General features: G+C 40.1%; 6 protein-coding genes, 1 long non-coding RNA gene and 1 pseudogene across 31 annotated transcripts; 3 read left to right on the top strand and 5 right to left on the bottom strand.

Moving 5' to 3' along the window:
* Nucleotides 1-14,691: 14,691 nt before the first annotated feature.
* Nucleotides 14,692-89,320, bottom strand: IFT57 (intraflagellar transport 57). Its single transcript, XM_043892934.1, has 12 exons — nt 88,973-89,320; nt 85,740-85,902; nt 84,894-85,012; nt 72,711-72,801; nt 66,699-66,767; nt 52,529-52,651; nt 25,792-25,863; nt 24,408-24,539; nt 23,036-23,098; nt 20,860-20,926; nt 19,698-19,881; nt 14,692-19,553 (listed from the first exon to the last, which is right to left on the bottom strand). The coding sequence occupies exons 1-11, from the start codon at nt 89,185-89,187 to the stop codon at nt 19,703-19,705; spliced, it is 1,293 nt and encodes a 430-aa protein (XP_043748869.1). The 5' UTR covers nt 89,188-89,320; the 3' UTR covers nt 14,692-19,553; nt 19,698-19,702.
* A 25,481-nt stretch (nt 89,321-114,801) lies between these two features.
* On the bottom strand, nt 114,802-115,301 carry LOC122687557 (ATP synthase-coupling factor 6, mitochondrial-like). The gene has a single exon (XM_043893123.1). The coding sequence runs from the start codon at nt 115,269-115,271 to the stop codon at nt 114,945-114,947; it is 327 nt and encodes a 108-aa protein (XP_043749058.1). The 5' UTR covers nt 115,272-115,301; the 3' UTR covers nt 114,802-114,944.
* Nucleotides 115,302-134,219: 18,918 nt separating this feature from the next.
* Nucleotides 134,220-242,111, top strand: HHLA2 (HERV-H LTR-associating 2). Of its 13 annotated transcripts, none has more exons than XM_043893109.1 (11): nt 134,249-134,310; nt 196,130-196,205; nt 210,114-210,425; nt 211,357-211,445; nt 229,391-229,480; nt 231,253-231,588; nt 232,563-232,835; nt 236,086-236,403; nt 238,176-238,298; nt 240,305-240,363; nt 241,112-242,111. In XM_043893109.1, the coding sequence occupies exons 5-11, from the start codon at nt 229,417-229,419 to the stop codon at nt 241,139-241,141; spliced, it is 1,203 nt and encodes a 400-aa protein (XP_043749044.1). In that variant the 5' UTR covers nt 134,249-134,310; nt 196,130-196,205; nt 210,114-210,425; nt 211,357-211,445; nt 229,391-229,416; the 3' UTR covers nt 241,142-242,111. The 13 variants fall into 13 exon arrangements, with proteins under 13 accessions (XP_043749053.1, XP_043749044.1, XP_043749052.1 ...); XM_043893117.1 differs by having other exon boundaries at nt 240,309-240,363; XM_043893120.1 differs by having other exon boundaries at nt 231,497-231,588.
* Nucleotides 242,112-242,296: 185 nt separating this feature from the next.
* MYH15 (myosin heavy chain 15) lies at nt 242,297-388,112 on the bottom strand. Of its 2 annotated transcripts, XM_043893127.1 has the most exons (41): nt 388,025-388,112; nt 376,849-376,955; nt 374,143-374,286; nt 372,376-372,532; nt 371,717-371,744; nt 370,089-370,182; nt 368,226-368,318; nt 365,207-365,270; nt 365,021-365,116; nt 355,776-355,879; nt 354,427-354,565; nt 343,686-343,804; nt 339,013-339,162; nt 338,257-338,427; nt 331,358-331,531; nt 330,127-330,259; nt 326,439-326,506; nt 325,553-325,640; nt 321,860-321,977; nt 320,835-320,958; nt 317,686-317,822; nt 312,892-313,147; nt 305,224-305,466; nt 304,006-304,182; nt 302,175-302,320; nt 298,346-298,436; nt 295,672-296,061; nt 288,894-289,020; nt 280,248-280,366; nt 277,106-277,302; nt 273,608-273,957; nt 271,355-271,479; nt 268,466-268,581; nt 262,391-262,583; nt 261,946-262,149; nt 257,795-257,920; nt 255,514-255,684; nt 253,339-253,443; nt 247,146-247,241; nt 246,158-246,299; nt 242,297-244,164 (listed from the first exon to the last, which is right to left on the bottom strand). In XM_043893127.1, the coding sequence occupies exons 1-41, from the start codon at nt 388,110-388,112 to the stop codon at nt 244,157-244,159; spliced, it is 5,778 nt and encodes a 1,925-aa protein (XP_043749062.1). In that variant the 3' UTR covers nt 242,297-244,156. The 2 variants fall into 2 exon arrangements, with proteins under 2 accessions (XP_043749062.1, XP_043749061.1); XM_043893126.1 differs by having other exon boundaries at nt 242,297-246,299.
* LOC122687561 lies at nt 293,562-295,550 on the top strand. Its single transcript, XR_006339171.1, has 3 exons — nt 293,562-293,651; nt 294,683-294,770; nt 295,311-295,550. It is a non-coding gene; the product is annotated as an uncharacterized LOC122687561 (long non-coding RNA).
* On the bottom strand, nt 378,912-380,991 carry LOC122687560 (annotated as a pseudogene).
* A 38,561-nt stretch (nt 388,113-426,673) lies between the features above and the next one.
* Nucleotides 426,674-454,347, bottom strand: CIP2A (cellular inhibitor of PP2A). 2 transcript variants are annotated; one of them, XM_043892601.1, is made up of 22 exons: nt 453,988-454,317; nt 452,728-452,848; nt 452,063-452,210; nt 450,886-450,998; nt 449,941-450,035; nt 448,590-448,686; nt 447,619-447,741; nt 447,328-447,473; nt 446,878-446,953; nt 443,863-444,081; nt 442,262-442,421; nt 440,859-441,000; nt 439,417-439,516; nt 437,819-437,937; nt 436,712-436,907; nt 435,955-436,029; nt 435,755-435,865; nt 434,193-434,389; nt 431,988-432,101; nt 431,647-431,729; nt 430,599-430,738; nt 426,674-429,386 (listed from the first exon to the last, which is right to left on the bottom strand). In XM_043892601.1, the coding sequence occupies exons 6-22, from the start codon at nt 448,659-448,661 to the stop codon at nt 429,216-429,218; spliced, it is 2,244 nt and encodes a 747-aa protein (XP_043748536.1). In that variant the 5' UTR covers nt 448,662-448,686; nt 449,941-450,035; nt 450,886-450,998; nt 452,063-452,210; nt 452,728-452,848; nt 453,988-454,317; the 3' UTR covers nt 426,674-429,215. The 2 variants fall into 2 exon arrangements, with proteins under 2 accessions (XP_043748536.1, XP_043748534.1); XM_043892599.1 differs by lacking the exon at nt 452,728-452,848 and having other exon boundaries at nt 453,988-454,347.
* Nucleotides 454,348-454,426: 79 nt separating this feature from the next.
* On the top strand, nt 454,427-564,763 carry DZIP3 (DAZ interacting zinc finger protein 3). 11 transcript variants are annotated; one of them, XM_043892587.1, is made up of 32 exons: nt 454,429-454,578; nt 467,324-467,425; nt 472,548-472,617; nt 475,033-475,188; nt 480,726-480,842; nt 484,262-484,342; nt 485,576-485,700; nt 488,475-488,589; nt 494,063-494,182; nt 495,523-495,624; nt 497,048-497,140; nt 497,827-497,879; nt 519,409-519,485; nt 521,116-521,733; nt 523,610-523,642; nt 524,656-524,825; nt 525,657-525,701; nt 534,198-534,223; nt 538,837-539,002; nt 540,770-540,862; nt 540,987-541,114; nt 542,932-543,000; nt 545,421-545,517; nt 546,941-547,044; nt 548,244-548,331; nt 550,540-550,641; nt 554,481-554,606; nt 556,595-556,734; nt 558,119-558,239; nt 559,028-559,171; nt 559,257-559,352; nt 563,051-564,763. In XM_043892587.1, exons 2-32 carry the CDS (start codon nt 467,394-467,396, stop codon nt 563,159-563,161), a joined length of 3,618 nt encoding a protein of 1,205 aa, XP_043748522.1. In that variant the 5' UTR covers nt 454,429-454,578; nt 467,324-467,393; the 3' UTR covers nt 563,162-564,763. The 11 variants fall into 11 exon arrangements, with proteins under 11 accessions (XP_043748531.1, XP_043748522.1, XP_043748527.1 ...); XM_043892592.1 differs by having other exon boundaries at nt 524,656-524,822; XM_043892595.1 differs by having other exon boundaries at nt 454,431-454,578; nt 521,572-521,733.
* Nucleotides 564,764-576,716: the final 11,953 nt, after the last annotated feature.

Below are 576,716 nucleotides of genomic sequence, written 5' to 3' on the forward strand. Positions count from 1 at the left end.
GTTTTGAGTCAGGTTCCTCCACCCTCTCCCATACCAGCTCCTGACCGACAGAACCAGCAGCTGTCTGTTGGAGTGTATCCACAAATACGTTTTCAACATGCTTCAGATCCCTCAAGACCTAAATAAAATAGGGTCTCTCCTGACCGTGACTCTGGGTCCTTCTTTATGCTCGTACGGAAGAAGAGTCCATGGCGTAGCGTATGTGGCGTAGAATAGTGTAGTCCTCATCCTTAGCTGCCCCGACTTCCTCACTTTTTCCTACTGATGCCGCTCTAGAAAGTCATGACGGTCTTCTCTCCCTCCCCTACTCAGCTCCCACTGCCGTTTTCCTGTGACTTTGCCACTAACGCGGTGCCTTGGTCAATTTTTTTCTTCAAGCTGATCTGGAAATTGAACATAGGCATTCCTTGTTTTACGGTACCTTACTGGGCTTCACAGACATGGTGTTTTTTGTTTTGTTTTGCTTTTGTTTTTACAAATTCAAAGTTTGTGGCAACCCTGCATTGAACAGGGCTAGCAGCACGGGTTTTCCAACAGTGTTTTGCTCACTTTGTGTCTGTGTCGCATACTGGTAATTCTTATATCACTTTGAATTTTATTATTATTACTATAGTTGTTATGGTCATCTGTGATCAGTGATCTTTCATGTGACAACTGTCATTGTTTTGGGGGCACCATGAACCATGTCCCATCTAAGATAGCAAACTTAAGGGATAAATGTGTGTGTTCTGACTGCTCCACTGACTGTTCCCCAACTCTCCCCCTCCTTGGGCCTCTCTACTCCCTGGAACACAATAAAGTTGAAAATAGGCCAATTAGTAGCCCCATGATGACCTCTAAGTATTTAAATGAAAGGAAGGGTTGCATATCTGTCACTTTAATTTAAAAGCTAGAAAAGATCAAGGTTAGTGAAAAAGGCATGTCGAAAGCTGAGACAGGCCAAAAGCTTGGCCTCTTTTCCAAATAGTTGACAAAGTTGTGAATGCAAAGGAAAAGTTCTTGAAGGAAATCAAAGTGCTACTCCAGTGGACACATGAATGGTAAGAAATAGAAACAGCCTTACTGATGATATGGAGAAAGTTTTAGTGGTTTGGATAGAAGATCAAACCAGCCATAACATTCCTTTAAGCCAAACCATAATCCTAAAAAAGGCCCTGACTGTCTTAAATTCTGTGAAGACTGAGAGAGATGAAGAAGCAGCAGAAAAAAAGCTTGAAGTCAGCAGAGGTTGGTTCCTGAGGTTTAAGGAAAGCTGCCTCCATAATATCAAAGTATGAGGGGAAACAGCAAGTGCAGGTTATCCAGGAGATATAGCTAAGGTAATCCATGAAAATGACTACATGAAACAACAGATTTTTCCAAAATATATGAAAGTCTTAAGGCTATGGTTTTTCCAGTAGTCAGGTATGCATGTGAGAGTTGGACTATAAAGAAAGCTGAGCACTGAGGAATTGATGCTTTTGAACTGTGGTGTTGGAGAAGACTCTTGAGAGTCCCTTGGACTGCAAGGAGATCCAACCAGTCCATCCTAGAGGAGATCGGTCCTGGGTGTTCATTGGAAGGACTGATGCTGAAGCTGAAACTCCAATACTTTGGCCACCTGATGTGAAGAGCTGACTCATTGGAAAAGACTCTGATGCTGGGAAAGACTGAGGGCAGGAGGAGAAAGGGACGACAGAGGATGAGATGACTGGATGGCATCACCAACTCGATGGACATGGGTTTGAGTAAACTCCGGGAGTTGGTGATGGACAGGGAGGCCTGGCGTGCTGTGATTCATGGGGTTGCAAAGAGTTGGACACGACTGAGAGACTGAACTGAACTGAACTTACATTGGAAGAAGATGCCAGTTAGAACTTTCTTAGTGAGACAGGAGAAGTCAGTGCCTCACTTCACATCTTCAAATGACAAGGTGACTCTCTTGGTAGGGTCTAATGCAGCTGGTGACTTAAGTTGAAGCCAGTGCTCATTTACCATTCTAAAAATTCTAGGGCCCTTCAGAATTATGCTGTATCTACTCTGCCTGTGCTCAAAAAATGGAACAACCAAAATCTGGATGACAGCATGTCTTTTTACAACATGGCTTATGGAATATAAGCTGATTGTTGAGACTCACTGCTCAGAAATAAGATTCTTTTCAAAATATTACCACTTATTGACAATGCACCTGGTCACTCAAGAGCTCTGATGGAGATATATCTTGTTTTCATGCCTGCTAACACATCCATTCTGTAGCTCATGGATCAAGGAGTCATTTCAACTTTTAAGTCCTCAGTTCAGTTGAGTTGCTCAGTCGTGTCAGACTCTTTGTGACTCCATGGACTGCAGCACGCCAGGCCTCCCTGTCCATCACCAGCTCCTGGAGCCTACTCAAACTCATGTCCATCATATTGCTGATGCCATCCAACAATCTCATCCTCTCTCGTCCCTTTCTCCTCCCGCCCTCGATCTTTTCCAGCATCAGGGTCTTTTCCAATCAGTCAGTTCTTTGCATCAGGTGGCCAAAGTATTGGGGCTTCAACTTCAGCATCAGTCCTTCCAATGAATATTCAGGACTGATTCCTTTTAGGATTGACTGGTTGGATCTCCTTGAAGTCCAAGAGACTCTCAAGAGTCTTCTCCAACACCACAGTTCAGAATCATCAATTCTTCAGTGCTCAGCTTTCTTTATAGTCCAACTCTCACATGCATACCTGACTACTGGAAAAACCATAGATTTGACTAGACAGACCTTTGTTGGCAAAGTAACATCTCTGCTTTTTAATGTGCTGCCTAGGTTGGTCATAGCTTTTCTTCCAAGGAGTAAGCACCTTTTAATTTCATGGCTGCAATCACCATCTGCAGTAATTTTGGAGCCCCCCAAAATAAAGTCTGTCACTGTTTCCATTGTTTCCCCATCTATTTGCCATGAAGTGATTGGACCAATGCCATGATCTTAGTTTTCTGAATGTTGAGTTTTCAGGCAACATTTTCACTCTCCTCTTTCACTTTCATTAAGAGGCTCTTTAGTTCTTCTTCACCTTCTACCATAAGGGTGGTGTCATCTGTGTATCTGAGGTGATTGATATTTCTCCTGGCAGTCTTCATTCCAGCCTGTGCTTCATCCAGCCTGGCGTTTTGCAATGATACACTCTGCATATAAGTTAAACAAGCAGGGTGACAATATACAGCCTTGATGAAAGCTTTTCCCAATTTGGAACAAGTCTGTTGTTCCATGCCCATTTCTAACTGTTGCTTCTTGAATTGAATACAGATTTCTCAGGGGGGCAGGTCAGGTGGTCTGGTATTCCATCTCTTGAAGAATTTCCATGGTTTGTTGTGATCCACACAGTCAAAGGCTTTGGCACAGTCAATAAAGCAGAAGTAGATGTTTTTCTGGAACTCTCTTGTTTATTCGATGATCCAGTGGATGTTGGCAATTTGATCTCTGGTTTCTCTGCCTTTTCTAAATCCAGTTTGAACACCTGGAAGTTCACGGTTCACGTACTGTTGAAGCCTGACTTGGAGAATTTTGAGCATTACTTTGCTAGCGTGTGAGATGAGAGCAATTGTGCAGTAGTCTGAGCATTCTTTGGCATTGCCTTTCTTTGGGATTGGAATGAAAACTGACCTTTTCCAGTCCTGTGGTCACTACTGAGTTTTCCAGATTTGCTGGCATATTGAGTGCAGCACTTTCACAGCATCATCTTTGAGGATTGGAAATGGCTTAACTGGATTCCATCACCTCCACTAGCTTTGTTCATAGTGATGCTTCCTAAGGCCCACTTGACTTCGCATTCCAGGATGTCTGGCTCTAGGTGAGTGATCACACCATCGTGATTATCTGGGTCATGAAGATCTTTTTTGTATAGTTCTTCTGTGTATTCTTGTCACCTCTTGTTAGTATCTTCTCTTTCTGTTAGATCCATACCATTTCTGTCTTTTCTTGAGCCCATCTTTGCATGAAATGTTCCCTTGGTATCTCTAATTTTCTTAAAGAGATCTCTAGTGTTTCCCATTTTATTGTTTTCCTCTATTTCTTTGCATTGATCACTGAGGAAGGCTTTCTTATGTCTCCTTGCTATTCTTTGGAACTCTGCATTCAAATGAGTATATCTTTCCTTTTCTCCTTTGCTTTTAGCTTCTCTTCTTTTCTCAGCTATTTGTAAGGCCTCATCTAAGTACTAAAGAAATACATTTCATAAGGCTGTAACTGCCTTAGATAATGATTGCTCTTATGAATCTGGGCAAAGAAAATTGAAAACCTTCTGGAAAGCATTCACCATTCCAGATGCCATTAAGAACATTTGAGATTCATGGGAAGAGAGCAAAATATCAACATTAACCGCAGTTTGGAAGAAGTTGATTCCAACCCTCATGGATGACTTTGAAGGGTTCAAGACTTCTGTGGAGGATGTAACTGCAGATGTGGTGGAAATAGCAAGAGAACTAAAATTAGAAGTGGAGCCTGAAGATGTGGCTGAATTGCTGCAATCTTGTGATAAAACTTGAACGGATGAGGAGTTGCTTCTTATAGATGAGCAGAGAAAGTGGTTTCTTGAGATAATCTACTCCTAGTGAAGATGCTGTGATGATGTTGAAATGACAACAAAGGATATAGAATATGACGAAAACTTTAGTGGATAAAGCAGGGGCAGGGTTTGAGAGAATTGACTTCAATTTTTAAAGAAGTTCCACTTCAGATAAAACACTGTCCAACAACGTTGCACACTACAGGGAAATCACTTAGGAAAGGAAGAATCAATGGGTGCAGCAAACTACTCTTGCCTTCTTTTAAGAAACGGCCACAGCCATCCTAACCTTCAGCAACCACCACCTTGATCAGTCAGCAGTCATCAACATCAAGTCAAAAAGAGGATGACCCTTTAAAGGGTCAGATCATGGTTAATGTATTTCAGCAATAAAGTATTTAAAATTAAGATATGTAGATTGTTTTTTAGGCATAATGTCACTGCACAGTTAATAGACTACAGTATAGTGTAAATACAGCTTTTATACGCACTGGGAAATCAAAAAAAATTCCTCTGATGATTTATTGTGGTGGTTAGGAACTGAACCACAGTATTTCAAGGGTATGTTTGTACATACATTAAATTGCTTTCAGAGTAGTAGCTGTTCCATAAAGGATGGTTATAATTTAAAAACTGTATGCACTATTATCAGCTTGACTTACCACTGTCCTCTTACACTTATCTCTTTGCGTTTCTCAGATTAATTGTATCACAGCATAATGGGCTCAAACACACTGTTGTGGGGCCTTGGGCATGTTACTCCTCTGAATCTCAGCTTCACATCTGTAAAATGGACATAATACCTCCCTCAGTTACAACGTGAAATCTGACCATATAGATAAAATGGTTAGCACTGTGCCTGGCATACAGAGTGACAATCAGCATTATCACTCTTTCAAGCCTTTGCTCATGTTGGTCTTCTCTTAGAATGCTGATTCTCCTTTTCATTTTGCAAAATTCTAGAAGACCTGGCTGCAATACCCTTTTTTCCCAGTGGAGTCATCTTTCCTCAATCGCGTCTCATTGCATCCAGGTTTACTATTACAGTTTATTGCATTATGTATGTGGATTTGCCACTTTTCCTCCTTGCCTCATCCTGGTATTCAGAATGCTCCATTTTAGCTTTCTTTTCTCCCAGTGTTCCTCTAATACTTCCTCCAGGCCATCTGATCCCTTCATATCATAACACACTCCCATGACTGTCTTTCCTTCTGCTGGAATGACTTTTCCTATTTTTCTTTGCAACTGGACTCTTAACTCATTCATCAGGGACCAACTCTATGAATTCTCTGTTTCCTCCAAGTTAGAATTACTCTCTCATCCAGCTTCAATAACACTGTTTATTTCTCTCTTAGGAAACTTGGCATGATAACATTTTAATTATACATATCTATCTTTCCCATTAGAATGTGAACTCTTGGAGGGAAGGATAATGTCTTATTCTTGTCTGTTTCTCTCAGTACCTAATACGGTGCTCAGAATAGAGGAGTAATTTATCAAAATTTTTGTTGCATTTGTCCTATATAAATGTGCTGAAAAAGCATCTGCCTAAACCAAGAGGTAAGGTATAAGACACTTCTGAATCAGCACTGCCTTCTGTGAAGCTCATGGGTTCCTGAATGGTTTCCAAGAACCAGATGAATAGATGGTCTAAAATGTATCACAGGGGCCATCTGAGATAAAATATCCAGTGATGAACATAAATATAGGCTAACATAATGACCAGCAAAGTCCAGGAAGCATAAAAGAAATTGGGTCACATGCAAGGGCAATAGGCCAGTAAAACTAAGAAAAAAAATCTAATAAACTCTGGCTGTGATCTTAGTTCCTATGTATTATGAATAATCCTTATTGAAATTTATGCTTGTGGAAAACTGGCCAGTTTCAGTCTCAGCATGATTAGGTCAGGGACATTTCCTGTTATCAATAGGAAGCTGCTCTACAATTAAATGGATCAATGATGCAGTGAACTGAATTAGTTGTTTTTTTATAGTCAGGTAATTGAACTGGTTGTGCAGTCTACATATTTTTAGTAGTACAAGCGTGATCTTTGAATCTATCGTGTAGGAAGATGCTTGGGCTGCTTTAGCTTATTGATTTGAGAAGCAGTAAAAGGAACTGGGTTTGGTTAGGAAGAGAGTGAAATAGCATCAGTAAGGTGGTGCAGTGGATGCACATTTGACATGCTTAGTAGGTTTATGGGGATGGTGATTTTTGAGAACAATTTCCAAATCTGGTCTAATTCAGTTAGTACTATAATATAGCTTACAATATGATGGAATGTTCTGTTGTATATTTACTGCATTTGGTTCTGGTTCTGGTCTATGGGACATTACAATACTTACTATTCGTGGCATGCTGGTAAACTGCCTCTCTGTTCCGTTTTCTTTCTTTTTTTCCCCACTTTTTAAAAATTATGTTTATTTTTTATTGAAGGATAATTGCTTTACAGAATTTTGCTGTTGTCTGTCAAACTTCAGTATGAATCAGCCATAGGTATACATACATCCCCTCCCTTCTGAACCTCCCTCCCGTCTCCCTCCCCCTCCCACCCCTCTAGGTTGATACAGAGCCCCTGTGTGAGTTTCCTGAGCCAGAGAGCAAATTCCCACTGGCTATCTATTTTACGTATGGTAATGTAAGTTTCCATGTTACTCTTTCCATATGTCTCACCCTCTCCTCCCCTCTCCCCATGTCCATAAGTCTATTCTCTATGTCTGTTTCTCCATTGCTGCCCTGTAAATAAATTCTTCAGTACCATTTTTCTAGACTCTGTATATATGCATTAGAATACAGTATTTATCTTTCTCTTTCTAACTCACTTCACTCTGTATAATAGGTTCTAGGTTCATCCACCTCATTAGAACTGACTCAAATGTGTTCCTTTTTATGGCTGAGTAATATTCCATTGTGTATAGGTACCACACTTCTTCATCCATTCATCTGTCGATGGACATCTAGGTTGCTTCCATGTTCTAGCTATTGTAAATAGTGCTGCAGTGAACAATGGGATACATGTGTCTCTTTTGATTTTGGTTTCCTCAGGGGATATGCCTAGGAGTGGGATGCTGGGGCATATGGTGGTTTTATTCCTGGTTTTTTAAGGAATCTCCATACCATCTTCTGTAGTGGCTGCATCAATTTACATTCCCACCAACAGTGTAAGAGAGTTCCCTTTTCTCCACACTCTCTTCAGCATTTATTGTTTGTAGACATTTTGATGATGGTCATTCTGACTGGTGTGAGGTGATATCTCATTGTAGTTTTGATTGGCATTTCTCTGGTAATGAGCGATGTTGAGCATCTTTTCATGTGTTTGTTAGCCATCTGTATGTCTTCTTTGGGGAAATGTCTGTTTAGGTCTTTTTCCCACTTTTTGATTGGGTTGTTTGTTTTTCTGGTACTGAGTTGTATGAGCTGCTTGTATATTTTGGAAATTAATCCTTTGTCAGTTTTTTCATTTGCTGTTATTTTCTCCCATTCTGAGGGTTGTCTTTTCACCTTGCTTATAGTTTCCTTTGCTGTGCAAAAGCTTTTAAGTTTAATCAGGTCCCGCTTGTTTACTTCTGTTTTTATTTCTGTTACTCTAGGAGGTGGGTCATAGAGGATCTTGCTTTGATTTATGTCATCGAGTGTTCTGCCTATGTTTTTCTCTAAGAGTCTTATAGTTTCTGGTCTTACATTTAGGTCTTTATTCCATTTTTAATTTATCTTTGTGTATGGGGTTAAGAAGTGTTCTAATTTCATTCTTTTACATGTAGTTGTCCAGTTTTCCCAGCACCATTTACTGAAGAGGCTGTTTTTGCCCCATTGTATATTCTAGCCTCCTTTGTCAAAAATAAGATACCCATAGGTGCATGGGTTTAGTTCTGGGCTTTCTATCTTGTTCCATTGGTCTATATTTCTGTTTTTGTGCCAGAACCATACTGTCTTGATGACTGTAGCTTTGTAGTGTAATCTGAAGTCAGGAAGGTTGATTTCTCCAGCTCCATTCTTCTTTCTCAAGACTGTGCTGGCTATTTGGGGTCTTTTGTGATTCCATATGAAATGTGAAATCTTCTGTTCTAGTTCTGTGAAAAATGCCATTGGTAATTAGATAGGGATTGCATTGAATCTGTAAATTGTGTTTGGTAGTATAGTCATTTTCACAGTATTGATTCTTCCTACTCAGGAACAAGGAATATCTCTCCATCTGTTTATGTCATCTTTGATTTCTTTTATTAGTGTCTTATAATTTCCTGTGTACCATTCTTTTGTGTCCTTAAGTAAGTTTATTCCTAGATATTTAATTCTTTTTGTTGCAATGGTGAATGGGTTGATTCCTTAATTTCTCTTTCAAATTTTTCATTGTTAGTATATAGAAATGCAAGTGATTTCTGTGTACTGATTTTGTATCCTGCAACTTTGCTAAATTCACTGGTTAGTTCTAGTAATTTTATGATACTAACTTTAGGGTTTTCTATGTACAGTATCATGTCATCTGCAGACAGTGAGAGCTTTACTTCTTCTTTTCCAGTCTGGATTCCTTTTATTTATTTTCCTTCTCTGATTGCTGTAGCTAGAACTTCCAGAACTATGTTGAATATAGTGGCAAAAGTGGATACCCTTGTTTTGTTCCTGATCTTAGGGGGAATGCTTTCAGTTATTCACCATTGAGAATAATCTTTGCTGTAGACTTATCATATATGGCCTTTACTATGTTGAGGGTGGCCTTGTAGAATGAGTTTGGAAGTGTTCCTTCCTCTGCAATTTTTTGAAAGAGTTTTAGAAGGATAGGCATTAGCTCTTCTCTAAATGTTTAATAGAATTCTCCTGTGAAGCCATCTGGTCCTGGGCTTTTATTTTGGGGGGAGATTTTTGATCACAGCTTCAATTTCAGTGCTTGTAATTGGGTTGTTCATAAATTCTGTTTCTTCCTGGTTCAGTCTTGGAAGATTGAAGTTTTCTAAGACTCTGTCCTTTTCTTCCAGGTTATCTGTTTTATTGCCACATAGTTGCTCATAACAGTCTCTTATAATCCTTTGTTTTTCTGCATTATCTGTTGTAACCTCTCCTTTTTCATTTCTAATTTTGTTGATTTGATTCTTCTCTCTTTTTTTCTTGATGAGTATGGCTAATGGTTTGTCAATCTTGTTTATCTTCTCAAAGAACCAGATTTTAGTTTTATTAATCTTTACTGTTGTTTCTTTCATTTCTTTTTCATTTATTTCCGCTCAGATCATTATGATTTCTTTTCTTCTACGAATTTTCAGGTTTTTTGTTCTTCTTCTTCCAGTTTTAGGTGTAAAGTTAGGTTGTCTATTTGATGTTTTTCTTGTTTCTTGAGGTAGGATTGTATTGCTATAAACTTCCTTGGAACTGCTTTTGCTGCACCCCATAGGTTTTGAGTTGTTATGTTTTCATTGTCATTTGTTTCTAGAAATCTTTTGATTTCCTTTTTTATTTCTTCAGTAATCTGTTGGTTATTTAGAAACATGTTGTTTAATCTCCATGTGTTTGTGTTTCTTATGGTTTTTTTTTTTTTTCTTGTAATTGATATCTAGTCTCATAGCACTGTGGTAGGAGAAGATGCTTGAAATGATTTCAATTTTCTTAAATTTACTGAGGCTTGATTTGTGACCCAAGATGTGGTCTGTCCTGGGGAATGTTCCTTGTGCACTTGAGAAAAAGGTGTACTCTTCTGCATTTTGATGGAATGTCCTGAAGATATCAATGAGATCCATCTCATCTAATGTATCATTTAAGACTTGTGTTTCCCTTATTAATTTTCTTTTTTGATGATCTGTCCATTGGTGCGAGTGGGGTGTTAAAGTCTCCTACTATTATTGTGTTACTGTCAATTTCTCCTTTTATGTCTATTAGTGTTTGTCTTATGTACTGAGGTGCTGCTATCTTGGGTGCATAGACATTTACAACTGTTATGTCTTCCTCTTGGATTGATCCCTTGATCATTATGTAGTGTCCTTCCTTATCTCTTATAATCTCCTTTGTTTTAAGGTCTATTTTGTCTGTTGTGAGGATTGCTACTCCAGCTTTCTTTTGCTTCCATTTGCATGGAATATGTTTTTCCATCCTCTCACTTTCAGTCTATATGTGTCTTGAGATCTGAAGTGGGTTTCTTGTAGACAGCATATATATGGGTCTTGTTTTTGTTTCCATTCAGCCAGTCTGTAGATTTTGGTTGGAGTACTTAATCCATTTGCATCTGAAGAAATTATTGATATATACGTTCCTATTGGAGAAGACAATGGCAACCCACTCTAGTACTCTTGCCTGGAAAATCCCATGGACAGAGGAGCCTGGTAGGCTGCAGTCCATGGGGTTGTGAAGAGTCAGACATGACTGAGCGACTTCACTTTCACTTTTAACTTTCACGCATTGGAAAAGGAAATGGCAACCCACTCCAGTGTTCTTGCCTGGAGAATCCCAGGGACGGGGGAGCCTGGCGGGCTGCTGTCTCTGGGGTTGCAGAATTGGACACGACTGAAGTGACTTAGCAGCAGCAGCAATAGCATGTTCCCACTGCCATTTTCTTAATTGTTTGGGGTTGATTTTGTAGATCTTTTTTCTTCTCTTGTATTTCTTGACTATATGAGTCCCTTTAACATTTGTTGTAAAGCTGGTTTGGTGGTACTGAATTCTCTTAACTTTTGCTTGTCTGAAAAGCTTTTTATTTCTCCATCAATTCTGAATGAGATCCTTGCCAGGTACGATAATCTTGGTTGTAGATTTTTCCCTTTCGGTACTTTAAATATACCCGTCCATTCCCTTCTGACCTGCAGAGCGTCTGCTGAAAGATCAGTTGTTAAGTGTATGGGGTTTCCCTTGTATGTTACTTGTTGCTTCTCCCTTGCTGCTTTTAATATTCTTTCTTTGTGTTTAGTCTTTGTTCGTTTGATTAGTATGTGTCTTGGTGTGTTTCTCCTTGGGTTTATCCTGTATGGGACTCTTTGTGCCTCTTGGACTTGATTGACTATTTCCTTTTCCATATTGGGGAAATTTTCAACTATAACATCTTCAAAAATTTTCTGATACCCTTTCTTTTTCTCTTCTTCTTCTGGGACCCCTATAATTCGAATGTTGGTGCATTTGATATGGTCCCAGAGATCCCTGAGACTGTTCTCAGTTATTTTCATTCTTTTTTACTTTATTCTGCTCTTCAGAAGTTATTTCCACCATTTTATCTTCCAGCTCACTGATTTGTTCTTCTGCTTCAGATATTCTGCTATTGATTCCTTCTAGAGTATTTTTAGTTTCAGTAATTGTGTTGTTTGTCTCTGTATGTTTATTCTTTAATTCTTCTAGGTATTTGTTAGTTGATTCTTGCATTTTCTCCATTTTGTTTTCAAGGTTTTTGATCATTTGTACCGTTATTATTCTGAATTCTTTTTCAGGTTGTTCGCCTTGCTTGCATGGCTGCATGGCTTTCCTCCACAGGCATTTCCCACCACAGTCTCCTCCCTCACATCCCCTCAATCCGTCTCTCCACAGTCAACAGCAGCTCTCGCCCTGGGGTTGCTCCATAATCCCTAAAGTCCAGCTCCCAGCCACTGTGCCGTCCAGGGGACCAGCGTTCCTGTCCAGGGTATGTATGGCTGCAGCAAGGACTGTCTGATTCTCATCCCATTTAGGCTGCCACAGATCAGCTATTTTACTCTTAGCCTTAAATGTTTCTCCTCTGACTCAGATAATTGCCCTGATGTGGGGATCAGACCCCTGCTTCAGTTCCCCCACCCACTGAGGGCCAGTCCAGTCCTACGAACACTCCTGTCCCCCCCCCCCCCCCACTTCTCTTGTCCTACTGAGTTTTGCGTGGTTCTATATATTCTTTTCCACTGATCAGGTCCTCCTGTCTGCACTCAGCTGCATGCACTTCTGTGTCTGAAGGTGTATTCCTGATGTATCCGTGGAGAGAGATGTACTCCACGTCCACATACTCCTCCGCCATCTTTTTCACCTCTTGTCTTTTTGTTTTGTTAAGCCCTGATTTTTAGTGTTTTCCTATTTCTATGGTGTAAATACTCCCATTATGGGCTGATTTTAAGCTACCAACAGTTTAACAACCACTCTCAAAATTTCTGAATCTCTGATAATGAGCTCTTAGGGGCTGGTACACCATTGCAAGCTACTACAAACAGTGAGCCTATCAAAATTTAAAATCATGCAGTCTTAGGACTAGAAGCATCCAGAATATGCTAGTCCTACTCCTAACTTTTCAGAAGAAGAAAATTAATGCTGAAGATAAGTAACATTCTAAAAGTCATGCAGAAAATTACTAGAAAAGTTGGGATTGGAATCAAGGTGTTTGGACTCCCCATGCAGTGGTCGATGCCAAAGCCTTTATATAGGGAGTAGAGAAAAAAGTAGTTCTTGGCTATGAATGGAAATCTGACTGTATAATCGTGTGTTGGGCTCTGGATGGGACAGGATGGGTGACAGGGGCTGTGAACATGAAGCTCCTCAGAGTTGCTCCAACTGTGTTAAGAATCACTTAAAAAACTGTGCAGTTTGTAATCTTGGTTTGTTAAATGGGCAGGGCACTTAACCTTTCGTAGCTTTGGTTTTACTATTTTTTAAAGACAGTTTTTAATATTAGTATATCTTAAACTCCAGTGGGAAATAATCTAGGGTACTTTATTAAAAATCATTTCAGATGGGCTTAATTTTAAGATAACTCACAGAAGAAGCACTAATTTAGATCCTCTTTGAAGACCCTTTTGGATCTAAGGTAGTGTTTATCTGTTTACTCATAGCCAGGAAATGTTTCTGGAGTGGTAATTCCTTAAAGGAGTTCTTAGATTAGCTGCATCAAAGGCACCTGAGGAGCTTTTTAAAATTTCTGACCACCCAAGGTTCCACCTAAGACCTGTGCAATAAGAACTGAGGGAGAGGAGGGCTGGGAAATTGGGTATTTTTTTTTTTTTTTAAGAAGTTGCCTATTTGATTTTGATTCCATAGTAGAGTTAGGAACTTCAGAGGTTTCCAACCTAGAGAATGCTGTGTAGGGTAAGGAAGTGATAACTTGCCGTTGACTACTGACCCGTAGAGTAGGGGTCGTGTACAAAGATTTTATCCAATAGTTTCTCAAATAGGGGATGGGAAAAAGCAGCTGATGAGCTCTAGGACACTATCTGAGGAGCAACTGGAAAGTGTCCTTGTAGTTCTTAGCGGTGCAAGGACAGAGTATGAGTGGACCAAGGTGGCCTGAAATAAAGTACTAATGGTTTCTCAGCAAATCACAGGTTTGCATGTCTGTATCGAAAGCACCCACTTATGGAAATCTAATGCTTGAGGTGTAGTCTTTAGAACACGCTAAGATGAACACATTAAGATGATTCTTGCCCTCCTCTTCCCTGTATTTGTAAAAAGACTTGTCAAACGACAACAAACTAGTGAATCCAAAATTGCTTTTACCCTTTAAAAGACCATGCCACCTTTTCAAATATAAAGTTTTAGGAATTATGACTTGGTTGTTGGGCGCATTCAGTTTTTAAAAAGGTAAAGCTTTGACAATGATTGCTATTTGACCACAAAATAGGGGGGATCTTTTCTAACTACTGTAATCACATTGTTGTAACAAAGACTGCTTTAAAGAAAACACAAAAAGCATTTCAGGCTGGCAGAAGAGTTTTAAGAAGAAAAGCATTTGGGCATTTAATCCTAGGTTCTCTACAAAGGTTCCTAAATCCATAAAGTCTACTGACCCTCAGCATTCAAACCCATGCTTGTTAACCATCCACGTCACACAGAAGAGTTTTGAATCAGAGAATTACATGTTTTCTCATCTTCCTTCACAGGTCCACCTGTTCTAATAAAAGGTTGGAAAATAATCTAAGATGTGCATACTGATTTTTCATGCCATTTACCTAAATCTACATTCTTAAAGGGTATTCTCAGTGAAGAGGGTCTCTGCTGTTACATTATTTGTTTAAAAAAAAAAAAAAAGAACTACATTTGCTGCTTGCAGATTCACAATGTAGATGAGAAGTCCTGAAGGAAATGAAACTTGTTTAACGCTTCTCAAATTTACTGGTTATAAAAACATTTGCTTATGTTTAAACTCATGGGAAATGCTGACCTAGGTTAATTAAGAGGGCAGTAGAGAAACAGTTCCTTAGAGGTGTCAGAAAGTTGTTCCTACTTCATCAATGAATAAATGATTATGTAAATTTAAGACATGTTCAATAGGCCATATAATTTTATTGGAGAGGTCATACCATTCACACAAGTTGCCTATTTGCATCAAAGGGAAACTTACTTTATACAAAGCATATCATTTCCAAGAACCATCATTTTGTTTTCATTTTTTTACCTTTATACTTTGAAATAATTTCGGATTTATAGAGAAGTTCTAAAAATGTATAGTGGATTTCTATATGTTTCTATATATTATTCTCTCAAATCTCAAAATGTTAACAGTTAACCACATTTTAAAAATCATTCTCCTTATGTGTGTGTGAAACACACACACAAGTATACATTTTTTTTCCCTGAACCATTTGAGAGCAAGTTGGTGACATGATGCTTCTTTGCCTCCAAATACTTGTATTGCTAAAACAAAGGACATCCTTATAACTATAGCACAAATATAAAAAAATAATGTTGATTTAACACTATTATCCAGTCTATAGATCTTAACCTTACCTGTCTCAGTAATGTCATTTTCTAACAAATAAAGGTTTTTTTGTTTTGTTTTGTTTTGTTTTGGACTGGTATTCAGTCTTGACTCGTTGGTTGCATTTAATTATGTCTCTTTCACCTCCTTTAATCTGGAGCAATTCCTCAGTCTGTTTTTCATGACCTTGTAATTTTTTTTTAAAATTTTACAGCCTCTCTTGATTTTTTTAAAATTTAATTTTAATTGGAGGATAATTGCCTACCATATTGTGCTGGCTTCTGCCATAGAGCAGTGTGAGTCAGCCCCAAGTACACGTTTTTGAAGAACAGAGGCCCTTTTGTGAAACATCCCTCCACTGGGTTTGTCTGATGTTTTCTCATGACTATTAACAGTCATGCACTTTCAGGAATATGTGCTCCTTTCAGGAGAAACATGATATCTACTTGTTTCACTGCTAGTAACGTTAACATTTGGTCCCTTAAAGTGATATGTCCCAGGTTTCTCCACTGTCAAGTCATGATTTTTCTCTCTGTAGAATATCTTATGGGCTTTGAGATTATGTAAATACTCAGTTTTTCATTAAACTTTCACCTACTAGTTTTAGCATTTGTCAAGAAACGGCAAATTCCGCTCCAGCATTTGTGCCTGGAAAATTCCATGGACAGAGGAGCCTGGTGGACTGCAGTCCATGGGGTCGCAAAGGGTCGGACACAACTTAGCGACTAGACAACAATGTACATGAAGAAGTAAACTGAGGCCGGTTCAAATTACCAGTGATATTGTGTTATTTTTCCAACAGCATTTGCTTATTTCATTCTCACAGATTCGTCCATCTGTGCTTCATTTGGGTAATTATTAAGAAAAGTTCACTTTTCAAATGCTTACTATTATTATTATATTATTATGTGATCAGTGATCTTTTTTTTTTTTCTTTTTGGCCATGCCATGTGGCATTTGGGATCTTGGTTCTTGACCAGGCATTGAGCCCATGCCCTCTGCAGTGGAAGCGTGGAATCCTAATCACTGGAACACCAGGAAATTCCCTGATTAGCGATCTTTTTTTCTTCCATCAAATTCCTTATTTACTACTCAAGATATCATGGAATGATACTTAGCTATTATCCAAATTTGCCTCTCAATTTTCTGCTTGAAGAGTAGTTTCCCTTCTTGACTATTTAAAAAGTCCCAGCAGAAGTGGAGACTTTTCTTCTCCCCTCCTTCCTGTCTATCCTTTCTCAACCATCCTGGGAAGGAACACAATTTATTCACAGTTAAACTCCTTGTTCACAACCTGATGAGTGGGCCTTGATTCTATTACTATGACTTGTAAACCTCAGATGATGGTTAGCAGTTTTTAGCAATAAAGTATTTTTTAATTAAAATATGTACAATACAGTACAATATAGTTTTAAAAGATAATGTTATTGCAGACAATAGAGACTACAGTTTATTGTGAACATAACCTTTACATGCTCTGGGAAACTAAAAAATTCATGTGATATACTTGATTGTGTTATTCGCTTTATGGTGGTAGCCTGGGATTGAACCTGCAGTATCTCTGAGATATACCTGCATGGTAGTCGCCAGATGGCGATTTCTAAATGCCGTATTTCTTTTACTTTAGGTGTTATTGTACTGTAAGGAGGACCCTTCTCTTCTGCCATTGATTCATTTATCTCTACCTGTATGGATTCATAGTTTGTTGTTTTATTCTCTGGGTTATAACTTATTACTATAATTGTTTTGATGCTCAGTTGTCCCATATTGGCTAGTATGATATTCTACAGTCCACGTCCTCTAGCCATATCCCCATCACTTCTTTGTACATGTCCTTACTATCTGGCAAAGAATTCCGGGCTCATCTGTGCTTTCCCTGCCCCAACCCAGGAATTAGTAATTTTTCTAAGAAATCTGTTTTTTTTTCTTAAGTAGAAAATTTAGAAACCAAGACATGAGTGCTAGGTATTCTCATTGCTATTGTACTGTCACTGTTTCTAGACCCTCTTAGAGGACAGAACTAGTAAACACACATATGTGTGTATTTGTATTTCTATATCTATAAATATTTATATTTTCAATTAATCTAAATTTATGAAAAATCCGTGAGTTCCTACTAATGCTGCCAATTCCAATCCTGGACCTATGATTTATAATTACTATCTTGAAACTGTGTCAGATCTTAGACTTGATAACATTAAATTAATCTGCTGTAGAATAGGACCCGCAATATACTCTGGGACTGCACAATACATCTCCCCATTCACTTACTAACTCACATCCTGTGTGCTAGGACCTGGTTAGGAACACAGAAACAAGAAAGATTTTCTCCTTATCTTCAAGCAGCTCAACCTATTAGAGATGATGGAGGAAAAAATAATGACAATATAGTACATTAAGTTCTGTTATTCACTGGGCTCTATGGGAACTGAGAGGAGGACCACCTATCCCAACCTGAGTAACCTGGATTATTTCAAAGGAAGTGAAAATAGGTTGCTTACACTAGTTATTGGAAGAGTTCTTAGATTATTGCATTTGCATAAAATGAAGAGTGCACTTTGTTTCTGAATAAAAGTACATTTTATGGAGAGCTCTCATTTATCTAGAAGGGGTCTCTGCATTGATTGAATTCATCACATTACTACTTAGCCATGACAATACCTATGCAAATAAGTTCCAGGGAAACTGCTGTTAGTTTGCGGGTCCAAAAGTTAGGTTTTGGTCTTTCTGCTCTGTGCCTCCCAATGACCATAACGGAAGGGAAAAACGTGGGACTTCGTTTCAAACTACCTATTATCCCAAATTAAATAAACTGATTTTGCTATTGTATTGATTGCCACCCTCTTGAGTAATGGGTTTCCCTGATAGCTCAGCTGGTAAAGAATCTGCCTGCAACCCGGGAGACCTGGGTTCGATCCCTGGGTTGGGAAGATCCCCTGGAGAAGGGAAAGGCGGCCCACTCCCAGTATTCTGGCCTGGAGAATTCCACGGACAGTATAGTCCATGGGGTCGCAAAGAGTCAGACAGGATTGAGTGACTTTCACTTTCACTCGAGTAAAAAAAGTTTATGCATACTGATTTATCTAAATATAATCTTACACTAGAAAGTTTGAAAGAAAAAGATTTGTGTGTGTGACGGTATATAAATGGAAAGTAAAGGCTAAAAAAAAAGCAGGGTGGAAATAATAGAATGAAAAATAAGGGAATTTTATTTTTTCTGTCATATATATATATATGCGTACACACACACACACATATATATAGTATTCTAATCAAAATTTATCACTAGATCCTTTTTTCCTCCTTATTTTCAAAAAATAAGTGTGGGCTATCTTCTGGTTTGAGCATATCTCATCAGTGTTCCCCAGTTCCAAGTCTGGTCACCCTCACATTGCTTATGTCACCAATTTAGAAATCGCAGATGAGAAAGTTGCTCAGTAAGCTGTGTAGTAAAGGCTGCCAGTACCAGGAGCCTGACTGTGACATAACTTTCTATCCTTCCTTCTGCTGCAAAATGACTCTTTAGTGTATCTGATACCACAGAAAAAAGTAGAACTGAGAAATGTATACACCTTTCTATTCACTACAGGAACATAATCAAAGATGACTGAAATATTTATTTTTTATCAGGGAACCTTAGATCATAGTAGATATCAAATCAGCTTAGTCATGAAATGGTCATGATAAGTAATAAACTTCAAACGTTAATAAAGATACGGAAGTTTTATTCTTATGTTTTAAAAAGATGTAATTTTAGGTAACCATAAAGTTGAGGCAAGGGTAGTTTGGAATTTTGGAAAGAATTCCCAGCCATCGCTGGCTGCATCTGGGAGCAGAAACACTGGAGATCAGTGTGTGTGTATCAAACGGAAGGGCCGCTTGCGCCAGAGGTCCGTGTGCTGACACCAGCAGCCCCCGCAGAAAGCATGGGTCCCACCCGCTCTGCACCAGGCTCCCCTCCCTCACATGCGAGGAGCCGTAGAACAGGGGGCCACCAGGTCAGGGCTTTACTATATGTAATGATCAGTGAAAGCTGCTCTGAAAGTGAGAATTTTAAATTACTTTATTAAATATTAGATTCAATTTAAAGGTTCTGACCATCCATATCATCATGATACAATATGTGTGTATATATGTAAAAAAATGGCCAACATGCTTTAAGAGGAATAACTGTGCTTTGTCATCTACGCAACATGAAATATGACTTTCTAGAAAGAACCAGTAATCAGAAGCATGAAAACCGGCCTGCTTTAATAAGAGCCCGCCGCGGACTCACGGCGCGCTCCAGTGAGGGCCCGCCGCGGGCCCCGGGACGGCGCGCTCCAGTGAGGGCCCGCCGCGGGCTCACGGCCTGCTTTAATGAGAGCCCGCCGCGGGCCCCGGGACGGCCCGCTTCAGTGAGGGCCCGCCGCGGGCCCCGGGACGGCGCGCTCCAGTGAGGGCCCGCCGCGGGCTCACGGCCTGCTTTAATGAGAGCCCGCCGCGGGCCCCGGGACGGCGCGCTCCAGTGAGGGCCCGCCGCGGGCTCACGGCCTGCTTTAATGAGAGCCCGCCGTGGGCCCCGGGACGGCCCGCTTCAGTGAGGGCCCGCCGCGGGCCCCGGGACGGCGGCGGCGTGCATGTCTCTCGTCATGTCGGACCTCTCCTTCAGCTGTGACTGCAGCAGCGTGTGCTCCACGACCCCGACCCTGACGTCCATCTGCGCGGCTTCCTGCTTCAGCTTCGTGAGGCTCTGTCTAATCTTCACCAGAGGGGCTGCAGGACGGAAACAGCATGCAATGCAAATTTCCATTTGGAGTACCAGTTTATTACAGAATGGTATGACATTTTCCTCACCTCGTCTTAAGCCAAAAATAGGGTTAAAAACACAGCCAACAGTTTACTGACATTCACAGTTTTGCTGTGGCATTTTAAACACCTGAAATTTCTAGGCTGGGAAATGATGTAGCATTTGATGTACTGAGGCTGAACTTCTTTTCTAGAGGAAGAGTTGCTAAAGGGGAATATAATGATTTCTTCAGTATTTTTTAATGGGCTAATATATTTATCTAAGGAAAAAAGGATACTGTGGGAGAAAGGAGATTAAAAAAAGGGTACAAAGGGAAGAAAGAATGACTCTGACACACAGCTGATGGGCCCATTCAAACATACTGCAAACCCTCTATACATCACCTTTTGAACGATCACTCAAGTATATACCATTAGAATGCTAAAATCTTTCTAGAACATAGAAAGGCCTTTGGGCAATCACCACCAGGCCACGTCAAAGTAACTAGGAGGATGATTACTGTCGGAATATTAATTCTTCCCTATCTGACCCTTGCCCATCAGGCCTACTGACGGTGAGGGAAAAAGAGTCATCACATCACCACCTACACTGACTGTTTTTGTACTATAAAATGGAATGATGAATCTCACTGGATGAAAACATAACAAAACATTCCTTTTTTAAACAGGCATATCAAAGTGTATATTTAAATATTTTCTACCCTATTTCTGAACAGATATAGTTTGAATAAAATCCTGAATGATAGTAAAAATGACTCTTCTCAGCTCATTTATAAGGGAAATAGTATACTGATTATCAGACATCATTTTTGCATCATGTACCCCTCCTTCAAACAAATTCATTTTAAAAAGGAGACTCCCTATTTATTAATACCGTCTTAAAAATACATTTCTTAAGGAGAGACACTTCTGCTCATTTTCTTCTTAAAATCAGTGTGTGCTTACCACCATCAGTCATGCTGCTGCCTTTTTCTTCCATTTCTTGTTTCACCTTTTCTAGCTCTTCTGTGACCTTTCATTAGAACAAAAGCTCTCATGAGTGCTCGACTTTGAAGAGACTTCCAAATTTTTCAATGACGTATTAAGACAAATAATTCAGACATAATACACACGTAAAGGGATACAAAGATATCAGCAGTATCCTGGACATAATTTGAACAATAAGATAAAGTGTGCAGACATGCTAAGCTTTTTATCTTCTAAGCGTGCTCCTATTGTTAAATGTCACCAAATTACTTTCTCATTAACTGTCTCAGGTTGTAATACGATAGAATGAAAAAGATCTAAGTTGTTTTTTTTTTAGGCATTAGGCACTGAAGCCTTGCAGTTATCTCACAGCATCTACCATGCAAGTCTCTAATGACTAGTTATTAATTAAAACACCATAAACATCCTAAAGGCTTTGCGAATTCTAAAGATTTACTAGGTAGCTTTCTTAATATTATAGTTTTGTAAGAGAATATGCCACCTCTTTCTCTATAGGACACTAAAAATAACATTTATGCCATATGGTTATATGTAAAAATATTCTAACTGCTTTATCCAAACCATGAACTCCAAGAGGCATATTGTGCTGCCATGCTGGCCCTTATATATAGTCTACATCATACTCAAAATTGTACCATAGTCTCTGTTATTAGCAAAATTCCAAACTTAGCATTAATATTGGTAGAAAGTATCACCGTTAAAAAACTGAAAAGTTTCTGATACAATCTAGAACCAAACCATAATTATTGTAACTTAGTAGTCTTTATTTTTTGATCATACTGGTGAGTAAAAACTTCCTTGGGAATAAACTGCACATCCAAGTAAAGCAAATTAATTTTGTACAGGCATCTGAAATGTTACAACTGGGGATAACTACACACTCTGAAAGAACTAAATGGTTCCCTGGACTCCCTTCCAGCGTTAATTTACCTAACAGAAGTGAGCACTTTAGTTCTGTATAATGTTTTATCTGCCTAGAAGCACCACAGGACTGGAGTCTAAATATTTCTAAAGTAATATTTTGTATTATTTTAAAATAACTATTTACTCCTCAAATAATCTCCAGGAAAAAAAGCTTAATTCTACCGCACAGAAATGTGTGTGTGTGTGTGTGATTGCTTTGCTCAGACGTGTCAGACTCTGTGTGACCCCACGGACTATACAGCCCACCTCTCTCCATGGGTTTCTCCAGGCAGGAATGCTGGAGTGGGTTGCCATTTCCTCCTCCAGGGGATCTTCCCGACCCAGGTACGGAATCCGCATCTCCTGTGTCTCCTGCACTGGCAGGCAGATTCTTTACCCACTGAGCCACCTAGGAAGCCCACTATACAGAAAGTTTGTAACAATTATACTTGAGTGTAGCCAAAGATAGTCTTAGACTTTAGTCCCACACTGGCTACTGATCTTGTCAGGTCTTTTTTCCTCTCAGCTCTTCAGTAAGAAGTGGGAGTATATATTATTAATATATATATATATATACACACACACACACACATATTTAAAGGTAAGACCTAATATATAATATATAATACATGTATTATTAATATAACTAATATATATTAGGTCTTCCGTCTCTTGCAAAATGATGAAAGCAAATACAACAATGTATGTAAACATTCTAAAAAGTCTTCTTTTTAGACTATTCTAAAAATCCCTTCTAAAAAGTCTTTAGAAGGGAAGGGGTTAAATGCTCGTCTCAATTTGTGGACAGAGAAATAGGATCAAGTACAAGTTATCAACAACAATCATTAAAAAAAAATTATATCTTAAATACTAACATTAAAATTTACTATAGACATTTAAGTAAATATTTTACTTACTCTTCTATACATTAATTATAATTATTATGTTTTTAAAAAGATTAAGGAAGGTTAAAAATGTGCTAATATTATCAGCATGTTTTATGTTACATTTAGTAAAACAATTTTAGGCATTTTGTGGGAATAAGTAGGCATATAAATACCTAACTGACTCATTGGAAAGAAAATTTAGGGATTTTTCTCCTGAAGAAAAGGACTTAGAGCCACAGGAAGCAATGACTAAAGTCCACAGCCATGGCTGCAGCCGTATCAAACCGCCCGTGGCTGCCAACAGCAGGCCCTGCGGACGGGGGAGTCTGGGGAACAGTGCGTACCTCGGACAGGAGTCGGGTCCTCTCAGTCACTCCACCGTTTCCCTGCTGGTAACGCTCTCGTGCCTGAGGGAGATAACATTTTGTTTAATGGCAAAATCAAAACAAGCAGATTACTTCAATATGACCTCTTTGTACTTACAGTTTCTGCATATCACTTTATGACAAGCCCCTCCTCGTCTGTGAGTACATTTGTGAAAAGTGACATTCTGACAGCAGCTATTTTAATGTCCCTAATAGGCTCCATGTATTTAATGAAAACATGACATAAGGGTGAACTACCTTAATCATCATATATTGACTGTGTAACACACAGGGCCACGATTCACAATAAAAATTTGTCCTCAGCCATTCCTAAACAGTTTAGACAATGGCTCTTGGTTGATCTAATCTGCCTGCTATGCAGAGACAACTCGTTCTCAAAAACAACAGAGCATCAGAATCAGTAATTAGTAAGATTTAACAAGCAGTATGACAATACAGAATATGTTCTTGGGAACTAATTTAACAGTGATTTAGTGTCAGTGTTTAAGAGATACAGGGTGGCTTTAAGCAGAGACTTTTTACAGCATTTTAAAAGTAAAAATATCCATGAATACGTGTGTATAAGTGTGAACAGTTAATTAAACAAACAATAAAAAATGTGAAGGTTAGTTTCTGCTCCGTCCTTGAGAACTCCTAAAAGTATTAAAACAGAAGTATCTCCAGTTTATTTCCATTCTTTTCCCCTCCCAACCTTGTCTGCCGTCAGCTGACACCTGCAGATGCCCTTAGAGGTCCTCCTCAGCATCAGGACAGTGGAGAGCATAAATCCCAGAGAAAAGCCGCTAGATCCCTGGGCTGGAAGAAAGCGCGGCTGCTTTCAAAGGCTGAAGGTTTTTATTTTTGGCTGAAATTCTAAAACTTTGAAAGGATCAAAAAATTTGCTCATTTAATTAATTAAACTGTGGTCTTTGACGGTGTCGTGCTTTCCCATGCCTTACTGTGTGGTTGTAAGCCATCGTGGCAAGGCTGTCTCTGCTCCCTGACACACGTAAGTGCGTACTCCCCTACCTCCTCCTGCTTGGCCAGTCAATCCGCAGCAGGCTTAGCAACAAAACCAGGTGTCCTGACACTCGGTCCCTTTTCTAAGGAATATACAACTTCTCTTAGTTCAATCAGACGAAGAAGTGCATTTTAAAGACTCCTAGGATGTCATTTCTAGGACAGGTAAAATGGAGATGACAAGTTCCATCGGCTTCCTAACGCGGGCAGAGAATTACCGGGTGCTGTTTGTGAAAAGCACTGCACGGCTCCCTAGAAGACAAGCGCTGCGTCGGGTCTGGGGGTCAGAGTCACGGACCGGAACGGGCCCGGGGTGTCACCCTTCACTCACCTCGCTCAGCTGGGCTTGAGCTGCGCGGTATTCCTGAACCAGGTGCTCGAGCTGACTGTTGATGTACTTTTCTCGGCTGCCGATCTTTTCCAGAGTCCTACTAATTTCATTATGAAGTTTGTCCAAAAATCCCTAGAAATTTCATGAAATTTTAATAGGCAAAGAATGCACAGATATGTTTTTCCAAAGTAGTTTTAAATGGGTTAAATCTCCCTCCGTTCAGCCCACAAATTCTTAGTCACAAATGAAAAAGACGAAACAGTTTGAAATTTTCGGTAACAAAAAAGTCTGCAATGAGAATTATTTTAGTCACACGTTGCAGAATGTTAAAATTAAAAAGCACCTGGTAGTGTTGGTTGATTTATTTATCCTTATGCAAATCCAAAATGTATGTGAGTGGAATTTGCTTTAAAGTTCACAAAGTAGGTAAAGGAATAACATGATTTTCTTACAAGCACAATTCAAGGATGACTGGACTATTGCAGCTGGAAGTAGATCATTAAACTTATAGCTCTAGTCTGCAGTGACATCACTGGGTGACGCAAGGAAGATGCCAGTTGTGAGTGGCATCCAGAGGAAGAAAGGGGTTCTACAGCAGATGCATCCTTTGGCATGAGCAGTCTTGCTATGATTGAGTTGTGTTTTCCGAAATTAACATGTTGATACCTTCCTTTCCCCCACCTCCCCTCAAGTGACTGTACTGGGGCCTTTTAGGAGGTGATTTTGATTAAATGAGGTCATCAGAGCGGAGCTCACGGAACCGGTGTCAAACAAGACAAGAGACGTCACAGCTCTCCTTCCCCTTGTGAGGACACAGCGAGGAAGTGGCTGCGTGCGAGCCAGGAACAGAGCCCTCCCTACCGCCTGGTTGTGCTGGCATCCGGACATCAGACTTCCAGCCTCTGGAACTGCGGGAAAATAAACTGACACCGTTTAAACCAAACCAAACTTACAGCTCCAGCCTGGGAACCAGAACCTTACACCAGCGTGGCTTCCTTGTGGCAGTCTCCCAGAGTCCCTATTACTGGCAGGGCAGCGGGCCTGGAAGCTGGGGGTTCTAGGCATTGCTGGCCTGGCGCTCTGCTATTCTTTGAGATTCAAAGAGGAAAGGATGAAGAAATGATTCTAACACACCTACATATATAAATAAACTATATCTAAGGTATGCAATAAACTATATATGTATATATACACACACACCCCTTTTAGTTACCTTTCTTTAGTTGGTTTAAATCTTAGGACTGTTGAAATATAATATGGTATATTTGATCAGTAAACTCCTCAAAGGTAAGGACTGGGCCATTTTTCTTTCATGTTTCCCCTTAACAGGTGCTTCACAGATGAATAAATGGACTCACGGACTCATCGGAAGTGATTCACATACCTTGGTTTCCTTTAGAGCAGACTCAATCCCACTTTTGTGCTGGTGCATTTGGTCAACATGGATTCTCCAATCCTGCAGGGATAAGAGCATAGAGGAGAAAGTAAAACACACACTTCCTTCTTTCTTCTGCTTTTTTGAAGCTGCATTCTTTAATTACTTTGGTTGCTGCTCTATTTCAGGTAGGAGAGGCCTATATATAGCTTGCAATCAGATTATAAAGAAATATGTGTAGAGCACTTCAGGATAAAACGTTCTAAATAAATGTAAATGTAAATTATTTTATGTGTTCACAGAGTGATGTCTGACAATTTGAATATAAATTATCCCTGCACTGCTGGTGGTTAATATTTATGACTACCCATCAAAATGGGAAAAAAAAAAAAACCTAATTACTAGAAAAGAAATACTTGTTTAAACAGAAACAATTATATATAACAGAAGCAACTCTAGAATCAAGTTTTTGTTCAGCTGCTAAGTCATGTCCAACTTTTTGTGACTCCATGGACTGCAGCACGCCAGGCTTCCCCATCCTTCACCATCTCCCAGAGTCTGCTCAAACTTATGTCCGTTGAGTCGGTGATGCCATGCAACCATCTCGTCCTCTATTGTCCCCTTCTCCTCTTGCCTTCAATCTTTTCCAGCATCAGGGTTTTGTACAATTAATTGGCTCTTCGTATCAGGTGGCCAAAGTATTGGAGCTTCAGCATCAGTCCTTCCAAAGAATATTCATGGTTGGTTTCCTTTAGGATTGACTGGTTTGATCTCCTTGCAGTCCAAGGACGCTCAAGAGTCTTCTCCGGCACCACAGTTAAAAAGCATCAATTCTTTGGCAGTCAGCATTCTTCATGGTCCAAATTTCACAACTGTACATGACCACTGGAAAAACCACAGCTTTGACTAGATGTACCTTTGTCAGCAAAGTGATGTCTGGGCTTTTTAATATGCTGTCTAGGTTTGTCATAGCTCTTCTTCCAAGGAAGAAGTGTCTTAATTTCATGGCTGCAATCACCATCTGCAGTGATTTTGGAGCCCAAGAAAATAAAGTCTCTCACTGTTTCCATTGTTTCCCCATATATCTGTCATGAAGTGATGGGACCGGATGCCATGATCTTAGTTTTCTGAATGTTGAGCTTTAAGCCAGTTTTCTCACTCTCCTCTTTACCTTCATTAAGAGGCTCTTTAGTTCCTCTTTGTTTTCTGCCATTAGGGGAATATCATCTACATATCTGAGGTTGTTGATATTTCTTCCAGCAGTCTTGATTCCAGCTTGTGATATATCCATTCCAGCATTTCACATGAGGTCTTCTGCATATAAGTTAAATAAGCAGGGTGACAATATACAGCCTTGATGTACTCCTTTCCCAACTTTGAAACAGTCCGTTGTCCTATGTCTGGTTCTAACTTGCTTCTCGACCTGAATACAGGTTTCTCAGGAGGCAGGTAAGGTGGTCTGGTATTCCCATTGCTTTCAGAATTTTCCACAGTTTGTTATACCCACACAGACAAAGGCTTTAGTGTAGTAAATGAAGCAGATGTTTTTCTGGAACTCTCTTGCTTTTTCTATGATCCAATGGATGTCGGCAATTTAATCTCTAGTTCCTCTGCCTTTTCTAAATCCAGCTTGTACATCTGGAAGTTCTTGGTTCACATACTGTGGAAGCCTAGCTTGAAGGATTTTAAGCATGTGAAACGAGTGCAACCGTAAGGCAGTTTGAACTTGATACTGGAATCAAGTGCCACATACCAAATGTTCGTTTGTCCCTTGAAATTAAAATGGGGCTCTCTTGTTTAGACTTCAGAGTCTCTCTCTTAAGAAATATCTATAATGATTATTAGAGTTCATATATTTGAGACATATTCTTCTACTTCTAGACTGATCTAAATTTGTGTGCATATTTAAGATCTATCCCAACATTTTAATTTCCTAGAAGAGATTCTCAAAATTTTTGATTTATATTACTAAAGGTAACAATTTTAAGACTTGAGAAATATTCATCAAAAGAGAAAAAATATTAAGGTGAGTTGAAGTAAGTGATGGGGACAGGCTATCCCTCAATCACACATACCTTTCTGCATTTTCTCCCTTCCTGCTCCCATTTTATACCTACACCACTTTATGAAGGAAAAACTCTTTTGTGAATAGTTCCATTCTAATGATTTCTTAACTTTGAAACATGTGCCTGTGATTATATGGTAAAAAATCCTTGGGTATTTCACACGTATCAATTATGAAATTACATTACATCTGCCAGGAAGCTCAAAGGGCATCTAACCTGACGGTCATCATGCCACAGACAGGCAAACAGACGCCCGGCGACAGAAAGGGCTGCGTCCACGGCCCCAGAGGTAGCGGTGCATGTGGACCAGAGGCCCAGTGCACTAATCCCCACACAGTATCTTTTGGCAGCTCAGAGTTAATAAAGGGGGACACTGGCTGCTTGACACCAGTGAAGGCGCTAGTGAAAGAAGTGTCTTTTGCTCAGTTGTGTCCAACTCTACAACCCCATGGACTGTGGCCTGCCAGGCTCCTCAGGAAAGAATACGAGAGTGGGAAGCCAGTCCCTTCTCCAGATCTTCCTGACCGGGATCAAACCTGGGTCTCCTGCGTTGCAGGCAGATTCTTTACTACCTGAACCACCAGGGAAACCCTAGAGCAGAGAACAAACAGCACTTTCCTGTGTCCCTAAACATTTTTTCTGTCTCATGAGTGGAACGTATCTCAGAAAACAGAGCGTGGAAAGAACCTTGAAGATCACCGATTCACCCATCTAACAGTCATCTAGAGAAATGCCTTTATTGTATAGTTGAGGGGACTGCTCACAACCTATGATTATGGTTAGACGGACGTGTCCAGGAAACAGGCCCCTCCAACTAAGCCAGTCAACACGGGAGAAAGAAGGAGAAGCAATTGGCTGGCCTCCTGCAACTAGACCTAAGACGGTTAAGTTTCAAAATGGAAACCCGTTTAAGCTCAAGCAAGCATCTTGATGAAAGATAATGAACCTAACAAGTATCATTATAATAATTTTGTAAAGAAGTACTCATCCTGCCTGATTAAAAAAAAAATGTCAGAAGCTTAATAAACATCAAGCTCAAGTATTCCTATCAGTCTCTCTGTCAATAGATATATATGTAGATGTGTGTATATATAAACATACATAAATGTATAAACACACACATATATTTATACGTACATTTAAAATTTAGTGTAACTGGTGTTTAAAATAGTTTTGTGTTCTACTTTTTTCTACCTCGCATTGTTTTCTATCCAGCAAATGTTTAAAACATGTATTTTTTTTTTCATGTTTTGATACTCAAAGTATTTTGAGAGAAGCAAACATGCCTGACTTATCTGTGTGTGACTATAATAACTTACATTGATGGTAAGCTCCATGGAGGAGCTGGCATTTCATTGGAAACTTGAAACATGAGTAGTAGCATTTCAGCTTGCTGAAGAGGAGGGGGAGAGGAACAGTATTTCAGGCTGAGGGAGTAACGAGAACAAGGGAAAACAGAAAAATACATAGAGCACAAGTAGCCCAGGCACACACAGTCCTCAGGGCGGGCTGGGGTGGGGTGGTTCAATCACAAGGAGACAAAGCTGGAGGTGGCAGGTTAAATCAGATCCAGGGCTTTAATTAGGGAGTGTGGGTTTTACCTTGTAGAGATAATGGAGAGCTATCAGACTTTTGGTTTCAGTTTTAAAGACAAGTCTGTGTTTTGAGAAAGTAACAGAGTGAAGGTCTGAGTAGCAAGGTAAGAGACTGAAGGCAGGCAGCAGGCCAATTAAGCTGCTGTGTCGTGGTCCACCGACAGACCAGCAGGGCTTCATCAGAGCAGTGCCTGCGAGAGTGGAAGGAAGGGGCGGGTCCCAGCGACACTGCAGAGACAGACTATCTGATCACGGACCCAGGGGAAGTGTGAGCTGGCTGAAGGGGAGGTGGGCAAGTAGACAGATGTCGGCAAGGTTTCCAGTCTCAGGAACTGAGAGCATAGTACAATCACAGTGTGACAGCAACAGAACCGATTTCAGGGAGTCAGAAATACTGAGGAATTTGGTTTGGGACTTTCTAATTTGATCAGCTAACGGGACATTTGTGTATTCTTATTGCCTTTTAAAGTGGAAAACTAGTAATGATCTATAATTATCTGCCAGGCAAATTTGAATGCTTGTCTTCTTAAAATCTTTGAGATGGACACATGTCCTGACGTACAACTATTTTTATAAAAGCCTTATAAAAGTGTTCCTACACTTTAACCCAGCAATTTCACCTCTAGAAATTATTCCCAAGGAAATAATTGGGGATACACACAAAGGTCAATGTGTAAACTCTGTATAAAATAGCAGAACACTCTCTAAATATCTAACAGTAGAGGACGATTTAAACTAATTCTGCAACATTCATTTCATTCCTAAAAACAACGTAGTATGATGATGTTTTCATAAAGCTCAAAGCAAAAGTCGAGGATACACTACTTGGAGATGTACACACATGTTGCTATGTTAGTCGCCAAGTCACGCCCGACTCTATGTGACCCCGTGGACTGCAGCCCACCAGGCTCCTCTGTCCGTGGGATTCTCCAGGCAAGAATACTGGAGTGGGTTGCCACTGCCTTCTCCAGGGGATCTTCCCGACCCAGGGATCGAAGCTGGGTCTCCTATGTTGCGGGTAGATTCTTTACTGAGTCACCTGGGAAGGACACACACATATGTGAAAACACTAAAAAGGGGGGAAAAAAACAAGAGGGAGCAGCAGCTACTGGCAGTACACAAATCAGAGGAAAGTGACGACCTGCGGGGCAGGGTGGGCAGGGGCGGACGCGGACAGCTCCCAGGGTTTCGTGACGGTCCCCTTCTCTCTCAGGCTGGGTACTGGGTTCATAAGTGCTTACCATCGGATTTTAAAATTCCATTGCATATTCAATATATAATACTGTGTACTAAAATGTTAAATTCATATCAAAAATACTTCATAGGAAAAAAAGCCTGTTTTTCACACATGTAGCATACAGTAAGGTGGAAAAACACTGCCAATAGAATATACTCATCAGCTGTCCACTTAGTAAAAATTAATATCTGTGTATATTTTTACATGTTTATTAAGACAGGATTTGGCTATTGGTATTTTAAATTTCTTCCTCATTCTAACAACACTTTCCCAATTTCCTATAAGAGAATCTTGTCACTTTTAATCATCAGGGGAAAAAATGTCAAAAACTTTCTGGGAGCCCAAAAACATTTCTGAAAGGGGTTTAATACAGCTATAATAGAGGATATAAATAATTGTACTTGTAACATTTTAAAAACATGAATGTTGTTGTTTACTTGCTAAGTTGTATCCAACTCTTTTCTTTGATCCCATGGACTGTAGCCCACCAGGCTCCTCCGTCCATGGGATTTCCCAGGCAAGAATACTGGAGTGGGTTGCCATTCTCTTCTCCAGGGGATCTTCCCCACCCAGGGATGGAACCTGTGTCTCCTAAGTCGCAGGCAGATCCTTCACCACTGAGCCACCTGGGAGGTCCCAGAACATGAACACACAGCTTTAAAAACTATGACTGAGAGAGCTAAAGACTTTAGAGAGGTTTGTGGTAAGAATGGAGAATACAGGTTTCAATGATATGTTAGGATCCGGTCCTCCAAATGAGGAACAGTAAGAACTGTTAAACAATAACAGCAATTCTTAAATAAGGGAGAACCCACCCGGCCAGGAGGCACTGTTAAACACTTTCCTTGTCTGAGACGCACGTTTCAGAGCACCATCGGGTGTCCCCTGTCCCTTCCCTCTCACCGCGCCCTCCCCGGTAACGGGGTATGTGACCAGCTGCTGGCTGAGGGAGGGGTGCGCCTCGCCGCTCCGGGCATGCTGGCCGTGGCCACGCCATTCCCTGCGGCCAGCGGGATGACGGACACGGCCGGTGCCAGGACTGTGCAGAAGCCCTAAGAGGCATCGTCAACTCACCCGCCCTTTCCTTCAGCCGTGGTAACGGGCAAGCCCCACAACGGGCTTGTCCTGTGGGTCTGAGAACAAGAAACACGGAAAGCGGCGCGAGCAGAGCCGCGCGGAGCCACACATCGGCAGATGCGCATCTTGAATGAGAAGAAATGTACGTCACTACTGCTGTAAACCACTGATTCGGGGGTGGTGTGTGATACAGAAATCTGACTCTATATATGTAATTTTTTATAAGGAAAAAAAGAATCAGGTTAAATGACCTTTCCAAAATTTCACGTCTGGAAAGTGGAAAGCATTCCACGCCGGTGCCTCTTGCACAGACTATATGCTGCTTTTCTTTGTCATAAAATGAACTACCGAAGAGCACCCAAGGTAAACCAGGAATTCTTTCTGTTACGTGTGAAGTGGGATCACACGGACGACGGCAGGTTACCGGTCACCTATTCCAAAGCGCTCCGCGCGTGTCCATCAAGCACTGTTTCTCATCGCTATCAAAGGCGAGCTTTGCGCCTAACCTGCACATTTCTTCTCTCTACGGAAATGAGAAAACTAATAATGATCTAGAATATCATTTCTTTAGACTTCCTATTTTTAGAAAGTCTATCATTTCTTTAGGTTTTCCTTCTATTTCACAAATCCTTTCATGCAAAATCTCGTGAGTAATTCTGTCACTGTGAGGTAGATGGCAAAGGCACTGCTGCAGCTATAATCCCCCTCCCTGTTCCAAACTCTTGCGTACCAAATTATATATCTCCCTTTTTCAGAAACTGGAGAACTGTGATCACATCTCTGCAGATGGTGACTCACGGTATACCATAAAATCAAAATGTATGCAATCTAGTTACAAAGCTAAGGTGACTGGAAGACCACAGATCTTTGGGTTTTACTTCAACAGAATACCACCTCAACAATCTCTTTGCATACATACAGACATTTTGTTTTTTCCCACCTTAGCACTTAAAGCACCTCTCTGAAATAGCAGGGAAAAGAGTCTGAAACATGAGCTAGGGATGGCAAATGGAACTTTTATCTGTGTATAAGTTTTACTAATTTACAACTTGTGAAATGTCAAACTCTCAGTTTTTTTTTTTTTCTCCACCCAAGTTTGAGCTTCTTTATGTGTGGAAAGGCATCGTGCCAAAGACTCTCGATATAGAGAAGCTGAGGAAGGCACCTTCGTGTGTACTGGGATGGTTTTCTTGTGGGCTCAGGCAAAGTCCACGCCAGGGCACAGCTGACTGATCCACGGGCGCCTTTCGCTCCAGCCCCCAAGGGCAGGGGCAGGGCCCCAGGGCCCTGATGTCCTGAGCTGCGTTCCATCACAGAATGTGACTTCTGCTGTGTGTCCCACCTTTTCCCTCTGTTGTTATTGCTCCTCCCTCAGTTCTGTTATGAATAATTCGTGATGAAATCTTCATTCATTGTGCTGGTTTTGTAGTTTTATTTTAATGAATATAAAACCATTTACAACAGCTTTTATGGGCTCCCTCCATGAGAAGTGCCTAACCCATTTTTTCCTATTAAATCTTTGTTTCAACTCTGAATTCACATTCTCTGGGAATTTTAAAAAATCACTCTGGGGAGGAAATCCTATGTACCTTACATCCATTCTGAGACCTTTTAAAGTCTAATAATAGCAACTTCAATGTTAATATTCAAGGAATGCTTTATATGTGTCAGGCACTATGTTAAACATTATTTCTAAAATCATCACATGTGATTCTCTTAAAAACTTCATGAGGATATTGAGATGTGGCTACTTCAAAGCGGACTGCCCAAGCTCTCACACAGGCAAACTGGGTGGAGCCTAAACCTGCAAAGACCACCACAGGGTATCATGTCATTTCTCTGATGAAATGCAGTAAAGCACAACTGAAAATTTTATGGGGTGATGGTTAAAGGAGTCTTTAGTTTTACCTTTAATATTTGAATTTTTATAAGAATGTATTTATATATCAAGAGTATGAGTATAATGAAAAAATACAAAACATTTTAGGATAAACATATGCAATTAAAAACTTTTTCACAAAGAAACAGCCACCTACATGCTTTACCTGTATGTCTTGTTCTGTTTCTGGCCATGCGGCATGGCCTGTGGGAACTCAGTTCCTCGATCAGGGACTGAATCTGCGCCCTCAGCCATGGAAGCTGGGCCGCCAGGGAATTCCTATACCTATATGGCATTATCAGTGAGTTTTCTCAAACACGTAAGAAAGAAATAACAAGAACCTTAAGTGAACTCTACCAGAAAATAGAAGAAAAAGGGAGAGCAACTGCCAACTTGTTAATAAGAATTTCAGAGCATCATACAAGAACCTGACAAAGATATCTAAAAAACAAGAAAAAAATACAGATCAGTGTCTTTTGTAGAGATATAAAAACCTAACAGCCAACAGAATCCAGTAACATACAAAAAGATAATATGACATGATTAAGGGACATTGATTCCAAAAGGCAAGGTTAGTTAAATACTCAGTAAACCACTATAACGAGAGAAAACAAGGAGAGAGAAATCAAACGCTCATTTCAACAGATGAATAAAGAAATCACTTGAAAAAATATAACACCATTCATAATAATAACTCAACAAGCTAGGAACAAAAAAGAAAGTTCCTTAACCTATCTTATGATATTTATAAAAGTCATAAAGCTAACATCATCCTTCATGGTAAACCTGAAATAGTGAAAGCTTTCTCCGTGCTAATGCCACATATATCCAACATAGACTAGGATTCTTAATCAGTATATTTCAGACAAGACAAAGGAAATAAAAGGGCTCAGGCTTATAAAGAAAGAAATAAGATGGATGTCATTTGCAGATAATATAATTGTATACACAGAAAATGCAAAAGAACCTACAGGCTGACAGTTAGAATGAGTAAGTGAGTTTAGCAAGTTTGCTGGAGATGTGTACAAATACACACATACATAGATAAATGTATTTTTAAATAGCAGCAACAAATAAAACAGAAAATAAAATCTAAGAGATACTACTGAAACAAACAGACCAATGAAATAAAACAGAATGTCCAGATACAGACCCACAAAAATATGTTCTCTTTTTATGACAAAGCAGAGCACTGGTAAAAAAAATTTTTTTAATAAATTGGGTCAACTGCATAAACATATGAAAACCTAATAAATCTTGAGTTCTGCCTTACAGTCTCACACTGTATATAAGAATAAATGCTAGACGGACTTCAGATCTCATTGAAAAAGGTAAAACAGTACAGAGTCAAGAGGAAAACAGGAGATTATCTTTGTGACACTGGGAAGCAAAGATTCTTAAACCTAGATTTAAATAAAGATTATTTAAACAAAGATTGAAACACAAATATCAGCCATATTCCACTCTCCAAAACAGATCATTTTGAGTATATTACAATTAAGCCATTTTATCACAGTATACCAATAAGAGTGAAAAGAAAGCCAAAAGGTAGATATTCACAATACATAGTAACATATCTGACAAAGGACTCATGTCCAGGGTATATTAAAAAAACTTCTATAAATGAAAAGAAAAAGCAGGTAACCCAATAGCAAAAGACAAAAGGGAATACCCAATTGCCAAATAAATGTATGGAAAGGGGCATGACTTCATCAGGTGTCAGGAAAAAGCAAATTAAAACGACAATGAGACATCACAAGAAACCCACCACGACGACTAACATGAGAAGGACTAAAGCTGTGCCAAACGCTGAGGGAAACCCACCACGACGACTAACATGAGAAGGACTAAAGCTGTGCCAAAAGCTGAGGGAGACCCACCAAAAAGACGACTAAAATGAGAAGGACTAAAGCTGTCCCAAACGCTGAGGGAAACCCACCAAAAAGACGACTAAAATGAGAAGGACTAAAGCTGTCCCAAACGCTGACGGAAACCCACCAAGACGACTAAAATGAGAAGGACTGAAACTGTCCCAAACGCTGAGGGAAACTCACCAAAAAGACGACTAAAATGAGAAGGACTAAAGCTGTCCCAAACGCTGAGGGAAACCCACCAAGACGACTAAAATGAGAAGGACTGAAACTGTCCCAAACGCTGAGGGAAACCCACCAAGACGACTAAAATGAGAAGGACTAAAGCTGTCCCAAACGCTGACGGAAACCCACCAAAAAGATGACTAAAATGAGAAGGACTAAAGCTGTCCCAAATGCTGAGGGAAACCCACCAAAAAGACGACTAAAATGAGAAGGACTAAAGCTGTCCCAAACGCTGAGGGAAACCCACCAAGACGACTAAAATGAGAAGGACTAAAGCTGTCCCAAACGCTGAGGGAAACCCACCAAAAAGACGACTAAAATGAGAAGGACTAAAGCTGTCCCAAATGCTGAGGGAAACCCACCAAAAAGACGACTAAAATGAGAAGGACTAAAGCTGTCCCAAACGCTGAGGGAAACCCACCAAGACGACTAAAATGAGAAGGACTGAAACTGTCCCAAACGCTGAGGGAAACCCACCAAGACGACTAACATGAGAAGGACTAAAGCTGTCCCAAACGCTGAGGGAGACGGGGGGCAGCTGGGACTGTCAGACAAGTCCGGAAGGAGTATAGTTACTTTCAAAAACTATCAGCACCTGGCAGGGGCTGCTAAGGCTGAACATACGCAGACACTAGGACCTAGCAATGCCACTCTTAGTAGAAACCACAGGAGAAACGTGTACCTGTGTTTCCCCAAATGACATGTTCAAGAATTTTCAAATCAGCATTATCTATGGAAGTCAGAAACTATGAACAACTCACATAAGCCAGATGCGGGTTACCCTGGCAGGGCATGAGCTTGGGTTAGGCAGCTCTGTATTGAAGGAGCTTACAGCTGGAGGTTGTCTGCAGACCGCACTCTCTGAAGTTGGGCAGCAAGGCCTTGTTTGGAAGGCCTGGACAACTCATCTGTGTTTTAACTAGAAGGAGACAGACCTAGTTATTAAAATGATAACTGTCGTTGCAGTCATACAGAGATACGGCCAAGGGTGAGCTGCGGTCCCAAAGTGATCAGTCTCAAGATTTCACTCTGGAATACTGATGTTCCTGTGACATGTTTAATACCCCATCCGCCGCCAATGACAAAATTCTCTGGTAATCTGACGGCAGGAAATCAGGTTAAATGAAAGAGGCAGAGAAGACTGCTTGAGAGAAGGAGTTGCATGTGCCTAAGTTCACCAGAGCAAATATTTTTGGGATAGGTCAATAATTTATCACACTCTCTGCAAGGATATGAGCAGCATATTTCCCTCCTCCACCCAGAACACGCCCTTCTTTAATGACAGAACATTATCCATATTCCCGCTTTTTGCCACTCTGCACAAGCAGTTTTGCAATCGATTCTTCCTGTTCTAACTCTTATATTAATTTTCACCTTCATCACTGCTCACATTTATGTATTCGTGTGTGTATGTGTGTGAGAGAGAAAAAGAGAGAGACTGTGCATTAAACTAAATAATTTTTTCATGAGATTAAAATTAAATTACTTCCTTAATGAAAAATGCCCACCAGGTTGCAGGATAATTGCAGAATGTGGTTGCCTTGAATTTTTAAATGGGAGATTTTTCTTTAATTGTCAGCAGCTTAAAGTCTTCTGTGGTATACCTTTTTGGTGTGGAAGCAGGATTTTTCTTTCTAAGTGTTCAAAGAACTAACCATATGACTTAGGAAGAGTTCAGTATGTATGTGCAGTGTATGCTATATGTTGCAAGGGGTGTGGGAATCGTGCTAGAAATACGTATTTTCTCAGGAAAGTTCTTACTTCCTAGATATTCCTCTTGTACAGAAAATTAAGACATGCACATAAAGGGTAAGCAAAGGCTATCATAACAATCATGGGGATCCTCACACCTGACTGTAACTGAACTGAAACTGGAGATCCATAATCTCTCCATAAAATACCTTGTTAGTTAAAAAATAACATTTTTAATGTGTGCTCAGAGATTATCTTTACTGATTACCATCTGCTACTAAGCATTTTCATTGTTGACTCAGTCTTATTATTCACGCTTACTCTATCCACAACCCTTTTAAAAGTCCAAATCTTCTGAGTGAGGGCTTCCAGACTTTTTCTAGAAAGAGTCATGAGGCTTGAGAAGAGATTTGGCGAGGCAGAGAAAGGGGCTCTTCTGAAAATGCAGGAACACTCTCAGGCTGACTCAGAGTGTCATTATTTCACAGGACGCTGAGGAACCCTGGTGGAGGGCCAGAAGGGGTGACCTTGCCAGTCCCTCTCAACCTCAAGAATTAATCGTCAAAACTTTGATCTCATACTGATACTCAAAAAACAAAAACTGAAAAAACGGAGCCATCTACATATCTGAAGAACTAAGAAACATAAATCGTTACCATGGCATAAAGAAACAACCACACATAATGGGATAATGACTCTGGGGGTAACAATCTGTACAAACGTTAAGAAATTTGTAATATAATATTCTGATGGTGAGAACTGCTCTATTGATTGGAAAAATGAGGCAAGGCAATTACAAAGTGCATTTCATAGAGAGGTCCACATGATAAATGGCTTCTGCTTCGATTCATATTTTATATTAACTAATTAAAAGGAAACATGAAATTATACTTTGCAATAATGAAATATTTAGGCAGTCTAGAAATTTCAGTTATAATCAATGTGTATTAACTCCATGCTCTCAATCACAAATGTCTACTTGAGGTATATCTGCCATGAGGCATGAGTCACTTTCCTCCACAGCATTTACGTAACATGTAATCTTTATTGGTTATTTCCTTAAAAATCTACCACTGTTGACGTTCTTTAGTTAGAGCTGATGGTAATCTCTAAAGCAAAAACACTTGTTCTCCTGTTTTAACTTGTGATAAATGAAACCTTTCCAGATTCAGTTGAAACATTTATCACACTCAGGGTAAATAGGAAGGAAAGTATCATCAACCAAGTTTAAACACAGAAAATATCCTGAACGTTCAGCACGGACAGAAGCAGCTAAAAATCATTTCCAGGTGCCTAAGGATGGCCGGATTTTCCTTCGCCCCTTTGTAGTATTTTCAAATGTATAATTATGCCTAGTATTACTGTCCTACAACCCTGTCCATGACCCACAAGCTACAAAGAAAATAAAATTTAAAAAAAGCTGACCTTGAGAATACAACTTCAAGTCCATTAAATGACACCATTTTTTAAAAACAATACAAAAGTCCAAAACAGTGCTCTCTTTGGTGCAGCCTCCCTCACAGAAAGCGTGCCTGTGGAAGTCCATCAGAGAGTATTTCCTCCCATTCTCTGACACAACCTGGCAGCTGAGAAACCACACCGGCTGCTCTGAAAATGTATGTGTGTCTAGTTAATTCAGGCAGTTTATTTTGATAGCATTCACCTCTTTTGATTATAGCAGGTGTTTCAAGGATAAATTTGCTGAAAATTGTATTTTGTTTAAACAACAGCAGCATGTACATTTATGGCCTTACTATATTAAAAAGCATTTATTGTCTGGCAGCAATAGATACAATTACAAACATTTGTGACAGTAATTGGAGCTATTACTCCTGCATGGAGCCTCATGGAGATCAATTTATTGCCACCTGTATTTACATGTGTTACTGGTAATTGCAAACTTTGGTGCCTTATTTTTTAAAAATTTTGTGAGTATTTTTCAACAAAGGGTCTATCAGAAAATCTGTAAGAATCATAACTGTAGTTTCTCCATTATTCAAATAACAGGCAGAATCCCATCTTCTGACTAACATGTATGTAAAATGTATTCCTGTATCCAACCCACAGACTGTTCAAGATGGGTTTAGAAAAGGCAGAGGAACCAGAGATCAAATTGCCAACATGCTGGATCATAGAAAAAGCAAGAGAATTCCAGAAAAACATCTACCTCTGCTTCATTAATTGATTACACTAAAACCTTTGACTGTGTGGATCACAACAAATGGTGGAAAATTCTTAAAGAGACGGGAATACCAGACCACCCTATTTCCCTCCTGAGAAATCTGTATGCAGGTCAAGAAGCAACAGTCAGAACCAGACATGGGGCAACGAGCTGGTTCCAAATTGGGAAAGGACTACATCAAGGCTGTATATTGTCACCCTGCTTATTTAACGTATATGCAGAGTACATCATGCGGAATGCCAGGCTGGATGAAGTACAAGCTGGAATCACGATTTCCAGGAGAAATATCAATAACCTCAGATATGCAGATGACATATGCAGATATGGCAGGAAGCAAAGAACTGAGGAGACTCTGGATGAAAGTGAAAGAGGGGAGTGAAAAAGCTGACTTAAAACTAAATATTCAAAAAACTAAGATGATGGCATCCAGCACCACACTTCATGCCAAATAGACGGGGAAACAATGGAAACAGTGACAGACTTTACTTTCTTGGGCTCCAAAATCATTGCAGATGGTGGCTGCAACCATGAAATTAAAAGATGCTTGCTCCTTGGAAGAAAAGCTATGACCAACCTAGACAGCATATTAAAAAGCAGAGACATTACTTTGCTGACAAATGTTTGTATAGTTAAAGCTATGGTTTTTTTTAGTAGTCATGTATGGATGTGAGAGTTGGACCACAAGCACCGAAGAATTGATGCTTTTGAACTGTGGTGTTGGAGAAGACTCTTGAGAGTCCCTTGGATGCAAGGAGATCCAACCAGTCCATCCTAAGGGAAATCAGTGACAATATTCATTGGAAGGACTGATGCTGAAGCTGAAGCGCCAATACTTCGGCCACCTAATGAGAAGAACTGACTCCTTAGAAAAGACCGTGATGTTGGGAAAGATTGAAGGCAGGAGAAGGGGATGACAGATGAAGAGATGGTTGGATGGCATCACCAACGTGATGGACATGAGTTTCAGCAAGCTCTGGGAGTTGTTGATGGACAGGGAAACCTGCCATTATGCAGTCCATGGGGTCGCAGAGTCGGACATGACTGAGTGAATGAACTGGACTGAGCTGAGTCCACAGAATATATAATATATTTTTGCTCATGACTACAAGGATCCTTTCTGAATGTTGAGCTTTAAGCTAACTTTTTCACTCTCCTCTTTCACTTTCATTAAGAGGCTCTTTAGTTCTTCTTCACTCTCTGCCATAAGGATGGTGTCATCTGCATATCTGAGGTTATTGATATTTCTCCTGGCAATCTTGATTCCAGCTTGTGCTTCCTCCAGCCCAGCATTTCTCATGATTTACTCTGCATATAAGTTAAATAAGCAGGGTGACAATATACAGCCTTGGCGTACTCCTTTTCCTATTTGGAACCAGTCTGTTGTTCCATGTCCAGTTCTAACTGTTGCTTCCTGACCTGTGTACAGGTTTCTCAAGAGGCAGGTCAGGTGGTCTGGTATTCCCATCTCTTTCAGAATTTTCCACAGTTTATTGTGATCCACACAGTCAAAGGCTTTGGCATAGTCAATAAAGCAGAAATAGATGTTTTTCTGGAACTCTCTTGCTTTTTTGATGATCCAGCAGATGTTGGCCATTTGATCTCTGGTTCCTCTGCCTTTTCTAAAACCAGCTTGAACATCTGGAAGTTCACGGTTCACGTATTGCTGAAGCCTGGCTTGGAGAATTTTGAGCATTACTTTACTAGCGTGTGAGATGAGTGCAACTGTGCAGTAGTTTGAGTATTCTTTGGCATTGCCTTTCTTAGGGATTGGAATGAAAACTGACCTTTCCCGGTCCTGTGGCCACTGCTGAGCTTTCCAAATTTGCTGACATATTGAGTGCAGCACTTTCCCAGCATTATCTTTCAGGATTTGAAATAGCTCAACTGGAATTCCATCACCTCCACTAGCTTTGTTCGTAGTGATGCTTCCTAACGCCCACTTGACTTCACATTCCAGGATGTCTGGTTCTAGGTGAGTGTGAGTGATCACACCATTGTGATTATCAGGGTCATGAAGATCTTTTTTGTATAGTTCTTCTGTGTATTCTTGCCACCACTTCTTAATATCTTCTGCTTCTGTTAGGCCCATACCATTTCTGTCCTTTATTGTGCCCATCTTTCATGAAATGTTCCCGTGGTGTCTCTAATTTTCTTGAAGAGATCTCTAGTCCTTCCCATTCTATTGTTTTCCTCTATTTCTCTGCATTGATCATTGAGGAAGGCTTTCTTATCTCTCCTGGCTATTCTTTGGAACTCTGCATTCAAATGGGAATATCTTTCCTTTTCTCCTTTGCCTTTCACCTCTCTTCTTTTCAGAGCTATTTGTAAGGCCTCCTCAGACAGCCATTTTGCTTTTTCGCATTTCTTTTTCTTAGGGATGGTCTTTCTCCCTGTCTCCTGTACAATGTCATGAACCTCCGTCCATAGTTCATCAGGCACTCTATCAGATCTAGCCCCTTAAATCTATTTTTCACTTCCACTGTATAGTCATAAGGGATTTGACTTAGGTGATACCTGAATGGTCTAGTGGTTTTCCCCACTTTCTTCAATTTAAATCTGAATTTGGCAATAAGGACTTCATGATCTGAGCCACAGTCAGCTCCTTGTCTTGTTTTTGATGACTGTATAGACGTTCTCCACCTTTGGCTGCAAAGGATATAATCAACCTGATTTCGGTATTGACCATCTGGTGATGTCCATGTATAGAGTCTTCCCTTGTGTTGTTGGAAGAGGGTGTTTGCTATGACCAGTGCATTCTCTTGGCAGAACTCTATTAGCCTTTGCCCTGCTTCATTCTGTACTCCAATGCCAAATTTGCCTGTAACTCCAGGTGTTTCTTGACTTCCTACTTTTGCATTCTAGTTCCCTATAATGAAAAGGCCATGCTTTTTGGGTGTTAGTTCTAGGTCTTGTAGGTCTTCATAGAACCGTTCAACTTCAGCTTCTTCAGCGTTACTGGTTGGGGCATAGACTTGGATTACCATGATATTGAAAAAGCTGGCTTAAAGCTCAACATTCAGAAAACTAAGATCCTGGCATCCGGTCCCATCACTTCATGGCAAATAGATGGGGAGACAATGGAAACAGGGGCTGACTTTATTTTTGGGGGCTCCAAAATCACTGCAGATATTAATTGCAGCCATGAAATTAAAAGATGCTTATTCCTTGGAAGGAAAGTTATGACCAACCTAGACAGCACATTGAAAAGCAGAGACATTACTTTGTCAATAAAGGTCCATCTAGTCAAGGCTATGGTTTTTCCAGTGGTCATGTATGGATGTGAGAGTTGGACTATAAAGAAAGCTGAATGCCGAAGAATTGATGCTTTTGAACTGTGGTGTTGGAGAAGACTCTTGAGAGTCCCTTGGACTGCAAGGAGATCCAACCAGTCCATCCTAAAGAAGATCAGTCCTGGGTGTTCATTGGAAGGACTGATGTTGAAGGTGGGAAAGATTGAGGGCAGGAGGGGAAGGGGACAATAGAGGATGAGATGGCATCACAAACTCAATGGACATGGGTTTGGGTGGACTCCGGGAGTTGGTGATGGACAGGGAGGCCTGGTGTGCTGCGGTTCATGGGGTCGCAGAGTCGGACACGATTGAACTGAGCTGAACAAGGATCCTATTAATATAGCCTATCCAGCAACCAGAGTAGAAGTCTTAAAAAATGCTCTTTATTCCAGAACTGTAATAACTGATAAATCCCTATAGGTAAGAAATATTTAGAAAGCTAAATTTTATTAACACTCTTCAACACACTGATGGCAGATCAAAGCAAGTTGACCTTCCACTGCTTTGGAATGGAGAACATACCCTCTATTGCTTCCAGGTACAGATCTGTCTACAAGAGTAAAAAGAGAAAGCCTACCATTGTACATTTCTGCAGGATTTGGCTTCCAATATGAAGAGACTTAGAAATAATACAGCGATTCTCTGGTCCCTTCAGGTTCATTTAAATGGAATTCCACCTACTAATGAATGAAGGCTTCTCTATTCCCTTTTAGGTTTTAGCTAGCACAGTGACTGGAGAGCCCCAGGGCTCAAGACCATTGTAATGATTCCACCCTTAGCACAAAGACTTCCCAAGGTTTCTTGCTGTGAATTACCCAAGACAACATCCATATGGTTTGTTTACATTAAAACAAAATCCAACTGCTTGGAGTTGAAATTTAAAGTTTAAGGTTCTTTTTACAACTGCAACCTGAGAAAGCTGGACTCTGAAGAACAAGTAAGGATGTAAAAAAGCAGTTCAGTGAATCAAAGGCTTGAAATAATTAGAAACATATGCTGCAGTACTGCCTAAGCTTTAGGTAAAAAATCATCTCTTTATCTGAATTCCTTGTAATGAACCTGAAGATTTACATAATGACTAAAGACATTTTGGTGGAAAGAAGGGGTACCTAGCCAACCATCTTTTAAAACAACAGAGCAGGAAACATTTAATTATAATTTGGAAAAAAGTCTATTTAAGTCATTAATCAAAATTCTAATTACAATATCCACAGGGCATTAAAGCACGATAGAACATTTGTTCATTGCATTAAATACCTAATATTAAATCATTCTAATATACAATCTTTTAGGAATAAATACTGCATAATTGAAAAAACAGGATCTGTGTAAGTTTTAGTTGAAAACTGATTTCACACTTGCTGCTCTTCCTTATTTCTGAAATAAATATTATTAATGATTACTTGGCTTCTATGTAAAAACCCTTGACTTGAAAAAAATCATTTTCCTGATAAAGATGAATAAGATCAATCATTTTAAGAAGATACTTCCCTTCGGTTCAATGACTAAAGTTGAGAAATGAACATACAAATGGACAACAGATAATAGCTAGACCATTACTAAAAATAGAATTCCGACCCACAGTCTGTGGCCACTACTTCAGGAAGCCAACCTGTGTGGCAAGTGATCACCGATCACGAGAGGCCCTGTTTCTAGTGAGCCTGCCTCCAAATTTCCAGTCACATGTGAACATTTGAAGCCTTTCCTTTTTTCTACTATAATTCTTTTAAATATTCCTGCATGCCTTAAATTCTCTGCCAAATGCAAGTGGTGGTGGCTGACTCCTTGCTATAGCAAGCTCTGAATAAATAGACTTGCTCTCATTTAGATGGTCTCTGTTTACTTCCATAAAGTCAAATAAAGGCTTGCTTTTCTATAGTAAAAAGAAAACTAAAGAAAGAATAATTTTCCTTAAGAAATGGCATTAAGTATTTCTTTAGCAATCAAAATTAATAAAAAATACAGAAAGTGAAATCTATATGAATATGCATGCACATTTTCTATTTTCCCAGAAACAGAGGACATGCAGAATTCTTTGGCATCTCAGCTTCAGTCGTTTTGTTATTCAACCGAACAACTGTCCACTGATTCAGTATGGCAAAAACCATCACAATAGTGTAAAGTACTTATCCTCCAATTAAAATAAATAATTTTTTAAAAAGTTAAAAAATTACTATCATAGAAATTAAAATATTTCCATCAAGTAGGAAATATCCTTCAATAATTATCATAAAGTAACCTGGAGAAGTGCCCCTCACACAGTTAAAAGCAGATAACAGCAGCTACAACCCATAGGCTTCTCTGACTGCACATCCTTGCAGCAATAAGTAATCATGTAAGATCTCTAACTTCATTTCCTACTTAATCATCATTTTGGCTTTCTGCTCTCCATGTTTTCTCTCTCACCTGGATTTCCTCATTCAGCAACCACTCGTTCTCTGAAACAACTCACTGGCCAATCCACTTCCAGCCAGTGGGCCGTGTGCTCAGACCTCAGGGTCCTTAGGCTTGCCCATGTCCGAACCACGAGCTCTTGTCATCTCTCCACCCAGATCTCAGACCTCCTGGTGTGACCCCAAGCTGCTAACCTTGGCCAAGCCCTCTTGCTGCCTGGCGGTGAGCTGGACAGTGATGGTGACCTAGCGCTACAGTCAGTCATCTGAAGTTATGGTTTATCACTTTTAAGGATATGTGGAAATACTCATGATGAAATGTTAGGTGGAAAAAAGAGGTACAATTTCAACAGTGTACAGAAAAGCACACAGAAACACATATTAAGTGATCCTCCTGGCACCATTCTAAGTGCTTCAGATATGCTGATTCATTCACTACTTTTAATAGCTTAAGGTAGGCTTCATAATGAATTCCATTTTACAGACGAGGAAACCAAGGCATAGAGTGGTTAAGTAACCTACCCACAGGGTCCAACCGCTAATAAGTGTTAGAGTCAAGATTATTATTCAAGCATCCTGGATTCAGAATTTGTGCTTTTAAACCAGTGTGCTATATAGTCATTAACTGAATAGCTAAGAACCCAGGTTGGAGGCTCAAATATCGTGTCTGTCACTGACTAGGCAGAGGCAAATAACTTCTCCTTGTTTCAGATTCCACATCTGTATTAAAAGGTGCCTGCATATCATAGGGCAGTGTAAAGGATTAAATGAGTGTAATATGTGAAGTGCTAAGAGCAGCACGCGCCACAAGGCAAGCACTGAGCAAATGTCATTTACTACTGTTATTTTCATCATATTATATAACCTTTACTAGGGCAAAAACTAGAAAGATTTACTACCAAAATAAGACGTCTATGAATCCAACATGTCCTATGTAAAAACATAAGGCTGACTGTAATCAATATTCCTTAAATGATGGAAGCATTAGTGCAGAAACTTTGTAAACTCCTCCTGAATAGTGATACTGAGGGCTATGATAGAATACAATAATATTACAAACCGATGCTGTAACATAAAAATAATCAGTATTTATTTGGCAACAACTATGCGTCAGACACTGTTCCTGGCACTTTACAACAACTTCACGACGTGAGTAATATAATTAGTCCCTTTTTAGAGATAAGGAAAAGAGGAACAGAGAGGTACAGTCGCTTGCCCTGGATCACACAGCTAGTAAGTGGCAGAAATATGAATTTCGGGTGCCCACGGAAGGTGTGTGAGATAGGCTCCATCTTCCCTGGGTCTTTATACCACAGTTTTATTAAGTTTCTGAGATTTGATGGTAGGACTAAATGTGTTCTCCCTAGCTTCTAATCCACAGGACACTGCGTGCCTCCTCTCCCCTTGAAATATTATTTCAGTATTACTTATATAATTAAAAATAAAATTTTATTTTAAAAGAGATTAGGATAATTTTTGAGCAGTTACAGATTTAAGTCTAGTCTGAGTATAATCACAGACGCTTGCTCTTAAAGTTTTACATTCCATCTAAGTAGGTGTGTAACAGTTGTGGGCACTTACTATTGGATCTAATAAAGAACAATGGTGGTTTAGTAGCTAAGTCATGTCCAACTCTTGTGACCCCATGGACTGTATCCTGCCAGGATCCTCTCTCCATGGGATTCTCCAGACAAGAATACTGGAATGGGTTGCCATTTCCTTCTCCAGGGAATCTTCCTGACCCAGGAACTGAACCTGGGTCTCCTGCATTGCGGGCAGATTCTTTATTGACTGAGCTATGAGAGAAGCCCAATAAACACAGCAGAAAGGAAAGACTAGAGAAATAAAGAGGAAAAAAAGAACAACAAGGTGTAGAGTTGTAGACTAATAGCTGTAGACAATTTTATTAGGCGGCACCGACATCTACTCCAGCTTAAGTGTCCTCAGACTGTCCTTCAAAGGAACTGACGCCCTAGCCTTATGCACTTGGCCCCAAATGAAGCATTAACTCGGGGTGAATGACCCAGGATTTGGCTGAATTTATTGACTCTCTCTCTTCGGAGAAGGCAATGGCACCCCACTCCAGTCCTCTTGCCTGGAGAATCCCAGGGACGGGGGAGCCTGGTGGGCTGCCGTCTCTGGGGTCGCACAGTCGGACACGACTGAGGCGACTCAGCAGCGGCAGCAGTGACGCAGCACTGACTCTCTTGGCAGAACTTCTGACTCTGTCTTCAGACGCATTACTCCAAGTTGAGGCATATTGAGACAGACACACAGCTACTCTAGAAGTAATCACCAGGAGCATTCTCTGTACCCAGCTCTAAAAAGGGAAACCACTCATACAGTCCATTCAAGCCAGCATATGACAAAATTTTTTATCTTCAGTTGTGGAATGTATTATTTGTAGTTTTGGCAACATATTTATTTTCCCAATTGTAATTTATTTAAGCTAATATTAAAATTTATTTGCTTTCTTTGGGAGCTGGCAATAGTAACAAGTAGTGCCAGAAATGAGGATCAGCTAGCCTTGCAGTGAAAACCTGATTACAAGGTGACTCATATACAAAATACAATATTGGTGTATGACAGGATCTCATCAAGCATACAGACTGAAATATGCAAAAAGAACAGAAAAGAAGACTTACTATTTTTGCAGTTGGGAAGCATACAAGGAATAAACTGAACTTGTAAGAAAAAAAAGCAAAGCAAATGCTTGATCTGGTGCCAAATAAATATGGGACTTTTTTTACTTCGAACACCAGGTTATTTTAAAGAAATTTATAATGGATTTAAATAATGGAAACTCTGCATTATTCATCTCCTACATCTCTATGCTACTTAAAAATTAATCTAACAGTGATCAGTAAAACACATTGATCTGAAAGTAAGTAATTCCTCACCACCACCCCCAAACATGAAGTTGAAATCTTAAGAGGTCCTAAACAGGCTGCAGATGAGTGAAAGGTTATTGTTTTGTCCAAAAGTAAAGGAGAGGTTTTGGTTTTAGTGGAGTCAGGAGTTGAGGAAGAAGGGGATCTACCATGATACTGAAGTCAACCTCTCCTGATGAAGGAGGATAATCAGTCCGTGAGAAACCACATATATTACTAGATTAGTTTACTTCTGAGACATGAAAAACATTTCTCTATTCATTAGCACCTTATTTTCTCAAATCAATGTATAATTTTATTTTTCTTAAGTGAGCTGAATAAAGAATTGACCTTAAAGCTGTAATTCCCATTTGCTACAACTGAAATACTTAGGGGAAAAAAGGGTTTATGAATTAACTACTGGACACAAAGACCAAATTATCTAGAGAAGAATTCAGAAAAAGCAATCAAATATGATTTTACATCAGTATATTTCACCACAAAAATCTAAACTCAAAATGATATTCAGTTCAGTTCAGTCGCTCAGTTGTGTCCGACTTTTTGCGACCTTATGAACTGCAGCACACCAGGCCTCCCTGTCCATCACAAACTCCCGGAGTTTACTCAAACTCATGTCCATCGAGTTGGTGATGCCATCCAACGACCTCATTCTCTGTCATCCCCCCCTCCTCCTGCCCCCAATCTTTCCCGGCATTAGGGTCTTTTCCAATGAGTCAGCTCTTCACGTCAGGTGGCCAAAGTATTGGAGTTTCAGCTTCAGCATCAATCCTTCCAATGAACACCCAGGACTGATCTCCTTTAGGATGGACTGGTTGGATCTCCTTGCAGTTCAAGGGACTCTCAAGAGTCTTCTCCAATATCACAGTTCAAAAGCATCAATTCTTCAGCGCTCAGCCTTCTTTATAGTCCAACTCTTAACTTTCATACATGACCACTGGAAAAACCATAGCCTTGACTAGACGGACCTTTGTTGGCAAAGTAATGTCTCTGCTTTTTAATATGCTGTCTAGGTTGGTCATAACTTTCCTTCCAAGGAGTAAAGCGTCTTTTAATTTCATGGCTGCAATCACCATCTGCAGTGATTTTGGAGCACAGAAAAATAAAGTCAGCCACTGTTTTCACTGTTTCCCCATCGATTTGCCATGAAGTGATGGGACCAGATGCCATGATCTTAGTTTTCTGAATGTTGAGCTTTAAGCCAACTTTTTCACTCTCATCAAGAGGCTCTTTAGTTCTTCTTCACTTTCTGCCATAAGGGTGGTGTCATCTGCATATCTGAGGTTATTGATATTTCTCCTGGCAATCTTGATTCCAGCTTGTGCTTCCTCCAGCCCAGCATTTCTCATGATGTACTCTGCATATAAGTTAAATAAGCAGGGTGACAATATACAGCCTTGGCGTACTCCTTTTCCTATTTGGAACCAGTCTGTTGCTCCATGTCCAGTTCTAACTGTTGCTTCCTGACCTGTGTACAGGTTTCTCAAGAGGCAGGTCAGGTGGTCTGGTATTCCCATCTCTTGAAGAATTCTCCACAGTTTATTGTGATCCACACAGTCAAAGACTTTGGCATAGTCAATAAAGCAGAAATAGATGTTTTTCTGGAACTTTCTTGCTTTTTTGATGATCCAGCAGATGTTGGCCATTTGATCTCTGGTTCCTCTGCCTTTTCTAAAATCAGCTTGAACATCTGGAAGTTCACGGTTCACGTATTGCTGAAGCCTGGTTTACATAATTTTGAGCATTACTTTACGAGCATGTGAGATGAGTGCAGTTGTGCGGTAGTTTGAGTATTCTTTGGCATTGCCTTTCTTAGGGATTAGAATGAAAACTGACCTTTTCCAGTCCTGTGGCCACTGCTGAGCTTTCCAAATTTGTTGGCATACTGAGTGCAGCATTTTCACAGCATCATCTTTCAGGATTTGAAACAGCTCAACTGGAATTCCATCACCTCCACTAGCTTTGTTCGTAGTGATGCTTCCTAACGCCCACTTGACTTCACATTCCAGGATTTCTGGCTCTAGGTGAGTGATCATACCATTGTGATTACCTGGGTTGTGAAGATCTTTTTTGTACAATTCTTCTGTGTATTCTTGCCACCTCTTCTTAATATCTTGTTTCTGTTAGGTCCCTACCATTTCTGTCCTTTACTGAGCCCATCTTTGCATGAAATGTTCCCTTGGTATCTCTAATTTTCTTGAAGAGATCTCTAGTCCTTCCCATTCTATTGTTTTCCTCTATTTCTCTGCATTGATCATTGAGGAAGGCTTTCTTATCTCTCCTTGCTATTCTTTGGAACTCTGCATTCAAATGGGAATATCTTTCCTTTTCTCCTCTGCTTTTTGCCTCCCTTCTTTTGACAGCTATTTGTAATGCCTCCTCAGATAGCCATTTTGCCTTTTTGCATTTCTTTATCTTGGGGATGACCTTGATCCCTGTCTCCTGTACAATGTCACAAACCTCCATCCATAGTTCATCAGGCACTCCGTCCATCAGATCTAGTCCCTTAAATCTATTTCTCACTTCCACTGTATAGCCGTAAGGGGTTTGATTTAGGTCATACCTGAATGGTCTAGTGGTTTTCTCCACTTTCTTCAATTTCAGTCTGTATTTGGAAAAATGATATTCACATATTCTAAAAAATACCAACCCCCCCTAAAAACTTTATCTGACATTTTCGAGTATTGCCTGCCTGTAACAGGGATTGTATAGTTAATCTGACACAGTATATCCTCGTAAGGTCAAGGATGGTAATGAATGGCATGAGACTCAGTCCAACTCTGAACTAGTTAATTCTTCCCAATTTTATAAGAATCCAGGATTTTGATTACTGCTATACTGGTTTATAAAACCGTACAGGTTAGCAGTTACATCTATATTCTCTCATTTTTTATTCAATTACTTCTATTATATGGCGATCAAGACCATTCGTGTGGTCCTATTATTATCCTATCAAACATCCAATTGTGAGATGTTTGATTTCAAGAGTTTACTTACCTTGAAAGTAAACAAATTAAACTTGCTTCCTTATGGATCTAAAATGTGCTTGAGAGCTCCCAACTACACAATTATTTTAACATGTTCTAACTACAATCACAATAGTAGTGATCTTTAATTTTATGAAGAGAATATGTTCTGACAAAACTAAAAAATAAGAAATTACATTTTAAGAAAAAATTACTTTTGCAAATTATGACTTTCAGCAGAGATCAAATCAGGAAAGAAATTCTTATTAATATGTATTTATATATGAGATATATAAACAAAGAATTTACCCCCGATGTACTCAAATAGTCACTGTCCTCCATAATGACTGGATAAATATATGGTAAACAGGGCTGCAGGCTTTGCCCATCTGCTCTAGAGAAAGCTTGTTCCACAGCCGTTCACAGTCTCGGAAGACCTCTGAGGTCCTTATTTTAAAGGCTGCCCTAGGAGTGGACTGGCTTTAGGCCACGTCTTACCTTCTCCAGGATTCAACTCTACAAGCCCAAATCCAGACAATCTAGTATGAATCAGCTTCTCAGAAACTGAGAACGGCAGTCTTTGCAAGGCTTATACTTTGGGGACAGACACACAACCACATTTGCAGAATGACAAGTTTCCCTGGAACCTTGTTCCATAATTCTGGAGCTTGTCTCAGGTTCCAAAGATGAAAATCCTTTCTTTCTTATTTTTTTTTAACCTAGATGTCTCTCTAGCTCTTTTTACAGATTACTATGATGCTATTATAGTATTGTCTAGTATATAGTATTGTCTAAAGGATAGGATTGTCTATTCACTTATTAGCTTGTTCTGAAGTTCTTACTCATAAATTGTAGGTAAAAAAGAAGCAGAAACTTCACTAAATGGGCTGGTTCATTTGGCCTAATCTCCAAATCTTTTTTGCATATGATTTCTTGACTATTTTCTTAATATCTAACTTTTAGTCACGTGTACTGAATAGATTATGTAAGGTAACTTCCAGGACGTCTTCTGTGTTGCCATCCAGCAGAGATCTAAAACCACTTTAATTCTGCTCCGTTAGTACACAGTCACAGAATTACAATTTCATTCACTATTCACCTAGACAAAATATGACTGCCAAGAAAATATATCAAAATATACGGAGAACACACACCTTACTCCCCGGGAAACGTGACATATTCCAAATCATTTTAAAGATATATTCTTTGATTTGTGGACCATATAACTTTATATATTCATTCAACAACAGTTAACTAAATCTCTATTAAAATAAAACACTGGAAACTGAACCCCTTCTTAAATCATTTGCATAAGTGGGAGTACCCTTGATCCTAAATGGCCACATAAAAATCTATCTGACCAAAATGTATTCTCTCCTCTATACCTTATTGTCAGTCCTGATCGTGACTTTCAGTTGTGGTAGTACACGTTCTACTTCCAGACTCCATTCCGCAGCATCTGTTGTAGATTCCAAAATATCTTCTTGTTTGGCAGGCTCGTTCATATCCTAAGAAAGGAAAGATATCACAGGATTGAGAGTTTATAAAAAGAAATGGTAAAATTTTGAGGCATTTTAGCAGCACTGCACAATTTATATCAAGCACGGTAGTGTTAAAATTACAGCAGCAGAAGAAATTCTTTTCTGTCGTCCTATCCATCTTGAAAGAAGATAATGCACCAGGCTGGTAGAATAGCAAAATAAGTATTTAGAATTTTAAAGAAGCAAATTTGTGACATAACTTTTTTTTTTTTTTTTTTACAAAGAATAAGGCTTCTGAGATATCAGAGTGAACTCAATAGGAATACTATCAAATGGACAAGCCATTTAGGTATGTTAATAACAGTTAAAAAGATACAAACACTCACATGTTTGGTAAGAAAACAGTCTTAGATTGAACTCACTGTACTGAAATATAAACCCAAAATCTGAAAAACAAAAAAGATAAAATTCCAGAAGCAAAGGGCATTTTATTTACAAATTTTGTATTTATAAGGTGATATTTTGGTTAGGTTAAACCATAATAAAGCTTAAAAATGTGATTTAATGCAGACCTATATGAACTCAAATAGGGTAGGTGTCTACTTTCTGCATTTGATTTCTGCTGTTGGGTAATAAGATCAATTCATGCCTGTTTTCAAATCAGAAAAGGAAAACTTTTTTCCCCCATTTTCTTAGCCCTATACACTTCAGCATTAAGCATGTATGGATCTGAAAACATACAGAGCATAAAAATTAATGATTTAAAGATAAAGCTTATAGTCAAAGCTATGGTTTTTCCAGTAGACATGTATGGATGTGAGAGTTGGACCATAACGAAGGCTGAGCGCTGAAGAATTGATGCTTTCAAATTGTGGTGTTGGAGAAGACTCTTGAGAGTCCCCTGGACAGCAAGGAGATCAAATCAGTCAATGTTAAAGGAAACCAGTTCTGAATATTCACTGGAAGAACTGATGCTGAAGTTGACTCTCCAATACCTTGGCCACCTGATGTGAAGAGCCAACTCATTGGAAAAGACCCTGATGCTGGGAAAGACTGAGGACAGGAGGAGAGGGGGGGACAGAAGATGAGATGGTTGGATGGCATCACTGACTCAATGCACATGAGTTAGAGCAAACTCAGGGAGATGGTGAAGGACGGGGAAGCCTGGCGTGCTGCAATTCATATTCATGGGGCCACAAAAAATCGGACACGAGTGAGTGACTGAACACCAACAACAAAACATAAAGCTTAATATGTTAATTTTGGCATTTTTCCTTTTATGCTCCCTTGAAAAATTATTTTAAAAGTAAGGAAAAATATTTATTAATGTAGAAAAAAAGAAACTTGAGGGACGTAAACAGCCAAATACAATGTATAGACCTTCTATGGATTCTAATTTAAATAAACTGTAAAAGGATGTTTTTGAGACAATCAGGGGAATTGGTATGTGGAAGAGTATTAGATGATATTAAGGAATTATTATTAATTTTATAGGTATGATAATGGCATGGTGGATATGTTTTTAAAAAGGACTTATAAATTAGAGATAAGCGCTGAAAGTGAAATGATGTAATGTCTGAAATTTACTTTAAAATACTATGGGGCAAAGAAAAAAAGAGGCAGGGGCTTCAAAGGAAACACGATCAACCAAATGTTAACTGTTAAACTGGGTCCTAGTGCCTAAGGGTTCATTATCTCATTCTAATTGTATATATGTTTGAAATTTCCCAAAATACAACATTTAAAATAAAAGACTATATTAACAACCTCACGGTGAAATTACACTCAGTGTGAATTTATGTCACTAAAAGATATTTTTATCCAGTCTAACACCAAGTATAAGAATAGCCTTATATCAGGATTTGATCTGATGGGGAGCCTGAGGTCTCTGAACTCACTCCCGAGTCTCTAGGGCACTTAACACGAGAAAGCCTCTCTCCCTCTCCTGCCTCCCAGTTCATATCAGCAAGTTTGAAACAGACTCTGAGCCTTAAAAGGAGCATATACAGCTTTTTGTTCAGAAATTCTGGGGGCCACACAGTTCTAACCATGCAGTTAGAGGATGGGTAACTAGTATGTGCTTTTTCATTCCACAATATGTGGTCTGAATTTATTCAGTTACATTCTATCTTTAAAAAACCCAAAAGTATGAAAAAATACAAGGATTACTTTGTAAAATGTGGCAACTCTGAGTGAAAAATGTTCAAAATTTCATTTTGAGTGAAATATGTTCATATTTTAAACATGAAAGTGCTCATTTAAATATAGAAACATTGTATTATATTGAGCACCTAATATAATGCTATGTATCTGTATAAACTGAACCCAAGGTAGCACTCAGCACCCAAACTGGGGAGCGGTGGTGTATTCACAAAACAGACACGTGTGAAGTTACATAAGGATGTATGTGACAGCGTGAGAAGAGACACTGATCTCCCCGGGGAAATATGAGGCCACGGGGAACGTTCTCAGTCACGCTAACCCCACACAGATCCTCATTAACATGCATATACTTGCACGCTCACTGGCACATCCCAGTTCCCCTTCCTGGCTCTAGGAAGCCCCATTCTGACCGACTCATTGTCTATAACAAACGGGGTGAGGTCTGATGAGGGTGAGGGTGAGGGTGGGAGGGTGGACGCGCTGCCGGTGGGATATGAGCCCTGACATCTGGGGCGTGTGTACGGTATATACACAGGCTCGCCCCTGCCAGGGTTACGAGCCCCCCACGTCCCAACCCTGCAGAGCAGGGCTGAGTTAAAAAGGGACATGTCCTCTGAAGCAGCAGTTTTTCTATGATTCTTAATAGAACATAGATGTTCTAATCACTGATTTAAAAATCAGTGCTTTACAGACCCACTGTCTGAATGAACTGAAATTGGTATTCTTGATGAAATACCTGAGCCATTGCTCCTCAAGCCCATCCTCTCATCCCCATGGCCCCTTCCTCCTTTCCTTACAGGAGGGTGGAGCCCAGAATCACCCAAGCCATCCACAGTCCCACTTTCTTCAGGCCTGAACATAGGACTATTCAAGTCGTGCATATTTAAAATTTTTACTCAAGGAAGGGCACATTTTTCTAATTTTCACAAAGGCAAATGGGTTAGCATTGGCCCTGTCTGAATCAGACTCAGAATCCAAGAGTTAACAGAATACATGGAGATCAAACACTACATCAAGATACTCCAGTGCATGAGGTACTGTTTATTTTTATACTGGGCCCTTTAGTAAGCTGCATTTACCCTTCTTAGCTTATTATTTGGCTCTGGTAAGCAATGATTTGCTAATTCCTACTCCCAATGTCCTGAAATGATTTAATGTAGTAGCTCGAAAGTTTTCACTCAGTCCTAGGCTATAGTTAGTATACTGGGGGAAATAACCTAGGTTACTAAATGAAGAAATGGCAAAAAAAAAAGCACATTAGATTTGGTAGAGCAGTATTAACGTATTCAAACTATACAGGCTCTTTCTACTTCCACCTTTGCACATACGTTTCGTAACTTTGTTCCTCACTCAAAATTTCCTAATGCCTAATAAGTGGATACATTCACTGAGCAAGCCCTACACATGAAGTATAAATCATTTTAACCACGCCTTGGTTATAATACTTTGGGAAAACCTTTCCTTTTAATTGCTTCTCTGATAACAAATGGTATTTTATGTGAAGCTATTAGTAAAGAGAAATAAACTGCTGTTTCCACTTAATCAAAATTTTATATCATCATGACGAAGTCCCCCTCTGAAACAACATTAACTAAGATAAAGGATGCCTTTTGGAAATTGCATTTTCTAGTTAATGTTGCTGAAGAAACAATTAGAAGCTCAATAATACACAGACAACCCTGAAGTCTCATTTATAATTAATTAATTTACCAATAAGCTATCTGTTAAGCTTCTACAACATGCAAGGTAAGAATCCAGGCACTGTGCTTAGTACGGAATGACAAAAGGGTTTAATTCCTGCCTGTAAAGAGTTTACAGCCTACTAGAAAGCATCTGAGGCTAGTTAATGCAGGTAATAATTGGTCCTAAGAAAAAGAAACTGATGAGAACTGACCCTAAGACTGCCAAAGGAAGAAATGAAGATAACAGTCTAAGCCATCCCATAATGTAACCTTGATGCATATTACCCAAGGTCAGTTCAAGGATCAAACATGATGGTACTAGCCTGCTCAGAATCCTATTCCAGAAAGTAGTCTCCCCTTTTCCCAGGAAATATGAATGGGACAGTCTAGCATCTGAAAAAATACTATGTTCTCTGTGTGTGCATTTATGTACACACACACACACACACATAAATATACACAATTAGATGTGGTTTTGGTCTCATGATGACAGAGAGGTGATAAGGAAAGACCCTGCATATAAGAAAGGGAGATGACAAGAGGGTAAAAAAAGCCGTCGCATGCGTAGGCCCGAGAGTGAAGCTCAAGGCTCAGGCACCCATGAGAAGACATTTCTGAACACGGATGCCTCAAGTCAGACATCAGGTTCAGACTGGAGCCTGTGGGGAGGACCTAGGTCATGAAGGCCTGGGCAGAAACTGGACTCACCGACTTCTGGGTGAAAATGGGAGATGAAGGGAGATTTAGAAGATCCCAACACATAACTAGTAATGAAACAAGAGCAAGGGGAGGTGCTTAAGCCTACAACTACCAAGCCCAAATCCCTGCCCTCAGGAAGATCAGACACCACTGTCAGCATGGATTTCGGATACGGGAAATGCTGACATTTACCGGCTATAACTTAATCTTTTTGACATCTCTTGTTGTACTATGCAGTAATACAACGATGCCTTAAAAGCAGAGAAATCTGGATATGACTGATCCCACACTAAACAATCCCAGATAACTATAAGTTTTGCTCTCTAATGTCTGCTTTTAAACTGTTCCTAGAGCTGTCTTTAGTATCAAGATGCCAGTGATCACCTGTGGCTGTCTCCCTGCTTGTCTGCAGTACCTCTTCCTTCTCCTAAGCTTCTGTGGATTTAGAAACCTAATAACCAAACTTGTTAGAATTTAGGCAAAGTTGGACTCCCCAGGTGGCGCAGTGGTAAAGAATCTACCTGCCAATGCAGGAGACTCAAGAGACGTGGGTTCGGTCCCTGGGTCAGGAAGATCCCCTGGAGAAGGAAATGGCAACCCACTCCAGTATTCTTGCCTGGGAAATCTCATGGACAGAAGAGCCTGGTGGGCTACAGTCCATGGGGTTGCAGAGTTGGACACGGCTGAGCGACTGAGCACAAGAATACAAGAGAAAAAAGTGAGCATTCAGGGATGGAGGGGAGTGAGGTTAGGACTCTTCACAGAAAAATTTTAAATGAAAGTGTTTATCCTTATTTTGGTTGCTCAGGGACCTTTTTTGCATTCTGCCTCATTTGCTGCATTTCCAAGATAGGCTAGATGGCCAAAAGGCTAATAGAGTATATATAGTATTACTATGGATTAAACAGGGTTTCTCCTAAGGGTATCTAGTGTCCTTCTTTCCCATCTATCAATAAAGCTAGAGAAAGGGGTAAATAAGTTATTGCTATTTCAATCAGAGTATTCTCTCAAAATCTAATGATTTTAACAAATTATATTTAAGGCAGAGTTAAAACCATTCATGTCGCTACAAGTCAATTCTTCTTCATGATTAAAGAAGCACAAAATGTGAGTCTAATTCATTATTTTCTTTCCAAATTAGGTTTTACATGATTTAACACTATATTACTGTGAAGAAAAATGTTTAATACCATTCAAAAAGTATCTTCAAATTTGCTCTGAATAACCAAATTAAACCCTGGCTAATCTATCAAAAGAAATAGATGGTAGCCTCTGTATTGAAATATATGAAGTTCACAGAAGTTTTCTTAAGTTCAATTTTAAGACTATCAAAAGAAATTTTATTGAGTTATAATATGAACCAAGACTTGAACAAATTTTGTTCCCACATGCCAAAAAGGGTAAAAAGAAAGCTCCCCAAATCAACACAAAATAAATTTAATTTTCCAATTAAAGATCTGAAATTGTTTTTGAAGGAGAATTTAACCTCCAATATTATCTCTATTTAACACATCAAACTACCTTTGCTACTTTAAGTACTTCAGCTACACTAGTACACCAAGTGCTAAGATAAAGTCATTTCTATAGACTTTTTATTTTCTCAAACTAAAACCAAAGAAAGGAACACAGGAAGTGAGTCTGGAGGAAATAACGTAGACATTATACTTGGTGTTGCAGAGTATGCAAAATAAGTCTAACTTTTTATGGCATAAATTTCTGTAAGGCTTCTTTTCTTTGAGATGGCAACAATATGGATATATCAATGCCCCAATACTATACTTGGTGTTGCAGAGTATGCGAATAAGTCTAACTTTTTATGGCATGAATTTCTACAAGGTTTCTTTTGAGACTGTAACCACATGGATATACCAGCACTTAAATACATTTGAAGAGCTCAATTCATACCTACTGAGAGGAATATTAAAATCCAATTAATTGTCAAGATTAAATATTCCCAGGACTCAGGGAACTAAGTTCTCTTAAGAATCACCACAGTACGATGTAAATGTTAAGACAATGAGTCAGGCATCCCATCTCTGGTCAAATTCCACCTTCATCACTTACTAGCTGCTAGTCATTAAATCTCAGGGTCCCCATCTGTAAAATGGAAGTAAAAATTGTACCCTCTCCACATTGAGGTTGTTACGGGGATTAAATTAAATGATGTATTTGAAAGGCTTTTATGATACTTGATACACAATAAGCCCCCAATATATGTTAGTAGTTATAATTACCATTACCATTATCATATGCCAAGCATGGTATTAGATGCTTTTACACACAGGTTATATAAGACCATGAATCAAAGGAGCCTTATTCCCATTTTTTCGAATAAGAAAAACGAGGTAGAGAGCAGTTACACAATTTCCCCAATGTCACATCACTCGTAAGCGGCAGGGCCCAGCCAAGGTCACCCTGGGGCACAAGCTCTGAAGCTGCTTACTACATGGCCATCAATCCTTTGTCAGTAAGTTACAACCATATTTGCCCACTTCCTTACTTGTCTTTTAACTTTACGGTGCTCCCCGTCCCTCCATACATAAGCTTTTAATTTTTATGCATTCAGATTTATCAGTACTCTTCCCTTTATGGTTTTTAGTTTTCTCACCATGTGTTATCTTGCCTATTTCAACCCATGAATATTACACTTGCCACTCATATCCTTGGGCCTCATCAGTTTTTAATTTGTTGATCCATATGAGGTTTATTTGGGTGTAAGATATGAGGGAGGAATCCATCTTTTTTCTCCAGATGAACAGCTTGTTATCTCATCACCATTTAATTGAATCTCTGATTGATTTGCATTTCTTCATATACTAATATAACCATATATGTGGATTATTTTTTTTAACTCTGTACTACTTCAGTAATCTATTTTTGCATCAGCATAATTTTTTTCAGACTTATAAAAAATTACACAAATAGCATTAAAAATTCACATATACCCTTCATCCAGATTCACTAAATGTTAGCGTCTCACTGGACCTCAGGGCAATTATGTGTAAAGGGATACAATGTTTATATCAAGGTGTTGAGATCTGAAGAAATTTTTAATTTTTTCTTTGTATTCTTTTGGGCTTTCATGTAAAATAAACAAGGAATATATTTTACCTTTAAAAAGAAAAAAAGTTTTTTCAATAAAAACAAGTAAAAATGTAAGTTTGATTACCTTCCAAAAACTAGCCAGTACAGGGGTGGTAAATGCTTTAGGAGTCTGAATAAGAGAGAGAAAACGGCAATGGTGAAATATAAGTTTAACTTTACAAGGAAGTTTGGATTGTAAACAGGCAGAAGAGGCAAGTCAAGTGTTTCCATAGGCAGGAAAGCATCATAAGCCAAATATGAAATATCAAATGAACATCGCTTGTGAAGATCACATGAGATGACAGACTAGGAGATTAAAAGGCTAAATACTGGGAAGCAAAAGAAAATTGAACATATCGTGAAGACCTCAGAGGCCAGGTGAATTTTGTGAATTTTTTCCTCTAAGCCAGAGGACAGCTTTCAAATAATTCCTAGGAAAGATCCTAAAACTACAATACTTTTCATTAGATTCCCCTTAGTCATCTCTATAGGGGAGAACCTATGCAACAGCAGATTGAGTCCAAAGCAGATTGGGCCTTCAAGAACAATCCAGCAACAGACAGTGAAATTAGAGCCATGCTGTCAGCAGAGCTTCCCGATTTACATCGAAATGCAATCTTCCTTATAACTCACACGCTACGCAAGCTTCTTACTCAAAAACACTCATGGCGGTCTAGAAACTTGTATAGTGAGATTGGGGCTTTTTTCTATTCTCCTATAACACCTAAGGATGTTTACAACTAATTCCAATCTAGAGGAGAGGTAAAAATTATACAAAATAAGAAATTCATCAAATATATACTCTCTGCCAGCACCATGCTAGGTGTGGTCCCGAAGTTCTATTAATCTTGAAACAACCCTGGGTTGAATTGTGTCCCCACCTACAGATAAGAAAGAAGAGTTAGAGAGAGGATAGATCATGGCCATGTGGTCAGGATTTTATATCTAAGGCTGCTTTTCCACTGTAGCACTGGCCTTAAAGGTATGGACTCAGAGTTGGAAGAGACCTTAAAAAGTCCTTGCTTCCTCACAATAAAACCAGGATGAAGATGAGGATCTCTTTCGTATTTCAAGTGTGGATTCAAAAGCGACACTAAAGATCAAGCAAAACTCTCTTTTACACCCAGCAAGGGCTGCCATTTGAGTCTCCTCTGAGCAGTGAGCGATGCAGCTTTCTTCTCTAACCTACATTTCCTATTCACCTCCAGATGTGAAACTGCTGGGGTGGTACGGGTTAGTTACCAGAGAAATAAAAGCATTTGCTCAGCCATGACGCATTCCATCACACTCAAAACATGTGGCGTTTTAATTGTTTCTTCTGTGAAGCACCAATGACAGAGCACAGTCACAGCACAAAGAGAACTCACACCCCATGGTTTTAGGAAAGGAGAAGAAAGAACATTTTCCTCAAGCAGGAATCAGAACCAGGGGTAAACCGTGGGCACGTCATGTTGGAGCATGGTATGTTTTCCCTCGTGTTACTCAGAAAGACACTGTGTTGAGCAGTGACGTGTCAACCATAGGTAAAGTGAAGAAAATGTAATTTAAGTTATTAATCAAGGTAGATCCATCTTCGCCCCCTTTTTGATTACAATATTGCAGACTTGCCACAATGACACCCTAAACTACAACGGAGATGATTTTTATCCTAAGCCCAGAGTCTTAATTCTTTACAGCTTTTGCCTTTTAAGCTAAAAATTCTCTCATTCTTGCTACAATGAATTTTTTGCTAAGCAATTAAAAACCAATTGTGTTTAAACCTTTTCAGAGAGTTGGTTTTGTGCTGTATAACTTAGGATTTGATTTCTAAAACCTTAAATTTAGCATCTCAAGGAAGAATGGTGTCTATGGCATGTTTGAAAAAAATGTTTTGAAATGAAGTGATGGGCATTTAAAAATAGAATTCAGAGAGTGCGCAGCTTCCCTCCCATTTTTTTTTTTTTTTTGCTGGGGGAGAAGAATGAGACATCTGCATTACGCTGCCAGATCGCGACTGCTGGGATTCTCTTGAGCTTCAGCATGGATGGGTTTTTCAGAGACCACTCATAATTACAGCCTAGTTACCATGAACATGCAGGCACTTTCCAATCAGCATGCTCAAATTTCAAATGGTAATAACCACAACACCTGCTGAACACCTTGCTTCCTTCCCTGCTCCCACCCCTCACATCCTTGAACATTCTACCACATCACTAACCCTCACAGGCTCTGCCCCACGGTCAGAGCTTCATTCCTCACTAGTGTGCCCACCCCATGGCCACCCTCACAAACACTTCTACTCAATTTCAGACTTGGAAAACGTTCGGAAACCAGAGGGACCAAGAGAATGTGGAACTCTGGGGGCTAGCAATTTTTTTCTTTCTAAGAAAAAATTCAAAATTTAAACAAGTAACCCGCAAATCAAACTCTGGAAAAATAAAGCAATCCCTCACTAGTTGCAGGAGTTGTTTTCTTGCACAGTATGGACATAAACCTCAGCGATGTTGCAGGTTTGGCTCCAGACCACTTCAATAAAGTGAATACCACAATAAAGTGATTCACACAACTGTTTTGGTTTCCCAGTGCACCTAAGAGGTATGTTTACAATACACTGTAGTCTGTTAAGTGTGCAATGGCATTATGTCTAAAAAATAATGTACATGCTTTAATTAAAAAAGATTTTATCACTAAAATGCTGTCATCTGAGTCTTTAGCAAGTCACAGTGGTTAACATCAAGATTGTGGATAAAAGACAAAAGATCACTGATCACAAATTGCCATAACAAATATAATAATTATGGGAAAGTTTGAAACATTTCTAGAATTATCAAAATATGACACAGAGACTAAGTGAGAAAATACTGTTGGAAAAATAACACCAGCAGACTTGCTCGATGCAGGGTTGCCACAAATCTTTGATTTGTTTAAAAAAAAAAATCAGTATCTGCAAAATGCAGTATCTGCAAAGCACAATCAAGTGAAGTATCAGAAGATGAGGTATACCTGTGTTACTGGTAAAACCATAATGCGTTAAGAGACTGGAGGAGGAAATCACAGCAAAAATGGCTTCAAAGTATATTTTTTAAACCTTGAAGTAGATAACTATTCTGAAAAACACCTGCTTCCACACAAGCCAATGCCATCACCACAAGCATTCATGATTGACAGGAAGCACCATTTTCTTAGAACCCTGGTTTCAGTGTTCATGAAATGCTGCCGCCGCATCACGCTCTGGTTAGGCAGACACTGCAAAGTTTAGTCAATGGGCACAGAGCATCTCTTTACAGCTTCTTCAAATGAGCAGTAATAGGCTTCAGCTACTTAGTGGGGGTCAGGACGCCGGAGCTCTTGGATTTCTTTCAAGGAAGGACTTGTGCTCAGCTGGGCAGCAAGCGGCTTTCCTGCTGTCAGCTCCCTCGGGCTCTGTCCTATGTGCGGAGCTACCGATCCTGGGGGTTGCCTCCTTCCCAGGGCAGCCTGCCTCCAGAGACCAAGTCCAGCAGGCCGCACTTCTCCACAGCTTCTCAGCAGGCTGGCCAAGGCTTTATCAGGCCTGACTCACAGCTCTATCCCCCCTCTGCCCAATACCGCTTTCTCCCCCTGTCTTTTCACCACGAACATCTTGCATCCCAAACTGTCTCAGTGTCAACTTCCAGAGAACACAATCTACAACATATATCTGTCTCATGTGCCTTCTCTCTTGTTCCTACCACGAGTCTCAGGAAAATGCTCATGTAGACCCAGCTTCTTGAGTTACCACCATCCTTAAGAGCAAACTTCTCAGGGTCTAGACTACGCTTTATTAAATGAAAGAAAGGAATATAAGTAGATTTCTCCCTGCATGATCCTACCTGGTACATAGAAGAGAACCCAATTATTGCTGAGAGATTCTCTTCTCTATGAAGATTAAACTATACTTTCTCATAAAATTATAAATATAAAATGGCATCCATTCACACGTGTTTTCATTTAATATTATTCAATACTGAGCACGTTCTACACAGCAGGCACAGGTAGGTGAAAAAGCAGTTTGAGAAGTTTCTGCTCTAGAGGAGTTCGCGTTCCACTGGTTGAGACAGACAATAAACAAGTCAGACGAGTATAATGCCAGAGCCCGTGAAGAACCATAAAGCTGGGGAGGAGACACAGAATGACTGGAGAAGCATCTAATGTTTCCAAACCACAGGTAGAGGGGTCTGCCGTAAGCCACACGCTGCTGGGCTGGCACGGTCACGTATACACTGAGGAAATCAATTTCCTAGATAGAATCCACCATTCTTGTTCTAGCGACGAATTCACCACGTCAACTTGGGTGACATAACATTTCTTCCGCACTGTGAGCACACCTGCTTCATGAAACATCAAGTCCTAAGCCTGTGTTCCTAACGACACAGCAGTTCTGTCTCAGGGAAAGGGCGGCCTGAGCCGCTGCAGGCTGCAGTCAGATACAGCTGTCTCCGGCAGATGGCTTTAGTGGGCAACATCATAAACTTGCCAGAGTTTTTAAATATGAAAGGGTTTTCTGCCTCATTAGTACTTCATGGCTGACCATCCACAAACACCTGGTGTTCAGACTTTTTCCTCTCGTGAAAAGGCAACCATACAGTCTTAGCTCAAAAAAGTCTAGGTTATATATGAATAACTATTGACCAAAGGATCTAATACTTAGATCATTTATAAAGTCACTGGTAGAGCAAAAACCCATCCTTACAGAGTTTAATGGAGGTGAAAAATTGAAAGTAGGACCAACAGGGACTTAAGAATCATGCTAGAGGCAAGTTAAATTACTTTGCTCCTTCCGAATACTCAAACTACATAGTCTAGAGGGAATCACAGGTGGTCTGCACAGGCTTCTATTTGCACCATCAATATAAGAATGAATAGTACAAACAACAACTTCTTTATAAGAATAACTGTGTATGCAACTCTAGTTTTGTTTTTTTCTTCACACTTTAGGACTCTGTCATCACATCTTCATCACAAGAACACCAAGCACCGAAGCATCCTTGCTTAAGTGAGGAATCTACGCCATTGAACTCTTTGTTATAAGGTAAAGGAGAAAAAGCAATAGACTTGGGAGTTTGAAGAAACTGAGCTAAAATTAAGGCACTGCAATTTATTTGCTTTTTAAAAGATTAAACTGTCTCAAGGTTAGAAATTTCATTTTTTGTATTTGTAAAACGGAGGTAACATCTTCTCAAATACCTTAAAAGGTCAGGAAAGGATGTGTTTTAAAGTACTTTGAAAATTATAGTGATCGGCAAGTATATTGTTATAACTGAAGCTTGGCTGTATTTAAATGTTAACATATTATTTTGAAATAATTTTCAATTGAGCAACAAAATAATTATTTGTTCATTTAAGAAGCATTTAGTCAGTACCTTCTGTGTTACACTTGGAGAATATAAAAAATGATAGTTATTCCTGTTACCAAAGAGCTTATACAAGTCAGATTTAAGAGAAGGAATGTGGGGGGGAGGTGTGGTTTTGGTTTTTGCCAATAACTTGTAAGTACTTTCTATGTGCCAGACAGACATCATACAAATGCTTCATGTGCAGTAACTCTTTAAATCTTTAAAAAATCTTTGTTAAAGGTAATAGTTTTATTCTGATTTTATGGATGATGAAGGTATGGCACAAGAAGATTGGAAGCCTACTCAAAGTCATATACCTAGTAAGTACTGAAAAGTCTCAAAGACAACTCACACAGTCAGGCAAGTTAGCCACATCATATTACATACACCTCAAGTTGGGCAGGAAACACACACATGTTGTTAATAATAGTTACAAATGCTAACAATACTGTGGCAGTGAATGATAAGTGAAGAGACCACCTTGGGGTGAGGTAGCCAAGGAAGTCTTCATGATGTGTACCCAAAACTGATCCAAACTGGTTTGCAGAATTAAGATGAGAAAAATTAAATAAAGGACAAATAAGATTTTGTTTCATATGTACTTTTTCAGCATGCAGGAAGTATCACTTTATTGAAATATAACATACATACAGGAAAATACAAAAATCCCAAGTGTACTTGGAAATTATTTCATCGAGTGGGTTCTCTTTTATAGACTGGGCTTATTTCCTAATTAAAATAAAGCAAAAACTGACCTGAAGCAACTGACCATCTAGTCATATACCAGTCTTGATATAATCCATTTTATTTTAAAGAATTACCTACAATTTAACTATTTTCCTATAATGAAGACCATGACAGGTCATTATAATGGAAAATAACTTGAAATTGATGCTGAGTTGATATTTCATGATATAGACCAGAGGCTGTTCCACTTGCCCCTCTGAGTTTTATATTTGCTATAACATTTTATGTATAAGAAAATAATTTCAAGAGCTACTTTTCAAATAATACACAGAACAATGGCCAACAATGATTTCCACTTGCTTCCATTCCCAGCAGAATACATGGACTGACCGCTTGTTGGTCCTGCATGTACCCCATGTAACTTACCAAGCGATAGGTCTGGGCCTTCAAAACGTTGAGATCAATAAAGTTTTCTTCGTTGTCTGTCTCCTCATCCTTAGGAAAATAAAAGAGTTTAAAAGTTAATAATTATAAAAGTTGTAATTAAAAAAAAAATTTCCAGATTTTTTTTTACAGTAGGTCCTTGTTAACGGTTATATATTTTAAATATAGCAATGTGTGCATGTCAATTCCAAACACTTACACTAAGCTCGAAAGGAAGACTAGGCAAGAAAGGACATTTAAAAGCCTAGTGGTGTGCATAAAGTAGGGCATTATGTTATCTGTTCTTGAGGTTTTGATGATGCCGTTTAAAAATAGGACCTGTTTTTTTTTACAATCACTTAAGAAAAAAAAGAGCTGTGAAACTAGGGATAAATAAACATAAGGACAGAATAAGCAACAGTTAATGGAAATTTTGAGTAAGATGACTAAAATGGACAAAAATGAGAGGTTGATAGGTATGGAATACTCTCACCTACTCCAGGGACCAATCACAGTAACGTATATTTTTGACATCTCATCTCCAATATGCTTTGGTTTAAAGATATTAAATATTAATTCTATATAAGGATGTAAGATATTAACCTTGTACCTTAGATATTAACTATCTAATAAAAGGATAATTCAGGTAGATTCCAAGCTGGTCCTGATTCTGAGCCCAACTGATGTGGGGGACAGGGTCAGAAGTGATCCTTTGACAAGTAATCTCCTCCCCAGTACACAGTAAGTACAGAGTTTGAGCAGGCTGTATAAGCAGGCAGGACAAAATGTTAAAATGTCTTTGTGGTGACACGTGACAGAGTGGGTGAAGCAATTTTAACAAGAATATCCAAAGCTTAAAGACATGATAATGAGGCCAATGGAGCTTGGTTCTAAAGTCTTGTAAAGAAAAGCAAAAAAATAAGTGAGAGTTGCTTGGTGGACACTTTCACATGGAGAGCTGCACAAAAGCTGCAGTCGTAGACTGCAAAGATAACCCTTGTCTTTAAGCACTTAGAAGTATGTAAGACAGTGGTTCTTAAAATGTGGTTCTTAGATCAGCAGCATGAGTTATCACCTGGGAGCTTGGAACAATGTAATCATTGTCCCAGATCTACAAAGAAACTCCTAGGAGTGGGGCCACTAAGCTGAGACATTAGAACTATGTTAATCTTTGAGAAATTGGGAAGATTATAGTAAAATATGAAACAACACAAACACAGATAATGTACAATCAAATAACGTTCACGTTTTTAGGGATGGAGGCAGTGGGGCCTAGACGTGTAGACAAAAGTGATGTGTTTACATCTTAAATCCTAAGCATACATGCAGATGCACATCTTTGAGAAACAGCTCAGTCTATCCTGTGTTTGCACTGACGATGGTGTACTTAATGAGCAAATGAGAGCAATGCCAATGACTCAGTGCCGATGGGAGAAGAGACGAGTTTGTCATGCTTTTATAATAACCTAATCGGTGCTGTTTACATAGGTGATCAATAAGTTACTTGTTGAACCATGGTCGATTGAACACTATTAGGCAAAAAGCTTTAAGAGTAGGTGCTAGAAAAATAATTTAAGTTATTAAAAATTATTAAGAAAGCATTCAAAATGAATTTGAATACAGACTCAAAAAATAGTTTTAAATTAAGAGGATTTTAATCTCAGTAATTTAAAAGGTACTCAACAATTTCCTGTCATTTCTTTGCCTAATATGTGTCTTAATTCTCTTACTGCCAATTACTAAGGATATGATTATATACTGTGAGGACATTCTGTGAGAATATTCTTTGAGAATATTCCGTGTCATGATCTCAATCCTCCCTCCCTCCTCCTCCTATCCCTCTCTCTCACTTTCCAGTTATCAATGTGTCCTAACTTGATTTGACCAGTCTAAGACGGAAGCTTTTGAGTTTCTTGTTGATCATAGAAGAATCTTACTTTGTCAGAAACGATCTTTGCCATGTGTGAGCTATCCCACAAACTCTGGCAACAAAATGAAGTAATATCCCACCACCCACAGGCTTTTGGCACTGACCCAGCTCTCCTTACTAAGAGGAATGGGAGAGGTAAGAGGCCTCCTTGGAATAATATAATAACAACAAGGAAGAAGGAAAAGGAAAAAAATTCAAGAGACATGACGTAAGGGAATGAAGAGCCTCAGACACAACCCTTTGAGGAAGGCTTCAGCTTGGTCTTATGACAGCAGAAGGTCTTTACTTCACAGTTGGTGAGAAATGTGTGAAGACGATGCTTTCTAGTTTGTTTCTCTAATTTATACAAACAGCAATGCTGCTTTGAACTTTAAATGGTTCGCAGAAAAAAAAAACAAAAAACAAAAAAACCTCTATTTTCTAAAAGTTACAAGCAATGTGCTGACCAATGATTTTTTGTCAAATATTTAATGAACAGCTACTATGCACCAGGCATTGCATAATAAACTGGAGACAAAAAATGTGCAAAATTGGTTTATGCCCTCATGGAGTTTTCCTTCTGATTAGTTGGTTTTTGTCCTTTTTTCCCCTGACTAGCTGTTCTGAATTATAGGTCTTTGAAGCTAAATATTGATGCATTAGGACCAGGTATCTGTAGATAAACTATTTACTACTAATAATAAACAGTAACTAAGAAACAAGATGAGGAAATATCTGAGTAAAATAAGTAAATGAACAACAGGGACTATATGAGGACTTAAAATTTTCTGAGCCTGAATGGAAACATTTATTACACAAAGAATAAAAGTCTAAACTCCCTAAAATGACCAAAATGATCTGGACCTAGTCTTTCTTTCCAGTTAACCCTGGAGAAGGGAATGGCAACCCACTCCAGTATTCTTGCCTGGAGAAGTCCATGGGCAGAGGAGCCTGAAGGGCTATAGCCCACGGGGTCGCAAAGAGCCATACGAGACTGCGCAACTAACACACACAATCTTAAGTCACTCTCCTCCTCACTCAGGAGAGCTGGCCACAACGGTTTTCTCTCAGCTCCTTGATCGTGCTAAGCTCCCTCCTTCCTGAGTTTCTGTACATGCAGCTCCACCAGGGTCTTGCCCAGAGCTTGCTACATAACAGGTGCTCAATAATCACATGAATGACTACATTTTTACCTTAAATTTAAAAATTTATCACATTAAGAAAGATATCTTTTAAACTGATTGGTTTTACAATGGTCTATTTCTTTCTATACATAGTAGTCATCTTTTTTTAAAAAATCAATTTATTTATTTTAACTGGAGGCTAATTACTATACAATACTTGGTGGTTTTTGCCATACATTGACATGAGTCAGCCATGGGTGTATATGTGTCCCCCAACCCGAATCCCTCCCCCACCTCCCTCCCCACCCCATCCCTCTGGGTTGTCCCAGTGTACCAGCTTTGAGTGCCCTGTTTCATGCATCGAACTTGGACTGGTCCTCTGTTTCACATATGGTAAAATACATGTTTCAATGCTATTCTCTCAAACATCCCACCCTCGTCTTCTCCCATAGAGTCAAAAAGTCTGTTCTTTATATCTGTGTCTCTTTTGCTGTCTCACATATAGGGTCATTCTTACCATCTTTCTAAATTCCATATATATGCATTAAGAAACTGTATTGGTGTTTTTCTTTCTGACTAACTTCACTCTGTATCATAGGCTCCAGTTTCATCCACCTCATTAGAACTGATTCAAATGCATTCTTTCTAATAGCTGAGTAATATTCCATTGTGTTTATGTACCACAACTTTCTTATCCATTTGTCTGCCAATGGACATCTATGATGCTTCCATGTCCTATTTGTATGGAAATACAAAAAACCTCAAATAGCCAAAGCAACCTTGAGAAAGAAGAATGGAACTGGAGGGCTCAACCTGCCTGACTTCAGGCTATACTACAAAGCTATCGTCATCAAGACAGTATGGTACTGGCACAAAGACAGAAATATAGACAAAGGCAACAAAATAGAAAGCTCAGAGATAGATCCACACACCTATGGACACCTTATCTTTGGCAAAGGAGGCGAAAATATACAATAGAGAAAAGTCAATCCCATTAACAAGTGGTGCTGGGAAAACTCATCAACCGCCTGTAAAAGAATGAAACTAGAACACTTTCTAACACCATACACAATAATAAACTAAAAATGGATTAAAGATCTAAATCTAAGACCAGAAACTATAAAACTCCTAGAGGAGAACATAGGCAAAACACTCTCCGACATAAATCACAGCAAGATCCTCTATGACCCACCTCCCAGAGTACTGGAAATAAAAGCAAAAATACACAAATGGGACCTAATTAAACTTAAAAGCTTTTGTGCAACAGAGGAAACTATAAGCAAGGTGAAAAGACGGCCTTCAGATTGGGAGAAAATAACAGCAAATGAAGCAACTGAAAAAGGGTTAATCTCAAAAATATACAAGCAGCTCATGCAGCTCAATTCCAGAAAAATAAGCAACCCAATCAAACAATGGGCCAAAGAACTAAAGAGACATTTCTCCAAAGACATACAAATGGCTAACAAACATGAAAAGATGCTCAACATCACTCATTATCACAGAAATGTAAATCAAAACCACAATGAAGTACCATCTCACGCCAGTCAGAATGGCTGCTATCAAAAAGTCTACAAGCAATAAATGCTGGAGAGGGTGTGGAGAAAAGGGAACCCCCTTACACTGTTGGTGGGAATGCAAACTAGTACAGCCGCTATGGAGAACAGTATGGAGATTCCTTAAAAAACTGGAAATAGAACTGCCATCATAGACCTATCATGGCAGACTGGTCTATGGCAGTCTATTGCTGCCATAGACCCAGCAATCCCACTGCTGGGCATACACGCTGAGGAAACCAGAATTGAAAGAGACACGTGCACCCCAATGTTCATCGCAGCACTGTTTACAATAGCAGTCATCTTTCTAACATATATGGTTTAAAATATTTATACTACTGATAAAATACATTAAAAACTTTAAATATAGAAAGCATAGACGAGAAAACAATCATCCATGATCCTTCTACCCACATATAACTAATGTTAATATATTGGTGTTAACTGTTTTTCTGTGTATTTTACATAGTTGAGTTTGTGTATGTAATATGTTATCATCTCCATGTCACTAACACTTCTTTGTAAACATTTCTTTTAATGGCTATGTGACATTCTACTATATGGATATGTCTAATTTATTTGATGGTTATTTTCAGTATTCACTATAAAATAATGCAGTGATTAATATCTTTGCAGCCTATAGTAGCATAATAAATTACTTTTAAGTTAAAATACAAAATGTACATCTTATCTATTGATTAAAAAAAAATCACCTGAAAAATGTAATTGGTCTATGACAGTAAAATATACTGTAATATTTTCCTTCTCTACCATTTTCATTTTAAATCATATATACACTTTCTAAAATACCAGCGTCAACTCATCTCTGGTTCTGAGGAAGAACTCTTTTTCTCTACCATTCTCCTAGTCCAGTCCAGACATGATCATTTAATTTCACACTATAGATAGAATTTTAAGAATGAGGATATACCCAGAGGTTGACAAACAACTTAAATAATGTTGATATTTATAAGTATTTTTTAATGTTCCTGAAGGGTAGGGTAGTAGTCATCTTAATTTCAGAAGCATAAAGGAGTTCCTGAGAAATGAATGGTATTCCTAGGAAGCAGACTGTATTAATTCAAAAGTCTATGGCTGTCTTCTAAATTCTCTATTATTTATGGTCTATTTAAGATCACAAATGGTTAACAAACTGTTTACCTGTATAACTAGTGGTCGACTATTTTTTGTCTATATTTGAAGAACCTCTGCTAAACTCACACCACAATCATTAGTGAACATGAGAATTAATTTAACCAAAGGTTTAAATAACTGATATTTGGCACTGCATTCAACAGCTTTTTTTTTTTTTTAAATCTAGAAACAATGAAATAAACTACATTCCAGAAAATGGAAGTCTAGGGGAATTAAGAGAAGGGAAATGGATACAAAGGTGAAAATGGACAAAAAAGTTCAGCTATACACATACCACAAATTCTTCATCTACTTTATTTAATGTTAATTCTGCATCATCTTCTGCAACAGTTTCTTCTTCTAATTCTTCCACTGGGTATGCTGGTCTGAAATAATAAAGCTTGACATGAGATGAGAGTGAAAAACAGAACATTTCAGCATGGCAAAAGGTACATCGTGAGGATTAAGGATCCTCCCCACTCTACGCCAGTGCTGGTTCTTTTTTACCTGCCCTTCTCCCCTTAATCACTGTTAAATGTTTCATGTACCTTTCTGAAACTCTCTATGTAAAGAAGCAAAAATGTGTAATTCTAAACTTAAAGATTTAAGTAATACACGAATGGGATGGTACCATGTGTACTATTAGCCAACCTACTTTCTTTACTTACTAACATACCATATGTAAGTACATATACAGTACATGAACAACATAGGTTTTAACTGTGTGGGTCTATTTGACATAATTTTTTTCTGTCTATCGTAAATACTATTACATGATTCCTGGTAGGTTGAATCTACAGATATGGAACTGTGGATACGGAGGAATAGCTTATAAGGAAGCCCTGCCCACTCCAGGATTCTTGCCTAGAAAATCCAAAGGACAGAGGAGACTGGTGAGCTCAGTCCACGGGGTCGCAAAGACACAGCTGAGCGCCTGAGTACAGCTCAAGTATGCTGAGTTACACGTGGGCTTCCCACATCCTTAACCCCTGCACTGGTCAAAGGTCAATGTGCATCTCTCTCGGCCCTCCTCGCCCCTCTCTCTCTTGCCCTCACGCGAGCTCTCTCTTAACACACCTGCGCTCTATTCATTTGAGCAGCAGTACCATAGCAATATAACTAGCAACCTGTGGATGAACATTGAGATTAATTTTAGTTTCCTTACTAGACAATACTGCAAAGATCATCCTTATACATCAAGTATAAAGGCTGGGCCAACAACTGTGTATATTTTATTATTTTGTTCAATTTTACTAAAAACAACTTCTAAAATGTCACCCTAATTTAAACTCCCAACAGCAGTGATGGCTCTTCCATACATTTGCCAATATGGTAAACAAACTTCAATTTTTGACAATCATCTAAGGGAAAAAAATCCCACTCTTGTTTTAATTGCATTTCTTTCACATGAGAGTGGTTGAATGCCTTTTCATGTTTTAACTGGTTATGTGGTTTTCAGAGAAATGCCTATCAATGCCCTCTGCTTTTGTGTATATTAAGGAAATTAATACTTTGCCTAAACCTGTTAAGATATTTTTCTTACCTTATTACCTAAATATTAGCTATTCAGGACTGTTATAATTATTATTACATAGACTTTGCAACGTTTTCTTGCATGAATCCTACTTTTCACACCATATATCTAACATCCCTTCACGGATCACAGTCTTGCTGTGACAAAGGGGCTTGCATAACTCAAAGAAGCTGTGAATCAAGCCGTGCAGGGCCACCCAAGATGGACAGGTCATAATGCAGAGTTCTGAGAAGACATGGTACACTGGAGGAGGAAATGACAAACCACTCCGGTATTCTTGCCTTGAGACCCCGTGAACAGTGTGAAAAGGCACAAAGATAGGACACTGGGAGATAAACGCCCCAGGTGAGAAGGTATCCATTATGCTACTGGAGAAGAAAGGAGGGCAATTACTATTAGCGCCAAAAAGAGGGAAGTGGCTGGGCCAAGCAAAAATGATGCATAGCTGTGGATGTGTCTGGTGGTAAAAGTAAAGTCTGATGCTGTAAAGAACAACACTGATAGGAACCTGGAATGTTTGTCTCATGAAGCATGGTAAACTGGGCTTGGTCAACTTACCATCTTGTGAGGTCAAGTAGGAGATGGCAAGATTGAACATCTACATCTCAGGAATCAGGAATGGACAGGAATAGGTGACTTTAATATAGAGGATCACTGTATCTACCAATAATTCCTTAGAAGAAATGGAGTAGCCCTGCTAGTCAACAAGAGTTCAAAATGCAACACTTCAGTAAAAACTCAAGAACAACAAATGTTATAGATTTATTTTCAAGGCAAGTCATTCAACATCACAGTAATCCAAGTCTATGCCCCAACCACTGATGCTGAAGAAGCTGAAGTTGACCTGCTCTATGAAGACCTACAACACCTTCTGGAACACCAAAAAAAGATGTCTTATTCATCATAGGGGATTGGAATGCAAAATTAGGAAGTCAAGACATACCCAGAATAACAGGCAAGTATGGCCTTGGAGTTCAAAATGAAGCAGAACAAAGGCTAACAGAGTTTTGTCAAAAGAGTGTGCTGGTCATAGCAAACACCCTTTTTCAACAATATAACAGATGACTCAGGCTGTTCTTTGCAACCAAAAATGGAGGAGCTCTATACAGTCAGCAAAAACAAGACCAGGAGCTGACTGTGGCTCAGATCGTGAGCTCCTTACTGCAAAAGTCAGACTTAAATAGAAGAAAGTACGGAAAACCACTAGGCCATTCAGGTATGACCTAAATCAAATCCCTTATGTCTGTACAGCAGAGGTGATAAATAGATTCAAGGGATTAGATCTGATATACAGAGTGCCTGAAGAACTATGGATGGAAATTTGTGACATTGTGCAGGAGGCACTGACCAAAACCACCCCAAAGAAAAAGAAAAGAAAAAAAGCAAAATGGTTGAGGAGGCTTTACAAATAGCTGAGGAAAGAGAAGTGAAAGCAAGGAAGAAAGGGAAAGATATACCCAACAGAGTATATTTTTGAATGCAGAGTTCCAGAGAGTATCAGTGAGAAATAAGAAGTCCTTCTTAAGTGAACAATGAAAAGAAAGAGGGGAAAACAACAGAATGGGTAAGACTAGAGATCTCTTCAGGAAAACTGGAGATATCAAGAAAACAAATCATACAAGGATGGAGCAATAAAAGACAGAAAAGTTAAGGACCTAACAAAAGCAGAAGATACTAAGAAGAGATGGTAGAAGTACACAGAAGAACTATACAAAAAAGCTTTTAATGATCCAGGTAACCATGGATGGTGTGGTCACTCATGTAGAGCCACAAATCCTGAGTGTGAAGTCAAGTGACTCTTAGAAAGCATTATTATTAACAAAGCTGGTGGAGATGACAGAATTCCTGTTAGCTACTTAAAATCCTAAAACATGATGCTGTTACAGTGCTGCACTCTACATGTCAACAAATTTGGAAAACTCAGCGATGGGCACAGGACTGGAAAAGGTCAGTTTTCACTCCAATCCCTAAGAAGGGCAGTGCCGTACAACTATGGTACAACTGCGCTCATCTCACATGTACATGATCAAACTACCACACAACTGCTCTCGTTTCACATGCTAGAAAGAGAATGCTCAAAATATTTCAACCTAGGCTTTAGCAATATGTGAATCAAAAACTTACAGACGAATATGCTAGGTTTCAAAGAGGCAGAGGAATGAGAGATAATTGCCAACATTTGCTGGATAATGGAGAATGGAGAAAGCAAAGGAGTTCCAGAAAAATATCTGCTTCTGATTATTTAATTTATATGCAGACTTTGGTTCAGTTCAGTCACTCAGTTGTGTCAGGCTCTTTGCGACCCCATGGACTGCAGCAGGCCAAGCTTCCCTGTGCATCACCAACTCCTGGAGCTTGCTCAAACTCATGTCCACCAAGGTGGTGATGCCATTCAACCATCTCATCCTGCTGGCCCCTTCTTCTCTCACCTTCAATCTTTTCCGGCATCAGGGTCTTTCTAATGAGTAAGTTCTTCACATCTGGTGGCCAAAGTATTGAAGCTTCAGCTTCAGCATCAGTCCTTCCACTGAATATTCAGGACTGATTTCCTTTAGGATGGACTGGTTGGACCTCCTTGCAGTCCAAGGGACTCTCAAGAGTCTTCTCCAACAACACAGTTCAAAAGCATCAATTCTTCTGTGCTCAGCTTTCTTTATAGTCCAACTCTCACATCCATACTTGCCTACTAGAAAAACCATAGCTTTGACTATGACTAGACAGACCTTTGTTGGCAAAGTAATGTCTCCACTTTTTAATATGCTGAATAGGTTGGTCATAGCTTTTCTTCCAAGGAGCAAGTGCCTTTCAATTGCATGGCTGCATTCACCATCTGCAGTGATTTTGGAGCCCCCCAAAATAAAGTCTGACACTGTTTCCACTCTTTCTCCATCTATTTGCCATGAAGTGATGGGACCAGAGGCCATGATCTTAGTTTCCTGAATGTTGAGTTTTAAGCCAACTTTTTCACTCTCCTCTTTCACTTTCATCAGGAGGCTCTTTAGTTCTTCTTCCCTTTCTACCATAAGGGTGATGTCATCTGCATATCTGAAGTTATTGATATTTCTCCTGTCAATCTTGATTCCAGCTTGTGCTTCATCCAGCCCAGCATTATCATGATGTACTCTGCATATAAGTTAAATAAGCAAGGTGATAATAAACAGCCTTGACATACTTCTTTCCCAATTTGGAACCAGTCTATTGTTCCATGTCCAGTTCTCACTGTTGCTTCTTGACCTGCATACAGGTTTCACAAGAGGCAGGTAAGGTGGTCTGGTAAAGAGATGGTATATCCCATCTCTTTAAGAATTTTCCAGTTTGTTGTGATCCACACAGTCAAAGGCTTTGGCAGAGTCAATAAAGCAGATGTTTTTCTGGAACTCTCTTGCTTTTTTGATGATCCAACAGATGTTGGCAATCTGATCTGTGGTTCCTCTACCTTTTCTAAATCCAGCTTTAACATCTGGAAGTTCTCGATTCACCTACTGTTGAAGCCTGGCTTGGAGGATTTTGAGCATTATTTTGTTAGTGTGTGAGATGAATGCAAATGTGCGGTAGTTTGTGAGCATTCTTTGGCATTGCCTTTCTTTGGGATTGGAATGAAAACTGACCTTTTCCAGCAGTGTGGCCACTGCTGAGTTTTCCAAATTTGCTGGCATATTGGGTGCAGCACTTTCATAGCATCATCATTTAGGATTTGAAATAGCTCAACTGGAATTCCATCACCTCCACTAGCTTTGTTCATAGTGATGCTTCCTAAGGCCCCCTTGACTTCACATTCCAGGATGTCTGGGTCCAGGTGAGTGATCATGCCATCGTGGTTATCTGAGTTATCAAGATCTTTTTTGTACAGTTCTTCTGTGTACTCTTGCCACCTCTTCTTAATAGCTTCTGCTTCTGTTAGGTTCCACACCATTTCTGTCCTTTATTGTGCCTATCTTGCATGAAATGTTCCCTTGGTATCTCTAATTTTCTTAAAGAGATCTCTAGTCCTTCCCATTCTATTGCTTTCCTCTATTTCTTTGCATTGATCACTGAAGATCATTTTCTTATCTCTCCTTGCTATTCTTTGGAACTCTGCATTCAAACGGGAATATCTTTCCTTTTCTCCTTTGTTTTTTGCTCCTCTTCTTTTCAGAGCTATTTCTAAGGCCTCCTCAGACAGACATTTTGCTTTTTTGATTTCTTTTTCTTAGGGATGGTCTTGATCCCTGTCTCCTGTACAATGTCACGAACCTCCATCCATAGTTCACCAGGCACTCTGTCTATCAGATCTAGTCCCTTAAATCTATTTCTCACTTCCACTGTATAATCATAAGGGATTTGATTTAGGTCATACCTGAATGGTCTGGTGGTTTTCCCTACTTTCTTCAATTTAAGTCTGAATTTGGCAATAAGGAGCTCATGATCTGAGCCACGGTCAGCTCCCGGTATTGTTTTTGCTGATTGTATAGAGCTTCTCCATATTTGGCTGCAAAGAATATAATCAATCTGATTTGGTATTGACCACCTGGTGATGTCCATGTGTAGAGTCGTCTCTTGTGGTGGAAAGTAAAAGGAAGAATTGAACACTTATTTCTCCACTAAGATTAATGACACATAATATTGAATCAAGATGCCAGAGCAGCAGGATGTGCAGTTATCTCATCCTGTGAGGGCACCAAAATTGGAACTAGCTCTTAAACTACCATCAACAGAACGCTGGAACCCACCAGAAAAAGATACCCCACATCCAAAGACAAAGGAGAAACCACAACGAGATGGTAGGAGGGGTGTAATAATGATAAAATAAGATCCTATAACCCCTGGGTGGGTAACACACAAACTGGAGAACAATAATACCAACCAAGTTCTCCTACTTCTGCGAAAGTTCTGAGCCCCAAGGTAGGCTTCCCAGCCTGGGGATCCAGCAAAGGGATTAGGAATCCCCTGGGAATCTGACTTTGAGGGCCAGCACAATTTGATTATAGGACTTTCACAGGAGTGGGGGAAATAGACTCCACTGTTGGAAAACAGAAACAAAATCCTCTGCACACCAGGGCCCCCGGGAAAGGAGCAGTAACGCCATGGAGACTGAAACAGACTCTGCCAGTGTTGACGTGTCTTCTTTGGAGGCGTGTGTCAGTCGTGGTTTACTGTGGGGACGGGGGACTCGCAGCAGCAGTCGTGGGAGGTGCCCCTTGGGTGAGTCCTCTTGGAGAGCTCCCTTAACCCTAACATAGAGCCTACAGACTCCAGGCCTGGGGTGCCTCAGGCCAAACAATTAACAGAGAGGGAATGCAGCCCTACCCCTCAGCAGACAATCAGATTAAAGTTCTACTGAGCTGGGCCCTGTCTACCAGAGCAAGACCCAATTTTTCCCACTGCCAGTCCCTCCCATCAAGAAGCTCACACAAGCCTCTTAGCCTCATCCACCAGAGGGCAAGCAGAAGAAGCAAGAAGAACTACAATCCTGCATCTACCAGGATGAAAAAAACCACATAACAGAGAGTTAATCAAAATGGAAAGGAAGAGGGTTACATCCCAGATGAAGGGACAAGATAAAACTCCAGAAAAACAACTAAATGAAGTAGAGATAGGCAACTTTCTAGAAAATGAATTCAGAGTAATGATAGAGAAGATGATCTAGGAAGATCTCAGAAAAAGAATGAAGATGCAAGAAATCTTTACCGAAGCCCTAGAAGAACTAAAGAACAAACGAACAGAGATGAACAATACACTAAAAGGAATCAACAGCAGAATAACTGAGGCAGAAGAATGGATAAGTGACCTGGAAGAAAGAATGGTGGAAATTACTGCTATAAAACAGAATATAGAAAAAAGAATGAAAAGAGATAAAGACAGCCTAAGAGACCTCTGGGGCAACATTAAATGTACCAACATTCACATTATAGGGGCCCCAGAAGGAGAAGAGAGAGAGAGAAGACTCAAGGAAATATTTGGAGAGATAATAGCTGAAAACTTCCCTAACACGGGAAAGGAAACAGTCAAACAAGTTCAGGAAGCAACCACAGAAAGCCTCAGGCACAATAAACCCAAGGAGGAACACATCAAGACACATAGTAATCAAAATGACAAAAAAATTAAAGACAAAGATAAAATATTAAAAGCAACAAGGGAAAAGTGACAAATTACTTACAAGCAAGCTCCCATAAGGTTATCAACTGATTTCTAAACAGAAACTCTAGGAGACAGATAGGAGTGGCATATTTTTTTTTTGCCATATACATTTAAAGCACTAAAAACAGAAGAGAACCTACAACCAAGAATACTTTACCCAGCAAGGTTCTCATTCAGATTTGATGGAGAAATCTAAAGCCTTACAGACAAACAAAAGTGAAGAGGATTCAGCACCATCAAACCAGCTTTATTTACAACTGCTAAAGGACCCTCTCTAGGAAGGACACACAAGAGAAGGAAAAGATCTACAGAAAATAAACCCAAAACATTAAAGAAAATGGTAACGGGATCATGTTGTGCTAGTCACTCAGTCGTGTCTGACTCTTTGTGACATCGTGAACTGCAGCCCGCCAGGCTTCTCTGCCCGTGGAATTCTCCAGGCAAGAACACTGGAGTGGACTGCCATTCCCTCCTCCAGAGAAACTTCCCAATCCAGGGACTGAACCCTGGTCTCCTTCCTCACAGGCATATTCTTTACCATTTGAGCTACAGGGAAATCTCCAACAGGATCATACAGACCAGTAATTATCTTAAATGTAAATGGATTAAATACCAAAGTACAGAGACTGGCTGGTGGATGAAAACATGGGCATGCATGCACTTCCACTTACCTCATCAGTCTCCTTAACCCTCTAGATTGTATGTAATTATTATATATTGTTAGGTTAAGCATGTTTCCATTATGGCTTGCAATTGTAATTATCTTTTATTTTTTGTCTGGCTATTGATTATGAAAACTGATACAAGTCATCTACTATTGTGATTGTGATTATTTAACTATTATCCCTTTTAATACCACTGCATCATGACTGGTCAACAGAATTCTATATCACTAAAACTACCATTTAATAGGAAAACCTGTAATCACTTTTTAAAATCCAGATGCACATTAGAATTATCTTGGAATTTTTTGAAAAAATAGAAATGCCCAGCTACTGTTTTTTCTCCAAAGTTCCAGATGTGATTCTAATGAGCAGTCATGTTTAAAAACAACTGGACTATATAATGATCTTTAAAAAAAAGAAATACACGCTATTGGAGCTGAAGTCTGAGTACAACCTAGTGGTCCTCCCACACAGGCTGATGTGATTGCTTAGGGGAAGGGTAATACTGTATTAGTGATGATTCCCAGGCAAGAAAAACGTGCCATTAAACCACTGTGAATCTCATGAATAGGTTATTCTCAGAAGCCTGACTGTATTGTGGACTGTCATTCACGCCTCAACCTTCAAGGATATGCCTCGATTAAAAGCAAATAAGAAGAAAGCTACAGGATAATCTTCAGCTGGAGGAACCTGAGCTGGACCTCGAGCTCAGGATAACTTCACTTGTCCAGCAAACAAGGCCTGTCCTTTCTTAACTGCCTTTCTGTGGACAAAATTTATCTGTCTGCTAGAACACATCCCAGTGGTAAAGATATAGCTCAAGCCTTGAACACAAAGATTATATGCCAATGTCATGTGTTACTTTAATAGTTGCACCCACTTACTGATAGATTATGACAAGGCTAATGATAGACTGTGATGTGGAACAACTTCTTGCATTTGGGGAACCCTGCATATTGGAGAACTCCATCAACTATTATGAATGGACTGTTTTCCCTAAAACCTATGTTTTTTGAAATCACTCCTCAATTAGTATTATAACTGATGATGTAAACATTAGCTCCATGTATCACTTAGGAATCCCTCTCTCTGGATACTTAATACATGTTGATCTTTTATATTGGAAGAGGACCACCTATTATTCCTGCCCACCCCCGCCATGAAAATTTAGGTGTTACCAAATTCAATGTTATTTCCTACTTTGTTCCTAATATTAGCTTTTCCTTAGAACCCCTACATAAGATTTTGCAAGGAACAAAAGTATTAGAAGATTTCATAAGCTGTGCTTAGTCGCTCAGTAGTGTCCGACTCTTTGCGACCCCATGGAATGTAGCCCACCAGGCTCCTCTGTCCTTGGGGATTCTCTAGGCAGGAATACTGGCGTACGTTGCCATGCCCTCCTCCAGGGGATCTTTGCAACCCAGGGATCGAACCCAGGTCTCCTGCATTGCAGGCAGACTCCTTACCATCTGAGCATAGGAAAACACAATTGTATACTGATAGAATATTTTACGGTTTTACTGCTATCATAGCTGATAAGTTAATGGATATAGGAGTTAATGTACAAAAATATACCTCTCACTCATGGTGGGACTTTTTCTTTACTACATCCCCTATCACTCAGAAATGTTTTTTTCCATTGTTTAACTCATTGCTTGTTTTTTTGTTTCTTTTGACTGTTTGGAATTGTTATTTGACCTATAAAATTAACAAGACTGTTCATGTTATTTTGCCTTATTCCCATGCTCTTAAGTATAAACAATCCTGAGGCTATTAAGGAAATTAAAACGGAGGAAGCTTTGGTTCAGGCTTCAGAAGCACGAGAGAGCAGGTCTCTGACCTTGCTTCTGATGTGCCTGGCCATAGCCTATATTCCATGGTTGTCTGTAAGCACAGCTAGTCAGGCAGCACTTTAAATAAGAAAGGGAGTGGCCCTGGAATTCTTGAGCTCCTGGAGGCCTGGCCAACCGTGCCCAGGGTGTAATGGAATCCTGTGACTCGTAAGATAAAACAAACAGCACTGTAAAAGTGTTCACATAAAACCGAGCTTCATTTTTGCACACATACTGATGATAATATTAGTTTGCACCCTGGGATCATAAGCAAAAGCCCCTGAAACTGCAATTTGAAGTCTCGGCTGTGGAGTGGACATACTTTTCCCAGTTGGGACTCCAGGCTGCTATTATTTGGAACTTCCCAGCATGCTGTTTAAGTTCTGGATGTTGGTTGGCCTAATTTGGTGATGTATGTGCTGTTACGCTTCTTTATTGTTTCTATTTCTCTTTCCTTTTAATGACTGTATATTGAAATTAAGTTAAATAATCCTCCATTAGATACTGAAATTTTTAATGCTTTAAAAAAGGATTAATGACACATATTTCTCATATTAAAAATATTCAGAAGTATTTACATTTATTTCTGGAAACTTATAAAAATCCATATCTCAGAAAGGTTAACAAAAAACAAAAATTGACATTTAATATGAAGGAAGGAAAGTACTACACACCAAACCAATCTTAAATTGATAAATTTCCTATTTTTGTTTTTACTAATTAGAATTAGATTATATCTTAAAGGCAATATTTTCCTAGGATTTCTATGTTTTCTAGGGTTTATTTTAGCATATTTAAACATATAAAATAATCATATACAAACATGTAACTTGTCACTTACATATCACATAGCTGATATGTAATTCTGATTTTCAATGTTTTTCTAATGTGATTTTCAATGTTCCCTCCTCCTTCCCTCTCCATGTATATATGGTCCCTAGAAATTATCCAAATTACAATATGTGGCCAAGAATAAGATATGCTAAGAAACAAAGGAAGTACCAAATTAAATAGTAGTTGAAATACTAATAGCTCCTGAATTTAGAATCCATTGGGCAATACATTTAAAAATTTATAAAAATTACAAATGTAGGATATCTCATAACTTTTCATAGAATCTAACAAGAAAGTAATGTGGATCATATACTCATTCTCCTTACTGCACTAAGTCCTAATGTTTGAGTTGGAGCATATGCAATTGCCACTCTTTTTTAATTAAAAAATAGATGAATATCTGTAATTTCATATGGTTCAACTTGATGATAACCTAAGTCAAGTAAGTTTTTAAAAGTATTCATTAATAGAGAGTAGATTGTTTTCCTGAGTTAATGTAATTGGATATACATTAAAATCTGTTGTTGTTTAGTTGCTAAATTGTGCCCAACTTTTTTGCAGTCTCATGAACTGTAGCCTACGAGGCTCTTCTGTCCAAGGGATTTCCCAGGCAAGAATACTGGAGTGGGTTGCCATTTCCTTCTCTAATACATTAAAATATAGAAATAATATATACACCTTTCTAAAAAATTAGTTCTAATCCAAAATCACTATTTTCTCATGTTTTTACCTAAATAATGCCTTCCACAATTTTTAGCCTATCAATAATCTCAATCTCCAAAAGACAAAATTTATATATTTTCTAATTATAACCTATACAAATTGACAGTTTATAAATATTTTATCTCCTCATCCATGTGGTCAACATTTATTGAGTATCTATGATATACCAAATGCTATGCTAACTGCCATACAAAGATTTCATAATTTCTAGAAAGAAACCCAGATCTGTAAACAAATGACTTTAATACCATGGGAAAGATATGGCAACAGAAACAAATATAAACAATATAAACAAACCACAGGTCAGAGAAAGTAATGAACAATATCTAACACAGTGTCTTCTTTAGCACTATAATTGCCTCATCACTATAAACAAAGGAAAAAAATCCCACTTGAAATACTCTATTAATTTTCATTTTTTTCCTTAAATTTGTAGGCTATCAGTTACTTTCCATGTATATACTATCTTCGCTTGTATAAATAAATATATTCAAAGAAACTTCAAAAAAATATACTAAATTGACTAGGATATAGTTATAGTTAAATCTTTAATAATTATATATTTGGATTGGGAAGGGGCACAGTAGCAGATCTGGTTTTGAAGATACTAGACATTCCAATTTGTCTGTACTGACTTTTCTAATTACCTGTGGCATTTTCAGTTTAACGCTCAAGAGGAAATACTTCCTATCAGTTCAGTTAAATAGCTCTGAACAGTTAGAAGAAAAAGCTATGCACATAAAATTACTATTGCCAGGTTGGGTAATTTTTACCTTTTCCAAGTGAAACCAATATATTTTAATGCTTCTTCAGCTAAACAGTCAAGGACATAGCATACATGCTCTCCATAACCCGACTTTAATTTTGAAGGAGGAAAATCTGCAGTTCTTCCCTGGAATACAAAAGATAAACTGGGTATTATTTGTTATTTATATTGCAAATGTCAAAATATTTTAAGCAAAGTACTGCTGAATAAATGTATCACTTCTTGATTCTTCAAATGATTTAAAATAACTGTAATTACATTGCTTCTCAGAAATCCATCTCTTTAGCCTTCTTTTAAAAATCCATTGGTACATAAATACAAAAGGAAAATGAAGATGTTTTCTTGTCAAAAGTATCAAGTTAAATGGCAATAGTATCAAACTAAAAGGCAATAACCTCATGACAGCAGAACAAATCACTTATGTTATTAGGGTGAAAAATCAGCAAAACCACTAGGTTGGTATCATATTGTTGAAGAACTATGTGAAGGATGAAGTGATTCACTTGTCAAAAATTAATAATGCATGTGCCAAAAATTCTTACTGCTTGTCCCCAGGAAAAGTCAGAAATGAAAAGTACCACTGCTATCATGGTTTATTAAATCAAAGTTCCTTTTCAAAATACAGTGTTTCAGCTTTCTAGTTTTTAATCATTTTTTAGAAGGAGAACTAAGTATCCATAAATTCATCTCTGAGACATATCAACATCAATAATGAACACACACTGAACACACACACAGACAGTTATTCACAGAGAATTCTTCTAAAAGGCTAGCATTTATGTTGCTGAATTATCAGTATTAAAAATGTCCTAACTTGCAAACATGCAGAAAGAAGGCAGTTGTTTATACTTACAAATGATCGAAGCTCAGATAGTATATTAGATATTATTGCATTAGGGTCATCATATTCTTGAGGCTGCTCAAAAGGGCGTCCCGCCTTGTTAATCAGCCAGGCAGCAAGGGTGCAAAACATGTAGAACTGTTCCCCGGGATTGGTAGGCAGTGCAAAATAGTGTCTGTTCCAAAACAAAGGAGGAGAGCAGAATATGAAATATTGCAAACAAGTCCACAGTAGCTAAAGGAGCAAAATCCTAAACTGCCAAAGGATTTTTTGTCCCAATGACTTTAACATCAAAAGACACTGACAATTCACTCTGAGGTTTCTAGTAACCCACCACACTCTTATATTAAAGATTTTAACCAACAGGATAAGGGCAATTTCTACTGGACACAAAATACTAGTTCAAAGACTTTAACCCAGAAAATGCACTGATGAATGTAGAACTTTGAACAAAATCATGTATGCGTCAGGATAATTAATAAGAGAATATCTCCTGAAATGGTAATTTGAAATTTAAGAGGCTCTTGGAGTTTAAAATAAAGATCGTGTTACTATGTATTTTTACTTTTTATACAGTGTCACTGTTAATCTTTACTTACTGTTTCTAACCTACCCACCATGTTAAACAGTTGTTCTCAAATTGGCTGTATACTGTATACTGTTCTCAGTTGGCTGAATCACTTGAAGAGCTTGTTAAACTACTGCTACCTGACTAAACATTGCTTCTTATCTCACAAATTAAATCAAAACTTTTGGGAGTGAAGTCCAGAGTAGATATGTTTCAAAAGCTTCCTAGATGTTCTAAGGTTCAGCCAGGATTAAGAACTACTGCCTGTGTAACATATCCCCAGTCAAACAAACATTTGTGAACTTTAGGCTAAAGCCCCTGCCTCCTAAAAATAGCCTTGAGGACCAACATGATTGACACCTAAACTTATAAGGAATAAAACCTGCAAGCCACAGCATTTGTTACTTTGATCAAAGACCTTATTTTGCTTTAATGTGAAGCTATTACTATTGTTTATAATTAGATTTATAAATAACTATTTTTCATAAGAATCAGCAATCTACTCCTTCCTGATTTTTTTTCCAGTTTTTTTTTTCTTCCCAATTTTTTTTCCTGTAGGATAAGTTAAATGTTCTAGAAGATAACATCTGGGAGGGAAAAAAAGGCCATAAAGTCCTTCCAAGTAGGTATATGTTCACCCACTGCTAATAATTCATTTTTTTCCCTTATTAGCTGATAACAACTCCAGGACAGAGGAATGGATACTGATAAGATACTGTAGACCCAGGACAGTTCAGTTCAGTTGCTTAGTCATGTCCGACTCTTTGCGACCCCATGGACTGCAGCATACCAGGCTTCCTGGTCCATCACCAACTCCTGGAGTTTACTCAAACTCATGTCCATTGAGTCGGTGATGCCATCCAACCATCGCATCCTCTGTCGGCCCCCTCTCCTCCCACCTTCAATCTTTCCCAGCATCAGGGTCTTTTCAAATGAGTCAGCTCTTCGCTTCAGGTAGCCAAAGTACTGGCGCTTCAGCTTCAGCATCAGTCCTTCCACTGAATATTCAGGACTGATTTCCTTTAGGATGGACTGGCTGGACCTCCTTGCAGTCCAAGGGACTCTCAAGAGTCTTCTCCAACACCACAGTTCAAAAGCATCAATTCTTCTGTGCTCAGCTTTCTTTATAGTCCAACTCTCGCATCCATACATGACTACTAGAAAAACCATAGCCTTGACTAGACAGATCTTTGTTGGCAAAGTAATGTCTCTGCTTTTTAATATGCTGTCTAGATTAGTAGTTCTCAAACTTAGGTGGGCATCAGAATCACCTGGAAGGCTTGCTGCAAAAACAGACTTCTACGCCTCACCCCCTAGGATTTCTGATATACTGGACTCAGGAAAGGGCTTGTAGGATTAACTTCTAATAAGTTCCCAGGTGATGCTGATGTTGCTAATCTGCTCACCATACTTTGAGAACCTTTAAACTAGGATATCTCCATGCAAATCAATGACTCAAAGTACCCTGCTGAACTTCTGAGGAAATAACAGAGATTGTTATCAACAGAATCTTAAAGCCAATTTATTTTCGTTTGAAAAATATACTTGGAGAAAAAAATCACATTTTTATTAACAGAAAATGTTGTTTATATTATGCTATTCATTTAAGTAATAACTTCCAATCTTACAATTTATATCATGGATCAAGCAACATTATTGCTTCCTCTACCTTTTCTCCTATTATGGACTGGCTTAGCAATACGGGCAGTTTACATGAAGCCAACATTATCTTCTAATGGAAGTTACTGGAAGAGAGTAAGGAATGACAGTTTAAATGTCAAAGTAAATAATTTGAAATTAATTTGAGCTTAGGTATAGCCATTTGGAGAAACTACTACAGATTCTTAAACTAAACTGCCTCTTACACAATTAAACAACACAAAAATTTAATACAAAAAATTATATAAGTATTACTGTGAAGGAAATCTACAAAATTTATGAGGCCTATCACTAGGCTACACTGATTTAAAGAGAAAGTGCTGGCTGTCCATCATCCTCAGCAACTAATACCAGCCGGCTTCAAAATACGATGGACTTTCCCCCCAACAGAACAGAGCAGAACTTCAGGTTCTATGAAAAAGAGATAATTCCATTGTCACTTCATTGGTCCTATTCACTCCTCAGTTTCCAAAAGTACTGTTACTGCAAAGACATGTCTTTTAAAAGACAGCAATTAGTGAACAAGTTTACTAACCACTTATGAAATGCACAGGAAGGTGTCAAGTACGAAAGTTACAAGTTGTAGGGACAAATTCTCGAAAAGGAAAACAAAAACTAGAGACAGATCTAAACTGATTATGGCATTCATCTTTGAGGATGAGATCATGAGTGACTGCAGTACTTTTTTACACATTGTAAGTTTTCTGAGTTTTCTAGGAGGTTCTTTTATTATGTTTACAATCAGAAATAAAAAAAAAAAAGTTTGCGTTTTATGTAGCTGCGTGAGTGCTCTAGGCAAGCTGCCTTGCAGTCCTTTCTGAAGTTCCAAAACTTTACTCTCCCTACAAAAATACCAAGTCTAAACTCCGTGAGCAAGCCGGCCCTCCGTCGCCAAGTTTGGGGTGAAGTGCTCCTTGCTGCTTGGTAACCCGCGCTCGGAGCTCCCCCAAAGGCCGGAGGAAGGCTTCTCCCCAGGGCCCAGCCGGCATCCAGGCGCTCGGGGGACGAGGGCACCCACCTGGACGGGGGCTTCAGGTTGTTCTTCCGGAGGAGATCCTCCTCATAGCGGAGCAACTTCAGCTTCTCCACCAGGTCCTCCATCACCACAAACATGTGGTAGGCCGCGCCGGGCCCCCGCTCCACCACCACATCCCCCGCTCCTTCGCCGCGGGACCGAGACACCTCATCCTCCAAACCCGACGGGGTGACCACGGCGGCGGCGGCGGCTGCCATCACGGAACAGACCGAAAGAGCCCAGCGCGAGGTCTGACCCAGAGACCTCCGCGGCCTGCGCTGGCGCAGCCAGGCCAGCGCGGCCGGTTACCCAGGCGACCCGGGCACACCGACAACAGGAAAACTAGACTCCGCCCCCTTCCCCCGCTCCGCGTTCTAAATTCCCTCCAACCAGGGCGGGCTTCCTTGAGGGCGTCACGTCTGGCTCCTGCGCCTCCCCCCGCCCCTTCCCCCGCCTCTGGGGAGGCGGAGTCTGAAGCAGCCCCGCCCCATGGGCGTGGCGTTCTCCTAGCACGTTGGGCCACGCCTCCTGCCGCTTCATTTTAAAGAGTGAGGGTCCGCGGGCGTTTCTGTTGTGCTTTCTTGATGGTCCTTAGCAGGCTCTAGGAGACTTGGAACGGTCATCAAGGGCCCCTGAGTCGGCGTCTGAGTCAGCTGGTAGCAGATAAAAAGATTAAAGAGAGAGGAAGGCGCGCAGTATTGAAGGCTACCATAGCCCACTGGTATCTTTTTTATTTTTCTTTTCAAAATTGAAAGTTTCCACAGTTGTAAAGATAGTCGATAGCATAGGTTTCCTTTTACTTCAGGAGTTTTCCAAAGAGAATTTTCCTTATTTTTCTTAATCTTTCTCTCATTCGGGAATGCAGTATTTGATTTAACAGTATATTGCAAGATTTGAAGTATTATAATTCTCTGCTGTTACTCCAGGGATGGGAAAAGTTGTTGGTTGGGAGGGGAAGAAGAAAGGCAGAGGATAAGCAGAAAGGAGGCATAAGAAAGGGTTTGTTGTACCTCAGGAACAAGAATTCTAAGCTCAAGTCCTGCTGCTTAATCTTTCAAGCCCATTACATGTTGTGTAAAGTTTTGCGGTGCCTTGTTAAAATAACAAAAGAGATGATCTTGAGAGGAATTCTCTGCCCTGTAGCTCTAGGTGTGGCTAAAGACAGAATGTTATTACTGTACTTTGCAGTGTTGACCTGGAAAATACCAATACAAGGAAGGGGGCATAACTGACTGCCTTACAGGTCTCAAAAAAAGCTTGTGTATCAAGCAGTTTTCCTACCAGCTATATAAAAAATCAGGCAAGTGGTAGATGCTGGGGTTTCCTGAGAGATGAAAACTTTCGACAAGAGGTTGAAACTATGTTTGTGTTTATGTGATTTTTGATCTCTGTACTTTTTATCTGCTACTAGAAAATACAGAGACCTATTTTTTTGACAGAGCTGAAGTTTGAAATTTATTTGTAGCATCTTTTTGTTAGAAAAATGGGCAGAAGAGCATTTCTCATTTTTATATCAATCTAGACCTAACTTGTTTCTGAGATTTATAAAGGATCAGAGTGAAAAATCAGAAAGGCAAATACCTTTACCTACTTCCTGAAGAAAATAAATACATAAAATAACTGATTTATATAGAAAATAGCCCAAAGGGGGAGACCACTTAAAAAATAAATAGCATTGTTTGCCTATTGCAGGTCATTAACAGCTGCTTTTAATAAAAATGAGTGGGAAATTTGGATTTGATTCCACCCCACTGCCAAAACCCCACTGCCAAATTGTTGTTTTTCTTTTCCTCCTTAGAACAGTGTTTCTCCCTGGTATATACCAACAGCAATCACCACATGTGTGTGTAAGGGATATTATATGTCTGTGTAACTTTCAGAGAACAAGATAGATGCGTAGTCTTTTAGGATTGGAAGAAAAAAGTTAAAGCTCAGTCATATGCTTGAGCGACTAAACACAGCGCATATGCTTTGAGGTCCTTGATTAGCAAGTAACCTGTGGCTTTTTAAGATGGCTCTCAAAACAATGTCAGACTTTACAGGTAAATTGATTATAATCAAGATGTTTACTTGAAGGCAGGCTGACTACATAAGATACTCTGACATTTTCAGAAAATTATATGTAACACTCAGAATGAAACAGTCAAACATTGTTTTCTGGCTGACAAGAAATTCTCCAACAACATGTGTATTTTCATTGGGGACGTTTGCTAGGGATCAGGGCGGGGGGGGGGGAGGGGAGGGGAGAATCTCTTCCAGAACCTAGCCATTTCCTTCCCAAGTACAATGCTGATACACTTTGGCTTGAAACCAGTATGAAGATTTATTTCCCCCTTAATTATGTGAAGAATAAAAATAATGAGATGAAAATATAAGCTGTCCACTAGTAGCTGTCACAGAAAAAAATGAAACAAAGGAAAAACCAAGTGTTCAAGGCTAAACATATTTTCCCCACAGGGGGGAAAAAAGATAGGAAAGAATACTCTGAAATACTATTTCATTTTTATAAGGCTTAAAGATTATTTTTGCTGAATTTTTGTTTACCCACAGTAGTTTAACACTTCAAGAGGTCTTTTGCCTGATGGAAGAAGTTCCCTTCCCTTCAAGTCCTCCTCCAGCTTTCTCAGCCACCCAGAAGTTTTGGGGTACATTTGTGTTAGTATTTTGGTAGGACCTGCTCATGGGTTAATCTCTGAAAACTGAAGAGCATTCCAATCAAAGGTGATTTAAGCTAAATGGATTTCCCTGAAAGATAGCAAAGCTAGGGGTGAAAAGGAGGTGGGTTCAAAGATGGAGGAAAGCTTTCTAGCTGCATCTCCAAATATAAGAAGTCCTCCAAGAAGATTCAGCAGACTTAAAGAACAAAGTTGCTTTGTTTTATAAATGGCTTAGTACCACCCATTCGGGATGTTAACAACTTAGAAAGCCACTAACTGAATAAAACTTCTTAACCTGATAGAAAGTGTTGGCCAAAAATCTAGAAGGAAAAAGGTAACATTTAAATGTGAAGCATTAGGTGCAAAGCCTTTTAAAGTCAAAACCAAAGTGAAGATATACACTCTTCAAAACTGTGCTAGAGATCAGAAAATTTATTTAAACCGAAAACCTCAGAAACAAACTATATATAGCACCCAGGAATAAGTCTGTCATGATGATTACAGAGTAATTGTTAAAGGCTTATAAAATCCAAATAGGGATATAATATTCATCAATAAGAAAAATCAGTTTATCTTTAACCTATTCCATAAACTCAGTGCAGTTGCAACTAAAATTTCATGAGATCTGATACTGAAACTCATGTAAGAGTAAATTTAAAGAAGTGTGAGGAAGAAATCAGTAAGTTCCCTAATAAAATATATAATTTAAAATAATGGCATCTCGGGAATAAGTAGAAAATAGCCTGGCAGCAGGTGAGTTTATATGAAAATTCAGTATATGATAAAGTTGGTGTTACCAGCTAGTGGAGAAAGATAAACTATTCAATAAATGCTGTTGAAGCTATGGATTATCTTTATGGAAACAAAATTACATCTCTGAATTCCAGCATATAAATTCCATATGGACTGAGGATGTAAATGTGAAATACTTGTAGAAATGGTTAGAAGGAAGCAAAATAATTTCAATGTAAAGGAGGGTTTTTTGAAGGAAATAAAGAATAAACTTAAATGAGAAATTCTTCAAATTTTAAGAAATTAAATACCAAAGAGGACTCTAAACAATAAAGATACTTGTGATCTATTTAATGTCAATGGATTGGTTCCAAGGGCACACAAAGATGATAGGTCATTGTAAGGCCTCTGTGCCACGTTGGAGAGTTTTAGAAGTATCCTTTTAAGTCTGGATTTCTTGACCTTAGCGTGGTTGACATTTTAGGCTGGACAGCTCTTTGTTGTTGGGAGCTAGTCTGTGCATTGTAAGATTTTAACAGCATCCTTGGCCTCTACACACTGGAGGCCAGTAGCACCCATCCATAACTGTAACAGCCAAAAATCTCTCTAGACATTGCCTGCTGGCCCCTGGGTGATAGTAGGCCCTGGTTGAGAACCACTTCTCTGGATACATGGGTTGAAACAGCTAATGACTTTATAAAAACCAGGGGGGTAAAGGTAAATGAGTGGCTGAGTGATGTGTGTATGTGGGATGGGGAATGGCTATAGTGAACTAGAAAACTCAGAAACCATCTCAAGGAGGGGACTTTTTTGTCATATAGAAATTCAGCTCAATTTTGCTGTGTTTTATGACTTTACAAGGATCTGAACTTGGGTTTGTATGTCACTGAGATCCTAATGATTTTGAGGGTGACCTAACACAGAAAATATTGTTTCAGGGACTACGTTAGTCGTTAAATATATTTGGTTTATTAATGCATTGAAACTCAAAATGAGAAGCCTTATTCTTGTATTTTGATATTCAAATCTTATTAAATTTGTGAAAGTGAAGTCACTCAGTCGTGTCCTACTCTTTGTGACCCCACGGACACCAGACTTCTCCATCCATGGGATTTTCTAGGCAAGAGTACTGGAGTGGGTTGCCATTTCCTTCTCCAGGGACTCTTTCAAGTACAGTAAATTTGTTACAACAGTTTAATGAGGGAATTTACAACTTAAATTCCTATAGAGGTATTAGACTGTAAGAAACATAAGCTTATTACATTGTTTTGATATTATCTGATGAACTATTGCAGATGCTATAAAATCTCCTGAATCTGAAAGTAAAAAATGGGAGAGGATGGAAATAAGTTCTATTAAATATTCCAATACTGTTCGTAAAAGTAGGTTTCAATGTAAACCAAAAGTCTAAATCGGTTACTTTTCTCTAACAGGTTAACTTTCAAACATTAGATACTTAAATATCAAAGAAGCACACATTATTCTTTAACATAATTATACTACTGTAGATTTGGCTTTCATCATTACTTACCCACTTGGCAACTAATCATCCTTACCTGAACCTGTAAAATATCCCATCCAGTGTACCAATTTCTGGACGAGAGAAAGAGGTTCTTGCCCAAAACACCATAGGACTCATCAAGTCCTAACTTGCTGTAACAAACTCCCTAACTTATAAGTGAGTAGTTTTGTAACCCATTTCCCTGGATTTACTTCATTTTTTTTAGTTCTCTACTAAATGGAAGGAGGTCTTCTAACTCCTGCAAGATTATAAATAACTGTTTCAGCTAACTTTGGCTTTCAAGATAGATAAATGCCATCCAGTTACATTCTCTGTATTTCAAAGACTGTGCTCCCTGGTTTCATTTTCTTGGAGGAGAAACGAAGTGCATGGTGAGCTGAGCTCCATTACTTCCCTCTGTGTAGATGATGGGGGTGTTTACCGAAGGGTTTCACGCAGATACGTGTGTGCTGTGGGAGGGGTGTGGAAGATGATTATATTTGCATCTTTGAGTATTCAGGCAATATTGTAGAGGGACTACTGATTTGGCAATTTGAATAGCCAGGTGAGAGAGGGTTCTGAACTGGAATGAGGGGCAATTAGAATGGTGAGAAAATGATAGTTAAATATTTGGAAGGAGGTTCAACAGAACATAGTAATGGGCACCATGGTATGTTCCCTGCGGCACAAACGGCAGCATTGGATGTATCCACTGTGGGGCAGGAAGGCTAGTGTATGCCCTTTCTCCCTGGCTCATCGGCTGTAGGCTGTCCGCATACATCTCTGGGTGGGGTGGCATCTACTGGCAAGGGTGATTTTCTGGAAGAGAATGCAGCTGTCAACAGTGAGCCCCCAATATTCACAGCACCTGGGGAATGCATATATCAGCCTGGTGAAAAGGGGCATGGGCAAGCACTGGCGACTTTTACTGCCATAGTTGACATTAACATGCAGCATTTCTGAATTTCTTATGTGGTTCTGAAGTAGGGAAGATGGTCCTAAGCTTTTTTATTTTTTTTAAAGTCTGCTAAAGATTGGGGAGGGATTGGGGGCAGGAGGAGAAGGGGACGACAGAGAATGAGACGGTTGGATGGCATCACCAACTCGATGGACATGGGTTTGAGTAAACTCTGGGAGTTGGTGATGGACAGGGAGGCCTGGCATGCTGCGATTCATGGGGTTGCAAAGAGTCGGACACGACTGAGCGACTGAACTGAACTGAAAGATTGATCAGCTATAGTATATACTGTCAGATGGGAAAATAGGTAAGTAACTCTGCAAATATTGAAACATTCATTCTAGTTTCTTGATATAGTGTTCTATTGCATCATATATGTTAGTAGCACTTAATTTGATATATATTGGGTACTAACAAGAAGGATTGATTGGATTTGTCAGAGTTTTGAAGGTTAAGTTGAAATAGGTTTATTCTTTAAGGTCTAGATTGAGATGATTCAATTTATTTTACAGTCTGGGACAGCATCTTTTCCCTCAAGGAAAAAATTAAATTCAAGATGGAGATTAAATAACAAATGTCATAAAAAAAAATCATTCTTAACGGGGGTCCCTAGAGCCTAATGAAAGCAAAATCTGCTAGATGCCACCCTTTCATAGTGTAACCATAAGTGGCTGCTCACGACTCAAAAGCTAATAAAGAAGCTGGGTTTGCTTTATTTTGGATCCTGGCAACCGGTGGAGGGTGGAGGGTGGAAGGCAGATGCCTGCCCAAAAGCCTACCCCCCTCCTCCCCCACTGACAACCCACGGGCAAGAGCTTTTATAGGCTGAGGAAAGGGGCTCCATGCAGACACAGCATGGCAGCCTTGACTGTCATCTTGAAATTGGTCATCAGTGGCCTGACCGGCATTATCTTGGTCGTTTTGAATACAATGAACCTTCAGTTCCAGGATGGGTTTGTTTCCATTTCTTTGAGTTTTTGGGATTGTGGCAGCTTTATATCCTGGCCACAGTCTGGTCTTCACATAGTTAACTTCTACCACCTGGTGGAGGATTCAGTATCTGTAAGACTGAATATGGCTCAGAATATTATCTGTAGCCCTTGATGAGGAACTAAAGGTCCTTGATTATGCTTGCATTATTATGACTTGATCTTCTTCGACTGTTTACCTTTGTTTCTGCATTTTCTCACTTCTCTGATTAAATGTACTCTCTGGCTAAAGTTTTCCCAGAGACAAAGACAAACCAGAGGATATGGGAATGCAGGACCATAGGATCCCACTCTATTTCAGTGGTATAGCTCTGCATTGCAATACACAATACCTCAGCCATTCTGATGACTGTTTGTCAAATAGTTATTAGCACCTTGTCTTGAGGTTCTGGAACCCGTTGCTCAAACCATATGATACTAAAGCATTAAATCCAAACACCTTATTTTTATTCCTAGCTGTTTAGTGGAAACGATGTCCTACTCCATACCTACATATTTTGCTGCCTGAATAGAACAACTAATCCATTCTGCTTTTGCATCTAGTGAGATTTTGACAATGAGAGAATTTTTTTCTTTCTGAAGGTAAGAATGTGAAAGTCCAAACTAACTGATCTAGAGATCAGAATTTTGCTTTTGACAGAGTAGTTTCTAAATTTTTACACAGCAAATATTTGAGTATGTGTCATGTGTTAGGCACTATGCTTGGGCGTGGTGATCCAAAGACTTAGGAACCTGGCCTCTGTGCTCAAGCAGAGCACATGTAGGATATATGTGTAAATTGGGAGGTGCAGTCTAGGATATGGAGAAGTGGAGGGTATTCTCGAAAAAGGCTCTCCAGACTTCTGTCACACCTCTCCACAAGGCAGAGCTGCTTGTGCCGCCTCTGTACATACTTTCTCTGGAGTCCCATTTTTCTCCTAGGCTCTGAAGGGTTGTAAGTTTTAGGGGAAATTGGTAGGAGAATTTATATAATTGAGGTAGATCTCTTGCCTGGAGAGGTCTGTGGGGGTTGATGCCCTTTAGCTGAAAGGTGCAGAGGGGCTGACCTGACTCTTTTTACTTGGGAACTTTAGCAAGGGGTCTGCCTATAGAGTCGGGTGTTTTCAATCTGAAGAAGAACACGCATCTATGTCCAGTTCACTCAGAATTCAAACTGGAATGTGCGTAAGTGCATTCCAAAGCCCTCACCCCAATATGAAAATGTCAGTCACTCAGTCGTGTCCGACTCTTTGTAACCCTATGGAGTGTAGCCCGCCCCGGCTCCTCTGTCCATGGAATTCTCCAGGCAAGAATACTGGAGTGGGTTGCATGCCCTTCTCCAGGGGATCTTCCCGACCCAGGGATTGAACCTGGGCCACCTGCATTGCAGGCAGAGTCTTTATCATCTGACCCAGGCCTGAATCAAGAGCATAAACTAAAAACTTTTTGTGACTTTCTAACATTGTACCATTTTCACTGTGCTTTATCTGCATGTCCCAGTGTACATTTCAAAGAACTGTAGCTATAGAGGGCAGAGGACTACTCATAAACTCTGTATAAAACTTTTCTTCCTTCTCTGCAGTACCCCAAGGCAGTGTATGCATTTGTCATAGTTGCTTTCTGAGGAAGAATAAACAGTTGTGATGGTACACAGACTGTGTGGTTGTCTCAGCCGCCAGGAAGAATGGCGGACCTTCCCTACAGCTCCCACCTAGAGGAAGAGTTGATGGTTTCCCGTTCATCCCACAGAACTGCGAAAAGATGACTAGCCATCTGCCAGCTCATTCTTACCCTATTAATGTGGAATGTTTATACTTGGTCCATTTTCAAAGTTCAGACTTCGAACAGACTTCTCTTTGCTTATTCTCATGCCGGTGGAAAAAGCCCTGTTTTGTGTGGCTTTAAAATTTTCTCTCAGGTAGAACAAACCACCTCTGACTCTCTCAATCCCCTTGTTTATGATATATTCTTCTTCCAGGTGAGCTCTAAATTTATTTAATGTTAAAATATGTACTCTTAGTATATTTTTTGTAACATTAAGTTTATCATCCATGGATATAGCATATACTCTATTGAAATCTGTCCTATTTTCGACTTTTAAACTGACAGGTAGTTTTAAAATAAATTCTTGCTGTTCTCCTTACGCTAGTAAGTTAGCATTGTTGAATATGGAAACTCCATATTTTGCTCTCCAAAGGCGAGGAAGGATTGTTGAATCTCCTCAGCTTCTTGGAGGAAGAATAAGACTTCTGAAATGGGAGGCCAGAGCTTTTATAAGTAAAATTAGAAATGCCCCAGAGGATCTTGCTCTTTCAAAAGGAACACAAGTCCTTTTACAAAAGAAAAAGAAAAAGGTCTTTATTCTTGCTTGGCATACAATGTCGGCTTCCTTATATTTTCCCTGCAAATAGGGTCCTCTTACACATTGTTCCCAGAGTAATCTTTCTGAAATGCAAATATGGGCACATCACTGTCCTGCCTGACATCCATACCTGATCCTCCATTTGGGACAATATCCACATTTCTTAGCCTGCTATACAAGCCTCTGAGGGGCATATATGGGCTTTGTAGAGCTTGAAGCTTATGGAATTTAGAGATGGGGATTCTTCCTAATATAAAGAAATATAAAATTTTGATTTCAAAATGAGCCTCAGGGCCTTAGAAGGGATAATGCAAGGGGCAATGCTCCTTGGAACATAAATTTTACTAATTTCCTAGTATATCTGCCTCTACTAAGGGAATTGATTTATCATCTCAAATGAGTTGCGGTTATCAGGTCAATAAATAATGACTAAGATAAAGTTTCCAGTAAAAGCTGAAGTTGAAAAGAACTTGTTCCTCTGCCCTTCTAGCTTCTTTGGCTGAGGCCCTGCTGACAAGACAGATTAACAAGAGAAAACTAAACAGTTTATTAACATGTGCGGTGAGCTATATGCAGGAGAAACTCAGTGATGAGTAACTCAGAGGTGGTTAGAATTGGGCTCATGTAGTATTTTTGACAAAGGACAGTAAATATGTTGAGAAGAGATAAGACACGGGAAAGGGTTTTAAGCTCCCAAGGTAAATATATGGGGGAAACCAATGGAAGATAAGGGTTGTTTTGGTAAAGCATGTCATGTAGATTCTTCTCAGTGCTGGCTGGAGGTTGGAAGGCGTCTCTAGTGATTGAAGAGTCTAAGTTTAGTTTTAGGCAAATGTGGGGGAGGGCAGAGAGTTAGTTTTGGTGTTTTTTTTTTTTTTTTTTTTTGCATCTGCTATTTCTCAGCTGTCTTCAACTCAAAACAATCTTTAAGTCAATGTGGCATATTTTAATGTGTCATATTCGGACCCCCTACAGCCTAGAGAGCTCACTCGAACTCAAGACCCAGAGACTGCGTGTGGCAAGGATGGTTCTTCTTAACGAGATAGATTTTACACCCTTTCTATAGTCACTGCAATAAGGAAAATATTAAGCCATAGTTTTCATACTACGTTTATTTCAAATAGATTCAAGTCCAACCCTTAAATTGCTAAATTGCATTACTTAATAATTACTAAGTTACTTCCATCTGATTTGAGATTTTAGCCGTCTGCCCTCAGTAGTAACTAACGTCCTTCACCGATCCTTCAACCTGGTTGAAATATCTATCCGTCTTCTTGTCTGGGAGAGCCACCAGTCTTAATGATGGTTTGACCATGGCTGTTTAGATCCTGTATCTCTCCTGCCTTTATCTGCCTTTGTAGTCAGTACCACCAAAGTCCTGCTCTGACTAACTCCCTCACACCAATGATGGTTCTCAGTTGAGACTGAGAGGGTGGAATGGTGAGAACGGCTACACACATTCTCCTTGTTTCTTACCCCACGTGACCATCCTCTCCTCACTCTATAAATTCTTTTGTTTCCTCTAGAGTTTCTTTTTAAAGATGGCAACGGATCCTTATTCCTTAGGTGACTTTTCTCTAAAGCACGTGTGTCAGTTTGAGTCTTTAAGGAATCAGAGGCCAAAATGAGATTGAACATACAATCTCATCTATTAGTCTGTGTGCCTTGGCTGGAAAGTGGGAGGGGAACTGGCAAAGGCAGGGTCAACACTCAGTCTTGGTGTAAGACTGATCTGTGTGCAGACTCAAGGGAAGAAAGCCTGTGTGGAAGTGCTCACACGTCACTGGACGCGCAGCCCAAGGCCCTCTGTCAAAGCTGGAAGTCTTTTATATCACCCTGTAAGTGGGTGGGGTGGAACATGTTGCTTTCTTCTTTGTGTAGAGAATGTAAAATATAGTGCTTTGTCTTCTTCCCTGGGGCATGTCCCAGCATACCTGTGATGACTGAATTCTTAAAACTTCGCTGAAGGGACGAGCGCCGGAATGCCTCCGCAGGTCAGTGGATCCTGCAAGGAAGGGTGTAGAAAATCTGCAGCTTCGTGTTTTGCCATGGCTAGCTTCCTGGATTTATGTTCATCATAACACACTTCACTTGTGTTATAATTGCCCATTTACTTCTGTTTCCATCTTCCTTGTTCCTCTGCATCTGGCACACAGGTGCTTAATAGGCATTCAATTAACTGTTCCTCCCTTAAACCTGCTTCGGGAGCAAAACTATGTAGGATAATAAAATTATAAGTTCCTGTGGTTCCAGTTATATGATAAGAGTTAAGGCTTCTTTTCTTCCTCACCTGAATTAAATCTGGGATGGTGAAAACTAGGAATTTTCCAGATAACAAACTGCAGGAAACTATTTCAAGATTCTTCCTTTTTCTGAGGGGGCTGATACCCATTTCAACCGTAGTCTAACATTTAATTCCAAAATAATAAAATCCTAGCTTGCCTCCTGAAATGGCCTTTCTAAAGTGGGAATTAGGGAGCTGAGTTCTCATCCAAAGGTAATTAAATGGCTTGAATAGGAAGCTAATGACTTCTTAAGGACCTTCTCAGTGTATTCAAGTGCAGTGTTTACCACAGTAAGAAAACCCTGAGAGAAGTGGGAAGAACGGCAGGACTTTGTCCTGAAGGACGTTCAAAATAATTCTTCAGCCTTCCCCTCCTTATGTCTCCCTTTAAAAATATTGCCAAAAAGTAAATGAATATTAGACAATAAATGGATTAAAGTATTTAATCTCTATCTGTACAGTGGTTAAAATGCAAAGTAACAGAAGAAGCAAGAGGGAAATAAATGAGACCAAACAAAACTACATCTTACGGCTGTATCAAATTACCCCCGAGTTTGTTTAATCTCTATGTGATGTATACATGAAGAGCTCACTAATTTGTGATATTGTTTGGAGAATTCAGAGGTATCAGAAGTCAGGTTTTCCAAACTGAAATGAGTTGGGAAGATAAAATCCACGATTTAAAATAAATTGGCTTCAGGACTAGCAAAACTCAGTACAAAGCTCTATCACGAATGAAATCCTTACTGCAAACTTAGCTCTGACCTGTCACTAAATATAAAATTCTTATTTTAGTTTTGTGCGGCAGTAGATATCATTTATTTATAATTTTGATTTTGCCTGTGACAATTTGCATAGCATGGTAACTTAAGAAATCTGCACAGTTCTAAAGAGAAGACAAAGATCCGTTGAAATTAGAAAAAGTTTTCTTACCAATCCTTGCTTTTCATTATGGATTTGATAAAGCAATACATTCCCCTTGAGATGTACAGAATCTAATTATTGCACTTGGGCCTGTCTGTCTTGAAGATGCGTAGGATTATACCTTTATCTTTCCTACATTCCGTTTGTTTTTGTAGTCAGACTCGCATAGAACAAAGTGGACTGCTTTCTCCATAGTCTCCCTTTCTCACTTCTGACAGGCCTGATCAAAGAGGGAATATGTATATAGAGATGGGGGATAGTTCTTTTACTTTGTTCTTGTGTAAAGTACTGGGCTGAAAGCTTAAAATAATAATGAAAAGTACCATGAATCCAGAAAGATCTGTTTGGGTAGTTATATCCTGTTTAGAGACCATTTCTTAGTGTCATGGAGAGAGGGGAAATAGGGCATCTATGTTTGATATTAATTAAAGCTACAGAACTAGAGAGGAGATTCTTTTCATCTGAGAAATTAATTGAACTTATCTGAGTCTTAAGGTATCATTCAGTATGCACTAGTAAGACATTTATATTATGTAATACCTATTTGTCATTGGCAGTTTCTGGCTGTAAAGTCAAGGTAATTGAGAATTCATGTTTTAGATTCTGAAAGTAATATTTAGTGAGAGTCTTCCTAAATGTATGGCATTGGCGACCCTCCTTGACTAAAGACTAGCTCGCTGAGCAGCAGTTATGCCCATCCCCCAGCCAGCAGGAGTGTTTTGATTTATCGCATTTGAATGGAGCCTGAACATCTATGTGTTTAAAATCTGTCTACAATTGAATCTGAAATGCAGCTAGTAGCTATATCATCCTCCCAGGAAAGTTACTGCTTCTATCTTGCATCATATTGCTGTGGATTAAAAATTCAAAACTATCTTCTTTTTCACGAAGTACTGCTTTTTGGATCAGCTACTCTGCCCTGTGACATTGTGTGTGCAATGTGAATTTTCCTCCCTTCGTTATCATTTTGCTCTATCCATCTTGGGCTTCAGCTTTCTATCAGTACTCTTCAACCATACAATAAAGTTTTTTTTTTTTCTCCTTTATGAAGAAGAAGTAAAAACAAAATTAAGCAGTTCTACTTCTTTTCACTGGATGGTTTTTTAATCTATTCTTTAAGCAGTGGGTCTATCCTGTCTTTGTTGCTTTTTCTTTTGAAAACTTAATTTTGGCTTCCTAATGCAGTCCTTTCTTGTTTTTTTGATTATATGCCTGTTCCCTGAAACTGTAATTTGGGTTGTTGAATTTATATGTGTATTTCCCTTTTTTTCTTTCCTCTGTAACTTCCTAAATGATTCCAGAGTTTAGTTTGAGCCTCCTATCAGGCCTGAACTGTTTTTCAGAATAATAGACTGTCTGGCATTTGAATGCTCTAAGTGCTTTGAAATAAATTTTCCCAATATCTGGTATACTTTTCACAATGTACTTGACATTCTTTTCTTCGATTGTAATAGATTCTGAGGTGTTTTCACTTTCTTCCCAAGTTTCTATTACTTCTACTTCAAAAAGCGTTACTGTGTGTTGATCAGAGTGAAATTAATTCAAGGGGAACAAATACTTACTTCCAAAAAAGCGTCATCTTAAAAATCCTGCTGCATTCTTTTCAGAAGGATTTGTCACACAAATCCAGAATTTGAGAGTCCCAAGTTTCCCCCGCTATCTGAAAGTAGAGCGTTCCTGTTAAACTTTTTCTAAGCTGAAATGGTGTAAAGCAAAGAAGCAAGTATCTTAGGACACATTTTGCTAACGGATGCACGAAGTAGATCAAGATACATCACACATGCTCATAGACAAGTTCAAAGCAATGGCAGCTCAAAGCTGAGAGGCTGAGTGTAGTCCCAGGAGAGGAGCTGGGCGGGGCCACTCTCCGGCCCGGGGCGCGCAGCACTTTTTTAACTGCCCAACTGCAAAGCAAACACTGAATGCAGTTTTTGCTTTTTGCCTTTTTTTGTAAAAGCAAAAACCCTCTTTGGATTTCTTTCTGTTAGCGAAAACAGGCACTAATGTAGGTTATTTGTAAAAATGAAGTATAAAGCAAACTTTCAAAAAGGTGTGTGTGTGGGTTACCTGTGTATTCTTTTCTCAATATTCCCTCTATAGAGAGAATTCCTTTATCAATAGTCAACTTATACAAAATTTTATGTAACTAGAATTTTTCTATTAATTTTTACAGGAGAAAAAAATTGGAATCAACTAACATGCCTATTCTATTCAGGCTCTAATTTAGGTAACATTGCAAAAGATGTTTTAAGGTATTTGATGACGTGGAAAAATACTCATGCAGTCAAAAAGTAGACCTGAAAATTGTATATGAGCAGTATAATAACAGTGTTCTAAAAATATATGCATATAAAAATAAGATTAATCATGTTATTCTATAATGGTAATCACATTTTCTGTGTTTCTTTTTAAAATTTTCAGTCTCTATAATCATATACTCTTTAAAAACAAGGAAATGTTATTAGACCATTTTTTTAAAAAATTACATACACACTTCTGTTACCATGTCTGCTTAGTTGGGGTTCCTTGTCTCTTTTACACTTTGTTTTATAATAAATAATCACTTATCAAGGGACACATCATAGAGACAGAGGAAGCAGTTGCTTGCTAAGTCATTGCTCTGGTTCTTTCTCCTTCATGATAACTAGCATCTGAGTACTACTGTGTGGTTAGGCACAGAACCAGGGGTTTTAAGTATACAGTGTTTTATGTATCTAATTTAGCAGGTATAAAGGTGCTTGCTTAAGCCTCGAAAGGAATCTAGTGTTTTATAGAAGAGAGCAGTGAAGGTCAGGCTGTCCAGGTTCATATAGCTGATATGTGGTAAGCTGTGTCTGACCCAAGGTTTCAAATGACAAAGCCCATAGTCCTCCCATTGCAAATTGAATGTTACCATGCTTCTTCCACAGTGCTTAGATAACATAGCAGTCTCTAACAGAATTATTTGGATATGCAATAAAGCTTTTCCATGGCCCTTTTTAAAAATTAAACTTTTAAGATAACTGTGGATTCTCACACAGTTTTAAGAAATAATCCGGAGAGATCCTTTGTGCCCGTTGTATACTCCAGTGGTATCACCTTTCAAAACTATGGTACAATCTCATCATCAGGATATTGACATAGTCAAGATACATTACCACAGGAATCTATCATGTTGAACTTCTGTAGCCAGGTCCACCTCCCTCCCTCCTCACTTAACCACTGGTGTCTGTAAAACTTCTGTTTATATAATTTGTCATTTAAAGAGTGTTACATAAATAGACTCGGACTATGTGGAGCCTTTTGGAATTGCTTTTTTAAACTTAGCATAGTTTTCTGGAGATTCATCTGGTGGTTGTATGCATCTATAGTTGGTGCTTTTTTATTGCTGAGTAGTTTTCTCTCGATAGATATGCCCACAGTTTAGCCATTCCCAGCTTAACCATTCATACAAGGAGATCTGTGTTGCTTTCAGCTTATTACTATTACAAATGAAACCACTATGCATAGTACAGACTTTTGTGTGAATGTAAGTTTTCGTTTCTCTGGGATAAATGCTCAGGGGTGCAGTTGTTGAATCCTATGGTAGTTGCATATTTATTTATTTATTTTTAATTGCCAAGCTGTTTTTGGGACTGGTTGTGCCATTTTGGGTTTCCATGACCAATGTTATGAGGTTCAGTTTCTCTACATCCTCATCAGTGTTGGAATTGTCATTTCTTGTTAAATTTAATTATTTAAAAAATTTATTTTAATTAAAAATTTTATGATGTGTAGTGATTATCTCATTGTAGTTTTACTTTGCATTTCCCCAGTGTCTAAAGATGCTGAATATCTTTTCATTTGCTTACTTGCTGTCTCTGTGTCTCCTTGGCTTTAATGTCTCCGCATGCCGATTGTCCATTTTCTTTTGGATTCTTTGCTTTGTTGCTGTTGTGCTTTGGAAGTGCTTCCTACATTTCAGATACTTTGCCAGATATGTGGCTTACAAATATTTTCTCTCGGTCTGTGGTTTTCTTTCTCTTAACAGAGTCTTTTGCGAAGTAAAAGTTTAAACTTTTGAATGTTAAGTTTTTAAGTAGGATTTTGGATCATGTATTTAGTGTCAAATCTCAGAACTTTCATCCAACTCTGGTTATTAAAGATTTTCTCTTTTTTTTTTTTTTTCTAAAAGTTCTACAGATTTACATTTTATTCTTAAGTTCAGGCTAGTTTTCTGCCTTAGTTCTAGAATCAACCATTCTAGCCTACAGAGCAAAGAGAAATATATGTTTCACTAATCCATACACTAAAACTTGCATGTATATATCTAGAAATATTTTTATATGTAGCAATCTGTATCTGTAATTAAGCTAAATCTGAGTTTATATTGATGTTTCCAACCTTAATCTGTTACCATCTGGAGCATTCCAGCTTCCTTCCCTCATTGTCATTCAGCCGCCAAGTCATGTCCGACTCTCTGTGACCCCATGAACTGCCGCATGCCAGGCCTCTGTCCCTCACCATCTCCCGGAGCTTGCCCACGTTCATGTCCATTGAATCGGTGATGCCATCCAACCATCTCATCCTCTGTCGCCCTCTTTTCCTGCCCTCAATCTTTCCTGGCATCAGGGTCTTTTCCAGTGAGTCAGCTCTTTGTATCAGGTGGCCAAAGTATTTGAGCTTCAGCATCGGTCCTTCCAATGAGTATTCAGGGTTGATTTCTTTTAGGATTGACTGGTTTGATCTTCTTGCCGTCCTAGGGACTCTCTCTTCTCTTGCTTGTCTGTAAATTCCCAACAATGAGAAAACTGACTCCTCTCATCTGCCAACTATTTACTTAATTGCTCAACTCCACCATGTATATAGTGATATCAGAATTGTGCATCTGTACCCCAGTGGGAAACAGCTTTATCAGTGAGGGTACAGTGGTTATGTACAGTTTCTTTCGCTTTAGGGTTAGAGGGTCCACTAATTTCCACAGTTATACTTTTTTCAGCACCTCTTCTATTTTTTCAGTAAAGTTGTTTCATACATTTGTAGTACAGTTAGCTTGTTTTGTCACAGTTTGCATTCCATCCTAGAGTCTTCTGACCTTCTAAATGATTTTTTAAATTTGCGTGCATTACAGTTTACTCTTTGAGCTATGAAGTTCTATTGCTTTTGACAAATGCATAATTGAATGTATCCACAACTAAGTGATAATACAAAATGCATGCCTTAAAAATATCTTCCATGCTTCACCTAATCACCCTTCCCTCTTCCCTCTCGTTCTTGGAAAACACTGATCTTTTTTTACAGTCTCTGCAGTTATACTGTTCCAGAACATCACTGTCTTCTTTCACTTTGTCTTATGCATTTAAAATAAATCCATGTTCTTTCCTGATTTGATAGCTTGTTTCCTTTTTTTTAAAATAACTAATACCCCATTTGTACCTCAGTTTATTTATCCATTCACTTATTTAGGAACATCTTGGTGGTTTTTAGGTTTTTGTAACTATGAATAAAGTTACAAGAAGCATTCATTGCAGATTTTTGTATGAACATACATTTTTATGTTGAATAAATATCTAGAAGTATACTTGCTGGACTATATGGTAAGTCTGTGTTTAGCTTTATAATAAAACTTCCAAGTCACTGTCTTCTAAAGTTACTGTACCTTTTTTGCATTCCCATCAGCAGTGAATGAAAGTTCCTGTTGCTCTGCATCCTCACAAGCAATTTAGTTCATTTCAGTTCAGTCACTCAGTCATGTCCAGCTCTTTGTGACCCCATGAACTGCAGCATGCTAGGCCTCCCTGTCTAACACCAACTCCTGCAGCCTACTCAAACTCATGTCATTGACTCTGTGATGCCATCCAACCATCTCATCCTCTGTCACCCCTTTCTCTTCCTGCCCTCAATCTTTCCCAGCATCAGGGTCTTTTCAAATGAGTCAGCTCTTCGCATCAGGTGGCCAAAGTATTGGAGTTTCAGCTTCAACATCAGTCCTTCCAATGAACACCCAGGACATATTTCCTTTAGGATGAACTGGTTGGATCTCCTTGCAGTCCAAGGGACTCTCAAGAGTCTTCTCCAACGCCACAGTTCAAAAGCATCAATTCTTCTGCGCTCAGCTTTCTTTATAGTCCAACTCTCATATCCATACATGACTACTGGAAAAACCATAGCCTTGACTAGATGGACCTTTGTTGACAAAGTAATGTCTCTGCTTTTTAATATGCTGTCTGGGTTGGCCATAACTTTCCTTCCAAGGAGTAAGTGTCCTTTAATTCCAGAAGCAATTAGGATGCTTTTTTTTTTTTTTAACTATCCATTATAATATGTAATAGTGAATTATATTTTTATTCTTAAAAATATACTAGAAGACAGATTATTTTGCAATGCAGAAGAGTTAATTAGAGGAAATGATACTGTCAAAGACACTGATAACCGTAGACTTTGCCTCCTCCTCACTGAATGCGGACTGGCTTCACAGCTAAGGAATTTGCTTCAAGACCCAGGAGAGCTCATGTTTGTAAAAATTCCCTGAAATCCATGCTTCTTAGTCCTGTCAGACACAGTGCACCCTTACAACAAATGTTTGTAATGCCTTCTTTTCTATGACAAAATGAAATTATCAGTAATATAGCCTGACTACATGGTTTCAAAAGATCAGTATAATGTCCTGTTACATACAGCAGAAATCTTAAAAATTGTGTATTCAAGCATATAAAAGTCCAGTCATAAATACATTAAATATATTAGAACATGATGAAGTACTCAGGTATTAGTACCTTCTTCCTGAATAAGTGAGACAATCAGAAGTCCTTTCATATAATTAAAGCAATGGTATGAATGGACACTAGAATGAAGTATTGCTCTTGTGCATAATTGGGAAAGAACTTATTTATGTGTAATGAGAAAGAACAGCCCCAGTTGAAGTAGAAATAACATGCCAAGATAAATTACAGACTGTTGAAGTGAAAACAAATGAGGATATATGATTCTCACAAATGAGCTCACGATTACAAGAGTGGTGTTAAAATTTCCTGTGTTGTGACATGGTGTATGTTGGTGACAAAGTGCTTGTGTTCTGCCATTTTGAAATTCTGCTGTATATTGGAACATATCGTAAGTCTCAGCTAAAACAACTTGGGAGGCTCTATTCTTCCATAAGAGTAGGGCCTCTAGATTGGAAAGAAACTATGAATAAGAGGCTACAGAGAAATTATGTGATTAACCATAAGGGACGATATTGTATTGAATAGTAAGAGCTGAAAACAGGCAACCCCCAGATAATTTCAGTGCTGTTTTCACAATGTAAGTTTTTGTCCCTGTAGTACAGAAAAATAATGTAAAATTTAAAAAGCATTTTTAAAATGAAATGTAGTGTTATGCTAGTGTAATAATACTTGGCATGAAGTCACAAAAGGAGTCCCAAAGCTATCTATCATTTATTTGCAGTCTGTCTTGTTTTTAAAGTTTTTACAGAGATTGCATTTCTGTGCTGAAACCATTTTTAAACTAATATGCATTAAAAAATGTCGTATAACAGTGAGTAGATAGAAAGTAGAGAGATAGTAAACTCTTCAATAGTTTGAAAACAGTCTTTGTCCCATTTAAGCTTTTCTTTCTATAACAGCTTTCTCTTAAATTGTGTTGACTTTTTGCATAAATATATGAAAAATCTTTTTGGTGTCTCATCTACTAAAGTATCATTAGTTTGCACATGTAGTGGGTTTGACACCTGGCGTATTAAAAATTTGTTCAGGAAGATACTCCCTATGTGAAATTGTCATTTCTAGTTTAGGATATCTAAAATTCTTGGCCCCTAACCTAATTGCCTGAGAGCATCCATGTCTCTGTCACAGTCATCAGAAAAGCAAAAATGCTCCCATGTTTTCAGGATATACCTTAGCCTACAGTACCAGCCTGGTTGAGAACTGCAACTAAATCTATGGTTCCAACCTTTCATGAGGAATATTGTTTCAACTGCCTGAGCCTAGAGAAGGAAATGTACTTGAGGAGGAAATAGACTATTAACAAAGAAGAAAACTAGGTCAGAGACTAATTTTGCTCTTTTTTTTTTTTTTTGGTTGCTTTTTAGTCTATAAAGCTGAATTAGGACTTGGGAAACAAGACGTAAAGGAAACTAACATGCAAGCGTGTTAGTTTCATGCGCCAAGAACTCTGTTGATACTTCCAAATCTAATCTCCATAAAAGCTCTGAGGAGGTTGCACTGTCCTCAATGAAGTCTCCTTAATAGTGGAGGAAATTGGGATCCTGAGAAATTATGTAACTCTTTGATCCCTGGGAAGATCCCCTGGAGAAAGGAAAGGCTCCCCACTCCAGTATTCTGGCCTAGTCCATGTAGAGTATACATAGACTGTATAGTCCATGGGGTTGCAAAGACTTGGACACGACTGAGCGATTTTCACTTCACTTCCCTTCCTACTTCAGTTGAAAAACAGAATCTGCAAAAAAAAAAAAGAGGAACAAAAAGAAAATTGGATGTTGGAAATAGAGCAGGTTGCCATATAAGCCAGGCTTTTAGATGAGAGAGATCAATGATTTGGAAGACAGGGAAAGCCTTTGTGAGACCGTAGCACAGGCAGTCTGTACTCTTAACCTGAGCTAATGCCTATTGTCCAAGTGGTTAAGAACATACAACTATTGGACTTTGTTCCTTCTAGGTAGGAACAAAATAACGCCTCTCAAGGTTTAGACTTGGATTCAGGTCTGACTTTGGTGAGACCCACATTAGATAACATGCCCTGCGATTGTACAATAATTAAGCATTCCAAATTGAAAGATGGAAGACGTTCCTGTTAGCTCAGATTAAAGATTCAGTGCGGGTGAACTGTGTTGCTTGCTAAGTATTTATGAACAGAAAATCTGTAAGTGTTTATGTGCCCCCCTCGGCAAGATCTACATTTAAATCAGTGGGTTTTTTGCTTTAATTCTGGAGTCTCAAAGGTACTGCTTGGAACATGCTCCTACCAGCTTGTGAGGGCCAAATGTTAAATTTTCTGGAGTTTTGTCACTAGTTTGTTAATTCCTTGATAGTTTGAAATCAACTGTGATGGCAATATTTACATCAAAAAAAATGAGAAAACCCTACAAATCCAGCCGCTACTCTCTGCTTCAGAAGTAATTGTTAAACCTTTCATCAGTATATACTACTATTCAAAGGTTATGAAATGATTTAACTATGGTCACTGGCATTTACTTGTGCTCAAGGGTATCTTCCTGTGGCTTTCAATCACTGGCTATATGACAACTACTGAAAAAAATTATTTGCTCCTTTTACATAACCCTCTTTTAGTTGGGATGAAGTAAGAAACAAAATGACTTATTTACAGGGAGATCTCTAGTGCAGATGGTGGTGGTAATCACTTTGTGCCTCATTATCATTAAACCCTTTATTGTGTTCCTTCATCCTCATTCTTTATTCCCATAGTCCTCTGCTGTCTTTGGCAAACATTCTAATCAATTTACTGTCTGCATTTTTTAATGTGTTCTTAAAAAATGTGTTGTTTTGCAGATGTATATTAACTTACAGAAATGGTTCATCTCAATCCATCTTCCTCTATTTCATATGAGAATTAGTTCTAAAGAGTTTTAATTTGACTATGTTGTAACCAGTTGTCCTCTGGAAGACTTTGCTAGTCACTTTCCCATCATCCATTCTTGAGGATCCCTGTATTCTCACTTTCTTGCCAATATCTGACAGTTATCCAGTTTTCTATTTCCAGGCTAATAGGTGTAAAATAATATCTTTTCATAATTTACCTTCCTTTGATTATTAATGAGTTTGGGCACCTTGTTATATAGTTGCTAGCTTTTGCATTTTCTGTAAATAGCTTGTGGGCATATGGTTTGCACAATCCTTTTTTCTTTGGTGTTCCTGTCTCTCTATTGTACATTCTAGATGTTAATTTCTTGTTTCAGACCCTACAAACTTCTTTGGGGGAACATATTTAAGTATCTTTACTACCCAGGTCCTAAAGTTAGAAACTGAAATTTCATAATTTTTGGTGAAAGTGTACCAAGACGAAAATTATAATAATTGGTTCTTTTATCAGTCGGGTATATTAGATCATGTTTCAGTACCATACATTCCCATATCTTTATGGTTTAAACAGGCAGCATGCCTGAGTGGGAAATAAATATGTCAACTGTGGATCAGCAGAGGGCTTCTGCTTGTCCCAATAACTGAGGGACTCTCAATCAGACACCCCCCCTCAGCATTGCTGGATACTGAGACAAAGAGGAAGAAAGAATTCTGGAGCATTTACTGCCAAGAAATATTGGCCAGGACTTGGTCATTTCAGTTCAGTCGCTCAGTCATGTCCGACTCTCTGCAACCTCATGGACTGCAGCACGCTAGGCCTCCCTGTCTATCACCAACTCCTGGAGTTTACTCAAACTCATATCCAATGAGTCTGTGATGCCATCCAACCATCTCATCCTCTGTTGTCCCCTTCTCCTCCCGCCTTCAATCTTCCCCAGCGTCAGGGTCTCTTCAAATGAGTCAGTTCTTCGTTTCAGGTGGCCAAAGTATTGGAGTTTCAGCTTCAGCATCAGTCCTTCCAATGAACACCCAGGACTGATCTCCTTTAGGATGGACTGGTTGGATCTCCTTCAGCCCGAGGGACTCTCAAGAGTCTTCTCCAACACCACAGTTCAAAAGCATGAATTCTTCAGCACTCAGCTTTCTTTATAGTCCAACTCTCACATCCGTATGTGACTACTGGAAAAACCATAGCCTTGACTAGATGAACCTTTGTTGGCAAAGTAATGTCTCTGCTTTTTAATAAGCTGTCTAGGTCATACTTTTCTTCCAAGGAGCACGCATCTTTTAATTTCATGGCTGTAGTCACCATCTGCAGTGATTTTGGAGATCAAACAAATAAAGTCTGTCACTGTTTCCACAGTTTCTTCATCTATTTTATTTGCCACGAAGTGATGGGACCAGATCCCATGATCTTAGTTTTTTGAATGCTGAGTTTTAAGCCAACTTTTTCATTCTCCCCTTTCACTTTCAAGAGGTTTTTTAGTTCTTCTTCACTTTCTGCCATTAGGGTAGTGTCATCTGTATATCTGAGGTTATAGATATCTCTCCCGGCAATCTTGATTCCAGCCTGTGCTTCCTCCAGCCCAGCGTTTCTCATGATGTACTCTGCATATAAGTTAAATAAGCAGGGTGACAATATACAACCTTCATTTACTTTCCCTATTTGGAACCAGTCTGTTGTTTCATGTCCAGTTCTAACTGTTGCTTCCTGACCTGCATACAGAGTTCTCAGAAAGCAGGCAAGGTGGTCTGGTATTCCCATCTCTTGAAGAATTCTCCACAGTTTGTTCTGATCCACACAGTCAAAGGCTTTGGCATAGTCAAAAAGTAGAAATAGATGTTTTTCTGGAACTCTCTTGCTTTTTGATGATCCAACAGATGTTGGCGATTTGATCTCTGGTTCCTCTGCCTTTTCTAAAACCAGCTTGAACATCTGGAGGTTCTTGGTTCACATACTGTTGAAGCCTGTCTCGGAGAATTTTGAGCATTACTTTGCTAGAGTGTGAGATGTGTGCAATTGTGAGGTAGTTTGAGCATTCGTTGGCATTGCCTTTCTTTGGGATTGGAATGAAAACTGACCTTTTCCAGTCCTGTGGCCACTGCTGAGTTTTCCAGATTTGCTGGCATATTGAGTGCAGCACTTTCACAGCATCATCTTTCAGGATTTGAAATAGCTCAACTGGAATTCCATCACCTCCACTAGCTTTGTTCGTAGTGATGTTTCCTAAGGCCCACTTGACTTCGCATTCCAGGATGTCTGGCTCTAGGTGAGTGATCACACCATCATGATTATCTGGGTCGTGAAGATCTTTTTTGTACAGTTCTTCTGTGTATTCTTGCCACCTCTTCTTAATAGCTTCTGCTTCTGTTAGGTCCATACCATTTCTGTCCTTTATTGAGCCCATCTTTGCAGGAAATGTTCCCTTGGTATCTCTAATTTTCTTGAAGAGATCTTTAGTCTTTTCCATTCTATTGTTTTCCTCTATTTCTTTGCACTGATCACTGAGGAAGGCTTTCTTATGTCTCCTTGCTATTCTTTGGAACTCTGCATTCAAATGGGTATATCCTTCCTTTCTCCTTTGCCTTTCGCCTCTCTTCTTTTCAGAGCTATTTGTAAGGCCTCCCTAGACAGCCATTTTGCTTTTTTGCATTTCTTTATCTTGGGGATGACCTTGATCCCTGTCTCCTGTACAATGTCACGAACCTTCATCCATAGTTCATCAGGCACTCTATCTATCAGATCTAGTCCCTTAAATCTATTTCTCACTTCCACTGTATAATTATTAGGGATTTGATTTAGGTCATACCTGAATGGTCTAGTGGCTTTCCCTACTTTCTTCAAGTGTGAATTTAGCAATAAGGAATTCATGATCTGAGCCACAGTCAGCTCCTGGTCTTGTTTTTGGTCATTGGTCATTTACCCATTTCCAGAAGGTCCAGGAGGTGTAATCCTGTTTTTACGAGAAATAATCAAAATGGAAATAGTCAGCAAAAACCTCTATCATCTGTCTTTCTGGCTGTCAGATACGCAGGTCAACACTTTCTTTCTTGCAGCCAGAACACAGTCCTTTCTTGAGAGATTCCATGCAGTTTGCTTCCTGTCTGTGCATCAGACTCAAAGCCCAGCATCGCTAAGTAATAAATGGAATTCTTTTCATCAGGTCCAGTTAGGGCCCTTCATTATCTGGAAACCTGTGAACTAAGAGGAAAATTTATTACTTTCTCACACAATCATTATACTTTGGTGGAAAAAAGAAAGGATAACTGAAACAATCCTGTTCAGGTTGAGAAAAAATGGGAAATTTGAAAGTCAATGGCAGTTTAAAGATCTCCCTGGGAATGTGTTGTTTGGATTCTTTCTGCAGTGGATGGGGGATATTTCTAATTAGAGCTCAATTTTGCTCTGTGGCAAGGACTTCCAAGTTCATTTTTCCAAGGTCCTTGGCTTAGGCTCTGGGAAGCTTCTCCACTATATTCCGTGGCTACATCTGAGGCGAGCATTAGAGAATACATCTTTCTTAGAGATGAAGATGCTTTCTCAGCTTGTGCTGTAGGGCCAAGAAGCATTTTAAGTTTCAAATAATCATGAAATTTTGGTCTAGGCTTATGGTTCTTTGGACTAAAACTACACATTGGATTGAATTCTCGTCTGTTTGATCCCAGTCAGCTGTATGTGCCAGTAGACGCCCACAGTGATTTTCGTGCTGGGCTGAGTTCAGTTAAGTAACAGCTTCAACCTGTGAGGGTCTGGTGGGGGAGTCACAGCCTTGTCTGCTTTCACCGAGTCATTTTGTCCTCTTAAAAATGATGTAGGAGATGCCACAACCTTAACTAGATCTATGGTGTCTGATCATTATAACCATTCAGAAGTTTTCAGTTTCAGCTAAGCTTTTGATTTAGTTCTTGCTATGAGACTAAATTTTTTTTTTATACCTAACATCACCAAATCATTTATTTGAAATCAGAATTAAAAGAACATTTGACAGCGGTGAAATGTGTTTATTCTGTTACTTCTGGGCAGCTGAGCAAGTCAACTAGGACAGATTATCAGATCAGTTTTACATTACTTCTTCAAGACTGTGGTTTCTCGACAGCTTCGAACTTGGGGTCTTCAAACGTGAAATTAGGGAACGTATTCATGTCTGCTTTACCATACATTTCTTTAAGCTTAAAAAGCTCCCGGTCTAGGTCTTGCTGATACTCTGGGCCAGCATCAACAGGTCCTCCAGATGTCTGGCGCTTAGTTCCATATTCTCTAATCTTGTCCACGAAGAGTTTCTGCACAGGATCAAGCTCCTTATTAAACGCCACTGCTGTGACACCAATGTTCTGCCTCAGAGAGGCTGAGATTGCAGACTGAACAATAGAGGACAACGTGAAGAGCCTCTGAAGAATCATGGTGATCCGGACAGGAAGCGTCTCGGAGACACTCTGCGAACGGACGGCTCTAGGTGAGACAGAAGCCAAACAGGAGCATTAAGGCTAAATTTTAATAAACCTTTCTTTTGGATCAGATGTCTTCTTATTTTTATCTTTTATCAGTTGGGGGAAAAGCATTGCCTTTTTCAACCCTGCAAGTCCTGGACTTTCCAGGTCTGCTCTGTTCCCTTTCATTCATTCTTATAAATCAGCTAGCTTTTTCCCCAAGTTAAATAATTTCATCTACTTATTGTTTGTTGCCAGATATAACCTATGGTAATTAAAATTCTTTCTTCTAGCCTATCCCTCTGAGATACAAGTTTATCAAGCATGTATATTACATAGCTTTCAAGTATCACAGGTGACAGACAACCTAACCAAATGTTTCACTGCTCTATAATACGGACTGTAACTCTTTCAGCTGCCAAAGTTCATTTTCTTTCTATCTAGCTCCTAGACCAATGCCAAATAATTTGAGATTTTTGTTAGGTGATCTCTCTTTTTTTAAATACTTACTTATATAATGATCTGGACATTCTTCTAAGATGAATGACTAATGTAACAGGTAACTTTGAGGTTCTGCTGCTTAATGGACTGTCTCCCTCTGGATACTGAATCAGAAGGAGGGAACAATTAATTGTTTCATTTTCTCCTTAGGTTCATATTTCTAAGTCAGTTACTAAACATAATGCGCAGTTCAGTCACTCAGTCATGTCCGACTCTTTGCGACCCCATGGACTACAGGACACCAGGCCTCCCTGTCCATCAACAACTCCCAGAACTTGCTCAAACTCGTGTTCATCGAGTCGGTGATGCCATCCAACTATCTTGTCCTCTGTCGTCCCCTTCTCCTCCTGCCTTCAGTCTTATCCCAGCATCAGGGTCTTTTCTAGTGAATCAGTTCTTTGCATCAGGTGGCCAAAGTATTGGCATTTCAGTTTCAGTGTCAACCTTCCAGTGAATATTCAGGATTGATTTCCTTTAGGATGGACTGGTTGGATCTCCTTGCAGTCCAAGGGACTCTCAAGAGTCTTCTCCAACACCACAGTTCTAAGCATCAATACTTCGGCACTCAGTCTTTTATGGTCCAACTCTCACATCTATACATGAGTACTGGAAAAATCATAGCTTTGACTAGATGGACCTTTGTTGGCAAAGTAATGTCTCTGCTTTTTAATATGCTGTCTAGGTTGGTCACAACTTTTCTTCCAAGGAGCAAGTGTCTTTTAATTGCATGGCTGCGGTCACCATCTGCAGTGATTTTGGAGCCCCTCAACATAAAGTCTCTCACTGTTCCCATTGTTTTCCCATCTATTTGAGATGAAGTGATGGGACCAAATGCCTTCATCTTAGTTTTCTGAATGTTGAGTTTTAAGCCAACTTTTCCACTCTCCTCTTTCACTTTCATCAAGAGGCTCTTTAGATCCTCTTCACTTTCTGCCATAGGGGTGGTGTCATCTGCATATCTGAGGTTGTTGATAATTCTCCTGTCAATCTTGATTCCAGCTTGTGCTTCATCCAGCCCAGCATTTTGCATGATGTACTCTGCATATAAGTTCAATATAATGTTCAAGTAACACTAAGTAAGTATAAATATCTAAGTCATCAGTATCTAATATTAAGATATTGACTATCTGTTTCCCCTGTTACAAATTGTTACATATGAGGATATTTCTCATATGATTTGCCTTCTTCCCTGATCCTTTCACACAGGGAGAAAGAATAAATGGGTAATTTGGTATTACCTGTCCTTTTCAAAGTATGCTTGCATAGTCAGGAATTTTCAAGGTATGGTGTTATGGCTACTCAGGCTCCAGCTTTGTGTGTGTGTGCTTTCAAGGGATTCTTGAATAATTTAGACACTAATGTTTTGAAGTACTGACTTGGGGGAGGTAGAAAAATGAATGATGCTCCTCTACTCTGGGGGTGGGGGTGGGCAATAGACTCTTCCATAAGACTTGAGGGAGCTGACACCAGCTTTATGTTTAGAATTTGTTGAGCATTAAGTCTCAGGCCCAACCTGACTGCCAGGGCATGAGAGATGGATGAAGAGGATAAAGAAGTCTGGATAGGCTAGAGAGGGCCAAGGGGGCGATAGAAGATGAGATGGCTGGATGGCATCACTGACTCAATGGACATGAATTTAAGCAAACTCTGGGAGACAGTGGAGGACAGAGAAGCCTGGTGTGCTGTGGTCCCTAGGGTTGCAAAGAGTCAGACACAACTTAGCGACTGAACGAAAACAACAAGTGCTTTGTATGTTTTGGCCTAAGGAGTTGCAGCTATCATGCCTACCTTTGGGGCTAGGAAAAGGTATCTTATGATCTTGAGAAAATCTAGTACATATGCCTTTGGTCTTTATCTCTCTCCTTTTGAAGGTCTCACTGAGGTTTATGCACCTGGTAGGCATGTGCCAGGGCAGAGTTGTTTAGGGTTTATGAGTCAGGCTGGTACATGGTGGTAAAAACCAGGTCAGCAGTCATGGAATCCCCAGGGCCAAGGTAGAAAGGAGCTCCAAGGCCGGTCTATGGCTGTCAAGAGAGTGTGTTTACATCGACTTCTTGATGGCCTTTGCTGTTTTTAATATCAAGCCAGCCCAAGTTCCCTTGCCTACTTCTATCCTGCCTTTGTAGTACCTTAAATATTGGACATAAGGAGACTTGACGCCCTTTTCTAGGGCGTCTGTAGTAGGTGGTGATGGAAACAGTTCTGTCCTGGCTGGTCCCCACGTCTATTCAGTTTTACTTTGTTTGCCCAGTTCTTGGTCAGTGTAGAGTCAGGCCATTAATGGTTCTGGATATCTCATTCAGATGCTTTGGGGCAGAAATATCTACTTCATTCAGTTGCCTGCTTCCTCTGAGGATCTTGAATCAGCAGTTGACTTGCAGTTGAATGTCATTTTAAGGTCTCTAATAGTTGTAACTTTCTAATAATGTTAAGAATATTTCAACTTTTACAGAGAGTTTGGGATTAATAAGGACAGTGAAGTTTCTGAATTAAGGACAAAGCCTTTCATAAACCATGAATAATTGCTCCCCACCAAAATGTCTTTCCCTATCAGTGGATGGGGATAAATGTTAGGCTGACCTAGGTAGAAGTTACGAAAACTTAGTCTTTCTTTTTAAATTATGTTCACTGCAATTGCTGTGTCTTTGACCATCCAGAAAATAAATATTCTATTACTACTACTACATATTCACCTATGGGGTAAACCATTTTATAAAATTTGTTTGGAGATGTTCAACCAATCCTGTCATTTGTAGGTTCAGTCCGTGTTACCTTTGTCGTTTTTTTAGCATTATGTTAATTACAGATTGGAGCATAAACTGGGTATATCCTCTCTTCTAGAAAAGGTTTCCCATTAATATTTAATATCAGAAGCAATTTGTCTCAATTACAATTAACTGTATTATGGAGGATTTTAGCAAGGTTCTTTGCAAGTTATCTGGTGACACCAGGCATCTTTCCTCGATTTCACAGATTTTTCATGACTTTTAAAACGTGATGACTTCTGTTTTTGCCCAGATTTTGAGGTCTAATTTTATGCTTCTATTGTGGACTCCTTGAACTTCTGCGTAAGTGTTTTCCTTTCTGTTCTGTAAGAGAGTGCATTTGTACTAGAACTTTTGTTAACACCACCTGTTAAGAATGGTGGTGTACTATGGCTGTCTTTTTTACTACAGGCTTCTATCTTGATGATAGCAACTTTCTCAGGTATAAAATCTTAGGGTTTCCATAGCATTTCAAAGTCCTGAACTATTTGGAATGAACTATTCCAAAATCGTATCAGTAATGTGTGTGTATCATATTTTTTGGCAATTTAACATGCCCTTTGTATGACTACAAGTTCAACTTTTTGAGCTGATTTGGCTTCTGTTAAGGGATTGGGTTCTATGAGAGAGTCTAGAGTAATTGCTTATCCAACAATACCATTCTGGTATTATTACCTTTCACTTTTAAGATGAAACTTATCAATAACAAAAAAGTCTGAATCTGATATGGGCATGTCCAAAAGATCTGTTCTACAATGGATGCTTTTCAAAGTATAGAAGGAGAAACATGAGGTTCTCTTTTATTAGGTAAGGTTAATCATGTTGCTGGACTAAGGATGCTAGATCAGTAGATAGGAAAATGAAGGGAATAAAATAACAATATTTCATAATCGGTTCAGCATCTAGAAAGTGCTAGATGTTTTCTGTTAGCAGTAGGGGCTGTGCTGCATGTAGTATCAGATTTATAGTTGACTGTTAGTTCAGAACCTCTGGGAAAGCAAATGTCAAGAAGTGCAGGATCTTCAGGTGTAGTCAACTGCAGTCTTTAGACTGTGATGTAGGTCTGATACTTGTAAAAGAAGGAGAATTAAGGACAAAGCACTTCAGACTAGGTAGATCTCAGAGAAAGTCGCTTGGTCAACCTAATCGGGAGCTCTGGAGCAAAGAATGCCCTTTAAGGAATGCCCTTCTAGGAAAAATGGCCAGGATCTTATACCAGAGGGCCTGAGCACAGCCTGCCTGCAGAGATTTCAGTGCTGTGGGAGATTTCAAAAGCACAGTCCTTGGAAGCTGTCAGCCAACTGTAGTCCCTGCGGGAGGTTTTCTCTTTACAGGATGTCCTAATGGAACTTTGGGCTTCCCTGATGGCTCAGATGGTAAAGAAAAATCTGCCTGCAACACAGAAGACCTGGGTTCTATCCCCGAGTCAGGAAGATCCCCTGGAGAAGGGAAAGGTAACCCACTCCAGTATTTTCGCCTGGAGGATTCCATGGACGCAGGAGCCTGCTGGGCTACAGTCCATGGGATCGCACAGAACTGGACTCGGCTGTGTGAGTTTCACTTTCAGTGGAACTATACATTGCTGTCATAGTCCACACCTGTTCAGGAGATGGCTTCTCCAGGGTTCCCATGGGCTTCTCTGCCTGCGTGGGGACTTGGAGGAAGTAACCCTAGCTTTACCATTCCATTTGATCTTGTGGTTGTAACTGGTAAGGTGAATCCTCGCTGATGGTCCAGATCTCTTGGACAGCGTGTGAACAGAGGGCCTTATTAAGTGAGGACATTGTTAGCTGTCCTTTAGGCAAAATTATAGAGAGATTTTGTCTGTTTCACATGAATACAAGTGTTCTGATTCTCATTCCTGGTTGGATCAGAAAAAAAAAAATGTTACACCTCTGGCTGTGTGCCACGCACCCGAGGCCTTGTTAGTCTTCTCTGGCAATGACACCACAGTGGCTGTGACAGCGGCCACCAGGCGGTGAGCCTGCAGTGGTCCATAGGCACTCTTTAGGGTGCACTCAGTTCCTCTAGGATCAGAGCGGCACATTCAATAGAAATGGAGTAGGGACCACCACCCTTGTATTCTTTTTGGAATATGATATTGTCCTATATTTACTACTATATGTAGTGTAAAAGCGTTTTAGAGACCTCCCCCCTCTTATCGCTCCTACCACTAGGACAAGGACCCGATGTGGGGGTTATGCTAACTGACACATATGTCAATCCTAATTATCTGTTTGAGGGCTAAGAACCTGATGATGTGTGGTTCTGCAAGCCAAGTAGATGTGCTGTAAGTCAGTGGAATCCATTTCTTACCTGGAATTTGCATGTCCCCCTCTAACAGAGGAACCTTATTATCAGTGTTTGTAAAAACCTTATGCCCCAAAGTCTTGGGATATCTGGGTATTCTCCTTTCCCCTATGTTCAAGTAAATGGCCATAATTTTCATTGGAAAATAACTAATGGAATCTTTACAGTACATATCTACTATGGTTTTGAAAAGTCTTTCACCCTGAGGACTCAGCCACCTCTTCAGTCAGTAAGTTCCAGGGAAAACTATTGAGTTTGGGAGCTACAGAGAAGAATGTGACTTTTAAAAGAGATGACTGCACTCAGCTTTCTGCTTTTCCATTCTTACCTTATTTTGTTTGTATGTAGTAGCAGCATCCTTACTAGCTGCTGGTCTGTTTTGTCTCTAGACACTGCAATCCCCTGTGGGTAAGCCCCTTAGCTGCCCTTCTAAATTTGCTGGTGGTTAAGGTAATTTGGGGGTCCCTGGTTTATGGTATTTAAGCACCACCACCTCTCTCCTATTTTTGCCCATAAACCCCATTGCTATGAATGAGCCAAACCCTAATACCGCCTTTCCTACTCTTAGCCCTGACCTGATGAGGTTTTTTGTTTGTTTGTATATTTTTGCTGGTAATGCCTGTGAAATATAAAGAGGAAAGTAAGCAGGAATAGGGAAAGCCTTCTGACTATGATGCAGATCTGACATTTATGAAATAGGTCAGGGAAGGAGGGACAGATTGGACAGGAAAAGTGTGAAGCTGAGGTGTCTTAAGTTTGACAGAGAGCTCCGGAGCAAAGATAGCGTCACAGAATGCTGGCCTTGGCCAGAAGTAATCCCATTCCAGTACTGCTGTTTTTCTGTCCTTGGCTGGGAGCTGTTTGGGGAGGATTGTCTTTGGCCCAAACACGACAGTAGATCCTGGAGATGCTACAGCCAGAGAGTGTCAGTGGCTTGTATTCCTTGTTATAGGTTCTCCCTTAAAGGGAGACCGGAGCAACGTGCTTTTGTACTTTTATGCTGCCAAATTAGATATGGGCTAGAGGCTAGACATTACTTTTTACATTTCAGACCTTTTGTCTGTGATCATTTCCCTTCTTTTTGAATCATATTCATTAGAATTTACTTAGTGAATTTATTCTGGTTGTAAAAAAACAGAATAATATCTTTTTCTTCAGAATGTCTTTAGGTATGAAATGATGTTATCTTACATATATTATTTCTCCATCTTCTACTTTCCATGATAGTCTTTTAAGAGTTCAACCATTGTTCTGTTGCCTTTATTTTATAGGCTGTCTTTCAACTTCTCTCTGACTAACTTCATAATCTGCCTTTCTTTAATATTTATGATGTGCCAATGTATGGTTTTGTTTTTTTTCTGCTTCAGACTTTTAGGAAATCTTGACATTTTAATACTTATAAAAATTATCAGCCATTATCCATGTCTTCCTCAGGTTCTCATGTCCTGGAACTCCAATTAGACATTCTGTTCTGTTCTATTCATTCTATTCTCCATGTCTCTTGCTGTCTCTCTTATATTGTATCAGTCCTTCTAAGATGCATTTTGGATTTTCTTTTTTCAAATTATACTTCCAGTGTAGACAGAGCACAAATAAAATTAGCTTTTTAATTAATACTCTGAACTTTATGTTTTATGCACTATCTTCTTTTCTACGTATTCTATTTGATTGTGTTTTAAATCTCTTAGTTCTTGTTCTTTGAAATCTCTTGTTCCTAGCTCATTCTCAAAGGTCTCATTTCTTTAAATATATTTGCTTTTTGTTCTCATTGATAATTCTGATATTTGAAATGTTTGTGGGTCTGTTTCTGATAATTCTTACTCATAATATGTTTTCATTATTACTTTGTGATCTGTCTTTTGGTAGGTGTAAGGAGGTGCTCAGTTTTCTTGGAGTTTTATCTGTGGGAATTCTTAAGAGTTCTGGGTGCTTGTTAAGTCCCTGGAGAGGATTGATATTTTCTTATCTTAGTATCCTGGAGGTACACCTAATCCAGTACAACTGCAGATTGTACAACTGTGCTTCGGCTTTGCTTGGACGACACAGGTAGCTTGGGTGTTGACAGTGAACTTGACAACTAGTTGACGTTTATATGTATTCTGGGAGACATTTGTTTCTTTACCCTTCACCTAGCACCATGTTTGAAAAGTCATGTTTTACTGATGTCATCTTTTGGGCAATGTTTTTTTTTTACCTTATGTTCCAAAGGAGTCAAAATTTTATGCAGGATATTCTATTAGAATATTAGGATATTCTGTTAGAATACTAGGGCTTCCCTGGTGGCTCAGAAGGTAAGGAATCTGCCCACAGTGTGGGAGACCCAGGTTTGATCCCTAAGATCAGGAAGATCCCCTAGAGAAGGGCATGGCTACCCACTCCAGTGTTCTTGCCTGGAGAATCCCATGGACAGAGGAGCCTGGTGGACTGCAGTCCATGGGGTCGCAAAGAGTCAGACAGGACTGAGTGACTAACACTTGTTCTATTAGATTCCCTAACTAGATGGGCCATAGGACCTAATTCTCCCCCATTTTAGCTCACAAAGAATCTCCTTGAGAATCTCTACGGTTCCTCAGAAACTGGAGGTCAAGAAATGGATTTGGCGCCTATTTATCCAACATTCCTGGTTTTAAGTAATTTGAGGGCATTTTTTCTTATGTTCCTTAATTTTGTCTATTGACATTTTATAGAAGATTTTTAAAATATTTGCATAAACTCTTAGATTAGGTTGGAAATGGTTGCTTAGGGTATTTAATCCACCATACTTCTCAAACTGTAAATACTGATAGCTCTTTATTATGTACTTTATTTAATTCTAGCTTTCCCCCAAATATTTCTTATTCAAAAGTAAGGTTGCATATTTTGGTAATTAGATCCTTTAAATAAAATCAACATTCAATATAAATCTAACTTACCCAAAAGAACTCCTGGGAGGAAAGCTCCCAGTGGAGGAGAAGGAAAAAAGTTAACTGGTTCAGGAAAAAGAACCTGTTTGTCCCCAAATATTTCCTTTATTAAAGCCAACTTGCTGCTTTCCCTTGTTATCTAACACAATCCTGCTGTTAACAAAACGTATTGCTTTCTGGTTTACCTGTTCTGCTTCTAGACGCTTCATGTTTCTGTTCATCTCTCATCTTCTTTCCATCCCCACAGGCTATTTTGAATGCTCCTATTGTAAGGCAACATTCAGTCCATTGAAAAGTAGAAATATGTATTTCTGAGGTTCCCAGTTACATTATTTTTCCTGTGCAAGATTCTGAAAGACTAAAAGTTTTTCACTGAACCCTGAAAAACCTTAGCCTCAATGGTTCCTCTCCAGTTCTTACTAAACCAAACTGTCCCATCAATGGCTGCTAAACCAATCTTGATGTCCTTGCATTTTCTCCTGTGATTATTAATAACACAACCTCAGTTTTCTCATACCCTTCAACAACTTTCATAATGAAATTGACCTTCCTTAATATAGCCTATAAAATCTTTTAAGTGTCTTCTCCCCCTAGAACACTCAACTTGAGCACTCATCATAAGTTTTAAAAATAAATGCTTGAGTTAACTCCTTTTGTTTTTCTTCTCCTTTCACACTCCTTTCATTCAATAAGTGCTTATTACTGTCCAGGTAATGAGGACCCTAGTTACTAGGATGACAGGGTGAAGAAATATAATACTTGTCCACAAGGCTTTTTAAAAAGTATATAGGTAAGTAAACAGTTTCCTTGTCATTTGAAACATCCTTCACATCCACTGGTAACTGAAGAAATACAATCCAAGTCTGGGAAAACTTGACATCTACAGGTGAATAGGAGAAAAAATATGACAACATATCTGACTCATATGGAGATGATAAATCTCTGTTTCTGGGGACGGGAGTTCCTTGTGTAACGTGCAGAGACAAAATCCATTTCCACAGAAGTATACACACATCTGACCTTCAAATAAAATAGGCTTCTTCTAAGGAATTTTTATCCTTCAACTCTCCTTCAGAGTAGGTTGGAGATTCTGGCAAATTTACATCTTCCAGAAAAATCTTTTAAAATGAGCATGTAAAAAGTTAGATGGATTCATTTATTGTTTTTAAGGAAGTGTAAACATTTTAAACAGACCACTGGAGTGGCAACCAAATTTGACATACCTGAGGTTTCTCAAAACACATTAGAGCATCTTCACCTTCAGATGACTTTTACCTTGTTAGAACCTGGAAGCTGAACCAATTAACCTCAGGGTTATTGTCTCCAGCTCTAAATAACTATTTAATAACCAAAAGAAACTTTCATTGCATAGTCCATTGTTTTAGAATTGCAAAATTATTTTAAAAGTGTTCTTCGCCCAATAAATTATGTGCTTTTGGAATGTCATAGTTAAATTTGATTATGCATAGCTCTCATCCAGGAATTTAGTTCAGGAGAAATAGGACTCTGTATCTGTACATTACACTATCTATGTCCCTGGATTGCTGTTCTACAGTGAGGGAAATCCTGGTTTGTGACTGCTGGGGGTGGAAGCCTGAATCCTCCCTTACACAAAAGTCTTTGACTCTGTTGGTAACTGTCTCCTCTTCCATTTTGCTGTCTTCACTGTAATTTTACTTCCCCCTGCTGTGGAACAATGGTGGAACTGGGAAAAAAAAAAAAAAAGGGAAAGACCAGTGCAAACGGGAGGATTTTATTGCATTATTCTGGCAGTGTGCCTTTTTTTTTTTTTTTTTAAGGTGTGGGTATCATTCAGAAGAGAGGATTGGCATGTGGAGCCACTGTTCCTATGAGGTAAATATCTGGTGTCATGCCCATTCTGTTACTGGGGAAATGGCCCTATTGTGAGAGAATTGCCCCCAAGGCACTCCTAAAATTCACCATGATACATGCATTTGAGTAGATGTTTGAGTGTCAGCTACAGACAAGGGGCTTTGTTAAGGAAATCACATCCCTATACAAAATTGCCAGCTCCAAGGGGGAAAGGCAGGAATAGTCTTATTGGTATTGAGAGGATGTAAAGGTCTGGCAGATACTGATCCCTGGGACTAGAAGATTCAGAGGAAGTCTTATAAAATGCACCTGAAAGATCAGAAGGCTAGTCGCATAGTTTCATTTCAAAGAGAAACAGTTCAGCAGTTCACTGTGTAAGGTGAGTCAAGCACCTCATATCTGGTCTTGTTTAGTCTTCTGCACCACCCTCTGAGGTGGGTGTTTGGGGTCTCAAAGAAGCTAAAGTGACAGAGAAGGGCGTCCCTATCACTGCTTCCAGGCAGACTACGAAGAAGCACCTGCCTCTTTTTGTTCCACTAAGTACAATAAAAACGCTGAGCACTGTATGTAGAATAATATAAGGCTCTGAAAGGTAGAAAGAGAAAGGACAGCAGGCTAGGAAATCCAGGACCCGAGGAGCTACAGTGTAGAGAACCCCTTGGGTTTTCTCTTAGCCTTCCTCCTGACCCAGGGATCGAACCCAGGTCTCCCACACGACAAGCAGATTCTTTGCCATCTGAGCCACCAGGGAAGCCCTTGAATCCTAGACTTTGGCTGGCAACTGGAAATGCCAACAGGCATAGATGAAAGGGCGGAAACAAAAGTCTGTTCTCTCTACTAAACAAACCAGAAAGAGAAGTCCTAGCAAGACAGAAAGCTTAGACAATAGCCTCTCAATTCATACCAAACGTCACAGAAAAATGGTGGTGGGAGAGCTGAGGCTTGTGTTTTACTAGAGGCTGTAACTCTATAGCCTCTAGCTGTACCAGTTACAACCACGAACCAACACCCTACAGGGGTGGTGGGAGAGAAGGCTGAATAGGAAACTGGGACTTCTGTTCCTCCTAGGCAGTAAGGAGAACTTTGCCTGCCCCCGAGTGCCAGCAGAGACTGTGTGGGACCCTGGAGTTCCACCCCGGTCTGTAGTAGGGTTAGGTAGTTAAAATAGGAAAAAAGGAGTCCAAAATAGAGGTGGCTAAAAGACAAAGTAGAAAGCTCTCCAAAATAGAGGAAGGTCCAAGGACTGGAATGAGAACCTCAGGTGAAACAAACAGCCCTCCTGGCTAGCCCAGTTTACATAGGGCAGGCTCAGGGGGAGGAGAAAACAATATATAAAGAGGAGCCAAAATTGAGCCCCTCTCTTTTTTTTTTGATGAACCTGCCCTCATGCCTTGACGATATATTTTCCTTTGCTTGCCAAATACAACCGAGCTGTAAACGAGTTGCAACGCTGGTCCACCACTTCAGATTTTTGCCTCTGGGAGACGGAATCGAGGAAATTACACACTCCCTGGACAGTACTGAAATGACATCCCTGCCTTTCCCCATCGAATCTGTATCAGGAAAAATCAGTTAAAATGCAATGTAAGAGTAAGGTCTAAAGTCTCAAACTAAGCGCTGTCGCTCTGCAAAAGTCTCTGTTAGAAGGGTGAAAAGACAAGCTGCAGACAGAAAATATCTGTAAACCATGTGTCTGACCAAGGACCAGTATTTAGAATATATAAAGTGTGCTTAAGACTCTGCGGTAAACAGGCAAATCATTAGAAAACAAGGAAAAACATAAACAGACATTTCACTTCAGTGTATAAGTTAGCATGTGAAAAGATATTAACATTGTTAGGTATCAGGGAAATGCAAGCTAAACCCACAATGAAGTACTACCTACCTATCAGAATAGCTAAATGGCGACGGCACCACATGCTGATTAAAAAATAGTGACACCAAATGCTGGTGACGATTTAGAGAAATGGGATCACTCATGTTCCTAGTGAATTACTCATATCACTGGAGGGAATATAAATGGTACAGCTATTCTGGGAAATAAGCAGTTTCTTAAAAAAATATTCTAGCAATTGTACTCCTGGTATTTATCCCTGCAAGTGAACACTGTGTTCACTCAGAACCTGCTCATAGGTACTTATGGCAGATTTACTGATAACAGCCAAAAACTGAAGTCAACCCTCATGTCCTTCAACTCATGAGTGGTCAAACTGTAGCACCCACACTACAGAATGCCACTCAGCCTTGAAAAGGGATGCATTAGTGGCACATGCAACAGCCTGGATCAATCACCAGAGAATTCTGCTGCGTTTAAAAAGACAATCCCTAAAAGTAACATGCTATCTGTACCATTTATAAGACGTCCTCAAAATGACAAAATTACAGAGATGGAGAAAAGATGAATAAATTCCAGGGGTTAAGGGGTTGAGTAGGGTGAGAGGAGGGAGGAAAATGTGCCTGAAAAGGTCAATATGAGCTAATCTTGCGGTGGTGGACACGTTCTGTATCTTAACTGTATGAATATCAATACCCTAGTTGTTACGGACTGAATTTTACACCTCCCCCACCAAAATTCATGGTTGAAATAGACCTCAGAATGTAATCCTATTTGGAGATTCAGTCTTTAAAAGAGGTTCCTACATTGAGATGAGGTCATGAGGAAGGGTCCTAATCCAATATGACTCATTTCCTTTTAAGAAGAAATCCAGACAAAGACACATACAGAGGGAAGACATAAAGACCCGGAGGAGACAGCCATCTGCACGCCAAGAGAAACCAACCTTGACCACAAACACCGTGAGGTGTTCAGCTCACCTGACCTTGAGCTTCTGAGGTCAAGAGACCTCGGAAGGAACCAGCCTTGCTGACAACTTGTTCTCAGACTTCAAGCCTCCAGAACAGTGACGGAATAGCTTTCAGTTGTTTAAACCACCTAAACTGTGGTACTTGGTTATGGCAGTCCTAGGGAACTCACACATTCATTCTAATATTACACTAGTTTTGCAAGATGTTACCTTTCAGGGAAACTGGGTCAAGGGTACCTAGGATCTCTTTGTATTATTTCTTAACAACTGTACATTATAATTATCTCAAAAAAAGTGAAAAGCAAACAAAAGTGGTTCTGTGGTTCAAACGTAGGTCTGTTGCTAAAGCTTAAAAGTTACTGACCCAACCTTTTGACACAGCCCTGTGTCAGAGGGCCATCAATTCTGATGCCTGAGTCAAAAATCTAAACTATGAATTCAGACTTAGGTGATTGACGTGGGTGCTGACCTAGAGGCATAGTGGTGACGGGTCAGAGGTAGCATTTTGCACTGGGGTTTTCTGATTTTCTTAATTGTGGATCAGTATTTACTGACTGATTTCTTATAGAAAAAACTTATTTCATAGATGCATACCTTAGAGTTGGGAGTGACTTCAACTTCTGTTGCTTTCATGTGTAAGTGAAACTACCTCACCAAATCTTAAAGGTAATTGATACCACACAGTGTTCTGTGACTTTACAAGTCATATTGTGTAGTTTTGAGTGCAGCCTTTTCATGGTGATTAAGCATATCTCTGGTGGCTCAGTTAATAAAGAATCCACCTGCAATGCAGGAGACCTGGGTTCAATCCCTGTGTCGGGAAGATCCCCTGCAGAAGGGACTGGCTGCCCACTCCACTATACTTGCTTGGATAATCCCATGGACAAAGGAGCCTGGCAGGCTACATTCCATGAAAGTCACAAAGAGTCGGACATGACTGAGTGACCTTCACTTCACTCACTTCAGGCATATATTGCTTTTATAGGTATTTTTAGTACCACATAGACCTGAAATGCATGTCAATTACATTCGGTCCTCAAATGAAAAATAGTATTTTGAACTAAAGAAATAGTAATCTGTTTCCATGCTTAAATAATAAAACTCTAAAAGGCAAACTCTTCTGTTAAACTTGGCATACTTCTGTTTCTTATGTGGTAAGGGATTTTTGTAAGGACTTTCAGAGGTAATTTTGACTTTGCAAGTGTTTTGCTTTATATGCTGACTTTGGAAATTAACCTCCTCATAAAATCCAATCCCACTTTGCTATTTTGACACTTCTTTTGTCTGAAAGTATTCATTAACATTTCACGTAATTGCCCCGTTTCCAGAGCAAGTATATAATTTCCTACAGAGTGACGACTTCATAATGCATATCCAATAAAGTCCATCCTGTCTCCCAGTATTTGATGCCTTAGTGTTACCATGAGCTCCAAAGAGATTTTTCTGCCGTGGAACCTGTTGAAACTTGTTGACCATTTGCACCATTACAAGGCGACCCCTGCTAGTGGCTGTTGGTAATGTCTACTATTCCTCAGTCATTGTTCTGTGAACATCTGGCTCTTTCCTGTGCACTCCAACTGATTGTGGCCAAGTCAGCTTAGCATAAGATTTTAAGCAAAACTGATCAGAGCACTTTCATAATTTTGTTTTTACCGAGACAGTCATGTAAATATGGTTATAATATTGGAGAACAGGGAAAGCCCTGACAGTGTGCCTATGGAAAGCTCTGTTCCAGTGGAATACAAAATGAAAAGATGGGCTTATTTGAAACAAAGATATTCTATTTTTTGACTAAGGAGTGAATTACTTAGAGCTTCAATAATTTTTTTAACTTGTGCATCACCAATGCAATGGACATGAACTTGGGCAAACTTCCGGAGGTGGTGGGGGTCAGGGAGGCCCAGCATGCTTCTATCCATGGGGTCTCAGAGAGTCGAACGTGACTGGGCAGCTGAACAACAAAAACGACACATGATTTTTCCTCAGGAATTAAAAGAAGTCATGGAAACGATTTCACTTTATTATTTTTTCCACTGACATGACCTGTTATTATTTTTATGTTCAAGCAAACTACACTTTAAATGTTCTTTAAAAATTGTTATTATTAATTATGTGGATAATTCTGGTGTTCATGGAAGTAACTGATACCTATTTATAGGTATATCTGTTTTAGACTTGGAGAGAAATAGATTCCTCAGCCACTCTGTATTGACTCTTGTGTGTTGTTTTGGCAAACCCTGGAAAAAATTCAGTTCTTCCACATTGATGAATGTTTCAGCCAGTATATTTGAGATTCATAAGCTGGGTCCTGATTTCTTTGCTTCATATTTATGATGTAATACACAGCATCTCAATCTTTAGTGACAAGCAATCACAGCAGTGTTTACATTCAGGTTGCTTGATTTCTGGTATCTGTCAAATATTATAAAATGATCTTTGTTGGCTTTTAAATCAGAAGCATTGTGGCTAACTGATCTGATAGTCTGCGTTAGCTCCATAGAACTGTTCCTTTTGGTACCACTGCTTACACTTAGATTTTTCCTTTCCAAATCAAAAACAGTTTCACATTCAGCAGTTGGTTTTCTTAATACTGTGCTGATACTGTGAAGCTGATAGCAATATGGTACTTTGTCCAAGAGATTTTGTTAATTTTTTAACCAGAAACAGATAACATAAGAAGCCATAAGAATTAAGTTTTTACTTTTTATTAGAAAACATAGGATGAAAAGAAAACAGCCAGGAAGGTTTATAGATGTAGAACTCTCTAAACTGGTCCTAGAAATGTCACTGGGTAATTATAGCTACTTCTAGCTATTTTAAGTCATCTCCAAAAGGGCAATTTATGTATTTCTTTTCATATTTACATATACATCATTCTTCTTAAGTAATCACTACCTTAAAAGTAACCACAATTTTCCCTTATTCACCACCTAATGTGTGCAAGGCTGTATAGAACTTATGGAAGATATACTTGATATTCACATATCAAGTCTTGAGGCTGTTCTTTGTAAGTGGAAAAAGAGTATTGAGTTTTAGCTCTGGTGATTAATAGGGTAATAAGAATGAACCAGAAAATCAGAAGAATGTTTTCATAGCCTTAAGTAATTGGGTTTCTCCAAGAAGCAGAGCCTGAGCTAAGTCTTTGATGCAAGCAGTTGAATTGAGGAAGGGAACCCAAATGGTGGAGGGCCCTGAGAAGAGTGAAGGAAGGAGGGAAGGAGGGAGGGTGAACCCAGGGGTGTTCTTGAGTTAACTATTCCTGTGGACAGCTGGGGCTTTGTCCTGGTGGGGGTGGGATGTTTTAAGGAACCATGTAGAAAACTTTCAAAATTGTCAACAAGAGACCCCTAAGAAAGGAAAACCTTGACCCCTCCAGGCTGAAAATGAACATTGAAGGGTGTTAATTTTCTCTCCTTTATGATTCTAGGAAGCAGAGAATCCCTGGGACGAACAAGATAGACACACACAGTGGAAGAACAGACCCGCAGAATCGCAAACGGAAGCAGTTTAAATGATAACATACTATAAAGCTGAAGATTGTTGAGGCTATTCTGTCCATGAGACGTGTGAAAGTGCCAGGAAAACAGAGAACAAAGAGGAGGTCACGGAAAGAATCCTGAAGGACGAGAAGCCCCAGCAGGCGATGCGACAGTTCTGTAGCAACCACGGGCCAGGACAGGAAGAAATGCACAAACGATGACAGACGTCACGTTCAGCATCTAGGAAAACAAGTGTGGGGATTTAGCAGATCAGATTTGCTACTAGCTAGGACTAGGAGATCGTTTCTTGTTAGAAATAAATATTGATAGGACTGATTTAGCAAATGCCTGATACATAATGCTTAGTATGCCTTTCAGACCAATTTAAAATTGTCTAAATGTTCGTCATGTCTGTCTACCCCTCCACTTCAGAGCTCAAATTCACTTTCTTCGGCAGTGTTTTGACAGTTGAAAGCCTCTCGTTGGATTATTAATTTCAGCCGTATTTGATCTCTGAGGATTCAGCGTTTACTACTCTCCCATCCTCAAGTTACATGACAGTTATACTTTTATTTCTTCAGAACTTCTGCAAATGTAATAAGTGTTAAATGCCAGTGTTACTTTAAATTCTCTCCTGAGCCTTAGAGTAGGTGCATATGCATGATAGATACGATCAATGTTAACAATATTCCATATGCCATTTCCCCTCCCAGCAACTTGAAGACATTATGGAGGAGCTTGGCAGAGGAGAATCCAAGCTGATCCGTACTTGGATTGGTAACAGCTGTCAGAGTTTAACAACAGAACCTCTGCAAGCCGTGACCCTGCGGGCTTCCCTAATCTAGCTCCTCATGGCGCATGCTGCTTCCCTTCATGCGCCCTTCCTGGGGAGCCAGTGACAAATCCATCTCAAGGGAAAGGTGCATAACCTCCAGCTGTTGATTTCATCTTTAGTCACCGTGTAAGTGTTGAGGTAACTTTCTCTGTGACCTTAGCCTCAGAGCAGCCCTCCTCTCTCATCTATTGATATTCTTAAAAACCCTAATTCTATTTTTACTTCAACTTTAACAGTCTCTGCATAATAAATACCTATATGGTATTTCATCTTAAGACTTCAAAAATGTTCAAAGACTATCTGGTTCTTCTATTTTGAGATTCCGTGAAAGTCTGTTCTCCCCATGTGTGGGCTTTAGGATCTTAGCTCCTTCCTTAAACTAATGTTAGAGTGGCTGTGATGTACGAGGAATGTGTGGCCCTGGGGACTCGGAGGTGAAAGCTGGGATTGCCTGTGTCTTTAAAGGAAGCCCTTGTTTGATCTTATTTCATAATGAATCTTATTGAATAGTGATTAAAGTTGGCATGTGACTTTGGGGATCCTGGGAGGGGAACAGCAACCTCCAATTCAGCTTCCAGGGGGTAGTAAAAGACTCACCACTGGTGAGTGCTGAGTAGAAGGAGGAGAGAAAGAGGGAAGAGCTCCCCCTCCCCCCAACATACCCTGCCTTCTCCTCCAAGTGTCTCCACTGGCAGAAGGCTGAGTGGATGCGGGCAGTAATGCATGGAGGCTAGACAGTCAGCCAGGGCCACAGGATCGAGGACTTTGTGTGCCTTCTGATCCAGGCAGGAGAGTCCTGCTGAAGTCCTTCCAGAGTCTAATGTCCTCGTGAAGCAACAAGCAGATACTGACCACCTACACGTGCTAGTGTGTAGTAGGCACATGGAGTGAGTAAAGCATGATGCCTAGTGTCTTCCACACGCGTGAGTGTGTGTGAGAGAGTAAAGTAAACACCAGTGATTATGATAGCAGTAGCACAGATCAGAGGCACGCACTGCTAAGGTCTCCCTGTGGAGTTTAGGGACGTCTTTACAAAGCAAGCTGTCCTCTGAAGCTGAGCTTGTTCGTCCTGAGTGTGCTCCCACCCAGGACTGCGGTGAGTTTCAGGTGCAGCTGTGCTGTGACTGCAGGGTTATGGCTCTTTTGCTCGGCACCGTCCGCACTCGCTGCGGTTGGCAGCAGGTGACGGCAGTGATCTAGGACGCCAGATAGGCTTGCCCTGCACCTGGAGGCCAGAGAGCAGCCCTGCCCCAGGGAGGCTGCCTGGGTCTTGCCGATGGTGAAGGACGGCATGCAAAGCCTGAAACCAAAGGGGCCAGCTGCTCCATTATACTGTCTGTAACTGGGCGTCCTGATTTCTGGACTTTAAACATCTGTATTGACCCTGATCTGCATAGGGTCAAGAGTCTTGCATTACATTATTGGTTTCCTTGATCTGTCATAGGCAAGTAATCAAATACACCTTAGACTTTGCTTTCTGACTGAGACTGCATTCATCAATCCAACCTCTCACACCCGAGTTCAACCTGTATTCTTATGGACTGCTTAGTGGTCACCTGGAAGGCCTACATTTCTAAGTAAGGTAAGATTTTTTCCCCTAAGCTGTATGTACTTAAAATAGGGCATGAATGAAGCAAAAATTATTTTTCTGTTAATAAAAAGTTGTGACTGGTTATGTAGATTGATTTAGGGCAGATATCTACAGTTGCAAAAACATGTGCTTACTAAAAGGTTTTCTTGGAGGATCATGCTGAAATATTTCAAATAATTTAGCAAAAAGGATAAAACACAAAGGACAGACATCATAATGTTCTGATAAAGTCGTGAAGGAGGTATGAGAAATGTTTGTTTTGAAAAGTATTTAGGGAAATTTATGGCTGAGGGTGTATTCTTACCTCTAATTATCCCTCTAGTTATAGAGGCTTGTTAGCCAACCCAAAGATACATCTTTTCTCCCTGTGTGGGGGAAGAAAAAGAAATGTGGTTTTCTAGCAGAATCAAGTGACTTTTGAATTCTAAAATAAGAAGCTGAAGTTGGCTTCTTATTTACACTATCTCAAGGGAGTCATTAAGTAAAGCTCCTTTTTAGTACCTAAAAAAGGACTCAACAAATTAAGATTTAATTCTCATTAGGTTTATGTTGTTTGGGACTTGGGACATTAGAAAAAAAATTACTCAAAGATAATTTATGTTTTTGTGTTGCTGCTACCTGAGAAAGAAAACTAGATTTTCCACATTTCCCCCAAACTTGGAGGAAATCCTTCTGTCTAAACAGTAAACTGGTGTCATCTCCCACATTTATAAGCAAATTTTGATGAAAAGTGATAATAAATTGTGGTGGTGAAGATCATAATCTCTAGGGGCAAATAATCCTTGGCATGAATATCAGTTCTACCATTAAGCCATTGTGTATTTTTCTCTGAGCCTTAGTTTCTTAGTTGGTAAAGTGAGGCAGACAGGACCGCTGAGGTTCTCTGTGAAGAAACAAAATGTATTTAAAGTGCTTAGCAACATGCCTGGTGTGTAGAACATGTTCCATAAATATTGATCATTATTATTTCAGAATATAGATAAGACAAATAATTTCCTAATGACATTGTAATGTGATATTACAATATACTCTCATAATACTGGGAATCCTGAACTTCAAGTAAATCAGGCTCCTTGGAGGAAAGTTCTGCCCAGTTTCAATCTGTCCCCTCACCCCCCACCACCCCTTTCCTCCCTCAGCATGCTCTATCAGCTGGGCTGTGCTGGAGAAGGCACCAATTTCTGGATTTAGCTTTCTTCCAGACACTTAGACAAGACCAATGTTGTATGATTGTTTTGATCAATAACTGGGGATCCTGAGCAGCTCTTCCCTGCTGTGGTCAGTAACTAAGTATACATTGTATAGTAAGGAAATCATAGGTGTCTGTGTCAATGAGAAATTCCCAGGCACTTGTAGGAGTGGAAATTTTGTTCTAAGCTATTACTTTACAGCATCCTCTTGGAAGCTTTAAATGAATATCTGTAACTGACTTCCAATTCCAGACATGTAGCGATTTCCCCAGCAGCAGTTCAGGGGCTACCAAACTGCCCAGTCACTCCTTGATTTAGTTTAAGCCCTAGGAAGACCGGATTGCCTACTCAGGAAAATTCCAGTCTTTCTCAGACTCCTCCCAGGTGAGACTGGCCCTTGGGTGTACACACACGCCCTAGGACTCTGACCTGACTTTCCTAGGAAAGAAAACTAGGGTCCAAGTTCATTCCACTTAATTGGAGCTATAAATATACCTCATCCTAAAACTCCTGCTTTGTTTAGCTTTAGGTTCTCCTAACAACACACTCTCTTTCTCACATATGTACACTTTTCATTTGTATTCAGTTAGCTCAAATTTGGCCCAAAGCAAAGTTCCCAGTAAATATTTTAGGGTCTCTTTTACTCCATGATTTTTAAAAATGTATGTATTTGTTTCTTTTGTGATAGAGTTTACCCTTGGAGGCTTACATTTCTCTGAAATTCCTTTCCTTCAGGTCTCTGTGATAATGCCCTCTTATTGCATTCCTCTCTGTTGAAGAATCAGACGGGGCTAGCAGAGGCAGCTGTTTATCATCTCCTCAGAATTTTTCTCTGTAAAGCCTGCTAAATGTCCCTTCAGAGGGTTATGTTTAAATTTGGAGTAGTGGAGGCTTGCTCTTCCTTTGCTTTTGATCTTGGAACCTTGTATTTTATAAATTGTACATCACTCCTTATCGCTGTTTAAGAGTTCAGACTAAGAACTCCCAATCAACCAGATATTAAGATAACAACCAGAGATATGTAAAAATACGCATACAGCTTTATTGCTTTAATGCTTCCTGTTCCATATGTGTCTTTGCCATAGCCACCCAGATTCTGTCCTACATACCATCTTTGACTAACAGGGTCCTTTTTATCTAGTATAGTATAGACTAGAGGCAGTGTGGAGACCACGTTCTAAAGAGAAAAGCTTTCTCTTTCTGCCCCATTCTATCTGCCTTAGCTGAAATCACTGGACTGTCCTGTCAGTTCATTGATCTGTACAAGATCAATGTTACTGACTTCAGTAATATTTCTATCTGTTGGATAATAAAATTCATTATCATTTCAAATTAAGGAAGTAAGTATTCTCTTGAACAACACCAGTCTTATACAAAGTTCAGTACTTCGTTAAATATTCTTTCCCAGTAATATGTTTAAAAGTTTATTCATTGTTTTGGGGCTACCTTAGCGGTATTTTTCCTTTAAAACCCAGTCTGGTTAAACTGGGCCTTCCTTCTCATGCTGTCCCAGATCACCCAATCTCTACCTCAGTCTGCATTAACTATTTTTAAGAAACACATAAAATAGACTTTCTTAATTTATACATTCTTTGAATCATTTCATCTGATTATCTGATCTCTAAAGAACTTACCCCTTTTTAAAGCTGTGCTATATTTTTTAAAACCCTAAACATTTAGTGATCTTTTACCTATAATTATGTAAGCAATTTTTACTGTAATTTTTGATATAATTGCACAAATCCTTTCAAGCCGTTTTTAAGAAACACAGGCATCAAGCTAAAATATTTAGCAAAGATGTCTCATTTGTTTAAAGCATTATAAATGTAATTAACACAAAACTAAGATGCCCCTTTTTATTAGCAAAATATTGAAAATATCTGGTGCTGGCAGGTCTTGGAGTATGACAGGCACTTCCAAACCCAGCTAAGGTATATTGCAGAAACCTGTTTGAAAGCAATGTCTTCATAAATATAGAGCATGTATAACCCTGGGCTTCCCAGATGGCACAAGTGGTGAAGAATCCACCTGTCAATGCAGGAGACGCAGGAGACTCAGGTTCGATCCCAGGAGAAGAAAGTGGCAACCCACTCCAGTGTTCTTGCCTGGAAAATTCCATCGACAGGAGAGCCTGGTGGACTACAGTCACGGGGTTGCAGAGAGTTGGAGACAGCTGAGCACGCACGTGTTGATAAACAATCCGAGAGTCAGCTTCAAATTCATAACTTGCTGCTGCTAAGTCGCTTCAGTCGTGTCCGACTCTATGCAATCCCATAGACGGCAGCCCACCAGGCTCCCCCGTTCCCCGGGATTCTCCAGGCAAGAACACTGGAGTGGGTTGCCATTTCCTTCTCCAATGCATGAAAGTGAAAAGTGAGAGTGAAGTCGCTCAGTCATGTCCGACTCTTCGCGACCCCATGGACTGCAGCCCACTGGGCTCCTCCATCCATGGGATTTTCCAGGCAAGAGTACTGGAGTGGGGTGCCATTGCCTTCTCCACATAACATGCTAAGACATTGTAAAAAGCATCCTATACCTAGTCAGTTACAGGAAAGAGCATCTCCTAGGCGGTATATTGAAATAGAGTCCTAAGAGCTAAGGCGCTGTTGGTTATTAACTTTTTCCCTCTAAAATACATTTATTTGCCTGTGGAAACTTTAGACAATAAAAATATGAGTATTTCTTATTCCCAGTACTCTTACCCTTTTTGATTATAAGGCAAAAAAGCCTTTGGCAACTTCTGAAACTATTTGGTAATTGTTGGTAAGGCAGGGTCAGGGCTCATTTCTGAATTCCAAGGCTTTAATAACAGTTAAAACTTATTTATGCACTATATGTTAGACATTGTTCTGAATACTTTTATACACATTCATTTGCTTAATCCTCCAAACCATCTAAGAGATTTTCTCCATTTTTGTCCAATGCCACAGAGTCAAGTATCAGAGCCAGGATTTGTGTCCCAGCAATCTGATTCCTTATGTAAAGGGTGTTAGTTGCTCAGGCGTGCTCGACTCTGTGACCACATGGACTGTGCCCTGCCAGGCTCCTCTGTCCATGGAATTCTCCAGGCAAGAATGCTGGAGTGGGTTGCCATTCCCTTCTCCAGGGGATCTTCCTGACCCAGGGATTGAACTCTGGTCTCCTGCATTGCAGGCAGATTCTTTACCATCTGAACCATCAGAGGCCTTCTTAAACTAAGCCATCTTTTTTGGTCTTTCTCAATAAGATAAATTATGTTGTGCTTATATTCCTTCTGCTCAGGTATTATCAGACGTAGGTGACTGGTCTTATTGTGACAAACTGGTCTATCCTATGATCAGTTGCTGTAGTTGTTTCTAGTTTTTACCTGTATAGTATGTATTTAATATTTATTCATAAGCAAGGGTATATTCAAAATACTTATAAACCCTTGAGGCAGGGACATGAGCCAGTCAGTGGGGACACCACCCAATCAGAATGCATAAAGCATTAAGTAATCGGTAGGGTGGTATGGATATAAATGGGATAGGTATCAATCTACTCCATAACCAACTCACCATCCAGGCAGGTCTGGGTACGTCAGGAAAGCAAGCAGCTAAGTTTATCACTGACAATGTACATTATGTTTGAAGATTGCATGTGAGAGTAACTTTGGAATTTGATGAAGACTCCGTAATTATAACTGCAAAGCAAATCTTTCTGTATCTTGTGTTGTTTCACCCAGGAATTGGAGACTTTAGTTCTCTTTGGGCCTTCAGTTCACTTTTAGATATTCTTTGTTTTGTTACCTTTAAAGCACCATCTTTAATAGGAATATACCGGCAAAACTGTTTTAACTGTTAAATACATGCTCATCAGTAGAGCACGTCCTTCCTCCAGTACAAACTCCATATGTGGGTGGACACTTGGTGCTTCAAGGCCAAACTTGCCTGTTACTCCAGGGGATTGGAATTCACTCTTTCTCCCAGATCTCATCTCTTGGATCTATTTGTCCTCTCCATTGTATAATCATAAGGGATTTGATTTAGGTCATACCTGAATGGTCTAGCTATTTTCCCTACATTCTTCACTTTCTTCCTTAATTATGCAATACGGAGCTCATGATATGAGCCACAGTCAGCTCCCAGTCTTGTTTATTCTGACTGTATCAAGAGCTTTTCCATTTTAAGTTGCAAAGAACATAATGAGTCTGATTTCAGTATTGACCATCTGGTGATGCTCATGTGTAAAGACCTCTCTTGTGTTGTTGGGAAAGGGTGTTGGCTGTGACCAGTGCGTTCTCTTGTCAAAACTCTGTTAGTCTTTGCCCTGCTTCATTTTGCACGTCAAGGCCAAACTTGCCTGTTACTCCAGGTATCTCTTGATTTCCTACTTTTGCATTCCAATCCCGTGTGTTGAAAAGGGCATTCTATTTTAGTGTTAGTTCTGGAAGGTCTTGTAGGTCTTCACAGAACCAGAGCTGCTTTAGCATTAGTGATTGGGGCACAGACTTGGATTACTGGGATATTGAATGTTTTGTCTTGGAAACAGACTGAGATCATTCTGCCATTTTTGAAAGAGCACCCAAGTACTGCATTTCGGACTCTTTTATTGACTGTGAGGGCTACTCAATTTCCTCTAAGGGATTCTTGCCCACAGTAGTAGATACAACAATCTTCTGAATTAAATTTGCCCATTCTTGTCCATTTTAATTTCACTGATTCCTAAGATAATCAACGTTCACTCTTGCCATCTCCTGCTTGACCATGTTCAATTTACCTTGATTCATGGACCTAACATTCCAGGTTCCTATGCAATATTGTTCTTTAACATATTGGACTGTACTTTCTTTACAACTGAGTGTTGTTTCCACGTTGGCCTGGCCTCTTCATTCTTTCTGGAGCTATTTGTCTGCTCTCCCCCAGTAGCATATGCATATTGGACACCTGCCAACCTGGGGGACTCATCTTCTGGTGTCGTATCTTTTTTTGCCTCTTCATACTGTTCATGGGGTTCTGAAGGCAAGAATGCTGAAGTGGTCTGCCATTCCCCTCTCCAGTGGACCACGTTTGGTCAGAACTCCCCACCATGACCTGTCCGTCTTCAGTGGCTCATAGTTTCTTTGAGTTGCACAAGGCTGTGATCCATGTGATCATTTTGGTTCACTTTCTGTGACTCTCGTTTCTGTCCTAGAGGCTGTAGGATTATATTTCTTGCTTTTTCTATCTGCCCTCTGGTAGATGAGGCTAAGAGGCTTGTGCAAGATTCCCGATGGGAGGGACTGGCTGTGGGGAAGTAGGTCTTGCTCTGGTGGGCAGCGCCAGGCTCAATACACCTTTAATTCAAATTCTGCTGATGAGTGGGACTGTGCTCCCTCCCTCTTAGTTGTTTGGCCTGAGGCGACTCAGTCCAGGAGTCAATAGACTGTTTGGCAGTGAGAATGTTAACAGCCTCAGTAGGGAGGCCTGAGGTCCCCAAGGCGGGGGAGGAAATAAAACTGCAAATGGAGAACTTTTTTTTTTTTCTCTTCTAATCCTGTGTTGTTATGGAGACACCTGGCTCCACCTGAGCTTAGCTTTATCTCGGACCTTGAGCTAACCATTGCATTTTTCTCATGGAAATATCTTTCTTAAGCTATGTTAGTGAACTGTGTATTTGCTTGGAAATTTGCCTTTCTTCAAGATTCATGTCAATTGTTCATGGCCCTGGATGACCCACCTTGTGCCAATGTTATCAGAATGCATGCTGTGGGCGAGGGGCCTGGTGCCACTGTCTCAGTCTTGTTTCCTTTCTCTAACTAGCCGCTTGCTAAAAGGTATATAACCCCTTGCTAAAAACTAGCAAGGGGGCACTCTTTCTGCCCCCTTCTGATGTCTATGTCAGAAGCTTTCTCTGTCTCTTTTATACTTTAATAAAACTTTATTACACAAGAAGCTCTGAGCGATCACGCCTTGTCCCTGGCCCAGGATTGAATTCTTCTCCAAAAGCCAAGAATCCCAGCGTCATTTATGGCTCGTAGCAGCAACCTTTCATCTTGGTGGCTCATCCAGGATTCTTCAGGACAAGGTAAACATGCTCAGAGCTTTAGTTCTTTGTTCTCCTAGTAAACATGTTTTCTGCTTTACTTTACTCAATCTGCAGTGTGCCTGTGTGTGCAATCGATTGAAAGAGATGCACAAGCAAGTGCAAAGCGAGAGCTGTGTCCTCATCTGCGGTTCCACGGTGCCCTCATATGGCTTATGGCAGAAACCCTGTTGGGGATGATACCGACCTGCTAATGCCAAGAGGCACCGTATATCTCCTCCAGGGGAGCGGCCAGAGATGGACGAAGCCTGCCAACGGAACTCTCCTTTCTCAGTGAAACTTCCCGGTCTCTTTGACCATTTCATAACTGCCTGGGAATTGAAACTCCTGACCTAATCTGTCAGGTCACAGACTTTCAAGGGGCTTGTGATCCATGCTGTTACTGTGTACTGTTACTTAGACCCCAAGTACGGAAGTGCCTGGCCTTGCTAGGAGCTGGAAGTTACAGGAGCACATCCAGCAGTGAGGCGGAGCTCCAGTTCCAGGCTAGAGGTCACTCTCCTGGCTGCCTGCCTCAGGGGCCAGCGACCTGAAAGGAAGTCTTTGTCGTGGCTGTGCCTCTGATCTATGTAGACAGAGGCATTGCTGGTGACTATGAGGTTTTTGAGGACACAGATCGGGGATTCCAGGATCTGGTCGGATTGGAAGTGCAGTGGGCGTCTTCCTTTGGCAATGCCAGCTCTTAGTGGACCGGAGGAGGCTCTCTGGTGGCGTTTGTCTCAACTCCGTAGGTATTCTTCCTGTGGAATCTGTGGAAATGAACTGGAAGGATTGGCCCTAATAGCTGGAGGAACAAAAATCACTTTTTCCTCTCTGGCCAGCCCTCCAGAAGGATTTATGCCACCATGCACCTCCTAAGACTGCTGCCGCTCTTGTCCCTGACCCCGTGGCTGGCCTCTGCTGACCCTTGCCTCTGCAGGAATCCCCCCAAACACTTAAGGCAGACCTGACTCAGTCTCTTGTGGGGTCACCGCTCCTTTCCCCTGGGTCCTGGTGCACACAAAGTTTTGTTTGTGCCCTCCAAGAGTCTCTGCTTCCCCAACTCCTATGAAAGTTCTATAATCAAATCCCGCTGTCCTTCAAAGTTAGATTCCCTGGGGATTCCCAGTCCCTTAGCTGGATCCCCAGGTCAGGAAGTCTGATGTGGGGCCTAGAGCCTCTGCAACAGCGTTAGAACTTCTTTAGTATTATTGTTTTCCAGTTGTGGGTCACCCACCTGACGGGTGTGAAATTTTATTTTCATGCAGTTGTTCCCCTCCTGCCATCTCTTTGTGGCTTCTGCTTTGTGCTTAGACATGGGTTGTCTCTTTTTTGGTAGGTTCCACCATCTTCCTGTCGATGGTTGTTCAGCAGCTAGTTGAAATTTTGGTGTTCTCACAGGAGAAGATGAGGGCAAGTCCTTTTACTCCACCATCTTGATTTGAGGTTAATAGCAAGTGTTTTATACATAGGCCTTGCCATTGGTTATGAATTTGTAATAAATTATTTAATTCCTTGCCCCACAGTGTACTCATCTTAAAATGGTCACATTAGTATGTACTTTATAGAGCTGTTGCTAGAATCAAGTAAAGGAATGTTTATAACATGTGTAGCAAATTTCCTGTGACATCACCAAGAGTTACTGAAAGTGAAGCTAAAGTGAAAGCTGCTCAGTTGCGTCTGACTCTGTGACCCTGTGGACTATACAGTCCATGGAACTCTCCAGGGTGGGATACTGGAGTGGGTAGCCTTTTCTTCTCCAGGGGATCGTCCCAACCCAGGGATCAAACCCAGGTCTCCTGCATAACAGGTGGATTCTTTACCAGCTGAGTCACAAGGGAAGCCCAAGAATACTGGAGTGGGTAGCCTATCCCTTCTCCAGGGGACCTTCCCGATTCAGGAATTGAACTGGGGTCTCCTGCATTGCAAGTGGATTCTTTACCAACTGAGCTATCAAGGAAGCCCAAGAGTTACTGAGTGACTTCTATTAAATACAAAGTGGATTACAGCAGAGCTTCTCATGTAAGCGGGTGAAGGAGGCCTTTCTTTTTGCTTAAACTGTCTTTGTGGGCAGCAAAACAACAACAACAAACCACTGTGAGCTTTGTAAGATCAATTTTTTGTAGTTGACTTTATTTACTTTATACATCTGAGTTTGAGTGTTCACCTGGAAGGCAAGAACATCCAGAAACCATATCTCTCCAAAGAAGTGTAGCTGTAATGGTCACCCCTGGACATGCCCAAAAGACGATTGGCTTCTTAGCCTCTTGACGATGCACACAGCATGGAATGGAAGGAGAGCAGGCCTTGGAATGGGACTCAGATCCACTGCTTGAACATCTTTGTGACTTTGAGCAGTTTGCTTACTCTGTCAACTTCCACATTCTCACTTTAAATGGAGAGCAAATAGGGACTTAAATGGCAACTGTTACAGTTCATGACTAATTATCCAGCCTTTTAGCATCTTTTCAAAGATTTATTTCCATCAAAAATGTCTCTTTAACTCCTCATCTTTTTAAGGTTCTATATAGATATCCTTATTGAAATTTCTTCTTTTCTTTGGTTTATACTCCATTACCTTGATAGAGAAGTCAATAAAGCAGAAGTAGATGTTTTTCTGGAACTCTCGCTTTTCTGATGATCCAATGGATGTTGGCACTGAGGAAGGCTTTCTTATGTCTCCTTGCTATTCTTTGGAACTCTGCATTAAAATGGGTATATCTTTCCTTTTCTCCTTTGATTTTCGCTTCTCTTCTTTTCATATCTGTTTGTAAGGCCTCCTCAGACAGCCATTTTGCCTTTTTGCATTTCTTTTTCTTGGGGATGGTCTTGATCCCTGCCTCCTGTACGATGTCATCAACCTCCGCGCATAGTTCTCCAGGCACTCATTCTGTCAGATCTAATCCCTTGAATCTATTTGTCACTTCTACAGTATAATTGTTAGGGATTTGATTTAGGTCATACCTGAGTGGTCTGGTGGTTTTCCCTGCTTTCTTCAGTTTAAGTCTGAATTTGGCAAAAAGGAGGTCATGGTCTGAGCCACAGTCAGCTCCTGGTCTTGTTTTTGCTGACAGTGTAGAGCTTCACCATCTTTGGCTGCAAAGAATATAATCAATCTGACTTCGATATTAACCATCTGGTGATATCCATGTGTAGAGTCTTATCTTCTGTTGTTAGAAGAGGGTGTTTTCTCTTTTCGTGGGTCTAAAATAACACCTTAGATCTATGAAAGATACAGCAAATACTATACCCAACCATATATGTCCCATCCAGCTTACTATAGTTCATTCTTCCTAGGGACCCTCCTGTGTAGGAGCAAGAGTCACTTCAGAAGAAATTTTGATTTTCATAGTGAAATCCAGAGAAAGGTATAGGAGTGTACCTATGGAAAGACAGATTTGGAAAGACCATTGTTGTATAATGGAGGTTGCCAGGTTTATCTGTAGATTTCAATGTGAGAGAAGGTGGAAAAAGAGTCACCCTTTCTTAAGAAAAAAAAGAGAAGAAAAGGAAATGGAACCTTTGGGGATGAATCGGGTTTCAGTTGAGGCTGGGAAACAGCAGTAATCTCAGCTGGTTATGGCAGGTAAAAGGCAGTTTAGTGTAGAATAATGTTTTCAGAGGGCACACAGGAGAGGTTTGAGAGGGGCAGGTGAAATAGGAGGCTGGGACAGGGGTGAAGCAACAGAGAACCTGGGAAAGGGAATATGTGAGAAGATGAGTGTCTTGTTCAGAGGGAAATGCCAACTTTTGCAGAAATGTTAAGATGAAAAAGAATAACTCAGGAATTTCAAGGATAACCTACCAGGGGGGTTCAGTACATTCATTTGTGTCTTCGGGAATATTCTACTACAGTCAGCTGCTTAGCTAAAGATTTAGGTGCGAATGACTTAATTAAGATGGTACTCCCAGGAGAAACCAGTTAGGGAGTTGGGTGGCCAGCCTGCTAGGTGGGATGAGAACATAACCCAGGTGAGCCTAGGACATGCAAAAAGTAGTTGCCTTGGGCTTTTGGGAAATTTCTAAACAAGAGGTGCTGGCTGAAAATACTATTTTCACTGGAATTTGAAAGTGTGCGGAAGTCAAGCCCAGGAGACTCTCGCAGCTGTGTTATTACCACAGGAAAGCTGGACTGCATGTGGAGCAAAGCAGAGACATAGGACTCAGTGATATGATTCTTGGATGAAATTGGTCTGAGGCTTCCCTGATAGCTCAGTTGGTAAAAAATCCAACTGTAATGAAGGAGACCTTGGTTCAATTCCTGGGTTGGGAAGATCCGCTGGAGAAGGGATAGGCTACACTCCAGTATTCTTGGGCTTCCCTTGTGGCTCAGCTGGTAAAGAATCTGCCTGCAGTGTGGGAGACCTAGGTTCAATCCCTGTGTTGGGAAGATCCCCTGAAGAAGGGAAGGGCTACCCACTCCAGTATTCAGCCCTGGAGAACTCCATGGACTAAGCCACAGGACTGGAAAAGGTCAGTTTTCATTCTTCCATCCCAAAGAAAGGCAATGCCAAAGAATGTTCAAACTATCGCAAATTTGCACTCATCTCACACACTAGCAAAGTAATGTTCAAAAATCTCCAAGCCAGGCTTCAACAGTGAGCCGAGAATTTCAAGATGTTCAAGTTGTATTTAGAAAAGGCAGAGGAACCAGAGATCAAATTGCCAACATATGCTGCATCATCGAAAAAGCAAGAGAGTTCCAGAAAAACATCTGCCTTATTGACTATGCCAAAGCCTTTGACTGTGTGGATCACAACAAACTGTAGAAAATTCTTCAAGAGATGGGAGTACCAGACCACCTGACCTGCCTCCTGAGAAATCTGTATGCAGGTCAAGAAGCAACAGTTAGAACAGGACAGGGAACAATTGACTGGTTCCAAATTGGGAAAGGAGTACATCAAGGCTGTATATTGTCACCCTGCTTATTTAACTTATATGCAGAGCACATCATGAGAAATGCCGGAATGAATGAAGCACAAGCTAGACTCAAGATTGCAGGGAGAAATATCAATATCCTCAGAAGTGCAGATGACACCACCCTTATGGCAGAAAGTAAAGAAGAACTAAAGAGTCTCTTGATGAAAGTGAAAGAGGAGAGTGAAAAATCTGGCTTAAAACTCACATTCAGAAAACTAAGATGATGGCATCCAGTCCAATCACTTCATGGCAAATAGATGGGGAAACAATGGAAACAGTGACAGACTTTATCTTTTTGGGCTCCAAAATTACTGCAGATTGTGACTGCAGCCATGAAATTAAAAGATGCTTGCTCCTTGGAAGAAAAGCTATGACCAACCTAGACAACATATTAAAAAGCAGAGACATTTCTTTGCTGACAAAGGTCCCTTTGTTATGGATGTTAGAGCTGGACTATAAAGAAAGCTGAGCGCCAAAGAATTGATGCTTTTGAACTGTGGTGTTGGAGAAGAATCTTGAGAGTTCCTTGGACTGCAAGGAGATCCAACCAGTCAATCATAAGGGAAATCAATCCGTCCTGAATATTCATTGGAAGGACTGATGCTGAATCTGAAACTCCGATACTGTGGCCACCTGATGTGAAGAACTGACTCATTGGAAAAGACCCTGATGCTGGGAAAGATTGAAGGCAGGAGGAGAAGGGGATGACAGAGGATGAGATGGTTGGATGGTATCACCAGCTCAATGGACATGAGTTTGAGCAAGCTCTGGGAGTTGGTGATGGACAGGGAAACCTGGCGTGCTGCAATCCATGGGGTCGCAGAGCCGGACATGACTGAGTGACTTTCACTTTCCAAAATTTTCAGTTATGTTTCTCAGAAAATTTCTTTAGTTTTCTAAGCCAGTTCGTTCCAGAGTTTTCTTGTAATTACTGGCAACAGAATTCTAAATTCTGTTTAAGAACGGTGCCATATTTATCTAAATGTCATTTAATCTTGGGATTGAAAGTAATGAAAAATGACTAATGACATTAAATAGTCAGTCTTCTGACACAGCTGAAATATTACATAGCATTAAATGAAAAAGATTTTTCCATTCCCATTGAAAAGGAAAAAGGAAATTATACATTCACCAATATCTCGTCTAATTTGTCTTCTGGCCTTGCAATTTGTCTTTTTTAAAAATTTGACCTAGGTCTTCTAAACCAATTTTCCCCATTGAATTTAGCTTTTTATTTTATGTGCAAAACAACTCCATATCCTAAGTGTGGACGTCGGTTACGGTTCTGAGTTTAGTACATTGCTATGCTTTTAGTGTTGCATACACTGACATGGTTCTGCAGGTTCTTCATATCTCTGAAGGGCCTTTTACCATTCATTCGTCTGCTCTGTGAATCCCCAAGATGTGATAGCAGAAATTGCTGGATTCCAAGGATGCCCTTGCTTTATTTTTCTACTTTTCTTTTCTGAAGCGTCAAAGCATGTCTGTTGTTTTTAGGGGCATTTACTTTCTTCGACAACTGTCTTCTTTCAGGTACCTCCTGTTCAACTCAAAACTCTCTCCCTGTATTTTTTTAAATTTTTTTTTTTAATTGGAGCATAATGGCTTTACAATATTGTATTGGGTGGACACAGTGGGGACAGGAGTGGGTGGAACAAATTGAGAGGATAGCATTGAAACACGTGTATTACCAGATGTAAAAAGACAGACAGCCGGTAGAAATTTGCTGCGTGGCAGAGGGAACTCAAATCCAGCGTCCTCTCCGTATTTCTCTCCCACCACTTGAAGTTGGCTGTATTTCTCTCTCCACCTCCAGTTGTTTCAAGTGTCCTTGTCTCTTGCTTTCTTGCTTTCTTCCTTAGGCTGCTATGAGAAACTGCATCGCTCCTCTTTCCCTTTGGGCATTTTAAGAGTGGCCCACAAAAAGCAGGCAGCCTTGAGATCATCTTGCCTCCTCTTCTCTTTTTTCACTCATCAGCATATTTTATTTCCCATTCCCGCCTGCCTCCCTGGTCTCTTTCCCTTTTGCTTCCAGTTGTTTTTTTTTTTTTTTTTTTATTATTATTTTTTTTTATTAGTTGGAGGCTAATTACTTCACAACATTTCAGTGGGTTTTGTCATTCATTGATATGAATCAGCCATAGATTTACACGTATTCCCCATCCCGGTCCCCCCTCCCACCTCCCTCTCCACCCGATTCCTCTGGGTCTTCCCAGTGCACCAGGCCCGAGCACTTGTCTCATGCATCCCACCTGGGCTGGTGATCTGTTTCACCATAGATAGTATACATGCTGTTCTTTTGAAATATCCCACCCTCACCTTCTCCCACAGAGTTCAAAAGTCTGTTCTGTATTTCTGTGTCTCTTTTTCTTTTTGCATATAGGGTTATCGTTACCATCTTTCTAAATTCCATATATATGTGTTAGTATGTTGTAATGTTCTTTATCTTTCTGGCTTACTTCACTCTGTATAAGGGGCTCCAGTTTCATCCATCTCATTAGGACTGGTTCAAATGAATTCTTTTTAACGGCTGAGTAATATTCCATGGTGTATATGTACCACAGCTTCCTTATCCATTCATCTGCTGATGGGCATCTAGGTTGCTTCCATGTCCTGGCTATTATAAACAGTGCTGCGATGAACATTGGGGTGCACGTGTCTCTTTCAGATCTGGTTTCCTCAGTGTGTATGCCCAGAAGTGGGATTGCTGGGTCATATGGCAGTTCTATTTCCAGTTTTTGAAGAAATCTCCACACTGTTTTCCATAGTGGCTGTACTAGTTTGCATTCCCACCAACAGTGTAAGAGGGTTCCCTTTTGCTTCCAGTTGTTTTTAATCCGAGTGACTCATTTGCTGAGAGCGTCACTTGAGCTCAGTAGTCCTGGGTGTTGCTTGTGCATCATAAAAGGTAAGGCAAATTTAATCTGCATAACTGAGCCAAGGTATTTGGATAGTAGTTTCATTTTGGAAGAAAGCGGAGATGCGTGATGGGTTTAGGAAATAATGTTAGTAAGAGTTTGAGGTTTGGTTTCTGTGTTACTGTTTATGCTGCAGCTGTAGTTGTTCAGCTCCTGAGTGGGGTCCTACTCTTTGTGACCCCACGGATGTAGCATGCCAGGCTCCTCCACTATCTCCCGGAGTCCGCTCACATTCATGTCCATTGAATTGGTCATGCTTTCTAACCGTCTCATCCTTTGCCACCCCTTTCTCCTTTTATCATCAGTCGTTCCCAGTAGCAGGGTCTTTTCCAATGAGTAGGCTCTTTGCATCTGATGGCGAAAGTATTGGAGCTTCAGCCACAGTCCTTCCAGTGAATATTCAGGATTGATTTCCTTTAGGATTGACACGTTTGATTTGCTTGCAGTCCACAGGACCCTCAAGAGTCTTCTCCAGCACCACAGTTCGAAAGCATCAATTCTTCCTTTGGCGCTCAGCCTTCTTTATGGTCCAAATCTCACATCCCTACATGACTACTAAAAAAACCCTAGCTTTGTACAGACTTTTGTCAGCAAAGTGATGTCTCTGCTTTTGAATATGCTGTCTAGGTTTGTCACAGCTTTCCTTCCAAGGAGCAAGTGTCTTTTAATATTATGGCTACAGTCACTGTCTGCAGTGATTTTGGAGCCCAAGAAAATAAAATATGTCACTGCTTCCACTTTCCCCCTCTGTTTGCCGTGAAGTGATGGACCGGATGCCATGACCTTGCATGATCAGCTGCTTCAGTCATGTCCTGCTCTTTTCAACCCTGTGGACTGTAGCACGTCAGACTCCTCTGTCCACGGGGACTCTCCAGGCAACAATACTGGGTTAGGTTGCCATTTCCTTCTCCAGGGGATCTTGCTGACCCAGGGATTGAACCCATGTCTCTTATGTTTCCCACATTGGCAGGCATGTTCTTTACCGCTGAAAATGAAAGTGAAATTGCTCAGTCGTGTCCAACTCTTTGCGCCCCCATGGATTGCAGCCTAAGAGGCTCCTCTATCCATGGGATTTTCCAGGCAGGAATACTAGAGTGGGTTGCCATTTCCTTCTCCAGGAGATCTTCCCAACCCAGGGATCGAACCCGGGTCTCCCTCATTGTAGGCAGACACTTTACCGTCTGAGCCACCAGGGAAGTCTTTACCACTAGCACCTCCTAAACAGTGATTTTAGTTTATTTTAGCAATCTCAATATCTAATAGAGGATTATTTAACTTAATTTCAATATACAGTCATTAAAAGAAAAGAGAAATAGAAACAATAGAGAGGAGTAACAGCATATACATCACCAAATGGGGCCAAATGTCATCCTAACTTAAGCAGCATGCCGGAAAGTCCCGAGTAACAGCAATCTGGAATCCCAACTAAGAAAAGGTCCCAGGCAGTGTGTTCACTCCATGAATGAGACTTCAGCTTTGGGAGTTCCTGCTTATAATCTGAGACCACAAACTGATATCATCATCAGTTTCTGCACAAAAATGTAGCTCTTGTTTTACTTTAACATTTTTACAATGCTGTTTATCTTGCGAGTCATAGGATTTTGTAAGAACCCTGGCGTGATTGGTCAAGCCTCCAAGGGCTTCAGAATTCCACGGCCCACTCCCTTTCTTATCTAAAGTGCTCCCTGAATCGCTGACCTTGCAGGCAGCAGTGGAAACTGGGCAGTGGCCAGGCATGAAAGAAACAAGGTCAGAGGATTGCTCTCCTGCTTCTGAAGCCTGAGCCAAGACTTCTTCCATTTTAACTTCCCAAACAGTCGACCTCCTGATTGTTTATGCTGAAGAGCATGGGAATAATGCAAAGTAACATGAGCAGTCTTGTTAATTCTGTAGGACAAATAGCAATTCCAGATGGTCAAAAGAAACAAGATGATCAAAGAAATAAGCCATGGATTAAGCAGTGCAGAAAACCATTCCTGAGCAGTAGTAGGTGTAGTAAGTAACAAGTCCCACCATGAATAAGAAGTACGTTTTTGTACATTAACTCCTATATCCATTAAGATATCAGCTATAATAGTAACAACAGAATGTTCTATCAAGGTACAGTTATGTTTTTTTCCTTTTGTAATTGTAATACTTTGTAATTTTGTAGTTTTGTAATACTTTGGTTTCTTTGCAAAATCTTACATAGGGGTTCTAAAGAAAAGCTAATATCAGGAATGGATAAAGTAGGAAATAGCAATTGAGTCGATAACACCTGAGCTTTCATAGGGGGCGGGGTGGAATATTAAATAGGTGGTCCCCTTCCAATATAGAAGCCCAACATGTGTTAGGCATTCAGAGAAAGGGGTTCCTAAGTGATCTGTAGAGGTAGTGTTTGCATCATCAGTTATAATACGTCCTAATTGAGGGGCTGTTTTAAAAACTGTGTTGTAGGTTTTGGAGGACACAGTCCATTCACAATAGTTGATGGAGTTCTCCTGTAAGCGGGGTTCCTCAAATGTGAGAAGTTGGTCCACATAGACTGACAAGGCTAATGAGAGATCGCTATCAGTAAGTGGGTGAGACTATAAAGTAACACGTGACATTAACATATTTATACTTATCTTCAAGCTTGAGCTGTGTTTTTACCGATGCCGTTTCATCTTGGCAGACAGGTAAATTTTGTCCATAGAAAGGAAAAGTTAAGAAATGGCAGGCCTTGTTTGCTGGGCAGGTGAAGCTATCCTGAGCTCAGGTCCAGTTCAGGTTTCTCTAGCTGAAGATTCATCTATAGTTTTCTTCATATTTCTCTTTTAATGGTCGCATATCCTTGAATGTTGAGGCATGAATGACAACTCACAGTACAGTCAGGCTTCCAAGAGTAACCTATTCATGAGAATAACAGTGAGTTTGTGGTATATATTTTCATTTTTTTGGCAGGGGGGTGGTGTCCAGGGATCATCACTAATACAGTTTTATCCTTCCCCTGAGAAATCACATCAGCAGGTATGGGAATACCACTAGGCTGCTTCACTCAGACTTTAACTCTGATTGCATGTATTTCTTTTCTTTTTTTTTTTTTAAAGTAAAAGATCATCCTTTGTCCAGTTGTGTTTAAACATTGCTGCTCATTAAAGTCACATCTGGAGCTTTGGAGAAAAAAACAATATCTGGGCATTTGTATTTATCAAAAAACTCAATTCTAATGTGCATCTGGACTTTAAAAAGTTATTATAGGTTTTTCTATTGAATGTTTTAGTGATATAGAATTCTATTATTTTCTGTGGACCAGTCATGATACAATGATATTAAAACATAATAGCTACATAATCACAAACATAATAGAGGATGTTTATCAGTTTTCATGATCAATAGCCAAACAGAAAATAAAAAATAATTACAATTGCAAACCATAATGGAAACATGATTGACCTAAAATATAAAATAATTACATACAATCTGGGTGGTTAAGTAGAGAGATGTGGTAAGTGGAAGTGCGTATATGCACATTTTTCATCCACCCAGCCAATCTATGTCTTTTGGTTGGTGCATTTAATCCATTTACAGTTAAGGTAATTATTGACCTGTATGATTCTATTACCATTTTCTTAATCATTTTGGGTTTATTTTTTATAGATCTTTTCATTCTTTTCTGTTTCCTGCCTAGAGAAGTTCCTTTAGTATTTGTTGTAAAGCTGTTTAGATGGTGTTGCATTCTCTTCACTTTTGCTTGTCTCTAAAACTTTTGATTTTCTCCATGAAATCCAATTGAGAATATTGCTGGATAGAATATTCTTGGTTGTGGGTTCTACTGTTTCATCACTTTAAGTATATCATGTCATTCCCTTCTGACTTGCAGAGTTTCTGTTTAGACATCGGCTGATAATCTTACGTGAGTTCCCTTGTATGTTATTTATTGTTTTTAATATTTTATCTTTGTCTTTAATTTTTGTCATTTTCATTACTATGTATCTCAGTGTGTTCCTCCTTGGGTTTATCCTCCCTGGGACCCTTCATGCTTGCTTCCTGGACTTGGCTGACTATTTCCTTTCTCATGTTAGGGAGGTTTTCAGCTATCATCTCTTCAAATATTTTCTCAAGTCTGTTCTATCTCTTTTCTTCATCTGGGACCCCTATAATGTGAATGTTGGTGCACTTAATGTCCCAGAGGTCTCTTAAGCTGTCTTCATTTCTTCTCATTATTTTCTCTATATTTTGTTTTATGGCAATGATTTCCACCATTCTTTCTTCCAGAGCACGAATCCATTCTTCTGCCTCAGTGATTCTGCTATTGATTCCTTCCAGTGTATTGTTCCTGTCTGTTTTTATTTTTTTAGTTCTTATAGGGCTTTGGTAAGCAATTCTCACATCTTTTCCATTCTTTTTCTAAAATCCTGGATCATCTTCACTATTATTCTGAATTCTTGTTCTGGAAGGTTGCCTGTCTCCACTTCATTTAGCTGTTTTTCTAAGGTTTTATCTTGTCCCTTCATCTAGGACATAATCCTCTGCCTTTTCTTTTTGATTAACTCTGTGATGTGGTTTTCATCCTGGTGGCTGCAGGATTGTAGTTCTTCTTGCTCCTTCTGCCTCACCTTTGGTGAATGAGGCTAAGAGGCTTGTGTAAGCTTCCTGATGGGAGGGACTGGCTGTGGGTAAAATTGCATCTTGCTCTGGTGGGCGGGGCTGTGCTCAGTAGAACTTTAATCTGATTATCTGCTGATGGGTAGTGATGCCCTCTCTCACTGTTAGCTATTTGGCCTGAGGCAACCCTGCCCTGGTATCTACAGCTCTATCACAAGTTTAATGGTCATCTCCAAGGGCTCATGCAAAGAGGCATCTCCCAGGGCTGCTGCTGCCAGTACCTCTGTCCCTGTGACAAGCCAATGCCAATGCACACCTCCACAGAAGACCCTCCAACACTAGTAGGTAGGTCTGATTCAGTCTCCTGTGGGGTCACTGCTTTCCCCTGGGTCCTAGTATGCACAGGATTTAGTCTGTGACTTCCAAGAATGGAGTCTCTGTTTCCCCTAGTTGTGTGGAAGTCCTGTAATCAAATCTTGCTGGCCTTCAAAGTCAGATTCCCTGGGGATTCCTAATTCATTTGCCAGATCCTCAGGCTGGGAAGCCTGACATGCGTGGGGCTCAGAACCTTCACAACAGTGGAAGAATTTCTTTGGTATTATCGTTCTCCAGTTTGTGGGTCATCCAGCCAGCAGGCGTGGGATTTGACTTTATCTTGTTTGCACCCCTCCTACCATCTCATTGTGGCTTCTCCTTTATCTTTGGACATAGGATATCTTTTTTTGTGGGTTCCAGTGTCCTCCTGTCAATAGTTGTTCAACAGTTAGTTGTTATTTTGGTCGTCTCACTGGAGGAGATGAACACATGTCCATCTATTCTGCCATCTTGAACCAATCCCCAGTGTGTATAACTGATGTTATTTTTTTTTAATGTTGAGTTTCAAGTCAGCTTTTTAATTCTTCCTTTTCACCCTCATCAAGAGGCTCTTTAGTTCCTCTTCACTTTCTGCCATTATAGTGGCATCATCTACATTTCTGAGATTGTTGATATTTCTCCTGGAAATCTTGATTCCAGTTTCTGATTCATCCAGCCCAATATTTCTCATGATAATAAGTTAAACAAACAGGGTGACAATATACAACCTTGTCATACTCCTTTCCCAATTTTGAACCAAATTATTGTTCCATGTCTGGTTCTAATGTTGCTTCTTGACTTGCATACAAGTTTCTCAGGAAACAGGTAAGGTGGTCTAATACACTAATCTCTTTAAGAATTTTCTGTGGTTTGTTGTAATCAACACAGTCAGTGCTGTTAGCATAGTCAATGAGTTAGAAGCAGATGTTTTTTTTTCTGGAACTCCCTTGATTTCTCCATGATCCAACAAATGCTGGAAATTTGATCTCTGGTTCCTCTGCTTTTCTAAACCCAGCTTGTACATCTGGAAGTTCTTAGTTCACATACTGCTGAAGTGTAGCTTGAGGGATTTTGAGCATTATCTTACTAGCATGTTAAATGAGTGCAATTTTATGGTACTTGGAACTTTCTTTAGCACTGCCCTTATTTGGGGTTGGAATGAAAACTGACTTTTTCCAGTCCCATGGCCACTGCTGAGTTTTCCAAATTTGCTGACATGTTGAGTGCAGCACTTTCACAGCATCATCTTTTAGGATTTTAAATAGCTCAGCTGGAATTCCATCACCTGCACTAGCTTTGTTCATAGTGATGCTTCCTAAGGCCCACTTGACTTCACACTCCAGGATGTCTGGCTCTGGGTGAGTGGCCACACCATCATAGTTACTCAGATCATTATAACCTTTCTGTATAGTTCCTATGCTCTGTTAGGTCCTAGTCCATCCTCTCCTTTATTGTGCCCATCCTTGCGTGAAATGTTCCTTGATTTTTATATTCACATCTAATTCACACAAGAATATATATACTTTCTAGTTACACAGATCTGCTTTTTACAGTTGTGAAATGGGTTTTAATATGAAGATCTGGTTCAAGGAGAAAATCCCTCACTTTATTTTCTATCACTATGTAATTGGTCTGAAATGATAAGCACTGGATTAACTGAAATCTAAATACTTTTCTGTGCATGTGTCCAGCTACATGCTTTTATTTTGGTCACAGTTTTTTGAGACAGACAATATTTTATTAACAACTTTGCATCTCCCCCAACTTTGATGCCTTGCTCATTTACTTTGATTTGTTCAGTTTACAGCTTGAAAACTTTTTGATTTAGACAATTTAAGACATTCAGTTCTGTTCAAGGCAAGTAATAGAATTTTTTTTTTAATTAGCTTTTTTCTTTTCTCCAATTCCATTGTGGTCACGTCCTTAGTATTTCCTTTCTGCAAGGGGTTTTTCTCAGGTGAGGAAAGTACCTTTACCTAGTGCTGGTAACTCAGAAAAGAATATGCAACAGCATGTCCTGCAATTGAAGGGAGAGGGAATAGAAAGGAATAGGTGATAAGGTGTTCTTTCCTTCCACTTTTCCTTCTGAGGCTCCATTTCCTTCCAACCTGGCAGGAAAATAGCACCAATTGATAGGGGGAAAAAATCATGGAATCCACACTCTCTGTGAACTTAGAGTCCTCCTTTTTTCCTTTTCTTTATCCCTGTCTCTTGGTTGCTTGAATGGTTTAGGGGGGGAAAAAAGTAAACTGTCACCTCCCCTCCCCTTTTAATATGCAGCAGTTTAATTAGGGTATGTCTTGGTCCTGAGTATTCTGTATCACTATTTCTGGAACACAGGATGTTCTTTTAATCAAAATTCAATTTTGTCTTCATTTCAGAAATTTTTTTGGTTTTTTTCTTTGATTTATCAGGATATCTCAAATCTTTCTGTACTATGGTATGAAATAAGAGAAGGTTCTAATCATGATGTCATCTTCCTCTGATTCCTGGCATAGAGTCCTAAAACCCTGGTAATTTCCTAGGGAAAAGGAACACTAGGACTATCTCTAGTTCTGATAATTGTCTTTGATGTCCTTTCTGACACAGAGCTCCTGAAACCCCTGCAGATTCCTGAGTAATAAAAATACTAGGAATGTCTTTTGTTCTAATAAGGCAACTCTTGGTGGACTCTTCAATGGCTCCTGGATGGGAACTGGTCCCCAGAAAGATCAGCAAGGCTAGAGAGCCTGGCCCCCCACTTCACTGAGAGAAAGGACAAAGGCCAAAAATAGTTAATCCATGATCACACCTAGTAATGAAGCCTCCATAAAATTTCCAATTCTGTGGGGCTCAGAGAGTTTCCTGAAGGGTGACCACATTCACATGCCAGTAGGGCTGGTACATCCCAGCTCCGTGTGGACGTCCCAGAAGCTCCCGCACTTGGGGCCCTCCCAGACATCGCCCGTGTATCTCTTCATCTGACTCTCTTCTTTATCACATCCTTTCACCAACTGACAAAGATGAGAGTTTCCTTGAGTTCTGTGAGCTACTCCACCAAATAATCAAATCTAATGGGGAGGAGGTTATGGGAATCTCCAATTTATAGCCAAGTCAGACAGAATTTATGGGTAACCTAGGGACCTACTACTGGAGATTGGCCTCTGAAGTAGGGGACAGTCTCATGGGACTGAATGAGTCCTTCACCTGTGGAACCTGACAATACAATATCTCTAGTAAATAGTGTTAGAATGTAGTTAAATCATAACAGTACCCAGCTGGTGTAACAGAGTTGCTTTGATGAGGCAAAATCCCCCACACATTTGATGACCAAAAGTGTCAGCAGTAAACTTTTCTGTGTTAATAGTAAAGAAGGCACATGGGGAAAACTGTAGGTTTTTTTATTTTTATTTTTTAAATTAATTTATTTCTTTTAATTGGAGGCTAATTACTTTACAATATTGTAATGGCTTTCGCCATACATCGACACAAATCAGCCATGGGTGTACACGTGTCCCCCATCCTAAACTCCCTTCCCACCTCCCTCCCCATCCCATCAATCAGGGTCATCCCAGTATACTGGCCCTGAGTGCCCTGTTGCATGCATTGAACTTGGATTAGTGATCTGTTTCACATGTGATAATGTACGTGTTTCACTGCTATTCTCTCAAATCATCCCACCCTTGCCTTCTCCCACAGAGTCCAAAAGTCTGTTCTTTACATCTGTGTCTCTTTTGCTGTCTCGCATATAGGGTCTTTGTTTCTAAATTCCATATATATGCGATAATATACTGTATTGGTATTTTTCTTTCTGACTTCACTCTGTATAATAGGGTGCAGTTCCATCCACCTCATTAGAACTGATTCAAATGCGTTCTTTTTAATAGCTGAGTAATATTCCATTGTGTATATGTACCACAGCTTTCTTATTCATTCATCTGCTGATGGGCATCTAGGTTGCTTCCATGTCCTGGCTATTATAAACAGTGCTGTGATGAACATTGGGGTACACGTGTCTCTTTCAATTCTGGTTTCCTTGGTGTGTATGCCCAGCAGTGGAATTGCTGAGTTGTATGACAGTTGTATTTCCATTTTTTTAAGGAATCTCCACACTGTTCTCCATAGTGGCTGTACTAGTTTGCATTCCCACCAACAGTGTAAGAGGGTTTCCTTTTTTCCACACCCTCTCTAGCATTTGTTTGTAGACTTTTGGATAGCAGCCATTCTAACTGGCGTGAGATGGTACCTCACTGTGGTTTCGATTTGCATTTCTCTGATAATGAGTGATGTTGAGCATCTTTTCATGTGTTTGTTAGCCATCTGTATGTCTTCTTTGGAGAAATGTCTGTTTAGTTCTTTGACCCTTTCTTTGGTTGGGTCGTTTATTTTTCTGGAATTGAGCTGCATGAGCTGCTTGTATATTTTTGAGATTAATTCTTTGCCAGTTGCTTCATTAGCTATTATTTTCTCCCAATCTGAGGGCTGTCTTTTCACCTTGCTTATAGTTTCCTTTGTTGTGCAAAAGCTTTTAAGTTTAATTAGGTCCCATTTGTGTATTTGTGCTTTTATTTCCATTACTCTGGGAGGTGGGTCATAGAGGATCTTGCTGTGATTCATGTCAGAGAGTGTTTTGCCTATGTTCTCCTCTAGGAGTTTTATAGTTTCTGGTCTTACATTTAGATCTTTAATCCATTTTGAGTTTATTTTTGTGTATGGTGTTAGAAAGTGTTCTAGTTTCATTCTTTTACAAGTGGTTGACCAGTTTTCCCAGCACCACTTGTTAAAGAGATTGCCTTTTCTCCATTGTATATTCTTGCCTCCTTTGTCGAAGATAAGGTGTCCATAGGTGCGTGGATTTATCTCTGGGCTTTCTATTTTGTTCCATTGATCTATGTTTCTGTCTTTGTGTCAGTACCATACTGTCTTGATTACTGTAGCTTTGTAGTATAGTCTGAAGTCAGGCAGGTTGATTCTTCCAGTTCCATTCTTATTTATCAGATTGCTTTGGCTATTTGAGGTTTTTTGTATTTTTATACAAATTGTGAAATTATTTGTTCTAGTTCTCTAAAAAAATACCATTGGTAGTTTGATAGGGATTGCATTGAATCTATAGATTGCTTTGGGTTGTATACTCATTTTCACTATATTGATTCTTCTGGTCCATGAACACGGTATGTTTCTCCATCTGTTTGTGTCCTCTTTGATTTCTTTAATCAGTGTTATATAGTTTTCTATGTATAGGTCTTTTGTGTCTTTAGGTAGATTTATTCCTAAGTATTTTATTCTTTTTGTTGCAGTGATGAATGGAATTGTTTCCTTAATTTCTCTTTCTGTTTTCTCATTGTTAGTGTATAGGAATGCAAGGGATTTCTGTATATTAATTTTATATCCTGCAAGTTTACTATATTCATTGATTAGCTCTAGTAATTTGCTGGTGGTATCTTTAGGGTTTTCTATGTAGAGGATCATGTCATCTGCAAACAGTGAGAGTTTTGCTTCTTCTTTTCCAATCTGGATTCCTTTTATTTCTTTTTCTTCTCTGACTGCTTTAGCTAAAACTTCCAAAACTATGTTGAATAGTAGTGGTGAGAGTGGGCACCCTTGTCTTGTTCCCGACTTTAGGGGAAATGCTTTCAATTTTTCACCATTGAGTATAATGTTTGCTGTGGGTTTATCATATATGGCTTTTATTATGTTGAGGTATGTTCCTTCTGTGCCTGCTTTCTGGAGGGTTATTTTTTTTAATCATAACTGGATATTGAATTTTGTCAAAGGCTTTCTCTGCATCTATTGAGATAATCATATGGTTTTTATCTTTCAATTTGTTAATGTGGTGTATCACATTGATTGATTTGTGAATACTGAAGAATCTTTGCATCCCTGGGATTTTAAAGCCCACTTGGTCATGATGTGTGATCTTTTTAATATGTTGTTGGATTCTGTTTGCTAGAATTTTGTTAAGGAGTTTTGCATCTATGTCCATCAGTGATATTGGCCTGTAGTTTTCTTTTTTTGTGTGGCATCCTTGTCTGGTTTTGGTATTAGGGTGATGGTGGCCTCATAGAATGAATTTGGCAGTTACCCTTCCTCTGCAATTTTCTGGAAGAGTTTAAGTAGGATAGGTGTTAGCTCTTCTCCAAATTTTTGGTAGGTTTCACCTGTGAAGCCATCTGGTCCTGGGCTTTTTGGTTTGTTGGAAGATTTTTGATTTCAGAGTTGATGTCTGTGCTTGTGATGGGTCTGTTAAGATCTTCTATTTCTTCCTAGTTCAGTTTTGGAAGGTTATACTTTTCTAAGAATTTGTCCATTTCTTCCAAGTTGTCCATTTTATTGGCATAGAGGTGCTGGTAGTAGTCTCTTATGATCCTTTGTATTTCTGTGTTGTCTGTTTTGATTTCTCCATTTTCATTTCTAATTTTGCTGATTTGATTCTTCTCCCTTTTTTTCTTGATGAGTCTGGCTAATGGTTTGTCTATTTTATTTATCTTCTCAAAGAACCAGCTTTCAGTTTTGTTGATTTTTGCTGTAGTCTCCTTTGTTTCTTTTTCATTTATTTCTGTCCTAATTTTTATGGTTTCTTTCCTTCTACTAACCCTGGGGTTCTTAATTTCTTCTTTATCTAGTTGCTTTAGGTGTAGAGTTAGCTTATTTATTTGATTTTTCTCTTGTTTCTTGAGGTAAACCTGTATTGCTATGAACCTTCCCCTTTAGCAGTGCTTTTACTGAATCCCATAGGTTTTGGGTTGTCATGTTTTCATTTTCATTTGTTTCTATGCATATTTTGGTTTTTTTCATTTCTTATGTGATTTGTTGGTTATTCAGAAGTGTGTTGTTTAGTCTCCATATGTTTGTATTTTTAATAGCTTTTTTCCCCCTATTGCTGACATCTAATTTTACTGAATTGTGGTCAGAAAAGATGCTTGAAATGATTTCAGTTATTTTGAATTTACCAAGGCTAGATTTATGGCCCAGGATGTGATCTATCCTGGAGAAGGTTCCATGTGCACTTGAGAAAAAGGTGAAATTCGTTGTTTTGGGGTAAAATGTCCTATAGATATCAATTAGGTCTAACTGGTCCACTGTATCATTTAAAGTTTGTGTTTCCTTGCTAATTTTCTGTTTAGTTGCTCTATCCATAGTTGTGAGTGGGTTAGTAAAGTCTTCCACTATTATTGTGTTACTATTAATATCCCCTTTCATACTTGTTAGCATTTGCCTTACATATTGTGGTGCTCCTATGTTGGGTGCATATATAATTGTTATATCCTCTTCTTGGATTGATCCTTTGATCATTATTTAGTGTCCATCTTTGTCTCTTTTAACAGCCTTTGTTTTAAAGTCTATTTTATCTGATATGAGTATTGCTACTCCTGCTTTCTTTTGTTCTCCATTTGCATGAAATATCTTTTTCCCACCCTTAGCTTTCTGTCTGTATGTGTCCCTTGTTTTGAGGCAGGTCTCTTGTAGACAGCATATATAGGGGTCTTGTTTTTGTATCCATTCAGCCAGTCTTTGTCTTTTGGTTGGGGCATTCAACCCATTTACATTTAAGGTAATTATTGATAAGTTATGATCCCCTTTCCATTTACTTTGTTGTTTTGGGTTCAAATTTATAAACGTTTTCTGTGTTTCCTGTCTAGAGAAGATCCTTTAGCATTTGTTGAAGAGCTGGTTTGGTGGTGCTGAATTCTCTCAGCTTTTGCTTGTCTGTAAAGTTTTTTATTTCTCCTTCATGTTTGAGTGAGATCCTTGCTGGGTACAATAATCTGGGTTGTAGCTTTTTCTCTTTCATCACTTTAAGTATGTCCTGCCATTCCCTCTGGCCTGAAGAGTTTCTATTGAACAATCAGCTGTTATCCTTATGGGAATCCCCTTGTGTGTTATTTGTTGTTTTTCCTTTGCTGCTTTTAATATTTGCTGTTTGTGTTTGACCTTCATTAATATGATTAATATGTGTCTTAGGGTATTTCGCCTTGGGTTTATCCTGTTTGAGACTCTCTGGGTTTCTTGGACTCGGGTGGTTATTTCCTTTCCCATTTTAGGGAAGTTTTCAACTCTTATCTCCTCAAGTATTTTCTCATGGCCTTTCTTTTTGTCTTCTTCTTCTGGGGCTCCTATGATTCAAATGTTAGGGTGTTTAACATTGTCCCAGAGGTCCCTGAAGTTGTCCTCATTTCTTTTAATTCTTTTTATCTTTTTTCCTCTCTGCTTCATTTATTTCCACCATTCTATCTTCCACCTCACTTATCCTATCTTCTGCCTCAGTTATTCTACTGTTGGTTCCCTCCAAAGTGCTTTTGATCTCAGTTATTGGATTATTCATTATTGACTGACACTTTTTTATTTCTTCTAGGTCCTTGTTAAACATTTCTTGCCTCTTTTCAATCCTTGTCTCTAGTCTATCTGTAACTCCATTTTGTTTTCAAGATTTTGGATCATCTTTACTATCATTATTCTGAATTCTTTTTCAGGTAGACTCCCTATCTCCTCCTCTTTTGTTTGGCTTGTTGGGCATTTATCATGTTCCTTTACCTGCTGAATATTTCTCTGCCTTTTCATTTGTTTAGATTGCTGTGTTTGGGGTGGCCTTTCTGTAGACTGGAAGTTTGTGATTCCTCTTTATTGTGGAGGTTGCTCCCTGTGGGTGGGGTTGGACTAGTGGCTTGTCAAGGTTTCCTGGTTAGGGAAGCTTGCATCTGTGTTCTTGTGGGTGGAGCTGGATCTCTTCTCTCTGGAGTGCAATGAAGTGTCCAGTAGTGAGTTTGAGGGTGTCTATGGGTTTGGTGTGACTTTGGGAAGCCTGTATTTTAATGCTCAGGGCTGTGTTCCTGCATTGCTGGAGAATCAGTGCGGTATGTCTTGCTCTGGAACTTGTTGGCTCTTGGGTGGGGCTTGGTTTCAGTGTAAGTATGGAGGCTTTTCGATGAGCTCTTGTTGATTAATGTTTCCTGGAGTCAGGAATTTTCTAGTGTTCTCAAGTTTTGGATTTAAGTCTCCCGCCCTTGGCTTTCCATCTTATTCTTACAGGAGCCTCAAGACTTCTCCATCCATACAGCACAGATAATAAAACGTCTAGGTTAATGGTGAAAAGATTCTCCACAGTCAGGGACACCCAGAGTTAACAGAGTTACATGGAGAAGAGAAGAGGGAGGAGGGAGACAGAGGTGATCAGGAGGAGAAGAGGGGGAATCAAAAGGGGAGAGCACAATCTAGCCAGTGATCAATTCCCTATGTCCTCTCCACAGTCTGGAACACCCAGAGAGATTCACAGAGTTAGGTAGAATAGAGAAGGGGGAGGGAGAAGATAGAGGTGACCTGTGGGAGAAAAGGGAGAATGAAAAGGGGAGAGAGCAATCAAGTCTGTAATCACACCCCTACGTAAAAATGGTTACTGAAGATTAGATTATTAAAGGTACAGAATTGATAACAAATACCAAAAAGCAAAGGTTAAAAATCTAGAGTTGAGGTTAGATTCTGAAAAATACAATATTAAAAATACAAAACAAAATCAATCACAAAAATTATAAAAAATATATATGTGAAATTTGCTTTAAAATAGGGTCTCTTTTTTTTGGCAAGGTAATAATAGGTTATAAAAATGAAAATTCAAGGAGTAATAAAGAACTTCAAAATAAAAAATTTTAAAAATGATAACAGTAAATATACATCTAGAAATTTCTCTGGAGTAGTTGAGGGCAGTGTGGGGCCAGTTCAGTTTCAGATAGTTCCTTGTTCCAGCTTATACTTCTTCTCGAGGTCTATAGGCCCTTCCAATGCTTAGCCAACGCTAACTACAGGGTTTTCATCTGTTGCCCCTGTCACTTCCAGAGCGGTTCCTGCTGCTTTGTTTATTTTGGCTTCCTCTGTTTGCAAGTCTCTTCAGTGTCTAATTTCCATCCTGACACAAGGCGTGAGGGTGGTGGGTTTTTAAAAAATAATAATAGTAATAATAATTGACTTTCAGTAGCATCTCTTTTGTATTTGTGTGTGTGTGTGTGTGTGTGTGTGAAGTCACTTCATTCATGCCTGACTCTTTGTGACCCCATGGCCTGTAGCCTGCCAGGCTCCTCTGTCCATGGGATTCTCCAGGAAAGAATCCACTGGAGTGGACTGCCATGCCCTTCTCCACGGGATCTCCCCAACCCAGGGATTGAACTCGCATCTCCTGTAACTATTAAATCACAGGTGAATTCTTTACCCCTGAGCCACCGGGGAAGCCCCTTTTGTATTAGTGTGTGTTTGTGTGTGTGTGTGTGTGTGTGTGAGTTGCTCAGTCATGCCCAATTCTTTGCAACCCCATGGACTGCAGCCCACCACATTCCTCTGTCCATGGGATTTTCCAGGCAAAGATGCTGGAGTGGTTTGCCATTTCCCTATCTACCTTTTGTGTTTAGTTAGTTCTGTATTCTTATTCTCTCTCAGAATTTTCATGCTTATTTTGTTTCTTTAGAACTGTAATCCCATTTTACCTTATTATTTCATTTATATTGTTTTTTGTGTGTATTTATTTTATTGTATACATGTTCTGGGTATTACTTTCAAGAAGGTATGGACTGAATGTGTTGGGTTTCCCAAATGAACATTTTGGCCAGCCCAATAAGTGAAGGCTTTCTCTTCTTTGAACTGTTTTATTTTAGATTGGACTTTACATTTTAGTCATTTGTGTGCTATTCTTGAACCCCCAGTCCTTCCTAGACTGTGATATATGTTACATATTTACTGTAACAGTTCTTTATTTTGCTCAGTGATTAGTCAGATTGCTCTAACTGGTATGTGTGTGATGCAGTCTCAATATTTTTTTTTTAATCTAAGACCTGTGATACTATCACAATCACAGGACACCACCTTGCATCAGGGAACTCTTTGAAGGCCGGCTATTTTTTACTCTATCCTTATTTTCTTAGTCTGAGTTATTAGCCAAGGGTAGACTTTAAGCTTTGTGCAGTTCTTTTTAGGTACCTAGGCTGAAGTCTTTTAACCTTCTAAACGTTCCATTCCAGTGTTTACATCTGTTAATTAAAGTGAGTGTGTGTGCGGGTGTGTATAGTTTTCTAAGGGAGAATGTGTCAGAGAGCTTGGATGGTTTCTTTCCATTAAGGATATAGTTGTGTAAGCTCTATTTTTATTGTAGAGTCAGCTCCATTGTTTATGTTTGCATTTCCTTCCTACTACTCCTTAGTCAAGAAAAAAAAGGAGAAAAGTGGTTTCTCTCTAAATTCGGGTTTGTTTCCTAGGGCTCCTATAACAAAGTACCACATGGTGGCATAGAATAACAAACATTCTCTCACAATCAGCTAGAGGTCTGAAATGAAGGTTTCTGCAAGACCACACTCCTTCAGAACCTCTAGGGAAGAATCCTGTCCTGCCTCTTCCAGCTTCTGGTGACTGCTCGTGTTCCTTGGCTTGTGAGTAAAACTCCAGTCTCTGCCTCTATCTTCTCATAGACTTCTTCCCTGTGTGTATATCTGTGTCCTTTCCTGTATCTGTGTTTAGGACATAACCTAATCCTACATGATCTTGTTGTAATCCTTACTTTAATTACATCTGCAGAGACTCTATTTCCAAATAAAGACTCATGGTAGACATGAACTTTGTGGGGACATTGGTCAGCCCCCTATAGGTATGCTAGAAAGAACTTTGAAGATTTTGTTAACATACCCACAAATCTACCAGGTTACTGAGGGTTGGCTGTATCCCCTCTATTAAAGGCCACCACGCTTGTCCTGCAGGGGCTTCCCCAGTGGCTCAGCAGGTGAAGAATCTGCCTGCAATGCAGGAGACACAGGAGATGCTGGTTTAATCCCTGGGTCAGGAAGATCCCCTGGAGGAGAAAATGGCAACCCACTCCAGCATTCTTGCCTGGATAATCCCATGAACAGAGGAGCCTGGCGGGCTACAGTCCAAAGGGTCACAAAGAGTCGGGCACAACTGAGCGACTAAGCTAGCAAGCACGCACGCACGCATGTCCAGGAGACCCCAGTCTCTCTAGATCTGGTAAATTGCTCCTTCACCCTAAGGCAATAAGTATTTTCTTCTCTGTTGCTAGCTGTGGGGGTGCAGCAGCATCCTTGGTAGTTTCCCTTAACCCTGCCCATAGCTTTGTAAACAACCTCATTAGTAAATTCTTACTACCACAATATATTGTCACATTTGTGTGATTCTTATGATGGATTTTAAAGGTAGTGTTTCTAATTCTTAATTTCTAAGAACTAGAATGGGTTTTTCAGATACATGCTTTGTCACATTAAAAAAACTTTTACTCATTTAATGAGATTTTTAGATTATTTTGTATGCTATCAAGTTTTTCTTTATGTATTCAGATGGAATTTTCAACTTCAATCTTTTAACGTGCTGTACTGACCTGGGTTCTCTAGGAAACAGAACCTGAAGCAAGTATTAAAATGTTGATACTTTATTTGGGACATGCAAACCCAGGGTAGTGAGCGAGCAGGAAGCTGGAAAGAAGGCAGGGGAAGATGGGGAGGTCTATGAAGGACTGGATTACCACGTTGATCCTTTCATGAGTAGCCAGGAAAGAGACCTGGCAGTTCTCTAGGTAACTGCATTCATTCAGCATCAGAAACTTCCTGAATGGATTGCACAGTGAACCGTGTCCCTAAGCAGTACGCAGGAGGATGACGCATGTATCTGCATTCCATCATCTGGTCCCTTTGATGGCAGCTCGGGACTCCAGATTCCATGCTCTGCAGCATGGCATTTCATTCATACCTGGAATCACACATCAAGAATCCTGGCAAGGGTCTGGTTGGCTCGGTTCTGCATGACGATCCAAAGGGAGGGCCTGGTACTCATTAGGGAAGTGACCCATGAGGTCCTAATGGTGATGGTGACGTCTGTGCAGCATTAGAGCTGAGGGGACCGGAAGAGGCACACACGACTTGGGTCCAGCGCATGTGGTGTTTCACTTTTAGATCCTTCGATTAAACCTCTGGAGTTTTCCTGGAGAAAACTCAGCTTGGTCACCGCGGCAGCTGTGAAAATGTAGGGCTCAGATCTCCTGCTTTGCAGAGTATAACTGAGTGACAGCCGCAGTTGCTACCCTTTGAGCTGTGGCCATGCTAACCACGGGCGCGGTTGATCTCTTCGGATGCTCTGGCATTATTGACTCAGCCGGTGACTGATACAGGCTCATTCCTGAGGGACACGGGGGTCCTCTGATGGGTGACTAGCTGGAGCACATGCAGTGGACTGCTCAGTGGCCTCATCAGAACTTCCTGAGCGTAGCACTGCAGTCTGACGTTCTTTTTGCTCCATCTCCTCTTTTCTCCCCTCCTTTCACACGAGCCTGAAAGCTCTGCTGCCTGCTGTTTGCTCACCTTAACCCTCCACAGGAATTTCCCTCAATAAACCTCATGTTCACATTATCCCACCGTGATGTCTGCTGCTTGGTGGTTATGTGATTAGCACAGTCATGCTCTGTTACCTGTTTAAACATTGTTAGACTTGATGTACTAACATGTTATCTAGATTTCCCTGTCTATTTTCATACAGGAACTCAGTTGATTATATTTTTCTCCACATGCTGTCTTTGCTTGGTTTTAATACCAAGGTGATATTGTCCTTGACGTTTGGTAGAATTCATCTGGAAAACCATCTGGGCCTGCTGAGTAAGTGAGAGAGAGAATATAGGAAGGATTTAAAGTACTATCATGATTTTTTTTTTTACTAATTATAGGATTCTTTAAGCTTTCTATCTGTGTGTGTGTCTGTGTGTGTAGCAGTTATTTAAAGGAGAAATTCCTAGAAAACTTTTCAAATTGATTTGCAGAAGGTTGCTGATACTATCTTTTCAAATCTCAGCTTTATTTGTAGTTAGGTCACCTTTTCCATAATAATACTTTTTCTTATTTAACTTTGCCAGAAGTCTGTCTGTTGTTCATTTTTAGACTTATCTATCCATCAGTTTTTTTACTTTTCAGTTTTATGTATTCTATTTCATTTATTTCCACTATTTTCCTGTTATTTTCTTTGTTCTTTGGGTATTTTTCCAATTTCTTGGATTTATGTTTATTTCATAAATGTTTAACATTCATTTTTAATGTGTCTATGACTATAAATTTCCCTTAAAGGATTGCTTTAACTGCCTTTCACATGTTATATATGTTGTATTTTTTTTTTTTGTTTGGTCATAATGAAAATTTTAGTTTGGAGTAATTCTAGAGTTACAGGAAAGTTACAAGAATATTAGTGTTCTTATTTACTTTCACCCAGCTTTCCCTATATTAACATCTTACGTAGTTGTGGTTCAGTTGTCAAAACTAAGAAATTAGCAGTGGCAAAATACTACTAACTAAACTACAACTTTTATTTGAATTTCACTAGTTTTCCCGTTATTATTAATTTTGTTTCATCCAGCCCAGAATATCACTTTACATTTAATAGTTATGCCTTCTATAGTGTTCTGTAATGTGGCAGTTTCTCCCTCTTTCCTTACTTTTTGTGACCTTGAGAGTTTTGAGGTGTAATGATCAGATATTTTGTTGACTTTCTCTCAATTTGGCTTTGTCTGGTGTTTCTCTCCTGATCGGGGATTGTGAATTTTGTGCAGAATATTACACCAATGAAGTGCTTTCTTACCATATGAGCGGTACATGATATTCTGGTACCTGCTCACCAGGCTAAGGTGATGTCTGCCCCATTTTCCACTGTAAAGTTCCTGTTTTCCCCCTTCTCATACTCTGTTGCAAGCAATTGACTAAATCCAGCTGACACTCACAGAGAAGGCACTGGTGACCCACTCCAGTACTCTTGCCTGGAGAATCCCAGGGACGGAGGAGCCCGGTGGGCTGCAGTCCATGGAGTCGCGAAGAGTCAGACACGACTGAGCCACTTAGCCGCAGCAGCAGCGGCAGCTGACACTCAAAGGGAGATGAATTAAGCTTCACCTCCTGGAGTGGGGATGGTATGTATGTACTATATAGTCTTCAGAATTCTTTGATAAGGAAAAGTGTTATCTATTCAACCATTTACATCAGTATGGACACACAAATTTTTTTTCTTTTTAATTTGAGGTTACAATCAATCCAATATTTATTTTGCTGCCTAAATTTTCTAGCTTTGTCCATTAGGGACTCTTTGAGGTCCTTTGATATGCTCCCACTTGTAAACCTAGTACCTTATTTTCCCTCTCCATCAACCCCCAAATCTGTATCCCTAGACTACTCATACTTACCTAGAATAGAGCAAATATATTTCTCTAGAGAAAATTTCTAGACTAAATAAAATATATTATTTTATCATAAGTTTTGATATGTGTTTATAAGAAAAAGCAAGTCTTACATGGATAAAAAGTAGTTGTATATCTTTGAAATTGCTTTCAGACAAAAAAATATTTGAAGAATGCAAAATTTGTCAAAAGTGTCAGTTAATATACTTGTGTTATTTTCATCAATCATAATTATGTTGGAGTTAATAGCATAGTGTTCCCCTCTTACCTGTTGGAAAAAATCAGCTGACTTAATTGTTTTGAAATTTCTTGGCAAGTCTAAGTAATTCATTTGGTTTATCAAGAGACATTTTATAGTATAATGGTCTGAATTCTGATTCTCAAAAGTTGTTAATCACTGGAAATTAACTACATCCAACATCCATATTGGCAATGAGAATGAATTTGCCTGTGTGTTATGATTATAGATTTGATTTCTCATCTCAGCAGATACAGAACTGGTGCATCTCAAGATTGATTTGAAAGCTTAAGAGACCATTTAAAATTCGGATTTGAGGAGGATAAGAGTACTTGGTGTGTTATTATATTACAAATATTTGTCTCTATGTCATTTACCCCAGTATACAAGTATTATACACTATTTTAATTGCAACATTTAACAGGCATATTTAGTCATTTTTATTTTAACAAATGGAGTTTTGGCAACTGTGTGCTAATATGCTCACATACAAATACTATTTCTTGTGTGAGATTTTACCATTCATCAAAATGCACTATGGATTTAGTAGAGAGCTAGAGCTTATAGATCTTCCAGATTATTTTAAAGAAATAGAGTTGAGAACACTTAGAAGATCCTGTCATTTATTTTCCTCAGTTTACTACTTGGAAACAGGTATCTGCATACAGTATATATACTTGGAAAATTGTTCCTCTCCTAGCAAACCTCTATTTTTTTCCAGTTATTTGATTTGCAAGTGGTTGAGAACAACACCTGGCAGGCTTGTCTTTCTGTGTTTTCTAATAAGCCTATAATCACTTTGTTAAGCCCCTAGGGGAAGCCTTTGCCTCAACTGTCTCTTGAGTGGTCCCAAGTACTGACACAAATTGACAAATAATTAGACACATGTAAATATCCCCACTAAATTTGGACCTTGGGTTAATGCTTAATTATGTTATTTACTGCATGGTAAAACACTTCAGATGATGACTAACATTTTGAAAATACCAAATAATATCAACTATTAAGTATAATTTACTGAACCAAACTGAGTGGATAAAAGGGAAAATGGAAATACTAGCAGAGGGAAGGTCCTGCCAAGTTAACCTGTGCCAAAATTAATAATAAAATAGAACTCAATTCTTAATGTTGCCTTCAAAATCATCCGACTTTTCCCTATCTTTTCTTGTTCAGTCACTCAGCTGTGTGTAGCTCTTTGCGACCCCGTGGACTGCAGCAGGCCAGGTTTCCCTGTCCTTCACCGTCTCCCAGAATTTACTCAAACCCATGTCCATTGAATCAGTGATGCCATCCAACCATCTCATCTTCTGTTGCCCTCTTCTCCTCCTGCCCTCAGTCTTTCCCACCATCAGAGTCTTTTCCAGTGAGTTGGCTCCAATGAGTCCCTACCCCTTTGCCTAGATTTAATTTCGGACTGGGAATGGACATTGGGAGGCCATCAAATCTGGTCTCTTCCAACTAGAGACTGAGCTGGAACACACGACACTTACTGTTCATTTCATTTTATCAACTAAATACCTGGCATGAATTTTATGACTTTGAGGTTGATCTAAAATCTAAAGAGATGTCTATGCCCCAAACCGGTTTATTCTATGTAATAGCAGAGAAAACGGATGACATACCGTTGTTTTGGTGCTTGTAGCTCACTTGGTATGAACAGAAGTGTGGTGCGTGCTCTCCTGGCCTATCGGTCACCTGCCTGTGGGCCCCTGTCCACTTTCTGCCCTCCCCTGCTCTGCGTCACAGGAGCGACGTTTCCCTGGCCCTCTTTCCCTTTGGCTTTTGGTAGGTTTGACTACCAGGAAGTACAGGCAGAAAATTGAAGCCCTGAAGGGGAGAAGCCAGACTGTTTCCCCCATCCTCACCTCCTAGAGGGTCTCCTCTGCCTCCCTGTGGGACTCTAGTCCCCTACGCCCCTGACTGCTAGGGGTCCTCCAGCCCTAGAGGTTATAGCAACTTTTTGTTCCTGCTCATCTCTGGACTTCCTCTCTCATCCCAGTTGTTTCCCACCTCTCCCATCACCCATGTGGCCAGTTCCCTATAACTGATTTCTTCTTTGTGAAATACCTACAGGGCTTGCTGTTTCCTGGCTGGACCTTGTAGATTGCTATCTATGTCAGTGGACAGGTGTCAGTATGAGCAGTAGCCCCTGTTAATGTCCTGCTCAGAACCTGTTTGCCAGGCAGGCGAACCCACTTCTGACTGTTATGAGTGTTGGCTACTGTTGACTCATGGATGCACTCTTCTCCAGAGAATTGCCCTTGCCCACGGATACCTGTGGCTTCTCAGGTGGTTCAGCGGTAAAGAACCTGTCTGCCAATGCAGGAGATGTAAGAGACTCGGGTTTGATCCCTGGGTTGGGAAGATCCTCTAGAGGAGGGCATAGCAACCCACTCCAGTATCCTTGCCTGGAGAATCTCATGGACAGAGGAGCCTTGTCTGCAGAGTGACAAAAAATCGGACAGGACTGAAGCGACTTAGCACACATGCATAGTTCCCTAGGATGGCCCATGGCAAACGACTGACTGATTCGAGGATACAAAATGTTGATCCCTTGCCTCAAGAATGAGTGAAGCTGTGGTGCCATTCATATTCCAGTGCTTCCAGCGTTTCTTGTCAGAGGTCATACTTAGCCATGCCCATCTTGGCTTGGCTCCTTTCCTGTCTCTGTCCTCCTGCCCTCACTTCCTTACAACTGTTTCTTGAAAGTATTACTCTTAGCAAATTGATTGCATGAGAATCTCCATCTCTGGCGGTGCTTCTAGGGAACCTGACCCGAGAAAGTATATTTCATAGAAGAAATGGAGAAAATCAGTTAATCTTCTGAGACAGTTAAATGGACATTATGAACAGAGCTTCCACTACAGTTCCTAACAGGGTAAAGATTGGTGAGAATAAAAAAAAAAAAAAAAGTGGAGGAGTTTTGGAAGAATCTGTAGCTGTTGGAGAATTCAGAGTTTAAATACATAGAAAAAGAATGCGTTACAGAATTAAAAAGTTTTAGCCCTCACTTTTCTCCCCAGCCCCTAGCTGAATTCTCCCTAATTTTGTTGTTTTTTTAGTTGCTAAGTTGTGTCCAACTCTTTTTGACTCCATGGACTGTAGCCCACCAGGCTCTTCTGTCCATAGAGTTGTCCAGACAAGAATTCTGGAGTGGGTTGCCATTTCGTTCTCCAGGGGATCTTCCCAACCCAGGGATTTAACCCACATCTCCTGCATTGGCAGGCACATCCTTTACCACTGAGGCACCAGGACTTTTTTCCCAAGCCCCCACAAACTTCTCCCTAAGTTACAAGGCACGATTCCGATAGTATATTTGAGAGGCTATGAATGGCTTCACAGAAGTGGTGTCATTTTCTCTTGTGAGCGTACGTTGATCCTAGCAGAAGGCTAGCAGGTCCCATGTTTAGTGTAGCTGTGTATCCCTTTCTGCTGGACTGGACGATGTGGAGCACAGGTTGATTTTTGTCTTTGTGCCCACAAAGCTGGTAAGTTGACAGTCAAACTGTTATACTAGCAAGTACTATTAGTACAGAGAGAGAGACTAGAAGGGAAAGCAGAGGAGGTTTGGGGGCAGCCAGTGAACCATCCTCCTTATTTTTGTGAGCCTTTTCTCTCTTGCCACCATGAGCAAAGCGAATCTGTGGTCCTCCACTGTCTCTTTGAAAAAACGTTTTCTCACTCCCACATCCCTACCCTTGCCTCTTGCTGCTTAGTGAACTCCTTCTTCTATTGGACCTGTTCTTGAAAATCACTGCTCCTCAGTATAACAAGAATACCGCTGGGAGTTGGCAAGATTGGCAGGAGGGGAGGAGGGGCTTGCCTTGGCCCCAGATTTCGGCATGGCTATACCCACAGCTCTTTCCTCAATGGCTTCTGCAACTTCTTCCTGTCATAAGACAAGCTGGAAAGGCAATAAAAGGTAAGGAGGGGATGACAGAATGTGAAGAAAAAGTATTTGTGTACCTGCTGGAGAGCTAGGCATTTTACTTCATCATATTGTGGGGATTTCTATCCACTGCTACACCCAACCTCCACTTTACAGGTTAGGGAAGAGTTTAAAGACTGTTGTACTATCAAAGTCCTATAATTAGTAAGATTTGAAGCTGTAAGTAAAAAACCAAGCCTAACTAACTCCAGAACCCATGCTCTCACCTGCCTCCTGCCAAAGCAGCTACTGGTATTGACAACAAGACTCAGGGGGCCCCTGCCATGGAAGGAACCCACCATTCTGAATCGGATCTCATCCCCCTTGCTCATCTGAATACAAAGATTTCTTGCCTACCCAAGAAGCCTGCCAGACTCTGTGCCCAAACTCCTTTCTAGCTCTTCAGAACAAGCACCCTTTGTTTTCCTAGACGGGTTGTAACTGGTGCTTTTGTACTCACGTTAAGTCATCCTTCAGAACCTCTTACGCGATGGAATTAAATTGAAGGTGGCTTAGCAAGTGTGTGCCAGGAGGGCATTCTGCTGCCTCTCCACCTTCGGGAGAGTCTGAGGTCGGAAGTGAGCCCTGGGTATTTCCTACAAGCACCTTGCACACTGAGCGTATGCTGTGGCTTTGGAGACAAGGACTGGGCAGTCGGAGAGTCCTCAGATGTGAGCAGGAGCACGTGGCCGCCTCCTCCTACGTAGAATCGGGGCACCATTCTCCTGGGGCCCAAGCGTGTGCCCGGGGCACGTGTCAGTGTGCCGCCTCAGAGCCCTGGGCCTCCCCTTCGCCACCTAGCTCTAGTTCATCCTCCTGGAGAGCCGGTGTCCCTCGCAGAGGCTGCGGGTGCGGAACAAGCCTGCTTCCCCCGCTGTGTGCTCACCCTCTGAGTGGTCTTGGGCAAGTCTGTTAGCTCCTGCTACAGTTCATGTGTCACGCCAGAGAACAAGACTGGCTAGCATTCCAAGAAGCTTTCACTGTTGAGGTTTCTAATCTGTTTGGGTCGGCAAGTTATTAGATAAACTGAGATGATTTATCTGAAGGCGGAAACTTTCTCTTCTGGAAACTCAGGGGGTTGTGCTCTGAGATAATAAAAGCTCTGCCAGACACAACAGGTGATGGATGCCTTAGCTGAGTAATGAAGCCAACCCGGGGTTGTTAGCCTATGTAGAGTTGGGGTTAAATGCTTTTTGTTAGAAAGTGAGGCAGAATTGGAAGATTAATTGATATTTCGACCAGTTTTAAATACTATTTACCAAACTCGAGATGGCTAGTCTGATCATTTTGAATGTTAAAAGCAGACCTACAGAAGCTTTTTTTTCCCCTGTGGAAGAAAGAGTCTTGATGCTTCTTCAAGTTCTTTGGAAACTGTGTCAGCTGGCAGCTGGCTTTTCTTGATGTTTTAAAAGGGCACATAATAAGCATAAACATAAATATATGTGGTGGTTTTCTTAAGCTTGGTTGTTTTAAAACTAGAATGCCATACCTTGCGTTTTCTTTTCTCTTGATTTTCAAGTACGTATCTGTCCCTGAAAACTACCTCCATTCAAAAACTTGATCTATTTGTGTGGTTTCTATGTGGTTGATGTTTATTTGGGTAATCTGATGTAGCAGAAGAGGAATATATTTAATCATCTAACCTTTACAATAAGCAACATTTAAAATGTCAGCATTTTATTTCAGGAACAGGTGAGCTATTGCACTGTAAAGCTTTATTTATTTATTTACACCCCACATCTTTCTGAAAAGGAACTTGAAGCAGCTTAGAGCAGCTTATAATAAAGGGTAAAATAATATGAAAAATAGGAAAGAGGAAACAGAGTAAATATTCCAACAACAAAAGTCAACATAGTTGCTGTGATGAAATATAAACCTCTAAGATTCTTAGAAACTGGGTAAGGTGAGAAGCAAATTATATCATCTTTAATATTCAGAAGAAGAGAACAAGTTCTTCTGGTTCAAAACTCAGATCACTACAAGAGCACATTATATAAGAGATGTTGGTTTAATGCATTCAAGAAATACTCAAGCACCTATTATGTAGCCAGATCTGTGTCTACATAGCTGGGGGCAAAGCTAGGTAGATTTTGAGTGCTCTTTTCATGAAGTTCACAGTCTGTGGGTGTCAATAAATATTAAACCTATTGATCTGTAACCAATTATACTTTTCTTTTGTATCAGTTAGGATTCCCAGGCGGCTCCGTGGTAAAGAATCCACCTGCCAAAGCAGGAGATACAAGAAATATGGACTCAATCTCTGGTATTCAATAGTAGTTACTCCAGTATCCTTGCTGGGAAAATCCCACGGACAGGGGAGCCTGGCAGGCTGCAGTCCGTGGGGTCGCAAAGAGCTGGACACAATTGATCATGAATGCACACACGCTTTTGTACCAATTAGTGAAATAGTACTAATTCTTAAATTCACTTGAATTTCTCCAGCTTAGAATCCTTCCCTGATTTTCCAGTCTAAGAGCTGAAAGATGAGTGGGCATCAACCAGGTTAAGAGAACAGAGGAGAAGGCTGGGTGGGTGGGGGAAACTGAAGCGGGGCAGAGGCGGCTTCAAACGCAGGTGGTGGCAAGCACGTCAGCAGCTCCCCAGTGCACTGATTCAGCTTTATTTTATCAAAGAGAAAATGTGGGTCCAAGTAGATAGCTTTTATTTCTTGAGAAATATTGGGCTTTTATTTTAAAATTACTGTGCTCAGTAAATTACATACTTTGAGTCTTATTTCTTTCAGATAAAACTTGGCAACCCTACATCAGTTCCCAAAAATAACTTTCAAGAAAATTGGTCCCTGAAATCCAAAAAGCTGGGAAACATTGGTCTGGATAGGACCCTTAACAAATACGACTGGTGAGTTGTCCATAAGGATAATAAAGGTTTAGAGTTGAAGGATGATTCAGTGACAGGATTTTCTCAGAGAACTAAGGTAATGTCTTCTAAACACATAAGCCGTGGCTGACCTGGACAGTTGTTTGAATACAATGTACTGGGGCATCCTGCTCATGGGATGAGTGGAGATTGAAATCCAATCCTCATTCCTCTCCCCACATCATATACCCTTGTTTAGTGTAGGGTCTTCTTGGAAGAAAGGGAGCCCTTTTTTTTTTTTTAATAGGAAGACACTGTGGCCAGTAGCAATACACATTGTCTTCCAGTGATCTAGTTTGATTCAAGGATAGAACTTAACAAGCTTGTAAATGGAGTCCAGTTTAGCTCTGTGATGTTCTTTCAGCCATGTTTATTTTTAATGTGTACAACTCTTCTTGAATACCCTCTCAGTTCAGTTCAGTTAAGTCATTCAGGGGTGTCTGACTCTTTGTAACCCCATGGACTGCAGCACGCCAGGCTTCCCTGTTCTTCACCATCTCCTGGAGCTTGCTCAAACTCTTGTCTATTGAGCTGGTGATGCTATCCAATTGTCTCATCCTCTGTCATCCCCTTCTCCTCCTGCCTTCAATCTTTCCCAGCATCAGGGTATTTTCCAAAGAGTCAGCTCTTTGCATCAGCTGGCCAAAGTATTGGAACTTCAGCTTCAGGATCAGCTCTCTCTCAGGATCAGTGAATATTCAGAATTTATTTCCTTTAGGGTTAACTGGTTTGATCTCCTTGCTGACCAAGGGACTCTCAAGAGTCTTCTCCAACATCACAGTTTGAAAGCATCAGTTCTTTGGTGCTCAGCCTTCTTTAAAGTCCAACTCTCACATCAAATCATAGCTTTGACTAGATGGACCTTTGTTGGCAAAGTAATGTCTCTGCTTTTTAATATGCTGTCTAGGTTGGTCATAGCTTTTCCTCCAAGGAGCAAGAGTCGTTTAATTTCATGGCTACAGTCACCATCTGCAGTGATTTTGGAGCCCCCCAAAATAAAGTCTCTCACTATTTCCATAGTTTCCCCATCTATTTGCCATGAAGTGATGGGACCAGATGTCATGATCTTAGTTTTTTGAATGTTGAGTTTTAAGTCAGCTTTTTCAATTTCCTCTTTCACTTTCAAGAGGCTTTTTAGTTCCTCTTTGCTTTCTGCCATAAGGGTGGTATCATCTGCATATCTGAGGTTACTCATATTTCTCCCGGCAATCTTGATTCCAGCTTGTGCTTCATCCAGCCCAGTGTTTTGCATGATATACTCTGCATATATGTTAAATAAGCAGGGTGACAATATACAGCCTTGACATACTCCTTTCCCAATTTGGAACCAGTCAGTTGTTCCATATCTGGTTCTAACTGTTGCTTCTTGACCTGCATACAGATTTCTCAGGAGGCAAGTAAGGTGGTCTGATATTCCCATCTCTTGAAGAATTTTCCATAGTTTGTTATACCCACACAGCCAAAGGCTTTATTGTAGTCAATGAAGCAGAAGTAGATGTTTTTCTGGAATTCTCTTGCTTTTTCTATGATCCAACGATGTTGGCAATTTGATCTGTGATTTCTCTGCCTTTTCTAAATCCATCTTGTACATCTGGAATTTTTCGGTTCTCATACTGTTGAAGCCTAGCTTGGAGGATTTTTGAGCATTACCTTGCTAGCACGTGAAATGAGTGCAATTGTATGGTAGTTTGAACATTCTGTGGCATTGCCCTTCTTCAGGATTGCAATGAAAACTGACCTTTTCCAGCCCTGTGGTCACTGATGAGTTTTCCAAATTTGCTGGGATATTGAGAAATCATCGGAAAAGGCCCTGATGCTGGGAAAGATCAAAGGCAGGAGGAGAAGGGGATGACAGAGGATGAGATGGTTGGATGGCATCACCCATTCAATGAACATGAGTTTGAGCAAGCTCTGGGAGTTGGGGATGGGCAGGGAAGCCTGGCATGCTGCAGTCATGGGATTGCATAGGATTGCAAAGAATCGGGCACTCCTGAGTGACTGAACTGAACTGAGTGCAGCACTCTGACAGCACCATCTTTCAGGATTTGAAATAGCTCACCTGGAATCCATCACCTCCACTAGCTTTGTCTGTAGTAACGCTTCCTGAGGCCCCCTTGACTTTGCACTCCAGGATGTCTCGCTCTAGGTGAGTGATCACACCATCGTGATTATCCAGGTCACTAAGCTCTTCTTTGTATAGTCCTGTGTATTCTTGCCACCTCTTCTTAGTATCTTCTGCTTCTGTTAGGGTCATGCCATTTCTGTCCTTTATTGTGCCCATCTTGACATGAAATTTTCCTTTGGCATCTCTAATTTTCTTGAAGAGATCGCTAGCCTTTCCCATTCTATTGTTTTCCTCTATTTCTTTGCATTGTTCACTTAGGAAGGCTTTCTCATTTCTCCTTGCTATTCTTTCAAACTCTGCATTCAGATGAGTATATCTTTCCTTTTCTCCTTTGCCTTTCACTTCTTTTCTTTTCTCAGCTGTTTGTAAGCCTTCCTCCAAGAACCATTTTGCCTTTTTTGTGTTTCTTTTTCTTGGGGATGGTTTTGATCATTGCCTCCTGTACAGTATTATGAACTTCTGTCCATAGACAGAGTGCCTGAAGAACTTACAGATCTTCCCTTGAATCTATTTGTCACTTCCACTCTATAATCATAAGAGATTTAATTTAGGTTATATCTGAGTGGCCTGGGCTTCCCTGGTAGCTCAGCCGGTAAAGAATCTACCTGTAATGCAGGAGACCCTGGTTTGATTACTGGGTCGGGAAGATCTGCTGCAGAAGAGACTGGCCACCCACTCCAGCATTCTTGGGCTTCCCTGGTAGCTCAGACAGTAAAGAATCTGCCTGCAATCCGGGAGACCTGGGTTCGATCCCCGGTTTGGGAAGATCCCCTGGAGTGCATGGCAACTGACTCCAGTATTCTTAGTGGTTTTCCCTACTTTCTTCAATTTAAGTCTGAATTTTGCAATAAGAAGTTCATGTCTGTATAGGTCTAAAATCCAGGAGTTGGTGATGGACAGGGAAACCTGGCTTGCTGCAGTCCATGGGGTCGCAAAGAGTTGGACATTGACTGAGGGGCTGAACTGAAAGTACTAGTTGATGATAATTAATGATGGAGTTAGAGATTTTAGAAATTAAGCCAACAAGTGGATATATAAGTAGCAGTAAGGAAACAAGGGGATATCTTCCTGTCCCAGTCATTGAGATAGGTACTTTTTTATGTAAATATACTTTTAAAAAATTACATAAATATAAAATTACATTTAAATTACATAAATATATTTTGCATAAATATACTTTTATGCATATTTACATATATACATAAAGGTACATTATCATTTTACATAAATAGTATGTCAGTTTATCAAAAGAATCCTGATGAGTCATGTCCTTGAGAGGGTAGGGTGGCCTGTAACCCAAGGAGGTTGCTTCTTGTGAAAAGTGTTAGCTTTAACTGTCGCCAGCTTGGAATTTAGTCCTTATTGGAGCAGGATTTTTCTTAAGTCCTCATTATAAAGTAGAGTAGAGATGGTTCTGTTTCAAAGCTTTTTGGAGAGGGTATAGCTATGTGTCATCAATAGCCACGGGAAGATAAATCTTAACTAAAAGGTCTACTTTCATTCATATGGTCTCCTAAATATGCCTCACAGGATGGCTTTACTATAAAATGCATCCATAGATTACAGGGTAAATAAACCTGTTCTGTGGAGTTCCTTTATAATTGACCAATTATGTTGGCCACTGTGCAGAAAACAATGACTTGACTTTTCTAGTATTCAGTCTAATTGCTGGAAATAAATAATTACTCTAATTATTTTTTCCCAGAATGTTTTTCTTTGTATTATACCAACTCATGTTCATTGTAAACAGTTAGAAAATAGACATGAGAAAAAAAAGTCATTCATAACCCTGTCCTGTAAAGCAACAATACTAGCGTTTTATTCAGGTTGTCAAATGTTTTCTACTCACATATATTCTGTGTCTGTGTATATGTTTAACTAAGACGTCAGCTGTGCTGACCCTGCCTCTTACGATCTACATCAGATTAGCCTCTGCTGCTGCTGCACCCCGGGTCATGGAGGAAGTTCACGGCGTGTCCTGCGAGCTCTGGGGTCGCTCCGGGACTTGGTCAGCCTTGGTTATACTTTCTTTCTCCATCTTGTAGATTTTCCCATCTTCACTGGGCATACAGCCTCTTTTCCTCTTTCTCCAGAAGACACACAGGGTCACTCACCAGGCAGCCCCAAGTCCTCTGACCTCAGACCACCTCATTAATATTTTGCTTTCTCTGTTTCCTAGCATTTTTCTTCTGCACACCTCCCACACCAAAAACTCCTGTTTCTTACTCACCGTGCCATAGGAAAAGGCCTTGATAAGATGGTTACATGTGGGATTTAAGAGCCGAGGACCTGGATGGGAAGATAGCAAAGTCCCTAAAGGAATTCTAGTGATAGTTAATAAAATACTTTAGAAAACACCCTCATATGATGTATCAGTAATTGACTTTAAAATAAAGAGTGGGACCATGCTATGGTTACCTTGAAACCACACATACACGCATCTATGTTCACAGATTTCAGCACATTTGGCCTTTTTATAACCATCAGATTTCTTTTTCTAGTTGTCCATTGTGGCACTCACAGTCTCTGTCTTGTCTGAATTCTGCTGCACGTACTGTGGCAGCCGTGAGAACCCTCAGGTCTCGTCCTGGTGGGGGGTCATGATTGCCCGGCGGTGCCAGCTGCTGCCCTCTGGATCTGCCGCCTCATCTGTACTGACGTCATGCTTCCCCTGGCTGCTCCCAGTCACGGAGCACAGCTGGGGTTATTAACACAGACACGGGTGACTTCCCAGGTGGATGGCTAGCATAAGAACTTCACATCAGACTGGTTAAGGCTTTCTTGGAACCCCACTGTAATCAGAAACTTTTCCCACCCAGCCCGCCTTCCCTGTCTTCTGCACAAGTGTCAGAACTTCATCATCATCTGGTCTCCTCTTCCTTCTCCAGCTCTCCTCGCTTTGCCTTCGTGGGTGGGCCCCCCAAGTAAATCCGTAATAATCCTCTTTTGGCATCTGCTTCTTAGAAGTCCTCAAACTCATACAGATATTTAGCAAATGACCATAAAGAGTCACAAAACCTGTTCCTGCAAGTCTGGTGAAGTACTGGAGCTCTGGTCCTGTAGGTATGCAAAGTCTCTTGCCTGACATGTTCATCAGAGGCAGACACTGAAAAATTCTAGTGCTAACTGCTCTTGTAGGCATAGGCTTCTGTTACCCTCCTGTTTATGCAATAGCAGATATTCTTGTACCTTTCACCAATTCTTTCACCAATGAATAAGTATCTTTAGCATCTCTCATGTTGACATGTCCTGCAGTGCAGATGGAGTTAGTTATCATCGAGGCACTGGCAGTAGCTGCTTCTGATGCACAGGCACCCGGAGTGCCTGCATTGAACAGGGGGTTCCTCAAATTATTAACGAACCATCCCTGGGGAGTAGATTAAAACCAATGCATGCACATAGTATATGGTCTATGCTTAATTATTTTAAACAGTGTACTCAGTCGTGTCCAATTCTTTGCGGCCCCATAAACTATCGCCCGCCAGGTTCCTCTGTACATTGGATTCTTCAGGCAAGAATACTGGAGTAGGCTGCCATTTCCTACTCCAAGGCATCTTTCCAACCCAGGGATCAAACCGCGTTTCTTGTCTCTCCTGCATTGGCAGGCGGATTCTTTACCACTAGCACCACTTGGGAAGCCCACATGCTTAATTATTTTAAATTAATCACAGTGTAATGTAAACTTTACCCATGTCAGTGTGTCTGTAAATGCATCATATTTAATGACTGCATGGTGGTGAATTGCACAAATATCCCACTTATTTTAATCAGTTCTACAAGAGTTGGTGTTTTGGATTCCTCATTTTCAACTGTTAGTTTCTCATTTAGCAAAGCCTTTGTGTATACCTTGGAACATAGTCCACCTTTTCACAGAATATTTTTGGAAGTAGAATTATTGGGTCAAAAAACACATACAGCTTTCAGATTTTTGATATTCATTGCCAAACAGTCATCCAGAAAGTGCTTTCTAATTTATAGTCCCGCCATTACTGTGTGAGTAGACTTATTTCTTTATCCTTTCTTCTCTGTGTGTATAAAGTAAATGTTTAATCTGAAAAATAGCAGCAACAAAACACCTCTGAATCTTCCACCCGGATTACAAATTAGAATTTAAAGTGCTCCTGTGTTTGTCATGTTGAAACCTTTTGAAACCTTCCTCACCATGCCTCCCCTTCCCACATGGGGCAAATACAAAGCTAGTTGTGTGAGAGAATCCAAGGCAAGATAAACCCAGTAGTCTCTCGCTCTTAGACTTCAGCTTCCTGGGAGTTTACAAGAGCACCTTCTGGGTTAGGCAGTGGGAGAAGGCCATGCATGAGTTCTGGGAAATCTGAGGCTCACCACAGTCTGTGAATTTGGAAGGGCTGTAGTATAAAACAGGTGCTAGACATCTGACCTGTGGGAGTGAGGTGAATTGCCCTGGGTTTCTTGCTTCTCGGCTCACCATGGCCTTCTTTCAGCTCTCAGACCTAAGTAGAAGCAGGAAACTTCAGTGGGATGAAATACATGTCCACAGTCAATATAGGCAGCACGGCTGGAAGGAAAGAGCAGACTTATCAGCAAATTGTCAAGATCACCACATTCTTACCTTGCTCAGATTCTCCAGGGCATCTATCCAGGTGCCCTGGATAGATAATTTTTAAAGACTACACCAAAGCAGTAGGGATCGTGGCCATACATCCGGCAGCGTGTCTCTGTGGACTCTTGTCCCCCTGATTGCGCCCCAGTCTGATCTCATTTCCAGCTAGCATTTTGGGGATGTCTGTTCACTGTCCTCCAGGGATTTCCTTCATCCCTCTTCTGTTTGGAACTCTCATTTGTTCTGTACTGTGTCTTGTTTTTTCTTGGTTTATACTTTCATTCTGATGGAACACATTTCCCGTAGCTTCTTGAGAAACAGAGTGGGTGGTAAATGTATTTTTTGAGACCATCGTTATACCCTCAGAAAGTTTCAGAGTTTATAATTACAGGTTACAAGTTATTTTCCTTTGTGATTCTGGACATAACTCCATTTTCTTTTTGCTTGCAGTGATGCTGTTGTGAAGTCCAAAGTCATTATAATTCCTTATCGCTCTGATCAGCTTTTTCTCCCTAGAAGTTGATAGCATCCTCTTTTCCTCTAGTGTTTTGAAACTTGAGGTATCTTTGTGTAGGTGTTGAATACTGGACTGGGTTCCCATTTCCTTTTCCAATTTTCATCTACTACTTGTATTCAGTAAGATTTTTTTCAGTAAGAGCAGTTTACTTTCTACTGTTTTGAGAAAGTTTTTTTGTTGTTGTTGATTTACAATGTCTGGAGTAGGAAATGGCGAGCTACTCCAGCATTCTTGCTTGGAAAGTTTCATGGACAGAGGAGCCTGGTGGGCTACAGTCTCTACAGGATTGCAAAGAGTTGGACATGACTGAGCATGCACCCATCACTTATATATGGAATCTAAAAAATAAAACAAATGCATATAACAAAACAGAGAGACTCACAGACAGAACAAACTAGGGGTTACCAGCGAGGAGAGAGAAGGGAAACAGGGCAAGATAAGGGGTAGGGGATGAAGAGGGACTTACTGGGAAATTTCCATGAATAATTTTGGTTTGTTTTCTGTTTCCTCTTTTTCTTCCCCCATCAATTTTCTGGGGTTGTCATCTAGTTTTTCTTTTTCCTTTTCTGCCTTTCTGTCTTTTTGCTCTATTTTGTAGATTTCACCTACTTATTCTTCTAACCTAATGACTTCATTTCTGTTTTTGGTTCTAAGCTCTTGTCTGTTCTCCTAAATTTTTATGGCACCCTGTTCCTTTTTTGTGGCATTTTCTTATTTTTCTGAGGATGATGATAATTTTATTTCATTTGGTTTGTAGATTCCTCCCTATCCTGCATTACTTATTTACTTCAAGATGCCTTTTTATGATGGAGATCAGGTTTTGTTTTTAATTTCTGTCTTTCATGATGGAAGCTTTCCTCAGATATCAGGTGATACCTAAATTTCTGCTTAATGTTAAGAATGGAGGGATCTAAAAAGCTCATCTGAGTCTCTGAGTGCTTGAACTATGGGCCAAGCTTATCGACTGAGTTCACTATAGAATGATATAGATTGGGGGTGGGGAAGGATCTCTGTAGTCAGCGTTAGGCATACATTGGACACTTGATGCTAACCATTATGCAGCTCTAACTGTTGTAGAATCCAGGGTCACAAAACACAGCTCAGAGGACACTCCAGACCGTGCAGTACAGTCTGTTAGGCCAGCGGGCCCAAGGGGGATCGGTTCCCAACAACGGCCCTGATGGGTTCTGAGGACTTGGTTTTACACGCGCCCCCCCCTCCCCCACACACACACCTCCACTACAGGACTGGTTCAGTTCAGTTCAGTTGCTCAGTCGTGTCTGACTCTTTGCGACCCCATGAATTGCAGCATGCCAGGCCTCCCTGCCCATCACCAACTCCGGGAGCTTACTCAAACCCATGTCCATTGAGTCGATGATGCCATCCAACCAATTCATCCTCTGTCATCCTCTTCTCCTCCTGCCCTCAATCTTTCCCAGAATCAAGGACTTTTCAAATGAGTCAGCTCTTCACATCAGGTGGCCAAAGTATTGGAGTTTCAGCTTCAGCATCAGTCCTTCCAATGAACACCCAGGACTGATCTCCTTTGGGATGGACTGGTTGGATCTCCTTGCAGTCCAAGGGACTCTCAAGAGTCTTCTCCAACACCACAGTTCAAAAGCCTCAATTCTTCTGCGCTCAGCTTTCTTTACAGTCCAACTCTCACATCCATTAGTTTTACAACATGCAAATGTGGAATAATTAACAGTTACAACATGCAGGTGCAGGCACTATTATTAATCTGAGACAACCTGACCTCTACTTCCAATCTTTGTTTGCCATCTGTGAGGAGCGGGGTTCCTGGTTTTTCTTTAAGGATGGTTAGCAGGGTTCAGGCCCAGTTCACATCCTGCCGTAAGATGCCTGACAATCTTCCAGATGGACTCCCTCTTGCCCTCCTCCCAGCAGCCCCAACATAGTCTGTGCCAAGATAGATCATCCCTCCAGACATCTTGCTTTGATTTTCCCAGAGAACAAGCTTCCAGATTGCTCTTGGGAGGGGCTGTTGCTTAGCAAAGTGGAGTAGAGGAGAGAATCTGGAAGGTTTAACTTCTCAAATAGAGTAATAGGGTCTGACTCCATATATTTTTAAATTTCTGATTGCTGAGAGGTTTCAAGCTCTAGTTTATTTCTTCCCCTTCTGCCCCCTATTTGGGCAAGCTGATAAAAAAAAAAGCCTAGGTACTCCTTTCCTTGCCACTAGAGGGAAGTTCAGATGACTCTAAGAGTGAATTCTTTCATAAACACCAAGGCCACTCACCCTCACTCTCAAGACACTCAAGCTAATTCCAGACCAGCTTGGGTGCTGTCCTGCTCTGCCCAGAAAGTTTCATGAGTGAGAAATATATGCATGGTATCAATTTAAACATCCCACCTGTTAACTGGGAGGCTGTCTTAGTGTACTTGGGTTGCTAAGATATATTACCATGGACTAGGTGGCTTAAATAGTGAACATTTATTTCTCATGAATTATTTCATAGAAAAAGCAAGAGAATTTCAGAAAAACATCTATTTCTGCTTCATTGACTATGCTAAAGCCTTTGACTGTGTGGATCACAACAAACTGTGGAAAATTCTTAAAGAGATGGGAATACCAGACCACCTGACCTGCCTGCTGAGAAACTGTATGCAGGTCAAGAAACAACAGTTAGAACTGGACATGGAACAATCGACTGGTTCCAAATTGGGAAAGGAGTACATTAAGGGTGCATACTCTCACCCTTGCTTATTTAACATATGTGCAGAGTACATCATGAGAAATGTTTGGCTGAATGAAGCACAAGCTGGAATCAATTGCCAGGAAAAATATCAATAACCTCAGATATTCAGATGACACCACCCTTATGGCAGACAGCAAAGAGGAACTAAAGAGCCTCTTGATGAAAGTGAAAGAGGAGAGTGAAAAAACTTGCTTAAAACTCAACATTCAAAAAACTAAAATCACGGCATCCAGTCCCATTACTTCATGGCAAGTAGATGAGGAAACAGTGGAAAGGGTGACAGACTTTATTTTCTTGAGCTCCAAAATCACTGCCCAAGGACAGTGACTGCAGACATGAAAATAAAAGACACTTGCTTCTTGGAAGAAAAGCTATGACAAACCTAAACAGCATATTAAAAAGCACAGACATTACCAATAAAGTTCATATAGTCAAGGCTATGGTTTTTCCAGTAGTCATGTATGGATGTGAGAGTTGGACCATAAAGAAGGCTAAGCATCAAAGAATTGATGGTTTTGAACTGTGGTGTTGGAGAAGACTCTTGAGAGTCCCTTGGACTGCAAGGAGATCCGACCAGTCCATCCTAAAGGAGATCAGTCCTGGGTGTTCATTGGAAGGACTGATGCTGAAGCTGAAACTCCAGTACTTTAGCCAGCTGATACAAAGAGCTAACTCATTGGAAAGACCCTGATGTTGAGAAAGATTGAGGGCAGGAGGAGAAGGGGACAACAGAGGATGAGATGGTTGGATGGCATCACCAACTCAATGGACATGAGTTTGAGCAAGCTCCAGGAGATGGTGATGGACAGGGAAGCCTGGCGTGCTGCAGTCCATGGGGTTGCAAAGAGTTGGACACAACTGAGTGACTGAACAGCAAGAAGGTGGTTTAAATAGTGAACATTTATTTCTTATGGTTCTGGAGGCTAGAAAGTCCAAGATCAAGGTTGTGCTTGCAGATCCAGCGTCTGGTGAGGGCCCACTTCCTAATTTGTAGCTGGCTGTCTTCTCACTATGTCCTTGCATGGTGGAGAGCAGAGGGAGAAACAAGCTATCTTCTCATAAGGATGCTAATCCCATCTGGAGGGCCCTCTCTCCCAATATCATTTCATTGGGCATTAGGGTTTCAGCATATGAGTTTTGAGGGGATGCAAACATGTAGTCCATAACACAGGATACGGTCAAACTGCGTTGGATGACTACAGGAAATAGCTTTCACAGAAACTAGTCTTTCTTTTCCCATCAGTCTCAGAGATAGTGCCTATGCCTTTGGGTTGTGGTGTGGGTTGTAGTGCTGGGGAAGGCTCTTGAGAGTCCCTTGGACAGCAAGCAAATCAAACCAGTCAATCCTAAAGGAAGTCAACCCTGAGTATTCATTGGAGGGACTGATACTGAAGCTGAAGTTCCAATACTTTGGCCACCTGATGCAAAGAGCCAACTCATTAGAAAAGACCCTGATGCTGGGAAAGACTGAAGGCAAAAAGAGAAGAGGATGACAGGACGGGGTGATTGGATGGCATCATCAGCTCAATGGACATGAGTTTGAGCAAACTCTTGCAAATAGTGGAGGACAGGGAAGCCTGGCATGCTGCAATCCACAGGGTCACAGGACTAAACAACAACATGCAGTTAGGCACATTGAGGTGTAAATTGTCTGGCCTTCACACATTTCCAGTACTAGCTAGAGATTAGATTTCTTGGGTATTTTAAGTTAATACTTGTCCAACTTTCTCTAGCTTCCAAATTTGGTGACATTTTTCTCTCTCCTGTTTTTCTGATTTATATTTTACTCTTTAAAAAAAGTTCCTTCCCTAAGTTTTTATTGACCTAAGGAGGTAAAAAATAAAATTAGAAACATGTGTTCAACTGCTTTTTTAACCCAGAAATCCCGGGGAGCTCACTTCTTCAGACTTGTAGACAGGAGGCATTTTCTTTTCATTTGTTGCTGAATTCCTGAAATGTATTCTGCATTTAGCTCTAGTTGCTCTGATAACTCAGATTATTCATATTATTGGATTCTGATCAGGTCCTGTGTTCATATGATAAAAACCTAGAGTGTCATGATTTATGGCAGATTCTTAAATTCAGCCATTCAGTTTACCCTAAGTTTGCTTTTTGTCTTAGTAGTACTCCATTGTAATACAGATAGAAGGCTTCTATCAACAGTCTAGAAACAAGCTGAAATGAAAATGAATTATCTATACCTATCTCTACTCTATTTGTGTGGGAGAAGTGGAAAGATAATCAATTCATAGATGTCTTTTTAAAATGAAAGCCACATTTCTTCCCTTCGTGGTTATGAAAATTTGACCCATCTTTTGAACAAATTGAGCAACAATTTAAAATTCTTGGTTATATGTTGCAGATTTAAATTAAGATTTCAAAATGCAGTTGTTAATTTGAAAATAATGACCTCATCAAATGGTAAGCTTGTTTTGGCTTCACATTTGATTTATAGGTTGGTAAGAAAAGAACTTTATTTAAAAAAACTTAAGTTATATTCACAATAAAAGCATATAGATGAAAATTAGCCTCTTTCTTCCATAAACTTCCCCAGAGTCTATTTTCCCCTCTTAGAGGCAATAGGCCATATTAAATTTACTATTTATGTCTTGAAAACTGATCAGTGTGAATATAATCAAGTATATACTGTGAATATACTCATGTATATAGTATGTGAGCTTTTCTATGCTAACAAGATCATAATGTGTATGCTGTTCTATGCCTTATTTTAACTGTGTATTTCTCTAGATTATACCATATCAGCATATTTAGATCTCCCTTATACTTTTATAATTTTTTGTAGAAATAGAATAAATACAGAGAAGTACACAAACACACATATAGTTAAGTGAATCAGCAGAGAACAAACACCCATCAGGGAACCACCCCCTTTCTAGCCAAGCAGTCAGACATTCCTAACCCTTCATGTTCCCTCCAAGTCACTACCATCTCTCTCCCTCAAAGGAAGCCTCTTCCAAACTTTTATGATATCCTTCTCTTTCCTTTACTTTTAGTACCTAAGTATAAAGCCTTAAACCTTATAGTTTAGGTTTGCGTGTTTAGAATCTTTTGCCTGGGTTAGAATATCTGGCAATTTAAATCATGCAGACTTAGCAATGATTTAAAATTCTTGATTCTATGGGAATTGTTTTGTGTCTGGCATATTTAGTGCTTTCTGTTTGTCCCATTTATTTTATTTTATTTTTTATTTTTTCCTCTCTAAGAGCTTCTTCTTTCGGATTTCTCAAAAATTTATTCCTCCTTTTTTTCTTTACGACCTTGAAAGTTACACAGTCTGGTAACTGGTAAACTGGTTAACCATAAAATTATGACATACATTTTTGTTTTTCTTTTGGTTCTTAAATTTTATTTAATTTTTTTTCATTTATTTTTATTAGCTGGAGGCTAATTACTTTACAGTATTGTAGTGGTTTTTATCATACATTGACATGAAACAGCCATGGATGTACATGTATTCCCCATCCTTTGTTTCTTAATGAGTCTTGCTAATGGTTTGTCAATTTTGTTTAATTTTTCAAAAAACCAGCTTTTAGCTTTGTTGATTTTTGCTATGGTCTCTTTTGTTTCTTTTGCATTTATTTCTGCCCTAATTTTTAAGATTTCTTTCCTTCTACTCACCCTGGGGTTCTTCATTTCTTCCTTCTCTAATTGCTTTAGGTGTAGAGTTAGGTTATTTATTTGGTTTTTTTCTTGTTTCTTGATGTAAGCCTGTAATGCTATGAACCTTCCCCTTAGCACTGCTTTTACAGTGTCCCATAGGTTTTGGGTTGTTGTGGTTTCATTTTCATTCATTTCTATGCATATTTTGATTTCTTTTTTGATTTCTTCTATGATTTGTTGGTTATTCAGAAGTGTGTTATTTAACCTCAATATGTTGGAATTTTTAATAATTTTTTTCCTGTAATTGAGATCTAATCTTACTGCACTGTGGTCAGAAAAGATGACTAGAATGATTTCAGTTATTTTGAATTTACCAAGACTAGATTTATGGCCCAGGATGTGATCTATTCTGGAGAAGGTTCCATGTGGGCTTGAGAAAAAGGTGAAATTGATTGTTTTGGGGTGAAATGTCCTATAGTTATCAATTAGGTCTAGCTGGTCCATTGTGTCATTTAAGGTTTGTGTTTCCTTGTTAATTTTCTGTTTAGTTGATCAGTCCATAGTTGTGAGTGGGGTATTAAAGTCTCCCACTATTATTGTGTTCCTATTAATTTCCTCTTTCATACTCGTTAGCATTTGCCTTACATATTGCGGTGCTCCTATGTTGGGTGCATATATATTTATAATTGTTATATCTTCTTCTTGGATTGATCCTTTGATCATTATGTAGTGTCCTTCTTTGTCTCTTTTCACAGCCTTTATTTGAAAGTCTATTTTATCTGATATGAGAATTGTGACTCCTGCTTTCTTTTGGTGTCCGTTTGCGTGAAATATTTTTTTCCAGCCCTTCACTTTTAGTCTGTATGTGTCCCTTGTTTTGAGGGGGGTCTCTTGTAGACAGCAAATATAGGGGTCTTGCTTTTGCATCCATTCAGCCAGTCTTTGTCTTTCGGTTGGGGCATTCAACCCATTTACATTTAAGGTAATTATTAATAGTTATGGTCCCATTGCCATTTGCTTTGTTGTTTTGGGTTCATGTTCATACAACCTTTCTGTGTTTCCTGTCTAGAGAAGATCCTTTAGCATTTGTTGAAGAGCTGGTTTGGTGGTGCTGAATTCTCTCAGCTTTTGCTTGTCTGTAAAGCTTTTGAATTCTCCTTCGTATCTGAATGAGATCCTTGCTGGGTACAGTAATCTAGGTTGTAGGTTATTCTCTTTCATTACTTTCAGTATGTCCTGCCATTCCCTTCTGGCCTGAACAGTTTCTATTGATAGATCAGCTGTTATCCTTATGGGAATCCCCTTGTGTGTTATTTGTTGTTTCTCCCTTGTTGCTTTTAGTATTTGTTCTTTGTGTTTGATCTTTGTTAATTTGATTAATATGTGTCTTGGGGTGTTTCACCTTGGGTTTATCCTGTTAGGGACTCTCTGGGTTTCTTGGACTTGGGTGGCTATTTCCTTCCCTATTTTAGGGAAGTTTTCAGCTATTATCTCCTCAACTATTTTCTCATGGCCTTTCTTTTTGTCTTCTTCTTCTGGGACTCCTATGATTCTAATGTTGGGGCGTTTCACATTGTCCCAGAGGTCCCTGAGGTTGTCCTCATTTCTTTTGATTCTTTTTTCTTTTTCCCTCTCTGCTTCATTTATTTCCACCATTTTATTTTCTACCTCACTTATCGTATCTTCTGTCTCTGTTATTCTACTCTTGGTTCCCTCCAGAGTGTTTTTGATCTCATTTATTGCATTATTCATTTTTAATTGACTCTTTTTTATTTCTTCTAGGTCTTTATTAAACATTTCTTGCTTCTTCTCAATCTTTGTCTCCAGGCTGTTTATCTGTAACTCCATTTCATTTTCAAGATTTTGGATCATTTTTATTATCATTATTCTAAATTCTTTTTCAGGTAGATTCCCTATCTCCTCCTCTTTTGTTTGACTTGGTGGGCATTTTTCATGTTCCTTTACCTGTTGGGTAATTCTCTGCCTTTTCATCTTGTTTAGATTGCTGTGTCTGAAGTGGGCTTTCTGTATTCTGGAGGTCTGTGATTCCTTTTTATTGTGGAGGTTTTACCCAGTGGGTGGGGTTAGACGATTGGCTTGTCAAGGTTTCCTGGTTAAGGAAGCTTGCGTCGGTGTTCTGGTGCGTGGAACTTGATTTCTTCTCTTTGGAGAGCAATGGAGTGCCCAGTAATGAGTTTTGAGCTGGGTCTATGTGTTACGTGTGACTTTGGGCAGCCTGTATGTTGATGCTCAGGGCTATGTTCCTGCGTTGCTGGAGAATTAGCGTGGTATGTCTTGCTCTGGAACTTATTGGCTCTTGGGTGGTGGTTGGTTTCAGTGTAGGTATGGAGGCTTTTGGATGGTCTCTTATTAATTAATGTTCTGTGTAGTCAGGAGTTCTCTGGTGTTCTCAGGTTTTGGGCTTAAGTCTCCTGCCTCTGGATTTCAGTTTTATTCTTCCAACAGTCTCAAGACTTCTCCAACTATACAGCACTGATAATAAAACTTCTAGGTTAATGGTGAAAAGATTCTCCACCGTGAGGGACACCCAGAGAGGTTCACAGAGTTACATGAAGAAGAAGAGAGGGAGGAAGGAGATAGAGATGAGCAGGAGGAGAAAAAGGGGGACTCAAGAGGAGAGAGACAGATCTACGCAGTTGCCTGTTCCCAGAGTGTTCTCTGTAGCCCAGAGACCCACAAAGATTCACAGAATTGGATTGGGAAGAGAAGGGGAAGGGAGGAAATAGAGGTGTTCTGACGTAGAAAACAGAGAGTCAAGATTGGGAGAGAATAATCAACACACTCCTGAATAAAAATGGGAACTGAATATTGGATTCTTAAATGTCCAAAATTTATATCACATACTGAAAAACAAAGATTAAAAATCTAGAGTAGAGGTTAGACTCTTAAAAATACAATGTTAAAAACAAAAACAAAAAATTTTAGAAATATATATGAAGTTTGGCTTAAAAATAGGGCTTCTCTTTTTTTTTCAAGGTTATAGTGAAATGAAAATGAAAATTAAGGAGTAGTAGAGGAGTAACAGTAATTTCTTTTAAGAAAATAAGAGAAAAGAAAAAAACAAAAAATTTTTTTCCTAATTAAAAAAATCGTAAAAATATATTAAAATGAAAGTTAAGGAGTAATGGGGGAGTAATAGAGAATTTTAAAAGAAAATAAAAGAGAAAAAAGGAAAAAAAAAAGTAAAAATATATCTAGGAATTTCTCTGGAGCTGTTGCGGTCAGTGTGGGTTCGGCTCAGTTTCAGATAGCTCCTCGTTCCAGCTTACACTTCTCGATATCTACAGGCCCCTTCCGGTGTAGTTGGTGTTTTCTACAGGGATTTTAATCTGTTGCACCGGTCCCTTCTGAAGCGGTTCCCTTTGTTTATTTGGCTTCTGCTTGCCGGGCTTTTCAGTGTCTAATTTCCGCCCTGACACAGGCGGGCGGAGGTGGTCTCTTGTTCAGGTTCGCTAGTTCCGTCGCGCTGCGGGGAGGGGCTGGCGCTGCTTTCCCCGTCTACGCTGCTCAGGCTCCCAGCTGCTCTATATGGAGCGTGCCCTGCGCTGCGTGCGGTTCCAGTTTTCGGGTACTCCACAAAAGCGCAGACTTGGTTGCGCCTGAGTTTTGTGCCTTCCCTGCCGGAGCGGCTCAGGCAGCCAGGAGCTTGACGGGCGCACTCTCCCCGGGTGCGGCGCGCCTTCTCCCCCGCACGGTCCCAGTCTCAGTCCCCGCCCGCGCCGGTTGGGTGCGTGCACCTTCTGCCCTCCGCGTCCCCAGCCCCAGTCCCCGCCCGCGCCGGTTGGGTGCGTGCGCCCTGTGTTTAGCCACGACCCTCTCGGCGGATGTCGACCATCCAGAATCTCAGGAAGTCTTTGGTTAGAAACTGGAGGCCTGTTTGCAGTTTGGTGGGGGTGCCATCTTTGGGGCCGAGCCTGCCCCTTTCCCTTGCCGCCTGCCTTCTGCCTCCGGCGGGGCTGGACCGGTCTGCAGCTGGCTAGCTCTTCTCTGGACTTGCTCAGACCCTTTGTTCTGCGAACGGGCCGGCAGTGTGTTCGGGCCAGTTAATTTTCTCTCTCTCTTTTGCTATCCCACAGTTTAAGTTGCTATCTCATGTTAGCTCCCTCAGATTGCCCTCAGGGCATTCAGGCCTGGTCCTTACCCTAAGAAACGCCTCCTGCTCCTCTCCGTTCCGCCCCCACTTGCTGGTGGTGGATGTGGGCGTCTGGGGGTACTTTTCTGCTGGGAGTTGCTTTTAGGCAAGTAATCTGTGGGTTTTATTTATTTTTCCTCCCAGTTAGGTTGCCCTCCGAGATTGGAAAACTTCCCCCAGACCCGCCAGTGCGAGGGTTTCCTGGTGTTTGGAAACTTCCTCTATTACGACTCCCTTCCCGGGACGGGTCTCCGTCCCTAGCTCTTTTGTCTCTCTTTCTATCTTTTATATTTTGTCCTACCTCCTTTCGAAGACAATGGGCTGCTTTTCTGGGCGCCTGATGTCCTCAGCTATCAATCAGATGTTGTTTTGTGAAGTTTGCTCAGCGTTCAATTGTTCTTTCGATGAATTTGTAGGGGAGAAAGTGGTCTCCCCGTCCTATTCCTCTGCAATCTTGGCTCCTCCCCCACATTTTTGTTTTTCAAATCCTTAGATTCATTGGTATTTACCTTCCTCATGGGAAATGCAAGAACCTGAGGCTCCTTTTAGATATATCAACTTTTTAATCCCCTCTGATTAGCCCCTCCGTCTTGGGGCTTCCCTCATAGCTCAGTTGGTAAATTATCGCCTGCAATGCAGTTGACCTGGCTTGGATTCCTGGGTCAGGGAGATCCCCTGGAGAAGGAAATGGCAACCCATTCCAGTATTCTTGCCTGGAGAATCCCATAGACAGAGGAGCCTGACAGGGATTGCAAGAGTCAGACACAACTTAGTGATTAAACCACCACCAACCTAAACTTTTAAGCCATTATTGTTATGTCTTTAGTTCTGCTTATATTTTGAACACTATCATCACTGTCTTTATCATCATTATCAGTTTACTTGTTTAAATTCATGTTTTCATTGCTCTTCATTCCATTCTAAATCTGGGTCTCCTGGTACTATTTCCCTTTTGCTGCAAAGCATGTCTTTAGTATTTCTTAGTACAGATCTACTGGCTACAAATTCTGATTTGTGTGTCTTAAAATTATTTATTTCACTCTTACTGAAATACTATTTTGCTAAACTTCTAATTCTAGGTTGGGAGTTTTTTAATATTTTGAACACATTATTTTGTGTTTTCTGGTTTCTATTAACTCTATTAAAAGTTAGCTATCTGCCTAATTGTTGTTCCTTTGAAGGCAGTCTGCCTTTGTTTACGTCTAGCTGCTTTAGAACTTTTTCTTTGGTTTTTAAAATTTCACAGTTCTGTCCCTGGTGTTTTTCTCTTTATTCTGTTTAGAATTGTTTAGGCTTCTAAGTCTGTATATTAATGTCTTTCATTTTTTGGAAAATTTTTATCCATTATCTCTTCAAATAATTCTTGCCCATTCTTTTTTCCTCCCTAGAATTCTACTTATATGGTACCTTCTCACTGTATCTTCAGTTTCTTCCTTTCTAATCTCACTCTTTTGTTTCTCTTTGCTTCATTTGGGATAGTTCTTTCAAGCTAATCAGTATCCAGGCTACTAATTCCTTTTGGCTATCTAAACGGGTGTTAAATCAATTTATTAAATTGTCTCTAATTTTGATTATTATTTTCCAGTTCTTGTGATTTCTGTTTATGGTTTTCAACCCTCTACCAATATTCTCTATCTTGTCCTGTCTCCTTAATCTAAGTAAGTATGGTTATTTTAACAGCTCTAAAAATTCCAATCTTTAAGGTACTTGTGAGTTCTGTTTGCTGTTTATTATCTTGTCTCTGAGTGCCTAGTTATTTTTTATTGTGTGCCAGAAACTGTATTTGCAAAAATGTTGTAGAAATGATTTTCAGCTTGCGATAATATCTTCCGGAAAAGAAGATTTGTGGTTTTTTTTTTTTTTAGTCATATGGGATACCAGTTCTCTGACATAACCTTAATCTGATTTCATCCACAGCATGTAGAAGAGTACAAATGCTACACAAGCTGCGATGGTGACAATTCTTTTGAATGATGCTGAAGTATCTTCTGTGGTAAGTTGGGAGATAAACAGTCAGATTTTAGTATTATCTCTGCTGGCTGTTTGCTTAATACTTAGCTGTGTACCAGGTAGTATTATAAATGTTTTTGAATATCATTAAATAGTTCTTATAAAAATAATTCCAAGATGGATATTACCATTATCCCTATGTTATAGACGTAAAATTGGACAAAGAGGAGTTGGGTAATTTGGCCAGTGATACATAGCTTTAAGTGGAAAACCTGAGCTCTGAATCCAAGTAATCTAGTTCTAGAGTCCCTGATCCTAACCAATGTGATAGAAAACTTTCTTTAAGGGAAAAACTGCTGGGTATTGTTAGTACCAATTTCTCTGAGCTCCTTTTACTCAGTTCCTGGATGCTGAATGTATTGACCCAAATGGCAAATACTGTTAACAGAATTACTTAAGTTTTTCTAAGGGCAGGTTTTATGAATGGTCACAAGGCTAAGTTGAAGAAATTGATTGGGTATGAAATAATGCTGTTGATGTGAATTTAGAGCCGATACTACTCTATTATTCTGGGAGATGACAAAATTAGGAATTATGTGGGGAAGGGCAGTTAGGACTCGGCCTCTTGACTTTGTTTAATGATTATAAATTTCAATTTAAAATGCATTACCTGTTATTTTGGCAGCAGTGCTGGTGTCTAGAAGAAAATCACAGTAGGCTTGTTCTGTGGGTGAGGGGGCTCACTAAGGAGGTCCCATTCCATGTGAACTCACTGCTGCGGTTCAGAGCTGGGAGGAAGCGGAATGAACGGTGGGCTAACTGTGTGGCCTCTGTAGACCCCTTTGCAGTGAGACTAGACAGAGAAACTGCCGCTCGGAACTCAGAATCTGCTCGATTCATGCGTGGGATTTGTTTATTGTGTTTCTTTTCACAATGACTGCTCGGCCTGCTTCAGCATGAACAGTTGGCTTGGTGCCCAGAGAGTGTTTGATTAGCTAAGTTAGGAAGCAAGATGCCATACACTGCAGAGGAAATTTATCCTGGATAAATGTAGATCATTTAGTCAGATTGCTAGACTCTCAGCATGCTCTGGCTTCCCTGGGAGAAAATGCCATAGGAACTTTCTTAGAAACACAAGAAAACAGAACCTATTTTCAAGGAACCTGAAGAGCCTGACCTAACATACGATCCGGGGCCAGCCAATATGACCTTCGAGGGAAAGATGCAATAAGAAAACAACCACAGCGACACATGAACTAATCCTACAGAGGGCTTTGGAATCAGAACTGCTCCTAGTTGCAAGTGACAGAAACCAGATTTCAGCCTAATCACAGCCATCAAGAGATGGGGAAGAGGAACAAATTATGGTCTTTGGGCTGACTGCATTGCATATCAGTATAAATTTTTGCTTATTTATTTGATGGACAGAGGACCAAAATATTTTCAGTAGGACTAAATGTACTTTGGGAGGCTCTGAACTTAAAGCTGGGAGAAAGAATTCACTGGCTCATAATACTGAGAATAATAGGCATGAGACTAAATTAAAGCTGACTAAATCCAGAGGCTGAAAAGATACCACTGTTGCCCTTGCACCATCCACCCTACCTTTGCTCTCTGCTCCTCTCTTTTTTGGGCTTATTAACTCCTGCTGCATATGTGCTTTTCCTATGTTATTAGAGAAGAGGAACACAGGTGTGTTTCTCCCTCTAGATTAGTCAGGCCTGGGGCAAGTGTTGCATTGGTTACCTACTGATGCATAATAAATAATGCCCCAACTCAGCAGCTTAAAACAACAAACATTTATCATCTTGCACAGTTTCTGAGAGTGAAAAATCTGGAAGCAGCTTGAAAGTGAAAATCACTTAGTCGTGTCCGACTCTTTGTGACCCCATGGACTATAGTCCATGGAATTCTCCAGGCCAGAATACTGGAGTGGGTAGCCCTTCCCTTCTGCAGGGGATCTTCCCAACCCAGGGATTGAACCCAGGTCTCCTGCATTGCAGGCAGATTCTTTACCAGCTGAGCCACAAGGGAAGCCCAGAAGCGGCTTAGCTGGATGTTTCTGGCTCCAGATCTCCCATTGGATTGCAGTTAAGATGTAAAATGTTGGCCAGGGCTGCAGTCATCTGAAGAAGCTGGAGAAACTGCTTCCAGGCTCATTCCTGTGGTTGCTGGTTGGGAGAGTCATTTACTTGTCACGTGAAATGACTTACTTGTCTCCACAGAGGTTTCTCATACATCGTGACAGCTGGCTTCCCCTAGGGTGAACAATCAAGGAGCAGGAGAAACCAAACGGGAGGACACAGCTCTTCTATAACCCGGTTAGGAACATATCATTTCCACAGTATTCTATTGGTTAGACAGACCTGTACCAGTCCAACGTGGGATATGAGTCTGATCACTGAGGGCCATTCAAAGGCCAGCTCTCACAGGGGTCAAACTCTCCGATGGCCCCAGGATTTTTGCTTGCTGGTATACACACTCTGTAGGATTCCCTGTGAATGTGGACTGCGTCTGTGAACATGATTTTGTAGTCACAGCCTTGATGAGAATACACTCCCTGACAAAGTTGATTTTTCTTGATTTGCAGTTGATTTTGCAGTAACCAAGAGACAGAATTCTGAGTGGGCCTGACCCTAAGCAGTGAGTCCTTTAGCAGAGGCTCAGGAACGTAGTGCCCTGCTGGCCCTGAAGCCGCAGATCTGTGGTGGAGAGAAGCGGGTGCCAGGGGATGGTGGGGGTCCTCAGCACTGCAGCTGCAAGGAACCAGATTCCACGGACAGTCAGTGATCTTGGAAAGTGACCACAGGCCTCAGATGAGATAGCAGCCCCGGCTGACAACCTTGATCGCAGCCAGGTGACACCCTGAGCACAAAATTCCCTTAAGCTATTGTGATTGTGGTTAATACAAGCATGTTGTTCTAAGCTATTAGATGTGCGGCATTTGTTATGCAGTCTAGGACCTAATACAGGCGCCTCTCTGTGAAAGGCAAGGCCAGATGGGTGGCACCTCCCTCCAGCTCTCCTCATATTGTGAATTGGGAAGAAGATCCCCAAGGAGGGCAAGATGCTATCAGTGAAATGACACAGTGGCAAGGACTGCTAGCAGAAGAAATGAGCTCTCAGAGTTTTTCAGAATATTTCAAGCCTAGAGACCCTAGTCATTGGAAGGATATCCTTCAAACAGTATCTTCCACTAACATCGAAAACATTGTTCTCAAGTGTGGTTTCTGTGCAACCTGAGGTGGAACTCTCTGGGGTGTTTGTGAAAATGTTTGCTCTCACTCCAGATACAGTGAGTCAATCTCTGGAATGGGTAGGGGGGAGGCGTCTAGCATCGGGTTATGCATTATTTTTACTTATCATTTCACAGAGCTTCTTTTTATTGGGAAGATTTTTGAAATCAGAAAACAGGAACAAATCACGGTAAAATCCTGACTTGCATTATAAATTTCATAGGAGAGCTTCCTATGACGTGAAATATCAATCCAGCATTTAAAATCATCTGAAAAAAAAAAAAAAAGAAAAAAAAAAAAAAAAAAAAGAAAAAAAAAAAAAAAAAATAAAATCATCTGAAAATAAGGTAACTTTATATACTGGATTTTCTTTCTCCATATTATTATTCTAATCTTCCCTTGATTGGACATTTAGATTGTTTCAATTTCTTCACTGTAACAGAAAGTTCTGTCCATACGTCTGTTATATCTATGATTATTATCAGTTCAGTCACTCAGTCATGTCTGACTCTTTGCAACCCCATGGACTGCAGTATGCCAGACTTCCCTATCCAACATCAACTCCCAGAGCTTGCTCAAACTCATGTCCATTGAGTCCATGATGCCATCCAACGATCTCATCCTCTGTCATCCCCTCCTCCTGCCTTCAATCTTTCCCAGTCTTCAATGGAAAAGAGCATCAGGGTCTTTTACAATGAGGCAGTTCTTGGCATCAGTGGTCAAAGATTGTAGTTTCAGCTTCAGCATCAGTCCTTCCAATGAATATTCAGGACTGATTTCCCTTAGGATTGACTGGTTTGGTCTCTTTGCAGTCCAAGGGACTCTCAAGAGTCTTCTCCAACATCACAGTTCAAAAGCATCAGTTCTTTGGCACTCAGCTTTCTTTATAGTCCAACTCTCACACCCATACATGACTACTGGAAAAACTATAGCTTTGACTAGACAGACCTTTGTCAGTAATGTCTCTACTTTTTGATATGCTGTCTAGGTTTGTCATAGCTTTTCTTCCAAGGAGCAAGCATCTTTTAATTTCATGGCTGCAGTTACCATCTGCAGTGATTTTGGAGCCCCCAAAATAAAGTCTGTCACTGTTTCCATTGTTTCCCCATCTATTTGCCATGAAGTGATGGGGCCAGATGTCATGATCTTAGTTTTTTGAATGTTGAGTTTTTAAGCCATCTTTTTCACCCTCCTCTTTCAGTTTCATTAAGAGGCTCTTTAGTTCCTCTTTGCTTTCTGCTATAAGGGTGGTGCCATCTGTGTATCTGAGGTTATTGATATTTCTCCTGGCAATCTTGATTCCAGCTTGTGCTTCATCCAGTCCAGGGTTTCTCATGATGTGCTCTGCATATAAGTTAAATAAGCAGGGTGACGATATACAGCCTTGATATACTCCTTTTCCTATTTGGAACCAGTCTGTTGTTCCATGTCTGGTTCTAACTGTTGCTTCTTGACCTGCATACAGATTTCTCAGGAGGCAGGTCAGGTGGTCTGGTATTCCCATCTCTTCCAGAATTTTCCAGTTTGTTGTGATCCACACAGTCAAAGGCTTTAGTGTAGTCAATGAAGCAGAAGTAGATGTTTTTCTGGAACTCTCTTGCTTTTTCTATGATCCAGTGGTTGTTGGCAGTTTGATCTGTGGTTCCTCTGCCTTTTCTAAATGCAGCTTTAACATCTGGAAGTTTTCAGTTCATGTACTGTTGAAGCCTGGCTGGAGTATTTTGAGCATCACCGATTATTGTAATGGAATCCTGATGGGGCTCTGGGGCAGGGCTTACAGTGGGTGCCCACTAGGATGTGCGCTCAGCTCACATCCACCCCCTTGGGGGCTCTGGCTGTGTCATCGTTCTCTGTCCTTGTGCCGTATCCTTCTGACCCGGGAGTAGAACACCTGGATTCAGCAGAGCACCCAAATGACTTGGAAACCTGACAGAGGTGGAAAAGTGGGGCTCATCTCAAGTAGGGACCTGGGGCAGTGACCTCAGGCTTCTGCAGCTGGGTTTTGACATCTCACTGCTCCTACTCCTGTCCTTCCTGAAGCTGGTTTGTGCAGCCCTAGTTTGAATCATGTGAGCAACTTTAACTCCTTCCCTTCAAAACCATGCTTTGCTTGTTATCCTGGGTTCCTTTCTGTTGCTGCCAAAAACAAACCCCCGACTGATCCTGATGGTGGGTTGCATACAACAGACACCTAGAGAAAGGTAGTATTTGGAATTAGCCATGGGCCTTTACTGGGATGAAAGGCAGGGAAGCGCCTTTCTATGATCTGGGACAGAAGTGTGAAACCTCAAGATAAGAGGTTGCCAAATGTCTCACTAACCTCTCCCCCTCAGGCAACTGGGCATCTCCTTGGGGGCACTGCTGAGTGTCTGGGAAGCTGTTGCCAAAATTAAGATAGTGGAGGCTGATGAGGCACGCTGACTGCTCAAATTATGTTGCTGGCTCTGGTCCAAGATCAGAGTCATTAGGTGGAAGTGCTGCGATTCAAATGTAGGCAGTCTCACTCTCTGGCCTTAGTTCTTAACCACTTCTGTATGTGTGTGTGCCCCTGCCAGAGCAGCCAAGTTGTCTTCATATGAGAAGAAGTGAATGCCAGCTGCCCCCACGGTACAGTTGCCAGAATTGACAAACAGAAACACAAGACTCCCAGTTCGATCTAAATTCCAGATAATCAATAAATGACTTGTTTTAATATGAGTGAGGCTTCCCAGGTGGCGCTAGTGGTAAAGAATCCGCCTGCCAGTGCAGGAGATGTAAGAGACACAAGTCTGATCCCTGGGTTAGTAAGCTCCCCTGGAGGAAAAAATGGCAACCCACTGCAGTATTCTTGCCTAGAGAATCCTGTGGACAGCAGAGCCTGGTGGGCTACAGTCCATGGGGTCACAAAGAGTCGGATATGACTGAGCGGCTAAGCATGAGTATGAGTATGTCCCGAATATTGCCTCAGACATGCTTGTACTGAAATATTATTAGCTGTTTATGTAAATTCAAGTTTTACTGGGTGTCCTATATTTTATCTGGCAACCCTACATGGTCCAACACCTTATCTCTCTTTTCACCATTGTTCTCTGAGTAACACAAAGTAATTTAAATTCAGCACATACATGCCTTAGAGGATACATTTTCAGAGGAAATTTAAGAAATTCAGATCTGCTGAAATCATTGCAGCAGTCCTCACCAGGTAGTCTGTATTCAATGAGCTAGCCTACGTAGCCAGCTTTAATTTCAAGTTTGATGGCCTGGTGAGTGCAAACCATTGCTGAGTACTGTCCTACACTAGGTAACATTGAATGCCTTCCTCTTTATCATTCTTGGGTTTTCTTTGCTGTCAAAGTCTACAAAAACTAAAAAGAAAAAAAAAATTAGTTTGAATATGTATGTGTCTGGCCTACCTACCTCTCATTTTTTTCTGCGGTTGGAGCTCAGAAAAATCTTCTTTCCTAAGAAACAGATTGCTGAGCCAGGCTGCAGAGTCCTTTAAAAATGCACATTGGCAACTGTTTTTGTAGGCCCAGACTGCGGAGAAGATGCAATGAAAATGAGATCCTTAAACTCAGCAGAGTTAAGAATCACGCTGAAGGCAAGTGTTTGCAGCCCAGGTGGGTGTGGTCAGAGATCCAAAGGCAGTGCAGTAATCAGGGCTCAGGAAATATCAGACAAGCAGAAATCTTCAGCTCAAATCAAACATGCGATTTTTAGGAATTAAATTGGTGATCCAGCCCTTATAGTCTAGTTTTTGTTTTTTGGAGTTTTTTACTTTTTTTGGTTATTTTTTTTTAAATTCAATTGTTATCAATGTTGGCAGTGACTAAACTAGGGAGCTAGATGAAAATAAAGTGTGACTATCTACACGTATGGGCTTCCCTGGCAGCTCAGCGGTAAATAATCTGCCTGTCGATGCAGGAGACACAGTTTCAATTCCTGGGTCGGGAAGATTCCCTGGAGAAGGAAATGGCAACCCATTCCAGTATTCTTGCCTGGGAAACCCCATGGACAGAGGAGCCTGGCGGGCTACAATACAGTCCATGGGGTCGCAGAGTTGGATACAACTTAGCGACTAAACAACAACAATCCACATGCACATCTTTCAAGCCTTTGAAAATATCTCAGGATGTGATATTGCTTTTGATCAACTGTTTTGAAGATACAGGGTATGCAGATGGTTACCATTTGGCTTTCCTACTCTAGGTGGCCTTTACAAGTAAGAGGTCAAAGAGCAGATGTTCGGAGTCCAAAAGTTGTCAAGGATAGACATTTCTGGTATATACTCAGAGGAAAATGTGATAATTATAGACACCCCAGGGACTAGTGTGAGTGAACTGATCTGATCCACAGACAGTCTTTCTGGGAAAATAGCATCCATTTCAAGTATTTACAACAGAGAGTATTTAATCCCAGAAACCAGGTGATAGAAAAGTAGGGAAATCAGAAGAGAGTGAGGAACTTAGGAGACAGGAGGACACTACCTCTATAAAGAAAGGAATTGATGCTATGGGATCCCAAGAATGAGGTCACCTTGTGGAAGCTGGAACCTTGGCAGGTCTGCCTGATGGGAGCATGACCTATGCGAAGGATGGAGCTGGTGCCGGAAAAGCTGCCCAGCACATCACTCTTTTCTCAGGTGGTGATGCTCATTTGCTGTTCACACGTTTACTGGCAGGCGAGCCTCTACTCATTCCTGTGTTTCTGTAGCTAGGAATTCTTCTGTGGACACTTCTGGGTTCAATAGACACTGGCAAATCCAGGCAGAGAGCTAGAAGGAGATACCAACCAGCACTCCTAAGAGGATTTTTCAAAGCGAGGCATCCTTGCCCAGGTTCTCATCTGTGCGGGTGGTGAGTTCCAGGCCCAGCATGATTCACTGTGGAAGGATGGTTCTGCTTCTCCTCAGTCCCTACTCTTCAAAGATTAGCTACCACTCTCTTTGAGAAATATCTGTTCTCTCATCTATCTGCATCTTGAGCAAACCTGTCTTCTGGCAATTCCTCCTTGTCTCACCCCTGCCCCCTCTAATCTTTCTCTAGACCCTAGCCCTTCCATGGATGCACCGCCACCCCTGCCTTCCCTCTTTTCCCAGGCCTACAAACACACCGAACAACATTCCTTGACCCCATTGTTCTCTTCACTTATGATCCTAGTTCCCAACTGTCGTTACCTTCCAAGTTGTTTCTGGAACCGTATCTATTTGCTGCCCTTCTCTCTGCATGCTGACTACAGTTCTGTGAACCAGACTTCTCCCCCTAAACAGGTGCTGCATCCAGGAGCAGTAATAGATTTGACAAAGCCAATGCTCATTAAAATCAGTGCTTCTCAGCTCTCTGTAGTTACAGGAACAGTAAAGTTTTGTTTCTAATCTGTCATGGACAAATTCATTGGGAAGATGTAATAAAAATGAATTTCTAGAAAAATGAAATTCGAAAGAACATAAAATGCAAGCCTCGATTTTTTTATTATTACGTACAATAGGCATAAAGATTTTGATACCAATTTGACAGAGTAATTTTAAATACTTATTCTGTATTCCTATACTTCTGGTGTTACAAACCAGTAATAAACAGCTCGCTGACTGGCACCAGCCTGCAGACCCCCCTCCTTTGAGTGGCTCTGCTTTAGATGATATTCCCCTTCAAATTCTGTTTTAGTCTATGGTCCAAAAGAAATGCTTTACTGCCAGCAGCACACACTGCATAGAGCATGGATAGAAGAGAAGGCGTTTTAGTCTAGGTCCCAGCACAGGCTGTGGTCACTCTTTCTGCCGCTTATCCCTAAGCCAGAGCTGACACTCACGCCTTCCTTTTTTGCTGTTACTCATTCTGTGATTTCCCTTGGGCCCGTCCCTCTGCTGTTTCCCCAGCAGGGAGGCCCGAACCTCGATTCTTGAGCTGTTTCAGTTCTCGGTGCTCTTCCCTATAGATAGTCCCCCATTAACCTCACCTGCAGCCTATCAAAAAAAGGAGGGGCTCCACTAAGTTCCTATGATATTCCTCCTAGTTATATAGCAGTAATTGCAAATCGTCTTATTAGTCATGGTCAATCGGCCCAGCCAAGACAGTATCCTACTTTTCTGCCATTTTTTTCCTTGGCATGAAGAGCTCAAATGACCAGTTTTAGCTTCCAATTCAGAAGAACCAAACTGTCTCCCATGGTAAAAAAAAAAACATTCTTCCCTTAAGTATTAAAAGAAAGGATGAATGGACCTTAAAGGGACAGTGAGTTTAAAATGTGAGAGTGGGATAATCAGCGGTCATTTTTAGACACATCAGTCCCCCTCACTCTGGTTCTTAGAGCCACATCTTGTAACTATGAGGAGACAGTGCCTCATTTAGCACGCGGTTCGGAGCCTAACCAGTACTCTGCCAAGCAGCTATGTCGAGTAACTTCCAAGAGATTGCCGAGCTAGGTTCTTAGAGACCACTCCACTGTGTTAAAAGGTTAACGACTTCAGTGATAGGGAACATAAAATGGGGAGTTACATTTGAATTCGTCCCTGGCCTTGGTTTCTGAGCTGACCTCGGCCTCTTTTTTCACGCTTGCTCAGTAGACCCCTGATCAGTCTCATGCTCTGGATCCATTCCTAATGTTCTGTATTCTCATCCTTTCCTCATTCTTCCAATCAGCCTTCTTCCATCGCCTTGACCAACAAGTCCGAAAAGTGGTACAGAGCCTGGCTTAGAGCCTCATCTTCGTTCAGCCACAGCTACATCAGGCACTACTCAATGTCCTGCCGAACTGGAGATTTCCCCGACTCCCTCGTCCTCCAGGCTTACCTGTCAGATGCTCTAAACCTACAGAGCCTGCTCACAGGGGACAGCAGCTCTCCTCCTGCAAAACCAGCCTTGATGTGTGTGTGCATCCTTGGTCTCCTCAGTGGTAATTGATTCTTTGCGACCCTCTGGACGGTAGCCCGCCAGGCTCCTCTGTCCACGGGATTCTTTAGGCAAGAATACTGGAGTGGGTGCCATGCTCTGCTCCAGGGGATCTTCCCAACTCAGGGATCAAGCAAACCCACGTCTCTTATGTCTCCTGCGTTGGCAGGCGGGCTCTTTATTGCTAGCGTCGCCTGGGAAGCCAGCCATCGTTGGTACTCAGCAGCTTGTTAAGGGAAGCCCCTTTGAGGCCGTGAGCTCTGGCTGAGGATGAGACAGCAGTGTGGTAGGCTGTGTGGGCAGGTAAACAATCTGCATGTGCAATTTATTCTTTCAGAGCCTGATGGAATGCTGGGAGGTGCACTCAGCCTTGTTTTTACATTGTGGTAGATACTGGATCTCTGATCTGTAGAGTCTAAAACTCAAGTATCTTCTTCAGAAACTCTGTGTTATCTGATCCTCCTAGACACAATTGCTGAAAGAAATATCTCTTGCTAAAGGAAGCAAAGCCTTTCTTCAAAACCTAGGAGATTTTATTGCAATTCTCTTACTAGAAATTGCCACAGGCATCATTTAATATCCAGATCTGTCTCAATCATCACATTACCTGGTCAGCTTGGTCCGTGAGGGATCAATATACTCATGTGCCCGGATGAGTCAAATGCATGTACTCTGCATTTGAAAAGTCGAAAGACCAACTTACAGCTTCTATATTGTCCCCTGTTTACTCTTAACTCTACAAATTGAACAATAAACTTATGAGATGAAGTACATATAATTATGTCATGTGTCCAGTGTATTCTTTCTATAAATATTCATGTTCTTGTTGTATCATACACTGTGAAGTTACTTTACTGTTTTATAATCTTATTTTTAAAGGTTTCTTGAAAACAAGTATCTACTCCTTTCATTTGAAAGAAATAAGGAGAAACAGGAACGCTAGAGAGTAAAATAGCCAGGCAAACTCTTCCTAGTTGTATAACAGAAAGCTTCCATTATTTGCAAGATAAAGCTTCAGTTGAGAATCAGTATTTTCCTTTTAATGTTGACACTAAAAAGAAACAGGAATTTTAAGGTTAATGGGGTCCTACTATTAGAAATCTATTCCTATTAAAAAAAAAACAGAAGGCATATTAAACTTACTACAAAGTTCCAATGGCTCATAACTAATGTTTGTTTTAACTTCAAGATTAAAAGTGGTTTTGTCACCATTCGCAAGAAAATGCATATGTCTAACTTTACTCTGTTAAGTAAGACATAACACAGATTCTTTGAGTATTTTGTTGTGGTGGGAGAACAGACTTCTTTCTTTAGACAAAAACGGAGCCCGCTTCCTGTGTCAGCAGCTCTTCATCAGGTTGAAAAAAAGCTGTTTTTATTTTGTGTCACTTTGGAATGTTCAGAGACATTGGAAGACCTAACTAACAGCAACTTAAACTTAATTAATAGGAAATCTAAAAATAGAAAATCCATAACAGGCAAGTATAGGGACTTGAAAATACTGTTTCAAACCCAGATTCTTCCCATCCTCCTGCTCTGTTATTCTTATTTTGTTGACTTTTTAGTCCTCCTATGTGTTTCCTCACATTTGCAGGGTGGCTGCTGAAGCTCCAGGCATCACATCAATGCTCAGAAAATAGAGAAAGGAGGGGTTTTCTATGAAGTTCTGCTCTTGCATCTATTCCTGTTACAAGGATTCCATAGAAATTCTCCCAACAGACTCTTGTTTATGTTCCATTGTCCAAAAAAGTAGCAATATTTATTTTTGCAGCTTGATTTTAGTAGTTAATTTTGGATACAAAGAAGTTCAGGAGGCTGGCCACCCTTTAGTCTTCTTCTTTTAGTCTCAGAGCAAGGAGGAGGAAAAGGTGGACATACAAACATATAATTGGAGTGCAGTACTCAAGAGTGAGGTAAACATGGTTAGCTGTCGGACTTGCAGTTTGCAAGGAAGTTGGGAAGTTCTGACTGGCTGACATAGGCCCGCTCTTCACAGTGGTCACCCCTCGTTTCTCCTTTTCCAAATACAGAGGACTCCTAACCCATGCTGAGTTGTGGTGGTCACCTCATTTATCTTTTCTGAGCCCTTTCTCAGCTCTCCTTTTAACTGGAAGTGGCCGCATCCTGCGCAGGGCTGGGCAGAGAAGGGGTTCAGTTGGCAAGAGAGAGAAATGGGACTCGTGGCTGGCACAGTGTCCCGTCCACTTTATCCATTTCACACTGCTTGCTTTTAAATTGTCTTCTGTCACATCTACTTGTTGGATGCTTACAAGCTGGCTTCTTTTATTCATCTTCTAGAACACAAATCTCACGTCCTCATCGCCTCTCCATTCCCTTAGGATGGATTGCAGTGGTCGCGACTGGGCCCTTGCGGACCTTTCCAGCATCTCATCTTCTGTCTGGCCTGTTTGGTTGCTGTGTCCCCTTGCAATTGCATCTTTCTTCTATTGTCTGCCGAGAATGTCTTCCCTCTTCCACTTCCCTATCCTCCTCCTTACAGGCCAGTTTCTCCTTGTCTTTCAAAACTGATGCTTCAAGAAGCTTTTCTGAAAACACTGCTCCCTCTTAAGCACCAGTATTTTCCCTCTGTCCTTCCATTGCACCTGGGTGGGGGATTCCTTAATGCTGCCTGTATCTGTGTATTTGGATTGATTTATTTATATAATCCATCCATTTTTTGGTACCAGACTTAAGCTTTTGCGATTAGGGACTGTCTGACTTAAGGTCCTGTGATATGTAGGAGAAATGTTCAAATTGTGTGTTTTAATGGCAAAAAAAGATGATAGGTTTGCTGGATCACTGGGTTTCCTGACAAAGACAGATCTAGTCCTGTTACCTAGAAGGTAAGGATAAATTTGAGGTATTTCACTTTCTCTTGTTCCTCGGAATTTTAACGTTTCTGACTTTAACTTAGAAATGGTTTGTGAGGAAAAGATAGGGCTGAAGCAATAGAGCTTTACAAACAAAAGTTGTTTGGCAAGATTGACTCTGAGATGTACAGAGAGCTTACGGGTACAAAGCCACCCTGATAACCACTGTACTTTGGAAATGGCCCGCGGAGCCGTGCACACAAAACTAGGCCAGCAGTCTTTTTCTTTCCTTCTGCACCAGGTAGTCGTGTGAGCTACAGCTTTACATTCTAAGGACTGAAAGCCACCCATTCAGGTATACCAGGCCACAAGTCCCTGCCAGGAGGCAGCACATTGCAAATCATCCCTCACCAGAAAATCAGTCTTGCCCAATTAGGTCACATGGACCCCTGCTTGGACCCGAGCCGAGCCAGGGGTCCCTGCCTCACTCAGAGGGTTCTTTTTCCATTTAGCTTCACATGGTCAAAAAACAAAATCAAATCTGAGATTCAAGCAGCACAAGCTCTATTCAGTGGCCAGAGAATGCAGAAGCAGAAACTTTGTTCACAAATAACTTCTGGCCTGGGGGACAATTAAGGCGAGATTTTAAGGGCAGGACGAATGAGAGGGAGGCAGGTGCACTGGTTCTCTGGGGATACGCGGGCTTCTTCCTGGAACTGGGTGCCGCCTCTCTTCAACCCTCGTACGGTCCTCTGGCATCTGGTCGGGAAGCAGGTGGCGCCATCTCGGTGGATACAGGGGCCCCTTCATCCCACTTCCAAAGCTGAATCAGCCGACGCAGGTGACACCCTCATTCCTGCGCTGAGAACACAGCCAGCGCGTGCGGTGAGGTGTGGGTTTCTGTGGGTTTACGGGAAGGAGGAGCGGGGTGTGGTTCTGGGGCGATGGTGTTAGTAACACGGGCAGCTAAGAGTCTGGTCAGGATTGGGCTTCACCTCTTCTTCACACCAGTTCCTGGGTATGCTGATATTCATTACAGGTCACTCAACCCTGACACCCTGACAGGTAGCTACGAAGAGGAGTTCTTCTGTATTGGAAAGAGTGACACAGGGCCTGAGTTAGAATACTTCATTTCATCCTGAGGAGTACTGAATATGTCACCGACCACACAGTAGGATATTTAAATACGACAACCATGACCATCCTGGAGTGGGCTTCTGATAGCAGACTTCGGTGATCAACCTAAACCAACATTCGGAAGGAAGCCTTCTACTGACTCGCCCAGACTCTCTGACCTCCGGGTGCTGTCGCCGCCCCTCTGATATAAAAACATCCTCTCACACCGTCTGAGGTGAGAAGCCACAGTGTCATTTTAGAGCTTTCATTATTTAGTTGAATTCCTTACATCTGACATCATCAACCCCAGCAGTTAGTATGATTAAAAAGAAGTGAGATACCCAAACTGCATATTTAAAAAAAATTTTTTTTAAGTTAAAATACACTGCTGTCCATTCATTTTCTAGATTTTTTGAGTGGAGGGCACCCAGGCCTTGCTCTGAGATGGGACCACTGTTTGAGCTTCTATATTAACTTTTTTACAAAAACTAGTCAGTAATTCACTATCTGATATTTCCAGTTTTTGTTTCTTGAAAGCAGCTGGAGAACTTTGTATTCAGATTGTTAAAGAGAATCCAGCTCCTCCTAGAGCTTTACAGTTTGCTTTCAGTCTTTCTCTGTTGACTTTCCCACACCTAATCCAAATGGCTGAATTTTCATGCCTCCTTTTTTGTGCTTTATTTAGCCTCTCCGAAGCATTCATCTTATTTAACCTAGTCATTGGAGAAACACCAAGTATGTCTTGTCCTCCCATGTAATCATTTAACATAATAGTTAGTTAAATAGTTAATAATAGTTAAATAGTTAATAACAGTTAGCTTATTTAGCGATGGCAACATACGTTCTGAACTGCAGGGAGCTGAAGTGTGCTGGCCCAGCCAGCTGGCTCCCCAAGGTATGCGATGTGTCATGGACATCTATTCAGGGTCTGTTGAAGAGGAAGAGGTGACTATTTCCAAGAAGTCCGTGGACTTACCTCTGCGCATGTTCAAAACTCACTTAATGGAGTCTTGTTCCATTGCTTACGATCTTTATGTGACGGATGAAACAGCTGCTGTCTGCCTTGTTAACCCTGCTTTTTTGTTTCGCCTGTTGTCCTGGGTTTGCAGCCTTCTTGCTAAAAACAAAAGACTCCACTCTATCCAGCTATATTCTCTCTTGTATAGAGCACAATTGACGAGGATTTATAATCTACGCTTTTGGCAAGAAGAACCATCCCATGATAGAATTCTGACCTGGAAAACGGTCCCTGAAGGTTAGTAAGTGCCCTGGCCCCTTCAGCGTAGTGCGGTTTCCCTAACACGTGCTTTGTCTAGAGCTCCACTTCTGGGAGAGCAAACCCTTTGGAGATGGGGGTTTGTGGACAAGTAATGAGGGGGTGTTTTCAAAAGAAACCCGTGAGGAAGTGTGGGAGGCAGGATGGGACAGAAGACGCTGAGCAAGGATGGGGCTTTAGGCGGCGTCTCAGCCTTGTTCCCACAGTGGGGCTCTGGGCCACAGCGTGGCTCTTGCCTGGAAGCCACCACTAGGGCACCGGGTAGGGAAGAGGTGTGACTCCCAGACCACAGCCTCCGTCATCTACGGGCGGCCTCTGGAAAGGCTGCAGTGATGTGGGCAGGTGGTACCAACTGAGCAACGTGTGCGTGAAAACTGAATGGTCGGACGCGATCCCGGGGGACCTGAGCAAAGGCCAAGTGGTCTTGTCGCTCTTGTTGTTTGTTGCTAAGTTGTGTCTGATTCTGTGTGACCCCCTGGACTGCAAGCCGCCCTGCTGCTCTGTCCATGGGATTTCCCAGGCGAGAATTCTGGAGTGGATGGTTACTTCCTTCTCCGGGGAACCTTCTTGACCCACTGAACTCGTGTCTCCTGCATTGGCAGACAGGTTCTTTACCATAAAGCTATCAGGGAAGCTGTGCTAACATATAAAATATCAGATATTAAATATGTGGCATTTTTGAAATAGCTACTTTTATTGGGCCTGATTTATGAGCCTCCCTAGATTTTCTTGGCCTCGCCTGTTTCCTGAGCCTTCAACTGGTTGGACAAAGAGAGCCCCATCCCCAATGCCACTGCCTCCAAAGCATCAGCAGCCTCCCCTGGGGAGGCCAACTGCAGCACGTGCCCCATTGATGCCTCCACAGTGAGAGGTGCCCCTGTTACAGGGTCCAAACATGACCTAGGGAGACTCCCAGGGATGGTGGTTCCCTTCGCCCCATATTTCAGTGTTCAAAGTATGAGACTGGGAGGCGTGAGGTCTGGCTTCCTGAGTGGTGCCCCGAGGGTAGCAGGAAGGGCATGGGGGTTAAAGCCCCATGGGGAAAATTTGCCTACGGAGAAAATCTATAGATGACTCTCTTTTGCTGTCTTCCTCTGGTGGATTGTCCCAAGGTGCTGTGGTTCTGCAGAGGAGGCCTGGAGAGTGTCCCTTATGCGTGAGCGAGTGGCCCTGTGTCCTGTTCTAAGGCTGAGGCCAGTAGGGCCTCACCGCCTAATGCCTGCTCTCCTTCCTTCCTTCTTTCACTTTTCCTTCACTCCTGTTGCTCTGCAGCGGCACCTCTTCACCTCCCTCCCAGATGTGCTGAACACACTTTTAACCTGGTTTCCAAATGAACCAAGAGCTACTCCCTACACCTACCTGCACCCCGTACTCAAAAGATGAGCTTGAAGCAAAGACAGTACATGTAGAGATCCAAAATTTCAACCCAATATGTAAATCCTCAAGTGGAGGATTTTCACTATAAAACATCAAGGGAGATTTCTTTTGAGTAAAGAGTGGGTAATCCTAAAATTGTTCTTTTGTTCTTTTTTCTATCTAAACAAAGTCAATCCTTTTAAAAATCTAAGTGGATGCTAAGGAGAAATCCCTAGGATGCTACAGAGAGTTTTCCTTTATTATGACTTCTTTCCCAAATTGGCACAGTGCCCTGAGCATTGTGAGAGGCACTGAATTTAAAACAATGCAGAAGACAGTGCAGCTCCCTGGAGTCTGTTTTTCCTGGAGGAATCCATGATGCGAACTAGCATGATGCAAATCATGTGGCACATTCTTGTTTATTGAACAAGACAACTGACCTTCTGTGTGCGTCTGGTCACCTCTAGGCCAACATCCTGAATGTTCCTGATGTGCAGGCTGAGAACCGGACCCGAGCACAAGTACAGTTTGTGGTCACAGTGAGCGCTGGAGGCCTCAGTCAGCGTGCTGTGCTGTCCTCAGTCGTGTCTGACTCTTGGCGACCCCATGGACTGTACCCCGCCAGGCTCCTCTGTCCATGGGATTCTCCAGGCAAGAATACTGGAGTGGGTTGCCATGCCCTTCTCCAGGGGAGCTTCCCAACCCAGGGATCGCACCAAGGTCTCCCACATTGCAGGCGGATTCTCTTCCATCTGAGCCACCAGGAAAGCCCTCAGTCAATGTGGTCTGTGGCCATTAAGATGAGCACAGGGGTAGCCATTCTGTTCTGTTTATTTTATGCTTGTAGAATGGCTTCAGCTTTTTCTTCTGTCTTGATTAGTCTCAGCATCTGGATTTCTTTTTGCCATGTTTCATTACAGAGGCTGCTTCTCTTTGCCTTCTTCCCCCACATCTGGAAATCAGCCACAATCTACCAGAACAAGGCGCCTCTAACATTTGAGCCCTTTTGTAAGGGTGCTGATTGCAACGTGGGGAGCTTCAGTTTAATCCAAGGTGGAAGATTTCGGCTGCTTTGGGGGAAGAAAATAAATGTCTAAAAATAAAACTTAGGCATAAAAATAGGGCCAAATACTCATTAACTGCCTCACTTAGCTGAATGCTGAAATTATTTCAAAAGTGCTAAATCAAGCATTTGTGTAGAAGAGGTTGAGTATGTTTTTTTATTCATAGTACTTCATCTTAGATGATAAATGGGTTATGGCAATTTGTCATTTTATCCAAAAGACATGAATTAACCAGTTCTCAAGGGCCTAATTTTCAGCTCATGCTGACCCTTGAATTGGAGCGTTTGTGCTCACAAGTCTTTTGGAATGGATTTTGTGGGCTCTTATATGAGAGGCTGGAGAGGAAGACAGGACCAGGAGCCAGAGAATCCATCCAAGGCTTGGTAGGCTAGGGTTAAGAATTTGATCTGAGTGTGGTGGGAAGTCACTGAAGTGGTTTAATTAGAAGGCTGTTGTAGACTCATTTATATTTTTAAGATGTGACCTTGAAGGCTGTGTTGACAGTAGATTATAAAAAGGCAGGAGTAGAAGAGTGGTAACCATCCAGATAACTATTTGTGATATCCAGGTAAGAGATGATAGTGGCCTTGGGGTAGACGGTGATGGTAGAGTTGAAGGGAAGTGCACAAATAATGGAGTTTTGTTTATTTCATTAACAAAAGACCGATTAATAGATTAGATTTGGGACATGAGGGAAGGGAAGGATCAAAGTTGATTTCTCAGTTTCTAGACTAAACAGCATGGAGGATATTGAGATAAAGACTGAAGGAGAAACGGGGTAATTTTTATTGTTTTGTTCAGGGTGGACCAGACAACAGCTGTCAAAGGGAATGAGGCATAAACCAAAGGCTCATGTTTGTTCTGTGATGCCTATAAAGCATCTAAGTGAACAGGTCAAATGGGCAATTGAATGTATGACCTTGACTCAGTAGATAAATCTAAGAATCCTTGGTGTACAAATGTCATTCAGAGCCATGAAACAGAAGGACTTGTAAGCAGCTCTTTGTAGGAAACCACACCAGCAGGAAGCCCCTTGGTCCTGTCACCTTTTGCCTAAGCTGGCGGTTCCTTCGTAGATCAGAGGAGTAGAGGTGAAGAATAAGTAACAGATGGCCAGATCTCTTCCCTGGCTCCCCCCTCAGTGATCTGTGAACAAAATGTATGAAGAAGATAGCATCTAAATAAGGGTCACAGTGCACGCAGTGGGGGTGGTGATGCCTCTGACCCCATCTCAACAATTAACTGAGATTGTTACTTCCCGTTTTCCCTTTAAAAATTTTCAGGGCCAAGCAGAATCTTCGGAGTTGGTTTTGGGGGGCATACGCATCTGCCTTCTTCCCAAATTAGTGGCTTTCTAACTAAAAGCAGGTTTCTTTGCTCCCAGCACTTGTCTCTCTCAGGTACTGATTTTGAAACAGTGAGCAGCTGGGGCTGTTGGGTGACAGGCTTACCCAGGGAGCGAGTACGGAGAAAGCGTGAGTCCCGAGGCTGTCCTGGACTTTCACAGAAGCAGGGCAAGCAGAGGAGGAGGTCTAGTAAAGGACTAAGGAGGAGCGGCCACGAGGAAGGGCACACTAGGGGACTGCGGTGGCCTGGAAACAAAGAGAAGACTCCTTCATACAAAGAGGGTAACAGCCATGCTGAGCGCTCCCGTGGGACGGAACAGGATGAGGGCAAACCGCGTCTCCTGGTGGGGCAGCACAGAGCTGCCTGGTGGCGCTGACACAGGGCCGTTCATGACACTTCCTGGAAACAGGAGCCTGGAGTGGACTGGGGGGAAATTTTAAGGGGAAATGGGGGTGTTCTTTGGAAGGACTGATGCTGAAGCTGAAACTCCAATACTTTGGCCACCTCATGCGAAGAGTTGACTCATTGGAAAAGACCCTGATGCTGGGAGGGATTGGGGGCAGGAGGAGAAGGGGACGACAGAGGATGAGATGGCTGGATGGCATCACCGACTCAATGGGCATGAGTCTGAGTAAACTCCGGGAGCTTGTGATGGACAGGGAGGCCTGGCGTGCTGCAGTTCATGGGGTCGCAAAGAGTCGGACACGACTGAGCGACTGAACTGAACTGATGTAGACAATTATTTTAAGAAGGTAACAGAGTTGAGAAGTAGGTATATAGTTAACCAAGAGTCAGTGGAGAGTATTGTTTTTTCTCATGTTCTTAAGATGGGATAAATTGGAGCATAGGATCAATCTAGTAGAGAAAAAGAATTGGATCACAGAGTAGAAAAGTGATGTAATTGCAGGGACAGATGTCTTGAAAACAAAAAGTGATGTGAGATGCAGAGCAAAAGGGAAGGGTTTGGACTTGGATAAGAGGAGGACGGGAGTGTACGGCTGTTAATGGGTTGGTTAAATTGATGCTAGGGGGATGAGGGAGCATCCATAGTTAATTTTAACTAATTAATGAATCAGGGCTTCCCTGGTGGCTCAGCTGGTAAAGAATCTACCTGCAATGTAGGAGACCCAGGTTCAATCCTTGGGTTGGGAAGATCCCCTGGAGAAGGGAAAGGCAACCCAGTATCCCAGTATTCCTCTTGCCTGGAGAATTCCGTGGGCAGAGGAACCTGACTGGTTATAGTCCGTGGGGTGGCAAACAGCTGGACACAACTGAGTGACTTAATACTTCAACTTTCAATTAATGAATCAAGAACATCAGCTGAAAGGAGGTTGGGAAGTGGGGGTGCTGGAAGTTTCAAGAAAAGGTAGAAAGTATTGCAGTCATCATGGAAAATGGGAAATTGAACCTTTAGTACAATAGTGGAAATGGAATGTTCTGAAGTTACATTAAACAAGGTGGAGTTAATTCTTGCTTGAAAGAGATTGATTAAATCTTGAATTGTTTTTCAATAGCCTATAAAGGTGAAATGCATCATTACATATTTACATCTATTCATGGTAGAAAATGAATTTAATGATTACTTTTAATCTTACTGGGCTTCCCTGGTGGCTCAAATGGTAAAGCGTCTGCCTGTAATGTGGGAGATCAGGGTTCAGTACCTGGGTCAGGGAGATCCCCTGGAGAAGGAAACGGCAACCCACTTCAGTACTCTTGCCTGGAAAATTCCATGGATGGAAGAGTCTGGTGGGGGGGAAGTCCATGGGGTCGCAAAGAGTAGGACACAACTGAGCAACTTCACTTCACTTTCTTTTTAATCTTACTATTAAAGAGATAAGCCTTGTGATATATATCTTTTCATACATTATACAATCAAATACATCTATAAGAAGAAATATGAAGTTCTTATTTTTATAACTACTCCTGTTTTACATGTTTACTTTGCCAAACACTTTACTTTATGGTATGTTAGTTCAATACTATGTTGGTTCCTGTTATACAACAGTGATTTAATATTTCCATATATTTCAAAATAATCACCATGAGAAGGCTAGTTATGATCTGTCATATTACAAAGATATTATATAATTATGTACTCTATTTCCCCCACACTGTACATTTCATGAGGCTTCCCAGGTGGCGCTAGTGGTAAAGAACCCACCCGCCAATGCAAGAGACATAAGAGATGTGGGTTTGATCCCTGAGTTGGGAAGATACCCTGGAGGAGGGCACGGCAACCCATTCCAGTATTCTTGCCTGGAGAGTCCCATGGACAGTGGAGCCTGGGGGGGCTACGGTCCATAGAGTCTCACAGGGTCAGACACGACTGAAGTGACTTAGCATGCACGCACGTACATTTCATACCCTGACTCAACTATTTTGCAGCAGGAAGTTTGTACCTTTTATTTAAAAATAAGCATTTCTTTTTTTAAAAAATAGTATTGTTTAGCTATTCCATGTCATAGTTGTGGCATGAGGAATCTAGTTATGGCATGCAAACTCTTAGTTGTGGCATGTGGGATTTAGTTCCCTGATCAGGGACCGAACCCAGGCCCCCTATGTTGGGAGCATAGAGTCTTAGCCACTGGGCCACCAGAGAAGTCTCAGGAATTTTGTGCCTTTTAAAATCCCTCATGTTCATCTTTCCTTCCCCCTACTCCCTTCCTCTATGGCAACAGCCTGTTTGTTCCCTGTATCTGTACCTTATTCATTTGGTTCACCTTTTTTTTTTGGTGTGATTCCACATATGTGAGAAATTATACAATATTTTAATATCTGTCATGTTTATTTCTATTACCTTAATACCCTCTAGTTACATCCATATTGCCGCAAATGGCAAGGTTTCATCCTTTTTACGACTAAATAATATTCCATTGTATATGTATATCATAGCTTCTTTATCCATTTATCTATTGATGGGCACTTAGGTTGCTTGTATATTGGCTATTGTAAATAATGTTGCAATCAACATATGGGTCCATGTATCTTTTCTAATTGCTGTTTTCATTTTTTTTCAGTAAATACCCAGCAGTGGAATTGCTGGATCCTGTGGTAGTATTCTTAATTTTTCAAAGAATCTTCATACTGTTTTTCATAGTGGCTATGCCAGTTTCCATTCCCACCAACAGTGCATGAGGGTTCACTGTTTTTCTACATCTTTGCCAACACTTATTATTTGTTATCTTTTAAAAAATTCTTTTATTTTAAATTGAGTTACAGTTTAGGTACAATGTTACATAAGTTTCAGGTGTACAACACAGTGATTCACAATTTTTAAAGGTTATGTTCCATTTATAGTTGTTATGAAATATTGGCTCATTTCCCTGTGTTGTAAAATATATTCCTGAAGCTTATTTATTTTATTCATACTAGTTTTTACCTCTTAATCCCCTATCCCCATCTTTTTCTTCTTCCCTTCCATCTCTCTAGTGGTAACCACTAATTTGTTCTCTATTTCTGTGAGTCTGTTTCTTTTTTTATTATACTCAGTAGTTTAAGATTCCACATGTAAGTTATATCATATGGTATTTATCTGTCTTCATCTGATTTATTCCACTTAGCATAATACCGTCCAAGTCTAACCATATGCCAATTCATCCTTTTTTTATGGCTGAGTAGTTTTCATTGTGTACAATGAAATACACACACAAACCCCATCTTTTTTTATCCATTCATCTGTTGACAGCCACACAGGTTGCTCCCATATCTTGGTAATTATAAATAGCGCCTGTATGAACATTGGGCTACATGCATCTTTTCAAATTAGTGTTTTTGCTTTTTTCCAATATACACCCAGGTGTGGATTAGTGGGTCACATGGTAGTTTTGGCTCCCCTGGTAGCTCAGCTGGCAAAGTGCCCTTCTGCAACGTGGGAGACCTGGGTTCGATCCCTGGGTGGGGAGATCCCCTGGAGAAGGGGAAGGCTACCCATTCCAGTATTCTAGCCTGGAGAATTCCATGGACTGTACAGCCCGTGGGGTTGCAAAGAGTCGGACACAACTGAATGACTGTCACTTTCGCTTTTCATGGTAGTTTTATTTTTAGATTTTTGAGAAATCTCCATACGGGTTTCACAGTGGCTGCACCAATCTACATTCCTATCAACAATGTAGGAAGGTTCCCTTTTCGCCACATTCTCATCTACATTTGTTATTTGTGTTCTTTTTGATGATAGCAATTCTGACAGGTGTGAGGTGCTAGCTCATTGTGGCTTTGATTTGCATGTCCCTGATGATTAGCAATGATGAGCATCTTTTCATGTGCCTTTTGGCCATCTACATTTCCTCTTTGGAAAAATGTCTGTTCAGTTCTGCCCATTTTTTAATTGAGTTTTGTTTTTTGATGTTGAGTTGTATGAGTTGTAATATATTTTGTATATTAATCACTTATTGGTCATATCACTTGCAAATGTTTTCTCCCATTTGATAGGTGTTTTCATTTTGTCAATAGTTTCCTTTGCTGTGCAAAAGTTTTTAAGTTTAATTAGGTCCCGTATGTTCATTTTTGCATTTATTTCCTTTGCTTTAGGAGACATATCTAAAAAATATTGCTATGATTTATGTCAGAGTGTTCTACCTATGTTTTCTTCTGTCAGTTTTATGATTTCTGGTCTTATATTTAAATCTTTAATCCATTTTGAGTTTATTTTTATGTATGACATTAGAGAATGTTCTAATTTCATTCTTTTACATGTGGCTGTCTAGTTTTCCCAACACCACTTATTAAAGAGTCTGTCTTTTCTCCATTGTATATTCTTCCTTCCTTTGTCATAGTTTAATTGACCATATGTGTGTAGGTTTATTTCTGATCTCTATCTTACCCATTGACTTATGTGTCTGATTTTCTGCCAGTATCATACTATTTTGATGGCTGTATGGTCTGAAGTCAGAGCATGATGTCTCTAGCTCTGTTCTTCTTTCTCAAGATTATTTTGGCTATTCAGGGTCTTTTGCATTTCCATACACATTTTAAAATTAGGTGTTCTAGTTCTGTGAAAATGCCCTCAGCATTTTGACAGGGATTGCAATGACTCTGGATTGCATTTGGTCATTTGGTCATTTTAACAGTATTCTTCCCACCCATGAACATTGTATATCTTTCCATCTGTTTGTGTCAGCTTCAGTTTCTTTCATTAGTGTCTTATAGTTTGCCATGTACAGGTATTTTACCTCCTAGGGTAAGTTTGTTCCTAAGTATTTTATTCTTTTAGATGCAATGGTAAATTGGATTGCTTCCTTAATTTCTTTCTTTTTTTTTTTTCATTTATTTTTATTAGTTGGAGGCTAATTACTTTACGGTATTGTGGTTTTTGCCATACATTGACATGAATCAGCCATGGACTTACATGTGTTCCCCATCCCGATCCCCCCTCCCGCCTCCCTCCCCATCCCATCCCTCTGGGTCTTCCCAGGGCACTGGCCCTGAGCACTTGTCTCATGCATCCAGCCTGGGCTGCTGATCTGTTTCACTTTTGATAGTATACTTGTTTCAATGCTATTCTCTCAGAACATCCCACCCTCGCCTTCTCCCACAGAGTCCAAAAGTCTGTTCTGTACATCTGTGTCTCTTTTTCTGTTCTGCATATAGGGTTATCACTACCATCTTTTTAAATCCCATATATATGCGTTAGTATACTGTATTGGTCTTTATGTTTCTGGCTTACTTCACTCTGTATAATGGGCTCCAGTTTCATCCATCTCATTAGAACTGATTCAAATGAATTATTTTTAATGGCTGAGTAATATCCCATTATGTATATGTACCACAGCTTCCTTATCCATTCGTCTGCTGATGGGCATCTAGGTTGCTTCCATGTCCTGGCTATTATAAACAGTGCTGCGATGAACATTGGGGTGCACGTGTCTCTTTCAGATCTGGTTTCCTCAGTGTGTATGCCCAGAAGTGGGATTGCTGGGTCATATGGCAGTTCTATTTCCAGTTTTTTAAGAAATCTCCACACTGTTTTCCATAGCGGCTGTACTAGTTTGCATTCCCACCAACAGTGTAAGAGGGTTCCCTTTTCTCCACACCCTCTCCAGCATTTATTGCTTGTAGACTTTTGGATAGCAGCCATCCTGACTGGTGTGTAATGGTACCTCGTTGTGGTTTTGATTTGCATTTCTCTGATAATGAGTGATGTTGAGACCTTTTCATGTGTTTGTTAGCCATCTGTATGTCTTCTTTGGAGAAATGTCTGTTTAGTTCTTTGGCCCATTTTTTGATTGGGTCATTTATTTTTCTGGAATTGAGCTGCAGGAGTTGCTTGTATATTTTTGAGATTAATCCTTTGTCTGTTGCTTTGTTTGCTACTATTTTCTCCCAATCTGAGGGCTGTCTTTTCACCTTGCTTATAGTTTCCTTTGTTGTGCAAAAGCTTTTAAGTTTCATTAGGTCCCATTTGTTTATTTTTGCTTTTATTTCCAATATTCTGGGAGGTGGGTCATAGAGGATCCTGCTGTGATTTATGTCGGAGAGTGTTTTGCCTATGTTCTCCTCTAGGAGTTTTATAGTTTCTGGTCTTACATTTAGATCTTTAATCCATTTTGAGTTTATTTTTGTGTATGGTGTTAGAAGGTGTTCTAGTTTCATTCTTTATAAGCGGTTGACCAGTTTTCCCAGCACCACTTGTTAAAGAGGTTGCCTTTATTCCATTGTATGTCCTTGCCTCCTTTGTCAAAGATAAGGTGTCCATAGGTCCGTGGATTTATCTCTGGGCTTTCTATTCTGTTCCATTGATCTATATTTCTGTCTTTGTGCCAGTACCATACTGTCTTGATGACTGTGGCTTTGTAGTAGAGTCTGAAGTCAGGCAGGTTGATTCCTCCAGTTCCATTCTTCTTTCTCAAGATTGCTTTGGCTATTTGAGGTTTTTTGTATTTTTATACAAATTGTGAAATTATTTGTTCTAGTTCTGTGAAGAATACCGTTGGTAGCTTGATAGGGATTGCATTGAATCTATAGGTTGCTTTGGGTAGTATAGCCATTTTGACAATATTGATTCTTCCAATCCATGAACACGGTATGTTTCTCCATCTGTTTGTGTCCTCTTTGATTTCTTTAATCAGTGTTTTATAGTTTTCTATGTATAGGTCTTTTGTTTCTTTAGGTAGATATACTCCTAGTGTATTTTATTCTTTTTGTTGCAATGGTGAATGGTATTGTTTCCTTAATTTCTCTTTCTATTTTCTCATTGCTAGCGTGTAGGAATGCAAGGGATTTCCGTGTGTTAATTTTATATCCTGCAACATTACTGTATTCATTGATTAGCTGTAGTAATTTTCTGATAGAGTCTCTTGGGTTTTCTATGTAGAGGATCATGTCATCTGCACACAGTGAGAGTTTTACTTCTTCTTTTCCTATCTGGATTCCTTTTACTTCTTTTTCTGCTCTGATTGCTGTGGCAAACACTTCCAAAACTATGTTGAATAGTAGTGGTGAGAGTGGGCACCCTTGTCTTGTTCCTGATTTTAGGGGAAATGCTTTCAATTTTTCACCATTGCGGATAATGTTTGCTGTGGGTTTGTCATATATAGCTTTTATTATGTTGAGGTATGTTCCTTCTGTGCCTGCTTTCTGGAGAGTTTTTTATCATAAATGGGTGTTGAATTTTGTCAAAGGCTTTCTCTGCATCTATTGAGATAATCATATGGTTTTTATCTTTCAATTTGTTAATGTGGTGTATTACATTGATTGATTTGCAGATATTAAAGAATCCTTGCATTCCTGGGATAAAGCCCACTTGGTCGTGGTGTATGATTTTTTTAATATGTTGTTGGATTCCGTTTGCTAGAATTTTGTTAAGGATTTTTGCATCTATGTTCATCAGTGATATTGGCCTGTAGTTTTCTTTTTTTGTGGCATCCTTGTCTGGTTTTGGTATTAGGGTGATGGTGGCCTCATAGAATGAGTTTGGAAGTTTGCCTTCTTCTGCAATTTTCTGGAAGAGTTTGAGTAAGATAGGTGTTAGCTCTTCTCTAAATTTTTGGTAGAATTCAGCTGTGAAGCCATCTGGTCCTGGGCTTTTGTTTGCTGGAAGATTTCTGATTACAGTTTCGATTTCCGTGCTTGTGATGGGTCTGTTAAGATCTTCTATTTCTTCCTAGTTCAGTTTTGGAAAGTTATACTTTTCTAAGAATTTGTCCATTTCATCCAAGTTGTCCATTTTATTGGCATAGAGCTGCTGGTAGTAGTCTCTTATGATCCTTTGTATTTCAGAGTTGTCTGTTGTGATCTCTCCATTTTCATTTCTAATTTTGTTAATTTGGTTCTTCTCTCTTTGTTTCTTGATGAGTCTTGCTAATGGTTTGTCAATTTTGTTTATTTTTTCAAAAAACCAGCTTTTAGCTTTGTTGATTTTTGCTATGGTCTCTTTTGTTTCTTTTGCATTTATTTCTGCCCTAATTTTTAAGATTTCTTTCCTTCTACTCATCCTGGGGTTCTTCATTCTCTAGTTGCTTTAGGTGTAAAGTTAGGTTATTTATTTGACTTTTTTCTTGTTTCTTGAGGTAAGCCTGTATTGCTATGAACCTTCCCCTTAGCACTGCTTTTACAGTGTCCCATAGGTTTTGAGTTGTTGTGTTTTCATTTTCATTCATTTCTATGCTTATTTTGATTTCTTTTTTGATTTCTTCTATGATTTGTTGGTTATTCAGAAGCGTGTTATTTAGCCTCAATATGTTGGAATTTTTAATAATTTTTTTCCTGTAATTGAGATCTAATCTTACTGCATTGTGGTCAGAAAAGATGACTGGAATGATTTCAATTTTTTTGAATTTACCAAGGCTAGATTTATGGCCCAGGATGTGATCTATTCTGGAGAAGGTTCCATGTGCACTTGAGAAAAAGGTGAAATTGATTGTTTTGGGGTGAAATGTCTTATAGATATCAATTAGGTCTAGCTGGACCATTGTGTCATTTAGAGTTTGTGTTTCCTTGTTAATTTTCTGTTTAGTTGATCTGTCCATAGTTGTGAGTGGGGTATTAAAGTCTCCCAGTATTATTGTGTTATTGTTAATTTCCCCCTTCATTCTTGTTAGCATTTGCCTTACATATTGCGGTGCTCCTATGTTGGGTGCATATATATTTATAATTGTTATATCTTCTTCTTGGATTGATCCTTTTATCATTATGTAGTGTCCTTCTTTGTCTCTTTTCACAGCCTTTATTTTGAAGTCTATTTTATCTGATATAAGTATTGTGACTCCTGCTTTCTTCTGGTCTCCATTTGCATGGAATATTTTTTTCCAGCCCTTCACTTTCAGTCTGTATGTGTCCCTTGCTTCAAGGTGGGTCTCTTGTAGACAGCATATATAGGGGTCTTGCTTTTGCATCCATTCAGCCAGTCTTTGTCTTTCGGCTGGGGCATTCAACCCATTTACATTTAAGGTAATTATTGATAAGAATGGTCCCGTTGCCATTTGCTTTGTTGTTTTGGGTTCATGTTCATACAACTTTTCTGTGTTTCCTGTCTAGAGAAGATCCTTTAGCATTTGTTGAAGAGCTGATTTGGTGGTGCTGAATTCTCTCAGCTTTTGCTTGTCTGTAAAGCTTTTGAATTCTCCTTCATATCTGAATGAAATCCTTGCTGGGTACAGTAATCTAGGTTGTAGGTTATTCTCTTTCATAACTTTAAGTATGTCCTGCCATTCCCTTCTGGCCTGAAGAGTTTCTATTGATAGATCAGCTGTTATCCTTATGGGAATCCCCTTGTGTGTTATTTGTTGTTTCTCCCTTGCTGCTTTTAATATTTGTTCTTTGTGTTTGATCTTTGTTAATTTGACTTATATGTGTCTTGGGGTGTTTCGCCTTGGGTTTATCCTGTTTGGGACTCTCTGGGTTTCTTGGACTTGGGTGGCTATTTCCTTCCCCATTTGGGGGAAGTTTTTAGCTATTATCTCCTCGAGTATTTTCTCATGGCCTTTCTTTTTGTCTTCTTCTTCTGGGACTCGTATGATTCGAATGTTGGGGTGTTTCACATTGTCCCAGAGGTCCCTGAGGTTGTCCTCATTTCTTTTGATTCTTTTTTCCTCTCTGCTTCATTTATTTCCACCATTTTATCTTCTACCTCACTTATCCCATCTTCTGCCTCCATTATTCTACTGTTGGTTCCCTCCAGAGTGTTTTTGATCTCATTTATTGCATTATTCATTTTTAATTGACTCTTTTATTTCTTCTAGGTCCTTGTTAAACTTTTCTTGCATCTTCTCAATCCTTGTCTCCAGGTTATTTATCTGTAACTCCATTCTGTTTTCAAGATTTTGGATCATTTTTATTATCATTATTCTAAATTCTTTTTCAGGTAGATTCCCTATCTCCTCCTCTTTTGTTTGGCTTGGTGGGCATTTTTCATGTTCCTTTACCTGCTGGGTATTTCTCTGCCTTTTCATCTTGTTTAGATTGCTGGGTTTGGGTGGCTTTTTTGTATGCTGGTAGTCTGTGGTTCCTTTTTATTGTGGAAGTTTCTCCCAGTGGGTGGGGCTGGGTGTTTCACTTGTCAAGGTTTCCTGGTTAGGGAAGCTTGCTTCGGTGTTCTGGTGAGTGGAGCTGGATTTCTTCTCTCTGGAGTGCAATGGAGTGTTCAGTAGTGAGTTTTGAGATGGGTCAATGTGTTAGGTGTGACTTTGGGCAGCCTGTATATTGACGCTCAGGGCTATGTTCCTGTGTTGCTAGAGAATTTGCGTGGTATGTCTTGCTCTGGAACTTATTGGCTCTTGGGTGGTGGTTGGTTTCAGTGTAGGTATGGAGGCTTTTGGATGATCTCTTATTAATTAATGTTCCCTGTAGTCAGGAGTTCTCTGGTGTTCTCAGGTTTTGGGCTTAAGCCTCTTGCCTCCGGATTTCAGTCTTATTCTTTCAGTAGCCTCAAGACTTCTCCTTCCATACAGCACTGTTAATAAAACTTCTAGGTTAATGGTGAAAGGATTCTCCACAGTGAGGGACACCCAGAGAGGTTCACAGAGTTACATGAAGAAGAAGAGAGGAAGGAAGGAGATAGAGGTGAGCAGGAGGAGAAAAAGGGGGATTCAAGAGAGGAGGGACAGATCTAGGTTGTACTCTGTTCCCTAAGTGTTCTCTGCAACCCAGAATACCCACAGAGATTCACCGAATTGGATTGAGAAGAGAAGGGGGAGGGAGGAAATAGAGGTGATCTGGGGGAGAAAAAGGAGAGTCAAAAGGGGGAGAGAGTGATCCAACCAGTAATCACACTCCTGAGTAAAAATGGGTACTGAAGCTTGCATTCTTAAATGTCCAAAATTGATATCAAATACTGAAAAACAAAGATTAAAAACCTAGACCAGAGGTTAGACTCTTAAAGATACAATATTAAAAAAACAAAAACACAAAAAAATTTAAGAAATATATATGGAGTTTGCTTTAAAAATAGGGTCTCTCTTTTTTTTTTTTGCCAGGTTATAGTGGGTTATAAAAATGAAAATTAAGGAGTAATAGAGGACTTAGAAAAAGAAAAAGTAAAAAAAGAAAGAGAAAAAAATTTTTGTTAATTAAAAAAAAATAAGGGTAGTAAAAATACATCTAGGAATTTCTCTGGAGCTGTTGCACGCATTGTGGGTTTGGTTCAGTTTCAGATAGCTCCTCCTTCCAGCTTACACTTCTCGCTATCTACAGGCCCCTTCCAGTGTAGTCGGTGTTACCTACAGGGATTTTAATCTGTTGCACCGGTCACTTCTGAAGCGGTTCCCTTTGTTTATTTGGTTTCTGTTTGCCGGTCTCTTCAGTGTCTAATTCCCACCCTGACACAGGCGGGCGGAGGTGATCTCTTGTTTAGGTTCGCTTGTTCAGTCGCGCTGGGGGGAGGGCGGGGCGCTGCAGACAAATGTCCCTGGCGTGTGTGGGGAGGACCCGCAGTGTTCCGGCCACACTGGGTTTGCCCCCGCTCACGGGTGTGTGGGGAGCATGCACAGTGGTCCAGCCACACTGGGTTTGCCCCCACTCCTGGCGTGTGCTTTCCCCGTCCTCACTGCTCAGGCTCCAGGCTGCTCTCCAGGGAGCGGGCCCTGAGTTGTGTGGACTTCCCAGGCCTAAGCCGCTCAGATTCAGGTTTTCGGGTATTCTACAAAAGCACAGACTCGGTTGGGCCTGCATTTCATGCCTTCCCTGCCCAAGCAGCTCAGGCCGCCAGGAGCCTGACGGGCGCACTCTCCCCGGGTGCAGTGCACCTTCTCCCCTCCGCGGTCCCAGCCTCAGTTTCGGCGCGCTGGTTGGGTGTGCCCTGTGTCTATTCTTGGGAGCTGGCCTCTAGCTGCGACCCTCCCAGTGGATGTCGACCATCCAGAATCTCAGGAAGTCTTTGGTTAGAAACTGGAAGCCTGTTTGCAGTGCGGTGGGGAGTGCCATCTCTGGGGCCGAGTTTGCCCCTTTCCCCTTCCCCCTGCCTCCTGCCTCCAGCAGGGATGGGCCAGTTTGCAGCCGGCTAGCTCTTCTCTGGGATCGCTCAGTCCCTTTGTTCTGCAAACGGGCCCGCAGTGTGTTTGGGCTGGTTAATTTTCTCTCTCTCTCTTGCTGTCCCAAGGTTTAAGTTGCTATCTCATGTTAGCTCCCTCCGATTGCCCTCAGGGCACTCAGGCCCGGTCCTTACCCTAAGCAATGCCGCCCGCTCCTCTCCATTCCGCCCCCACTTGCTGGTGGTGGATGCGGGCATCTGGGGTACTTTTCTGCTGGGAGTTGCTTTTAGGCATGTAATCTGTGGGTTTCATTTATTTTTCCTCCCAGCTAGGCTGCCCTCCAAGATTCAAAAACTTCCCCCAGACCCACCAGTGAGAGGGTTTCCTGGTGTTTGGAAACTTCCTCTATTACGACTCCCTTCCCGGGACGGGTCTCCGTCCCTAGCTCTTTTGTCTCTCTTTCTATCTTTTATATTTTGTCCTACCTCTTTTCGAAGACGATGGGCTGCTTTTCTGGGCACCTGATGTCCTCTGCTAGCAGTCAGAAGTTGTTTTGTGGAGTTTGCTCAGCATTCAGATGTTCTTTTGATGAATTTGTAGGGAAGAAAGTGGTCTCCCCGTCCTATTCCTCCACCATCTTAGTTCCCTCCCTTAATTTCTTTCTGATAGTTCACTATTTGTGTATAGAAATGCAACAGACTTCTGAATATTAATTTTATATCAACCTCTAGTAGTTTTCTGGTTGCCTCTTTAGAATTTCTATGTATATATCAGGTCATCAGCAAATAGTGACAGTTTTACTTCTTCCTTTCTGATCTCAATTCTATTTCTTTGTCTTGTCTGATTGATGTGGCTAGAATTTCCAATAGTATCTTGAATAAAAGTGGCCAGAGTGGGCATCATGATCTTAAAGGAAAGGCTTCCAGCTTTTCACCATTGAGTATGATTTTAACTGTGAGTTTGCCATCTACATACTTTATTATGTTGTGGTTATTTCCTTTATGCCCACTTTCTGGAGAGTTTTTATCATAAATGGATTCTGAATTTTGTCAAAAGCTGTTTCTGCATTTATTGAGATGATCATACAGTTTTTATTCTTCAAATATCCAGAGAACCACCATTTAATGTATACCAAATCTTTATTCATTCAACAGCCATTTTTCAGAATCTGTTATATAGCAGGTACTGCCTTAGATGTGAAACCTCTTCTTCAGAGTTAACATCCTGCTATACGTTCAGTGATATGTCCTGTTGACTTCCTACATGCAGAAATGTGTGTGCTTTTAAAAGGGGACTATGCTACTTAGGAAAAGGCCCTGATGCTGGGAGGGATTGGGGGCAGGAGGAGAAGGGGTCGACAGAGGAAGAGATGGCTGGATGGCATCACTGACTTGATGGGCATGAGTTTGAGCAAATTCCTGGAGTTTGTGATGGACAGGGAGGCCTGGCGTGCTATGATTCATGAGGTCACAAAGAGTCAGACACTACTGAGCAACTGAACTGAACTGATGCTACTTAAAAGTTGCCTTGTAATCTGATTTTTCTCCTAAAGCATTAAGAGCTTCTTTCCATACCACTGAACTGTCTTTTACAGTATTTAATTTTAAAGGTTTAATGGTTGTAGGAGAATTATTTGTGTGAATGCACCAGAGTTAATTTAATGATTCTCCTATAGGCAGAGACATTAATTCTTTCTTTTCCAATTCCTGTCTGCACTTAAAATCTGTAACTTGTATGTTTTGCTTCCCTTTGGTAGTGTCAGTGATATGATCTCCAGAAGAGATGAAGGCAGAGGCGGTGCTGTGTTTCTTCCTCACTCTTATACCAGCTCCGTGTGGGTCTCAAGGTAAGCGCCTTTACACTACACCCAGGTGTTCGTTATTTGTATCATTAGATAGGAACATGAGCCACAGTACAAGGGGGCTGTTTCTTCTGTAGCCATAACATTGTCAGCTTTTCTAAAAGATCAATTAATAATAAACAGGAAGCAGGCGGAAGTCTGCATGAAGACTCAAAATCATGTTTTCTTCTGTCTACTCTGCTTAAGGCTCTTTCTAATCTGTTATCTGCTACCAGATATAAAATTACTATAAAGGCAAATTTGATTGGTTGGTTGATTTTTTTTTTTTAAGTGTTAGCTTGGTACTTGACGCGACAAAAGGTGCTATCAGCTTTGCTAGGTCCTATGACAGGCATTTTTAATTACCCAATAAAATATTAGAGATGTTCAGTAGAACAATTAGAGAAGTCAACAAAACCACTCCTTTTCTTTCCCACCTTTCCACATCTCTCAGCTTAATGCCACATTCCTCTAGCCTTTGGATAGACTGTTTCTCTGAGGCAAAGTGGGACATGGCAGAATGGAAAGAGCCTCAGAGGAGGAGGCCAAGGAAAAAGACTTTGTGACCTGGCCACATAAACACCCAGTTCTCCCATCTCAGGTGGCTTTGGCCAAGGTCAATGGAGTTTACTTCATTATAAGTAAAATAATGTCTTTTCCAGTGCAAATATCACAAAATTCATAGATAGGGCACCTGATCTACTTTTCTTTTTGTTCAGAAAAACTAGATACTAGCTGCAGTGATTATGAGATAATAAGTATATTTTCTTTGCAAAAATCTGATTGTGATGAGTCCATTTCCTTTTAAGATCACCTTCTGAGGTTGACTACATATGGGCTTCCCTGGTAAAGAATTCGCCTGCAGTGCAGGAGACCCAGGTTCGATCCCTGGGTTGGGAAGATCCCTTGGAGACGGGAATGGTTACCCATCCAGCATTCTTGCCTGGAGAAATACATGGACAGAGGATCCTGGCAGGCTACACAGTCCATGGGGTTGCAGAGTCAGACATGACTGAGTGACTAACAATTTAACTTTACTTCAAACACATATGTAAACTTATATGTATTAGGAGGGTTGGTCTTCTACATTTATATCTAGAATAATATTTCTTAACTATATTTGAACTGACTCATAGGATACCCTGTGAGTTGTCCTAAAGCCAAAATAAGCGAGTCAGTTCATGTCCCCTTTTAGACTCCTATGTGTGCCGTTTCTTGAAACTAATGTCTACGTATTCCCAACAGATCCCTGAATGCAGCTCTGTCTTCTACATGTTCCAAATATTTCCTAACCCAACCAAGTTAAGATTTTTCTATTCTGTAAGAGTCTGCTGGCTCTAGAAGCTGAATAAACTATTTAATAATTTGTTATTGTAAAGTAAGTATTAAGGGTATATGTTTAGGGGTAAAAATCAACAGGAATCTTTACTTTATATAATATAATTTCCAGCAACTGTGTAGGCCAAGATCAGAAGAGAAATGAGACTATTGATCAAGCATCAAGCAAGGTTTCTATGCTTTACACTGTTGTCAATTCTCATAGTTACACTGAATCCAACAGATACTGGATTAAAATTGCAGACACCCAAATACAGAGCTTCCTGGCTTGTTTCTGATACTTAGACTAGCAAAGGGTCTTGATAGATAGATAGACGATAACTGTTCATGATCAGGCTGCTGACCTAGGCGAGTTCCAGGCAGCCCTGATATAACCCTTGATAAGCACCATCACTAATTCACTTCATAGCTGCTCTTGTTTTTATATGAATCCTCTTTAGCTTCCTTCAGTCATGTTAGTGTGAATGAGCAAATCGTCACTGGAAGACTACGTGAAGACGTAATTCTCCCTTGCTCATTTGAGAGTGGGCCTAATGTTATAATTCACTGGAAGAATCGAGATACCAACATTTACTCATACTACCAAGACCGCGACCAGTTGGAAACGCAAGATCCCAGATATGTAAACAGGCTATCCCTCTTCCCTGGTGAGATTTACAATGGGAATGCCTCCCTGTGTTTCAGAAGATTAACCATTTATGATGAAGGAATTTACATATGCTATGTGGAAACATCCCTTGGAACAATCACAAAGAGAGTAGTCCTACAAGTGGTAGGTAAGTGTACGTGTAAGCTTTAACGAAACATGACAATGGTATCATTCTATGTTGCCTGGAATGCCTTCTTGTTAATTTAATAAGCTGTGGACTTCCTTCTAAGACAATGTATACAAACTACCTCATTATTTTTAATGCATAGTATTTTAGAGTATAGAATTGATACACCCATTATTCCATTAATAGGCATTCAGGTATTCATAGTGTTTTACATTACAAAAAAGTGTTGTGATGAACATCCTTATATTTAATACCAGGAAATGGTCTGAAACAAAAGGGTCAGAAGTAAAGTTTTAATGTCACGTATAGCAGGAGCATAAGAGTATCCATTTCCCCTTAAGTCTTATATCAGTACCTAATATTACCAGTTTTAAGAAATCCTGCCAATGATAGCTTAGAAATATTGAATTATTGACTTAAATTACATTTCCTATTTTCTAAATTAATTTTAATATTCTATGCCTTCCCCTATCTTGATTTGCTTTGCTTATCTAATCGTTTCTTTGCTGGGGGGAGGGGTGTTTTCTAATCAGCTTTCTTCTCTCTCCCTCCGTTCTATTAACTGCTGCAAACCTGGACCCAGAAATCTCAGAATTACGGGCAAATGAAGAACCAGAAAGCCTCAGAGTCAGTACCCGAGGAGTACAGACTGCTGCATGAGCTCCACTTTACCAACTTCTGACTCACATTTGGATGCTCACTGAGGCCTTTTTTTCCTAGAATTCTTTCTAGAGAGTTGAGCTTGCTAGTTGCTGTGTATCCACTCATACTCTTTTTTTTTTTCTTGTCAATCACCAGACTATATCCTAAGATCCTACAGAGTTTTTGCTGTTTTCCCTTTCAGAAACTGCCAAGTTTTACTCCCAAAGCTTGGCTTTTCAGTTCATAGGTATTAAAATAATAAGTGTCCTGCACAGGTGGCCTAAAAAGAAGCTAATGAGAGGTCCTCACATGCCCTTCTTTCTCCCTCATAGATTTTGTCACACCTGTGATGGAGTATGAAAAGAAAACCACCAACAGCTTCTTAATATGCACTGTGTTCAGTGTTTTTCCTTATCCAAATATCAAATGGAAAGTAGATAATAATACAACTATCTCTGACAAAAAAGAAAGGAAAGAAGATGATCCTTTCGGTCCTTTTCATGTAAACAGCAGAGTAAATATTACAGGATCAAATTCATCTTATCAATGTACAATTGAAAATCCACTGCTGAAGCAAACATGGACAGGGAGATGGACAATGAAAGGTAGGCTTTCTGTGTGAACATGCTGTTGGAGGTAGGGCGGGAATGGGGATTGATTTACAGATAAAGAAAGGAATACAAAAGGGAAGGAAATGCATTTGCAGCAGTCAGAAGACCAGTCTGGAGTCCCAGGTCTAATATTAATGGCTCTGTTACCTCAAGCAATCATTTTTTACTTGTGAGTGTTGGTTCCTTGTCGGCAAAAATGGAAGTAATCCTTACCTTTCAAGGTGCTTCTGAGTTAAAGGAAAACATTTGTGAAATGGAAAGTAGCAAATATATGTGTGTGTATTACTGTATTTCTCTATGGTTCTTCTACACAGAATTTTCTACCTGCATTGCACTTTAAAAGATCAGAGGAGAAGGAAAGGATGCTTGTCTCCTAGCAGGTCACAACCTCTGATTCTTGCCAGTTTTTCAACCAACAAAAATTAGTATTGCTTCTGTTTAGTCTCCTTAAGTAGCATTAGCCCATTAATCTCTATCAACACTTCTACTCCTTCCTCTCATTTATTTGAACAAACCCAAACTCTGACCAATCTATCTATAGCATACTGTTTAAGAAGAGTTTAAAGAGAAGAAAAATTAATTTGACACCATTTATCTATTACTGAGGAAAATTATTTTATAGTTCACTAGAAGCAAAGCAAAATTTTTCTATAAATCTCTTTGCATTCCAGTCCCCTATAATGAAAAGGACATCTTTTTTGGGTGTTAGTGCTAAAAGGTCTTGTAGGTCTTCATAGAACCATTCAACTTCAACTTCTTCAGGATTACTGTTCGAGACATAGACTTGGATTACCGTGATATTAAATGGTTTGCCTTGGAAACGAACAGAGATCATTCTGTCGTTTTTGAGATTGCATCCAAGTACTGCATTTCGGACTCTTGTTGACCATGATGGCTACTCCATTTCTTCTAAGGGATTCCTGCCCACAGTAGTAGATATAGTGGTCATCGGAGTTAAATTCACCCATCCCAGTCCATCTTAGTTCACTGATTCCTAGAATGTTGATGTTCACTCTCGCCATCTCCTGTTTGACCACTTCCAATTTGCCTTGATTCATGGACCTAACACTCCAGGTTCCTATGCAATATTGCTCTTTACAGCATCGGACCTTGCTTCTATCACCAGTGGTGGTGTTTTTGCTTTGGCTCCATCCCTTCACTCTTTGTGGAGTTATTTCTCCACTCATCTCCAGTAGCATACTGGGCACCTAGCGACCTGGGGATTTCATCTTTCAGTGTCTTATCTTTTTGCCTTTTCATACTGTTAATGGGGTTCTCAAGGCGAGAATACTGAAGTGGTTTGCCATTCCCTTCTCCAGTGGGCCACATTTTGTCAGAACTCTCCACCATGACCCGTCCGTCTTGGGTGGCCCTACATGACATGGCTCATAGTTCCACTGAGTTAGACAAGCCTGTGGTCCATGTAATTAGATTGGTTAGTTTTCTGTGATTGTGTTTTTCAGTCTGTCTGCTTCTGATGGAGAAGGATAAGAGGCTTATGGAAGCTTCCTGATGGGAGAGACTGACTGAGGGGGAAACTGGGTTTTGTTCTGATGGGTGGGGCCATGCTCAGTAAATCTTTAATCCAATTTTTTGTTCATGGATGGAGCTGTGTTCCCTCCCTGCTATTTACCTGGGGCCAAAATATGCACAAGGGTTCCCTTTTCTCCACGTCTAACCCAAACTTGTTTGTTTTTTGATAATAGTGATTCTGACAGGTGTGAGGTGATAGCTCATTGTAGTTGCATTGATTTTCATTTCCCTGATGATTAGTGATGTTGAACTTTTCATGTGCCTACTGGTCATATGTATATCTTATTTGGGAAAATTATTCATTATCCTTATATGATGTCAATAGTATGGGCATCTAATGTTCACTGTTCATCAGCCAAGTAGCAATGGAAACGTGGGAAAGGGTTGAAAATATTAAATTGCAAATATTTTGTATGGAGAATCTTGTTTATTCAGAATTGAGTATCCTGAAGTTCCAGTGGTTCCTTAGGCTTAGTGCTATTTTGTCTTGTTGAGGATCTGTTATGTGCCAAAGTTTGTCACTCAACTGTGAACCTCAGAACTAGATGTATACTAGATGCTGTGGACTCTTACTCACTTATGGATCCACAGCATCTAGTACAAACATGTAAAAATAAAACTAAACCAGGAAAGTAGCATACAAAGAGAGTGATTAAATCTGTTCGCTACAGTTGGGTATGGATCAGGTTGTTTCAGAATATATGCTTAAGGAGTTGCATACAGACCGAATTTTAAAGGGGTAGTAGGAAATTTCAGGAGAACAGAGGCATTCCAGGTGAAAAAACATACTGTATGCAAAAGCAGAGACGGGGTAAATATTGCCTGAATTTGTGGAAGTATAAGTGGTTGGGAGTGAAACTGAAGTATCAAGCTTTAAGCCTAGAGAGGAAGGCAAAAACCAAGATCAAATGCCTTTATCTTGCTAAGGAGCTTGGGCTGGCCTGGAGGTAGTACAGAGCCAAAGAAGGCTATGAACCATCGGAGAGACTGGAAGTTGTACTTTTGATGGCTTCTCTGGTATCACTCATTCACAGGTGGATTGTTGTGTTTTAGATCACTTGCTTTGGCACCACCCTCTCGCAGGTGGAATGCAGAGTAGGTGAGTCGAAAACCAGGGAGGATAATTCACGGCGGTCCATAGCAGTCAGCTGGCAGAACAGGAGGGACAACGTGGTGTGAACTCTGGAGGGGAAGCCGAGAATACCCGGCAGACTGCCTGCTCTAAAAGATCAGTCCAGTGGGGAATTCCTGCACAGGGTTAGAAATACACTCATGTGCTAGAAAAAAGACTTTGTCCAGAAAGAGGGATGAAGACGTGGTTGAGACCATGGAAGTAGCAGAGACTACTAGCAGTACTTGGTGACGAGGAGGCAGCCTGGGTAGCACCAGCGTTCGAGAGGTCAGCAGAAGACTGCGGAGTTAAACGTGCCCGTGACTGGTGGCGGCACTCTTGGGTGATCACGCGCAGGTTGTAGGAGTTGGAGACCAGGTGTGTCGTCTCCCTAGCTGGCCCAGGCTTGGGCCTCCTTGAAGCCTAAACGTAACCTTGGTGGGTGACTTTAAAATAGTGGTGTAAAGCTTTTAAGAAACTCCACAGCACAAATATCTTACTGCTTTCCAAAAAGTGTTTTCAAAGATATTTCTAAGTATAACTTAGAAAATTCATTTGAAAAATTTTTCATTTATCTTTACTTTTCTATCCTGTTGTTAGATGTTCTTCATAAAATGGAAAGTGAAAACGTTTTACTCTCATGTAAACCTGAAAACAATTTTTCCCCACCAAATCAAGACTTCACAGTCACTTGGTCCAGAGTGGAAAATGGGAGTTCCTTGCTCCTGGCTTGCTTTAAGAACTCCTCACAAGAAACACTTATCAGTCAACCTCAAATTTCATGGAAAGAAGAGCCGATAAACTCACGTGACTTCTCTTTAACTCTGAAGGATCTTCGTCTTTCAGACAGTGGGGAGTATTTGTGCAATATTACATCAAACGAAAGTACCTCACTCACCATGCAAACACTGCATGTAGGTAAGTTACAAGTAGGGCTGGACAATGGGTTTCAGGTACAGCAGCAGGCATTGTGAACATCAAATAGGAAATTAGGTTGGCATTTCAAGAATACCTCTGAATAAAAAAATTTCTGAAAATACTGTTTACAGGGATACGTCCCGTTAAAATGGTAGACAATTTCCTTCCTTCAACCACACGAAAGCCTTGCACTGAGAAATAAAAGGAAATTACTCCCAGAAGATTTCCCTTTTACGGTTTCAGAGCTTCAGAAATGAAGGTGGAACCTCTATGTTTTGTTACTCTGTGGGCTGAGCATCTTCAATTCCTGCTTACCATTGTGCAGATATGTGCCTTAGGGTCTGGGTTTGGGGAGAGAAGGCTGTGCAGGCATGGTGAGAGGTTAGAACTGAAGCTTCTGCTGCAGGCTATTGAAGCATGGTCTGCAATCCTGGTGAAAACAGTCATCAGAGGACATTTGAAACATCAAGGTTGTGCCTGATTGGGCTCCTTTTTTACCTCTAGTGGTAGCTAATTGCCACAACTCATTGTTTAAAATATTGCTAGTTCAGTAGCCATAGAGTCAAGGAATGTGTACTCAGAAGCTGACTGTCTAGGGGGGCTGATCACCCTTATGCTTCAGCAGCTGACATCGTGGGAGACCATGGCACCTCTCTATTTATTAAAATGAGTCAGTGGAACATATGTTTTATAAATGTTCTTGGCATTCTAGTTTTGAATGTTACTTCCTTTAATACAAATTATAACAATTTTAGTTCCAATCAAGAGGCTGAAGAGAGTTCAGGCTCCTCCAGTTATTTCTGAGGAACGCCAAGCACCATTCGTTATCTTGGTGGTCGTCTGTCACTTTTTACTCAAGATCATGGCTCCTACTCAGCTCTTCTCTTCATCTCTGCACCTCTTATCTCTTGTCCTCGAGGCTCCTGCCTTTCCCAAGCCACGGGTACACTGTGCCCTACCTTCATCCCCCAAGGAAAACACTGGGCTGTGGTTAGCTTGTTGTCATAATTATTCCTTTGTAAAAGGGCATGGCAGCCCTTCTAGTATTCTTGCTTGGAGAATCCCTTGGACAGAGGAGCCTAGCGGGCTATAGTCCATGGGCTCACAAAAGAGTCAGACAGTAACTGATCTGACGACTGAGCGCACACACACAAAAGTATGTTAATTCCCTTATTACAATATAAAACAAAGGCTTAAAGTGCATAAAAAACTCTTTGCCTCTCAAGTTTCCAGACTTTCTCCTCTCTTGACTCCCATCCCCACTATGCCCCAAATTGTTTAATATCAGCTTTGACAGGTTCCCCCAATAGACATATTACATGGGGTGATGTGCTGAGTTATTCAGTCATGTCCAGCTCTTTGCGACCCCATGGACTGTAGCCCGCCAGGCTCCTCTGTCAATGAGATTCTCCAGGCAAGAATACCGGAGTGGGTTGCCATGCCCTCCTCCAAGGGATCTTCTTGAAGGATTGAACATGCATCTCTTATGTCTCCTGCCTCGGCAGAAGAATTCTTTACTACTTGCGCCACCTGGGAACCGGGAAGTATTATTTATGCTTATGAAAAACACTGATCCAGACAGGGCTGTTGTTGGTATCTTTAATGGGTCTTTTCATTAGGAAAAGTCTATTCACTAATATGATATCTGCTTCCCATGCAAAATGCAGAAATAGCTACTTTGAATAAACATACTCACCCAGCTATGCATTTTCTTTTGTTGTCTGGTAACTTTTCTTCCAGCTCATAGACTTTCTGTTTGTCTTATTTTGAAGCAAGCCGAAGAACACCTGCTGGGATGATTGTCCCAGCTCTGGTGGCTGTGGTGTTGGCAGTTTTGTTGCTGTCGGTGGCCACTCGAGCTGTTAGATCAAGAAGGTGCATCGGTTTCCACAGAGGTACTATCTCATGGAGGCTTTGGTCCCATGCCCGGGGTTCAGGTGGAGGTGTATCCAAGATGACTAGCGAGTCCATGGAATTCTCCAGGCCAGAATACTGGAGTGGGTAGCCATTCCTGTCTCCAGGAGGTCTTCCCAACCCAGAGACTGAACCCAAATCTCCCACACTGCAGGCAGATTCTTTACCAGCTGAGCCATCAGGGAAGCCCTTATTAATAGTTGCTACTGCTCAAAACAGCATTGTCCTTGATGGGCCATTTTATTTTAATCTGTGTGAAGTTTAAAAAAAAAAAAAAACTTTTTCTAAATTTTCTGCTAGAAAACCGTTACTTACAGTAATTTAATTACTTGTAGTAATTCAACATGATACTAAGATTCCACGGTCAATCACAGGACTTCTGAAAAGACTTTGCTTTTATCAACAAATTTAGATCTGTGAAAAACTTAGATTTACTTATTTCCACATTTTACAGGTCAGGAAATTAGAATCAAAAAAGTTAACGCAAATGCTAAATAGGCATCTGAAACAGACTTATAGGCACCACCTAAGATGACCCAGCTAACTAGTGGCAGAGGTAGATCTCGGCCCCATGAAGCTCTGCTGATTTCATCATCTCTCTAAGAAAGCTCTGAGTGTGCTGGGAGGCTGAGACGGATTGAATGTCACTTCTTCTGATTGATATTTGCCTACTGCGCCTGCTGAAGTCAGGGTCACTTGGTCATTGTGGACACCATTATTGAAGGTTACTCTCAGGGTGGCAGTGAGCGGGGTCTCAGCTGTTGCAGGCCTGTGACTGTCCGTATGAACAAGCAGGCCGGTGCCCGTGACACTCCTGTCCTGCAGCTGCCAGAAGCAGGGAGAATTGGGAGGTTTCAGGTAGTCTAGTTTGTCTTCCGCGTGCAAACCCTGATATCATGGCACTTGAGATTAGGTTCACGTTCTAGGAGAGAGCGTGTTGGAACGATGCTTTAGTCTCTGTAGCGGAAGGGTGCGCCAGTGCAGTTCCAACACAGAGCACCCGGCAGACTCAACACTGGGGAAGGGGAGCAGAGAAGAGACTGCGCCCCTCGGAGCTTGGCCGGAAACCCGCAATCTAAAGAGACGAGGAGGAGGAGCAGTGCCCAGAACCTGGGAGGAGAGAGTCACGGGGCCAGCTGTGTTGTGAGGAAGGCGGCCTTCACACGGAGCACACAGCCAGATGCAGAAGGAGCTAGGAGAAGGAACACCTGATTTTGCCCCCTCTGCCCTCTGATCTCCACCCCAGATGAAAGCGGAGGGAAGAGAAGCCCTGCAGGTAGAACCCATCCAGGTCAGCATCCCATGGCAGAGCGCAGGACGGATTCCGATTCTGGAGGAGCAGTCAGATGTCAGCAAAAACCACGTTAGGGTGTTGGCCACTTAGAAAAATAAAACAGAGTGTTCTATAGTTTGTGGCCTGAAGCCTTCCGTGAGAAGTGACATTATGGCCCTTTTCCTGTCCATCACCACCTTGGCTCTTCCCCATGGTTTATAGTCAGTAGGCATCAGGCCAACTACCTTAGAGAGCCAGGAGCTGCTGGCTTGCTTAACTGCCTTTCTCCCTGCGTTGGAGCACCTGAATTTACTGCTGGGTTTCTGATGAAGTATTTCTACATTAAGGACATTTTTGATGCTGTTTGTTGGAAAAAGATACCAAGAGGGGAGTAACTAATGTGATGCTAATAACATAATCATACTGAGGTGGGGCATCCCTGGGGACTCAGATGGTAAAGAATCTGCCTGCAATCGAGGAGACCTGGGTTTGATCCCTGGGTTGGGAAGATCCCCTGGAGAAGGGAATGGCAACCCACTCCAGTATTCTTGCCTGAGGAATTCCATGGACAGAGGAGCCTGGCGGGCTACAGCCCATGGGGTCACAAAGAGGTGGACACGACTGAGCAACTATTTGTTGTTACTGAGGTGGGAATAAGGGAGAATTGGGGTGTTGGCAAAGAGATGTCTTTTTAAGTTCTGTTTTTTCCTGTAGAAAGGCATCTACCTACTAATCTGAACTCTAGCAGTGCCGGTACTTCAGAAGAAAACGTGGTAAGGCATTTCCTTTATCAAACTATTTATAAGAATGCTATGGTAAAAAGCTTACTGAACTCTTGACTGATTCACACATTATCTTGCAGGACTTTTACAGAGAAAAAAGGCATGAGGGATTGCAGGATAATAGAACAGGAAAAAAATACACTTAAGCTTCCACTGTCTATGATTAAACAGGCTCTAGTCGTTTAAATAAGTGCTTGCTCTTCTCATTTCCAACTGTTACTTGCAAAGATCTCCAATGGCACTGTTCACCAATGTACCTACTCTTCTGATGAAACAGGGCCTTGCACAGAAGTGGAAGGAAATACAGATAAAATAGAGAAAAGCAGACTACAGTTTCTGCCCAGACTCAGACTACTGACCTTCTACACTTTTCCAGACACTTCTAGGTTCCTTCAGAACTGATAATTCACTTATGAATTATAGCTTGCTTGTATACTTTTGTGCTGCACACCTTTTATTATTTATGACTTCCATTCATCATGATACATAACAGCAAAGAGTGGGATAAACTTGTTTTTCTACTTGTTAAAATCTCAGGAATATCTAGCAGGGAAATTAAAATTGATAAGATCCAACTTCATAACTACTTATAACTGTCTCATGGATCTCTGATTACAGATGCAAACAGTAGCTTAAAGGTCCCCCCCTCCAAAAAACCAAAACACCACCACCATTAATATTAAAATGGTTATTCTGACATAAACAACAACTATTTTGAGTCCATGTTTCTTGGTTCTAGCCTCTTTCAGAACATCTGCCCAATACATGAAGTGAAGACAGAAGTTCACAACACAACACAACCCTCCGTAATATCCTATGAGCTCACCTCCCCTTTCTTCACTGTGATTCCAGCAATGGTCTGTCGAGACCTGACAATTCTACCATTGCAAAAACCTGTGATACTAGAAAGAGAATAGTCACATTCTCGCTTCAGAAACTAAGAGTCATTCTTGGGGCCCCCCACCTGCATCAAGATTATAAATGCCTGGATACCAAGGATTCCAATTCAGCTTGGATATAAGAACTCTCTCATTTATTTACATTCCTGCTGCAACCAGCCCAGGAGGTTACAGTGAAGTTTCCGCCAAGAACTCAGAAGAAACAAATCACTAAGAGATGATTCAAAATCTGATCAACTAATGATGGGTGAGTGGTAGAAGCAAAAATCATCTTAGTGAAAAGGTAAAAAACCACAGCCAAGAAAACAAAGCAATTGATATGCTAAAGTATTGTACTCTAGTTTTATATGAACGGTTAATATCAGCCTAATCTACTAGATTTAGTATGGTGAATCTTAGGGACCCCAAAGAGTAAGAATGTCAGTGTCTCTAAGACAATCCAAGGTGCAAAAGGCCCTATCAACGCAAGAATTGACATCCCTGGGGTGGGGTTGTACTATCTGACACCAGGCTTTCATAGCTGAGTGACCCGGTTATTAAGATAATTTAATTTAATCTTTGGCTCAGTTGTCATATTGTTAATCAGATTTCTAATAAACTTAAATTTTCATATACATTTTTATGCAAGGACAGAATGAATACCTCAGTTGATTGGATGATCTGTTCTCCTTAATTTGATTATCAAGGTGTAAAAAAGGAAGCCTAACTAGGACTTTTATGACAATCAAATTTTCTTCCCTGCTGGCTCAGCTGGTAAAGAATCTGCCTGCAATGCGGGAGACCTGGGTTTGATCCCTGGGTTGGGAAGATCCCCTAGAGAAGGGAAAAGCTACCCACTCCAGTATTCTGGCCTGGAGAATTCCATGGACTCAGTCCATGGAGTCACAAACAGTCAGACAGGACTGAGCAACTTTCACTTTGGGCTTCCCTGGTGGCTCAGAGGTTTAAGCGTCTGCCTGCAATGCAGGCAGATCGACCTGGGTTCGATCCCTGGGTCGGGAAGATCCCCTGGAGAAAGAAATGGCAACCCACTCCAGTACTCTTGCCTGGAGAATCCCCGTGGACGGAGGAGCCTGGTGGGCTACAGTCCATGGGGTCCCAAAGAGTCAGACATGACTGAGCGACTTCACTTTCACTTTATGGGAGAAAACCAACCCCGAATGTGTATTAATGCCGCCTGGTCCAGTGTTCTTTATCAGCTGGACTTATTTCACAGTCTCCTATTTTGCAGAGTTTTGTTGACCTCACATATTTGCTACAGTGTCGTGACAAGTGTTCATCACAAACTGTAGAGTACTAAGGATATAAAGAAAATCTTTAGAAAAGGACATAGGGCACTCAGTGAGGAGAACATGCTCAGAACAGTTCTGATCTTACCGTGATGAGGTTGACCAATTTAAAGACCAAAGCCAACACATGGAGGATGGCAGATAAGAAGGACCCTAGGTCTTTCAACACTGCTGAGCTTAATCTTAGAGTCAGGTTGGATTGCAGAGGCAGACTGCTGAGAAGGAGAGAACAAGGATTTGTGAGAGACATTCAACACCGTCCAACCGCGGGCAGTGGTGAAGACGTCTGCGCCAGGCGGCCCCCTCCACATCCAGTGCTGTCCCTGAGGTCGCTGTTGGCAGATGTGCCAGCGTCAGGAAGGAGAGCTGGACACGGAGTGAGGATGAACTGGAATGTATAAGAACAAACTGGATCCCGCGCTGTCTCTTGGGGCCTCTAGAGTCTATGCTGGGAGTGACCTGCTGCCATGGAGCCGCAGGCCTGCCTGGCGAGGAGTCTGGCAGGATCTGGGGCCCATCCCAGCTAGCTCGCCCTTTCAGCCTTGAGAAATATCTGCCAGCTATCGCTGTGCCTGGGACCATACCCTGAGCTTATGAGCATAAAAACAAAGCCGCTGCTCCTTCACTTCTGCCTCTCGAATCGGGTGCGTTTTTCTTTTGCAACCAACTGTAATCCAGAACCACACAGAGAAGGGAATCCTAGGAAACGTACCTCCAGCTCAGCCACGCTGGTACGATAAAGACAGCGCACCAGTTATCACTAAACTGAGCATCTCGTGTGGGAGGGTGCTTCACTGCCGCGCCAGCATGGGGCCCACACGGGCGTCAGGAGGGTTTTCCTGACAGAAAGTGCCGAACCATGACTACAGGTAAATGACTATAGAAGACGGAGACGAGCCTGTTGTCCCCCACCATCAGTGGCCAAAAATAGACCCATGGATGTAGAGATGAATCAAGCAGAACTTCCCAGGGACCATAACATAGCTCATGTCTTCTAGGAGTATTACTCATTAAGATGCAATAGGGACAAAGTATTTTTTAACATCAAAATTTAAAAGATTCTTGTAATCTAATCTTTCATGGGAAATGTTTACTTGCATCTGAGGATCAAAAAATTCCCCACTACACTTGAAAGCAACAATATTCCCTTTTTATTATCATGTTTCCTGATCACCTTTTTTAAACTACTTTTGACGCAGCATATTTTTAAAAATGTTTCCCAAATGAGTGGATATATCAAAACAGAGACTTTTAAATACAAGAACAAACTAGTGGTTACCAGTAGGGAGAAGGGGTACCAGGGAGGGAAAGAGGATTAAAAGGTACAAACCACCAGGTACAAATAAATAAGACACAAGAATGCAATGTGCACCACAGAGAATATAACCAGTATTTTATAGTCATTTTAACTGGAGTATAATCTACAAATATGGAAGCACTATGTTATCACACTTGAAGCTAATACACCATTGTAAAGCAACTATACATCAATCTAAAGGTGTATATTTCAAATGCGGCTTAAGTTTCTGGTCAGAAAATAGTACCTCCTTGTACTCTTCCAGCCTCTGTCCTTTATAAACGAGGACTGATCATTCTTCATGGACCTGAAAAACAGAATATCAGCATGTTCTGTGAGATTCCTGTGACTTTCATCAGCGGGACAGACACCCCGAACGAAGCCCAGTGCTTTCCCGTCATAAGCAGGCCTTAGCCAACTCTTCATTAGCTTCAAAGGGAGGAAGGGAATTGAGGCAATTATCTGCATGAGAGAAAGCAGACCCCAGTAATTCACCGCAAGGGCGTGCTTGGTCACTCAATTTTCTGCCCGCCTTGCACTGCCAGGAAAGGCAGCACCCTCTGGAGAAGACCCCAGAACAGCGAGATGACACGCATCACCAATCCGCTCCCCAGACCTGACGCACGATTCTATCAGAAAACCTTTTCCTTTGGTTTATGACAGGGGAGAGACGTTCAGGCTCTCCTTCTGTGAATGGAAAACAATTAGTCATTGCATTGCCAAGGACGATTTTCCTATTCATCCCTGGCCTCTCAGAAGCAATTTCTGCTTCGCTCATTTTATTCTTTGTCGGAAATAACTGTGACAAAGTCGAAAGCATTACATCTGTTTCCGAGGCCCTCCGACCTCGCGCAGCTGAGAGCAATTGCAGCGTGTGCAAAGCATTTCCCTAAACAAACCCATCACGGGGGCTGCTGGGCGCTGCTGCGCAGAAGACCCCAATCCCAGGCTGGAGCACTTTGCAGATTGAGGCCAGGGTTCAACCCACTTAGCTGGACCTCTCAGTATAGGCCTTCTCCCTGAGACTATTTGCTCATCAATAAGAAATTTCTAGAGCCTGCAAAAGTCTCATGTGTTTCATATTTGAATCCAAATATATTCAAAATGACCAACTTTTAGTCCCTTCGTCAAAAGAGATCCTTTGACCTCCCGTAAGGTAGTATTTGCTATTTGTTACCCTCTCTCCTTTTTTTTGGAAGTTTACTAGTAATTCATTTTAAAACCTGAAATGGCGGTGTCTGTGCTAAGGGCTCTGTAGGCATATTCTGTGGAGTCTATACAACCTCCTTGAATTTGATTCTCCTAAAGCCAGATCTCATTGAACAACCGTTTCTGGTAACAGTCTCAGTGAGGAAGCTGAGCTCGCTGCCATAGCATGACTGTTTTTGTCTCCCTGCAAAATTCACATGTTGAATTCCTAACCCGAACACTGATGGTTTTAGGAGCCAGGGCCTTCGTGAAGGGATTAGGTCATGAGGTTGTGTCTGCATGCCTGGGAGTAACATCCTTATGAAAAAAAGACCCCAGAGCGCGTCTTCCCTTCTTTCTACCACGTGAGGTTACAACGGGGAGAGGGTTGTCTACAACGAAGTAGCTGTCACCCGATTCCAAATCTGCCAGCGCCCTGACCCTGGACTTCATGGCCTTCAGACCTGCGAGAAGTGTCTGCAGTTTTTAAGCCACTCCACCTCTGGTGTGACACCTCTGAACAGACTGAGGTGCTGGCCCTGCCAAGCCTACAGCTCCAATGCTCTCTGTCACTTTCCCAGGAAAATCAGGGCAGTGGCCCCTACTACTGGAACAGAATTTTCATGGACACAGATGTAGACAGTTCCTTTCTCTGTTTTAGGGAAGAAAACCAGAAAGCAAGACTCTTGCATTGGTTCTTCATGGCCTCCACTTTAAACCTGTCCCCCTGGGATCTCCATATCAATGTGATGCTTGCCCACCATAGATAGAAGAGCTTGCTTAGAATTTCAAGCAGATCCATCTGTGCTTCTTTAATCGTCTTTTCTCCTTGGACACCTGACTGTCCTACCCACGGGAATCTAGGCCAGGGAGCTCAGAGCCTGCACATTAACCTAGAATTAAGCAATTGAGAAGTGTAACACAGTGTCCACCCCATCAAAGGCTGACTGTCTCATCCTACCCAGACAAGCAGAGTTAATAAACATGGGAAGATTTTATCAGAAACTCTCTTTCAATGTTGTTTTTAAAAGCCTCTGAAGAAACAAAGTTCCATGTGATGACGTGAGCCTGAAACACCTGAGTGCTTTAAACGTCACGGCGGAACGGATTACCTGCCGCGCCTTTTTCCCAAACTCTTGCTTTCATCTTGAGTTTATTGACTTGACACTCGGCTGTCTCTGCTCTTTCCTTAGCTTCATTCAACTCCTGTTGCTGCTTCTTACACTTGGAAAGGTATTGACTAGCTTCTGCTTCCTATAAAAATAAAAAATGAAACAAAGAAATCCCTGAGCCTATAGAGTCATATTTTTTTCTGCCCTGATGTGAGAAAGTTGAAAAGTGTGAGAAAGGAATCTAAACTTCAGAGTATTGAATGAAATATCATATTTTTGTATGATGTATATGGATTCAGACTTCCTAGCAGGCACCAGATCCATTTTATAACATTTTTCCCCCGGAAATTGAGAACATAGCCGGCACTTTCCACCAACTGGATGTAGTCCAGCTTTCACAGATTTGCTATGTGACAGATTAACCATAATTTGTTTTGTGATCAATTTAACACCCTATTCAGGGTAGAGGGGGTTTGTCTTTACTGTTATAAGGCTTCTCTTATAACAGGCTCCTCTGTCCATGGGATTTCCCAGGCAAGAACACTGGAGTGGATTGCCATTTCCTGCTCCAGGGGATCTTCCCCACTCAGAGTTAGAACCCACGTCTCCTGCACTGACGTCGCCTGGATTCTTTCCCACTGAGCCACATGAGAAGCCCCACAGGATGATTACCCAACCAAAATTTTCTATCTCTACATGACACCATGCTCCTATTTGCCTCATATCATGCATTGCATATGTTTGGGTGTAAGCAAAGGCCAAGGGAAAGAGCTTTGGCTCCCTGAAGGGAAAAGTTCCACAAATTTTAGCTATAGGTGATAATTCTAGCATACACATTAAAAAAAAAAAAAAAAAAAGAATGAGCAAACTTTAAGCTGAGCTGGTCCTGTCTGACAAGCTGCTTGTTTAGCTCAGGGCCACATATCTCCATTAATCAAATGTAGATGGCTAGTAAATCCATGAGGCTGCAACTGCCTCAGGTACTTACCACTGCCTCCATTTGCTGCTTGTAACTTTGTACTTTTAGCTGAAGATTATCCATCAGAGTCTGCATCCTGCTCATATTTTTCTTATCTTCCTCTACCTGCAAAGTACAGGTTTGTATGTGAAGGTGATTTGAAGGATCCAGCAGTTTGCATTGGGTGTAGCCTCACATGAGGAAATGAGAGTAAGGAAAATTTATTAAAGACCATGTGTAGAGCCATGATTTGAGAAATGAGTTTAACTCTACTCATCCCAAGTTCCAAGAAATAAATAAACACAGCTCAGAGCAAGGACAGTCATTTCTCCTGATCCACCACAGAACCCCAGCCTTTGTTAAAATGGAAGTTAAAGCCACTAGTTTCAAATTTGGTCTTCAGCCTTCCCAGCCCAGCCAAACCACACCTGCCTGTAGTTTCTCAGGGCCCACCTGCAGCCGCCCCCCCCCCCCCATCCAACCAATTCTTTCCTTGAACTTTCTAACTGACCCTTGGCTTTAGGTAATGGAACTATAAGAAAGACTAAGTTTACTGGAATTGTGGTGTGGGCATTAGCAGAGACAGGAAAATTCCATAAGCTATCAGTTCAGTTCAGTCGCTCAGTCGTGTCCGACTCTTTGCGACCCCATGAATCGCAGCACGCCAGGCCTCCCTGTCCATCACCAATTCCTGGAGTTTAATCAAACTTGTGTCCATTGAGTCAGTGATGCCATCCAGCCATCTCATCCTCTGTCGTCCCCTTCTCCTCCTGCCCCCAAACCCTCCCAGCATCAGGGCCTTTTCCAGTGAGTCAACTCTTCGCATGAGGTGGCCAAAGTACTGGAGTTTCAGCTTCAGCATCAGTCCTTCCCATGGACACCCAGGACTGATCTCCTTCAGGATGGACTGGTTGGATCTCCTAGCAGTCCAAGGGGCCCTGTTTTGTGTGTTCTTACTGCTTCCATAGAAATCCAGGCTTGGGCTGGAAAAAGGGAACCCAGTGAGATAGTGTTTTTCAACCATCCTCTGATGTTCTGGGTATTCTGAGGAGTTAGGAGGGAAGAGACAGGCATGCAGGAAGGCTCTGCATGCCACCCCCTTTACCACCCCCTTTTAACTAGAGCACTTCCACTTTGGAGCTGCTGAACTGCCCTGAAGAGAGTGTTTAAACGGACCGATGGCTGAGATGAATGATTTAACGAAGAGAAAGCCCTGCTGCTCAAACATCTTTCCTAGCTCCCTCTCACTTATTCCATCAAGTATCAACTTTTCTGGTGCCTTTCATGGTTTCCCCGCTTATCTCCCTCAGCCTTCCACAAACACCCTTCACACCAACCAGGCTCATCTCCTATGCCCCCACAGGTATCCTGCCTGTTCCCTCCTTGCTAGGTTTAATGTTTCTCCCCCGGGACACAGCACAGAGGCAGCAGACAGAAATGCTCAGTTTCCTTGAAAGAGACCTATGTGCTTATCTTCGTAGCTGCGGCCCGAGGGGGCAGTCTTCTAACCTAGCACACATCTCCAGAGACCAGGGAGGCCGGTGGCACCGTCTCACACTGTCCTCCTCACTCCCGGTTTCTGGCGTCTCCTGGAAAGGGGCACATGGTTGGTGGCCCAGTCTTCATGGCTGCCACCCAGGGTCCATCCCTTGAAAGCTTGGCTCTGGTGGCCAGCAGGACTTACATTCCTGGGTCCTACAGGACGGCAACCACCTCCTCCCCTCGGCAGTGGCAGCCGACTGAAGTGCCTGGGAAAGCCAGTGGCTGCCATCCTCACAGGCCCCACCTAAGCTACCAGGATCTCTGAGAAAGGAACTTCTGCACAGGCCTGGTGCACTGACTTTCGTAGCTGATGCCCAGAGGATAAATGTCTTCATACTCTGTCTCTGGGCTTGTGTTCAAGCCAGGGCTTGTGTTCACAGGTTCGATGAGATGATAGCAAAGGGTTCTTAACTGGATAGCACCACAAGGATCGGGACAGACAGACAGAAATACATCTCCCAGTCATTCCCCGAAAGAGGTGTATTGGCATACTTTAAAAGCTCCTGCCTGAGGGTCTGGCCTCCAGTCAGCCCTGCATCTAAGTACTGACTGGGATCCTCCCCTTTGCAATATTATAGACAGTTTTTGAACACTCAACTAAGAGCCCTAAGAACAAAGAAGGCTGCTTGGACAGTCACAAAGATTTCAGAAACAACTAACAGCTAGGGTAGATTGAACAATAAAGATCTTCTCTTACATGAGACTATTCATTTAAGATTGGGAGAGTTGTTTCATCTAATGCATAAAAAACAACACAGATCAAAAGTTGAAGAAACAGAGTAATATGCTCCAAATGAAGGAATAAGATAAAACCCCAGAAAAGGATAAGGGTAGATGATTTACCTGATAAAAGGATCAAAATAATGGTCATGAATCTGCTCACTCACCAAGCTCAGGAGAACGATGCATGAACAAAGTGAAAATTTCAACAAAAAGAAAATATTAATATAAAAAAGTACCAAGCAGAAATCACAGAGATAAATATCTGAACAAAAATTCCAATATAGGCATTCAACAGTAGACTAGATGAAGCAGAAGAAAGGCTCAGCGAACTTCAAGACAAGGCAGTGGAATTCATCCCATAAAAGTAGGGGGGAAGAAAAATGAGTAAAGACAGCTTAAAGGACTTATGGAATAACATCAAGTGGACCAGCATTTACATTACAAGGGTCTCAGAAGGAGAAGAGAGAAAGAGGCAGAAAAGTAAATTTTTATGATACAAAATCATACAAAAATAAGTTGTGTTTCTGTACACTAACACAAACTGTCAGAAATTAAGAAAAAAAACCCATTGATAATTGCATCAAAAAGAATAAAATACTTAGGACTAAATTTAACCAAGGAGGGAAGGTGAAAAACTTGCACGCTGAAAGCTATATATGTGTGGTGACCCAGGGACAAAAGAGCAGGTAACCAAGGAGAGTCTTGGAATGCGGGAATGGAAAAACCAGACCTTTATGGTCCTGCCCACCCCCATGTTGTAACTATTAATGGAAGCAGTATAACTTGTCTCCCCTCCTACCCCATAGGGAGGAGGTATTTTTTCTTACTCTTTCCCCCTCCCAGTGTACGTGCCTCATCCCATCAGCAAATGAGCCACAAGACCCCACCCCACTCCTTGTACCCTGGGTGTAAGAGTGGACTGAGGACCCAGTTCCACATCACTTTTCCCTTGAGCTGGCCCATGGCTCCAACAGCATCTCCCACTCTAATAAACTTCATTTCCCTCTCATTCTGTCTCACGTCTGGAAATCCTTTTCTAACCTGAGCCCTGAACACAACAATACAGCACTGATGAAAGAAACTGAAGAAGACACAAATCAGTAGAAAGCTATTTTGTGCTTGTGGTTTGGAAGAATTAATGTTAAAATGTCCATACTACCCTAAATCTACAAAGTCAATACAATCAAATAGAATGGAACCACAAAAGGCCCTGGATAGTCAAAGTAATCTTGGGGAGAAGAACAAAGTGCAAGGCATCTTGCTTTCTGATGTCAAACATATTACAAAGGTATAGTCACTGAAACAGTATGTATTGGAATAAAAACAGACATGTAGATCAACTGGACAGAACAAAGAGCCCGGATATACTCATATATACATGGCCAATTAATGCAAAGGAGCCAGAATATATAATGGGGAAAAGACAGCTAGTTCTTCAATGAGGGGTGGTGGGAAAACTGGACAACTGCATGCAAAAAAGGAAATTTGACCATCTTATACCATCCATAAAAGTGAACTCACAATGGGGATAAAAACTTGAATCTAAGACCTGCAATCATAAGACTCCTGGAAGACAGCAAAGAAGGTAAGTTCTGTAACATTTTTTGGTCTTGATGAATTTTTTTGACACCAAAAGCAAAGGCAATAGAAGCATAAGTAAATCAGTGAGGCTTTCTCTGCCTCAGGCCGCTTGCTCTCCCCTTGATCTTTCCCAGGTGTTACCTCCCATCAATCTCTCATACTTCTGACTCCACCCTGTCATCTGGTTCCTGGAGAGCCCACCTGAGACCAAATTTTTTTTTTCTTATCCCTAGAAATGAAGATACTTTGCCCATATTTAGATTACTAAGGATTAAATAACGCCTACACACAGGTCCCTGAATGTAGGAGGCAGACAACAGTAAAGCCGGGCAGGTAGCTAGGGGGTGGTGGTGGGGAGGAAACCGTCTTTACCGCCTGTAAATAAGACAGGCTCCTCACCCTATGTCCTGCTTCAGAGCATACATTTCTAGACACTGCAGACAGGAAAACAGGATGAATTTCCAAATGCTAGAGGGACACATAAGGGGAGATAAATTCTCAGTGGGGGACTGGCCATAAAACTCCTGTGGCCATGTGACACTTGGCTCTCTTTTCCAATGCAGTATGATTTTCCAAGAGGGTTTTTTCCTAGGAAAGAAAAACCCTCTTTATATCCCTTTCAAAATGGCATTTTATAATGGCACCTATGATGTCCTATCACAAAACACCCTGCCCCACAGTCCTGGTGGCTAGTTTGATGTTAAAGGAGGGCAGATTGAATTGATTCAACATCTACCTTGAATATTTCAAAACCAGGTACTGATATCAAGGAATATGGAGGGCTCTGTAATGTCACTTTAAAGTGACAGGGTCTAGCCTGTTATCCTGTAATAAAAGGTACTCAATAGGTGCTACCTGAGTTGATGGCAGAAAATCATTGCATAATTGAATAGATACGCTCTAGGCATCGTGCAGACACTTAGAAGAAATTAAGAAATACACTTCCATGCTAGTACAAGGGGAAGACGCACATTATTGCTATAAAGAAACAAAGATAAAAACACAATAGAATGAGATTGTATTCCTTGGGACAATGAAAACTAAAGAAAGTATAGCTTTAGTGCGTTGTATAATGAACCTGTTTACAGAAGAGAACTGTAAGAATAATCCACAGGAAAAGAAAAAGAAAAAGCAGACATAATTAACAAGCAGCGTTTTGCTTCCTCATGTTTCCTTATCCTTGCTCAAAAGAAGCGTAAAATAGCACATCTTTCACATTTCCCAGGTGTTTACTTCCTCCGCCACACATACCATGGGCGCAGGCCCCAGGGGTTTCCATTATAATACCTAGCATGGTCTAAAGAAGTGTCAGACTAATTCGCCTTAGGAAAGAACCACTTACTCAGCAAAGAAGAACTGTACAAATAGCTCATTTCATCTTAATTAGCCCAAGATGGTGCTTCTGAAGCACTCTGCTGTCTTAGCAATACTATCCTTCCTACTGCAACGAAGGAACACTTTGATATCTCTGACACCAACCCAGCCTCGGGGGCCACCATCAGGACTGGCAGATCTCGCATTGAGTGCTAAGTTGCTGTAAAGTGGGCAGCTAGGGTGAGTTTGCCTTTTCACTGGAACAAGCTATCTTCTGAGGCAGAGAGGGCTAGTTAAACACTGGCATCTGTGTTTAACTGACACACGCATCCGCTCTGTGCCAGGAAGGTGCTGGGCCCAGAGGAGTGAGCAAGACACACGCTATCATGGGATATGTGGTTTTCTCTGTTTGAAGAAAAGGTAAGACAAGCTGGAAAATGAAAACACAAGTGAAGGAGCAGAGTGCTACTCTGGCCATGCATTAGTTATTGGTAACAAGTTTGCCCACTTCTTTTCAATTATTTGCTTAGACATGAAAACAGTCAGAAAGCTGCAGGGGGCCTCTCAGCATTTGCTGTATTTCCACCAGCACCAACACCAGATAGAGTCCTCGGTGGCCTGGAGTGTTTGTGAGACCAGAAAACGAGGGTGGAAACGTCCCCTGCTCCAATTTAACTAGCGCCCCATGCAACCTGCTGGCTGAGTCGCCACCCCAGGCTCCGCCAGTCACTTCATTTACACATTGTTCTCACTCAGCCTCTCACAGGAAGGCATCTTTCCCAAAGTGCTGCAGACATTACGTGAGAAAAAACAAGGAGAGTATAAATAGCTCTCCGCTTCTAATTGCAACTTGGCACTCACATTGTGCTTCCCAAGAGCTAAAGAGGGACCAGCCCAAACCAGTAATAGCAGAGGAGCTCCAGAAGGGCATGGTGTCTCCTGCTGAGGGCGGGGAACGGCGAGGAGAACTAGCAGAGACCCAGGGGTGGTTTCAGGCTTGAAGGAGCACATCCGCCTGAGGCAGGATGCAGCCAGGCAAGCAGGCAGCGGCTTCCCGGAGTACCTGATGGGTCAGCTCCCTGACGCACCGCTCAAGCCTGTGGGCTCCCCTCTGGGCCTCCGAGTTACGTCGGACTTCACTCTCCAGTTCAGCCTCCAGTTCACGAACCTGCAAGCAAACCGTGGTCTCAGACGACAGGTGGACGGCCAGCAAGCCAGGAGGGCACTGCAGTGGCCAACTGACACCATCAAGGGAAGATGTGTTTACTCTGGTTCCCGGAGTGGTGGAAAAGAGCAAGCTCTCTGGGAAAACTGCCTCGCCAAGTGAGCTGGTCGAACTAGGTGAGCTCATAAAGGGACTGCTTAGACTCTGAAGGATGTGAAAGGCTAATGCATGCAGAGATGATAAGTATCCCCTCTTGGATTACAAAAGTACATCCACATGTGCGTGTTAGAAGGTACATAAGTGTATGCAGAGAATAAGCTATATGTAGCTCTCTTTAAGGATTCAGCCAACAGACTGCCTCATCTTTCTCCATGTTCAGCTCTGACTCTAAAGAAACCAGACCCTGAGTCTACGTCACACACATGTAACCCACAGCCCTGCTAGGTGGGAGACCTGTAGTATAGATGAGCAGCCGCCTGCAGCCTTATAGAATCACAGGGTCAAGGTTAACATAACATTCATTCAATGAATATGATGCGTCCTATGCACCAGGGATACAGCAGGGAACAAGACACAAAAATCTCTCCCCTCTATAAGCATCCATTCTAATGAATGAAACACACCAAGCAAAGTAAAATATAGATTACGTTAGACGGTGCTGAGTGGAATGGAGAGAAACAAAGCAGGAAACGGGTTAGGGGGTTAGCAGGAAACGGGTTAGGGGGTTGACAGGGAAGGGTGTCTTTCATCCGATTTTGCAATGAAACCAACTAAACAAGGTCCACTCAGAAGGCCTAACTTTCACCTCTGTATTTTCCTCCTATGCGCAGTGGCTTTTATTCAGTTCAGTTCAGTCACTCAGTCGTGTCCAACTCTTTGTGACCCAATGGACTGCAGCACGCCAGGCCTCCCTGTCCATCACCAGCTCCCGGAGTTTACTCAAACTTATGTACATAGAGTTGGTGATGCCATCTAACTATCACATTCTCTGTCATCCCCTTCTCCTCCCGCCTTCAATCTTTCCCAGCATCAGGGTCTTTGCAGAGGAGTCAGCTCTTCACATCAGGTGGCCAAAGTACTGGAGTTCCAGCTTCAGCATCAGTCCTTCCAATGAATATTCAAGACTGATTTCCTTTAGGATGGACTGGCTGGATCTCCTTGCAGTACAAGGGACTAGTGGCTTTTATTAGTCTTCATTTTATCCCGCCACCAATTCTTTTTGAAAATATAGGCAGATGTGTACACGTCTTCATATTTTCCCTCTTTCTTGCACAGAAGGTTATATACTCTCCACATTCCCTGTGCCTTTATCATCACTGTACTACTAGGCATGATCTCCAGGACATTACAAAGCTCTTCCTCAGTCCTTTTTAATCAGTATGATTATACCATAAATGTGTATTGGTATTCCATTATATAGATATACCATAAATGTGCAATGGCAATACTTTCTCAGAGGCCCTTCTGAGGCATGAAAATCGCAGTCAAATATTCTTTCCATCCTTATAGCATCTGTCGCATGACCTGTAAATTGTCACTGAAATTGATTCAGTAATTTTAAAAATCCTATTTTCAAGAGAGGTCTTTCTAGTCTTTCTATCTTGAAGCTCCCTGAAGGCAGGTACTACATCAATTCTGTCAGTCCTCACTAACTCTGCACTGATGTCTTTCTGGTCCTCGATTTACTTGTTTCTCTCTGCTTTCTCTGGCTGTTAGGATATGGGCATTCTCCACAGAGCAGATAACGGGAGCAAACGCAGGGAAGCAAGACTGTGAGAGAATGTTTGGAAACAGTGGGCCCCCTGGCTGTGGGGAGCCTGGTGCTGGGGCGGGTGAAGCTCCATTCTACTAAGCAGGAAGGCAGGCTTCCCCCACTCCAGGAAGAGCCCTGTTCAGTGGCCCACAGTCAAGAAGAATGAATGAGCTTACTGAGATCTGACTCTCTCAGACGGCTGCAAGTGCTGCAAGCCAAAGTGAAGAGGGAGGCAGGACTACCTCATATGATATCCCAGGACGGTAAGGCCTTGAACTGGGAGCTGTCAAGACCCCACGATTACACAGGCAAACCCCTACCCTGGATTCTAGTTTCTGGATTTGCTTTCTGTTCCCCATTATGGCCGTCTGCTCAGCATCATCCAGCCTCTCTTGTAAGTCTTTAATTGTCTGCTCCATGTTCCTCCTCATCCTCTCCAAGTGGGCATTGGTGTCCTGCTCCTTCTTCAGTGCTTCTGACATGTTTGCTACCTAGAAAGGAAGGCAAGGGACTGAGATAACCTGGCGGCCAACAGAGCTGAACGTTTCTGTCCCTGTCTTCAGCTCCTGATGTGACTGAAGGCCAGGCCTCACCTCTGTACCTCATCTCTTCCCACCATGCTCTCCCTAACCTCCGTGGCCCTCGAGTTTGGTAACCTTAAGGCAATCAGGATAGCAGCAGCCACTGGAGGTCAGGGTGACGGGTGGTGGAAACAGACCAGAGACGAAACACCACGTGAGCATCATTACACAACATCTGTATTCAAAGAGAGAGGACCAACTGAGGGGAGAGTTTTTAACGGAGCGAAGCGCCAGGACGTGTCCTACGGCAGCACGCGCCAGGAACCGTGTGGAGTGCCTGGGAGAGCCTTTCCCACGCCTCACTTCTGTAATTCTGTGACTTGCAACTGCAAACAAGTTTAGGCTCTAGGAATTTGGCAGCAACTGATGCTCTCGGTGCCAATAATCTGGCACAAGGATGGTTAATTCTTGCAAAGCCTGCTCTCGGCTTTGACTGTGTATACAAGGGCTTGGTGCTGCTGCCATTATTAAGAACTGTTTCATGAATCTCTCAGTGCCTTCAATGTAAGGACACTGCCCTCTCAGCCAAAGTTTCTCTATCAGGTTACCAACCATCTGCATAATTTAAGTGTGAGACGTCTGTGCAGATGGTGAGGGCAAAGAATGAATAATGGCGGTAACTCTGGGTTTTGCTATGTGGGGCTGGAGCTCAGAGCTGAACTACTGGAGAATTAAGGCAGGGGAGGAGGTAGTGAGTTCATTTTTCAACATTGTCAAGAAGATATTTTAAAGGTGAAGTTATGCAGATAGAGTCTTCCTAACGTGTGACTGCATAAATTTACCAAGCAGGAACAAAAAGCTCTTTTTTTCCCCTTCTATGTAGATTTTCATAAATGTTTGAAATGAGCATATTATTTTTTCCTTGGCCAAACACTTTCAAGCTTTCTCACACCTCTTTTCCATCAGAAAGCAGAGTGTCTGTGTTGATACAAAATGGCTGAGTGCTAGGCATGCTTTCCCCATTCTTCTGGATTCTACAGTGACCGTGAGCTAGGATTTGGTGCAAGAGTTTTAACTACCCAAGTGCTTGATGATTCAGACAGATACAGACATAAGTTTTCCCCTTCTTTTGAATTTTAAAATGACTAATGTAAAACCTAACTGAATATCTTGTCTCTTTGGTCCCCATATACTATTTAGCAAGAGGATCAGCTTTCGTTCTCAGGGCAAGCTCTGGGCTGCCGTGTGTGCCTCTGCATCCGATGTGCTATACAGAAGCACCTGATGGGGAAGCAGTGAGTGGAGGGTGAAATCAGTCCAGGCTCTGCTCAGGATGCACTGGGACCTGCAAGGCTGGGACTCTGACACACAGGCTTTTCTCCCACCTCCCTCCTTCCATGGCTTTTTTTTTTTTTTAATGAGCACTGTCATCTGTTCGTCGCGCCTCCTGGGGGAAATCTGCATCTATCTGAGTGGGTGTCAGAGGGCATCCCTTTCAGTGCTCACAAAGGTGCCGTCAAGGCTGGCAGTCAACCCTGATCTTGGTCTCATTCAGGAAAAGTACACCTATCAACAACGCTAAACTTGCAGATAAGGAAGGGACACCAATCCTGAAGGCCTTCCTCACCAACCCGATTCTGTTACTGAAGCAGCAGAATGGGCTGTAAAAAAAAATAAGTGAAATAAGCGTTCTTGCCAGATCATCTTCATGAAGCCATTACAGGCCCCAGGAAAAACAGCTATGGGTAAGGAAACATAAGAAGAATTGTTTCTTGACACTAGATATATTGATTCACCAGTGGAAAGTGGTTTAACTCTTTTAAAAAGTCTCTTGCTTTCATAAGATTTTGCTTATGGCAATTCAGCTGCTTCTTTTCATTGTGTGGTTTGGGTGGAAGGGAGGAGTCGATTGGCCTAATTTCCAAAATGGGGGCAGAGAGGCAGAGGGGTCCGTCAACGTCCCCCCCTGGCTATACGGAGAATCGATGGAATCCTTTCTGGCTGCAGCTCGGCCCCTGCCCTTGGCTACTGCTCCTGTCAGCTCCGGAAGACAGGAGCGAGCAGGCAGTCAGGGACCCACCTCGGTGGCTGCCTTCTTGGCCTTCTCTTCTGCATTCTGACACGCCTGCACCGCCTGCTCGGCTTCCTTCTGCATCCTGGCCACATCCACCTCCAGTTTCTTCTTCTGGCTGAGGAGACTCGTGTTCTAAGGAAAAGCAGCATCTCATTAGGCAAGTTGAGATCAGTGGTGAAATGCAAGCTGGTCTGTTCAGGACAAGCAATGCAAGGGGCTCTGGCCAGGAGGGCGTTTTCCTCTAGTCCACCATACTCAGTGAAGCAGCGCTTCCAGGGCCAGGAGACCACATTAGACTGGATGCACGGGCTTTCATCTATGCGTGGTCCACTACTGGAGAGATGGCAGCCCGAATCCAAAAGAAGCGGTGGATCCAGACAACCTACGAGTCCCAAACACGTGTTTGGTTTTCCCCTTGTGGAGGAGTATGTTTTTCTGCCTTTTGCTCTTTGATGTGGGAAGAAGCAAGTGTCCCAGAGTAGAAGTCAGGGTCAAAAGCAGACATCTGGAAAGCAGGGGTCTGGGAAATAAAAATGAGCTTCCTGCATGCTGCTCCAGGGGGAAAAATCTTCCTCATCATCGACTTCCGTCTCTTATCAATTCTGCGCTGATAGAGGGGGTGGGAAAAGCAATCTTATGGGCCTCACGCCCGGCCCTTAGAGAGCTCCATCCCATGGGAGGGTTCCTTGTGTCCTTGGCTGGCGCTGCCCTAATTTCCTTTCTGAATGTGACACTAGAAAGTGAACCTCCTTTTTGGTCTGTGTTTGTAGCACAGCCTTTCTGAGGGTGTGAAAGCTTAGCAGAGAGAATGCATTTAAAAGGCACAGCCGTCCTATTTTTAATTTCTCTTGTTTGTTCACTTTTCCTCTGGCTAGCGCCTCTCTCAGTGGCAAGATTAAACCTTGGAAACAGGAAGAGAGACATTCCAGCCTCACAGGTTCTGTCCTGCTTCCTCAATGGCGGCAAGCATCTTTGTCAAGATTGCTATCCTCCGCCCTCATCGAGAGCCAGGCTCTAGGTTCCCAGAGACTCCTACTGCCTGGGGTGTAGCCCAGGGGGTAGGGGTGAGGGCATTTCCTGGAGTTTGTCAGGATGCTCACTGCACAAAACTCCAGAGAAACCCTTTGTAAAGAAAGGAACAAGTGTAAATCTTGATTCATCTATACACAGAATCACTTAAAATCCACCAGGGAGTTGATGGTTAAAGTATTTTCAAGCTAAATGATTGGTTCTGTTTGGGAAGCAGAGGATGAGGGGGTGCTGTGCAGAGGGCAAGCTAGACAGTCACAGCTCAGGTTTGAGAAAGGACACATGTAATCAGACAGGGATAACTTTGGCCTCATATGTCTGGTCTAGGCTAGAGGTCTCTAAAAGGCTCACTAAACATCAATCAGAAGATAGCTGGTGTTCCCGGAATTGCAAGGGGTCCTGCCTGGCCAAGGTAGGACCTCACAAGGGAGAGGGGTCCTTGTGAGCCACAGATCACCTAGGTCAGAGCTGCACCGAGGGTAGCTTCTGGACTGGCAGCATCACCCGAAAACTCGCTTGATTCCTCCTATAGCAGAGATTCTGCAGTGGGTCTGGGGTGAGGCCTGAGAATGTACATTTTTGTGTTATTTGCTCTTATGCACATGAAGTTTCAGAAGCCCTGCTCTGGAGATCAAGTCTCTGTGGCCTAATTCTCTTTTTTCCCAGATCTAGCTCCTCCTCTCTATGTCTGCTTTTGCTCTGGTTGATGTCCTCATCTCTCTCTAGGCTAGAGCTTTATCATCATATGGAGATCCACTGGTGCATCATCAGTTATACCCATGCATGGCAAATGATTTGTTACCAATAGCTATTAAGTACTACAGATACTGAATGACTTTTTTTTTTAAATAGTATAATATTTCTTTTTTTTTCATTTATTAGTTGACTTACTTTTTAAAAATTCAATATTCTACTTTTTAACACTTCTCATTTTATTTATTTAAGCTTTCCTGAGAAAGAAGATACTGACGTGAGTTAGCCTGTCGGGAATTATGCACAGCCTATGGCCTGTTTTATACGTGTGGTATCCTAATAGGATCGTGTCACGCACATGGACACAAAGTCAGACTGTCGGCACAAACTCAATGCGATGCCTTCCAGCGGGTGCATCTTTGGCTTATACCTTCTCTTATCCAGTGTTTCTCAGTTACAGCGGGCATTCCGGGAGGGGTAACTCTTTGTGATAGCGGATTACCTGTATTTTGCAGGAGCATTAGTATCTCTGGGACTTCCCTACCGAAGGTCAGTGGCGCTTCCCAGTCACGATGGCAACCACAGTGACCCCACAGATGTTTCTAAATAGCCCCGAGCATGGCACACCTGCCCCTGGCTGCATGAATCCACCCTCCCCAACACTCATCAGAGTAATCTTCTGAAGATGCAATCTAGTAACTTTGCTCGCAGTTACTCACAATTCTTCACCAGACTTCAGACTCCATCAGTTTCAAAATCAAGTCCCTGGTGTCCTGGGTCTGTCTGCCTCTCCCTCAGCATCAATTCTGTTGATTTCCCCCATCTCACCCCCACCATAAGCTGTAGTAAATACATCAACTTTTCTTAACATCCTAAATCCCTTCCTCTCCTCACGCCTCTGCCCTTGACTCTTCTCTCTCCTTGGCTGACTTCTCACATGTCCTTCGCAGCTCAGATCGAGCAGACTGTGCATCTCCCGACGTGCAGGGTCGTCAGGGAAGGCTTTCTACAGGGCTCTCCTCACAGTGTACTTCAGCTTGTTTACTTAGAGCTTCATGCTTTTAGGGTGGCGGAGATATTCTGCATCTATCCGTACTATGTTCTACTGGGCTTCCCCGCTGGCTCAGTGGTTAAGAATCCACCAATGCAGGAGACCCGGATGTGATCCCTGGGTCAGGAAGCTCCCCTGGGGAAGAGAGTGGCTACCCACTCCAGTATTCTTACTGGGAAAATCCCATGGACAGAGAGGAGCCTGGTGGGCTACAGTCCATGGGGTCGCAAAAGAGTCGGACGTGCCTGAGCGACTAAACAATGCCATGTGCACCTGTCTAGGTCACGGTGGATGCACTAAAAATGTTTACTGAGTGGCCCTTTACTGTATGCATTTGTATAACCACTACGGTTTCTCCTGATTCCACAAGAAGAGTAGAAATTCAAAGAAGTCTTGTTTTGTGTCACCGACATAACCTTCCACGAGAAGCCAGAGTCCCGACAACTCACTGCAACTGTCAGGAGCCACTCAGAATTGTTAGAAATCTCTTGGCTCTTAGGCAGCTTTTTTTTTTTTTTTGAATCCTGGGATTCTCAGGGAACACATAGCATAGAGGGAACAGGATAAACAGGTAAATGACTCCGGAACTCTAGTGAATGTTCCCCTCTCTCTCTCTCTCCCCAGCATCCCGGCTGTGAGTGTCCTGACAGTTCATTCTTCTGACAGGGCTTAATGTTATGGGTCAAACTGTGTCCCTCCCCATAAGAAACATAGTTCTCAGAATATGACCTTAACTTGGAAACAGGGTCCTTATGGAGACAATCAAGTTAAAATGAGGTCAGTCATGTCCAACCCTTTGTGACCCCATGGACTGTAGCCTACTAGGCTCCTCTTCATGGGACTTTCCAGGCAGGAATACTGGAGTGGGTTGCCATACGCTCAGGAGATCCTCCCGATCCAGGGTGGGTCCTAAAATTTGGAAATTTGGACAATGACAGAGGGAAAATGATGCTGAAACAGAAAATGCCACGTGAAGGCAGAGAACTGGAGTGACGCATCTGCAAGCTAAGGCGCGCCAGAGACTGCCAGTGAACCGCCAGAGGCTGGGGAGGCAAGGAAGGACTCCCCTACAAGATTCAGAGGGAGTGCTTCCCTGCCGACGCCTTGATTTCAGACGCCTAGCCTTGAGAACTGTGAGAGGTTACATTTCTGTTGTTTTAAGCCCCTCCGCTTGTGGACTGTGTGGCTGCAGCCCTCGGGAGCCCCTGCATTTGGGGATGAATGAAGCGTGCGGCCACCACTCTGCCAAAGGCTCTGCCCGTCTCACCGGACACCCCCACGGCTCCATGTGGCAAGTGCGTGTGGTTCAAGACCGAGGCTGACTGTGTGGAAACTGCTGCCTCCAACCAGCTGAGGCGGCTGATGGGGAGTTTATGGGTCCCACCTGGACATGGAAAAGGTTGATTTTTTCCGTGGCTTCCAGGAGCTCCTCCTCTGCCAGCCTGCGACTGCGCTCCGTCTGCTCCTGCAAGGACCTCAGCTCCTCGACTTCAGCCTGGAGGAGAGCATTGCGCCGCTCAGCCACCGCCACCTGCTCCTTCAGCTCGCTGTGCAGGCGTGTGCCGTCATCCACCTGCAACTTCAGGTCCTAGAGAGAAAACTCGGGCTGGGCGTGGGTCCCTGCGAGTTCAGTGTGCATGCTCAACGAAGTTAAACGTAACACAAACCAATTAAACACAAGCACATAGTAATGCCAGCCAATTGAATATAAGGTCTCTTGAAGGACTAGATTTGGTGTCCTCACTTGCCTTGTTGAACACAACCTTTTACCAGGCTTGCTCCCATAAGCAGAGGTGTCCCTGCCTCATCCCCACGACAATTGAAAATACCTTGATCTGGGTCTGGAGCTGGCCCAGGGACTTGGTGGCCTCTGACGCCTGCCGGCTGGCACAGCTAAGCTGCAGCTCCATCTCAGTGAGGTCCCCTTCCATGCTCCTCTTCAGCCGAGTGGCCTCCATTCTGCAACGAGCTTCGGAATCCAGACTTGACTGCAGGGAGTCAATAGCACTCTGCTGCTTCCTCCTGATTTTAGAATAACATTCAGGGGGAAAATCATGCACTCAGGTTGAGAAAGGGTACCTGCTGTGTACACACAATAGTTTAGGAATCAGAGAAAAACTTAAAATTCAAGGCAGATTCTATGTAATTAACAAAATGAGTCTATAAAGGGTCTTCATTTGGAAACCAGGGAGGCTGAAGGCTTAGGTCAGCGAGCATTTGTACATTGTATCAGAACAACTGTTTCCCACGTCAACTCCCCGCCAAAATCAAGAAAATCACTAGGGGACTTCGCTGGTGGCTCAGCGGTAAAGAATCTGCCTGCCAATGCAGGAGACACGGGCTCGATCCCTGGGCTGGTAGGATCCCACAGGCTGCAGAGGCACCAAGCCTGTGTACCACAACAGTTGCGCCTGAGCTCCACAGCCCACGGGCCGCCTCTGCCGACGCCCACGTGTCCTGGGCCCACGCTCCACGAGAGAAGCCACCACGGTGTGAAGCCTGCACACCACGCCTAGAGAGCGGTCCCCACTCGCCGCAGCTAGACAAAAGCCCGCACAGCAGGGAAGACCCAGCATAGCCAACAATAAAAATAAATGAGATTTAAAGGAGAAAAGCACTAGAATCTTTTCAAGATTCCGGTGGGACAGACTTTGCCTTGTCTAAGACCTCCTTGAGGACAGTCTAAGGCAAATATCTGGATTCCCTATAGTGGCTAATATTGAAGGAAGGATGCTCTTTCAGATGGGCATAAGAGTCAACACTTTCAATGGTGAAACATGTTTGAAGACAGCAAGAAACAGTCATCCAGGTTGAAACAAGTCCTGCACCAGCAATCCTGCTCTAGTGGCCTGCGACGCCTAATTCTCCTGGAATAGCATGGTTATCTTTCTTCAGGAGTTTGGGAGTACAACCAAGGACAGGCTGAGAAAACCAACCGCTGTGTGATATTGAACTACTTCAACATGCCTTTATAACATCCATGCTGAAACCATTTTTACAAAGTGCCAGAAGCTTACACAATAGATGTGTGTTCAGAAAGACAAAGAAAAAATATGGGGAACCCAGAGAAATAATTTCCCAACCCTCTTGCAGAAAGTCTGGGACCGTGTGACTGAATTCTGACCAATGGATAGGGGCAAAAGTGTTTCCAAGGCTCACACATACAACTTTTTACTCATCATCCTGTTCTCTCTCTTTCCCACCAATGGCAAACTTGACGGCCACACATGAACCATCTGGCATCAAAAGATGGAAGGAACCTGAGTTCTTGAATGACTTGGAAGAATAGTGGCCCACTCCCCATCCTACCCCACATTGGGGTAAAATACACCTTTAAGTCATTGAGATTGGGTAGTCGTGAGTTAGGACAATGTAACTGTTATAACGAACACAGGCCCTGTTAAGCTCACCCTATGAAGCAGGGCCTAACACTGGACAGATAAGACAAGACATACACATAGAGTCTATCAGCCCAAATAGCAGACACATACTCATTTTGAGTCAGAATTAGGTTCCACACTGAGTTATTGCTGAGCCTGTGTTCTAAGCTCCAAGGCCAATCAGGAAAACACAGCCTGCAGAGGAGTGAGTGTGGTCAGGGTTTCCAACCAGGTGACAGATGGAGGTGCCGCTTTGCATCCCATTGATGGAGGGGGCGTTCAGAAGTAATTATGCAAATGCATGAGAAAAAGCTTTCTAGTCCCACAGCCCAGAATGAGCACATCTCCTCTGCCTCCACACGCTGTGGTCAGCCTCTCCTGCCTGCCCTTAGGTCCTGGGCTTCTGTTTGGCAGCCAGACGAGGATCCCACAGGGATGCCAGCACGTAAAGTCCCTGGAGACTATTACGACTGAATTGTATCTCTCTCCCCACCCCAACCAAACTCATATGTTGAAGCCCTAAACGCCAGTACCTCAGAATGTGAGTGCATTTGGAGACAGGGCCTTTAAAGAGGTGATTAAGTTAAATGAGGCCCTTGGGGTGGTCCTAATCCAATCTGACTGATGTCCTTAGAAGAACAGGAAACATAGACACAGAAAAAAACTTTAGGGATGGGTGTGAACAGAGAAAAGAAAATGTGAGGATCCAGCAAACCAAGGAGAGAGGTCTCAGGGGGAACATCTTCATCTTGAACCTCCAACCTCCAGAAATGTGAGAAAATAAATGTCTGCTATTTAAGCCACCCAGTCTATTTTGTTACGGCAGCCCTAGCCCACAAGTACTACAGGGACACACACTCAACACCACGGAAAGCTTGGAGACGCTGCTCTGTCTTACATAAGGAAACTCATTTTTGCTGAACTGACTACTTATGCAGGAACACTAAAGCATCACTAGGCTGGTGTCAAAATCCTCTGTACAGAGATATAATCTACTTAAGCACACAAAATGGATGTTTCAACTGTAGTTTTTCCACAGTTGTTTATGCATCTTCATGAGTACCTACAGACAAGTAGAAAGTGCTGCAGTTTAAGAGGCTTCTATATAATACAGGCCTGGAGAATTGCCACTAAACAGTCAGCACATTCCACGCAGAGTCAAGAAATCTTTCAAATGAAAACTCCTCAAATACACTTATTTTTAAAGAAAAATGAAACAGTCAGGACCAAGGCAATATGGTAAAAGTTCCTTTTTTCCCCCCAAAATGTGAAATGTAATTTGAGGAAAGAAAACAAATGCAAACAAAATCAGAATAAAAAATTTTGAAAAAGCTAAGGATTTTAAACTGTCAATTCAATCAGTAATATTTTTCTCTTGCAACATTGCTTATCTGTATCACAGAAATGAAAATTTTTCCTTAATTCTAATACATATAATTCAGTCTTAAAATGATTAACAAGATATTTTGCTAACTAAATGCCACGCCTGAGTTTGAGATCCTACATCTTGAAGTTGTGCTAAAATATTTTACTTAGACATGAGAAGAAATTTAAGTATATTCTTCTGGAAGAGACTCGGACAATAAAAGAAATTAAGTTGGATAGTGCGTGTAGATGAAGACCATGTGGCAAAGTTCGGTATTACTGAGTTCAGAGGAGTGAACCATATGGAAGGAAAAGATGATGGATCATTACTAGGAACCTGAGGCCACAGGCCAGGGGTGAGCTAACTATGGGCTCTAACTATGGGCTCTAACATGACCAAATTTGGCCATGTCACTTGATCTTTTATCATCTATGGCTGCCTTCAAGCCACGGTTGCAGATTTGAGTAGCTGCAAGGGAGACTCCATGGTCCACACAGCCAAAAATACTTACCATCTGACGCCATAAAGAAAAAGCTTGCCCAACCGTTCCCTAGATGATCAGGGCAAAGCAAACAAATGCATTTTGATAGTGTAGGGAATCTTGGTGCCTCACTCCCCAAAACCCCTTCCCCAGCACCTCTCTGGGTGTGTCTGGGGAGAGCAGAATGCACGTGCCCCAGCTCTGGCCCACTGAGAAGCGCCCACACATTTCAGCATTTTCATGAATACCCTGAGTCGGCGGGGGATGGACGCAGCCAGTGGCCCTGCAAGAGTCAGGACACACACCTAACTGATCTTCAGCCCTGCCTGGGGCCTTGTGGCAGGGCCTGGCTTAGACGGCGGTCACAGCCACCATTGGCCTTCAAGCTGGCCGTGGACATCACTCTTGCTCTCCTGGTAGAGGAGGGCGAGGATCAAAGCCCCTCCTTCCATCAGTGGCTGCATTATCACCTCTCTAACTCTAGCTCTGCTACTTACGACATTTGTAAGGAAACAAAAAAGCCCTATCGATTCATAAAAGTTTGGGAAGCCCTATCTAGAGAAGCAGGCACAGCATGTCGCCAACATGAAGTGCTCAATAACTATGGAACAAGTGAAACATACAACCCACATACGAGCCACTCCTTCTTTCACCCCAACAGGCTTCCAGCCGGGCTCACGCAGGATCAGCCCTCACCTAATGGAAGAGGCATGGGCTGGGAGGCAGAGAATGGTTACGAGAGTGTGCAGCTCCACCAAGGTTTTATCTTTGCCTTTGAGTCTCTCTACTGTGCTCCTGGTCCCTTCAGCATCCTGAGTCCTGTGGTCTAGGCCTCCTTCAGTCTCCATGGAGTTATCCAAGGATTATGCGAAATAGGACCTTGAGCCTCATCTTTTCCTCAGGCAGTATTTCCCCTGAGTTCTAGACTTTACCTGGCTTATCCTTGATTGCTCAAAATCCTATGTTTTGCTAGTATTTCCCCCTGGTGTTCTCTTCTGTTTCCTTAAGATCCCCTCCTCTCCCAGCCCTGAAGTCAGATTAGGCCCTCTGATGAAACCAAGGGTTTCTGATCCAATCTCCACTGGCATGGGGCACTCAGACAGAAACAGTCTACAAGGTACTTGTGATATTTTGTTAAGATATACTCATCTTTCCTTTCTGGAGGTACCTATTACAGTTATTATGAATCATTAACTAAAACTCAGGAAGAGCTCACTCCTCCCTCCAGCCCGCCCTTCTTTTTTCAGCCCCTTGACAGCTCCTGCCTCATCTCCAATTCTTTCTTCTCCCAGCCCTGTTTGGATCTCCTGCTTCCTTTGCACTAAAATTATTATAATTGGTGAACCGCTCTCTCTATGACATTCAGAGGTACCTGACAAGACGCAGACTCTCTGAGGATTCATTTTTTCTTAGCTGGGTTTATTAATAGGCACAGGTTTGACGTTACCTGAAACAAGTTTTTTTTTTTTTTTTAATGGTACAAGGAGACATTCATTTTTGTTCCTTGTGCAAGGAAGTAGGGCAAATATCAAGGTCCAGTGTTTTTGCCCTTTATCAAAAAAAAGTCTTTTAGGCACAGCCTCTTAAGTAGACCAGATTTCATCCCCACTGTTAGTCCTATAGAGGAAAGTGCCGGTGAGTGAGAGCAAAGATAACTCAAAGCGCAGAGCACCAAATTGGGCTTGACACCCTCATTAAAAAGATGACCCCCAAGGGAGTTTTGTCTGAAGATGGGCTCTGGGGAAGAGGCCAGTTTAACTGAACATGGTAACCTTTCTCTTAATGGTTTAACAAACATGTTGAAAGCAAATTGCCGGTTGAACCTCAGACTCAAAAATGCTTTCCCTTGCTGGCATATGGCACTGACTTAAGAGAACAGATCAGATGGATAATACAATCATAGCTAATTCCATGTGTTTATAATGGTGCCTTTGATCTATAGAGTGTGAAGTGCTTTGCCAACATTGGCTTACTGATCTTCCTCACCACCTTCTGTGACATGGATGGGGCTGCTTTCATCCCCTCACTTCACTGAGAAGCTAAGAAGTGAGATGTCTAAAATCATCAGCTTGTTATGAGGAAGCTAAGAAAAGATCCTGCAACCCAGGATTCCTATTTAATTCAGTTTCCTGACTATTAAGACTCAGCTGCTTCAACAGGGATTCAATAAGCAGCTTAGCTCTTGGCTTCAGCCCCTCTCCAAATGAATAGCTACAGGTACAGGCGGGGGGAGGTGGAAACTTCACTCTGATCTGACATTAATTTTGAGGTCCAGCATCACTTTTGTTTTTGGTTCTTCTCCTTCACTGTTTGGCATTATCAGTCAGTGTCTTGAATACTCAAGAAAGAAGCGTGTTGTTGGGAGACCCAGGCAGTATACACAGTCCTTGTCCACACACTTTGGCTTTTTTTTTTTAGTGTATTATCTTGAGTTTTGTACGCAAGCAGAAGCTGCTTGAATAAGAAAATCCCAAACATGAATAGTAATCATGTTAGAGCTATTCCTTTATCCTAACGGTGCTGTGCTGACTAGCAGCAGTCTAGGGTTGGGTCAGACCAGCTGTCTCCCCGCTAATATTCCAACAAAGGTTGTAAAAGTAGCCACACACAATGAATCCTTGTTCAGCTAAGGATGCTGAAATATGTAACTGCTGCTCATCAAAATAACTGTACATACCTAAAAGTTTCCATTTCTTCATCTTTCTCTGAAAGCTTCCTTTCAAGTTCCGCTTTAGTTTCCGAGAGTTCAAGCTGCAAACGAAGAACCCTGCTTTCACGACGCTCCTGAGCTCCCTGAAATACACAAACAAAAAGCATTAAATCAAGCCCACTTTTGGACAAAAGTACTTTTTTCTCTAAATATATGTCACTAATGGAGCTCTCTTTAGAACTGCTAGGAATAATCAAAGTTCAAATCAGGTCCCTGAAGACGGGAACAGGATGAGAGACAAGTGATTACCTTTCTCTGTCATGTTACTTATAGCTCTGACATTCGGAGGACTTTCAGCTGTAATTCAAGAACTACAATCTCAAACATTTTTTTAAAATAGAAATTTTCAGTCTTGTCTGTGACTACCTTTCAATTTTTAAATGTATTACTCTAGACTTTTTTTAGCGGTTCCATCTTTAGGATGAATCAATAAAAGTATGAAAGCTAAAACAAGGAAGGTGACAACTCCTACCTGGAAACTTCAATGTTGAACATCACAGAGGGACAGAGAAAAAGTTGAAAGCATTCGGGGAGCAAGAAACAGGAAAGTGCTCAAATAAAGGAAGCTGGGGCATGCCTGACACATAACGCTTGGTGTGAGCCATTATAATTATCATAACTATTACTAAGACTTCAAATGCATTGCTCTGACAGGCAGGGAGGTCTCCTGCTCCTTTGAATGTTAAATATAGGCAAGGCAATCACTTCCAGGAATGTTATAGAGGTGTTTCAAGTTTAAGAGGGTAGGTCTGATTAAATCTGAAAGTCTGTCCCATAGGTAAAATTTCATATAGAAGAAATAAACAGAACACTTGGAGGTGACAGAGGCGGATGCTTATGAAGGGGACAAGAGGTTACGACCATCTGCTGGTCAGTTAACCACTGGCAGACAGTCCTGAGGGGAGAAGTCACTTTTACAGCCTCTTCTGAGGCGTGCTCAGCGCATAATATCGAAAGTGGAAAGTAAAGCCAAGTAGCAGTTTCAAAATAAAAATAAGAAAGATGTTGGGAATTTAATATGGCTTACAGCCTTGCTGCTGTTCTCTCAATACTAACTTCAATATAAAAGAAAATTTTAAAAAGGCTTGGATAGCAATTTCCTCTGAGGGAATGGTGCCCTTCTTTCCAGGGGAAACGGTCACCTCTAACCCTTTTGAATGCACTGAGAAAGTGAATCTTTGAAGGTGACCTGCGATAGTTTGAGCTTTGTGACTTCAAAAATAAATCTGATAATGTTTTTCATTAAGGCTCACCCAGAAAAATAAATAACCCAGTTTTACAAATACATGTCCAAGTTGATGAAGTATTCATGGGTGCAGGTGAAGACAAAACTTGAGAAAATGTGAATAGAATATAACGCCATCTAGTGCTACTAAATGGTATGAACGCTGTGGCCTGAATGATCTCCCTTCATTGTGCCAGTCAATTTAATGAAAAAGACTTCTACATGTCATATAGGACTAAAATTAACCCTGCCCTCATAGCTCTCATAGGCTTCTCATGTTGCTTGAAATTTCTACTGTCAAAGTTACTTTTGGGGGTTGAGGTAGTGGCTTTAGAAAGTTCCTAGCCAAGGTGGCTGGAGAACCAAAGGAAACAAGTAAAGAATCAAATTTCAACTGCTTTATCAGGGGACACCACCCTGCCAGCTGGAAGGATTCTACACAAAATGTAGATCTCAGAAAACAATTTGCGTAAAGAGGCAAGTGCTCTGTCAAGAGCCATCCAGCTGACATCTCTGCCTGGAAGATTTCTTACAGAAATGTGATGGTGAGATAAACTGACATTGCTTGACATAGAGCAATCCTTTGGGGTCTCGTTTTTTCATTACAGCACCTTTCAAAAGGCCTGCGCCTGAAACTGGCTGCTACGCCTTTTTAAAACTGATGGTCTCTGTTGGAAGGTGAGTGGATGATGCCTGCATTTTGAATGCTACCTGGCGCTTGGTCAAAGGGTGGGTCAAGAAAATGCAATTCAACTGTGAGTAAGAAGCTTTGTAGGCCTTGTTAACTACTTAATGGCCATGACAGGATAACTTCCTTCTGAGCTCAGCCTCTTTGGCAAACAGGTTTTCTCGGGGGTCCTTTCAATCACTGGCTAGCACGTGCCAAGGGATACCAGATATTCTTCCTGAACTTTTAATCCATAACACTGGAAACACTGCTAACACACATCTGCACAAAGATGAGCTTTCAGCAACAAATGAGAACAAAGCAAATGAGAGCACTGCTTTGAGTTCATTTTTAAAACCACTCAAAGTTTTTTTGGGGAAAAAAAAACAAAGGTTTTGACTGATTTCATTTAAAGAGAGGGTCAGGTATGAGGATATTTAGTTATGAAACATCCAACAAATATTTACTGAACTTCTCCTATACACCAGGCAATGTTCTAGTCCAGTGCCTCTCAAATGTTAGGGTAAATATGAACCACCCAGGAATCTTGTTTAAATGCAGATTCTGATTCAACAGAGCTGGAGAGAGGGCTGAGAGTCTGAATTTCTAACAAGCTCCCCAGTGATGCCCATGCAACTGGTACCTAGGCCACATTTAGAGCAGCGAGGGCCTAGGTACTGGGGAAAAGTCAGGGAACAAGATACATGCGATTCCTGTTTTCCTTACAGTCAAGAGTCTTCATCACAATTGTTTATCCTCTTCTCTGAGCCTCAATTTCCTCATTTACACAACGAGAACAACAGTCTGCTAGGGTGATTACATAAAATAGTGCATTCAAAGCACTTGGCATGGTTCCAAACACGCAGTTAAGCCTTAAGTGCCATTGTGGCGGGGGTGGTATTAGAATGCAGATCTTCTGCACTGCCACAGTGATAAAGCCTTCCTTGCTCCCCAGAGGTAATACCTCAGCCTCTTCCAGCGCCATCTGAACTTCAGTCTTTTCTTGCTCAATCTGTTTCTTGACCTTTTCCATTTTACTTAAGTTCTTCTTTCCTTCTCTCACCTGATTTGTCAGATTAGCAATCTCCTCTGGAGAGGAAAGAAAGACAAAGTCAGTGAAAGGAACCAGTCTCAGACCCATGCTATCAGGTACAGCAGACTGTTCTGGAAGGCCAGCTGGGATCCTGGTTCATGCCATCCTTGGTAACTTGATGACAAGGCCACTGCAGGCCCTGGGGGATCTCTGTTCGAATTGGATAAAATGAATCCCTTTTCAATATATTGAAAATATTGAATCATATTTCAATATTTCAATCATTCAAAATATTTCAATCATATTTTAGAATCTGCCAGAAAGTCGTCTACAACCAGTGGCGAGAACGGTGCTTCTTAGAGTATTTGCATCAAGCAATCTGTGCAACTGCACATGCCAACCCACTTGTCAGAGCCACACCAGATGTTGCCGGTGGGCTCTAGGACACAGACCTGGACTCACGGTTCCAGTGGAAGAGCTTGGCTCTCAGCACCGGTAACGGTGGCTGTTTTGACAGCAGAGGCAACCCCAGGATGGGAACCTACAGCGTGTCATTGTCTCTCAGCAGTCAGCGCACTAACCCTCTCATGAACACAAGCCTTTAACAGAGCAAGGCATCCAGAAGTGATAAAACCTCCACCACCACACACTGTTGGTTCTGCCTTTTCAGTAAGGAAGCCTCTGGAACCTAAGAGGAGCAGACCAGGGCCAAGTGCTCTGGGAATTACCCACAGTCCAGAGGCAGTGGAAGGTGTTCAAGAGCCCGACTGCTTCTCTGGCTCTGAGGATACCTAGCTTATGACAGGATGGGACAAGAATTTTTAAGTTACAAAACCATTAGATGATAATTCTCATGTGAATAACAGATTCTTGTCTGACATAGCCTGTCCAGAAGATGGGCTCCCAAGAGAAAACTCAAGGCAGTGATTCTCTACTCTTGATCACACCTTAGAATTACTTGGAAAGCTTCTGAAAAACAATTCTGCCCAAGTTCCACCCCAGACCAAGTGAGGTCTCCATTTGTATTTCTGGGAACTTACTAGAAATACAAATTCTCAGACCCCCCTCCTAGACTTACTGGATCAGAAACTCTGAGGGAGGGGCCTAGTCAACTGGGTTTTAACAAGCCCTCTGGGTGCTTCTGACACCATCAAAGTTTTCTAACTGTTCCAGCACCCCTCACAGGCCCAGCCAGTGAACTGATCATGGACTGTATAGATCAACAGAGAAAGCAGGTTTTATTTATGTCTCCGAAAGTAATGAACTTATTCCCAGGGCACCTCAGGATTATAACACATGTCACTGTTGGTGCTGCTATAAATTGGCAGCCCTCTTTGCAGGGCTGCTGGGCAGTATTTTAAAATTTAAAAATTCATTCCTTTAACCCAGCAATTTCATTTCTAGGACTTCACCCTACTGAAATATTTGCACATGTCCACAAATATATGTACAGGGATGTACAACATAGGATTATTTATAATTGTGGAAAACTGCATCTAAAATGAGTACGGTCTACTGAAATGTGTTAATTATCATAAACACTCTGTCGCTAATAACAGTCACGTGGTAGGCCTCCAGGTACAGGCGAGGTGGCAAAGCCCATGGTTAGGTATGTGTGCGCCAGTACCAAGCTGGCCGGGCTCAAATCTCTGATCAGCGACTTAGCAAACGTGAATTTGGCCAAGTTCTTAACCTTAAATGGCTCAATCTAATCAGCATTTTACAGACAGAGAAACTAACTCATTGTTCTGAGACTTAAATAATGAATACTTGTATAAAGAACAGTGCCTGGCACAGAGGGTGGGCTTTTGAAGTATTTGTTAAATGAGAACACATATTAATAAATTTTTAAAAGGTACAGAATAATCTGCAATTTAAGTAAAAAAAAAAAAAATACTTGCCTGCATATATGCATGGAAAATCTTGGTAAGGCTAGAGATATAAAGAAATTCTTAATACGCTTACTTTACTGCAGGGAACTGGGGCTGAAGGTAGGAATGTAGTCTTATTTTTAGAACTCATGTAATGAAAATAGTATCTGTCGTTTAAAAAAAAAAAATCCAAAGGAAGTATTAAAACTGGCCAAGTTAAGACCGAGCAGGGCCGTGAGGATGCTGAGGCGTCTATGCCGGAGGCGGCCGCCGAGTGCGCTCCGAGCCCCGCGGGCGTCTCCGCACAACGCACCTTTCAGCTGCTGGTTCTCCCTCCGCAGGGCCTCCTGGCTCGCGGCGCCCTCCTCGAGGCTGTGCCTGAGCTCCAGGAGCTGGGCGCCGAGGGCGCGGGCCTCCTTCCTCGAGGCCTCCAGCAGCGCCTGGGCCTCCTCGTGCTTCCGCCTCCAGTCGTCCAGGCGCCGGTCAAACTGCTGCTGCTTCTGGCTGAGCGCGGCCGCCGCGGACCGCGCCTGCCCCAGGTCAGACAGGGTGTCCCCGAGCTCAAGCTGCAGGCGCAGCCTGGCCCTCTCCAGGGAGGCGTTCCTGGCATTGGCTGCCCCCATGGCTTCCGCAGCCTCCTGCAGCCGGAGGGCCAGCTTCTTCCTGCGAAGAGGAGGCCCGAAGGGCGAGTGAAGCCACAGCGCGTCCCCTGTGTCCCTGTTAAGCACAGCGCTGCCGTTCAAACAGGGGAGCCCCCAAGGGTGGCTTCACAGCACGAAGGGAAGTAACCTGTGTCTGAAAAAGCCCTCCTGGTGCTGTAGAACCCAGATGTCTGCTGACGGACGGTCACCCTCTGCCTCCTGCGGCCACAGGTCCTTTACGTTCCCCCACCCTTTGGCAACCTGGACTTGACACTCAGAATCCCTGTAAGTATCTGCTTCCCCCGAACCTTAAATAAGCACTACAGACATTATCCAGAACAAGAGACGGGAATAAGAGGAAGATGGAACTGAACGCCCAGCGGTAAGCAACTCTTAAAAGTTTCGGGCACGTCTAGTTTCTAAAGAGTCCCTTGGCTACCTCGCTTGCAAGGAGCCTTCTTCAGCTCTCTCCTGCGCACTGTCTCCCCCTCTCATCATGTGACTTTTAAACATGCCCACTTTCTCTCTTCTCTGAATTTCTTCTCCAACTGGGCTCCTCTTCCCCACTGCGTACACCCACTCCAGCCCAGTGGTCTGCTCACTTACCAGGTCGCGCTGCTGCTGGGAGCACTTGAGCCTCTGTCTGTCCTCCCTTCGGCATACTCTGAGGTGAGCAGCTTACTAAAATGCTTCCCTCCCACCACACTCACAATGCAGGGCCCTTCTGCTCCCTAATGGATGCAGTGTTCTCTTGTTCACGTCTCCCGCAGGGACACTGGCAGTTCCATTCTTACTCATTCATCACACCTCTTAGATGAAAGGTACTGTATGTCCCAAAGCTTTTTCCAATCTACTGTTACTAGACAGAAAATGGCCCTCAGGAATTAACATGTGCCACATAGCTAAAGCCCCCTTTGGGTAGAATCCTGTAAAAACCAATCTGCGCTCAGTGTCCGGGAAGGACCTGGGCTCTGACAACTACTCTGTGCCCACTGGCTTTCTAGCCATAGTCCCTCCATGTCTTTGCTTCATTCTTCTTAACTGTTAAGAAAAGACTCTGATGTACTGCATGGTGACTTGCTGATAATACTGTATCATATATGTGAGAGCTGCTAGGAGACTAGAGCTTTAATTTTCTCACCATAACAACAACAAAATGGTAAGTCTGTGGGGTAATGGAGTTGTTAGCCAACCGTACTGTGGTAAAGACTTCACCATATGTGCATGTTTCAAATTATTATATTGTTCACCTTAACTGTACCCCCTACACGGTGGCATATGTCAATCGTATTTCTAAAAGCTGGATAAAAAATAGGAGATTCTGATGTTCTATCCCGCCTACAACAAGAACCTTGTAAAATAATTACATATATGTTAACTACTTTAGAAATGCTTAACTGGAACCAGAAGACAGGACTTTTACTTTGAGTGACCAACTGCTGAAGGACTGGGGTTGTACCAGGACACAGGGCTATCAGGGCTCAAATGAGGCAAATCCAGGGCGAACTGGACAACTGATCACCTTCATTTGACTGATAATGTTTTTCTACATGTACTGCCATCTGCCATTTTGCTCTTTAACTTGCCAACCACAAGCACCTACATGGTTGCTTAGAATATGCAAAAAGGTGTGGGAGAAGAAGAACTCAAATCCTTCTCCCCGGGGAAACTCAGAGCTCCGAGGCACTAAACAGGCTCACGGGGGAGCTTGATTCCACTAAACGAACTCATCCTGTGAACCCAAGCCTGGAAATCTAAGCAGACAGGTCTTCAACTTTCCAATTTAAAACAAAAAAATACAATCCTAGATTTTTTTTTTTTGTAATTCCACCTCCCTGAGGGGATTTAGAGGCAAAGCATAATAGAGACAATGCTTTATTTATTTGATGTTTAAGTTTAAAGCAAAAAAAAAAGTCTTCAGATATAATCACATTTGCCATTTCTCTTTAGTTGTCATGGACTATAAGACCATGATTTGTTACTTCAAACAAATCCATGTGGTCATAAGTAACCCACATACTTTCTCTCTTTTCTGACTCTCTCTTAGAAACCTTCAAACAGAATGACTGGTAGACACTTTCACTGGAATTCTTCAATTACGAAAAAAAAAGTCTTAACTTTAGAAGCAAATGCCATATTTCGGAGGTGAGGAGCCATGTCAGTTCAAGGCCCACTTTTATGTGGTGCCGAGTTTTTAACACATTTACCATGGGTATTTTTAGTATCTGTCATCGCAAAGCCCTTTTTAAGTTATTGTGGCTACAGAGACAGATCTCTCGGTATCCCCGCTTTAGTACCAGAACAGCTGTTCGGCACATGGACAGCAATGTCTTGCAAAGATTTAGGTGAAGAACTGAAAAATAATGTATTTGGTTGACACTAAAGAGAAACGTATTGATCTGCCCTGGATTTTTGCCAAGCTCCCAAGCCAGGAACAGACTGTTTTGAGTCAACCTTTAATGCTGGTTTGACACTGTCTCTCAAAGACACACAGTTCTTTGACCTCTGAGCAAAAAGCTTTAGAACTATATCCTGGGACTGAGTCTTAATTCATGTAGGCCCCAAACTTCTGTAGTTCCCGGAAGAACTTCTAAAGCCTTTGTGTAGTGTTGGCTATAAAACCCATGTCCTAACCTTAGAGGTGGCCCAAGGCGATTTCTTTTCAAAGGAACCTTTGTCCCATAGACAGGATGACGGATCCTAAGGTATTTCCAGCTGCCCCTGTCCATCTTCACAGACGACTTTGTAGTCTACAAGTTGTAGATCAGAGACATTTTTTGATAACTTCAGTGTATGGAGATGTATACAGACATGGACTCCCATTTTCCTGGTGTTCCAAATGAAACCCAGGATTTTACATGTTAGCCTGTTTTCAGACCACAGCTCAGTTGCATCTGTGAAGACGTCTCTTGTATCTCTCGAAAGAACCTCCTTTCCCCCCAGGATCTCTCTCTGATGTCTGTCACTCTGTATTATAATGTTAATTTTTGAACCTCTCTAGAGTACGTGCTTCTGGCCAGCAGTGGCTGTTTCAGCTTTGGTCTTGGGCTTATTCACACGGTGGGTGAGGACTTGCTAAGGGCACGTGTGAAGCCTTGAAGACAGAGCCACCATTCTCAGAGTCCTCTGCGTGACTGGCTCCAGGGTCAGGGCAGCCCCGCCCCACTCACTTGGCATCCTCCAAGTCCTCGGCGTGCCGGCTGGCGTCGTCCTCGCACTGGGCCCTCCACTTCACCGTTTCGGCGTCGCCTCTGAGCAGGGCCTGCAGCAGCTCGGCCTTGGCCGCCTGCTCTTCCTCATACTGCTCTCGCAGAAGGTCACAGTCACGCTTGGCCGACGTCACGGCCTGGGCCAGGGCGCTCTGTGACTGCAGGGGACACACGCAGGTATAAAAAGGCACCGCCACCGTTAGTGATGAAAGCTTCAGAGGTGACGTCATCTTTCTGAGATAAGGTTAATAACCACCTGCCACAAACACAAGCTGAACCTGAACCTAGTTAGTTAATACTAGGGAGAGAACTTGGGACAAGGAGAGAAAGGAGAGAGTATCTAACTGCTGCCATTAAAACAAGGAAGAGAGTTCTATTTAGGGAAATGCCAGCCTGACAGTGTGGGCTTCAATAATAGATAGGCCTGGGGTTCTAGAAATAGTGCAGCCTGCAGAGGTAGCAAGAACACTCACTATCACTTAGGTAGTAAGGTTTATATTTAGCAACTACAAGACACTGGTCTTGTTTGGACTAGAGAGGACCACTGAGTTTAGTCTAGCCTTTTCATTCCATCGATAAAGAAAACAAAGCCTTTTATTTCACATGCAAATCTCTAAAATCTGTATTACTTTAAAACAGTACTATCCAATAGAAGTTTCTGTAGTGATGAAAATATTCTATATATATATATTGTCCAATATGGTAACCACTAGTCACATGGCTGTTAAACACTCAAAATGTGCCCGACTGAATTTCAATTTTATTTAATTCTAATTAATGTCAATTTAAATTCAGGTAGCCACCCGTAGTATAGTAGTGGCTTCTGTATTTATTGGACTGTCAGTTCAGTTCAGTTGCTCAGTCGTGTACAACTCTTTGCGACCCCATGAACCGCAGCACGCCAGGCCTCCCTGTCCATCACCAACTCCCTGAGTCCATCCAAACCCATGTCCATAGAGTCGGTGATGCCATCCAACCATCTCATCCTCCGTCGTCCCCTTCTCCTCCTCTGTCGTCCCCTTCTCCTCCTGCCCTCAATCTTTCCCAGCATCAGGGTCTTTTCAAATGAGTCAGCTCTTCACATCAGGTGGCCAAAGTATTGGAGTTTCAGCTTCAACATCAGTCCTTCCAATGAACACCCAGGACTGATGTCCATTAAGATGGACTGGTTGGATCTCCTTGCAGTCCAAGGGACTCTCAAGAGTCTTCTCCAGCGCCACAATTCAAAAGCATCAATTTATAGTCCAACTCTCACATCCATGCAGAGCTAATAATTATTTGTCACTTAAAGCATGGTTTGATTAACCTAGCAACATCATTTCTAAGAGATAACCTAGTCTAGTGGGAAGAAGCAGGGTCTCTGCCAGACCTCATGGGTCCTTAATACAAATTAGGAAAAAACCTCTTCTCAGATAGATGTAGCTCTGAAAGCACAAGGCTTGGTTAATGGCAGCCTCAACACCGAGGGGCTTTGAAATGAGGAGCAATAATATGAATATATAGTTCCTTGGTGGCTCAGACAGTAAAGAATCTGCCTGCAATGTGGGAGAGCTGGGTTCAATCCCTGGGTCAGGAAGATTCCTTGGAGAAGGGAATGGCAACCCACTGTAGTGTTTTTACCTGGGAAACCCCACAGACAGAGGAGCCTGGCAGGCTACAGTCCTTGGGGTCACAGAGAGTCAGACATGACTCGGCAAGTAACACCGAGGACGACACAGGGACTGGAATCTGGGAAACCTGGCTTCAAACTGTGATCCTTCTTTCATTTAATATAGATTCAGTGAACACCTGTTCTAAGCAATAGTGTTAACCAAAGTAAGTAAAATGGAGACAAAGCCTTTGTCCAAAGAACCTAAATGGCGGAGGATATATGAAAACAAGTATGTGCAAAAATGAATAAATTGCTGACAGCACTGAGATCATAAAACAGGCTGACATGACGACACACGTTTGGCTTTTTCTCATCATCCCTCAAAGGCCTCCAAGGAGGGCCTTCAAACAGTAGGGACAGTCCTAATGGTGGCGGCTTATTTAAGAGGCAGTGAGCCAGTCAGGGTGATTAGAGGTGAGTAACTGCACGATGCAGCTATAGGAGGTAGGGTCACAGAAGGAGGTGCGGACTGAGAAAGGGGGCCTGGCATACCAGAGAAGTCAGCCAGAGATCTTCTAAACTATAAATCTAGACATTTCAGAACCTGCTAAACTTCCTACACAGTCTACTACTAGCTACATGGCCTTGGATGAGTTATTTGTCTTCTCAGAGCCTTGGTTACTTCATGTAAAGAAACAATAATTCTACCAGTTTCATATGAATTAACATATGAAGGTTTCGATGGCATGAAAGAAACATCCAGCATGACGTCTGAAGCATGAATCATGGTAGTAATCTTTAAATGTACGTCTAATATAGAAAATAAGGAGAACATGGGCGATAAAAGAAAACATTTAAGAAGAGAAGTCTGCAGAGTCAATGACTTTTACCCTTGGAGTAGATGCCTTTGCAGTAAGATTATACACAAGTAAAGTCCTTTGGGGTCTTAGAAGATGCCTTGAATATGAAATAAGAATAGACTTGAATACCAGGGCTCAAAGAATCCATCCCTCATTTTAGTCACTACGCTTTAACATTAAAGAATCACATTCACCGAGGTCACCTACTAGCAACATTATATATTCTCTTGGGAAGAAATAACTAATATCTATAATTCATTTGACAATTTAAAAGTAATATTGAATGAATCCAGTCCCATTCATTTTACCCTGGTCTTTTAATTAATTCCACTTCTTTGTGCAATTCAGAATCAGAAATCCATAAAGAACTTTGCTGACGTTCTGTTCAAGTAATAATGCAAAATGGAAACACATACTTTCCTTGCTCTAAATCTGACAAACTAGAAAAGCAATTTGAATTACTAAGGATGATCCTTCAGTGATCAGAGTCCTTCTCAGCATATCCAAGATCCAACATGTCTTTTCCCCCTTAACTTCTAGAGCACTTTCCCCTCTTCTTTTACATAAGAAGATATTCAAGCCAACCTAGCAAGCACTATTTTTTTTTTTAACATACAGTGAAATGCCTGGTGGGAAATAATAGATGCATTACTTTGGTTTCTTCTTCCAGTTGGCCTTTCAGGTCTTGAATCTGCAGAGTGAAGATACTCTTTTCCCTGGAAAGTTGGTTTACCAGAGCTTCCTTTTCTTCCAGCCTTTTTCGGAACTCACCTACAAAAAGGTTTCACAAAATAAGTTAATCATGGTCTTCTTTCTCACCTACTGCCTTTCTCACTTAACTTACTGAGTTTAAAAGCAACCAATATGATCCACACATTTTTTATATTTATAAAGAGTACAAGAGTCCAGTTACCAGCAAATCATGACAATGATCCTTTCCAGCACTCACAAGAGAGCCCTAAAAAAGAACTAATTTTTGGTAGTAAGCATGACTAGATAACATAATATTCAGGTGGCCAAAAAGCTTTGTGTGGGTTTTTCTGTAAGATGTTATAGAAAAACTCAAATGAACTTTTTGACCAACTCAATATTAGCTATCATTTCTTGAGAATCTTCCACAGAGTATTTTATGTATATTATCCAGTTTAATTCTCATAACTATTTGATGATGTAGGTATTATATTGCCCATTTTTCAGAAGGGAAAACACAGCCGCTCACTTAAATGTTACTGAGACACAAAGCTGCAGCTCGTGACCAATGGACGTAGATTCAAATTAAGCTTCTAATCCCGAAGAACACGTTCTTCCTTCTGTGGCATGCTCTCTTGTTTATTATGTGTAATTCTACAAATTTCTGGCCATATAATTTTTAGATAATTACAACTTCTTTGCCTCATTTGTAAATTGAGGATAACAATGAAAGATTGCTAGTGAAAATTAATTGAGTGTGAATGTACTTTGTAGACGGAATTGCTAAATAAAGACTAGAAATTTTCATTAAACAGTAAAGAATGTGATCAAGAGATGGGTAGATTTTATTTCACTCTAGTCTACCTTCCCAGCTTAGCTTATTTCATTCATAATAGGTGAGAAATGACTTGGTTATTAGAAATGGAATTAAAGCAGAGCCAATCCTCAACAAAAACCATTAGTTCTATTACATAATTAGTCCAACAATAAAAGCTCCAAATATTTATGACTCCCACTCCTCTCGATACATACAAAGAAGTTCTAAAACTCTCAACATTATAAGAAAGCATCTGTTTGGGTTAAAACTGCAATTACCGAACTTTTTAGTCTTAGGAACACTTTATACACTTAAAACTGACTGAGGACCCCACAGAGGTTTTGTGTATATGGGTTTTATATTAACAGTGTATTTGAAATTAAAAGAGAAATTTAAGATGTGTTTACTCATTTTAAATAATAAAAATCTTAAAGACATGTTAACAGAAGTAACAGTTTTTAGAGGGAAAGCTATATGTTTCAAAACAAACAAAAAATTAGTGAGAAAAACCAGCTTATTTTACATTTTGAAAAACTCGCTGGCTTAATAAAAGTCAGCTGGTTGAGGAATCCAACTGTTCTGGTTGAAGCATATGAAGAAATCCGGCCTCTCACATGTAAGTAGCTAGAAAAGGGGGATGTATTTTCATAGTTTTTTCAGATAATTGTGATGATTGTTTGATGCTATGCCAAAACTCAACAAATAGAAGTTTCCTAAGGGTTAATGGTATAAACCAAACAAATGAAATTTTTCATTCTGCTCCATTAAAATTCATGGATCGGTCTTAAACTTTTAATGGATCTTTTACCCGTGTATCATTTTGCAGCAGCAAGTAGTGGTGATTTGAAAAAATATATGTTTACTCAATTATGCAGATTTTTCAAATGCTAACATATTTCATCACACAATATAAAAAAAATCATACTTGTTAACATCACCACTTATCTCATAAAAAAGCCTTTAAGATTCAGATCAAGATGGAGGAGAAGGAAAATCCTGAGCTCACCTCCTCCCACAGACACACCAAACTACAACTAAATATAGAACAACTATCTCTGAGAATGACCTAAGGACTAGCAGAACAGATTTTCTACAACTAAGGATAGAAAGAAAAGGCCATATGGGGAAGGGGAAGAGGGCAGAACATGCACCCCCACTAAGGCCACTAATAAGTGGGAAGGATATCACAACTATTGAGGTCCCCACTAGGGAGTGAGGGGTCCAAGCCCCCATCAGGCTCCCCAGCCTAATGTACTTGCATGGGGAAGACAAACTTCCATAATTTCTGGCTTTGAAAATCAGCAGGGCTTAGGACAGGGAAAGCCAAAAGGCAGTGGGAAACTGAAATACTGCTCATGTACAAATTCGCTCCAGGTCTCAATGCAGAGGCAATAGCTTGAAAAACACCTGAGTCATAAAGAAGGAGATGACCAATATTGGCTACCATTAGGATGTACGCTGGAGGGCAGGGATCTGGCAGAACTTTCTCCAGTGGCAGAAGCACTTGTGGTCACATTTTTATTTGTTTATCTTTAACTCTTCTGCCACCTAGCTGGCCCACAGCTGGTGGGCACCATTTCTGTTACTTTCAATCAACCTGGCTGACAGGGCATACTTCCACCCCAACATTCCCCTGAGGATCAGCAGGCCCCTCAAAAGCCACTCCATGACTGCCCCACCAAACGGGTGGCATGAGCTGCACCAATTCCTTTCCAAAGTGGCTCTTACACCAGATGACCTGGTGGGACATCTTGGCCAGCATCAGCACTGCTTTCAGAGGAGCTCCCCCTTGGGGGTGAGCCCCATCCACCGCACATCTGCAGCAATCACAACCAAGCCAGGCCTGGTGCCAGCTCCCCCAACCAGCGTGCCCACAGCAACTGTGGCCCAGCCACAGTAAGAGAATGAACACAGCCCAAACAGGGAAAACCTCAGTAGCAAGTGGCTCTGCTGGGAACTGTGCCACTGAGCCGCACAGAAACCTTCCACATACGGTCACTCTTTAAAGGCTGGGATACGGAGCTGATCTAATACATAGAAGCAAACACATAGAGTTAGGCCAAGTGAGGAGAAAAAGGGATACTTCCTAAATGAAACAACAAGACAAAACTCCAGAAAAAGAACTAAATAAAGTGGAGCTAAGCAATATAGAAGAAAACAATTCAAAGTAATACTCATAAAGGTGCTTACTAAACTCAGGAGAAGACTGGATGAACTCAGCGTGAGAACTTCAACAAAAATATAAAAAAGAACCAATCAGAATGAAAGATTACAACAACTGATATAAGAATACACGCTAGGAGAATCAACAACAGATTAAAAGATGCAGAACAGATCAGCAGTCTGGAAGATGAGGAATTGGAAATCATCCAACGAGAACAGGAAAAAAGAAATAAGAATTTTTAACAGAGATTAGTTTAAGGGACCCCTGGGATGTCAGGCATACTACCATTCGCATTAGAGAGGTCGCAGCAGAAGAGTGAGACAGAGAACATACAGAGGTAAAATATCTCAACATCATAAATGTCACCTATGACAAAACTACAGCTAACCTGATACTCAACGGTGAGACCGCTCAAAGATCAGAATCGAGACAAGGAGGTCTGTTTTTGCCACTTTTATTCAACACAATACTATAAGTCCTAGCCACAGCAATTACAAAGAAAAAGGGTTTAAAGACATTTAAATAGGAAAGGGAGGAAAAAACTCACTATTTGCAGATGATATGATACTATACATAGAGAACCCTAAAGCCTCCATCAAAAAACTATCAGAACTAATAAGTGAATTCAATAAAATTGCAAGATGCAAAATCAATATACAGAATCAGATACATTTCTGTACACAAATAAACTATCAGGAAGAGAAATGAAGAAAACAATTTCATTTACAATTACATCAAAAAGTACAAAATACCTAGGGTTAAACGTAACCAAGAGGTAAAAAGACCTGTTCTTGGAAAACTATAAGAAATTGAGGAAAGAAATCAAAGATACAAGTAAATGGAAACATACTCTCTGTTCATAGATTGGAAGAATTAATATCATTAAAAAATGTTACTACTGAAAGCAATCTACAGATTCAATGTAACCCTTATCAAAATTTTTCTCAAAATTAGAACAGATAACCCTAAAATTTGTATAGAACCACAGAAGTCCCAGAAAAGCCAAAGCAATCACGAGAAAGAAGAATGGAGCTGGAGGTATCACACAACCTGATTTCAAACTGTACTACAAAGCTGTAGCGATGAAAACTATGACACTGGCGTAAAAATAGACACATGGATCAATGGAATGGAACAGAATACTACTCAGTCATGAAAAAATGAAATTATGTCATTAGCATTCACGTGGATGGACCTAGAGGGTACAATGTTAAATAAAATAAATCAGACATGGAAACTCAAAGACAAATAACATATTATTTCACTTATACATGGAATCTAAAAAAAAATGAACAAACAAAAGAATACAGAAATAGAATCACTGACACAGAGAACAAACGGGTGGCTGCCGGGGGGAAGGGGATAGAGGAGTTAAGTGAAATAGGTTAAGGGGATTAAGAGGTATGAACTTCTTATTTTAGTTGTAAAATATGGGGCTACGATGTACAGCATAAGGGTTATAGTCAATGGTATTGAAATAATTTGTATGGTAATAGATGGTTATTAGGCTTGTTGTGTTGATCAATTTGTAATACAGAGAAATGCTAAATCACTATATTATATACCTGAAACTAATACTATACACAATAAAAAGAAGGGGAGGGAAGTCTTCAAGAATTGAGACCCATCAAGCTCATGATGGCATATACATGTTTTCTAAAATCTAATTTTTACCTAAAAGCTACACTTTTATTATTGGCAACAAATATTGTCAATTGTTTTCCTTGGAGTGACAGGCTCACTTTGTTCATTTTTGCGAAAATATCTGCCAAATATCTAAGTCTGAATAAGCATAGTTTGTCAAGTGTTCTTTCAAGTAAATACAATTCTTCCTGAAAAATTGCTAGTTCAGCTCAGAATTTGAACAATCACACATCCTACTTCAGCATGAAACAGAAGTGCTTTATGCACACTTTCTGTTTTGTTACACAGAATATTAAAAAGATATATACTTGGGGTTGAGATATAATTAATTTTTACTGTTTCATTAAGGACATTCTTAAGAAAAACAGACTCTTCTTTTAAACTTTTGAGTATATACCAGCAAATACAATGATCAACACTACCGCATGGTGCTACTGCCTTGGTGTGTGATGAGGCTCCGGCAGTTCTAACCATCATTGCTTCTGCACCATCTATAACAGCAGAGCACACAGCATCTTAGTACTGAATGAAACAGCTCTAACCTCTCGCTGAGTTCCCCTAAAAGAGCCTTGGTGATTGCTGGGGTTCCATGGGCCAAACTTTGAGAAGCTCTAGGCCACACACCATATTTAAAAGTATTCTGAGGAAATGCCAATCCATGAAGGGGTTGAGACTAACATAACACGTATTTTACAGAAATAGGATCCACTTAACATGGCTTAACTGATCACATTTACTACTGGTCTCCTTTGAAAGCAGACGATAATCAGTGGACAGGACAGGGCATGAGAAAGAAACTTTCGTAATAGTAGCAATAAAAGAAAAAAAGCAGCAAAAATCTGGATCATAGTCCTAGTGAGAGGAGGGGAGGTTTGGATAGGTATATACTTAAAATTTAATTCATACAAGAGCCAAAAGGTAAAGCCAAGTAAAGGAGGACATAAAATGCCCTGCATCCTAAGCAGAATTGTCATCTCAGATCCAGTTTCATTTCACTCACCCACCAATTTCCTCATCAAAACAGTGAATAGAAAATTAATGCCAATAAGCAGAGGGAGGTAGGAAATGCCGATCAAACAAATGGTATACAGCACTTCCTTCAGAGCGGACACACAGTCATTCTCCAGCCTAGCCTCCGGACGCACAGGCCCCACACAGAGTATATCCTAAATGGCAGCAAAGATCAAATTGGGGGTTTTGCATTGAGGCCAAGTGTCACACACCCTGTCATAAGCATGAGAAGAGTCCTACTTAGTGTCCCTGCTAGAATCTGAAACACTTTCCTCTTTTAGAGTTCCAAATCTGTAGTTTGGATGGCATCATCAACTCAGCGGGCATGAGTCTGAGCAAACTCCAGAAGATAGCGAAGGGCAGGGCAGTCTGGCGTGCTGCAGTCCATGGGGTCGCAAAGAGTCAGACATGACTGAGCAACTGAACAACAACCAGATTTAGCATCTAGAAACAGAGGTGTCCACAGGCAGAATGATAAATGGTCTTCATTTGGAAGGACAAATGGTCTTCACTCTCTTTTTAAAGTGAGTGCCTCTGGGTATCAAGAACACATTGTTTATTTTCATTGGCCTAGGAAGTCTATCTCTGGGAATATATTACTAAAAATAATTCTAATTACAGACAAACAGCTAGCCACATGCTGTTCATAGCAGACAAGCAAGTTACAGGGCAAGATGAAGTAACCACTGGCCATCTAATTGATGGATGAGAAACACTCATAAATGGCTATCCAAGATACAAAAAAGCTCATGATGAATTGAAAAAGAAAAACCTCAAATAGATTGCCATCATGTAAAAGATAGAGGGGAAAACCTCATTAATAGTGGTTGATGGTTAAGAATAAGCCACGGAACATTGTTCTAATTTTAACTGGTCAAATGTTTGTGGATCCCCAATAAATGGCAGGCATGGCTCTAGATGACTGACATATCAGTGAACATAATGAAGGCCCCTGCCCTCATGTAGCTTACACTGTGGCAGATGGAGGCAAGACAAACTTTTTATTATGTCAAGCATGTAGTTTCTTTGAAGGTATTAAATTCCATGAAAAAAGAAGCACATGGAGAAACCTGGTTTAGAGTACTCAAATGTCACCTTCCCAACAAGGCCTATCCTGACTTCCCCGAGATCTATTTGATCAACTCTCATCTTTAAGTTGATGAGTAGGGTACTCTAGGCAGAAGAAATAGTCAGGGCAAGACTCTAGGCTGGGGGTATGCCTGGTATTTTCAAAACATAGCAAAGGGGTCAAAAGAGAGGTGTAGATTCATACTACCCAAGGCGTCTACAGATTCAGTGCAATCCCTATCAAATTACCACTGGCATTTTCCTCAGAACCAGAACAAAAAATTTTAAGATTTGTATGGAAACACAAAAGATTATGAGTAGCCAAAAGAATCTTGAGAAAGAAGAACAGGGCTGGAGGAATCATACTCCTTGACTTAAGGCTATACTATATAAGTCGTGTCTGACTCTTTGTGACCCCATGGACGACAGCCCGCCAGGCTCCTTGACCACGGAATTCTCCAGGCAAGAATACCAGAATGCATTGCCATTTCCTCCTCCAGGGAATCTTCCCAACCCAGGCATCAAACCCAGATCTCCTACATTGTAGGGAGATTCTTAATTGTCTGAGCCACCAGGGAAGCCCCATACATATATTACTTGGCCATAAAAAAAGAATGAAATAATGCCACTTAAAGCAACATGGATGGATATAGAGATAATCATGTATGGATGTGAGAGTTGAACCATAAAGAAGGCTGAGCACTGAAGAATTGACGCTTTTGAACTGTGGTGTTGGAGAAGACTCTTGAGAGTCCCTTGGACTGTAAGGAGATCCAACCAGTCCATCCTAAAGGAGATCAGTCCTGGGTGTCCATTGGAAGGACTGATGCTGAAGCTGAAACTCCAATACTTTGGCCACCTCATGTGAAGAGGTGACTCATTAGAAAAGACCCTGATGCTGGGAAATATGAGGGCAGGAGGAGAAGAGGACGACAGAGAACGAGAGGGTTGGATGGCATCACCGACTCAATGGACATGAGTTTGAGCAAGCTCCAGCAGGTGGTGAAGGACAGGGAGGCCTGGCGTGCCGCAATCCATGGGGTCACAGAGAGTCAGACACGGATGAGCAGCTGAGCAACAAGTAAAGCAGCAAGGATGGATGTAGAGATTATCATATTGAGTGAAGTAAGTCGAACAGAAAAAGACAAATGTCATATGATACCACTGATATGCGGGATCTAAAAAAGAATGATACAAATGAACTTATTTACAAACCAGAAATTGACTCACAGACAGAAAACAGACTTGGGGTCCCCAGAGGGAAGAGCAGGGATGGAGGAAGGACATAAATTCAGAGTTTGGGATTAATAAATATACACTACCACATATAAAATAGGTACTCAAAGACCTGCTATATAGCAAAGGGAACTATACTCAACATCTTGTAATAACCTTTCATGCAAAAGAATCTGAAAAAGGAATACATACATACATATATATGTGTAACTGAATCACTTTGCTGCACCCTTGAAATCAATACCACATTGTAAATTAACTATACTTCAGTTTTTTAAAAATATAAATATAAAAAATAGGTGTGGGCTCATCATTGAAAATTAGGGGAAATGCCTATTTCAGTGAGGTAGATATGATAAAGTGGCATGTCTTATAGACTGTGTGCATAGTCTCTACCACCCTTGGATCGTGAAAGCTACTCCAGTCAACTGCAGATTGGTTTTCCCCTTCAAGGAAGAGAGTTGGGCAAGGCCTTTCAAGGTGGCAAAGAGGTGATCCTTCCCAGACAATAGCATGTCTTGGAAAAGATAGCATCAAGGGCCTCACCACCCCCCTAGAATTTTTAAATTCCCACCCAGACTCAGTGATTGGTTCATCATTTCAGTGGTTTCTCCACCGTTCTTCTGGGCTTGAGACTTGTAAGTGATCAACACTGAACGTTTACTTGCCATTCTCACTCCGTAGCTTTGTCTTCTGAGCTGTCAAGTCATTTGCTAATTGAGTCACTTCATCCAGTTTTGCATTTGCTTCTTTCAAGCGCTCCTCATACAGACTACAGAGCTTCTCAGCGTTAGCCTACAAGTTGAGAAGGAAAGGTTGGACGTGGTTTATAGAGAACATGCTGACTTAGCTGCATAAGGAAGGAGGGGAGGGGTGGTTCCTAGGACCCTTGTGCCCTCCTCTGCCCTGAAAGTGACAGCTAGCATTGGAAAACCATGTCTTCTAATTTTAAACAGCACAATACACTCAGCGTCTGGGCCCCTAAGGGGCCCAAACTTTTCAAATTATAGGTATTATTGGAGAAACAAGTGTCTGGTATTAGGGAATGTCTCTAGAATTCTTTTCTTTTCAGAAGAAGGAAATGTGTCAAATACTGATGAAGTACATAATTACTTCCTGACATTATATATTTAACCATCTTTCTTTTCTTCTAGAATATAAGCTTCATGAGGATAGAGATTCCATCTGATCACAGATTATACTCCCTGTGTCTAGAACAATATCTAACACATATTAAGAGCTCAATAAACAAGGGGGTAGTTCAGAGGGATGAGAAAGGAAGGATGGGAAGGATGGAGGAGGAAGGAAGGAAGTCCAGAGGGTTGACCAAGAAGGATAGGAGAAAGCAGATGAATCTGAGATACAGCCATGTAATAACAGACGTTTGAACTGCAAAAACAACTGGACCCTCCCAGTCACTAAGGTTGCAGGCTCATGATGACCCTGTGGGGTTATCATTTCAATCCCAAACTCCAACTTCTCAGAACTGGTTGTTCACATTTAAAGAAAATTATATGCTAAGTGACCTATGCACTTTTACCTGGTTTAAGTAACCAATCTAATCATCAAATTTTTGCCACACTCTGAAAACTAATACCAATGACTTTGAAATCCAATATTTTTAGGACCAAGAGCTTCCAAATATAAGATGGTGTGGGCCTCTTTACCTAGCTGTAATTTTCATTCTTATTATTAATATGGTCAGAAATCATAAAATGGCACTGGGGGTACTTCACAGTTCCGTGGATTTTACATTTCTGTTCTTGTGTTTTGTTCTTTACGTGTATTAAATCTCAGTCCATGTGAGACTTTTGTCTCTATCAAGAAATAGTGCTATGGAAAAAGGAGGGGAGATGTAGGGGAAGGGATAGCAAGAGAGAAGAGGGAGAGATGAGATTACTTTGACAAAGAAAGGATCACATCAGTGGCATTTCAAGAAAATGGTGAAAACTGTGAAATCTGGTGGTAAGTCTAATAGTTTTCAATGTTAAACTGATTTTTATGATATAGCAATGGCCAAGGAGGAGAAACGTCTCCAGGATGCCAGGTTTGGTCCCTGGGGAAGCTTCTGAGTCAGCAAAGACTTTGGAGCTCTCCAGCTGGAGCTTGCACTGTGATGAAGATAGTTCTCTGGAAACTTACTCTATTTTACAGTTAGAAATGACTCTTCTAACTTTTTTATGGAAGACTCCTAAATTACATCTTATATCCCCAAGGCCAAATACAGTGCTTGACACAAAATAGGAACCACAAATTACTACAAACCTTAGTGAGAGGTTGGCCAACAGACCCACTAAAGTTCACTTAGAGGTCACATTCAAGCTTTCCCTATAAACCTCAACCCCCAAATTGGTTTTTTTAACTGGGTTGGTATGTTACCCACTGATTAGCAAGCAAGGGGAGAGGCCATTTGAAGACTGACAAGAAATATCAGTAATTCTACTCACAGATATTCCATAGCACACCCACGCCAGGTGGTGGATAGGAAACCAGACCTGGCAGAGAGTCAATGATCAGCTTTCTGTCCATCACGAAGGTTAGAACAGTGATGCTAAATGCCAGGCACACTCAATCACCCACAATCTCCACTCATCACTAGAAGCTATAGCAACAACACAGGCAACAATTTTTAAACAGTCTGTAATTTCAAATATTTTGATTGTTGAATATGTTCTGAAAGTAATTTGACAGTCAAAGTTGGCACACTCATTTTCCTCAGGAACTCAGATTGCCTCTGTTTTATAAACAAGGAAATGGTCAGAGGAGCTAAATATCTTGCCCAAATTCACACAGCTAGTATGTGTTGGGTATAGGATTTGAACTGGTGCAAGAAAAGAAAAAGTCAGACACTAGCTTCCTAAGCATCTGTTATGTAAAGTAATAACAAAGGAAATATTAAGGAGTGATTGACTTAACCTTCTAGTTGATTGAAATTGTCATGAATCCTGTGTGAAATTGGATTCCAGATCCAACTGATGGATCCGGGAAGAAACTGCATAAAAATATGACCATGTGAGCCATTTTTGTTTTATGTTCTCTCCAACAACAAATGACCCATGAGTTGGGTCAGGAGGAAGACAGCCCGACGTGAGAAATGCCACTTCTGCTTATGACCAGGAGTGTGTTCTACTGCACACCGTTTGCTGAGGGCGAAAGAACACAGATCTCCATGAGAGAGCTTAGTCATTGTTGAGGGAATGGCAAGCAAAGGAGCCAGAGAATCCCCTGGTTTCAAGAGAAGCCTGTGTGGTTAAGCCCTGCATGGCTGGGCACACCCGCAGAGTCGGCAGCCACTGGGCGGGCATAAGACATTCGCCCTCGGGCACAGCCTGAAACGGTAGATATCCATGGGCACTGTTAACATTGGTATTGTGTTTTCAAGTGAAAAAGTGTTTTCACAAGCAGGATCTGCAAAGGCCATGTGATTGTTTATCTAAAGGTGGCCTGGACAGCGGCATGCCATTCAAAGGGCGGTACCCTCAAAAGTACTTCAAGTTTCAGCCTAAAGATAGACACTGAATTTTGATGCCAAGAAGGAAGAGGTTAATGGAATAATGCACATTTATTCTGAAGCTGGTTCTTAAAATGACGCATAAAAATGCTGCCTCCTAGAAATTCAGGAACCAATGGGAATTCAAAATAATCAAGATAATTGTGAGATTGCCTATAACTTCTAAATTGCCCTGGGCCTCTCTGTCAGCCTAATATGCTTTCGAAAATGCTTCGGTTTCCACTGTACCACTGAGTATTGGCATTTCTGGCATTATAATTCAGGAAAAGATGAAGTAAACAATTCAAGATAAAGTTCAGCATAATGTGTATGCCTATGCGAGTGAACAGAATCAATTTATCCCACCAAGAAATACGTAAGGCAGCAATGGTATGCCATCACCCACAGACATACACAGGATTGGGGTTGAGGCCCATCTCCGCCATATCATTTTTGTGACCCTGGACAAATGATTAAATCTATGAGCCACAGAAATCCCAAGAGGCATATGTAAAGAAATCTGATGCTAGTAACTGAGTGTACAGATTATGGAAAGCGCTTAGTAAACATGAGTAAAAAAGACCTAGTTTCTACCTTAGAGATGTCTTCTACTGAAGCCAACTGAAAAGATTACAATGCAGCAATACAAAGGAATGCCAAAAGTGCTACAAGAATTCAGAAAAGAATTCAGGTGAAATTTTAATATGGGAAGTTGAACTTGAGCACTCCAGAGAGACAGTTTAGTTTGGAAAAGGCACATTGCTGGGAAAATGGATATTTGATGGAAGGCAGGCATTCCAGCATGGCTGAAGTAGAAGGGGTAGAGGGTCCAGGAAACAAAGTTCTAGAATCTAAAAATGGCAGGAGGAGTAGAGTCGGATCATGGGCTATTGGGTATTTTAAAGGGCCGAAGTGTGGAGTTCACTCTGAAGCAGGGACATGATTCCACAGAGCCATGCATCTCCCAAAATATTCATATGGGTACTATTTAAAATAGACCGGAAAAAAAGATAATTTAGAAAACACTGCAATAATCCAGTTAACAGATAATGAAATTCTTACATATGAGTGGGAATGGAATGAAAAATTAGAAGACAGTACAAAATTGGCCTTCTGTAAGAACTGATTGAAAAGCTAAGAACAGAGAGGAAACAAATAAATAGTTCTAGGCTGAGAGTCCGGGTGATGGAAGGAACAGGGTGCTGGTGGCAAAAATATCCATAGGAATCATATGTCAGCTTCTAAGTCTGGTTTTAGACATGCTAATTTGAGGAAAGAGAGACATTACTGATCTTTGCAAGAACCAATTAAGAAACTACTTTTAAAATGTATGCTTAGTCACTCAGTAATGTCCGACTCTTTGCAGCCTCATGGACTGTAGCCCACCAGGCTCCTCTATCTAGGGGATTCTCCAAGGCAAGAGTACTGGAGTGGGTTGCCTTGCCCTCCTCCAGGGGATCTTCCTGACCCAGGGGTGGAATCCAGGTCTCCTGCATTGCATGGAAGTTCTTTACTGTCTGAGCTACCAGGGAAGCCCAATCAGGGGGAAAAAAAGACACTGCAGGGGTTAAAGGAGTGAGGGGGTAGTGGGGTATACACTGACTTGTGGGAGCTAGTTTCCAAAGAAGGCACGCCAACGAGCCACACTCTCTAGTATCCACACCCACGTGCAGACCCTCTCCCGTGACTCATCACTGTTGGGAGTCACACAGAATCACTCCACCGTCTTGCAAGCCAACCTCACAAGAGTCTCTGCAGCTTCCGGTCTCTTGGAATACTTGCTTTTCGTGCTCTGAATTACCATGTAAGAAGTCCAACTCCTCTGTGACTACCATGCTTGAGGAAAGCCAAGCTAGCTACATGGAGAGGTCACAAGGAAAGAGACATTTCCAAACAGCGCTCAGCTGTCTGCTACCCCAGCCTGAGAGCCAGACAGGTGAGTGATAGCCTTCAGATGATTCGAGTCTCAACCACCATCTGTGCTAAGCCTGTCAAGCCCCAGAACCAAGAGAGAAAATAATAAATTATTGTTTTAACTTCAAGGTTTTGGGGGTGATTTGTTACATATCAATAGATAAATAGAACATTACTCTCTGGTCAGGGAGTCAGATGAAGACAGACATGGACAGGCTTTGCTTCTCTCTCAAAATACTACCCCTAGTATGGAAAAGTCTGTTTGGTTTTTTTTTTTTAAATAATGTGAATAATGGTTATGTGGAAGAATATTTTATTCTTTGGAGCAAGAAGAAAAGAAATGGCTGAGTAAATATCTTATAAGGTAAAGAGAGAAGTTATAATGAATGGTCTTAATATTATCAGTTAAGTGTTAACATTTAGTGAAAGGATGGATTCAGGAAGGCAGGGTTGGAGTCTGAGGAAATATTTTTGTTTCTCTTTTAAAATAAAACAAGTTAGAAGAATAAAGAACTTCTAAGCAGCAGTGAAATTCCAGAGGAAGTTGTAAGTATAAAATTCATACATAATTAGTATGGATTTATGGTGAATCTATCAATGGTCTTATGGTTTTACGACTTGCTACTAAAATGCATAGCAGCAGGATCTCATTCCTGAGGATGAATGAGGGGCAAAGAGTAAGGTCTTCTAGGGCTCACTCGGACGGATGAAGGAAGGTAAAGCCTTCAACAGCAAGGAGTGAGGATGTTTTCATTGCTGAGTTGAAGACAGAGTCCAAACAAAACGCAGCATACAGAAGAGACAGAGGAAGAGAGGTCCGAAGTCCTCACTGGATTTATATTTCATGATAATTGAAGGTGGGATGGCAGGGACAGTGGCGAGAAAGAAAGAGCAGGAAAGGCAGGGTCGTTGTGTTCCTTTCTATTCAATGTGGCATTTAAAGGAAATTAACGCTAAACATTTCAGGAGTCACTCAGTATCTCTGAGGAAATTCTCCATTATTAGGGTTGCCGTCCTTAAAGATCAAGCTTTATTGTTGGTGTGTCCTCCCAGAAGACTACAGACTCTGCTCACAGGAAGAACCTGGCACCAGTTATTTTCCCTGCTGGCCTCAATCAAGGCTCCTCTCAACTGCCAGAAGGTAAGGAGGCTCTTACCTGTGATCTGATACTAGTCATTTGAGATGAGAGCTGGCAGAGCAGAGATTAATGGGCTCGGTGAAGAAAGAACATGTGAAAACTCTCCTAGTGTTGGCTTGTTAAAGAGATGCCAGAGGACGCAAAGGAGAAAAAGTTCTTGACTTCCCCCAAAGCTGTTGGTACCACCATTTGTTCAGATGCACTTAAAGTTCCACAGCGCCCCCCTTGGAGTGCTCCCAACTCAAAGCCATCCTTCAAGAGAGAAGCACCTCTGATGAATCTATTTGCAGGGCAGGAATAGAGATGGAGACACCGAGGACAGACTGTAGTCACAGGCAGGGAAAGGAGAGGGTGGGATGGATTGCAAGAGCAGCACTGGCATATATACACGGCAGTGTGTGAAAGAGACAGCTCGGGGGAGGCGGCTGTGTGGGACAGCGACTTCAGCTCAGCGCTCTGTGATGACCTGGCGGAGTGAGATGGGGCGGGAGGGGGAGGCGACACATGTGTACTTATAGCTGAGTCTGATTCTTGTACCGCAGAGGCTAACACAACATTGTAAAGCAATTATCCTCCAACTGCAAAGAGAGAGACAGACAGACCATGTACAAGTTAGCGGCATCCCTGGTCCAGCCTACTTACTGTGTCATCACCAGAAAGACCCACAAGGAACACAGACTGGAATTCCAACAAGGTCAGAAGCCACTGTCAGGCTACCTTCAGGGGATGGTCATGGGACTTCAGCAGTGCCTGAGATTAGACCTGATCTAGCCAACTGAAGATCTCTAGCTTCCCTTAGCAGGTACTTTGAGTCACCAATTTACTTTAACTTTCTCTCCCTCCCTCTCCTCTACCTACTTCCATGTCCTAAATCCTCAAGGAGGGCTTGGAAATGTTCTTTACCTTAGCTCTGGTCATCTGTTCAACGTGGGTCAGGAGATCGTTCACCTCGAGCTGCAGGTCACTCTTGTCTTTTTCCAGCGTCTGCTTGACCTGTTGTAAATTGTCTACCTGGCTCTCCAGCTCAGCCAGGCTATCTGCGTGTCTCTTCTTCAAAGAGGCAGAGGTTGCCTCAAAGTGCAGTGTGGCCTCTTCCAGGTCTCGGTGGAGCTTCTGGAATTTTGTTTCTTGTTTCTTTGTCATCTCCAGCTGAGCCGAGCTGACACCTCCTGCCTCCTCCAGCCTCTCGTTCATGTCTTCCAGCTCTCGGACGAGGTCAGCTCTCTCCCTCTCTACCTTGGCTCGAGTGGTCGTTTCAGTTTCCAGTGCCTCTTTCAAAAGTTGTATCTGAGTCTGTAGCAATAAATAACTTTAACTTTCACTAAGCACTTGTAGCATATTTTATATTCAAGAGCTCTCCTGTATGTTTTTTTCTCACTACTAAGCAAAACAAAATACTTCTGGTTCTCATTTATAGCTAAAGAAGATAGAATACAGAGAAATTAAGTAATTTGCTCCAAAGCAGTACCGAGACCAGAATTAAAATTTGTAATTCCTCCCAATTTCCCAGACCATGGTGATGAGCAACCTCATTAGATTATATACACGAAGAGGACATTTAATAAAGAGCACTTTGCAAAGGACTAGAAAATCTTTCATATAACAAGGAAACACTTTAAGCAGAGCTTATAAAAAAATAACATGATGAATTTTATATACAATACCTCATTTATCTGAAATTTATTTACCCGAAAACCTTAACTATTGCCAACTGGGCAAAAATCTCATCAGGGAACTAAATATCCCTGAGTTCAAGCAGCTAACTCATAAGAAACAGCATCAATTTAATTTTATACAAACTCTGACAAACTTGGTTACTTGGTTTTTTAGTCTGAAGGTGATTTCAAGTAGCAGGAAAGTTGAAGTAACAAATTAAAATTGGTGGAGGAATGGGACTATTAATTGGGATAGTAACCTGATATTATTAGAAGCAGAATTACAAGACAAAGAATAGCAGTGATAAGAATTCTCAGAGCCCAAAAGTCTTTTGGTGTAAGGGCAGATAGCTCTACCAATCTTGATAGCATCATTGTGGGACAGGACAGTGAAACTGATGATGGTCATTAATATCACCTTAAATAATTAGGCACAGGTTAGGGCAGAAGAAAAAAGGAATGACTTCTATTTCAGAATATACTTTTCTTTCCATTAAGTAAGAGTATGATTGCTAAAAGGAAGATAATTTTTAGACCAAACCAAATAAGTAAGGCTATCTCATCTGTAGATGAGTTGTGACAGAGAAGGTGCTTAAAAATTTATGATTTCCACACCCAAGTAAACGTGATCGATCCCCTTACAATTAGTTATCTTGAGATACAATACCTTCATTCCAAACAATACTCTAACCAGATCAAACATTTCTGAAACATGTCCTTAGAAATAATCTTTGGAGCATTATTTTAAATCATCAGGGTAAGAAAGTTTGTATTTTGGACAAATTGAACATTTTTTTGGGTCAACTATCATTTGAAGAGAAGTCTGGTAAATATGACAGACAATTGCTTGAAGATTAATATTGTCTGAAAGCACATCCATAAAGCAGGGAGACTGGCTGTATTTGACTCAATGTCTCAGAAAGTAATAATCAGGAAAAAATTCCAAAATTATTTTGAGTAATAGTTACATTAATGAGATAATTATTTAGCTCCAAAGGAAAAGAACCCATCTCCATGTATATGTGAGGAGTTATATGTTTCAAATTACTTTATAATGTGGAGAAGACTCTTGAGAATCCCTCAAGAGATCAAACCAGTCAATCCTAAAGGAAATCAACCCTGAATATTCATTGGAAGGACTGATGCTGAAGCTAAAGCTCAAATACTTTGGCCAAAGTACTGAAGCAAAGAGCTGACTCAATTGAGGGCAGGAAGAGAAGGGGGCAACAGAAGATGAGATGGTTGGATAGCAGCATCAACTTCCTTTGAGTTTGAGCAAACTCCAGAAGACAGTGAAGGACAGGGAGGCCTGGTGTGCTGTAGTCCAAGGGGTCGCAAAGAGTTGGACATGACTTAGCAACTGAACAACATAAACTGAACAACAAAATGTGGTAATATAGTATAAAACAGTCACATAGTCTAATAGCTACCCATTATCAAATAACATTTTGAGGCTACAAGTAGCTACAAAACAGTTTTCAGTATCACTGCCTTACAATCACAAAGACTAATCATCATAAAAAATTAAATTGTTAATACTGAATGCTTACCATGGGTCAGGCACTGAGCTTATCACTTAAATGTAGTTACATTTTAGTTCAAAGGTTGTCAGGAGGATTAATGAGTAAAAATATAGGTGTCCTGGGTTTTAGTACAATGCCTAGTTTATGTCAAACATTCAACATATTAGCTATTTATTTTTATTATCTTCATGATAAGGAAATCTAAGCTTAAACAGTAATACTCCCCAGAGTCACCTGTCTGTAGAATGCCAGGTTACCTTCTCAACCACCGTTCTTTTCTGCCTCTGTTGATAGTTGGCTAGGGTTATGGCTACCTTGGCAGCACGTTTGTCACTGAAGCACCAGTCATCAACCAGGGATTGAACTACAGATCCACACAGGTATTTGATAAATGATCACCTGGAACTCTTTAACCATCTTCTGAAGCTGAGCCACCAGGTTTTTCTCATTCTCCACCTTTGAACTCATCTGATTAATTTCTAATTCCTTCCTGTTAGGGAAAGAGTTGACAAATGAAATTGCTCAGAGTAATAACATTTTGTTTAAATAGTCTTCGAATTATCGTAATAATATATGAAGCCATTCATTGTAAAAATTCAACTATTACCTCCTCTTGGCGATTATACCCAGGCTCCGTTCCTTCCCTAGAGGTAACCACCATAGTCAACTTGATGTGGCTCCTTCTGGACATTTTTCTAAGTATTGACATATGTTTTTGCTTATGTATCAGTAGAAATGGTTTCATTTTCTTTATTGTGAATGGTATAACATTATATACATTCATATTTATAACTGCACATGTTTTAATATTTATTTTGTTTGTTTGACTGTGCTGGATCTTCGCTGTGGCACTAGGAATCTTTGTTGCAGGACAACTTCCCAGCTGTGGGCCACAGGCTCCAGAGCTCACAGGATCGCTAGCTGTGTTCCAGGCTTGGTTGCTCTGTGGCATTTGGGTCTCATTCCCCAACGAGGGACTGAATCCACACCTCTTGCATTGCAAGGCAGATTCTTAGCCACTGAACCACCTGGGAAGTCTGTGCACAACCTTTTTTACCCAATAACACACAGAGATTTTTCCACTTTGGCCTGCCTACACATAGATTTGTTGTTGTTTCGTCGCTAAGTCGTGTCTGACTCTTTTGCAACCCCAAAGACTACAGCTAGCCAGGCTCCTCCTCCCGAGGTTATTTCTCTACGTGGGCTTTCCTAGGCAAGCAAACTGGGGTAGCTTGCCATTTCCCTCTCCAGGGGGTCTTCCCGACTCAGGGATCAAACTCATGTCTCCTGCTTGGCAGTTAGATTCTTTGCCACTGAGGCACCAGGGAAGCCCACACGTAGATTACTTCACTTAGAAATAAACTGCAGAATGCTAGTCTATGACGTAGATATTATGTGGTTCTCTTATCCATTTCCCTGTTAATAAGCACTGAGTTTTCCCCCTAAATTTTACTTTTACAAATAATGCTATTCATACGTGTGCACCCTTGTGTACACGCGAGTGCTTCTAGAGTGGATACTGAGCAGGGAACTTCTGCGTCAGTTATAGGTCTGTATCTAAAAACTTATAACTTTGGCCTCCAATAGCAGTGGGAGGTTATTCCTCCACATTCACATTTAATATTAGCACACTTCCTGTGTGTCCTTGTTTTATTATGAATGTCCTTGTTTACAAGTGACGACAGCATGTTGTCAACTATGAGGATTTTAAAATGGGCAATAAAACAAACGACCTGCTCACTTGTGTTCGTTGTCCATTTTTCTGTTAGGTTGTTCGTCTAATTATTGAATTACAAGTTTTCCTGTAATATTCTTGATATTTATGTTTTTATATCTGCTTCAAATTTGTTCCAATTTCATTTATGTTGACTTTTGCCACTAAATGTTTAAAATGTTGATGTATTAACATCAAGTTTATCAACATAGTCCTTTTATGCCTTTGGATGGGGTTTTTCCAGACTCAGGAACTCTGGCCTGCCAATTTCCTAAGATTTACCACCCATATTGTCTTTTAATTGTGTTGTTTTTTTTTAACTGAAGAACATTTGACATGAGATCTACCCTCTCAACAAATATTCAAGTGTGCAATACAATATGAACTATAGGCAGAACATCACACAGATCTCTAGGACCCAGTCACTTTGCCTAATGGAAGCTTTATAACCAGTGAACAGCAACTCTGCATTTCCCCTGCCTCCCAGACCCTGGCAGCCACAATTCTCCTCTCTGTTTCTAGGAGTCTGACTGCTTTTAGGTGCCTCATATGTCCCTTGGACGGCAAGGAGATCCAACCAGTCCATCCTAAAGGAGATCAGTCCTGGGTGTTCACTGGAAGGACTGATACTGAAGCTGAAACTCCAATACTTTGGCCACCTGATGGGAAAAACTGACTCATTGGAAAAGACCCTGATGCTGGGAAAGATTGAGGGCAGGAGGACAAGGGGACAACAGAGGATGAGATGGCTGGAAGGCATCACCGACTCGATGGACATGAGTTTGAGTAAACTCTGGGAGTTGGTGATGGACAGGGGGGCCTGACGTGCTGCAATTCGTGGGGTCGCAAAGAGTTGGACACGACTGAGCAACTGAACTGAACTGACCTGATAAATGGAATCATGCAGCGTTTGTCCTTCTGTGGCTGACATTTAATTTAGCATAAAGTCCTTCAGGTTTATCCCTGTTGTCACATAGGGCAGGAATTCCTTTAAAAAGTGGCTGAATAATAATCCATTAAATGTATACATCACATTTTCTTTCTTCATTCATTCATTCAATGGGCATTTAGGCTGTTTCTACATCTTGGCTATTGTGAATAATGCTGCATCTTCTAATGATTTTATAGCTTAATTTTTGCATCTAACTCTTTAATGCAACTGGATTTTGTGTGTGTGAATAGCATGAGGAAGAAATTTAACTTTTATCTTGTAAGATGAATAGCTAATAATCTTGGCACTATTTATTTAGTATTCTATCCTCTCATCACCATTTTAAAATGCCACATTTTCATATATTAAGTTTTCATATATACACAGGTCCATTTAAAGAAAAGGTTGTATAATAAATTCATAATTTCCTCAAAACACAGGTTTCTAAAATGCCAGAGCTCTTTGACCTATGGCCTACAAGGACATGGAGTGTCATTTCACTTTGCCAAACTGAAACACAATCTTCAAAATTAAATGCTGAAGGAACTCTATCATCATTTTGCCTTTCACTGTTCCACTACATTCATAGGGTTACTTATTTCATCTTTTCCAAACACGTATCAAGTTCAGTAACTTATTGATAAGCTATTAATCAAGTCTACAAATACCTATCAAGTTGAGTAACTTATGATAAGACTATTAATCCAGTCTGACCACAAGCGTGTATCATGGAAACTTGTGTACATAGATGGGAAACCAGAAGCTCACAGCTGCTCACTGATTCCATTCTTCACTGTGGGTGCCAACAACCAGTGTGCGCTCCACTTCAGACAGGCCTTATCTTACTCTCAGATTTCACTGTTTCCCTTTCTTATTTGATCTATTTCAAATAACTTGAAAATCCCTAGTGGTTAGAAGAAAGTCTAGCTAAACAGAGGGAGACAAAAGGGGCAAGGTAAGAAAATCTGTTTCACTGAATAATGAAATTCAACTGAGAGGGCCGTCCTGCCCTGAGCTCCTTGGCAATCTGCGTGAACTGAAGGTCTATCCATTTTGATCGTGCTTTCAATTTTAAAGTTTAATACTTAAAAAGTAAATTACTAGACCAAAAAAGTTGTATAAATGTCTAATGAAGTTACATCTGGCATATAAGTTTTGTTTTGTTTTTAAAAATGATCAGAGGGTATATGGGACTTCACATTAGACTTCATTTTTTATTTATTTTTTAACTTTAGGCCGTTGATCTCATGAGTAAAAGAAGCGAGCCACTTTTATTTTTTGACTTGTAACTTCAAATTCTAATTTGCATCTGCTATGTCTTACACCTTTCATTCACATCTGCTAGTCAAGACTTTTCAATTACTTTCTTGTAGGTTATTATATAGTTATAAAAAGAAGAGTAATCTCATAAAGCCTAGCAAAAAATAAAAAACCCTCAGCTTCCTAGGCTTGCTATCCTTTTTATCCTCCCTTGCAGGTCTTGAGGTATCTGGCCCCAGGGTCACTGGGATAGGCACGGTGAGAGAACTGTCTCCTTCGATATAAGGCCTCCCAGCATCTCAGTCCGCGGAACGGTGACTCACCTCCTCAGCTTCTCCGCCACCTGCAGCTGCCTGCTCTCCAGGTCCTCCATGCCCTCCTGGGTCAGCTTTAACTCGCCCTCCACTTTGCACTTTTCCTTCTCACAGGTCATTCTCGCTTTGCTCTCCTGCTCAAGGGCACCCTCAAGCTGACAAAAGGAGATGTTATTGAGCCCAGTATATAGGTTAAGTTTATACTTTACAGATGTGTCCATTAACCACTCACCTTCTGGAAAAAGAAAGAAAAATATAAGCAGAGTCTATAAACGATGCCCAGTGATGTAGATGTTTTAAAATAAATGTTGCACACATCAATGGGATTACAAAAGAATCTAGAAGTCAGGGACAAAGGAAATCTATAGAGATTAAGGAATACATGCTCTAGAATACAGAAAAAAACAAATAATAAATGCCTAGTGAGACCCTGTCTGACAGCTTTCCAGTGATGGGAAGCTCACTTCTTCACATGGCAGCTCATTTCATGGGTGGATAAGTCCATTTACTCAGGAGTGCTTCTTCGTAAGAAGCCAAAATAGTCTATGTAAATTCGTCCCACAAATCTAGGCTCTGCTCCCTGGAGCAACACCAAGCAAATCTGTCTCCACGTGACCATTCATGAATATTAGGCAGCTGTCCTGAGTCTCTCAACTCAGCATCACTGACCATTTCAAATGCATCCCACACAACATAATTTCCATACTCTCCTTCATCACCCTGGTACCCTCTCTGATCCACAGCATTATGTCATCTTCTGGTACCTCCAGCAAGGTGACCAGAATACTACAGTTCTGTCCACATTACTGTTGCTGACAATGATACTGAGGTCAGTTTAGCAGAAGGCAAAATAATAGTTACAATATGGCTATTTTTCATTGATATATTAACTTTGCCACAATAGAAGCTATTTCCTGTAAGCAGAGAAAGATGTAAAATTCAAATAGGAAAGAAGGGAGAATTTCTGGAAGGTGTATGCAAAACCCAAAAATAAATGAACTCTAGGAGAGAACAAGTGTGTGAAAATACATGTGTGAGAGTGTGTGTGTGTGTTGTGTGCACACAACCAACAAATTCCCATATTGAGGCTTTGTAAACTATATATCCATGGAAGTAGGAAGAGAAGTGAGACAGCTAATAGGTCACAGAGGAAAATTGATAGAGAGGCATGAGGAAGAAGAAGCAGATAATCAAAAAAAAAAAAAAACTAACCACACTTGTCAGCAATTTTATAAAGGCTAAGCTTTGGGGACTAATAAAATAGTGAATGCATACACCCTTGTCTGCTGGGGAGGAGACAGGAAGAGTGATGAACCTACCCACTGAGACTGGTCTGAGACATCTTTATTTCACAGAGTTTTGGAAGCAGAACAGAAGCACCGTCTCCAGAATCTTACAAGTATATCCCGATAGTGTTGGTAGAACACAGCTTGCGGCTTACATATCTTTCTTCTATAACAAACCTCAGCGCGCTGCTGGAGACAGGGGGCCTTTAAGCTATCCTTCAGTGCTAGCGTCAGATAGAGAACCAGTGCATTTACGGGGCAAAACACCAGCTTCTGTGGGGAAGTCAGTCCTGTAGAGTGCTCCCGCCTCACGATTCATCTCAGGATTCTCCCACTGCCCAGGGTTGTTATGAAAGTTTCATTTAACAACAGACAGAACACATACTGGGGCCTCTCTTCCACTGTAGCAGTTCCCCTCTATCTCTAAATAATGAGGGAAATGAACCATGCTACTAAGTTTTCGTGAAAATGTCAAGATAAATTAGCTAAGTAGAAAGTGAGGGTTTCCATAGATGTAGACAGGCAGCTAACTAGGCAGCCATATCACTACTGACCTCGTTCACCCGCTGCTCCAGAGTCAGCGTGGCCTTGCTCAGGGCGTGGAGCTTCTCCTCCTCACTGTGCAAGTCCTCCAGGGTCTGCTGGTGGGTCTCCTGTGCGGCCCTGGCTGCCCGATGCAGTTTGCTCACATCCTCGTTGAGAGACTCCACCTCCTCAGTCAGGTTCTTGACCTGCCGGGAGAAGACAACGGCGCCATGAGAACCGACCACTCCTGGAAGCAGGGGGCATAAACCTGAAGGGCCACCTCCTCTCTTTCCTAGGACCAAAAATCTCATGACATATCCACTGTCGTAAGGAATCACATGTAGCCAAATTTCTGTTGGACGTTTTAAAACTCTAAAGTCACATTTTCTTTTACACACAGACACGAATGATCTGTTATCTCTCAGAGTCAGGGAATGGGGTGTTCTGGTTAATCAAATATTACCAGCATGGGTCCACAGATGGCCAGTTTTCAGTGACATGCTATTGCATAACAAGAACACCCCTAAAGGTAACTTAGCTTACTTTTGAGTATTCAGGGCACACATTAATCTTGTTGTGCCTCAAGATCCTGAGAAAGTGGTAGTTAGAGAAGAGGTCCAGCTGATAAAATAGGCAAAAATGGAAGCCATTTATATCAGGCCCATGTGCTTTTTATGAAAGGGACTGATGTACAAGAGTTGCTATTTAATCATCTGCCAAAATTACAGTATTATTCTGAAAGCTTTTTTCAATCAAATGTTTGATACAGATTCCTTAGCTAACTTCAGTCTATATACAGATACACAAGTTGAAAACCTCAAAGAAAATGAAAAAAAGTTTTAGCTGGAATTAAAATGACATCTCAAGGTCAAACTCCAAATCAACAACCAAGGTGGGTACTAAGACGCATACCAAACCACCTTTCAGTAAGCTGCATCCTGCTCCCTCTCCTTTCGAAAAAGAATTCTTAGAGGCCCAGTGAAACCATTTTATTCTTTCTATCAGATTTCAGATGCAATAAGATCAGAACGAATGAAAATATTTCACTTGGGAGATTAAGTGGGGTCCCATAAATTCAAGCTGGAAATTTGAATTAGGTCCTCATTCGATGCCAGTTCTGACTTCCAGGGCCATAAAATTGCAGACCACTATGTTCATTAATTTAAACAAAGCAAGCCTGGTTTCATAGCCTGATTGGGAGGTGGAATTCAGGCCTCTAGACCTTCCTGACATCATAGAAAAAGTACCTTGAGCTCTGTAGCACGCTTCTCCTTCTGTGACTTCGCCAATAGTGTTTCCAGGTCATCGATTTCTTTCTTCAACTCAGAACATTCATCTTCAAGTTTCTGCCCCCTGGCAGTCAGCTTGTAATTTATCTCCTCTTCTTCCTCTACCCGCGCAGACAGCGCCTTGACGCTGGCCTCCAGCTGGATCTTGGATTTAATCAGCGACTCGCACTGCTCTTCAACATTTGCCAGAGTCTCTCGCTCCTGCCATGATGAGGAGAAAATTGTTGCCAACAGCTGGAAGTAATTTATCAGCCAGGAGAAATGCTGCTTAACACATAGCAAAGAGATAATTGCCTGCCCTCTGTCCAGCACTTTCACCTACCTTTCCTAAGCAGTTGAAATAATATTCCCAGTTCCCCAATCCTATTGTTGAGAAGTGGAGGAGTTGCTTGTGTTTGGAGGTGCTTTTGATCTTTCAGGCCATTCAGTAGATTAGATTACCTCTTCTAAAGCACTTAATAGAATCCTAGTGGCCTAAAGGAGCTAACATGCCTCCAAAAATCAGCAGTGTGCCGATTAAATCACAGCTACTGGAGGCATCCCTGTGGGCATATAGTTTGACAGTGGTACCTGCTCAGAATACAGTCTTTGAGGAAAGCTCTGTCCCCGCAAACAATAGAATATTTATCATATAATTATAAGGGTCCCGATGCACTTGTTTAGTATGTAAACATCTTCTAATAAACAGAGCTGGGCTGTATATTATTCATAGGTTGAATTTAGAATTCATGAGGTTCCTTGCACGTCACTAACTAAATTTCACTATTATTTCCAACTAAAATCTTTTTCTCGATGGTTCTGCCACCAGTAAATTCCCCAAGTTATACACAGAGAGTGAAAAATCCTCCTTCCTTTTATCTTTTCAAACGTACTGCCTCCAACCCTTGCTGAGTGGTCCACTGTTTCGGTGTCATGGACTAAGTCAAAAATGAAGGGGCTGAGTCCTTTTGCTACAAAAACACCTTTTGTTACTTTGAACTCCTCTCATTTGTCTCCATTTAGAGGCTAAATGGAACCTCTTCTCTGAGCAAGTTCTTAATTACTGTAGGTCTGGCTGAGACATAGCTTCACTCATATCTCTGTCTTCCATCTCTAGACCTCATCCATCCTCCGCAATTTCGGTAACCTATTACCTAACTTGGCATAAATTGTTGCATCTACTGAGACCAAGAGCAGAAAAAAACAAAACTCTAGGCTACTATTTTCTGGCTAACTCTCATCCTATCTGTCCAACACGTGGGGCTCAAGGAGGCACAGATGGGAGACGTATGGCATAGTGAATCTCCACCATCACTGAAGTCCAAGAGAAGGGCTAAGCTAAAAACAAAAATATGGAAGCAAAAGGATTCCTGCAAATCAGAGAAGTTCCAATGCTTGAGCACCAAGGGGGACACCTGATCTCAGTTCACCCCAGCTGACAAGCAGAACAGCTGTTTGCTCTCTTCCATTCAGCAAGTGTATAGGACCTGTCACCATCACCAAATGAAGAGGACAATCCAATCGACCATCATCGATCCCTTCATTAAACATGACAGCGTGTCTGAAGCCAGCCAAGCAGTGGTGTAATGGTTTAACAGCAGGGACATCCTTGCCCCTGCAGTAGTTATTTTCTCACATACTCGCAGTGCTAATTGAAATGGGTTCCCTCAGTTTTGAGTTAGTGAGTGATCTTAAAAGAATCTTTGTTTCCTTGATTTGTACTGTATTGAGCTGTGTTTCTTAAAAATCAACAATGATAAAACATTTCATAGCCAATTCAGCTTTTTAAATTAATTATAATTTGAACCCATCTCAGCCTTCCTGGATTTGCCCTGGAATTGGCTTCATGTATTTCCTGTGCTCTTTGATCATATATCCCAGACTTTTACCCTCCGCTCCCTTCAAAAGTCGGATCCTTTTCTATCCCTACATCAGCCTAAGCAGCACTGGCCACTCTCTTTGTTGAGAGGAAGAATGATGAAAACTAGGAGGCCGGGTCTTATTCAAACCTGCCTTTCTCCTAAGCCAGACAAAATATGACATTACATACAAGCTGTGATTTTCACAGTATGGATCTTAATGTAGGTTTGAGTGGGGCCCAGGAATTTGTAGTTCTAACAAGAATTCCAGGTGAGGCTGATAAACAATAAAGTTCTAGAACCACTGTTATGATAAATATGTATCAGAAGTGTGAGTCTGAGTGTAAATTCTCATATAAAATATGGCCTATTGAAACATCAATGGGTAGCACAGCCCCAAAAGAAAAGAATAGCCTGGAGGGTGGGATGTTTCGAGAGAACAGCATTGAAACAAGTATATTATCAAGGGTGAAACAGGTCACCAGCCCAGGTGGGATGCATGAGACAAGTGCTCGGGCCTGGTGCACTGGGAAGACCCAGAGGAGTCGGGTGGAGAGGGAGGCGGGAGGGGGGATCAGGATGGGGAACACATGTAAATCCATGGCTGATTCATGTCAATGTATGACAAAAACCACTGCAATACTGTAAAGTAATTAGCCTCCAACTAATAAAAATAAATGGAAAAAAAAGAATAGCCTGGGTTAGTCAAAAATTACTAAATTTTCTCTGTTTTCAATAAGTGCAAACAGCAAGAAAAACTTCTATTTATATAGATGTATTTGAACCCAGTATTTTTTTAACTTAGTACTGTTCTAAGTGGGGTGGAGAATACAATAAAGATGGATAATTTCATACCTGCCTTTGGAATGTTAGGGATAATAGTGGTCTGGGTAGCTAGAGAAAGGGAATATTAATAAAAGGGAATGAATAATGGCACTTCAATTTGAGTCTGAATTTGGCAAGGAGGAGTTCATGATCTGAGCCACAGTCAGCTCCTGGTCTTGTTTTTGCTGATTGTATAGAGCTTCTCCATCCTTGGCTGAAAAGAATATAATCAATCTGACTTCAGTGTTGACCATCTGGTGATGTCCATGTGTAGAGTCTTTCTTCTCTTGTGTTGTTGGAAGAGGGTGTTTGCTATGACCGGTGAGTTCTCTTGGCAAAACTCTGTTAGCCTTTGCCCTGCCTCATTCTGTACTCCAAGGCCAAATGTGCCTGTTACTCTAGGTGTTTCTTGACTTCCTCCTTTTGCAGTCCAGGCCCCTATAATGAAGAGGACATCTTTTTTGGGTGTTAGTTCTGGAAGGTCTTGTAGGTCTTCATAGCACTGTTCAACTTCAGCTTCTTCAGCATTACTGGTTGAGGCATAAACTTGAATTACTGTGATATTGAATGGTTTGCCTTGGAAATGAACAGAGATCATTCTGTCATTTATGAGATTGCATCCAAGTATTGCATTTCACGGAGAAGGCAATGGCACCCCACTCCAGTACTCTTGCCTGGAAAATCCCATGGATGGAGGGGCCTGGTGGGCTGCAGTCCATGGGGTCACTAAGAGCCGGACATGACTGAGCAACTTCACTTTCACTTTTCACTTTCATGCATTGGAGAAGGAAATGGCAACCCAATCCAGTGTTCTTGCCTGGAGAATCCCAGGGACGGGGGAGCCTGGTGGGCTGCTGTCTATGGGGTCGCACAGAGTCAGACACGACTGAAGTGACTTAGCAGCAGCAGCATTGCATTTCAGACTTTTCTGTTGAATATGATGGCTACTCCATTTCTTCTAAGGGATTCTTGCCCACAGTAGTAGATATAATGGTCATCTAAGGTTAAATTCACCCATTCCAGTCATTTTAGTTTGCTGATTCCTAAAATGTTGATGTTCACTCTTGCCATCTCCTATTTGACCACTTGCAATTTGCCCTGACTCATGAACCTAACATTCCAGGTCACTATGCAATATTGCTCTTTACACCATCAGACTTTACTTCCATCACCAGTCACATCCACAACTGGGTGGTGTTTCTGCTTTGGCTCCATCCCTTCTTTCTTTCTGGAGTATTTCTCCACTCTTCTCCAGTAGCATACTGGGCACTTACCAACCTGGGGAGTTCATCTTTCAGTGTCCTCTTTTTGCCTTTTCATAATGTTCATGGGGTTCTCAAGGCAGGAATACTGAAGTGGTTTGCCATTCCCTTCTCCAGCAGACCACATTTTGTCAGAACTCTCCACCATGACCCGCCCCTCTTGGGTGGCCCTACACGGCATGGCTCATAGTTCCACTGAGTTAGACAAGGCTGTGGTCCATGTGATCAGATTGGTTAGTTTTCTGTGATTGTGGCTTTCAGTCTGTCTGCCCTCTTATGGGGAAGGATAAGAAACTTATGAAAGCTTCCTGATGGGAGAGGTTGACTGAGGAGGAAACTGGGTCTTGTTCTGATGCGCCATGCTCAGTAAGTCTTTAATCCAATTTTCTGTTGAAGGGCAGGGCTGTGTTCCCTCCCTGTTATTTGACTTGAGGCCAAACTATGGTGGAGGTGATGAAGATAATGTCACCTCCTTTGAAAGGTCCCATGCACACACTGCTACACTCAGTGCCCCTAACCCTGCAGCCGGCTACCACTGACGTGTGGACGTGTGGACGTCTGCCAGAGACTCCTGGACACTCACGGGCCTGTCTGGGTCAGTCTCTTGTGGGTCTCTGCTCCTTTCTCCTGGGTCCTGGTGCACAAGGCTCTGCTTATGCCTCCAAGAGTCTGTTTCCCCAGGCCTGTGTAAGTTCTGGCGGCTCTATGGTGGGTTAATGGCGACCTCCTCCAAGAGGGCTTATGACATACTCAGGTCTGCTGCACCCAGAGCCCCTGCCCCTGCAGCAGTCCACTGCAGACCCGGACCTCAGGAGACGCTCAAACACAGTTCTGTCTCAGACTTAAATTCAGACTTAAGTTGAAGACAGTAGGGAAAACCATTAGACCATTCAGGTATGACCTAAATCAAATCCCTTATAAGAATACAGTGGAAGTGACAAATAGATTCAAAGGTTTATATCTGATAGACAGAGTGCCTAAAGAACTATGGACAGAGGTTTGTGACATTTTACAGGAGGCAGTGATCAAGACCATCCCCAAGAAAAAGAAATGGAAAAAGGCAAAATGATTGTCTGACGAGGCCTTACAAATAGCTGTGAAAAGAAGAGAAGGGAAAGGCAAAGGAGAAAAGGAAAGATACACCCATTTGAATACAGAGTTCCAGAGAATAGCAAGGCAGAGATAAGAAAGCCTTCCTCAGGGATCAATGCAAAGAAATAGAGGAAAACAATAGAACGGGAAAGACCAGAGAAAATTAAAGATACCAAGGGAACATTTCATGCACAGATGGGCTCAATAAAGGACAGAAATGGTAGGGACCTAACAGAAGCAGAAGATACTAAGAAGAGGTGGTAAGAATACACAGAAGAACTGTACAAAAAAGATCTTCATGACCCAGATAATCACGATGGTGTGATCACTTACCTAGAGCCAGACATCCTGGAATGCGAAGTCAAGTGGGCCTTAGGAAGCATCACTAGAAACAAAGCTAGTGGAGGTGATGGAATTCCAGTTGAGCTATTTCAAATCCTAAAAGATGATGCTGTGAATGTGCTACACTCAATATGTCAGCAAATTTGGAAAACTCAGCAGTGACCACAGGATTGGAAAAGGTCAGTTTTCATTCCAATCCCAAAGAAAGGCAATGCCAAAGGATGTTCAAACTACCACACAATTGCACTCATCTCACACGCTAGCAAAGTAATGCTCAAAATTCTCCAAGCCAGGCTTCAATAGTATGTGCACCATGAACTTCCAGATGTTCAAGCTGCATTTAGAAAAGGTAGAAGAACCAGAGATCAAATTGCCAACATCTGCTGAATCATCGAAAAAGCAAGAGAGTTCCAGAAAAAACATCTAATTTTGCATTATTGACTACACCAAAGCATTTGACTGTATGGATCACAACAAACTGTGGAAAATTCTTAAAGAGACAGGAATACCAGACCACCTGACCTGCCTCCTGAGAAATCTGTATGCAGGTCAAGAAGCAACAGTTAAAACTAGACATGGAACAACAGATTTGTTCCAAATCAGGAAAGGAGTATGTCAAGGCTGTATATCGTCACCCTGCTTATTTAACTTATATGCAGAATACATCATGAGAAATGCCCAGCTGGATGAAGCACAAGCTGGAATCCAGATTGCCAGGAGAAATATCAATAACCTCAGATATACAGATGACACCACCCTTATGGCAGAAAGTGAGGAAGAACTAAAGAGATTCTTGATGAAAGTGAAAGAGGAAAGTGAAAAAGTTGGCTTAAAACTCAACATTCAGAAAACTAAGATCATGGCATCCGGTCCTATCACTTCATGGGAAATAGATGGGGAAACTGGAAACAGTGGCTGACTTTATTTTTTGGGCTCCAAAATCACTGCAGATGGTGACTACAGCCATGAAGTTAAAAGACGCTTCTCCTTGGAAGAAAAGCTATGACCAACCTAGACAGCATATTAAAAAGCAGAGACATCACTTTACCAACAAAGGTGTATCTAGTCAAAGCTACGGTTTTTCCAGTAGTCATGTATGAAAGTTAAGAGTTGGACTATAAAGAAAGCTGAGTGCTGAAGAATTGATGCTTTTGAACTGTGGTGTTGGAAAAGACTCTTGAGAGTCCCTTGGACTGCAAGGAGATCCAACCAGTCTATCCTAAAGGAGATCAGTCCTGGGTGTTCACTGGAGGGACTGATGTTGAAGCTGAAACTCCAATACTTTGGCCACCTAATGTGAAGAGCTGACTCATTTGAAAAAACCCTGATGCTGGGAAAGATTGAGGGCAGGAGGAGAAGGGGACGACAGAGGGTGAGATGGTTGGATGGCATCACCGACTCAACGGACATGAGTCTGAGTGGACTCCAGGAGCTGTGATGGACAGGGAAGCCCGGTGTGCTGCAGTCCATGGGGTCGCAAACAGTCGGACACGACTGAGTGACTGAACTGAACTGAATTGAATGGCACTTCAGCATCAGATTGGAGAAGGAGGCTCAGATGCCAAGGCCAAGTTCAGATATTCTTTGATCTGAAGTTTGTTCATCACGGAAGCAACACGGTATTTGTTCAAGACAGAGGTTCTTCATCCTGACGATATCAGAATCCACCATACTGATGATTTGGACCCACACAGGGCCTGTTTAACCCAAATATTTGACATTCAAGTCTAGGCATCTTTCTTTTAATTGCTAACGTTTCACAAATGAGTTTGAGGCAAAGTCGAGGTTGAATACTGCTGTTTTAAGAACCCAAGTCATTGTAATGTTGATTTGGACTGGGGAAGGGCAAATAGGGAGATCAAAATCAGGAAAACCAGTTGGGGCATACTGCAATAATCCTGAAGATCTCAGTAAAGCTTTTCTCAAGACCTACTAAAATCTTTCCTTTAGATTTGCTAATGGGTTTCCTGCTACCTACAGAATTTAAATTAAGATCAAGAGCTTTCTGGCTCCCAAGATAGATTTATATGTTTACACAATTAACATCTATCTAATAAAATCCATCCCCTTTTCAAAGGCATCTTGCCAATGAAATCACTTCACTATAAAACAGGGTGTCTCGTTAAGTGTTTCCATTGTCTGTGTTGGATGAACTCCTATAGTACTAGAAAACCATGTGTCTCTTTTTTTTCAAGCCAACACTGCCTGCAAAACAAGGGAATCTAATTAGAAACTTGATTTGAAGAAGAAATGGTGGGGCCACTCACAGCCTGCAGCTGAAGAAGCAGGTCATTCTTTTCCTGGAGGAGGGAGACTTGCTTTGATTTCAGCTCCTCCCTCTGAGATTCTGACTTCTCCAAGGCTTTTTGCAGCTGCACATACTCTTCCTTCAGTCCAGCCTCCTCCTTTCCCATTCCAGCAGATCTAACAAGAGGCTTGATCTCAAAGAAGAGCCTCATCCAAGGCCAGCTCTTCACAGCCATGAAAGCTCTTATGTTCCACTGGATCAAAAGAAGGGCATCCCTAAATCGAGGGTTTGGGGGAAAAAAAAGAAAAGCAAGTTAACCTAGACTATAAAAGAGTTATTTTTCAAATTAAGATCCTTAATAAGCACATCTTTTAAGGAGTCATTATAAACTCTCTTAGTCTTCAAAGCACTTCTACATCCAAGCTCTCATTTGATTCTAGCAAAAACTCTTTGAGGGACTTTTGGGGCTAACAATGTTGCAGACTAGGTGTCCTGAAAAATGCTTCCACTACAAACATTCTATAATGAGAGGTGACCCTTAAAGAGGGTAAGAAGTATAAAAGGAGCAAAAAGTGAATGCTTGTGCAGTCTGACCGTCCTCATGGAAGGGGGAAGCCAGGGTTGGTATTGTAGAGTTTGTATTTTTATACCCTTGTGGATAAAGAGGCAGGCTGAGATTTTCAAAAAACTTCACTCTTAATGAAAAGGAGGATTTAAAAATTCACCCACTGGCACAGAGAGAAGTCAAAGAGAAGTACATCTGATTTGGTCTGGGCTCAGGGTGAAAAAAAATTTTTTTTATACTAGGAATTTTTTTCTAAAACTATGAGCCAGCACCACTCGAGTGTTTGAAGTTTAAATTATACTATCTGATTAGTGCAGAAATATACAAGAAATTAGCATAATCATTTTTTAAACTGGTAATAAATACTCTTTGGGTCCTTGGGGGAAAAATGCAAAAGTGAACTGAAGAAAATATCTTAAAATCAAATACTAGAGATTTTCTTAAAGTCCCCTTGAAGATTAGCTTACAATTCAAAATTACCAAACACATAGAGAAAAAAATTCAACCATAGGTGAGGGTGGGCACCCAGAATAAAAAATTTAATTAAATCCCCAAGAATTTCAGATAATGGAACCATCTAGTGGAGTCCATAGAGTAATTACTACAAGTTCTTGAAGACATAAAAGAAAGAATTGAAAAAACAAACAAACAAACCAAAAAAAAAAAAACAAGAAAGGAATGAGCCACTATGAAAAAAAAAGGCAGACAGATTTGAAAGAGGACCACATAAAATGTCTAGCACTGAAAAGTATAGTCATTGAAACAAAATACTCAATGGAAGAATTAAGCAGTTGATTAAACACACTGGAAAAAAATTGTGAATTAAAATAAACCCAAGCAAGTGGAAGGAAGAAGGATAGACTAAAGCTGAGATCAGAAACTAATGAACTAGAAAACAGACAAACAAAAAATTTTAATTTTCTTCCCTTGTGGCTTAGCTGGTAAAAAATCTGCCTGCAATCTGGGACACCTCAGTTCAATCCCTGGGTTGGGAAGATCCCCTGGAGAAGGGAAAGGCTACCCACTCCAGTGTTCTGGCCTAGACAATTCCATGGACTGTATAGTCCATGGGGTCGCAAAGAGTCAGACACGACTGAGAGACTTTCACTTAAATTTAAATAATCTAATTAAATAAACATCAGACAAGAATAATCAAGAAAAAGAAAGAGCATAAATAGTATTAGGAATGGTAATACCTAAGAATCCTAAGAATATAATAATCTATGATTATGTTCTAGAAACATAATTGTAGTTATGACAGAGATTAAAAGTTATAATCTAGCAAATTGGAAGATTTTTTAAAAATGTAAAATCTCTTTTTCTAAAGAAATTGATCTAAACTGATCTAAGAACAAAATCCCAATAGACCTATAACTATTAAATAAATTAAATCAAATCTATAAAATCTATAATGAAAGAAATACCAGATCTAGATGGTTTTATAGGCAAATTTTACCAAAAACTCAAAAATAAATAATCAAAATAAATCATGTCATGTTTTGAAAAGAGGAAATACTGCCTAACCCTTTTGTGAGATTAAAGTAACTTTGATTAAAAGTCAGATAAAAGCAGGGGAAAAAATTACAGGCCAAACTTATTCATGAACATTGATGCAGAAATACTATAATATTATAACCAATCCCACAATGTATGAAAAAGATCATATTTCATAAACAAAGTGGGTTAAACACTTTTTAATCTACTAATTTAACACATTTATGAGTTAATGGAGAAAGAGTGAAAGTGTTAGTTGCTCAGTCCTGTCTGACTCTTTGCGACCCCATGGACTGCAGCCCACCAGGCTCCTCTGTCCTTGGGATTCTCCAGGCATGAATACTGGAGTGGATTGCCATTCCATCCTCCAGGGAATCTTCCTGACTCAGGGGTCAAACCCATGTCTCTGGTGTCTCCTGTACTGGCAAGCAGGTTCTTTACCACTAGCGCCTTCTGGAAAGCCCAACCATGTAATTATTTCATAGATGCAAAAAAAGAATTTAATCATTTCTTGGTAAATATGATTAACAAAATAAGAGGCACAAATGTCCTCTATACCACATTTCATATCTACAAAAAAAAAAAAACTATGGAAAACATGATATTAAGAGGAAAATTATATCTTCCCCCAAAGTCAGAAATATGACTCAGTTTGGCAAAAGTTTTTGAAATTGAAATACCATAAGTTGGTGAGGATATAGAGTAATGGGACTTTCATAAACTTCTGGTAAAGAGTAAAATGAAAAGCATTTTGCCAACATCTCATAAAGCTGGAGCTGTGTGTGGCCTAAAACCTAATATTATAATTCAAACCTAGAGAAATGTCACTCAAAGTGCGAGCCTTAGCCAACTGCTACCTACATACTATCAGCCATCAGCCTTACTATCAGCTATCAGCCATCAGCCTTAGCCAACTGCTACCTACATACTATCAGCCATCGCACCAGCATTTTGAGTAACATTACCTTCAAGAAGGGCTTCCCTTATAGCTCAATTGGGAAAGAATCTGCCTGCAATGCAGGAGATCCGGGTTCAGTCCCTGGGTTGGGAAGATCCCCTGGAGAAGGAAATGGCAACCCACTCCAGTATTCTTGCCTGGAGAATCTCATGGACAGAGGAGCCTGGTAGGTTACTGTCCATGGGGTCGCAAGAGTTGGACACAACTTAGCAACTAAACCACCACCACCACCACCCCTCTCAAGAGACTCTTGCACACGTGCAAGGGGAGACATTTACAAAAATATCACTGCAGAATTCTTTGTAATATAAAAAATTATAAATAAGTTTACTTGAGCTGCCAAGTGGATAAATAAATTGTAGTATATTCATGCAGCAGAATAATGTCCAACAGTTAAGATCAATGATCTAGCCATAGATTTATCAATATCAACTAATTTCAAAACTAGTACTGAGTGTAAAGAACAGATTTTAAGATCATACACACACAATATTTCCATGGAGACTAAAAACTTGCAGAATCATGTAACCTTTTAAGGATATCTGCATATCTCTGTAGAACTTGGATCAAGGGAGAAGTATACAAGGGACTTCAACTGTGTCTGTTAATTTATTTTTCAAAATATATTGTGAGTAACTACATAAAAATGTTACATCTTTTATGTTTTATATGTGAAACATGAATGAAACAGAGTGACAAACACAAATTCAGGATCTGGGGAGCTTGGAATAGGACCTGGAACAAGGAAGAAATACATGAAAGGCTTCTACTTTGTCTACTAATTTAATTATTTATTTTTAAGTTGTGAGGAATCGCAGAGAAAATATTAAGAATTGATATACTTTGATGACAGCTCCATGAGTACACATTATAGTATTTTCTCTATTTTTTTGTGTTTGAAATATTTCATGATAATTCTTTTAAAGTCATCCTGTGATTTAGACAGGATGGATAATAAATACCTCATTTTAGAGATGAAAGAGGTAAACTGAGAAAATTAAGATTCTCATACAAGTTTACAAAACCTGTCACAGAAATCATATCTCCTGATCCCTGAATTCTCATAAACTCCCATACCATATTGGATACTATATGAGAGTCATGGAAAACTCCTAGGAGATGTCTCTCTGAAATCTCTGATAATGTATCTTTCTTCTTTGGGGGAAACAGAAGGAATTAACAACTGTCAAGTAAGCAACTCACACCAAGACCTGTGGACCTACCTACAGTAAAAAGTGAATATGACAACCCCAGGACCCCTTTGTTTGGAGCTTTCTATTAAAGGATTAACAAAACCTACACTCAGTGTCCGGAGGCGGTGATGAAGGTCCCCAGTGAACCCGCCTGAACTGAAGTAAGAGATTATGGTTCCATGTCCCCGAGAGTCAGTTTCTGACGCAGGGATGCCGTACAGTGGTCAGAAAGCCTACCTGCTTCACGGCAAACCTCCCCACAGAGTGGCTGTGAGACGCCCGCCAGCCCGTCGAGGCCTGCTTCTGGTTTGTTACGAGTCACACCACTCTCAGAGAGCCAGACTCTGCCAACTACAAAGAATGCCTCCAGAGGGAAGACTGGAAGCAATGCAAGAAGTATCTGAATGATGCTTATTCTTGTGAGGGTAAGAAAAGCCATTTGTGCTCTGTTTGGTGCTCCATAATTTAAAAATTTTCACATTAAGGCCCAGGCTAAGCAAAGGTGGCAGAGCTCTGCACCCTGACTTGTTGTTAGGCAGTGAGAAGGCGCCTCGGCTAGGCACACTGCCGCTCTAGCGGGGGGTGCAGGGCCAGGTATCATACCTCTCTTCCAGGATCCTTTGGAATTTGGTTTGCATCAGCTTTCCCCGTACTCTGGCTTGGAACAATGTGAAGACTTTAGATAATCTCTCATCTCTCATGGCTTCCAGTTTGTCCAGAAAGCCAGTTTTTAAAAGCACCTAAAAGAAACATCAGATGTCAGTTCCAGTCCTAGCGGGCGTTCAGTAAATGTCTATTGAATGGCCAAATGAGCAACTGATGTATTTGATGATCAGTTCTATTTCTTGTTAACTTCTCATAATGTGTAAAACGTAAATTCTAGAAAGTTTGGTTTTATAAACCTAAAAGCTTGCCAAAGCAAAGAAACTTCATTTAATCCTGTGGTTGTATTAGTTCCTTAAGACTTAGACTCTCCTCCTCCTGATCTATTAGGAATGTCTAGGTTGTTTAAGGAACTTGGTTTTAATTTTAAGCTAGGCCCAAGCAGGGGTCTGCACACTTTATCTGTAAAATGCCAGGTAGTGAAAATTTTTAGGCTTTGCAGGCCACACTCAGTCTCTGTAGAACTTCTACTCCCACACCCACCCCCCCTTCTCCTTGCCTCCTCTTCCTCCTCCTCCTCTTCTTTTATTTTTCTTCCTCTTTAAAAATGCCAAATCATTTTTAGCAAGGGGGCCATATAAAAAATAGGCCATTGATATGGCCCTTAGGCCATAGTTTGCTGACCACCGCTCTAGAGAAAGTCACCTTTGTCTTAGACAATAAAAAAAAACAAACACATAATTTTTTTTTTAAAAAAGAATCATTAGTAAGCGTCAGGATGAGGTGAGTGAGGTACTTAAGGCACAAATTTTAAAGAAGCACTCACTTTCAGGGTTGTACAAGTCAGTCCTTACACCCCCCTACGAGTGAGTGCTGCCTCAGAATTTGTACTTTAGGAGGCTCTCTCAATTCATGTCGTGTGCTAGGTCACTTCAGTCATGTTGGATTCTTTGTGACCCTGTGGACTATAATCCACCAGGCTTCTCTGTCCATAGGATTCTCCAGGCAAAAATGTTGGAGTGGGTAGCCGTGCCCGTCTCCAAGGGATCTTCCCGACCCAGGGACCAAACGCAAGTCTTCTGCATTGGCAGGCGAATTCTTTACTACTAGTGCTGCCTGGGAAGCCCCTCAGCTCATAACAGTCCTAGCTGAGGTAAGCAGTGCACAGCAAAAATAACAGAACACACGAGGAAGCAAGGTGCCAGGATTGAAAATCAGCAGAAACAGGTACTCAAAATGTGGGAGTTGAGTAACATTTTATAAGCATGTCCAACAGAGTTCTCTTTCTGTAAGCTCTTTATCACACACCCTCCAATTCTCCTTTAAATAATCTGGCCCTTATATGGCTTCCCCAGTGGATCAGCAGTAAAGAATCTGCCTGCAACGCAGGAGACACCGGAGACTCGGGTTTGATCCCTGGGTCAGAAAGATCCCCAGAAGGAAATGGCAATCTACTCCAGTATTCTTGCCTGGAGAATTCCATGAACAGAGGAGGCTGGTGGGCTACAGTCCATGGGGTTGCAAAGAGTCATACATGACTAAAGCGACTTAACACATGGATATCATTAGAAACGACCTGATACTGATTACCAGGTGAAAACCAAATGTGTTAGTCAGAGGTTTCCCAAAATATGTGGATCATGCCAAAATCTTCAAGATGAAGCAGAATTTAGTGAATCACACTTAAGGAAGTTAGCTTTGGACTAACTTTTTGGATAGTAGGGTTAATCTTACTGTTTTTAGTTACTCAGTCTTTCAAAATTAATTTCCTGAAAGCATATTTATGGATGAATCCATTCACATGCAGACAAGCAGTTATCTCCAGTAAGCTGATTCAATTTTGTCTAGCTCTGATGTGTATACGTATTTTTTATCACCCTAAAGTTGATCCATTATTTTATATCTTGGCACAAGCTTGCTTAGATAAGTAATTATAAAGATGTATTAGTAAATATAATCAAGGCCATCATTAAAAAATCTACAAACAATACATGCTGGAAAGGGTATGGAAAAAAGGGAGCCCTCTTTTGGGATGGGGATGCAAATTGATACAGCCACAATGGAGAACAGTAAGGAGATTCCTTAAAAAACCAGAAATAAAGTTATCATATAGCCCAGCAATCCCACTACTGGGCATATTCCCTGAGAAAACCATAATCGGTGAAAAAGACACATGGATCCCAGTGTTCATCACAGCACTATTTACAATATGTAGAACACGGAAGCAGCCTAGATGTCTGCCGACAGAGAGATGAATAAAGAAGTTGTACACAAGGGAATATTACTCAGACATAAAAAGGAATGTATTTAACTCAGTTCTAATGAGGTGTATGAACTTAGAGCCTATTATACAGAGTGAAGTTAAGTCAGAAAGAGAAAGACAAATATCGTATATCAATGCATATACGTGGAATCTAGAAAGATGGAACTGATGAACCCATCTGCAGGCAGCAACGGAGATGCAGACAGAGAATAGACTTGTGGACGCAGTGGGGGCAAGGAAAGGGTGGGCTGAATTGAGAGAGTCGACTGAAACATATACATGACCACACGTAAAATTAGATAGCCAAGGGAAGCTTGCTATATGACGCAGGAAGTTCAAACCCTGTGCCCTGTGACAGTCTAGAGGCGCGGGATGGGGTAGGAGGCGGGAGAGAGCTTCAAGAAGGAGGGGACACATATGTGTGTGTTCAGTCACTACGTCGTGTCTGACACTTTGCCACCCCATGGACTTGTAGCACACCAGGCTTCCTGAGTTTACTCAAATCCATGTCCATTGAGTGATACGCTCTACCATGGAGTGATACCATCTCCTGCATATACCTATGGCCAATTCATGTTGATATATGGCAGAAACCAACACAATTATCCTCCAATTAAAAGCAATTATCCTCCAATTAAAAATAAATAAATATATAAAACTGATAGAGCAAAAAATTGTAATCAAGGCTAAGTTTCAAAAAGCGTTGACTTTCGAATTTTCTCTCTCAACATAGCCAAAGTTTTCACTCTCAACAGAGTTCTATTTGTATTATTTGTGGTCACAAGAGCTGTAAAAGCCTTGTAATTGCATTTTCATGGGTATTTTAAGATATACAGACTTTCCTCCCACTCTTTTCCAAATGCATTCTTTGTGGTTCTCTGGTTACCTTAGTGATTCCAAAGCGGTACTGGGTATGGTCTATCTCTAAGGAATCAAGTAATTCTTCAGTTCCTTTTCTGCTGCTTGCAAATTTGCTCTTTGGAAAGGCCCTTGGGTTCAGAATGTAGTACCTAATTTAAGTAAAGAATAAATCCTGAGGTCAGGGGTGCAAATAAAGAATAATTTGGACAAGTAAGGCAAAGGGAAGTGTGTGTATAAACTTCCACCTCTCCTATCAATATGTTCAATTTCCACAAAACTCTTGGCAATAATAATGAGGATACAAGCAATAATTCCTTCCTTTGGTATAATAGCTTATACTTTTCATAGTGCTGTCAAGACCACCTCACTTGGTTTTATGCTTAGAGGAAGGAGGGAGAGAGTGGAGTAGGAGTCAGGGGAAAGACGAAGAGACAGGCTTAAGTGTCTCTATTGTACAGATAAGGACACTGAGAAGCAGACACATTGAGGAACTTTTCCAGGATTCCCTCGTCCTAATGGTGAGTTGGTGGAGAGCTAGAAATGTGCTTCCTAATACTGACACAGGTACTCTTTCTGCTTTACTATACTTTGCTCAGATTTGCTTGATGACTTGTAATTGGCACTTTTAGAATTCAGGAAATAGAAAGCAAAAATGCCTCCCTTGCCTCCTGCCGCATACCCTGCTGGCTTTCTGCCTTTCACAGGCTCTGCTGGGAAAGAAACAGCCCGCTTGGATGGCAGCTACGATTAAGTACCTACAACATTTCAGAGATTCAATTCAGCCTCCGTATCATTCTTCACTATATATTTCTTCTATATGTGGGTCTATTATCCAGTAATAGAGATTTAAGGATATTACAGCTACATGGATGTTGGATTTAAGGGGAAATAATAATGGAACTCTGTCATCATATATCTCGCCACCACCAAAACACATCGATCTGTAGTCTGGAGGATATCCGCCAAACAAACAATGCATGTCTAAGCACTCAGAAAGAGAAGGGGGGAAGAAATGTTCCAGGCTTCTTGAATCCCAGGATGTATATTTACCTTTGCTTAAAATCAGCATACAGCAGGCGGTGTGGAAAACCTTCACGGCATATCGTGATCCCTTCTAAAACACCATTACATCGCAGCTGCTGTAGAACCAAATAAGGGTCCATTTCACCTGAAGAAAGAGGTGCACCATGAGTCCATGTCTAAAATGATGATTACCCGAGATTTTGTCCTAGCTGCTGCATCTTCGGTTAAAAGAGTCTGAATCTGGTGTTCTCCACATGATAGTTAAAAGGCTTCATTCAGTCTCAGCCTGATGGCTCTCAAAGTCCCCACCTATAATGTAGGAGTCTCCAAGTAGGATTTACCTGGGATGAATCCTTTAGTTCATAGTTAGCCAAGATCGTATAAGCAAATACTCCTAGAAGGTGAAAAAATACAATTTTCTCCTAATGTAAATGGCTGGTATGATACCCATCTGCCAGTCAAAAACCAACTAGAATGGGGATAAAACACCAAAGAGAACAGGCAGCTCCAAGTAGGAAGGGGAAGGGGTTACAAGAAGGGAGAATACAAAGAAAGGGGAAGGTAAGCAGAGCCACAAAATCCTGTTTACCATTTTGCATTTGGGAAGAACTGGCCACACCCAGCCTACATTCTCTTCTGGTGATCTTCAGAAAACCTACGTTGTGTTCTAAAGTATAAGCCTTCTCCTAGTGCCCCTTTGTTCCTGAGATGAAGCCCACGAGAGCTGCAGCTGCAGTCTCTGATAGAAGCCTTTGAAAAGCCAACCAGTAAGCCGTTGTATCTGGCTCTCAGTAAGGCATCTGGAAGAAGCCAAATGGCACTCTCCTAACAAAGACCTGCTAGAGTGTTCTAAGGAAAATGGGAATGAGATGATGTCCTGCTTCTGCCCAGGGTCACAGAAATAAACAGTAAGACTTACATCCATAGTCCTGTACTCCCATCCCTGTCACAGACAGACAGATCACCTGTGAGAAGGAGTGGAAGCCGAGTTCTGTGACACAATAGTATCAAGCATGCTTATTCCCTTTAAGGACATATGAAGAACTGTTCGGATTAGATCATGAAGCTTTTCTTATGACTTTGTCTTAAGAATTTAAAAAAAAAAAAAACCTGCTGAAATCAGAGCTGGCTCGATGGGAGGCAACTCTAATAGGTAACAGAATTGCTTCAAAATAGAGGCAGCTAATTAGATTCCTTGCTAGATGGAAGCAGTGTCCCTAGATGCATTCAGAAACCCAGCTGATGAGAAACAAGGCAAAAAACATACAGTGTGAGTGAACCTGAAATGTTTGCATTGCAAAAACTCAAACCGCAGCATCACTGTTTAGCATCACACTTTCCCCAAATAGGTCACAGACTGTCAAGATTGGGGTCTCAATTACAGGACGTTAATAAAAATGCAAGGTTTTACAAAACCTCAGAAATCAGGATCAGCAACATCTGGCTACCTAATCCGAGGATGATCAGCGCTCTTACTGAAGACAGTAAGTGCTTGTCACATACACAGCTTCGAGGCTGACAGCCTCCAACCAAGCTCTATAAAAGCCAGTAATTCAAAAGAGAAGGCTGGGGATCTTCAAATCCAAGAAGTAAGGAAAGCAATCCCTATAATTAATATCTATAAAAACTTTGCTTTGTTAATTAAAACATAAATAATTCACCACCACCTACCTATCTCATCACCCCACCCCAGCACTATCCATTTGTTAAAAGGTATCCACTACAAAAGCCAAGAAATGGAAACACCTAAGTGTCCACTGATGGATGAACAGCTAAAAAAGATGTGGTATACGTGTATAATGGAATATTATTCAGCCATATAAAAGGAAGATATCCTGCCATGTATGAAAACATAAAAGGACCTTGAGGTCATTATGCTAAACAAAATAAGCCAGACAGAGAAAGACAAATACCATAGGATCTCATTTAGGATTCTAGATATTTTCATCCTAAAATGTCTTCACTGAAAGCATTCTTGCCACTGGTGTTTTCATTGCATAGCTAATTGGTCATGCAGCAATTTTGCCATAAAAGATAAAGTAACTGGTTTCAACCGGCTGACAGTTTGGTTTCATGTCTCATTGACACAGTACTCTCATTCTCACATTACATGAATCTGAAAGAGGCCGTGGGCCTCCACAGTGCAGAGTTGAACCCACATTTTCCATAGAACTTGGAACATCTACCAACAGACATGTGACAATATGCCAAGAACAAATAGTAGTGTGGAAAGCTTTCACAACATGACACAAAGCTGAGTTACAAATATCTATTTTAGTACTTGTATTTAGTGACACCTCTCTCACTGAGGGAAGAAATTTTTGCAAAAAAGAAAAAGTGTAGTGCAGGACAAAAAGATGGATCAAAAGCCAAAAAAAATGTTTAATGAACTATGAACAAAGACGTGGAAGATAAATGGTTAGGTTCAACCCACAAAGTAAAATCAGTTGTGTGTGCAGTATTGCCATGAATCTATACACAATTTAAGTACATTCAAACATTCTATATTTCACAATAAAATGTTTTTAATTTTGTTATTCATTTTTCATGTTTAATTATATTCTTTTAACATCCCTCTTTTATTTTTTGTTGTTGTTTTATCTTTTATGACAAAATTGCTTGCTGGCTAATTAGTTCTGTGCGTGAAAGTTTGCTGCAAAAATGCCTGGGCAAAGATGTTAATAACAAAGAAGCTTACGGTGAAAATGTCACTCGCTTATACATGGAATCTTTAAAAAACAAACAAACAAATGCATAAAAAAATAGATTCAATTTGGGGGTTACCGGAAGTGGGGTAGGGAGGGGAAATTGGATGAAAGGTCATCAAAAGGTGTGAGCTTCCATTTTTAAGATAAGTAAGTCTCAGGGGTGTAGTGTGCACCATGGTCACTATAGTTAACACTGCAGTTTGGTTAATGTGCACCACGGTCACTATAGTTAACACTGCAGTTTGGTAACTGACAGTTATTAAGAGAGTAAATCCTAGGAGTTCTCATCACAAGGAAATGCTTTCCTCTTTGTTTTGAATCTATAAGAGATGATGGATGTTAAACCCAAAATCATTTCATAATGTATACAAGGCAAACCATTATGCTGTATACTTTAAATTTATAAGTGCTGTGTGTTAATTATATCTCAATAAAAGAGGAGAAAAAAATAAAACATTTTAAAAAAAGTATCTACTGCCCAGAAGTACATAACTAAAGAGATGGGTACTATTAAGGAGAGGGAAGATATTAGTATGATGAAACAAGACTAGAGGGAGTTCTTAACAATTAGAAATGGATTTAGAATCTCTCTTTATGGTCAATTCAGATAATTTAGACCAAATGATTTTCTTTTTGCTGAAATATCCACCTTAATCCCCCAATTGATTATTCAATCCTTTTTTTTTTATACTTTGCCCTTGTAGACAATGGCACAGAAGCTCATTCACATTTTAGCATGAAATTCAAGGAGGAATTTAAATGATAATATCAAGTATTCTAAAGTTACCCAATTGAGTCTGCTTTGTGAAATCCTTCTGCATGTCCACCTGAATCTTAATTCAAAGGCAATCTTGAGGAAGTTTTGAAAAACTCACTTTTAATGTATTTTAGTTTTTCTTTATGAAAATCTACCCTTATATAAAAGAGACTGGTGAATGCTTCTTTAAAAGACATTCAACATAGCTTAAATCAAAAGAATTTCCTAGTGTGGATTACAAAGAAATCTACTTACCTGGTATTTTGTTCACATTGGGATTTATGCATCTCACGAAATGAGGTGCAGTTGATTTCAGGTTAATCATTAATTTATTTAGGTTTTCCTAAAATGAAGAACATAGCCAACACAAAATCACTTAGAAATCACTAAAAAGACCAATCCACCTCACAAGAGTCTCCATGATGATCAACTTAATCTTAAAGCCAGATACAAACCAACAATGAAATAATGAATTCAACATTTTTCCCTGCTTACAAAAATACGTTATTTTCTTCCCATGACAAGTCAATATTTATCTAACTGTTCTGTTGTGAATCATATCTACCTATTTTAAATTTGATAGCAATAATTTATGGAAGGGCAATAAAATAACTTGAAGAAAGAAATTGTTTCTCAAGTATTCTGTCTGGAAAAATTTTATCTTCATCTGAAAGCAGAATCTGAGATGCAGCTCTGGTTTAAGAGATTTATCTGGAGAAGGAGGGAAGCCAAGCAGGGCAGGGGGAGAAAAAACCAATGGCATGGACTCAGTTTAGTCTGAGTCCTGCAAAAGCTCTGTGCACAAACGCACCAATTATACTACAGTTGGTATCTCCCTGAGGCAAGGGAGGGACCAAAGTCTGGAGGGGCAGGGAAGGAGATAGCTTCCCAGCAATGGTGAGTCGTTATGAGCCTATACTTTCATCAGTGGTAAGATGAGTGCCAGGCTGATAAACGAGATCTAAGTAGGAGAAAAACATTGTCCACTAAAATCCATAAATACCAAGATAATATTCCACTTTTCCAACTTGCTTAACTTCAGATACTTTATCCTTATATGAAGATGTAAAATTACAAATAAGTAATAACATATGCAGATTGTGAAGTAGCTAAAATATGAATAGATACAATTAAAAATTACTTTATGCAGAGATGCAACCATTTGGAATGAAGCTCCTTTCTTGCGTTTCTTCTCCCCAAACTGTAGAGCTAAAAAAAGAAGAAAAAAAGTACAAAAAGGCTCCTTTTTGTCACATTATCAAACCCTGGTGATAAAAGCATAAATGTGTCAAAGTTCTAGAAGCAATAAGGCAATGTCTACAAAAGCTTTAAAAATATTTATGTCTTAACACAAAGTCTATTTCTGGTGTTTTTTCTCAAAGAAATATCAGGCAACTGTGCAAAGATACTCACTGAAGCATTATTTAGTCATTATAAAAAAATTAAGCAAAAATTTAAATGTCAACAATAGGAGATTGGTTAGTTAAAGTATAAAAAAAGAGTATGTATATGATGAAACACTGTGATCTTTTAAAATGATGATGCAGATCCTTATTACTGACCTGGAAAGATTTCTAGGATTTATTTTGAGAGGGAAAAATTAGGTTACAAAATATCTGTATATTATGATCTTAAGTGTGTGTGTGTGTTATATATATATATATATATATATATATATATATATATATATAAAGTGTAGTTGTATTATGGCTGACTATATACATAATAAATGCTGGGTACAGTGTATACTAAAATGTTAGCCATTGTTATCTCTATGACATTATAGGTAATCTTTATCTTCCTCTTTTTAGTTTCTCCATATTGTCTTTGGGGCAACACTCATGCATTATTTTTGTAATTTGTAAAAAACAATCCATTCCCATTTTCTTGAAGCAAACAAATCTATGCTAAACCAAACTGTTTTACAAACATTTGTGTAGTGCTAATTCATTAAGATGTACAAAACCCATAGGCAATCTGGAAAAAATGGGCCAGCTAACAACATAAAAAACTGAAAGAATACTCTCTAGCTGGAGCAGCAGCTGAGGCAGGGATCATAGTTTAATCACTGATGTCCTCTTGACATGTTCCACACCCTCTAAGGGAATCACTTGACTTCTTCATACTTTCACTTTTTACCCAGGGAAAGGGAATGCTGCTGCCTCCCATTCATTGTTTTAAAGAACTGTGGCTGATTTACAGTACTTGGATTCTCCAGAAGAAAGTATGGTTATTATGAGTAATTCAGTGTTTGGATGAGTCAGAAATGGAGGCAAGTGTTTTCCAGGGGTGTTAAAAGAATTATGAAAAAGGATATTCTGGACAACTCTTCTCTTCTAGTTCAAAAGAACACAGCACACCCTGAAGAGTCAGAAGATAATTTCCTCTCTCAAACCACTCTCTGATTTCTTATGATCAGAGAATTACTCATCTGCGAGCCATATATTTACATGGTCACTATTTATCAAACTTCTCAGAGGTACTTTAGAAGCTATTAGAATCAGGCAAATGCACTGCCTGCAGATTTTCAGGGTCCAAATACAATAGCTGCCATTTCTCAATCTCCTCTTGAGGCGGACCCACGGGATTTCAGACATGCTCCTAAATTACGTCATCATGTGCTTTCAGAGCTGGGAAGTGCTAAATTTCTCCATTCCCTGACCAAGTTGATCAGAAGTCCCACACAGGTGACAGGGGACACCTACTGAAGCTGGAAGTAAGACAAGAGGAGGGTGAGAACAGCAGAAAGTGAGAGGACACGCCACAATTATAGAACGCGTGGCCACGTTGCCGCAAGGGCGTTTGAAACCAGGTTGGCCAGATTTTATTCTTGTTGCTATTCAGTTGTGCAGTTGTGTCTGACTCTCTGTGACCCCATGGACTGCACCACACCAGGCTTTCCTGTCCTTCGCCATCTCCCGGAGCTTGCTCAAACTCATGTCCATCGAGTCGGTGATGCCATCCAACCATCTCACCCTCTGTCGTCCCCTTCTCCTCCTGCCTTCAATCTTTCCCAGCATCAGGGTCTTTTATAATTGGTCGACTCTTCGCATCAGGTGGCCAAAGTATTGGAGCTTCAGCTTCAGCATCAGTCCTTCTAATGAATATTCAGGGTTGATTTTCTTTAGGATTGACTGGTTTGATCTCCTTGCAGCCCAAGCGACTCTCAAGAATCTTCAACATCACAGCTCAAAAGCATCAATTCTTTTTCACAAGGGCATCTAAAACAAGGTTGGCCAGATGTTTTGTTTTCCCATAATTTCCATTTTTCAAAAGAAAAAGGAAATACAAGTGTGTATATCTGATTTTTTAAACCAGTGTAGACCAACCATGTTTGAATTCTAGGTTCTGCTCAGGGGCTGCCAGTTTGGACTTTTGCTATGAACCATGGTGCGCCTCCCCCTGCAGTAGGCAGTAGTCCAGATGTGAGGCTGATGGCAGCAACCTGGCCTTTGTGTCCTCAAAGGCTTCGTCTCGCACTGCAGAAGTCTGAATCAGATCCTGAATCCAGCGAGTCTGTCCATCTCTCGGCTTTGTTTGTTTCCGGAAGATAGTGAGAGTGAAACAGGCATGAGGCTAGTAAGCACAAGTTCTGTTTCTGACCTCAGATTTGCCATTTAGTAGTGTTAAATCAATGAAGCAAGCAGGCCGTCAGACTGAGGTGCTCCAATGCTGTGGCAGCCTGTGTAAGCAAACCAAACTCTATGCCTGTGAGAGTCTCAAGGTTACAGAATTGAAACTAAGGACAGCCAATCACAAACAGCCACGTGGGCTGTAGATACAGCTAATCACTAGTGTCCTCAATTCACGCCACCTTTTCTCTATGAAAGTCTCTCCTTGAGCTCCTGTGGGTGGAATGCCCTTAACCCATTCTGGTTTGGTGCTGCCCAATTCAAATTGCTTTTTGCTCAAATAAACTCTTAAAAAATTTTTAATATGCCTGGGTTTATCTTTCAAAGGTAGATTTGTGAAATCTGGGGATGCTATTTAATTCTTCTGTTTGCTCCTGTAAGACAGGGAGAGATTTCCTAGAAAGAGTCATGACCAGGATCGAGTAAGATAATGCATCTAGAAGTGTTTGGAAACGGCTGCTGCTGTCTGCTGTTTAATCACTGAGTCCTGTCAAATTCTTTTGCAACCCCATGAGCAGCAATCTGCCAGGCTCCTCCACCCATAGGATTTTCCAGGCAAGAATACTCGAGTGGGTTGCCATTTCCTTCTCCAAGGGATCGTCCCAACCCAGGGATTGAACCCACGTCTCCCGCGTTGGCACGCACATTCTTTACCACTAAGCTACTTAGGAAGCCCTACTTTGTAAATTATAAACTACTAAACAAGATTAGTTATTAGTTGGTCAGCAAGTATTTATGGAGTGCCTGCTAAACAGGCATCTGTTACATGCTTGAGGCCACACTTGAACAAGTGAGGCATAATCTCTGCCCTCATGAAGCCCATAAAAATCCCATTACTGCAATATAAAGGCACTATGAAGGAGAATTCCAAGATATTTGGGGCATATGTATTAAAGGAGCTTGTTATTTCCCCAAAACCATTCATCAAAACATGGTTTGCTACTCTCTCTTTGCAACTTGGTTGAGTAGAAGATAAAAACAGGCTGGAGCAGCCTCCTTGAAATCTATCTACCTTAGAGCACCGTTTCCCCGAAGAACCGCCAGCCTGAGGACAGAAAGGCTAATAAGAGGGGATGACTCAGGCCCCGGGGAGCAGAAACACATCTCTCAGGAAAGAAGCCAGGATTTTTATAAGCACTGAGGCAGACGTGGGCTCCATTTAAAGGCTGAAAAATTGAGGAAGATTGTTTGACTCACCAGTGTTGGTACTGATGTAATTTTCAAAAAGGTTTGCCAGGAGTCTGTTGGACGACTTCTGAAATATAGCCACCACTGTTTCATTAAGAAAGTCTTTGTTCTTTTCAAGCCAGCCACTGATGTTATAAGGCACCTTTGGAAAGGCATGTAGGTCAGGTAACAAAAAAGGAGAATGCATACGTTCCTTAGCAAATTATGTAATTCTTTTAAAAAAATCATACATTGTGTATGTCATTTGAATTTAAATCAGTTTAATGTAACAGTACTGAATAAATACTCCAGAAACCTATGTGCAACCGAAAGAGCTTCTCAGGCTTTACCATTTACACTGTGGAAGGAAAGGAAGAGAAAGGGAGGGAGGGAGAGGGAAGAAGAAGCAGGGAGGGAAAAGAACACTAAGCCAGAGCAGGTGGAAGGAATAGACGGCGTTTCCAGGACAATTCACATCAGCCCTCCTTGATACAGGCGAAAATAGATGGAATAAAACAACTGCCTCTGACACAAGGTGAGCCCTCCACAAACGTTATAGCATTTCACTGTAAATATTATTATAATTAATATTCAAGGATATCAAAGAAGAGAGTTACAAACATATCTAGGTAAAATTGGCAGGTCATTTTTAGGTCGAGTACTATTTTATCCTTTATCAGTTCTCTTTGTTCCACCTAGAATCACTGCCCAGAATCATAAAAGCAGATTGAAAAGGCACGTGCACACACGTATGTGAACACACACACACACACATACCCCCCAGGGGGGAAATGAGGTGAGGGAGTGAGGGGCATTAGGAATCTTTGTTGGTCATAGTTTAGAGAACATTACCTCATAGTGACTCTTTATGAGAGAATGAAAAAAAAAAAAAAAAAACTTCAGTAAAAAGATCAGTTGAAATCACTCATTCACACAATGTGCAGTTGAAAGAAAGGATGAATAAGGAAAAGCCATGCCTTTGATGGTCTCCGAGACTTTCTGAAATGGTCTTACTTTGAATTGGGTGAGAGAGTCTATTTTTGAAATTTTTGACCTCTGTTATTATAGTATGGTATTTCATCTACTAAGTACTAAAAGTCTACACCAACTTTTTTGGGGAACTGAGATTTATTTTGTTCATCTCTTCATTTAATCTAAACTTTACTGATATATTTACTTATATTTTACCTAAAGATTTGGGCTGAGTACATTTGAAATAGAGGCAAGATAATTCAGGACTGAGGGTCTAGAAGTAACTTACCACTCTTGCATAATGGACAAGTTCAAAGTGAGCTTCATATTTCTTGTCAGGCTTGGGCTTCTGGAAATGAACAGACTTTCCAAAATGGTTGTCAAAAAGTTTGGTCTTGAAAGTCACATCTGTAGCCTGATGAAACATACATTCTTCTTCGAGGATGGAAAAGATGCCCATTGGCTGCTTGGAGATACAGATGAACAGTAGATGAAAAAAACAATAAAAAAAGATACTAATAAACAGCATTTTCAAAAATAAAAAAATAAAAAATAAAAAAATAAAAAAAAATAAACAGCATTTTCACTAGGGGATGAGTGTAAATTCTTTCCCACAAACCTAATTAGTTGACAAGGGATCTTCACTACATATAACTAGACCATCATCCACTCAACAAATATTTATTAAATATCTACTAAGCACTAGGCATCAGCAGGAACTGTCAATGCAGTCATGAGCCACGTACACAAAGTATCTGTCCTCGGGGTGTTTACCTTTCAGTGGAGCTGACCGACAATAGGCAGATAAACACTAAATAAATAATTTAGTTTCCTATAAGCACCCTGAAGAAATCATGCAAAGTAAAGAGAGAGAGAACAACAGAGGCTACATGAGAACTCTTTTAGTAGGAGAGTTCAGTAAAACCTTCTGATCTGAGAAGACATGTATACAAGTACTCTGGGCAGAAGAATGAAGAGTGCAGAGGCCCTGGGTGGGAGCACTCTTAGCAGGTTTGAGATCCTGCCAAAGACAAGTGTGGACTGAGCAGAACTGGTCAGAGATAGTACGTGGGAGGAGAGGGATGCGGTGCTGGAACCTAGAGGCTTTCCAGGCCGTGGTAAGACATTTGGATTTAATTTTAAAATGAGAGGCCTTTGGAGATTTTTTTACAATAAAGTGATTATGATTTAATTAATGCTTAAAAAGGATTATTTGTTTTGGTTGGCAAAGAAAAGCCTATTGGCCAATCCTGACTGTCGTCTCTATTGGAAAGCCAGTGAACTAAAAATGGTTTTTACATTTTTAAAGGGTTATTTAAAAAAGCAAACAAGAAAGGATAGGTGATAGGAAATTGAGGGCCCAGTCAGCAACCTTTGTCTCTTAAGGGCCTTACAGTGAAGCTGTTAGACTTTGTGGGCCATAGAGTTTCTGTTGCTCCCTGCCATCAACTCGGCTATTTCAGTCCTGAAAACAGCAATTGACAATATGTAAGTAAGATGATTGTGATGATGTTGCATTCAAACTTTACTTCCAAAAACAGGCTTCAGGCCAGATTTGGCCTGCAGGGCCATAGTTTACTGACCCCTGATCTAAACAAGTGATAGTGTTAGAGACGGTAAACAGTCACTGAAACGTGATGTGGGTGTTAGTAGAGCTGGGCCACAACTTGCTGATGGATAGAATGTGGGTGTAATAGAAAGAGGAAGGATGACTGCGGTTTTGGTTTGAGCAAATGGGTGGTGGACATTGTCATGTTTGGTGAGGGAAAGATCAAGGATTCCTATATTTGCAAATCTACTTGTGTGTTTATATGGTCATTTATCTCCTTCACAGATATTTTTGAAATGCCTTCTATGAGCAAATCACTGTACCAAACACTTCCAGTTATAACAGGAAAGTCAGACATGGGCTCTGGCTGTAGAGCATCTAACTGGGCAGACAAGACATGCACATAGTAAGCAGACTATAAAGTAATAGAAAATGTCATGAGAGTTCCAAGATACAACCATGAGCCCTTGGCCCAACAACATAAATTTCACGATTCTCTACCAACCCATCTACCCAAGAACCACAAACTCTCAGATTTGGGAGAGACCTTACAGTTCTGGCCCAACCCACCTAAAAGCTCATTGAATTCCTTTTACAGTTTCCCTCTAAAAAGTAGGCTAGCTTAGGCTTGAATATTTTCATGGAAAGAGAACATACCAACATCGAGTTAAGGCTCTGGCTGGATGATATACAAGAAGAAAATTTGTTTGTAGTTTAAAATCCTTTGTTTTAAATTATGCCACTGGAGCCACATGAATGGGTCTAATTTGGATGATTAGATACTTGAAGAACATGTTTTTGACCCACCTGAGTCTGTCGTTCTAATGTACAGACTGTGGTCTTCTACCTCTTTTGTCTAATCTCAGACTTAGAACCCGCATTTTACAGCAAATGCATTCAACGACATTCCATCAACAACTCTTGGACATCTGACACATATTGTACAACTCTTGTACTCCAGCACATCGTCTTCCCTCCCAAGTATCCAAGTGGGGAACGATGCAGTGAGCAAGTGTGCAAAGTCTTGCTCCTGGCAGCATTGACCTGGTGGGTTCTTGACAAAGTGATAAAAGTGGAGGGGAACAAGGAGGAAGGAAAATCTGATAACACTGAACAGTTGAGTCACCAAGTCTTGGAGGTGTGGACTCCATTTTGTATCTCATATTTTCCTGCCACAGAAATAGTCAACCTTTCATAAACACTAGAACGAAACATATAAAAAAATGTAAGCATCTCCTGGGATGGTTCATGTTAACAAGAAGGACAGGCCAAAGCCTCACAGCAAGCAGCAGCCCATCTCCAGGAGAGCCACCTCCCATATATGAGGACTGCCTTGTCCCTGGGACTCCAATGAAGCCATCTTCCGTTTGGGGATGAATGGATGCTTTATGCAAAGCAAGTAGATATCACAGCTCAAAATGTAACAATTAAACCACTGAGGAGGGAAAAGCTCTATTTCTTCAGGGTCTTCTCCATTTCTCCAATGCTTAGGAAGTATAAAACTTCTAATAAACATGAGGCCCTCTAGCAAATTAATCTCCAAATAGGTCAGGGAAAGAAGTAATTATGTTCTGCCTCATGGCATCAATTGTCCTCTATTGCACAGTAAATGGTCTGAGTCGGTTGCCCTGACTCTGAACATTAATGTTGTAACCTCTCCCTCTTCAAATATTATCAATTCAACCCTCCTCTCTTTTACATCTGTCACTTTCTTGCTATTTCCATTTCCACTATCCTGATTCAAGGCCTCTATTCCTCACTTGCTGTAACAGCTTTTTAATCACCCTAACTCTAGTCTTTCCTCCCATTCCTGACCCCATACACAAACCCACCAGAGTAAACCCAAGCATCTCTGACTACCCCATTACCCAGCGTGGAATCCTCTGTGGCTCACCATCACCTACAAATACGTTATAAATTCATTAAAATCCCCTCACAGCCTGACTCCCTTTTTGTAAATCCTTCCCTCTGAATATTTTAAACTCTCATCAGATTTTTAAATGCATCCATTACTTTCCTGTTCCTAAGCCTTTGCTCTTGCCCATACCTCCACATGCTCACTGTCTTCCTCTTTTCACCTGTTGAAATCATGTCCATTTCTTCAGACCCAGCTGAAATTTTACCCCTTTTCCACCAGGCCTTCCTATATTCCTGCAGGCAGAGGTGATCTCTGCTCTCCTGAGTTCTGTGAGCCTTTGTGGCTTTACCACATTTATCCTGACATATTTTTACATTTATTAGACTTACAAATCTCCTGTTTGACTGCATACGTCTTAAGGGCAAGTGCTATTTATAACAAATGCTTAAGTTTTACACAGCATTTAATTCAAAGTTTTATACACAGTAATGAAGTATTAGGCCTAAAATTAAGGTCCAACATTTTGTGTGTGGGCTTTGACATCTGGGGAACACCAGGAGAACCGAATCACAGGTTCCCCTCCACACATGCTCCTGTGGGTTATGTCCTCCAGGCTTGCAACACACTTTCTCATGGGGACAGGCACAGAGCCCGCTGATTCGTGAGTAAGGGACTTCAGGTCCCTACCAGCCCATGGAATTATTTAAACAAGGCCAGCACATGCTCCAGTGGGAATCACTGGTCACCTCACCCTATTACTACCACGAAGCCTGCCTTCCACAGCTCTCGATTATTCATTCTGCTCCTAAGTGCAAGTGCCGCGCAGCCCCTCACGGCACGCAGCATCCTCCTCCCCAGTCTGTGAGGACGTGTGACTAGCAAGCTGCTGCCCATCTCATCTGCCCACTGCCAGGTGTCTTGTGGTCAGCCATTCCCATAACCCTAGGAGAGGAATCCGGCCCTCACCACTGGGGTGGCAAGGACGTGATCCAAACAAGTAGCTGCTAAATACACTTACTTCTTAAAAGTTGAAAACTAATAAAAGTTTTGGTCTTCAGACATCTTGCTAATTATATCCTAAGTTCCTTGAGTGCCAGGATGATGCCTCTGGTTTGTATTTCTCCCAACACTTAGTAGAGTGGGTCCTGAGGTGACTAAAATCTAGGTCCTCAGCAAAGGAATTAACTGATAGGTGAACACTAAGACATACAGCTTTGGGCTTTGGGATGGGCTGCTTTACTGTGGGCAGTGGTTAGGCAGAAAGTAAATGTTGTGAGGGAAAAACACAATGCAACATGTTTAAAGAAAACAGTCATGTGCATTCAAGGGATAACTAACTAGATATTAACGTGATTAATTTTATAACAAAAATACCAGAATTAGCATATCTAAAGAACTCTACTGGGGAAGTGGCAACACTCATTGCCAAGATGCTACCAGAATTTAAAATTATTTTAGAACCTTCTATGGGATATCTGACACCTTTGACTATTGGCACATGGAAATGACCTGTAGTCTGACTGTGGATCATTGCATAGAAACAATCATGAGTTATTTAGCTAACTCAGGAAAATTATGTGAAAAATAGGTAATACAGTTAGGATTAAAAAACAGTTAAGATGATTGGTATTGAAGTCAATTTTCCCCTGATGACAGTAAAAATCTAACAATTTATCCTAGTCCCCATCTTGTGAGGGGCTTTTTCCAAAATGGCTGAATTATTGAAAGAAGGATGTAGCTTTTCAAGGTGACTCCACTGCAGGGGCAACAGTTTTTCAATGTATAGTTTTAGATGTATTTGTTTAAAAAAATAAAAACAATCTCTTTACCAATACCTATGTAAAATCATAAATATGTAATCATATGTTAATATTTAATATGTAGATTACTGATGTTCAAGTTCTAAACAAACTAGAATAATTCAAGTAATGAGGTAAGTGTAAGTTAATCCTATAGTAGATCTGTTCACTGCATATTTATAAAAGGAGGTTACTGTATGCTTCAAGACCAAATTAACAAAGTTGGCATGAAAACGTGTTTTTTAGCTTGATATAAACTTTTTTATAAATATAAAAACTCAAAACTTATATGTATAAAAACTTTTTCCTTATAAACACACAGATGCATTCTATATTTTATATGTAGTGATGTATTTTAGTTCCTTTGAACTTTGAAAAGTTCCCATGATGCAGTCTGTTTCAAGGAGGGAGTTTGATCATTAATATTTACTAAAAATTTCCTTCATGTAGACTGAACAAACACAATGATCTTTTCAAAATATAGAATCATTTCAAGAAAGGTTTTAGTATTCCACATTTGCCTGACCTGAACCTTTGAAATAAATCACAGGAAACCAAACACTTATCTTTTCCTCTTATCATTTACTCATTTTTTCCCCTTGTTCTATCATATCAGCAGAAAGTACAACAGGAAATTATATCAATGTTGCTGGTGTCTTACTTAGAATAAGTTTGATTGTCATAAATAAGATAATAGGCTTCAGATCAACTACATTTACAGACGTATCAGGAGTTGAATAATGTCTGCATCCCACCTTTCTGCCTGAATACAATGTTTTGTCATATTTAGAGTAAGTAGATTTTACAGGTGACAACTGTCCAAAGTTAAAGCTGTCCCTTGAAGGAGCTCCAGTTCTGTTTCGTTTCCAGTTAGAAAATGATAACTCTAATGATGCCATCAAACATTTCCCAGACCATGGGCGGTTCACTATTATCATTATTTTTAATAAACTCACGAGTTGGTTCATTATCATCATTTTTTGAATCAGCCTGTCCCCTCCCCAGGAAGTTCACTGGTTATAAAATGAATAAAATCAATGTGATGTCCATGCCTGTTAAGAATAATGGCTATTTTCAAAGGTTTAGTTTCATCTAAAGATCTAACATGTAAAATGGATGGGACGGTGATTGATAAAATCTGGGCCCCCCAAAAGACAGTGAGAGGTTCGTCATCCTCACCCCTTTCTGAACAGGGTTGCTGAGACGCAAACATGAGACCAAAGCATAGTTGTCCAGACCAGTGTGCAGAATTCACTGTAATCCACAACTACTGCAAAACACAAGGCCACATAGCTGCTCACACCCCATCATGCCTGCTCCCTCGGACACAGCCCCAGAAAAACCATGCTGAATTCCCCCGGCAAGTCTGGTTAATCTCTTCTAGGGCACATGGAAAGATTTCAGAGTATGGGAACATCACTGAATGTGGAAACCATACACTGAAGCTAATTTACTAATAAGCCATGAAGTATTGTCATAAATTACTTAAACTAACTGGTACTTGTCCAATTAAATGAACAAACTACATCCTGCAAGGTAGTGGCCTTGAGGATTTATGGCGGTTGTTTGTTTGCATGCTAATTTGCCAAATTTCGTTAAGCTGTTCTGGGTCTACTCATTCACCTTATGTTAATCAGCCAGGCCCTACAGTGTTCATATTTCCAGCTCTGTGCTTTTCCAGTCAAGAGTGTGACCGTTTTTAATCTCAACAAGCTTCCTCGCGCGTTAGCGGTGGAGGCCATGCATGAGCAGTAAATGTGTAGCGACGGTGTGAGCTGGAAATGATGGAGTCGGTAACTGATGTGGGCGTTTAGTTAGGACGCCGCAGCGCTGCACAGAAAATCCCTTAGAAGAATGCGTGCAGAGCTCTCCTGCCCCCTTTCCCATCCCCTTGATAGAGCCAGGGTCCTGCCACGGGTCAACCCAGCAAGCAGGGCCAATTCTCCTTAAACAAAAATGGACGAGGGAGAAACACGCCTCACCTTCTCAACAAGATCCACGCAGGCTTGCAAGTCCAGGCCACAGTCGATGGGCACCCAGTCAATGCCTTCTCGCCTGTATTCCTCTTGCTCCAAAACCAACGTATGCTGATTGAAGAACTGTTGTAACTTTTCATTGGTAAAATTAATGCAAAGTTGTTCAAGACTGTTATACTTCAAGGTTGTGATTAGAAATAAAATTGAGAAAATTAGTAATTATTGGAGGTGATGGATATGTTAATTAACTCAATCGTAGTGATTATTTCACAATATATATGTGCACTCAACAAGTTGTTCTACTTAAATATATATTTTTAATTGTCAAATATACTTCAATAAAAAAATAAAATAAAATAGAGGTTCACTTGGGAAATGTAAAGAGAAAACCATAACCACTATTGTATGTTGGCAAATAAACCCAATAAGTAAAAATTGCTCAATTATATTCTTAACCTCCTTCATATATATCTGCAAATTAAGATGATAGGAAATTAACATATAATGATACTACAATTCAAAATCATAAAAGATGTCTTAATTTACCTTTATTTAAGGCTGAATTAATTTCTTAGCACTGCTAATTATAATGATTTTTATTATTTGTTAATATTAATAATAGCTTTTTCCAACCACAGTAGCTGTTTAGGTTTGCCCAGAATGATTCTCACCATGCACTTACTACATCTTCTGACATTCAATTCACACAGTCTAATCCTCTTGTAAATATACATCAACTTCACTCTTACCAGATATACTTACATCAAGCATCTCAAAACCAGTGATGTCAAGAATGCCAATGAAGAACTGTCTTGACAGCTTGGCATCCAGGACCCTGTTGATGCGTGCCACCAGCCACTTAAACATTCGCTCATAGATTGACTTAGACAAGGCGCCAACGGCATAGGTCACCTGCAAATCACATCGGAAAGATTCCTTCGCCTGACAACAGTGTTCGTTTTGACCCTGGGCATTCTCTATCAGTAACCACCTTCTAGGAAAGCCAGCATATATTTATCTGCTTTCTGTGGTTATAACTTTATGCTGAAGATAAGGGGGAAGGAAGAAAGACGCAAAGGCAGGAATAAAGCGAGAAGCGAGGGAGCGCGGAGGAGAGGGGAGGAGAGTTACGGGAAAGGAGGCAAGCTGCCCGGTGCCTCCCCACCCAATGCTCCCGCAAGAGATTCATGTTCCTACCGCTAAAGGACCAAACCTCCCGGGGTAGGGGGGGCAACATGTTCTAAAACCTTGCTGTTCAGAGTGTGGTCCTAAGACCTGCAGCTTCGGCATCTCCTGAGAGCTTGTTAAAGATGCCAACGCCCAGCATCTCATCCCAGACCTCTGAATCAGAATTTGCACTCTGGCATAATCCCCTCTGACTCCCACGCATCATAAAGTTTCAAAAATGCTGGTAGAGTAGGTTAGGAATATGGAATCTCTAGCCCTTTCCTGCTGCTGCTAATAAATTGCACAACCTTTGGCAAGTGACCCAATCTGTCTAGGCTGCAGGGTCTTCCCCTGAGTTATTGCTCTTGAAGATTCTTTCCAGCCTCAGCTTCCACCTATTTTATTAGTTTCCAGGGCTGCCCTCAACTCTGCATAGGGAAAATGGCAATTTAGTGCATCATTCTGACTCAGATTCTCCTACTATAAAACTCAGGCTACATTTCCCCTCCCTGGAGGTGTGGGGCAAAGGCGCTCCCCTAACCTGGGGACAGCTCCAACCTCTGCGTGCGATGCTGTGGCTTTGCGGATGTAGCGCCTGCTGCCGTGATGCGCAGGCGCCGCTATCGCGGCAGCTTTCTGACAGACTCCAAGGAGGAGTGAATTTCAGCTGGACAGTCTCCAAGCCTGGCAGGGGAATGCGCTCCAACGACTTAACATTTAAAATAGGCCTATCACATCCATCCTTCGGCTGCCCAGGACGCTGCGCGTAGCAGGAGCCAGTTGGTGTCTGGCGGTGATTTAGTTATGAGTCACCCACTCCCTGATCAGTTATCTTGAGTCATTTCCACAGTAATCCATAAGCCGGATGGCATCACAGTTTTTTATTATTGGCGTCAAGAGCACACACGCACAAATAAAGCTCCGAGAATGATTTTTATCCTCCAGAGCATCGAGGAAATCACTGTCTACAGCAGTCACTTTGAAAGTTTGAAAAGAACATGACTAACTTGCTCACCCGCTTTTAATTCCCTAAATACCTGAGAAGTGGGAGTGAGAGAGAAACTGGCCACAGGTGGGGAGTAGTGAAAAATGGGAAGACAGCCTGAAATTGTAGCAGAAGAAGTGGATGGGATGATGTCTGATGAATGAATTAATAAACCTGGTAATCCAATATGCTGCTCACCAGCGTATCATCATTTTCAATCACTTTCTGTCCAATGAAGACGGAACGAGGCAGGCAAATCTACACTTCCACTTTTCAGAGGTTAAACAGACTCATGACTGAGCTCTCTTTAAAATAACCTCAAAGACTTTGATTACTTGGGGGTCAACATTACAGGACAGAAAAACAAAACCGAAAAGAAGGGCAGTCAAATAGCTTTTGTTTAACCACCCGGATCCCCGCCCCCCTCATCTGTGAAATAACAATGTGAAAACGTGCTTGTCTCATGGTTGTTGGAAGAGGTTTCATGAGACAGAAGATACAAATATACAGAGCGCAGTACTTGGCACTTAGAGTCCATCCAGTAAACGCTGGTTCCCCCTTTCCTATCCCTTCTCCACTTCTATCACTTCCTCATCCTTGATCCAGTATTTACTGTCCATGTTGCTTTCCGCAGTTAATCTTTCTAAGTTCACTGGCTCTAATAAAATGGAAGCATAAATAAGGTCAACTTTGCAGACTGGCTGTTTGATTGAATGAACTATGCATACGAAGCACACGGCCCAGCACCCGCAGCGGGCATTCGGTAGCTGCTGATTACTATTATTGTTTGGTCATCATTAATCTTTCTAAAGTAAAATAACTTATTTCTAATAAGCAGAGTTAGAACTCTCCTAGAATCTTAAAATACTAGACCTGAAGAGCCTTGGTTCCTGATAATCATGTATAGTAGCTCCCAATTCAAGACGGTACATCCCCCACCCCAGGGAAGGGGGCATTTTGGAACAGGATGGGCATTTTCCCATCATCAGTGACTGAGAGTGTTGCTGGCACTTAGCACCTGGGAGCAGGCATGCAAAATTTCCTTCAATGTGTGGGACACGCTCATGCATGAAGAATTATCTCCTTTAGATGCCAATCGTTGCTCCACTAAGACCCACAGAAAAACTTAACCTCTTCATGGGGTGCTCAGGGAGATGGAGTATTCGACCAAAGTCCCAGAGTTAGATAGCATAAGAGCTAGAACTAAGTTTTGCATAAAGTGTTAACACTGCAAGAATTTTCGCCATCTTTTGCAATTGTCATCAGCAGAGCACATACATCTCTATTCTTAGCAGTGACAATTGCCTCTATGAAGTCAGTAAAATTCCTAAGAAAAGAAAACCCTTAGAGTGTGCCTTCTTACTCCGTCTGCAGGAGACGGAGGAAAAGAGAGTGCTCCAGCAAGAAGGTGGGGAGGGGAGGGGGCACGGGGGTGAGGGCTTTCTTTCTTTTAATGCTGAATAATAATATATTAGCTTGCTTCACTGATTCCATTATAGTAGAGGCTGGTGTGGTAACTCAGTCCCCGAGAACACAATATTAGAGAGACGAAGGTTTGATTTCAGTCCTCCTATGGGCTCATTAGTTTTACACTGAGCGAGTCCTTGTTCTATAATCATAGCATGTCATGCATGCATGTGGTGGTGAATGTCTTAAAAGGCAAGAAGCTGCCAGACATCTCCAGCCTCGCTACGAAGAAATAGCTCAGCTACTTGTCCCACTGAGCACGGCTGAACATCAGCCAGGATTTCATTTACTTTAACATTTATGGAGCACCTACTGCTTGCAGGGCACTGTGCTTGATGCTGGGGTACTAAGAGGAATCAGACACAGTCCATGGCCTCGAGAGCTCAGATCAGCCGGGAGGACAAAAACGCAGGCAAATTGCTCCCGTAGCGTTGACATCATGGTAGAGATAAGCTTATTTAGTTATAGAGTAAGCTGAACTAGGAAATTGATTTCGATTAGTTGTTGAAATATTTTAATGACAGTCCCACCAAATGCCTTTCTATCAACATATAAAAGAAAGAGAGTTTATTGTTGTCAAAACAATGTCTTCTGTCACAAAGTGGCACATTTGTCTATCTCATTTTCAGATTTAGGATGTATACAGAGTAAGACAGTCTAAATGTCACCTGAATACTAGCTGGGTGTCCTTTGGAACGTTACTTATGTTCCCTAGCCCTCAGTTTCCTCAACTGGAAAAAACATAAGTATCCTTGCCTTACCTACCTCTGAGTTTTGTTGCAGGAATGGAAGGAGATAATATGAATGCGTTTTACACATCGTATGTGATCAAACCACTTTCTCTTTCCAGAAAGACTACACTTCTCAGCCCCACAGCAGCTAAGGAGAGAGTTTGACTAGTTCTCACCACTCGAATCTTACTAAAAGTGGTATCGCTTCTGGCCCCAGGCAGTTAAAGTGTGTGTGTACTTTCTTCACAAATCACTGTTTCCCCGTGTAGCAGCGCTGGAGGCCGTGCGTTCCAGATGGCCTGAGGACAAAATTGAAGAAGGCGGTCTAATCTGTCCTGGGCTTGGTAGGAGTAAGAAATAATGCCTGTTTTATCCTCTCTAGGATTTTACTGCGTATGTTACTGCAGCAGGGCTTGTCTCATACCTGCACGTCCCAGACGTCAATTATTGTTTTGAAAGACACTATCATCTTTAAATGGTCTCACCAGTTGGCTGTCCTGTGACTATTGACTGCACAGCCTCAGCATCAACACTTCTCAGAAGAGCACTCATATCCTCTCATTAAGATATTCTCCTGGACACCGAACAAAACCTACGTGACCTTCCATCTCTCACTTTGGTTCTCATTTCTCCCCCTCTTTGAACGCTAACTTCGGCATATGTGCTGAAATCCTTTCTTAATGAATGCATCTGATAGCCTAAAAAGTCAGTATTCCAAATAGGTGATAGATTTCAATTCACCAATTTTACTCATGTCAGAAACTGTACCTTTAAGAGCCTCTTAGCTATACCACAAAGATATTTATTATAAAAAGTAAAGGACTTCCCTGAATCTGAAGAGACTTGTTGCTTAAGGGGAAACTGTCAAAATGGTATCTTTCAGACTAGAAAGACTCTTAACACAAGAGCATTTACTGTGGTGTGCATCACAGATGAAAACAGTTAGAATACTCATCATAGTAATTCTTTTTCACTTTTTTATAGAAGCCCTTGTTACAGACATCAGAAGTTGAAAAATACACAAATAAAACCTGTGTACAATTAGTACAAGAGGATAGAATCATAATGCTCCGGAAGTAACTTACCTGCTCTACATTTTGACTTCTAGTTACATATTCATTACCAACTTTGATTCTAGGATGGATCAAGCCCTTCACCAGCTCAGAGGAGTTAATGCCCATGAGGAAAGCAGCCTTGCCAGCATCTGGTCAGAAGAAAGGAAGGACAAGAAGAGAAGGAGGGAGGGAGAGAGGGAGAAAGAAAGTAGAAAGAGGAAAGAGAGGGGAGAGAAGAAGGAAAACATTGTTAAAGTTCAATCTCCGCTAGAGCCCAATAGACAACCCAGAAAGATGGTGTGGTTAGAATGATGTAGCGAGGTAAATTGTAGTTCTGAAACAAATTCATGGACCCTAAGTGATCCTAAAAGACTCTATTTTTTTGTAAATGCAAATCAAAATCACAGTGAAATGCCACTACACACTCATTAGAATGGCTAGAATCAAAAAGACAATGAGTGCTGGTGAAGAAGTGAGGTTGAAAACTTCACACACTGCTAGAACGTACAACGGTACAGCCACTGTAGGAAACTGTTTGGCAGCCAGAAGTTAAACACAGTTACTGCAGGATCCAACAATTCCACCCCGAGGTATACATCCAAGAGAAATAAAAACATATGTTCACACAAAATAGTTGTACACAAATGTTCCTAGCAGCATTACTCACAATGGTCAAGAAAAGGAAAAAACACAAATGTTCATCAACTGATAAATGGATAAACAAAATGCAGGATATTAATTCCACAGAACATTTTTTTAACTACAAGAAGGAATGAAGTATTGATGTATGCTACAACATGATTGAGGGTTGAAAACATCATAGTAAGTGAAGAAGCCTGACACAAAGGTCATATATTATATGGTTTTATTTATATGAACTGTCCGGAATAGGTAAATCTAGAGAGACAGAAAGTAGATTTGTAGTTGCCAGGGCTAGGGGAAAAAGGAATGGGGAGTAACTACTTTTGTCAACAAGATCTCTTTTCGGGATTAAAGACATGTTAGTCAAACAACCTTCTGAATATGCTCAAACTCACTGAACTGTGCATTTTTAAAGAATAATTTTATAATATGAGAATTATAGCCCAATTAAAAATATATATATTTCTTGATATTGGTCCTCTTCTGAAAAGGATTGTTCATTTGAAGAGGATGAAAATGACATTTTCATTATTTGCCTATTTCCCCCTTCTACATATATATATTTGCAGCTCCTTTCAATGGGACCAGAACTTGGACCAGCTAATTGGGTAATTCAAGACCTATCAACGGAAGCCAGGACACTCGCCCAGTGTCTCTCAAACACCTCTCCTCTTCAGCGAGTTTCTGCCCCACAGCGCCCTCTGCTGCCTAACAAGAAGACTTACAACCCACACCATTGTTAGAATGGTATTTTCATTTTCTAAGGAAAGAAATGAAGAATGAGTGTTATCAGAAGGAAAAGTAAATAAGCATGTATCACATCAGGTGTTAAAAAATGACAATAACAGGAAAGAATGCCACAGGCGAAAAGCTATAAACACAGTTTAAGCTGCATATTTTTTTCAGTTATCAAACAAAAGGAATATTTTGCTCAGTTGAAACCTCTCTGCTGTCTCCCATGTTATATGAATCCTGAGATATATATCTGATGTAGTCACTCCACATAGTTAATGTCTTAGAATAGAAGGAAATGCAGTCTTTTCTTATTTCATTAAGAAGTACAAAATTTCCTGAGCAATGACCATAAATAGAGAATAAATCAAAAACAAAACGCAATTAAATAGCTATATGTCATCTGTATTAACAATATCCATTTCCTTTTTGTGGGGCCTTTAAAGTTTTCACAAAGACTAGAAAAGCTTGAAATGTTTGATTTACTTGTTAACTAAAGGAAATAGCAACCCACTCCAGTATTCTTGCCTAGAGAATCCCATGGACAGAGGAGCCTGGTCGGCTACCGTCCATAGGGTCACAAAGAGTCAGACACAACTGAAGCGACTTAGCATGCAAGGTCAATATATACTACACACTGTAGAAATGTATCTACAAGTTCTATCTGCTTCTTATCAGTGATAATGGCCTAGGAACTCCATTGCTATGAAATCTTTCAAAATGCAAAGACGTTTGGGAAAATAAGTGGAAAAAACAAAAGTAGAGCAGACATGCCGGTTCTATACTGAGTTGTTCTTGTTAAGAGCACCATGTTTGGAGACAAAGGTCTGATTATTTCAAGTTGAAAAGCCAAGGGGTCAGAATCATAGACGTTTTGAGCCAAACGAGAATTTGAAGAGCATCTAACCCAAAATGAAAATATTTCAAAGGAAGGGAGAAATGTAACGTGCCTGATGAATCTGAGTGGAGCTGAACAGTAACCAGTGACGTGAAAAACGAACAAATTCACAATACCTGCCCAGGAAAAATAGACAGGACTTCAGTTCTCTATGCTTTGGAGGCATTCAGATGGACAATGCAGGTAATAATAGTCTCAATTTCACACAATCTTTTTCCACTGTTAATGACAGTTCTTTGAGTCTATGTTCATCCATGAACAAAGGAAACCCAAATTCTCTGTAGTATCCCACCTTAAGATCTAACAGAAATAGCCTTCAACATTACAGAATTATTTCTCTCCCACTCCAGAGACATTCAAGGATCTGCAGACAGAGGGGTAGTGTGCCTTGGATTTATCCCAAAGGCGTACATTAAACATCACATGTTATTCATCTTTTTTTTTTAACAGAAATAACAGTTGTCATGTTCCCCTTCTCAAAATTACTTCCTTTGCATTAAAAGTTTATAGTGTCACAACCTAGATGAAAATAGTTTAAACTGTTGAAAAACAGTTCTCCTAACATTAAGGAGATGCCGTCATGAAGACAGCACCACCTGTAAACGGATTTTCATTGTGTGACTTGATGTGCTCCCAGAAGAGGCTTTATAAAAATCCCCCCAAAACAAACATCATTTTCTAGGACCTGGTGAATCAAACCATGAATTTTAACCAGGTCGTACCATCTACCCTGGGAGAGGTTTAGCTAGCAGGGGTTCTCAAACACTGGTGTGGGTCAGGATGGCCTGGAGAGTTCATAAAAGAACAGAGCACTTGCTCACTGGAGGAGGTTAGGGTTTACTTTTGGCATTTCACCAGGTGATTCTGATACGCATGAGGGTATGAGGGGTGGAGAACAGTCCTCAACCCTGGCTGCACACTGGGGTCACCTGGCAAGTTGTAACCACAAGCCCCGATGCCTGCATCTGCCCTCGGAGGTTGATTTCCTTTGGTCTGGGTAAGGCCTGGGCTTCAGGAATAGAAAAGCTCCCCCAGTGATTCTAATGTGCGGCCAAGTCTGAGAACTGCTCTCTTGAGAACGGTGTCCAGATCTGGGAAGTATAATTAGAAGATGGAGAGAACAATTCTGATGGCACCTGAAAACAGATAAGGAAGCAGAGAAAAACAGAGGGACAGTTCCATCCCAGTGCAGTCTGATGTGTAAACAACAAGATACAAACAGAAACGAAATCCAGTTTTGTCAAATCACAATCTGGCTAACGTGAAAAAAAGATTTTGAAAATGACCTTCAATTCATATAAGGTTTCTGAGCTGTTCACACTTTTTAAATTTATTGAACAATTTCTGAGCACTTGCTATGTGCAAGGCCTGGTACCAGATGCTATGGTAAGAGGATAGATAAACAAGACAAAAATCCTTGACATCAAGGAGTTTATAATCCATGACAGTAAATAAAACAGGCAAAAATAGCAAGTCAGTAAAACAACTGTCTATAAGAGACAAACTATGAGTATCATCAAAGTTTGAAAGAGAGAGAAAGATCTCTTTTGGACTGCATGAGCAGGGAAGATTTCAAGAAAGAAGCAACATTTGGTCAGAGCCCTGAAGGATGAGGAGGGTTTTGATGGGCAAATATGGGAGAACAAGCATTTCTGAGACAGAGAAGAACATGACTTCAAGGCCCAGAGGCGGACAGTGCAGTGATGGTCAAAGAGGGCAGATTGGATTGAGAAGCTTGAAAGTGAGATAAACAGAAGAGCAGGTGACTTGTGGCCACAGGAGACACCTGATACCTTTGGAAGGTATTATTTAAATGATGGGGCTATATTAAAGGGGCTTTTAGCAGAGAAATGGCAAATTAATCAGCATAACAAATTAATGGCAAATTAATCAGAAAGATTAGTTTTGTGGAAGTGTGCAAAGCAGACCAGAGGGTGACAATTACAGAAAGTGAACCTACTGTGGGATGGTGGAGTGCAAGGTGCTGAGAAGTCTAAGCTAGTAACAAGAAAGAGCAAAAGGCTGAGAAACATGAGGAAGACGTTTCTAGCCTGAGAAGCAGAGAGAAGGGCAGTACTGTGAATATGAAGAGAAGAATCAACAGCGAGACATCACTTGAAGAAGATGATACACTGCGTTTTTGAATGCAGAGTTTAGGGTAGCAGGAGAACGTGCAGTAGAAAGTTAGAAATGTGGGACTTGAACTCAAGAAAGAGGTAAAGCTAAGACTGTCCCCTTTGGTTTGGGGCCCTTCCTCTTTTCACACTCTTTTCCATCTGTCCAGCTCCTTCAACTACTTCCTAAATGATTAACTGGAAGAAAATTACCAAGGCTTAATATATTAAGAGCCCTTAGAAACCAATAAGAAAAAAAAAATCTGTGCCTCAATTTTAAAAATGGGTTAATGATGGAAACAAAAATTTAAAAAAGAAACAATATAAATAGGTGATAGCCTACACAAGTGTTAGCTTTATTAATACATATAAATAAAATAAAACCTGGCTAATTGACAAGAGGAAATCAACTGCTAATATTGATGAGTATAGTGACAAAGTCAGTTAGGAAAAAAAAAAACACAAAGGATATGTCCTATGACATTAACTGACTGTCCCTGAGTAGGTAGGATTCATTTAACAAAGACTTAATTACTACTATGGTAAGAGCTACTATAATACAGAGCCAGCCATTGTATTAATGCCTGGAAATAGAGCTGTGCACACCAGATTAGGCCCCTGCTCTTGTGGAGCTCCCATCTGATGGGGACTGGGGAGTAAGACAGCCAGTAAAAAGCAGCTATTATGAATGACACAAAGATTCAGAGTAAGGAGGTAGAGAACGGTAAGAGAGGTGGGGGTCGTCACGGAAGAGTTTTCCGATGAGGTGACAGCCGAGATGTCACCCTGCCAAAGTGAGGGAGCGGGCCGTGAGGAGACCTAGGGAGAGGCCCAGAGAGCAGGAGGGGTTGGTGAGAAAGCCCTGCAATAGGATTGCTCGAACACTCCCGGAGGAGCCGAGAGATCGGTGGAGTGAGTGAGAGGAGTGAGACACTGGGGGAAGGGCAGGTGAGGGCTCTGCCCCTGATCCACTGAGGTGGGTGGGTCCACGCCAAGCGGTCCTGTGACACCAGATGGATGGCCTAGCGCTCAGCACAATTCTGACACCAGCCGCCGGCGACCGCGTCAAATTCCACAGGCTGAGTTCAGTCCTATTGACACAAGACTGCTCCCTCCACTTCTAATGCCAAATGAAGCTCCAGGTTGTTGCTGAGGCTACTGACTGGCCAGCTACAGTTGGGAGGTTCCAAGGACGCCCTACTTGGGTTCAGTTAATTTGCTAGATTTAATTTTCAAGGGATTATATCTGATAGACACAGTACCTGAAAAACTATGGACAGAGGTTCATGACATTGTACAGGAGACAGGGATCAAGACCATCCCCAAGAAAAATAAATGCAAAAAGACAAAATGATTGTGTGAGGAGGCCTTACAAATAGATGTGAAAAGAAGACAACTGAAAAGCAAAGGAGAAAAGGAAAGATATACCCATCTGAATGCAGAGTTCCAAAGAATAGCAAGGAGAGATAAGAAAGCCTTCCTCAGTGCAAAGAAATAGAGGAAAACAATAGAATGGGAAAGACTAGAGATCTCTTCAAGAAAATTAGAGATAGCAGGGGAACATTTCATGCAAAGATGGGCACAATAAGGGATAGAAATAGTATGGACCTAACAGAAGCAGACGATATTAGGAAGAGGTGGCAAGAATACACAGAAGAACTATACAAAAAAGATCTTCATGACCCAGATAACCACGATGGTGTGATCACTCACCTAGAGCCAGACATCCTGGAATGTGAAGTTAAGTGGGCCTTAGGAAACATCACTACAAACAAAGCTAGTGGAGATGATGGAAATCCAGTTGAGCTATTTCAAATTCTAAAAGATGATGCTGTGAAAGTGCTGCACTCAATACGCCAGCAAATTTGGAAAATTCAGCAATGGCCACAGGACTGGAAAAGGTCAGTTTTCATTCCAATTCCCAAAAAAGGCAATCCCAAAGAATGCTCAAATACCACGCAATTGCACTCATCTCACACACTAGTAAAGTAATGCTCAAAATTCTCCAAGACAGGCTTCAATAATACATGAACTGTGAACTTCCAGATGTTCAAGCTGGATTTAGAAAAGGCAGAGGAACCAGAGATCAAATTGCCAACATCTGCTGGATCATCAAAAAAGCAAGAGAGCTCCAGAAAAACATCTATTTCTGCTTTATTGACTATGACAAAGCCTTTGACTGTGTGGATCACAACAAACTGGAAAATTCTTAAAGATATGGAAATACCAGACCACTTGACCTGCTTCTTGAGAAACCTGTATGCAGGTCAAGAAGACACAGTTAGAACTGGACATGGAACAAAAGACTGGTTCCAAATTGGGAAAGGAGTACGTCAAGGCTGTATATTGTCACCCTGCTTATTTAACTTATATGCAGAGTACATCATGAGAAACGCTGGGCTGGAGGAAGCACAAGCTGGAATCAAGATTGCTGGGAGAAATATCAATAACCTCAGATATGCAGATGACACCACCATTATAGCAGAAAGCAGAAGAACTAAAGAGCCTCTTGATAAAAGTGAAAGAGGAGAGTGAAAAGTTGGCTTAAAAGTCAACATTCAGAAAATTAAGATCATGGTATCTGGTTCTATCACTTCATGGCAAATAGATGGGGAAACAGTGGAAACAGTGACAGACTTTATTTTTGGGGGCTCCAAAATCACTGTAGATGGTGACTGCAGCCATGAAATTAAAAGACGTTTCCTCCTTGGAAGAAAAGCTATGACCAACCTAGACAGCATATTAAAGAGCAGAGACATTACTTTGCCAACAAAGGTCCATCTAGTCAAGGCTATGGTTTTTCCAGTAGTCATGTATGGACGTGAGAGTTAGACTGTAAAGAAAGCTGAGCACAGAAGAATTGATGCTTTTGAACTGTGGTGTTGGAGGAGACTCTTGAGAGTCCCTTGGACTGCAAGGAGATCCAACCAGTCAATTCAAAAGGAAATCAGTCCTGGATATTCATTGGAAGGACTGGTGCTGAAGCTGAAACTCCAATACTTTGTCCACCTGATGTGAAGAACTGACTCATTTGAAAAGAGAACTGACTCATTTCCTGATGCTGGGAAAGACGGAAGGCAGGAGGAGAAGGGGACGTGAGATGGTTGGATGGCATCACCACTTCAATGAACATGAGTTTGAGTAAACTCTGGAAGCTGGTGATGGACAGGGAGGCTGGCATGCTGCAGTCCATGGCGTCGCAAAGAGTCAGACATGACTGAACTGAATTTTCAAAGGCTCACAGAACTCAGAAAGACGCTTTATGTACTAAATCAATGATTTAGTATAAAAGAATATAATCCAAGAATAGCCAAATAGGAGAGATGCCTAGAGAAAGTTATGGGGAAAGGGTGCAGAACCTCCACACTCTCTCCAAGCATGCCGATCTCCCCAAATTTCCACAAGCTCAGCAACCCAAAAGCTCTCTGAACACTGTCCTTTTACGATTTCATGGAGGCTTCATTACACAGGCATTGACCACTGGTGATTGAACTTCGTCTCTAGTCCGTCTCCTCTGTCCTGACAGAGATGGGGCTGAAAGTTCCAACTCTCTAATCACATGGTTAGTTCTTGTGGTCACCAGACCCCATCTACAGGCACAGTCCAAAAGTCACCTTGTTAACATAAAATGCACCCTTGTCGATCTCATAACTCAGAAAATTCCAAAGTAAGAGCTCTGTGCCATAAACTAGGAAAAAGATCAAAGAAAAATTTCATAGTATCAGTCACAATAGGGAGATGGGATTAGAGAGAGATTTGGAGAGATATCAGAAAAGACAAGGAGGCTATACTGAAGACTGGGAGCCACTTGTGAGAGGAGGGGATAAGGGATGGCTTGTACCATGGAAGGACCACTGCTGGCTGCTCCGTGCACAGTGATGGGATGAGGGTGGAGGCAGGGACATCAGGGAGGAGGCTACTGGGTTTTCTGGTGGGAAATGGAGGCGTAGGCTAGGGGCTGGCAGTGACCATGATAGTTGTGGATGGTTTTACGTATGTTTAAAGGTAGAGACAATAAAAAAGAGAGGAGTTCAGGATGACTCTAAGCTACCCATGATTTGAGTCAGGGCAACTGGGGGAGTCCAGGTGACGTTTAGTAAGAAGACTGAGAAATGAAGAGTTGGTAGCAGGGGCAGGAAGAGGTGGAGAATTCAGTTCTATCCAAGTCGAGTTTGAGATCATCAGCTAAAAAATGAGCAGAGAAAAGGGTCGAGACCAGCGCCTCTGGAGCAGTTAGAAGGAAGGAAGATGAGGAGACACCAGTAAGGAGGCTTAGAAGGAACCACCATGGAGACTGGATGAGACGACTTGCTTCATCTGCTTATCTGTATCTTATGCTTGATAACTGTATCCTGCTTTTGTATTAAAGACAATTTTTAAAACTTTGTTTGAAAGCATGGAAAAAGCAAAAAAAAAACAACAACGATGACAAAAATAACAAAAAAAGCCAACAAGAGTCCATGAAAGTATATATTAATATGTTGGAACAATGCATATATTGTGCTAACAATCGGCACAACTGAATAACTGAAGAACAGCAACAGAAAACATCTCTCACTGCATCCTCGTCCAAGCTCCCGCATCCTTGTCTCTAAGCCGGCTTTTTGGCCACCCTAGCAACGAAAACCTTCAATTCCTATTACTCTTTATTCTCTTATTCTGCTTTTTCATTCTGATTTCATGCGTGTATTTGTCCATTTATGTATATATTGTCTACCTCCCACACTAAACAGTCAGGACAGAGATGATATCTTGTTCACAGGTATATCTCTAGCACTGGCCTCAAAAACTATCTGTGAAACAACAGAAAAACAAATAACCCAATCCAAAAACAGGCAAAGGAATTGAATAGGTATTTCTCCAAAGAAGATATACAAATGTCTAGTTAATCCCTGAAAGGTACTCAACATCACTAATCATTAGGGAAATGCAAATAAAAGCACAACTGAGATAGCACCGTGTCCCCACACAGATGGCTCTTATCAAAAAGACACTGAACAAACAAGTGGTGTTGAGGATGTGGAAAAATTGGAACCCTTGTGCATCGCTGTTGGGAGTGTGAAATGGTGCTGCTGCCATAGAAAAACAGTGTGGAGGTTCCTCAAAAGACTAAACATAGAATTATCATTTAATCCAGCAATTCTACTTCTGGGCATAGACACAAAAGAACAGAATACACAGGCTCAAACAGATATGTGAACGCTAATGTTAACAGCAGCATTGCTCTGTAGTGAAAAGTAGAAGCAACTCACGTGTCTGCAAATGAACAGGAAACAAAAAGTAGCATATACATGTGATGGAATATTATTTGGCCTTTAAAAAGGGATGAAATTCTGACACTTACTGCAACATGTCCTGAAGACATTATGCTAAGTGAAACAGACCAGACACAAAAGGACAAACATTGTATGATTCCATTTATGTGTGCATAGCATTATGCATATTTATTTATTATGCATAATATTAAATGTTATGCATAATATTTATGTGCACATAATATTATGTATGCATGATAGTCAAATTCATAGAGGCAGAAAGCAAAATAATGCTTCCTAGGGGCCAGGGGAAGGGAGTAATAGGGAGTTACTGCTTTATACCAAGTTTCAGTTTGGGGTGACAAAAGAGTTCTGGAGATTAGTAGCAATGATGGCTGCACAACAGTGTAAAGGACTTAATGCCACTGATGTGAACACTTAAAAACGGGTAAGATTTTATGTTGTGTATATTTTACTACCATTGAAAATACAAAATTTTAAAAAATATTTGTTGAAAGATTTGAGTGAATGTTCTGTTCTCTTTTTGTTTCAGATGCCAGGAATTTTATTAAATGAAGTCATTATCACTATGATTCCTTCTTTTCATAATTGTGATTTTCTATTTTAATGATCATTCTAGACAGATCATTCATTATAGACCTCTTTGGTAAGCAGGCGTGACTATAAATTTTTATAATGTGAATAAAAAGCAGAGTTTTGTTTTCAACTCAGTGAACATTCCAGCTTTGGAATCCTAAAAATCTTTCTTTGTACCTTCATTATGTCGCTTCATACATCTCATAGTGATTTGCCCCTTTTTCTGTTTTTCTCTAGAGTCTATGCTGAAGGCACACTGTACCTTAGTCAAGCCTATTATCACCCAAGTTTAGCAAATTGACTGGCATCATCAATAATTAATTAAGGAATGTGTCTTATTCTGAGATACAAGGATTCTACAAAGAAATGGTGATTGAAAGATAAAATATTTAGGGGGCATCAGTTGAAGGAAATAACTGATTAATTTCAACATTTCCTAAAAACCAAGAGGTGAGTTAACTGCAAGAAAAGGGAGTAGGCCTAGGGTCCGGGATTTGAAGAGCCTATATGCCGTTTTCAAAAGTAATCCTTACTTTCTGTGCCATCTGCTTCCACTTGCTCTTCTCTGGGTTTCTGCTTAAATTTCATGTTTCCAAAGTGCAGGATGGCTCCAGTGAGTTTATAAGATCCATACTTCTCATCAGGAAGAAAGCCCAAGATGTCCATGGCTTGCTGTAAAAAGAGAAGCGGATGGCTGCAGTGAGCACCTCACCTCCGCCGTGTCACACCTCCCTCCACCTGCGGGCCTCGGGCTGCCTGCCGGAGGGAAGGAGACGGACCGCCCAGCCCTGAGCGGGACAGTTCTGTTCACGCCGATGCAAACTGGTTTCAAAGCGCCCTGTTGGCGCTTTGTCACCTGCAGATTGCTCATCCCTTTAAGAGAGAATTAGGAAGGCATGTGACTTGCCTTGTTTAACTCAGTAGTTTTAGAACTCTCCTGAGATGCCTTCTCCTCTCCTGCTCCTCTCTCCTCCCTTCAATAATCTATCATTAACTGGCTACATGAGCTCAATTATTTTGCCTTTCATGGTTATGGGATAAAGTAGCACCATATCTGATGGGTTGCTTATTTCTGGGATCACATATGTTCTCCCAGATTTATTCCAGATTCATTTTAAAGACTGGCAAAAGGAAGTATTTAAGAAAAGAAGAGCTATCTCACCAAAGAACAGCACCCTAAGAAGCCACTGCACATGGTAAGAAGTGTGTTCTCACACACTCCAGGAGGGTGGAAATTGGTAATCCTTCTAGTAGTTAATTTAGAATATGTATCGGGAGACTTAAAAATTTCATAATCCTACCTCTCAGAAATCTAGCATAAGATGAATCTGATATACAGGAATGTGATCACCTACAAAGATATTCACCATAGTAGAGGAAAAAAACCCTCAATCTTGAGTCTAACAATAGAAGAATGGTTAAGTAAACTGTAGAACAAATGTCTGATAAAATATTAAGTATCCATTAAATGTTTATGAAGAGTTTGTAATAACACTGAAAATGCTAAACATTAATCAAAAAGCAAACGATATATCAAATAGCATATGTAGAATGATTATGATCCTTGATTTAAAAAAACACCCAAACAACTACATAACAGCAATCCCAAAGAGAAAAAAAATAAAAGACTGAAAAGAGTGGCTATCATTGCATTGAAGCATCTTCCTACTTTTCTATACGTATCAAAGTTACTATACTGACAAAATAAATACGTATAAAACTCTGGACAGAAGCAGTCCTATAGGGGCTCCTTCCACTCTCCGCCCCTAGGGGAAGGAAGGTCACTTCTCCAGGGCCCTTCAGAAGAGAGGAGATCTAAGATGCTTTCTTCCATGTCTCACTGTCATTACCAGACTTTGCTCTGATAAATAATAAGCCTTACATCCGTGGCCAGCAGTTCTTCGGCATCATCTGAGCTCTCCACAGCAACTGCTCCATGAGAGCAAAAGTGAAAGTCAGAGGGATTTTCAGACACCAGGCACGCATCTGCAGTGGGAAAACCATCAGTTAAACAGCTTACAGAAATCCACAAGCCTTCAGAAAATAATTGACAAATATTCACAGTTTACTCTTACGGCTTACAGCATACTTGTAAACAAGCCAAAATAAAATCCATATTCTATACCTAAACCTCTGCAATCAATTTCTGCCCTCTATTAACTTGTCAGTCATGTGCTAATGCCTCCCAAGAGAAGACCAGACAGGCCAAATCGGAAAGCAGATTCAATTGCAGCCACTTGAATTGGTGTGAAAAAAAAAACAAACAGATAATGCGTGTTGGCAAAACTTTGAAAACAGGAATTTGGCCTAGATATGTGGTTGAGGGCCAGAGAACAACAACAACAAAAAATGGTTTGTAAAATTATAACAGGCCTGAGCTTCAAAAGCTAGGCAGCAGGCAGAAACTGGGGTCAAAACCCAGGGAACATTAGAGTACAACCCTGTCACACCATGTCCTCCCTATTAGGAGGCTGAGTCCGTCTTTCAAGGGATCCATAAATCAGCTAGTGTGTTCACTGCTGCACCTCTGATATGTCTAAGACTCCTGACATGATTCACCTAGTCAGGAAACATAATGCAGGCTGAAGCCAAGGCAGGCCATCAGCAGCGTGTCAGCAGTCAACTTGGCCAAATCACATTAACCTCTTAAAGCCTGACCCTCGCTCTCAGTGAAGTTTTATACAGCCCATCTGAGTTTTCTGTTTAGCACTCGGTGAAGTGAAGTTCTATTATCCTGAACTCAGAAACAAAGAAATTGGACTCTGTGAATGTTCCAAATGCTCTATTTGGAAACAATCCAAATGTCCATCATTAATTATTCTTCAGCAAACAAAAGGATACACTATGAACATGTGCTACAGCATGGAAGCATTTCAAAATAATTTGCTGAGTGAAATAAGCCAGACAAAAGAGTATCCACTGCAGGATTCCATCTTATAAAATTCTAGAAACAGTAACTAATTTGTCATGACAAAGCACATTAGTGGTTGCCTAGGGACTGGGTTGGGAGAGGAGGGCTTGAAGGAGTGAGAAGGGGCAGGAGGGAAGGATTTCAAGAGATCGGAAAACTTTTGAATGGATATATGCATTATCTCAATTGTGATGATGGTTTCACCTCATAGACACACATGTCAATGCTTTCACTTTTGTCAATAATACTTCAATAAAGCTACTTGATCAAAGTAACTGGGCCAACCCAAAAGAAATCAGGCAAAATCCAAGTATAATACATATTTTAAATAGAAATATAATTCATAATAATTTTTAAAAATATTTATTTCAATGGAGATTTAAATGTCCCTTAAAGGTTAATACTTCTCAGGAATCTCCTTATATTATTCCTCATGCCTCACTTTATATCAATATTTATTAGAGATGCAATAATATGCCAGGAATTATTGTAAGTTTTATGGATACATCAGTGAAAAAAAAATCTCATTCCTGCCCTCATAAAGCTTATATTCCAACAGAAGACAGAATTAAAAATAAATGAGTAAAAATATGACATGTAAAACAGTAGTAAGTGCTAAGGAGAAAAATAAAAGGGAAAAGGAATAAAAAATCTTGGATATGCAGAGTTTCCATTTTTAACCCAGTGATCAGAGAAGGCCTCCATAAGGTGACATTTGCATAAAGAGAGTTACAGGAGAGAGTCATAAGTAAGTACGGGAAGAAATTTCTAGAAAGAAAAAAAGCAAATGAAAAGGCCTTGAGGTGGGGTTCTTGCCTGGCATTTTGAGTGACTAAGGTTGATAAAAGAAAGAGTAGGCCATGAGGTCCAAGAAGCATCCAGAGGCCAGATTACAGTGCCTCACAGGCCACAGTGAGGATTTGGGCATTTCTGCTGTATGTGAGATAGGAGCCACAAGAGGTTTTCGAGCAGAAGAGTGACATCATCTGATTTTTTTTTTTTAATTTACTGTGGCTGTGGTTAAAGACAGAGGAAGAGGGTGGAATCAGGGGTAACAAGAAAGAGTTAATTCAGGAGGGAGAAAATGGTACTTGGCTTTGGGGTAAGAGCAGACGTCATAAGAAGCAGCCAGAGATTGGATTTTGAATGGAGTAGAGTCAACAGGATTGCTGATGAAACAAATGAGAACAAAGCGGGAGAAAATTCTGATCAAGAATAACTCCAAGGGTTTGTGCCCAGGCAAGCAGAAGGATGGAGATGCCTTCAGATGAGCTACTAAACACTGTGGGGGAACAGGTCTGGTGGGGTGGGGTTTAGGAATTAGGTTGTAGGCATGTAAGTTTGAGACGCCTATCAAACATCCAAGTGGAGACATAAAAAAGTCTGTTATCTGTGAGTCTGGAATACTAAAGAAAAGTCTAGACTTAGGATCAAACTTTGCAAGCCATCAGATAGAAAGGATCTTTAAAGTCGGTCTAGATGATCTATCACCACAAGACAGAGCCAAGGACTGAGCCCCAGGGCCCTCTAAACTCGTGTGCTGGATGAAAGAGAGAAACCTGCTGAACAGTGCCCAGAGGTTTAGGAGAGAAATAGAAGAGGGCAGTACATTGGAGGCCAAGGGGGAAGATTTTCAGGAAGAGGGAGTCATCAAGGGTATCAAATACTGTCCTGACTGTATGCTATCAAGACTCTCTCTGTATTTTATGCAAGATTCCTTCATGACTTTACTGATGACCCTCAAACCTATATTTTCTGAGCTCCAGACCTAGGTCTCCAACTTCCTGTTAGACATTTCAAGGTGAATGGCCACAGGTAGCTCAAACCCAGCATTACCACAGCTGACTCAATGATGTTTACTGTGTCTGCCCTAAAGCTATTCTTCTGTGGTTCCTGGTTCCTTATGCAAGTGAATGTCACCAACACACCCAGGCCAAACACGTGGGTGCCACAATGCCTTGTCCCTTCAGCCAGCTCAAGTGCAGACATCATCTCCATGTCTTTCAAATCAAAGCATTTATTTAACCTATTTTCTCTACTGTAGGCATATGCTATGGGAGGAGGGAAGGATACAAAACTGAAATAGCCCTTTCCCTCAAGGAGGCTAGAGGAATCATATACCTAAACTGTACAGAAAATGCTGTATTTTTGGGTGGAGGCATGTTTTAGTTGGCAGACATTAAAAACAAAATCTACTTTCCAAAATTGCTTTGCCAAGATTACCTTTCAGATCATTCTAGATCCACCTTTTACAGAATTTTTATTTTACTGTTTATTATATCATTTTTTTATCATTTCATCCTAGTCATGATGATCAAATGTGCTATATCTGACATTGTTTTCTCCATGTTAAATATAAGGAAAATAAAAGGCTAGAAAGGCATACTAATTGCCCAGGGTCAAATCAATGATAAACTGAATTTAGAACACAGTCCTTAGTGCTTCTGCTGGACTATGCCACCCACTGCTCCAACCTGTGTGAGCGGCTATGACAGGACTGCATTTCCTCCTTTGTTGTAGGCAGAAGGAGGGTCTTTCTTCTGAGCGAGCTCAACACTGGACAAGCACAGAGGGAGCCGCCGCAGAGGGCAAGAGCGCTGTGTGCCTGAGGACTGGAGGACCTCCGGAGGTGGAGGAAAGTCAGCCAGAATGTGGGGCCCAAGTGCTGTTTGTGAGTTCTCCCTCAACCTCCCTCTTCCGGAAGCATCATTTCTAGAAGTCATTTAGCACGCCCAATGGGCTTTTCCTCTATCTCCTTAACAACCAGAAATACGGCTGCCGCACTGGCGTAACCGTTCCCTGGGGCAGCTGCCCTCGGCAGGAGGTGGCCGCTCTAGAGAAGCAAGAGTGTTTGAGGAACCCTAAAAGGCCTTTAGCTCAAACATCCTCCCCACTGGGCCTTATCAAAACTTCTTTTCAAGCAGCAATAAATTTTAATTGGGTGGAGGATTGAGGTTTTCTCAGAAGAGTATTATGTAAACAGGGATTCCTTTATTTAATTTCATTTCTACCACGAGAAATGGCCTTGAGAGAATGAAAAAAAAGTATATGCATTTCATGAGACACTCTTGAGTCAGAGATACTGTCTAGGCCAGAAAGGTCCCATAGAGAAGATTGGTGACCAGGCTGTGGGCATGTGGAGGACAGAGGTGGGAGGGCGGTGAGGTGGGGAGCAGAGAGAGAATGGAAGAGAGGATGCTAACTGTAAACGTTAATTGCTTTACAATTTCAAAAAGTATAGGTGTCAACAGTTCATTTCTAGAGCCCACTGGCCAGTTGGAGATGCCTAGAACCCATTCGGAGTGAGTGTTTTATCATGCAAGGCATTGTTTCACATGTCGTCCTAACGTTACACTTTACTTTCAGAATGGCTGAATGTTCTCCAAGGCTGTGTTTACTATGAAAAGCAGTGAAACTGACAGCGGGCCAAAAGAAGTTTATCACCTTAGGAGCAGAGTTCCCTGGCTGCTGCCTCTGTGACGTCGCCCATCATCACCGGATCCTCAGTGCCTATGCCCAGCTGAGGTGACGTCACCCATCCTCACCGGATCCCCAGTGCCTATGCCCAGCTGAGGTGACGTCACCCATCCTCACCGGATCCCCAGTGCCTATGCACAGCTGAGGTGACGTCACCCATCCTCACCAGATCCCCAGTGCCTATGCCCAGCTGAGGTGACGTCACCCATCCTCACCGGACCCCCAGTGCCTACGCCCAGCTGAGGTGACGTCACCCATCCTCACCGGATCCTCAGTGCCTATGCCCAGCTGAGGTGACGTCACCCATCCTCACCGGATCCCCAGTGCCTACGCACAGCTGAGGTGACGTCACCCATCCTCACCGGATCCCCAGTGCCTACGCACAGCTGAGGTGACGTCACCCATCCTCACCGGATCCCCAGTGCCTACGCACAGCTGAGGTGACGTCACCCATCCTCACCGGATCCCCAGTGCCTACGCCCAGCTGAGGTGACGTCACCCATCCTCACCGGATCCCCAGTGCCTACGCACAGCTGAGGTGACGTCACCCCTCCTCACCGGATCCCCAGTGCCTACGCCCAGCTGAGGTGACGTCACCCATCCTCACCGGACCCCCAGTGCCTACGCCCAGCTGAGGTGACGTCACCCATCCTCACCGGATCCCCAGTGCCTACGCACAGCTGAGGTGACGTCACCCACCTCACCGGATCCTCAGTGCCTATGCCCAGCTGAGGTGACGTCACCCATCCTCACCGGATCCCCAGTGCCTATGCCCAGCTGAGGTGACGTCACCCATCCTCACCAGATCCTCAGTGCCTATGCCCAGCTGAGGTGACGTCACCCATCCTCACCGGATCCCCAGTGCCTACGCACAGCTGAGGTGACGTCACCCCTCCTCACCGGATCCCCAGTGCCTACGCACAGCTGAGGTGACGTCACCCATCCTCACCGGATCCCCAGTGCCTATGCACAGCTGAGAAGGCCGTGCACCACCTACCTTCAGAGAAAGCCGTTCGCATAGCTTATGATTGGGATAGCATTCTCTGGAGATGGGAAACGTTCAGATACCTCTCACCCCCCAATAACCAGCGGGGGGAAAGGGAGTGAAGATATGACACTAGCTCAAGAGAGACCTAATGTGTAAAGAGGGTAAACGGAAAAAGCTCCAAAGCAGGCCCAGCAGCTGACCGTTCCCTTCCACAGCAGCACTCGGGGCCCCAGGAGACAGAGCAAGGGCGGCTGCCACCTCTGTCTAGTATGTCACACACTTTACGGAGTCCGCAGGGCATCAGGCGAAGTGTCAAGGATTCCAAGAGGCAAAGATTTCTTTCCTGACCTCTCCTTCTGGAGTTTACACACCAGTTGAATAGCAAGGGTGGGCACAATAAGTAAATATAAAGAAAAAAATCAAAGGAGAGAAAAAGGAAGATAAGTGGCAGGCCAAGCTATATAGATGTCATTAAGAACTAAAGGATTTGGGGACTTCTCTAGTGGTCCAGTGGTTAAGACGTCCCCTTCCAATGCGAGGGGTGGGGATTCAATCCCTGATCCAGGAGCTAAAAACCTGCATGTCTGGAGACCAAACACCAAAACACAAAACAGAAGCACACTGTAGCAGACTCAACAAAGTCTTTGAAAATGGTTCACATTGGAAAAAAAAACAAAAACAGAAGAATTTTAAGGAGCTGTGTCTAAGGGAACTGGGGGAGCGAGTTTTAGCTGTACCTGGAACAAGAATCAGCATCAACTGAAAAAAAAAGAGAAGGACTCTTCCAGGCCAAGTGGAGGCTAAAATGGGGCTGGCTCTTTGGATGGCACATCACTCCGTTTCCTTGGCCCCTCCTGTGGGAGGAGGCACTGCGCCCACAGAGCCTCCACCCTCTGCGGTGTTTTCCACACCCAATTTTCTTGTCATGCACAAATGCTCATATTTTAGGAAATGTGGACACAATCCTCACATTGCTAAGCTCTAACCCTCTTGTGTCGCTCCTCAGGACACTCAGAAGCTCTTCTTTGGCAGCGATGAATACAAGCAGTTTAACATTTTTAAATATTCCAAAGAATGATCACTGGCATCAACAAGCGAACCAACAATACTCAACCTGAACCACCAGATGTCAGCCTTTATACACTAATCAATCTCAGCGGTCCACAGACTCAACAAAGTACATGAGCTCATGAATTCATGATAGGAATTTCCCATAGCAGCCCAGGGTCTTCAGACAGTTCTATTAGTAAACAGAGATGCCCCCAAAAATCTTGCAGTCATTGCTGAACCCACACTGGACCCTACATGTTAGCTGCTCTGCACTGCATTGAAATGAGTGTCATCTGGCAGGGCTACTCAAAGGAAAACTAAAAAAAAAAAGTCTGTTCCAGGTTGAGGTGGAGGGAAGATGGTAAGGAGGACAGCTGCTACTTTAATACCACCAACTGCTCCCATGGCAAAATATAACCGTCCAGTCTGTAGAGCTTTCTCTATTTGCTGAGGGCACTTAGGAGTTGGAGACCAGGTAGGTAAAACCCTGCTGGATGCATACTAGACTTCCTCTAAGCAGGACGGTCTGGGGGGATTGTTCCCCATCACTTTGTCCACCTGGATCTCCAGTCATTCCACAGTCACTCCTGTGGGAGCACTGTTGTCCTCAGTGGCAGATGCAACACCTTTGAAACCCAATCACCTTGTCATTCTTCCCTTCCAATGACTGCCCACAGCCCTGGAGACATACACTCCCTGCCACGCCATGAGAGGTGCTGCTGGCCCGGCCCTAGCTGTCTGCCCCTACGTTACCCACCCCGCTCCACCACTCTGCCCCCAACAATGGCCGTTATGCTACCCCAAGAATAAACCCAATGCGTTCCTGCCTCAGGGCCTTTGCGCTCGCCCTTTCTTCCCTCAGGAAGCTTCTTCCTGGAAGTCTTCGCCTACTTGTTCCCTCATTCAAGTGTCTAGAAAAGCATAGCCTTCTCCCCCACCCTCTGGCTTCGCTGCACAGCTTGCCAGATCTCAGTTCCCCGACTAGGAGCCAAATCCAGGCCACATCAGTGACGATGTCAAGTCCTGATCCTTGGACTGCCAGGGAATTCCCAGAACACTGCCTCCTTACAGAGACCTTACCTGACTCTTCTGTCTAAAATATAACCACCTGTGGGGATTCCAGGCTTTCACTGCTCTGTGACCCAGTTTCAGTCCCTGGTCAGAGAACTGCAAGCTGCGTGGTGTGCCCCCCAAAAAATCAAAATTAAATAAAATATAACCTTTCATTGCCCTACCAATTCCTAATTCACTCCATCCCCTCCCCCACTTTATTTTTCTCTATAGACCTACCATTGTCTGAAATTACATATTTTTTGTTTACTTATTTGTTACTGTCTTCCATACTAGAATGTAAGCTCACGAGGGCCAGGACCTGTGGGCCCTGTTTTACTTCCTTATCACCTATCCTTTAAGAAGTGTATACATAGTGACCCCACAATAAATATTTGTTGAATGAATACATGAAATTCATTCTCTTACCCTATAAAGTTACTTTTCTATTTCCATTCATGGCACTTCTTTTATCCTAGTCAAATTACTAAATTTGGGAGTATTTTTGACTCATCATTCTCATTTCTATGTTCAATCATTGCTAAAACTTTTCTATTCTTTCATGAGCCCACCCCCTTTCCCCTCTATTCCCATAGACAGTGCCTTAGATCAGTCGTCTCCAACCTTTTCAGCACCAGTGACCATCATGGAAGATTTTTTTCCTACAGACTAGGTTGGGGGGTTGGTTTCAGTATGACTCAAGTGCATTACATTTATTGTGCATTTTATTTTTAATCTAATGCTGCTGCTGATCTGACAGGAGACATGAGCCTGAGGCCTGGAGCTTGGGGACCCCTACCTTAGACTGCTGTCCCATCGTCTTATCCTAGGACTGTTGCAATCGCTTCCCTCAGTATTTCTGCCTCCAGAGCATCCTGCCTATCACTCCAGCTTAACTGCTGCTGCCATCAACAGATCATGACCTCCTATTACCCCATCCCCCTCCACAAAACACCGCACCCACACACTTACTCACACACATGCACACAATACCCCCTCAACTTCCTGAGTTTAGAAACCATCCAAGTAAGATCTCTACTAGTCTGCTATGGAAACACTTTCCTATAGTTCACCTGCTCTCTCTCTTCCCTGATTTTGCCTTGACTTTTCCTGACATTGTGTACACTATTCCTGCTACCAGAAATGCCCTCCACTCACCACTCTGGTTAAACCCCGTTCCCATTCCCATTCTTCATATCCCAACCCAAATCCTCCCTTCTATATAGAACGCCCATTGACCACTACACACTATAGTAATGTCTCCCACCTCTGGCCTCATCTCTACTACCCGCTTAAGTGATAAGTGATTTTAATCATTTAAGGCCTTAAATTATCTAATGCTTTTTATACACACACAGACATACATGTGTGCACACATGCACACACACACACATTCATTTACCTCTGCTGGGCATCCTACCCACCTCCAAAAGTGTTTGAAAAAAAGAAAGCGTTACCATTTACTCTCTACCCATATAAAATTATAGAACATTGGGTCTATATTTGGGTCAGTTTCTTACATTTTAGGATAAATAAACTGAGGTCCCACTAAACAGGCCAGTAGACACTACACAGTAGTTTTCCAGGTCTGATAATCTGACAACTGTCTCTTGCTTCAGAAGGACACTCAGCCCCAGATTCATACACTTACCACGAAGCTCTTTTTTTCCAGACAGAATCTGATAGAATATGTGGTAGTTCCTCTCTCCAGGCTGCTGGAAAATCACCCGGGATTTTTCAAGCAAAACTGCATAATAAGGCATGATTAAAGATTCAAATGTAGGTGTTCTTGCAAAACTTAGAAGAAAAGTGACCAGACAGAGCAGTGCCTACTTACAGATGTCGATATCTGCAGATGACAGCTTGCCTCTGGCACAAAAGTGCATCCTGATGAACTTGCCCTGAGTGAACACAGAACACAGTCTCCTATTTAACATGCCACACAGCTGCAATGGTTTCATTATGGACATCACTCCCAAAGTGACTACTTCCTCCAAAGTTAAAAAAAATAATTCCACATGGGGTGTGATGGCACCAGTTAATGTCAAGAGGCAGCCAGAGTGTCATCAGGACTGGCAGCGGGCCCAGAGTCTAGCCTCAGATCTGCTGCTTATCATTGGCTGTGTATTCTTTTGTTTAAAAAATTTTTTTTTTATTGAAGAGTAGCTGATTTACAGTGTTGTGCTAGTTTCAGGTGTGCAAAGAGATTCAGTTTTATATATATAAATGTATAGTTTTAATATATATAAATGTACAATTTATATATATAACATACATATATATAATTTCATATATGTACAATTTATTTATATATAATTTACATATAATACAGATACACTTTTTTTCAGATTCTTTTCCATTACAGGTCATTACAAGACAATCAGTATAATTCCCTGCACTGTACAATAGGTCCCTATTGGCTATCTATTTCATATATAATAGCATGTATATGTTAATCCCAAGCCTGTAATTTATCCCTCCCCTCTCCTCTTGGCTGTGCATTCTTATGTGCATTATAGAATCTCTCCAGACCTATGTTCTTATCTAAAAATGAGAAGAATAATATCTGCTTGGTATATTCCTTCATTTACTCAGCAAACATTTGTTGAGCATCTACTATGACCCAGAAAACCTGCTAGACCCTGGAGATACCACATTGGGAAAGTAGGTGTGCCCCAAATCTTCTAGATGCTAGGTGTAAGCAGCGAATGCAGCAGCTCTGACTGGGGAATAGTTGGTGTGTTTTGAAATCAGAAGAAAAGCCAGGTGTGCAGACGTGCAGGAGGTAGGAGAAAGCAGAGAGGAAAGCAGAGTCTGAGAGCAGGCAGGCAGCAGGCACCATGTGAGGTCAGCCACGTGGCCACAGGAAGGAGCGGGGTTTCACTCTGCTCAGAAGACACTGGGAGGTTTCAGGCAGAAGAGTGACATGATGGGACTTAAGTTTCAAAACATCACCTTGGCATGATGATAGATGAGGCTCCCTTCCTTCCCTGTCAATGAAAAGCCATAAGACAGCATCTGATGGGACAGAAAGTCCGCCCAGAGGTTACAGAGCCCAGAGGCAACAAGACGCAGCCGAGGAGGCAGTCCAGTGGGCTACGGCCCCCAGGATGAGGGAGTCAACGCAGGAGGGAAGGCGGCCCGGAGGAGGCGAATCCAGGCCAGGAAAGAATCGCAGCAGGATGCAGGCTGGCAAGGGGAGAGCAGCCACATACGGGGGAGGAAGCCATCAAGTTAAAAAATGCAGTCTAACCGGATCCATACACACAAACACACATTTGTGCATCGACACACACAAACATGTACACGGGTGTCCCTGCATGCGTATGTGCATTTACACACGTGTACATTTATGTCCTGTCAACCGGAAAAAACTCATAACCTGAAAGTTGAGAATTATGTTTATTCAGTGGACGTGCTGAGGACTTAAGCCCAGAAGACAGCCTCTCAGATAGCTCTGAGGGACTGCTCCACAGAGGTAAGGGAGGTTAGGGCATACAGGAGTCTTTGCAACAAAAACCAGGTAATCAGAACATCAAAAGATGCTGCCAATCAATGGAAGTAGACCACCTCAAGTTAATGAGTTTAGTGCTTTTCTATTTATGGGACGATGCAAGAGTCTGGCTCATTGAAATTATTCCTTTGGTATGCATCTTAACTATCCAGGGCCAGTGTCCTGCTTGTCTCCAACTTCATGTATGGAGTGTTAATCTGAAGAATTTAACCTGGATTTCTTGATCTTTTTAAATCCCCCCTTTCTTTCTTTCTCCTGTCTTTCCTTCCTTCTTTCCATTCATCCATCTTTGTTTAATTTGCCTCACTACTTTTTCTTTCCTTCCATCCTTCCAATGTTTTTCTTGTTCTTGGTCTTTTTCAATTGCTTTCTTTCCTTATTTATTTTTCTTTCCACTTATATTCTCTTCTTTCTTCCTTTTATTCTACTCTTTATCTTCTTTTTCTCCTCCCTCTTTTCCATCTTTCCCTTTTCCCTCTCTTGGCCTTCCCCCGCCGCCCAGTTTTATTCTTCCGTATTTAAGCAGAAATTCTCACCACATTCTGACAAATCCCAAATCTATCCATTGTTTTCTGGACCAGTATTAGCACCTGCTACACAGCCAGATACCACAAGCAGATGTAAGTGTGGTCAGGGCAGCTCTAAGGTTTTTGGAGGGAAATTAGTCAAATTAAGCAGGAGGCTATTATTTAATCATGCCTAGAGACTCAAAAGGAAGCCCTTTACAAATTTCCTTGTAAATTATATAATGGCTCCCTGACACTCCTTCTTGGGATAAAATGGATTAGTGACCTTAACCCAAATCATTTTATCTTGGGACTGTTAGTTACCAAAAAATAACTTTAAAAAGTGTTTTTTTCCCCTGTCAAAAAAATCCCCAGTGAAATATATCCAGGGGCAGGGGGCTCATAGGCAAAAGTGGAAACAATAATTGTAGTAAGTGAATTCGGAAGTGCTTACCAAAATGACTTTTACAAGGAGTATAAGAAATTACAAAGGAGAAATTACTTTCAAATCTGTAAAATGTAGTAAAATATAAAACATCATTAGAATTTGCCAAGTGAGCTTTCCTGCTGTGAGTGGTAAGGAATTTTAAAGTATTAAAATATTTTCTTCCTGAAATTGACCACCTAGTAGAAGCTTCTCAGGTACTCATCTTAATTGTATTAATGATGAAGCTAGCAAAATTTTTTGAGGACTCTAACAATATTATGCACAGTCATCAAAAACCTTCTTTGATGTTCTGGAAAAAATTTTTTTTCAGATCTGTGTCCTCAGGCATGAAGTTTACCATTTGCTAAAAATTAAAGACTCCAATATACTGCTCAATTTGGTTACTTACAAAACGAGAAGAATTGTCATTTCTCAGGGTTTTGGCATTTCCAAATGCTTCCAAGACAGGATTCACTTGTTTGATTTGATCTTGTAGAGTTTCCTTGGATACAGGTAAGAGAAATACAACTGATGAAGTGTTTAGCAGAATTCTGTAATGTGGCAAGCCCTCCATACCAAGGTCACATCTCATTCTTGTTTTGATAATAAGTGGCCAAAAACCACTTCTGAATTTGGTGATAAAATATTATTTTGGAATGGTAACCATAGAAAAATAGATGGAGGAAATGCCCCTAAGATTATAGGTTGGAGGTCATTTACTTGCAACGTTTCTTTTTTTGGTTGGCATTGGTATGAGTAGGAAAAGAAAACTGATATTTTACCAAAGTAAATAATAACAAATACCTTAGCCTATTTCCAAACTTCATTCCATATACTCATTGCTAATCTCCTCTCTTCCCATTCAATCCTTACACCTAGAAATTTATCCTAAGATAGTACAGCAGACTCTTGGCATTATCAGTTATATCTTTGCTTGCTATTATTCCTAAGTAATCTAGAGGTTTGTACCAAGAAGTGATTTGAAATGGTATTTATTAGTCTCAAGTTTAAATCCTATGTGATCAGGCTGATGGGGCAAAGTAGGTCATCTACTTCGGGCAAGTCTTTTTTTCCCTCATTGAGTGAGTCTTAATGACCACTTAGCACCTAAACTACTACTGCCTAAACTTTCCATTGAGCCCCAAATACTCTTTGTATGAGGAGAATTTCATAGCATGTAGTATTTCAGAATCTATAGACTTATAAATACTATGTTCATTCCATGTATTATGGGTTTACTTTAAGTAATTGGGTTATATGAACAAAATTTTTCATAAAATTTTTTGTATTATGTATTGTGTTATGTATTATCACAGGGCTCAATGGTTAGACCAGACAAACAAATGCACACCAAACAACCTAAAATGTACACAAAAATAAAGTAATACCTAGTGGATAATAGAATTCAGTGATAACTAAAGAAATTAATCAAATTCAGGAGTGTGGCAGCTGGAAAAGAAACTTTCAAAGGTTTGAAAATTGGACTAGATTGCTATTTTGATATACTTTTATTTTGGAAAAACAGCAGGAAACATCCAGTATCAAATTGAAAAGCAAAATAACAAATTCAGGCAAAGAAAGACGAGAGGCTCCAACAGCTCAATAGCTCATTGATTTTGAGCTCTGCTCAGCATTATCTAATCTTATTTTACAGAACAACTCTCATATTTAGGTATCTTCAGATTATTACCATCAACCTGTTAACCCAGTAAGCTAAAGCAAACATTACCAAGTATAAAAACATTTAAGTAGAGAGAAGGTAAAGTTTTTCAGAACCTAGAATGTGGTTAAAGTTGAGGGTATATCCACTGAGCGTTTGGAATTTGAACCAGAAGTTAGAGGTAAAGGAAGCTGAGTTCTCTCAGCGCATATGTGAGGAAGTCTGACGTCTCACAGTAGCTAAAGGGATTAAGAAATAGTAACACCCAAAGTGGCCATTCAGGGCATTGGTGAACTTAGTTTGAGCAGAAGATGGTTTGGATCTTAAGTACCTAATTCTCAAAGAGTCCAACCAACAAAGATCAGGCCAATAAAGGCCCCTTGAAGCAGATCTGAAGCAGATTATGTAATTTCATGATTTTGGATTATTGGTTCAGAGCACTTGATGATCTTCCTGAGAGGAAAAAATGGGGAAAATAGACTTTTCGTAATGTTTTAATTGTTCTATGGCATTGTCCCCTCCTTTCTTCCCATAAGTGGCCAGGGCAGAGCCTCCATCATTAGTGGAGAGGGCCACCTCACCTTTTCTGCCAATATGCATAAAAACACTTACCAACTTTTCCTTGGGTTCACCTGTGGTTGCTACAGTGGCAAAATACTGGATAACATGTTTGGTGTTCACTGTCTTTCCAGAACCAGATTCTCCTCTATGATCAGAAATTCAGTGACAGTTAAGTGGTTCAGATTATAAATGCAATGAAAAATAAATAATTTTAACCACATGAACTAAGAGGGAGAGTTTTATGGAAAAGTGGAACTTTAGAGGGAACTTGGAGAGGCAGACATTTAATTGGTTGGGAGGGGGAGGATATCTTAGGTTAGAAATGCAGCCTTAGCAAAAAATCTGGAGTAGAGAAAGATCAAAGACTTTTATGAAAATAAGAAGCCTGCCCCTCCTGGTCCCGTTAACAAAAAGGTTAAGGGTATCTTTGCTAATTAGAGATAGGTCTCCTCATTACCAACTGTTCAAGAGATTGTCACATATGAAGGCTGTGACCACATGGCCAGGTCCAACCCTCTCCCTCAGAAGAGAACTGACCAGTCACTCCACCAGGAAGTTGAGTTTTACACTCCCGTTTTACCTTTGACAGTCAGCTAGCTTTGTGAGGTGGGGAGAACACCGTGGTGAATTTATAGCCTCATCGCCCAAAGGATCATAGGTTTAAGGCCTGCTTTTATCTGTCTGAAACTCTAAAAAATAGGTCTGTCCTCTCTGCAAAGGATTGAACTCTAACCACTGTTCTGGCTCTAAGGTTCTGAGACCCTATTACTTTTCTGGGGATGACTAAAGCCAACGGATGGCCTAATACACGAGGCGGCATCATCATTGCTTAGGAAGCGCAAGACCTTGAGCATTTCCCTGCCTCTCGAGTCCTGGTCTCTGCCTCAGTCACTGGGCTGACAGTTCACCTGGCCAGCCAGAGCTCCTCCCAGCAGGATTAACACACAACGAGGTCTCAGTGAAGTCCTTTCCTTCCTTCCTCTTCACTCCCTTTTCTGGCCCCTCCGGGCGCCGTCTGTAATTCCCACTACCTAACGTACTGGGCTTCCCAGGTGGCGCCGTGGTAAAGTGTCCACCTGCCGATGCAGGAGACACGAGACGGGGCTCGATCCGGGGTTGGAAAATCTCCTGGAGGGGGAAGTGGCAACCCGCCCCAGTGTTCTTGCCTGGGAAATTCCGTGGAAAGAGGAACCTGGCGGGCCCCAGTCTACGGGGTCACACACAGCAGGACGCAGGTGACAGGCTGAGCGAGCAGGCATGAAACCCATGAAGCTTGGCCGCCCAGGCCGGCTGCTCACAATAGCGTGTTCTCTGTTCAGTGGTCATACCCACTGGACTTCCAGTCTTTCAACCCAATTAGCCAACCGGAGAACTCTGAAAATGATCCTTTGGACAGGGAGCGCTCTTCCTCAAGAAGATGGTTAAGACCAGCGTGTGCACTGCAGGTTCTAAAGGATCTTCTAAAGTGGGGGCAGCCTAGCGGGCACCATATCTGGGTAAGCACTGACTTACGTGTTATGACACTTTCCTGAGTATCTTACTGTTGCCTAGCATGTATCTGGTATCTGAAGAACAATTCAAAGGCAGTTTGAAGGATATGTTTCATATCCAGTGAAATCTAGGTGTCTGTTTTGATGGAAACTCTCACTGCTGGCCAAAAAGTAAAAGCAAGCACTTACGTGAAGAGTATAGACTGATTCTCTCGACCTACAAAAGAAGGGAAAATGTCAGAACATGCTTCTGCTAGAACTTCTATGTATGGTATGAACTTATTCAAAATTTCCTGGGTTACAGTTTGAAGTCAGACACAGGAGAAGGATTTGCTCTGTATACAGTTAGAAAAAAGATACTATTTAAATGGTACAAAATAAAATAGATTTTTCTCTTGACCCTATGTAGGCTAGTCATAAGAACATACAAATTCCTTCACCATTTCCTTGCTCCAAGTATAAGTGATAAATGACAAACGGTTGACATATCACTATTTTAAGGCCTTTATTGAGCCTGGTGTAAAAATAACTACAGAATAACTTCTTTGTGTCCAACAGTCTAGCAGGTGCTTTTTGTAATAAAGGCTGACAGCTACAGGGGGCTCACTCTGGGCTGAGCACTTTCAAGGCGTTATCTCCCTTAATTTGACATGTGAGCTAATCGTCCCCATAACCCTAGGAGGTAGGCCCTATTTTCCCCGTGTTTCATCCGGAAGGAAACAAGGCCTCAAGTGATGAGGCAGCTGTAAAGGCCATGCTCCGCTCACAATGCCTACCTGCCTCTTAGCGACACGGACAAAAACTAGATCAGATATTTTTACCCTTCGTTTTCTAGGGCAGACACTTACTGTGAAGCATATCCTGAAAGGCATTACTGGCCACGGCGAAGATGTGAGGGGGAGCGTCTGATCGCCTCCTGCCTTTATATGCTGCCGCCACCGCTTCGTGAAACACTGGAAGCTGCTTGTGAGGGTTGATGCTCACACAGGAGAGCCCTGAATATGTCTGATGGGAGATCAGAAAAGATTTCTGAAACTAGGCTAGGAGTACTTGCAGGCCTGTCAGCTCTTTCGCTGTCAGGTAACATTGGCTTGAACATTTACTTACAAAGGAACTAAGAGGAAAAGGGCCTTTGGATTCTTACAGAGAAGGGACTTCGGACAGAAAGAGACAGCCAGGTTAGAGTAACAGGGGACCTGGGATTACCTCTTCCCTGGGAGAGCTGGCAACCACCAACTCGTCTGACACGCACACAGGCCTTTCAAAGACAAGGAGGCCTGCTGACAGCAGGACTGCCGATTTGAGGAACCCACTCTCAGGCATTGAGGCCTGAAGGGAATCTGTGTCTCAGCACGGTTAGGAACCTGATGCTTTAGGCCCTGAGGGGAATGACGCGTGGGTCACTCACAGTGGTGGCTGGATTGTGGCTCCCCAAAGGGTATGTTCACATCCCAATCACCAGAAAATTTGATCTTATTTGGAAAAAGGATCTTTGCAGGTATAATTGAGGCAAGATCTCAAGATGATATCTGGTTGGGCCTTAAATCCAACAGCTAATGACCTCATAAGAGACACACAGGGGAGCAGGCAATGTGGAGACGGGGGCAGAGACTGGAGTGATGCGGCCACGTGCTACCAGAAACCAGCACAGGTGAGGACTGGTTCTCCCCTTGAGACTCTGGCGGGAGTGCGAGAGCCTCAGATCTGTTTATCTGATTTGGACTCTGGCCTCTAGTATTAGGACAGAATAAATTTCCTTTGTTTCAAGCCATTCTGTTTGTGGTAATTTTGTTACAGCATCCCGGGGAAATGAAGACAGTCATGCAGTGAATCAGAGTGCCCAGGAGTAAGCCAGAAGCATGGCTGGGCTTTCCCAGTGATGGGTCCCCAAAGCCTTGATCTTTGCCGAATCCACTCAGTGCTGCTTTGGCTGGATGTGTCCTGAGTGAATTAAAGGAGCTGAGCAACCAATCACCCCCAATTCAATGGTGATGGGGGCAAAAATCATTCCATTTATTGAGCACTAACTAGATAACGGGCACTGAGCCGCATGCTTTACCTACAGTCTTTGTTTTACCCTTCAAGCTACCATGAAGAGACAGGCTTTATTATCCCACACTACTGATAAGGTCACTCCAAGAAGAAATAACTAGGGACTTCCCTGATGGTCCAGTGGCTACAACTCTGCACTCCCAAAGCTGGGGGCCCAGGTTAGATTCCTGGTCAGGGAACTAGATCCCACATGTGGCAGCTAAAAGTTTGCATGCCGCAACTAATTGTTTGCCTGCTGCAACTGAGACCCAGCACAACCTAAATAAATAAATACTTTAAAAATAATAATAACTAGTAAGAGAACGAGTTGTAGTTTAAAAGGCACTGGTCTATCACTCCCCAAGCTTTGGGTCTTTACTTTAGGATGAATATCTGTGGGAAGGGATATATATACTAACAAAATAAAACTGGAAAAAAGTAAGGTCCCTTCCCAGTGGACATTTTGCAAAGATTATCCTCGTATGAGTATGCTTAAACTCGATATCTTTTTTCACCTAAGGGAGGGCTGGGACATCGCCAGTCTGATGCCGGCATGCTGGCGGCAGAGAGGCACATGCACGTACGTAGATCATCCAGTGGTCATAGCGCCTCCTCAGGGCGTGCAGCACAGATGCTTCATTGAGGTGAGTCAGCGTCGCCATGTCTTCTATCATCTCAAACTCTGGAGGATTCATCTGCTGAATTTCGTCCTCCTTGACACTCAGATGCTGCAGAGAGCAGAAAAATATAAGATATATTCCCCTACTGCTTCTGCGCGCATTCATTTTTGCCAGGCATTGGGAAGAATATTCAAAGAGTTAAGAAAAAGATGCCTCATTAGAGGATGGAGCCAAAGGAAGTTAAGCCAACCTGTTTCTTCCAAGAAACAGGTGTTCCTCCTACTCATGTTCTCTCCTTGCCCAAAGATAAAGTCTTTAAAAGGGCTTTGGTTGAATCAAAATGTTCTAAATTGCAGCGCCCTAATCCTGTGGCTCCCCGCTGACTGACTGCCCCTGAGATAACACACATTATATTGCACATGATCTAGCCCCTCCCTAGATGTCTCAGCATATCCTGAATGTTTAAAAGGAGGAATTTAGGGTAATGGATCAAGCAGGCAGACTCATCCTTTCAGACTTACTTTAGACCTATTCTCTTCCTCAAGCCTTCCCCAACTTCCCCAGCTCATTATTTTTCCATCCTTAAGTCTTTTACCATATATACAACCTGTACTATCTTGATATTATTAACTCTTGTCTGTGTTTTAATAAGTGGCTGTGTGTGCATGCTAAGTTGCTTCAGTCACATCCGATTCTTTGCAACCCTATGAACTGTAGCCTGCCAGTCTCCTCTGTCCATGGGATTCTCCAGGCAAGAATAATGGAGTGGGTTACCATCCCCTTCTCCAGGGGATCTTCCTGACCCAGGGATCGAACCCAGGTCTCTTAAGTCTCCTGCATTAGCAGACAGATTCTTTACCACCAGCGATACCATTGGTACTTCTTGAGTACCTTCTATGTCCTTAGCATTGTGATAAGGGTTTTGATAACTATAGAAGAAGAAACCATCAAGATCCCTTCTTCAGATGCTTTCCAGCTAGATTATAAGCATCTGAAGAAGGGATCTTGATGGTTTCTTTTACTTATCACATGCCAAGGACATAGAAAGTACTCAGCAGTATTGGTATCTTGATTAACATGGATGCATTGCAGCTACCAAATTGTTGCTTAGAGTTACTCTCATAAGTTTCCCAACCCTACTTCCGGTAGCCCTTTTCCTTGATTAATACATATTGGTATCAGCTAATTGCTCCGTTTAATCCCAGTTGGTAATACTTCTTCTAAGGCTCCCACACTCTCCATGTTTCTTTATCTCATTCCTACTAAGTCTTTTTTGGCACTGTTCAAACAATAACCCCTTTTCTTTTGAGTCCCTTTTGATTTCCCTATTTCATGACCTCCTTCTCACCTGTAGAACAGAATCAGGTCTCTTACATAAAAAACTCCCCCCTAGCTCTGATTCTGTTTTTCTCTCTTCTTTCAACACCAACTTTAAGTATTACTCCCCACCCACTGGCTTTATTGCCTTTGTTAATGTTTCAAAGATGAGATGGTTGGATGGCACCACCAACTCAACGGCCGTGAGTCTGAGTAGACCCCAGGAGTTGGTGATGGACAGGGAGGCCTGGCGTGCTGTAGTCCATGGGCTCGCAAAGAGTTGGACACAACTGAGTGACTGAACCAAACTGAATGACTGGAAGTGTAGTTACTTCTAATACCAGGAGGAGGAAGCCTGGAGCCAGGGGGATGCAGAGTGGGGCTGGGGGAATGAGACCTCCATGATACGGTGAACCAAACCACCTACCTTTAGACTCCTCTTTCCACATCATTAATTTACTGCTTTCATGCTGATCTTCCTATGATTTCTTTCATAGTTGTAACCACATTATATTCACAAATCACCTTAACTACTGTTTTAAAAGACAGCAGTTTTAAAAAATGTACTCAGAAGAACAAGCTTCTCATCTGGAGGCCTAATAAAACTGAACTGGACACAACCAAGAAAGTGCAAAGACAACACACAGGTTGGGAGAAAATAAGTGAATCCCTCTGTTTCCTTACTTAAGACATTCTAAATTTAACCTTGCCTACATGTGTATGTTCCTATTGATAAGGACCAAGTTCTGCCCTTAATTCCATTAATTAGTTATATAAAATTTACCTAATTTGTGATTTTTTTTAAGTGTACAGACACTGTAAGGAAGGCATATTAAGACACTATAAGTGGTAGCTTTTGAGTGGCCTCCAGAATTTTACAGTTCAAATGATGATACTTTGAATCATAAATTGTCCAAATACAAAGACAAGCCCATTTCTTGGCTCCTCTGACACTGTTGTGTTCTTATTCAAACTCTCCCACTCTTTCCTGATCCTACTAACATAGCTTGCTTCTTATTTCCTAAGAAAGACAGTATTTACTCTAAGTAAATATTTCCTAAAGTTATTACTTATTCCAAGAGGCACTTTTAAAAAGAGTTTGAAATATGATGAAAGAAGTGGGAAGAGCTGTGCATGCTAGCTAGCGTCAGTGAGATTTACCACTAGCAATTGCTTTACTCTGATTCTTCCATGTTTATCATTAAATCTTTGAGAATAAGTGGAGGAGTTTCTCAAAGATGAATGAGTTTTCTGAAGTGGGTCAGTGGCGTCTCCTACCCCGGGTTTTTAACAAAACTTAATTATTGAACAGCTAACTTAGTCACCCCAGGGACGAAATAAAGATTTCTTTACCTTTCCATCTGTTGTCTCAACAAGTAGTCTGCCGTCTCCTCCACTCCCTTTAATCTCAGCCTCAACATAAGCATTCTTCGCATCATGAATCCAGCACTTTTTCTTCCCTACAGAGGGAAAAAAAGGATTCCTAACTACAGGTCTTATAGGAAATGTACATTGGACAGTTTCATACTGACAGACATGGTCTCATTTCTGCTGTCTGCTTATTGACTTGGAGTCACCAATGTAGAAAATTGCAAAGTTAGATAAAATCCTGAAAGCCCATCCTGAAGATAAACCCACCTAAGCACTGTATAGGAACAAGAAACATTTTAGCCAATGGAGATTGGAAACATTTTGCTACAGGACAGTTAAGAGCCAACCATTGCCCACCCCTCCATCCCCAGCACTTACCTCCCACTAACAGCTCCAGCTGCTGGGCGATTGGCCTGGTGCTCTTACCCTTTCTAGCTCCTCTCCAAAAAACGTCACTCAGGAAAAGTCTGGTTACAACTAAGTGAAAATTTAGGTTACTGTGCATGTCTGTCTGTCAGGGTTTCTTTAGACCTTATTTCTTATTTTGGAATGAAAGCCTTAACAATAAAGACTATTAGATGGTAGAATTGGAGGGGGGAAGATTGAGGAGAGAGAATGAGTTATTTCTGTCATACATCTTAATGGATTCATATTTTCCCCATATATTATTTTTCTCTCTCTCTGGCTCCTCTACTCCACGTCTCACGCGTCAGCAAAGCAGCCCTCTACAAAGGGATTAACCGACAAGAGGCTCTGGGTGAAACAAGCCGGAATCCTTACGAGCAGCTGAGGCAGCTTCTCTTGGCCTCACGGAGATGCTTCTCAAGGCCTCTTCCACCTGAGGCAGATAGCCAGGGAAGGTGAATAAGAAACATACTTTGAAAAGAAAGTGAGTCTTTTTTTAAGTAATGGATTTTATTTTTTATTTATTTTTGATTTTTACATTTTTAATTGGAGTAGAATTGCTTTACAAGTTTGCGTTGGTTTTTGCCATACAACACCATGAATCAGTTACAGGTATACATATATCCCCTCCCTCCCCATATCACACTCCTCTAGGCCAACACAGCACCTTCCCACTAGCTATCTCACACGTGATAGTGCATCTCTGTCAGTGAGTCTCATCAGAAGCTCACAGAAGTCCCCTCTCACATCTCCTCAGGTGGACGGGGACACGGGGGAAGGAGAGCATTTGGCTGGAAGAAGGAAAACCCAAGTCCGTGGCGGTGGGAGGCACAGAGAAGGCACCACTGCAGACGGGGCATTGGAGGGTAGTGTCGACTCCGTCCCAACCCCCCAACACAGGAACCACGGAAGCTAGGAAGCCTCGCTCCTGTGGGACAGGCAGCTTCCCCAGGCGACCCCCAGAGATGAACGGGGGGACTCGAGGACAGTGTGTGAGAAAGAGTTGAAACTGGGCAGCACGCACCCCTCTGCCATCACGCTTGTCTCTGAGAAGAATCTCTGCTTGCTACTTCCTTGCTGTCACAGCCTCCACTGTACTCTCTTTCCATTTCCCTGATTACAACCAGTTCACCCCTCAAACTGCTGGGCAACAGAATTTTTGTGTTCCTATCTGGCGGATTTTGCATTTGCTTCTGCTTGTTTGCATTTTAAATACTGGCTTTAACTGTGTCTATCATTCTGATTTCTTGCAATAACTAATTTTGCTTTGTGTTGTGTTTATGGTTGGATGGCATCACTGACTCAATGGACATGATTTTGGGTAAACTCTGGGAGTTGGTGATGGACAAGGGGGCCTGGCGTGCTGCAGTCCATGGGGTTGCAAAGAGTTGGACACGACTGAGCAACTGAACTGAACTGTGTTTATGAAAATAGGCTTGTTTTTGAAAAGCACCATTTGCATACATTGTGTGCATTTAAGAGAAAGGTACTGTATTTTTAAAAATTCTCTTCTTTATCTGATAGACCCAGGTATCAGTGCTCCCCCTAATAAAGCACCCCCACCCGCCCCCCATGTGTCTCACAGATACACAAACACACACACACACACACACACACACACACACAATCTAGATCCATCTTCATTTCTTGTTGACCTGGGCAGTACCAATAATACACTGGTTCACCTTGGAGGCAAAGTGTAGGGAGTTGAGGGACTTGGAGACGGTCTCTTCTAGGGGAGAAATGTTCACAAACATGAGCATCTCAGCACTGCCGCCCAGAGAGTTCTGCAGCAGGTAAGTGAGCTTGCTGTTTCCATAAGGCCAGTGGGACTCCTTGTTGCTCAAGGCCATGATGACCAGCCCCAACGTGGACAGGCCGCTGTTAATGGCCAGCGTTTCTCGAAGGTGTTCCCACTCCCCAGGGCCGAGGGATAAGCCAGGGTCTAGCTGCTCATTCCCAGCCAAGTCCACAAGGCTGAGGGGGGCCGGGCACTGCAGGCCTCGGCCAGCGTCCTCCCCAGAGATGTGCAACTGGAACACTCCGTGACTACGCAGTGAGCGCTCATTCTGGGCTGTACGGGCGACAGCCCGGTTCTGGAGGGCTAGTCTCTCTCTCACAGGAGGCCGGAACATCACACGTGTTGGTGACCTTAGGCTCCTCGCTGCCTGGCCCTGCCTGGCCCTGCCTGGCCCTGCCTGGCCAATCACACATTCACCTCCCTGGCCCTCACGGGTCCCAGTGGCCAGCAGGCCTCAGGCAGTCTCATTGTAGATGTCTACGTAACTTGCCACAAAGCTGTAGGTCCAGCCCTGGCCACTTAGTTCCTGGGCCAGAGAAAAGAGGTGCCATGGGGCCCAAGAGATCAGCCCCTCCATCTGGGCATCTCCCCCAGGCCCACCCTCCCTGGTGAAGGTCTTGCCACTGCCTGTCTGGCCATAGGCAAAGATTCACACTGGATCGTCATCCAGGGCGGAGTGGACAAGCGTGGAGATCTCCTCAAACACTTCATCCTGTCTGCTCCCTGGTGAGAACACCCGGTCAAAGGGGAAGTCATGGCGGGTAGGGGCAGCTGGCACCCCACTCAGGGCCCCATACCGCTGAGGCGGGTTGGAGGGTCAGAGGGCCCACAGGGGCCAGAGGGAAACTGGAAGAAGCCAGGGGATGGGGTGGACTCCCCTGGAAGGATGGGGCAGACCGGCAGAACACAAGGATCGTGCCTTTGAGTTCCTGCAGTTGGTTATGTAACCGCCAGCGCTCCATCTCGAGCGCATGGAGACGTTCTTCCCACTCAGCCAGTAAGGCCTCCCAGACTGCAGCCTTCTGGCACAGAGATGCCACCTCCACTTGGCTGTCCGACAGAGAAGCTGCTGAGGTCTGCAGGCTCCTCTCCTGCTCTTCCAGCCGGGAAGCCAGTCCCCTCTACTCCTCCTGCGATCTCAGCTGTTCTTTCTGGAGCCCATGCACTAAGCCCTCCTTCACGCCCAGCCACTTTTCCAGCTCCAGGACCCAGGCACTCAGGTTCCCCAGCTCCCGCTGGCCTGCTCAGCCTGGGCCTGCACCCGGTCAAATCCAGCGTCAACTCCTAGTGTCCTGCACTCTGCCCCCGGGCCAAGGCCTGTTGCTGGGCCTCCCTGAGCTGGTCCCACCGCTGTTGGTTCCCCTGGTCCAACACCTGCTTCCTCTCACCATAGCATTTCAGCTCTGCATTGAGGTCACGTAACTGCCCCTTTAAGTCCCAGACCGGACATTTGGGTTTCTTCCCTTCCACCATGGGAGGGGCAGCTGCTGTTCCAGGCTTCCGGGCAGGAACAACAGCCTGGCTTCTGAGTCTCCAGCACTGTGGCCACAGCTGTGGAACATCAGGGTCCTGGCTTCTAGGGAGCTTTGGGCACTGCGGTCTGGCCTTGTGTCTGAGCATGGAGCTGAGGGCTGCTGCTCTGGGGGGGGCGGTGGTCGTGGCCCCCCTGGTGCCCAGGCCTCCTGTGATTTTCTTCTCGGGCTTCAATGCCTCCTCCATCTGGTCAGGCCGCCTCTTCGGCCTGCGTCCCAAGAGAGACGGCCGGGAAGCGGCCTGGCCAGGGGCCCCTTCAGCTCCGTGTTCCCCTTCACTTCCACCAGTGGGGACCTCTGCTCTGGCTCCATGTCCAGCTTGCTGCCACTCACACCGGGCAAGGGCGATGAAGAGGACAGAGCCGGGCTCCCGGGACCGCGTTCTCCCGAGCGCTCGCGACACACGAGTACGCGCACTCTGCTCCTGGGCTGCCTGCCCTGCCTGTGTTTATAAACCACGTGTTATTACTTGAAAGAAACATGGGCGTCACCTGCACAGACTTTCCTTTTGTTATTTATTAGAAAAAGAACCTAGGAAAAGAGACTAAGAGAGCTGTCCACAGCCACATAGATAATGAGTGGCAGTCATTAAAATAATGACTGTAGAAATTAGATCATTTACCTCCTAAGTCAGAGCTTTTCCACTAAAGCATTCTTCCTCTATCTTATAGGCTGAGCTTTTTCCCCTCAAAAAATAAGGTTCATCACCTGCCTCATGATTAGCTCTTTCTTTTATCAGCCCTGGAAACTGTGGACGAGAAGAATTTTCAGAAGCACTTAACTAGCCAAGACCCAGTCTCAGAGCAGGATGGTTTTGAAGATGAAGTAAATGAACTCAGCCAACTTTTCTTTGCATTGTCATGAATAATTGCAAGGATGGAAACAGAGGGCAATGGCTTTGATTCAGGCTGCCTGAATTTTAGGCCTGTCTTAAGAAGATGTAAGGCAATGGTCTCAACTCATTGAGCGTTAGTTTTCTCATCTGAACACTCAGGAGTTTTATCTCTATGATTTCATATTTTTAGATGATTAAATACCTTTTCCAAGATAAAGGGAACATATGTTTATTGCAAAAAAAGCTTTAAAAGTAGAGAACTGTATCAAGAAAAAGAAATTAATCAATCATCCATAATGGAACTCAGAGATAACAACTGTTATTTACCTGAAGCATTCTTTTCAAGTCTGTTACAGAGGAGCCTGGTAGGCTGCAGTCCATGTGGTCGCGAAGAGTTGGACACGACTGAGCGACTTCACTTTCCCTTTTCACTTTCATGCATTGGAGAAGGAAATGGCAACCCACTCCAGTGTTCTTGCCTGGAGAATCCCAGGGATGGGGGACCCTGGTGGGCTGCCGTCTATGGGGTCGCACAGAGTCAGACATGACTGAAGTGACTTAGCAGCAGCAGTAGCACTATATTTAGTTTTGAAGTTCTTGAAATAGTTTACTTTTTCTATAAAAATCATTGCATTTACCTTGAAATGGTGTTTTGTTTCTATTTCTGAAACATTTCCTCCCTGACAGCCAGTGATTCTAGCTTTCTTTCCCAGGTATCATAATAATGTGTTGTCTTTGTTTTTCACATAATGTCCTCTTTGATCCTCATGGAGGAAGGTAGGCAGAGAGAGCAGATGGTCCCATTTCAAAGATGAGGAAACTGAGGCTCAGTAAGGTAAAGTGATTTCTTCTAATTAGACTGCCAGAAAGAATCAAGGACAGGGAATTGAAAGCAAAGCGAAAGTGTTAGTCGCTCAGCTGTGCCCGACTCTTTCTGATCCCATGGACTGTAGCCCGCCAGGCTCCTCTGTCCATAGAATTCTCCAGGCAGGAATGTTGGAGTGGGTTGCCATTTCCTTCTCCAGGGATCTTCCTGACCCAGGGATGGAGTACCAGGTCTCCTGCATTGCAGGCAGATTCTTCACTGTCTGAGCCACCCGGGAGACCCTACTTGGCAAATACTCCTATCATGCTGCTTCTATTTGGCCTGGGTTCAACAGCATACTCCATTGTCTACTCGCCCAAGGGGACGGAAAACTTCTGCTGACTCTCTTTGTGCTGCCGGTGCATTTCTATGAGAAAGGATTGTTTGGCCAAAAAAAAAAAAAAAAATTAATTAGAAATTGTGTGGATTGTGATATTTTAAGTGATTTTTACTGAGCTGATTCTAAATTGTATCATCTAATTATCTCAGATGCTTTGGCATTTTGATTTTCTTCTGGCACTACTGTAACGATCCTGTCCCTCATTATCTAACTACCTGTGATGAGCTTCTGCATGACCACTTCTGACCTCAGGGGTAGTTCTGTTATTGTATATGATTTGGTGGATTATAATTAGCTCCCGTAAATCCAATCACAGAAATGAAACCCAATGACTGGAAACTGGGAACTGATCCAGGACTGGTCTATGATGGAAATAGCATATCCTGCCTAACTGGCTTGAATTATAATTGGTTATATTAAAATCTAATGTTGACTAATTCGGACTAGAATGACTCTCAGTCAGGGTTCATGCACTCTTGAACACTTTTTTGGAATTGAGATATATAAGTGGCTTGTTGCTGGATCACACTGTGAATCTGACTCTAAATCTCCAATTAACCAAAATTCAGAAGATGACCATGTAACCCAGACATGTAAAGAAAAGCGGTGGGGGGGGGTGGGGGGGGCAATGTAACATTTAGAGATTTTCATGTAGGACTCAGCCTTTATCTTATGGATAAATCCTCATTAACCTTTGTTCTTGCTGTAACTACCAAGAAATTATTCATCAGGGAGAGCAAGTCTCCCAATTATCTTCTGTTTAGTGTTGGCCGAGTGACCCTCCTGATCTAGAAGACAGCTGGAGGGCAAAGTTCCAGCATCAGCAAAACCTGAGGAGGGCCCGAACAGCTTCTGTCTTGCCCGCCTTCCTGGAGCCTCTTCCTTTATTCTTCTTCCCAGTGCACCAACCCCTAGGTTCTAACCTCAGCCCCTCTCTCTACCCTGCTATTTACCCACGCGAAGAGGTTCCTGAGAAAGGCTTTATCTAGGGCTCACCTGGGCATGTCTGCATTGTAATCAGCTCGGTTCAGTAGCTCAGTCGTGTCTGACTCTTTGTGACCCCATGGACTGCAGCACGCCAGGCCTCCCTGTCCATCACCAATTCCTGGAGCTTACTCAAATTCATGTCCATCGAGTCGGTGATGCCATCCAACCATCTCATCCTCTGTCATCCCCTTCTCCTCCCGCCTTCAATCTTTCCCAGTATCAGGGTCTTCTCCAATGAGTCAGTCCTTCACATCAGGTGGCCAAAGTATTGGAGCTTCAGCTTTAGCATCAGTCCTTCCAATGAATAACCAGGTCTGATTTCCTTTAGGATTGACTGGTTTGATCTCTATTCAGTCCAAGGGACTCTCAAGAGTCTTTTCCAACACCACAGTTCAAAATCATCAATTCTTTAGTGCTCAGCTTTCTTTATAGTCCAACACTCACATCTATACATGACTACTGGAAAAACCATAGCCTTGACTAGACAGAACTTTGTTGGTAAAGTAATGTCTCTGCTTTTTAATATGCTGTCTAGGTTTGTCATAGCTTTTCTTCCAAAGAGCAAGAGTCTTTTAATTTCATGGCTGTAGTCACCACCTGCAGTGATTTTGGAGCCCAGAAAAATAAAGTCTGACACTGTTTCCATTGTTTCCCCATCTATTTGCCATGAAGTGAAGGGACCAGATGCCATGATCTTAGTTTTCTGAATGTTGAGTTTTAAGCCAACTTTTTCACTCTCCTCTTTCACATTATCAAGAAGCTCTTTAATTCATTGCTTTCTGCCATAAGTGTGGAGTCATCTGCATATCTGAGGTTATTGATATTTCTCCTGGCAATCTTGAAATTTCTTCCAGCTGTGCTTCATCCAGCCTGGCATTTCACAGAATGTACTCTGCATATAAGTTAAATAAGCAGAGTGACAATATATAGCCTTGATGTACTCCTTTCCTAATTTGGAACCAGTCTGTTGTTCCATGTCCAATTCTAACTGTTGCTTCTTGACCTGCATACAGATTTCTCAGGAGGCAGATCAGGTGGTCTGGTATTCCTGTCTCTTTCAGAATTTTCCACAGTTTGTTGTGATCCATCCATATAGTCAAAGGCTTTGGTGTAGTCAATAAAGCAGAAGTAGATGTTTTTTTCTGGAGCTCTCTTGCTTTTTCAATGATTCAGCAGATGTTGGCAATTTGATCTCTGATTCCTCTACCTTTCCTAAATCCAGCTTGACTATCTGGAAGTTCATGGTTCATGTACTGTTGAAGCCTGGCTTGGAGAATTTTGAGCAATACTTTGCTAGCGTGTGAGATGAATGCAACTGTGTGGTAATTTGAACATTCTTTGGCATTGCCTTTCCTTGGGATTGGAATGAAAACTGACCTTTTCCAGTCCTGTGGCCACTGCTGAGTTTTCCACATTTGCTGACATATTGAGTGCAGCACTTTCACAGCATCATCTTTTAGGATTTGAAATAGCTCGACTGGAATGCCATCGCCTTCACTAGCTTTGTTCATAGTGATGCTTCCTAAGGCCCACTTGACCTTGCATTCTAGGATTTCTGGCTCTAAGTGAGTGATCACATCATCGTGGTTATCTGGGTCATGAAGACTTTTTTTTTGTATAGTTCTTCTGTGTATTCTTACCACCTCTTCTTAATATCTTCTGCTTCTGTTAGGTCCATACCATTTCCATCCTTTATTGTGCCCATCTTCGCATGAAATGTTCCCTTATATTTCTAATTTTCTTGAAGAGATCTCTAGTCTTTATATTCTATTGTTTCCCTCTGTTTCTTTGCACTGATCACTGAAGAAGGCTTTCTTATCTCTCCTTGCTATTCTCTGGAACTCTGCATTCAAATGGGTATATCTTTCCTTTTCTCCTTTGCCTTTAGCTTCTCTTCTTTTCTCAGCTATTTGTAAGACCTCTTCAGACAACCATTTTGCCTTTTTGCATTTCTTTTTCTTGAGAATGGTCTTGATCCCTGCTTCCTGTACAATGTCATGAACCTCGGTCCATAGTTCTTCAGGCACTCTGTCTATCAGATCTAATACCTTGAATCTATTTCTCAGTTCCACTGTATAATCATAAGGTATTTGATTTAGGTCATACCTCAGTGGTCTAGTGGTTTTCCCTACTTTTTTCAATTTAAATCTGTATTTGGCAATAAGGAGTTCATGATTTGAGCCACAGTCAACTCCCAGTCTTATTTTTGCTGACTCTATAGAGCTTCTCCATCTTTGGCTGCAAAGAATATAATCAATCTGGTTTTGGTGTTGACCATCTGGTGATGTCCATATGTAGAGTCATCTCTTGTGTTGCTGGAAGAGGGTGTTTGCTATGACCAGTGCATTCTCTTGGCAAAACTCTATTAGCCTTTACCCTGCTTCATTCTGTACTCCAAGGCCAAATTTGCCTGTTACTCCAGGTATCTCTTGACTTCCTACTTTTGCATGCCAGTCCCCTATAATGAAAAGGACATCTTTTTCAGGTGTTAGTTCTAGAAGGTCTTGTAGGTCTTCATAGAACCATTCAACTTCAGTTTCTTCAGCATTACTGGTTGGGCCATAGACTTGGATTACTGTGATATTGAATGGTTTGCCTTGGAAATGAACAGAGGTCATTCTGTCATTTTTGAGATTGCATCCAAGCACTGTATTTTGGACTCTTTTGTTGAGTATGATGGCTGCTCCACTTCTTCTAAGGGTTTCCTGCCCACAGTAGTAGATATAATTGTCATACCATCCACACAATGGTGGAGTAGAAGGATGTGTGCTCATCTTCTCCTGAGAGAACTCCAAAATTACAATTCACTGCTGAAGAGCCATCGACAGGAGAATGTTGGATCCTACCAAAAAAAAGATACCCTACATCCAAGGGCAAAGGAGAAGGCCCTGCAAGGTGGTAGGAGGGGGGAAATCATGTTTAGAATCAAACCTCAAACCCGCCAGAGATGCTCAGAGGGCTCAAACAAACCTTGTGTGCAACAGGACCCAGAGACCCCACAGAGACTGAGCCAGACTGTTTTTGAGCATCTCCTGCAGAGGTCTGGGTCAGCAGTGGCCTGCCGCAGGGGCAGGGGCTCTGGATGTAGCAGATCTGGGTATGGCATAAGCCCTCTTGGAGGAGGTCGCCGTTAATCCCTCATAGAGCTCCAGGACTTACTCAGGCCTGGGGAAACAGATTCTTGGAGGACACAAACAAAACTTTGTGTGCACCAGGACCCAGGAGAAAGGAGCAGTGACCCCACAAGAGACTGACCCAGACTTGCCCGTGAGTGTCCAGGTGTCTCCAGTGGAGGTGTGGGTCGGTGGCCTGCTGCAGGGCTGGGGTCACTGAATGCAGCAGTGCCTGCATGGGAACTTTTGAAGGAGGTCTCCACTTTCTTCATTACCTCCACCATGGTTTGGCCTCAGGTCAAACAACAAGAGGGAACACAGCCCTGCCCATCAACAAAAAATTGGACTAAAGATTTACTGAGCATGACCCCGCCCATCAGAACAAGACCCAGATTCCCCCACAGTCAGTCTCTCCCATCAGGAAACTTCCATAAAGCCTCTAATCGATAGCCATCAGAGGGCAGACAGGATGAAAACCACTGAAAACTAACCAAACTGATCACATGGACCACAGAATTGTCTCACTCAATGAAACTTTGAGCCATGCCCAAGGGCCACCCAAGATGGTTGGGTCATGGCGGAGAGTTCTGAGAAAACGTGGTCCCCTGGAGAAGGGAATGGCAAACCACTTCAGTATTCTTGCCTTGAGAACCTCATGAAGAGTATGAAAAGGCAAAAAGATAGGACACTGAAAGATGAACTTCCCAGGTCGGTAGGTGCCCAATATACTACTGGAGATCAGTGGAGAAATAACTCCAGAAAGAATGAAGGGACCGAGCCAAAGCAAAAACAATACCCAGTTGTGGATGCAACTGGTGATGGAAGTAAAACCTGATGGTATAAAGAGCAATATTGCACAGGAACCTGGAATGTCAGGTCCATGAATCAAGGCAAAATTGGAAGTGGTCAAACAGATGGCAAGAATGAACACTGACACTTAGGAATCTGTGAACTAAAATGGACTGGAATGGGTGAATTTAACTCAGATGACCACTATATGTACTACTGTGTTGTCACAGTGCTTCCTTAGAGAGAAAGCCTGTCATAGCAACCAGAACCAGGGTCTGGGCTGCCTCCCAGCCCTCCTGCTCCTTCTCACACACTCCCGTCTTTACCCTCCACACCCTGAACTCCTCAGTTGCTCAGAGGCTCACAGAGACAGACTGCACTCCAAGCAAATAAGTTAGGCTCCAAAAATGACAGCTCCTCCACTCTGATATCTCAGTTGCCACCGGGAAGCAGTAAAAGAAAGTGAAGCTAGCAGCCGCCACAAGACTTACCATCGAAGGCCACAGCCTGGAGCAGAAGCAGCTCCTCCTTGCTTATCCTGAGGAATGCCGCAGCCTCACCGAGCTCCGACAGGTCCATCCTCCTCAAAGTGATCCTCCCAGTCAGGCCAAGACCTTAACGTGAGCCGAAAAGATTCACTCTGCAGAAGACGGGGGTAGGAAGGAACCAGGGGAAAGGAGGCATCAGGAACTGAGGGGAGAAATTATTCACCATCGACAGATCATCAAGGTTTGAGTTTTCTTCTTTACCTCTCTGCCATGTCCCAAGTATATGATGAAGTTGTACACAAGGAGTCTTACCCTAGCAGGATCCCTTATGCAGGAGGCACAGAAAGTCCAATGCCTAGAGTCCACAATGCTTTTAGGGGGCCACAAAAATATTTTAATTTCTTCTAAAAGCAGAAGAAAAAGGGACTTCCCTGGTGATCTGGTGGCTAAGACTTTGCCTCCTAATGCAGGGGGTGTGGGTTTGACCCCTGGTCAGGGAGCTAAGATCCCACATGCTTTGTGGCCAAAAAACCAAAACATAAAACAGAAACAACATTATAACAAATTAAAGACTTTAGAAATGGTTCACATCAAAAAAAAAAAAAAAGCAGAAGAAATATGTGAAAATCATATTAGCGACATGTAATGATGAAACCAGCCTGGATTATATTAGTCTTTATGTCAACCAACACAGTTGTAAAATCCAATTTTTAGTACTTTTTGTGAAGGAAGGAGCCCACAAAGACAAAAATGCCCACAGCCTATAAAAGTCATCATGCAGCCCTGGAGCCCAGAGCTCTGCCCCTGGTGGGTGGTGGGACGGAGCAGATGAGGAACACAGGGTAATGGACACTCGGCCCTTGTAGGAGTGGGGGGAAGGCTGACAGGCATCCAGGTCCACCCAGGAAGACGGTGCATTGTAGCCAGATCATGGCAGCAAAGAGGGAAGTTTTCAGACACATGCTCAGCGTTTGTGAATAAAGGAATAAAAAGGGGAGTACTGCGGCGGACCTGAGTGTCTGGGAGCAGGCGGTACATGAAACCGCTGACAGACATGCAGGGAGCTGGCCTAGGACAGCACAGGCCAGAGGAGGGAAGCAGGCTTCGTGGTGAGGGGAGTGAGCGGAGTACACTAGCTCGGGCAGTTTCCAGTCTTGGGTGGGCCGGGTTGCTGGGCAAGACGTCAGGACTAAATTCATTGAGTGTTCACGCTACACCCAACACTTTACTTATTTTATCTTTAATCTGCACACTTCACGTTTGAAAATGAGAAGAAAAAAAACCTGGGCTGCCACAATCCCAAATGAGAGGTCATTCTAACTGGACAAAAAAGTTCTCAGACTTTTTCCTCCCCACTCGTTTGCATGGGCAAGCCTTAGTAGCCCCATTTTATAGATGAGAAGGTAGAGGAGGACTTTCCAAGGTGGCTTAGCTCTGATTTACCTCATGACGGAAGAGCTCCGTGGTCTACTCCCTCCTGAATGAACTGCAATCACTTTCTACTTCACACACGCATGAAAATTAAGAAGCCTAATCACGTATTTTAGGGCACTTAATCTATTTTCTGCTTTGTGGTGACCTGGGTGCATCCAAGACAGCATCTCTGGAGTGTGGTTTAGAGCAAAGTCTACTGGTCCACCCCAAGAGTTAAGTTTTATTTCTGCTAGAAAATAAGCATACAGTTTATACTAACAGAAAGTCACAATTTCTCTATGTTCACTTTCCTTCCCTACACAATGCAAGGGCTAGTCATAATCTATAGGGACATTTCCCAAGATAGAAGTACTCATCAGAAGTCCATGAGCCAAAGCCCAGAGATAGGACCAGGGGTGATATTTCCCAGGAGGAAAAGACAAAATTGACCTTTCTGCAGGTAAGCGTTCAGATTCAGGGTTTGTAACAATAGTACATATTGAACACTTGAATAGATATAATGGAGCTAGATAAAGGAGAGCTCTGAAAGTCAGGCAGAGAAGTTTCGGAATAGACTCTAGGAAACATCATAAACTCTGGGCAAGGGTGTGAGGGGAAGCAGTATTTTAGGAAAATGGTTCTGGCAGCACCTTCAGGGTGGATTGAAAAAGAGAGAAGCTGTAGTCAGGGAGACGAGTTGTGAGTCTGTGTCTGTGAGAGAACTGAACCGTATCCTCCTCTCACTATGTGTGACTTCCTAGTGACTTGCATGCAGTAGACAGCAGAGCTTAGGAAGTAAATTTTGAAATGGAAGAAATCCACAAATTTCCTGGAGTGTGAGTGTGTGTTTGTGTGTGCATGTACATATTTCCTGGAAAGATACCTAAGAAACGGGTATCTGAGGAGTGGGGACAGGATATGGGTGGGAGGAGGAGACGGTTACTCCACACCTCATACCATTCTGGTCTGTTTCAATTTGTGGCATGTGCAAGTGCTTTCGTATTTAACAGATTTTTTAAAGTAGTTCTTATTATAACACCAAGGATAAAGAGCTCAGATCAAGATACAGAGCACATAGCGGTGTAAATCGTTTTCCTAGTCTGGACCACTTAGCATAATTAAAGATGTAGAAAGGAAGGAGCCCTACCCAGGAGGACACTGCATTGCCAGGAGTGTAACTGTTTGGAGGTCAGTGACTAAGGCCAAGAGGACGACCCACCTGAGCGCCTTTGAAGTGAGTACAAAGTCCACATTACATGCATCCATTATGTACAGGGTGTGTCAGTCACTCAGTCATACCCAACTCTTTGTGACCCCACGGACTGTAGCCTGCCAGTCTCCTCTGTCTATGGAATTCTTCAGGCAAGAATCCTGGAGTGGGTTGGCTTTCCCTTCTCCAGGGGATCTTCCTGACCTGGGGATCGAACCCAAGTCTCCTGCATTGCAGGCAGATTCTTTAGTTTGAACTAGCAGGGAAGGCCACTTACAGAGTACTTCGACAATGTTCCTCTCAGAAAGCTGGACTCAGGGAGAGGCCTTAGACACTCACACATGTTTGTTGTCCAGCCAAACAGCTATTCCTGCTCTGTTCTAGCACTCACTTTTTCAGGGACCGAGTAAATAAGGATACAAACCACCATGATCCCATTTACATTCACATGATACAATTTCCTGAGTTAAACATCTTGGATACCAAGTGAAGACAAGGTGTGGGAAGGCCTTACGTGAAAGGGAGAGTTGACATGTGAGCTTTTCGCCTTGGCCTGGAGAGGATCATGCTGGTCAGAACCTAGCTGCCCTGGGCAGATGATAAGTTAACAGCTTTGTGAGAAGTGACACCAGCCATTCCAGGCTGGCTGGGGGCTGAAGCATCTCCCAGGACTTGGGACTTTTAGTCCTCAAACCAGGAAAGTCCCATGTAAGCTGGAAGAAGTTGATTACCCTACTTTTAAGTCTAGAGTAATTCAGTAACTTTAAGAATAAAACCTCTAGTTTGGAATCAGCTATTTTTATGCTTGCTGGTTGTATTTTCTGCGGTTCTATCTCTCTCTAGGTATTTTGTCAATAGCTTTTTGAAAACATCCATTTATTCTTTCACTCAATGTATTCATATTGCCTATCAGTAACTGCCCATACTAGGTTTGGGGGCTGCAGGGTTGAGCAGGATAAACACACTCTTGGGTCTCTTAGAGACTGGAACTCAGTCAGGCAGGGTTGGGTGAGGGTATTCCTTCCATCTTGAATTATGGCTACATTTAGTCAAATTTGCTGAGAAAAATCTTCACATCCTGGGAAGGAGTAGTGCTGGTTATGCAGCAGAAGCCCAGGATATGGTGGAAGCCAGGGGAAGAGGTGTTTGTGTGGCCATGACTCCCACTTACCACTCAGCTAAAACCTCAGGCTGGGTTATGCTGTTCTTGACACTGTTCTCGGACAGGTCCCATCCCTCCCCAGTTATCCCCTGCCTGCTGCTTCAATGGAAGGGTTCCCATCTTTCGAAATGAACCCTGGGAGTCATTTACAATTTCTCCCTCTCTCTCGGGCTCACATTCAATTGATCACCAAGTCCTATTGATTCTATAATTATTCGGTTCTTAGCTGCCTTTAGCAGACACGGTTTTGCATGCCTGCTGAGCCGACACACTCCTCCGAGGAGCTCCTGCCATCACCCGCAGGCAGAGAAACACCGGCTGCTGTGTCTGTCAGGCGACACTGGCGTCCTGGCCCAGCAGACGCACTGAGTCTGAGTACCCGACCCAGAGCCAGGGTGTCTGTTCCTGGAAGACAGGCTCAGGACTGAGATGCCACTCTCGTCCTGGGTCCTTGCTTGAACCAAGTGGTACAGACTCTGGGGTTGAGGTGGGGATTGTGCTGCCGTCACGTGGTGCCACATGCATGATAATCAGCAGAAGCTTCAACAGAGAGGGAATCATCAAGAGGAGGAGAAGCGGCAATAAGGGACTGAGGAAAGAGAGAGAGAGCGTGCTTGCTTACGTGCCAAATAACTTTCTCAATTACAGACCTTTTGAGACCTTTCAGTCCCTGCCTTTGGTTTTCAAAAAATCTTTCAATAACCTTCCAGAAAATCCCTAATTCATTCCTCTAAACTCAACCTTAAATTATCTTAAGTGTGTTTCTGGCTTTGCCATCAAAAATCCTTAATGAAGACGTGATGTTCCAGTCTCTGTCCTAATACAGATTCTTATTTAATCTCCTAAGATGATGTGAAGATTATATATAAATAAAAGTCAGGACAGTGTCTGGTGCACTGTAAAACTTCAAGGTATGTTAACTACTCTTACTACTATTCACAAGCATTTGTTCTGGGTTTCAATGCTAAGTTGATTAGAGAATCTGAGGTGTGTAAAACCATGATGAAGGACAATACCTTTGGGAAGAAGGGGGGGGGCACAGAACTTCACAAAGGGGCAGCTGTATGTGGTGGACACAGGTGAGACAGGGGATCGTTTACCAGGGCGGTGCTCTGTCCTAGGAGGTCACACCGACTCCAGTCCTCTCACCGATGACCACAGTGGGTGGTCTTTCCAGCAGTCTTTCCTCTTTCAGTCAGGGTTAGATGATACATTTCTAGAGGGAGGGGACACAGAGGCTGTCTCCTTTGAAATCCGCACCACCTTGGCATTTTACTGCCCTCACTGTAAGCAGAAACTCAATGTCTATTAAGTAATTTGTTAAAAGAGGTAAAGTATTAGCAACCCCAACAGCTTTCAAGTTGGTTTCATCATAATTGATTAATTCACTTGAGTTCTTCATCTGGTTAGGTTATTATGCGTGTTTACTTTCAAAGTCTTCCACTGCTGGGAAACCGTGATGCAAGTAATAAGAAGAAATATTAATATTCTCTGAGTAAACAAACACTAAGAATCTCTCAACGAAGCCTCTACCATTATTAAAATTGGAGACAAAGTGCCTGCAAACGAGAATGGATTTATCCAGATGTCAACAGAGGAAGGGGAGAATTATCAAGCACTTAAATGATTCCCAACAAGCTGGAACATGTGTCTCAAGGCAGTAAGTGAAATGCATTTACTTACAAAGCCCACTGAACACCACAAATCTGGGGAAATGCTACAAGATGCTCTTAATTAGGGGCACGACTGGAGAGACAAAGATGCCTATATCTCCTAATATTCATGCTGCTGGGATAATCTGTTACGTGCCTCAACTCAGCAAGGTTTACTCGGTAGAAGACTGCTGATCACTTCGTCTTTATGCATAAATCCGCCACCCTTTAACCAGTTATAATACCTACATTTTATTTATTTACATGCAGATTAGCTTTCTAAAATAGCTGGGTCTTAGGAGAGAAATGTTAAAGTATCGAGGTGAATTGAATTATAAATCAAGCGTGTTGCACAAATTATTACTTGGAGCACTCCAAGGAGTGATAACGATTCCAGCTCTGCATCTCTGGGTGGTCCAGAGCTCACTTGCCAGTCTGCTCCTCCTCCTCCTGGTCTCTCCCCAGCCTACCACCTCCCATCACGCCACAGAAACTGTTCTTTCTAATGATCTTCTTTCTAAAGACAGATCCTAATGGTACTTTTTGGTCTCTAATCCTACTCCCTGGTTCTGGGATACCTTCCTCTTTCTGTTCTATTCCCCTGTGCTAATTAACTAATCAAAGACCCATCCCCAACAAACACAGTGCTTTATCAGTGACATTCCTCTGGAGCACCCGCCTTCCACTGGCGCCCCCTCCCAGCTTCTGGGGGCCCTTCTATCCTGTCCAACACCACCTTGTCTCATTTCTTCCTGTCTCCCCACCTTGGATGAAAATTCTAATTCTCTGTACTCAGCTATTTGCTATTTACCCAAAGGAAAAAATTCTAATTAAATTCTGTTATGCATTCATTGTCAAGTATGCCCTCTTAGGCATTATGCATTAAAAGAGCAATAAGACCCCAAGAAGGTCCCATCCAACTGAGGGCTGGGCTACAGAGCTGCATATCAGTTCTTACAATCGCCCATGAAAAAGGCTAGGATAGAGCTGTACGCAGGGTGATGCAGACCATGGAAGCATGCCCCTCTCACTTCTGATTGTATTTTAAAAATAGAAGTTTCCAAAGGAAAGAATCTCAAATGGTCTTCAAATGGTACCCATGGAGTCAGTAGCAACACTATTTTATAAGAACAAATAATAGACCTTTTCTGAGGATTTATTGGACACAATTTTTTTTTTTCATACTGTTCATGGTGTTCTCAAGGCAAGAATACTGAAGTGGTTTGCCATTCCCTTCTCCAGTGGACCACATTCTGTCATGTAGGGATGTGAGAGTTGGACTATAAAGAAAGGTGAGCACCAAAGAAGTGATGCTTCTGAACTGTGGTGTTGGAGAAGACTCTTGAGTCCCTTGGACTGCAAGGAGATCCAACGAGTCCATTCTAAATATCAGTCCTGGGTGTTCATTGGAGGGCCTGATGTTGAAGCTGAAACTCCAATACTTTGGCCACCTCATGTGAAGAGCTGACTCATTTGAAAAGACCCTGCTGCTGGGAAAGATTGAGGGCAGGAGGAGAAGGGGACGACAGAGGATGAGATGGTTGGATGGCATCACCGACTCTATGGACATGGGTTTGGGTGGACTCCGGGAGTTGGTGATGGACAGGGAGGCCTGGCGTGCTGCAGTTCATGGGGTCGCAAGGAGTCGGACACGACTGAGCGACTGAACTGAACTGATTGGACACCAGGCACTGGCTTATGTGCTTTACATATATTAACTCTTTTAATCTCATAGCAGTTCTATGAAGACATTTATAATAACCCACATTTTATAAAGACACAGACTTGGAGAGGTAGCAAGTGATGTCTCTTGTTGGGAATCTGGATACATGAAAGTCATCCTTGGATACATGAAAGTCATCCTTGAAATCCAATCATTTGCCAAACTCTGCTGACTGTTTATCTAAATATCAATCAGAACCATCTATATTTTCCCATTCTCCACCAGCACCCGATCAAGGTCATTGTCATTTCTCTCTTGGCTTTTTGCTTTAGTCTCTGGTTTGGTCTCTTGACCGCAGCCAACCCAGAGTGAGGTCACATGTACAGGGACACAATCATGCTACTATCTTATTTAAATCCTTTCCACTTTTTTTTTTTTTAATTTAAGATAAAGTCCAAACTATTAACAGGGCTTGCAGAGCTCTCCAGCATTTGTCCTGCCTGACGCGCCCCACTGGGTCTCCCATACTCTCATGACAGACACGCCCTGGCTGGTGTATTCCTAGGAAGCCCCAGGGAGTACTCTCTGGTCTCTGGGCGTTCACACAGGAGGTGGCTCTGGCTGGAGCCCTCAGTCCTTCCCCTCTGCCTCTGGCTAGCTCCTCGTTACCCTTTGGGTCTGCACTAAGCAGCGTTTCTCCAGGAAGTGTTCTCTAGGCTGTGTCTCTTAGATATGTTCTTCGATCCCCTTACCACACGTATCATGGCAATCTTCATTCTGTATCATCTGTTGAAAGTCTAGCTTCCTGACCAAACATACGCGACCTAAGGGCAGGGAGTAGGTCTGCTCCACCCTGAGCGGATGCCGGACATCTGCACAGAGTAGGGCCTTGATAAACGCTTAGGAAATGAACCAGCAAGCAAATGAGACCCATCAGTCTGACTCCTGAGCTCATGCCCCTAAGCATGATGCCACACAGCATTCTCGCTGAGCTTCAGCTTAGGAGGCATCGTGTCCTTGGTTAGAATAGCATCACCACCCCATTCTCTACGTTGGATGAGAAATGAAAATCTAGGTCTATGGTATAAAAGGAGTATAACTGGAATAAAAATCAACTGGTTGATTGTATTAAAAAAAAAACAACTGAACTTGCGGCGGCTGCTGCTGCTGCTAAGTTGCTTCAGTCATGTCTGACTCTGTACGACCCCATAGAGGTGTAAATAAACAGCTTATTTTTTAAAGAAAAATATTAACAATTGTCAAGAAGTCAAAACTATATCCCAAGATTTTTGAATCCATGGAATTTTAGAACGAAAAGTTATCATCAGTTCTCTCAGTGCTCCATAACTGAGAGGCGAGCAGGAAAGGGACCGACCCATTAAACAACTGGCCTAAACTCATCAGCCAGTGACAGCGGGCTGGGCTGGCAGTGCGGGCAGTTCTGAGCAGAGTTTAGGAAAAATACTCACGATAGATCTATGAAGAGGAACCGAAGAAAACTAAGACTAGGGGTTGTATCTTTGTGCTTCATAGTTGAAGGCAAATATATTCTCCCATAAAACACTAGTTAAAACCACACTCAGTAAAATATTAGATAGAATAGAACATTGTCATAGTCTAGTAAAATATTCCTTTGGGTCAGTGACCAATAATTGGCATAATAGCTTAACACCTAGTTTAGAATTGCTAGTGATATTATTACCCAAATGATATGCATTGAATATTTTAGTAACTCTAAAAGTTGATGTATAATATAAATCAAAGGTGTTATTTGTATTATTCTCATTGATTTTGTATTTTTCTAAATGATATGACCTTAACCCAGGATAATTATATGAATTTCAACTATGTATAATTATAATCCAATTATAATCAACATCTTCACATGACAGATATTCAAAGATACACTTCTCTAAAATAAAACTGGAGTATTATGTATTCTAGTTCAATAAATTCAACAAATACTTTTGAACACACAGTACATGACAAAAATTGGCATAATTGGGATATCTGAACAATTAATACATGGCTTTTGTTCTCAAGATTTAAATCTACTAGGAGATAAGACTTGTCAACAAATTGTTTCCAGCATAAATGCAATAAGGTACATATATTTGCTAAGAGATTATAATGAAAATAAAATTGTTAAAATTCTAATCCCAGAAGCACTCTATTCAATAAACACATTGGGTTTTTTTCTTAAAATATTTCATTTCATATTATGAATAACCCCCAAGGTAAAAAGAGTAGTAAAGATAGCAAATTGTCTTTCATACTCATCATTCAGCGTACCAGTGGAAAAGGAAGAAGAGAAAAACCTACCTTGAAAAGAGCAAAGGAAATGAGCAGACCAGTGCTGAATCAAGACTTTATACACTTTTGTAAAGGTCAACAGTGACAACTTCAGACAATTTTGCCATTGTTTCTAAATTTGTCTGCTGGTTTTTGAGAAGTTGAACCCATGGATCTGGATTTGGCACCCAAAATGTCTCTGAGATGAGGGTGTAGGATGTCAGAAAACTACTCCATTTCTATAACCAAAATCCGCAGGCTAATTTAACTCATGCTTTAAATGCTTGCTGCATAATAGGATTAGACAATATTAATAAGAGAAGCAGCAATACCCCTCTCTCATGACATCAATTTTGGAGTCTTGCGGTCTAATGCTATTTCTCCCAGTGACTTTGAACAATCAAGCTAAGGGTCTCAACATTTTTCACATTTCCAAGTTAACAGTTAAAACAATAGTTTTCTACTGTTTATTTAGGCCACTCTAAGAATACTAAGAACACATATTAATGAGTTTCTATATTCTAAGCACTGTTCTAAGCACTCTGCGTATATGAATTCATGTAAGCCTCAGATCAACACTAAAAGGCAGGACTTTTCATTATTCCCATGTCACAAATAAGAAAATAGATGCAGAGGTGATAAGCTAGTAATTTTTGGAGACAAGATTTGAACCTATAATGTTCGGCTTCAAAAATCAATTCTCGTAATCATTATGGTATACAATTATTCATTCTTAATTCTGATAATGTCCTTTAATATCTTCCCCCCCAAAATATAATTCTACAGAGTGTCCTTTCTATCCAAGGAGATATATTGGTATCTTCTTCCAACTGCCGGGACACTTTCTCTCAGTCTTCAGGTGAAGCAGACAGCTAGCTGATTGGTATAAAGGGGGAAACAGCTAGACAAAACTCTTCGCTTGGAATCACTTTTCCAGGACTTGAAAGCTGTTTGTAAAACCTGAAAATGTCTCCCTGGAGCAAAGGACTTTCTGAACTATGTTTAAAATAATCTGGGAAGTGATGTAAAGAAGTGGAACTCTCTGAGGTTATAGGAAACAGCTCATGCAATCAGTTCTCAGCACTGATGGCCAGTTCTGCATAACTCTTACCCCAAACCAGTTAATTCACCATTTCCCACTGAGGGAAAAAAAGAGAAGAGAGTAGACAGACACCTTTGCTGAGGCCTGTTACACAGTGTTGCAGGCAGAAATGGGCTACTAATAAATGCTGAAGCAAGTACTACATAATTATAGCTAGTCAGTCATGCTAAAGTGAGCCAATGTGCCAGACTAATTGAGGTGATCCTTGTTGCTTCTTACAGGAATGCAATTTAATTAGAATGGGTAAACAGACAGCAGTAACCTCGCAGAATCCCAGGCAATATGAGATGAGCAAGAGAAATATCACCCTGGCTGGCTTTCAGTCTGTAGTACATGGACACTGAAGATATCTATTTGGCCTTTGGCAGGCTAGGAGCCGTTTTCCTTGTGTGTTTGGGCCTTGAGAAAAAGGGTGTGTTCTTGTGTTTAGAAATTTAAAGAAGAATCAATCCAGAATGGGCAAAACAGTTTAGTGTGCATTTTAAGGAGCTCTGAGGTTTCAAAACGTCCACATGCAGAAGAAGCTAACCAGATTGGATTTGCAGAAGGGTCTAATTTGGAATAAATAAGAGACAGCTGTTGAAAGTAATAAACGGCGAATAGTCAGGAGGAGAGGCAAGTTCCTCCAGACTCTGAGGGCAGGTGGTGGGGAGCAAAGGTGGATGTGCTGAGAGGAGGGGAGTATTCTGATCCAGTCTACTGGAGAAAAAATCCCAAGAACAGGCAGTATCAGGCTGCTGCTGATGTGGCTCAGTTGGCATTTGGTAATTGACTGATCTACAGGGTTAGATAGGCGGACCAGCCCTGGAGATTCAAACGTGCTTATGATATCATTATGATAATTCCAGGAGAGTGAGGCAGGGTTGCTGATTCTCTGGCTCAAATACAGAGTGGGGATCAAAACAAGAGCTTTCTTGTAAAGAAAGTTGTATCTTAAAAAAATAAAGCAGATGAGAGCTATATTCTGTCAACAGCTGCTATATTCAAATGTTCAAACTCCACACATAATTGACTGGACAATCACATTAAAGCAACTATGTATTCCCAACAGAGAAGCCTCTTTGAGGATTTGTTGTATATTGACGATCAGAAGTCATTCTACTTAAAATGCAGCTAATCAAATACTCTAAATGTAGCTTGATCAAGCAAACTCCAGGAGATAGTGAAGGACGGGGAAGCCTGGTGTGTAGCATTTCATGGGGTCACAAAGTGTTGGACATGACTTAGTGACTGAAAAATAACATAGCGTGCTAATATACAGACCCAAAAGTCACACATCAAATCTTACTATAGTAATCGCTGAAGACAAAATGTTTTGCAACACTGACCACGCAGATGTTAGTAAACCATTTGAGATCACTATTTATAACAAGTTACTCTGTTTTTAACTCAGACAGAAGGGTCAATATCATAAAAGATGTTAGAGTACGTCAGGGAGAGAGGATGGAGAGGAGTTTGCTGCAATTCAAAAGAAGGAAGAAAACAGAACTATCAAGTCCTCCCCTTTTCAGGGCTCCCATCTTTTCCCTTCCCTACTCTGTCGATGTGATTTGACAATGAGCACGTTTATCAGAGGCCTTGGTGTGTAGAATTAGAATGATATGTTCATGTTTGTTAGAAAATAAGATTGTAAGTGTATGAGGATAGTTATTAAAGAAGTGGCATTTAGGCGAGAATGAGTTATAAAAGCATCATAGTATATTAAAAAATTACTCAATGCATCTAAAAAACAGTGGCTATCTCTGGGTGGTCAGCCAGTGGATTCTTCAAAAAATGTATTCTACATCTCTATATTTTCTAATCTTCTATAATAAGCATATACTTTTATATAATAAAAAATTAGAGTAAGATGCTGGTCAGTATTTCTGGGTATAAATTAGGCTTATTACTAGGTTATGTGCTTATATTCATACATATAATATATAATATATGCTTGTACACATATAATTAATATATAAATGAGTCAAACATATTATACACCTTTTTTTTCCTGGCTTGCCTTTGGCCTCCTGCCATAATCTGTATCATGTATTTTCTTATACTTCACTCACATATTTTTTCTTGCTTTTCCCCATCACCCCATACAATGACCCAGGTTCACAATTTAGGATTCAAAATTGGGAGTTTTCTCCATGCTGATATGCTCATGTAGCTATGGAAACATATCACACATTGCTCCTGGTTGTTAACAAAATGGGATCACTTATATATAAGTATCTAGGTCGTGCTTTCTTCACCTAATAATGCCATTGCGAACCTGTCAAACCAATGGAAGGAACTCTAACTCCTCGTTTTAACGGTTGTTTGTTATTCCATGGTGTGCAAGTAGTGAACGTGTTAGTTGCTCAGCTGTGTCCAACTCTTTGCGGCCCTGTGGACTGTAGCCCGCCAGGTTCCTCTGTCCAGGGAATTTTCCAGGCAAGAATACTGGAGTGGGTAGCCATTCCTTCTTCGGGGGATCTTCCCAACCCAGGGATTAAACCCAGGTCTCATGCACTGCTGGTGGATTCTTTACCATTTGAGCCACCAGGGTGTAGATTCAGCACTTAGCCTACTGAAGTTTCTACATTTCTTTGCAACTGTGAAAAATACTGTAATTGGAATCTTTGTACGTGTGTCCTTATGCATAGTTTTATTACTCTGGGAAAGTGTCCCAGGTGTGGGAATAGTCAGAGAAAACACATCTGAAGTTGCAATAGATATTGCCAGATTGCTTTCTGAAAAGGCAGTAATGCTTCACAGTTTCACCAGCCATACATGAACGTACTCTTGACAGTACTCAGATTCTTTTTAATTTCTGATAATCCAACAAGTATAAAGTAATATCTCATTTTTAACTTTAATTTCATTCCCCTGCCTGTTAAAGAACTTGAACATGTTTTCAAAAGCTTACCAGCCATTTGAATTGATCCCTCTTTGAGTTGTTTGTGCTGCCAGTTTATTTTGCCTGTTTTCCTATGGGGGTATTTGGGTTTTCTTGTCAGTTTGCAGTTGTTCTCTGCACATTTTTTATCCTAATCCTTTGTCTGCCATCTGTATTATCAGTTTAATTTATCATATCATTTGTCTCCTGAATTTGTTTGTGGTAACAGTTGTAATATATTTTGATACTGTTAGATATACCTATCTTTTCTTTTTATAACTAACAATATTTTTGTCTAGCTTTGGGGGATTATAAATGGTTATATTTAGCCAGTACTTCTTGGTAGTCCCCGTATTAGTTGCCAAGGGGAATGACAACAATAACAAGATTGCCCTTTGCAAATGAACAAGTTGGGAACAGAAAACTCCAAAATAATGACAAGTAAGATAGAAGTTCATTTCTTCTTCATAAAGTGAAGTTAAGAAGGAGTTCATCCAGAGCTTGCATGGATATCCCAGTGCAAGGGGTCAAGTTTCTTTTCCCTGATGGTATTTTGTGCATGGCTTCCACTCCCCACGTCAGCTCATGACTCAAGATTCTGTTGGACAGCCAGTCATTTTGTCCATTTCCAGTTCAGGAGAAAGAAGGAAAAAAGAAGGGCCAGGCCCTTTAAAGATTTCTCTCAGAAAAGAGAGAGAGGAGAATGAAGAGAGACAATGAAACAGTCTTTACTTCAGGTGGCCTCATGCTCAGCCAAAAAGCGGGTGTTTCAGCACTTTGGAAGATGGGGGAATGCTTACCACAACAGTTTCAAAACAGTTAAGAGATAATGAGACTAATGATTTGGGGGAAAATATATCTTTTATGAAGACTTTATACTACTCTAGATAGATACACAAATGATGAGTAGACACATTAATGAATTCACTTCTAATATATTGCCAGAGCTCGTTTACTTTCCAGAACTTCTCTCTTCCAACACAGCCACTCTCCAATAATCTTCTTCTCTAGACAAGTGGGAATAGACATTTTATTGCAGATGATGCCTACTTATTTGGAAAATTGCTATCAACCAAACCAATGAGCAGGCACCACTACATGAAAGAGACTTTTTCTCACCCATTGCTCAGGTCCATCGGTCGCCTGACACTGTCAAGAGTCTGGAAACTTCTTTCATGGGTCTGGTTGCTGCTGTTCAGTCACGCAGTCAGGTCCGACTCTGCGACCCCATGAACCGCAGCACGCCAGGCCTCCCTGTCCATCACCATCTCTCGGAGCTTCCCCAAACTCACGTCCATGGAGTCGGTGATGCCATCCAGCCATCTCATCCTCTGTTGTCCCATTTTCCTCTGCCTTCAATCGTTCCCAGCATCAGGGTCTTTTCTAATGTCAGCTCTTCACATCAGGTGGTCAAAGTATTAGAAATTCAGCTTCAGCATCAGTCCTTCCAATGAATATTCAGGATGGACTGGTTTGCATGGACCCTTTGCAGTCCAAGGGACTCTCAAGAGTCTTCTCCAACATCACAGTTCAAAACATCAATTCTTCGGTGCTCAGCCTTCTCTATGGTCCAACTCTCCCATCCATACATGACCACTGGAAAAACCATAGCTTTGACTAAACAGACCTTTGTTGGCAAAGTAATGTCTCTGCTTTTTAATATGCTGTCTAGGTTAGTCATAGCTTTTCTTCCAAGGAGCAATTTCATGGCTGCAGTCACCATCTGCAGTGATTTTGGAGCACAAGAAAATAAAGTCTGTCACTGTTTCCATTTTTTCCCCATCTATTTTCTATGAAGTGATGGGACCAGATAGGATGAGACCAGTGATGGATCAGATGCCCTGATCTTCGTTTTTTGAATGTTGAGTTTTAAGCCAACTTTTTCACTCTCCTCTTTCACTTTCATCAAGAGGTTCTTTAGTTCCTCTTCGCTGTCTGCCATAAGGGTTGTGTCATCTGCATATCGGAGGTTATTGATATTTCTCCCAGCAATCTTGATTCCAGTTCGTGCTTCATCCAGCCTGGCATTTTGCATGATGTACTCTGCATGTAAGCTAAATAAGCAGGATGACAATACACAGTCTTGATGTACTCCTTTCCCAATTTGGAACCAGTCCATTGTTCAATGTCCAGTTCTATTGCTTCTTGACTTATATATAGGTTTCTCGGGAGGCAGGTAAGGTGGTCTGATATTCCCATCTCTTTAAGCATTTTCCACAGTTTGTTGTGATCCACACAGTCAAAGGCTTTAGTGTAGTCAATGAAGCAGATGTTTTTCTGGAATTCTCTTGCTTTTTCTATGGTCCAACAGATGTTAGCAATTTGATCTCAGGTAAAAAGGATTAAAGAAAGAATTCACTGGGAGGAAAAACATTTTCCAGTTAGAGGGGGTTAATGCTACTGGTTTTTTTAAATGAGTGGCTAGTGGCTAGATTCAAAAGAGTAACTTCTGTTTAGATGCTTTCATGTCTAGTTTATTTTTTAATAAGACTGCACATTGCAAAAGAATGTAATAAAATTTATCTTTAAGAAGTAGAGAGAGAGGCAATACAGATGCCATGGTTTATGATGTGGGTCTGTTATCTGGCTGCCTTTTGAATCTGAGAGATAAATTTCAAAATATATCTCACCACCGTTTGCTATGTATTGAAAATAACGCAGACTTTTTGAACAAACCAAGTCCCTAATTTTAAAAGATATCTGTGTTATTAAATATATGGTCAGGAATTAGAATTAGGGCCACATGACAGGCAGACATATGTCTATTTTATCCTTTGATCCTGTCCAATAGCAATAAAAGAAAAAAGGAGAAATAAATATCCGGTGCTGAGCTGCTCATTTACAATTCCACTGTCTCTGAAAGCTCCTGGATCTGTTATTCAGCAGTATGACTTTTTCCCTCGTGATTGAAACTGAACTCAAATGCGTGAAATGGGCCAATATTAGACTCTTAGACACTGATGCTTCGATAAACTCTCCATGTGGCACTTTATTATTAATCAATTCACGCCACCAACAAACATGTTAAAGTTACAAATCATGCAGATCAGAGCTACCTGATTTTGCAGCTGTGAGGCATATACTTGTATTGGTCCTCATAGTAAAGTGAAGATGGCAAAGTTGTCAAGTCTGAAATTTTTCCTGTTCTGCTTCCTCTTCCTATCTCTGTCCTCTCACTTGTGAGGGTAATGTTCTCTGATCTTTTTACTCATTTCCAGTCAATCCAGCTCATGCTCTGATTATTGGGCTACTGGGCATGGGGCTGTGTGCCAGGCATGAGGTGAGCACTGGTAAATAGGCTGACCCCTGCCCTCCAGGAGCCCAGGCCCCTGAGCCGGACTGCATAGCCCTACCGTGAGGCTCGTTACAAGTTATCTTAAACAGAACAATAGTACTTGTAGTGCTTATGTTTTCCAGAGACTTTTATTTTAAAAATAGGAATTAGAATATGCAGAGAATCGGTGATATATAAATGCTTGATATTACACACACACACACACACACACACACATATAAATTAGAACAGGTTTTAAAATACATATTACTTGCTATCACTCCCATATGTTTTCTCCAATAGAAGCATCTAGTTGACACTGGTCATAAATCCCAGCCTATCTGATCTATGCTACAAACCCTAAGCCTTGATGTTAGGAACATTAGTCATGTATGTGACTTGAGGAGAGAGGTGAGGATTAAACTTATCTGATGCATTTGTCTCAGTCAAACAGATCACAGGCAGTGAGTTAAACTTCATTTACATTATCTGTAACTAATTCATCCTGAAGAGCTCTCAACTATGGTTTTACACCTTAATACTCATTTTTAATCGGGGAGTTCAGAAGGAATCCTGCTATAAGTATCTATCAAAATGACCTAGAGGGTTTGTTAGAAATCAGATTGCTGTGTGCCACCACCCATTTCTCCTTCAGTAGGTCTGAGACGGAGCCTGAGGGTCTGCATTTCTAAGAAGCTTCTAGTTAATACTGACGCTGCTGGTCTGGGGACCTCACTCTGAGAACGGTGCTAGACTAAAGGAACTTCCTACAATAGTAAGCAAGTGGGGAGATTTTGCTAGCCCACCAGGGCCTACTCAACCAGCTGTAAGGACCAGGCCCACTTAACCTCTCTGTGGTGACTTAAGACACCGGTACACACTAGTACTTCCACATACTCCAAGAGAGGAAAGTCTTCCTCCCAGGGTGCCCTGCCCCCGCACAGGTCTACCTGGAAGCATCCTTCTCGACCTCCCACTGCAAAGGCCTCTCAACTGCAGAGGTTATGTTCTACGAGACAATTTATGCTATTCTAGGTAGCTTTTAATTTTCTTTTTCAAATCATCACCCATCCAATCTCCAAGTAACGTCTGGAATGCATTTTTCACCATTTCTATATTGTGTTGACCATGTCTTAGAACTCCTCAATATTTACACTAGTCAGGCCAATTTGAGGTTTGACAAATACATCACCTTACATGAAATCTTGTCTCGATTTATCAGAAGAGCCTATAGGTTAACTGAGGGGCTCTGCAGTCAGACTGCCTGAGTGTGAATGCCAACTCCACCCTTACCTCACCACGGACACTGAGCAGGTTCTTTGTTCTCCTGCGCCTGAGTATTCTCACCCATATTACGCTTACGTCTTAAGGTTTCTATTTTAAATAAAATTTTATCCATAAAGTCCTCAGAATGGTACATGGAAAAGAGAAGGCATTCAATAAGTGGCAATGATCATTATATTAACAAAAGAACTGCAACTACATTGGGGCATATAGGAGTAGAATTCATTGTTTCTCACTAATTAAGAATGGCCCTATCCTGGCAAGAATAAAGGCAGGCATAAAATGAGTTTCTTTGGATCTTCAACTTCTTGTAATAGTTTTTGTGGTGAAAGAAGTTGAGTTCACAGACACACTAAAATTGCAGATAATGGCTGTGACTTTCTGGGTTTTGGACATGGTAAGGAATTTTGTCCTGAAAGAGCAATGACCCAGTTTAGGATGTTGAGCATATGTCTCAATTCATTTCAAAAGCACTAAACTCCCACTGAGTGTGGTAGGAAGATCTATGTTCCTACAAGACTCTCTACTCTGGGTATGATCTCCTGTTTATACAGGGGCGGAACTGAGCCTGGGGGAGGGCGTGACTGCATAGGGTCATGGTGCTAACATCCAGCAGAACCAGTCCTCGAGCATCAGGCCAATGACACCAGACACCATGCTCTTTACCCTCTGGTCCTTTGTCTCTGCGTTGGGCCCAGCGACAACTACTCTCAGTAAATAATTAGGATACATGCAGATTTGGGGCCAGTGAAAATAGAGAAGGTGACATCACATACTCTGTCCTACCAGGTACAGAGAACAGACTTAGGAGAGTGGAAAATTTCAGCACCATGACCCTTGATGTCTAAGAAAAGGGAAGTGAGAAGTTGTCTGTTGCTAGATTGGACACAGAGCACACGGAATAAAATCAGACGGAATGTTTCACCATCTGTCTGGATTTTTAAAAAGTAGGCTGATTACATTTATAATGTCATCTCGTGATTACTCAGAAATTGCATCATAGCCTATTTTTATTCTGTCATATAGTAATTTGTGTGCTGCAAATTAAGACTAGCAAGAACAAAACTAGGCTCCTGCTGTCAGGCTATTCACTGTTTAGTCAGACAAACTACAAACATATGCTGAATGCCCACTCACTGCCCAGTCTTGGTGCTAAGCTTTTGGAAAAGTCTAAAAATATCAGACATAGTTCCCATCTTAAAAGAGCATATGATCTTAGTGGTAAGATGAGGTAAATGCAACTAAAATTATTAGACCAAAATAGAGGATCAGACATGAGGAAGGTAGCCAGGAAGACAGAGTTGTGTTGACAGCATGGGGGCCCTGTGAACAAAGAGGTGGAGACACACAGCTGTATTTATTTAGTCATTCTGCCTGCAACAGGACAATGCACTTGAAATTCAGACTGAGGGCAGGCTGTGGAAGGTTTTGGCACTCTGGCTAAGGAGTTTAGATTTTACTCTAGATTTTAAAAATATTCTTTTAAGGGACAAATACAGTTTTCAAACAAACTACAATGTAAGCATCTTGACTCAAACTTATGACTTCAGCAATACGGAGAGATGGAGTAGATCTGCCCTCTCACCTAAAACAACTGAAAATATTCACAGAAAATGTGATTCAATGGTTTTCTAGTCATCATTCAACAAGCAAGGAAGGGCAATGATCCTTGAAACACAAAACAGAGAAGGTGAGCCTCAGGGTGGCCCCAGGCGACTGCCTGGAGTGTTGCCAGGCCAGAACAAGGGGAGTTTTCAGAATAAGTCTAGCAATGCCCTTGAATGAAGAAGATGGATCTGGGAGTCTGAGGTGACCAGGATGGCTAGCGTTCATAGAACGAAGCACTGGAAAGGAAAGAGCTGCTCAGAGAGAGTGAGTTCTGGGCACCTAAAGAGAACCTTCCTCAAGTCCTCAGCCGAGTAGTGATCAGTACACATCTGTGAAGAAAGAACCACCCAAAAGGACTGGAGGAGAATCCTCAGTGCCCACAGGAAAATAGTTCCTGTTTTCCCAAGTCAGAGTGGAAAATCTTACTTCATGGACGATAAGGAACAGCACTCAAAAAATTTGCCTCAATAGTAGATAAAATTAGGCCTAGCTCTTCCTACAAAGCTTCAACTCAGAATTAAATAACTCTGTTTCCAAATAACTGTATACCAGAACAAAGTTCAAAAATATTTATAGGGATATAAATATGTCCAGCAACCAATAAACTAAAATTTCTGGCATCCAGTTAAAAATTACCAGGCATTCAAAGAAGCAGGAAAATACAGCTTAAAATGAGAAGGAAAATCAATCAAAACTGACCTAGACATGATATGGATGATGAAATGAGTAGATAAGAACATTACAACATTTAACTGTTGCAATGTATTCCATATGTTCAAGAAACCAATAGAAAGATTGAATCTGATACTTAGAGGAAGAAATTGCTGCTCCGGTAAGAAATATTACTGCTAATGAGTAAAATCATACAGTTCAGTGAGGCACAGTTTGAGAATTATTGCTCTGGGCTGTCAGAGCCATTGAAGACCTTTCAACAAAATTTGACATGAAAATAGTGGTTTTTTGGGAAGATTGAATGGCTAGAGATTCAGGATGGAACTGATGGGGAGACCAGGGGCAAAGATTTTAGGCATGAGATAACTGTAGTATTGCAACAGGGAAATGAGATTTTTGGCCTAAAAGAATAGCCGTGGAAATAGAGGTGGGGGACGGTTTCGTTTGCTCGGTTTACATTTTGTTACTAAGGGTACCTAGTGTGCCCAGGAGTTTATTTGCAGGGAAGGATCAGTGGTGCTGTCCCTTAGGCTGATGCCTGGGTAAGTCTATAGGACAGCACTCAAGCCCATTGTATAAACTCTTAGAGCGATACTAGGTATCCTGGAACAAGGTAAATAAATGGCATTACCTTTGAAATTTCATGAAGACTGGGTCTTTTTAGATATAAGGAACAGAAGAATTCATATGGTGTGTGAACGTTAGCATTGTGGTGGTGATTGGTTTTAAGTGTAAGCTGGTTAATAGACTGAGGCCAAACCCTGTGATAAACACAGTTATGAAGGAGGAGACATGGATTTCAGCAGGAGAAATGTTATGTGCAAAGACATGGAGAAGGAAAGATGCAACTTAGGAAATGGAAGGTGGTGAATTAATGCCTACGAGGACTGCTGTCTAACAGCCAAAGAACTCAAGCTACGTGAATAATATAAAATTTTCTAGTGTCCACATTAGAAGAGGTAAAGAAAAATAGGTGAAGTTAATTTTACTAATTAAACAGGTGATATTTTTATTTAAATCCATACATCCAAAATGTCGGCAATCTAAAAATAATAAGAAATTTCACATTGTTTTAATACGATGACACACACACTAACTTGGTGTGTATTTTACCCTCATAACACATCTCAATTCAGATGAGTCACGTTTCAAGTGCTCACAGCTGCACATGCCAAAGTAGCTCTTGTACTCAGCAGCGGGGCCCATGAACATCAGGCAGCCAGGCTTTCTCTCTTCTCCAATTCTTCTTTCCCATCTCTAATCCTTTCAAGCATGTATTAAGTGCAAAAGACTCCCCTTACCCAGGTAGCTTTTGGTATCTCAACGCAGCATGCAGTCAGATACACCGCACAGGAGAATAGAGACCCATAGCAAGTATTTGTGTGGAAGTGGTCTCTAGTTATTGCTTGTACAAATAAAGGATGGAATAAGAGGAGTAAAGCTCGTGATTTTAATAGGGTCAAGGTAATAATAAATGTGTGTGTGGAAGAAGGTGGGAATGAGAATATATGCAATTTGGTTCCACTTTCTACTTTAATTTTGTACCCCTGCCTGAAATAATTACTTAATGTCTCTAAGTATCTAAGTGCAAAGAAACAAGCAAAAATACTTGGAAAATATCAAAAGATATAAAAACAAAGTAGTAATATTAATTTTCTCAATTAGAGGACATTTTATTTATAAAAACAGTTAAGTGAGTCTCAGTTGGAAGGAATGTTAAGGGAAGCAACCATTATGCCCAATTTACTGGGAAGAACATGTGGTGAAACACTCCACAAGGGCATGATCTGCCTCAGCCTGATATCATGTCTCTCTCCAGATGTTAGCATCCTTGGCCCTTCCAACCCTGCCCAGAGAAGTTAAGCAATTTACCTAAATCAAGATGGCATCAGGAATTGTCTTTAGATCTCCTGCGTCCCAGTCCTCATCCCACTTCCCTACTCTTCTCCATCAGTTCAGTTCAGGCAGTTCAGTCGCTCAGTCGTGTCTGACTCTGCGACCCCATGGACTGCAGCACGTCAGGCCTCCCTGCCCATCACCAACTCCTGGAGTTTACTCAAACTCACATCCATTGAGTCGGTGATGCCATCCAACCATTTCATCCTCTGTCGTCCTCTTCTCCTCCTGCCTTCAATTTTTCCCAGCATCAGGGTCTTTTCAAATGAGTCAGTTATTCATATCAGGTAGACAATGTATTGGAGTTTCAGCTTCAGCATCAGTCCTTCCAATGAATATTCAGGACTGATTTACTTTAGGATGGACTGTTTAGGATGGACTCTTCTCTATATTCCTTCCCAAAGGATGTGGATTTGAGATGTGGCCAAAGAAAGAAAAAAGACTGTATCACAGAGAAAGAATAACAGATGCCAGAGGTGAAGACATGAAAAATAACTCAGATTTGATAGAGGAGCTCCTTCCTCACCTTAGAATAAGCAATTTGAGGGGAGGAGTCAAAAGGAAGGAAAACTCATTTACAACATAAATTTTTGTTTTGAGTGATGTTCTTTCTAGTCTCAAATTATGTATCTTTTGTGATTGTACTTTAACTCAGATGTAGCAAAACAATAAAACATTTTAAAGAGCTTTTATCCCCCCTTCTCATGAATTTTGAGCAGGACAGGCAAAATAGGCAGGACTTAAGTTTGATCTGGAGAACAGAATAACCTAGAGAAGGTCCCAACAGCAGGCAGGAGAAGGAAGTTCAGACAGAAGTAAAGAACAGAATTTCAAGGAAGTCTGGTATATGGGAAAGGTTTAAGGAAAACTAGTACAGATAGAATAAAGGGCCAAAGTAGGTGATTAAATAGTTAATCCCACTAGGGGATTGTTAAGTATAAAAAAGCTTGGGGAAACACTGTAATTCAATAATCACTCAAGACAGCAGGCTTGCTTGGAAACAAAACCACACAACAGAAGCAGGAGACATGCCCCCCAAACAACAACACAATAGGGAAATGAGACCAGTATCCAACTTCATGAGGCCAGCAAGCCGATTCCTAGGACAACGCTTCTCTGGGCACAATAAAAACAAAACTCTAAGGCAAAGGTGACATTGTACTGACACCTGAGATAAGTCACCACATTTTAGTATACAGAACTCTGTTTTTTTCCCATTTCCGTTGCACCATGAAAGTCCTTGTTTAACCGTGCAGAAATAAGAAAACTCCCCCAACTCAGCATAGAGGAGGAGGAGCGAATGATGGAAGCTTGATGTTTGCTCAGGAAGGAGGGAGAAAGTGGTCTTCTTCTCCTCCCCACTCTCCTTTTGATTACAAACCGCAGTCCACTGCACTCCCAGGGGCACTCTCTTGCCCGCCCACTTGTCTCTCTCACAACATCCTCTACTAATAAACTCTACGTGTCAATCAGCTTCTGGCTGAATTCTTTCTGCACCCAGACAGAAAAACCTACACTGTACTAAGTCCCAAGATGCATTCTGCTGGTCTCCAAACAGCACTGAGTTCATGTTCAGAGAACCTGATCACATGTCATTGTTGATTATTTACTAGCTCAGGGACTCTGGGCAGTTTATTTAATCCTTCTGAGCCTTAGAGTCTCTGTGATTAAGTTAAATTGAAGTACGACCATCATGTTCATCATTTTTGATGATCAAAGAAGAGAATGCATAAAAAATAAGAGTGGTTTGTCAAAGGTAAGGCCTTACACAGGTTATGATGATCTGATGGTCCAGGTGGCAGACACATTTTTGTCCTTACGGCACAGGGCAGGAAGTCAGACTATGGGAGAGAGTCAGGTTGTACTCCTTGGAAGACCTGGGGAGTAGATAAAGCCCCAGTCGTGAAGGAGCTAGGGATCTGTACTGGAAATCAGAATACACATGGCAGGTCAGAAATCCACATATTAAAACTTGGTTTTAAGGTAGGATTTAATTAAAAGACTAAAACCTATGTAGTGGAATCTGGACATCTGATTAGAGCTAGATCATTAGCAAGTTCCACTGTCTCATCCTGTATGTTTTTTTAAACCAGCTCTCAATCAAAGCCAAACTGACCTCAAATTGTTGGGTGGAGCTGAAACTACACATAGATAGATAGCATGCGTTCCTAGATTTGGTGGCAAACTTCCCTGTTTTCTTTTTAAGACATTTCTTAGATAGTGTGCTTCTGGCATTTGAGTCACTTAAGAATTTCGACTTTACCAAAAAATTTTTTTTTCCAAAATTTAACATAATATGTCCCCTCACAGCATCTGACATCACCTGGGGTCTATTATCTCAAGAAGAGTGTGGAAGAAGACAACACAGCATTCATATTGTAGAACAACCAATTTCAAAGTGAGGTCCCCAGATCAGTACCATTAGCACTACCCAGGAACATTTTAGCAATAGGAATTCCTAGACCCATTTCAGCCCTACTGAATCAGAAACTGGGGATGTGTTTCATGGGTCCCAGAAATCTATATCTTAACAAGCCTTCCAGAAGATTTTGATATACACTCACATTTGAGAACCACTAAAATCACTGCAGATGGTGATTGCAGCCATGAAATTAAAAGACGCTTACTCCTTGGAAGGAAAGTTATGACCAACCTAGATAGCATATTAAAAAGCAGAGACATTACTTTGCCAACAGTGGTTCATCTGGTCAAGGCTATGGTTTTTCCAGTGGTTATGTATGCATGTGAGAGTTGGACTATAGAGAAAGCTGTGCGCTGAAGAACTGATGCTTTTGAACTGTGGTGTTGGAGAAGACTCTTGAGAGTCCCTTGGACTGCAAGGAGATCCAACCAGTCCTTCCTAAGGGAAATCAGTCCTGAGTGTTCATTGGAAGGACTGATGCTAAAGCTGAAACTCCAATACTTTGGCCAACTCATGCGAAGAGTTGACTCATTGGAGAAGACCCTGATGCTGGGAGGGATTGGGGCAGGAGAAGGGGACGACAGAGGATGAGATGGTTGGATGGCATCACAGACTCAATGGACATGAGTTTGGGTAAACTCCGGGAGTTTGTGATAGACAGGGAGGCCTGGTGTGCTGCGATTCATGGGGTGCAAAGAGTTGGACATGACTGAGCGACTGAACTGAACTGAAAATCCTAACAATGTGCGAGTTCAGTAAAAAAGTACTGAATTTTTGTGTATTTTGTAACTAAGGTAAGCTTGTTGGGGAAAATACAATTAGACTTATTATTAGATAGCCTTACAATATTTAAGACAGGTAGAAAGCGTCTAAATCTTACATAAGTACCTTCTAGTTAAGACCCTCCCCTTCTCAATCCAAAATAATTAGTAAGGGCTATTTATATGCATAAAGACATTTCCTTGTTTTTCTTGTTGCCTCAACAAATAGCATGTACAAGACAGGAAGGAAAGAAAAGTTTGGTTCTGTCTCTCCCCTTTTATTAGAATAAAAGCTTTTCAAGAATAGCCCTCTACTTCAGATTTCTTCCCTAGTGGTCAGACGGGAAAGAACCTGCCTGCAATACAGAAGACCCCGGTTCAATCCCTGGGTCGGGAAGATCCCCTGGAGAAGGAAATGGCAACCAACTTCAGTATTCTTCCCTGGGAAATCCCATGGACAGAGGAGTCTGGGAGGCTACAGTCCATGGGGTCGCAGAGTCACACATGACTGAAGCGGCTGACACTTAACTTCCTTCACAGATTTCTATGGCTCACTGGCCAGAACCATGGCTCAGAACAAGCCCTAGCTTCACGGGATGAGGGGAAGACAAGTAAAGAATTTTGTTTTTCCATATGGCAGAGTTTGTAGTCCTATGAGGAAGAACTGATACAGGCACGAAGGGGTTATCATGAGTAATGAGTCAGTCTACAGAACTGTAAATAGATGTCACTCCAAATAACCGTAACTAAAGTACTTACAAGCAGGGTCTTCAAGCTGCAGAGCCACAAAGGCAAGTGAAACGTGTTAAGGTGGAACCCCAGGTCTCAGGTACTTCCGTTACACCCCTAGACCGGGCCACACTAGAAGGTACACTCGTGGGGCTCCTCAGAGATCATCACATGCCCCTCCTGGGAGGAAGGACTTATCTGCCTTGTGAAAGTTGGGGGAGCCTGACATCCACGACCACATCGCCCTGGACGGAGGGTGTGTGCATGTGCATGCTGTCTCGTCAGTCGTGCCTGACTCTGGGCGGCCCTATAAACTGTAGCCTGCCAGGACCCTCTGTCCGTGGGATATGCTCCAGGCCATACAGGAGTGGTACTGGTTAGAAAGACAGAGCATGCACCTCCCTCCCCTTTCTCTTGGACCTCTGTCCAGAAGTGAAAGCATTCTCCTTCTCAGTGACTTCTCTGCGGCACACGCTGGTCAGCACTCCCCAGAGTGGAGAGAGGCTTACTGCTGGCTCCTGGATGGCTCACGGGGAAAATTTACATTGGGACAGGAGGGAGGCTGGCTCAAGATTATACTTCCAGAAGCTAGAAGGGAATATGAGTGTGAGTGCCACGGCTGCATCAGGAGAGCGGTGCTACTACGGATACTGTGGGATAAATGATTATCACAGGACTAAGGAACAATTGTGGGAAAAGACGGCCTTCCTCAAAGCGGAAGCTGGAGGATCAGAGACAAGCTCCCAGTCTGTCTTCTGAAGCACTGCAGCAAGCTGTAAGGTTGACAGGGAATCTAGGCAGCTGCCAGGAGAGACTGAAAAGCTGACGTCTACAGAAGGTTGCTGCTCGCACGTCTGCCATGAGCCTGGGGCGCTGAGGCTCAGCAGGGCTGGCAAGTGGGAGGAAGAGCTGCAGCCAGAGCTGAGGGAGTGAAGATGACCGGGGCCCCCTGCTTTCTGTCACCACACCCAACCATGGAAACCTTCAGACAGTGAGACAGCTGTTTGCTCTCTGCCTTCCAAGTCTCATGTCATTTCTCTACTGAATCCTGGACCTTAAAATGGGGTTCTGGGAAAGATACTTCCAGTCATACTTAACTTACAGATAGTAGAAACGCTATGCTCCTCCTTAAAGTGATTCATCTGTCCTTGTGCAAAACTTACCGTCTCCCCAGAGGACATGGAGTTCTACGTCACCTCAGTCACTGGTGATGCCCATTCCTCTTTGGGCTGAACCCTACTACCCCTCTGATATCCTGTAACCTAAATACCAGGCTACAAGGCTGTGCTCAATCACGTCCAACTCTTTGCCAACTCAGGCACCACAGCCCGCCAGGCTCCTCTGTTCATGGGATTCTCTAGGCAAGAAGACTGGAGGGGGTTGCCATTTCCTCGTCCAGATGATCTTCCTGGCTCAGGGCTTGAACCTGCATCTCTTGTGTCTCCTGCATCAGCAGGCAGATTCTTTACCAGCACCACCTGGGAAGTTAACCACTATTAACTCACGTCAGATAACAAGGGCTTAGGAGGCAAGAGGAGTGCAAAGAAATAGGACTGAAAAGGAAAGAACAAACACTTTCATTTCAGAGTTGGGATGAAATACACATAACTAGTACAGTCGATATTTTTGTAAACTGCACGTGGTCATTGCTGGTATTTCTGTCTTCCTTCTGCACTGTTCATTCCGTATCTTTGCTTTTGGTAAACACTCCAGTTGGCCTTAGGTTGTTACCTAGTGGGGCAAGGCAAACCGGCATGCCTCAGCCTGGAATCCTGAGCAGCCGATGCAGTTTTCTATTCATCTTGCCACAGACACAGGGGTACTAAGAGGTCCCTCAGAGACTCACTTGTTCCAGACACGGGCCTGCCCGCCTCCACTGTGTACCGTGTAGGATCATTCATTCAGCCAGCTGAGTAACCCCTTCTTTTCCTGGTGGTTCACTGGCATTAGAAGCTCAAAGGCCCAGCTGCTGGTCTCAAACTCCAGTTTAATAGAACATGCGTTGTACCACTTGATTAAAGATTTTTACTCTGGGAACTAGAAACTCAAACACATCAGAGCCTAAGCCTGCAGGACAGCAGGCTCCAAATCTGCAGCCTCAATGGGAACAGAGGGAACCATGCTACTTATAATATCCCTGCAGAGAAAGCATTCAAAAAACTTTAAAATTCTTTTAAACTCAAAACACAAACTTTTAAAATCTCATAAAGCATTTCTAAAACAACAACCACCATATCAATCATACTTAATGGTGACATGTTAACATCATATTCTATAGGTGGTTCTCTTGGATTCTTTCAATAGTTTGGATACAAAATATGAAACTGCTTATAGAAATAAGTAACTTTCATATATATATATATACATCTTAAATCAGAAAATATAGTAAAGAGATGATTAAAATTTAAAACAAATTAAAACAAAAATTAAAATTTAACTGCATACAAAAACTATATACAAATAAAATATTATTAAAAGTCATAAAACACTTGAATCCATGGAAAGGCATACCATGTTTAAGAAAAGCTGATTTAACAGTATAAGGATATTCTCTCTGAATAATCTATAAATCTAACATTATTCAAATAAAAATGACCAACTTTTTTTAAAAGAGACGAGATGATTCTATAATAATATGGAAAAAATAAATGAACAAGTATACTCAGGAAAATTCTTAAATAAAAAATGAAGAGATGAGTCCTATATTAAAACACTATCAAGCTGCAATAGCAAAAATTAGAAAAGATTTACAAATTTTAAAATTTTCCATAGGAAAATACACCATAAACAAAGTTAAAAGTCAGCTAACCAACCAGGGAAAATATTTGCAATTTTATCATAGGCAACTGGAAAATTTACTTACTAAAAACTATCTGCAATCCAATAAGAAAATAATGGATGACCCAAGAGAAAAACTGGAAAGGGATTAACCAGCTCACAAAAAAGGAAACAGAAGAAAAGTAATTTTTACATGTACACAGCTGTGAAAAGTTTAACACCATAATAACATACTGTTTGCTTGAAATAAGGACTCCACAGGTGGTGATAGTGGTAAAGAACCTGCCTGCCAATGCAGGAGACACAAGAGATGTGAATTAGATCCATGAGTTGGGAAGATCCCCTGGAGGAGGGCATGGCAGCCCACTCCAGTATTCTTGCCTAGAGAATCCCATGGACAGAGGAGCCTGGCGGACAATGGTTATGAGTCAGCATGACCAAAGTGACTTAGCACACATCCATGTCTGTAACAAAATAATGAGGATGCAGGGAAAAAAAAATTTCTGGTGGGATAATTTAAAATGCAGATACATTTCGACCAAGCAATCAACTTCAAATGACATTCCTATAAAATATTAATACCAGAGTCTTCATTATAGCAAAAGATGCAAAAATTTCTATTTGTTAATGTGAGTTGGATAACGATCACCTATCTTTCAGTGGAGTATTACGCAACTGTCAAAAATTAGCAGGAAGCTCCATGTATGCTGACACCCTGCAACATTTTCCCAGGTACTGTGTGGTAGGGAAGGTACAGAATAATATGCAGAGAATGTTTTCATTTCTGTAACCCACCCCAAACAAGTATGTCCTTATATGTATTTATATATATTCTACCTCTCTTTGAGACTAAGTAAACTAGTAGTGAGTGAATGAATCTGTGGAGAACTAGATGGCTGAGAGGTTTAATTATCGTGTATCTTTTTTCTTGAAAAATAATACATTTTTACTATAGTTTTAGATTTATACTTATCCACCTCTTGAGACCCCTATTACTTACACCTTGCGTTAGTCTGGTACATTTATTATGATTAGTGCACCAGTGCTGATACATTAACCACAGTTTACAGTTTGTTGTGCAGTCGCTCAGTCATGTCCCAGTCTTTGCAGTTCATGGACTGCAGCACGCCAGGCTTCCCCGTCCTTCACCATCTCCTGGAGCTTGCTCAAACTCATGTCCATTGAGTCAGTGATGCCATCCAACCATCTCATCCTCTGTTGCCCCTTCTCCTGCTCTCAATCTTTCCCAGCATCAGGGTCTTTCCAATGAGTTGGCTCTTCTCATCAGATGGCCAAGTATTGGAGCTTCAGCCTTAGCATCAGTCCTGCCAATGAACATTCAGGACTGATTTCCTTCAGGATTGACTGGTTTAATCTCCTTGCAGGTCAAGGGACTCTCAAGGGTTTTCTCCAGCACAATTCAAAAGCATCAATTCTTTGGCACTCAGCCTTCTTTATGGTCCAACTCTCACATTCATACATGACTACTGGAAGAAAAAAAAACATAGCTTTGACTATATGGCCCTGTGTCTGCAAAGTGATGTCTCTGCTTTTTAATATGCTGTCTAGGTTGGTCATAGCTTTTCTTCCAAGGAGCAAGTGTCTTTTAGTTTCATGTCTGCAGTCACTGCCCACAGTGATTTTGGAGCCCAAGAAACAAAAATCTATCACTGTTTCCACTTTTTTCCCATCTATTTGCCGTGAAGTGATGGGACCAGATTCTATGATCTTAATTTTTCAAATGTTGAGTTTTAAGCCAGGTTTTTTACTCTTATTTCATCCTCATCAAGAGGTTCTTTCGTTCCTCTTCATTTTTCTGCATATCTGAGATTGTTGTTATTTCTCTAGTCAATCTTGATTCCAGCTTGCGATTTATCCAACCAAGCATTTTGCATGATGTACACTGCACAGAAGTTAAATAAGCAGAGTGACAAAATACAGCCTTGACATAGTCCTTTCCCAATTTGGAACCAGTCTGTTGTTTCACGTCCCCTTCTAACTGTTGCTTCTTGATTTGCATACAGGTTTCTCAGGAGGCAGGTAAGGTGGTCTGGTATTCCCATTTAAGAGTTTTCCATAGGTAGGTTAATCTATAATCCTCTGCATTCATCTGTCTCTCCAGTTTTTTGAGGTGGTGGTTAGTCCTGTGACCTCAATTCTCAGACGCATCTAAGAAAAGTCTTTGAGGACTTTCCTGGTGGTTCAGAGGGTAAGAATCCTCCTGCCAATGCAGGGGAAACAGGTTCAATCCCTAGTCTGGGAAGATTCCACAAGCAGTGGGGCAGTAAGCCCACATGCCACAACTACTGAAGTCTGACTGGTCTAGAGCTTGTGCTTTGCAACAAGAGCAGCCACTACAACGAGAAGCCTGAGCACTGCAACTGCAGAGTGGTCCCCGCTCGCCACAGCTAGAGAAAGCCCGTGCCCAGCAATGAAGACCGAGCATAGCCAAAAAGATAATTTAAAACACCCATACGTTTGGAACTTTGCACCATGTATGTGCTTACATAATCTATTTCCTTTTCCCCAAATAGAGAAGCTCACAATTGTTAAATTAGTGTGATACTATGGTCCAGAGAATCAGACAGATCCAAAAGGAACATAAACACATTTGATTAATATGTAATCACCACTGAACTAACATTAACAATAAAACAAAGCCCACAGAAATACTAGCAGAATGATCAGAAGTTAAATGCCCAGCTAGGTATCATAGCAAATGAGACATTTAACTACTTGGAAGAATCTACATAAATACTTGAGTTTTTCAGATCAGTAGCTCAAAGACAGCAGCAATTCAAATCATGGCTTCAGTCAGTCTAACCTCAAGGGTGTTTGCAGGAAATGCCACTCAGACTAAACATTTCAGGGTGAAATTGCTTATCCTTTTAGTATTTTTACACAGTCAATTTCAAACATCTATTACCACATCATCTCTCCTCTTGATTCTATATGAATTCCCAATATTCTATAACCCTTCCTTGATATTACGACTCAAGTTGTAATATCAGAACTAAAGTTGTGTATTTTCACCATTTCTGTAAACACAAATGCATAAATCTTTACTTTGGAATATATGACCTAAATATTTTTAGACTTTTTAAAAGAGGCTAACATGAAAATGACACTTCTAAATAGAAATATTAACATAGAATAAGCAAACTCTAAATTAAGTGGAAAGTCAAGCTGAATGAAGTCAAGTCAAATGAAGCTATTACAAACATACTGCTTAAGTTGCTTCTGGTGTCCATAAATCTACCAAAACAGATAGGAATATAACAGGATCCAAATCCTAGACAGTTTTGTTAAAATTTGGCAAACTTTTCTCAACTGTTTCCCACACACTCTCTTCCAGGAAATTAAAGAAATAACAGCAGGCAACGTCCTAATGATTTTTGTATTATGTTCACCAGTTGGGAAAGTCTATGACACCCAAGAGAAGGTTGATTTAAAGTATGAGATGCTTCTTTCTAAGAGAAAAATGTTTCCTTTACACTGCTCAGGTACTTAATAGAAGTAAATTAGGTAGGACAGCAACCTAGACTAGCTTTAGTCAATAAAATTGTTACCCCAAGGTATAGACAATAGTATTTCGAATTTAAAATTTAACTGCGAGTACTAACCTTCCCACCACCCTGCACTACTTTTGAAAATGCAGAATCTTTACCATCAATTTTCTTTCTACAACTGGCTATAGATTTGTGGAGAATTAAGAAAATGAACAAAGGCAATAAAGGTTTCTATTCCACTCTTCCAAAAAGGTTCAGATAAACACTTATTGGAAAACTACTAACAGCTACACCTTGTATTTCTTACAAAATATAATACTATGAAGTATGTATTATCTTCATTTTATAGATGAAACTTGCCTTAGATACAATCAAGTTAAATTTAGATGTGGTTATAAAACTGTCTTGAAATGCTAGTTTTAAAAAATTAACATTTACTTAAAAACTTTAGAATGTAAAAAACAAATTCAAACAATTTCATTACTCAGAGGCAACTTCTGTTCAACATTTATAGTTATGCATAAATAAATACACATTTAGACACATCTGTGGGCTTCCCAGGCACACAGTGGTAAATGCAGGAGATGCGGGTTCCATCCCTGGGTTGGGAAGACCCCCTGGAGAAGGAAATGGTAACCCAGTCCAGTATTCTTGCCTGGAGAATCCCACGGACAGCAGAGCCTTGCGGGCGACAGGCCGTGGGGTCGCAGAGAGGTGAACACAACTGAGCAGCCGAGCGCGCACACCTTAAGGACAAGCTGGTAAATGAGCCTTGGTACAGGGCTTAGCTCCCTGCTCTTTCCACTCAACGCAACAGGAATCTCTTTCCATGTGCTTGTATATTTCTACATCTTTTTAAAAGGCTCTACATTACTCTATTGAATGACAGTACTTTACTCCTCTAACTGTATACATTAGTTATTTCCAATTTTGTATTACAATTTTGTAATGTAATATTCATACTGTATCTAAATCTTAGTGCACATCCTTAAGATAAATTCCCAGAAGTGAAATTGCCCACAATATGTGTTTTTAAATTACGTATCAGTTTGTGTTTGAATCATAGAGTCTCTTATCTGAAAATGCAATATAAAGCTTAAACATTTTTGTAAAACACATAGGGTCTGGGCTCACTGTTCTTTAAGAATCCAGAGATTAACTGTGAGCTAATTAGTTTGTAGAGTTAATACTAGTCTTTATTTGTGGGTAAAGGAAAACCCTGCTTAAATGAACAAGAACAGTGTTTTGTTTTCCAAAGGCTAATCACAAGTCTTTTTATTTGAAGTTTGAGAAAAGAATAAGGCTACTCTAATACATTGTTATCTTTGGGCTTTTTGAGATAAGTGAGATGAAACATAACTCTTAGAATAAGAATGTAGACAATGTAACAGAGGCAGAATCAAGATCACTACTAAATCCCTGCCAAACGCTCAGCTGCTTAGTGAAAAATTAGTTTTTAATAACATAATGAAACTACTTCAACCTCCTCTACTGACTGTGAAATGTCATTCTCTTAGGCAGCACTGTCCAGACTTTATATACAAAAAGCCCTTTGTGGTATCCAAATTGGAAGAGAAGAGGTAAAACTGCCATTATATGCAGATGAGGACACTATACATAGAAAACTCTTTTAAAGAAAGGCCCCACAGAAAAACTGAAACTGATAAATTCACAAGGTACTAGAATACATGATTAAGATCCAGAAATAAGTTGCATTTCTTTACAGTAACAATGAGAAATCAGAAAGTAAAAAAAATAAATTCATTTAAAATCACCGCCTGCCCACCGCCCACCGCCCCCCCCCCCCCAAAAAAAAACCCTTAGGAATAAATCAGGCCAAGGATCTGAGACTTATATGCTAAGAACTATAAATCATTTATTAAAGGAAACTGAAGATGAAAACTGAAAGAAAATTAAAGGCAAACTTTCCATTTAAACAAATGGAAAGATATCTCCTGTTCTTGGATTAGAAGAACTAATATTGTTAAAATGGCCATACTACCCAAAGCAAACTATTTTGCTACAGATTTAATGCAATCCTTACCAAAATATCCACTACATTTTTCACAGAACTAGAACAAATAACCCTAAAATTTACATGGAGTCACAAAAGACCCAGAATTGCTGAAGCAAACCTGAGGAAAAAGAATAAGCTGGAGGCATAACCCTCCTAGGCTTCAGACAACAGTATGAAGTTACAGTCATCGAAACAGTGTGGTACTGGCAGAAGCAGACATAGGAATCAATGCAACAGAATCCAGAGCTTAGCGATAAACCAACACACCTACGGTCAGTTAATCTTCGACAAAGGAAGCAAGAATATACAATAGGGAAAAGAATCTGTATACTGACTGGTGTTGGGGAAGTTGGACAGCTGCATGTGAATCAATGAAGTGAGAACACGCCCTTCACAGTATAAACGGAAATGAACTCAAAATAGCTTGAATGTAAGATAGGACACTAAAGCTCCTACAAGAGAACACAGGCAAACATTCTCCTGACATAAATTGGAGCAGTGTTTTTTTAGGTCAGTCTCCTAAGGCAAAAGTAATAAAAGCAAAAACAAATAAATGGGACCTAATCAAACTCATAAGCTTTTGCACAGCAAAGTGAAAAGTGAAGTTGCTCAGTCATGTCCGACTCTTTGTGACTCCATGGACTGTAGCCCACCAGGCTCCTCCATCCATGGAATTTTCTAGGCAAGAGTACTTGAGTGGGTTGCCATTTCCTTCTCCAGGGGATCTTCCCGACCCAGGGATCGAACCCAGGTCTCCCGCATTGCGGACAGACTCTTTACTATCTGAACCAGGAAATTCCAATGAAAAGTGAAAGTCGTTCAGTTGTGTCCAACTCTTGTGAAACCCCACGGACTATAAAGTCCATGGAATTCTCCTGGCCAGAATACTGGAGTAGGTAGCCTTTCCCTTCTCCAGGGGATCATCCCAACCCAGGGATCGAATCCAGGTCTCCCACATTGCTGGTGGATTCTTTACTAGCTGAGCCACAAGGGAAGCCCAAAGAGAACCATGAATAAAATGAACAGACAACTCAAAGAATGGGAAAAAATATTTGTAAATTATGTGACCAACAAGGGCTTAATTTCCAAACTACATAAACAGCTCATACAACTCAGTAACAAGAAACCAAACAATCCAATCAAAAAAGGGTAGAAGACCTAAACAGAAATTTCTCCAAAGACATAAAGATGGCCAAAAGGCACATGAAAAGATGCTCAACATCGATTATTAGAGAAATGAATATCAAAACTACAATGAGATATCACTTCACACCAGTCAGAGCTGCCATCATCAAAAAAATCTACAAACAAGTGTCGGAGAGGGTGTGTAGAAAAATCTCTACACTGTTGGTGGGAATGTAAATTGGTGCAGCCACTATGAAAACCAGCATGGGAGTTTCTTAAAAAAACTAAAAACAGAGTTACCCTATGATCTAACAAGCCCACCCCTGGGCATATATCCAGAGAAAACTCTTAATTTCAAAAGATACATGCAACACTATTTACATATTACTCCATAGTACACACAACTAACGTATTACTACATGCAGCATTATGGAACAAATTGCAACTGTTCATAGCAGCACTACTGGTAACAGCCAAGACATGGAAGCAGCCTAAGTGTCCCTTGACAGATGAATGGAAAAAGGTGTGGTGTACACCCATACACACACGTGTACACCCCACACATAACGGAATACCACTCAGCCATTCAGTTCAGTCACTCAGTCGTGTCCAACTCTTTGCGACCCTATGAACTGCAGCACGCCAGGCCTCCCTGTCCATCACCAACTCCTGGAGTCCACCCAAACCCATGTCTATAGAGTCGGTGATGCCATCCAGCCATCTCATCCTCTGTCGTCCCCCTCTCCTCCCGCCCCCAATCCCTCCCAGCATCAGGGTCTTTTCCAATGACTCAGCCATTAAAAGAATGCAATAATGCCATCTGCAGGAACATGGATGGACCTAGAGACTGTCATAATGAGTGGAGTCAGAAATATATGCTATCAGTTATGTTCAGAATATAAAGTAATAAGGCATAAGTATATTTAAAAAACAGATACAGACTCATAGACTTAAGAGAATGAGCCATGGTTACCAGGGAGGAAGGTGTCAGGGAGGGACAGAAGTTAAGGGGAAAAAAGTGCATTTAGTTGGGAATAAAGATACTTTCTCTCTTCACATTTAGTATCTTTATGAAGGGTTACTTGAAGCTCAATGTACAAAAGAGCAATGTTCTACGAATTAAGGTACTCCTTCAATCATGATGATAATTATGTTTTTTCTACGATCTTTTTGAAATGCTTAGATAAACACAAGCACAAACAAAACAGGCCTTTTTGTATGATGGGAAGAAAGCCAATTAGTTACAAAATGCTAAGCAGAAGTACGACTGTGTAAGATTTCAAAGTAAACTGCAGATCCAAAGGAATCCATGCTTTTTTAAAAATTATCATAATGTTTCTTCTCAATTTACAGATTACAAAGGCACACAACTTCAAGTACTTATCAGGCTCATTATCAATAATGTATTATAATAATATTAACTAGCTTTTCTTTGATTCTATGACTTGCCTTTCTAAAAACCAACTAGCTTTCAAAGGCAGTCATATTTTCTGTTCATCTTAATTGTTTTTGAAAAATCTATTGTCTTGAGATGTCCCAGGTGGTCTAGTGGTTAAAAATCCTCCGTAACAGAGGTGACGCAGGCTTGGTCTTTCTGGGAACTAAGATCTCACACGCTGCCTGTGTACAACTACTGAGCCTGCGTGCTCTAGACCCCGTGCCCTCCAACAAGAGAAGCCTGTGGTCAACTAGAGAAAAGCCCACGTACTACAACGAAGGCACAGTGCAGTAAAAAAAAAAAGTTATCGAGTATAAACCCAGTGAATGCTGAAAATAAACAATCAGTTTCTTAATTCAAAACACTTTTAAAAAAAACCATTATGGGTAATACACAGTATTTATTGGAGATCACTGAGAGTGCCAAGGCAAATGACTGAGACAGAATGTTCAATATTATCCTATTTAAAAGGCAGAATAGTAAAGACAATAACCACTTAGCAACCACCAGAGTAACAACTGATTGAAGTGAGAGTCATCAGTGTGTTTTCTGGGGGGCAGTGCGGGGCCTTCATCGCTGTGCGGGCTCTTCTTCTAGTTGCAGCATGCAGCACAAGCTCACTGCGGTGCCCGAGCTTCTCACTGCAGTGGCTTCCCTTGTCGCAGAGCACGGGCTCTGGGGCGTGTGGGCTTTAGTAGCTGTAGCTCCCAGGCTGTAGAGCCCAGGCTCCACAGCTGTGGCGCACAGGCTTTAACTGCTCTGTGGCATGTGGGATTTTCCTGGATCAAGGATTGAACCCGTCTCCGGTAGGTGCATTCTTATTTCTGAGCCACCAGGGAATTGCAATGGACATTAAAACTAGGAGATGAAAGTCAGAAGAAACAGGATATTCGCAGTGTCTTCCCATAAGTTACTTAGTAAATTATTTCCAGAGGGAAAAACAGTAACACTACACTGAAGACACTCCCTTGTGTGTATTACCGTGTGCAGAGACATAAATATATTGTGATGTTGAAAGCCAGGGTATTTATACATACTTGATTAAAGCAAAAAAATACAACACTGTTTGGGAGTCGATAATGTACATGTATGTGTCAACTAAAATGAGGCTAAAGAATCCATACAGTTGTAAGGTTTCTACATTTTATATTAAGTAGTACAACATTAACTCCAAGTGGACTTTGAGAGTTAAGGACTTATTTGTCAAAACATGTAGGAAAAAAAAAAGCAACACCCAACTATATACTGTCTACAAGTCATGCATTTTATATATAAAAAGGCTATATGAATATCAAGTATAAAAGATTTCAAGACAGAGATCACCAAAGATAAAGTGACACATTTCTTAATGCTAAAGGGTCAAATTATTCAGGAAGATAAAACATTCAACAGCAAAGTTTTAACTGTTTCTGTAAATAAAATTTTATCTGAACAGAGCCACACACGTTTATTTACACACTGTGGATGGCTGCTGTCACGCTGCCACTGCAGATGTGAGTGGCTGCAAGAGACCAGGCTGCATGTCTCAGAAAGTCTAAGACATACTACCTGCCCCTTTACAGAAAATGTTTGCTGATTTCTGCAAAGGAATTAAGTCACAAACAGGACATGTGTTTTATCTAATAGGAGGCAAGTCAAAAGTAAAGTGATAAATACAGTTCATAACTAATAATATTTGAAAAGAGGAAAAGAAAAAAATCAAAGTAAAATAAGGTTATGTGTTCTAGGGAATATGCCTTGATTAGAGGTAACAAAAATATAAGAATAAGCCTCAAGCAGAAGTTGAAATTCAGTTACATTTTTATTTAATGAACAGTCCTAGCTCAAGACAGAACCTTATTATATTTTTAACAGAGATAACTAGTTTTTGCAACATACAATAAATGAAACTAAAAGGACACCAATCTGACGTTTCTCTAAAACAGAGCATTAGATTTTAATGACTTATTTTTTGCCCTGACATTAAATGGGTGACAGTTTATATAAACTCCAACCAGCCAAATTTTAAGAAAACTCTATTTGTCCAAGTAACAAATGTAAATGGTTACAAGGAATTGTGTTAATGTATACTTGAATTCAAACTTCATGGCAAAATTCTTAAAGAATATGAACAACTCCAATATATTTATTTACTTGTATTCACCATTAGAAAATGGACATATGCACATAGGAATCATTTGTAAAATTCTGACTACAGTAGAGACTCAAATTTGCTTAAAATAAATTAATAATTAATTTTTTTTACAAAAGAAGAACATATACACATATATACACACACACTTGGTTTTTGATCTACCCAGAACCAAAAAGTAAAAAAAAAAAAAAAAAAAAAAGTTTTGAGGTACACAGAACCAAAAAGCAAAAAAAAAAAAAAAAATTATCCAATATACTAAGGTTAAGACAAATAGGAATATGAAAGATGCTACAAGAGATAGAAAGACTACGAAAAAACAGAAATGAAGATGGACGACAATTAGTACTCACCATTAAATCTGAAATATGGTTTTTCTTCTTTAGAGAGAAGAGATTAACAGATTAAAACTATTGTATTAAAAAAAGGCTGAAAAACACATGCAGTCTCTGCCTACACAGGTTTTTAAGAATAGGCAAATTGAGTGGTTTAAATAAACGCATACTTGCAAGAATGGACTAGATCTGAACTGTGCAGTTGGATGAAAATTAAAGTTACAATCAATTAAAATTAAATAAAAATAAGCATTCAATCCTTCCACTGCACTAGACACATTTTAAGTGCTCATTAACCACACGTGGCTAAAGGCTATGGTACTGTATAATGCAGACAAAGAACATTTCCATCATCACAAAAAAGTCTACTGGGTAGCACTGAGCTAGGCTCAGTATCTTGAATAGAACATGCCCCTTATGGAATGAGTAGCAATTTAAAATGTAATATACGACACGATGCTTTTTGAAAAATTTTCAGAACTATACAAAATGCATACAAATGTATGAAACTTATTAGTTTGACATTGTTTAGTGTAACTAGTGAATTACAAAAATATATTTTCTAAATATAAATTCAGATATACTATGGTTAAAAAACAGAAGTAAATCTAAGTTTACCTAAGTCAAACAGAGATACAAATAGTGAGGAATACACCAAGTAAAATCAATGGTTGTAATAGCATAGCAATAAAATCAACCAAAATACAAATATACAAATTCTTCTTAAAGACTACTTAAAACATTCAATTCAAAATAAAGTACTAAAAAATTCCCTTGTATAAAAGAAATACATGAATGAGGATAAAATTATGCTTTAAAATTAAATGGCCTAATGTAAAACTATTTCAATAAGAGATGATATATTAAACGAAATTCACATCAGAATTAACAAATTTCTGAATATGTGGCAAAGGTAGAATCCAAGTTATTTGTATGTTAATAATAAGAAATTCATAACTGACTGAAAATGATACCAATGGGCGAATATGTAACATTTTAAAGAATAAAACTAAAGGTATCTATAAATAATTCTGTAAGTTACTACAGGTTTTTATGTGACAATATAGTTACTTAATACAACAGCTATTTTTTAATTTTTATACATTATTTCTATAAATATTCACTGTATTTTTTTAAAAATTTAGACCTTACACCACGTATCTTACTACATTTTAAATGCAGTAATAAAGTTATTTTAAATTCACTGAACGGGGGTGAAGGGAGACTCAGATGAAGGTGATCAAAGGGTACACATTTCCAGCTGTAGGTAAGTAAATACTGAAGATGTAGCACACAGCATGATAAAGAGAATTTACATTGCTTTCTTTAACTTACATATCAAAGTTGTTAAGAGAGGAAATCCTAAGAGTTCTCTTCACAAGGAAAAACAACTTTTCTATTCTTTAATGTTGTTTTTATATAAGATTATGGATGTTCACTAAACCTATTATGGTCATCAGTTCATAAGGCAAATTATTATGCTGTATATCTTAAATTTATACAGTGCTATGTGTCAATTAAATTTCAACAAAAGGAGAAGGAAAAGTTCACTGATGCCTGATTTTAAAAACCTAATCACAAATGAGAGTAAACAAGCAGAAGACAGTGGAAAGCGACTAAGGAAAAAGGGAAAAAAACACCTTAGAAAAAATAACGGAGAGTAAGAATACTCTGAAGAACCAAAGAAAGCTTTACGCAGCAAAATACAGAAACAGGAAGCAAAAATTTAAGACCAAATAACAACATGCGTCAGATCAGGTTCTTTACTAAATTAGTAATTGGATAATAATTTGCTCTCATTTTGGAGTCACAGATTAGCTTTCCTCCCCCACCCTGCCAGTAGATAAACACATAGTGTCTATATACTGAGATTCACAGTTTCTGGATTTATTTTCCCACCACTTAGACTGTGGATCATTGCTATCATATGAGAATGTTTGTTTAACTCCTCTTGCTGAAGTTTTACCAGGGACTCTTTCTCTTCCAAACGACCTTCTAATTGAGCCTTTTGAACTTCCAGGGAGGAAGCCTGAAAAAAAGGGGGCGGTAGAGAGAAATTGAAGAAAACAACTTAGCATGTTTTCTCTTCACAGAAACCTGCTTTAAGATGTCCTTATGTTTTATTTGTGAGACAACCATATCAAGGCACATTAATGTAATATGCTTTACTTAACAATTATATGGTAAGTTTAAGATCTGTAACTGTTAATAATAAACAAATTGGGAAGACATGATTCAATTTGTCTTTTTAAGCCTGGACTTCTACAGAAACTACTACTCATTACCATTTAGAATTACTATTAAGATAAACATATTAAAGCTAAACTGTATGCCTCTCCTGTCACTTATATTCTGCAGTCGCTCAGTCCTTTTAACCTTGGTCTCTTCTCATCTTCCTTGTAGTAGTCGCTCCAGAAAGCATTACCCACAGCTACCACACTCGGTGAGACTGTTAAGTCGCTGAGTTGTATGTGACTCTGTGACTCCATGGACTGTAGCCTGCCAGGCTCCTTTGTCCATGGGATTTTCCAGGCAAAAATACTGGTGTGGGTAGTCACTCCCTTCTCCAGGGAATCTTCCCGACCCAGGGATTGAACCTGTGTCTCCTGCACTGCAGGCAGATTCTTTCCTGTCTGAGCCACCTAGATAGCCCACACTCAAGCAATCATGATAATGTAGAAAGAGCAATGAACTTAGGATATATGCCTACTATTTCACATAGCTGTGTGACAACCTTGAGCAAGTAACTTAAGACTCAGTTTCATTTGTAGGATGAAAATATTTATAAATACTTATATATTAGTATATTTATTAAAGTGAGGAAGATTAAGAAAAATATTTCAGAGTCCTTTGTAAATTATGAAATTTTACATACATACAAACTTCTATTATTATCACCATCCTTGTAAGCAAAGAGATGCAGTTATATATATACACATATACAGGTAGCTATCTGTATGTGACATTATGAACTGAGAACCTCTTTCTGTATTCTTTGCCCTCTTGAAATCAGCAAGTGCTGCAACACAGTATACATTTAATCAACGTGTAACAATTTTAGAAAATACAAATTTTCACAGTGAGAGCCCTCACAACAAACAATTGTCAGATCAACTTGAGCTTCTGGTAACTTCTAAGCAAAATTACTGAAGAAACAGAACACTAATTTATACAGATTTACCTTTTTCACAAAATAAGACTTAATCACTTCAATGCAAATGAGAATGTAATAGATTCTTACCTTAATGCTCAATTCTTTTCTTATCTGATCTGTTCTATTTAATTCTTTTCTAAGGACATCAATGGTTTCTTCTTTGCCTTCTTTTTCTCTTTGTAAGACTTTAATCTTTTCTTCCTGTACTTTTATTTTTTGTTCTAGGTCTTAAAGCAAACAGTCAGCTTTATACTCAAAGGTCCTATATTGACATTACCCTGAAGCTATTAGGTTATAAAAGACAGACAATTACAAAGAAGAAACATCTTGCTACAAATAAGTTATATAGCATTTGATGAATTAAAAAAAATCATGAAACTTTTCCCCTATGCCAGGATTCTATGGTGGTGGTTTAGTTGCTAAGTCGTGTCCAACTCTTGTGACCTCACGGTAGCCTGCCAGGCTCCTCTGGTCCATGAGATTCTCCAGGCAATACTGGAGTGGGTTTTCATTTCCTTCTCCATGGGATCTTCCCAACCCAGGAAGTGAACCCAGGTATCCTGCATTGCAGGCAGATTCTTTACCAACTGAGCTACAAGGGAAGCCCAGGATTCTATAGAAAATGCTAAACTGTCCATGTCTTTCCCTCTTCCTTTGTTCCAAATACAATATACAGTAATGTGGGGAAGGAAAATCCTCATAGAGTTTAAGGGTTAGAAAAGAAAGGGCAAGAGAAAATTATGAACAATTACATAGGTAGATGTCTGTGCTTTAAGGCAAGTGAGTCAGAACAAAACCCTTTTTGTAGATCACTTCAGAGTTACTACCTTTCAGAAGCTAGCAACATAAGTTACCTAGTACTGCCACCTGCTGTTATATTCTTTAAAAAATTTTTTTATTTTAAAAAGGGCAATCATTTTCTATAACTCCTGATTTCAGAAAAAATGTATTGTTTTTTTAGTCTAACTAAACTGCTTTGTGGCAAGGAAAGGAGAACTTTTAAGATATGATTTAAGGGTTAAAAAAATGAGAGAAGTAGAAAATGAAACAGCAAACTAAAAACCACTCATGCTTTGATTTTCTTCCAACATAAGATTTATTAAAATATAGACAATTTATTAAACAAGCTACTTACTTGCTAGCTTACATTCTCTGTCTACTAGTTGGTTCTGTACTTCTTTTCTCTGTTCTTCTTCCTCTATCAGTTGGGCAATAGTTCTGAAGTTATAAGAAAATACAGAAGAAAACATTAGTGAACCATAAAATTTCTTTTTCTCTCCAACAAGTATTTTAAGAGGAAATTTCTAAGACTAGTAATCACTCTTAAATTCTGCCAAATATGTACTTTATATCTATAAGTAATAACTCTGTTAATTTTATATATAAAAAACAATGTTCTATATATAGAGAATAATTTTTGAAAATGATTTCACATTTGAAAAATCCAAATAATTAAAATAAAAAACTAAATTTTACTTTTCATTTTGTTGCTTGAGTGACTCATTCAGCTTTTTCACAGTCTCAATTTGTTTATTTAGAGAATCACAAGTGACCTGTAAATCTTTGTTCTTCTTTTCAGCAGTTTCACTCCTGAAAAGACAAGGAGATATTTTCAGTAGAGGAAAACACAGAGAAAGAGAAACTGAGTGTCTTCTTTACCACCTCTTCTGACTAAACTGCAGATACTGCAGGAAGAGGAGGAATGCCATGTGAACAAGCAAGACATAAACAGAGTTAGGTTAACTCTAAAAGACAATAAAGATATGTTTTAGCTGACTGAGGAGGTAAAAAATTACTATGAAATGGAAACATGTGGGACAGCAACTTCATATTTATTGATAAAAAGCTTTATTTACAGAATGTTGCACTACAAAATTTGCTATTAATATAAAATAATATCTTTTTCTTTATAGTCAAGTCCAGAAACTGAAACAATTTCTGTTAAAGGATAAGGTATTAAAAACAAAAAAAATTAAACTTACACCTATCATCACTAGCCTGTTAGGCATAATATATGTTCAAGGAAAAACATCAAATTAATGAATTAAGTGGTTGAAGATTTTAAGTTTCTCTTGCCTCTTTATAGCTCTGCATCATATAGTCCTGTGCTTATTTTACCTGTAAGGTAAACATATAAAAAATCCTTTCCAAAGTGACACTTTGACACCCAACTATCTTAAGCATAAAATGTCCTTCCAGAGGATAAACAAAATGGTGGTATTGGCCAAATGTGGCCAGCACAAGTTTTATTTATCCCACAAGAGTTTGTAAAATTCTGAATTTGAATGACTTGAGATATCCCAACCATTACAAATAAACTTTCCCAGCCAGCTTCATTAGTTATCCACCTGGCCCCTCAAGGCTGGAGTTTGACTTCCTGGCCCACCCCTCACTCACTATCTGGAACATAAGCAAATCCTAGAAAGCCTATTTTCTCTTGGACCACTGTCTACTTTCTCTCACACCCTAACTGAACACTAATAGTCCACTTTATCAGGGCTGCCTCAAACAATCAGACTTAAAGTTGCTGGGGGAGAATATCCTATTTAAAAATCACCGTGTCCTCACAAATTTTGTAGATGCTATACATTTTCCACCCTTCATTTTTATTGATGGGCAAATAAAATAAGGGCTTCCCAGGTGGCACGGTGGTAAAGAACCTGTGCTTTCACACAGGGGGCACTGGTTCAATTCCTGGTCAGGGAACTAGATTCTGCATGCTGCACAGTGAGGCCAAAATAAAAAATAAAAAGAAACATTATCTTGCTTAAAAAAACAAAAAAGGAATTTAAAAAAATAAAATAAGCACACGGACCTTGTAAAGTTAAATTTTTCTGTATCTCTATATTAATATCAGAGAAAGAAGGACATTGTTTCAAGTCTTAACCTATCTTAAACTATATATAAAGAAAAATAAACAAGTTAATGAGAGTGTAATTTTTGTTTGGCAGAAATAAAATTACTGGTCTTATAATTTGTTAAATTAAAACTGGCTTAAAACATAAAAAGTGACAAGGGGAGGAATACTCAATCTCATACTTTGTTAGTGACTGTATAAATTGGCATTGGCATAGCCTTTCTGAAGGTAAACTGGACAATCAATCAACAATTTAAAAGCACATACCCTTTAAACCAGCAATTCACCTGTATGAATTTATCTTGCAGATACTGTCATAAATTTAAATAAACTACACTCAAGGACTTTAAAGAGAAATACTGACTACAAATTCCAAGGTGAGTCAAACACTAACATCCAAATTTCTATGCTATTAGGTTGATGATATGACAACTGTTAATATTCAACCACTTTTGATCTGCAGAAACGGCCGATCCATATGGTTCAGCCTAGTATGAATTGTGACAACTAAGGTCATTCAACAATCACTTATGCAGTGCCTAACCATGTATCAAGCACTATTCTAGGCTCTAGAGATCTGTCCGGGAATAAAACAGGTCCAACTTGTCCTTGTGGTGCTAACATCCCAGACGACTGATGACTGACTAAATGAAACTGGAAAGAGACACTTATATTCTGTTTCCAACTGTGGTCTGAGTTTGAGTAAGCAATCCTTCATTTCGCTATGAATGTTCAGAAAAGAACTTTAGGGACAGAGAAGAGAAACGCTGTGTGTTCATTCTAAATTCTAACTTTACACGCAAAGTTTTACTTTATTAATTTACCTCTGAAGAAGTTCCATGTAGGATTTTGTCAGAACTTCGTGTTCTTCAGCCACAGACTCTAACTTCCTATTATGTTGAAAGAGATGCTCAATATCACTCTGGGCTCTTTCCGATTCAACCTGCTGTGACTTCAGCAACACAGCAAGCTCTTCATTTTTTCTTTCAACTTCTCTCAACATATTAGCAAGTGTCCGAGCCTAAAAGAAAATGGAATACTTTTCTACTATCATTTATATAATATGCTCAGTTTCTATAATTTAAAAAAATTAATGAAACAAATCTGTTTATTGTCAATATTAGGCCAGTCTAGAGTGACAGGAAAAATGTTCCTCTCGAACATCATCAAGGGTGACAGTGGGGTCACACAGTCTTCAGACGCTGTGAGAAGTACTGTACAGAAGGCAGCACGGGGAGGAAGGGTCACCAAGAGTGTGGGAAACGGAAGACCAGAGAAAAGCTTCCTGGGAAACGGAGGAAGCTTTTAATAGATCTAATTTATTTAATAGGTTTAATAATCTAGAGGAGTATTAGAAGACAGAGAAGAGAAGAAAAGGTATTCCAGATACAGAAGAGCAAGTGCAAGGGCAGGAAAACATAAACGTATGTCAAGTTTCAGAAACTGCAAAGCAATCTAATATATTTGACTGGAAAGAATGCAAAGAAGTGCAAGGAGATGGGGAATGAGAAGTAGTTAAAATCCCTGTGCAGTAAGTTCTTAGGAATTTAAATTCTCTTCTGAGCTAAAAGGTGAGACACTGAAGGATATTCGGCAGAGAAGCAATCGGATCCGAGTACCGCCTCAGGTATGACCGTGCAGGGAGAGGAGAGGATGGGAAGATCCAAACACAGCCAGCGACTGTATGTGAGGGTGGATGAGAGGAGGGCACTCGACTGAGGCAGGAAGACTAATTAGAGGCTCTGCTGGCATTCAGGTGAAAAAATAAAAAAGACCTGGTCTGTAACAAATAGCCGTGAGAACAGAGACAAGGCAAAAAGCATTATGTAGAAAGTAGAATCAACTGAACGTGATGAATGACTAACTGCAGAAGGTAAACTGTGATTTCTTGTTTGGAAAACTCTAAAAACAGAACAGGGAATACATAAGAAAGAATACTTTTTTAAAAAGGGAGGGTGATGAGTTCATCACTGCTTCCACTGAGCCTGAAGTATTTGCTATGTATTTAAATGGAGCTACACAGAACATACTCAGTGCTTAAGGAGAAGGATCTGGGCTCAGCATACAAAATTTGTTGAGTTAGCATTCTGGTAATGAGCAGAAACCATGAATCACCTAAATAAAGGAAAAGGGCTTAGAACATAATCCCACTCAACATCTAAAGGGTGAGTAGATAAAATAAGATTTAGGAAAAGAATATACATTAAGGTAGAAAAAAGGTAACTGTAACCAAAATTAAAGGGGAGAGAGTTTTAAGACAGAGCAAGTAGTTGTGCGGAATGCTGAGGACATGCTTCAATCACAATGATGATGGTAAAACTAACATTTTGTACATGTTCTATTTATCTGTTTTTCTACTAATCAAATGTCTGTATATTGTACACACCTCAGTCTCAGCTTGAGTTCTCTGACAGCGATACTGAGCAATCAGTCTATCAGCCTGTGCGAGGGCCAGGGCTTTTGCTTCCAAGAGATCCTGTAGCCTGCTTTCTTTGGACTGTTAAGAAAACATACCATAAATCTTCTTCATTTGCTGGAAAATATCTCTTAGGGTTTAACTGATACACAAAATAAGGTTGTACTCACAGCTAATGTGGATAGTTTCATCTCATACACATCCATTATGTCAGATATTCTCACATCATTAATCTGATCCTTTACCTGGATTTAATAAAGTAAAAAAAAATCAGAAATCATTAGCACTCAATAAAAAAAAACAACACAGATAAACACCTACTGAAACCAAATAATTGAAACTCAATAACAAAGGTAAAAAAAGGATGTCTTATGAGGCAGATCAAAACATTTCATTAACCTGACTCTGACAGAAGAATATCTTGGTGATCTGCTTGTGGGAATTTAAAGTATATTTAAACTGGGGGTGATGGGGGTGGGGGTAGGAAGGTAGGCTGGTTTGGGAAGACTAAGGGAAAATTGATAGCGGTTATTAAAATGTTGGAATTTTATGACTGAGTTTTTCCTCTTTCCACACTTTCCAAAATATTGCTACTCTTTATATTAAATAATGTTTCAATGATCAAATCTGCATCTAAAGTTGTTTAAGTAAATGTCATAATAAGAGTTGATATTTAGTCGGTATGTTGTGGCTCAGCTGGTAAAGAATCTGCCTGCAATACAGGAGACCTGGGTTTGATCCCTAGGTTGGGAAGATCCCCTGGAGAAGGGAAAAGCTATCCACTCTAGTATTCTGGCTTAGAGAATTCCATGAACTGTATAGTCTGTGGGGTCACAAAGAGTTGGACATGACTGAGCAACTTTCACTTTCACTTTAGTTGGCATGTACCAGGCAGAATCCCACTTTTCATGGCTATTTATCACTCACCACAACTCCAGATTGAAGTTTCTCTATTAATTCCTCAATGTTCAATCCAGGAACTCTATCTTTCAAAAGTGGAGGAGTTAAACATTTTACTGATGTTGGAAAACTGTGATTTAATGATTGCAAAGGCACTCTTCTAGGCATATGTTCTGTTTCCTGTTGTCTATAGGCATTGTTTGCTGCTATACTTTCTCCAAGTCTGAGTGGGAATCAAAATAAAAAAGAGAAATAATTATATGAAAATAGAGCAGAAGGCAGAGTTAGTATAGAATTAGGGACTCATTTAGAATTGGTCTTTTGAGAATTTAGTCTTCAAATATTTCTAAAATAATCTTGGACTCTATGATGAGGCAGAATTTGGGGAAATATCCAAAATTTGCCAGAGGACAACTTTTCTACTTGTAACCCTTTACAATGACAACCCCACCTCTGGTTTGGAGCCTCTAGAACTAGTTTGTGAGAATGGATTATTGGTAAAAATTAGTTATTGGTATTGGTAAGAACATCCCTCTACCCATGGGCAATAACACCTGGCCTTTAGTTTTCCTTCACCCTTCCCTTTTCTCACTCAATGTTATTCTTACCAACCTGACCACCTGCTTCTGAAAATATCATCTCAATGGTTGAAACTGATGTGTACAGTAGATAATTCTGTCTGACCATTATCCTACCTTCTTTAACGACAGAATTTTTCTTTAGGAATCCTTTCCATGGTAAATGACCCAGATCTAGTCAATGAAAGCAATACTCAGATTTAGCACTCAAACAGCTGGGAAGGAAAAGCTCTTTCTATGGAGAAACTAAATTGGTAGGATGTAAGCTTAGTACAGAAGCTACTGCATTAAATAGAGGTGTTGAGACAGGCATAGCATCTGAATAATAAATTTAATCACCTGAATGGATCTAGCTATTTTCTAAATGCGTATACATCTGGTCATCTGATTTGTTGAAATAAAAAAATTTTTAATTGAAAGTTTTTTTTTATTTTAAGAATTACAATGAAGTCTTCAATTCACTAATTTTCCAATTTGTCCATACTGAAGACTATTAAAGAAACTGGCAGGATATTCTAGCACCATGAGAGATACACTGCAAATGATTATAACTCACACTAATGCAGGAAAATCTGGCAGTGGAGAAGCTTCCAATAATATTCCCAATCCAGACTGCACTTGTTCTCTATTATCTGATGTTAAAGCAAAAGCCAAGGGAGTGATCAGGCGAGGATCCTGTGCAAACCAGAAAGCAGAAAACAAAGGCAGGCCTTTCAGAGTAAGGTGAATAAACAGGCCTAAATCATAAACAATTCTAGGCAAACTCTAAAGCATTTCTATCTGATGTCTGAATGTATTTATTAGTCTTTACCTAATGTTAGTTTACAAAAATCTGGCAAAGGTTTTAAATGCTTTTACTGTGCCTAAGAAAATCATGTCTTAAATATTTTGATTTATTTAAAGTAGCATCTACAACTGATTGATAATTTGAGTTACTGTTTTCTTTTTCTAGCTACCATTTAAAAGGAAAACTGGCTAGAAGAAAAATGGTAAATCATTTCCAAATTAAAGTAAAAAAATAAAATTCAAATTAATTTCATAAAATATTTTAATTTAGTGAAACAATTATACTTTAAAGTATAAATACTTCATATCAGCAAACATTTTCATTAGTACTTTAAGCCTCAAATCATCTATTGTGAAAAAATTTTTATTGACATAAAATCAATTTTTATTGACATAAAATCAGTGTGACTCAATTTAAAATTTGAGTAAGTTGCTAATAGAGAAAAATATTACAACATAAATTTTTTATAATTATCAACATTTTAAAATGTTGAGTGTTTTATAGGTACTCGAATATAATCAAATACCACAACACCATAGGAGATGGCTTTTACCTCCAAAACCCTCATGGTAACCCTTCATATCTCCTCCATGAAGGGGGATCGTAATTTCTACTTTGTAGCCAAGAAAATGAGCTCACAGAGGTGAAGCAACTCGCTCAAGTCTGTGCTAAGAAGTGGTGGAGTCAAAATCTGAAGCCCATCTTGTAAGCCCCGTGCTCTCCAAGTATACAAGTAGGTTCCAGTTTTGGCTCCTACCCTGTCTACATAGGCACCGGAGACATTTGTGTTATTACAGTAACTTAATTCACACATGTTTGTTAAATATCTGTTATAAGCCAAATTTTGTGGCTATCAAGGAAAACATTTAGAACTCGTGTTTAGCCACTATGGTCAATAAAGTCGGTGAGTTAGCTATTTTCTGCACACCTATCAAATTATCACTCACAATCAAGTCCTTTTCTTCCAGATGTCTTCTTCCTGCCTTAATACTCTACCTTATCAACCTTAACCAAAAACAAACACTCCAAAATAAATACCATTCCCCCCTACCATAAAGCCAATAGAAACAAATGAAAGAAACCAGAAATATGACACAAGAAAGGAAAAGGCTGTGGAGGCAGGGCTATCATGAATATTCCATACTTCAGAATCAGAAGCACTTATGTTTAACCCTTGTAAAACTCCATAAAATAACTATAATGAGAATATTACGTTACATCAGACAATTAACAATTTGCAAATTTTTTCCAATGGCCAGTTCTAAGAAAAACATTGATGTTTTAAAGATTAAAAATATTAAAACAGAAACATATATTAGGAAACATTTATATATATCAACTCCAATATTTTAAGAGTTTAAACTCACCTGAAGGATTTTGTAGAAGCTTACTTCCATACCAGGAACCAGCTGTTTAAGTTTGTTCATCAAATCAAGAGTTTTCAAAATCACATCAGCAGCAAGTTTGCTTTAAAAATAAGTCATATTTAAAAAAAAAAAAAGTCATATTTAACTTAGATAACTCAAAAATTGCTTACAGCTTATTTCTGTCCATAAATCTAAAGAAAATAAAAACCCAAAACCTTTGTTCTTAAACCGCAAGATTAACCACTGTTTGTCATGAGAAGTAAAAATATCAGAGACCAACATCCTTATAACCCAAGATCCAAAGAGAACTGGTATTAACAGTTTAAATTTAGACAGTGTTTCTTTTCTAATCTCAAATACCAACATGTTTCAACTTTTGCTTGAAATTACTAGCAGTATTAGCAACAGGACTCATTTAATTCTTAGCTTTGTCACTAGAATATTAACAGTAGAGGGCAGCTCTGCCTCTGTGGGTAATGTTTCAGTTGTGTCCAGCTCTTTGTGACCCTGTGACTGCAGCCCATGAGGCTCTTCTGTCCATGGGATTCTCCAGGCAAGAACACGAGTGGGTTGCCAAGCCCTCCTCCAGGGGATCTTCCAGACCCAGGGATTGGACCGGCATCTCTTATGTCTCCTGTGCTGGCAGGCGGGTTATTTATCACTAGCGCCACCTGGGAAGCCTAAGAGGGCAACCTTTAGGAATGTAGAGTTATCTAACATGTACTGAAGAAATTATACTAAGCTGTTTTTCACAGCTTTTTAATTGAAAAGGAGTACAAAAAAGTAAAAAGAGATCATTGTTATTCTTGAGTACAATTACTGACAATTATGACATTTATGAAAATTGGAACAAATTATAGTGATTAGCATTCAGTGGGTCCTCAACAAACACTTGTTAGATGAACTTAATTCACAGGGGAGGACAGGGGTAAAATAATCTCATTACTATCAGTGAAAATCCACATTTAACTGTAAGCCTTAACATGCTAGAGAAGAGTTGTCTTTATTACTAGAAACTTTCAGCAGTGATTGGTTTCTTTGAAATAAAAATAATCTTTCTGTTTTTTTCATGCTTTGTCATTTCAAAATATAAAATTAAATAAATATAAAATAATTACTAAGTCAAAGTTAGGAAGGAACTCGAGAAAAAAAAATGCACTGAAGCATAAAAGACTCGTAGATAATCACAATAAATTAAAACAAGACAAACAAACCTAAACAATGAAAAACAAATCACAGATATTAATATCTCTGTTCAGAAGCACATGATCTATGACTTAATTTTTTAAAAATTAAAAATTTTAATTTTAATTCTCTTCTATATCTTGAGTTAATAGAACATACCCAAGGATGATCCTCGAAAACAAATGAGAATCACTACATCTTTTGATTTTTATTAAATTTGGACTTACCATTTTGCCATTTGTATTTCATATACTCACCATAATTCAGAATCTGCTACCTTTGTTCCAAAGCCCATATCAATCTTGCCATATGTAAACTGTTGTTCTATCAGAGTGGTACATTTGATAGTAGTGAGAATTTTTGCAACATGCATTTTTAGAGTGTCATCTCCACACAGAGGTTAAGTTTTGTTAAGAAAAACAAAAAATTCTCAGAAAAAAAAAAATCCTTATATTTGTAGAGCACTTTACAGCATTTAGGATGATTTCAAACAAATTATTCTTGTCACTGCAATTTGGTGTAATTATTGCTACATTAGCTCAATGACAGATTAGGAATTTAGGAGCTCAGAGCCATTTAAATGACTGACAAGTGGCAGGAGATGGGACTGCCACCAAAGTTTCTGACTCAAAAGTAAAACAGAAAGGATCTGCTTTTCACTGGATGTTAGCTTTTTATTAACAGGTTTCACAATGGGTCAATAAATGCTTGTTGAAATAAGGGAAGTTATTTTCTCATTTGTTTTTTCTCAATTTCTCTGTAAGTTAACTTGAATATCTATTATTAAAAAGGGGTTAAGTTTGGTACTATTCAATGAGAGGAGGCCTAAATATTTTAGAGAGCATCTCAAGGTCAAGCAAGATAATCCTGCCTTTACAGCAGTGGTTTTCAACCTTGGCTGGATAGTTTAAACAGTCACAAACATGCCTTCACATCCCAAGGTTCCACATTATTTTAACTGAATCAGAGTCTCTCAAAGTAGGAGTCAAGCGTCAGTATTTTTAAATGTTCTCCAGATGATTTTAATACATAGCCAGAATTAAGAATCACTGCCATCAAGAAAGAAGAAAATTAAGAAGGAGCAGCACAGATAAGAAATTAAAAAGATGTTGAGTGTGCTATAGGGCAGGACAAAATCGACTACATTCTTGCTGCTCTGAAACACAAGGTTATCTTTTTTGTAAGTACATGTCATCTTTATTGAAACATTTATGGAGGTGTTAATTTTTAAAACACAAGCTAAAAAACTAAGCTAAAATAATAACTACCAAGGTATTTTTCTTCTCTGATATACTCCATCACAACATACATCATCCAGGGGCAGCAATCAGCATCGAAAGAGAACATCAGGGTATTTATTTATGTATCTACTAACCTCAAATTATGATAAAAAATGTACAAACCAAACTTAAAAAGCATATCTGAAAATGTCTGGAAGTTTTACACAGAAAAACATGGGAAAAAAGTCTTGATAACTTTTTCTAAGAGACTCTTCCGTGAGCATCGGTTCTTTAATTTAAACTTGAGTTCAGTAATTCTGTACAGATTCAAGCATGAGAGGTATAAAACTATAAATAAAGACATAAAAGACAGTAAAAATGCAGAAAATAAATTCTAAAAAATATAAGCAGTTAGTTTCCATAGTTAAACTGAAGGATATTTAACAAAACTTCAATGGCCTTGACCATTCTTGCACATTTTTTCCTTATTAAGGCTTCATCTAGATTTTGTTCTGTGAACTGAAGCTGATCAAGGATTGTAGGCAGCAGAAGAGTCACAAAACGGTCAGCTGAGGAACAGTTAGCAGTATCTATGACATCCTGGAGAATTCACAACCCCAAAGATTAAAAAAAAAAAGAGAGAGAGAGAATACAGAATGCATAGTCATCACTGAACTGCAACACTCTTTAAATTTCTTATACAGATGATCATTGAACAATGTGAGGGTTAGGGGTGCCAACCTCACCATGCAGCTGAAAATCTGAGTATAACCTAGTTGGCCCTGGCCTCCTGTATCTGTGATTCTGCATCTATGGATTCAACTAACCTTGCAGACTGTGTAGTACTGTAGTATTTACTATTGGAAAAAAAAACCCACATATAAGTGGACCCAAGTAGTTCAAACCTATGCTGTTCAAGGGTCAATTGTAATTACTTCAGATATTCTTGACCTGTGGGTCAATTGTAATTACTTCAGGTATTCTTGACCTGTGTCTCCTTTCATCCAGTTTTGAGGGCTATGATGACTTTTTTATCAAATGTACCAGTCTCAAACAAGACTTTTTAAAGTGGACTCTGTGCCTTAAAAATTATTCTAAGTAGGTACTGAAAACAAATATCATGAAGATGCCAAATGCAATTACAATAACTAAGAGACACTGGTATTAACACTTTACAACCACAAATAATTCCCATCAAGGATCTCACAGGGCTTTTTCAAAGCTAAAACGGATTGTTAAGTCAAGATCAACATGAACCAGAAAGAATAATTTGTGGATAATCCTTAACAAATATATTTAATCACTCATACACATTTTGGTTTGTGCACAGGATCTAGTCATGACAGTCACGAGAGGGTAAACATTTAGGAAAATGCTGGTATAGACAGAATGGGTATAAAAACAGGGAAACAGCAGAGGAAACACAATGACCTGGATAATAGAGTCTATCAGAATTTAATGGCCTCTATGAGAAGGACTTTTCCAGCCTGCACTGCATGGCGTGTGGGATCAGTTTCTGGACCCCAGATTCCACCCACGCCCCCTGCAGAAGAAGAGCAGAGCCCTAACCCACTGTACTATAAGGGAATTCCCAGTAAAGGATTTTTGTTTATATCCTTAAATACCTGACATGTTCCACTCTATCTGACTGACTTAATTCAATGTTCCTAAAAACCCACTCAATAAAAACAGCACAGTATCTACTGAGATGGAGAGGCAGAATGTAACTATTGCCAAGTACAGTCATACACCAACAAACCATACAAATCTTAGTCATACCTTTACTTATTATGCTGAAAGGAGTATATGTAAGTTATTTAGTGAAAACACAGAAGTCTCACTAATAGTTGGGACTTGTCCAGAAAAACGAAATTCAGTAACTAGGGTGTTACTACTAGAAGTAGGGAGTCCAGTAATTGCTAAGTTTTCCTAAAGGGTATGAACGATTGTAAATTTATTATAAACTTATATTAACATTTTAGAAAACTGTCTACTGAGAATCGTAAGAGCAGAAAAGTCAATTTGTTAGTCACTCTAGTACCTCAAATATTTCCTTGAATAACTCCAGTGCTACAACAGAGCAGTTTTCTGATCCATCCAAAGGCTGGCTTGACCAACGAAGAAGAGCCACAGTAGGTTCTAAGGACTTAGAACGGCTTCCCAGAACGGCGCTGCCAGACGGGGGCTGTTCAAACATCATCCGTGTGAGCACGCGGCGCAGCTGAGTCACTGAACAGAAGGCAAGAAGTAATTCTAAAACCTGTGCAATATAAAGGCTTCATTAAGGTCTATTTCATTAGACTTCAATGTACAAAGCAACCAAAAGATGAAGTTGGAAATATTTATTTTTAAAGAAAATAGAACAAAAATTAAAAGTTGCTTCCCATTTTTCTCAGAGTATTATTTCTCAAAACGTGTCATTAGGTTCCAGAAGGTTACAAATAAACTTGTTAAAGGTAGTTACTTCGCTTAAGAGGACTATGGGAACTGAAGATGGGCAACTTCAACTAATGTTATATACCTTCCATAGTACTTAATTTTTCTTCAGCACAAACATGTTGTCTCATGCTAAGATTTATGAACTGCTATAAAGTGTACGTTAGGATTTTCAAAATGACATCCCAAAGCTTTAAAACTTTAAGGATGGCTATTTCCGCAGTTTACACAATGGTGGCAATACGCCCCTCAGCCTGCTTCTCTGGTCCACATTTCTTCTGTGCTTCATAACTGAGCCTCATGCCATTACATAGCATCCCACATCAACTTGTTTATTAGCTATTAAGTTAAATTCTACCTTATTTAACATACTACCAACTTATTAAAAAAAAGTTGTGGTATCTCTTTGTCTACTTATTTCTACCTTTATCTGTTCCTTGTAAATGACATACAATTGGGATTTGTGTTTTAATCAACCTGACAGTGTCTGATTTTAATAGAATTCAACTCATTAGCATTTACTGTTACAAATGATAAACTCTTTGACTTATTTTCTTTTAAATACTGTAGTACTTGTTTTTGAATAGATAATACAATCACTTGGTTCCAAAGTCAAAGGTACTGACCTGACCTCTACCTAACATTCCCTGGAAGCAACAGACACTATCGCGTTTCTTATTTACCTTACCAGAGATTATGTACTGCACATAGAAGCAAATACTCTCATTTACAATTTCTCTATAAGCATAACATACAGGGAAATAAAAACATCAATAGCTAATGCAAAGCCAGCTGTTTTCCCCAAAGTGAATTACCTGAGTAACTAGCAATTAGATCATGAGAATTCCATCAAAACTCCTGAATTCCCTTGAGTCCCCCTCCAGACAATGCCTCAATCACTACTTTGACATCAGATTTTTGACACCAGACATTAATTTTACCTTAGCTATTCTTGTATCTTTGCATTTCCATATAAAATTTTCAAATCAGCTTGCCATATTATATAAAAAAACTCACATGGAATTTTATATATAAACACAATCTTACAGGGTACACTTTTACATCTGATTTTTTTGTTATGTTAGTCTCACTCATTATGTTAGTGAGATTCACTGATATTTTCGCATGCAGCTGCACCTCACACATCCTCACTGCTGCATAGTATTCCAGTGTATAAACATACCACAGTTTATTTGCCCATTCCACTGTTGCAGGCATTTATAGTTTACAATTCCTGGCTATTGTTAACAACGCTGCTGCATTTTATACATGGTGAACACACGTTTTCAACTCTGAGGTAAATAAAAGAGTGGAACTGCTGGGTCATAGTTTATACATAAGTCCTATGTTAGTAGATAATACCAATTTTCAGCCCGTGAGTATCTCAACATTCCTTCCATTGTCATCTATGCTTGATAGTATCCATATTTTAAATTTTAACTATCTGGTGGGTGTGTAATGGTATTGTATTACCATTTAAATCGGCATTTCCCTGAAGATTAATAAAGCTGAGCAACTTTTTCACTCTTTAAATTATTAGTGGCCTTCTCATGAACAGAAAAGCTCTTAATTTTAATGTAATCTAACTTACCAACATTTTTTCCTACATAGTTCCATGTTTTTGTTTTCTGTTTAAGAAAATCTTCATCCCAAGGCTACGCAGATATTCTGCTAGGTGTTTCTTCTTAAAGTTCACTATTTTCCTTCCACACTGAGAGCTACAATCTTTTTAAGACCGGTGTGAGCTAAGACTTTGCATCTGGTGTGAGGTAATGGTTAAAATTCAGCTTTTCCCCATATGGATATTCAATTGATCAGTATCATTTACTGCAATGATAGTATTTTTAAGAGTGTACTGTTATCAATCAGGAGGCTATATTCTGTGGGTTTGTTCGCACTGCATTCTGTTCCACTGAGTTAGCTGTTTATTCTTATGACAATACTGCACTATTTTAATTACTGGAGCTTTGTATTATGCTTTAATATCTGGTACTATAAGTCCTCTAGCTTTGTTCACTTTTTTCAAAATAGTCATGGCTATTTTTAAACCCTTGCATACCCATATAGAGTTTATAATCAGCTTCCCAATTTCCATATACAACAAAAACAAAAAAAACCTAAAGCTTGCTATAATTCTGACTGACCTAATATGGTAAACTCATCCAATCTATGAACTTGCTCTATCTGTGTTTATTTAGGTTTTTTCTATTAATGTTTTGTAATCTCAGAGTAGAGGCCTTGTACATGTTTTATTGGGTTTATCCCCTAGGCATCTGCATTTTAAAAAAATCAGTAAACAGTACCAGTTTTAAACTTTCATTTTCCATTTAACACTCTCTATGTCTTTTGTGAGCTTACTGACATATCTCTCAACTATGTAGAGAAGAGTGGAATCTGTGCCATATGGTTTACATGTGTTCAACAGGCACTGTGAAAAATTTCTCAAAAGGATTATGCCAGTTTATGAGGATTCAAGGAGGGTTCTAAATATTGGTACTACCTGGTTTCTTGCTTGAGATCTTGGTTACATGGCTGTGTTCATTTTGCAAAGATTCAGAGATCTGTGTACTTTTCTGCATATTGTAGTTTTTAAAAACTAAAAACAAAAAGCTATATATACCTTTGAAGAAGAATCAGGATCCTTTCCATTAAGAAGACCTAATACTTGATTAAGACATGAAGAAAAGTGCTCATACCTAGGTTTAAAATAAAAACATACATCAAATGATAAGTATGAAATTGATACATTAAAAGTATTTTTATATAAGATAATCATACTGTTCAGATGTAAAACTGGTTTTGCACAGATTAATCAAGATATGTATATTCTGGAGAATGGCACAACCTTATTTACCTAAAACAAAGTAAAAAGTATACACATATCCTTGTTATACTTTAACATTCCAAGTCAGAAAAAAAAGAATGGGAACTTGAAGCACATGAAAACATTCTGATTTTAGTCTATTGTGAATCAGTAGAGTCCAAGTTTATTTTGTGTAAAAAGGCAATTTTATTTACTACAAATACATCTTGGTTTAAAAACAGTCCTACACTTGTCAGATAGCCGTACCTGGTAAGATAATCAGCAATTTTAGGATTCTTAAGAAGATCCACCAGTAGATCAACTGAATACTTTCTGGTCAGTGTGCCATCCCCATTTATGAGAATATTAAATATTAGCTGAAATGTCTGATGAATATTTCGAGCATGGAACAGCTTAAAAACAAATCAGGAAAAGGATATTATATAAAAAAAGTTTAAGTTGATACCACCCTAAAACTCAGAGAGTCTCAATAACTTTTAAAGTATCAGAGGATGTAAACTTTAGAATTAGTTTCATAAATTGCAAAAAAGTTTTTACCTTTTCCCCAACCTCTTCGTTTAATGTCAAACTGGATAATATTGAAAGTGCAAACACAACCACAGTTAAACTACTATGGGCCAAGAAGCTTATAAGAGTTCGATAAAAAGATTTCACATTATTCTGAGGAAGAAAAAAATTTAAAAATAGATTAGAATGAAAAAATTGTGAGCCTTACATTTTGTTTTAAAAAGTGTATCTTGCACAGAATAGGTAAACTTCTATTAAATATTATTACCAACTTAGAGATCATTCAAGGCGTAAGATAGGACTTTCACAAATCGCTCACAGTAGTATGAACAGGTACAATCTGAGTAAACAGCAGTGTGTAGTCTGAGTTTATGAGCAAATGTTTACCTTTCTCAAACAGTTTCATGGCTCAAAATAACCTCCACCAACAAAATAGGACGAGGTCAGAAAAATCCAGCACATGAACAAATGAGATACTGTTAAATTTAAAACTCAACAAGTAATACTGAATATCGTACAGCAAGGGAACTGTTCATAAAGCAACTTAAAGAATCAAAGAACTTTCCTGATTTAACATATTTCTAACAGTGGTTCAAATAACCTCATTTGAGTTCCTTCACGTCTCCCAAGTACTGGTAGTGATGCTAGGCACTTATGAATCTTTTTGGGAAGTTGTAATTAACTATGTAGAAATACAAGACCGAGGTAAACGCAACTGCCAATGGCATGTTTCCCCTCTGTCAGCATTTCTTATATTATTCAACAGGACAGACAATGAGATGCTACAGAAGAAAAACTTCTAGCATTTAAATTAACATTTGTATTAACTCATCTTAATTAAACATATATGAAGGCTAGAGTAATTAAAGTTATTTACGCCAATCTGATGCTTTGTTAACTTTGATGAGTCAGCTAGACAACACAAATTCTTGTTAAATTTCTTTTTAAAGAAAAAGGTGAGCCTACCACAAAACAAAAGAAATATTTTATAAACTTCTTACCAAAGTCTTTATGTGCGTTTGAACAGAAAGATTGTGCCGGCAAAGATTTGCCAATAATCCTAGACAAGGCATTGTCAACTCATCTTCAGAAGATTGACTGTTTCAAGAAAAACAATAAAAGATAAAAATATTAAGTTCCTTCTAAATTACTCAAAAATGGTCATTTACACATTTAAACTCCTTCCGTTTTATAAGCAAAAAGAAAAATGTGATTAACATGTGAAGACTGCCAAGTTTTGAATAGTATTGATCATTTATTTCATGTTTTGAAACTAAATGATCCTACTCAATATAGCATAAAAATATAGAAACTCTGAGTAATCATATGCTATCTCATCAGTATATTCTTTCAAGAAGATTAAATATAAACATAATTTTCAGTTTCAGTAAGTTTTTCTGTTTCAATCAATTCATTTCATAAATTTCTGTTATAAAAATTGAAGTTGTTCTACACCATTTGATCCTTGAAATCATCCAATGAGTAAATAGGAATCATTATCTCAGTTTAAAAATTAGGGAAAAAAATTAAGAAAAATTGAATTATTACATATTTTAGTTAAAAAATAAACCAGTAAGCCAACACAATGTGTTCCTGAAAGTTGCTCAGTCTTGTCCAACTCTTTGTGACCCCATGGACTATACAGTTTATGGAATTCTCCAGGCCAGAATACTGGAGTGGGTGGCCTTTCCCTTCTCCAGGGGATCTTCCCAACTCAGGGATTGAACCCAGGTCTCCCACATTGCAGGTGGATTCTTTACCAGCTGAGCCACAAGATAAGCCCAAAAATACTGGAGTGGGTAGCCTATCCCTTCTCCAGTGGATCTTCCCAACCCAGGAAATGAACCAGGGTCTCCTGCATTGAGGTGGATTCTTTACCAACTGAGCTAGCAGGGAAGCCCAATGTGTTCCTCTTTCCCCATGTATTTTTGCTTGTCAGTGTATTTCTTGAATGGTTTCATATTATTTCTTTCCTGTCTGTGAAATGGTTTGAAAAAGAAAACTTGGGACTACAAGTTGTACAGACGTATGTTTTTACCTGACTGTTATACCACAGGTAGACTGTTTAGTTAAGTTAGTTAAGTTAAGAAAAGAGTCAATTGATAGCTTATATTTGTTTTTAAAGTTATATTAATCCTGGATAAGAGTTGTTTTTTTTTTTTTAAAGGAGTTAGTCCTTGACCACTAGTTTGACACCACCTCTATTTTAGGTGACTTGTTTCACCAGCAGGCCTGTTACTCTCTATGACTAATTGTGTAAGTGCTTATAATGGAATCAACTGCTTTTCTACATTAAAAAATAAATAAATAAACCAGTAGATTATTTGGTTACATGTGTCGTTGCATACTCACATATGATCTATCAGGAATGTAATTAATTCATCTATATTGGCACCAGAATGCAAAATTTTGATGTTGTATGTTAACCTCTGCAGAAGCTGAATGCACTGAGAATAAGAAAATAGCAATGAATATAAACACATAAAAATATATTTGCATGATCACAAAAATGAACTCCTACACATATTCTGAGCATGTAACCATTTTAGGAGGCATTTAGAGTAAAAATCTTTCCATATCTTAGAAAGGTTCTATTTTCACATGTAAGTAATGAGATTTTACTTAAACATACACAATTAATGAGACCTTAAAAGTTCATCTCCTGACTCACACATTTCTATACATTCTATCTCAAACACAGCATTGTGTCATCAAACTGGCTTACTTAATCATCTTAAACTTATATGCAAGTTGAGAATATATTCTGTCAATTCTAAGATATACGTTATTCATATTTCACCATCTCTAAAATCTCATGTCAGTTTAATTTGCCATGTTTTTCTTTCCTACAATTGATGGTATTTTAGGCTCAAAGAAATACAGGTATAAGAGCTTTGAGCCTATGTTAAAGAAGACTAAATCTATAGCTTCAATTTTTATAGGATGTTTCCTCAACAGTATGAGACTACATGCTAACTTTAAATTATAATTTTAATACGAACAGCTTATACCTCAAAATGCTGATATCTATGTTTATAAATCTGTCAAAATCTGTTATAATGTGAATTTTTCTTCAATAACAATGCTAGATGTAAATTTTCTTCTTTAGAATCTCTTAAGTGGTCATACATGTGACTAACCAGTTTTTAAGTTTATTGATGGTGAGAACTGTGCCTAACCACACAGTATTAATGCCAGCCTGCAGTAGCACACTGTATGTCAGCACTTCATAATACACACTATCAATTCTGATTTGAAAGTAAGAATAAGCATGAAGTGGAAAGTAGGTGTGTATACCTGCAGAAACACTGAATCATTGTGGCAAGTACTGCTCCGACAAACCACGCCTGCCAGCACACTATTTAGGTTGTACGTATTCTGAAGACAGTCTCTGGTTTCATTGTCTACAGCTGTAAGTTAAAATAAAAGGACACAAAGTAGATCATCTTTATCTATGGCCTTCATGGATGAAAGACAAATAATTTAAAACTTATTTCATACTGAATTTACCATTATATAAAAATATAAAATATGATGTGGCTATTTTATTTACAAATACCCCCCAGTTCAGAATTTCAACCATGGTGGCTACTATACTGGACAACACAGATATAGAACATTTTTATCGTCTATTTGAAATGATCTGTTACCACTTCTGTATCAGTTCTTCTTTTTTTTTTTTTTTTAAAATAAGCATGTACTAATTTTATAACCACATACAGAAATATCTCCCTTGTACCCCCAAACACAAATCAGGAAAAAAAGTAACTGGTGAATTAAAACCTAAAAACTAAGACAAGGTAGGGAAAAACAAAAAAAGCAACATTTGTGTTTTTTAGCTTTTAGCTCTAGGTTTAGTATAGTCTGGGCTTCCCTGGTGGCTCAGAGGTTAAAGCGTCTGCCTGCAATGCGGGAGACCTGGGTTCGATCCCTAGGTTGGGAAGATCCCCTGGAGAAGGAAATGGCAACCCACTCCAGTATTCTTGCCTGGAGAATCCCGTGGACAGAGGAGCCTGGTGGGCTACAGTCCATGGGGTTGCAAAGAGTCAGACACAACTGAGTGACTTCACTTTCACTTTAGTACAGTCTATGAAAAAAAGGATGATATTTTGATCACTAGCTATGATTTTCTAATACTGTTCATACTGACACTTGTGCATGTATTTTTTTAATTTGAAAGCAGGCCCACATTTCTTAAGGTACATTCTTTTCTGTAGACCACTGAACCCTTGATATGCTTCAGATTCTCTGTTCCAATAACCTTAAAAAGGATGCGTATAATATTCCCTTTACAAGAGATCCACAACAAGATAGTTCAAAGAGCTCCTGCAGCGAAAAAATCTTTTTTTTTTTTTTTAAGAAATCTTTCAAATGTGAATCATCCTCTGAAAGATTCTGTAATGGAACCTGCCCTTTGAGAAAATACTAAATTCATGCATCTTCTAAAAAATAAAAGAGAAACTAAATACATTACCTAGTTGAGATAGCAAACTGACGATACTTAAGATCAGTGGGGCACTTATGTTTGGGTCTTCAAGTAGTTCTACAAGGCAACTTAAGCATTCACTTGGTAGTATCTGATTTGATGTAAACAATCGAGTGAGCTTCTGTCCAGAAATTACCTAGAAAACAGTCATTAAAATGTGTTAGTTAAGAAATAGCAGTTTTCACTTCTTCTCCATTTTAGATAAAAACCCAGTTCTTCCAAAGTGGCACTGCCACACTCTTTCCCAATTTAGAAAATTCATACACGCTGCTCCCTCTGCATGGAAGATCACCTACCCTTCACGCACTAATGTAATTATTCCAGCCTCGGTTTTGGTTCCTCTACTGAGCTTTCTCTAATTCTCTTCCACTAACTAGGTTAGGTTTGCCTGTTACACTGTCCTATGGGACATTACAAAAAGCACACATGAATCCACTTATCTGGACAGGGGACATCTGAACAATCCACCTAAGGGACAACTTATGTGGTGCTGGAAATGTTCTATCTCATGATAACAGGTCGCAGCTACTCGAGAGTACACTTAGGTTTAAAAAATAAATAAAACGACCAAGCTCTTCATTTAACATTAATGCACTTCATGCAATGCATGCATGTTATCTTTCAATTAAATGGTAGAACAGTTTTTGGTAAACCTCTTGAAGAGTCTCGGAACGCAGTACATAGAAGTCAATCTCTAAGCTTCAAATTTCTTTGAAGTCCCTTTCAATTCTTGATAACACTCTGCTCAGCAGGTTCACAATATACCTGTTTATTCTCAAAAATAAGAAATGTTTCAGATTACAGTCTAAAATTCTTAACTTAATTCTTAAAGAAAACAAGTATTCTTAGGAGACAGGCAGCTCTAGAAGAGGAAGGAGCACCAGAGAACCTTGAGAGAACAGACACAGTGCACACCAGTTAGAACAAAGGCTGATGTTGCTGGGCCATTCACAACAGCCTTCTTTGCAGCAGTTTCTAATCTTTGCAAATTTAGCCTTCTGTCATAGGGTTAATATAATAAATAGGATATATTTTAAAATTATGTTCAATTCTATGTTGAGAAGCTGCAACACAGAATTAAGGGTAACTTTGAGCTTAATTACTTTTTATTAAACTGATGTCAATATTAGTTGGAATTCCATGAATGTATAAGAAATGACAGCCGGAGTTTAAGACTCTAAAAACAAACAGGATCACAGAAAGCTATGATTGTATCTTTTAACACAAAATAAGCACACTCTAGAAGCAAATCACTGGGAAGTAACAGAAAAAATGACAATTCAGCATTTTAGGACTGAAAAACTGTGAGCAATACATTTTGGTAAAGAAAAAAGGATTATGATTACTAGTAAAAAAGACTGGTTCTCAATCCAGAGTAAATTGAAACAATAATTTTCAAGCTCGAGATCAACATGAGTTCAAATCAAAGTAATAAACAACAGGTTCAGATTGCAAACTGCCTAAGGGACAAGAGAGAAATCATTTTAATTCCTGTTCTCTTAGCACCTCCACCTTCGAGAACTGCTGTACCTCTGAAAATGCCTGTTACAATGGAAAAACGAAAATAAGCAGCAAAGGAAAGGATATAGCTCCGAGCTCTTTCCTCCGTCAACTCCAAATACGCTGAAATCCCCCACCTTTTGTCTCACCTCCCCCCCCCCCCCCCCCGCCCCGCCCTTCCTAGGGCTTTCAGTAGTCTTTCCTCACTGCCGTCAGCTGAACGCGGGGAGGCTTGGGGTTGGGTGGGAATTCAAAAGTGACACTCACTTCTTCAGCAATACAAAAAGACAGCGGAGGGAGCGCGGAGTTGCCCTCTGTTTTCGAGGCTGAGACCGCTACAGCCGCGGCCACCAAGTGAACGAAGGCTACAGCGAAGTCCGTCTCGTCCGCCACCCCCGGAGCCCCTGACTTACCTCCAAGTGCCGCAAAAGCTGAGCGGTGTTCGCCTCGGACTTAACGGCTTTATACTGACTGATGGTCAGAAGCAGAGACTTCAAGCAGGCGGTGGAGTCCATCCGGACCCGCCACAGGGCCGCTTGGAGCGGGTACCACCACCGTCCTCCAGCTTTTACCGCGCTTTTTTTTGATTTTTCTTCTCCACCCCCTCGCTCCCGGAAGCTTCCGATTCCGGTTGAGCTCCGGAAGTCCCTTGGCAACTTGAGGATGGCACCCTACGAAGGAAAGGGAGGGCTGGGATGGAGTGGTGGAGTGGGGGGTGTCGAGGCCCAGTGTGAATCCGTGAGGCGGGCTGGGAGTTGTTCTTTCAGACCCCCGATCTGAAAAGCCGCGAGGTTTTAGTTCGAGATCCCGTGAAGCTGAGAAATCTCGCGAGAAGTCAATTGCGGCTCCACTGGCAAAGGGGGCGGTTGGGTAGCAGGGGCTTTCTGTTCGTCAGTGGGCGCCGTTTGCGTTTGCTTCCTTGGCCTTCACCGTGGGTGGCCAGTTTTTTCTTTGTGCGTCATCCTCTACCTGAGAAATGGTCGCTTTACCCTAGTCTAGACACGGTGAGGAGCTCTGAGGAGGAGAATCTTGGGTTCTAGATTTTGAGGCGGCCCGGGAGAGGCCTCTTTTAAAAATCGTTTATTTGTCCACCGCTTCTGCTGAGGAATGTTTGTTTCTCAGAGTAAACCTATGGCCGTTCGGATTCGGTGGCAAGTTAGTCATGCGCTTATGATAGCCGCTGTCAATTTATTTGAGAAAGCTGGCCCAGGTGACTCCTATGCCAGCTGTTGCTCCGAAGGCTGTTCTTAATAGCGTCAGTTTTGTGAGTGAAGGTGTCTGCTTTCATCTGGCGTGATTGATTGCTTTATAAATCTTGGTGTCTAAGGAAACGGCACTGTTTGCGGGTTTTGTTCAGAAGTAGTATTATGTATGTGAATATCATGAAATGAGTCAGACTGGTTCTGGAGCTTTTTTTGCTTAATGTATGCTGTTGTTGAATGAAGCTTTGAAAGCCAGTTTGGAGAAAATTTTAAGAACTGGGTACACATCCTTTTAATTAAACCATTTGTCAGAAATGTTTTGTCAATTCAAAGAAAGCCTGTTTTGCGTCACTACATTTTTAAAGACAGGAATTATTTTTATATTAAAAAGCAATTTAATTCTGAAAGGTAAAAAAATAATTGAGGCATAAATCATTGGGTAATTAATGTGTTTATGCATTTATTCATTCTGTAAGCAATTACCGAGTGTATAAAATGGGCTAATCCTGCTAGTTAGGGACCCTGCTGGGAAGGAATTAAATGAAATGTACTGGATAATAGTACATACAGAACTCACCAATTAGAGGCATCATGCGATTATGGTAAAGAGTGGAGCCAGGCTGTTTGCTTACAAATCCTAGGTCTACCTTTTACTGTGTGACCGTAGACACATTCTCACTGTTTGGATCTCATCTTGAAGTAAAATCTGAGTAACAGTAGCGTCTATTTCATAAGATTGCTCATTCAATAAATAGCTGGAGCCTGCAGTGTGCTAGGCATTGGTCTAAGCACTAGATTCGGTAAATAAAGTAAAAATCCTATTGTCATGAAACAAAAATCCTACCATTACATTCTGATAGGGGAAAGAAAAACAGTAAATAATAAGCACAGTAAGGAAAGTGAGATGGAGAAAAAGAGAATTACTCCTCTAGAATAATGGTTTAAAAAAAGGGGAAATGGGAGGTCAGGATAGAGAAAGCAACATTTGAAAAATACTTGAAGAGTTGAAAAAGACCTGTGCTCTCTAAGGGGAAACATTTCTAGATAGAATAGCAAGGGGAAAAGCTTTGAAATGGAGCCTGATAATATAAGGAACAGCAAGGACTTTGCTATGGCTGGAGTAGAAAGCCAGGATGAGAGTAGTAGAGATGAAGTCATGTCGGGTTATAAAATTAGCTAACCAATGAAGAACAGTTGTCTGGCATAGTTATGTTCTCAGCAAGTGTCAGTTACATCTTAGGTCCTTGGCAATACAGTGATAACAGTTTGACAGCATTAGACTTTTCATTCATAATGATAAGTGCCTCACGATTGTCCCCATTTAGGTCGGAGGGAAAGGGTCAAAGCTGTTTGCTCAAAGTGCTATCCTTCTTTGAAATATTGCATTTTACCTTGAGCAGTCGCACACATTTTGCATCTCCATATTTAACGTGAAATAACATCTTTCTAAGAAAATCTTCACCAAAAATTGAGCTGTGAAAAGGTCTGACATCTTTTGTCAGAGATACTTGCGTATCCCAATATGAGAAACAGCTATATTTTTAAGACCCAAAAAGGGGAAAAGGAGGAGGAAATGGAGCTGGGTCCAGATGACTGAAGGCTGTACTAGCCTTTGAGCTGGGACTCTGTGTCTTGAATTCACTGGTGATCTCTGGTTTCAAATTGGGTCCTGATAGTTAGGTTTGTGTCTTAGATTGATTACTCCGACACTCTGAGGAAGATAAGCCCAGAAGTAGGGAGAATATTTGTTTTACTGGAGTCTTTCCAAAAGATGGCTGAGATAATTGGAGTTAGCAAAAAGCTGACAAATTTAAGAAATATATATGAGGTGAAATAGGTAGGACTCTGAATGATTTCAAATGGAAGAATGAGAGGGATGAAACTAGAAGGGATTCCAAGTTTCTAGTCTGGCTGATAGAGGAGATTTAGAAACTGCTGAGGTAGTCAATGTTAAGTATTCACGTATTTTATGTTCAGTGAAATATTGTGTAGCTCATATAGTCTTGTACCATTCTCATTAAATTTATTCCTGGATATTATATAATTTTTGTTACTGTGAGTGGGTTCTCTTTTTCCCCTAAAAATTTTTAGTTTGTTTTTGCTACTGTTAAAAGAGAAACTGATTTGTGGTAGATCTTTTATTCAGTTTACTGACTGAAATTTCTTTATTGATTCAATTTTGCTTCCTCTCTTAAATTTTCTAGCTACGTATCACCTGAAAATAATAATTTAATCCCTTCCAATATTTTTTGTCTTACTTTATTTCATTAGTGTAATTTCTAAAATATGGAATAATCATAATGATACTGAACATCGTTACTTCATTGAATGAGAATGACCAGTATTTTAATGCTTTGTATAATTTGGGCAACAGCTGCTAAGAGATAAGTATTCTTTAAAATGTTTAGGCAGTACCAGTTTTATTTAAAGATTTGTCAGAATGTCTGCTAAAAAGTTATCAAATATTTATATCTTATTTTTCCCTTTAAAATGGTAGCGCGGTTGATTGTAACAGCTAACACATATTGAGCATTTATCATGTGCCAAGCACTGTCCTAAGAACTTAGCTATTTGGTCTTTATAATATCATGCTTTACGTACTGTTATGATCTCTCTTATGAACAGATGGAAAAATTTGAGAGAAGTGAAATAATTTGCCCAAGGTCACACAAGTAGTAGTAGCAAACATTGTATTTGCTGCGCTGCAGATATTTTATTCAGGGTTTTATATTTATGTTTGGGAGAATTTAAAATAGCTTTTTCTTTATTCTTTCTTTTGGAATTTGGGTTGTTTGTTACTTTCGAAAAATGAATTGGAAAATTTCCATCTTTTTTTCTTTGCTATAGATTAATGAGACTCACATAGGAATCATCTGATTCTTGTAGATTGTATACAACTAACCTATAAAATCAAGTGTGATAGCTCGTTTAGTGGTAGATTTTTAGAAGACATTTCAATTTATAATATGGTTATTGATCTGATCATTTTTTCTACCTTTTCTTGAGTGAACTATGGAAATAAAAATTTTTAGCATACCGACTATTTCTCTAAATTTGAAAATTTATTGATGCATCAGTATTCAATAATTCTCTTAATCTCTTCTTTGTAGATTTAAATTTCCATTTTCATTATAAATTATCTGTTTTCTTAGTTAGGCTTTCTGGGAGTTGTCTATTCAGTTTTTCAAGAACAAACTTTGATTTTATTAATCTTGCTTTTTTTCCCTTCAGAATCAGTAATTTTACTTTTCTCTTTAAAAATTCCATCCACATACATGTGTTTTTCTTTTATTTGTTCTTTTTATAATTTTGTAAAGTTGAAGGTTTAGTGTATTTCTAATACTGTATTTATTAAAGATTATTCACTCCAGAAAAATTTAAACAGTTATTAGCTAAAGTGTGTGTCTGCATTGTACTTAAAAAATGTTTATTTTAATGAGATAAATATTTTTAAAATGCCAATATTCACTCATTTATCAGATATTTACTGAATGCTAGTTGTTTTGCAAAGAGCCTAGAGTCTTTTGGGGAATAGACACATTCAGAGCGCTTTTCAAGAGACAGAAAGCTGTAGAAACACAGGGTATTTTTTAAGGCAGAATAGCAAGGATCCAGTTCCTCTATCAGGGATTGGCACGAAATCTCTCCATAAGTTTGTATTGCCATCTGTTCTTTGTATTTGATGTAGATACTTTTCCTAATTTATAGGTCAGGAAACACATTTAAGGGAGTTAAAACTTGCCTAGGAGCTTGCAACTCAAGGGCTGTGAAACTCCTTTATATCTTCTGGAAAAACTTAAAAGAGCATATCTTAAAAGCTAAATAGTAAAATGGAAATTTTTAATGTCGTGACCAGGGTTTAAGTCATATTAGATGAATCATATTGAACAGAGATATGAACTATATTTTTTGACAAAAGTGCAGAGTACTCAATGTTGTAATAGAGGAATTATATCGGAGGTGTGAATACAGAGCTAATTGTTAATTCATTTAATCTCCATATATTTAATGAGTGCCTGAGTAGCAGGTACATTTCTAGGTTCTGGGGATAGAGCAGTGAATCAAATAAACAAAAATGTCTGTCCAAGTAGAGCTTTTATTTTAATGGGAGATACAGCAAAGAAAAAAAGACGTATAAGTAAAATGTATGAGTGTTAGTAATAAGTGCTATATAGGAAAAGAAAGAGAAGGGATATAGGAAATATAAGAGTCAGGATGGAGAATTGCAGTTTTAATTAGGGTGAAGTATTGATCAGTATTTGCTGCATACCAAATCACCTCAAAACTCAGTGTTTGAAACCATGAAAATTTCTTTCTTGGTCTGTGGGTTGACTGCTGTTAGTCTGATCAAGGCCTGACTTGGCTGAGTGGGTACTTCAGCTATTTTCTGGGGTAGGGGAGATATCCAGAACTCAAGCTCAGTTATGGTGAGGTATCTACTAGACATCTGGAAGCTGCTGCATGGGTTGTTCAGTATAGTATTTGTAGTCAAGGGAGCGGTCAAGGCCAGAGCTAAAAATGTAAAGCCTCAAGACTAAAGGACATAGGGCGAGTAGGATAGAAAAGACTGGACCCAGAAGTACTGAAGTACTTAGAGGTTGGAGAGATGGGGAGAAGCCAGCAGAAACACGAAAAGTTGTTGCTGCAGGACCGGGGCCTGTGTGACCCCGTGGTCGTCTGCAGGGATTGCTGTCACCTGTGGTATCTGGGCTGCTTTCAGCTTGTGAGGGTGGACTCTGGGTCAACAGAGAAGGAAGTCTGTATCTATATACAGTTTCACTCTTCATTTCTGCCTTCAGAGGACCTGAAGTATGAGGAAGGATCGGTGACTTTATTCTTTATATCAGTATTGAATGCTTGAAGTATGCCAGGTACTAGGCACTGGGGATGTAGCCAGGGATTTAGAAAAAGAAAAAAACAAAATGTGACTCTGTGGGACTTCCATGATAGTGAGAGCATGAGGCCAAGTCTAAAACTGAGAGATTTTTCAGTAGGCGTAAACAGCAGGTAGAACAAAAATCCTATTGGCCCAGGTTCCAAAGATACAAGACGAAGACATCAATGGTAGAAAATTGGAAGAGGTCTAGACATGAGGTCATTTGGATACTATGTACCCAGTACGATTAAAACAATTCAAATATGTACTGATATTAAATTGATTTTAGCCTTTATACAGAGCCAGAAAACAGTATGTACAGTTAATGTCAACTCTCATTTTTCAGAACAGTTTACCTTCCATCACAAAGCCAGGAAACCTAAAGAAACCAAAATTATTCTCCACTTAGAATTATCTTTCTTCCTGGTTTCTTTCCCAACCATATATGATTAAGCTAATCTGTAAATGACTTACCAAACCATAAAATTAACTTTCTCACTTTTCAAACAGTTCCTGATTTTATTTAATGTACATTTCACAGACTTCAACTCTAAGAATACAAGGAATGGATAATTTGGGTAAATGTTTTGTCCCGTGTTTTCACATCTAATTTCATATCCCTAAAACTTTTGATTTTTTTTAAAGTGCTATCCATTTTTTCTGAATCTAATTTTATAGATAAGTAAACATGAAATGGCACACTTTTAAGTTACAGTAATTATTTTAAATTATAACTAGTATTTGTTGAAAGCCTCTGTGCAGAGCAGTGTCTTCTGCATATCTTACTTAAAATTTTCTAGTCTTTTAGGAAATAGAAATTATCAAGATCATGAAAGGGGTATATATTTGTTTCCCGAGTTAAAATGTGAAATCATTTTCTGAAACAGGGGAATCCAAAGTAGAGTATGCACACCTTAGATACGTGAAACTGACTATTACAGTGTGGGAACAAATATTAGAACTTCTGTTTTTACTTATTTTAGTCTTACTCTTTTTATTTTATAGTAGTGCTTACAATAGCATTAATAGCATAAATGAATTGCTAGCCATATATTTTCATTGTATTTTCAGATTTGCTTCTGAATTAGAAGTATGTGATCCAAAAAATTGGAGATTTCTCCAAAATCTTTAACCTTGACGGAGGATAAAGTTGGATTTGGGTAGGGTCATTGGTGGGAGAGTCAAGTATGTATTGTATCCTCCATTCCCTGCTTGATCGTCATCTCGATATGGGTCATGTTTTAACATTCTGTCATATCCTTTTTTTTCATTATTGTCTAACAACTGTAATGACAACGTAATATTTTTAAATGACTGAAAATATCCCACTTTTGGAGAGTTTGCTTAACAAATGGTCCTTCCAACAGTCCTAGCTGCATTTTTGAATAGCATGGTTTTCGCAGTGCTACCTGTAAGTAACCTGCAACTGATGGATTGTTTAATATTTGGACTTTTTTCAGGTGAATTCTAACCTGTGCATATTTATAGTAGATACATTCCAAATATTTATAACTAATATATATATATATTCTGCAAATTTGCTTGTGTAAGTTCAGGAATAAATGACTGAATAGATCTGAAGAGAATTAAATACCTGCTTCAGACAAGATGCCAATTTTGGCAAGGATGTTCCCTATATTGGCAGATTTGTAAGGATGGGGCATTGGGTATGCATTGCTATTTTCTTGTGTCCTGGTATGATCTGCCAGATAGTGGCAAAAATGATCTTTGCTAAATAGCTAGAGCTGAGTAGTACCCTGGTCTTCTGGGACAGATAATATCTTTGGTTTCTGATAACTTTTGTAGAGGTTTTCCAACCATCGTCACTCAGTCTTGGAGTTTACTTAAGCAAACTATGTATTTTTTCCATGGGGGAAAATGATATTTTGGCTTCCCTTGTGTAGGTATGTTCATTTTGAGGCCTTGCCAAAGTGAAAGTCACTGTTGTATCTTTGTGATCCCTTGGACTGTAGCCCCCCAGGCTCCTCTGTCCATGGAATTCTCCAGGCCAGAATACTGGAGTGGGTAGCCTTTCCCTTCTCTAGGGGACCTTCCAAACCCAGGGATTGAACCCAGGTCTCCAGCATTGTAAATAGATTCTTTATGTCTTGCAGATGTTCATTTGAGTCTTTGCCAAGAACCTAAATAAATACAAAATGGAAAAAATAAATGGAAAATTAGAAAATCAAATAATCAGTATATTTTCCCATTCTTCAGACAGTTAGTGACAAATTAATTGTATAATTGGTTATTCTTTGAGTTTAAACTGATGGCCTAGCCCTTCTTGTTTACTGTCTCACATGTGAGAGTGCTGAAGCCACAAAACTCCTGCTTTACTCCTTTCAAAGCCACCAAAAATGACTGTTTCTATTTGACTAGCAGACATAGATTAATAATAGTTAAAATTTTGGTTGGAAGAAACTCCCATAAAAATGTCTTGAGTTATTCCTAGAAGGTGTCCTCTTCATAGTTTTTTTCAACCTTGGGGTGGTTACTGTACTATATGTGGCCAGAACATCTCACATCTCCACTTAGAGGAGTGTTTTAGAATTCTTTTGGCAAAGTCTAGCAGAAGTGATAACTAGCATTGCCAGAATTTGCTTTAGTAACAGACCTGAAGTACATTTAATTCAGTGCTGAAATAGAAATCCAGCTTTGTAAAGTGGCTTTCAAAATTTGACCAAGTTGCATGATCAGGATTGTTTATTGCAGCATTGTTTATAAAATATATTAAAAAAACCCCACATACAAACACAAACTGGATACAGTTGAAGTATTTATCAGTAGTGGTCTGGTAAATAGTTTCATTTATACAATAGCATATCATGCAGTTTAAAGAATATGGCAGATTCATATGTGTTGATATGAAACTGCAAGGTGCCAAAGATATGCAGATTAAACTGCCAATTGTTATCATGTAGGATATAGTTGAAAGATGTTTTTGACCCATTTTTTTTAAGTCTCATTATTACTATTCCTTTTCATATAATAGCTTTTCTCCAAGATAGAGAATTGGAAGGAAAGTGAACTGATTTTGCCATAAATTTAAATGAAATTAAACAAAGATGTTGATAGTAACTATCAGGGAATGTTTGACGGGAGGATTCCTACATGCTGTCTCTCATGAGTCCTTTGTCCCTCTTCAAGCGGAATAGCACGCTGCTCCCAGGGACTGAGGTCATTGTGTGAGGGAAGCATGAGTCTCCTTTAGTAAACATTCTCCTTAGGACAAAACAGCTTAATCTCCTTCCCCTTTCTTGAGATATGGATTGTCTCCTGACCTTGTGACTAACATTACCCCTTGTTCCCTTGGTAACGGTTGCTGTACATTTGGTTTTCTGATCTCTATCATTCCCAAAAGAAGTTTCTTGTACTGCAGCCTATATATACTCATAGAAAAATCATTAAAGCACCTTTGCTCCATCAGAGCTTAGGTCCCCGGGTCTTTTTTGTCTCTCTCTCTCTCTCTTTTTCTGGCTGACTCTCTGGAGCGTGGAGACCCGTCGTGCTCACTTTTCTGCCTGGGCTTCTAAGACCCCCTCGAGAGGGCGCCTGGTGCCTTCGTGAATGATGCAAGTCCTGTGTCAAGGACTTTATTGGTCCTCTGCGTAAAGCAAGGGATAGCAGCCTCTTTCTCTCTTTCACTTTCTTATCGTCGACTCCATACCACAAGGTTCCGGTCCATTAAAGGACCCCAACAGTAACAAATATAATCCCATGGACTTAGTTCATGGAATTCTCTAGACCAGAATACTGGAGTGGGTAGCCTTTTCCTTCTCTAGGGGATCTTTCCAACCCAGGGATCGAACCCAGGTCTCCCACATTGCAGGAAAATTCTTTACCACCTGAGCCACACGGGAAGCCCTTACTATGTTCAGTTACATGTTTTAAAACATTTGCTCTTTGCAACCACCCTGTGGATCATGGATCAACTTTTCCCCTATTTTTCAGATAAGGAAACTAAAGTACAGAGATGTTCATTCCACTCAAGGTTTCATGGTTAATACGCGTTGAAGCTGACTTGTACACTCCTGTAAACTGGCTGTAATGTCTCTTGTGCTCTTAGCTACGAATCCTGTGCAACCTCTCAACTTACTTTTCACACTGATGGAAACTAAATGAGATACTTTATCATTTCTCCTTTTTGTGGAGAAATGATTTGTTGTGTTTATACATGATACCTGAGTCAAGAAGATCCCCTGGAGTAGGAAATAGCAACCCTCTCCAGTATTCTTGCCTGGAAAATTCCATGGACAGAAGAGCCTGGCAGGCTACATTCCATGGGGTGATAAAGAGTCAGACGTGGCTGAGCACACACACACACACATACATGATACCTAATCACAGGAATTTTTTTTAATTGCTGAGAACAATCTATGTTCATTTAGTTAGCCTTTTCATTTTAATTCATTTAATTAGATAGTTCTGAGCTGTGGGCAATTTTGTCCCCTGAAGGACATCTGGCAGTGTTTGGTGACGTTTTTGATTGCCGCAGTGGGGCTGAGAGGTGAGAGAGAGTTGCTACTGTCATATACTGGCTAGTTAGGCATGTTTCTGAACATCCTAAAAATGCATAGGACAACTTCTCATAACCAAGATTTACCCAGCGCAATATTTTTTTTTCAAGGTAGTAGCATTAAGAAAAATGAACTTTATTTTTACTGCTTTTTTTACACTGTTATTATGCACTTTCCCCACCTGGCCATGTGTTATCTCTAAGTGCCAAAACTGACAAGGCTAGCAAATTCATGGGACCATAGGACATCCACCCATACATTGAAATGTAAACTTGTTGGCCAGGTGGAACCTCTGACTTGGTAGGTGACAGAATTAAGATGAGCATTTAAGTGTGTATAAAGACAATGTAAATATATACGGTTTAAGGAGGTGACAGTGCGACAAGGTAAATGTTTAAATGAATGATTAAAAGGGGACGACAGAGGATGAGATGGTTGGATGGCATCACCGATGTGGTGGACTTGAGTTTGAGGAGGCTCTAGAAGTTGGTGAAGGGACAGGGAAGCCTGGCGTGCTGCAGTCCATGGGGTCGCAAAGAGGTGGACACGACTGAGCAATTGAACTGAACTGAATGATCTCTCTCCTGGACAACCTTTCACCACAGAGATTGATATCAGGTTGTATTTTAAAGCAGGCTGAAAAAGCAAGCCATTATTAGCCTTTTTAAACTCTTAATTTAGGATCCAAATACATTCTAATTTATTGATTAATTTTATGCCCTTTTCTTTTTCAAACTGAACAGTGAATAGCTTAGCAGAGGCCTTCCATTCTCTCTGCCTTATTGCCAGAGGATTTTCCTCCTTTTCAGCCTCACTGTGATCTATGCAAACAGCTACTAACTGAAGGAGAACTTATCAGAAAGGGGAATATCCAGGCCTGAGCTTTTATATTCTGAAAATGAGAGGATTATTTTGTCTGGGAAAGGCATACTTTGTGTGCTCTGGCTATGAAATAATGTCAGTTATTTTTTTATTAAAATAACAGGGAGGTTAAAGAAACCATAAAAACAGTTTGATCAAAGTCCTACAGTTTTCAAAGCCATGTCCTTTTCTGTACAGCTTTATTAAGAGATAAAGCAGATCTGAGTTTGTGTGAAAGAATAGTGAGTTTTATCAAACCGTTCTCTGCTTCATTATTGGCTTTAGTTTATATCTTTGTATTTGAATAGAGAATGCAAATTCTAATAGTCATGTGACTTTGTATACTGAGTTTTTGAAATAAGACTAAAGTAAAAAATAGAATGATATACCTAGGAGAACTAGATTGTATAGGCGAGTTATGTAAATACTGACAGCAAGAAGTGTTTTATTAGGTATGGACAGGAAACGGGTGTTAGAAAGTTCCACTTTAAATGAGGGAGTTTAGTGGAAGTCTGTGTAAATCTTTACATTTGTAGTTTGATTAAGAAATATCATCTAGCATTGAATTGTTAGAGGATTATCCTTGTTTCTCAAGCCTTTTTGTGTAAGTGAGAGCTGGTATGTGTTATTCTTTCAGTCATGTCCGACTCTTTGCAGCCCCTTGTACTGTAGCCTGCCAGGCTCCTCTGTCCATGGGATTCTCCAGGCAAGAACACTGGAGTGGGTTGCTGTTCCCTTCTCCAGGGAGCTTCCCCATGCAGGGATCGAACCTGAGTCTCTTGCATTACAGACAGACTCTTTACCATGTGGGCCAACAGGGAAGCGAAGTCAAGTACAGAATATAGATAGAATCATTTCTTTCTTTGTCCCAGAGCACCATGCTCTGATGCAAAGAGCTGACTCATTGGAAAAGACCCTGATACTGGGAAAGATTGAAGGTGAGAGGAGAAGGGGACGACAGAGGATGAGATGGTTGTATGGCATCACCAGCTCAATGGACATGAGTTTGAGTAAACTCTGGGAGTTGGTGATGGACAGGGAGGCCTGGCGTGCTGCAGTCCATGGGGTCGCAAAGAGTTGGACATGACTGAGCGACTGAACTGAACTGAACCATGCAATAGTTTTATATACTTTTACCGTAATACTTTCTCAGCTTGTGTACAGTGGGACCAGAAAGGGAAGTCAATGTAACAGAAGGCAGTAGAATTTGGAGACCTGAACCCTCAGTAAAAGAAATTAAATGGGACTGATTTTGGAAGAATTGGCTTTGGAATAGTTAAATTAGAGAGCAATATAAATAGATGTAGATATGCTAATGACACTTTGTTCCCCTTTTATTTTCATTTATTTTGCTGCAGTATTTTTTTTTTTCCTTCAGGAAACATCCACAACATTCATTGATATTTAAATCAGAGAATATGCAAGAGTTCTTCACATATCTTGTCTCCTATTAATGGAGATTCATGCAATTTTGAAGAAAAGTAGCTAAATGTTATTTTTTCTGTCTTTCTATGAGGCGTGTCTGACTCTGTGACCCCATGGACTGTAGCTTTCCAGGCTCCTCCATCCATGGGATTTTTCAGGCAAGAATTCTGGAGTGGGTTGCCATTTCCTTCTCCAAAATGTTATTTTTAGACTAAGAGAAATGTTGAGGCTTGGCAGAAGCCAACACGATTCTGTAAAGCAGTTATCCTTCAATTAAAGAAAAAAAAAGTTTGAGTTAAAGAGGAACTTCTTATAACCATTTGGGAAGCCATTTAGCAATAAGCACCTAGAAGCTTAAAATATTTGTGTCTTTGACCTAGGAAATCTGTTTCTGAGGATTTGTCATAAGGAATTAATCCTAAACATAGAAAAGGCATTACAGGCAATGGAGTTTATCACAGTACTAATTATTTATATTGAAAAAATGGGAAACACTAAATGTTCCACTATCAGGAAATGGCTAAGGAAACCGCAATCAATTGTTATGTAGCCATTGAGAATGTTTAATAGGAGTATAAAATAACATGAAAGGTGCTTTTGATATAATTCAGTGGTGAAGAAGCTACTGTGGTGTATTCCATATTCAATATGATTGCAAATTGGTAAAATATACCCATGCTTGGAACAAAGTATATTAAAACATAGGCAATGATTTATATTATTTATGTTTAGATGATGAAACTATGTGATTTCACTTTCTTTTATAGCAGTTTCAAAATTTTCTTTAATGATTATATACTATTTAAATAGTGGGGAAAAAAGAATGAAATCCTCTTACCCTCCTACTAAAACATTACTTTCCTTACAGCTTTAAACAGCAGCTGTAAAAGTCAGTCTTCAAGCCTTGGAATAAGACTTGCATAAGAATATTATGCAGCATGGATTCTCTACCAGAAGAATTTTTTGTGAGGTAAGGGATGGGCTGACAAAAACTGACTGTAGGTGTTATATTCTGAAGGCACATTTGCCTTTCTCACAAAATTTTGAGACGTTAGTGTGAATGAGATACCCTTATATTTCAAGACAACAGTTTTTTAGTAGAGGATGTAAACTGGGTAAAATCTAATTTTAGAAAATTTCTCTAAGGACTTAGACCCTGACTCAGTAGCTAAGAGTTGATGTGCCATAGCTTGCCACACTGGGGACATTCACAACAAAGTAATTTTTTTTTTTTATCATTTAACATGCACTTAAATAGACTTGGGGCTTCCCTGGTGGCTCAGATGGTAAAGAATCTGCCTGCAATGTGGGAGACCTGGGTTTGATCCCTGGGTCAGGAAGATCCCCTGGAGAAGGGAATGGATACCCACTCCGGTATTCTCGCCTGGAGAATTCCATGAACAGAGAAGTCTTGCTGGATATAGTCCATGGGGTCGCAAAGAGTTGGACACGACTGAGCAAGAAACACCAAAAAGACTTACTTTCTGCCACGCATTGTTTTGAATGCTTTTCCAAGCCTTAACCCATGTAAACCTCATAACAACTCTATGAGGGGATGCTGTTATTATTTCCATTTTATATAAAGTAGCCTAAGTATAACACAGAAGGCTACTGAGAGGTTCAACTGGGCCTAGGCTAAATGTCAGTCTCTCCCCTCCAATTAGGGAAAGTTCATTCTGCTTAGACCTTTCCCATGTAATAGTAAAGAGCTGGTTAGTATTGGAGATCTCCTTCCCACATTGCCCTATCTCATATAATAAACAATGTGTTGCTTTTGCAAATATTTAATTACCTCCTTGACACTTAGGGAATAAGAGTAAAATAAAATATGTGTACTTAGATAGCATCACCAACTCAATGGACATGAATTTGAGCAATCTCCGGGAGATAGTGGAGGACAGAGGAGCCTAGTGTGCTACAGTCCACGGGGTTGCAAAGAGTGAGACGTGACTTAGCGATTGAACAACAGCTTAGAATTATAATATAGTCAGAAGATATCTAAAAAGTTGTCTTATCTTTAGGCAAAATGCATGCGTAAGTATTACAGTAGAAAGGCTGTGGCTGTATATAGGATGAAACACTGATTATTGACTGTGGGGTTCAGTGGGTTTTTAGAAGGTGACATGTGAACTGAGTTTTAAAGGATAGAGACGGCTTTTGATGAATGTAGAAGCAGGACACATGGGAGGTTGTTTAGCTGAGGAAACAGCAAGAAAGTATTTATTACTTTCTTGTATTTAAGTATTAAATACAAGTATTTAATTGTATTAAAAACAAAAATTGTATTAAAAACAGCAAGTATTTAAGGTAAATTCTTGGGGAGGAGTTTGACTCCTGATAAGGAGTTAGCTTTATTTTGTGCAGAGTTACGAGAAAAGGGGCAGAGGAGAAGTAGAGCTAGTTTGAAGGTTTCTAATGATCACAAGGAAATATGTACTGTTAAGTAACGTGGAGATCACAAAAGGAGAACAGTTTTAATGTCTGTTGAGAAAGTAAGAGAGGACAGATAATGAGTTCAACTTTAGATATGAGCAGATTGAGGTGTCGCTAAGATAGTCTTATGGAGATTGTCAAATAGGTGGATGGAAATATGTAGCTGTAACATCAAAGAAAAATTAAGGTTGCAGATACAGATTTGTGAATCATTGGAATGTGTTACTATTTGAATTCATGGAAGTTTGCTTACTTATTTATTTGTTTGTATATTCATACATTCAATAAATATTTGAGTGCCTACTTTATATCAGATGTTGAGCTGGAGACTTGAAGGTAAAAATAGTCAATAAGAAGAACCTGATTCCTATTTGAGAGTATTAATTCATGGGCATAAATGAGATTGATTTAAATAGAAAATGTATTAAGAAGAAAGAGGGCTAAATATGGAACATTCAGTTCAGTCAGTTCAGTTGCTCAGTCCTGTCCGACTCTTTGCCACCCCATGAACCGCAGCATGCCAGGCCTCCCTGTCCATCATCAACTTCCGGAGTCCACCCAAACCCATGTCCATTGTGTCGGTGATGCCATCCAGCCATCTTATCCTCCGTCGTCCCCTTCTTCTCCTGCTCTCAATCTTTCACAGCATCAGGGCCTTTTCAAATGAGTCAGCTGTTCGCATCAGGTGGCCAAAGTATTGGAGTTTCAGCTTCAACATCAGTCCCTCCAATGAACACCCAGGACTGATCTCCTTTAGGATGGACTAGTTGGATCTCCTTGCAGTCCAAGGGACTCTCAAGAGTCTCCTCCAACACCACAGCTCAAAAGTGTCAATTCTTCAGCACTCAGCTTTCTTTATAGTCCAGCTCTCACATCCATACGTGACTACTGGAAAAACGTATGACTAGACGGACCTTTGTTGGCAGAGTAATGTCTCTGCTCTTTAATATGCTGTCTAGGTTGGTCATAACTTTCCTTCCAAGGAGCAAGCGTCTTTTAATTTTATGGCTGCAATCACCATCTGCAATGATTTCGGACCCCAGAAAAATAAAAAGTCAGCCACTGTTTCCCCATGTATTTGCCATGAAGTGATGGGACCAGATGCCATGATCCTAGTTTTCTGAATGTTGAGCTTTAAGCCAACTTTTTCACTCTCCTCTTTCACTTTCACAAGAGGCTCTTTAGTTCTTCTTCACTTTCTGCCATAAGGGTGGTGTCATCTGCATATCTGAGGTTATTGATATTTCTCCCAGCAATCTTGATTCCAGCTTGTACTTCCTCCAGCCCAGCATTTCTCATGATGTACTCTGCATATAAGTTAAATAAGCAGAGTGACAATATACAGCCTTGACGTACTTCTTTTCCTATTTGGAACCAGTCTGTTGTTCCATGTCCAGTTCTGTTGCTTCCTGACCTGCATACAGGTTTCTCAAGAGGCAGGTCAGGTGGTCTGGTATTCCCATCTCTTTCAGAATTTTCCACAGTTTATTGTGATCCACACAGTCAAAGGCTTTGGCATATTCAAAAAAGCAGAAGTAGATGTTTTTCTGGAACTCTCGTGCTTTTTTGATGATCCAGCGGATGTTGGCCATTAGATCTCTGGTTCCTCTGCCTTTTCTAAAACCAGCTTGAACATCTGGAAGTTCACGGTTCACATGTTGCTGAAGCCTGGCTTGGAGGATTTTGAGCATTACTTCACTAGGGCGTGAGATGAGTGCACCATTACTATGTGCTATATATGTATATTTCAGGTTTATTATAGCAAAATCTCAGCTTTTCCCAGCAGCAGAATAAAGTACACAAATGGTAGAAGTAGCAGAATAGCAAAAAAACACAAAATACTAGTCTTGCACTTTGTTTTATCTTTGCTTCTTTCTAGTGTATGACTTCTCTTGGCATTGATTTACCCATCAGTAGAATAAAGTAGGTGCCATAAGTGACCACTGGGGTACCGTCCTGATCTAATACATGGGGAGCATGGTTTGATAGTGTTAACGTATGCAGTTCTATGTAAATATTATTAAAATAATAAATGAATAAGATAAATGAAAGGAAGAGGGATAGCCAGTGGTACAAATTGAGAAGTGGACAGCTGAGGGGCTAGGAGGAGAAACAATAGCAGCAAAGGATGTAGAGGTGTTCAGGGAGGGTTGGCATATGTGATGTATGCCATATATAAATAATGCAGAAAGGGTCAGTAAAATGAGGACCCAAGACAAAGCTACTGGAGTAGCAAATAGAATTTCATTAGCAACTTTTATTAGAGCACTTTTAATGTTGTGGAGAAAGTGCAGATTAGTCAAGTTTTCACATGAAAATTTGTTATGGAACCTATGGAGCATATCGAAGCTCATGTTCCACACTTTGGTTTAAGAATTCTGAAGTAGGGTTTGGACATCTGGATGTTTCCAAAGCTTCACAGATAATTTTAACATGCATTAAAGTCTGGGACTGAGAACTACTGGGTTAAGCAGTAAATGACCCTAAAATGGAGTCAACAAGTAGAATATACCTTTCGAGAACATTTTGTACTCTCTCAGACCTTAACGGGCTTCAGAAGACTGCTGTAGTATTTTTCATTCCTTGGTAACACAGATTCCTTGTGTTCCTTTTTGGAATGGGGCTTAGAAGTACAGGACAACACTTTCTTTTTACCATGACATTTTAAAGAACACTGACTCCTGTTGTGAAATATTATTTGTGTGTATAAATCAGCTTTTGTTGCAGTGTTCACTGTGTAGACAATTCTGTACTGTTTATCTGTCCCAGTTTCCCCTGACAAAATCAGTTAGCACATAGTAGATGATAAATGATTGTCAGTCAAATGAGTATATAAATGTGAAGTGACATAGGATATTTGCAAAGTACAATTCTGAATAAATCAATTGATACGTTACTCACCTCAGTTTTCTCTCTGCTAGTGTATAGAATTATGCAGATTATATAAATTGTATATGACCCTATGTTATGGTTCTCAAATCTTGTGTCATGGTTCTGTATGTAGGCAAAAGCAATTTTATAAATAAATTTTCAGTTCAATAAACAATACTGCATATCTTCACATTTCAAGTACATGTCAAAAGCAAAACTTGTCATTATTCCTTTCTACAGAAATAGTTAAATAATTTCTAAATATGATACTCTCCTACCTCAGTTAAAAAAGCCACTTTGGAAAACCAGATCATTTTGATGCCAAAAAGCTGAAAAAAAAAAAAAAACTATGTAAGATAGACACTTCCCAAACCTTAATTATTTTCATAAACACACACACGCATGCACACACAAAATGTCGATCTTTTCAGCCTTTTTTTTCCTTTACACTGAAACAATGCTATAAAGTCAATTTTTCCCATTATTTTGATCTATTGTGTGTTTGTTAAAGATGAAGTTTTTTTTACATCAGCTTTCTGTTCTCTCTGCCACCATCCAGTAGGGACTTGGAATAATTTCTTTTCTTTATCTGAGTCCCTAAAGAGAGATAGCACCTGAACACTATTGCCAGGCTTTGGTGCGTATTGTTTTACACCTTTGAACCTTTCAGGCCAAAATTCATATGTTAGTTTATTTACTAATACAGGCAAAAATTAATCAAAAATTTTTAACTGTGTTCCTTGTAAGGAGATGGCTCTGAATATACCTTTCTTTTTCATTTGAAATAGGGATCTTCCTCTGGAAGAGCAGGCTACAGAGGAAACCAAGAAGAAGGCAGAAAAATCAACTGATCAACTGGTAAGAGAAAATTTAGTTAACTAGTGTTGTATGAGAATAGAATACTAAATCTAATCAGCTTAATTACCTGCTAAAAATTTTCCTACCTTAGTGGTCATCACTAAATCTTTTTTTCATAATTGATATTTATGTCTCAAAGTTATCATTATAAACATCCATCCTCATTGTAAGTTAAAATTAGTAGATAAGTTAATTGACTTGCCCAGAAACATCACAATAATCGGTTTTAAGATATCTCTTATTTATCCTTTTAAGCAAAATTCAAAGAAGATAAACACTATACACATAGCAAGAAAACATACACAAAGAATTTTATTTAGTAAGAAATTTCATTGATTTGTTTCTGAAGTTAATTCTTTTTCCCGTTTTTATTTTTACTGTCAGAACCTCCAGTTCTAAATGAATAACTGAATTATACACTAATATAAAGTGCTTGTTACCAGCGACAATAGACTTTGTAATAGATTAAAAGATACAGACATATTTGTGAATGTTATATGTATTTATGTTTAGTGAAGCTTGATGAGAGATATTTGTTTGATAGGTTCTTTTTAATGCAATTTTTACTCTCTACATAGTTTTATATAAAGAATGATGTCCACTTGTTAATAAAGTTTATAAAAGTTGTCTAGTAACTTAGGAGAAAAATATATAAACATAACATAACTATAGTATTCACCTGCATAAGGTTATTAAAAGAATGTTGCAGAGAAAAGACAACATGTGCAAATGTCCTTAGGGATGTACACTTGGACTAGGGGGACTGGATCCAGAAAAGCCGTTTCTAGATACAGATTTCAGAATACACAGGCAAAGGAGGTGGGAAGTTTAAGATGAATTTGGCTTAGATGCTAAATCTATTTTGCGAAAATTGATTGAGTACCAACTATTTTGACAACTTAAAAATTAAAATTGTGTTTATAATAAGATTATTTAACAAACATGAAGCTTATAGTGTTTCCTGTTGAAAAAAATTTTATTCACACCATGATCTTACTTGTGTACCAACTTGGTAATTAGTCTTAGATGATTCTGCAGTGACTTTTGACAGCAGAATTGATCTTTACTTTGAAATACACACACTGTTGTCAATGATCATTCTTTGTAAATGTTTGTTTGGTTATTTTTTATAAACTTTTTTTTAATTAACTTTTTGAAAAATTTCAGACCTACCAAAAAAATTGTAAGAATAATAGTGAACACATATACTCTTTACTGAGGTTTAGCAAACTGTTAACATTTCCTACATTTTTGGATGTAAATATAATGAAGTGTACCAGAAAATGCAAGATGTATTTGTTTGGTGTTGGAGGTGGTGAAGGAATCTCAATTTAAGACTCAAACCCAGAAAGGAGAGGAGGAGGAGGAGTCATCCTGCATTGGACCTTATTTGTTTCTGGGTAGTTCCAGGTCTGTTAGAAACCTGGCAGCCAGAGTCACCCCATACCAGTGACTCTTTTGTCTTCTCAGTGACTCTACATGGCCTCTGCAGTAAAAATGTTTTTATATACATAGGTCAGTGGCTGCATATTCATAATCCCAGAGTTTCAGCAGTTATAAGAACTGTGGTATCTTGTTAAGGTTTGAAGGAAGGCCATCATCCATCCATTCCAGGACATTTATTCATTTCTGTTGCCCACTCGTTCTCACAATTAGTGTTAATAGAAAATTCAGCAAGACTTCACTATATAGCTATCAGTTAACGATTAATTACAGCTTTGTTAAGTCTATAAGGATCAGTTCCTGAAGTCCCAAGATTATTACTATTTATTCAGCTTCTGACTGAACTGAGATTAGGTGTAGATTATATTACGCTAATTTATTTATAACTTAAAATATTTACGCTAATTTATTTATAACTTAAAATATTACAACTGCATTCATTTTCAAATTGCTGTATGTAGTAGCTGAAGCATTAGTCACATAATGTAAAAAGCACTATTGGAGATAGTTTTCATATTATTTTGTAGAATAACCTATTTAGTATTTTAAACTTAGCATTTTTTATGCCTTTAAATGGACCAATTCACTGCATGCTGTGTATTTCTCAACGGCAATCATTTTTTGAGGCTTCACTCACATGTAAGCCTAAAATCATTCATGTTTCCCATCCTGCTGCAATAAAAAAAGATATAATTATTCCCATCTTTGAGTCTATGCTTTGTTTATAATTTATAAATGCGTTTATAGTGGCCTTCCCTAGATTAAAGCTTCTTGAGTTTTGATCTTAAACTTCTGGCTGTGTTGTACATTCCTTGAGAACAGAGAGAATGTCTTATGGGGATTTTCTGTAGTCTGTCAAAGTGATCACATACAGCATGTAAAGGTACTTTTTAAAAAATACATCAACTGGTTTTAATATTGGAGTAAATAAGATCATGAATAATTGTGTAAATTTTTTAAAATGTTGTCTAGGACAAACAGGAAGAGGACACACCTACTGATCTTGTCCCTGTTAACCTACTATTAGAAGTGAAGAAATTATTGAATGCAATTAACAGTCTACCAAAAGGTGTGGTTCCTCACATCAAGAAGTTCTTACAAGAAGATTTTTCCTTCCAAACCATGCAGGTAAGATAATAATTTGGTATTTCGGGCCGCAGTGTAGCTCTCTCTATATGATACACTGTGTTCCTTTACTTTCACACCACTGTCACACTCACACCACTTCTGACACTAAATATGTGGGTTTAGTCCCACACCAGTCAATTCTCCAGCATTCTCTGGGTGTCCTACAAGTCACTTCAGTTCTGACACTGTCTACCTAGGGTTAGCATCCCGTCCCACAAGCTAAGAGCCCAGTCTAACACTGCTCCCCTTCAGATGCCAATCACCGTCCTCGTTTTTCCCAGTTCTTCTGACTGGCTGGCTATCCATTGGCCACTTGTATACTCAGCCATGATCCCTCTTGAGTGCATTAATTTGCTAGGACAGCTCATAAAACTCAGGGAAACACATTTACCAGTTAATGACATGACACAGGATGTGATTTATAGAGGATACAGCTGAACAACCACATGAAGAGATACATAGGGCATGAAAGGGTCTCAAGTTCAGGAACTTCTCTCCTTTTGGAGTTGGGGTTCACCATTCTCCTGGCATCTACAAACTGGAAGTTCTTCAAACCCTGTAGTCTTAGAATTTTTACAGGGACTTCATCATGTAGGTATGTTGATTTATTAATTATTAATTTGCCTTCCAGCTTCCCTCCCTTCTTTGGGGGTATGGTGCTAAAAGTTCGAAACTTCTCATCATAGCTTGGTCTTTCTGGTGACCAAGTGTCCATCCAGGAGCCCACCAAGAGTTACCACTTTAGAACAAAAGACACTGTCTTTCTGTCATCCAGGAAATTCCAAGGGTTTTAGGAGCTCTGTGCCTAGAGCCAGAGTCAAAGACCAAATACTGGCAGGAACTGGGGACAGAGATCAGTATGTGTCTTTCTTATTACTTTGCGATGACCCTTCCTCCCTCCCTCCTGTCTTTTCTCATTCTCTCTCTCCCTTTCCTCTTTCCGTCCTCTTCCTTCCCTTTCTTTCCTTCTTTCTTTACCACAACAGTGACACTAAGTTCTTGAAACTATCTTACACCTTATGAAGGGCTTTGGTTTTGGCTTAGACTTTTATTAATTAAATAAATAAAGTTGATGCTAGCCTTTCAAGAATAATAGTAAGGATGTGGGTTAGTAGCTTATAAGCTGTTAGTAGCTTATAAGGTCTAGGGTTGAATTCTAATAATGGGCAACATACTCTTCTGGAAGAGGGAACTACTTTCAGTTTTCCCAATTTGTAAAATGCTGATGGCTTTTTCAAAAATATAAAATATAAAGAAAATAATAAGACTTCTGGATTTTTAATGAGATAAATATTCTAGAGAATAGATCATTGATTTGCATCTTATAAATAGTTTTTCCAGATAATTTGTGAAGCTTTTGACACAGGATGGGTATCAGTTTGTAAATTAATGAAATTTCCCAAAGTTAAAGAAAATGATTATCTATTCTTTGTGACAGTTAATTGGGGGAAGGAGACAGAACACCATAGGTATCCTGAAAAGGCCACATTTACCTTTTCTGTGAAAGAATATATTATTAATTATTTCCATGAAACAAATTAATACTATTATGATTAAAAATTCAAAACTCTAAAAATATCCAAAGACTTTATGTACAATTATAACCTGAAATGAGGTAATATACCAAAAATATGAATTCTGGTTTGAAATGGGTGGAATAATGCCACTTTTTTCCCTCTCATTTTTTGAAAATCACCTAGAAACCACAATATGAAATAGAAATCAGTAGGCTTTATTGTATAAATAATAGCCAATTAGAAGGTAAGAATGAAAGAAAAGTACTTCTGATAGCAACAAAAAAAGATAAAATACCCAGGAAAACACTTAAGAAATACACAAGAAATAAATTGGTGTTTCTCAAAGTTTTTTCTAAGCCACTTACATGAACCTGTTCTGACCCCCATACTAGTCCCAGAGAATCAAAATCTCTGGGGGTAGGTCTGGGAATCTACATTGTAGCAAGTACCTCGACACACCTATTTTTTCATATTTAAGTTTAGAAATCAATACTATATTAAAACAGTAAGTAAAAATTTCTAAGACTCTATTAAAAAGTAAGATATGAAGACCTGAATGGGAAGCAATAGATGTAGGAAGACACAGTGTGATAGAGATGCCAATTTTCCTGAAATAAAAATTTACAAATATCACAAAATTACAATAAAAATAGCAAGAGGGTTTTCTATTTACTAAAAGCTAATTCTAAAGTTCAAATCAGAAATTAAAGGAAGACTAGCCAAGGAAATTATGAAAGCATTGTAGAAATAAAGTGCTGGGAGTTTGCTCACTTTGATGTTAAAACTTACTATGAAGCTCTAATAACTATAAGATTGTGTTACTTGCTCTTGACTCTATAGACAAGTCGAAAATAGAAGAGAAATTCCAGAAGTAAACGCAAATATATTCAGAAATTTTATGTATGAGGTAACAAGAATTGATAATACTAAAGGGGGAATGCACCAGTTAGTCCCAGAGGGAGATTTTAATACAGCTCTCTTAGTAAGTGATAGAGCGTGAACACAAAGTTAGCAGAACTATAGCTGACTTAGTCTAATTTATCTAGTCTAATTCATTTGTGTATATGTAACACTGAACCCAACAGTGACAAAAATGTATTCTTTTTAAATACACATAGAATATTTTACAAAAATTGACCTTGTGCTAGTTCATAAAGCAAGTCTTATCAAATTTCAAAGAATCAAAACATGCAGAGCATATTCTCTAACATTTGTACATTGATTTAAAAATTAGTTATAAATACACAAACTAGAAAATCATTGTTCCTAAATTAAGATACATACCTCTAAATCAAGGAACACAGCACATTGGACATTAGATACATTTTGGAACTAAAATATATGAAAAACATGTATCATGATTTGTGTTATTAGATAAAAGCTGTGCTGCAAGGATTATTTGTAGCTTGAAATTCATGTAGTAGAAAAAGAAGCAAGGTTGAATACCAGTCATCTAAACAAAATTCAAGAGTTTAAAGAAAGAACAGAAAATTTAAAGCAAAGTTTAAAAAAAGAGTAAAGATAGACAAATCTAATGAAATAGAATAAAACAAATGCCTGGTAAGAATGTTAAGAAAAAAGGCAAAAATAACCAAACTCATAAATAAATGAACTTGAACGCTTCAATACAAATTCCATAGTCATCTATTTTGTCTGAAGGGGATTAAGAGATACAGACTTACAGCTGTAAGATAAATAAGTGAAGGGGATATAATATACACCTAAGGAATATAGTCAATAATATTAAAACAAGTTTGTATAATGATGAATGGTAACTGGTGTTATTCATCATTTTATGAGCATGTCATAAGAAAAAAATGTCAAATCACTATGTTGTACACCTGAAATATGTTTATTATAACTCAATAAAGCTATTTTTAAATTCCATAGTCATCTAAAGGATAATACAGAATTCTACTTAGAATGGCTGCCTGGGTTAGTTTCAGGCAACCTTCTTTTGAGAACTAGAAAAACAAGACAGAATCTTTCTTAATAATGTTTATTTGTGCTTTTCTTACAGATCACTTAATTCAGCTAGGGACTGAGATGATTCCAGGTTTCACTCTGTTCTCTGACTGTCTGTGGCTTACCCCTTGTAGCAGATACTGCGAGTGCCCTGCCCATACTCCCTGGCCCCTTGAATCATTTCGGTGTACTCTGGCCAGTCTCTAGTTTTCAATGTCTACATCTCTACGTTTCAGGCTTTTTTTCTGAAACTGCAGGCATGCGTGCTCAGTCACTCAGTCGTGTCCAGCTCTTTGCAACCCCATGGACTGTAGCCCAGCAGTCTTCTCTGTCAGTGGGATTTTCCAGGCAAGAATACTGTGAGCAGGTTGCCATTTCCTAGCATCTACCCAACCCAGGGATTGCACCCACGCCTCCTGAGTCTCCTGCATTGGCAAAAATATTCTTTACCATTGTGCCTGGAACTGCAGAAAGCTATAATTCTCACAGAATTTTAGAGATCTCAAGGAATTAGTACTCTTCTGACCTCAGAAAGCACACCATCAATAAACCTTGGGAATTACTATATAAAAAATCCCAGTACTCTGTCTCCTTAAGTTGAATAACACTGAGGCTGAATTTTTCAATGGTTTCCTGTTGCATTAACCCAAGTCAGCCACTGTGGTAGCTAGCTTACTAATAAACCTGTTAATTTAAAGCCTGCTTTCTCTTCCCTGATTCCCTTCTTCACCCCACTACCATTGTTCTCTGCACCTCTCAAATAAACTACTTGCATTCATATCTTTGTGTCTGCTTCCAATTGGAACCAAAAGAGACACTTACTCTAAGGATAAATTTCTTCAGGATTCTAACCAAAAGAATGAGGTGTTTGCCAGGGACACTGTTCCTTGGTAGGTCATGCACTCCCAATTTCCCTCCCAGCTGCGCAACTTTGCTGAAAGCTTTGTCTAGCATTTCAACCTCTCAGCCACAACTGAATACAGCAGTTGCATTAAGAAAAAAAGTGGCTGCAAAATCAGTCTCTTGTGTCTGGGCCTTCCTCCTCTCTTGCATGTTGGCCCCATAGATTTTAGTTCCTTGGTAGTCCATTGCTTTAAAAAAAAAAATTGTACTTTATCCAGCTTTTTAAAGTTCTGATTGAGAGTATTGCTCTGAAACTACCTAAACTGTTTGGCAAAGGTAGAGCTTCAGTGTTATATTTTATATACCTTTTCAGATTCAAGAGATATTCTTGAGTATATGGTTGGATAGATGAGTCTGAAATTCAGATGATAGTTCTGAGCTCAAAATATAAATTTGGAAACTGTCAATGTGTAGACAGTATTTAAAAAGATGATGCTATATTACTTTATCTAGGGAATGTGTTTTGATGGAGAAAATTGAATGTTATGGAGACTGAAGTTAAGTATCTAGTTAGCTTAGGAGAAGAACAGGAAAGTATTGGAAACTGGAAACTGAGTTAAAGTATAGATTAAATTTCCCCCATAGATAGTAGTATATCATTAAACAAAGAATGTAATTTAAACCAAGCACTTTGGGGTACAAAGCATTGGGGAATGCACACAAAGATAAGACATAGGTCTTCCTTTATTTCATCCATATAAGTAACAAACTATGGTACATAATAACTTAGATATTAACTTGGTTTCAATTAGATGACAGCATAAGATGGTTTGCCCTGGTGTTGGCATTTTTAAAGCCAGCCTTCCTGCTTACTAGAGTTTCAGGGCTGGAAAGAAGTTTTTAGCTGTTAGAGAATAGAAGGTATCGGAAGGAAGTGGGATTATGACTCTCCTCTGAAGCAGGAGTGGACATTACCAATTCTTTTGCAAGGCTGGTATTTAGTGTTTTGAGGAAGTAGTTATAAAGAAGATTTGTCAAATTACTTAAAAGCAAACAAATATAAGAACAGTTTTATCTAGGTTGTGTGGATTTTTTTAAGGCCTCTTTATTGTTTAGATTTTCTATGATGAGTGTATATTATTTGTTTAATAAAAATAAATGTTGATATTTGTTGTAACTTAAGGAAATTTTTGACCAAATTATTTTTCACAGAGAGAAGTTGCAGCCAATAGCCAGAACGGGGAGGAAGTTGTCCCTGCTTTGACCTTACGTTTCTTAATAACACGGCTAGAAGCAGCACTTAGGAACATCCAAGCTACTAATTATACTGTAAGTGTTTTCTTTTGGAAGTTTGAAATAGCGGACTTGGACAACATTTTTAAATGAGAGAACATCCAGTGTATACTTATTTAAAGGTATAGGCCAATTTGTATTTTCCTTACTTACCTCTAGAAATACACATAAATTGATTTCTTGCATTTCTCTTGTACTTTCTCATGACCACATCTCTTTAATGAGCCTATTCTAGTTTCCTTTCCTACCATAAAATTGTTCATCTTAAATAGAGAACCTGGTACTAGTATAAATGGGCTTTCCCAGTTAGACATGAAGAGTTATGAACTTCAAAGACTACTTCTTCCTTTCCTCCTGATTAATAGACATCTCCTCTTTTTACTGATATTTATTTCTTTAATTGAAGTATAGTTATTTTACAGTTTACAGTGTTAATTTCTGTTGTACAGCAAAATTATTTGGTTATATATACATTTTTTAAGACATTCTTCTCCATTATGATTTATCTCAGGATGTTGAATACAGTTCCTTGTACTATACAGTAGGACCTTTTGTTTATCCTTTATATATGTAATTCTACTGATATTTCTGTATTTGTAAACATGGGAATTTCTATTATCTGTGTAATTTTGTGAGATACAATTGACAAGACATACATTCGAGGTCAAATGATACTTTAGAAATAGAGAAAAATCTGAGGAAACATAAACATTGATTCAAAAATAAGAACCAATAGAACAGGACATAAAAGGAAGAGGCAGTTCTTTGAATAATTGGGTCAGTAAAGTAAGCTAAGTTTGCATACATGTAAGAATATGGATTAGAGTTATCTTCAAGAAAGGACTACCCAGACATCAAACAAAGTAGCCTAAGACACCACTCCCATGTTATAATGGTGTACACAGAGATGGAAAAATGATCTTTTTTTAGGACTTTCAGGACAGGTTCTAAGAGGTGATATATACTACCCTAGAGGAATTCTGCTGCTGCTAAGTCACTTCAGTTGTGTCCAACTCTGTGTGACCTGATAAATGGCAGCCCACCAGGCTCCCCTGTCCCTGGGATTCTCCAGGCAAGACCACTGGAGTGGGTTGCCATTTCCTTCTCCAGTGCATGAAAGTGAAAAGTGAAAGCGAAGTCGCTCAGTCGTGTCCGACTCTTCTCGACCCCATGGACTGCAGCCCACCAGGCTCCTCCGTCCATGGGATTTTCCAGGAAAGAGTACTGGAGTGGGGTGCCATCTCCTTCTTTGAGAGGAATTCTAGATGGAGTCAAAAGAGGGAACAAGGAAAAGGGAGTTTGCATCCACCTGTAATCCCAAGAACTTCTGGGACACTGCAGACCTGCTGTTTCTCCCAGTGACCAGGTTGCTAAGCAGTTAAATAAATCATTGTAAAATCAGCATTGACAGATGCTGATTGCTTAGCCTTCTCTAGGCATTACTTCAAAGACGAGTCTTACTGCTAATGGAAAAATTTCCTCTTTTGGTGGCACTTTTGAGCAGAATCAAAATTGTCATGATCAGAGCAGTGTACAACTGTATCCAGATGGCTCTCTGATCCTCAGGGCCTCCAAGGAGAGGTGAAGCACCCTTTTAGGAAGTGGCAGTCAGGTGCGGGGGTTGGGGGGAACTGCTGGGGTAACATCTCTATATCCACTTAGTCCTATCACCTGAGATGATCTCCATTAGTGGGGGGAAGGTAGGAAGCAAAGGGCAGGGCATTTGATTAGACCATTTGCATCTTTAAGTTTCTTTATGTTCTACTTCTAGTTATAGCGTTCCCACAATTCTGCATCTCATCTTGTTCTCAGATGCTTTTTTTTGTTTAGAATTGTATGAGCCAAAGGATCTATTGTATTATTTATGAAGCTAGTTTTTGTAAAGTTACAAAACAATAGCTCACACCTGTTAATGTTTGCTATTTAACAAACACTGTTCTAAGCACTTTGTAAGGATTATCTCATTTACTTTTCACAGGCAGCCCATCTTCTTACTTTCATTTTACAGATTAGAAATTGGGGCATGGAGATTAAATAATTTGCTTAATTAATCAAGTAGTAAGTAGTGGAGTTAAGATACAAACCCACATAGTCTTGGCTTCAGAGTCTCTGCAGAGACAGGAAGTTTAAGATGGAAGCCAATTAGATGTTTCAGGGGAGTTTATTTATAACCCTACTTGGTCCATTGACAATAAATATACATGCATATTTCCACTAAAATCAGTTTGAAACTGAACTAACCCCAGCCAATTATAAATATATACTGTTGGCCATAAGAAGTGGGCTAGGTGAGAGAATATAGTTAGATCAGTATAAAAAGAAAGCATCTTGTATTCTATAGGTGCTTATAATCCTTACGTGCCTGAAAAAAAATCTTGTTTTCAGTAAAGGGGAAATCTCAGTGAAAAAAGTCAATGTGACAAAAGATGTGGTTATACTTCAGTCACTATAAAGCTCATGAACAGAATGAGCACTATTTTTCTCCACAGATAATTTATTTTTTTAATTTCAAGATAATTTTAGATGTAGAAAAATTGCAAAAATACAATATTGTACAACGCAAAAGTACAGAGAGGTGTTGCTGTGCCCTTCACGCAGTTTCCCCCGGTAGTCACAGCCACGTAACAGCAGTGTATTCTCAGAACCGGGACGCTGACACTGGTACAGTGCGTGGTGTCAGGAGTCTCCAAGACCCTCACCTTCAAAAGGGCTCATGAGATTCAGCATATAGTTGTACTCACACTGAGATTTATTACAGTGACAAAGTGAAGAAGTGTTAACACACAGGCAGAGCCTAGAGGAATCCATCTTCGGGCATCCTTACGTATTTTCCCTTCCACGAGGGGTCACACAGTACATTCCCTCTTTCCCTCCTTCGCAACAAAAACGCAGCAATGTGTGTGTGGTATTTTTGCCCAGGAAAGTCCATTAGAGAATCACTGATGAAGATTTTTACTGAGGGACTCGCCTGATGGTACAGTGGATGAGAATCTGCCTGCCAATGCAGGGGACATGGATTTGATCCCTGGTCCAGGAAGATCCCACATACTGTGGAGGAACTAAGGTCTGAGTCCACGAGTTACAAAAAGTTGGACAACTGAGTGACTAACATAACAACAACAGAATGTTCCTACACCTAAAATACAAGGAGAAAAAGGGAGAATTAGAATTTTTTGGAAAGTTTTAGTATAATAAATACTGTTGGCATTTGCTTTTATTTTCTTTGCTCAAACTATAATGTTTTATTTTGAGATTATTAACTGTCTTTCTACTGGGTCTAATTATTAAATACATCTAAAATGAATTCTGGAGCGATTATTAGATGATTGATAATAAAATGATAATTTAGCTCCTTTTAATAGTTATTAAATAGGCCTAGGGTATTTAATTAAGCTTTCTATACTAAGAAGTGGCATAGTCTAAATAATCAACTAAGGTACATTTTATCTTTTTAGGCACATCAGATTAATATTGGTTATTACCTGACATTACTGTTTTTGTATGGAGTAGCCCTCACTGAAAGAGGAAAGAAAGAGGTATGCAGCATGTGTTATTTGTCCATTCAAATAAATCTTTTCACATACTTTGACTTCATTTTAGTAAGTTAAAATGTTGATTTTTATAAAAATTCTCTAAAAACTGAAACCATTCCATGACTTTTCTGTCTTGTATTTAAGATATAGAGTAATTCTGCCAGAGACTATATTGTGAAACTAAAAATATTGATAAGATAAACTTAATGTAAGCGTATAGCCTTCAAATACGTAGCATTTGTATAAAACAAAAAATTTTGTTTAGCTTGTTTCACTTATACATTTTAATCCATTTTCTAGTGTAGTAGTGTGGTTTAATCTCTCTGGTTTTTATCTTACCCTCTTACATAAAATATGAATTTGACCTCAGTTCTTCATCAAATAAAGTGAAGTGCAAAAGTAAAAATCTAGGAGTTAACTAGGTTATTTCTAAGGGTCCTTACAAATTTAACATTTTCTTTTGCTTATTTTTAATGATTTCTCAATTTCAGCCTTGATATCTCTTTTACTTTTTGTACTCTTAAATTTATACTCTCTTCTTGGTTTCATAAATAAGTCTAACTTGTTAATTAGGTGATGTAGAATTTTTAAGCACCAAACTGAAAACATCTCCAGTTTAAATAATTTCCCGTAGTGCTAATTATTGTTTAGTGTGCTGTGCTGGACGATGTTTTAAAACGAGGCCATGCAGCACTTTTTCCCCTCAGGGAGATTGGGGCCATTGTGCCTATTCTAATAATAGTAACTGAAACATTTATTAGAACTGATTCTGACCTTTACTTCTATACCTGTATTGCTTATAAACAAGATGATCCTTCCCCAAAAGAGACTATATGTGTGGTCAAAAAGTCACTTATTTCCTATTTTAAAAATTAGGAAGATTGGCACTCCAATTAGGAAAAAAAAATTAGGAAGAATTATGTTCCCATAGTCATTAGAAGAGCCCTTATTTTTGCTAGTAACATTTGTCAGTTTTAGACATAAAGATTATTATTTTAATGTTTCACTTTGAAACACTAAAGATCTTAAGTTCTTTTGTAACTGTTTTATTAAGCACTAAGTACATTTTTATGGGATCATATACAGAGATTCTACAAATAGAGATGCGAATAAATGACCAGATGACTGAATCAGTATTAAAGCTGCTCTATCTTCTTTAGTTTGGCGAATAATTGTTTATTGTAAAAGGAAAAAATAATTTTTACATCAGCCAAACCTAGTTTTATGTTACTACAGGATTATATAGAAGCTGAGAATAAATTTCTAGTGATGAAGATGGTGATCCAAGAAAATGAAATTTGTGAAAACTTTATGTCATTAGTTTATTTTGGCCGTGGTTTGCTTCGATGTGCTCAGAAGAGGTAAGAATTTTAATTAATGGGTAGTTCTTGCCTGTTAACTTTCAGCATTATGTAACGGACAATATACCAGGGATCGTGACATTTGTGCTCTATTGATTCTTTTCTCTGTCACTGATTCTGTAGATCATTTCATTAATGTACTTGACAGTGTTAAATATCAAATTTAACAGGCCATGGCGATAAAAGGTGGTATAGCATAGGCATTAGGAACATAGACTTTGGAGTCTGATAGGCTGGTTCAAATACATTTTATACCACTTACCTGATATACGACCTTAGGAAATTTAATGTTGCTAAGCCTAATCTTTGGAACTAATAACAGGGCCCACCTCATAAGGTAATTAACATAGTGCTCAGGACACAAAACTACTATTCTTATTAAATAATTAATAATTATAGTTATTAATATTATTACCACTTGGAATGGCTGTTTAAGTTATAAATGAGCTTATAACACATTGAAAGGGTCCCAGTTCTGAGTCCAGGAGTATTGGGTATTACATGGTTAGGTATAGAGGAATGTATATGGGCTATCTGTTCACTTCCCATATGTATGTTGTTTAGTCACTAAGTCATATCTAACTCTTTTGGAACTGCATGGACTGTAGCCTGCCAGGCTTGTCTGTCCATGGGATTTCCCAGGCAAAAATACTACAGTGGGTAGCCATTTCCTTCTCCAGGGGATCTTCCCGACTGAGGGACTGAACATGAATCTCCTTGACAGGGAGATTCTTTACCACTGAGCCAACGAGAAAGCCCTCTAATAGGTATATCCTTAGCCATTTGTAGAATCAATCATTCATTTTATTTCTAAGCATTTATTATATATTAGAGACTGCTCTAGGTGTTAGGGGTAAAATGGTTTACAAAACAGTTTCTTTCCTCATGTAACTGACAGTATAATGAAGCTTTGTAGACCTTAATCAAATAATCAGTTATTTAAATAATCAATTATGAAATGTGATAAAGAGCTATGAAGGAAAATATAATAAAGAATTAAAGTCCTTATTGGAACCTCCGTGTGTTTCTTGGGAATCAGAAGTCTCCTTGAAGAAATAATGTTTGGCTGAGATCTGAAGGATGAGTTAGGAAAAATTTACTTATGAAAATCCTTATGAAGGATTACTGCTGGGCCCAACTGTTGAATCCCTAAAAGCATCACTTAATATGGTAGTTCCTTGATTCTTAGAAAGGCTGATCTTCCATCCTCTGGCATGCTTGGTTTTTATTATCCAGAAGATGTCCTGTTTCCTGTTTATTAGCATGATGTCCTCAATGTAGTTTGCCACTGTGATATTTCGCAGAAAGTCAGGATAATCAAAATCCCTTTAATACTGTGGAGAGAATTAACACAGCTCTGAGTCAGAGTCTGGACTGCTGTCCTTCCTTCAGATACGTGAACTACTGTTTCTTTTCTTTATTGATGGGCATCGAGAATCCATTTTCCAAATCACTGACACTAGAAAACCCAGTCGTCTGACAGCAGCATTTCCTTTCATCCCTGGCCTGTAGAGAACAGCCCACCACTGGGCTGCTCAAAGTGTCCTCCTCACTCTGTGTTTCTTATTGCATTAGTGAAATGGGATGTCCTCTGGGCCTCTAGGCTACCCTGTCTCATGGTGGATTCAATGGTGTCATGTCCATTCTACCATCTTTTCCTCCCTGACCTCTCTGGAATACTCTGCCAAGAAATTTTCAACATTTTCATCTCTATTACTATCATAGAGGCATTGGTTGTGTCCAGGCTACAAGTAGCCTCAGCAACATGTTAGGATTGGCTTCGCATGTCCTTGCATTCAGTAAATGCTGAATTATGGGAGAGTTGCCCCATATCAGTATACATTTCCCTACCCAGCTACATATTTGACCATTGGTTTAGCTCTCTTAAGATCCATTCCCAGACACATTCTTGCCTCTGCATAGTAATGAAAGTAGTGAAGTCTGCAATGCTTATGGTGAACAAGCCTTTTCTTCCTCTTTTTTCACTTGGGCTTTGCTTGTACCCAATCCTAGATTTTTCAGACTTTAGGCAATGAGCAGAGATAGGGGAGGACTTTGAGAAGGAAGAAGAGCATCATCTTTTGGGACATGTACCTCAGATGAGGAACCGACATTTGCATGGTCTCCTCGTTCCATAGCAGAGTCCTAATAGTATAATAGTTCTGTTGAGGCTGTGCTTTTGATTTTTGCTGCTGTTCTATCCTTGTGATTAAATACTGGGTCTTATTTTCAGCATGGTCTGCCTTTATGTTTAGAGTTGGTCAGATTTCTTTAAATGTTACCACAGAAGCCTTTTAACTTTCATGGAGAGCCCTTAGTTGATAGTAGTAGCCAGTTTCTTCCACTTTGTTGTTAAATCTGGGCCTGGTTTTCAGCACAGATTATCTTTATGGCCGTCAGAGCTGAGGGTCTCTGTAAATGCTGCCCTCTGTCTTTCATTGTGTCCTGAGTCGGTCAGTGGCTGACCTGTGCCTGTCATTCTCTTTCTTCATGGCTTCCAGGACAGTAAACAAAAGCCAGCCAACTCTACAACCCCTTTAGTTACCATGGCCCCCATACTGTTCAAGCTTGAGCTACTGCATAATCTATTACCTGTATTTCATCCCAATCTACTATAGGTGAGAGTCCTAGTATTTGTATTTTTGTAGCATGCTGAACATTATTATCCTACTTACACACACACACACACACACACACAAATGGGTTGCTTGTTGTCTAATTGGTAAGCTAGTTACAGAGTCTTATTCAAATTAACCTTTTAAACTGCTTTGCAGATATAATGGAGGACTGCTAGAGTTTCATAAAAGCTTACAAGAAATAGGAGATACAGATGATCATTGGTTTGATATAGATCCTACAGAAGATGAAGATTTACCTACAACTTTTAAAGTAAGAAATTATTTAAGAGTAACATTTAATCTGTGGCCAATCAGAATCATCTTTGATAAAGTACAGTTTATGCTATGTCATTCTATAGCAAACATATTCTTTTATTGGGCATTTGCTTTTTGTATGAGAAAACTTTGATTCCATTATCTGGTACAGATTGTGAGTATGATTCAACAAGTAGAGACAAGTGAAGTGGATGTGTTAGCATCCAGATAACAAGAAGATTAAAAGTTGTACTAGTTCAATACTTCACATGGCTAGAGATAAATGTAACGTAACTTCTTTTTTCTAATTATATTTGCCATTGTTTTGTTGTTGATTTAAATTTTAAAAGTATTAAATGGTCACTTCAGAAAACTCTAAAAATGTGAAAATGCCAAAGATAAAAGTAAAATTCATCCATATATTCCTTCAAATGGCAAAACTATTGTTAGAATTTTCATTTATGTCTTTCCATACACACATGTATAAACACTTTTTATTTTTAGTAAATTAGTGTGATGTTATATACATTGATTTATAGTATAAAAAATATACTATTGTGAATTTGCCAGCAAGTAGGTTATTGTATACTGAAAGTATAATTTTTCATAGTCTATCATAAACTGTGCTTTAATTTGGTTAACCAATTCCCTGGTATTGAACATTTAGTTTATCCTAAACATTCTAGTTTTTTAGTATTACGGAAAGTGATCTTTTTTTATTTCTCACATCGTTGCCTTAGTGTAAATTTCTAGAGGTGAAATTGTGAAGTGTTTACACACTTGTATAAGTTATTCATGTGTGTTTCCACGTTTCCTCCCAGAAAGTTTGTCCTGATTTATATTCTCAAGACAGAGTATAAGAATAGCTCTTTGTCCTCACAGGCTTAGCCGCTCAGTCGTGTCCGACTCTGCGACCCCACGGACTGCAGCCCACCAGGCTCCTCTGTCCATGGGTTTCTCCAGGCAAAAATACTGGAGTGGTTGCCATGTGCTCCTCCAGGGGATCTTCCCAACCCAGGGATGGAACCCAGGTCTCCCACATTGTGGGTGGATTCCTTACCATCTGAGCCACCAGGGAAGCCCGCACTCTCTGGATATTCTTTACCTTTTGGGTAATTTTTACCATCTAATGAGCCATGTTGGTCACTTTTTATTTGTTCAATATGAAAATAGCTACGTTAGGCTTCTCTTGGTTAACATTTGAGTGAGGTATCTTATTCCAAACTTTTACTTTAAACCTTTTTGGATCCTTATATTTTAGCTGACTTTAAAGCCAAATGCATTCCTCAAATTAAAGAGGGATGTTTCATAAAAATAAGAAATTCAATTTTTCTAGGAATCTTTAACAACTCAAAAGTTTCTATGTACCTAATAATATAGCCTCAACATACTTGTGACAAAAACTGGTAGAACTAAAAGAGCTAGAAGACTTCCCAGTCACAGTGGAATATTTTAATATACCTCTCTCAGTTATCAATAGTATAAGCAAGATAATCTTTGGTGTTTGGTGAGATAATCATATGTCTTGTAACTTTGACTTAATATATTTAGTAATTTTATGCATTTAAAAAAAAATATTGAATTTCTGTGTTTACCTGAAGCAGCCCTTATTTGGTCTTGGTTGTTTCTCTCCTATTCCTTCTCCTTTTAAAATATTTTTGTTTCTTATCCAAATTTTATTTTTGTTTTATGCCCGCTAGTACATGTATACAGTTTGTCAAGTATATTAAAAGATTTTAGCAGTCTGTGGTTCATCATTTCTAATTGTAGTTTCTGACTATAGGTAACTTCTTTCAACCCTCTAGGCATTTTCCTTTTATATTAACCTGTACTTTTAAAAAGCTGTACCGCTGTTTAAAAAAATTCTCCGTCTTAGGTATCATCTTTTGATTTCCTACTGTGGAAGATGAGGGTTTATTAATTTCCTTATACATCTCCTTCACACACACACTTCCCATTCCTCATCCTAGTAATAGTTACATGTTTTTATTAAATTGACTTTAGAGTTTCCCTTTATTTCTGGGGATACTCTTACACCTCTCCTGTGTAAATCCCCTATTCTTGGATTAAGTTTTCCTCTTTCTAGGTGTACTCCCTTGTTTTGGGTGAGTAGCTTTCATCCGGCAGCTTCCTAGAAAGGGAGCTTAATGGGAGATAAATTTTTTGAGAGCTTTCAAGCCTCAAAATAATTTATACTTTGTACACTTTACTTGTATTCTTGCCTGGGTGTAAAATTATAGGTTGAAAATAATTTTCCTTTAATTTTAAAAATTATGTTTCTATTACCATTTAGCTTCCAATAATAGTACTTTTGAGATATTTGATGTCATTCTGATTCTCAGTCTTTTGCTTGTAACCTGTTTTATTTTTTTCTTTCTGGGAATTTTTAGGATATTCTGTATATCCCTAGTGTTCTGAACTTATTTATTTATTTATTTTTTGGTGCTAGGACATTTTATTTTTTGATAATTTCTTCTTCATTTTCTCTTTTCTTTTTGAGATGTTAGTTATTCAGCTGCTTGACACCCTGGACTGAATTTCTGACTTTGTTATTTCTATGCTCATTTTTATTTTTTGCCTTTTCTACTTTCTAGGAAATTTTCTTAACTTCATCTTTTTGCATAGAGCTAGTATTCAGCCAGTATACACTAGTGCTATCATACTAGTTATTGTAATATTAAAATACTTCCATACTACTTGGAAAATGGTTTCTGCCTCAAAAATAGTTTGGGTAACCAGCTGCATTCCAGATGCCCTGTACTGTCCTCCAGCCCTCTCTCCCCATACTTCTCTAAAATTCAGTAACTAAAGGTTTAATGTCCAATAGAGCAGAGTGCATCCATGATCCTGCTCTGGCTCTAGGTGAGCATGTTCTTATCTGTTTTAATTGGTGCCTATGCCTGTCAGCCCACCAGAAGTTCTACTTCCCAGACATTGTGATTAGTTTTTAAAGGAAACTTAGAGGGCTGGCCTGTACCCTTTATTTGGCATTGACAAATTCCAGGTGTGTACCACCAGAGGCCTGCCCTATCCCAGTTGCTTCTATCCTCATGTGTCTCCTGAGATGAACTTACCCTGTTGGAAGAAGATCATACTTATAGAAATGTTGGCACCCTTGTAGAGTGGTGACCTTCATATCGTTATTATTTTCAACATGATTCTTGTTTCTATCCTTCTGTTGAATTTTTAATTTCCATGATTATTTCAGCTACCATCTACCAAGAGTTTTCTTGTTATGAATGTTCCTTTTTAAAAAAAAAAATAATATCCTGTCCTTTTTTCATGCATTTGAGAGGTGAATGTTAAAGGTAGATGTTAGCTGGATCATTTAAGGTTTTATGAATAGTGGGGTGTTATAATTAAATTATAGTAAAGTATGGTTTATAGAATTTAGGACTCTGAATAGTTTCTGTATTTATGGTAAAGGAGGAGTTAATAAAATAGTTGCAAATTGTAATCAGTGTTTTAAAGAAAAACAAGGGACTGGGATAGAGAAAATGTAGGAAATGTAGAACACACTTACATGCCTATGTGTATCCATATTTATATGTATATATGCATAAATGTGTGTGTGTCTATGTATAGTGCTTAGGAAAGGCCTTTCCAGGAGGTGATATTTAAGTTGGAAGCACAAGACTACTGATGGAACTAGCTCTGTAAAGAGTAGGGAATGGAATTGACTGGGAAAAGGCCCTCAGGCCTTGAAGAGCAAGTTTGAGGAACTGCAAGTATAAAACCATGTGAATTTTATAGGGAGTGAGGCTAGAGATGAATTTGAAGAGATGGGCCAGCTATGGATAGGTATACTGGGTTCAGATGCTGCAAGTTCTGCAGAACCTTGAAGTCAGTCTTAATAAGGTAGTGGGAAGGTAGGTAGGCAGTGGGAAGCCACTGAAGAGTTTTAAGCAAGAAACTGGCACGATCTTTTGCTTCTTTGTAGAGTGCTTTGGAGCATAGTAGGCAGCGATGAGAGATACTAGTTAGGCAGTTGTTACAGTCAGTAATTTAGGTGAGACAGAGAATGGTACTAATGGAGAGAGAATTAGAAAAAGTTACAATATATTTTGGGAGAAGTCTCAACAGTATTGCTTATATATTGCATGTAAAGTGTGATGGAATAACTGTGCGATGGATGACTTCAGGCCTGCTGGTTGAAAGTTAAATAGATTGTGGTAGATGTGCTTGATGTAAGTTCCGTGAGGACTGAGTATATATCGACCTTCTAAGTTCACTGCTGTATCCTTGACATCTAACATTTCCTAGCATTCCCAACAACCTAGTCCATAACAGGCACTCAGTAAATATTTATTGAATGAGTGAATATCAATGACTGGGGCAGAAAATAAGAAGTAAGGAACAAGGAACAGATTTGGTGGGCAACTCAGTAGATCAGTATTGAACTATTATGTAAGTTCCGTGAGGACTGAGTATATATCGACCTTCTAAGTTCACTGCTGTATCCTTGACATCTAACATTTCCTAGCATTCCCAACAACCTAGTCCATAACAGGCACTCAGTAAATATTTATTGAATGAGTGAATATCAATGACTGGGGCAGAAAATAAGAAGTAAGGAACAAGGAACAGATTTGGTGGGCAACTCAGTAGATCAGTATTGAACTATTAAGCATTAGATATGTGAAACGACAGTAGCTATATACATACTATGAGTCCTGTCCTTTTATTTCACCATCTGCAGTTACTATTGGCTATCCTCATAGGATATACTGCTTTCATATGGATAGGTCTTTGGATGCTTCTTCTTTATTTCTTGACATTTAAGAATTTCTAGTTGATTTGGTTAAAATGTTTTTATTCTTCATAAAATTCTGAATGTCATTAAACAAATGTTATGAATGCTGACCTGAGGCATAAAATAGTCTATAGAGGTTTACTTTATCATGTCATATACCCTCAGTATGTGTGGGTATGTCTCTCTAAGGGGTAGTATTAAGGACTTTTAACTTAGACTTGATAATATGTTTCACAGCCTTTAGCCAGCATTTTAAAATACGGAAATTGCATTCGAAGTTGTAACTCTGAGCACTGGGAACGTATTTCTGGCCCCGCCCGTTTTGGCTGAGCAGCCTGTCGCGCCAGTGCAGTGGCACCACTGCCACCGTGGTGTCCTGGGGGCCAGTTCTAGCAGGGACTCTCCTGGGTTTCCGACAACTTGTTGTTTCTCTGTATCTGTATCAGAGAAAGTAATTCTTGTTAGGAACCCACTGGCTGCTTTGAGTTAGAATGGAAGATAGATGTATAGCTTCGAATATAGACTTTTTTCACTTTCTCTGTGTTTATATTCAGTAAGAAATTTAACATTTCATGTTTAGGGCCCTTCTGTGTATTGTTTACTTTGAATGAGGGAAATAGGTTCTGTAACTATTTTTAAAAAAATCTTCAAAAAAGGATATGAAATGAACCTATAACAATATAAATGTGTGGCCTTTTTATTACTGATTCATAGATTTTTTATTTTTAAAATTTAGGACCTTCTTAATAATTTCATCAAAACAACTGAGAGTAATATAATGAAGCAGACCATTTGCAGTTATCTAGATTGTGAGCGATCTTGTGAAGCTGACATTTTAAAGAACACCAATTATAAGGTACTATAATTATCAATCAACTGTTTTAAAAATGTAATAGTAAAATTAAACTTAGGTGAAAATTATTATATTATCATTCATCAAAATACTCTTTAAAAAGTACTTCATTTATTGTTTATAGACTTTTTGATAGCAGCCATTCTGACCGACGTGAGATGGTACCTCACTGTGGTTTTGATTTGCATTTCTCTGATAATGACTGGTGTTGAGCATCTTTTCATGGCTGATTCATGTCAATGTATGGCAAAACTGCTACAATATTGTAAAGTAATTAGCCTCCAATTAAATACTTTTTTTAAAAAGTACTTCATTTAATTACAGAAAAATGCAGTTGAGAAGTTGTTTGACTCTTGAAAATCTCAAAAGCTTAGATTCCTTGTGATCAGGAATTATTTATATCCTGTGAGTCTAAAAAAAAATGAATTGGCGCAGAGCCCCTGTTTGAGTTTCCTAGCCATACAGCAAATTCCGGTAGGCTGTCTATTTTATGTATGGTAATGTAAGTTTCCATGCTACTCTCCATCCATCTCACCCTCTCCTCCCCTCTCCCCATCTCCGTAAGTCTGTTCTCTGTGTCTGTTTCTCCACTGCTGCCCTGTAAATAGACTCTTCAGTACCATTTTTCTAGACTCTACATGTGTGCACTAGAACATGGCATTTATCTCTCTCTTTCTGAATTACTTCGCTCTGCTGTGTGACTCAGGAAACCCAAACAGGGGCCCTGTATCAGTCTGGAGGGGCGGGGCGGGGCGCGAGATGGGAAGGAGCTTCAAAAGAGAGGGGAGATGTGGATCCCTTTGGCTGATTCACGTTGAGGTTTGACAGAAAACAGCAAAATTTTGTAAAGCAATCATCCTTCAATAGTAAATTTTAAAAAATGAATTGGCTTTGCTAGGCCTTTTGTAATATTCACAAGTGCAGTAGCTCAGGAGCTGTTTCTCACCAATGTAGCAATCTAAGGTCTGGTGATTGATGACAAAGGAGTTTTGGGGAATAATGCTATGGAATTGGGGCTGAAGGAAAAGAGAAATGTAAAAGTTCTGATGAAGTGGGGCAGATAGCATGTTCATCTACAAAGGTCACTCACTGAGTTTCTAATACTTTGTTGTATGCAGCATATGAAAAATATTAATTAACTTATTCAAATTATTGCCTATTTTTTGTCTTTAATGATATAAAAATGATTTATATAGTTCTTTGGTTACCAGTGATCTGTTGATAAATTTTCAATGTCATGTAAAACTCATCTAGTTATAGAATAATAAAAAGTGACTTAAGGTGATATTTTCTTTATCTACGTGGATTATTATTTCTTATCAACAGTTTTTACTCTTTTCCAGGGATTTTTTCAGTTAATGTGCAGTAAGAGCTGCTGTGTTTACTTCCATAAAATTTGTTGGAAAAAGTTCAAGAATTTAAAATATCCAGGTGAAAATGATCAGGTATTATATTTGTACTTCCTTTAAAACTTTACTAGAGCATATCCTCTTCTGCTCTTTCCTGCTTTTTTCTTCTTTCCCCTTCATTTCTTTCTGTTCACTTCCTTCCTCTTCCTTTCTTGCTCCATGTTTCTTTCCCTATTCTCTCTGATACTTTTCTCCTCACTATTTGGTCATCATTACCATTTATTAAATATGTCTTTGTAGGAAATTCACATAAAGGACATAAAATCAAAGAATAGAATTGCTTAATAAAAAGAAAGGACAACTGTATAGTTTTAAGGGTAGAGAACAGTGATAAATTTTATAGTCTTCAAAAATATATCTGTTATTGAGAATTCCCTGGCAGTCCAGTGGCTGGGGCTTGGTGCTTTCACTGCCAGGCCTCGGCTTCAGTCTCTGGTAAGGAGACTAAGATCCCACAAGCTGCACGGTGTGGCCAAATAAAAACACCAACAGAAGACCTTCAAAATATATTTGTGTTATTTATATTTGTCTAAAATCATGTAACTAAATTGAAATTTTTCCACTGAAATTAAAGTAGAAATTGAAGGCCTGTGTCTATGTTAATTACTCTTTATTCTTTAATGAGGTAATGGCCATAAGTTGGGTCTGTAATGTTTAATTCTAAAGTGTTTACATTGTGGAAACCACAGAAAACACTTATAAAGCAATTGTATATGGAGTTGAGTGTTCTGAGTTCAGGTCCAGATTGAGCCACTTACTAGGTTTTTTTTACACTAGGCTGAAACTCATTTTTCTAAGCCATAAAGTGAGGGTAGTAATACCTACTTTATAAGGTTGTGAAGATTAACAGATAAACTTGTACATTGTAAAAATCATTATATAAGGCATAGTTATTCATTTTTTAAGCAGTATGTAAATACTTTTCACTTTCTTTGATTGTTAGGGCAATCAGTATTACTCAACTTTAGAAAGACAAGCAAAAGAAAACTAAATAAATTAACCAGAGGAAATAGCAAGATCAGGATCAGAGGACTCAAATTTTTAATCTTTCTTTTCCACTGGAATCTTCACTTATCTAATAGAAATTCATTATTTCTTTTTGCACTTATTTAATTTGTATATTTTGCTTGAAGTTGCTATCACTGGGAGCATCAAATTCATTTTTGTTTATAATGTAACTATATAAAGATTTTGAAATATTAATAGAAATGATGAGAGAGAAAAGTGTGATCATACATTTTAAATAGGAAATCCATTGGTACAAGAAATGGACTATCTTTGAACAACTAACTCTCAAGTGTTTGTTCACATCTTTTGTTTTACTGTCTAGCAATATTTGCTTCTAAATTTATATAAATATAATCAGTTTTGCACATCAGTGGGTTTTTTCTGTTTTTATTGTTCATATTATTTTATCTATTGAAAATTTATTATTGTTTTCTATTGATAAAATTTATAGAGTTTTAGTGGAAAAAAATGTTTAAAGGAAGGATGTACGGGTGACATGGTAAGGATGCTACAATGTGAGGTACCTGGAATTGTCAAAATTTTGGTGAGTAACTTTCTCTTGTTTTTCTTGCTTTTCTTCACTGGAATGATGTTTTTGACTTGGAACAGATTTGGGAATTGTAATAATAGTAGCCTTGTCATATTCTCTTTGATGGTAACTAAGCTCTCTAACATTTTGTTGCATTGATTTCTCTAAAGTAGTATTTAAGTGGGACTTAAAAGCAAAAAAATCTTAAAAATAAAACACACACACACACAGAAACTGACAAAACAGGCCATGACTATACCAGTGAGGAAAGGCTATCACGCACAGAGGATGATAATCTAATTCTGCTACACGTATGCTTAAAGATAACTTCAGAGTGTCTGAGCCCTTTATAGCCTTGGTTTTGCTATTTCATTTTAATAAAATATCTCCTTGATTTTTCAGTTTATCAGTAAGTAAACCAAAATTTTAAAAATGTGTATATATATTATATTTAGGTATGATCTTCTTTTTTAGATTTGGCATTTATATCCTATGGTGGTATAAAGTAGAACTGGTTTTTAAGATCAGCTCTACTATTTGACTAAGATTGTTTATAGCTTGTTTCTTCTATTTTATTTGTTGTATATTCACTATAGTTTCATTCTCACTGTCTTCTTTCAAACATTAAGGCTAAGAAGTAACACTAAAGAATTTTGAAAATTGAACTACTTTAGGGCTTTTTTTTCCCCCATCACTTGCAGTTTGAAGTTGTGAGAAAGGATGAATATATAACCATTGAAAATTTAGGAGCAAGGTAAGTTTCAAATTAAATATTCTGCTTTTTTTTTTAGCATGTGTGTATTTTTCAGTTGCTTCTTTCTGTGTTTTCTGTTACTTTTTGGTGCTTCATTAAATTGAAACACACTATCAGTTGTGTGAAAAACTGTATTTAATTGACATTTGTTTACCCTTCTCCACCTCTTTGTAGATACTTAAATTCTAAAGAGGAAAGGAGAAATTATGTGGATGCTTTTACCTTAAGTATGAAAAGAATCCCTTCATGAAAACCAAACATATTTTTCTTAAAGTTATTTGAATTAGGTTGTTAAAAAAACTTTCTCCTAGCTTTCAAGACTCATCCAGGCCTCCAGGCTCATCTGAGAGTTAGAATCATTCTAGATGAGAAAGCTGTATTGTAACTGTATATACTGCTTATATATTATATATAAGCAGAAATTAATTGAGCTATAAATTGTTTCTGTTGAAATTAGGAATTTCAATATAAAACTTATCCTAATCCATTGATTCTCTTTTCTTCTGTTTAAAATGTCTACCATTTTTTAATCTACCAGGGTTAGACATTAATACCTAAGGCATCAGTTTTCCCTGTGAGCTAATGAAACACAAAGCTTTATCTCTGCTTTAGATCTCACTCTCAAAACTCTAGGTCTATCTACCTGAATGCCAAATGTTTCCATTTTTATTTTTCAAAAAGATCTATAGTTCAATATGCCCACAGTTAGATTCACAATAATTCTTCCCAACACTGCTGTGTAACATTTTTTAGGTCCAATTAATTCAGCTTCTTAAATATATTGTACATGCCTCCTGACTTCTACCCTTGTGCTTCTGTTAAGCTTAATAAAGTTATTTTTCATTTGGAATTCTTAAATAGCTTCTAAACTTGTCTTTCTGGCTCCAGTCTTACCTTTCTTCAGTCTGACTGTTCAACAGTCTATAGACCTGTCTGTTCAGCCATTAAAATAGCTTTTTTAAAAGAAAATTGGAAATACTTCACTTCTCTGCTTGAAAATCCTTAAGAGACTTCTGGTTGTTCCTGGTTAAGTTCAGACTTCTTAGCTTGGTTCCTTAAGACTCTCTGGACCCTGCTATACTCACTGGTGTCATCGCTTGTCATTCTTTTCCTACTATAATATATGTAGCAACTATACTCAACTTCTTTTAGTTACTAAGTGTGCCATCTGTTTTACCTCTAGGATTTGCCCAGAATATTCCACTCCTTTGGATTTGACTGGTTAAAACTTCTAGAAAGTCCTATTTACTTTGCATTAGGTGTTTCAATCACATATTCCCATTTTTTCTCCTGTTAAAACATTTACTAAGTTCTGTTGTACTTTCTTGGCTCTCTTCTCCATTTGACTATAGCCTCCATGAGGGCAAGAACTTTAACTTGCTTACTGGTATATTCCCGGTATGTAGCATAATGCCTGGCATATAGCTAGTACCCAACAGTTGCATGACAGGTGTGGAGATTCTGCAATGAGTGTGTTACTTTTGTTTTGATAGGCAGTTAACTTATTTGGAACTGAACTGCAAGGTTGTTTTTCTTGGCTAGTGGTTCCAGTTTCAATTCAGATCTTTTGTCTTTAGCTGAGCTGCTATGAATGAGTCTGTTCCACATGTATGGTTTAGCTTTCAGTCAGAGATGTGGCCAAAAAACCTGGGGGATCTCTTCTCTGTTTCCTTTCTGGAATTCCCCCACACTCAATAGCCATGACTCCATGGCTTCAATTTTCTGGTTCCTTTAACCAGGGAGACCTTTGTTTTCCACTATGTTATAGTTGCGCCAAAGAATTGATGCTTTTGAACTGTGGTGTTGGAGAAGACTCTTGAGAGTCCCTTAGACTGCAAGGACATCCAACCAGTCCATCCTAAAGGAAATCAGTCCTGAATATTCATTTGAAAAGACCCTGATGCTGGGAAAGATTGATGGCAGGAGGAGAAGGGGATGACAGAGGATGAGATGGTTGGATGGCATCACCGACTCAGTGGACATGAGTTTGAGTAAACTGCAGGAGTTGGTGATAGACAGGGAGGCTGGCGTGCTGCAGTCCATGGGGTTGCAAAGAGTCAGACACGACTGAGCAACTGGACTGAACTGAACGTTATTCTTACTCTGAGACTAAAAGCTCTAACTAAAAGTGGTAAACTTAATTTCATGTAATTCTCTTCTCTTCTCCCTGAGCATACATATACCCTCTACATTTGATTTGTTTGGTTGGTTTGTTTCTTCCAAACACCTCTTTGGTGCCTCAAGAGTTGCTTTTTGTAATTTGTGTAAGTTTTATAGTTATTTTCTGTGGGAAAACCCTGGAATAATTGAACCTTATTATCAAAAGTGGAAGAGCTGTGATTTATGTCGGAGAGTGTTTTGCCTATGTTCTCCTCTAGGAGTTTTATAGTTTCTGGTCTTACATTTAGATCTTTAATCCATTTTGAGTTTATTTTTGTGTATGGTGTTAGAAAGTGTTCTAGTTTCATTCTTTTACAAGTGGTTGACCAGTTTTCCCAGCACCACTTGTTAAAGAGGTTGTCTTTTTTCCATTGTATATTCTTGCCTCCTTTGTCGAAGATAAGGTGTCCATAGGTGTGTGGATTTATCTCTGGGCTTTCTATTTTGTTCCATTGATCTATATTTCTGTCTTTGTGCCAGTACCATACTGTCTTGATGACTGTGGCTTTGTAGTAGAGCCTGAAGTCAGGCAGGTTGATTCCTCCAGTTCCATATGACCCACCTCCCAGAATATTGGAAATAAAAGCAAAAATAAACAAATCGGACCTAATGAAACTTAAAAGCTTTTGCACAACAAAGGAAACTATAAGCAAAGTGAAAAGACAGCCTTCAGAATGGGAGAAAATAATAGCAAATGAAGCAACAGACAAAGGGTTAATCTCAAAAATATACAAGCAACTCCTGCAGCTCAATTCCAGAAAAATAAATGACCCAATCAAAAAATGGGCCAAAGAACTAAACAGACATTTCTCCAAAGAAGACATACAGATGGCTAACAAACACATGAAAAGATGCTCAACATCACTCAGAGAAATGCAAATCAGAGAAATGCAAATCAAAACCACATTCCACGCCAATCAGGATGGCTGCTATCCAAAAGTCTACAAGCAATAAATGCTGGAGAGGGTGTGGAGAAAAGGGAACCCTCTTACACTATTGGTTGGAATGCAAACTAGTACAGCCACTATGGAGAACAGTGTGGAGATTCCTTAAAAAACTGGAAATAGAACTGCCATATGACCCAGCAATCCCACTCCTGGGCATATACACCGAGGAAACCAGATCTGAAAGAGACACGTGTACCCCAATGTTCATTGCAGCACTGTTTATAATAGCCAAGACATGGAAGCAACCTAGATGCCCATCAGCAGACGAATGGATAAGGAAGCTGTGGTACATATACACCATGGAATATTACTCAGCCATTGAAAAGAATTCATTTGAATCAGCTCTAATGAGATGGATGAAACTGGAGCCCATTATACAGTGAAGTAAGCCAGAAAGATAAAGACCAATACAGTATACTAACTGCATATATATGGAATTTAGAAAGATGGTAACGATAACCCTATATGCAAAACAGAAAAAGAGACACAGATGAACACAACAGACTTTTGGAATCTGTGGGGGAAGGCGAGGCTGGGATGTTTTGAGAGAACAGCATCGAAACATGTATATTATCAAGGGTGAAACAGATCACCAGCCCAGGTTGGATGCATGAGACAAGTGCTTGGGGCTGGTGCATTGGGAAGACCCAGAGGGATGGGGTGGGGAGGGAAGACCCAGAGGGATGGGGTGGGGAGGGGAGATCGGGATGGGGAATACATGTAAATCCATGGCTGATTCATGTCAATGTATGGCAAAAACCACTACAATATTGTAAAGTAATTAGCCTCCAACTAATAAAAATAAATGGAAAAAAAAAAAACAAAATGCATGGGAAAAAAAGTGGAAGAGCTACCTCATAAGGTTTTATGAATGAATAACAGAAATATTTGGTTGTTTTTTAACTTTAAAATGCTTTATTGTTATTAAAATATGCTTAAAGAAAAGCCCACAAAATATAAGTGCAGGGTTTAAAAAAGAATTATGAAGCATACAGTCTTGTGGCTTTACCCAAAGCACCAAATAGTTATGTTAGCACTCCAGAAGCATTCAGTTCCCCTCTTCCTAGGTAACTGTTAACCTGACTTTCACAGTAATCATCTCTTCATTTTCTTTATTAATATAAATGCATTTCTAAACACTGAGTTTTTTTATAGAGTTAGGCTTTTTTAAGCTATAGTTCATATACAGTAAAATTCACTTTTAAAATTCTTTAAATACAACCAGGTAACCACTACCATGACCACTAGCTCTTCATCTTCCCTAGTCTCTATAAAATCTCTTACATAGTCATTCCTTTTCAACCTCCAAATCCTGGTAACCACTGATATGATTTCCATTCTGATTAATACTGCTTTTTTCTGACTATCCTCTAGTAGGAAGACCTTTAGCATCTGGATTTATTTTACTTAATGTAATGATTTTGAGATTCATCCTTGTTATTGCATGTATCAGTAGTTCAGTTTTTCTTTGTTGCTGAGTAGTCTTCCTTTGTATAGATGTGCCATAACTTATTTATCCATTTAACAATTGGTGACATTTGAAATGTGTCTGATTTTTGACTTTATAAATAAGGCTGCTATACATATTCATATATTACTCTTTGTAGAAAGAGATGCTTTCATTTCTCTTGCGTAAATTCCTAGAAGCAGGATTGCTGAGTCATATGTTTTGTGATTAATGTTACAAGAAACTGCCAGACTGTTTTCAAAGTAGCTATACAGTTTATTATTCTCAACAGCATTGTAAGAGAATTACAGTTTCTCTGTATTCTGTTCAGCACTTGGTATTATTAAATTTAAAAATTTCAGCCATGTTAAAAGATATGTAATGGTATCTTATTGTGCTTTTAATTTTCATTTGCCTAAATTTTCAAAACTAGTTTTCTATTTTAGACCCTTTGCTCTTTCATGATAAATCTCAGAAACACCTTATAAATTTCTCTAGACTTCTTGCTGAGGTTTTGATTGCATTGAATTTGTAGGTCAGTTTGGGGATGATTTGTATCTTAGCAATACTGAGAATGCCCATCCATTAAGATGGTGTATAATTAATTTCATTTATTTGAGTCTTCTTTGATGTCTCTCAGAAATATTTTGTAGTCTTCTGTGTACAGTCTTATAAATATTTTGTTAGATTATCCATGTATATTTGACTTTTTATGCTACTGTAAATGATAATTATAAAACTTAAATTTCTAGTTATTTCTGTTATATAGAATTGATTTTTGTCTATTGAACTTATATCCTGTGACTTGCTACTTAATAATTCTAATATTATTTGTAGATTCCTTGAGGTTTTCTATAAATGATTATGCCCTCTGTGCATAATGACAGTTTTATTTCTGTTTTGCAACCTATTTGCTCTTTGTTTAGTTTTCTTTGCACGTTGCGTGAGCTGAGTTCTCTAGTGCAGTGTTGAATGCACGTGTGGGAGCAGGCAGTCACCTTGGCCTTTCCCAGACCTTAGGGAGAAGCCATCAGTTGAGTATGCTGTGAGCTGTAGAAGTTTTACAGATGCTCCTGTTCAGGTTGAAGAGATTCATTTCTCGTGCTACCTCTGTGAAAACATTTATCATGAATGGATAAGGAACTAATGCTTTTCAGCTTGCACTGAGATGATCATATGGTTTTGTCTTTATTGTTAATATGTTGAATTACATCAGTTTATTTTTAAATGTTGAATCATATGTGCTTTCCAGGAGCAAGTCATAATTGGTCGTGATCTTTATTTCATGTTGCTGCTTGTCTTTTATTTTTTAGCTTTATTGAGCTATAACTGGTATGTAATATTGTGTAGGTTTGTTATACAGTGTGATGCTTTTATATATGTATAATATTCACATATATGTTCATATATATTTATAGGAAACAGTTACCGCCCTAACATTAGTTAGTATATCCATCACCTCATACAGACTTTTTGTATGATGGGAATGTTTAAGACCTACTGTCCTTTTCGGCTGTGCCTTGTAGCGTGTAGAATATTAGCTCCTCAACTCAGGATCAAGCCTGAGCCTCCTGCATTGGAAGCATGAAGTCTTAACCACTGGACTGCCTGGGAAGTCCCTAAGATCTACTGTCTTCACAACTTTCAAGTATACATAATAGCATTGTTAATTATAGTCACGAGGTATCTTGGATCCCTGGTTTGTGCCTTTTGACCCCTTTACCCGTTTCTCCTCCTGTTGTAGAAACCAGTACTCGAGAAAGCAAGCCCCACACTGGGAGAGCTGGAGAACTCAGGTTTATTACACTGGGGGGTCCAGAGGAGTTCTTCACACTCCAAGCTCTGAGCCCCGAACAAAGGGGTTACAGAGATTTTTATACACGGACAGGCATGATTAAATGGGTTTGCGGGTTTGCAGGGGCTAGGGCGATTGCAAAGAGCAGGACAAAGGTGAGTGAGATAAGCTCCAGTTCCTAGTATTATGAGTCCCTACTTTCTGAGACCTACGAGATCTAGATTTTGCAAGGAGCAAGCTGGGTTACAGAGGCAGAAGGAGCAGGAAGTTACATAAAATTTTAACTTTTCCTCTTCATTCCCCCTCTTGATGCTTCTATCACTCACTGTAGAAAGCATCATCTCATGTTTTGGTAGGACATTCAGAGCTCCCCATTGTTCAGGGGGCTATTTTGAGCTATTACCATTTGTAACTTTATGGATTTAATCTAAGAGGTTATGAACTGACAATTACAGTGAGAATACAAGGGCCACACAAGAGCACTGCAAAGAATGTGAAGAGAGGACCTGTTAAAGGGAGAAGCCATGGTGCTCAGCTCCAGATACTGTTCTAAATACCCCAGAAATTAGCTCGTTTCTCTCTCCTTTTTATGATTTATCTCCTTAGCTGTTGGGCCTAGTCCTTGAATATTTCTGATTGGTTTACATAAAAGCAGCATTCTTCAATTAAGAAGAGACAGAGTCCTCTCTTTTCAGCTGTCAGTAGGTCTAGCCCTCTTCTATTCTGTAAAACCACCTCAGCCAGGGAGTCCAGTTGGTCCTGTAATGAAAAGCACAGCAATAATACCAATGAGGGATAGAGGCCAGGGTTGACAATGAAAATCCATTGATACTTTGATAGCAGGATCTTCAAGCTTCCACCGTGCGTTGAGCAGCCAGCTGCTAGAGTGGGGCTGGAGCAAGGCTGAGGAATCCTCAGGCTCCTGCTGTGCATTGACTAGTCAGCTCCTGGAGGGACTAGAGCGGGGCTCAGCATCCTTCATGGGTGAGGGCCATTGTCTTTGGAACCAGACCTTGAGGAGGTTTCTTTGGGTCCCAAACTGCTTTCCAGGTGTCCTCATCAAGGAAGCACAGATTTCTTGACTCTGGTGTGGTGACATCTGTAACTTTAACAGCAGTAGGGGTTGCCAGGATGACCCTGTGAGAGCCTGTTCAAACTGAACAGGCTGAAGTGGTTCCTTCTTTTAATCTTTAACCCATATCTCATCTCCTGACTGATAGGGATGAACCCAGTTGCCCAAAGGAATGGGTGTCCTTTTTAAGGTTTCTCGGGCGATATGGCTGAAGACTTTTCCAGGGCCTGGAGGTGTCGGGACATCTCCAGATCAGCTAGTTGGTGGTGGTCTCCCTTGAGCTTTTCCATTACTGGGGGTGGTCTCCTGTATAAGATCTCAAAGGGAGAATAGCCTGAAGGCCTCAGGGTGCATTTATAGAGGGAGAGGAGAGCCCACAGAATGATAACACAGCTTGTTGTAGCATTGTCTGGGTGCTGGCTGGGTGGACATTCTTGTTGTGCTACTACTGGGAGAAACCAACTTAACAAGAAAGTTGAAGATATCTGGCCCGAAGATTAACAGGCGCAGGAAGCTGTCATGGGGCTGCCAGGAGAGCCAGGTTCAGGCATCGGTTGGCGACATTAGTGCTTCTCTGGGCATGAGAAGATGCAAGAATTTAGGAAGCTGTCGTGGGGCTGCCAGGAGAGCCAGGTTCAGGCATCGGTTGGCGACGTTAATGCTCCTCTAGGCATGAGAAGATGCAAGAATTTGGACTCATAAAAATCTTTACCTAAAAACATCTGACTTATCTGAAGGCCTGTTTTCTGGGTTTTTCCCAGAGCACAGAGTGCCTTATTTTTTGTCTTCATCCTGAACTCCTTTCAAGGGTGTGTTGAAGGTCAGCATTTTGTAGTGGTTATGATTTAGTCTTTGTAGAGGCAGCTGGCAAGGGCCACCTTCTAGTCAGCAGGGCCCCTTCATAGCCACATATTTGGCCATGTTTTGGGGGCATTTCATGGTCATCCTGTCCCATGGTGCTGCAAAGGCTCATTCTCAGGTCTAACAAAGATTCCATTGAGAGGCCACTCAATGTGTTGTCACTAGACCAGGCCTTGTAAGTAGCAAAAGTCTCTGGACCATACTTGTCTTACTAGCCTCTTGGTCCAGGAGAATATTTCCTCTTCTTGTTTCTTTCCATATCTAGAGTTACATTATTACAATTATTGAGCTCATATGGAACTGCATATCAGCATTTTATCACAGGCTTAGTCACACATTTGGTAACATAAGAGATAATCTTCTGAAGCAAGCTACATAGAAAATAATATAGCTAGCAGTTAGCTAGTAAGGTCACAAGCAAGAATTTATGTCAAGAACTTTCATTGGGTATAGCCTGGTGTACCTCAGGTCATTTGACTCAGTTAAATGATTATAGCCAAGTTTTCATCTACTGGTTGTATATCATGGAGCATCTGACCTTTACCCAAAGACTGGTTACTGAGATAAGCTTTAGAAACAATCTTAGAGTGTCCTTTTTAATAACTTAATTAAAACTTTTGGCAATATAATATAACAAGGAACTATCTCAGAAGTGAGTCTTAGAAGCACAGACCTTAATTAACAAAACTAGAATTTAATATTGAGTGAAACATAATTTTTCTTTTCTTTTCGTTTTTGGAGAACTCATTGTGTGGGCATTAAGACTGTAGCCAGGTAAGGCTTTAACCCATCAAATAAAAATGAAGTCTGTCAGGAAGCTGGGAAAAGCCAGGCGGCCGTCGTGGATTTCCCATAGCCCTGGCTCTTTGATTTTAAGCTGTTGTTTATCTATTTTTAATTTCCTGATTTAGGAGCAAACTATTGCCATGTTTTAAGGACATCAGGATAGAAAAAGTCTAACTGTGAGGGGTTTTTTTGTTGTTGAAGCAGAATGAACTTTGTCTACATGTACCACAATCTTAAATGATGTTTATTTACTTTATCAAAGTTATAAAAAGATTTTGAAAACAAATATAAATCACTTAAATTTTTAGGCAAAGAAATTCATAATCTGTTATTGAAAGCTGCATTTTGAGAACTTTATTCTCTAAATAGAAGACCAAATTCCAGTCTGGTACCAGCTTACTGTTAATAACAAAATTTGTTTATTTACTTAATCTTAACTCTTTTCTATAAATCTTGAAGAACTAGCAGTATTTTTTTTAAAGGCATGAGAATAAAACCACAGAAAGCATGTTTAAAATTCGATTCTATAGCAATTGACAAAGAAACCTGGTTCATAACATTTTAATATGATAACTAGAATTATAATTGACCATATTTTATCAGGACATATCAGATCTATATGAATTTTACACAATTTTAGAATTTCTATATTAGTAACATCAACCATACAGTATAATCTGAAAAGATTTATCACCCCTTTAACAGTCTTTCCCTTGTGGCTCAGCTGGTAAAGAATCTGGCTGTAATGTGGGAGACCTGGGTTTGATCCCTGGGTTGGGAAGATCCCCTGGAGAAGGGAAAGGCCATCCAGTCCAGGATTCTGGCCTGGAGAATTCCATGGACTGGAGAAGTCCATGGGATCACAAAGAGTCGGACATAACTGAACAACTTTCACTTCACTTCAACAGTACTTCCCATGTAATTTAACATGTCCAGTGAACCCAGGTAGCTTAATAGCTCTTTGGGATGTCTCAGGGACCCTCTGAAGCATCCCAAAGTTAGCTAGAAGTCATTTAGGAAGTTTTATCAATAAATATCAAAAGGGTTATAATAGTCAGGCAGGATCATATACGTCACTGTGAAATAATAGTTATTCACTTAGCCAAAGTTAACAAAAGATTTTAAAGGTAAATTTAGAACAGATCAATTAAAAGGTAAAGAAACTTAAATCTATTATTGAAAGTAGTTCAACATCTGAAGAAAGTATGTCCTCTTAACAGAGAGAAAGGCCAAATTCAAGTTTTGCACCAGCTTACTTTAAACTCATCTAGGTAAACTTAATTAAATTTATTTTAAACTTAGTCAGTCCTAACCATGCACAAAACTTTTTAGGGTCCATTTTCCACAAACCTTTTAATCACTTTCTGTAACAGCCACCTGTAAGTCAGACCTACTTTTGTTTTCCCTTTATAAAATAAAATTTTATTTTTTATATCTTCTTTATTAAAAACATACATCTTACTTCCTTATTAGATTAGCAAACAAACATTAATACTAGATATTTAATATTGAATATTTCCCAGTTTACATGAATCTGAAATTTATTTAGGTTAATTTTTCTTGTACTTAGAATTGTTTGATTTATAAGTGCTTACTTTTCTTTAGGCCAATTAAATTAGAACACATTTACAACTTCAACAATATTATCAGAAAAAAAAAAAGACATACACTGAGACATACATAAATACAGACAGACAGACAGAGATCTTATAGTTTTCTGTTTGAGATTTAAAATATCTCTTTGACTCCTTTTTTTTCTTTTCATAAAGTTCTAATTTGCCCAAGGCTGAGGTCTCAGGCAAAGTAGGCTGTGTATTTCAAGGACATGGAAAGAGTTAACTTCAAGCTTTTTCCTTGGCAGGCCTTTTAAGAAGCTAGTTATTTTTAACTGTATATGCATAAAGAATTGGCTTTGCAGTTTCCAAAAAAAGCTGCTCTCACTCTTTCAGTCAGCAGTCACGCACTCACAATTATTCAGAGGCTATCACAGTGCCCCCCTTCTCCTGAGTCCCCAGGTTTCCTTAACTGTTGCCCCTTTCTGGGAGCCCATCAGTTATAATGCCTCCCTTCCTCCCAAGTCCCCCGTTCTCCGTATCTAGTGCTCCCTTCCTGGGAGCCCATGGAGGTGATCAGTCTCCTCTTCCCGTTGGGGCAGGTTCCTGCCTGGGGACCGACCCCAGGGCCTTACCTTATCCTGTGGCCACTCCTGGTGAGTTGGTCAGTCCCTCCAGTGAGTCCAGTTGGGGCTCGGCCATCTGGGGAGTCAGAACACCGGCCTGAAAGAACCTGGTAGACCGTCAGGTAGCACACCTCCTCGTTCATCTCCGGGTTCCTTGGTTCCAGCCCGGCCGAACCACCAGTCCAGTGGTTCAGGGGCCAGTGTGGCTGGAATCTGACTGGGGCCTCCAGAAATGTTGACCTAACAAGTACTCAAGAAACCAAGCCCCAACTCGGAGAGCTGGAGAACTCAGGTTTATTATGCCGGGGGCCCCAGAGGAGTTCACACTCCATGCTCTGAGCCCCGAACAGAGGGGTTACAGAGCTCCATATACACAGACAGGCATGATTAAGTGGGTTTGCGGGTTTGCAGGGGCTAGGGCGATTGCAAAGAGCAGGACAAAGGTGAGTGAGATAAGCTCCAGTTCCTAGTATTGTGAGTCCCACTTTCTGAGACCTACGAGATCTAGACTTTACAAGGAGCAAAGTTACAGAGTTAGAGAGGCAGAAGGAGAAGGAGTTGATGTAAAATTTTAACTTTTCCTCTTCACTCCCACCCTGGCAGTCACCAGGGGTGGTTTTTGAGTTCAAGATTTTTTAGCTCCCACATATAAGTGAGATTGTACAGTATTTGTCTTTCACTGTTAGACTTATTTCACTTAGCCAGGTTTACCCATTTATCACAAATGGCAGTATTCCCTTCTTTTTGTGGCTGAGTAGTATTCCATAGTGTGTGTGTGTGTGTGTGTGTGTGTGTGTGTGTGTATGTATGTATATGCCAGATTTTCTTTATCCATTCATCCATTAACAGACACTTAAGTTGTTTTCCATGTTTTGGCTGCTGTGAATAATGCTTCAGTGAACATAGGGATGTAGATGTCTCTGAGACAGAAATTGTATTTCCTTTGGACACATAAAGTGAAGAAGTGTTAGTCACTCAGTCGTGTCTGACTCTTTGCAACCCCATGGACTGTAGCCTGCCAGGCTCCTCTGTCCGTGGGATTCTCTAGGCAAGAATACTGGAGTGGGTTGCCATTTCTTTCTCCAAGGGGTCTTTCCAACCCAGGGATTGAACCTTGGTCTTCTGCATTGTGGGCAGACTCTTTACAGTCTGTTGCTGTTTCATTTTGTTGACTATTTCCTTTAGTGTGCAGAAGCTTTTTAGTGTGATGTAGTCCCACTTAGTTATTTTTGCCTTTTTATATGTCCTTTTGATGTCATATTAAAAAATCATTGCCAAGACTGATGTCAAGGCAATGTTGCTTTTCTCTCTACTTTCAAAGGTCTCTGTCTTTTACTTTTGTTAAATAAGTTATAATGCATCTCAGTACAGTCTTTTTAAGGTTCTACCCATTTGTGGTTCTTTGAGCCCTGTGTATCTGGATGTCCATTTTGCACCTTAAGTTTAGGAAAGGGACATTATTTTTTTTAAATACTCTTCCATCCCTTTTTCTTTCTCATCTCCTTCTGGGAGAAACTGGAGAAACTGTAGGCCCAGAGGGGCCCTCCTGGTTCAGCACTGTGCGAGCCTGAGAGACGGGTGTGTGGTCAAAGGACTGCTGTTCTAATCCTTCTAAGACAGCTCTTCTTTGTCTGTGTTGTCCAGGGGGATGCATCAGGCTCACAGTTGGCTTCTTGGATTTTCATAAAGGTGTCTTGTCTCTGGAGAGTTACTCGTTAGTCTTTTTGTGAGGGAGACTGAAGTCTGGAATGTCTGTGTTGCTATCTTGATGATGTCATTTCACTGGTGTTGTTAAAAATATTATTCATGATGAGTTTTAATATGATAAGGCAGGCTTTATTCAGAACTTTCATGAGAGGCATGGAGACTCCTGCTAAGGGTTGTGTAGTAGGGAGTGAGACTGGACAAGTGGGAATTTACAGTCAGGGAGCAGAGTGGGAGGCAGTGGATGAAAAATTACCAAGAATCATCAAGGGTAATTCTTTGTTAAACTTACCTAATAGGACTCTTGCTGAAGTCAGGCCAGGATAATCAATATTACCTGAGGGAATATGGAGGAGAGGAATTTGGTCTGATATATCAAGAGTGACCAAATAACCAGTAGTGGATTCTGGCTAAAATTGACTTAGCAGGATTCTTCCTAATTTGGAGCTGTTGAGCACCTGCACAAACATGGGGCCTAACTGAAAAAGAGTTCAAAAGGACCTGACTAGAGTTTGGTTTTGGAGAAAATCTTTGTCATTTGATTCAATTTTCCAGTATAATTAAAGGATTTCTGCCCTTTGCAACTAAGGGAAATTGATCCAAAGTTTGTTTGTTTTTGTAATGTCTTTGTCTAGATTTGGTATCAATATAATGCTAGCCTCCTAAAATGAGTTTGAAAATTTTCCTGCTTTTGTCAGAATGCTGCCTTGATACTATTTTATAAATGCTTTGAACTGTATAAAAGGCCAAAAAGATATGACATCAAAAGATGAGTCCCCCAGGTCTGAAGGTATCCTGTATGCTACTGGGGAAAAATGGAAGAGAATCACCAATAGCCCCAGAATGAATGAAGCAGCTGGGCCAAAGTGGACATGACACTCAGTTGTTGATGTGTCTGCTGTCGAAAGTAAAATCCAGTGCTGCAAAGAAAAGTATTGTATAGGAACCTGGAATGTTAGGTCCATGAATCAAGGAAAACTGGATGTGGTCAAGCAGGAGATGGTAAGAATAAACAACATCTTAGGAATTGGCGAACTAAAATTGATGGGAAAGGGCAAATTTAACTCAGATGACCATTATACCTACTACTGTGGGCAAGAATCCCATAGAAGAAGTGGAATAGCCCTCACAGTCAACAAAAGAGTCTGAAATACAGTGCTTGGGTCCAGCCTCAAAAATGACAGAATGATCTTGGTTCGTTTCCAAGGCAAAACATTCAACATCACAATAATCCAAGTCTATGCCCCTTCCACCGATGTGAAAGAAGCTGAAGTTGATCAGCTCTATGAAGACCTAGAAGACTGCCTAGAACTAAACCCTAAAAAAGATGTTCTATTCATCATCAGGGATTGGAATGTGACAGTAGGAAGTCAAGATATACCTGGAGTAACAGGCAAGTTTGGCCTTGGAGAATAAATGAATCAGGGCAAAGGCTAACTGAATTCTGCCAAGATAATGCACTAGCCATAGCAAATACTCTTTTTTAACAACAGAAGAGACAACTTTATACATGGACATCACCAAATGGTTAATACCAAAGTCAAATTGATTACATTCTTTGTAATGCAAAAACAAGACCTGGAGCTGACTGTGGCTCAGATCATCAGCTCCTCATAGCAAAATTCAGGCTTAAACTAAAGAAAATTGGGAAAAACACAACGTCAGCCAGGTATGATTTAAATCCTGTATGAATTCACAGTAGAGGTAACGAATAGATAAGGGACTGTCTCAAGGGACTAGATCTAGATAACAATGTGCCTGAAGAACTATGGACAGAGGCCCATGATATCATACAGGAGGCAGTGAACAAAACCATCCCAAAGAAAAAGAAAAACAAGAAGGCATAGTGGTTATCTGAGGAGGCTTTACAAATAGTGGAAGAATGAAGAGAAGCAAAAAGCAAGGGAAAGAGGGAAAGTTACATCCAATTAAACGCAGAGTTAAAAAGAACAGCTAGAAGAGAAAAGAAGGCCTTTGTCAATGAGCAGTGTTTAATAATAGAAGAAAAGAACAAAGGGGGAAAGACTAGAGATATCTTCAGGAAAATTGGAAATATCAAGGTAGCATTCTACCCAAAGATGGGCACAATAAAGAATAAAAATGGTAGAGACCTAGCAGATGCTGAAGAGATCAAGAAGAAATGGGAAGAATACATGGAAGAACTGTATAAAAAAGATCTTAATGAACTGGATTACTACGATGATGTGGTTAGTCACCCAGAGTCAGACATTCTAGAGTGTGAAGTCAAGTGGGCCTTAAGAAGCACTGTTAATAAAGCTAGTGGATATGATGACATTCCAGCAGAACTATTCAAATCCCTAAAGGACGGTGCTATCAAGGTGTTGCATTCATTATGTCAGCAAATCTGGAAGACCCAGCAGTGGCCTACAGGACTGGGAAAGGTCAATCCTTGTCCCAATTCCTAAGAAGGATAGTACCAAAGGATGTGCTAACCATTGGGAAATTCCACTCATCTCCCATGATAGTAAGATCATGCTTAAGATCTTGCATGCTAGGCTTTAGCATTATGCAAACCAAGAACTTCCAGATGTCCACACTGGGTTTAGAAAAGGAAGAGGAACTAGAGATCAAATTGCCAACATTCACTGGATTATAGAGAAAGCAAGGGAATTTCAGAAAAACATCTATCTCTGTTTCGTCAACTACACTAAAACCTTTGACTGTGTGGATCATGACGAACTGTGGAAAACTCTTAGAGAGATGGGAATACCAGACCATCTTACCTGTCTCCTGAGAAACCTGTATGTGGGTCAAGAAGCAACAGTTAGAACCCTGTATGGAACAACTGATTGGTTCAAGGTCGAGAAAGGAGTACGACAGGGCCGTCTGCTGTCACCCTGTTTGTTTAACCGATGTGCTGAGCACATGATGAGAAATGCCAGGATGGATGAATTAAAGGCCAGAATCAAGATAGGTGGGAGAAACGCCAACAACCTCAGATGTGTGGATGATACCACTCTAATGGCAGAAAGCAAAGAGGAACTAAAGAGCCTCTAGATAAGGATGAAGGAGGAGAGTGAAAGACCCAGCTTAAAACTAAATATTAAAAAAACTAAGATTGTGGCATCTGGCCTCATTACCACATGGCAAATAGAAGGGGAAAAAGGTGGAAGTAGTGACAGATTTCCTTTTCTTGGGCTCCAACATCACTGTGGACGGTGACTGCAGCCATGAAATCAGAAGACAGTTGCTTCTTGGCAGGAAAGCGATGACAAAGCTAGACAGTGTGTTGAAAAGCAGAGACATTACTCTGCTGACAAAAGTCCACGTGGTCAAGGGTGTGGTCTTCCCAGTGGTCACATATGGTTCTGAGAGCTAGACTGTAAAGAAGGCAGAACACTGATGCCTTTTAACTGTTGTGCTTTAGAAGACTCCCGAAAGTCCCTTGGATGGCAGGGAAATCTAACCAGTCATCTTATGGGAGATTAACCCTGAATAGTCACTGGAAGGATTGATGCTGAAACTGAAGCTCCAGTATTTTGGTCTTCTGAGGCGAACAGACAACTCATTGGAAAAGTCTCTGATGCTGGGAAAGACTGAAGGCAGAAGAAGAAAGTGGCAGAGGATAAGATGGCTGGACGGCATCACCGATGCAGTGAACATGAACTTGGGCAAACTCTGGGAGATGGTGAGGGGCAGGGAGGCCTGGCGTGCTGCAGTCCACAGGGTCGCAAGAGTCCGACACGACTGGGCAACTGAACAAAAACAACAGTTTTATAAAAGTTTTGAATGTTTACTCGAGAAGCCATCTGGACTGGAATTTTCTTTGTGGAATTTTCTTTTACATATTAATTAAAATTTTTTAAGAGATCAGTTTAGTTCAGTCACTCAGTCGTGTCTGACTCTTTGCGACCCCATGGACTGCAGCATGCCAGGCCTCCCTGTCCATCACCAACTCCTGAAGTTTACTCAAACCCATGTCCATTGAGTCAGTGATGCCATCCAGCCATCTCATCCACTGTCATCCCCTTCTTCTCCTGCCTTCAATCTTTATCAGCATCAGGGTCTTTACAAATGAGTCAGTTCTTCACATCAGGTGGTTAAAGTATTGGAGTTTCAGCTTCAGCATCAGTCCTTCCAATGAATATTCAGGACTGATTTCCCTTACAATGGACTGGTTGGATCTTCTTGCAGTCCAAGGGCCTCTCAAGAGTCTTTTCCAACACCACAGTTCAAAAGCATCAATTCTTCAGCACTCAGCTTTCTTTATAGTCCAACTCTCACATCCATACATGACTACTGGAGAAACCATAGCTTTGACTAGATGGACCCTGGTTGGCAAAGTAATGTCTCTGCTTTTTAGTATGCTGTCTAGGTGGGTCATAACTTTTCTTCCAAGGAGCAAGCGTCTTTTAATTTCATGGCTGCAGTCACCATCTGCAGTGATTTTAGAGCCCAAGAAGAGGAAATCTGTCACTGTTTCCACTGTTTCCCCACCTATTTGCCATGAAGTGATGGAAACAGATGCCATGATCTTAGTTTTCTGAATGTTGAGTTTTCATCCAACTTTTTCACTCTTCTCTTTCACTTTCATCAACAGGCTCTTTTGTTCTTCTTCACTTTCTGCCAGAAGGGTGGTGCCATTACATATCTGAGGTTATTGATATTTCTCCCAGCAATCTTGATTCCAGCTTGTGATTCCTCCAGCCCAGCGTTTCGCATGATGTACTCTGCATATAAGTTAATTAAGCAGGGTGACAATATACAGCCTTGACATACTCCTTTCCCAATTTGGAATCAGTCTGTTGTTCCATGTCCAGTTCTAACTGTGGCTTCTTGACCTGCATACAGATTTGTCAGGAGGCAGATCAGGTGATCTGGTATTTCCATCTCTTTCAGAATTTTCCACAGTTTGTTGTGATCCACACAGTCAAAGGCTTTGGCATATTCAAAAAAGCAGAAGTAGATGTTTTTCTGGAACTGTCTTGTTTTTTCAATGATCCAGCGATGTTGGTAATTTGATCTCTGGTTCCTCTGCCTTTTCTAAATCCAGCTGGAACATCTGGAAGTTCACGATTCATGTACTGTTGAAGCCTGGCTTGGAGAATTTTGAGCATTACTTTACTAGCGTGTGAGATGAGTGCAATTGTGTGGCAGTTTGAGCATTCTTTGTCATTGCCTTTCTTTGGGATTGGAATGAAAACTGCCCTTTTCCAGTCCTGTGGCTACTGCTGAGTTTTCCAAATTTGCTGGCATATCGCATGCAACACTTTCACAGCATCATCTTTTAGGATTTGATGTAGCTCAACTGGAATTCCATCACCTCCTCTAGCTTTGTTAGTAGTGATGCTTCCTAAGTCCCACTTGACTTCGCATTCCAAGATGTCTGACTCTAGGTGAGTGATCACACCATTGTGGTTATCTGGGTTATGAAAATCTTTTTTGTATAGTTCTTCTGTGTAGGAGATACATAGCTATTAAGATTATTTTTTGTTGAATGAGCTTTGTCTTTTTGAAGGAATTTGTCAATTTCATTCAAGTTATGAATCTTTGCATAAAGTTATTTATAATATTTCCATATGATCCCTTTTTAATGTCTGTAGATTCTACAGTGATGTCACCCTTTTCATTTCTAATGTTGGAAATTTGTTCCCTTTTTTTGCTTGATCATTATAACTAGAAGTTTACCAATTTTGTTGATCCTTTCAAAGAATCAGTTGATTTCATTGATTTTCTCTAATATTTTTCTGTTTTCAATTCATTGTTTTCTTTTCTTACCTTTGTTATACATCCTTGCTTCTGCTTGCTGTGGGTTCAGCTTTCTCACATTTTTCTAATTTTTTAAGATGAAGGATTTCATGATTGATTTGAGACATTTTTTTTCCTTATAGACCAGCTTTCCTTTAGCATCATTGCTTTTGCTATGTTCCATGCATTTTAATATGTAAGTTTTTAGATTTTTCAACTCAGGTTATCTTCTAATTGTGTGTGTATATAACTATGGACATGTGTTATATAATTGCCAAATATTTGGGGATATTTCAATTATGTTTCTAGATATGAATTCCAATCTCATTCCCTGTGGTCACAGAATGTATTTTCAAGCATTATAGCCTTAAAAATTGTGGAGATTTCTTTTATGACACTTAAATATTGTGTATTTTGATAAGTGTCTTGTGCATTTGAAGTATATCTGCCTTTGTTTAGTACCATGTGTCATTAATATACCAAGTTGATTTATTAGTTTTGTTTCAGTGTTTCTGTATCACTACTGATTATCTGTTTACTTTTTCTATCAATTATTAAGAGGGAAATGTTGAAGTTGGATGTCTATATATTGTCTTTTTCTATTGCCTATTTGTATATTTTTAAACTCTTTTCATTAGATACTGCACACATATATAGGGTTACTTTCTTTTTTTCTTGATGCTTTAAGTCCTTTATCCTTATGTAACGGTATATCCCTGATAATATTTTTGCTTTAAGTTTATTATCTGATATTTGCATGACTATTCCAGCTTTCAGTTAGTGTTTGTGCGGCATGTCTCTTTGCAACCATTTACTTCAGTTTATATAATCCCCTGGATAGAGGAGCCTGGCAGGCTACAGTCCGTAGGGTAGCAAAGACCCAAACACGACTGAAGTGACTTAGCACACAGCACGTGTATATTTTTACCTTAAAGAGGGTTTCTTACAGATGACATAGGTCTTGGTTGTTTTTTTTTTTATATCGAGCTTGACAATGTCTGTCTTTAAATTAGATGATCATTTCCACCTACATTTGCTGTAATTCTTGACTGCATTGGATTTAAATCCACCATCTTCTTGGTCGTTTTCAATTTTTCCTGTCTGCCCTTGTGTTTTGTTTCCTGATAGCAGCTTTTTTGTTACATTTTTTAAGTGACTGCTCTGAAACCTATGATACATATTTTTAAATTATTTTATTGCAGTATAGTTGATTTACAGTGTTGTGATGATACACATTTTTAACCTATAAAAATATATTTTTAGATAATGCATCATGTATAGTGTATGAGCATTACAATAATATAGTCTGATTTCTTCCCATTTTTGTGCATCATATATTTTACTTCTACATATTTTCTGAATTCCACATTATACTGTTGCTTATAAGTATTATTTTTTTCTGTTTTGAACTTTATATACATTTAAACACTCATTTTTATGCTTTTAAATAGACATTGAAATTTTTTTCCTATACAGTTTTTCATTTCAGTAGTCTATTTCATTTATAGCTATAGGGCTTCCCTGTAGCTCAGTCAGTAAAGAATCTGCCTGCAATGCTGGAGACCTGGGTTCAATTCCTGAGTCGGAAAGATCCCATGGAGAAGGAAATGGCAAGCCACTCCAGTGTTCTTGCCTGGAGAATCCCGTGGACACATTTATAGCTATACTACTTTACTTGTTCTATCATTGATAGATATATGGGTTAATTCCAGTTTTAGACAGTAACAACAGTTCTGTGATGAACACTGTTATATATGTCTCCAGGTGTATATGTGCAAAAAATTCTCTAGAGCGTATTCCTAGGAGTATAATTGCTAGGCCATCTATTCATATCTTCAACTTTACTAGATTTTGCTGAACTGTTTCCCACAATGGTTTTACCAATTTACACTCTCTCTGGCAATGTAGAATTCCTTTTACTCAGTATCTTTGCTGTTACTGTATATTGTTAGAGTTTAAAATGTTTTCAGTGTAGGAGATGATTGGCAGTGTTATGCTGGTGCTGGAGATAAAATCAGTAACAACCACCACCAACACCTCTGTCCTTTAAGCTAAGTGTACATTCTAGTGTTGCTTCTTTTTTTTTGATACTGTTTTCTGTGGGAGAGTTCTTTTGGAACTCAAGTGCCAAGTTTTTTCATCTGTTTCATGGCAGCATTTACTTAGTGTTTAGTCTATTTAATAAATCTTGCTACTTTTCTCTCATTTTTTCCATAGTTATTTGTATTGACACTATGCCAGTTTCTTTCTTTGTGTCTCTTTTAAGCGCTAGTCATTAAAAGGGGGACTTCCCCAATGGCTCAATGGTAGAGAATCTGCCAGTGATGCAGGAGATGCAAGTTCGATCCCTAGTTGGGGAAGATCCCATCGAGGAGGAAATGGCAACCCATTCCAGTATTCCTGCCTAAAAAATCTCATGGACAGTGGAGCTGGTGGGCTACAGTCCAAAGGGTTGCAAAGAGTCAGACACGACTGAGCGACTGAGCATGCATGCAGTAATTAAATGAGTTTTCTTAGAACAGTTATTGGTAAGAAGATTCTGTGGTGGAAGAGGGTGTGGGAGGAGTTCCGGGTTTGCTGACTTTTTACAATGCAAAGACTTCTATTTGTTTTCCTACCATACAGTCTTCTTGCAAACAAGCTAGTCATGTGATTCTTTTTGTATGAAATCTAACAATTCTACTTGCCTCTGAATTCCAATGAAAATGGCCTTGTAGGGTTGTTATTGCTGGTGTTTTTATTGGTTCATTCAATTTTCTCCTTTGTTTTTAAATTGTTTCCAGGAGTAGAAGAAAGTGCTCACTGACTTAGCCATGCTGATACCAAAAATCTCCACTGACTTTTTTAACTTATTTTTTTCCAATTGCAGCTATAAAAAGCTGATGTCTCTGAAAATAACTGATACTGATAAAAGACCGAAGATCAGTTTAAAATTTGGTACAAAAGGTATATTTTATTTTCATATGTCTGCTGTTAAAAACCGTGTTAAAAACTTTGACTCTCTGTGTAAAGTATCATTGCCATTAACAGCCTTATGTTTATTTGTGTCTGTCATTCATGGGCTTGGGTTTATACTAACAAGCATCACTTGGTATAGGCTGAAATTCACTGACAGAAATATCAGGTGTATGAGTATCACATTACCTTGCCTCTACAGAGAGGTAGTGCATAAATGTGGCTATACAGATTGAGCTTCATCTGATCTTCCTTACCAACCTCTCCTTCTTTGCTGCATTCCCTTTTAGAAGGGTGAAATGGAAAGAATGAACATTTTGGGCTCAAAGTCCAAATGGTGCCCCCTCTTCAGGAGTGTGCTAGCAAATGCCAGCTGCTCAGCAGTTGGAGACCTTAAGGTCTCCTGGCCCCAGGGAAGTGTAGTCTGGTGGTATTCCTTCTTGCTTGGGGATCCCTGACTCTAGCCAGCGTCTCATCTGGCAGCCCAGAGAAAGCTCCTTGAGTCATTTGCTTTGTAACCTTGCTTGCCGCCACAGTTTATGTCAAGTATATCAAGCAAGAATCTTTAAAAATCTTTAAAGATTTCATAAAAAATCTTTTGAAACACACACTCATTAAGGATAAAATAATAAAGCTACATACTTTATTAGTTTAAAAATATACCATGATATACCAAATTCTTATTACTTTCTAATTCATCTCAGTCTACTTTCATCCTTTGGAGGTGCTACTAAACCAGATAAAATAGTTCAGTCTCATGCCTTATTCCATTTCATTGATGAAACACCTACTTAGTCATTAGTTTATTTTCTGAGAAGATAAGAGTAAGAGGTTCATTAGATTGGTGTGTCTCAAACTTTAATATATGTTTGAATTATCTGTGATTTTGTTAAATTGTAGGTGCTGTAGGTGCCAATTCAGCAACTCTGGGGTTAGACCTAAGATTCTGTATTTCTAGCCGGCTCCCATGTGGAAGTTGCTGTTGCTGGTCAATGGACTATACTTTGAGGAGCAAGGCATTAAATCACTTTACGTTTAATATAGTTCTGCATTTTCTGATAAGGTAGCCACTAGCCATATGTGGCTATTTAAACTCGTTAAAATTAGGTAAATTTTCAAACTCAGTTCCTACGTCAGACAGGCAGCATTTCCACTCTCAGTGGATAGTGGACAGCAGAAATTTAAAATATTTTCATCACAGAAAGTTTTATGGACAGTGCTGATTAAGGTAAAATGTAATTGCCTAAATAAAGTATAATTAAACACTGGCAGTTACCATTCTTGACAGTCTTCAAAATATTCAAAGGCCTAATACTTTTATGCCATTTGGTGGACACAGATCATTTATTTGAACAAAACCCTGAATGGTTGAAAGGCTTCTATGGTGATGGGTTTTTGTGATTTCTTTTGCTTAGAGCATACCGTTTTTGTTTTGACTTTTTGACAGTTAGACAGATAGCAGCATGCTTATTGAGCACTGGCTGTGGCAAAGCTCTGTACTATATACTTCATTCTTTTGGAATAGTGCCTGTCCTACATGAACTTAGGATGTAATACCTGAACCCACATAGAAAAAGAGCATTAATGTGGAATCTTTTGACTTCTCAAAATTCATTTTCAGATGAAATGCCTATCTTCAAACTTGATTATAATTATTTCTATCATCTGCTTCATATAATTATTGTTTCTGGTACTGACATTGTTCGGCAAATATTTGATGAGGCTCTGCCACCCCCTCTTTTGCGAAAAGAGCTTCTTATACACAAGAATGTACTGGAACCCTACTACAACCATCTTTGGACCAATCACCCTTTGGGTGGAGCATGGCATCTGCTTTATCCCCCAAACAAGGAGCTACCACAGTCCAGACAGTTTGACTTATACCTCCTGTTAGCTCTCATAAAACATTTGAATGTGTTCCCTGCACCCAAAAAGGGCTGGAATATGGAACCACCACCTTCTGATCTCTCTAAGTCTGCAGACATCCTGAGGCTGTGCAAATACAGGGATATCCTCCTTAGTGAGATTTTGATGAATGGTCTCACTGAGTCACAATTCAATTCAATTTGGAAAAAAGTTTCAGATATTCTTCTGCGCCTTGGGATGAAGAAAGAAGATATTGACAAAGTGAAGGAGAACCCCATTGAGAATATCTCCCTTGATTACCATCAACTGTCCATCTACCTAGGCATACCAGTACCAGAAATCATCCAGAGGATGTTATCCTGCTATCAACAAGGTACAAAATAGTTATTTACCTAAACTAGTAAACCTTCACTGAGTGTCTGCTATGTGTCAGACACACTGCTAAGGCCAGGAGATTCAGTGAGCTCACATTCTTGAGAGAATAGACTCATCAAGACATTAATAGTAATTACAGTGCTAGAGATGTTTTCAAAATACCATGGGAAGTTATAGTCTAAGAGAATCCAAAAAGGCTTTCCGGAGAATATAGTATCTTAAATGTAAAAGTTAGCCAAGTGAAGAAGATGGAGAAGGATGTTTCAGAAGGAAACAAGAACAAAGGTATAGAAACATAGAAATATAATTCAAGGAACAAAAAGTTTGGCAATACTGAGTTTAACTTAGGGGAGAGTTCATAGAATAAATTCAAGAGGATTTCTTTTGCCACGCTGAGGAGTTTGTGTTTTCATAAAGGAATTGTTGAAGATTTTTAAGTAGAGGAGTTTTATCACTTCTACAAAATTAAGGATGCCTAAAACCGTGAAATACAGGTACTGCGTGTTTCAAGAATGCTCTTTTAAATACCATAAGTGCATGTTTCACCTTTCTATCAGAACTGTGACTTTTAGTTTAGAAGTTTAGCTCTCCATTGGTCATAGGTAATTTTAAAAATCAGATAACATTGTCTGTTATGGGAACGACTTCAGAGCACCTTCCCACATTCCAGGATGGCTTCTCAGCTGTCATGGGAGGTGAAGGTGAAGGTATGTCAGCATCACTGACACCCTCACTGTGCTATTCTGGCTGAATTTTCCTGGTCCCAAGTTATTAGTCATACTACCTGGTGAGCAACTGATGATTACATTGGTGTTGTTTAAACATACCACTTTCCAAGTCTAGTAATTGTTGACCTGGTCCAGATTTTCCTCAGAGATAATTGCTAGACCCCCATCCCAGTCCTTTAGCTAAGGCTCTGGATACCATTGTGTTTTCCTGCTTAACCTTTAAGAGCTGTCCTTGAACATGAAAGAAGAGAATGCTGAGTTTGATGATACAAGAAAGTCAGGCAAGAACCCTTGACTTGTAAATTAACTTATAAATTAGAGGCTTTTCTTTTTTGCATTTACTCTGTTAAGATTTTAAATAACAAAAACTCATGAGAATAAAGGTAATATTTGGGAAAGAGCTTTGAGCAATAAATTCAAGGCATTTCATTTCTCACTCTGGAAGTCTGAAGAGCTTACTGGTCATGTCTCTTTAATAGAAGCTTTCCTAGAATCTTACAGTTCTTCCCTAGTAGTTACTACAGTTGTAGTTTTCCTTTGTGTATCTGATTAATATCCATTGTCCCCACTAATCTCTATGAAGGTTATCTTTTTTATTCACCTTTCAAACTCTAGAGCCTAATACAGTCTCATATATTATAGGTGCTTAATAAATATTAATGGGTAATGAGGGGGGATGCTTATCAGGATTTTGCTTTAAAAAAGGCTCAAACTTACAATGGAGATTTGCTTCATAGTTATGTATTATTACTTCATGACCGTAGACTGTCAATTGTAAGAATTTGCTTCTTGGATTAAAGTACTGGTGTTCTAGACATTATTATGAACTATTTTTTTTTTTAACTTTTCTTTCTCTAATCATGGATTAGATAAGCTTTATGTTATAACATAAGATTTATGTTTTAATCTAAAAATTATACTTTGTTTAAACTGGATTCATGAGTGAGGTTGGTTATTTTTAGTTATAATATTTATTGAAAAATTATACTTTGTTTAAACTGGATTCATGAGTGAGGTTGGTTATTTTTAGTTATAATATTTATTGGTGCAATATAAAAAACTTTTCTGGTTCTTCTTATTCTCAGTCTGATATTTGTTGGTTGCATTTGCAATTATACATCTAAAATTTTTCTTTATGTATCATAGGAATTGCCCTACAGTCAATAACAGGCAGTCAACGTAAGTATGTTTAAAAACCAAATGCCTAAGTGACCTTTCAACCCTGTGTAGCTAAGGGGCACCTGTAGATTTTTACTTGGTCAAATAAACTGTATGATACACTGTGTTTACTATAAGTTTGGGAAATTATATGATCAAATCCCTACTGATCAGCTGAATCTAGTATGAGCCTTTTTACTCTGCCTTCCTCTTAGTACATGCGCCCTGGGGTTTACCCTAACAGGGTGTTTTAGCTTTTGACACAAAGGACACGTCGTCAGGCAGAAGTGCCTGCTTGCTTGCCCTGCCTGGTCATTCATGCTTTTATCTGGCTGACTACCCATTGTTCAGCTGTATCCTTTTTTGCCAGGTAATGAGTTGCTAATTATTTGATTTTCATTTATGTACTGTTGGTTTTTTAAATGTAATTCAAATTCCGCAACTAAAATTATACATAAGAAAGGAACACCATGGCTTTTGTTTGAACCAATTGTGACCAGTCAAATTAAGTCTGCAGGTGTAGAGATTGAATCTCTGGAGCACAATCAAGGAGCCTGGTGTCAAAGAAGAAGATACATAATAGGGGGCTGATACCCTTTAACAACCTTTGGTTATGAAAAAGAAGGAAAAAAGGGAAAAAATAAACTTTTCCTTCTTTTCTTTATGTTTCATATTTATGCCCGAAAATAATACTAGTTGCAGTGTTAACAGGGTCAATGTCAGGATACTCAAAAGCTTATATTTAGGGTTGACTTGAATTCTAGATTATCTAATATCTATAGTCTGCTTAAGATAAAAGTAAAATATCTTAGCATTGTGTTCACCCTGATTGGTTTCAGGCTAGTATATGTACCTATTATTATTTGGTCATTGATAAATGGACATTTTATTTTCATTTAGTACTTGAACAGAGTAAGATGTCTTCTATTTTTATTCCTGGGATGGTGTTATGGGCGGAGTAAATGTATTTAAAATAGTGATAAAGCTAAAATTATGTGCATCCAGATTTTGAGTGTTTTGGTTTTAATATTTAGGTATTGAAGTAGAAGAGTTACAAAATGAAGAAGAAGAACTCAGTCCACCTCTTATGGAGTACAATATAAATGTGAAATCAATCCCTGAAATACAGTTAGCAGAAATGAATAAAGATGGGGCATCGATACCCAGTGAATCTTCAACAGAATCTATTAAAGATCTCCAGGAAGTATAAGCTCTCATTAATATTTGAATTAGAAGAACTTAATCAAGGCTTTTAGTTTGTTACATGTGCTGTTCTTAAAGCATCCCAGATAGTCTTAGTTTGTATTATCATACTGTTTACACAGAGCTTGAGTTGGAATGGCTCTTTTCCCAGTACTTTCTTCTACAGTCTTCCCTGCCTTAATCATGTATTTCTGGCAGCATTTATTGAACACTTATTATGTGCCAGGCTCTATGCTAGATTTCTGAACATGTTTCTTCATCCTAAGTGGTGGAGTGAATGTGGAAGGTTAGCAGAAAGTAGAAGAAAGCATAGTAGGGAATGGAAGGAGAGAGAAAGGAAGAGAAAACAGGGATATTTCAATACTATTTACACAGAGGTAGAATTAAAGTCATCCAGGATGTATTTTTTTACAGATAAGTGGTAGCAGTTAATACGTGGTCACTAAATTCTTTCTAGGCTTAGTTTTCCATCTTATGGACCTGAATATGTTGATTTTTTTAAGGTGCCTTCTTCCTTTGGTAGTCATACATGCGCGCTCACACACACATACCTTTGTTAGTCATATGTGCACATGTGCAAGTGAAGACCTCTGAGCTCTTTTCAGTAGCCTACTCATTAATGTTATATATTGTTCCTTTACACATCAGTGATTTCTCAAGCAGAAAACTGAGATTGAAATTAAAATGAAACTAATGTTCCATAGAATAAAGAGGAAACTATGATCTATTTTAGAAGATAAAATTCTGAGTGGTTAGAGGAAATATATTTTGCAAAATAATCTATTGTACAGTTTGAATTGCATATTAAATAGTTGTATTTCTTACCTATCAGGTTAAGAGTAAACCAAAGAAAAAGAAAAAGACCAAGAATAAAAAGGTAAGAGACATTATAATGGAGGAGTGTCTGATTATGAACAGTTTGGTCTAATACATGGTTTTACTATTGTTTAGTTGCTAAGTTGTGCCCAACTCTTTGCGACCCCGTGGATTGTAGCCCGCCAGGCTCCTCTGTCCATGGGATTTCCCAGGCAATAATACTGGAGTGGGTTGCCATTTCCTTCTCTAGGGGATCTTCCCAACCAGGGATCAAACTCGCATCTCCTACATTGGCAGGCAGATTCTTTACCACTGAGTCACCAGGGAAGCCTGGTTTTACTGTTAATAGTTAGAACTTAAAATTAGTCCAAGTGACAAGTAGCACAGATGACTTACAAATGTTCATAGCTTATTGAATATATGATTATAGAGAAGTCTATATGTGTTAAATTCTGAAAGTGATTTAAATTTACAATATGCCCTACTTTACTTTCCTAAATCATAATATATACATTTAAATACATAAGTAAAGAAGTTGAATTAATCACTTTGAAATTTCATTAATTTCTGCATACCACTGTCATTTTAAAAATACCTACTCTGTTTTAAAAACAGCTTCTTTTCATATTTCTACAGATAAGTTCACAAGCATTTTTTAAAACCTAAGAAATCTTGATTTTCTCCTTTGTATCTAAGACTCTGCCAACAATGCAGTAATGTACTAAAATGGTACAAAGCCAAGAAGCTTCTTTTATGCCTCTTCCTGTTGTTTGAGAGTTGTAAAATCAGCAAGTTACAGTCTATAGCAGTTTTAGCAAGAAGTCTCTTAATAGGTTGAAAAATTACAAGAGAAAGTCGAGTATTTTTTATTGGCTTAATTTTTTAAAATCAAGACTGTATTAATAATTTTAGAGCAATTTTTTGGTTCAGAGCAAAGTTGAGAAAAAGTTACAGAGATCTCCCATGTACTTTCTGACTCCAAACATGCATATAGCCTCTTCAACCAACAACCCCCAGCATAGTGTTAGCATTTGTTACAACTGATAGGCCTGCATCCATGTATCATAATTACCCAGAGTCCATACTTTACATTTTGGTTCAGTCTGTACATTTCTGTGGATTTGGACTCAAGGTGATTTTTTTATTAAGCATATAGCTAATCACTATGCTATGCAAGCTTTATTGTGAAAAATGTTATTTCTGGCTTGAAACATATATTTAAAGTCTGGATTAAATTATAAACTGAGTGGAAGTATTTGCCCAACTGCAAAATTTGATTTTTAAATTTGATTTTCAGCATGTCTACCTAACAATATTTGAAGTGCTAAAAACACCTATCAGGGATTCTCTGGATGAAGATGACAAAAAGTATAATTTATGTAGCAAATAGAGGAGATAATAAGATAACTTCTAACTAGTATGTATAGTAGTAAATTGTAAATAACTCTCGAGAGTTAATTAGTTCTTTATTTCTTCCTAATTTTATTCCCTACTCAGAGGAACTGACGTTAGAAGTAGAAAAGGAAGGTAAAGCAGATGGCACTGAGGGAAAAAATATGGCAGGAAATAAGCTTTTCAAAGTGGGTGTCCTCTCTCTAAAGGGGAGTTGCTGAGATGCATGTAAGACAGGATGATACATAAAGTTGGCATGAAGTTATCCTGGAAAGAGCTTAAAAGGAATTTTAGAAATACAGGTATATCCTGCTTTCTGAAGTTCACTTTATACCACTTTGTTTTTATGAAAGACCTGCATTAATATCTGCTTATGCTAACCAAAAGAAATCTGAAGAGGATTTTTGCTTATACAAAAAAAGTTACAGGCTTACTTTGTTTTATTGCACTTTGCTTTATTGTACTTTGCAGATACTGAATTTTTCACAAATTGAAGGTTTGTGGCAACTCTGCATCACACAGATCTAGTGGCACTGTTTTCCCAATGGCATTTACTCACTTTGTTTCTGTGTTGCATTTTGGTAATTCTCAAACTTTTAATATTTCAAACTTTCAAATTATTATTATTTTGTTATTGTGATCTGTGATCAGTTATCTTTTTTTTAGGTATAGTTGATTTACAGTATTATATTATTTGGGGGTACACAACATAGTGATTCAAAATTTTTATTGGTTATACTCCATTCAAAGTTATTATAAAGTATTGGCTACATTCCCTGTGCTATATAATATATCCTTGTAGTTTATTTTACACACAGTAGTTTGTATATCTTAACCCTCTCTTCCTATGATGTCCCTCCCCACTTCCCTATCCCTATTGGTAACAACTAGTTTATCCACTATATATCTGCATCTGTTTCTATTTTGTTATTTTTATTCATTTGTTTTACTTTTTAAATTCCATATATAAGTGATAACATATAGTATTTGTCTTTCTCTGACTTTTTTCACTAGTCCTAATACTCTCTAGATACACCCATGTTGTAGCAAATGTAAAATTTCTTTTTTCTGGCTGAGTAGTATTCTGTTGTGTATATATACCATAGCATCTTTATCCATTCATCTGTTGATGGACATTTAGGTTGCTTCCATATCCTGGCTCATAAATAATGCTTCTGTGAACATTGGGGTGCATGTATAGTTTCAGATGCACATTCTCATTTTCCTTTCCTGTATGCTCAGGAGTGGAGTGGCTGTATCCTGTGGTCATTGTACTGTTGGTTTCCTGAGGAACCTCTGTACTGTTTTCTGTAGTGGCCACGCCAGCTTCCATCCCCACCAGTGGTGTGCAGTGTTCTTTTTCTCCACATCCTTGCTGACATGTATTTGTGGTCGTCTTGATCATAGCCGTTTTGCTACATGTGGGATGATCTCATTATGGTTTTGATTTGCATTTCTTTGATGATTAGCGGTGTTGAGCATCTTTTCATGTGCCTTTTGGCCACCTGTATATCTTCTTTAGAAAAATGTCTGTTCAGGTCTTCTGCCCATTATTTACCGCCTGAGCTACCAGGGAAGTCTTCTGCCCATTATTTAGTCGGGTTGTTCGGGTTTTTTTTTTTTTTTTTTAAATATTGAACTGTATGAACCATTTGTTTTGGATATTAGCCCCTTTTTAGTCATATTGTTTGCAGATATTTTCTCCCATTCAGTAAGTTATCTTCTCATTTTGGTCAGTGGTTTCCTTCGCTCTGCAAAAGTTTTTAAATTTAATTAGGTCCCATTTGTTTACTTCTGCTTTTCTTTCCCATGCTTTACGAGACAGATCCAAAAAATTAGTATTGCAATTTATGTCAAAAAGTGTTCTGCCTGAATGTTCCTCTAGGGGTTTTATAGTTTCTGGTCCTACATTTAGGTCTTTAACCCATTTTTAGTTTATTTTTACATATAATATGAGACACTATTCTAATTTCAGCCTTTTCCAGGTAGCTGTTCAGTTTTTCCTGCATCACTTGCTGAAGAGACTGTCTTTTCCCCATTGCATATTCTTGTCTCCTTTGTCATAGATTAATTGACCATAAGTGTGTGAGTTTATTCCTGAGTGACTCTTGGCTCTGTTCCTTTGATCACATGACTATTTTTGTGCCAGGACCATATTCTTTTGATTACTGTAGCTTTGTAGTACAGGTTGGAATCAGGGAGCATGATACCCTTAGCTCTCTTTTTCTCTCTCAGGATTGCTTTGACTGTTTAAGGTCTTTGAATTTCCTTACAAATTTTATAATTATTTGTTTTAGTTCTGTGAAAAATACTTTTGGTATTATGATACGGATTGCATTGAATCTGTAGATTGCTTTGGGTAGTGTGGCTGTTTTAACAGTATTAATTCTTCCAATTAGCAAACATGGAATATCTGCCCCTCACTTTAATTTATCCAGTTTTTTTCATTAGCATTATAGTTTTTCAACTACAGGGCTTTTACCTCCTTGTATTTATTCCTAGGTATTTTATTCTTTTTGATGCAGTGGTAAATGGGATTGTTTTCTTAATTTCTCTCTGATATTTCCTTGTTCGCGTAAAGAAATGTAACAAATTTCTGTATATTAATTTTGTATCCTGTGACTTCACTGAATTCATTGATGAGCTCTACTGGCTTTTTAGTGGCATTTTAGGGTTTTCTGTGTATAGTTTCATATCACCTGCAAACAGTGACAGTTTTACTTCTTCCCTTCCAATTTGGATTCTTTTTAATTCTTTTTCTTGTCCATGGCTAGGACTTCCAATATTGTGTTGAATAAAGTGGGTATCATTGTTTTGTTCTTGATCTTGGAGGAAATGCTTTCAGCTTTTCACCATTGAGTATGATGATAGCTGTAGGCTTTTTATATATGGCCTTTATTATGTTGAGGTATGCTCCCTCTGTACCCACTTTGTGGAGAAATTTTATCATAAACAGATATTAAATTTTGTCAAAAGCTTTCTCTGCATCTATTGAGACGACCATATTATTTTTGTTCTTCAGTCATTATGGTATATTACATTGAGTAATTTGTAAATATTGAACCATCTTTGCATCCCTGGGATAAATCCCACTTGAAGTGATCAGTGAGCTTTGATGTTACTATTGCAGTTGTTTTGGGATGGTACAAATCTTGCCCATATGTAATGGTGACCTTAAAAGATAAATGTGTGTATTCTGACTTCTCTACCAGTCAGGGCTCTCCTGGTGGCTGAGCTGGTAAAGAATCCGCCTGCAGTGTGGGACGGTCCCCTGGAGAAGGGAGGGGCTGCCCACTCCAGTATGCTGGCCTGGAGAATTGCATGGACTGTACAGTCCATGGGGTCACAAAGAGTCGGACACGACTGAGCGACTTTCACTCACCAGCCAGCTATTCCCTCATCTCTGTCCCTCTCCTTGGGTTTTCCTGTTCCCTGAGATGCAACAGTTGTTGAAATAGAGCAATTAATAACCTTGCAATAGCCTCTAAGTGTTCTAATGAAAGGAAGAGTTGCAGGTCTCTCACTGCAAATCAAAAGCTAGAAATTATTAAGCTTAGTGAGGAAGTTATATTGAAAGCTGTGATAGGCTGAAAGCTAGGCCTCTTGTGCCAAACACTTAGCCAAGTTGTGAATGCAAAGGAAAAGTACTTGAAGGAAATTAGAAGTGCTACTCCAGTGAACACAGGAATGATAAGAAAGTGAAACAGCCTTATTGCTGATATAGAGAAAATTTTAGTGTTCTGGATAGAATATTAAATCAGCCACAACATTCCCTTAAACTGAAGCCCAATCTAGAGGAAGGCACTTCAGTTCTGTAAAAGCTGAGAGAGGTGAGGAAACTGCAGAAGAAAAGTTTGGAGCCATCAGAGGTTGGTTCAAGGAAAGAAGCCATCTCTCTAACTTCAGATTATAAGATGAAGCAGCAAGTGCTGATGCGGAAGCTGCAGAGAGTTATCCAGAAGACCTCACTAATATAACTGATGTAGGTGACTATACTAAACAACAGATTTTCAATGTAGTCAAAACAGCCTTCTATTGGAAGAAGATGCCATCTAGGGCTTTCATAGCTAGGGAAGAAAAATAATACCTGTCTTCAAAACTCCAGGACACAGGCTGACTCTCTTGTTGGGGGCTAATGTAGCTAGTAATTTTAAGTAGAAGCCAGTGCTCATTTACCATTCTGAAAATCCTATCAAAAAGAATTAGGATAAATCAACTCTGTCCTCTAGAAATGGAACAACATATCCTGGATGACAGCACATCTCTTTACAACATGGTTTACTAAATATTTTAAGCCTACTCTAGAGACTTACTGCTTAGAAGGAAAGATTTCTTTCAAAATACTACTGCTCATTGACAGTACATCTGGTCACCCAGGAGCGCTGATGGAAATCTACAGTGATATTAATATTGTTTTCATGCCTGCTAACACAACATCCATTCTGCAGCCTGTGGATGAAGGAGTCATTTCAACTTTCAAGTCTTATTATTTAAGAAATACATTTTGAGAGGCTTCAGTTGCCATAAATAGTGATTCCTTTGATGAATTTGGGGAAAGTCATTTGAAAACCTCTGGAAGGATTCACCTCTCTAGATGCCATTAAAAATGTTAATAATTCATGGAAAGAGGTTAAAAATATCAACATTAACAGGAGTTTGGAAGAAGATGATTCCAGCCCTCATATGACCTGATGGATTTAAGACTTCAGTTGAGGAAGTAATTGCAGATGTGGTGAAAATAGCAAGAGAACTAGAAATAGAAGTGGAGCTTGAAGATATGACTGAATTGCTACAATCTCATGATAAAACTTTAATGGGTGAAGAGTTGCTTCTTACAGATGAGCAAAGAAAGTAGTTTCCTGAGATGAAATCTACTCCTGGTGATAGTTCCATAAATACTGTTGAAATGACAACAAAGGATTAGAAGATGACATAAACTTAACTGCAGGGTTTGAGAGGACTGACTCCAGTTTTGAAAGAAGATCATTGCATGCATGCCACAGAGAAATCAGTTGTGAAAGAAAGAGTCGATCAATGAGACAAACTTTGTTGTTGTCTTATTTTAAGAAATTAGCACAGCCATTGCCACTTTTAGCAACTGTCACCTGATTAGTCAGCAGCCATCAACATCAAGGCAAGACCATCTACCACAGAAAAGACTGCAGTTTGCTGAAAACTTAGATGATGGTTAGCACTTTTAACAATAAAGTATTTTAAAATTAAATTACACACATTATTTTTTTAAGACGTAATGTTATTATCACATACTTACTTGCCTGCAATATAGTATAAACATAATGTTTATATGTACCAGGAAATCCAAAAATTTGTGCGACTTGCTTTATTGCAATATTCACCTTATTGAGGTTGTCTGGAACCAAACCTTCATTACACCTAAGGTATGCCTATAATTATTTCTTCAGTTTGTATAGTTCCTTTTGGAGAAGGAAATGGCAACCCACTCCAGTGTTCTTGCCTGAATCCCATGGACAGAGGGGCCTGGTGGGCTGCTGTCTTTGGGGTTGCAAAGAGTCGGACACAACTAAACAATTAACATGTACCATTTCAACTTTGGAAAGGTTTCATAGGAATGATGTACTTTTGGGTAGCTGGGGAACTTATTATACTAGATGTATTCATTATGAACAACCAAAGCTCTTTTCAATTCAGTTATTGAGGTACACTCAAGGCAGGTGTTGATAATTCTAAATTGTAGAATCAAATTGGCACTGGACATTGATCAGACAGTGAAATGCAAAAATCCTCTTGGTATGCAGACAATAAAGTAAAACAAATTAGTAAGTTTATCATAGAATCTGTGGGGAAAGAGACCAGAATTTTTTTGTAAACAAGAGATGATAGTAGAAATTAATACTGTAATTTACATGACAGTAATTGATACTCTTAGTAGAAGGGTGATATATAAGAGTAATTAATATGTTGTGTCATTGATACTACCTTTATTTAATAGGTTGCCTTTATAGTTTTATCTTAATGAAAATAAAATTTAGGGCTATTTAACTTTTCCTCCCAATTGTGATCTCCCTAGCATTTTTTTTTCCTGTAAGATTCTTAGTATATCAGTCTGCTTTCTTTTTCACATAGATTTTTCAAGAACGCTTGTAATTAGTGTCAGATTTCATAAATAAGAATTACATATACCCTGTCTTAAGATATAGCAGTAGGTACAAACTCAGCCTCAACACCCATCTCCATTATCTGAATCAGTGATTTTTGTGTGTGACTCAGTGGTTAGATAACAAAATCGATTTGGTAGGCCACAGCTATAATTTTAGAAAAGGAAAAGAGTTAGCATGAATAAAAAAATTCTAGAGTTCCTCACGCATTGTCTTAGTTTAGGCTGCTATAGCAAACCATCATAGATTGGATAGCTTAAACAAGATTTTTGTTTTTCACAGTTCTGGAGGCTGAGAAATTCAAGATCAAGGTGCTAGCCAATTCAGTGTCTGGTGAAGGCCCTCTTAACATGCGGACAGTTACCTTTTTGCTATATTATCACATGTTAAAGAAAGAGAGTGAGTGAGCATGCACAAGCAAGCAAGCTACCTCTCTGATCTCTTCTTATAATGGCACTGATCCTGTCATGAAGGCTCCACATTATCTAAACCTAATTACCTCCCCATGGCCATACGTCCAATTACCATCACATTGAGGGTTAGGGCTTCAATGGAAGAATTTCGGAGGCACACAAGCATGTAGTCCGTAACACACATAATGAGTAAAGTTTGTTTCATGGAACTTATATTTCAGTTTTATGCTTGTGTATAAAAATAGCTGTGTAAGTGCATTTAAGTCATAATGTAAAGTATATTTATTTTGGTTGTGGTCAGAAAGCTTGGTGGTGACGGTGATGTAGTCACTAAGTTGTGTCCAACCCTTGTGACCCCATGGACTCTAGCCTGCTGGGCTCCTCTATCCATGAGATTTCCCAGGCAAGAATACTAGAGTGGGGTGCCGTGCCCTTCTTCAGGGGGTCGTCCCAACCCATGGATCAAACCCACGTCTCCTGCACTGCAGGCATATTCTTTACGTTTGAACCACCATGGATCCCCCCAAAACTTGAGAAATGTCTAAATTCCGTTAGATCACTGTACTATACCAACATAGTTAATACCTAATACTAATTCTTGATGTTATTTTTCAGAATAAGGAATCAAAAGAAGAGCAAGTGTAAGTATTTATTTTATTTTAAAGTTTTTCTTAGTCCTTTCAAGTGTGCTTTAACCAGTATGACACAACCTTGCTTTGGTACAGAGTCTCAGAATATGGTAATATTCTTAAGAGAAGAAAAGACAGTTTTTTAATCTTAATAAGTTGTCGGGTTTTTTTATTGAAAATGGCAGTTAAAATATCACTTGTTTTGGGAGAATAGAATCTCTTACCATTTTTCTGTGTGGCTACTCAAGAGTCATCCCATGCTAACTGCTTTATTCAAGGACTAAATTTGGTTCCAGCATAAAGTCTTTTAAAATACAGTCTAGATTATAGTTAGCCAAATGTAGACGAAATAAAACTTAACCTTAAAGACAGATTATCTTTTGTCTCAGTAACCCCTTTTACAAAAAGAGTTTCATGTGGTTTGCTTTGTTTAATTAACCTAAGATGTTTTGTTTCTTTTTTTATAATCCCAGTTGTTAACTGTGAATTTTGAACCTTTACTGGACACCTTTTAATGTCTAAAGATAATTGTGAGCTATATTCTCCAGCAACATGATTAATGACAGTGCAATTGAGGAAGGAAGTAGGGGAGACATTCCATGAAGAGATCATTATACCCACCAAAAGTTTTGTTAACTGAAAAGCAGTAGCTATAGAGAACTCTCTGTAAGGACATACTTATCTTTAAAATGGTAACAAGAACATACTTTGTTAGCTTTAAAGCATCTTGCAGTTGATATTTTCTCATTGATAATGGACATGATCCACTTGGTACATTAATAGTTTATCATCCAAGATGGGTTTTCACTTTCTCTGTCAACAAGTTGAGCCACTAAACTGATAGTGTGTGTGTGTCTTTTCAAGGTTATATCTGTTGTTGTTCAATCACTAAGTCTTGTCCTACTCTTTGTGACCCCGTGGACTGCAGCACACCGGGCTTCCCTGTCCTTCATTGTCTCCCAGAGTTTGCTCAAATTCATGACCATTGAGTTGGTGAGGGTATCTAACCATGTCATCTTCTGCTGCCCTTTTCTCCTTTTGCCTTTAATCTTTCCCAGCATCTGGACCTTTGCCAATGAGTTGGCTCTTCACATCAAGTGGGCCCAAGTATTGGAGCTTCCACTTCAGCATCAGTCCTTCCAAAGAACATTCAGGGTTGATTTTCTTTAGGTTTGACTGATTTGATCTTCTTGAAGTCCAAGGGACCATCAATGGTCTTCCTCAGCACCGCGGTTTGAAAACATCAATTCTTCGGCACTCAGCCTTCTTTATGGTCCTAGTCTCACATACTTATATGACTACTGGAAAAACCACAGCTTTGACTATACAGACCTTTGTCGGCAAATTCACGTCTCTGCTTTCTAATATGCTGTCTAGGGTTGTCATAACTTTCCTTCCAAGGAGCAAACATCTTTTAATTTAATGCCTACAGTCACTGTACTGTCTGCAGTGATTTTTGAGCCCAAGAAAATAAAGTCTGAAAAAAAAAAAAAAGAAAAGAAAGTCTGTCACGGCTTTCACTTTCCTCCCTTCTATTTGCCATGAAGTGATGTAACCAGATGCAATGATCTTACTTTTTTGAATGTTGAGTTTTAAGCCAACTTTTTCACTCTTCTCTTTCACCCTCATCAAGAGGCTCTTTAGTTCCTCTCACTTTCTGCCATTAGGGTGGTATTATCTGCATATCTGAGGTCACTGGTATTTCTCCTGGCAGTCTTGATTCCAGGTAATCATTCATCCAGCCTGGCATTTCACATGATATACTCTGCACATAAGTTAAATAAGCAGGGTGACAATATACAGCCTTGACGTACTCCTTTCCCAATTTTGAATCAGTTCCATGTCCAGTTCTAACTTAATTCTTGGCATACAGGTTTCTCAGGAGACAGGAAAGGTGGTCTGATATTCCCATCTCTTTAAGAATTTTCCATAGCTGTTGTGATCCATACAGTCAAAGACGTTAGCATCATAAATGAAGCAGAAGTAGATGTTTTTCTTCAACTCCCTTGCTTTCTCCATGATCAAATAATCTGGCCCCTCTGCCTCTTTGAAATCCAGCTTGTGCATCTGGTAGTTCCCAGTTCACATACCGCTGAAGCCTAGCTTGAAGGATTGTGAGCATAACCTTGCTGGTATGTGAAGTGAGCACAACTGTGCAGTAATTTGAGCATTCTTTGGCATTGCCCTTCTTTGGGATTGGAATGAAGACTTAACCTTTTCCAGTCCTCTGGCCACTACTAAGCTTTCCAAATTTGCTAACATATCGAGTGTAGCATTTTAACAGCATCGTCTTTTAGGATTTTAAATAGCTCAGCTGAAATTATGTCACCTCCACTAGCTTTGTTTCTAGTAATGCTTCCTAAAGCCCACTTGATTTCACACTCCTAGATGTCTGGCTCTAGGTGAGTGATCATACCATCATGGTTATCTGGGTCATTAAGACCTTTTTTGTGTAGTTTTTCTGTGTATTCTTGCCACCATCTCTTAATCTCTTCTGCTTCTGTTAAATCTTTATCATTTCTATCCTTTATCATGTCCATCCTTACATGAAAATTTCCCTTAATATCTCCAATTTTCTTGAAGAGATATCTAGGCTTTCCCATTATATTGTCTTCCTCCATTTCTTTGCATTGTTCATTTAAGAAGGCCTTCTTACCTCTCTTTGCTATTCTCTGGAACTCTGCAGTTGAGTCTGTCTTTCCCTTTCTCCCTTGCCTTTTACTTCTCTTCTTTCCTCAGCTGAAAGCCTCCTCAGACAACACTTTGTCTTCTTGCATATCTTTTTCTTTGGGGTGGTTTGGTCATGGCCTCCAGTAGTGTTATAAACCTCTGTTCATAGTTCTTTAGGCACTCCAGATCTAACCCCTTGAATCTTTCCATCACTTCCACTGTATAATCATAAGGGATGATTTAGGTCATACCTGAATGGCCTCATGGTTTTCCCTACTTTCTTCAATTTAAGACTGAATTTGGCAATAAGGAGCTCATGAACTGAGCCACAGTCAGCTCCAGGTCTTGTTTTTACTGACTGTATAGAGCTTCTTCATCTTTGCTGCAAAAAACATAATTAGTTTGATTTCATTATTGACCATCTGGTGATGTCCATGTGTGGAGTTGTCTTTTGGGTTGTTGGAAAAGAGTGTTTGCTATGACCAGTGAAAAAGTAAGTTTATGTCTAGATACCATAAATGTAAATTATTAAAGAATGAAACAGTATAATCAGTCATTTTGCTTATTTTGACTTACACCATAGAACCAAACCTGGATGATCATCAGATCACCCAGGGAACTTTGTTTTAAATGAAGAATTTCCAAAACACACAAAAGTAAAGAGAATAATAACAATATATCTACATTAGTAGGTATACCTATCATCCTGATTTTACAGTTTTCATTGTTTTTCCACATTTGCTTCATTCTTCCCTTCCCATTTATTTTTTGAGTGTTTTCAGTCTCAAAACTGTATAACCTTATCTATACATGCTTCAGTTTGCATCTCTTTAATAGAAGAATATTTTCCTATATTATCACAATACTATTATCATACTTTAAAAATCTAGAAGTAACCTTTTCTAGCTTTTCAAAAGTATAAATTCGTATTTTTGCATCTGTTGTGGTTTCAGGAAGAATATAAATTTTAAAAAACTGTTGAAGTAATATGGAAAACTGAGTTTTGGAACTGTGGTCTAAACAAGTAATTTATTTCATTGAACTTTTCAAAATGTTTGAGTTAGTCTAGAATACTTCAGTGATATGTAATGACTTCTATAGTGTTTTACAAGTTATTCTATAAGCATAATATGTCCTTTTTTCTAGATCTAGATCTTATTGACCTAAAATAAGTACTAATGCATCTGTTTTCTTTCCATTCGCTAATAAAGTCAAGTAATTTATATCATGCTATATGTAAAAGTACTATTTCTAGTTATTATTCAGTAAGATTAGGAAGGAAATTCATAGCTACTAAATAGTAGGACAACTGAAATGATACTAGTATGCATTTAAATTTTAGACATAGGTATAAAAATGAGTTAATTGCCATTGTACTTATAATATTTCCTTTCTTTACTCAGTGGTTTCTAGTTACTGAAATTCATTATCACTACAGTTTTTTTTTTTAATCTTGTTACAAAAAAAAAACCCTGTTACAAAACAAACCTCCATCTTAAATCTGCTTTATGTATGTTGCTATTCAGAGCCCTCTATTTAAATGTACATGAGACCTAAGCACTGAAGTTGATTAAACCAACCTGCCTGTCAGGAATGCTGTAATGATTAAATAATATAGCAGATTTGGAAATGCTTGTCAATATTTCCCAAAGTATTGTTTCTCAAAGTAACTGATGTTAATAGTTATAACTTGGAAAATGAACTCCATGGTCTCATAATTCTTAGAAGCACTACTATGAACAGAACAGGTACCTCAATTGAGTACTATCTCAAATATGCTAAAATTCACTGTGAGTCTCCAAAAGAAATACATGGCATCGGCACTGTCCAAACTTTGAACCTTTCTGATCTAAGCATCTCATGAGACCAGTACAATATTAATTTGGGAAATAATGGCTTAGATGAAAAACACTATACACTTATAAAAGGTTACATTGGTTATGTCACCACTATAGCCCAAGTATGATAGGAAAGGAAGAGCAGCTGAAGAAAGAACAAGCAAATCTGTATGCAATCAGTAGATTTATGAAAGATGATGCAAGCAATATTCACGAAGATTCTACGACTGAAGACAAGTCCTATAGTCTGGATGAATTGCATATTCTGGACATGATAGAGCAGGTAAGCCTGATTGGAGATGGTACAGCCCTGCCTTCCTTCTTCCAGAATAATTGGTAACCATTTTCTCGCCATGACTGTTTGAACATCTTATTAACCTAGTGTTTTACGTTGTGTGTGTGAGGAAAAAGAAAAAGTAGGAAAGGAGGGACGGAGGGATGGCTGACATAAAAAAGAACTCTAGGAACCTAGAAACTCTTCAATTTAGTCCTCAAACCATTTCCTGGCTTTAAGTATTGGGCAGAGTTGATTACAAATGCATACCTTATAAAGAGTTTTCAAATAACACAAGAAAGAAAAAATACCTTAGCATAATCTCATTGGATTAAATTTCATTAGGAAAATAGCTTTATAAAACAAAGCTACTTTCATTTTTTAGATAATTAAACTTGTTACAATGAAACAGTTTAGACAATTAAACTGTTACAATGAAATATCTACAAAAATATTAATAACAGCACTTTTTTGGGTTCCTTTCCTGTTAGCAGTCAGTACTGGGGATGACATACATATATGAAGGTGCACATGAACATATTCTATGTGCTCAACAGAGCACTTAGTTAGACAAAACTGTGAAAGCTTTTTTTTTTTTTTTTTGAAAAAACCACAGGATTTACTACCCATGAGAATTTTATACTGTGATAATTTTATGATAACCTGTTCCAGGGTTTAAGTATAATAATATATAGTATATAATATCAATAATATTGATTGTCTAAGGAAACAGTACAAATGATTCTCTGACTGATAGTACATTAGTATGATTGTCATATCTTTCTGTCTCCTTTCCAATTAAAATACATAAAACTTAACTGAAATGACATATTCTAGGCTTTGGATGTCACACTAAAGTTTAAATGTGGGGTCTTTAGTTTTCATTCAACAGCTATGAGAACTCAAAGACAGAATCAAAATGTCACATACATTTTGAAAAATGTTTATTCATTCATTTATTTAAAAGGCACTTAGCACCTACATTGTGTCAAGAGGTATGCCAAGATATGGTCCCCGTGATGATAGTGTTTATAATCCAGTGGAGAAATTAAACATTAATCTAAGGTGATAATTTCTAAGGTAATAATTAGGTACTTGAGCAATCAAGATTGCCTGAGTTAGAATTCTGGCTCTTTCACTTACTGTGTGACCTTGGGCAAGTTACCTAGTTTTATCATCTCTAAAACAGGCATATCGAGTACCTAGTTCATATGATCTTGTGACAACAAAAGCATTACGAAAAAAACTTAAAAATGGTGATCTTGCAGATAGCATTACCCAGTAGTAGCGGCAGTAGACTGCTGGTAGTAACTCTGGTATTGCTCAGTGAGTGCTGTAATTGGAGAGAGGGAGATTGATTTAAATTAATCAGAGAATGATGTTTGCATTGAAAGCTATAATGCATGAGTTAGCAACTTAAATACTCACTAAATAACAAAAATAGTAGTGCTTTTCCTTTAAATAGCTGTGCTTTTTTTTTAAAGTTACTTATTTATTTTGTGTGTGCTGGTCTTCTTGCTGCGAGGGTCTCTCTGTAGTTGCGGCGGGTGGGGGCTGCCCTCCGGTGGCGGATGCGTGCTTCTCCCTGCGGCGGCTTCTCTGGCCGTGGAGCGCAGGCTCCGCAGTTGGCACAGAGGCTTAGCTGCTCCACAGCGTGTAGGATCTTCCAGGAGAGGGACTGAACCCGTGGCAACCACCGAGCCACCCGCGGTGGAAGCCCCCTAACTGCTTTTTTAAAGAGAAAAATGAAGCATTCGTATTTCATTTGCTCAATAGGGCTCAACCAACAAGGTCACTGCAGAGCATGGAGGAACCGAGGAGGAGCTCGCTCGACGACGGCGGCTTTGTGAGCTGCACTGCCAGTGTGAAGTGAGTACTTCTGCCCTTAGATCTGAGGCACGTTAGAGATGTTGATGATGAAGACTCCAATTTTTTCTTTAAATTTCTGAAGACTTGAACAAAATTCGTTGAAATAATATTTTTCGTTAATCAGGATTTCAAAAGACAGCTAAAAACCGTGACTTTGTGGTGGCAAGAAAACCAAATGCAGATTAAAAAGAAAGATAAAATCATCGAATCTCTTAACCAGCAAGTGGCTTTTGGAATCAGTAAGATGTCCAAGTAAGTGCACATTCGCTGATAGAAGAAAATCCTGTGTTAAAAGATAATCCCTATCTAGCCACTGGGTGGCAGTGTGACTGCACATTAGGAACTCCCAACCACAAGGACTGCACCTGCTTAAAACTCCACTGCGTGTTTGCCTTGCCAGCTGCACTGAGAAATAAGCAACTGCTCACTCTATGTCAAGCTTTTCACATATTGGCTGGATAAGTGTGAAGATAATAGAATCACATGAGAACAATAATTAACTTTCAGGTCATGACTCTCATTTGTAAAAATATGACTAATGATTGGCTAGTTTATAGCATATAAGAATTACATTCCTCAGACATCACTGGCTCACTTTTATACTTTTTAATGTTGGTTTCTGAGAGTATTTGTGTTTTAAGCACAAGATATTGAAAACAAATCAAATTCCTGGAGAATCTTTTCTCCCCTATCAATCTCATATCTCCTACAGCCTTACGTATTAAATGCCTAAGACTAAAAATTCTGATTTAATATGGAAAGTTAGTATCCTGCTCCATTCTTTTTAATCTAGCCACTGCCTCAAACCACTATCGGGTGAAATAGTAGTATAATTTGTAACATATTATTTTGATAAAACAGTGATACCACAAAATACCAGTCATTCATGATGTCTGATTTGAAATCCACTGCAGTTGCTAGACTGCTAATAAGGAAAATGGGTTCTAGGGAGAACCTCGGTGTAAGGAACCCATGACACCAACTGGAAAATTGGACAAATACTTGACACAGATTTTGGTCTTAAATTTTCTCCCACATAACATATCATTCAACCTGAAGGGGTTTTAAGGAAGAACGGATGCCATACCTCTGGCAACATGATGTCACTTGCAGACACTTTCAGGCTTGTGGACATGAGAACTAAACTGGCTGACATCACTTAAGAAACCACACTTTAGGATTCCAAACTTTGTCTTTTAGCCTGGAAGATAATGACCAACCCATGAATATGTTACATAGCATCAGAGATCAGAAAAGCAATGCCATCCATGCAGCTGCCTTTCTCCTTCACTATCTGAGATATTCCTCTTCAATTCTGATACCTTATCCAGTGTAAGCAACCAGTTATAAAAAGCTGAGTCCATCAAATTCTCTAATCAAGTATTCTCATGAAAAATTCTAGCTTGTGTGTTCATTGTGTGAGGACATCAAACATTTATCAGGTTCCCATGGTGTGCAAACAATTATGTAAGGACATGTAAAAGATGCCAAGGCATATCAGATATTAACTGTGAGCTTGTGGAAAATATAGATTAATATGAGAGGGTTAAAATTACATATAATAGAGGGACCACCACTTCACCAACATGTAGTAGCTTCTTGACTTGCAAATCCTCCTTGAAACTGTAACACCCTGGATAGAGCACAACGAACATAGGAAGACTCTGAAAGATGGAAGAAGAAAGGTGACTGTCTAGAAACCTTGGAACCTGAAGAATGATGTGAGAGTGATTTTTCTTACTGCCTTCCATGTGTATTAGACAGGGCCCTGCAGAAACCTCCAACATGGAGTTGCTAGTAAGCACAGGGGAGGGGGGCACTAAAGCACCAAGAAAAGTCTGTTCCCTTTAACCAAACGATGAGGGAAAGGAAGATAGAATAACATGGAACCTTTCTGGCACTACACGTTTACTTCAGCCAAACCCCAGTAGCCCCACACCACCCCGGACACAGGTGCTGCACTCCGACAAAAGATGGACATGCTCGGTCCCTCCTCAGCTACAAACAGAATTGTTCTGACTGTTAATGACAACTGATTTCTAACATCTTATGGCATTCTTTCTTCTTAGATTACAGCGTCAGAGCCATGCTAAAGATAATGAAATCAAGAACCTTAAAGAGCAACTTTCTATGAAAAGGTAACAAACAGCTGGTCCTACAGTAGACTACTGTCAGAGACTAGGGCTTGTGAGTTCTCTTCTCTTTATTGCAATCGTTACCGCTGTCTGTGACTGCTTTATGAAACCAGCTAAGTTTTGTTCTGATTCGTATATTTTTTCATAATTGTTGTTTTGAGATCTAATTCATATAGAATAAGATTCACCCTGTTAAAGTACACAATTACTTGGTTTTTAGTATATTCACAAAGGATTATAACCATCACCACTATCCAATTCCAGGACATTTTTATCACCCTCAAAAGAAACTCTGGATCCATTAGAAATCACTGATTCTCTTTTCCTCCAGCTTCTGGGAACCACTAGTCTTTTTTTTTTTGGTCTGGACATTTCATATAAATGGAGTCATATAATACATGGCCTCTTGTGATTAACTTCTTTCACTTAACATGGTGTTTTCAAGGTTCATCCATATTGTAGCAGGTATCTGTACTCATTCCTTTTTTATGGACAAATAATATTCCATTATATGGATATACCACATTTTTCATCAGTTGATGAACATTTTGTTTGTTTCCAGTTTTTGACTATTATCAGTAATGCTGTTACGAATACTTGTTTTTTTTTTTGTTAAGAATATTTGTATACAAATTTTTGTGTGGATATACGCTTTTAGTTCTCTTGGGTATATACCTAAAAGTAGACTCGCTAAGACATGCAGTAAGCTCTGTGTTTAACTTTTGGAGGAACTGCCAAACTGTCTTCTAAGTGACTGTACCATTTTACAATCCCACCAGCCATGTGAGTATTTTGATTCTCTACATTCTCACCAATACTTAGGTTATCTGGTTTCACCCATCATAGTATTTGTGAAGTGGTATGTATCATTGTGGGTTTTATTTGCATTTTCCTAATAATTATCTTTTCATGTGCTTACTGTCTATTTGTGTATCTGCTTGGAGAAATGTCCCTTTACTTCCTTTGAATATTTTTAATATCAGATTGTTTCTCTTTTACTGGGCTTCCCTAGTAGCTAAGTTGGTAAAGAATCTGCCTGCAATGCAGGAGACCCGGGTTCAATCTCTGAGTCAGGGAGATCCCCTGGAGAAGAAAATGGCAACCCACTCAGTACTCTTTCCTGGAGAATTCCGTGGACAGAGGAGCCAGGCAGGCTCTAGTCCATGGGATTGCAGAGTCGGACATGACCGTGTGACTGACTTCCACTTTCGCTTTTTAAACTATTGACTTTTAAGAGTTCTTTGTATATTCTGGATACAAGTTCCTTGTCAGATTTTTAAATATTTTCAAATACATGATTTTCAAATATTTTCTTCCATTCTGTGGGTTGTGTTTTTACTTCCTTGATGATGTCCTTTGAAGCACAGTTAATTTTGATGAAATCCAATTTATTTTTTTCTCTCATAGGCAGAATTTTCACAGCATTCAATGGCATTATAATTCATTTTTGTTGACTCTTTCCATATTTTATAATTTTTCCCCTCAAAATACTCTGGCCTTAATGGATATTAACAACATATTGTTTTATCAAGCTCCTTATAAATGTTTGTCAGGTATTGTTAGGTATTCTAGCATCCAGATGTTTCTAATAATAAAACATTGAGGAAAGCCTTGTGAAAAAATTCCTATTACAATGCTGTATGTCCAATTAAATGCTTTCATTGGGAACATAATTTGGTATGTATGGTCTAGAGTTCTGGGGCTCAAGTGTAGGAAGTTGAAACGGGTTAGGAAAAAGAGAAACCTCATAGGTAGCCATTTTCCATAATGTCCTTCATAAATAATGTCCTTATCAGTATCTCCTCCTCTCTTTCTCAGCCTATAGGAATTGTTTTCATTCTGAGGTACTGAATATGAGCACTGAGATAACCAGTAAAATATTTTAATACACTCATGTAGCTTTATTACAGGGGTGGTTGCTATTGTTATCACATAAAAAGGCTTGTAGAAACTTCATTTGATGTAAACTTTGTTAATAATAGCTTATACTTACTTAGTACTTAATATGTGCCAGATGCAAGTACTTTATATATATTATCTGAATGAATGTTTCACAACTCTTTGAGGTAAGTAATATAATTTTCTCCATTTTTCTATGTGAGGAAACTGAGGTATAGAGAAGTAACTTCTTCATGGTTTCACATTTAATAAGTTGTGAAGGTCAGATTCATCTTCAGACAGCTTGATTTCAGAGTCAAGTTTTAAACCATAACCTCTGTACTGACAGAACCTGCCGCACTCAACGATAGTAAAGGATAACCCTGAGGGTTGAGCAGTGTCTCTTATTGCTTCCATGTGCCTATACTTTTCAGGAAATCATTCCCTGTTCATTGAATAGCTTGTGTCTGTGCGCCTCCCGAGTGAAGTGGGAGAGTCTGACCTTGCTGCAATGTTACTGACTCTTTAATTATCATATATTTCAGATCTCAGTGGGAAATGGAGAAGCATAATCTGGAAAGCACGATTAAAACATACTTAAACAAACTGAATGCAGAAACTAGCAGGGCTTTAACAGCTGAGGTAAAAAAAAAAAAGAGAGAGATGGAGTTGGGGAGGGAAGTTTTACTTGTGTACTAGTATACTAAAGAATTTTGAAAAGATTGTTTTTTGAATAAACAGAATTAAGACATCTTAGGACCAGCCAGAAAAACGCAGTTCAAATTCTTGTGCTTTTTTTTTTTTTTTGACTCATTGGCATTTTGTATGTTTACTTGAAGGTTGATGATCTTATGTTGTTTTCCCCCAAATGACTCCCAAGAAATTGGTTTGCTTCAGTAAATATAGCATACTGATCTTGGAAAATTCTCATCAAACTAGGTGACTGAGCCAAATGTCTAAGAATAATATTTCACTGCTGCTATAATAAATCCTTTCTTTACTGTTTAAATGTATAAATATTTCAAAACCACACACACACACCATACATTCCAGTCAAAAACTAACTTACCTCTTCCCCTAGAAAGTCATCCAGTCCTCCTGAGTTATTTTTGAACACCACAGCTAGGATTTCTCAAAAGAAATGTGATTTTATGTATGTGTGTAATTTTTATTTGTAGATAACCAATAAAATTCAAATTTTTGGAGAGCTCATTGACATTAAAATCATCACAAACCTTCTCACCTTTGTCATGGGTAAGGTCTATTTTTAACAGAGTACTCTGAAACACAGAGCTCAACAATCGAGGGTTGATATCTGCACCAAAAATCCCTGCAGAGTGATGTATTGGAGTATTAAATTTAACTGGGGAAAGAAAACAACCTCAGATTACCTTAAGAACTCAAGTTTGTACACTTTTTCACTGCTTTTAATTGGAAAGTTTCTACTTCGATTATTAATTTTAGAAACACTTAATGCTGTCCAAGAGTATAGTAAGCTACTTTCAGTGAATATTGAGTGATCCATAGAAAAAAACAAAGGCCAAATGGCCATGCGTCAATAATACTTGGAGAGACATCAGACTAGATGACCTCCAAGCCCCATTTGGGCGGCACAGTCCTATATGGTCTCATTGTTTTCTTACTCCTTCATCAATTAAAAAAAAAATCAAATAGCAGGACTTTTTTTGAGTGTTCTTAAACTTTGCTGCATAATCTGAGAGCTTTTAAAAACCCCATTTACCAGGCTGCCCCTAGAATCAATTACATTAGAATCTCTGGAACCAAAGCACCATTTTTTAAAGTTTCTGAGATGATTCCATTGCATATGGAAGTTTGAAAACTAATGTTCTAAAATGTTTACCAACCACATAACTTTTGAATAAAAATAGTAGAACTTCAGGATTGAACAGAGAGCTTTAATGTGTTATGGTTAGGAAAGAAGCTCAGTTGCTATTAGAAGAGATTTTTTAAAATAGCTTTAAATTTTCTTGAAATGTTTGAAGAAAAATGTGTTCCTCTATAAGGGCACCTTTCACGTCTTTCTCTTTCTCTCACAACTGTGTAGGTGTATTTCCTACAGTGTCGTAGAGATTTTGGTTTGCTGCACCTGGAGCAGACTGAGAAGGAGTGCCTCGGCCAGCTTGCCAGGGCGACTCACATGGCGGCAAGGTAGCCTCCCACTCCCTGGTGTGTCTGCAGCTCTGAGGTCGCACAGGCGGCTCCACGGTCGGACATAACCTGTGCTGTGGTTTACATATATGACATCAGACTCTTTGGAATGAGGGAGCCATTTCTTTTAAACCTCAGATGTCGTTTAATCACTTTGAGCTTTTACTCTGTTGCTCCTGTGTAGCACGGAGCAGTCTACTAAGTGCAGTAATAGCTGCCAGCAGATTTCCCCTTCCTCTACAAGGAAGCAGACCAGAAGTCTCGGTCAGAGACATGCACAACAGATAGAACCTTCTGAAAGGCCACATGAAATCTCTCTTCTAGAGATACCAGACCCTAAACACCTTAAGCTGTTTTACTTAAGCCATTTGGTGGGCTGCTTGGCAGAGCTGCTGTGTCTGTGCAATTTATACATTTTATAGAGACAGCAATCTATAATTCATCCTTGCAAAGGAGGTACTTTGTGATTTACCTTTTTGTAGGGAATATCTTTTTCTAATTTACAAGACAGCCTTATAGGCCAACCATGGCCCTGTGATGTCAGGTTAATGTGAAAATGGTCCAAAACCTGCTTCCAGGATGAGTCAACACCTTTGAGATTGCTCGTGCACTGAGGCACATGTCACATGTGCCAGTGCACTTCAGTCATGTCCCATGACTCTGCCCTGTAGCCCGCCAGGCTCCTCTGTCCATGGGATTCTCCAGGCAAGAGTACTGGGGTGGGTAGCCATCCCCTCCTCCAGGGGATCTTCCCGACCCAGGGATCGAACCTGCGTCTCTTACATCTTCTGCATTGGCAGGCGGGTTCTTTACCCACCTGGGAAACCAAACTAGGTGGCTAGGGCAATTTCCCTACTTGGTCTTCTTTGCCTGCCTTCTTCAGTCGAGGGGTTCCTGTACAAAGGTTTTATAGTATGTCCTAAAAAATATTGCCAAGATAGAAAAAAACTTAGTGTTCTGGAAGCAGAGGTTATATCCACTGTTTAAAAAAGAAATCTTGTCTTTGTTTCCTAGTCTTTTCTTAAAACTTTTAATAACAAGTCCTTTCATAAACTTTCTTTCCATTTGAGGCAACTGGTGATAGAGGTAATTTTGTTGTTGTTTTATTTACATAAATATTAGAGAACATAATAGAAACTTTGGGAAATCTAAGTGACATATACAAAGAACTTTCTCTTGTGTTTCCATTTTTGTACCAGCAACCTAAAATCACTTCAGTTAAAGGCTGCTGTAGACAGTTGGAATGCCATTGTGACAGATGTTAGAAACAAGATTGCATTCCTCAGGGTAAGTCATCAAGTATTTAGAGTAAATTGACTCAATGGTGTAGATGGTATACACTTAAAATAAATCTAATATTAAAAACAATTGGAAGAAGAGCTATGACAAACCTGGTGGTGGTTTAGTCAGAAAGTCATGTCTGACTCTTGTGACCTCATGGACAGTAGCTTGCCAGCTCCTCTGTCTATGGGATTCTCCAGGCAAGAATACTGGGGTGGGTTGCCATGTCCTTCTCCAGGGGATCTTCTGGACCCAGAAATCTAACCTGGGTCTCCTGCATTGCAGGCAGATTCTTTACTGACTGAACTATGAGGGAAGCCCTGGACAGTGTATTAAAAAGAGACATCACTTTGCTAACAAAGGTCCATATAGTCAAAGTTATGATTTTTCCAGTAGCCTTGTACGGATGTGAGAGCTGGGCCGTAAAGAAGGCTAAGCACTGAAGAATTGATGCTTTCGAACTGTGGTGCTGGAGAAGACTCTTAAGAGTCACTTGGACATCAAGGAGAGCAAATCAGTCAATTCTAAAGGAAATCAACCCTGAATGTTCATTGGAAAGACTGATGCTGAAGCTGAAGTTCCAATATTTTGGCCACCTGTTTTGAAGAGTCTACTCATTGGAAAAGACCCTGATGCTGGGAAAGATTGAGGGCAGGGGGTGAAGGGGACGACAGAGGATGAGATGGTTGGATGGCATCACCAACTCAATGGACGTGAGTTTGAGCAAACTCTGGGAGATTATGAAGGACAGAGGAGCCTGGCATGCTGCAGTCCATGGGGTCACAAAGAGTTGGACATGACTGAATGACAACAGAAATTTAAGGAAAACATGTTTTTTCATTGCAGTTATTACAGTATCCCTTTTTGAGGTTTGATTACTTCCATGTAGTTGGTTGTAGATCTCATCCTCACTCTAACATGTCTTCTTTCAGGTTCTTGGTTTAGTAAATGGTACATGCAAAAATTGTGCCTCACACTTAATTTTCCTAGAATTCCAAAGCTAACTGTGCTCCAATCATAAGTGAATGTTTTAACTTTATCTGAGTAATTATGTGTTTATAGAATTAAAAGGAAGGCCAAGAATACCTGTATTCGTTTTTAATGTTAAACTTTTTATGTAGTAATAATTACTCCCTAATGCAAAGTAATAAACTCTTAGTTATTCATATAATAGAATTAGAACTGTGCTAAAGGTAATCTGTGAAGAGATAAACCACTGAATATTTATTAGTTTATTCATTTGTTTTTAGAATAATTTCACATTTATATCTTAAAGATATATAATGTTGATTGTTTTGTGATTCCACAATACTGCCAGGAAAACAGTGACATTCGGTTATAAAGAATTGCCTCAAAGCACTATCTACTTGTCTGGCTTTGTCCTTGGTGAGCTTCCCTGTTTCTTTCCTGGATTCTTTCATCCTCAGCTTTTAGTGATGCTTAGCACTTTTACTGGGTTTATTAAAAGTTTTGTACTCAAAAGATCTGCCCTTTGTTCTCTATCATTGTTTTCTTCTAAGAACATGTCCTGTATATGAAAGTTTATGTTTTAAGACTTTTTCTTTCCATTCTTGTGGGTTGTTTACAAAGTAATATGGAAAGCAAAATGGGGACAATGCCAATAATCTAGAAAGTATGTTTTTAAACTTCAAGGTTGGGAGTCTTACTTTTGGCAAAATCCAAGAGGAAAAAAACAAAGCTATGTGAGGAACTAGAGAAAACTAAAGGTATAACTTTTAAGATTAAAAAATGTGGACATTTAATAAGTTTTTTCTAAACCTTCCTCTCCATTTCTAAAATGAACATTTACAAGTAGTTAAGCTGTTACAATACTTTTTCCCCATATTGATCAGCTAGTGTATTATTTACATCTTCTTGATCTTTAGACATTGTTTACTTTAATCAGTGATTACCATTTGGGGGCTAAAAATTATGGAAACACTGAGGAATTATCACAGAGACCTGTGAATTATGTGCCATTGTACCTTGTCACTCAATAGACACTATTAGAGACACAACTGTTAGTATTTACGTTTATGGAGAGTGGTGTATAGAGTTGTTTTATGTCAAAAATTATTTTGATAGTATTTCTGGCATACTAGATTGGGAATCACTAACCTGTGTTGTGCTATTCAAAGCTATATAAGGTATTTCCATATGCTATTCCTTTGAAGTTGATTTTGCTGTGAAATATTGTCTCTCTTCTTCTGTTAGACACAATACAATGAGCAAATCAGCAAGGTGAAGCAAGGCTTTGCCTTGAGCACACTGCCTCCAATCCAGCTTCCTCCACCGCCTCCCAGTCCTGAGACGCTGGTAAGAAACACTTGTTGACTCTTGAACAACACAAGGATTGGGGGTGCCAGCCCCCCATGCAGTCAGGAATCTGGGTACTGCTCTACTCGAAAACAATGAATTTGGTAAATGACTACCCAAGAGCAGAAAGCTGAAACAGTTTGGATAGAATCAAGACTCAAACCCTAGTTTTTGATTCCATGAATCAAATGTACACTTTCTCCGCATTTAAAGATCTATAAAATGAAAATACAAGGACTATATTTGTTGAAAAAAATAGGCAGATAAGTGGACCCACACAGCTCAGACCTGTGTTGTTCAAGAATCAGTTGCATACGATTTTGAACAGTCGCCATCCTCATCTTGATAAAATGGTGAGAACTGTACAACACTGAATAAGCATACGTTCATGTTTCTTCAAAGTGGATAGGGCACATGTTGTGCCTGTCTCTTGTAAGTACGTCCATTCCTGTTTTATCATCTACAGATGGTATGACTAGTTTGTTGGCTCAGCTGAGGCCAAGAGATAGGTTGTATCATTGGATTTTAGTAATGCATTTGATATCTAAAGAGGTATGTATGCTCATTCAGCCTGTCAACCACGTTTACATGGTGGGAGAAAACTGATGAATGCTCAGAATTCCCAAATGCCCTCAAATTACCACTAGACTACTGAACCCTCTCAGCATAATACCCTAACAGGCTGGACTTCACTCCTCCACTTCCACTTCAGACTTTGTTTCCTGAACTTTTATCTTCTATTCTTACCTTTTAACATCAAAGACAGCTTTCATTTAGGTCCCTTCCCTGACTGGCTAGGGATAAATGGGTCTTCATCAGACCAACTAATCTCTGTGACATACTATTTATGTTAGCCTTCTGGGAAACATAATGGAGGAAAAAGTGAAAAAAGTGAAGCATAGTACCTTAGCCCAATAAACTCATACAGCTTTCCAAAAGACCTTTAGGAACAGAACCACTCGATGATAGCTTTTATTATGATAACAGATCTGAGGATAAGAAAAAAAAAAGCTGTGGTATATTTAGGGGTAGATCACTTTTGACATTAGCATTTCTGCTTGTAATAGAACTCTGAAAATATTATTTCTACAAATACTAGTTCAGTATATCAAAGAACTTAAAAATTATTAATATGTAAATTGTGTGGAATTACACTGTGTTTCAAAAGCAGAATTTAGAGCTGAGAAAGTATTCTATGATACGCATGGGCTTTAGTTTAGAATGAGAGGATTGCCTTTTATATTTGATTAGTTCAAGTTTTACAGGAGCTTTGTATTATGGATATTTTTATTCTAGGCTTTGAACAACATCCTTGCCAATTCTTCTGATAAGGGATGTGTTGCATAGATGACAAATCCCAGATTCCCTTTAGTTCTATGGGAAGTAACATAGTAGGATTTCTAGAAACCCTGTTGCCTTCTGCCTGTAGGTAGTAGTTAAACTCTCCCATGACTAAACATAAAATGGCTCCAGAGACTTGGAAGCTAGATACGGAGTTGTTCTTTGGAGTTTTCTGGAATCAGACTGGCATTAGCTGTCTGTGACAGCTATATGTGACACCATGACTGACAAACGTTATCTGACCTTGACCTACATCCTCATCCTTGCTTATGTCTGATGTGGCTTTCCAGATTTAGTCAAGGGCAAAAACCCACTGGGAGTTAGGCTCAGTAAAATCCATAAGCATCCTTTGCAAACATTTAAGAGGTACATGTGTATCTTTTGTGCTTTCTAACGAGAGTCACCGCTGTGCTTGGTCAGAGCTGACTGTTGTGTTAAAATGCAGGCACTAGGGACCACTGAGCATTAGCGGAATAGTGTGAAAGCACAGATGCTAGAGATGTGACCATTCTTTCAGTATAAGCTGAGACAGTATCGTACAGTGGGAATACAGTAGCAGTCTGGGTTCAAGTCCTAACTGTGAAGAACTGTGTTAGTTTGGGGAAACTCAGCTGTCCCAAACTTTGGTTTTCCTATTGACAAATCAAGAAATTGTCCTGGATGATCTGATCACTAACTAACAGAGAGACAGATCACTGTCTCTCTGAAATTCTAGTATTGTAAAGATTGATCACCAGGCTTTAAATAAATATTGTGGTCTAACCTGAGAAGTCTGGAATAATGAATACTCTTCCCAGTTTAACCCAATATTTTTATGAGTTTCATTATATTTTGATTTTTATACCCTGGCTGTCTAATTCTCAAAGTAATATTAGGTAATTGTTGTCCTCAAAAAGAGCAGGACCACTGATTCAGAACCACCATTTGTTATTTAAGAACTTTATATTACAAATATATTGAAACATACATAAAAATAGAATGATGAACCTCTGTGAACCCAAGAGCCATCTTCAACATCATAATCAACATTTTATTAATCTTGTTTCATGTTATTTCCTCCTTCCTCCCCACTGGAACATTTTAAAGTAAACCCTATATATCATATAATCTCATCCATTTATACTTTAGTATGCATTCCTAAAAGATGAAGACTCTTACTCTTATTGGCTATAATCACACCACCATTCTAAGAAAATTATAATTTTTATATCTGATATTACAATTCATATTTCCCCAATTGTTTCAAAAATGTCTTTTTCTTAACTAGGTTAACAATACTTCCAATTTGGTTATAATTACCATTACTTTAAAAACCCTTATTTAAAAAAAAAACAATCCAAACAAGGTTTATAATTTCATTTGGCTGATTATTTTTCTTTAAAATTGTAACAGCTACCCAACACCCTCTCTCTTATTCATCTCATTTATTTGTTGAAAAACTAATTTCCTGTATTATTGATGTAACTGATTACATCCTTATAATGTCATTATACATGTTCTGCTATTTCCTATAAACTGATCGTAGGTCTAGAGGGTTAAATTAGAATCAGGTTCAGTATTTTTAGCAAGAGTACCTTATAGGTGATGAAGTACATGCACATTAGAAGACACAGTGTCTCTCGTTTAGTGATGTTAGGAATCAAATGTCATTCTTGTCTCCATTATAAAGTTCCCCATTAATTTTCACCTTTCTGGTTTCAGTCTCGTTACTTAAGAGCGATACTGATGTTCATTTTTTAAATTCAGCAAAATAGGTGAACTTCTACTTTGTGCCAGTGCTAGACCTGGCACACAGTAGATGTCCCATAAACGTGTCCTCTTTTGTAGTCCAGGTAATAAGGTAGCCATCCCATTGGTCGGTGCTAAGAAGGGCTAGCTTTCTACGAATCCCTGGGAAGCTCGGTAACACCCACAGGCATGTCCACGAGTCACTGTAGGAGGGTTTATCCCCCTGGCCCACCCCGTTTTAGCTTTCTAGTATCCTTGAAACTAAACATAAGATCAGAATTCCACCAGGTGGTAAAAGGTCCTTTCAGTACATAAGAGCAAAAGTAGTATTTTATGTAGACTCTGATACTTTAGTGAATTTCTGAGTGTCAGTATTTATCAGTGTGGAGAATACTCACTGAGGAACTGCTTTGTACAGTCCTTTGCGTTATTCCATTTGGCAGAGAACTTTCAGATCCTCTAACCTCAACTCTTGTTTTATGGGTTAATAACTTGGTGTCCAAGGCCACACAGAGAGATGGGAAGAAAGTAGGACTAGAATTGAGTTCTCTTCTCTCTGTGCTCTTTAGTGTATTTTACTGCTCCCTGCTTTTTTCAGATATTCATATATTTAACTAGTGTTATAACAGCACTGCTTCTAATATACTTTGTTTCTAGATTCAAATCAGTTTTCCTCCCCCCCCCCAAAATTCATTGCTCTATGAGTTTATATTATTGACTACATAATCATGTGGGGGGTTTGTTTTTATTTTCTATCTTTTCTATTTTAGATGCAGCAGTTCTTGGGAAGACCCATTGTGAAAGAATCTTTCTTTAGACCCATACTCACTGTTCCTCAAATGCCTGCCGTTTGTTCTGGAATCGTCTCTGCAGCTGGCCAATCTAGATCTCCCTTGGTACAAAACTCTCTTGGTAGAACAGACATTAACCAGTCCATTGTCACAGTGGACTCCCGGAATGAATGTCTTCTCTTTGTTGATTTGTTTAATAAAGTAAATAATGATGATAATTGAATGAATATGTCCATGAGGCACTGTGTTAAGTGCATTACGTATATTAACCATTTCATTAAGTAATAATAGTTTAGTTTTTAGATACAAAGATAAATCTGATATTATAGTAGAGAATTCTTAGTTTTGCTTCTAAAACAGACGGGATGAGATTGATAATTTTAAGAGATAGTTTATATTTAGCATGGTTGTTGGTAGGTTGAAAACCAAAGAAGCCAAGTCACATTATGCCACAAAACAAAAGAAAAAGTTTTTATACATAGATACATATGTGTGTGTTGTAGGACAGTGTTTATCTATAAACAGGTAATATAAATAGTACCACCCTGAAACATGTTATACTGCAAAGTTACAAATTCTCCTAGTTACAAAGAGCCAGAGAAGCTTTATCAGAACCTGAAGAAGCAGGAGAGAAGTTTAAAATGATTAGGATTATTAGTTGTAATCTTGGTCAAGGTATACTTTTTATTAAAAAACCCCACAGAAGATTGATGTTTAATATAATTAATGAAAAATTCTCTAATCTTGAGTTTGTCATAACTGCATTCTAGTGAATTGAGGTTTATTCTGTACCTGTATATTGCTGACAGACTCCCTTTGAAATGTATAGTCAAATAGATTTACTTACTTGTATAGAGGCCTCTCTACAAGCAAATATGTATCTAAGCTTTAACATGTTTACTAAGCAACACATTTTTTTTAATCACCTTGATATTACAGTGTTGCCGATGTGTTTTGCTCCCGCAACATTCTATGAGGATCTGTAAAATTTTAAAGTACCTCAGCCTTCTAATAGGATTAGTTTCTGATTCCTCTGAAAAAGCTTGGACACTGAGGCAAACTCAGATTTCTGGGGATATTCTGCTCTTTCTCTGACTTACTAGGCTTTGTATGAGTAATTTCAGTGGCTGTTAGTAGTTGCTAATTTTTCATAAGTAGTAACCATACATTTTAAAATAATCTGTAATCTTAGATAGAAGATACTTTGTTTATAATTATCCTAATAACCAGATAAAGCACTTAACAATATTCACACATTGATATCAATTAATTAGAACCTTAATGGTTCTAGGAAAGAGCTCTCATAAAATACGGGGACGTTTTTGTCTGATGATTCAGGGCTCTGAGTGGTCACTCAGCTTCCATTTACCACCTGTGTGACGTTTGGGACATTGGCAGATATTTCAGCAGTGTTCTCATCTTTACTTAGTTGTTTGAAAAGTAAACTTTATTATTTGCTTTTTATGATGAATAATTTTATCTTATTAGATATTTATTATTAGTAATTTTATTAATTACTTTTATAATTAGAAAAATATAATACACATAGTATATACAAAATATATATACAGTAGAAAGCAAAACTACCCTGTTGTTGAATCCTAGAAAATAATCACGGTTAATGGGTTATTTTATATCTTACAGTCCTTTTTCTATGTATACACATTTGAAAAATATTTTAATATGAGTTCTACCATAAATTCTGTGCCATAAACTTTTTTTAAATTACATATATTATGGATATTTCTTATGCTCAGACATAGAGATCTATTTTTAAGGACTTGATTAGATATGCTACAGTTTATTTACTTATTCCCCTATTAACAAACTAGGTTGCTGTCAGAAATGCACACTGTATTTCTGTTTATGTTTGTAATTACTGAGACTAGTATGTGCCATTTTAAAAATAAAGGTAAACATATATAATTAGAAATACTGTTGTGCTGGTTAAGGAAAAAAACTTGTAAACAGGGAGCATGCATGTCAGTATTCCTCTTTATTGTACCCATCTCCTGAGGCATGGAGATGTCATGTTGACGTGGAACTCTGCTTCCCCGTAACTGAAGCTGATGACATGACTGTGCTTCTCCCAGATGACTAGGATAGCCTGGACACTGCCAGCTCCTGTGGGAGAAGCTGTGCCCCCCAGTGCAAGTCTGGGACGTGACCCCCTCGTGATGGATTGGGAGAAGGTTTTGGAGAGGCTGAAAACTGCCTTTCCACAGCAGACCAGGTAGCGTGGTCTCTTTTGTGTTGTGAACAGACCATACTACAGTTCCCATAGCCATAATTATGCAATGGAACATTTCAGAGAAACAATACCCACCCACCCCCCTCCCAACACACAGAAGGTACAGGTATTTCCTAACCGTCACCTTGGTAAGGAAAATGAAATTCATTAAGAAGGGATAGTTTTCAGTATAAATGCTAAACCTCTCCACGAAAATTATTAGTTTTAAGTCACGAGGGAATGAACTTTTGAATTTAGGTTTGCTTGTTTAATGAAAGTACAACTAGTTATAAACCTGCCCAGTTTTAATGCCACTAGCTACAATAATTATCTCAATAACCTATTTCCAAAGTGAATTTTAAGTTAATTGTATGCCATATAAGCACAAACATAATCAGATTTCCTTAATTTATTGAAGTTCTTATGGTTTCTTTGTTAAGGAACACGGTTAAATGCAAGAAATCATTATTTTACTGTGCTTTTCACAGTTCTGACTTTTGCAGAAAACTATTTAATTCTATTCCTCCAGAAATGAAGTATCTTTAATCTTGTATAAAATGAATAATTCTAGTTTTCACCAGCATTTTCATTTGAAGTCCAGTGCTTTTATTTAACATATATACTATTATGTTTCATGGTTATATTATGGTTTTGTAAACATAATGGTGAATAGAAAATGAAAATAGAATCTTAATATAGTTGTGGTAAAAAATGTTTATAGAAAATAAATAATAAATCAAAGATAGTTTTATAAGGCTGGTGACATGACATTTCATTTGAGAAAAATATTTTATCATCCTACCCTGTCCTACCAAAATGTGTCTGCAGACTTTGGGTCAGTTGGCCATGGGAATTGAAAAATAGCATGTTGATTAAAATACTCCTAGGTTTCTTTATCACATAATGTGTCTTTTAGTCTTTGCTTTCCTTTTCTGTTAAATCTTTATTTTCTGTTTATGAATTTTATAAAAGTAGAATTGATAGCACAATGATCGAGACTGATAGTAACATAATTGTAAAGAAGTATTTTAGTCTCTCTCGAGTAAGAGAACATTGAGAAGTACAACATAAAGAGGCTCAGTACATAAATAAGTATTTAGATAGCAAACTTCATTTTCACAAGTGAGGTTTTATAAACAGTTAAAATCTCATTGGGGGAAGAAAATAAATACTAAACTTTATCAATCATGAGCACATTAGTAGGAATTTTCATTCTGGTTTAAGATAAATGTAGATGGACCCATGATCACGTTTTTAGATCAGAGATCCAAAGGGTCACGTCTGTATGGTGGATATTATCCTACGATAGGATTTTATATCTCCTTTGGAGGGCACATCTTCAAGGCAGTAGGAAAATGACCACTACTCTTTCCTTGATCTTTTCCAGAAAGGAGCTTACAGATTTCGTACGGAAATTGAAGGATACTCATGGGAAGTCCTTATCTGGACTGACATTTGATGAAATTGTTCACAAGATTTCCCAATTTATTGACCCCAAGAGATCTCAGGTAAAAAAAAAAAGAAGCAACTAAACAACAGAAAACAAAAAGTAAAACTGTATCTCCTGACCCTTATCTTTAGTTAGCTGTACTAATTATCTCCATAACATGATCAGGAAATCAATTATAATCATATTAAATCATATATTAACATTAAACAATTAAACTTGACAAATGGCGATGGAAACACCACCTGATCATTCTAGAATAAAACTGAGCCTTTTGAAATTTAGGTTATTTTGAATATTTCAAAAAGGAGACTTTTTTTCCTAATTTTCTGCAAAGACTTATTTTAATTAAAAGAGCACCTAGAGTTACTTTTGTTTTTACCTGGTTCTTAATCTATAAGTAATATTGCCAGTAATTGCTTCAAGATTTCTCATGAACCTGATTATTAACCTTTTTGTTGTTGTTCAGTCGCTCAGTTGTGTGCGACTCTTTGTGACCCCATGGACTGCAGCACACCAGGCTTCCCTGTCCTTCACCATTTCCCAGAGTTTGCTCAAACTCTTGTCCATTGAATCGGTGATGCCATCCAACCATCTCATCCTCTGTGCACCCCCTTCTCCTGCCCTCAATCTTTACCAGCAACAGGAGTTTTTCCAGTAAGTTAGCTCTTTACATCAGGTGGCCAAAGTATTGGATCCTCAGTTTCAGCATCAGTCCTTCCAATGAATATTCAAGGTTGATTTCCCCTTTTGCTAAATTCCACTGTAGCCTACTCTATGGTAGTCTGTCAGTTCTTCCTGTCTTATGCAATTCTAAAAAAATAATAAGTATGACATTCTTATTTTCAGAGTCAAGTAAAATCAGCACCAAATGGTAATCGTGTTTCACCGAGCCATACTGCACCACAGGCTGACGCTGCCCAGCCCTCAGAACCAACCCCGAGGTCCCTCGGTTCACAAGGCTCTGTGACACAGGAAGGAGCCAGTCATTTGGTGAGACTGAGACTGTTGATTCTAAATACACTTACATTTAGGAGAGAGAGTGAGCTGCATTTAACCTTACGTATGTTTTCCCTAGGATGATGAGGAAGAAGAGCCTTGTGTGATCTGTCATGAGAATCTCTCTCCAGATAACCTCTCTGTTTTGCCTTGTGCACATAAATTCCATGCTCAGGTAAACTTATCTGTTTAATATTTTGCCATTAATCAATTAAGTGAAATTCATGCTACATTTCTTAAAATCATATACACGTATGATTATCCACTGTGTCATGAATTTCACTGGATATTCACGTAGTGGATAGAGTTGATGTGTTTCCCCATACCTAGCCATGGATTGCATTGTTTTCTCAGGTCTTGATATACCTACCAGGAGAAGGGCACCGTGATGAAATTTAATGGGCAGAGTGGCATTTCCTTTGATGAACAGAACTGGAAGCAGTGTTGATTGACATGACAGTTGACAGTTTAGCAAAGTGACACTTCACCTTGACTTGTTATAAATAGTGTTCTTTGTTAACACCTAATGATGGCCAAGTGCTGTTACAACGCACAAGAATTACCTTAACAGTCTGTCCAGGCTTCTGTGTTTGCCTTTGAAGATGCTAAGGCTTGAGGTTTTTGTTTCGTTGTTAATTTTTATTGAAGTATTGTTGCTTTACAATGTTATGCTAATTTCTGCTGTACGTCTTTGAATCAGCTATACATACATCTCCTCTTTTTTGGATTCCCTTCCCGTTTAGGTCACCACAGAGCATTGAGTAGAGTTCCCTGGGCCGTACAGTAGGTCCTCATTAGTTATCTGTTTCATACATGGTAATGTGTGTATTTCACCCCCTCTCCCAGCTCCGCCCGCCCTGCCTCCCACCTTGGGGTCCATACGTTTGTTCTCTATGTCCGTGTCTCTATCTCTGCTTTGCAAATAGACTCATATGTACCATTTTTCTAGATTCCACATATATGCATTAATAGATGATACTTGTTTTTCTCTTTCTGACTCCCTTGACTTGTGTGACAGTCTCTGGGTCCATCCCTGTCTCTGCAGATAGCGCAGTTTCATTCTTTCTGTGGCTGAGAAATATCCCACTGTATGCATGTACCACATCTTTATCCATTCCTCTGTTGATGGGGCATCGAGGTTGCGTCCATGTCTTGGCTATTGTAAATGGTGCTGCAATAAGCATTCGGGTGCATGTATCTTTTGAAATTATGGTTTTCTCCAGTTATATGCTAGGAATGGAACTGCTGGGACATAGAGTAGTTTTTTTTCCTAGTATTTTTAAGAAATCGCCATGCTATTCTCCATAGTGGCTATCTCAGTTTTTATTCCCACCAATAGTGCAAGAGGGTTCCCGTTTCTCCACACCCTCTCCAGCATTTATTGTTTGTAGTTTTTTTAATCATGACTGTTCCTACTGGTGTGAGGTGATAGATACATCATTGTAGTTTTCATTTGCATTTCTGTGATAATTAGTGATGTTGAGCATCTTTTTATGTGCCTCTTGGCCATCTGCATATCTTCTTTGGAGAAGCGTCTATTTAAATCTTCCACCCATTTTTTGATTGGGCTGCTTTATTTTTATATTGAGCTGCATGAGCTGTTTGTACATTGTGCAGATTAACCCCTTGTCAGTTGCTTCACTTGCAGATATTTTCTCCCATTCTGAGTGTTGTCTTTTCATCTCGTTGATAGTTTCCTTTTGATGTTAGGAAAATGTGAGGCTGGTACATCTTTTGTTAATTCCTGGCATTTATAGATTAGCAGCATAGATTAACTTCTGATGTTGCTGTGCAAGTGCTGTTGATACACAGTCTATGACCCGAGTCCTCTGTTGTGGGAGCGCAGCATGGCACAAGAGAGGTGATCTCACACAAGAAAGGCCGCTCAGGGAAGTGAACAATAGCCACCGTATTCAAGCCATATCTGTAAAACACCATTTCAAAGACAGTGTGACGCCGGGTATAGAGCTATACTTTTCATCTGCTCTGTTAAGAGAGATGCACAGAGTGACTAATCCTAAATGATCTCCAGATAGATACTTCAGTTCAGTCGCTCAGTCATGTCCAACTTTTTGCAAACCCATGGACTGCAGCACACCAGGCCTCCCTGTCCATCACCAACTCCCTGGGTTTACCCAAACTCATGTCCATCGAGTCGGTGATGCCATCCAGCCATCTCATCCTCTGTTGTCCCCTTCTCCTCCCGCCTTCAATCTTTCCCAGCATCAGGGTCTTTTCCAGTGAGTCAGCTCTTCACCACCTGATGTGAAACTCCAAAGTGTTGGAGTTTCAGCTTCAACATCAGTCCTTCCAATGAACACCCAGGACTGATCTCCTTCAGGATGGACTGGCTGGATCTCCTTGCAGTCCAAGGGACTCTCAAGAGTCTTCTCCAACACCACAGTTCAAAAGCATCAATTCTCTGGCACTCAGCTTTCTTTACACTCCAACTCTCACATCCATACATGACCACTGGAAAAACCATAGCCTTGACTGTACGGACCTTTGTTGGCAAAGTAATGTCTCTGCTTCTTAATATGCTGTCTAGGTTGGTCATAACTTTCCTTCTAAGGAATAAGCGTCTTTTAATTTCATGGCTGCAGTCACCATCTGCAATGATTTTGGAGCCAAAAAAATAAAGTCTCTCACTGTTTCCCCATCTATTTGCCATGAAGTGATAGGACCGGATGCCATGATCTTAGTTTTCTGAATGTTGAGCTTTAAGCCCACTTTTTCACTCTCCTCTTTCACTTTCATCAAGAGGCTCTTTAGTTCTTCACATTCTGCCATAAGAGTGGTGTCATCTGCATATCTGAGGTTATTGATATTTCTCCCGGCAATCTTGATTCCAGCTTGTGCTTCATCCAGCCCAGCGTTTCTTATGATGTACTCTGTACATAAGTTAAATAGGCAGGGTGACAATATACAGTCTTGATGTACTCCTTTTCCTATTTGGAACCAGTTTGTTGTTCCATATCCAGTCTGATTTTCCTGAAGATCTATGTAGAAAATAAATGTTTCACAAACTTATTTTATTCTTTGCCACTGCTCATTGAATAGAAAGCAAGTAATTCATTTAGGTTGCTCTCTAGGGACAGAGTTAATGGGCCTCATGTCTACTGCCTATTCTTCATACTCTTAATACTCTCTCATCTGGCTAGGCTCTCCATTATTCATTCAGGTAAAATGATTTGTTTTTGGAGAGTCAGTATTCAAGCAAATAACTTAATAGATAGTTCATAGCCAAAGAGTACTACCATTATCACCAAAGAAAGGCAATCTTAAAAGTATACCCATTATCTAAAGATTTTAACTTCAAACACCATAAGTACTTGATACAACATATTTGTGACATTTATATATTTAGATATGACTTTTTCCAGATTATCAAATAGAATAATAGATAATAAATAGAAAAAAATATAGCAGGTTTCCTCAATCTCCTTGTTAGGAAGAAGTGCTAGTCTATCTGAAGATTGGGGCTGGATAAAGGAACTTATTAGAATAAACTGGCTGAAAGGTGTTGTCCCGTTACCAACTATGGTGCTCAGCAAACCATGGACAAAGTGCCTTGACTGCAGCAGTTTTCATGAAAGAAAGTGAAAGTGAAGTCGCTCGGTCGTGTCCGACTCTTTGCGACCCCAAGGACTATAGCCTACCAGACTCCTCCATCCATGGGATTTTCCAGGCAAGAATACTGGAGTGGGTTGCCATTTCCTTCTCCAGTTTTCATGGCAATCCACCAAATAAGGCTCTAAGATCTATCAGAAGACATATTGGTTGGCAATCCTGATGTATAGATCTATGTAGGCTAAATAAAAACCTCTGCTAGGCTAAATCTGAGTGACTGACATGAATCTTTTTGCTTCTTAGTGCATTAGACCTTGGTTGATGCAACAGCGGACATGCCCAACCTGCAGACTCCACGTTTTGCTACCAGAAGAATTTCCAGGTCACCCAAGCCAGCACTTGCCCAAGATCTGATTCAGCAGGGTGACTATGCAAAGGAAGTTCAATTTTCAGACTCCAGAATTTAGTTTTCCATTTATTTGAGCTGATAGTGTGAGAGATATGAAGCAGTATGTTCTTCAGTATTATTCAAAATAAGCTAGTTGATCTCATCAAAGCTGCAGCCAAAGAGGAGAGGACAAATCTTCGGGACTGTGAACTGAACTGAAACAGTTTAAAGAGATAAAATTTTGAAAGTTACATTAGATTTGCCCTTATTTTAGTAAATATTTTCTTCCAACTTAAACATGATTACTGTTAACATGTATCTTAGAATGTCTTCTCTTTTCCTTATTCCTCTCATCCTTTACTTTCTCCTGAATATGCTACTTTAATTTCCTGAACTAAATGTAAACAAGAGTAAGAAAATTCCTCAGATTTTAGTGTTCCTTTTAACTTTTAAAATTACTTATGAAATATATGCTATTTATATTTTATCTCTATCTTCCCCATTCTTTCCTATTCTCTAAAATATGTACCTGTGAATAGATATGAGCTACTTGAGGGTGAGAACCAACCACTGATGTCTTGGAGCTGGCTTATATACTGTACTGGTTTGTGAGAGATGATTCCTAGTTTCAGGAATTTTGTGAAACAGTTATTCAAACTGTTGTTAGCTTGAAATCTGTTATAGTGGGAGTATTTTACAGCACAGAAATTGGTGAATGGTATAGATAAGGGCTTTTTTCCCTTCCCCCCAAGAGCTGGTTATTAAAGATTTACCAGCATACCACTGGGACCATGCCTGATGATTCTTACTGTTCTCAATGTCTTGCACAGTAGACACACCATAAATAGCCCCCCAAATCAGAAATCAGGAAGCAGTAAGAAAATTAGTATGCAAATTAAGTCACTTGCTCATTTGAATAACTATTTGTAAACATGTTCGTTGGACCTTAATCATTTATGCTTTGGAGGAATTTTTTTTTCAGCCTTAAAAAGTTTCTAATTTCACTTTCTCATGCATGGGTGTTGTCCTGTTTGTGTGTAGTCTCTTATGACAGAGTTGACACCCACTGAGCTAAGTGGCACATTTAAAGCTTGTCACTGAGAACTTTTCTTAGAGGTCAAAAATCTATTTTGAAATTGGTACTGTGTAAATGTTGTGTTGTACATGTCTCTAGCTACAAAATTATTAATAAAAGAATTCAGTTACCTGGTAAGAGAAATGTTACTTTGTTCATATTATTTTCCATAAATCAACAAAATTCATTCTGTGAATAAGTGTTTCCTGACTCAGCAACTATTTTACCTGTATATTTTACTGTAAATGTATCTTGAAGTTGTTTTAAATCTCTACTTAAAATTACTATTTCTGAAATTGTATGCTGTTTTCTTCTCTAATAAGAATAGACTGGAAAATACCCCAAAGTGAAGGCAGTCATCTAGACTTGTTAAGTGCCAAAAAAAGTCTTAGAATTATACAATTCAGAACTTACAGGACCTTTAATAATTATCTCATCTAACACCTCAAGATCATGGTCATATAGCAGATAACCTTGTAAAACATTTTTTAGTGTATATTTACAATTGTATATACACTTTCATGTGGGAAAGAATAAATGTTTCTTAATTGAATGCCTATTATTTTGTGTTTATCGCTGTAACTGTATGCTAAAACTATGTGAAATCTCTTTCAAACATCTCTTTCTGTTTAATTGTGCTTAAATTTTATCTTCTCTTGTGAGAAAGGGTAGGAAAATATACAAGAAGTCAGTCATCTATACTTGTAAAATATCAAGACTATCTTAGAATCATAGAATGTCAGAGTTTATAGGGTCTTTAATGATCCCCTGGTCTATTGCCTCATTCTACGGGAACAGCTTGCCCTAGACCATGCGGTTAAATAGCCAGTCCTAATACCTGGGAGAGTCCTGATATGCAGTAAGTCACATGTTTCCTCTATCAGTTCAAGCTGCAAGGCTGCATTGGTGCTGACCTGCTGTTCTTAGCTCCAAAGATGGAGCCAGAGAACTTAACAGGGTAGCTGATACATAGTGAGAATGTAGTAGGAACATGCTCTTGAATGTCATGTCCAACTCTGCAGAGGCTAAAGGTAATGGGATTTTTTTTCTTTTTGAGGTTTAACAATAAAGACAACTGTAGCAGTCATTCCATTATAAGCAATGATTGCTGTCATGCCTGTGGCTGCTGAAGGACCCAGGACACCATACTGCACAGAAATTCAGCGAGATGAGTAGTAATATTTACTTTACAAACAATCTGTACACCTCCTGTGATGTCACATCACTGCAGCTGCTGTCAAGATACGTCTTATAGTATTTTCCTTTATATTCATTGTCCATGTGTATAATAACATTTTCCAGCTTTTATGGGACACCTTCCTTGATCAAATGTTACTTCGTGTGATCCACTAATAACTTAAAGTGGATACTATCCTTTTTATTTTGCAGATGATGAAACTGAGGCTCAACTAAGAGGGTATACTGTGTCTGAGGTCACAGCTGTGAAGTGGCGTTCTGGGATTTGAACGCAAATCTCTGTGCCTTAGCGAGTGTTCTCTCTTTAAGTTCTTCATAGTGGTCTCCCTGTTCTGGACTGACTGTATACACAAATATTATTTTAAATAATACACTTCAAAATAAAATGAAACAAATGGTACATCTGATTATTTTGGGCTATGAACATGGTATTGAATACATAAAAAATATATAATAGTGATACAGTATGCTAAGAAAAGTTCGACTTTTCCCTCAGATGTCTTGGTTTGCTTGAGATGGTTCCAATTAATGCCTGTTGTCTTGACATATTAACAGTGCTCCCCTTTACTCTCAGCAGTATCCTAGTACAGATGATTAATTTTATTTTATGGTTAATTTTTTTTTTTTTAACCAGATTCAAAATTTAGCAAAACTCCTCTACATTTATAAAATGCTCCTGGAATACCTTAATCCCTTATCACATAGCCTCTCAGGTAAGAACCATCCACACACACAGCCTCTCAGGTAGGGAACCATCCACACATAAATATGATATAAAAAGCAGCGGTCATGAGAAGAGAGTGCAAATGCAGGATATTGGAAATTCATTTGAAATTAAAGACCATCAACTTAAAACAGTCTTGTGTGTGTGTGTCTGTATATATATATGTGTGTGTATATATATATATATAGCCTGCTACATTAAAACCTTACAGTAACTGCAAACCAAAAATATACAATAGATAACAAAAAAGCAGTCCAAACACAATACTACAGATAATCATCAGATCACAAGAGAAGAGAACAAAACAGGAAGGGAAGAGAAAATACATATAAAAACAAATCCAAAATTCTGTTCTGTACATCTGTGTCTCTTTTTCTGTTTTGCATATAGGGTTATCATTACCATCTTTCTAAATTCCATATATATGTGTTAGTAACTGTAATGGTCTTTATCTTTCTGGCTTACTTCACTCTGTATAATAGGCTCCAGTTCTGTGGGAGAAGGCGAGGGTGGGATATTTCGAGACAACAGCATCGAAACATGTATATTATCTAGTGTGAAACAGATCACCAGCCCAGGTTGGATGCATGAGACAAGTGCTCGGGCCTGGTGCACTGGGAAGACCCAGAGGGATCGGGTGGAGAGGGAGGTGGGAGGGGTGATCGGGATGGGGAATACATGTAACTCCATGCCTGATTCATGTCAATGTATGACAAAAACCACTACAATATTGTAAAGTAATTAGCCTCCAACTAATAAAAATAAATGAAAAAAACAAAAAACAAATCCAAAACAATAAGATAGCAATAGGAACATATAATTGATAATTACCTTAAACAAAAATGGATCAAATATTTCAACCAAAGACACAGATTGGCTGAATGGATACAAAAACAAGACCTATATGTATGCTGTCTACAAGAGACCCACTTCAAATCCAAGGACACATACAGACTGAAAGTGAGGGGAGAGTAAAAGGTTTCCATGCAAATGGAAATCAGAAGAAAGCTGGAGTAGCAGTACTCACATCAGACAAAACAGACTTTAAGATAAAGACTAACAAGAGACAAAGAAGGACACTATATAATGATCAAGGGATCAATAATCCAAGAAGAAGATATAACAACTGTAAATATGTATGTATCCGACATAGGAGCACGTCAATATAAAAGGCAAATGCTAAAAGCCATGAAGGAGGAATCAGTAGTAACACAATGATAGTGGGTGACTGTAACATCCCATTTTCATCAATGGACAGATCATTCAGACAGAAAATGAGTAAGGAAACATAGACCTTAAAAGATGCATTAGACCGGATGGACTTAACTGATATTTATAGAGCATTCCATCCGAAAGCAGCCAAATGAATATACATTATTCTCAAGTGCACATGGAACACTCTCCAGGAACTAATTGCATACTGGGCCACAATGGGAGCCTTGGTGAATTTAGGAAAACTGAAATCATATCAAGCATCTTTTCTTATCACAAGACTGAGATTAGAAATCAACTACAAGAAGAAACTATAAAAACACAAACATGTGGGCTGAATCATGTGTTATTAAACCACATGGGTCACTGAAGAAATCAAAGAAGAAATCAAAAAATACCTAGAAACAAATGACAACAAAAAGCCCAGTTATCTAAAACCTATGGGATACAGCAAAAGCAGTTAGTTGTGAGTTTATATCACATATAGTCTCGCCTCAGGAAATAAGATTAATCTTAAATAAAGAACCTAACCTTACTTAGGGCTTCCCTGGTGGCTCAGACGGTAAAGAATCTGCCTGCAATGTGGGAGACCTGGGTTCAATCCTTGGGTTGGGAAAATCCCCTGGAGGAAGGCATGGCAATCCACCACAGTTCTGTTGCCTGGAGAATCCGCATGGACAGAGAAGCCTGGTGGGCTACAGCCCATGGGGCCGCATAGAGTCAGGCACTACTGAGCAAGTCAAGCGGAACATGACATTTTAAAAACCCTGGTGAAAGACTAAATTCTTTCCCACTGGGTTCTGTAATGAGGCAAGGATGTCTGCTATCACAGTGTCAACTCAATATTGTATTAAATGTTCTAGCCAGTGAAATTAAAAAAAAGTGAAAGGCATTCAGCTTGGAAAGGTAGAAGTAAAACCTTTTTAGTACACAGACGACATAAATATATGAAGAAAACTACCATCTTCAGGGATTGAAACACTCCATACAAGGTCTCAATTCTCCCCCAGTTGATTTATAAATTCAACACAATCCCAGTTAAAATCCCAACAGAATTTTTTTCATAGAAATCTACAAGCTGGTTATAAAATTCATTTGGAAATTCTAAGGACCTAACATAGGCAAAACAAAGAACAAAGCTGAAGAAGTTTCACTACCTGAATTCTACACTAATTTCACAGTTACAGTAATCAAGACAGTGAGGTAATATAGTATGTCAAAATAGAAAAATCCATCAACGGGAACAGAGACCAGAAATAAATCTTTACATACATGGACAACTTATTTTGACCAAAATTTAAAGGAAATTCAGTGGAAAATGCTAGTGCTTTCAACAAATGGTAGTGGAACAATTAAATATCCAAATAAAAAAATAAGCTTTGACCCATACCTTGCACCTTGCATTATACCATAGATCTCAATGAAATATTTTAAACTGTAAAAATCCCAGAAGAAAATATAGAACGAATTTTTTGTGTCCTTGTCCTTAAATGCCAAAGGATTCTTAAATATATTTAACACCAAAAGAGCAATCCGCAAAAGGAGAAACTGATAAATCAGACTTCATCTGAAAGAACTACAGTTCAAAAGATTCTGTTAAGAGAATAAAAAGACAAGCCATAGACTGAGAAATATTTTTAAATCACAGAAAGTACATTCATCCAGTACATATAGAGTACTTTCAAAATGCAATAGATAAACAATTCCATAAAAAATGGGCCCAAAATTAGAACAGGTACACACTCATTGCAAAATGAACATACAAAAAGATGTTCAATATCATTAGTCATTAGGAAAATGCAAAATAAAATCACAATGAGATGCCACTATACATTTATGACAGTGTCTAAAAAAGTTGAAATTACCACATATTGGTAAATATGTGGAACATAAGGAATTCTCATATGCTGCTTTCAGGAATATAAAACCTCACTTTGGAAAACAGTTTGAAATTTTCATATAGTTGAACATACACCATCTATAGACCCAGCCATTCCACTCCTAGATATTTATCCAAGAGAAGTGAAAGCGTAAGTCCACACAAAGACTTGTAAGGAACTATTCATGGAAGCTCTATTTGTGTTACCTCTAAACTGAAAGCAGCCCAAACCTTCCACTGAGATTTTTTGCTCACAACACTGCTGACACCAAATATGTGGATTTTTTGCCTCACCACAGTTTTCTAATGCTCTGGTCACTAACTGGGTGTCCTGACATTCAGTTCAATTCTGACACTACCTACCTGGGGTTAGCACAGACCTCACAGATTAAGGGCTCAGACCCGCAAGACGACACCAACTTCAGATGCCGGGCACAAGTCCCTGGACTCCCATATTTCTGACCGACTGGCTATAAATTGGGGGTTTCCGTGACCCAATTCCTCAGGGTCCGTAGTTGCCAGAATGGCTCACAGAACTCAGGAAAGCTCTTTCCTTAACTATTATTACCCAGTTAGTATAAGCAATACAACTCGGGACCAGCTAGATGGAAGAGGTGAACAGCACAAGGTGTGGGGGAGGACATCGGAGCTTCTGTGCCTTCTCTGGGTGTGGTACCCTCCTAGCACCTCTGTTCACTGGCTTGGCTCTCTGAACCTGTCATTTAAGGGGTTTTACACGGGCATTATTAGTTAAATCACTGGTTATTGGTCAGTACTTCAGTCCTCCAGTCCCTTTCCCATCCTTGAAGAAATGAGATCAGGACACTGAGATTCCAACATGTCTTTCTGGTGACCAGCCCCGATCTTGAAGCTATCTAGGGACCCCTCAGCCAAGTCATCTCATTAGCATGCTGAGAAACTTATCATTCAGACAATTCTCAGGGTAGACCTGGAGACCAAAGACCAAACATGTATATCTCATTGTATCACAACCCCTCACTATGTAAATAGATAAATAATAAAGTAATAAAAAGGACAAATCTTTGATACATACAACAATTTGGATAGTTTCAAAATAATTCTGCTAATTGAAAGCAGCCAGACAAAAATGTAATACATAGTATATGATTCCATTCTTGCAAAATTCTAGAAAATGAAAACATCTACTTTTTGTTTTGGCCATACTATGTGGAATGCAGGATCTTACTTTCCTCACCAGGGATCAAACCTGTGCCCCCTGCATTGAAAGCATGGGGTCTCACCAACTGTACTGCCAGGGAAGTCCCCTGCAAACCTTATCTATGTTGACAGAAGACACATCAGTGGTTACCTGGGAGCAGGGAGGAACAGGAAGGAACACAAGGGAAAATTTGGGAAGTGGAAAATATGATCATTATTGTGATGATAGTTTCCTGAGAGCATATTTATATCAATACTTACCAAGTTGTATGCTTTAAATATGTACAGTTTATTGTATGTCAGTTATATCTCAGCTGTGTGTTTTTTTTTAAGTGAGTCCTGAATTTCACACAGTAGTATGGTTGTTACATCCTAAGGAGATTGCATTAGCCAACTGGAGTAAAGACAGTAAGACTAGGACCCACCGAGGATCACACCCAGCTGGGCAGATCGGAGCTTCACTAGTTTTCTATTGATGTTCTCCCCCAAAGGCTTCAGTCACATCCACAGCTGGGTGCTGTTTTTGCTTTGGCTCCATCCCTTCATTCTTTCTGGAGTTATTTCTCCACGGATCTCCAGTAGTGTATTGGGCACCTACTGACCTGGGGAGTTCATCTTTCAGTGTCTTATCTTTTTTTCCTTTTCATACTGTTCATGGGGTTCTCAAGGCAAGAATACTGGAGTGGGTTGCCATTTTGTTCTCCAGGGAATCTTCCCAACAGATCAAACCCACGTCCCTTGCATTGGCAGGCAAATTCTTTACCACTGAGCCACCAGGAAAGCCCCATAACTAGCTACATGCGTGACTGCTTAGTCGCTCAGTCATATCCAACTCTTTGCAACCCCATGGACTGCAGCCCACCAGGCCCCTCTGTCCATGGGGATTCTCCAGGCAAGAATACTGGAATGGGTCACCACGCCCTCCTCCAGAACTAGCTACATAACCTCAGGCAAATCAATTTATCTCTCTGAACTGCAGTTTTCTCATTTCAAAAATATGTAACAGTTCTTACCTGTCAGGGTTGTCCTGAAGGCACGTATGAAAGGATGAGACACTGCCTGGCCAAAAGGGGAGTGAATACGGAATGCCTCGCCTTCCTGCGGTTGGTATAAAGCCCCCTCCTTAAGCCAGTGATTCTGCGCATTCGCATTATCATGCGCTTTTGGGACGCCAGCGAGAGCCTCAGGTGTAAACTGTAAATGAGGTTCTAAGTTAGTGGGTCTCAAATGTTGCTACTTATTAGAATCTTCTGGGGATATTTAAAAAGTAGCAGAATATGTGATACCTGGGTTCTACCCCTAAAAGCTCTGATTCGGTTCTATATGCAGCTGGGCCCTGGGATATTTAAAAGCTTCCCAAGAGATGTTAAGAAGGGGCCAAGTCTGTGAAACCCTGTTCTAACATTGCTCAAATGTTAATGTCCGTTGAATCACCGGGGATCTCGTTAAAATTCAGATTCTTATTCTGAAGGTTTGAGATTCTGCGTTGCTAATAAGCTTTCAGCGATGCTGATGCTGTTAGTCCTCAGAAGACACTTTGAATAAAGAGGCTGAACTCTGGCTGAGCTTCAGAACCACCTAAGGATCTTTTAAAGCTGAGGAATCCCAGGTCCTGCCCTGGGATGGGGCCCCAGCCCCTGCACTTGCATAGGTCAGCCAGATAAGTCTATGTGCTTCTCTTACCAAGAACCATGGATGCAGTTGACCTTTTACACTTGAGGACATTGTGCCCCCAGGAAGCTGTGTGACCTCTATCCTGTTGTAACGTTCTGCCGGGAACGTTCATTACTGAGTGAAACCTGTATATTCCACAGAAACACTTTCTGGTGTGTCGTTTCCCACTGCTGATTGGGAGCTGCAATCTGCAGCATGAGGCGAGCGTGACTCATTAACACACAGCTCAGAACCTAGCCGAGGAGCAGCCTGTGTGATGAATGGGGTCCCAGGTTCTACTTGAAGCATTATCACATAATATATCAGCTTTATGTCAAATGAACTGATGGTTTTATGGCCTTTCCATTCAATTTGATAGGCTCCTTGTCACGGGCTCTTTTTAATATGGCTGGAGGGCATTTTTTTGTGATGATGACATAGTGATTTATAAAACCCACTTCATGCATCAGCCACACATATGTAAATCAGAAACATTTCTTTCTGGGAAAAAATTGTCATTGCCATCGTGTGATAAATAGGTGCATATTCAATGAGCAGGCATTCATCAAGACACAGATTTGAATTCATTTTTCTATATGCCATACGGCCAAGCAATTAGCACCATACCTAGGAAACAGTCCTATAATTCAGGGTCCTTCCCTGAGGAAGGATGTGCTGCAGCTGAGCTTGGTGCCAGCCCGCCCCATCACTGCTGCAGCAGGGTGACCTGGAGCTCATCTGGAGACACCAGAGTCTCAGCCGAAGAAGAATCTTTTTTTTTTAATCTCTCAAGTTCCAGGATTGTTGTAGAACTTAACATCCTTCACCTTATTTAGTCCTCAAACATGCTGCAAGGTAGGAATTACCATCTACATATTAAAGATAAGAAAACTAAAGTTAAAAGACTCATCAAATCCTTAAAGTCAGGTCACTCTGACGCAAAAGCCCACGCTCCTCCTGCTCCACGACAGTGCTTCCACGAAGCAGATGCAGCACCCGCAGGTCAATGGAAGTGACCTGTCACCGTAACCCCAGCTTTGCTGACTCCAGACTTCAGCTCTTAGCAGTGGTACCCACCATCTGCTTTCTGTGCCCAGCCTTGACTCTGCAGAGAAACATCAGAAGCACTCATGCTAAAACGCGAAAGGTTAAAAAAATAAACCCACAGAAACTCTCTCTCATTGATGAGTGAAGTAAAATCTCTGCAATATTCTTAGCTAATCGTGTGAAATCAATTTGTAACTGTTATATACTTCCTAGAAATAATTGGCAACAGGAATACGTGAAATGAATTAGAAAAGAATATATTTTATCTCCTAAATATTTGTTACTTTTGTTGGAGGGAGCCTTACTTAGAGAAACAAAGTTTGCTGTCCCAAAATATGTCTCTCTAGTATGAAGATTATTTTAGACTGATTATTTTTTAAGGAACTGTAGATGCAGGTCTTTCTTATAACTTCAGCCCTAACTACCTAAAGGAATTTAGACAAAGAGCCTGGTCCGGGAGGAGGACAGTCATGCCCAGAGATACCTACAAAGAATATGGGCTACGTGTGGTGTGGGGAGCTCAGCAGCGCCTAGAGCCCAAAATCCAGTCTGTGTCCCAGCACATACTTGTTACCAAACTTTTGCTTTTCCATCTGCATGTAAATTTCCTTCCTCACCGCTGATGTCTCAGTACCCCACTCCCTTCTTCTCCCAGATTGCATATATAAGCTTCAATTTTCTAACTTGTCCCACTGTGTCATTTTCTCTTCAGGCCCCTGTACATACATAACTAAATTTGATACTTTCCTGTCCATCTGTCTAACATCAATTTAATTCTTAGACCACCTACAAGAACCCAGAAGGGGTGGAGGAAAATGTTTTCCTTCTCCAGTATTTACAGTATTTCATCCACGGACTTAAGACACTGCTCATTTTAAAAATAATAATCAGTTCAGTTCAGTCCCTCAGTCGTGTCCAACTCTGAGACCCCATGAATCACAGCATTCCAGGCTTCCTTGTCTATCACCAACTTTCGGAGCTTGCTCAAACTCAGGTCCATAGAATTGGTGATGTCATACAACCATCTCATCCTTGATCGTCCCCTTCTCCTCCTGCCTTCAATCTTTGCCAGCATCAGCGTCTTTTTCAATGAGTCAGTTCTTCACATCTGGTGGCCGAAGTATTGGAGTTTCAGCTTCAGCATCAGACCTTCCAATGAACACCCAGGACTGATCTCCTTTAGGATGGACTGGTTGGATCTCCTTGCAGTCCCAGGGACTCTCAAGCATCTTCTCCAACACCCCAGTTTAAAAGCATCAATTCTTTGCCACTCAGCTTTCTTTATAGTCCAACTCTCCCATCCATCAGAGAAGGCAATGGCAACCCACTCCAGTATTCTTTCTTGCCTGGAAAATCCCATGGATGGAGGAGCCTGGTAGGCTGCAGTCCATGGGGTCGCAAAGAGTCGGACAAGACTGAGCGACTTCACTTTCACTTTTCACTTTCATGCACTGGAGAAGGAAATGGCAACCCACTCCAGTGTTCTTGCCTGGAGAATCCCAGGGACGGGGGAGCCTGGTGGGCTGCCGTCTATGGGGTCACACAGAGTCAGACACGACTGAAGCGACTTAGCAGCAGCAGCAGCAGCACATCCATACATGACCACTGGAAAAACCACAGCTTTGACTAGATGGACCTTTGTTGGCAAAGTAATGTCTCTGCTTTTTAATGTTTTCATAAACTTTTGCAAAACTTTCAACATTTTTAGGTTACTTTCACAAATATTATGTGAGCCTCATGGCATTTCTGTAATGTTGGGAGGAATTATTTGATGCATTTTTAGATCATTTTTGATGATCAAGTCTCCAAGACCCAGAAATCGAGATCTTAGCCTCAAAAAAAGCCACAAAGCCGGTTATCAAGAGACAGTTCACCACACTCTAAGTTGCATATGCTGTTTACTGCTCAAGAGAATACTTTCTTTAAAAACTACTCTTCTGCTTTCCCAAATCTCCGTATCAAAGCAGGAAAACGTTTACTCTAATGATTACAGTTACAAATATATTCTTTCCCTTTTAAAGAGGTAAGAGGATTTGTCGGCTCACATATTTCATTGGGGACTTTCTGTATAGTTTGGTATCCAAAATGTTATCCTGAATTGAATATTTCAAATCACTCTTTTCCTCACTCTACCCTTTCTCTCTAAATATGAAATCAAAGGTGGATATTTAGTAAACAGAAAAAAACAAGGGTATCTCTGACAAATTTTGTCAGAGAAAATATATAATGTAAACAGGATGCCCCAACCTCTAACAGCAGAAATGGAAAAAAGAGATCACAGGCCTGGGTTCTTTTGGAAGAAGAGGGAGGGAACAAACAGGATATATAGTGAAAGAACTGGTTTGGGGAAGGGATTCCAGGGCTTCCTTAATGTCAAGAATACTTGGTGCTTTTATCCTGAGTGTTCCTTGTCAGAAGGAAGACCTTCAGGTGGTGGAAATGGTCTGGAATCTGACAGGAGAGTGACCCTGTGCCTCTGGGGTGGTTGTTGGTGGTACCACCATCAAGAGATGCTGGGAACAAACTGGAAACCACTTTGGTGACTGGAAAGCACCAGTCACTTAGAAACTTGGAGAATTTATAAGGCACCAGGCTTCCACTGATGCTTTTGAACTGTGGTGCTGGAGAAGACTCTTGAGAGTCCCTTGGACTGCAAGGAGATCCAACCAGTCCATCCTAAAGGAGATCAGTCCTGGGTGTTCATTGGAAGGACTGATGCTGAAGCCGAAACTCCAATACTTTGGCCACCTGATGCAAAGAATGGACTCATTGGGAAAGACCCTGACGCTGGGAAAGACTGGAGGCAGGAGGAGGAGGGGACGATCGAGGACGAGATGGTTGGATGGCATCACTGATTCAATGGACATGAGTTTGAGCCAGCTCCGGAAGTTGGTGATGGACAGGGAAGCCTGGCATGCTGCAGTCCATGGAGTCACAAAGAGTCAGACACAACTGAGTGACTGAACTGAACTGACTCCTTTTTTAATCACAGGCTAGAAGATACCCTTGGAGAATTTATGAGACACCAGGCTTCCACTGATGCATATACCCTCTTGATTGACAGAAGCAAAGAAGCAAAACTATCTACACACAGATGGCTAATAGGATTTATGAAGTATAGTTTTTTAATCACTGTAAACATCTGGTAGACCTAGCCGGGTGAGAAGACCTCAAATATGAGCAGATAAGTCTATTGGTGCAGCTATATACTGGAATACCTGCATTCTGATTATGAGGTAAACGTGCTTCCTTGGGAGCACTTCCCCAGCCTCCGGTCAAAGTTTAATTTCCTGGTCCATCCCCTCCCTGCACTCACCTGATCTGTGCTTCTTTTGTGCTTGTAAGCAAAGCTGTCTCTGTCTGGTCGCCTCTGTAATGTAATGTAAGTTTGTGTATCGTTCTAAAGAAATGTTTCTTAAATTGAAATGGAAAAAAACAAAGTCCTAGGATTTTGGTTAACATGGAAAGATTCATACAGTGGCTAATTGAAAAGGCAATCAGGTTAGAAAATTGTGTAAGACTATGATCCAGTTTTACTAAAAAATTTCTTTTGAATGAATAGCAAAACACTGGAAAGATATATTCTGAACTGTAGCTGTGGTTTTCTGAGTGGTA

Source organism: Cervus elaphus, chromosome 31, assembly GCF_910594005.1.
Source record: "Cervus elaphus chromosome 31, mCerEla1.1, whole genome shotgun sequence".
NCBI lineage: Eukaryota > Metazoa > Chordata > Mammalia > Artiodactyla > Cervidae > Cervus > Cervus elaphus.

What these genes read in the sequence shown, in the direction of transcription:
- CIP2A (XM_043892599.1), bottom strand. Translation starts at nt 454,089, where the DNA reads ATGGACTCCACCGCCTGCTTGAAGTCTCTGCTTCTGACCATCAGTCAG. An exon ending in ACGAAGAGGTTGGGGAAAAG is followed by an intron (nt 447,474 to 447,618) that starts GTAAAAACTTTT and finishes TTTGTTTTTAAG; the next exon opens with CTGTTCCATGCTCGAAATAT. An exon ending in AACTTCAATCTGGAGTTGTG is followed by an intron (nt 436,030 to 436,711) that starts GTGAGTGATAAA and finishes TATTAAATCCAG; the next exon opens with GTAAAGGATCAGATTAATGA.
- DZIP3 (XM_043892587.1), top strand. Translation starts at nt 467,394, where the DNA reads ATGGATTCTCTACCAGAAGAATTTTTTGTGAG. An exon ending in CTTCGATGTGCTCAGAAGAG is followed by an intron (nt 485,701 to 488,474) that starts GTAAGAATTTTA and finishes ACTGCTTTGCAG; the next exon opens with ATATAATGGAGGACTGCTAG. An exon ending in GAGCAACTTTCTATGAAAAG is followed by an intron (nt 543,001 to 545,420) that starts GTAACAAACAGC and finishes CATATATTTCAG; the next exon opens with ATCTCAGTGGGAAATGGAGA.
- IFT57 (XM_043892934.1), bottom strand. Translation starts at nt 89,187, where the DNA reads ATGGCAGCCGCCGCCGCCGCCGTGGTCACCCCGTCGGGTTTGGAGGAT. An exon ending in ATTGGTTTCACTTGGAAAAG is followed by an intron (nt 72,802 to 84,893) that starts GTAAAAATTACC and finishes TTATTATTTCAG; the next exon opens with ACCAGCATACCCAGTGGAAG. An exon ending in CGATCAGGACTGACAATAAG is followed by an intron (nt 25,864 to 52,528) that starts GTATAGAGGAGA and finishes TTATCCCTGCAG; the next exon opens with GATTGGAGAATCCATGTTGA.
- MYH15 (XM_043893126.1), bottom strand. Translation starts at nt 388,112, where the DNA reads ATGGACCTGTCGGAGCTCGGTGAGGCTGCGGCATTCCTCAGGATAAGC. An exon ending in TTGAGACAACAGATGGAAAG is followed by an intron (nt 374,287 to 376,848) that starts GTAAAGAAATCT and finishes TGCTCTCTGCAG; the next exon opens with CATCTGAGTGTCAAGGAGGA. An exon ending in AATCAGTCTATACTCTTCAC is followed by an intron (nt 370,183 to 371,716) that starts GTAAGTGCTTGC and finishes TTCTGATCATAG; the next exon opens with AGGAGAATCTGGTTCTGGAA.
- HHLA2 (XM_043893109.1), top strand. Translation starts at nt 229,417, where the DNA reads ATGAAGGCAGAGGCGGTGCTGTGTTTCTTCCTCACTCTTATACCAGCT. An exon ending in AGTAGTCCTACAAGTGGTAG is followed by an intron (nt 231,589 to 232,562) that starts GTAAGTGTACGT and finishes TCTCCCTCATAG; the next exon opens with ATTTTGTCACACCTGTGATG. An exon ending in AGGGAGATGGACAATGAAAG is followed by an intron (nt 232,836 to 236,085) that starts GTAGGCTTTCTG and finishes TCCTGTTGTTAG; the next exon opens with ATGTTCTTCATAAAATGGAA.
- LOC122687557 (XM_043893123.1), bottom strand. Translation starts at nt 115,271, where the DNA reads ATGATTCTTCAGAGGCTCTTCACGTTGTCCTCTATTGTTCAGTCTGCA.